General features: G+C 43.5%; 5 protein-coding genes, 1 long non-coding RNA gene and 1 other non-coding gene across 27 annotated transcripts; 5 read left to right on the top strand and 2 right to left on the bottom strand.

Moving 5' to 3' along the window:
* Nucleotides 1–108,875: 108,875 nt before the first annotated feature.
* Nucleotides 108,876–127,310, top strand: Actl6a (actin like 6A). 3 transcript variants are annotated; one of them, XM_006971132.4, is made up of 14 exons: nucleotides 108,876–109,174; nucleotides 112,147–112,223; nucleotides 112,373–112,547; nucleotides 114,805–114,905; nucleotides 115,521–115,618; nucleotides 118,815–118,909; nucleotides 119,158–119,264; nucleotides 119,362–119,451; nucleotides 120,610–120,671; nucleotides 120,874–120,988; nucleotides 121,180–121,260; nucleotides 122,882–122,977; nucleotides 125,481–125,567; nucleotides 126,853–127,310. In XM_006971132.4, exons 1-14 carry the CDS (start codon nucleotides 109,150–109,152, stop codon nucleotides 126,931–126,933), a joined length of 1,290 nt encoding a protein of 429 aa, XP_006971194.1. In that variant the 5' UTR covers nucleotides 108,876–109,149; the 3' UTR covers nucleotides 126,934–127,310. The 3 variants fall into 3 exon arrangements, with proteins under 3 accessions (XP_006971194.1, XP_042134869.1, XP_015855894.1); XM_042278935.2 differs by lacking the exon at nucleotides 108,876–109,174 and adding an exon at nucleotides 109,320–109,850; XM_016000408.3 differs by lacking the exon at nucleotides 108,876–109,174 and adding an exon at nucleotides 109,500–109,637.
* Mrpl47 (mitochondrial ribosomal protein L47) lies at nucleotides 124,957–139,823 on the bottom strand. The gene is made up of 7 exons (XM_006971131.4): nucleotides 139,608–139,823; nucleotides 136,534–136,679; nucleotides 135,968–136,028; nucleotides 133,418–133,514; nucleotides 131,232–131,362; nucleotides 129,933–130,028; nucleotides 124,957–128,239 (listed from the first exon to the last, which is right to left on the bottom strand). The coding sequence occupies exons 1-7, from the start codon at nucleotides 139,703–139,705 to the stop codon at nucleotides 128,116–128,118; spliced, it is 753 nt and encodes a 250-aa protein (XP_006971193.1). The 5' UTR covers nucleotides 139,706–139,823; the 3' UTR covers nucleotides 124,957–128,115.
* A 183-nt stretch (nucleotides 139,824–140,006) lies between these two features.
* Nucleotides 140,007–161,270, top strand: Ndufb5 (NADH:ubiquinone oxidoreductase subunit B5). The gene is made up of 6 exons (XM_076573887.1): nucleotides 140,007–140,166; nucleotides 148,900–148,988; nucleotides 150,166–150,232; nucleotides 151,714–151,775; nucleotides 152,779–152,885; nucleotides 161,075–161,270. The coding sequence occupies exons 1-6, from the start codon at nucleotides 140,043–140,045 to the stop codon at nucleotides 161,193–161,195; spliced, it is 570 nt and encodes a 189-aa protein (XP_076430002.1). The 5' UTR covers nucleotides 140,007–140,042; the 3' UTR covers nucleotides 161,196–161,270.
* Nucleotides 161,271–171,841: 10,571 nt separating this feature from the next.
* LOC121830617 (small nucleolar RNA SNORA70) lies at nucleotides 171,842–171,972 on the top strand. The gene has a single exon (XR_006073829.1). It is a non-coding gene; the product is annotated as a small nucleolar RNA SNORA70 (small nucleolar RNA).
* A 50,176-nt stretch (nucleotides 171,973–222,148) lies between these two features.
* Usp13 (ubiquitin specific peptidase 13) lies at nucleotides 222,149–351,658 on the top strand. 2 transcript variants are annotated; one of them, XM_016000308.3, is made up of 21 exons: nucleotides 222,149–222,434; nucleotides 247,790–247,915; nucleotides 255,727–255,784; nucleotides 260,849–260,970; nucleotides 266,052–266,194; nucleotides 268,728–268,912; nucleotides 283,404–283,498; nucleotides 286,130–286,317; nucleotides 303,933–304,004; nucleotides 304,321–304,414; nucleotides 313,589–313,714; nucleotides 314,645–314,798; nucleotides 318,305–318,479; nucleotides 323,278–323,366; nucleotides 326,298–326,420; nucleotides 326,979–327,005; nucleotides 327,746–327,889; nucleotides 331,446–331,603; nucleotides 332,912–333,065; nucleotides 347,242–347,326; nucleotides 349,537–351,658. In XM_016000308.3, exons 1-21 carry the CDS (start codon nucleotides 222,273–222,275, stop codon nucleotides 349,628–349,630), a joined length of 2,574 nt encoding a protein of 857 aa, XP_015855794.1. In that variant the 5' UTR covers nucleotides 222,149–222,272; the 3' UTR covers nucleotides 349,631–351,658. The 2 variants fall into 2 exon arrangements, with proteins under 2 accessions (XP_015855794.1, XP_006971191.1); XM_006971129.4 differs by having other exon boundaries at nucleotides 222,150–222,434; nucleotides 255,724–255,784.
* Nucleotides 351,659–359,349: 7,691 nt separating this feature from the next.
* Nucleotides 359,350–571,601, bottom strand: Pex5l (peroxisomal biogenesis factor 5 like). 17 transcript variants are annotated; one of them, XM_042278939.2, is made up of 16 exons: nucleotides 514,697–514,795; nucleotides 513,865–513,892; nucleotides 512,394–512,465; nucleotides 444,016–444,120; nucleotides 434,053–434,164; nucleotides 425,306–425,500; nucleotides 424,171–424,297; nucleotides 422,876–422,972; nucleotides 411,373–411,468; nucleotides 374,368–374,487; nucleotides 372,273–372,416; nucleotides 371,319–371,389; nucleotides 369,316–369,513; nucleotides 368,038–368,203; nucleotides 367,494–367,651; nucleotides 364,884–366,104 (listed from the first exon to the last, which is right to left on the bottom strand). In XM_042278939.2, exons 2-16 carry the CDS (start codon nucleotides 513,880–513,882, stop codon nucleotides 365,900–365,902), a joined length of 1,884 nt encoding a protein of 627 aa, XP_042134873.1. In that variant the 5' UTR covers nucleotides 513,883–513,892; nucleotides 514,697–514,795; the 3' UTR covers nucleotides 364,884–365,899. The 17 variants fall into 17 exon arrangements, 15 of the variants coding, with proteins under 15 accessions (XP_042134873.1, XP_076429998.1, XP_076429997.1 ...); XM_076573883.1 differs by lacking the exons at nucleotides 512,394–512,465; nucleotides 513,865–513,892; nucleotides 514,697–514,795 and adding exons at nucleotides 446,309–446,374; nucleotides 571,232–571,577 and having other exon boundaries at nucleotides 424,171–424,294; XM_076573882.1 differs by lacking the exons at nucleotides 512,394–512,465; nucleotides 513,865–513,892; nucleotides 514,697–514,795 and adding exons at nucleotides 446,309–446,374; nucleotides 571,232–571,372.
* Nucleotides 434,557–498,071, top strand: LOC143273808 (uncharacterized). 2 transcript variants are annotated; one of them, XR_013051995.1, is made up of 6 exons: nucleotides 434,557–434,676; nucleotides 436,525–436,581; nucleotides 436,996–437,460; nucleotides 438,928–438,990; nucleotides 492,308–492,396; nucleotides 494,756–498,071. It is a non-coding gene; the product is annotated as an uncharacterized LOC143273808 (long non-coding RNA). The 2 variants fall into 2 exon arrangements; XR_013051996.1 differs by lacking the exon at nucleotides 436,525–436,581 and having other exon boundaries at nucleotides 434,564–434,676.
* Nucleotides 571,602–574,458: the final 2,857 nt, after the last annotated feature.

Raw genomic sequence — 574,458 nt, 5'->3', positions numbered from 1 at the left:
TAAGCATCACGTGCACCTCAAGTGACTTTGTTCACATTTCTCTGGGTGTTTTATACTGAAAATGTCATCAAATAAATGTCTCCTTCCAATTTGCTTCTTCTGCAGGGGCATTGCTCTGGTCCCCACCCCCATCTTTCTTTGGAGTTAATTCCACTTTGACAGACGGTTGCTATAGCATTCCCTCTCTGACGTCAAACAATTTAAAGAAACAGTGCAGGAAAACAGGAATGCAGCACCAGAGAAGGGTTTAAAGACTATCAGGAGAGCTTTGACACCCCCGGAGTCTTCCGTTCCCTCCGTTCCCTCCTCGTCAGCTGCTCCCCCAAATCACCTGGAATAAAATCTTCTCATACCTACAGGCAACGAGGCCGAACTCAGCACCCTGCGTGTGACTGGGAAGAAAATGCGGCCTTTGTATAAAAGCCACACCACCACAGATGTGGAGAGGGGAGGTACCAGGATGATGAAATGGTTTCCCCCTAAAGTTTTGCTTTCCCTAATACTGGGTGCTTTTTTTCTCCGTTAAGAAGAAAATGAAGAAGCGCCAGACCTATATATCCATCAAGTGTCAGGAAGGTTGGCTGCAGTCTGAGCGGTCTGGTCTTTGATGGTGTGTTTTAGTAATAAACCCTGAGCTATATCGTTGGAAACAAAGGGAAGCTGGTCCTTGAGGAATGCCTGTATATCTACAACTCCCTACCCCAGCCTGCCTGATTGTATTTTATCCCCGTTTCACAGATAAGCAAACTGAGGCCCCTTAGGCTTCAGTGTGTTACGTGGAGTCCGGCTGGATATGGCACCTGGCTGGACCAACTCGAACGCCGTTTTCCTTTGTTGCTCCTCTCCTAAGCCTGCGCACTAGCACTTACCATAGCGTGGATTCTCAGAAGTGCTTTGCTTTCAACTGGATGTTGAAAAACAAGCTTTTGGGGAAACTTAGTGGAAAGCACTGGAGTATTAATTCTATTCTAGAGAAGATTAGGGGGAACAGACATCAACAGCTCCAAAACACAGACGACAGAGCCTGAAAAAAACTGATGATCTTTGATGAGCTGTGAAAATTTGACGTGGACAGAAATACTAACCAAAATAGTCCAAGTACTAAAAAAAAAAAAAAAAAAAAAAAAAAAAAAAAAAAATTATCATCCAAACAAATCCATTTCTTATTGCATTTCTGTTTTGTTACACTTGTTGCTTAGTTTTCTGAAAAGAACACTCACACTTGAGACTAAGCCTATACTGTGCATCAGAAAGTAGAGTCAGTGAGATTTTCATTACCAAGAGCAACACAGTGTGTGGATGCACGCTCACCGCTCCTTATGTTTCTTTTCTATGGATGAGGATACCCATGTGCGTGTGGAGGGGGAGTAAAGAGAGGGAAGGAAGAGAGAGAGACTCAGAGACAGACAGATACCGAGGGCAAGAGGCAGAAACAGAAAGACAGGTATGGAGACACACAGAAACACGCACACAGCTCATTGTTGGTGCTACTGGCCATGTAGAAGATTGCCTCTCCGGATTGAGCCTGGTGATTATTTGGGGGTGCCACAGCAGACAGTTAGATTACTGACTCACTAACTCACTAGGTCCATATTCTCAAACCTACTTTATTCCAGAGCATAAGGAGAGCCCCAGAGACAGAATTCCAATGTCGTTTACCCTCATCTCCAGGATAGGGTTCAGCAGGGGGGCTTGCATCTGCTAAGGGACAGAGAAACAAATGAAGACACGCTTGTTTTTCATTCCTAACCCACTCAGAAACTCTCGGATTCATGCTCTGAGGGAAGGAACTGATTTCCTAGGGGTTTGGTGACTGTTACTTACAGAGGAGATCTGTGTCCCCTTGGTCAAGTGCAGAGACTTTTTTCTCTTGGTCCTGATTATGTGAATTTGAATTCTCCTCACAGTGAGTGGCCCTCACATTTACAGTGCCACAGGTTTGTAACTTCTGCTTTTAAACCATACTCTAGAAATGCTGTTTTTGTTACTTTGCTGAGTGTGCTATGAATGATAGACCCAGCAAAGCGGACAGTCTCCAATACTGAGAGTTCCCTCTCAGAGCTGAGTAGTGTAGAGTCGTGCGGCCAAATTGTGTACAGCACCCACACCACATGGCTCACAACCACCTGTATCTCCACTTCCGGGTTATCCAATGACCTCTCCTGGCCTCTGAGGGTAGGTACTGCAGTCACACGTGTGTATACACATACACACAATTTAAAAGTTAGAACAAATAAATCTCTGAGAAAAATCGTCTTACAGGTCGTTAAAAGCTCCTCAAGTGACTCCTTAGATTCTGTCAGAGTGAGTTTTGTGTGGTTTCTACCTGAAATTCTCCAAACAGAGCAATCAGATTGGAGTCAGCCCTGTTGCTCATAGTCTGAATTTTTGTACCAACCCTTCACACTGTATGTTTTGAGCTCACCTTTGCAGTACCCTGCCCCTCACATACACACTCCTGCTGTGAACTGCGTACAGCTCCTGGATCGTTTCACTCAGGCACTGAACAAGAACATTTGAAGTCCCTCTTCCCTGGGCATCTAAGAGAATTAGGAGAGTGCTACACTGGACTAATGATGTCTGTCACAGGCATCAGAGGGGAAATAGAAGTGTGCAACCATGTGTTACCTGTTCTTTATCTTGTACTTCCTGTTCCTGGAACCCTGTTGGAAAGGAACTTGGCACTGCGAAAAGAACACAAACTGAATATTATGTCAAAGACCCAGTGTAGAATTCATGTGGTGATATATATATATATGTGTGTGTGTGTGTGTGTGTGTGTGTGTGTGTGTGTGTGTGTATTGTATATATGTATGCCCTCCCTTGGACCATATAGTCTGCATTGGGTATACCTTATTATAGAAAATGAGGGTACTGAATTCCAAGAAACCCTGACACAATGGAGTCAAGCAAGCAGTGTGTGTGTGTGTGTGTGTGTGTGTGTGTGTGTGTGTGTGTGTGTGCCCACAGTGGCAGTGTCACACAGCATGCTAGGCACAACAGTAACCATCTGTTTTGCTCCTAAACATCTTTGTAAGCAGGGCTTGGTGCCCTGACAGAAGTGACTTTATTTGCTTTCTGCACTGTCTGCTACACTGATAACCACGGCTCCCTCGCGGGGTTAACAAACCAGAGCTACCTGTTGGCTGGAAGATCAGCTAGGTGTTTGGGCAAGGAACTTAAGTTTCTCTTCTCTCGGGCCTTTCCACGAACTGCAAATTCCCCACAGGCCAGTGGCTGAGTTCTAAGAGCAGGTGTTCTGGAGAACAAGGAGGAAGTGTGTGGCATCTTGACGACAGCCACACAGCACAGCTGTGATGCCCCATGTGCTCTCCTCTAGCTTGGCCAGAGTGACAGGAGCACAGACCTCTCCATGATGTAGTGACTCGTCTCAGAACAGGAAGGCTAACTAACATTTACCCTTACAAACATCTTCAGAAATCTGTTCTTCTGGCCCAGGCATGTTCATGAACTCCTGAAATCCCAGCACACTGGCAGCTGATGCAGAAGGATTGTAAACTTAAGGATATATATATATATATATATATATATATATATATATATATATATCTCGCAAAAACTCCATGTAGGCTGAACAGTGAAATCTTCCTTTAAAAACAACACCAAGAACAAAAACCCATACCAAAGCATTACCATCAGTAGTAAAAGTACAAGCTCACAATTTCATAACCTAAGATTTTATCTTTCTTTTCCTTTTTTCCACATTGGGCAAGCTTTATTTGTGATAATATGTTCTGTCATATCTTCCAAACAGTAGAAAATGTCTCATTTTTCCTTACTTAACAACTAAAGAAGCCTGAAAAGAAGGAACCTCAATTGAGGAATCCATCAGCTTGGCCATGGAGAAGTCTGGAAGGCATTTGCTTGATTAATGATTGATGTGTGAGGGCCCAGCCCACTGTGGGTGGTGCCATGCCTGGGGAGGGTGGTCCTGAGGCATAAAAGAAAATAAACAGAGCTAGCCATGGTCAGTGAAACAGTAAATAGCTTCCTCCCTGGTCTCTAATTCAGTTCCTGTGTTCTGGCTCCTGCCTCTAGTTCCTGCCCTGACTTCCCTAATGATAAATTGTCACCTAGAAGATGTAAGATGAAGTAAACTCTTTCCTCCCTAAGTTGGTTTTGGGTCAGTGTCCTGGTAAGTTTTTGTCAGTTGTCTGTTTTGTGAGGGTCAGTGGAAGAATTAGGGTCACTCCAGGGTGAATTTTGGCTTAGCAAAGCACCAAGGGGAGCCAGCTTCTGGTGAACTCACTGCTGATTGCCTCACATAAGGCCTTTTTTATTGTTACACAATTTACACCTTAGCAAGTCAGTTTTCACAAACCAAAACCTCTTATCTGGAGTCTTGAAGGAACCAAAGGCCTGAGCAATTCTCAGTCACGAGACCTCATGGTTTTCCAAGTCCTCTCATCACTAATTTTTGTAAAGGCCTTAAACCCTTCAGGAAGAACTCAGCTAAGGTTCAGACACTTCCAACAGAAGGTCATCAGTAACAAAAGATGACATCACACAAGGACGTTCAAAGCCTAGGTGCTAACACTCTGGATTCCAAGCCAGATGCGATACTCTGTGGGACCTCCCACTACAGGTTCTTTGTCAATGTGGTGAAAGCTACAGTTATCTGGGAAGAGGAACCTCAATTGATAAAATGTTTCCATCAGAACACCTGTAGACAAGTCTGAGGACATTTTCTTGATTAACGATTGATGTGGGAAGGCCCAGCTCACTGGGATCAGCGCCACTGGTCGGCAGGTGGTACTGAGTTGTGTACGACAGCAGACAAGCCATTGGGAGCAAGCCAGTAAGCAGCATTCTTCCATGGCCTCTGCTTCAGTTCCTGCCCTGACTTTTCTTCATGATGAACTACAACTGTAAGCAAAATAAACTCTTTCCTCCCCGAGTTGCTTTTGGTCATTGTGGTAGTTTGAACAAATGTCCCTCCATATTCATTTGAATACCACTTGGTCCCAGTTTGTGGTGCTGTTTGGGAAGGCTTGGGAGGCATGGCCTTGCTGAAGAAAGTATGTCATTGGTGTGAGTGTTAAGCTCTGGAAGGAAAGGTATCCTGATTTGTCAGGAAGCCAGGCTTATACCTAGAGCTGCAGTGGAACAATTCAGCCCTGAAGGAAAAGGTATCCTGACTTGTTGAGAAGTTAGGCCATACCTGAAGCGGGGTGTGGTGGGGGATGGTCTCCCCACAGGATATAAGAATCCTGCTCATCTCCTGGAGAGCCATTACAGCTGAGCTTTGCTTCCCCCTCCCCACTTAAGAGGGCTTCCCAGCAGAGCTCTGCTTCTTCTTTCCAGCCCAAGATGTTCCTTCTTCTGCTTCACTCTGCTAAATGGGAAACCGGTGCAGAAGTGTAGCAATCTCCTCTGGGCTCTGGCGAAAACTTGTTACTTTTTTCTGCTCAGCCTTGCTCAGCCCCGCTAAGGGAAAGTCTGTCTCAGCAAGGTTTTACTTGCTCAGTCCCCTAAGGGATGTCTCAGCAAGGTTCTTCTGTTCTGCACCAGTGAATGAAGATCTTCACCCAAGACTCTTTTGAGAAAGAGGTTCATTTGGGAATAAGGCATCCTGGAGAGTGGCTGCCTTTGTCTGTGTGGGAAAGGACAGCCCACAACTGAACAGGCAAAGGGATTTATATAGGGCTTCTTAGGGGCAGAGTTTCTCCAGAGAAGACTTTCTGCTTAGGGATTGGTTAATTTTCCTGCTCAGGGACTGGTTGGTTTCCTTGGTCAGGGGCAGAATTGGCTCTGGTTTCAGGTCCATACTGTGTTTCTTTCACTGGCCCCTTTTTAGCTTGTTGGCTCTAGTTTTAGGGCCAGGGTGTATTTCTTCCACTGGCTCTAGTTCTAGGGCCAAAGTGTGTTTCTTTGGTTCTGGTTTTATGGCCAGGTTGGGTTTCTCTGGCTGGCCCCTTTTCCCTATAATTGGGGTGTTTTTTGAAATTTCAAAAGCCATGTAACATTTCCAGTTCACACTCTCTGCTTCCTGTTTGTGGTTGGAGAGGTGAGTCCCAGCTGCCGCTCTAGCTGCCACGCTTCCCCACCACGATGGTAACGACTCCTATCCTTCTGGAGGCAAAAGCCCCAAATGCACCCTCCTGTAAATTGCCTTGGTCATGGTGTATTAATACAGCAAAAGAAAAATAACTAATGCAGTCAATTTTTTGTCACAGCAACAGAAAGCAGGACAGATAGTATCTCATCCTGTAGCCCAGGCTGGCCTCAAACTCATGGTTGTCTTCCTCCTTCGGCCTCACAAATGCTGAGATTACAGGCATGAGCCTCCATGCATGTCCAGTTACTAACGTGATTTTTTTTAAAGGTAGTGTCTCACTATGTAGACAAGGCTGGCCTTGAACTCACAGATAGCTGTCTATCTCTGCCTCTAGAGTGCTAGGTTTACAGGCATGTGCAATTACATGTGGCTAACTGCTTCTTTAATTTGTATTTTTTAAATTATATTGTAAAGGTGACCTTTTGGTGTATAGTACTATGATTTTAAATTCTTGCGCAGATTTAAGGGAACGCCATTATAACCATGATAAGTGCAGTGCCATCCTGAATAAATTCTCTTATATTCTTGTTCCTTGTCCCCGCATCCCTAGTGATCACTGATTGTCAATCCCTACAGTTCTGTCTTGTTTTATTCCCCCCGCCACAACATAAGCATCTCTCTATGTAACCAAGACTGGCCTAGAAATAAAGACCCCTCTACCTCCACCTATTGGATACTGGGATTACAGGCATGTATCACCACCATGACCAATAAAGTCATGACTTCTTGAGAATATCATATAAGTAGACTCTCATGGTGTATAGGCTTTGAGACTAGCTTCATTCATTTAACATAGAATTCTGGTTCATTCATTTAAAAATAATATTTTTATTCCTAGAAAGTTCCGTATATTTATACAATATATTTTGATCATATCCAGCCATCACTGCCTCCTTCCAATTTCCCTTAGTGTCATACCCTGTGTCTTTCTCAACTTCATGTCCTCTTTTTTATAGTATTTATTTTATTTCTAAGCATGGGTATGTGTGTATGTGCATATGTGCACATAAGTGTGAGTGTCCATGAAGGCCAGAGACATTAGATCCTCAAGAGTTGGAGTTACAGATGGATGTGAGTCATCTGATGTGGATGCTGAGAATTTAACTTGGGTTCTCTGGGAGAGTAGTGCTTGTTCTTAACCACTGAGCCATCTCTCCAACCCCAACCATGTCTTCTTTTTCTATTATTATTAATAATACTGAACCCAGTTAGTGCTGCCCATATACACAAGGGGTTGTGACCATCAGTTGGTCCAGGAGCAACCTACCATGTCCCTAGAGGTGAGTGATGTTCGTCAGCAGCCATCAACTGCCAATAGTTCCTCCTGTAGGGATAGGGCCTGGTCTCCCTACTGCTGTGGGATGTTCTGTATGTTAAATGTGTTGCTCTGATTGGTTAATAAATAAAACACTGATTGGCCAGTAGCTATGCAGGAAGTATAGGTGGGACAAAGAGAGAGGAGAATTCTGGGAAAGGGAAGGCAGAGAAGAGGAGATGCTGCAGCCACCACCATGACAAGCAACATGTAAAGTACCGGTAAGCCACCAGCCATGTGGCAAGGTATAGATTTATAGAAATGGGTTAATTTAAGATATAAGAACTAGATAATAAGAAGCCTGCTGTGGCCATACAGTTTGTAAGCAATATAAGTCTCTGTGTTTATTCAGTTGGGTCTGAGTGGCTGTGGGACTGGTGGGTGAGAGAGATTTGTCCTGACCGTGGGCCAGGCAGGAAAACTCTAGCTGCAAACCCCACTTCACATCTTTGTTGAAATATTGACTGGTTTGATACTGTGCAGGTCACTACAGCTGCTGTGAGTTGATATGTGCGTTAGCCATGTTGTGACCAGAGCCTTCATTTCATAGCTCTTCTCCACATCCATCAGTTCTTTTTTTTTTTTTTTTTTTTTTTTTTTTTTTTTTGGTTTTTCGAGACAGGGTTTCTCTGTGTAGCTTTGCGCCTTTCCTGGAACTCACTTGGTAGCCCAGGCTGGCCTCGAACTCACAGAGATCCACCTGGGCTCTGCCTCCCGAGTGCTGGGATTAAAGGCATGCACCACCACTGCCCGGCCATCCATCAGTTCTTAAATTCTTTCACCAACCTCTAGGGGGAGGTTGATAGGGATGACCCATCCACAGCTGAGCACTGGTGACGTTTTACCAGGGATGAGTCTCTGCATTTAACTACTACCCACTGCAAAATGAGGCATCTCTGACCAAGTTGAGAGTGACATAAATCCATAGGCATAAACACAACATTTAGGATGTGTTTGTCTAGCATTACCATTTAGCAACACAGCAACAGTAGGTTATACTGCCTTAGGACTTACGGTTCCCCAGCCATGAGCTTTAACCAGGGTTACAGTACCAAGCATGAAATCCCTCCTGCAGAACACGTCTCATAGCCAACCAGAAACCATCATGCTACTATTACACCTGTGGACACACGTTATATTAAGCCCATTGATGTTTTTCTCTCCCAGCAGCCTCCACAGCACCTCTGGCTCTGTAATCTTGACAGCAAGCAAAGAGTTTCCTGGTCAGTTTGAGGTTGTTTCCTCTATGTCCTGTGTCCAAAGAGAGTGGTGTCTCCAGGGCTTTATCTATTGGTTCATTTTTCTTACTGAGCAATAATGTACAGTGTTCAATATTGTCTTAGTTAGGGTTACTCTTGCTGTGACAAAACACCATGAACCAAAAGCATCTTGGGGACAAATGGAGTTTGTTTCACTTACAGTTCTGTATAACAGTTCATCATCAAAAGCGGTGAAGGCAGGAACTCAAGCAGGGCAGGAACTGATGCAGAGGCCATGGAGGAGTGCTGCTCACTGGCTTGCTCTCCATGGCTTGCTCAGTTTGACTTTTTATAGAACCCAGGACCACCAGCCCAGGGATGGCCCCACCCACAATTAATGAATGGTTTGTCTTTGTATTTCCTTTAGCATTATGAGTGCATGCTATAGCATCTTCTTTCCCTGCCCTGACCCCACCCCTAGACCCCTTTCTAGGTTAATTTTCCCAAATCATGACATTGATTGTATCCCTTTTTGGCTCACAGAACCTACAATGTTATATTAGTTACTTTTTTCATTGTCCTGCCAAAATACCTAACAAGCAGCAACTTCAGGAGGAAGAGTTTCCTCTGGTTCCCAGTCAGAAGGGCTACAATCCATCTTACTAGAGAAGGCGTGTTGGAAGGAGCATGAGGCAATTGGTCACAGTCTGTCTATAGGCAGGAAACAGAGAGTGAGCCGGAAGTGGGTCCCAGCTATAAAACCTCGAGGCTGGGCTCCAGTGAGTCTCCACCTCCTAAATGTTCCAGCATGTTCTAAGGCAGCACTGCCCGCTGGGGGCCACGTGTTCAGATGCAAGCTGAGAGGGAGGGATCCACTGGCCATTCAGCACCACATCTTCTGGAGAGACTTCCCAAGCCAACCTGCCTTATCCAGCTACTGACAGAGGGAAGCTCTGGGAAAAGCTCTCTGCCTGTCTTAGCAGCTCTGTGAGAGGGTTTTGAAACTTTTTAAGAACTTAATGATATGGTAATTTTTCAAGTAATTTTCCAATAAAGCAGAAAGAGCTCTGATAGCTGTCATCAAAGTGTCACTTCCCTCCAGCAACGAAAGCTGAGGAGGCATAATCAAATAGCAGGAACAGTTTCCTCATGGAAACTCTGCTTTGGACTGCACTTAAGAGGCAAGAGAGGCTGAAAGGGGGCCCCGTGAAGCAGCTGCTTTTATTTGTTGGTAGAAACACCATTCTCCATACCAGACAACAAAAATGACCAAACATGCTCTTTAGAACCCAACTCTAAAACAATGACTGGAGGACTGGAAAGATGGCTTGAACAGTTAACAGCACTGACCGCTCTCACAGAGGACCTCAGTTTGATTCCCAGCACCCACATGGTGCTTCCCAACCACGTGCAGTCCTTGGAGGGTCTCTTTGGGCCTCCAAAGGCTGCATACATATTATATACATGAACTCATGCAGGTACACACACACACACACACACACACACACACACACACACACACACACGAAAATAATAAGACAGCCAGACTTAAAAAAAAAAAAAAAAAAAGAACGATTTTGAATGTTCCATTTTACCCCTAAAAGGTATTTAACAGAAAAGATGCTGAGTTCAGACTTCTTGTCCATCTTCTCTAGATGGACCAGGAGATCTGTTGTGCTTTGAATATGAAATATTACCACAAGTTGCTGTGTTTGCGTGTTTGGTCCCAGCTGGTGGTGGTGTTTGGGAGACTGGAACCTTTAGGAAACGGAGCATTCATAGAGGAAGCTCATCCGGTTTTATAGCCTGGCCCCACTTCTCTCTGCTTCCTGTGTGTAGAGGCAATGTGACCAGCCAGCTGGCTGCTTCTGCCACATCTTCCTTCCATGATGGACTGTATCCCTTTGGAACTGTAAGCCAAAATAAGCCCCTTCACTCTTAAGCTGTTTTGTGTTGGTCTATTCCATCAAAGCAACAGAAAAGTAACTAATATGACATCTAAACTATGTTTCCAAAAGTCCATTTAAACTGTAAAAAGCCCAAGTGACATGAATTGATAGTGAATTCCATGTGGGCCAAGGGCATGATGTCTGAAAAGCTCTTCACCGTGTTATACCCCTTTTTTTGTTTGCAGACAAAAATGTAACCTCAGTGCTATTTAGGGACAATAGAGATGAAAACAACAACAACACCACTTGGTTTTGTCTGAATGTTGTAGGGACAGGATCTTATCCCAGTTAGTGAGGTAGTCAAGCAGGGGTAGAAGTTGAAAGACTTGTCATGGTTTTTCTGCATTACATCACTCTGAGATAACACAGAGAACTGGTCTACCTTTGAAGCTTTCAGTCCATTATATGTTGTGAGGAGTGGCAGACAGACCATCCAAATGACAATAGCTAAAGAAGCCTTTGAAAGAATTCACTCTCCCCAGGAACAGTGATCCCTGTTCTCAAGGATCCAAAGTGCTTTAATGGGTGGCCTTGTCTCCTGATTCTAAGTGCTCCTTGGGAAGCCCAGCCCTGAGACTCTGATCCACAGTATTAACAAGGTAATAATGGATTAAATGGTAATTGCTTTCTCTTTTCTTTAAAGAGGGGAGGGATCAATTATTAAAGCCAAATACCAAAACACAAGTATCTAAAATACTCTAGAACAGGAAAGAATTAAGAAGCAATCCTATTTTAAGCAGAATTCTTTAAAAAAAATTACTATTTTTAAAATACTATTTTTATTAATTCTCTGAAAATTTAATACATGCATACAATGCATTTCGACCATTCTCACTACCACTCCTCCCCTACTTCTTCCCAGATCCATCTTCAAATCCCACCACAACTTCATATCTTCTTTCTTTTTTTAAATAGCCGTTTGGGTCCAATTAGTACTGTCCATATATATACATGGGTGTGGGGCCATCTCCTGGAGCATGATTGACCTACTAGGGGCCATACTCTTAAACAAGCCTGGCTCTCCCTCCTACCAGAAACCATTAACTGTCATCAGCCCCTCATTAGGGATGGTGACTCATGAGCCTGTTCCCTCTCCATGCTAGAGCTTTGACAGGTTTGGTTTCCTGCAGGTCTTGTGCAAGCAGCCACAGCTTCTCTGAGTTCATGAGGACAACAGTCCCATCATGTCCAGAAGACACTTTCAGTTCAGTCCTCCCCAGTCTCTGGCTCTTATTCTGGACCCTCTTTCATGACAGCCCTTAAGCCTTGGAGGAGAAGGTATGATACAAGTTTCCCATTTGAGGTTGAACACTTGGGTAGTGGTTTCCTTCAAGACTGAAACATTCCATCTCCCAGCAAAAGCTCCTTAAGACAGAAAGTAAATGGCCCCAAAATAGCTTCAGGAAGTTCCTGAAACTGACCAGATTCACTCGGCCCCTCCCTTACTCCCAGAGAAAGCAATAAAGGATGTTGTCACTCCCAGACAAGCCAAGCTTCAAAATACTCTTAAGACCAGACTAGCTGCCCGGAAGAATCACAGACCAGCTGAACTTCCTAGAAGAGGGTTAGACCAATTGAGGCACCTGGAATGGGCACTCTCCAACCCATGGAGCTGCCTGCAGGCTGTGCAGTGTGCTCCAGGTTCCCAGATTTTGTGAGCTGTCACCCATGCTGGGATGGGCTTTGGAATGTAGCTGACCTTGAGTAATTTCTGCTTCTGTAAGTAACCCCTAACTCATATTCCTGTAATATCCCAAATAAAACTCATTAGTTCACCAAGTTGGGTTTTGGTGGTATCCATATTTGGTCTGCCTTGGGCTCCCTCTCTGGGGTGAGTAGACCTGTGTGCAGCATTTCCCAGGAAAAGTTTTGTTACACAACAGTATTCTACAGTCACTGGCTCTCTGCACTTGATGATGTATGAGTTTTTGTGTTAACCACTGTCCACTGCACAGAGAGAATCTGATGAAGTCTAATGTACCAGGCTTTTTATTTTAGGCCACTAACCAGATCCCAAATCATGACACAGACTTATTATTAGTTATATATATTTGGCCTAGCTTAGGCATGTTTCTGGCTAGCTCTTTTAACTTAATTAACCTGTTTCTCTTTATTTACCTGTGACCTCGGGGCTGTTTACTTTCACTGCTTCTCATGTCTGGTTGGCTGGTTGACATCTGCCTGGCTTCTTACCCCGGGCGTCTCCCTCCTTTTCTCCTTTTCTCCTTCTCTTGTTCTTTTGTTCTTTTTTTCTTTCTCCAGCCTAGATTTCTCCTCCTATTTATTCTTTTTGCCTGCCAGCCCCACCTATTCTTTCTCTGCTTAGCCAATGGCCATTCAGCTTGTTATTAGACCAATCAGGTACCTTAGGCAGGCAAGGTGAAACAGATGCAAAATATCTTTACATAATTAAACACCTTATATCATTAAACAAATGCAGCATAAACAAAAGTAACACAGCTTTACACAGTTAAAGTAATACTCTGCAGCATAAACAAATGTAACACATCTTTGCTGAGTTAAAATAATATTGTACAACAGTGTAAGATTAAACAATGTTCTTGTTTCAGAATCCCTCCTTCAAGCTGCTCAACATTTAAAATATGTTTATATAGTGTATGAAAGCAAGGGTCTTAGTTATGGTCTTCAGCAGATTCACAAGGGGATTTTATGACCCCTAGTATACAAAGAAAGAGAGTCGGGCTCACAGAACTGAGCACCATGCTCAAGGTCCTGAGAGAACCCCAGGGTTCTGCACCCCCTTATCCCTTCCTAACCACACATACTTATTCACCTTCCCAAGTTAACTGTGCAGCCTAGGAGTGTGATTGACATACTGAAGCTTGTAGGCAACCGAACAGCACACCAGACTTCCCTGCCCGACCACCTGCTAACCAATGGTGGAGCTGATGTGTGCACCCAGAACTTTCTTGACCACGTATCACAGCTCTTAGGAGTCTACACCCCAATAGTTACATAACTATTTTCACTCTGGGGTTCTCGGTCTCCCCCAACCTCACTCTCTTGCTCCTTTACTTACCCTGCTCTCTAGCTTGGATTCAGTATCTTGTTTAGCTGCCACTGGAACAGTCCTGAGCTCTTGTCCCTTCTGTGGATGGATTTCTTAGCTTAGAAGCTTTGAATTAGGAATGGTTCCTCCTGTGTTCCCCATTGTGGTGCTTCTTCACCGGCCTGCCATGCTCCATCTTCTCTGAGACTTACATGCACTCCATTGCAAATGAATCCGTGTTTCTGAAATCTGTAATTTTTCAGATAAAGGGTAGATCACCTCTCTTCTTTAATTGTATTTTTCTCCCAAGACAAACCTGGTCTCCTTAGCAATCTTAATAAAAATCTGATTTATTTGTAATTAAACCCAGAATTCAATTAACTAGCCTTTACATTTTCACCCTTGCAGCACAATGGGATAAGAATCTTTTCCACAGAGACCGAGCCTGCGGCAGCTGCACAAGTCCCTGCAAGCAGGTTCCTGTTTAAGTGACACTGAGTCAGAGATGCATTAACTCAGAAGAGACTTGAAGGAGGAAACAAAAAGCTCTTGTCATCTAATAAGTAACTGCCTCAGCTCTGTTTGGCTGAAAACGCAGTAACTCTAAAAATAAAACTTACTGTAGAGCATTCTTCTTTCTTTCATTTTAAAAACCAAACTCTTGAACTTGCCTTTTTGCATTCCTGCATGTATTATTCTCATTATTATTTAAGACAGGTTCTCACTGTACAGCCCCGGCTAGCCAGGAACTCACAGAAATCTGCCTGCATCTGTCACCCCAGCGCTAGGATTAATTGCATGCACCACTACACTAGGTTACATGATGTACTATTTTATAAATGGATTTAGGTGTTATTATTTGTAAGGAATGGCTTTGGTGAAGAACAGGGAACTCATTCTTTGGGATCACACATGTGTTGAAATACAAATTTCAGGAAAATTGTAAATGTTCCAGATTTGTTTTCCATGAAATCGGACTTAGCTTTAATTTTTCACATTGACAATGGTTGCCTAATAAATCTATCTTATGCCAAATAAAACCCAGATTGTTTTTATCCAAATCTTCGATTACTTTACCATTTTATATATTTTGATGACATCAAATTCTTCCTTCTATTGAAGTTATTTGCACAATTGTATATTTAAAAAAGAGTTCCATTGTGTGACAATGGGGAACATAGGCCTTACTGGACCATCCTCGCATCTCTCTGGCATCTGGCAAACTCTCAGACATTCCCTGCCCTAGTCCATACGACACACTATGGTTAAAATTATTTTTCTACAGTCCAGTTTTGATGAAGTCACTCCTGGGCTAAGGACCTATAATTTGGAGGGGAGGGAGTTTTAATACTTAGAGTTTATAAGAGGCCATCATATAAGAGATGAATAAACATTTATAAACTTTCATGACTTGTAACAATCATTTAATATAATCACGACTTTCTCTCTCTCTTTTAAATTCTTTTCTCATACAGTACATCCTGACAGCAATTTCCCCTCCCTCTGCTCCTCCTAGTCCCTCTCCATCTCCCCTCTCCCCCAGATTCACTTCTCTTCCATTTTCCTTCAGAAAAGAGCAGGCCTCCCAGGGATATCAACTGAATTCAGCATAACAAGTTACGATAAGACTAGGCACAAACCCTCATATCAAGGCTGAACAAGGCCACCCAGTAGGAAGAAAAGGGTCCCCAAAGCAGGTGAAAGAGTCAGAGACATCCCCTCCACTCCCACTATTAGGAGTCCCACAAGAACACCAAGCTAACATCCATAACATATTTGAGGGGCACCTAGCGCAGACCCGTGCAGGCTCTGTGATTGTTGCTTCAGTCTCTGTGAGCCCCTGTGAGCCTGGCTTCATTGATTCTGTGGGTCATGTTCTCCTGGTGTCCTTCACACCTCTGGCTCCTACAGTCATTTTTCTCCCTCTCCTGTGGGGCTCCCCAGCTCCAAGTGGAGGGACCCGATGGAGATCTCCAATTTGTACTCTTTCTCCACCTATTGTTTCGGCTGTGGGTCTCTGTGTCTACTCCCATCGACTGCCAGAGGAAGCCTCTCTGATGACAACTGGGCTAGGCACCGATCTGTGAATATAGCAGAATTTCATTAGGAATCATTTCATTGACTTTTTTTTCTATCCTATGTTTCTGGGCTAACTAGCCTCTGGTTCCTGGTCATCCAGGCAGTATTGACTCCCTGTCATAGAGGCTTAGCATGGGCCTCAAATTAGACCAGTCATTGGTTGGCCATTCCCATAGGTTCTGTACCTCCATTACCCCAGAACATCTTGCAGGCAGGACAGATTTTAGGTCAAAGGTTTTGTGTCTGGGTTGGTGTTCCAGTTCTACCCCTGGAAGTCTTGCCTGGTTCCAGAAGATGGCCGGTTCAGTCTCTGTAGCCTCCATTACTGAGAGTCCTCCTTAGGGTCACGCTTGTAGAATGCTGAGAGTTTCTACTGTACTAGGAAGAACCTATAATTTTCTGTAGTGGTTTCCTGACTCCCACACTCCTGCGCTACCTAGCACACAGAGCCTCTGTGATCTGGTCTCAACCTGCTCTTTCCAGCTTTAGGACAGAAGTATATTCCACTGAAAGTCTTCTCTGCTCCCTCTGGGAAGCTCTGCTGAGTTTCCCCTTCATTTTGTCCTCACAAACCATAGTGGCTCAAATCTAAGTCCACAAAGACATGCTGAACACATCTTGCTTCTGATTGCGGCAACACTTTTCTTGTCTCTTCTACACAGATGTCACTATTCCTTGAGTTTTTAGGATTAAAATCTGGCCCTGTTAGTTCTCACAAGCAAGGTTTGCCCACCCATTCCCAATATGCCAATGAAAGAGACAAGAAACAGTGAAAAGCAAGAAAAAGGGATTTATTCAGTGTGGTCACATAGGGAAGAGAAGCAAATTCAGAGGCCCGGTGACATCCCCACCATCCCAGAGCCAACTTTGGACACTGACATGAGGTTTAGGTTTGAAATGAGGTCATGAGGTATGTACAGCTAAGCAGACCCAGTCAAGACGTGGTCTTACCCATCAGTCACCCATCCTCATCTCAGGCCCTGAAGAGTGTTTCCCAGAACTGTGTCAAGTCTCTTCTTGGGAGGCAGGCTCTCCTGTGACTGGCACCAGGCTTCAGTGCCTTCCTTCCTTTAGCATGGGGTTCCTGGGAAGTTTTTAGTTCTTTGGAGTCTATTGTTTCAAAATCTGAGAGCTGAAGGGGGCCACAAGTGTCTCTTTAGAACACCTCTTCTCCCAACAGAGTGGAGATGTCACGGCTGTCCACTTTAGCTGGAATTACAATAATCTGCGTTTGTTTTATGTCCTAAGTCTGAGGATAATAAGAATAATATGTTTGAAAAAACATGGAGAACGAGACTGGGAAAGCAGAAGTTCGAATTCTGCCTCCGTCGTTTGGGAACTGTGTAGGTTTGAAGCCGTCACCTGTGTGTCTGGACTTCCTTTACTACTTCTGTGGGAAGTTGTGGGTTCCTGGGGCTGGAAACATGGCTCCCTGAGTAAGGTGTTTGCTGCACAACCATGAGGAGCACAGTGCAGATCCTCAGCACCCATGTAAATGCCAGATGGGATTGGCAACCCCTTTGTAACCCCAGCACTCAAGATCCGCAGAGCAAGCTGGCTGTCTAGACCAGCTGAATCCCGGAACCCTGAGTTCAAGAAAGAACCTGCCTCAGTGAGTGTGTGTGTGTGTGTGTGTTTATGTCTCTCTGTGTGTGTATAGATAAAAAGAAAGATTATTCCAGATCTATTCTCAGCAAACTTTATTAGCACATACACATGGAATAGATGTATTAACTAGATTGGTTCATTATTTCACTATATATATATATATATATATATATATATATATATATATATGTCAAATCATAACTTGATGTACCTTAAATACATGAAATTTTATTAATCAGTTATACATTGATAAATGTGGAAAAGTAAAACAAACTAATATGAAAGAATACAAATATGAAAAAAGGCAAATAAAGTATTTATTATTGCATTCATTTTTATTTGTGTGTGTGTGTGTGTACGTGTGTGGGCATGCATATGCCACAGTACACATATGTAGGTCAAAGGACAGCTTCTGGGAGTCTGTTCTCTCCTTCTATCGTGTGGGTTCCAAAGATCAAACTTAGGCCATCAGACTTGGCAGCTAGTATTCCCATCCTCTGTGCCATCCCATAGCCCAAAAGAAATATTTAATTGAACAAAAATCAGAAAGGTCTGGACTACTAATAACAGATTTATCATCTAAGATTATTTTGTACTGACACAAAAAGAAATGTTTTAAAATGCACAAGGCACAGTATTGAGTGAGAAGAGAGAGAGGTTTTTACCATGAAGACCCAAGATCTTGAAACCACCCTCCCACCCCCTTCTCCCCTAATCTTAGATATTTGATTTCTTTCAGTGTCTAGTAATAATGTGGTCTAGCAGGTTTTGGATAATGTAAAAATATACGAATATAAGGCAGTTCCAAAATGGATGGTGTCTTCTGCATCTTGCTAGGACCAAGGAGCTTACAACAAAAGGTCCCTGCCTGGGCCCCTGTAGACAACATTTGCTGTTAATCCAGCCTCAGAAAAGAAACTGCTGTGACGTTGTGGTAGCCAGCTTCCCCTTGCTCTAACCAAAACCTTCCAACAATCATCTTCGGAACAGAAGGCTGGTCTTCGCTCACAGTTTCCGAGGCCCTGGTTTATGATCAGTTGACCTTGTTGCTCTCAGGCCAGGCATGAGGCAGCCCACCATGGCAGAAGCACAGTTTGGAGTAAAACCTCATGTCTGGGAAGCAGATAAAGGGAAAGAGGACAAAACTGGAACCCCATGATTCTTTTCTTTCTTTCTTTTTTTTTACTTTCTTTTTATTCATTCTTCATGTCTTTCACATCATGCATGTTGATTCCATTCACTTTCCCGTCCCTTTGTGTCCACCCTCTGTCCTTGCAACCTCCCCCACCCCCCAAAAAATTAATAAAATAAAAAGTTTAAGAGAGAAAAAAAAGGAAAAATCTTGTCATGGAAGCTGTAGTGTGATACAGTGAGTCATGCAGCCCTTTTATCCATATATATTCATTGCAAAGTCTGGTTCAAGGCCTCTGGTTTCTGCTACACTGTTGATGCTGGGCCCTCACTGGGACTCATCTTGGATATCCTGTTGCTGGCTGCCCTGCGTTGTGGAGATCTTGCAGCTTTGGGTCTGCAGGACCGGTCCCTTCACGTGCTCCAGCAGATCGTAGACGGGGTGGATGTTGGTGTGGGCCAACTCATAACCCTGGTTCTGGGCCTGGGAAGTTGTAGGATTGGTGAGCCCGCCCCTGCCCAGTCTTCTCCACATGGTGAGCTCTCCACCATTGCCCTGGCTAGTTCACCCTTTGCAGTGATGAGCAAGGGTTAGGGCCAGATCTCCTGCTTTGACACCCTCAGGGTCGGCTCTCCCGCATCCGGACCTTCAGGGCCAGCTCTACTGTGCTGCCCAGGCAAGCTCAGGGGCCAGTTAGTGAGGAGCGGTGCCCGCTCTCCCACCTGCCACAGGTGGCAAAGGGCAGGGGCGGGAGAGGAGGGCACATCTCTCTCACCAACACAACTGTATGGCAGATGAGGGGCGGAGCCAGATCTCCAATGCTCACATTCTCAGGACCGGCTCTCCGGTGCCCCCATCGACTATACTGCCCAGACAAGGTGCAGGGTCCACTTTCCCAAGTGCTACAGCTGGTAAGGGGAGGGTCAGCTCCCTCACAGGGGGAGGCGGTAAGGGCAGGGGGTGGGGCATCTATCTTTTCCTCACCCATGCCACACATGGCAGACGAGAAGGGCGCAGCCAGCTCTCCCATTCTCACGCCCTCAAGGCCAGCTCCTCCACGCCCCTGCAAACAGGGTCAGCTCTATTGCGCTGCCCAGGGGAGGTGTAGGACCCTCTCTCCTCTCGGCCTTCGGTGATATCAAGAGCCATGTTCATCATCACAGACCATGACTGTATCAGAGCCATGAACCCAGACATGGGCCCCAAGAGCAGCCCAGGCCCAGACATCACCATGGCACTGGGTGACAATCAAACCACTCACCTCAGCCTGCTCCTCATCTCCTTCACCTCTCCAGATATGCCTGTCCACGGACATGAACCATTCTGTCTGTCTATCTCTCTTCCCCATTCCACACCAGACATTTGCTCACCATAATAGTGTCCATCTCCGGGTGCCAAAAGATGCTGGGCAGGTCCATGTTTTTTCCATAGAGCCTAGGGCGGACTGGCCTGGGCTGCATGTAGGTTTCTTTGTTCTGTTCAGTCTCACAGGATGCTGGGCATCTTTTTTTGTTTTTGTTTTTTGAGACAGAGTTTCTCTGTGTAGCCTTGGCTGTCCTGGAACTTGTTCTGTATACCAGGCTGGCCTCAAACTCAGAACCCCCCTACCTCTGTCTCCCGACTGGGATTAAAGGTATGCACCACCATCACTACCCAGCTATCCCACAATCTTTACAAGACCTTACTACCAATGACCTAAAGACCTCCCACCAACACCTGATAGTTATTGTCTCAAGAGCTCTGAGCCAGGATCAGGCTTCAGTCATGTGGGGTTTGAGGAGATGCTCAGTATACACACGACGTCAGGGCTGGGCAAGTGAGACTATTGATAGCTGAACTCTCCATTCCTATGGGTGATTGATTGATTACTATGGCCTTTCTGTAGAACTTGAGCATGCCTAATTCAGGAGGTGGAGAGATAGAGAAGTAAAGAAGCGATTGCTAGGCAGATGTGAGGACCAGAATTTGGGTCTCCAGAACCATGTAAAATCCAGACAGCTGTGGCAGCCACCTGTAATCCCAGTGCCCAAGGAGCAAGCTGGGTATCTAAACTAGCAGGAATTGGCAAACTTGGGTTTCAGCGAGTGACCCTGCCTCAATAAATGAAAATGGAGCAGCCAAGAAGATACTCAGCATCAGATTCAGGTACGTACACACATGCATGTACTCACATGTGCCCACACATGTAAACATTCACGCCTGCCCAGACATAGAAGCATACATGCAAACATGTTTGCATGCACACCACACCACTTCACCCCACTCCCAAACAACACCATTCTAAGAACTTCTTAAATATGTATTTTATTTATGTGTATGTGTATATGTCTGTGTAAGTACATGCCATGTGTGTATGAGTGCCCTTGGAAGCCAGCTGGAGTTACAGGCAGTTGTCTGCTGCCTGTCATGGGTGCTGGGAAACAAAATTTGGGTTCTCTGGAGCCATCACTCCATCCCCTAAGAACCTATTCTTAATAAATGACTGACGTATTCACTCAAAGACTGACGCATACAAATGTGACATGTGCCAGTATTTATTTACATCAGCGAAAATTATAAGCACAGTAATAAAATGGTTAACTAGACTGTGGTGTGGCCACATCGTTAAATCATATAAGGCCATGTAAACCTTGTTTTTCTTTATTGTGGAAGAGCACACAATATTCTAAATATAAAGGTAAAGTCACCAGATAAAAGTGGAGTATGATCCCAACTATACACAGAACTGTTTATTCATAGGAAACAACTAAAAAGATTTAGTAAAATATTAAAAGTAGCTACTTTTACTCAGTTGTAAGTTGTGGGGAAGTTTATTCATGAATATTCAATGAATTTTTATAAAGAATATTTGCTATTTCTATCATTGAGAATTTTAAAAAATGAAGTATTTAGTTGGTAATTCTGATTACTGCATCTGATTTCAATATTGAGCCAGAAAAGAAGTACATCCTTTATAAAAAACAACAAACAACAAAGAATTCCCTTATGTAGAGCAGGCTAGCCTTGAACTCACTCCATAGCCCAGGCTAGCCTTGAATTCAAGATCTTTCCAACTCAGCCTTTCAAGTAGCTGGGATTACAGGCATTAGTGCTCTGCACTTAGCTGAAACTAACTAACTTTCTTCCTTCCTTCCTTCCTTCCTTCCTTCCTTCCTTCCTTCCTTCCTTCCTTCCTCCCTCCCTCCCTCCCTCCTTCCCTCCTTCTACCACTAAACCACATCCCATCACTATGAGCATACTTAATTTTTTTTAACATTTATTTATTTTGTTTTATGTGTATAAGTATTTTGCCTACATGTATGTATTTTCACCACATGGGTGCAAATGTAGGTGCTTATGGAGGTCAAAAGAGGACCCCTGAAAAAGTTATGGATAAGTGTGAGCCACCACATGGGTGCTGGGAACCAAACCTAAGTCCTCTGTAAAGCAACAATGCTTTCAAGACTGAGCCAATTCTTCACCCCTGGGAGCATAACTTTTTTTTCCTCTTTTTTTTTTTTTTTTTAAGCTTTGTGAAATAGGATCTCTCTATATAGCCCTGGCAGTTCTAGAACTCACTATGTAGATCGGGCTGGCCTGGACCTCTCAGAAATTCATTGTTCCCCCACCCCCCAAGAGCAGGGATTAAAGGCATGTGCTACGATACCCAGCAGGGAACATACTTTTGATGGAACATCCTATCACTTTTCCTGCCCACTGCTGCTAATTTGGAAGAACGGTACCTCTGCACACACAATCTATTCTGGAAATGACTGAAGTCTGACTACAGGCATCGCTTCCTGTCCTCTGGAGAGTCTTGACTACAGCAGTAATTCTCCCCAAAGTCAGAAGGCCATCTCCCCCACTGAAGGAACTAAAACCAAACCAAAACAACCCACTTTTTATTTTGAAATAATTAGAGACACAGGAAGTCCCACATAATGCAGAAATGTCATTTTCACCCGAGACCATTTCCTCTTGAAAGGACTTATGAATGTAAGTCTATCATTGGTTTCACTCCTCTAAATCATGATAGTGGGAAGCAGGTGGTTCTAAGCTCAATCCCACCCCCCACTTCTGTTTCTCTATTTTGAAAACATGGAAATCCCTTTTTTTCTAACTTCCTGTGGTTCACCCTGAGTCACAGATGTTTGACAAGAAATCCAAGCGCGTTCTGCACTGTAATTCTACTGTTTGGGAGGACATCAGATGTGATCATTGAACCGGAAGGCCTCACTTGCCGGGCCAAGACTCACACGCAGACATTCGGCTCTGTCTCTGAAGGAAGCAGCTTGACTAGGAAGACACAAACAAATGTAAAGACAAAGCCACATCATTTTTCCAAGGAGAGGGTGCAGAATTTTTCTACTTTGTGTAAATGTGTTTTCTCGGCCAGCTGATTAGCTCAAGTAAACTCAAAGACATGGTAAGTACAGAAGATGTGAATCTGCACATAAGCTGCCCCGAGAGCTAGGAGACATCTTATAGAGTGACCATCAGGACTATAAGAGTTCTCAAACACTCCTAAGCACTCCACAGCTTGAAGTGTTACTCTAGTTATTCTTCATTAAAAAAAAAAAAAATTCAGGAATCAGATAGTGGGGTAAGAACCTGAAAGGTCAGAGAAGCAGAGAAGTCACCAGTCCTTTCTACCTGCTCCGTTCCTTCCTCAAACACAGAGCCTAAGCCCCTTCCACTCCACCTTACCTACCTCCTGCCCTATGGTCCTCAGTCTTCCAAAACCTCTGTGGTCGATTTTGGTCGGCTAGTGGCTAACTCCACCATCTCACTCCAAGCCAGCTTTATCTATTAGAACACAATCAAAATTATTATACATTCCCCCCTTTTTGTCTAAAAAAAGAAAAAAGAAAAAGAAGAAAGGAAGGTTTTAACTAACATAGTAAGACCATATACAATACACACAATAACTATACACATACACACACACACACACACACACACACACACACACACACACATATATATATATATATATATACATATATATATATATATATATATACAGGTAAGAATTACATTAAAAATGTCAAGTCCATTTGCATTGACAAACTCAGAGAAAATACTCCACTATCTGTCCTATCTTGGTGAGTCCAAAGTGTTGTGCCAGCTTCACTTACCATTCTAACTTGCATTATCAACCCAAAACTGTCTTTTTATGTCTCTCAACCTTATGCACTTTACACCTCTTTTGTGAGTTTCTTTTCTGAGTCTGGTAACAAGGAAAACTGTAACTATAACTATCCAGTCTTCAACTACATCAGAGACCCGAGAAGAAAACAATATTACCTGAGCAAACTGGAACAACTTTCAAAACTACAAAATGACAGAAACACCTGGGTGCCCGAACAGTCACCCAAGGTTCCTCTGTAATGTTGGGGCATCCATCTTCGGCCGACAGGTCTAGAACATCTGACAGACTTTTCTGTGAAGCAAGAATTTTGAAAGACTGTCTTACCTTGTCTTGACAAAGTTTTGCAGTCACTTTCTTTTGTGTCCTGCTTGTCCAATTTGGACAACATACTGACAGCAGCTGAGGCACAGGTAGTTTTTTTGCTCAATGGCTAACTTTTTGCCACAAAGAAAGTAAACTCCATATGGAGTTTGTTCGATGCCCATCATCTTCTCTGAAATAGATTGGTGCTGCTAGAAGACATGTCTCATTGTCATAAAAAAAATCTTAAATGCCATATTCCATAGATCTCTAAAGTTTTTTGAGATCTATTTATCTAAAGTATGCCTATCTAAAATATATCTCTGTTTAACCTTGAAAACATACCTAACATGAATATAGTTTTACTGTACTAGGTGACTAACTACTAACCTGCATTTCTTCATTATCCTAAATAGTTTGTAATAATAACTTTCAAGGACTACAAATTTGCATTACATTGTTAAATGAACTGTATAGGTACAATACCTTGAACAAGAGTTGGAACATATGTACAGTATGTTCTAACAAAAATAACCCTAAATTTGTATCAATATACAAAAATATCTTAAACAAAAGTAGAAACATATATATAGTATAACAAAAATAACCTCAGATTTTTATCAAAAATTTCAAAAATCCATATCAATGTAAAATATTTAAGACTAGTAATTGATTTTTTGTTTTCAAAGTAGGTTTAGAGTTCGAGGCCAGCCTGGTCTACAGATCGAGCTCCAGGACAGGTACCAAAACTACACAGAGAAACTCTGTCTCGAAAAACAAAACAAAACAAACAAACAAAATACAATGTTTAGGGGCTGGAGAGATGGTGCAGTGGTTAAGAGCACTGGCTGTTCTTCCAGAGGACCTGGGTTCAATTCCCAGCACCCACATGGCAGCTCACAGCTGTCTGCAATCTACTCGCAGGGGATCTGACACCCTCACACAGACAAATGTACACACAAGTAAATAAATAATTTTTAAAAAGAAGAAAAGAATAGGTTCAATAATCTACCCTTTTATCCTATTTCTGTATCTCCCCTTTTTCTTTTTAGAACAACAACCCTGAATCTAATCTCCTTTGTTCAGCTTTTTTCTGACCATTACCAATAACAACTTGTAACCAACCACCCTAAATGATGGCAAATATCCATAACCCACTGAATGACCAAAAACTGCCCACCCCACTTCTTGGGAATGTGGACATTGTGTTCTTAAAATTACTTCCTGTTGTCTGGGCCAACGGCATCTTTAAGGGATCCTGAAAGAAAATTGGGATAATTGTCAAGCCCTGGGAGAGCAAGTTGTATCATTTGTTGTCTAGTCTCTGTGTAAAACGAAAATGCAGGCCTTATCTTTAGTCCTGGCTACAGTAGTCTGTGAGGCTGGACCACCTCAGCTAGCCACCTTGAAATTGTCCTGAGAAGTTTGTAGTCCAAAGCCGATCTTTGGGTAGTGTTTATCAGCTTAGTGGCATTACCACAATCCAGGTAGAATCATCATTGTGGGGCCCCATCCTCCTTTTGGAGACTTCAAAATTCACTGTTAGGAATGGTTATGGTTCACTGCAGAAAATTTAAACATTTTAAATGTCATATGCAGCAGATCTTGAAGAGATTAAAAGACCATAATTTGTTATGTACATCCAGAGCACAAAACTTAATTTCTAGTTACCTGATAGAGACTCAAACCCAAAATCATGTACAGGAAGCTAGATGAAGCCTTTTTCTAGAATTAGTACTCTATAGGATCATTAATATCATGACAAAAAGTTTAATATATATATATCTTACAAATTTTGAGATAATATTTATACCTTAAGAAAAGTTTTAAAGAGTCAAAATAAAACCAAAGAACTATGAGATTAGTGGCAATAGAATAGTCCCTTAATTTTGGTGGCTCTTCTGACATGAGACAGAGATTTTGGATTTTCTTTTAACAAGCATGCTTGGGTTTAGAGAATGAGAGAGCCACGCTCCAACTCCAAAGCCAGCTTTAATTTTTAATCAAATGGACTACAAAAAGACCATTTGCATTATATGCCTGTAGAGAACAGCAGAAACAAACATTTGGAAAAATTTATGAAATTTTATCCTGTTAGAAATGTGATGTACCAATAGGCCAATTTACTCTTTTTCTTGGGACATTTTCTTGGGATTATTTGTCCCTTTTCTTCAGATGTCTCATTTGTCCAGTGGTCTTCAGATTCCTTTAGCTGGATGCCTTTATTTTCCTGGAAAGACAAAAACAAAACCCTTCCCCAACCCTAACTTTGGGAGGTTCCCTTTTTACAAGTTATACCTGATCAGATGAAAAGCATTTGTTAGTCTTATAAGTTAGTTTAGATTGAATGGTTATACTGTTTGATAATCAAGATGTCTCTCTTGTTCAAGTCTAATCTTTATCCATTTTGATGGTATCATTAGCTTTTCTTCTCCTGTGGAAACAAAAATAAAACCTCTTTCCCAATGTAACACACAACTGGGTTTCCATTCTGATGGCCATACATCCTTAAAGTATACAGGCTGATTTAATTCAGCAGTTTTTTTCTATTATCCAATGTCTCTCTGCAGCTGTTGTTCCTTTCTTATTAGCATTTAGAACATTTAAAGTTAATAAAGCATTGTGCAATCTATTTCTGGGGGTCTTAATCACACCTCTCTGTTTATTAAGCTTTTCTATACTTGCTTGCCCTGTAGGATTATGTGGTATATTTGTAATACGCTTTATGTTGTAAAATGCAAAAAAAAAAAAAACAAAAAAAAAAACCTGTTTCATTTTACTAGAGACATATGCTAGAAAATGGTCAGTATTAATTTGTACAGGTATCCCCATGATGGCCATAACTTTTAATAAATGTGTGATTACAAAATCAGCTTTTTCAGATCTTAGAGCAGTTGCCCATTGAAATCTTGAATATTTATCTGTGTATGGTATACATATTTTAGTTTTCCAAATTCTGCAAAATTAAACATGTCTGCTTGCCAAATTTCATTTCTTTGAGTACCCTTTGGTTTACTTCCTGTAGGTAGTGGAGTTTGTTTGTGTAAAGAACAATTACGACATTTCTTTATAATTTCCTTGGCTTATTGCCAAGTGATGGAAAAATCTTTTTTCAAACCCTTGCTATTAACATGGTGCTTCTAATGAAATTCTAAGGTTTCAAGCACATTTCTTACCAATACCAATTTTATCATTACCTTGTGCTAGAGGGCTTCATAGACCCATATGGGATCTGATATGTGTTATATACAAGGGATGGTTTCTATTTCTGTTTATTTCTTATAATTGAATAAATAACAAAGTTAATTCTGAATCATCTGGAATAAGTTCAGCAGTTTCAATACGTAAAACAACTCTTTCTGCATATTGAGAGTCAGGAACTATATTAAGAGGTTCTGGAAAATCTAGTAATACCATGAGAATAGCATGTAATTCTGACTTTCGAACAGAATTATAAGGGGCTTTGAGCCACTTTACTTAAATTTCCTGACTTATCACCTGCCTTTCCTGATTTATTTGCATGAGTATAGAATGTAAGGGCTCCAGAAATTGGTGTTCCCCATACAATGTGAGGAAGGATCCAGTTAGTTCTCTTTATAAACTGAAGTCTCTTGCTTTGGGGTATTTATTGCTAATCCCTCCCAAAAAATCATGGGAAGCACTTTGCTAATGTTCATTTTCTGCCCATAAAGAGGAAATTTCAGAATTAGTAAAAGGTACTACAATATCTGCTGAGTCTATTCCTGCTAATTGATGAAGTCTCATTTTTCTTTCAGAATCAGCTCAGAAACACTTTCTACATAGGTCTTTAACTTTTTACGCTGGGCGGTGGTGGTGCACGCCTTTAATTCCAGCACTTGGGAGGCAGAAGCAGGCAGATCTTTGTAAGTTCAAGGCCAGCCTGGTCTACAGAGCAAGATCCAGGAAAGGCACAAAGCTAAACAGGGAAACCCTGTCTCGAAAAACCAAAAAAAAAAAAAAAACAAAAACAAAAAAACTTTTTACTCTGTTTGTGTGGTAAAACTAAAACTATCCATTCTAAGATATTATCTTCTCTCTGTGTTAAAATTCTTGTAGGGGAATGTGTAGAGGGTAAAATGACCAGAATACAATCAAGCTCTGGATCCAAATGAACCACATGTGCATCCTGTAATTTCTTTTCTACCAGAGGTGGTAGAATTCTCTCTCAGCTTCAGCTGATAATTTTCTTGTACTATTTAAATCCTTGTCACCTTGTAAGATTTGAAACAAATTACTCACTTCTTGAGTTGTTAATCCAATTGTCAGCTATAGCCAATTAACATATCACAGCAATTTTTGAAAGTCATTAAGAGTCCACAATTGATCTCTTCTGATTTGTACCCTTTGGGGTAGAATTTTTTGTAAACCTATTTTATATCCTAGGTAATTAATAGGATATCCTCTTTTGTATTTTTTCAGGAGCAATTTGTAATCTCCAACAAGGCAAAATATTCTTTACTTCTTCAAACATTTTCTCTAAGGTATCCACATTTGAATCAGCTAGTAAGATATTGTCCATATAATGGTAAATTATAGACTGAGGAAACTGATTATGAATTATTTCCAATAAAACATAGGCACAGGGTGGGGCTGTTTAACATCCCTTGTGAGAGAATCTTCCATTGATCTTTTAACAGGTTGAGAATTATTATAAGTAGGCACCATGAAGGCAAATTTTTCTCTATCCTGTTCTTGCAAAGTTATAGTAAAAAGGCATTCTTTTAAATAAATCACTACAATAGACCATCCTTTAGGTAATAGAGAAGTCAAGGGAATTCCAGGTTGTACAGAGCCCATTGGCTGACTCACCTTATTAGTAACTCTTAGATCTATTACCATTCCCCTCTTTCCAGATTTCTTTTTAATAACAAATACAAGAGAATTCCAAGGACTGGTTGGTCCTTCAAAATGTTGAATATTTACCTGCTCCTGTACCAGCTGTTCTGAGGCCTGTAATTTTTTTGATGTCAAAGGCCATTGTCCCACCCAGACAGGTCTGTCAGTTTTAAAGGTAGGGATGTTGGTGCCTCTGAAAGATCAGCAGCTGCTGTGCCCTGCTTATGTACAACCTGAATGGTCAGTGACTGTTCTTTATAATACCTTTTAATATTTTTCCCAAGAAACTTTGTTAGTTTATGATTTGTTTGAGATTGGAGGAATGTTAATCAAGCATTCCATTGCTGTAACAAATCATGTCCCTATAAATTCATTGCTATGTTAGCTACATATGGCTTTAATTTTCCTCTCTGTTCTTCTGGCCCCATACATTTGTCCCATCTTGCGCTTTGTTTTACCTTAGATAAAGTTCCATTCCCTAAAAGCTGAACATTTACCTCCCAAAGACGCCAATTTGGATGCCAAGATTCAGGTGCAATTATTATTGTTACATCTTCCTCTATGTCTACAAGACTCTCAATTACAATATCATTATTCACATTTTAAACTTTGGTCTTTGATCATTTATAGAAGTTTGCCAAAATATTTGCTTTATGGTTTCTCCTGAAAATTTTTTTTTTATCTTCTAAAACTGTTCTATCACCCAAAGCAGTATGTTTTGTTTTTCTATAATAGGCATTAGGTTCTTTAATTTCTCTGGAGAGGAACTTCTCTGTAGCAGGAATTTTAGAGAGTCTTATTAATAAAATCAAACCTGTGAGCTAGGTATTGGGGTGAAACTGGAAGATCAGAGATACAGAACAAGCCTCACCTCGTCGGATCCTCAGCTGGTCTTGTTTCCTCAGACTGGAGGCCTCTGAGTCCTCATCCAGAATGAATCCCAGCTGAACTGCTGCTCGAAAGCCTGAACTTAATGAGACCAAATGCTTAACCAGCCAAATGCTTCTAGTTTCTGGTCCTCACGCCTTTTTATACCTTTCTGCTTTCTACCATCACTCCCAGGGATTAAAGGCTGGATTTCTGGGATTAAAGGCGTGAGTCACCATGCCTGTCTGTATCCTTGAACACATGGATTTCTGCCTCTGGAATACTAGGATTAAAGGTGTGTGCTACCACTGCTTATCCTTTATGTTTAATATTGTGGCTGTTCTGTCTCTGACCCCAGATAAGTTTATTAGCATGCACAATATTTGGGGGAATACAATACCACATTTCCCCCATGGTGACAGAGAATGACTGAACCAAATCTGACATGGGGGCCTGTGAGAGTCCCCCAAGGTATTTCCCAATGGCAAATGGTTACCTGGTCTGTCCCATGTTGATCTGAATTCAGTGGTGCAATGCCAGCCTTTGCTGCACCTTCTAAAGGCAGGGGCCTTCTGTTTGGATTATTCCTAGAAAAAAAACATTGTTTCAAGGAACACCCTGCCTACAGTCCCTTTTCAGGTGATCTTGTTTACCACAAGGACCATGAATTTAACATCTGCTTCACAAAAGGTGAATACATAACATATGAAACTATCACTTCCTTAAATCTCTTCAAATCTAACATTTCTGTATGTTTCCAGTTAACTTCTGAATAGCCTTGGGGATGCCTATCACCTGGTGGTTGTTCTTGAATGATAACTGGATAAATTAAGGTTGGTTTTCTAATAACCCTGGGCCACTCCCCTTCAGTTTCATAATGCCCTGGTATGGTAATTTCTGCTCTTAACTCCGCTGTGTGTGAATATTCTTCTTAGTTCCATTAGCCTGCCTTTCTAAGGATTTTATGTTATCAGTCAATTTTTCATATTTGGCACTGATCTCAACTTTTTTTAGGGATAAAATAAGAATTACAAAATTGATAATGGACATTTGTCAATCCCAGCTAAGTTAATTATCCCTTCATTTAATTGTTCCATTTTCAAACCATCCATTGTAGAACTATACAGAGACCTAACTCTGTGTGTCATAATGTTTCCCATTTTTGACATGAGGAAAAAAAAACCTCAACTTCTCCTCCTCCTCCTCTCCTTCTCCTTCTCCTCCTCCTCCTCTCCTTCTCCTTCTCCTCCTCCTCCTCCTCCTTCTTCTCTTCCTCCTTCTCCTTCTCCTTCTCCTCCTCCTCCTCCTCCTTCTTCTCTTCCTCCTTCTCCTTCTCCTTCTCCTCCTCCTCCTCCTCCTCCTCCTCCTCCTCCTCCTCCTTCTTTAAATCTGATTCTCCCTTTTAAGAATTCCCTGGCCGGGCGGTGGTGGCGCACGCCTTTAATCCAAGCACTTGGGAGGCAGAGGCAGGCGGATCTCTGTGAGTTTGAGGCCAGCCTGGTCTCCAAAGAGAGTTCCAGGACAGCCAAGGCTACACAGAGAAACCCTGTCTTGAAAAAAAAAATAGAATTCCCTGGTGTCTCACCAGATTGGCTGATGATGACAGTGAAGTGTGAGGCTGGCTGAAGCTGCAGTGAGCACACCTGGGCAGAGAACACAGGTGGTGTGCAGCCTGGCTGAGGACAGCAGCAGTTGATTGCATGTAGTTGTTGTGCTGCGAGTATGTGGTAACAATAGAGGGCAGAGTGGGTATCTAAGCAGCTAACGAGGTGTGGCAGTAGCCTGAGGAGGGGTCCAGAGGAAGTCCACAATGCGTGGGAAAAGGAGCCAAGGAGCCAGCCATCTGAAAGGCAGACACAGGGGAAATTGCTTCTGCATGTGTGATGGGTAGGAACTGAGTGCACAGAGCTGGCTGTTAGTGGGCCACTAGCTCCAAGGGCATTTGGAGCCCAGGCACCTGTGGAGTTTGGGGCCTTTGGAGATTGTGGGAGAGGGGCTGTAACAGGAAAATCCCAGACACAATCAGAAGGTTTGAAGCAAGAGAAGAACAACCCCTAGACTCTGGTGGCCATGACCACAGGCAGCAGCTCCAAAGCCGGGGGCAAGCGGCTATCTCATGATTTCATGCCCCATGAAGCATTACTCTAATTATTCTTTATCAATAAAAACTCAGGAGTCAGATACTGGGGTAAAAGTCTGAAAGATCAGTGAAGTGGAGAAGCTACCAGTCCTTCCTACCTGCTCCGTTCCTTCCTCCAAGCATAGAGCCAGATCCCTTTCCGCCCCGCCTTACTACTTCCTCTCCTATCTGTCCTCAGCCTTCCAAAGTTTCTGTGGTTAGTTTTGGTTGGCTAATGGCTAACTCTATCTTCTGACTCCAAACAAGCTTTATTTGACAGAACATGATCAAAACACCGTACAACAGCCCTCAGATGTATCATCTCAAATCACAGACTCAAAGAATTTGCAAAACACAAGGCATCCTAAGAATTATGTAGATCAGTCCTTCATTTTATGAAGGAATGCATCTCTAGTGGAAGGGCTTGAGTAAAGGTGTTGGATACATCTGGAAGCTGAGTGCAGATTCTCTATCTCCTGTGCTAACAGCAATGATGATGTATAGGTGGATAACTCCAAACACTTTTTATGTGCTGTCTCTCTTTCATACTCTCTGTGCATACTTCGTTTGTCCTTCCTAGTTTATGTCATTTCTAGACATTTCTGCCTTCCTTTAGGGGGTCTATGGGAAACAATTTGTGTAACAGGTCTTTGGCCAGCCAGCTCCCAAATAATGACATGGAGACTTCTTATTAATTATGGATGTTTGGCCTTAGCTTAGGCTTGTCCCAGTAATTCTTATAACTTAAATTAACCTTTTTCTATTAATCTACATGGCTCTTTATGTTTCCTCTATTCTGTATGTCTGACTTCCTTTGTGTCTTGCTGGTGAATCCACCTTTCTTCTTCCCAGAGTTCCTATCTCTAACCAGAAGTCCTGTCTTATCTCTCCTGCCTAGCTATTGGCCATTCAACTCTTTATTAAACCAATCAGGTGCCTTAGGCAGGCAAGGTAAAACAGAAACATATCTTCACACAGTATGATAAAATATCCTGCAACAAATTTGTCTTTTGCATGACCATACATCATAGCAGGACAAGTTTCCACCTGCTGTTGGATACTGTTATTAGCTATAGAGAGGCATCTGCTTCACCTACAAGTCCACAGAGACAAGATGCTTCATAAAGAAGGAAAACAGCTGGACGAGGTGGCACATACCTGTAATTCCAGCACCAAGGAGGTTAAGAAAAAAATAACCCAGGAGATCAAGGTCATCCTCAGCTACACAATAATTCAAGGCCAACTTGAGTTACATGAGACCCTGCCAAAGGCACAAACAATACATTTTTTTGTAGTTTTTATGCAGGCTAATAGAAATGTTTAAAGAAATAAAATTTATTGTTACAAGAAAATATTCATAAATGAAGCAATTTCTCAAATACCACACATTCATCATTTTTTTTCTTGTGGATTCTTTACCCAATTTTCAGGAACTTTTGAGGCAGTAAAGCAGAGGGGAGAACTTAGCAACCATTTGGACTAGGTTATGTGCACACTCCTCTTCTTGGATGATTACTCACTAGTTCCAAATGAGGTAAAATGCCTACTAATGCACTTAGCAGCCTGAAACATTGTGGTGGTTGAAAGAGAATGACCCCTACAGGTTCATACAGGTTTGAATGCTTGGTCCCCAGTTGGCAGGACTGTTTGGGAAGGATTAGGAGGTGTGGCCTTGTTGGAGGAGTTGTGTCACTGGAAGTGTGTGAGTTTGAGGTTTCAAAACCCCACATAGCTCCCGGTTAGCTCTATCACTCTCTGCCTGTGGTTGTTATCTCAACTTGTAAAGTCTCCACCACTGCTTCAGTGCCATACCTGCCTACCTGTTGCCACCCTCCCCCCCACCCCAGATGGTCACAGACTCACCCTCTACAGCTAAGCCAATCCCTGGTTAATGTTTTCTTTTCTTTTTTTTCTTTTTGTTTGTTTGTTTTTTTGTTTTGTTTGTTTGTTTGTTTTTTGAGACAGGGTTTCTCTGTGTAGCTTTGCGCCTTTCCTGGAGCTCACTTGGTAGCCCAGGCTGGCCTCGAACTCACAGAGATCCGCGTGGCTCTGCCTCCCGAGTGCTGGGATTAAAGGCGTGCGCCACCACCGCCCGGCGATGTTTTCTTTTCTAAGTTGCCTTGATCGTGATCTCTTCACAGCAATAGAAAAGTAACCAAGATATACCTGCTTGACTTATGCACATACCCCTTTCCAAACAACATTCCTAGCAACCTGTAAGCAACCCAGGGCCCCCATCTGCATCAAACTGTCGGCACAGACCTCTCTGAACAAGGAATCCATTTCTCCTCTCCTTAATGACCATCCAAAAATTGTGAAATTGATTTTCCATCTTAAAATTGTAGCATTCAAGTTCTTGATCTAGCCTTTCCAATTCCCAGCTGTTATTATTAACCTTAGAAGACTTTTCTCCTTTTTAATTTTTATTTACATTTTTTTGAACACAGGGCCTCCTGTAGCCCAGGCTCATCTCAGACTCACTACATACCTGAGGTTAACCTTGAACTTCTGACAACACACACACACACACACACACACACACACACACACACACTTTGCCTCCAAGTGTTGAGAGGTGCCACCACATCCAGCTTAAGATGTGCTGCAGACTGAACCCAGGGCTTCATGAATGCTAACTGGTTTACACCCCTGCCTGTAACATTGAAGATTCATAGAACATCCTCTGACAAACATAAAGAGAAAACACCCCATGCCGAGTGTGTTCTGCAGTCAGGCGTGAGCAGCCAGACATGTTAGTGGACTTTCCAGAGGAGTGTTTAGTGACACAAGACAGACTTAGATGCTCTTTTCCTTGGTGTAACAAAGTGTAACCACACAGAAGCCGCAGAGTGGAATATCTGAGCAGGTTGACTCCAACCGTCCCCTTTAAAAACATCAGGTGTCACCTCCGATTCAAGGAGCACAGGCTGGAACAAATGCTTCTGTACCCCAGATGGATCGATAGGGAAATGCTAAGGCCTAACACGTGTTTCACTCCATAAATATGGAGTTGTCTTACTCTATGAAAGGTAAGCTTGTGCCTTCAAATGAAGAGGTGGGGAGGGAGGAGGAGGCAGTATAAATGATGTCTGGCCTCACAAAATAACCACGGAGCTCATTTAAAAACATCTTGGCACAAATCAAGCTGGAGAAATTGGGCCTGTAGTTAGAAAACACATCTATTTAAAAACAGCTCTTTCTAAGGAAAGTTTGAAAGACAGAAAAAGCTTTCATCCAAGCATGAGACACCTCATTATTTCAAAATCTAACCAAAGCTATTTTAAATAAGAGTCATTTAGTGCAACATGTGCCCACTATGAATGTCTTTAGACTTAGAAAGCAAACTACAGAATATTGAATAGGCCAGTTTCTACAGTGTTCAGCAAAGGCGACTGTTGCCTGTGATGACGCTAACAGTCTGAAGGAAGATCACACAACCAGTCTGCATATGTCCACCTGCTTTGTTAGGGAACTCTGTAGTAACATAGTCACAAACACCCAGAACTGCTTTTCTTTTTTTAATAACAGTTTATTTATTTATTTTTACGATTTATTTAGCTATTACATATACAGTGTTCTGTCTGCATGCATGCCTGCAGGCCAGAAGAGGGCACCAGATCTCATTACAGATGGTTGTGAGCCACCATGTGGTTGCTGGGAATTGAACTCAAGACCTCTGGTAGAACAGCCAGTGCTCTTAACCTCTGAGCCATCTCTCCAGCCCCCCAAAACTGCTTTTCAATGGGCCATAGAAGAGCAATGCAGATATGACAGTATGATTATGAAGGATATGTTTTTATTTTAATTTGAAAAGATTTATCCAAAAATAGACAAATTGTAGTAAAAACAAATGTGCTGTTTTGTTGTGGTGGCTTTTCTTTTCTTTCTTTCTTTTTTTGTTTTTTGTTTTTTTGTTTTTCGAGACAGGGTTTCTCTGTGTAGTTTTGGTGTGTGTCCTGGATCCCACTCTGTAGATCAGGCTGGCCTCGAACTCACAGAGATCTGCCTGCCTCTGCCTCCCAAGTGCTGGGATTAAAGGCGTGCACCACCGCTGCCTGACAGTTTTTCTTTTCTTAAAATGAATCCTTTAGATCGTCTGTAGGCAAGTCTGTGGGGGAATTTTCTTGTTTGATGATTGGTGTAGGAAGGCCCAGTCCACTATGGGCAGTGTCACCCCTGGGTAGGTGGTGCTGGGATGTATAAAAGAAAAGTACAGGCAAGCCACGGAGAGCAAGCCAGTAAGCAGCACTCCTCCTTGGCCTCTGCTTCGGTTCCTGAACCAAGTCAGCTGGGAGTCTTTACAGGAATGTGGGTGAGTGCTTGCTCACAGTAACAGAGAAGCTCAGCAGAGAGCCTGCCTCCTAGTGGGCGATGTCTCATAAAAGGTGCATCTCTTGAATTCTCTGCACAACTAGCAAGTGGCTTCACTGTAGCATCTCCTTTCCCCCAGCAATGTCTAGTGCTTATACGACCTCAAGGAAATGAGAGAGGGGCCTGAGTCTTCGGAGTTTCTTGTGACTTTCGTGAGTCTTGCGAGATGACCTGTTCCCTTCAGCAGGAGTGTTTCCATGGGGAGGAAGCAGCCACATGCCTGGCAGTCACTACTGTGTTTTTCCTCCCCTAACACCTGCTAACCTCATGATCAAAGCTTGCATCCTGAAGCCAGCAAGTGCATTGTCTGCTTTTGATGGCCAGTCTTGGTTGTCAGTTTGATTATTTGTGGAATCAACTAAAACTAAGCAGCTGGGAATGCCTGTGAGAGATTTTCTTCACTGGATCCTTTGAGGTGGGAAGACCCACCTTAAATCTGGGTCACACCTTCTGGTGGCAACTGTCCTGAAAGGACATAGAAGAAGAGAGCTTTGCTTTTTGCCTGCTTGCCCTCACTCCCTGGCAAGTTCACCCATCCTGCTGCTAAGGGAACCCTTTACTAGTGTTGGAACATCCTTCTTCAGGATTCCAGTGTACATTAAAGAATGTAGCAGCTCTCTGGGAATTCCCTGGAAATCCAGCACCAGACTGGGACTGCTAGAACAGTTAGTCTTGTGGACTGTTACTGGATCCTTGGCCTTTCCATTGGGAGAAAGCCAGTGTGGGAGTATCCTGACCATAGCCTGTAAACCACTCTAATAGATCCTGTGTGTGTGTGTGTGTGTGTGTGTGTGTGTGTGTGTGTGTGTGTGTACATACATGGTTTAAATGAGAATGGCCTTCATAGACTCATATGTTTGAACACTTGGTTTCTAGTTGGTGAAACTGTTTGGGAATGATTAGGAGATATGCCCTTATTAGAGGAGGTGTGTTACTAACCACACCATTCCTATTCTCTCTCTCTCTCCTTTCTGTTGTGGATTGGGATGTAAACTCTCAGCTATTGCTCCAGCACCATGCCTGCCTGTTTTCTGCATGCCTGTTTTCTGACATGCCTGCCTGTCTTCTGCCTGCCTGTTTTCTGCCTGCCTGTTTTCTGCATGCCTGCTTTCTGCATGCCTTTTTTCTGATATGCCTGCCTGTTTTCTGCCATGCTCCCCACTGTGATGGCCATGGACTCTAACCCTCTGGAACTGAACTGTAAGAAAGAAACACTTTCTTCTATAAGTTACCTCGGTCATGGTGTCTCGTCACAGCAATAGAAAAGTAACTAACATTTTATTATCTACCTATCTACCATACATTTATCTATATTCATTTGATCAATTCTGTTTCTTTAGAGAAACCTGAATAACACAGTACTCAAGAAAAATACTCAACACTCTTCATAGGATTTCAAAATAGCCCAGAGCCTTATAGCAAAATGTCAAAGCATAATCCAAAATAACAGCATTGGAATAACAACCAAAATCTCAACTCTTGTAGAAAAAGACATTCAGCAAATGCCAACACCAAAATGACACATACATTAGCATTAACTGGTAAAATCTTTACAACAGCTGTTACAAAAATGCTCTAAGAAGTAAGGGTAAACATTCTTGAAACAAAATTTTTTAAAAACCAGAGAGAAATGTTCAGTAAGGAAATAGATGTGCTAGGATTGTGGCTCAGTTAGCACAGTGCTTGTCTGGCGTGTATGAAGACCTAGGTTTGATCACCAGGATGGCATAAACCAAGTGTTGTGGTGCACACCTGTAATCCCAGCCCTTGGGAGGTAGACGTAGGAGGGTCAGAAGTTCAAGGTCATCTTTGTCTATATATTGAATTTGAAAATGAGGCCACACAAGGAACTCAAAACACAAACAAAACAAAAACATAAAACCATAAGACTTTAAACAGTGAAGCAAATAAGGTGAGAGAGAGGTGGGGGGAGGGAGGGAGAGAGAGAGAGGAGAGAGAGAGAGGGGAGAGAGAGAGAGAGAGAGAGAGAGAGAGAGAGAGAGAGAGAGAGAGAGAGAGAGATGGCTCAACCATTAAGAACACTGGTTGTTCTTCCAGAGAACCCGGGTTCAGTTCATGGCAGCTTACAACTGTCTGTAACTCCAATTTCAGGAGATCAAACACCCTCACACAGACACATGCAGGCAAAACAGCATCATTTTTAGAAAGCCATCTATTTACAAAAGAAAAAAAAAGGCGGGGGGGGGGGCGGGGGGGGGGGGAAGGGGAAGAATTGAACAAAATTCTATAAAGACAAATTTTAAAAAACGGTCTCTGTGTCCAAAGAGCTTTCAATCTAATCAAAAGGAAAAGATACTGAAAGCTGTCAGAATTTGTAAGAGAACAAAGATCCACACTAGTATTAGCAGACTGGAATCTGGTCACAGATGTCATCAAACTCGGAGTACCTACTAAAACACCAAAGTCATAGCAACGTGTTAGGAAGTCTGTGACTTGCAGGAAGCAGGAGGTGGGCGTGGCCGACTCAGGGAGCAGAGGATCACCACAGCTCTACTGTAGCACCTGGCTGGCCCCAAATGGCAGACACAGAAAATCATGACTGCTCCTTTTCTTTCTTGCAAGCACTGAGGGCTGAACTTCAGGATGATGGAAGCTTCGGGGCCAGGCATGCACTAAACAGTCAAGAGGGAACAGGGGAGGGAAAGTTACCCTTGACTGAGTTTTAAAGAGTTATTTGCCGGCGGTGGTGGCACACGCCTTTAATCCCACACTCGGGAGGCAGAGGCAGGCGGATCTCTGTGAGTTCGAGGCCAGCCTGGTCTACAAAGCGAGTTCTAGGAAAGGCGCAAAGCTACACAGAGAAACCCTGTCTCGAAAAACAAACAAACAAACAAAAACAAAGAACAAAAAGAAAAAAAGGTTATTTTACTTTTTTACTTTATTTACGTGTGTTTGTGTGCGTGGGTGGGTTTGTGCATGTATTTGCAGATGCCTGAGGATCCCTCTGGAACTGGAGTGGCAGGTGCTTATGAGCCACTGGACTTGAGTGCTGGGACTGAACTGAACCCTAGTCCTCAGCAAAAGCAGCACACCCGTTAACTGGTGGGACATCTCTCCAGCCCTGAAGCTGTTTATTTGTTTGTTTGTTTCTTTAAAGGAGACATCCCCTGAAAAGGCTTCTGGTGTTATCTTGGCCCATACATAGTTAACTCCCCATAGTTGGTCTCAAGGCAAATTGCAAACTGCTTCTTCATGACGGACAAACAGGTGTATATCAAAAACCTGGGAGTTCCGATACGCACACTGAGGACAAGGGAGTCTCCACACTTACTTCTCTATAGAAATAACAAATTAAGGGTTGTGTGAACAGTGAAGGGCACAGACTTGCAAAAATGGAGGCTAGTCAAACAGGAAGGACGGAAGGACGGGGTCAGTGCTGCTCCACTCCTTCTGCAGAAGGCCCACACTGAACCAGGCTTTGCTCTTTGGGGCCACCAACCAGCTCCCAAATCATGACACAGAGACTTCTTATTAGTTAGAAATGCTCAGCCTGGTTAGCTCTTTTCTTGCTGGCTCTTATTACTTAACTTATTTCTCTTCATCTACATTTTGCTTCAGGGATTTTTATCTTTTTTTTTTTTTTTTTAACTTTCTTTATAGCTTACTTTCCTGCTGTCTCTGGGTCCGGCTGGACTGGCGTCTGCCTGGCTTCTGGCCCCAGGCATCTCTCTCATTCTCTCCTCCTTCTCTCTTAAGCCTAGATTTCTCCTCCTATTTATTCTCTCTGCTCACCAGCCCTGCCCATCCTTCCTCTGCCTAGACCATCCAGCTCTTCATTAGACCAATCAGGTGCCTTAGGCAGGCAAGGTGAAACAGCAGCACATCCTTACATAGTTAAACAAATGTAGCAGAAACAAATGTAACACACCTTTACACACTTAAAGTAATATTCTGCAGCATAAACAAGTGTAACACGTCTTTGCCTAGTTAAAATAATATTCCATAACACATATCAGGCCTGAGCTTTGCCCTGAGATACCTACAATGTCAGCTATTGCTCTGCCCTGTACCATCTGGTGTCCTGAGCGGCTTCTGTGCCTCACACTTCAGAATCCTCCAACCTGGAACCTGGCCTCACATAGTTGTCTGCAGCGGTGGCATCAACACTGGGTCTTTCTGTGCCCCACAACCAAGTTTCAAGTCAGCCTCACCTGCTTCTGGGTTTCAAGTCCCACCACCGTCTATATCCAAACTCAGCACTTTTGTGTCTTCTTGTGTCTTCTATGGCAGATCCACACCCAGAGCAGATTACCTCAGCTAGGACGTCCCTCCATGAGGGAAGAACACAGTAGCAGGATACTAAGTCCTATGATGAGCCACATTGTCCTTATCACCCACTATTCAATTGCTAGTGAATTGCCCACCTACAATGTCTTCTGTCTTTTCTCTCCTTCCTTCTTCTGATTGCACTTAGCTGGCTAGTATATTTATTGAATAAACACAGTGATAGCTGACTAGGTGATGGTAGCCTTCAATGTGGCCATCAGGTGGCCTTTGAAATTTCACTTTTGAAAAGACTCTGAACTTCAGTGAAGTGGCATTTGCCACATCGCCACCCAAATACACATACTTAAAAATAAGTCATAAAAAATTGCCGGGCAGTGGTGGCACATACCTTGAATCCCAGCACTCAGGAGGCAGAGGTAGGCAGATCTCTGAGTTCGAGATCAGCCTGTCTACAGAGTGAGTTCCAGGATAGCCAGGGCCACACAGAGAAACCCTGTCCCAAATAACAAAAACAAAAACAAAAAAAAAAATCTTTAAAAAAGAAGACATGAAATTGGAAGACAAGGGGAGGTGAGGGTAGATCTAGGAGAACTGGGCGTGAACACAATCAGAACACATGTCTGAAATTCTCAAGAACTAAACAAATCATATTTAATCAAAGTAAGCAGAATAACAAAATTAAAATTTTAGTAGAATTTCTTAAATAAAAAGGTTCAATTAGCCCCTTGTCTCAAAAGAATATAATTTACAATGTTGAAATAACAAAGCCAGGATTCTTGAACCCAAAAGATGTTTATTACATTTATTGATTTATCTGTGTATGTGCATGTGTGCCTCTTAGCATGTTCGTGACAGTCAGAGGACAACTTGCAATGACGACTTTTGAGAGTCCTCTCCTTCCTCCATGTGGGTGCCAGGACTGAATTCAGGTCATCAGGTTGGGAGCAAGTGCTTTTTCTGCTGAGCTGTCTTGCTGGCCCAGCATCTTACCTTATTGTATAAAAAAATAGGCGGGGGGGGGGGGGGGGGGGGGCTGCAGAGATGGCTCAGCAGTTGAGAACACTAATTGCTCTTCTAGAAGACCTTGGTCCAATTCCCAGCACCACGTGGCAGCTCATAACCATCAGTAACTCCAGTCAGGGGATCCAGTGCCCTCTTCTGGTGTCCACAGGCACTGCACACATAAGGTCCATGGTTATACATGCAGGTAAAACACCTATACACAGAATAAAAATAAAGGATGAAGCTCACTGTAAGGAACATGTAAGACCTAGGGTGAACAACCCTGGTCAGGAGTGATAAGCAATAGAATGATGTAAGTAAACCACGAATGGAGTAGTGATAAGCTAAAAGCTATGTGTGGAAGTAGGGATAAGACTAGAAACCCAGCCAGGAAAGAATATAAAAGATGAAGCCTCAGACCCGACCAACAGAGCTCGTCAGTACTTCAAGTGAGACGTGAGATCCTGTCCTGAGTGCAGACGTGGCTGACCTGAGGAAGGCTGACCCAAGATCTAGAGGAACAGATGTGGCCAGTCTGGACCTGTACACCTAGAGAGGTACTCCCACTTCCATTTGGAAGATGGGAGAAATATTGCTTGTAATCTTACTGTGTGAATAAATGGGTGTTATACCAAGTCTGAATCAAGAGTAATTATTCCTCTCCTGTAACTGGGGTATGTGCTCACCACACTCACTTAGGTGAGTACTTGCCTTGTTTACATGAAACCCCAAGTTACCAGGTATGATGGTACACACCTGTCATCCAGCACTCAGAAGGTAGAGATAGGAGGATTGAAAGTACAAGCCATGCTCTGCTACATAGGAAGTTTAAGGCTAGCCTGGGACACATGACACACATCTAAAATAAAACAAAAATGGATTTCTGTGTGTATAAGAAGCTAAGCATATGGAGACATGTAATAAAGCAGACAATACAAAATATTCAACAGAGTAGGTGTGATGAATATGTAAGTGAGCATGAGAGTGTTTTAAATTAATTTTTATATATTTGTAATATTCATAACAAAATGCTGGGAATTTTCTGTTATCAGGTTCCTAGTCCATTTAATCACCCTGTTCTTCATGAAGGTTGACATTTCAGTGGTTTTGTTTATTTATTAATAAAGTGCCTTGCTATGCTCAGGCTTGGTAGGTGTGGTGGTTTGAAAGAAAATGATCCCCCACAAGAGTGACATTATTAGGAGATGTTACCTTGTTGGAGTAGACATGGTCTTGTTGGAGGAAGTGTGTCACTATGGGGCGCGGGCTTTGAGATATCCTATGCTCAAGCTGCACCACGTGAGACAGACCACTTCCTGTTGCCTGCAGGATGAAGATGTAGTGCCTTCTCCACTTTCAGCTCCTTCTCCAGCACCATGTCTGCCTGCATGCCTCCATGTCCTGCCATGATGATAATGGACTGAACCTCTGAAACTGTAAGTTCTCACCATGAAAAGTTTCCTTTTAGAACAGTGGCTGTGGTCACTGGGGTCTCTTCACAGCAATAGAAACCCTAACTAAGACAGTGGACCTCCACTTACTACTGGTAAATGAAGAGCATTTTGTTGTTGTTTTCTTTTTGATCTGCTTATTTCTATTCTCAGACTCTTACAATTAACACTGTTGGAATGTGCTATCACACAACCCTGGCTTATTCAGGCCCAGGCCTCAGACAATATGGTTGCATCAAATGATACATTAAAAGGCAGTGGCTGTGAATTTGTTGTAAAGCAGAGAACAAACTTGAAACTTTCTAGTATTTTCCCTTTCACATCTGTCCCTTCATAATTTTTTTTCCACATGCAGCTCAGGCTGGCCTAACCAACGATGACCTTGACTCTGAATCCTCTTGTCCCTGTTTCTAAATGTCACATTTGTAAAGGTCTGAACCCAGGTCTTCCTGAGAGCTGCAGTAGAGATTTTTAAACAGAATGAGAGGTTAGATTGATTGCTTTGATCAAATAGAACATTTTAAGTCATGAAGTTGAGACTGAGTGAGAAGTCCTCAAAATGTTAAGAAAAGCTTTCAGATCTGCTTGGGATAATATCTAGAGTCAAAAGTAACATTGAGGAAGATTTGAAAGAGGAGGGAAAAAACTTCATAATTTTGCTCTACAAAATCTATCTCCTTCATAAAGATGGTTGACAAGGGAAAGGAGAGTACACACATCTGCAGGAATGGCAAGCCAAGGTGGAGTCCCTCATGCTTGAAGTGGTTCAGTGTCCCTGGAAACAAGCTGTGCTCAGTCCACGGGCATCAGAAAGGAACATATAACTTGCTTTGACAAAAAACTTAAAAGGAAAAAACCAGTCAAGCAGTGTAAGACAACACTTACAAGTGAAAGTTTTGTTAGAATATCACGAGATACCTCCACTGACCCCCTACACACACACACACACACACACACACACACACACACACACACACACACACACTCTGAAGAAGGATGTGTCCAAGATCAAGGTTGATTGTTTAACCCAGAAAGTGAAGAACTTGTGAAGGTTAGCTGCTGCAGGCCCACAGCCAAGGTGAAACGTAACTGCGAAACAAATCTCTTATTGTTGCGGTTCTAAGAAATAAAAAGTATGGTCCATTTCCAGAAGTGCCTGGAGTCAGTACAGGCTCAGCTACAGGTGAACAGAAAATGCAGGAGCCCTGCTAGAGTCTAGTGATCAACGTCCCAACCCCCAGCCCCAATCCAGCTTTCCCAACACCCTGGATATGTGACAAAGGCAATCATAAACTCTAAAATAAATGAGGTGTAAAACTTAGAGACGAACCTATGCGCACATCTTTGTTAAGAGACAGACAAATGTCCCTGTGCTCAGGCATCAGGTTTGCTATTCTGGGCTAGCATCCAACTTTACAAAGCTGGAAAATAAACTGCCAAGTATTTGCCGCTCTGAGTCTCTGGTGCTCCTATATGGAGTGAGAATCTTTGTTCCCACCCTGGATGGTTATGAGATTAGGGGTTTATTTGCTATCATTGTATGACTGACCTCCACTGACAGATACATACAATATTTAGTAAATCTAAGGTGCAAATGCATAGAAAGTTAAATAACAATTTTATATTGTTATTGTTTATATTGTTATTTGTGTTTTTGTAACACAAAGTGATTGTGATGAGAGGTAAAGTATCCAGCACTGAAAACAGTGCTATAAATTTGGAGAAGGGAAAGGTGACATGATTTGCTGGTTTTTTGTTTTGTTTTGTCTTGTTTTTATTTATTTATTTTTATTTTCAAGATGGGTTTCTTTGTGTAGCCCTGGCTATCCTGGAACTTGCTCTGCAGACCAGGCTGGCCTTGAACTCACAGAGATCTGCTTGCCTCTGCTTCCAAGTGCTGGGATTAAAGACATGCGGCACCACTGCCAGGAGATTTGCATTGTTTTTAACACCAAAAACTGTAAGCAAATTAACAGAATATGGTAGAATAAGGTAATTAAAATGATAGTATAGACAGTTTCAAGGCACAGGACAGGATCTTATTATCCTGTTTAAAAACATTAAAAACAAGCGGTGGAGGCAGGCGGATTTCTGTGAGTTAGAGAAAGTATTCTTAATGATGGGTCATCTCTCCAGTCCCTCCTTTAGGCTAGTGCACACTGGAGGCCACAAGAGGCCATCATATCCTCTGGAACTCGAGTTACAGATGGTTGTGAGCCACCATGTGGATGCTGGGAACTGAACCAAAGTCCCTTGCAAGAGCAGCAAGTACTCTTAATCTCTGTGCTATCTCTCTGGCCTCTATTTTTAATGGTTTTTTTTTTTTTTTTCCCGAGACAGGGTTTCTCTGTGTAGCTTTGCGCCTTTCCTGGAACTCACTTGGTAGCCCAGGCTGGCCTCGAACTCACAGAGATGCGCCTGGCTCTGCCTCCCAAGTGCTGGGATTAAAGGCGTGCGCCACCAGCCTGGACTACAGAGTGAGTTCCAGGAAAGGCGCTACACAGAGAAACCCTGGCTAAAAAAACCAAAAAAAAAAAAAAAAAAAAAGAATGCATTCTCTAAAATTATGAGCTCAGGCATTTGGATCCCGGGACCCTCACAGCAGGCTGGGGTCCCTTCAGACACCCACACCCTAGCTCTGAAGGGCAGAAACAGAGGTGTTGCTGGAGCTTCCTGGTTTCCAGGCCAGCTGAGATGAATGAAGCCCCAGGTTCAGGAAGAAACCCTGGCTGGGGGGGATAGGCAGAGGATGGTGGAAGAGGACACTAGGCACCCTCTTCAGGTCTTTCAGGCACACACTGGCATACACATCTGCACACATATGCACTTGCACTCACAGACATATACATACACATGTAAAATAAATTTTTTAAAAGGAAGAGAATTATATTAAACTAAACTAAAGGACCCTAAGGAAAGGCCTAGTGATCGTGGTAAGAATGAAAAGAATAGTGAAGAACTCTTTGAAGGGAGGCGTTGACAGGTGCTCTGGGCTGCAGCCTTCATTAAAGCAAGTGAAGGTCCATGTATTGGTTCTTGAAGTGAATTACTTTACCCATGCCTCCCAAACACAAGCTCTCATTCCTATTGATGCTCGTGTTTCTGCTCTGCTTTCTGGCTCTCTCTACACAGCCCCCGAGTCCTGTCTGTTGCCCTTACCCTGTGACCTGCTGTGTGCTCCCTAGAGAACACAGGTGTAGGACTTCGGCGTGTCACGATCCGGACACTATAACCCCAGCATCCCATCCTTCAGCCTGCTGCCTCCTCATTCCTGTTATGAGTGGTGCCACAACCCGTTTAACTGTCCAAACTAGCATTCTGAGTGCATCCTGCAGTCCCTGTCTGCCTGCCAAGTCTAGACTCTGCAGCTCTCTATCCTTCAAGCCTCTCAGGGAAGCGCCCCACTCCTACCCCACCTCTCTGCGAGGCTCTAATTCCGGCATTTTCATTTCTCTCCTGAATTACGGCACTAGTCCTCTCCCAGTTATGTCCTTTCCCATCTTCAACCCCCAGTCTTTATTTTTTCTTTCTTGAGAAAGGTTCTTACTATGCAGCCCTGACTGGCCTGGAAATCACTACGTTAACCAGGCTGGCCTCAAACTCAGAGATCTGCCTACCTCTGCCTCCCAAATGCTGGGATTAAAGACGTGTGCCATCATGCCCTGCTAGTCTTTGCTCTTTGATCAACTTCCAAGCTTTATTCTAGGCAAGTGCTTTATCCCCAAGCTGCATCCCCGGCCCCAGCATATGTTTCTAAAAATACACCTCTCGTTATATCTCTTCACTATTTTAAATCCTTTGATGGCTTCCCTAAGAGTTCAGGAAGAAGGAAAGGAAGGAATGAAGGAACAAACCAAGGGAGGAGAAGAAAGAGGGAGAAAAAAAGAAGAGAAGGAAAAGAAAGGGGCCAATGAGATTTCTCTGTAGACAGCAGAACCTGCTACCAAGCCTGATGACCTGAGTTTATCCCTCGTTCCCATACACAGTAGAGGAGAGATCTGCTCCAAGTTGTCCTCTGACCTCTACATGTGTGCGGTGGCATGTATGCATGCACATACACAATAAATAAACAATTAATTAAAGCAAAATAAGTCATTCCATCCCATGGTGTGTTGACCCAGCTCTGCATCTTCAGGTCTCTAATCACACACATTGAAATGTCTAAGATTCTTAGAATGCCTCATTAACATCTGGTTTCCCCTGCCTGGCATGCTCTTTCCCATTTTTTTTTTTTTTTTCTGTTTTGTTCCTGCTTTTCTTGGATCCCTAACTCCCCCCACCCCAGCACAGCTAAGATGCCATTTTTGAGCCCAGGTTCAGAAGGGTTTCTACTACTTTTTGTTCTCCCTAACCTCCCTTCTGTCTCAGTCACAGCCCTTAACATCGAACTGGCATCACTGATGTGTGCCTGTGTCTTTCCCACAGTTGTGTATGTTGCGGGATCTCAGATCATGTCTTATTCACCCTGGGCTGGGCATATAGTTGATGCCCAGAGTGTTTGTTAGTGTTAACTGAATGGCTGCCCACGTGCTCTGGTTATTGGAGGATAGGAAGACTGAACAAGATGAAGGAGTTTTGATACAGGGTGGTTAGGAGGACTGAAGTACTGCAAACGGGAAGCAAAACTGCAGGCAGGAAGTTTGAGAAGGCTGACACTTCTGTTATCCCTAGTGAACCGTGGCTGACAGTGACCCAGTGGGAGAGACGAGCGCAGACGCTAGTCTGTCCACACAGGTCTGTGGCGCCATGGGAGATGTGTAGGCTCAGCTGAGTCAACACTGGAAGAGCAGCCAGGGTGCGTGCTGCCCGAGTGACCCTCCTCTTAGAGGTGTGGGAGAGAGGGATGGAGGGCGGAGACCGATCATTGAACAGAGTTAATAAAAATGGAAACTGAGTGCTTCTACTGTGGCATAGCCTCCTGTGGCTTTAGACTTGGCGTCTTGTTAAAATTTTACATATTTAATTAAAAGAAAAGGTAATGTTAAAAACTAAAAAAGAAGTAGAAACGAATGCTGAATTAGCTAGTTTCCCATCACTACAGTGGTGTAGCTGAGACATTCTGCAAATAGAGAGAATGAAATGGCTTTATTTGGGTCAGGATTCACTGAGACTTCAGTCCATGGCAGTGGCCTTGTGACTCTGGGTCTCTGGAGAGGCACCATGTGTGCATGTGAACCACCATGAGGATAACAGACTGAACCTCTGAACTGTAAGCCAGCCCCAATTAAATGTTTCCTTTATAAGAGTTACTGTGGTCATGGTGTCTCTTCACAGCAATAGTAACCCTAACTAAGACAGACCTTGACTCAAAATAAATCTGGGTGGTTGCTAAGGAACAACATTGGAGATTGTCCTCTGGCCCCTCATGTGTGTGCACCTACACACACACACACACACACACACACACACACACACACACACACGAGAGAGAGAGAGAGAGAGAGAGAGAGAGAGAGAGAGAGAGAGAGAGAGAGAGATTCTTTAATGTTGAATTTGAATTGTAATCTGTATTTCCTAGATTTGTCCAGTGAAAGAGCCTAGCTATAAAGGCAGCACAGTTGTGGCCTTTAAGTACCACTTCCGACTAAAGCAACCATGGAGACATGAGAGATTTTAGGTCTCTAAATATAAACAGACAACACTGTGCTTCCTCACTGAGGTCAGGAAGACCATGACACTGAAACCAGATCATCAGGGCTTAGCTGATGAGGACGGAGAGTGACGCAGAAGCAGCCAGTGTTGGAATTTGTATTAAATTTGGGTGTTTAATGTTGTGTTTATTTGCAGGTTTTTTTTTTTAGTGATAAAGTTTATTTTGAAAAGCAATTACTCTGTAAAATCAAAACACCGTTTGTTAGTTTAGAAAGAGAAGTAAAACTACCAAACAAACTGGGTATTTATATTCGCCTCGATGTCTGTGGACAGGGCTGGGGAAGCTGACTGAATTCAAGGCAGAAGTAGCTTGGTGAGCCACCAAGCCCAGCCACAGTTATTAGGTGATCCTGTCATTCACCCGATGTAGGCACCTCCACAGCAGGCCTCAGGGAGCAATTGCTACTGGTGGAAGATGTTTGCCCTGTCTCACATGGTACCCACTCAGCCGCTTGCAGGCTCTCCTTCACTGTGTACTTCTGCTGGTCACCCGGGCAACCCCCTTCGCGTCATAGCCTCTTTCTTTAGCTTTCAGACTAGACATCTCAGACAGCAAAAGATCAAATGTGTCTGTCTTCTCAGAAGTGTTAGCTTGCAAAACTGTTACCCACATTTCCCATGAAACTTTTAAAACCGAAAGACACCAAAATGGAAAAGCAGGCGAGAGACCCATCAGTGAGTGAAGAGCTAGCATGAAACCCCAGGTTACCACGGACATCCCTCACCCTGCTGCACCCGTTTCTGTCACTGGCCTTGCTGTTCAATAGGTGCTGAGTTTGCAGCCCTGGCTCAAAGGTGCATGTGTCAGCTGGACTCCAGTGACACATTCAGTAGCTAACTTCCAGAAGTAATGATGTCCAGAAGCATCCAGATTCCAGGCCAGGGTAGAGTATCTCCCTCATGGACTACTTCCTGATGAACTGGCGAAAGCTATGACCTGAAATGAAAGAGACCTGTAACCTGAGCTGGGGAAGAGCTCCAGGACAGAGGTGAAGAAGAAACCCTGTCAGGGTGGGTTTCCTGTCCACTTCATTAAAAAACAAAACAAAACAAAACAAAAAACAACCTTTTCCCCTATTATTTTCAGGCAAGAATTCTGTCTTAGTTAGGGTTTCTATTGCTGTGAAGAGACACCATGATGATGACAACTCTTATAAAGGAAAACATTTAATTGGGACTAACTTACATTTCAGAGATTTAGTCCATTTTCATCATGGCAGGAAGCATTGAGGCATGCAGGCAGAAATGGTGCTGGAGAGGTAGTTTGTAGGGAGCCGCCATTCTAAGATGGTGCTGACTTCCTGGTAGCCCAGCTGTAAACAACTCCATATTTAGCTATGCTCCTAGGACTACGTGTCCTAAGGTCCGCGCATGCGAGTATGGTAATTGACTCCATGTCCTCAGCCTATCCCGTGGCTCCCCGTGCTCGCATTCTGGCGGGACCCAATCACAGTACGGCACGTTTGCCTGATTCCCTATATAAGCAGCTGCATTTCAGTCCTCGGGGCCCCTCACCTCCCGCTCTCCCTTAATCAAGAGGCGCTCCAATAAAATGTGATCTGAGAAGAATTCTTGAGTGGTGGTCATTCTTCCTCGCTGGCCGAGGAGCTCGCCGCAGTAGTTGAGAGTTCTGCATCTTGATCTGCATGCAACAGGAAGAGAGTGAGACACTGGGCTTGGCTTGAGCATCTGAGACCTCAAGGCCCATCCCCAGTGACACACTTCCTCTAACAAGGCCACACCTCCTAATAGTGCCACTCGCTATGGGCCAATGGGGGCTCTTTTCTTTCAAAGCACCACACTCTACTTCCCGGCCCCATAGGCTTGCCATACCATAATGCAGAAATGCATTCAGTCCCACTTGAAAAGTCCCCATTGTCTATCACATTCTCAACCCTGTTTAGAAGCCAAAGTCTCTTTTAAGACTCATGGCAATCTCTGAACTGTAATCTATAAAATCAAAATCAAGAAGCAGATCACATACTTCCAACATACAATGGCACATGACATACATTACCATTCCAAAAGGGAGGAAAGGGAGCCTAGTGAGGAAATACTGGACCAAAGCAAGACCAAAAACCAGCTGGGCAAACTCCAAACTGCATCCCCATGTCTGACGTCAAAGTACTTTTCAGATCTCCAACTTCTTTCAGCTTTGTTGACTACAACACACTCTTTCTCTTGGGCTGGTTCTACTCCCTGATAGCAGCTATCCTCAGTAGGTATCCCATGACTCTGCATCTCCAATGTCTTGGCATCTCTGAGGCAATCGAGGCTTCAACTTTACAGCTTCACACAATGACCCCTCTAGGCTTCCATGCAGGGACACTCCTGACACACACACCTGACCTCAGTAGCTTTCCTTAGTCTTGGAGGGAGAGTCTATAACCCTTTTCTTCTATCCTTGACTCTAAAGTCAGAACCACATGGCTGAAGCTGCCAAGTTCTACTGCTTCCTGTGTCTGGACATGGCCCCCTCATTCAAATACATTTTCACAGGTTTCTGTTTTCAATGGTTTCCTTTACTATCTAAACTCAGCTGTCCTGGAACTTGCTCTGCAGACTAGGTTGGCCTTGAACTCTGAAATTTACCTGCCTCTGCCTCCCTAGTGATGGGATTAAAGGCCTGTACCATCATGCCTGACCTTAAACTTTCTTCTTTCCTTCTTCTTCTTCTTCTTCTTCTTCTTCTTCTTCTTCTTCTTCTTCTTCTTCTTCTTCTTCTTCTTCTTCTTCTTGTTTTTTTTTTCTTTTGTTTTTTGAGACACAGCTTCTCCATGTAGCTTTGGTACCTGACCTGAATCTTACTCTGTAGACCAGGCTGGCCTCGAACTCACAGAGATCTGTGAACTCCTGAGAGCTGAGATTAAATGCATGTGCCACCACCACACAGCTCCTAAGCTTTTCTTTAATTCCTTTTCACAAGTTGGAAGCTTAGCTACTTGCCTTGAGGTCACCACTCCCTTTATTCCTTGTAGCATCAGGCTTTTATTCAATTTTCCCCTTAAACACAGGGTTTAGTTCTATTAAACTTTCTGGTGCACCTTTGCTCCTCAAACTGTACAATTTGTATTTTTCCTTGTTCGGCTTGCTCCTTTTCATTATAGATCTGCATAAGACTGCCTCTAACAACCACACAATACAGTCAACACTAGGTTGTTTTGAAATGTCCTTTGCCAAAGCTGTTAATCCACAGCTCTTCAATTTAGCTTCAGGCAGTTTTTGTTTTGTTTTGTTTGTTTTTTTAACAAAGGCAGAAATTGACCACATTCTTTGCCGTCCAAAATATCACAAGAATAGGCTCTAGGCCACATACTAATATTCATCTTCTCTGAAATCTCTTGAGCCATCCCCACACAGTTCAATCACCCTCACACCACTGTCTTCCATGCACCTACTAGTATGGCTTGTTAAGCCCTGTCCAATCACTTTTCTAATTCAGAGACCCAAAGTGTTTCATATTCTTCCAAACAAACATATGGCCCAGCCTATCACCATAATACTCTAGTACCTGGACCAACTTCTGTCTTAGAGTTTCTATTGCTGTGAAGAAACACCATGACCATGACAACTCTTATAAGAAAACATTTAATTGGAGCTGGCTTACAGTTTCAGAGGTTTAGTCCATTTTCAGGAAGTTTAGTCCATTGGCAGGAAGCATGGCTGTGAGCAGGAAGACATGGTGCTGGAGTGGCAGCTGAGAGTTCTACATCCAGATCTGCAGGCAGCAGGACGAGAGTGACATTGGGCCTGGTTTGAGCATTTCAAACCCCAAAGCCCATTTCCAGTGATGCACTTCCTCCAACAAGGCCACCCCACCTAGTAATGCCACTCACTGTGAGCCTATAAAGGACATTTTCATTCAACCAACACACTCTCTTTATGTAGTCCTGGCTGTCCTGGAATATGCTATGTAGATCAGGGTGGCCTTTAACTCACGGAGATCCATCTGCCTTTGCCTCCCAAGTGCTGGATTCCTGGCCTGTTTACTCCATTTTTCTGTCCTTTCCTCCTTTTTGAAATAGAGTCTGATATGGCCCAAGATGACCTTGAATTTGCTATTGAGCTAAGAATGACCTTGAACTTCTGCCTCAGCAGGTGTGTATTTGGATTCTGCCACTCCTCCAGCTGCATGACTGCACATGTGCAGTTCAGTAGCTAAGTAAAGGGTCTTATGTCTTACATTATCAGTATGCTGCGTGATTATGTAATGCGTGCAGCCTGGTCATGCAATCTGCACATGCGTGGTGTAGTTCAGTAAGCCCACATGCACATGTGCAGGAAAATTCTTAAAAAGCAGGTCACAGACTCCTCCCTTCTCTTGTGCTCTCTCCTCCTCCCCCCACCCCTCTCCCTGTACATGTCTTTCACAGGCCTGGTCACTCTCTTCTGTCCCCCCTCCCTTAATAAAGCTCTGATACTGGGTTTTGTCGTGCTTCGTGACCTTTCTTCGCAGAGTAAAAGCGCTGCTTATTTAAAACCCACAGTGTGTACTACCTGCCCTGATCATTTGATGCTAGAGATCAAACTGAGGGCTTTATGCATGTTAGGCAAGCTCTCTAACCACTGAACTACATCCCCAGTTCAGATTTTTTTAAAAATAAATCTTAAAAAGATTTATTTATTTATTTTATACAGATGTGTGCTCTGTCTTCATGCAAACCGGAAGAGGGAATCAGATCCTACTACAGATGATTATGAGCACCACGTGGTTGCTGGGAATTGAACTCAGCACCTCTGGAAGAGAAGTCCGTGCTCTTAATCGCTGAGCCATCTCTCCGGCCCCCCAACCCAGTTTTGTAAAATGTATTTCCCCTTTATACAAAGGAGAATTGGCCTTTCTGGAGAAAGGTCCTTGAAAACCAGATACTGTGGAGCCATCTCTAAGGCATCTTTCCCACCTGGTGTCCTGGTTGAGCCTGCACACAGTTTTCTTGCCATACAGCGATTGAAGCTACTGACGGGCCTGCCCCATGTGCCCCGCGTTCGAGCTTTGCGCAGGCTGAAACCGAGCTGCTTTTTATCTCTGCTACAGATGTCAGCCTGTTTCCATTTTTAACTCTGATGTCAGCCCAGCACCGGTTGCCCAGGAGATAAGAATCTGGGCACCTAGAGAAGAGTGGCCAGAGGGGCGGTGAATTTTGTTTTCTTTGTTGTGCTCACTCATAGCTTCCACCTCACTCGGACTCACCATAGATCTATTGTCACCGAGGCAAGCAGATATGGCTGGTCCTTTCCTGGGCGGCAGCATCTGGACCAGCAGGGCTCTCAATAATGACCTGGTCTCTTTTCAGGTTCCACATACTCAGGCCTCCGTGGCCTGGTCAAGGCTCACTGAGCACTCTGGGTGCCCGAGCTCATGCCACTGTTCTCTGTTCTCTGCTGCACTGTTCCACGTAGTCCAGTGCTTGGTCGATGACTCTATCCGTGGCTAAGAGGGTAGGGACTGGCTGATTCTGAGAACTGTTCCCCCGCGGATGCAAGTGTTTGAACACTTGGTCTCCAGCAAGAGGCGCTGCTTTGGAAGGTTGGAGCCTTTAGGAATGGGAGGAGCCTAGATGAAGGAAGTAGGTCTCTGGGTTTTGGCCTTGCCTGCTACCAGGCTCTTGCCGCCATGCCTTCCCACTGTGAAGGACTGTACCCTCACACCATGGCCAAAATAACTGCTTCCTTCCTCCTTCCTTCAGTTGACTCCAGTCAGGCATGTGGTCACAGCAATGAGAATAACTAACACAATTCCCTCCCTAGAGTAGGGTCTTACTATGGCTTGTCCCCCATAGGCTCCTGTTTTAAATGCATTAGTTCCCAGTTGCTGGTGTTGAGGGGTGGGGTTGACTGGGGGAAGTGGGTCACTCGGGACATGCCTCTTTGAAGGTTACATTGAGTCCCTACTGTGATCCTCACTCTGAAGTTGCTCTGCCCTGCCACCTTCCTGCCAAGATGGACCACCACCTCTGAAAGCACCAGCTTTCTCCTTAAAGGGACTAGCAAGATACCTCAGCGGGTAAAGGCACCTGCTGCGAAGCCAGGTGACCCGATTCGATCCCTGGGACCCACATGGTAGAAGAGAAAGGACTCCCTTAAGTGGTCCTCTGACCTTCATACGTGCCATGGCACATGTGTTCCCCACCCCCAAATAAATATATAGTATTGTTAAAAAACAACAACAACAACCAAAAGTTGTTCTGTCAAGAATTTTGTCCCAGAAGTAATGACTACATCACTACATGCACTGTATAAAAGAATGGGTCAGGGGAAAGGACCTTAAACCAGGGCTGCCTATACATTTTCCACTGTGACCCCTTTTCACCTGAAAATGTTTACACAACCTCAAGTATATAGGTATATAAAATAGTTGTACAAATTGTCCTAGTTAGGGTTACTATTGCTTTGATGAAACATCGCACAAGCACATCCATGGGATTCATACCCAAATCACTTTCATCTTTATAAATGATATATACTAGAGAATTATTTTAATTAATTTTATTTTTCATTTAATATCAATAGTTGTTTGATGTGTGTGCTGGATAGTTTTTATGTTACCTTGACACAAGCTGGAGTCATCTGAGAGAAAGGAAAAACTCAATTGAGAAAATGCCTCCATAAGATTGGGCTGCAGGCAAGATTGTAGGGCATTTTCTTAATGATTGATTTGGGAGGGCCCAGCCCATTGTGGGTGGTACCATGCCTGGGCTAGAAATCCTAGGTTCTATAACAAAGCATGCTGAGCAAACAAACCATGAGGAGTAAGCCTGTAAGCAGCACCCTTCCATGGCCTCTACATCATCTCCTACATCTCCTAGGTTCTTGCTATGTTTAAGAAGTGTATGACAAATAAACTCTTTCCTCCTTAACTAACTTTTCATCATGGTGGTTCATCCCTGGTACTGTAAACCTATCCAACTCCCCGGGGTTAGTGAAGCCATGTGTCTTAGCTCCTTTCCCATTGATGTGGTAAAACACCTCATGGCCAAGGCAGTTTAGAAAGTGTTTAATTTGGGGTTCTGGTTTCAGAGCGTCAGAGTCCATGATGGCAGAGCAAAGGCATGGCAGGAGGGACAGCTGAGAGCTCACATCTGATCCACATCCATTAATCAGAGAGGGGTTGTGGAGGAGAGACTGCAAATGGTACAAGTATTCTGAAGCCTCAAAGCCTGTAGCGGTAACGCCCGCATTACCAATACCCGTTCACCATGTCCGAGCGAAGGGCTGCGGATTAAAAATAGAGACAAGAGACAGCGAGTCATTCGCCACGACTGAATGCTGAATGCCGTTTATTGAAAGAGGGAAGAAACCTTAAATACAGGCTTACAACACAAATGGAGGATCCCCGGAGGGCAGAAGTTCGCTACCAATGGTCTACATTCTAGACCCAATGTTCTACATTCTTGCATCTAAGTTGTTTACACCAAATACAGGATACATCTAAGTTGTCACCAAACACAGGATGTAGGAACAAAGAACCTCCGGTAAGCTCTCCGGTGATCCTAAGGTGAGAAGGAGACCGGCAGGGAATCTGAATAGGGAGGACATCTGGTAAAGGTCAGCAAGCAAGGTGGCAGCCACTCACAGTCGGGGGCCAGGGCCCATGGCACCCACAAAAGCCCACCCCATTGACATATCTCCTCCAACAAGACCACACCTCCTAATCCTTCCCAAACAGTTCCACCACCTGGGAACTAAGTATTCAAACATATGAGCCAATGGGGGACATTCTCATTCAAACTGCCACACTTACTTAGTTTTGTTCCTAGGCACTTTATTTATTTAGGAGCTCTTGTGAAAGAGATATTTTTCCTAATGCCTTTCCCTGAAAGTTCATTGTCAGCATACATGAAGACTACTGGCTTCTGTATATTGATTTTATATCCTGTAACTTTGCAGGAAGTTTATTAGACCTAAGTGTTTTCTGATTAGAGTCTAAAAGGCTTTTTTTTTAAGTATAGACATAGATGTCATCTGCTATAAATAGGGATACTCTGGCTTCTTTCTTTGCTGTTTTTAATCACTTTTATTTCTTTCTCTTGTCCTGGTACCATAGCTAAAACATCGTCAACTCTTTCCCTAGTTTAGAGGAAATGCTCTCAGTTTTCCCCCATTTATTGTAATGCTGGCCGTGGGATTGTTGTATCTGGCCCTTATCATTTTGAGGTATGTTCTAACTACAGTTAATGTCTTCAGTACTTTTATTATGAAGATATATTAGATGTTATTAGGTGCTTTTCCAGTATCTATATCTAAATGATCATGTGGTTTCTGTCCTTAAGTGTCTGTATATAATATATTATATTTGTTGAGCCAACCTTGGATCTCAGAGATGATGGCCACTTGGTCATGATTTTCTTCATTTATTCTTGAATTCAATTTGCATCAAATTTCTTAAATTAATCATGCTAACATGATACAACATATGCATATATATATACATATCAGTTGTGTATTACATGAGGAAGAGCATGGTGGGAAAATATTGTCTTTGCTTTTCATATTTAAATCATTATGCTTCTGTAAAAGCAGCAATCTTAGTGTGTACAATATAAACACTGCATTTTAAAATGGACAACAGTCTCAGATTTGAGCTGAAGTGCCTCAGTCAGCGTTCATTAGTGTTGCATGGTGTGATGCATGCACAGTGCAAAGTGCACATGTGTGTTCACAAGGAAGGCTACAGTGATGTCATGTGATATAACATGGGTCAGCATTGCTGGAATCACCTCACATTTATTCCATGTTACATTTGAATTAATTTTTGATTGTGTGTTCAGAAAATTTTCCAAGTTGCCCAATTTTTTGTGATTCCTGCATTCAGTTAGAGTATGACCCACAGTGTAGGAACTGCCTCAGATGAAAGTTAGTGCTGTCTCCATCAGACAGATGAATACTAATGCTGAAGGCATTTTCCCAGAGCACACAGGTTTTTACAGAGACAGCATTTCAGAGAAGTTAAAACCCTAGATGCTCAAGGCAGGATATAGATATGTATTCCTACATCATTTACCTGCTTTGCAAATTATTTTACATATCTGTTGTTGCTTGTTTTTTACTCTTTCTCTTTTGGTTCTTTTGGGAGCCCACCCAGCTCCCAAATAATTCACACACAGAGGCTTATTCTTAATTATAAATGCCCAGCCTTAGCTTGGCTTGTTTCTTGACAGCTTTATTTGTCTTAAATTATTCCATCTACCTTTTGCCTCTGGGCTTTTTATTTTCTTACTTCTGTGTATCTTACTTTCACTCTTACTCTGCGGCTGGCTATGTGGCTGGGTGACTGGCCCCTGGCATCCTCTCCTTGTTCTCTTGATCCTTCTTCTTTTTCTCCCATATTTCTCCTTCTATTTATTCTCTCTGCCTGCCAACCCTGCCTATCCTTCCTCCCAACTCATTATTGGCTAGTCAGGTCTTTATTAGACCATCAGGTGTTTCAGACAGGCAAAGTAACACAGCTTCACAGAGTTAAACAAATGCAACATAAAGTAATGCAACACATCTTCGCATCATTAAAAAAAATGTTCCAGAGCATAACAAATGTAACTCATCTTAAAATAATATTCCACAACACATATCTATACTTCAGTCACCTAAGTGAAAAAAAACCAGGGGAAATTATTGTAGCTCCTACAGTGATTATACTTTACATTTCAGATGGATTGAGTACATAGTGAGTACTACATAGCACTCTGTATTTGTTTTAAAGAGAGAGAAGTGGGGAAGAGGAGGTGGACTCAGAATGAATCCTCAACACCGCACAAACTGGGTGTGGCCATACACACCTGGAATCTCAGCATTCAGGAGGTGGAGGCTGGAGGATCAGGAGTTCAAAGTCAGCCTTGGCTACATAGTGAGTTTGAGGCCAACCGGAGCTGTATAAGACCCTGTCTCAAAAACATAAAAATAAAGAGGAGTGGCTGGAAAATTCTGAACTGTATGTCTCCTGGTGCTTTCTTTAGTGCTTTTCATAAAAAGGCCTGGTGATATTTTCTGCTCAACAGAACTGCTGTGATATAGGAAGTCATGTCCCGTCTAACGCAGAAGCCTCAGGCTTCATTCAGCCCACCTTCTGCAGTATAGCTGGTATTACCAGAGAAATGAATTATCTTATTTTAATTAAGTTTGAATTTAGGTTACTCTGAAGGACAGTCTGGAGCTGAAATCTCTGCAGTAAAATCCAACATTTCTGTGGAACACTTCTAAATGGAGCGCTGTAGGGTCTGGAAAGCCAAGAGATTCCCTTCATGTTCATTCTGGTCAGGACTCCCAGGCAGCCTGACGTAAATTTACCGTTCTATCAGGTAGCCGCCAGGCTGGCCGGGGCCCCAGAACTGTGCCTGAGTCAGTCCATTAACAGTGCCTTCCTCTTTATTGGTTTTTTTCAGGGCTGTGCAGTACAAATTTAAAAACATCGGTCTGAAGATAAACAAAACTCCCAGATCCCTTGCTCAACCTTTGCTTAGAATGGCTTTTGAATTATATATTTTTTGAAAATGTTTCAGACGTTCCATTTGGAGACTGACTTTTCCACATGCGGAACTATCTACTGCCATCTAAAAAGGCAACCCAAGAAAAAGGCAAGACCTTCACTGCTCGGTTTCCAAATTAAACTACAGTTTTAGCTAAAAATAGCATGCCAGTGTTGAGGCTCTGTTCCCTGAATTTAAATGGCTTCTTTCTCTCCCAGAAGACAACATTCACTGTGTTCTGAGGCGGGAGAGGACTCTTGGTAAGCCAGCCTCAAGCCTTCGCAGGATTCCAGTGTTTTCTGTGTTCAGAGCACAGTGAAGGAAACTGGCAATAGCTTAGGTTCTGCACATAAATATTAAGTGACATGAACATAACTATAAGTAGTGTTGGTTGGAGTATGTGTATATGTGTGTCTGTGTGTGTGAACTCAGTTTTGTGTGGATAATTCTGTGTGTGTGCATAAAGAGAGTAAGGGCAAATTCTTTCTTTTCCTTTTCCTTGACTGGGACATGGCCTGAAGTTGATTTTACTTTCTTCTTTTTTCAACCGTGTTACCATGTGCTCTACTAATATTTGTCTTCACTTAGGTATAATTGAAAGGGGTGTGTGTGTGTGTGTGTGTGTGTGTGTGTGTGAGTGTGTGTGTGTGTGTGTGTGTGTGTGTGTGTGTGTGTGTGTGTGTGTTTTAGGCTTTTAAATTATCCACATCTCCTGGATTCTGGGATGACTTTCTATCTGGTGGTAAAGACCAAAAGATGAGAACAAGAGATGGTAAGTCACAAGCTTGATGTGTAATAAAATTCACACTTTAAATTGGACTGTACTATATATTCCCTTTTTAATAGTGAAGAGAGTATAAGGCATATTTGTTATGTACAACATTTTCTTTTAAAGCTTTTCTTTTCTGGGCTAGGAATGGTAGCCCATGCCTTTAATCCTAGCACTCAGGAGACAGAGACAGGTAGACTTCTGTGAGTTCAAGGCCAGCTTTGTCTATACAGTAAGACACTGTCTTGCTAAATAAATATATAAGAAACTGAATGAATAAAGTCTTTATTTTCATCAGTTATATGGGCGTGTGGTTTAAATCATCAAAGGGGCTGGGGAGATGGCTCAGTCAGTAACATGCTTGTTACTTAGGAATGAGGACCTGAGTTTGATCCCCTACACCCACAGAAAAGCCCAGGACAGCTGTGCACACCTATAATCTCAGGGCAGTGAGGCAGAAACAGGAGGTCGCTGGGGCTTGCTGGGCAGCCAGATGAGGCAAATTGGCAAACTCCAGGCTCACTTATCTCAACAAATAAGGTAGCAGGAGATTAGGGAAGACACCCAACATTGACTTCTGGCCTAAACACACACACACACACACACATACACACACACACACACACACACACACACACACACACACACACACACACACACACGGTGATGAAACAAGTTTACAAACCTTATTGTTACTGTTTTTCGGGGGAGCACTTCTTCTTACTCTTAGCTGGTACCTGCCCAGCTCTCCCCATTCACCCTCTTGTCCACATGAACAATGCATTTTAAGATTAACCATGCTTTCTAACATCAGCTGTCTTCTTCCCACCTACCTCTTCTCAAAATTGAGATGGTTTAATTTATATTGTTATTCTTATTTTCGAGACAGGGTTTCTCGGTGTAGTTTTGGTGCCTGTCCTGGATCTCACTCTGTAGACCAGGCTTGCCTCGAACTCACAGAGATCCGCCTGGATCTGCCTCCGGAGTGCTGGGATTAAAGGCATGTGCCACTGCCGCTCAGCTATTTTTATTATTTTTTAGAAAGGATCCCATACAGCTCAGAGTTTCCTCAAACTGGCTGAGGATAACTTTTAACTTCTGATTCTTCTGTCTCCACTTCCCAAATTCTGGGATTACAAGTTCACTACCACATCTCATTTACACCGTGCTGGGGACGGGTTTAACATGTTCTGCAGGAACTCTGCCAGTGGAGCTACATCTCCAAACCTTGATGCTTTGTCATTCAAAAAGATGTCATTATGCATCTGTCAGAGCAGCCTGCTCCTGTAGTCCCAACTACTCAGAATGTTGAGGCAGGAGAATCATTTGAGTTTTTGGAGCCAGCTTGGACAATACAGAAAGACTCTGTCTCTTAAAAATAAATTGCATTTTTGCTATGAAAAGTCATATAACCCAGATGCTCTATAGAATGTTCACATTGAAAGCCCTCCGCAGTCTTATCCCTCTGTGGATAACCACAGTCCAGCATTTGGACTTTAACTTTGCTGGACTCGCAGACTCCAGCTCTACTTGCTTATTAGTGGTGTGCAGTACTTGAAGTTTTTTTATTTTATTTTGTTCACACACACGGGGGTGGGGGGTGGGGTAATTAGAGAGGCCTTTGGGTCAGCAGGCTGGCATTATCATCATTATTCAGCTTCCAGAGCCATGAAAGTAAAAGTTCTGTTGCTATGGACTATTACTTTAACTACATAAAGGAGTATTACATTTGTTTATGCTGCATTGGTTTAAGGATGTAACACATGGTCAGTAGCTAGGTTGTAGAGGGATGGATGGGGCTGGCGGGCAGAGAATAAGGAGGAGGAAGAATCTAGGCTCATGAGGAGAGAGGAGAGAGAGAATGAGGGAGAAAAAAAGGGAGATGTCGGGGGCCAGCCAGGCAGCTGCCAGACAGACAACAGACACGGAGGAAGCAGGAAAGTAGGACAGACAGAAAGAAAGAAAGAAAGAAAGAAAGGTAAAAAGTCCCAAGGCAAAACACAGATGAAGAGAAACGGGTTAATTTAAGTTCTAAGAGCTAATGGGACAAGCCTAAGCTAAGGCTGAGCATTCATAATTAATAACAAGTCTCCATGTCACAACTTGGGAGCTGGTTGGTGGCCCAGAAGAAAGCCTGTTACTCACTGTGGCCTAAGCTACCTGATCTGTCACTGTCACCCTTTACCACCACACAGGGTTTAGCATTTGGTTTGGAGCATTTCTTTCTTCCTACTAAAAGTAAGAGTTACAAGAGTCAAATCAAAATTATTGAATTGTTCTTGTTACACACACCCCTTCTCCATCTGAGCAAGAAAGACTGGACCAACTTCTGGGATTTCTTGTTATTTACTTTGACGGCCTTAAATCAGTACTTACTCATGGTTTCAGAATGTTTGCTTCCACAAACTGTTCAAAAGTCACACAGCTCCAGGCAGTAGTGCGTGCCTTTAATCCCAGCACTCAGGAGGCAGAGCCAGGAGGATATCTGTGAGTTCAAGGCCAGCCTGGTCTACAGAGCAAGACCCAGGACAGGCACCAAATCTACACAGAGAAGCCCTGTCTTGAAAAACCAAAAAAAAAAAAAAAAAAAAAAAAAAGTCACACAGAACTCTGAGTGACTTTGTTGGAAGGCTCCATGAAAAAAAATTCACGAAAACAAAATAAGCCCCTTAAGACCATGTTTACAATGTATCACTGGGGATTCCAAGCATTGTTGTGGTTTGATAATTGACTTCTCCCAGGGTCCTAGGTTAGTTGCTGTTATCTTTACCCAAGGTGCAGAGGAGGAGACTACAGGGTGGAGGAGGGAACAGAGGAGGAGAAACATCTGCCTCCAGGTCACACAGATAATAGAGGCCACACTAAACTCAAAACTAAGCTGGGAATTGACTTAATCTCCTTGGACATTTGACCTTATTATTCAGCCGCTAAGAGGAAGTCAAACCCTCTGGCCACTTGCAGAGGATTTTATTTTTAGACATGACTCACAGTCTCAGTGGGAAATGAATTTTGTGATGACACCTCCGTTACACGTGACGTGATGAACGTTCGGCCTCCGACTCTCTCCAGACTCCAGGTTCCCCGCCTCTTTCCTTCCGATTCCCATTGCGTATATGGCCAAGTGCCCCTCACATGGCTGTGGCAACAACAGTGTCTGGGTGAGGGAACGCCAAGGCCACCCTGCATCCTGATGCCACACAGCTTTTGTTTGGACATCTCTTCATTCTCATTAACTCAGCCGGTCTTCGGTATTGTCACTGCAGAAGTCAGAACCCTGCTCCTGTGCCAAGACGGCTTCTACACTCTAGACCGAGTTATACAAACTCCAAAGACAGGACAAGCTTTCCTCCTTTTTCATCTGTTAGTTATTTGAGTGACACTTGAGTGCTACATATAGAAGATCCCCCCAATAAACAGCTCTGAGCTGAAGGGGGAAATGGGGGCTGTTTTCAGAATTAAAAACAAGAAAAGGCCGGGCGGTGGGGGCTCATGTCTTTAATTCTAGCACTTGGGAGGCAGAGGTAGGCAGGTGGACCTCTGTGAGTTCTAAGCCAGCCTGGTCTACAGAGCGAATTGGAAAAACAAAACAAAACAAAAGTAGTTTTCTATTTGACTAGTACGGATGGACTTCGTAGGGTGCACAGGTTTAAATGAATCAGGGGAGGATGGTGAACATCTGTGAGATGAGGGAAAGGAAGATGGAAGTGTATGCACTGCTCTGGGAAAGGGGTCTTCAGTAGTGAAATGGTTAAAGCGCAGCCGCGGGCTGGCTGCATCAGGAGGGAGTATTTATGCTGGGAGACAGGAAGTGTGAAGTCAATGTCTTGTGCTGGCAGGAAGGGGGCCCAGAAGGAGGGGGAAGGAGCAGGATGCCAGAGGGAAGCATCTTGGTTTTTCTCTGCCTGGAAGGCTTTCTTTCATGTCGGAAGCAAGATATCGGCCAGAAAACTTCTCCCATTGCTCCAGAAAAGCTCAAACTGAGCAGAGCGCGGAGTGAAGCCGAAGATGAGAGGCACAGGCACTGTGCCCAGAACACAGTCCGAACCTTAACATTTGAATGGAGCGACACAAAAGGGAAGCTGGACTGCCCAGACATCTAGAAACCCAGTTGGTAAAGTCTCCTTACATAATAATGACAAAAATACTTAACATTTATTTAACATTTTTACCCAAGAGTGGCATGTGAAAGTTTATAGCCATTATCTCGTATAATTCTCAAGAACCATGTGAGGACAGTCTCAGCTTCACAAACTAGTACTCTTTTTACAAACACACACATGGACTTTGAAGGCTAAATAGTTTGCCAAAGTAGAAACTTAAATAGTTTTCTCGTGCCAAAGTGCAATTTCAAAAAAGTTTAAAATGTAATATTTCTTAAATTGCACAGTAAATGACTTAAAACAAGTTTTCAAAAATAATTTTTTAGTCAGCATTGTTAATTGATATATTTCTATCAAGACAGATCAATGGCATCACAATTCTAAGTATCATATTGATACAAAGGTTTCCAACATTACACATTTGACAAGTATATATATATAATTTACTACTGTATGTGTTATGAGCCACGTAAAGGGACTTGGAAGAAGGAAACTTCTTTTTTTTTTTTTTCTTTTTTTTTTTTTTTTTTTTTTCGAGACAGGGTTTCTCTGTGTAGCTTTGCGCCTTTTCTGGAACTCACTTGGTAGCCCAGGCTGGCCTTGAACTCACAAAGATCCGCCTGCCTCTGCCTCCCGAGTGCTGGGATTAAAAGCGTGCACCACCACCGCCCGGCTGAAACTTTACTTCTTGCCTGCTTGTCTTCACTCTCTCTATCCTGTTGCTGTGGCAGGTATTAAACCCAATGCAGACTGAAGACCAGCGCTCTGCAGAAATCTTTCAGGACTCAGGCACCAGATAAGGACTACTGAGACATCCATCCTGTTGATCTGCACTGCCAGATTCTAGCCTTTCTGTCCAGAGTTGGTTATTGTTGGATTACCTGGACCACATTCCACATGCCAGTCTATGAATCCCCTTTGTGTGTGTGTGTGTGTGTGTGTGTGTGTGTGTGTGTGTGTGTGTGTGCGCGCGCACACACACACGCGCGTGCGTGCACACGCAACTGTGCACTCATTCATTGGTTCTGTCCCTTGAGAGAACCTGCCTAATACAACTACTATGTTCATTTTGTGGCCCACTGCTTTGGAAGAGCACGGTCTACAGAAAACTCATGTGAGTCACATGTGCAGGAATCTTTGAGGAACATAGTTACAAGTGATTTTGGTATGAGTGGCATGAAGACACATTTCAGAATGAGCCCTTCCAATCTATACTTTTCCACAATATTACTTATTGAGATTGTCATCTCGGAGTTTAAAAACTAAACCACTTGGGATGGTTTCAATGTGGAACTATCTCCCATAGGCCCATGGGTTACATACTTGGTACTACAGGCTCTATTTTGGAAAGTAATGGAAACTTTAGAAGGCAGAGCTTCTCTAGAGAAAGTAGGTCACTAGGGGGTGGTCCTGGATCCTTTCCTCTTTCTACTTGCCATCTGTCATGAGGTGAGTGGCCTCTGCCTCAGGTTCCCATCAACATGGTTCCAGGTCCACAGAGCCCTGAGTCCATTAAACTACAGAACTGGAACCTCCAAAACCATGAGCTTAGAGCATTCAGCCCCCTGAGTTGTTCATGTCATGTATTCATCACCTACACAAACCTGAGCCGTGCTTTGTTGTAGAATATTATTTCAAGATGTGTTACATTTGTTTATGCTGTGGAACATTTGCTTTAATGATGCAAAGATGTGTTGCATTCCTTTATGTTGCATTTGTTTAACTCTGTGAAGCTGTGTTACTGTGCCTGTCTAAAACCTCTATTGGCCTAATAAAGAGCTGAATGGTCAATAGCAAGGCAGGAGAAAGGATAGGCAGAACTGGCAGGTCTAGAATGAATAGGAGGAGAAGTCTGAGAGGAGAAAAAGAAGGAACTAGAAAAGGAGGAAAGGAGGAGGAGAGGAGGATGCTAGGGGACAGATACGAAAACACACAGCCAGCCACAGAGTAAGAGTGAAAGTAAGATATACAGAAGTAAGAAAAGGAAAAAGCCTAGAGGCAAAAGGTAGATGGGATAATTTAAGTTAAGGAAAGCTGGCTAGAAACAAGCCAAGCTAAGACCAGGCATGCATAAGTAAGAATAAGCCTCCGTGTCATGATTTGGGAGCTGGGTGGCGAGCCCACAAAAGAACAAAGACCCAAAAGAGTTAAAAAAAGAAAGGAAGAAAGAAAAAGGAAAAAAACCAACCAACAACAAAACTTCATTCTGGGGATGACTAAATGTAGGGAGCCGCTATTCAAAGATGGCGCTGGCTTCCTGGTAGCCTAGCTGTAAACAACTCCATATTTGGCTATGATGCACGAGTATGGTAATTGGCCTTATGTCCTCAGCCTATCCCGTGGCTCCCCATGTTTGCATTCTGGCGGGACCCAATCACAGTACGGTGCTGTGGGATGTTCTGTAGGTCCTGTGGGAGCCCATTCTCAGGTTCTTTGTGGCGTTACCCAGCAGGTCCGTATAGAGGATGATTAGGACCATGGGCCTGAGTGCACGTGTTTGAGATGGCCTGCACTTGGCTGTGCTGGGGGATGGTCTGTATGTCAAGTTGCTCTGATTGGTTAATAAATAAAACCTGATCGGCCGTGGTTAGGCAGGAAAGATAGGTGGGACTAACAGAGAGGAGATATAAAAGGACAGAAAGGCAGAAGGAGACGCTGCAGCCGCCGTAATGACCAGAGAGGCTGCAGCCACCGCCATGACCAGAGACGCTGCAGCCGCCGCAATGACCAGAGAGGCTGCAGCCGCCGCCATGACCAGCAGCATGTGAAGACGCCAGTAAGCCACCAGCCACATGGCAAGGTATAGATGTATGGAAATGGATCAATTTAAGATAAAAGCACAGTTAGCAAGATAAGGACAGTTGGCAAGAGGCCTGCCACGGCCATACAGTTTGCAAGCAATATAAGTGTCTGTGTTTATTTGGTTGGGTCTGAGCGGCTGTGGGACTGGCGGGTGACAGAGGTTTGTCCTGACAGGGGCAAGGCGGAAAAATCAAGCTACAGTACGGCACGTTTGCCTGATTCCCTATATAAGCAGCTGCAGTTTAGTCCTCGGGGCCCCTCACCTCCCGCTCTCCCTTAACCAAGAGGTGCTCCAATAAAGTGTGTTCTGAGAAGAATCCTCGCGTGGTGGTCGTTCTTCCTCGCTGGCCGAGGAGCGCGCCGCAACTGGTGCCGAAACCCAGGAAGGAAACTTCGGACACCAGGTGAGGGGTCGAAGAGGATTCAGAACTCAGCACACGGAGCGGTGACGTCGGTAAGTTCTCCAGGAACGGTGACGTCGGTAAGTTCGCCAGGAACGGCCACGACGTTGGTAAGTTCTCCAGGTATGCTGATTACTGGGATTAATCCGAAGCCCTTCACTCAGACATGGTAAACGGGTATCGGTAATGCGGGCATTACCGCGACAACTAAACAACATCATTTCCCATAATTCCTCACAAAATTCCTAAAGGCAAGGCAAGGTTTTATTACACCAAAGTTCCCCTGGAGGAACCGAAGAGTTTAGCAGGTTTACTCACAGAGCGATGGGTGAGGAGAAGAGCCAAGAGCACAGGTGACATCACAGCAGACCCTGCAGTGTAGATGATGACTTTCCTCTGGCTTAGAGAGGGAGTCCTCCTTCCCTGGTCTTTCCCAGTAGCCTCTCTCTGATCCCAGAGCCATGTGCAAATTAGGGCAGAATTAGATATAGCTTGTGTGTGTGTGGGGGGGGGGTGCCTTCCTACCATAAAGGAATGTCAACACTCAGCATATCCAGCTGTGGTTATCTTTTGAAAGCAGGCCCAGCTGAGCTCTGGAAGATGGTGGTAGTTTGGCTCAGAGCATGTCCTGTATCACATAGCCCTGGAGTATATTCTTTCATTCTATTATTGCAGAACTTCTGCCTTGAGAAGTTGGGGACATAGCTCAATGGGTAAAATGCCTGCGGCACAAGCATGAGAAACAATTTGCACATAGAAGTCATGTATGTTCCTGCCATTTGTAACCCAAGCGCTGTGGTGGGGGAAGACACAAGTAGATCCTCAGAGCTCACTGGCGAGCCACTCTAGTCAATCGGTGAGTGGTGGTTCAGTGAGAGACTCTGTCTCAAAAAGACAAGGTGGACAGAAACTGAGAAAAACCCAAGATGTTGACCTCTGACCTCCATAGACACACATGCACACATACAAGCACATACTCTTGTGCTTGTCTGAGTGAATGCGCAAAGCATGAATATACATATACCACACACACAAATTCCTACTTTGAATCTTCTTCATCACATCTCAGAAAGTGTGTTGGTTTGAATGAGAATGGCCCCCATAGGATCATATATTCAAACGCTGGTCCCCAGTTAGTGGAACTGCTTGGGGAGGATTAGGAGGTGTGGCCTTGTTGGAAGAGATACGTCATTGTCTTAAGGTTTCAAAAGTCTATGCCAGGTCTATTGACTTTCTTTCTCTCTGACTGCAATTTGTGGATCAGATGTGAGCTCTCAGCTACTTCTCCAGCACCATGGTCTGCCTGCCTGCTGCCACACTTCCCACCATGATGATAATGGACTAACCCTCTGAAACTGTAAGCAACTCCCCCAATTACATGCTTTCCTTTACAAGTTACCTGGGTCATGGTGTCTCTTCACAGCAACAGAACAGTAACTATGACAGAGAATAACCCAGCATTACACTCAAGTGTGCAAATGAGTTTCAGTTTCATCTTTAAGTAAATGAGTGGGTTACTGTGCATTGAGTAATAACATCTTCCTGGGAGGTAGAATTGCTGACACAGGAAAAGGAGATTTTCAAATCTTCTGAACCTTCTTGACTGAATTTGGAGATAAGAGACATGTCTTGATGAATCCTTTATTCCTCACTTAGGTCAGCCAGTCACTGACTATCAGGAGATGCCACTTTGGTGCCCGAAGTTGCCCAAGGCTATTCCTATCCTCTAAAGTGTCAGTCTCCACATAGCACGTGAAAACCAGTGTGACACTCTAATATAGATACAGTGTGACCTACCCTAAGCTCTTGTTCCACATGACATGTGAGCTCTGTGTTCCATCCTCTGGATCCCAGCAGTGACCCGCTCCAACCCCTTTTCTGGCTGTCATGCCATCTTTGCGCTTCGGCTGCTCACTTCCCTCGCCCAGCTTTTTGAACACTTGGTTCTGACAGACTGCTCCCATGAAGCGCGTCCACACTACTAGTCTTAGGCTCAGAGCCCCATCTGGCTCATTTTCCTCCTCCATTTTCAGCTTCCTCACCAAAGGAAAAGATGAGCCAAAATGACATTTCCACACAGGCGAAAATACTGAGAGGAGCTCACAAAGCAGCCTGTGGAGTGATAATGAATATGGAACTGGTGGGGATGGAGAGATGGCTCAGCAGTTGCGGCATGCTCTGCTCCTTCCAGAGGACCTGAGAGTGCTTTCCAGCACTCATGCCAAGCAGCTTGCCTGTAATTACAGCTCCAGGGGATCCAATGTCTCTGGTTTCTGAAGGCTCCTGCACGAATGTGCACATACAGACATATACACATAGTTAAAAAAATAAGCAAATAAACATTTTTTTAAAAAAAGACATGTAACCTTGGGCAAGTTACATCACAATTCTGAATCTTTTGTTCCTCAGCAGATTAGAGATGGTACTGTTCATTCACTGGGAGAGGTCACTAAGAGTTTACTAATGTCAAAGCATACATACATAAGAGTACAAAATATTTGGTGCACGCCTTTAATCCCAGCGCTTCGGGGGGGGGGGAGGTAGATGCAGGTGGATCTCTGTGAGTTGGAGACCAACCTGATCTACAAAGTGAGTTCCAGGACAGCCAGGGCTGTTACACAGAGAAACCCTGTCTCAAAAAACCAAAACAAAACCAAGAGTACACAATGCTAAGAACATCAACATTAAAGAACGCCATCAGAAATGGAATGTCTGGGTGGGGTGTCACTTAGTGCAGTTCTTGCTTATCAGTTGTGAGGCCCTGCAGTCCCCACATGAGAAAAAGACCAGAATCGTTGTTCTTGTTTATCCCAAAGATTTCATGTTAACATCACCATATGAAATATAATTTTACATTTTCTACAGTCTTTAATTTTTTTATCGTGTAAAAGTCCTAGATCTCTTTTAAAATCCCAAATCTCTTAACCGTGGGCTTTTGCAAAATAGAAACAAGTTTACAGGCGTTCTTATTCTCAGAGGGAAGAACTAGGGCACAGCTACAGTAAGAGCAAATCAAAACCAACATCCAGCAGTGTGACAAATCCTATAGCTAGTGTCCAGCATCTGGGACTTACCTTCTTCCAGGCTCCAAAGGGCTGGAGCAGATCCACTCTGGCTCTCCCACCTGCAGTACACACAGCCCATCTCATAGGCTCACAGTAACTCCACTCCACAGCTACCGATGTTCTTGGTGGTCATCCCACAGTCCTGGCACCTCTAATATGTTGGGGTCTCCACTGCAATGGAGGCTGCACCTTCACCAATGGCCTTTCCAGGCCTCTCCCAATGCCAAGCCTCAGTTTCTTTATATGACCTCCTCAATCTTAGGGTCTCCACTGTGATGGAGGCTGCACCTTCACCTATCCTCAGGCTCTCTTCAGGGACTCTGACCCTGCCTTATTGTGCCAAGTCTCTGCTGCTCTCAATGACCCCTTCATACTTTCAGAAACAGTACTACCTTGAGACAGTTGGGTAGGAGGTAAGTGAAGCATTAATCTAGTTAATCTTTATCAAGAAAAAATTGGGAGTCAAATATTGGGGTAAGAACCTGAAAGATCAGAGTTCAGGGAGCAACCACCAGTTGCTTCCCACCTCTTCCATTCCTCCATTCCAAAGGGCCGAGATCCTCTCTCAGTTCCTTTCTGTCTCCTCTCTGTCTACAGTCCTCCAAACCTCTATGGTCAGCTAGTGGCTAGCTCCACCCTCTGACTCCAAGCAAGTTTTGTTTATCCGAACACAAACAACATATCACACAACAGGTAAGTACTCTGTGGATGACTTTCCAAGCCCTTTGGAGGAGCCTAGAAGGTCTTGAGTGACTCCCGGAAGTCTGACCCAAAGCTTTCCACTGCTGGACTTTGTTTTTGATTTGGTCGTGACTGTGTCTTCTTGGAGTTCTTCCTTCTTGAAGTAAGAAAATATTTAACTTATTTTGACTTTGCAGGAGTTCACAGTTGACAGAGCTTGGGAGATATTTTGGAGTGTTAGAGAGATTTGGGATATTTTAAAGACTTTGGATATTTTAGAAGGGCTTGAACTTTGAAAGAGACTTTGGAAGTTTTAAAGAGATTTAACATTTAAAGTGTTTGAATTTGTAAAGACTATGACTTTTAAAAGTTGGAATGTTTTATTTTGTGATATTAATATTAATATGTGCTCTTGGCAATGAACAAGAAAGGAAAGGTTATGGTTTACCTATAATGTGTTTGTATGTTATGTTAATAAGGGGTCAATGGTATTGTCTAGCTTTTATGTCAGCTTGACACAAGCTAGAGTCATTGTGGAAGAGGGAACCTCAGTTGAGAAAACGCCCCCACCATATTGGCCTGGGAGAAAGCCTGTGGTGCACTTTCTTGATTGAGGTAGATGTGGGAGGGCCAGGCTCACTGTGGGCAGTGCTATACCTGGGCTTGTGGTCCTTGGAGGGGAAAGAAAGCAGGCTGCTAAACAAGCCATGGAAGCAAGCCAATAAGCAGCTCCCGTTTATGGCCTCCAGCCTCCAGGTTTCTGCCCTGAGTTATTGCCCTGGCTTCCCTCAGTGATGGACTTATAAGCTGTGAGGTGAAAAACAAACAAACAAACAACAACAAAAAAAAACCTGCTACTTTTTTATCACAGCAAAAGAAACCCTAACTAAGACAGAGACTTTTAAATATTATCAGATTCAGCTACCAGCTCAATGTGGTCTTGACAGCCCTGGGCCAGAGCTTCCAGGTGTGGGTTCCAAGGAGACACTTCCCAGATTTCACCTCAGTTAGGCAGGTCTCATCTTCATCACAGCTGACCATCAATTGTGCTAATAATAAACCTTAAATGGGTTTCATTTAAGGGATGCTGGTATATTATTAACCAAGGCATATTCGGTTTTGTTTGTTTGTTTGTTTGTTTGAGACAGGGTTTCTCTGTGTAGCTTTGTGCCTTTCCTGGAACTCGCTTTGTAGACCAGGCTGGCCTCGAACTCACAGAGATCTGCCTGGCTCTGCCTCCTAAGTGCTGGGATTAAAGGCGTGCGCCATCACCGCCCGGCCAACCACAGCATGTTCTTAAGCCTAAGCCGAACAGAAACCTTAGATTCTTAATTCAGAAGATCACATGAGCAGCCCCAGCAGAGTTCTGAGGACACTGAAACTTCATGAGCCAAGCCTACGTTGTCTGTCCCCACACGAGTAGATCTTCAAGTTCTAAGCCCTCCTAGTTCAAAGCTCCAAATGCTTCTGCAACCGCTCTCCTCCAAAACAACAACAACAACAACAACAACAGCAACAACAACAACAGCTCACTCTTTGGTACCAATTTATGTTCACACAGACAGACAGACAGAGAGACAGAAAGTAGAAGGAGAACTATCTAGAAAGAAGAGAATCAACAAGAGTGGAGGGGACAAGAAAGGGTAATGGGAGCAAATATGATAAAATACATATATATATGAAAATATCATTATGCAACCTATTATTATGTATAATTAATATATACTAACAAGAAACTTTTTAAAAAATCCCCAAAATTATGACTGCCCTGAACATATGCAAGCTTTTATTGTCATTATTTCCTAGTTATTTTAACAACTATTTACATAGCATTTAAATATGTTAAGCATTTTAAGTAACTAGAGATGGTTTAAATGAATGTAGGGGGATGTGAGTACCTTATGGGCAAATGCAGCCATCTCTTCTGGGCGTCTGAACATTCACTTTGGTAACTTTTCTCAGTGCTGGTACAGTCCTCTCACAGGTACCAGTGATAGCTATTTCCTTTTTCAAAACAGATACGATTTCTCCATGCCTGTCCTTAAGGTAAGTAGGTCTTCCTATTGACTTTACCAGAAATATTTTTGTGAACTACATCCAGCACCTCTTCATGTTGTTTCCCAGTGGCGGGGGAGGAAGGGTTGGTGTGTATAGTAAAGACTCTGTGCTGTCCTTGCCAAATCCAGCCGTGGATACAGAGCTGCAGAAACAGGCATGGGAGCTCATCCCTGCACGGTGAAGTCTGGGTTTCTGTGAATTCAGTCATCAGGCTGAATGTGTCAGGAATTTTAAATGCTGTGTATCTGATTCTAAAAGAGGGGAAATAAGTATGTTGCCTCTTGAAGTCTTGTGTATGGTCATGACCCTGGCAACCCGTACAAATGGAAACTGATGTGAAGAGAAGAGGAAGAGCAGTTCTGGGGGCTGCCCTCCGCATTCTGGGTAACCCCACAGATTCGCCCAGTCTATAACAGGCTTGGAAGTCACACAGCAGTGACATTGTTTTCCCCAAAATATTGTGCATCTAATGAACATATCTGGGGTCAGAAGACAGAACAGCCACTAGATAGACATAGAGGCCAGAAAATGGTGGCACACATACCTTTAATCCTAGCATTCCAGAGGCAGAGATCATCTGGATCTCTGTGAGTTCAAAGCCACACTGGAATCAGCCAGGTGTGGTAACAGAGCCTTTAATCCCAGGAAGTAATGGCAGAAAGCAGAAAGGTATATAAGGCATGAAAACCCGGAATTAGGCTGGTTAAGCTTTTAGGCTTTTGAGCAACAGTTCAGCTGAGATTCATTCAGATGAGGACTCAGAGACTTCCAGTCTGAGGAAACAGGATCAGCTGAGGAATTGGCAAGGTGAGGAAGCTGTGGCTTGTTCTGCTTCTCTGATCTTCCAGCATTCACCCTAATACCTGGCTCCGGGTTTGTTTTTATTAATAAGCCCTTCTAAGATTCATGCTACAAACATTTGTCATAAACTTCTCGAGGCCTTGGGATTCTGAAAAGCATCTGAGCTTCAATGTGAACAGATGAGAATTCAGTCATTTGTTAGCTTAGGTGCTCTGCCCACAAAACTGCCAAGGAGAACCAGTAAATCCCTAAATAACTAGAAGCTTCCTTTTTGTTCTAAGTAGTTTTCTCTAATATTTTATTATGAAAAACCTCAGACATAGCAAGCTGAAAGAAGGTTAATGTGGGCACCCATGTTCTTAGACCAGATTCTTTCATTGTCAGTATCCCCTAAAAGCCTTATCATGATGTGTCTATCTGTCCATTTCTTCATGCATCCAATCATGCATCTACCCATCATTCCATCCATTTCTTTATCCACCTATCATTCACTCATCCATCCAACATCTAACCATGCATTTATCTATCCTTCCACCCATTTATCATCCATTTACCCATTCATCTATACACCCATTTATCTGTCCTTCCACTCATATACCCATCCACCATCCCTCCATCCATCCACACACGCATTCTTCCATCTATCCACTCAACCTCTCATTCATGTAGCAATACTTCTGATTTTGATGCATTGCAAAATAAGTTTCCACCATGGATGTATTTCCCCCTTTGTGGTTTCAGCCTACTTACCATTAACTAGAATTCAATATTTATTTGTGGAGTTTCTTCTGACATATATATATATATATATATATATATATATATATATATATATATATATATCACATATAAAAATGCAAAAATATTAAATACACATTACTGAGTTTTGACAAATACATCTGCGTGACCCAAACTCCATTAAGGTATAAAACTTGGGCTGGAGAGATGGCTAGATGGTTAGGAGTATCTGCTCCTCTTGCAGACTCAAGTTCAGTTCCCAGCAGCCACAAGGTGGCAGCTCGTCAGGTTCCAAAGGATCTGATGCCCTCTTCAGATCCTACCCAGTGACTGCACAGGCATGGTGCACTCACATACATACAGGCAAAACACCCATACACATAAAATACATCTTCTTTCAAAAGGATACCAAACTTGTCATGCCTTAAATCCCAATACTCACGAGGCAGAGGCACATGGATATCTGAGTTTGAGGCCAGTCTGGTCTACACAGGTGAGTTTTAGGCCTGACAGGGCTATACAGTCTCAAAAAATCAAAAAGAGAAAAATGTAAAAGATACAGAACTTTATTAATTACCATGTGAGATGATCCCTACCCCACTCAGTGCTCCAGAAAGCAAGTGTTCTGACTAGGCTGACCTCAAACTCATAGCAATCCATTTGCTCCACCCTCCCTAGTCATCACTAGCGAGTCGCCATGCTTGGCATAGACTCCCTTCACAATGGCTCCTGGTCTCAGACCTCCTGGAGAGGGTGATTTCTCACCCAGAGCTGGCTCTCTGTGAAGGAGGAGCTGCTCCCCGACCAATCCCCCAATCCTGGATTGAGGCTTCAAGATCACAGGGTGTTGGGTTAAGACTGGCTTCCATCGTCACAGTTGGGGCCATCATACACTCCAGGCTTGCTTCATGCCTGTAATGTTAGAATCTGCTCTATTTTTTCTATAACAGGTCTTTCTTTGGACCATCGCTCCCAAATAACGATACTAAGACTTTTTATTAATTGGGAAAGCTCAGCCCTTAGCTTAGGTTTGTTTCAACTACTCTTAAAACTTAAATTAACCCTTTTATATTATCTACATTCTGCCAGATGACTCTCATTACCTCTTCTCAGTACCATACATTCAACTTCCTCTGCATCTGGCTGGTGAATCTCCCGAGCCAGATTTCTTCCTGTCTTTGCCCAGAAGTCCCACCTATTCTCTCCTGCTTAGCTTTGGCCATTCAGCTGCTGTGGATGATTGATTGATAAATAAAACACTGATTGGCCAGTAGCCAGGCAGGAAGTATAGGCAGGACTAGCAGAGAGGAGAATTGAGAGAACAGGAAGGCGGAGAGGAGACACCAGTCTGCCATCCTGGAAGCATCATGTAAAGGCAGCAGGTAAAGCCACGGAACACGTGGCGACATACAGATTAACAGAAATGGGCTGAGTATAAGAGTAAGAGTTGGCCGGGCGGTGGTGGCGCACGCCTTTAATCCCAGCACTCGGGAGGCAGAGGCAGGCGAATCTCTGTGAGTTCGAGGCCAGCCTGGGCTACCAAGTGAGTTCCAGGAAAGGCGCAAAGCTACACAGAGAAACCCTGTCTCGAAAAACCAAAAAAAAAAAAAAAAAAAAAAAAAAAAGAGTAAGAGCTAGACAATGGTAGGCCTGAGCTAATGGCCAAGCAGTTTAAATAATATAAGTGTCTGTATGTTTATTTTTTAAGTGAGCTACGGGACTTCCAGGGCTTAGCGGGACCTGGAGAGAAAAACTCTAGCTACATTCAGCTCTTTGTTAAACCAATCAGAAAGTGCCTTAGGCAGGTGAGGTAAAAAAGAGACACATCTTTACATGGTGTATAAAAAGATTATCCCAACATTTTTCCCATTGTATGAGGGGATTTTTGGATATTGGAAAACAGTTCTTTCTTAGATAGTATGTTTTGCAAATGCAAATGTTTTCTTTTTTCCTTCCTTCCTTCCTCCCTCCTTCCCTCCTTCCCTCCCTCCCTCCCTCCCTCCCTCCCTCCCTCCCTCCCTTCCTTCCTTCCTTCCTATCTGCAGCTTGTCTTTTTACCTTCTTGATGGTGTTTTTAGAAGAGTTATCTTTCTCTTTCCTTTTTCTTTCATTTAATTGAGGGGTGGCTTGGTAGACAGAAGATCATCATCATCTGGAACCTACATTTTAGTCCAAGGAGTAACCACAAATATATACATGAGAAAACATGTAATGGGAGAGCCATGGTGTGATGGTGTCCAACCCTAGGGAGGCAGATACAGCAATGTCACCATAAGTTCCAGGCCAGTCTGGCCTACAAAGAAAGCTCCAGGCCAGCGCAAGTGAGCAAGACTCTGTCTCAACAACAACAAAATAAACGAATCTGGGCTGAGGAGATGGTAAAACACTTGCCTCACAAGCAGGAAGTGCTGAGTTCAAATCCCCATAGCCCACATAAGGCATGGTGAGCATGTCTACAATCCTGGGGCTCCAGAGTGAGGTGGGAAGTACTCCCAGAGTTGGTCTGCTGCAAGTGGTGGGAAAACAACAACAAAGAGACTCTGTCTCAGGCGGGTGGGAAGTCAGGACTGACACCAAGGTTATCCTCCGACCTCTACATGAGCAGTTGCACTCACATAAACACGCGTACCTACCACACATACATACAAAGATAAAAATGAAGAAAAGCAAAACCTCAAAGCATGTGATAGGCGTTCCAGTGGTGGAGGTTGCCCGGGTGAAAACTCTCACAGGATACCTAGAGAAGGCTCTTTCTGGCCGTGAAGACCCTGGGGGGCTCAGCTTGTGATCAGGTAGCTACTGTCACAAAATGAGAGGGGACAGGGCATGAAAACAGCAAGAAGCACCCAGATCTGGGGCATTTCTTCCTGTTTGGTCCTGGGTAGGAGCCAAGGGAGCGTCTCAGGATCGAAACCAGGTGTGGGCTTATGGAACTGAGTGGTGAAAGTAGGAGGGGACAGAAGGAAAGGGAATAGGGGACAAGCTTTGGGCTGGGACCTTCATGTCGAAATTCACACGGAGGCATCCAGGTTGGCCATTGTGATTCGTCCTGGAACACGATGGGGTTGAAGATACAAATGTGAGAGTCTGCAGTCTGCAACACTCATACACTACACCACATTCCACGCCCCAGTCAGTGCGCTCCAGCCCTTCGACGTCTACGGAAATGGATGCAGCCTGCTTGGTGGCAGGTCAGAAACAAGAAAGGAGAGGAAGGAGCTTTGCCTCCTCATGTTCCCTCCTTGAAGTTCCCGATAGGCCCCCTGCTTGAGTTTCTAGGGAGACGGATCAGTGTGATCATGAGGATGGGAGTTTGGATCTCCAGCAACCTATGTAAATTTTGGGTGGTATGGAGGCCCGCCTCTAAATCCAGCCTCAGCTCGTGGAGACAGAAGATCCCAGAGCAGGCTGGCTAATGAGAATAGCCATATTGGTTGGCTCTGCATTTGACTGAGAGGCCTGCTTCAGTAACTAAGGTGGAAGAGTGTCAGGGATGATGCCCATATCAACCTTACACCTCTACACACACATGTATATGTGTGTGCAACCACATATGTGGAAACATTCATATGCATGGAAACATGTATACATACACACTCATAGCACACCAAACACACAGAAAGAAAATGGGGAGGAGTCCTATCTCTTGTTAGGTGTCTATCTTAGGATGCTTTCTGTTGGGAGTTAGTACTAATTTATAAAGAAAAGAACTCAGGGCTCTGAGGGTGGAGAAGCGCACAGTTGGGTGGCTGAATCTGGTCAGTTTCTGTTGAAGGGCTCATGCTACTTCAGCTCATGGTGGAAAGAGGGAAGGCAAGTGGGCATGGAGGAAGGGCTGCCTTACTTTATACAACCCACTCACCCAGGGTCTGCTCCGGCCCTAGGAAAGCAAGCACTCCCTCAGCCGGAAAAGCATTGATTCTTCCAGAGGGTCTACAGCTTCCTTAAAGGCCTTGCCTCTTAACGTCGCTAGAACGACGGCAGACTTTAAAATGAATTTGGGAGGGGACAAACCACAGCATCAGCCTCCACTTAGGGTCCCTTTCCAGCAGTAACCACTCCTGATCGGATGAGACTGGATAACATTGCCTAGAGACTCATACTAGACAGAAGGAAAGTGGACGAAGGAAGGGCGGTTCCATTGGGGCGGGGGAGTCAACAGAGGAGAAAAAAGTAACAGGTTTTCTGTAAAACTCGACAATAGGCTTCTTCGCCAACGTGGTAAGCCAGATTAAGCCAAATTTAAAAAGTAAAAGACCAGGTTTATTTTGAGCAAAGCCACTCTTGGTGAACCCTCCAGCCCCCAGAGACCAGAGGCTGGAGAAGGGGCAGGAGAAATCACAGGCCGAACAAAAGAGGGGCGCTAGTGTACCCTGTAGGTGGGGGGTGATGATGTGTCCTCCAAAAGCTGGGTTTGTGCCCAATTATAACATTTTAGGTGGGGATTGGACCTCTGGCAACTTGAGGAGAGGAGCCGGCTGCCATCGCCCATGCTGAACTGGGCTTCTGGCGGCTCTTCTTTGTTGAAGATTCTCTGAGAAGGAGGGCTTTGGAGAGAGAGGGATGGGGCTTTCAGGGGCGAGCTGGAGATTCCAGCTGAAAAGACCAGGACTGTGTGGTGTCGGAGGAGACGGTCCAGGAAGGACTTCTCTTGAAGCCACAAGTCGCCACGTCCCTGGGACCCCAGGACCTCTTGCTGCCCTGATCATCACCCTGACCTTTCCTTCCCTCAGGAGTCCTGAGACCACTTGGCCACTTGACTTCTGGCACGTCTGGATCAGATGCTGCTGCGCATCACAGCCCTCAGGAAGGGGTGGGTGGAGCCGCTCTCAGCAGCTGAGTGTGTCCACGGATACGTCAGACAGAAGGGAGGAACAGAATCAGATGAAGCCCCGGGGAACACACACACAGACGTACACGATGATGGACAGAGCTAACCTCTGTCTGTCAATGGTCCTAAGTAAAAACAGCATCCACTCCACAGTGGCTGCTCCCTAAATCTTTTATGAGTGAATGTCTTTAAAAAATGATTGACGGTGACCCATCAAGATGGCTCAGTGGATAAAGGTGCTTGCTGCCAAGACTGATGACTTAAGTTTGATCCCAGACAGACAGACAGACAGACACACACACACACACACACACACACACACACTGTAATAATAAAAATGTAAAATAAAAATATAAATCTACTGTGATATAGTTATACTTCACTTTTTACACCTGAAGATCATTTTCCAGACCTGACATCGTTCCTTGAATTACCCTACTACCCTACGCTGTCTATTGTACTTTTGAATAGTATGTAATGCATGGATATGAATGCAATTTAAAGCAACAACAGTATCATATCAAGAAGATGACAAGATAAACTGTGGAAACAAAAGCGGTGGATTTAGGCTACTTGGGCTCTGAGCTGCTGAGGAAATGTGTCGGCTCCGGACTCCTCACAACAGTGCTCTTTGTTTCACAATGTGACAATTACACACTAAAGTCCTTGTGCCGTTCTCAGAAAGTGGCCTGCAGAAGCAGCAAGAGAGCACAAAGGCTCGTCTATGTTACAGTCTTTATGTTAGGTAGCTCGACTGATTCTTTAACTTCTACTCTCTTACGTCAGCTTAGGTGAACCAGCTCCCTCTTCTGCAGAGCTTTTATAATTAACACACATTTTGAAATGTAAATATCTGTTTACATGTCTTTCTGGGACTGTAGCTTGGTTGGTAGAGTGCTTGCCTAGCATGCTTGAGGTTTGGGTTCCATCTTCAGAACCACGTTGTAGCTGGAGTTATCTCCAGTCCTGTCTGGGCCTGCAGTCACCCAGATCCAAATAAACACACAGACGCTTATATTATTTAAACTGTTTGGCCTAATGGCTCAGGTTTCGTGCTATCTAGTTTTTATATCTTAAGTTAACCCATTTCTGTTAATCTATAAGTTGCCACGTTGCTCGTGGCTTACCGGTATCTTAACATCTGCTTCTCATGGCAGCGGCTTCCACTTCCACTTCCCAGAATTCTCCTCTGTCTTTGTCTTGTCTATACTTCCTGCCTGGCTACTGGCCAATCAGCACTTTATTTATTAACCAATCAGAGCAACACATTGACAGCATAGAGAACATCCCACAGCACCACGTAAACTCGGTGTGGTGACACACACCGGTGTAATCGCAACACTGAGGGGTAAAGACGGGGAATCAGAAGTTCAAGATCATCCTTGACTGTATCATGAGTCTGAGGTCGGCCTGGGCTACATGAGATTGTCGCAAGTGAAAAAGGAAAGTATCTCCTTCAAGCCGCTGACACACTCTGCATGTCTGCAAGGGTAAATCTGTACACAGGCTTTGGAGGCTCGGCCTCGGTACCACAGAGATGCCAAAGAGCAAGGCGGAGCAGAGACAAGGCTGTGGAGATGGAGGAAGCCACAGCCTATGGCAGCCTCGCTCCAAGTGAGGGAATGGAATGATTGAACATTCCGCATAAGGAATCTTGGTTGTTGATGACAGAAATCCAACCCAAAATAGAATAAGGGAGATGGGAACTTTTGCTTTGCAACTGCTGGGGAAGGGGTGGGCACTAGTGGCCCTCGGGACTTTAGGAGGCAGGAAGTGAGAGCTGTCCGAATTCCCTGCCTTGAACTCTTTCTTGGGAAGTTGTGCTGCCTGCCCCAGAGTCAAATACCGCTTCCTACTAAGGGGACAGTTTTGAAAATTCTGAAGAGGGACTCTGACAGGCCAATCTGCTCCCCTACCCACTGCTGGGATGAAGGTCTCTCCCTGCAGCTCTCCCAGGAACAGGAGGAGAAGTTTGGGGCAGACAGGATGGAGCCCAGCTGTCAGGCTCAGCCCAGCTGTTTGCGCTGGTGGAATGGGTCCTGACCCGCTGGGATGAACTCCTGAACTGTAAGTGACCTTGGACTCAGGCTGACCCCAACTGGGAGTCTCTCAAAAGGGCTGGCATCTGCATTTAAGGAAGTTTTGCAGATGGGAAAAGTTTACTTGTTTTTTTGTGTGTTTGAGTTATTAAACTTCCCTTTTCCAAAACACCATATGCACCTTTCTCATCAAAATACAGGTTATGAAACATTCTCAGAAAAGCAGAGGGATGTCTGTGAGAGCACTGTCTACCCACAGTCCAGATGCAGCCTTGCTATGGAGAACATAGCCTAAACATCAAGGCAGAGGTGGGGTGCAGTGGGCTAGTCTGCAGGAATCCTATCTTCCCGTGATCAAGATGCAGCCGTGCTGTTGATGGCAGTCCAAACATCAGAGCAGAGCTTGGGAGGGGGTTCCAGGAGGAGGTGCTGAAAGGGGAGCAAATATCAAACCCAAGTCCAGATTCAAGGAAAATGTGTTTCTCGTCCAGATGAGCAGATCTGAGCTGGAGGTGCTCACTGTGAGAGCATGAGGATCTGAGTTTAGAGTCCTAACTCTCGCCTTAGAACATGGTGGAGGACCTGTGAGCCTAGCCCTGAGGGGCAGGGTGGGAGGACCTGTGAGCCTAGCCCTGAGGGGCAGGGTGGGAGGATTTGTGAGCCTATCCCTGAGGGGCAGGGTGGGAGGATTTGTGAGCCTGGCCCTGAGGGGAAGGGTGGGAGGACCTGTGAGACTGGCCCTGAGGGGCAGGGTGGGAGGATTTGTGAGCCTAGCCCTGAGGGGCAGGGTGGGAGGATTTGTGAGCCTAGCTCTGAGGGACAGCATGGGAGGCTCCTGGGGGCTCACTGGCCAGCCAATTAAGTGAAACAGTGGTTTTCAGGTTCAGTGAAAAACTTGGTCTCAAAATGTAAAGTAGAGGACCTGCAAGATAGCTCAAAGGTATGGGCACTTACCACCAAGACTGAGTTAGATCCCCAGGCTCCACACGTGGGAGGAGAAGACAGACTCCTGTAAGCTCTCCTCTGACCTCTAACTGGCACTGTCTGCCATGCACTCTCCTTCTCCACAAAAGAAATGAATAAATAAATAAATGTAAATTTAAAGTGAGCAGAAAAGTGGTTAAAGACAACCAACATTGATTTCCAATCTCCACACACCCCTGGTCCTGTCCTCATACCCATGGTTCTCAGGGTACTGAGTGAATGAAGAGTCCACATCAAACGTGTGTGCTGGAATTGTTGCTCTCACAGCCATCTTGTGATACTGTAGCCAAAACCAACAGAGTAACCGAGCTCCAAATCAAGAAAAAGATCAACATGGGCTGGGGGCATAATGGTTGAACTGTATGCCCCATTCCCCTCAGAAAGAGCTATCCCAAGGACCTAACCCATTCTACCTGAAGTTGTGACTCCATGGAGAGGTAAGGTTTGTGCATATGATTTAAGAGCAGACTCACTCGGCATCGCTGGAGTCCATATAAGAACAGGAAACTTGAACAAAGACATCTTCTCACAGGGAAAGGCAATGCTGAAACAAAGGAGAAAGAATGGGCCTTGTGAGAACTGGTGCAAGTCTGGGGTGGCCACCAAAAGCTGACCCGGCTGCTGGCAGAGACGAGGAAAGATCCCCCTCTAGTGGCTTCCAAAGGGCTGATAAATTTCCAACACCAGGGCTGCGAGTTTATAGCCTGGAACTGTAAAACAATGCATTCCTGATGTATTTAAACCACTGATGTAGTGGCAACCGTAGAAAATGGATTCTGATGTAGAACTGGAAGTTAGGGAGAAACTCCAATATGTATGATGTGAGAATATGTATAAATGTAAATGTGTATATGTATAAAGAAATGTAAATTAAAATTGAAAATAAAAAGGAATGCTTTCTTCACTTTCTAACCAAGTAAGTAGAGTTCCTTTTATTTGGACTCACAGTGTCTATTTTTAACTGCTGACATCCCTTGGGAGTTTATTGGTAGTCGTAAATATTTAATGGAAGACAGTCAATCAAAGTACTCCTTTCAACAGATATAAAAATAGAGGAACTCTGGGTTTTTGCTAAGAAAGGCCTCAGTACAATTAATTTAACCATATTTCAACATTGCCCTTTTTTTTCTTGTTGATTCTATTGCACTTGTTAGTACTCACCTGAGCTTTTGCTTAAGACCATAAAGCATGAGCGATTCTGAGTATGAATAGAATTCATTAGTAAGAGGGCTTTAGACAGGAAAGAGACGGGGAGAACAAGGTCTTTTATGGGAATAGGCTGGATGCAGGAGTGGTGAGAAAAATTTTGCTGAGGTCCATCCTTAGGAAAACTGTTTAATAGGACCCTGGTAGCACAGGCACTAAGAGCAACAATGATTAAACAGGACCTCAGAGATTGAAAAGCTTCTGTGTGGTAAAGGACACCACCATTCAGACAAAGCAGCAGCCCACAGAATGTGAAAAGATCCTTACCAATCACACATCTGACAGAGGGTAATATCTAAAATATATAACGAACTTTAAAAAAAACCTGGGTATCAAGAAATCAAACAACTCAAATTAAAAATGGGTACAGAACTAAAAAGAGAGTTCTCAAAAAATGAAACACAAATGGCCAAGAAACACTTAAAGAAATGTTCAACATCCTTAGTCATCAGGAAAATACAAATAAAAACTACTTAAGAGTCCATCTTATCCCAGTCAGAATGACTAAGATCAGTAAAACAAGTGGCAACTCATGTAGGCAAGGATGTGGAGTAAGGGGAACACTCCTCCACTGCTGGTGGGAGTGCAAACTTGTACAGCCACTGTGTCAGTCAGTGTGGCAGTTCCTTGGGAAGCTGGGAATAGATCGACCTCAAGATCCAGCTATACCACTCTTGGGCATATACCCAAGGGACCCCATATCCTGCTACAGAGACACTTGCTCATCCATGTTCATCACTACTTTATTTAAAAAAGCCAGAAATTGGAAACAGCCTAATGTCCATCAGTTGATGAATTAAAATGTGGTACATTTACAAAATGAAGTATTATTCAGCTGTTAAAAAAAACAAAATTATGAAATTCACAGATTAATGGATGAAGCTAGAAAAAAAATTATCCTGAGTGAGATAACCCAGGCCCCAAAAGACAAATATTGTATGTTTTCTCCTATATATGTATGTTAGCTTTTAAGCCGCTGACAGACATGCTACAATCCATATAACCACAGAGGTTAGGTTATCAGATGAGGGACTGGTGAGAGGAGAGGATAGCCCCAAAGAAGGGGAAATAGAGTATATAGTTATGGAGGGGGGAGAGACTAGAATGGGAATTAAATGGAGCGGGGGGGGGGGGGAATAAGAGAAGAAAGAGGGGAAGGAAACTAAGAGCCATTTGAGGGGTCACATGGAAACCTACTATTACAAAAGCTTCTTAAAATATATACATACATGAAGGAAATCTAAATGGACTCACCAAATTACAAGGAAGACAACTTTTCATCATCAAGTAAAACTCCCAGCTCCAGGAATAGGTTACATCTAGTTGAGTCATTGACCAAAGGGCCCCATGGAAACCCCCAAACAACCCAGGCTGTTGCCAAGGCTATTGGTTGCTCTCCACAAACTGATGGTAAGGCCCTATTGCTAAAAACATTTATATACCTCATTGAACACAGAGAGTTCAGCTGGTGCCTAGCTACAGTCTTCACCCCTATTGAGTAGTGCTCATAGTACTGAAAGGTAGTTTGCATGCTATCACAGAAGAAAGGTAACCACTAACCCAGTTTCAAACCCAGTGAACTACAAAGGTGACCTGTGGTGATATTTTATTTGTATGTTAATAAAAAAAGTTTGCCTGGAGATCAGAGGTCATAGTCAGCCATAAACAGAAGTTAGGTGGTGGTAGCACATGCCCTTAATCCGATCACATGGCAGGCAGAGTCTCTGTGTGTTCAAGGACACAGCCAAGTGTGGTGTCACATGCCTTTAATCTCAGTACCAACCATAGAGACCTGGAGGTCTGTACAGACAGGCAGTGACAAGGAAGTGAGGTGGCTGGGCTAAGAGCCAAGGAGAAAGCAGAACAGCAAGGCAATAAAGGCACAAGTTAGACAGGAAGAAGCTGGTTCTCTTGGGGGAAGCTACAGCGGCGTGATAAGTAAGATTAGCTGGTGGCTCTCACTATTTCCCTGATCTCTACGGTTTTCACCCCTATATTTGGCTCTGTGTTTTTTATTTAATAACACTGTTTAGAAATTCATCTACTCAGAGCTGCTTCTTATTTGGGGCTACTTTTTTTTTTAATTGAGGCGTAATTCATAAAAGGGTATATTGTTTTGATGAGACTTTTTACAACTGTGGCTGGATGTCTTTCTTTAGTCTTCCAAGAAGGGCCATTTTACTTTTTTAGAGTTACCTTTTAAAGTCATGAGGTCAACAACTTGGACTACTATGCATGTAAGTGCTAATGCAAATTAAAGCCCAAGTTGACCTCCAGCAGCAGTTCATTCTATGTTGACAGTGAGAGAACACTTTGCCTGTTAGGATACTGTTACTCGTGGACTGAAATGCTGAAGAAACCCCTCCCCCTATTTTGTTTTTTGCAAAAATCAAGGTATATTCTAGGGTTTCCTGGTTGACCTCAACAGATAAACTGAGATGATAGTCTTAGTTCAGAACTGATCTGAATGTAGATTTACAGTCTTCGTGTACAGCTGGCTAAGTGAGATTGCTTTCACAGTTCTGCATGTATCCCATCGGCTCCCCATTAGTCACTGAACTCTTAAAACTGGTATTGTAACATTATCACAATGTTTTGCACCAATTTTATAAACTTTACAGTGCAATATGTGTTCCTTTTCTGAGGCAAACCAAAGGTATATTTTTCAAGGTTCTGCTGCTATCAGCAGCGTTGATGGAGGATTCTTTATACATTTGTAATAGATAGAAATAAACCAGAAAAAAAAGAAGAAGAAAAAAGTGGTGGACGAAAAGGTGAACACTGTAAGAATAGTCAAAAGGGCTGAGAGTTGCAAATGCCAAGAATGGCTTTGCATAGTAAATGGAATAGAACAGCTCTGAACTATAGCTTACTTTTCCTGGTTTGGTCTGACAGAATGATTGAATGCTTTTGTACAAAAATCAGAGCCTTAAAAACAAGGATTTGGTGAGATTGTAAAATGGTGTGCCACTTTGGCAAAACAGTTTGGTGGTTGGTCAAAATGCAAAACATTGTTACTCTGTTACTCAACAATTCTACCCTTAGGAATATATCCTCAAACTACTGAAAATGTGCACCTATGAAACATGTACATGAAGGTTTACAGCAGTGTGTTGCTAATAGTAAAAAAGTTAAAACAACTCAAATAGCTATCAAATACTGGAGAGAAATAAAATGTGGCTTATTCATACAATAGAATATTATTAAGACATAAAAATGAATGAGAAACTGACAGATTAAGCGACTTTGGTGAACCTTCATAATTTCATTTGTAGATTTTTCCATTTTTAATTTATAAATATATTTGGGGTTATAAATTATAAAAGTACTGCCTCCTGTCAACATTGTATACTTCTATTTGATGATTTCTGTGCCAAACATTATATGGAAATGTTTCCAAGTATTTTCTGTATTAACTGTGAATGAATAGAACAAAATAAATTGCCTGTGATGGAAAAAAAAAAAAAACCTTAAGGAAAAAAAAAAAAAAAAAGAAAAAAAAAAAAAAAAAGAAATTCATCTACATGTCTACATGATGCACCAGTACAATGGTAGCAGACATTGTGGGAGTAACTAACCATTCTCTGCTTGGATTTAAGACTCACTCATGAAACAGAACCCATGCCTAACACTGGGTGGCTAAGAACTGGAGAATAGATAGGCCACAGGCCCAGAGAAAAACCAAATACTATATTCTGTTAAAGAATATAACAATAAAATGACTCTAACAACATTCTACTATACTTGTAGATCAATGTCTCACTCAGCCATCATCAGAGAAATTTCCTCTTGCAGTTGATGGAGACTAATTCAGACACCCACAACTGGACAATGTGCAGAGAATGAGAGACTTTGGTACAGTCAGTCCTAAATGGGATGTCTTCATCAAATATCTCCCTCAGGGCTCAGGGAGCTATGAGAAAGAAGAGGTAGAAAGACTGTAAGAGCCAGAGGGGTTGAACAACACCAAGAAAACAGTGTCTCTCAGACACAATCAGACTGACACACATATGAACTCTCAGAAACTAAGGCAGCATGCACAAGGTCTGTCCAGGTCCAAGCCAGATGGGTCCCAGCACTGAGAGGGGGAAGGGACATGAGCTCCCACCCCTAACCAAGAAGCTATTTCCAATTGCTACCCACTTGCAAAGGAAAAATTAGTTTTCTCTAATGTAGTCTCATTGAATATATAAACCACACTTACGAGTAGGTCTCATGCCCAGCAGGAGATGGCCAAACAAAATGAACTCAATGATATTTTTATAGACTTTTAAAATTTTCATATTGTTTTGTTTAAGTATTTTTTTTAAATCTTACTAGTCTTTTGCTTATATATTTTGGTTTTCAATTTTGTGTTTTTATGGGTGTATGTGTGTTTCTTTTCTTTTCTGTTTAAAGTGTGGGGTTTTCTTTTCTTGTTTTGTTGTGGAATAATTTTTTTGTACAGCATGAAGAGGTATCTTTGCCAAGGCACCTTCTTATTGGTTTAATAAAAAGCTAAATGGCTATTAGCTAGGAAGGAGATAGAGGTGGGACAGTCAGACACAGAGGAAGCTGGGAAAAAGAAAGGCAGAGTCGCCAGCATGGGGAGCACAAAGTTAACCGAGCCACATAAAAGAACACAGATTAAAAGATATGAGTTAATTTAAGTTATAAGAACTAGTTAGGAACAAGCCTAAGCTATCAGCTGAGCTTTTATAATTAATATGTCCCTGTGTCATTACTGGGGAGCCAGTGGTTCCAATGAAAAGTTCCAACCACATTTTGTTTTATTTTGTTTTTTGCCTGTTTGTTTTCTAAAGAGAAAGAGAAAGCAAGTGTGGAGTTGGATAGGTGGGGGGATGGGGAGGATCTGGGAAGAGCTGGGGGAGGGGGAACCATGATCAGTGTTTACCACTTTAGAGGTTGTGGGAGAATGGAGCTGATAAAGAAGGTGAACTGAAGTCTCATGCAGTAGTCAAGTTAATTCAGAGCATCAGACAATTTATACTCTGAGAATCAGAGGAGTCAAATGACTAAAGTATACAATCACAAGGGCAAGCCACTGCGGAGGGTCCAAAACAGCTTGACCACACAGCTGCCATGACAGGCTTAGAGGCCCAGCCCAGGGGAAGAACCAGACATGCCAAACATTCCAAACATCAGATAAGATCGGATAAGATCACCAGATGTCCCTGAACCTAGCACATACCTATCCCCTTTTACAGATACCCCTAGACAATTGCCAGCCAGTCAGGGTCCTGAACCCTGGAAATCTCCTCACCCCAACCTCTGCTATGATAAAAACCCCACCTTGATTGGACAGATGCAGAGTTGAAGTTTGAGCCTGAATAAAGTTAAACAAGCTACATATGGCAAAAAAAAAAAAACATGTTTTTCCATAGAGGCATATAAACAAATAACAACAGCCACTTGTAGTTCATAATCTGAAGTAAACTCACCCCATCTGCTACACCTGGGAGGAGCACGAAAACACACACCAAGAACAGTTCTGTATTTTTAAAGCAACTGAGATCACAAGATTCTTGTCTTGTTTTCTTAGAATTTTCTCACTCAAGCACTCAGAATCCTCCTTGTACGACTCCTTTCTTGATCATGTTCTGACAGACCAGAATATACTGTACGAAGAAAAATTTATAAAAGAAAGAAAGAAAATCATTCTCTGGTACCATTTAATGCAACCATGCCAACATCAGCTTCATTTACACACCAAACAGTCACGAGGGTAGAACAAATTTTAACCCTTTGTGAGAGTAATATGTGCTCTTATCCGCTGAGCCAGCTCTCAGAGTCCCGAATCCTGTATGCTAACCTGTGAACATCAGCATTTGTTTCTTTGTTTGTTGTTTTTTTTAGAAGCATAAATATTGATTTGTAACAAAGGAGTTTGTGTACAGTGTTGAAAATCTACATCTTCTTGTTAAATTCCCATTTGCACTTCCCCCTTTTAAACAAACATTTACAATCATTATTTTATACAGATATAGATATGTAAATACAACACCAAGTTCAGTGGTCCTTCAGCATTTTCCACTTACATAGTTTTTTTTTTTAACATAAAAACAGGTTATAATTCCTGAGTTATAAGTCCAGAGTTATTTGAAGCTGGAAAATATTTTCTCTGTAGAGAATAGTAAAAATGATAACATTTTCCAAGAAGCCCCTTTAAGCCAAATAATGGCTGAATTATACATATAAATATTGATTAGGTTCTGGGATACAGAAGAAACCTATCTTTATCTGTTCAAAGAGCTATGTTTTACTTAAGTTGTGTAAGTGAGATTCCTATTCATCTTCCCCTTCACTGTTTGATTTACAGCAGACATTTTTCTATAGGCTAATATATAAAGTAAAAAGATTTTAGTCCCCCCCCCCCCAAAGTACAGACAGCATATCCTTTCATCAGCTTGATATGGTACAAATTCTTATCCTAATAGTGAAATGTTTCACTAAAGCATGCCCAGTGATTGGGCAAAACCAAAACTTATAAGTCACAGTCATCCTAGGGTCCTCCCTGCTAGGTAGCCTCCCTGGATCTGTAGGTTGCAGTCTGATTGTTCTTTGTTTTACATCTACTATCCACTTACGAGTGAGTACATACCATGTTTGTCCTTCTGAATCTGGGTTACCTCATTCAGGATGATATTTTTCTAGTTCCATCCATTTGCCTGCAAATTTCATGATGTCATTGTTTTTCTCTGCTGAGTAGTACTCCATTGTGTATATGTACCATATTTTCTTAAATCTATTCTTCAGTTGATGAGCATCTAGGTTGTTTCCAGGTTCTGGCTATTATGAATAATGGTGCTATGAACATAGCTGAGCATGTATCTTTGTGGTATGATTGAGCATTCCTTGGGTATATGCCCAAGAGTGGTATGACTGGGTCTTGAGGTAGATCAAGTCCCAATTTTCTGAGAAACGGCCATACTGATTTCCAGAGTGGCTGTACAAGTTTGCACTCCCACCAACAGTGGAGGAGTGTTCCCCCAGCATTTTTCAACATTAAATGTCATTTTTGTTTCCTTATTTGTTGATTACTAAATTCCTTTTCTCCACACATCCCTCTTCTCTGATCTTTGAGGCAAAAAGGGAATCTTCAAGAAGCTTCACTGTGTAGGCCAGGTATGATAGCACAACCTTTAATTCCAGCTCTTGGGAGATGGAGGTTAGAGGATCAGAAGTTCAAAGCCAGGCTCAACTACATAGCAACTCTAAGGCCAGCCTGAGCTACATGAAATTCTGTCTAACACACACACACACACACACACACACACACACACACACACACACACACACACACACCAAAGCAAAACAAAAAAAAAACTAAAACCAAAGCAAGACAACAACAAACCTCCCAAACACAACCATACAAAAGGATATGATGTATGTGCGCCTTGGCTTACAGAACCCTCTCCTTGGCTGCTTCTTCATTGAGTCCCAGGATGCATTGAGGACATGGAGCTGGGATCAGAAGTAAGAGCTCAAATATCCGCACAGCATGGGGAGCAGGAATGGAAGCAGATGGTAGAGGCAGAGCCCCGCACATTCTGCTGAGGGTGCTTTGGATCCTCTCGAGAGGTTCTTATGAGCACTGTGGCCACAAACAGGACTCATAGCAGACCATTGCAGCTTCTGGCTTAATCAAGATGTGACTGGTAGGACTCTGGAGGAGACAAAGTGTGGCTTGGATTTTCTTCTCTCTGGGTGACTCATAAGCTTTTGGGACCTGGATCCACCTTTGGTGACTGATTCTGCATTTTCATTTTTGCACAAGATGAATCTGCCCAAAGATATTATGCTTTAGATGTACCATGGTCCCTTGGTCCCAACCTCTGCCCAGCTCCCAGGAGAGATCAGCCTGCATCTATAGGTGTTAGGGTTAGGTATTATGACAGACTGTTTTAAGTTTATAAGAAGCTACATGGTATAACATAAAAGATCAGGGCTGGCATGTAAAATGTATTCAGACAATGAAACATTGACATTATTTTAATGATCCACAAACAGCATGTTTTTGTATTGAATATGGACAAAAGGATTTTTTTTTTTTTTTTTTTTTTGGTTTTTCGAGACAGGGTTTCTCTGTGTAGCTTTGCGCCTTTCCTGGAACTCACTTGGTAGCCCAGGCTGGCCTCGAACTCACAGAGATCCGCCTGGCTCTGCCTCCCGAGTGCTGGGATTAAAGGCGTGCGCCACCACCGCCCGGCCGGACAAAAGGATTTGAAGTATGAATTGAGTACTCGTATTAGATGAGGTACTTTACTAGATCCTGAGTGTGTGTGTGTGTGTGTGTGTGTGTGTGTGTGTGTGTAGAGCTGGTGCTGGTATACAAATATTGGTAATAAATATGTAGTGCCCTGAAATAATAACTTAATAATTTGTTAGACAAGATGAAATGGGCACAGAAATAGGTAGAATTTTAGAGACATTTCAAGTGCTGTTCTTAAGAGAGCCATTCTATCCATTTGGAGCTTACAGGATGAGGTGGGGCTTGGGCTGGTTTCTGAGAAGTAGATTGACTTAGATATACAGACATCAAGAATGCTGAAAGAAGCCGGGCGTTGGTGGCGCACGCCTTTAATCCCAGCACTCGGGAGGCAGAGCCAGGCGGATCTCTGTGAGTTCGAGGCCAGCCTGGGCTACCAAGTGAGCTCCAGGAAAGGCGCAAAGCTACACAGAGAAACCCTGTCTCGAAAAACCAAAAAAAAAAAAAAAAAAAAAAAGAATGCTGAAAGAACATGATTCTGTGAGTAAAACCCACAGCAGCAAAGCTCATGGAGTGACCAGTGGCCAGTTTGGGTGTCTCATAGACTATGTGAGAAGAGCTGGAAAGACGACTCCACAGGTAAGAGTGCAGACTTGATGCTTTTATCTAATTATTCTTTACCAATAAAAACTTGGGAGTAAGATACCACAGTAAGAACCTGAATGATCAGAGAAGCGACCAGTGACCTCCTATTTCTCTTCTTCCTTCATCCAAAAAGCCTGAGACCCTCTCTAAGCCCTGCCCAACTATGGTGATATTTTATTTGTGCTAAAATGTGATTTGTATGTTAATAAATAAAGTTGCCTGGGGGTCAGAGTGAATAGCAAGCCTTAGCAGAAGCTGGGCGGTGGTGGTGGTGGTGGTCCACGCCTTTAATCCCAGCTCTTGGGAGGCAGAGCTAAGTGGATCTCTGTGTGTTCAAGGATACAGCCAGCATGGAGACACATGCCTTTAATCTCAATACCAACCATAGAAAACCTGGAGGTCTGTACAGACAGGCAGTGACTAGGAGGCCATGTGGTTGGGTTTACAACCAATGAGAAGGCAGAACAGAAACACTATAAAATGACAGACACACAGGAAGTAGGTCTCTTTCGGAGAGGTAGGGCAACAGCGACAGTGAAGGGTAAGGTTTTTAGCTCTTAGCCATTGCTCTGACCGCTTGGCTTTCATCTCTGTATTGGCTCTGTGTTTCTTATTTAATAAGATGGTTGGTTACATCTACACCCAACTACTTCCTGTGTCTATCTGTCCTCAGTCGTCCAGAGCCTCTATGGTTAATTTTGGTCAGCTAGTAGATAGCTCTTCTTTCTGGTTTAAAGCAAACTTTATTGTTAGAATGTGACCAAATGTCACACAACATATACTGCTCTTGCAGAAGACTCAAATTCAGTTCCCAGCACTCATGTGAAGCGGCTAACAAACACCTATAACTCTAACACCAGGGATCCAGTACCCCCTTCTAGCCTCTGAGGGTATCTGCACTCACATGTACATACCCTCCATACATATAAAATAAATGTCTTTAAAGAATGTGATGCTACAATCCATGGACCCAGAGAGGCTAGGTAACAAGGAAGGCTCAAGTGGGATGCTTGAATCTCCCTAGGAAGGGGAAATAGTATAGATTTTAATGGGTGGACTGGAGATAGGAATGGGAATAGGAGGGGTGGTTGGCAGAGAATACAGAAAGAGGTGACTGGGAAGTGGGCGCATTTTGGAGTGAGGTAGAAACCTAGTCCAAGGGAAACTCCCGGGAATCTATAAGAATGTCCCCACTAAGACTCCGAGCAATAGGTGATATCTGGCCTGAACTGGCCATCTCCTATGACCAGGCAAGATGTCCAGTGGAGGGATTGGGACACGGACACAGCCACATAATCTTCGACCTACATTCTGTCCTGCCTATGGGATTTGCTGGGATTGGTGCCTAGCCCATTTGACATCAGAGAGGCTTCATCCAGCAACTGAGGGAAACAGATGCAGAGACCCACAGCCAAACATTAGGCAGAGTTTGGAGAGTCCTGTGGAAAAGGGGGAGGAAGGATTGTAGGAACCAGAGGGTTCAAGGATGCCACAAGAAAACTCACAGAATCAACTAACCTGGGCTCAGAGGGGCTCACAGAGACTGAACTGACAACCAGGGAGCCTGCATGGGACTGACCTAGCACTCTGCATATATGTTTCAGTTGTGTAGCTTGGTCTTCTTGTGGGACTCTAACAGTGAGAGCAGGGGCTGTTTCTAACTCTTGCCAGCTTTTGGAACCCTACTCCTCATACTGGGTTGCCTTAATATGAGGGGATTGTAGAGGCCCAAATTACTCAGGGTCAGAGAATTTGAGCTTGCTTTACCCAGCAGGGCTGCATAAGGAGATGATTTGACCACGGGCATGGTTACCAGGTGTTTGGAAGGGTCTACACTGGGCTGTGCAGTGTGCTTTGATCTAGCAAGGGAGAGGTCTTTTGCCCCAGCCCTTGGCATTCTTATAAAAAGCCCTTTTGAATACATGGAAAAGGCTGTTGGGTTTTGATCCAGGTCCTTCTGAAGCTATCCTGTGTTTCTGTCTTTCTCCTCTTTGCTATCTTTCTAAGTTTCTTCTTATCCCTCTCTCCTCCTCATAGGAACCCTGGCAAAAGCTGGACGCCCCCAGATGACACCAGAACGTGGGACTTGGGTGCAGAGGAAAACAGTGAGAGTAGGGAGCACTGTTGGGCGTGTCTGGTTATGAATTAAAGTGTAGGCGGTGGCCGGGCGGTGGTGGCGCACACCTGTAATCCCAGCACTCGGGAGGCAGAGCCAGGCGGATCTCTGTGAGTTCGAGGACAGCCTGGGTTACCGAGTTAGTTCCAGGAAAAGGCGCAAAGCTACACAGGGAAACGCTGTCTTGGGGAAAAAAAGTTTAGGCGGTGGTATTTTATTCTTCAGGAGCAAAAACTTATATAGAAAAAGCAAAGTTAGGGCACAGCAAGAATCTCTCTGTCTCTGTCTATGTTTCCCTCTCTATTTATGTATTTAGTAAGTTAGGTTTAAAGTTGTAAAAAAAGTTTTGGTGAAGGTCGAGAATATAGGCTTTGGGTCTAGGAATATGGTAAAGGTTTAATATAAAGTAATTTAGGGTAGCGAAGTCCTCCCCTACCTCCGCCCCCCAGTACAGTGGTACCTGGGATGCACAGAGCAGCATCCAGGATCTAGCAGCCACTGAGAACTTAGCAGTCCTAGCGGCTTCAGAAGCTTTAGAAAGCCTCAGCAGCCGAGCGTGAACGGATGTCCCAGACAGGAATCGGGGCTGAGACCCGTGGGGCGTCATCGTTTCCTAGGCAGCAGACTACAAGAGACAGCGTGAGCAGCGGGGTTCTGCACGGTTTTTTGCCTCTGCAGGGCCTGCTGCCGCGAGGAGGGTGAGGAGAGCGCAGCCAGTCAGAGTGATAGTAAGAGCAGGACTGCCAGAGCTTGAGGCTATGCTCAACCTCAACAAGCCGAGCAGCAGGGACACCTTACCTCACCCTGAGAGAGGCAAAGGGCAGGCAGTGGCTTGCACAGTGCAGCAGAGACTTCGGACCCCAATCCCCAGCTGCTAGAACTGAGCGAGGGATGCTCAGTAGAGCAAGCACAGAGAGCCGAGCAGGCAGCTGGAGAGCTGGAGCACAGGGTGCTGTAGCAGCTGTTTGAGAGACAAAGCCTCCAGAGAGAGGAATGCCTGCGGGACACACACCAGGAGGGCCAGAGAGCGGGCGCCTCCAGGGACACTGGGGTATCTGCAGAGGCAGAGCAGCATTCCTCAAGGGCAGAACCTCAGTGGAGGTAGTGCTACAGACCCAAGGGAGACTGCTAGCTGACAGAATGCCCCGGTGGGACGTGCCTGAGAAGTGGAGAGAGCCGCAGAGATTTTGAAATTGTCCGTGCAATGAAAAGCACAGGGTCTGAATTCCTAGCAACAGCATGCAGCAGGCTGAATGGCTGAGACTTGCTGAAACTCAGGCCAGTCTGAGCTCCCAGCGACAGAGTAAGGTGAGGTTGCCCTGAGCGCACCAGCAGAGCAGGATTGAGGAAGCTGCAGCTTATACTGGCTGGGTTTCCTTCCCTGAGCTCCTGCAACAGAGGTGGTTGAGAGCCCTTGGGCCTCAGGACTGGGATTGTAAAAGCCTGAACAGAGCTAGCAGCTAAAGCAGTGCAGTTTCTGTTTGCTGGCTGTAAGAAAGTCTCTTTTGAAAGGACTCTGCACCAGCCAGGAATTGTGGAGCTTTTACACTGAAGAAAAATTGCCTTAGGGGAAGCCTACAGACTGCAAAGCACAGTCAGAGCTGAGAGCAAACGTTTTAGAGATGCTTGCTTGAACTGCAATAAGTTTTGGTTATGGGATTCCTCATATTTGGAGCGGTTTACTTCAGAGTTATTACAACTCTGATAGCTATACAAAGACTTCAGGGCAGCTGATGAGCCAGGCCCTGATTTCAATTATTCAATGGGACTTTAAGACTGGTATCAGAAAGCTTTCAGTGGAACATTAAGACTGGTATCAGAATTGTCTTTTGAACTTTTCAGACTTAAGAAATGAGATGGACAGGAGTGATTCAATTGTAGTGGGACAATTTTGATTTTACTTATGCATATAGACTATCAACTATGATGACTAATTAATTGTTTTGTGTATGCACATATGCTTTATTAACTGTCGTGACTTATGAAACTTTTGTGTAAAAATGGAACTGTTTGGTATAGGTATAGAGAATTTTGGTTTTTTACCCAGGCATAAGATGCAGCTTAGAGGGCTGGAGAGATGGCTCAGAGGTTAAGAGCACTGGCTGTTCTTCCAGAGGTCATGAGTTCAATTCCTAGTAACCACATGGTGGCTCACAACCATCCATAATGAGATCTGGTGCCCTCTTCTGACATGCAGGTGTATATGCAGACAGAACACTGTATACATAATAAATAAATAAATCTTTAAAAAAAATAAAAAAAGATGCAGCTTAGAAAATTATAAAAAAAAAGGGGGGAGTTAATATTATTCAGTCTATTTAATTAAAAAAATTCTTGCTCTTTGTATGGATAATGTTAACTTGTGTTAATGTACCCTATGTTTTGTTGCAAGAAATGCAAAAGGTTCTATTAAGAAATTGCTTTTAGCTGGGCGGTGGTGGCGAACGCCTTTAATTCCAGCACTCGGGAGGCAGAGGCAGGCGGATCTCTGTGAGTTTGAGGCCAATCTGGTCTCCAAAGCGAGTTCCAGGAAAGGCACCAAAGCTACACAGAGAAACCCTGTCTCGAAAAACCAAAAAAGAAAAAAAAAGAAAGAAAGAAAGAAAGAAATTGCTTTTGGATGTTTGCTAAAGTTTGTAAAGTATAAATAGTTTTACTAAGAGACTGCATTTGGATGTAAATTTGTAAGAATTGTAAATAGGTATGGTCATATTCATATGGTAATATTCATATTAATATGTTAACCCTGTTGATATTAATGAACCATCATTTGGTGAAGCTAAGGGAGTCCTTAGGTTTGATGCAGTGGCATCAGGAGTTTACTGATTTATTTGAAGAGGTTGCATCAAGAGTTTATTGATTTAAGAAAGGGTTTGGTGCAGCTGAGGCTGCTATAGACATCTTAGACCCTTTCAGAAAGAACATTCCATCTTTATCATCCTTTACTCCTTTACTGGGGTGTGTGGCAGTCATAGGGATTGCTGTGGTTGTTCCAACTACTTGCAGGCTCTTAGTGGAAAGCTGATTCAGAGCTGAATAGAGTTAAGGATCCAAATTACTTAGAGTCAGAGAATCTAAGTTTGCTTTACCCAGCAGGGCTGAATAAGGAGATGATTTGACCACAGGCGTGTTTACCAGGTGTTTGGAAGGGTCTACACTGGGCTGTGCAGTGTGCTTTGATCTAGCAAGGGCTCTAGAGGTCTTTTGCCCCGCCCCTTGGCATTGTTATAAAACGCCCTTTTGAATACATGGAAAAGGCTGTTGGGTCTTGGTTCAGGTCCTCCTGAAGCTATCAAGTGCTTCTTTCTCCTCTTTGCTATCTTTCTATCTAAGTTTCTTATCCCTCTCTCCTCCTAGTAGGAACCCTGGGAAAAGTGGGAGCTGGCCTCCCACAGGGGATGTGGCTAGTCTTACTGCAACTTGATATGCCATGTTTTGTTGATATCCATGGGAGGCCTTCCCTTTCCTGAATAGAAATGAAGATGTAGATGGGGGGGGGGCAGAGGGAAGGTGGGGGACAGGAGCTGGGAGGGGAGTAGGGAGGGGAAACTGCAGTTGGGATGTAAAAAAAATAAAATTAATATCTTTAAAAAAAGAATTAATGTGAGAGACCAGGATATAGGGAGTGATGGTATCATCTGAATTGGCCCCATATTCAAGTCATAATTCAGGTACCTCAGATGAGGCCATATGCGAAGATAATGTCTTTAAGTGAAGTTTCTTTGTGGTCTTCAGGGTGGGACCTAAACCAATATTGTAAAAGAAGAAGTTTGGACAAAGACATGCAAGAACACACACAGGGGAAGCAGCCAGTGGCAACTCGAGAGAGGCCTCAGAAGAAATGACACATGTTAACAGCTCAATCCTAGGCTGTTGGTGTCATATTTAGGGTTTCTGTTTCTGTGACAAAATATGCACACTGTGCATATTTTAATAATGTGGAGGTTTTAATGAGAATGGGCCCCAGAGGCTCATATATTTGAATGCTTGGTCACCACTTAGTGAAATTGTTTGAGAAGGGTTAGGAGATGTTCAAGTTATTGTGGCCTTTTTAAAGGAGGTGTGTCCTGGGGTGAGCTTTAAGGTTTTAAAGGCCCATTCCAGGTTTAGTGTCTCTGTCTGCTGACTTCAGATTAGGGTGAAATGCTCTGTTACCATGCCTGTCTGCTGCTCACCATGATGATAATGGACTAACCCTCCAAAATTGTACACAAGTCCTCAGTAAATGCTTTCCTTTATAAAATTTACAATTATGGTCTATCACTGAGGGAAATCGCTGTGGGACAATCTTTGTACACTGTAAATATGTATTACTCTCATTGGTTAATAAAGAGCTGACTGGCCTACAGCTGGACAGGAAGAGATTGGGTAGGAGAGCCAGACTAAGGAGATGGAGAAAAAGAAGAAGGGTGGAGTCCTGGGAGTTTAGAGGAGGCAAGGAGAGAAGAAAGATGAGCATGTCATGGTGAAAGAAGGTACCACCACATGGCAGAGTGTAAATAAGAAATATGGGTCAATTTAAAATGTAAGAGTTAGCTAGTAATAAGCTCGAGTTATTGGCTGAGCATTTATAATTAATAATAAGTCTCTGTGTGGTTATTTGGGAGTGGCTTCTGGAACACAGAGAAACTGCTCACAGGAAATCAGGCTAGGAACTCAAGCAGGGCAGGAACCTTGGGGCAGGAAGTGAAGCAGGGACTATAGAGAAATGCTGGTTACTGACTTGTTCCTCATGACTTGCTAAGTCTGTTTTCTTAAACCACTTAGAACTACTTGCTGAGGTGTGGCATCACTCACAATGGGCTGGGTATCTCCACATTAATCTTTAAGAAAATGCTCCCATAGGCACACCTACAGGCCAATCTGATGGAGACAATTCCTTAATTGTAGTTCCCTCTTCTCAGTAACTCTATCTTGTATCAAGTTGGAAACAAACACAACAAAAAATAATCATAACTATCTAGGATAGCCAGGGGCCAGGACTGTGATAAATCTTTTCAACTTAAAGTCCCCATCTGCAGTGCTTTGTTAAGGCATCTCAGGATCCTAAGCCAGTCACATTGGAGCTGTTTCCTGGGGTTTTGGATTGTAGGCAAAGGAATTGAGGCTAGATTCTGAGCAGGGTTGAGGTGGTTCTCTGTGCTGCGACACAGCTCCATAACTTGATGTTGCCACTGACCCATATCAGTGGGATGTCTGAGTGGCCCCAGGTGTCACTTTGCAGCATCCATTGGTTAAATGGTGACCTTGCTCACTCCACACTCATCCTGTGATATCTCACAGGAGCTGCAGCAAATAACTAAGCTTTTGGAGTTTTGTTTTTGTGATGAGACAAAATATACACAAAAGTTCAGGTCACCTCACACATCTTTTTCAGTGCTAATGTCTTTTCAGGATCACATTGTTACTGCTCCAGCACATAACTGGTGCATTATGAATTATGAATTATGAAGGAACCTGCCGTTATTGAAAAGCATTTGCTTTTTAATAATCTCTGAGCTATTAGTGAAATGGTTAGCAGAGGTCTTCTTATCCTAATGGCAAACAAGCATGCAAATCTGACCCAGTGTCTTAGTATTCTGTTGCTGTGAAGAGACACCATGACCATGGCAACTCTTATAAAAGAAAACATTTAATTGGGACTGGCTTACAGTTTCAGAGGTTTAGCCCATTGTCATCATGGTGGGAAACGAGGTGGCACACAGGCAGGCATGGTGCTTGAGAGTTTTACATCGGATTCGAAGGCATCAGGAAGAGAAAGACACTGGGCCTGGCTTCAGCATTTGAAACCCCAAAGCCCATCCCCAGTGGCACATTTCCTCCAACAAGGACACACCTCCTAACCCCTGTCAAGTAGCTCCACTTCCCAGTGATCAATCATTCAAATAGATGAGCCTATGGGGGGCCGTTCCTATTCACACCACCACACCTCACTTCTGTGGCTGAGAAGCCTAGATCCCAATTACCTGTCATCCCAGCAGTGCTTGCACAAAATGTCAGTAACAAGACGGTGCTTTCTGCATCTCCCCAGATATACATGTATCCACACAAAAACATGTGTTGAAACTCACCTTTTATACTTGCTTATTTTGTGTAGTTTGCAGTATGAAATAATTTCAGGTATTCTTATTTTTCTTTTTAAAAAGGTTCTTTTTTTTTTTTTTTTTTTTTGACAGAGACAGTCTTCAGAGTTTGTTTCCTAGCTTGTGTGTTTAACTGCTGCGGGCTGCAGGAATATTGTAAGAACTCAGCTGGTTATGGCAAAGTCACTACCTGAAGGAATCAGGGAATTCCTCCAGAGGAAGCCAAATCCCAAGGAGTTTTTGGTGTTACTTGGCTTGTTATATATCAGTTGTATTCTGTTATGAAAATCATGTGTGCCTTCATAGCTTTCCCAATTGACTTTTCCCTAAGAAGGGCTAACAGTATGGACTGATCACTCTCTGGACATACACATTCCAGGTATTTGGAGAACTGCCTCAGGAAAGATTTTCTCTGGAATCAGATTCTCCCTTGGCCACTTTCAAGGACTAGCAGTAATAACAGTCCACATGCAACTCTCCTGATTTAAGATAAATTCCATAAGGAGACACCGCCTAGGTCAGGTGGACGTTAAGTAATAGCTTTATATAATTCATCTCGGACCCTCCTTTCTTACAGCCTTACCAACTTTATAGACCGCTAACTCCTTACCTAACCACTTCTAGGAATATTTAGATAACCTTCTGCACTGACAGCTATGCTCAGCCAGAACTCCAGTTCAAGCCTCCCTGTAATTATCATTAGCAGCATCCGGCCAGGTCCATCCCCAGATGGAGGAAAGTACTTTATCAGAGATACTTCTGTACTCTCTAAGACTTAAGCATCCAGCCTACCTGTTTGGGAAGGCCTGGCGGATGTGCCAATTAAGCCTTACTTCCTTCTTTCCCAAACCTTACCTCCAGTTCCAGACCTCCCTTTAACTATCACCAGAGGCATCTAGCTGTACGCAGGTTGCCTAACGACTGAGCACACTTTTCCCCACCCTGCAGAAAAACAGCAGATAGCTTGAACAGATAGGAGCTACAGAAAAAAAAAAGAAGACAGTTTTATTTTCTCCCATTGACCTAGCAACTTATAGATTCTTAACACTTTCTAAGATTATAGTTGAGCACATAAGAGCCCTCTTCTTAGATATTACCTGAATTTAGCCTTTAGCTAATTCATTTCCCCATTGGTCATTTCCCTTTGGGGTTGAAAATGATAATTAACAGTTATTGCCTCCATATGTGATTCTTATCACCCCTCCATTTGACCCTGGAAGCCTGGTTTTGCACTGCTAAGGGAATACTGCTTGTAAGTGTATATATAGCAGGACTCCCAGAGAGGACAGAGAAGAGAAAAGAAAAGAGAATGGAAGAACTAGATGGGTAAGAAGTTGAGAGAAAAGAACTGAGATGGGGAAGAACTAGATTGAAGGGCTAGAAGAGAGGACAAGAGGAACGAGATGGAAGATGAGGAAGAGCCAGATGAGAGAGAAGGAGACGGGAGATGAGCTGATAGGGGAAAGAACTAGATAGATGAGAACCTAGAAGGGACAAAACTAGATGAAGGAATTAAGATAGAACCTAGAGGGGACAGTAGACAAATATAGAGAAATCAGGCAAGGAAGGAGCTAGGCATGAGAGCAGAATAGAAGCTGTGTAGAGAGAGAACTATCACAGAATAATAATAAAGTGTATGAACTAAGGAGTTTCATGTACATAGATTCATTTCTTTTCATCAAAGATTAATTATCAGCTGGTTGTAGATTCTTCCCGGACCCTGGGAGGGGACTATCAAGGGGCTGAACCCCCATAGTCCCCGATATTTAACAGTTGTAGCTTTTTCAGCAGTGAGTTTAATAAAAACTAAGAAAGAGCTCCTTGAGGCTGTGTAGTCACTGCTGCATGGGACCAGCTGGGCCTGGTGAGAACTGGTGTGGTACAAGAATAGAAGACCAGTGCCCCCGAGAGGCGAAGCTAGACGTTGCACCTAGGAACACAGGAAATTCTTCATGCTTGGATATTACTGAGACTTTTGAAAGGGCAATATCTATCGATTTGGACTCAGAGTCAGTCTCTGAGTGTCTTAAGGTTTCTATTGCTGGGAAGAGACCCCATGACCACAGCAATTCTTACAAAGGAAAACATCTAATTGAGGTGGCAGCTTACAGTTCCAGAGGTTCGGTCCATTATCATCATGGCGGGGAGCATGAAGGCTGGGAGTATGGCAGGAGGAGTGCGGCAGATATGGTGCTGGCTACATCTTGATCAGAAAACAGGAAGTGGACTGAGACACTCTATGCCATTTCTTGAGCATAGGAAAACTCAAAGCTCACCCGCACAGTGACACTTCCTCCAACAAGGCCACACCTCCTCCAAAAAGCCACACCTCCTAATTGCGCCACTCCCTGTGAGCTTATGAGGGCCGATTACTACCACACTGAGCATCTACTGTTTGGCCAGATGATGTTACTTACGTGGGACGTCACTGTATATTGCCTTTGGGTTGGTGTCCCCAGTGTCTAAGTTTAGGAAGAAGTGCTCCAAGTATGAATAGATACAACTGGATTGCTTTCTTTAGTAGTGCTGAAGAATCCAGCTCAGAGCCCTGCACATGCTGGTCATGTACACTGACACTAGCTACTCCCTATCCCATGCACTTCCAGTTTTAATATGGCGTACCTCTGAGAATAAAGAAACAGCCAATAGTCTTGAGTTGTTTTTACTCTTTAATCTGATCAGTTGTAAGAAACACTGACTGAGGCCCAACCAAGACAGTGGACAACAGCTACAGGGGAGAAATAGTCAAGCGAAACCATCTTACAGCTCTTAGATATTGTATATTCCATATAGTACAGTCCATGGTGTTTTGTGGTGTGCTGTGGATCAGGCCCAGTATTTTTCTTTTTAATGTATTTTATAGTTTTATGACTTCTCCTCCTTCTTCTACTCCTTCTCCGTCTCCTTTTCTTCTTCTTCTTCTTCTTCTTCTTCTTCTTCTTCTTCTTCTTCTTCTTCTTCTTCTCTCTCTCTCTCTCTCTCTCTCTCTCTGGTTTTTCAAGACAGGGTTTTGTCAGGTGTTCTGTGTTGCATGGGCCATTCAAAGAAGGAGAGTCACCCCAGAATGTAATTTTAGGCTCTCTGGCAGCAGCAAGGAACAGCTTCTGTGAACTGAACCTCAAACCTCTGTTTAGAATCCATTTAGGTTGTGTTTGGAGCACAACAAGTTCCTCATACCAAAGGCCCTTTGATCTATATGTTTGCTGAAGGAAACCGTCATACTCTTGCAACTTTAGTTCTTATTGTGTACTGTTTGCAGTACTCAATAATTCAAGTCCTCCAAGTGTGCCTGGATAGTCTGTGACCAAAGCCATGCAATGGATGGAAAACTTCCTCAGAAAAACAACACTATAAATCATAGAAAACAATCACTGTTCTCTACTATGATTTCTTCAAGGTCTAGGTAACTTTACCAAACACTAATACATTCTACTGTTACCCTAGATACAGTAAGAAACAACTGTTGCATTCTAATGTTTACCCTAGATACAATGACTCTGCTAAAATCCCACTACAGGGTTTCTCTGTGTAGCTCTGGCTGTCCTGGAACTCACTCTGTAGACCAGGTTGACCTCAAACTCAGAGATCCGCCTGCCTCTGTCTCCCAAGCGCTGGGATTAAAAACATGCACCACCACCACCTGGAAGTTTTCTAATTTCTTAAAGATATATTTTACATGTTTTGTCTACATGTATGTCTGTGCATCATATACGTGCAGTGTCTGGGAAGGTCAGAAGAGGGTGTCAGATCTCCAGGAATCTGGAGTTATAGATGATTATGAACTGCCATGTGGCTGCTGGGAATTGTACTCGTGTCTTCTACAAGAACAAGTGCTCTTAACCACCGACTCATCTCTTCAGCTCCAAGTTTCCTAATATTTAAGAATTAAAACACAAGTTACAGCCGGGCATGGTGGCGCACGCCTTTAATCCCAGTACTCAAGAGGCAGAGGCAGGCGGATCTTTGAGTTTGAGGCCAGCCTGGTCCACAGAGTGAGTTCTAGGACAACCAGGGCCGAGAAACTTTTTCCAAAATCCAAACCCCCAAACCAACCACCCAACCAAACACACACTCAAGCTGACACACTGTATCATATCAAAGGAAGTAATGCTATGACCACTGAATTCTCTTAGGCTGCTTCTTAGTTTTACCTTCCCAAGATTCTTCCAGCAATTCACTACTTGCCGGTCAGTAATATTAGTGTCTAGTTTCATTTTTTGATAATTATCTGAGGTGGCAGAGTGCTGAGCATTAGGAAGCCCTAGGTCTGATCCCCTGCACAGTGTGAAGCCAAGTGTAGGTGTGGTGGTGCATGCCTATAACAATGGAGGTGGAGGCAGGAGGATCAGAAATTCAAGGCCACCTTCAGCCACATGAGAGTTTTTTCTCACTGTATCTAGGGTAACAGTAGAATGTATTAGTGTTTGGTGAAGTAACCTAGACCTTGAAGAAATCATAGTAGAGGACAGTGATGACAGCCTGGATGTAAGAGGTCTTGTCTCAAAAAATAATTATCAAAGGTTTAAATGTATGCTTTCATGTATTTAACACATAGTATGAAGTTAATTTGAACTTCACCAAATTGGTTCATTAAAAGAAGTCACTACTCCAGTGTAGCATGAATCTTAAAAGGTCTTATTAATAAAATCAAACCTGGTGCCAGTTATTGGGGTGAACACTGAAAGATCAGAGAAACAGAAGAAGCCACAGCCACCTCACCTCACCAATTCCTCAGCTGATCCTGTTTCCTCAGACTGGAAGCCTCTGAGTCTTCATGCAAAATGAATCTCAGCTGAACTGCTGCTAAAAGCCTAAAAGCTTAACCCGCTAGTTCCTGGTCCTCACACCTTATATAACTTTCTGCTTCCTGCCATCACTTTCTGAGATTAAAGGCGTGAGTCACCATGCCTGGCTGTTTCCAGTGTGGCTTTGAACTCACAGGGATCCAGATGGATTTCTGCCTCTGGAATGCTAGGATTAAAGGCGTGTGCTACCACTTCCTAACCTCTGTTTAACATTATGGCTGTACTGTTCTCTGACCCCCAGATAAGTTTATTGGGATGCACAATATATTGGGGGGACACTTATATCACCACATTCCAGTGATATGTCAAGAGACAGCTGAGCTGAAATTATGAACAATCAGTTTTCTCATTATCTTTTGCTTTGTCAAAAACATCTAAGCACTGCCTACCAGCATTCTTTCAAGCTGTCTTCTTTGTTCTAATTGTGTTACAGCTCTGATAGAAAGGTATCCTGGCATTCAGAAGCCAAGAAATAACTACAGCTCGGAAGGGAAAGGTATCCTGACAGAAGTGTTACAGCTCTGCTCCAGTAAGGGAAAGTTTCCCCAGCCAAAGTGTTACAGATCTGCTCTGCTCCAGCTCCACTCTCCTCTGCTCTGGGGAAGGTCGTTAACAGCTCTTCTCTGCTAAGGGAAAGTTTCCTCCAGGAAGTCTAGAAGTTCTGCTCTACTCTGAGGAGAGCCATTACAGCTCTGCTCTGTTCCACTCAGGCAAAAGAAAGTCGTGACAACAAACCTCACTCAAGAGATTTATTGGGAGGGGAGAATCCAGGAGAGTGACCGACTCTGCCAGGGCAGAAAAGGCAGCCCCAAACTAAACAGGTACAGGGCTTATATAGGATTTCTTAGGGGTGGAGCTTTCCAGAGTGAAGATTTTCAGGGTGGGGATTGGTAGGATTTCAAGTCCTGAGCTTGGGACAAGCTCAGAGATTTGTTGGATTTTGTGCTCAGGTATTGGTTGGATTTCAAGTCCTGAGTTGGTTAGGGGCAGGGTGTGGCTTTGGCCTCAGGGCCAGGGTATTCTTTCACTGCCCCTTTTTACCCTACACTCAGTCTTTGGATTCCTATGGATTATGTGCAGCAAGCTCAGGATGCCGTCATCAGCCCTGCTGAACAGTTCTGACTTCTGTTTAACTCTGGACTAGCATGACACATATTTGATTCTTCTTCAGCCCAAAGAGGTATTATAGTTCCAGGGTATATTTTCTTACATTCATGGGAGATATTGCAGATACTATTGGTAATGGATATAAATGTGTAAATCCATCAAACTTGTAAATGAATTGCTAGGCATTTAAATGGTAATGGTTTAAATATATTACTGTATATTATAAACTAAAAATAATGTCTCTCCAATATTTCATTCTTGGAGCCATAGTCCTTTTTGGAGGAAAGAGGGGCAGGGTCTCACTTTGTAGCCCTGTCTGGCCTGGGATTCACTATGTAGACTAGGCTAACTTCAAACTCATAGAAGTCCACCTGCCTCTGCCTCTTGAATTCTGGGACTAAAAGTGTGCCATCAAACCTGGCTTGGAATCACAGTCCCTTATAACTCACCAGCTTTCTTTAGTCAAACATGCAAACATGGACTGGAAATAGAACTATTTTGGAGTGCTGATTTGCAGTGAGCACCGCAATCATGGGGACCACATCACATAGCACACAGCACTCAGGCAGGTTGTGTTAGGTGTCACATGCCTTGTCTGAGAAGTAAGCAAACCCTCCCAGTAGGTCATTCGGCAGTAAACATGCTTAATCTACAGTGTAATCAGGCACATAGCCCCAGTCACAGTTACTAGCTCGATTAGCTAAAGCAATGAATAAACTTGGCTATGCCCCAATAAAACAGCTTAAGTTTACTGACATGTATTATAGCATTCTTAGTTTCTTTTTTTTTTTTTTTTTGGAGCTGAGGACCAAACCCAGAGCTTTACGCTTGCTAGGCAAGTGCTCTACCACTGAGCTAAATCCCCAACCCTTCTTAAAAAGTTTTTGAGCCACTTAAAATGTAATGATTTACATGGTGGCACACACCTATAACTCTAGCACTCAGGAGGCAGAGGCAGGAGGATTACACAGTGAAATCTTGTTTCAAAAAACCCAAACTCAAGCCATCATTGTCAGCTCACAGCACAGTGTCAGGTGAACAGGAAAGTGTTATTTCACTAGCTGTATCTCCTAATTCTATGACAGGTTAATTTCTGCCATCTTGCTGGCACTGAGATGGATGGGGTTTTATTCAGCCTTCCTAAGGTCATGAGTAGCCTCTATGTGTAGCAAGAATCTTTAATGGTCTTATTAATAAAAACAAACCTGAAGCCAGGTATTGGGGTGAATGCTGAAAGATCAGAGAAGCAGAACAAGCCACAGCTTCCTCAGCTTGCCAGTTCCTCAGCTGATCCTGTTTCCTCAGACTGGAGGCCTCTGAGTCCTCATCCAAATCCATCTCAGCTGAACTGTTGCTCAAAAGCCTAAAAGCTTAACCAGCCCAAAAGCCTAACCAGCCTAGTTCCTGGTTTTCATGCCTTATATACCTTTCTGCCCTCACTTCCTGGGATTAAAGGCATGAGTCACCATGCCTGGCTGTTTCCAGTGTGGCTTTAAACTCACAGAGATCCGGATAGATCTCTGCCTCCCAAGTGATAGGATTAAAGGTGTGTGTGCCACCATTTTCTGGTCTCTGTATCTAGTGGCTGTTCTGTTCTCTGACCCCAGATAAGTTTATTTGAGTGCACAATATTTCGGGGAACACAATACCACCACATCTATGTGCCTTAGACCCTCTTAAGCACTGCTCTTAGTTACAAAGATACATGCAATCTTAAACTCTGAGCATTGGAATGGCAGGACACATTTGGGCATTTTTATAGATCAAGCTGTTGGTAAAGCCTGAAGAAGCAGAGGAACAAATTGTTGCAGTAATCTGGGGATGAAAAGATAGTATTCTGGACGACACTGGTAGAAACGGAGACTAAGAAAAATAGATACAGATTGGGGATATTTTTAGAACTGGGTGCTTCCTTGAATGATGCTCCATTTTGCTTGGTGAATGGCTTTCTCAGAATGAAAGAAACTGATGTCATGATTTTTTTAAAAATACTATCTGAATCTAACTGGAAATATATACCATCTCTTATTATAGATAGCCATCTTTTTAAAATGCTGTAATCTATTATTATATCTGATTTGCTGATTACTTCAAAGTGTAGCACACTTTTACTTTTCAAGTATAAATGTTTGTTGAAGTTTTTTTCTGATTAAAAATAATCCGAATTCATCATAATCCAAGGCCAGGGATCCCTCCCTACGGAGTAACTTGAATTTATCTCCAGACTCCGTGCAGACACCGGCCTTTTTCCGCCTGAGTTCCCATTGGCTCCTGGGGCCAGCCACTCTCCAGGACCAGCGCGGCTGCTGGTCCAGCCGGGCTTAGCAACTCCCAGTACCCATTAGATCACCCTTGAGACCCCGCCCATTCCCCCACGAAGTTCCGCCCAGTCGGCCGCCCACCTGAAAATCCCCGCCCACTCTCTTCGCGCGCGAAGCACAGTTCACACCCTCCAGCCGCTCTCCTGTTTATGGAAGCCCCGCCCATTCTGCGGGTCGCTCGCGAGGCCCCGCCCACTTCACCCGCCCACCAAGCTCCGCCCCCTCTTGCCCGTATCCCAACTCCTTCCCTTCTTCCGTCGCTTCTACCTCTCCCCGCCCCCACAGCTACCTTTCATTGGCTAAAAAGGCTAAACCGCGCGGGGATGCAGCAGAACCGCATTCTGATTGGTTAAAGCCCAAGCCGGGCCCCTTGTCATTGGCTGATACGAGAAACCAGCAAGAGTGGCTGTGCAGCGGGCGTGCGGCCGCTGCTTTGTTGCCGGAGGGGGCGGCGTTGGAAGTTGCAGGCTTGCGGGGCCAGCGTTCTCGAGACGTGGAGTTGCGGCCGCTGCTATCTCCCCCCGAATAGTCTTCAGCCAGTCCCCGCCCGACAGCAGCCATGAGCGGCGGCGTGTACGGCGGAGGTGAGTGAGCGCGGCGGCGCCTCGGGGCGTGCGGGCCGGAACGACCGGCCCGGTCCCTGGCCGCTTTCGTTTCCCTCCGGTCCTCGGCGGGCCCTTCCGGTCTTTGGCCAGTCCTTCCGGTCCCCGAATGGGCCACGGCCTCTCCGCCCCTTCGGCCCCGGAGCCCGCGCGCTCTGGGCTCCCGGAGATGGCCTCGAGGGAGGGCCTTGCCGCAGCGTCTCGCACCTGGGGCTCTGGGACTGGCGGGACTCTGACGGCAGTCACCTGGCTCGCCGGGTCCCTGCCGTACCGGTTCCGCCGCGCGTTTGTCCCCGGCAGTTCGCGGAGGTTCCCGGCCCTCGGGGTGGGCACTGGGTGCGAATCGCACCCGGTGTTGCGGCTGCTGCTCCCGATCCTGCAGCAACTGCTGCAGACTAGACATCGCTCCTGGTGTGTCCGGTCCCTAGATGAGCGGAGCGCTGAGGTACACGCTACTGTTCCCGTCCAGCTGGGCAGGAGCCTTTTGTAGATCGGCGATTACGAAATCAAGGCTCCCAAGTACTTGTTTTCTCACGTGTAACCAGTTAAGGACTCCTCTCGGTGGATGCTGACGGGAGATGGGGCTGCTATCCCCCGCGTTAATGAAGAAAATATCGGGAAAATTAAACAACCAGCCAAAAATTATAAGACTTCCTTTGTAAGTTGGGAACTAATAGTTTCTGGGATGAGGAAAATGCATTTCATTAAGGCCATTTCTTTCTCTGCCGTGTACCGATGCATGCACCCACACGCTACAAATTTGTATCTGTGTTGAGTCAGTAGATCAATGCCCACTCTTTTTAACTGCTCTGTAGGCTTTTGTATGAATGAACTGTAGCTGTTTCTCTAGAAAATGTTAAGTTTATTTACCTTTTCCCTGCGTGACAGTAATACTTACAATTAGCTAATATTTATTGTGTTTACTCTCAGCACTATTTGAAGTGCTTTTATACGTTAAAACATTTAGTCACCATAGTATCCTATGAGATAGGAAATACTAAGTACATTTTACAAATTAGGACACTGAGGCAGAGAAGTTGGTAAATAACCCGGTTCACATAGTGTATTGGACACTTCTGTTGCTGTGATTAACACAAAACAACAACACCCCCCCCCCCCCATGACCAAGGCAACTTCTAGAAGGAAGAAATTGCTTTAGCTTATGATTCCATAGGGAGAAAAGTCCATCATGGCAGGGAGGCGTGGCAGGCGTGGTAGAAGCAGGAATCTGGGAGCTCACACACTCAAACTCCAGCATGAAGTGACTACATCAAGGCCACACCTTCCGAATCTCCCCAAATAGCACCATCAACTGAGAACCAGAGATCCAAACATCAGAGCTGATAGGAGACATTTTCATTCAAACAATTGCATGTGTGTTTCCTTTTAAACTATGAATTACTCTAAACTGGATGTCTAAACTAAAGAGCTGTGTGATTTCTCTTTGGGTGCCTCTTTGTAGCTAGTACTAAACTGCACATAGTGGTGTTGTGATTTTTAGCTTTAGCTAGCGTTATAGAAGAGCTTCTCTTAAGCCTTAGCAGTTGAATGATGGTAAGTAGGATTAGTGTTTTAAATATTGGGGGGGAAATCCTTTGACAAATCAGCACTGAAAAACCAAAGTGTATTATTATCCTAGGATGCCTGCTGTTTGGGGTGAAGTACATGGAAAATATAAATGAAGGCTTTTCTCTGAATTAGACTGAAAATTTTTGGTAGCCTTCTTACTCAGCGCTAAACTATCTTCTAATGTCTAGCATGTGTAGCTTTAATGAGACTTGGCCTGTATAATTACACTCTTAAGCTCAGATTCTCCCAGCTCTCGGGTTTCATGCATTGCTGAGTTTCTTGGTTACATGAAACATACTTTCTTATAATTGATTAAATGGTACTATGATGTACTAGGCGGCTGTTTGTTGTTCTGGGTTTTTTGTCGTCTGATCCCTTGTTGCCGTTTGCACCCTTCCTGTGCCGTACAGATGGTCTCAGGGGCCGTCTCGGCCTCTGGTTTTAGCTTTCTTTTGGTGATAGTAGGGTGACCATACTTCTTGCTTGTGCTTTTTCTAGTATAATCATTAAAAAGCTGGTTACCCCACCGCCCACCCCCAAGTTAAAACTGTTCCAGTTTGGATGCTGAATTATAGAGTCCCCCTGGAGTTTGGAGCCTGAGCTTGGCCCTCCCTCCCTGAGTAGGCAGCCGCAGCTCACTGCCATGTCTCAGCTCCCACCCTCCCTCCCCACACAAAATCTTTTCTCTTAGGTTCTGGTGACAATTCCTTCTTGTTTCTTCAGTTCGAAGGATTGCCCAGGCTGTCCCTTCTGTTTGCCCTTTTATGCTGTGACTGTAGATGTTTATCAACAGCCCCTTTAGTAAGGGAACTTGACTACCTGATGTCAGTGTGCCATGTCTTTCCTGATTGAACCTCTACTGATAAACAATGTATGACTTGCCATATTTTAATTAAATAAATCTTGGAGGTATATTTAAAACTAGCTTCCAGCTAGACATGATGGTGCATGCCTTTAATCTCAGCACTTGGGAGTCATAGGTGGATATTGGTGAGCTCCAGGACAGTTAGGATCACATAGAGAGACCCTCTTTCAAACAACAATGACAAAAACTAGGTTCTAGCTAATGGAATATGAACATAATGAATTTTTTGCTAAGTTTTAAGTAGTCTCATTTTATACACACAAAATAATGTCCTTAATTTTCATAGGACACTTAGAAGTTGCTAGTGGTAATTCTCTGTCCCCCGATTTTGGTTTGCTTTGTTGAGACAGAGTTTCTCCGTGTAGCTCTGGCTCCTGGAACTAGTTCTGTAGACCACTTTGGCTGGTCTGGAACTCAGAGCTCTGTCTGCCTTTACTTCTGCCTCCTGAGTGCTGGGATTAAAGAAGGCATGTGTAACTGTCCTTTAATCTCTTCAGTAATTCTCTTTTAATCTCTTCAGATGAAGTTGGCGCCCTTGTTTTCGACATCGGATCATATACAGTGAGGGCTGGCTATGCTGGTGAGGACTGCCCCAAGGTAAGAACAGTGTTAAGAACTACTTAGATAGGCAAGAGTCATCTGTGCAAAATTAAATTCAAGCAGAAACTCAAAGCAGAAATGCCAGTAGACACTGGAAACACCCCCAGTGAAAGCAGCTGGTCCTTGATGGCATGTTCCTCTCCCAGGTTGATTTCCCCACGGCCATTGGTGTGGTGTTGGAGAGAGACGATGGCAGCACCATGATGGAGATAGACGGTGACAAAGGCAAACAGGGCGGCCCCACCTACTACATAGACACCAACGCCCTCCGAGTTCCCAGGGAGAACATGGAGGCCATCTCACCACTCAAGAATGGAATGGGTATGGATTTGATTATAGAGTGTTCATAGTCCTTTTAGATGTAAAACAGTAACTGATGGATAGCAGGCGTGTGTTTGTTTGAATTCCACGAAGTAATATTTTGGGTGCCAAGAATACAAAGATGTGTAAGAAGTGTTCTTTTCCTTTAGCTTGGTCAGGAGAGTTTGGTGCGTGCCCAGAAAACTGTATACTGGGTAAGAGCTGTGGAGGTGTGGTCAGGAAACAGTGGTATTCGAGAGGAGACCAGCGTTCATGCTGGTTTTCACAAAGGAGGCAGCCTGCTGAACCGTGGCCAGTGAAGAAGAATTCGACTGGCCCACAAGCCTGAGAAAAGCAGAAAACCCCAGCTTGTATGAAGAGATGGCAGTTGTGACGGAAACACATTTCAAATGGGTTACAGATATGGCTGCCTTCTTGGGTGCTAGGGTCACTTGCAGGAAAGACAGGCAGAGAACAGTATCTTGCTTTGGACACGCTGAGATGGACCCTGAAGGCTGTCCTAGGGAAATGAAAAGGCGCAGTGTGCTCATATTTGCCACCCCGAAAGACACGCTGACAGTATGTAGGGCCTGCTGGAGGGGATCCTGGAGACAGGACAATGACCGGGGAGGAGAAGGTGTCTGGTGGACGTGAGGGCCTAAACCACTGATGGCAGAGATCCTGAAGTGGCTTTTAGGTGTCCAGGTGACAGATGTCACTAAGAGACTGAAGAGGAGGCAGAAAGGAGAGGAGAATTGAGAAGGTGTCCTAGAATTTTAGTTGAGGTAATGGATAAATGGTACCATTCACTAAGATAAGAATTATAGAAGGAGGAGGAAGTGTTATAGTCTTGGGATAAAACTCTGAGGTAAATACTCCTAGGACTCATGGAAGCACACTGAAAAGACATCCCAGGAAAAAGGGAAAGGGGATGAAATCCAGAGGAGACCAAATCTTCTCACTGTGGATGTTTAGGGTATGCTCCTGCCTCAGCCGCACAATATGATGGCATGTGTATTGTCCACCAAGGAGCTCAGCAGAGACTCTGTGTAAGGCTTTGAAGGCTGGTCATGTAGGCCCACCTCTGCCTATCATGTGCCAAAGCTAGAGCAGGAGGGAAGCAGTATTCGACATGAGCCACTTTGTACAAATAGGTTGGACACAGTGGCCTACTCTTAGCATACAGGGAAAGTTTTATGTCCATGCGAGGAACTGTTGACTAGTCGGATGCCCAGACAGCAGTGGAGGGTCAGGTTTGCTGTAGTCTTCACAGCAAGTGAATGGCCTGACTTCAGAGTGTATGGAACATTGGTGATGATCCAGTAAGCAGGCCAGTGGAGAGTCATGGGGAAACATTGAAGATGTGGAATTGCACCGTATGACCCAGAGAGGACATGGAACTGGTAGGAGTTAAGAATGGGCTTTCTGTTGAAAACTTGTTCAGTATTTAACCGGTAGAGATGAATGCCCAGGAAGGAGAATGAACAGTTTCAAGTTAGGGGTTGGGGAAAATTCAAGAGAGGTTTAAGACTCAGAGAGTCAAGTGGTAGTCAGTTTTCTCAGAGGTGGGTTGAGACTACACTAAAAGAGACATAGGTTCCAGCTACTGGTGAGAAAAAAAAAAAAAAAAGCTGTGTTTGTGGGAGAAAAAGTTTATAAACCATTGTGATCAATAGTGCCAAGTAATGTCAAAAGGTCACAGGCAATTGAAAATGCTAATTCTCCAATGGAACTGTCACTAGTTATCGGGTAACTCAGGAGCAGTTGGGGATGTCAGATTGAAGACATCTGTGTTTTGTTTGTTTTTTTCTTGAGACTAAGTTTATCTCTGTAGTCCTGGCTGGCCTTGAACCTGCCTACTTCTGTCTCCCCAGTGCTGTGCACTGGGATTAAAGGCGTGCACTGCCATGTCTGGCTACTCTCTGAATTTTTAAATGCCTGTAAATCTCATTTTTCTAATAGATAGTAAGTTTTGTTTGTTTTCCCAGCTTCAGTGTAGCTGGTCTAAGCCGGGAGCAGCTTTACTTGTCCTCTTTCTCTGATCACCCACCTGACCTCTAGCGAGAATTGTTACGTGTCTGTCAAGCGTATATCTGAGGCCCACCTGGAAGAACCAAAGAGGTTTTATATGTAGAAAACGATAATGGCCTCGTTTGTAAAGTGCTGTATTATCAAGTAGATTCCGTATGTTAAGACATTAATTTATAAGTCACAGAAACAGTCCCTGCACCTTGGACGATGCTAAGCTTTGTTTCAGGCTGTGACTCTTACGTTCTAGTTGAAGACTGGGATAGTTTCCAGGCCATTCTGGATCATACTTACAAGATGCACGTCAAGTCTGAAGCCAGCCTGCACCCTGTTCTCATGTCGGAAGCACCGGTGAGACCCACCGTCCTTTCTGTTTCTTTCTTTTTAAAAATTGATTCACTTACTCATTTATCGTGTGTGTGTTGACACATACATAGGTGCTCCTGTGCCAGGCACACGTGGAGAAGTCAGACATCAACTTGAGGCATAGTTCTCTCCACCATGTGGATTCCAGGGATCTAACTAGGGTTATCAGGCTCGGTGGCCCTCCTTTGAAAGATTGTTGAAATTCACATTTTGAGTTTGAAAATTTGGGGAAAGCTTAATTTATTATCGTAAAAACATTTCAGCAAATGAAACAATTGGCTTTGTTTGTGAATACCAGTTACAAGAGAGGTAATTGGGTATTTTAAAATTCATATTTAGGATTTTGGTTACCAGATTTAATATCTAATAATACTTTTGTTTTTAGAACCTTGATTTTTCCTGTGATTTGAAAAGTCTTTATTTTTAGAACTCATAATAGCTGGCAGTTTTACCTGTTTAATAATAGAGTTTACTTTATGATTTATTAAAAAAAGCAGTCCTTAACGTTGTTTTGCCAGTATGGCTGTGTACTGTAGCATGAAATAGTTAGTGCTTTAGTTACAACGCATCGAATACGCTGGGTCCTTCCTCCTTCCGCAGTGGAACACCAGGGCCAAGAGAGAGAAGCTGACGGAGCTGATGTTCGAGCACTACAGCATCCCCGCCTTCTTCCTCTGCAAAACTGCGGTTTTGACGGCGTATCCTCACACAGTGCGGCGCTTTTCTCTGCGTGCAAGATGGAGTGAAGTGTTTTCCTTCTTTCTAGCATCTTACCTAGCCTTAAGTATTTTTTAAGCCTTTTTTCCCTGTTCTTGGTATATAGTCATTGTACATAGTGTTGGGTTTCATAAACACAATCTCCTTCAAATATTTCATGTACCTGGACCATATTCACCTGCTTCATCTCCTTAGACTCCCCTGCCTGCTCTAATAGTCTCCTTTCTTTTCCTCTATATGTGTGTGTCTTTGTACATGTGTGTGTAAGTGTGCAAATATGGAATACCCAGGGTCCTGGGGATTTCACTACGTCCGGCATGGGATATCTGAGGGGGAAAAAATCTGTGTACACTATGCTCTTATGTCTGTTAACTTTATTCCTCTAGGACAAAATTCTATCAGTACAGCTACAGCCCCGTCAGGCATTCAGGGCAAGAATAACTCTAGATGCACCAAGGTTCTTATCTGTCTACTTTATTTCTCTGGGATGAAATCCTGTCTACACAGCTTCAGTTCTGTCTGGTTCCCTCTCATAGTCCTGCTAACGACTAAGCTCTTATGCTTCCAGCCTCATTTTCGTCCTCTGTTTCTTCATTCTCCATCTCCACTACTCTCTACTCCTGTCTCAAGAGTTTTGCCTTACCATCTACATTACCTCTGTGTTCTTCTCTTATCCCTGGTCATGCCATTTCTGTTCTACAGAAAAATGCCTGTCTATCCTTCCCCTGTCCACACAGTTCTCTGCCTCAGGAATGTTATGTAAACCTCTTTTGTTCTCAGTCAATTGCCCTGGAGAGCCACTAAGCCTCAAAGCTAGAGGATGGTCTGAGCTTGATTAGCACAAGAAACAAAGCTATGCGTCTCCCACCTGCTTGTCTTTGCCTATGTGACCTTATCCAAATACTGGCTCTAGCAGGGAAGTAGTTACCTGGAAGTTCAGCAGGTCTGAGGAGCTGAACTGTTTGCCAGTTGGTCTGGGCAGCAAGAATTTCATAGCAGAAGACAGCTGAAGTATTAAAGGCTGGATACTACCAAATATTCATAATAAATGGCTTACATTTTGACAGACCGTATTAAAGTATAGCTTTAATACACAGCTGAATCTCTATAATATATTCTTGTGACTCGCCGCATGCAAATGCATGTGATTTTAGTGTATGTGTGAAGAATTCTTGGATTTGCAAACAACATTGTACATGTAGTATCTGTTTGCCTTGTCTCACATAGTTTGATCACTAGTTTTCGAGCAAGCTAGGTTATTATTTCATTCCTTCTGGCTAAGCATTCATGTTGATGGATACCTAGGCTGACTATGACTTGGCTGTTGCAAGTAGTGCTGTGATGAACGTGGGCATGTAGGTAAGTATCTCTGTGCTATGTTGACTTAGTTCTTTTGGCATAGACCTAGTGGGTTTGACTGGATACTAAGTAACTTTTTAATTTTTTAAAAAAGATTTATTTATTTACCACGTATATCGTATGCCTGTACACCAGAAGAAGGCACCAGATCTCATAATAGATGGTTGTGAGCCATCATGTGGGTGCTGGAAATTGAACTCAGGACCTCTGGAAGAGCAGCCAGTGCTCTTAACCCTTAAGCTATCTCTCCAGCCCCCAACTTTTTAATTTTTTAAGGACCCTCTTTACTGATTTTCATAGTGGCTGGACTAATTTACATTAGTACTAGCTATTAAGATCAATCCACATGAGTCTATTTAATGAGTAATAGGAATTTATTAAGATATAAATTGAGGAAATACACTCACAAATACAGAACTGAGTAGACAGCTGAAGTCGTCCTCTGATCTGACTCGGAACCAATCCACCAGGCGGTTCGATCACACCAGGAAGCAGGCAGCAGGGAGAAGGGTCACGAGCCCTTTCTCCCTCTCCTTTTAAGAGGTCATGTACTGTGCAGGAAGCACCCCCTCCTTCAGGCCCTATTGCCCAAGGTCATGGGTGGAGCAAATACCACTCCTGCTGGCAATGAGTTCTCCTTTCCCACATCCTCCTCAGCTTCTGGTTCTTTTGCTGATAGCCATTCTGATTAGGGTGAGTGAGATGAACTTTCACTGTGGTTTTAATTTATATTTTCATGGTAGTTTTAAGGGTATTGAGCATTTTCTGTTTATTGGCCATTGGTAATTCATCTTTTGAGAGCTATGTATTCATTTAATTAGGCCATTATTGATTAGGTTGCTTGTCTTTGGTCTAGTGTTGAGTCTAATGTTGAGTTAGGTATATATTCTAGATAGTAATCCTTTAAGTATGCCAGCAGATTCTCTACAGTTTCTGTAGGCTACTGTGTACTTCTGGAATCCTTCTAAAATCATTTTGTGTTAAGTCAGGATGGTTTTCTGTGTTCCTTCTCTTCTCTGCTTTGAGGTTGTGTTGAACTTGTATAGTTCTGCACCTACCGTGTCCTCTTGCCTCTGTATTTCCTACCTGCTTCTACTCCATCCACAGTCTCCCCCAGGTTATTGTTAAAGTCCCAAGAATAGGTTGGGTGGTCTCTTTTTTATCTTTCCAGGACATCCCAAGCTTTTCTTTTTGCAGATAAACTGACTTCTGCTTTACTAAACAAGATACCCTTTAGGGCAGAGATGGCTCAGTGTCAGTTTTGTGTATCTTCTGCCTTTATTTGTGTATCTTCTGCCTTTAAGGAGCGTTAGTGGCAGCCTTGTTTGTGCCCTCCACCCCCAACCCATTCTCCATCGTTTATCTCCTCTGAAATGTTATCAGGTACCAGACTCAGGAGGACGTAATAGATGTTCACAGTACGTAGTTGAAGAACCAGTGAAAGGTCCAGCTCTTAAACCTGCATATGGGTCTGTAGTGTGCAGGTGAGGGAAATGGAATCTGCCTTTTCACCAGCTCTTTGAGTCCACCTGGAATTGCTTGTTGGGCTGCCTGGGGGAGAGCACTGAAGAATCACTACAGTGATTAAAAAGGGTTCTGCATAGAGCCACTCTGGGAGGCCTGCATGTGGAAGTTTGTTTTCAAGATAGAATAATTCCTTACACCAGCTTTCCTTCCTAGATAAGCTTTTTTACACAGTGTAAGTGATGATGTATGTGTGAAGAACTGGCGTAAACATTACAAGAGCCAGCCTTTCTTTCAGAATCAGCACTATCCTTGGAGCCTTGATACCTTATTTTCCTTAATGCTTTAAACTAGATTTGCTAATGGTCGTTCTACTGGGCTGATTCTGGACAGTGGGGCCACCCACACCACTGCAATTCCCGTCCATGATGGTTACGTCCTTCAGCAAGGTAACTGGTTAATGAGGGCATGGGGTGACTTTCCCCGTCCTGGGGACACAGATAGTGAAGACAGACCAGGAATTCTATTGGAGCCCGTTCATTCCCAAGTAATATGTTTTAAATGAATGCATGGTTTTATTCTTTTGAAAGGATAGTTTGGTTAATTCTACTAAAAGAAACCTCATATGTAGACACATTCACAGTCCCAAGGAAATCAGACTTTTGGCATCTTGATCGTTGTTTGATTTGATTCTCAGGCATTGTGAAATCCCCTCTTGCTGGAGACTTCATAACCATGCAGTGCAGAGAACTCTTCCAGGAAATGAATATAGAACTCATTCCTCCGTATATGATTGCATCAAAAGTAAGCAGCATGTGACGTTTCTTGTTGAGACCTACCTTCCGCTTCCTCTCCTGTGTGGTGCAGTCTCTTCATTAGCATGTGCTCTTGGTGTTCTCAGGAGGCTGTTCGGGAAGGCTCTCCAGCAAACTGGAAAAGAAAAGAGAAACTGCCCCAGGTTACAAGGTCTTGGCACAATTACATGTGCAATGTAAGTAGCCCTTCCTGTCTTTATAAGTAGTGTTGACTCTAACTTATATGTTTTTACTGTGAAACACAATGGATACTTGGGGTGGGGAGCACTTTCCGTGTTACTGAAACAGTCTCTACAAACATGACTGCATAGCAGCTTGAAGACGTGGAAGAGGTTTGGGTTCTAGGGTAGAAGCAAGCACACTATTTTATACTGTTGTTGTTAAGATGCTTTTAGCCGAGCGGTGGTGACAGGCCTCAAATTCCAGCACTGAGGCAGAGGCAGGTGGATCTCTGTGAGTTCCAGGCCAACCTGGTCTACAGAGTGAGTTCCAGGACAACCACAGCTACACAGGAAGACGCTGTCTCTTGAAAACCAAAAAGAAAAGAAAAAAAAAGAAGATGCTTTTAGTTCGTGTAGAACTTGTGTTTCTTAGGTAGGGTTTCTTCTCCAGTGGTCATCAGACATTCAGAAGAACTCCTCACTGCTTCAACAGTGAGCCACTGAGACTTTTTACTGAAACCTGTCTGAATGTGTAGACGGATGTGGGTAAGAGGTCGGTACATTTGCTGTTCCATAGATACATAATAATTTCTAGTAGTAAAAGGATTTGAAAGACATAATTGCTGAGTGTATTCTGAGAGCATGTTGCACCCAAAGTTGTATGTGTTACGTGTATACTAATGATTCTGTGTAGACAACAGACAAGGTTTTCCCATAGCAGCCTGTAGGCCATGTTCATTTCACAACAGTCACTAGAAATTTCCATGAGATGTGATGTGTCTGCCTGTCACATATTCAGGTGATAAAATCTTGCTTTTAAAATCAAGGAATTTTTAAGGAAAAGAATGATTTTCTGAAACTGATTTAGTTTGGTGGGGCAGTGGTGCAGTTTCTGAGTTGTTTTTAATTTCTTTTCATTATTCCATAAATATTGTAATTGAAATGTACTTAAATTGTGTAATTACAACTATAGATGAAAATGAATTTAATTTGTGCTATAAATTGTAACTCTCAGGTAACTGTAGAATTGGGTATGTTGATGCTCAGCCTTTGGTGGAGTCACACTCTTCAAATGACTCTCCATGTTGAACTGGTCTGAAGTCACTCAGCAGACTGTCACATGCAGAGCAGGTTACAAAGGAGATTTCAGCCTTGTTTCTTCTCTGTCCACAGTGCGTCATCCAGGATTTTCAGGCTTCAGTTCTTCAGGTGTCAGACTCCACCTACGATGAACAGTATGTTGTCTGTGTGACTGTACTTTAGAAATAAGGGCTTCTGTTTGTTTGAACATAAAGAGTTGTAGAGTGTATTTAGCTGAAAAATACTCTCGTAGGTGTTTGTACTCTGACTTCTCACAGGTTAGGAACTCCTTATAGGTGGTTTATCATTTGAACAGGGTTGTTTTGCTTCCTGTGAAACACTGTTTGCCATTTGCAGGGTGGCCGCACAGATGCCGACCGTCCACTACGAATTCCCCAACGGTTACAACTGTGATTTTGGTGCAGAGCGGCTAAAAATTCCCGAAGGATTATTTGACCCTTCCAATGTAAAGGTGTGAAGCCAATTTCAAAAAAAGTCAATTCCATACGACTTTCATAGTCATATAAGAATATACATATTTATGACCCTTTCATAAAAGGTGTGGCTTTTCCTGTGTAGAGAATTTACGGGATTATAAGGCCTAAATTAAACTCAGTTTGGCAATGGGGATTCTCCATGTGAACACTTGTACTCTTGTTCTAGGGGTTATCTGGGAACACAATGCTGGGAGTCAGTCATGTGGTCACTACAAGTGTTGGAATGTGTGACATTGACATCAGACCGGTAAGTGCCAGTCTCCTGTCACTGTCTCTTAGGGCAGTGACAGGCCTGGGGTTGAGTCTGTGGCTATGGCCACTGGCTTTGAGGACTGTTGGTAACCGTGGGTAAAGAGGTGGACACCAGGAGAGGGGTGTGGCACCCAGTGCTGCGGACCACTCAGCTCAGCTCCTGAATTGCATTAACTTTTCTGGGAACAGGGTTTGTGGCTGCTGTGCTGGACAGGGCAGATTCCTAGAATATTTCCATCCTTAGAAAGTTTCCTTGGACCGTGTTGCTCCCGATTTCCTAAAATGTGGTAAATCAGAGTACATAGAAATTGGTGACTTTTCCTGATATTTGCTTGTGCTTTTCAGAAAGGTGTGGTTTAAAGTATGCAGCTTTTACATGAATTGTATTAGATGATTTTTTCTATTTGTTCTCTTCTGTCAAGTGTTAAACTGCTGATGTATTGACATGATTATATACTATACTCGTTTAGATTAGTTATAATTTATTAAGGTATTGATTTATTTTGTAATCCACTTAGTTTACAACCCACATACTACCTTGGTTTTCTTGAAGTTAATTTGCTTAAAGTATGGTATGAATAGATGTGAATGTATAAGCAACATTCACAAAAGGCCATTAAGTGACCATGAAAATAATTTCTTTCAAGTGATCTAGCACACTATACCCTTCCAGGACGGTGGAAGTGTTAGTCTAAAATTAAAAAAAACAAACTTTTTTTGTGTGTTATACATGGAGGATCAGTTTTGTGAACGCCACGTGGGTTCCAGGAATCAAACTCATGTGTCCAAATGTGCATAGCAAGTACCTGTAATCCACTGAGCTGTTTTTCTGCTCTAAGTTTTGAATTTTTTTTGTGCAAGGTCACTTCAGGGCAGGGAATTAAATACATTTGCAAGAATGGGACTGTTTGTACTGAGATTGTTTTCTGTTTACTTAATGCTGTTAGCAGATTGGATCCAATTTTTGTATTTTCTGTTTCAAAATTTAGATGATTTAGATGCTTGGAGTAGGTTTTAAAACTAAGAACATAGTCAGTTAAAAGAGAAGGCTGGCATTTACGTTTTGATAAACACATGCAAATTAGGAGTAACTATATTCCTATGAATATGAAGTTGTTTTATTTGGGAGGCTCAGCCTGTGTTCTAAAACAGTTGCAACATTCCTGCAGAAGAGAAAGAGCAGAGAGTATCATCATTATCTGTCTAACTTAAAATACCATGACTTCCAGATGAACAAATGAATACCATTATAAAATGGACCTCAAATATTAGTAGCTGTCTGCCAATAAGATTACAAATTTAAGAGTAATTATTTTAAGTTAGTGACTCTGGGCTGGCAAGCTGGCTCAGTGTGTAAAGGTGCTTGCCACCAAAGCCTCATGACCTGAATTGGATCCACATGCTGGAAAAGAACCACTTCCCACAAGTGTCCTCTAATGTCCACACATGGCTATGGCATGTGCGCTCTCTCCCCCCCTCTCTCCCCTCCCCCCTCCCCCCCTACACACTCTAAATGGGAAAACAATGAAATTGGTAGCTGGGTCCAACTCCCAGCACCAAACGATACCATCGTAGGGTTGTTGGAAACATTTGGAAATGCTGTGTTTCTCTTCTAGGGTCTCTACGGCAGTGTGATCGTAGCAGGAGGAAACACACTAATACAGAGTTTCACTGACAGATTAAATAGAGAGCTTTCTCAGAAAACTCCCCCAGTAAGTTTTTTCTGTTCTTTGTGTTACTTAGTTGTGTGCATTCTCACAGAGTGGAATTTAATAGATAATTGTGTGCCTTTACAGTTTGAGTAATATCTGTTATTAATCAAGATGTCCTACCTCTATTGGTTCCTCTTCTATTACTTGAATCTCTTTAATATTTGTGTGTGCTGTGTGCACATGTGTGGGTGCATTCACCCTTCATGTCTGTCTGGAGGCCAGAGGTCAAATTAGGTTATCTTCTATCTCCACCTTATTCACACACACACACATTCACATATAAGTGTGCACACATGAACATGCATTCATTCACTCACAGGGCACATGGTGGTAATTTTCAGAGAGGAGAATCTGGAGAGGTAATTTCCATGCACATTACTAATACCAGGTATAATGTGCTTAAAGGGTGTTACGTGTGTCTGTAGAAATTGTCTGGTTTTGGCTTTCATGTTTTACATGTGCTGTATGTTCGTAGTGCTGTTTGGGTGTTGATAGACTTCATGGTTGACATCTGCCATCAGCATACTGCATTGTTGGAGAAGGTGCTCTAGAGCAGTGGTTCTCAAGCTTCCTAAGGCTGTGACCCTTTAATACAGTTCCTCGTGTTGTGGTGACCCCCAACCGTAGAATTACTTCATTGCTAATTCATGACTATAATTTTGCTACTGTTATAAATTGTAATGTGAATATCTGATATGCAGGATATCTGACCCCTATAAAAGGGTCATTTGACCCAAAGGGATCTAGACCAGGTGAAACCACTGGTCTAGGGAATCTGTGTAGTAGTTGCCCTGACCATTGGATTTCATAGAAAACCCACAAATACATTGTAGGCATGAATGGTCCAAGGTCTGCCAAAGAGTAATTTAGGGGCTGCAGTATGGCTCAGCCTTATCTGTATAAACTGTTTTTACAGAGGACGCAAGTTCCCAGAACCTACGTTGGGCAGCCATACCTCCTGTAACTCCAGTTCCAGGGGATCCAGTGCCCTCTTTGGCCTCTTGAGGCACCTGCACTCACAGGCACATACCCTCATGCAGGCTTACACATAATTAAAATAGTAAAATGAATCTTTTTTCCCCCCCTCCTTTTGAAGAGTAATTTAGAAACTCTTGTCCTTTAGGGAGTAATTAAAGTCAGCGAAAATGTCAGGGGAAAAGTTTCATTCTGGAATAGACGCCCATACTAGCATGTTCCCTGGTCTCATGCTCAACCCCACCACACATGTTTATTTCGCTGTGAAAGTACTCCACATATGTGTTGTATGTGTCTGGTATGGATGCATTGAAAATTATCCCCAGAGGCAGATTCCTTGGGAGGAGGGAAAGTCCCTTAATACAGGAAGTGAGGTAAATACAGTATTGAACCAGGCCTGGTGGTGCAGCTACTGGGAGGCGGAGGCAGGAAGATCATGAGTTCAAGGCCAGCTTGGACTATACCATGGTCAGAACAGAAGCACAAAATTTTTAATGTTTTGAGATGGGCCGTTTGTTGTAGTCCTATTGTAAGCAGGCTAGCAGAACTCAGCACGCTGTCTCCCTCAGCCTGAATGCTGGGGTTGCAGATGTGAGTCACCCTGATGGGCAGAAGCAGTGATTTAGAAGACAAGCAGTATGAATCAAACGTTACTTGAGATCTGGCATTTTGATTGGGAAGAGTTGAGATAGATATAGGGCATCTGGGGTAGGGTGGGAAACTTTAGTGAAAGTGAGTGAAACACCTAGTGTGGTACCTTTAGAAGTATGTCTATGAATTTTAAGTGCTGTCCTTTTACTATGCAGTTTTCGAAGTTTTTGTTTTTATTGCTTTATTTGTCAATTTGTTATATTTAACAGTTAAGGAGTTACATACACAAACTAAACACATTCTATCTTTGCACCTCTCAATGAGATTACAAAGTAACACTGTCAGTGTTTAAAGGAGCTTCATAAAACATGTTTAGTAGAGCTGCTCAAGGGAAGAAAGACTTCAAGCTCTCCGTAGTCTCTTCCTTTATTGCTGCAGAAATGAAAATTCACAGCAGATTGTCATGCTGAGGGTATCCAGACACCTTTCGGCCAGCCAAAGAAAGTTAGAGCTCAGGTTTCAGTTTTTACAGTCCAGTGTGTTTTCCTGCCTGTGTTTGCCCAGTTCTGAGTTAGTTTTTCTTACCCCATCTGTTAAGACCTTTTTTATGAAGTTTCCTAGCCTTTGCCAACTATTAGTGTATCTACTTGACACATGTAAAATTATTTGTTTTCCCTTTTTGTTTGTGTGTGTGCATGTGTGTGTGTGTGTGTTGAGGGGGGGGAGAAAGGGGAGTGGATGGGTGGGTAGATGTGCGATATGGATGCTATCTAGCCCTGGCTGTAGACCAGACTGGCCTGAAACCCAGAGATCTGCCTGTCTCTTCGTCCCACGTGTGCTCGGATTAAGTATGTGTTGGCCCTCGAGGCTTCCCAGCACCGAATCCCAGGTTGGCTGTTGCGGCTTTGCTAATATCCTACGGCTTCTTCTGTTGCAGAGCATGCGGTTGAAACTGATCGCAAATAACACGACGGTGGAACGGAGGTTCAGCTCATGGATTGGAGGCTCCATCCTAGCGTCTCTGGTTAGTAGATAAGCCGCTTTGTGAGGGTACACATCTGAGAGTGGGATTGGAGGGCAGCAGCTTATGGAGTTCCATCATCTGACAACACACCATCTTTTTCCCTCACTATTTATTACGTCTTTCCTGGTTCTTACTACTTGTTGGGGCTGAAGCATACTTTTAATATTTATTCTGTACTGATAAGAATCTGTCTTGGTACCATGAGTAACCCTTCTTTTTTTTTTTTTTTGGTTTTTCGAGACAGGGTTTCTCTGTGTAGCTTTGCGCCTTTCCTGGAAAGTAACCCTTCTTGATTCATATTTTTTTCCTAGAACAGTACTGTGGTTTTTCTGGTAGTGGTTGTTTATTTATTACAATATTGTAATATTATTTTGTAATAATAGTATTTGTAATACAAATTTTCAATATAAGCAAAAATTTTCTTTTAAAAATAAGTCTTTGGCTTAAATATACCATTAAATACTGTTTAATAGGAAATACTGAGAATGATTTCAGCACTTCATCAATCTTTGCATTTAAAAACTGACAGATGAGTGGAGGACCCGGTAGGAGTATCTGCTTAAAAACATTTATATGTAAGAATGACATCCCTAGCCTCCTGCAACCTCAGGCTGGCCTCTGACTTGCAGTCTTCTTCCTCAGCCTCCAGAGTGCTGGGACTAAAGCTCTGTACCGTCACACTTGGCTCCATATTGGGGTACAACAGAACTCCTTACCAGTGGACATTTGTCAGCCTACACCGACTTCCCTTTGCAGTGGGAGCAGCTGAGCCTCTGCTTGGCATACCTCTTTGGGCACCGGGCAGACCTAGTGTAGTGCACCTAGTTCTAATCAGTCCTTCTGGAAGTTTGGTTGTTCCCAACTCCTGATGAGGCTGTCAGGAGTTGGCTCTGTGGGCCAGTGAGATCAGGGGTCCGCTTTGAATTAGATTGTGTCTCAGGAGGCTAGAGGTAGAGCATTCCTTTTCCTCCTAAGAGCTGAAATAACTGGCCTGGGCCTAATGACAGATTCCTTACTGCCTTAGGATGCTCTGTTGTGTCTTTGCCAGGTAGTTTTAATTTCTATTCACTGTAACAGGTATAGAGGGTTAGTGTTCTCAGACCAAAAAGGCTAGGTGAGGGTAACAATACCTCTGGCCTGTCTCAGAGGGCAGAAGGAATAGGGACAGTGCTATTCTGGAGGAGGGATTTTAATAGTTTAGCAGTTGTTTAAGACATTTCTAAGTAAAAAGCACTACCTTCTAATAAAAGATGAGGCATAATTGTGGACTATTTCTATCTTTCAGGGTACCTTTCAACAGATGTGGATTTCCAAACAAGAATATGAAGAAGGAGGGAAGCAGTGTGTAGAAAGAAAATGCCCTTGAAGGCTCCCACCCTGCCTGCCCGTCACCTCACGTCTGTAGCTTTAGTACACTCAGGAAAAGATGACCATCTTTTGTAGAATGTTTATACATGTTTGCATATTTCAATGTCCACTTAAATTTTTTAAGGCTTTAACTGGCTATAAATTAAAATGAGTTTGTGCTTTCCTTGAAATGCACTTATTCTTATTACAGGCATTTTATAATTTTGTATGAATGTCTATTTTCTCTAAATATTTTGCTTTCAGTGAGGACTTTCCAGCTCTCCTGTGGGTTGGTGGAGTTACTTTTTATTGACTAGTAAAAGTTATTGCCTATGCTTTTTATCTTAGGCTTATAAAACTAAATAAAATCACTACCCGTCCTAGAAGGGTTTTGGATTCTCGTCTCTGTTGTGACTTGCTACTGTCAGTACTGCTTTTACCATTATTTTGATGGTAGGGAGCAATCACCTGTTTGACTCACAGTGTCCATGCCCCTTTCATGTGTATGGATGGGGATTCCATCTGCATGTAGGTCTGCACCACAGTACTGTCTCCTGCTTGTGGAAGCCAGAAGAGGGTGTGGGTTCCCCTACAGCTGGAGTTTGAGATGGCTGCAAGCCTCCATGTTTGTGCTGGGAATCAAACCTGGGTCTGCTGGGAGAGCAAATAGTGCTCTTAACCATTCAACCATCTTTGCAGGCCCCCCTCCTGCGCCCCCCACTTTTAACAGTAGTGGTGAAAACAGCATTCACAAACTGACTTCGGTTCTTGCATCATTCTGGCAGCTAGCATCAGATTTGTACCAAGATGTCAGGACCTGTTCAGTGGAGACTGAACCTGAACTCTGCCTGGTTTTAGTAGCAGCAGCAGCAGCAGCAGCAGCAGCACTTGCAGAGTTAATTAACATGCTATGTTATCCCCAAGAACAACTCATGTCATTTGAATAAGAGCTTTTTTTTTTTCTTTTGGTTTTTTCGAGACAGGGTTTTTCTGTGTAGCTTTGGTGCCTGTCCTGGATCTCTGTAGACCAGGTTGGCCTTGAACTCACAAAGATCCACCTGCCTCTGCCTCCCAAGTGCTGGGATTAAAGGAGTGCACCACCACCACCCGGCAAGAGCATTCCTTTATCACTGCTTGACATAGTCACAGGTCAGGCAGGTCACAGACTGCTGCAAGAACAAATGGACTTCTGGATCTCATCTTAGACAGTACTTGACTTCCGGTCTTGAGAGAGATGGGGGAACTTGGCCAGAAGTAATTTTTCTTTCTTTTTCTGTAAGTTTTTCTTTCTTGCTTCAATTCGGGCATGTTTCTCAAGTCTCAGCCTAGAATTAAAACATAACAGCAACTTAGACAAAATCATCCCCGTTTCTCAAAGCATGTCCAAGCCAAGTATATAAAAGCCACAGTCATGTTAGGATAGTGGAGGTCAAACCATCTCAGTACTGTGCCTGCAGAAACTGAGAAGCCATGAAGCAGATTTCTTCAGCCACCTGGCATCTTCACTAGGTCTTAAGTGTGGACAGGTTTCAAAGCTTAGGATCAACACCAGGGGGTGGGAGTGAGCAAGGTGTTAGGGGGACTGTAGTTCTCACTGGTGAAGGAAGCATCTAACTAGAGTGGGTAGTACAGGATGTGACTGGAGACGTGGAGCTAGTGTATAGCTTGAAACAATGTGTTAAAAGCCTTGAAAATCATGAAGCATAGTGCAGAGTAAGGCTACTCAGCAAGAGGCGATATTAGAGTAGACACTGGAAGAAGGCAGATTCGAAACTGCCAGAATTGGAAGGGCAGACTGAACCCACAAGACTGGCACTGAGATAAGAGGCAGTTTTAGGGTCCTCACTGCACAGATGCACTATGGCAAAAAATGCAGTTGGGTGTGCACGACTTTAATCCCAGCAGGCGGATTTCTGCCCTAGGCCTGGGATGGCAGGTGCCAGGGCTACATAGACCCAATCAAAAAATAAAAGGAACAGAGGGAGATTGTTCAGAGAGGAAGATGAATAGTTGGAATGGATTCTAAAGTGCATAATGCTCAGTCTAAAAACTAAAATGGCTGGTGATAGGGATCAGCAGAGACACCTGACTTTGATCCCCTGACCTGGACTATAGGAGAGAACCGCTCCTGTAAGCTGTCCTCTGACTTGTACATACATCATCCATACTGGCATACTATGTACATGTGCACACATATGGGCAAACAATTACGTTTCTTTTCTTCTCTGGATTAAGTTTTGGGGTAGAAACATCAGTTTGTGACACATATGGGCAAACAATTACGTTTCTTTTCTTCTCTGGATTAAGGTTTGGGGTAGAAACATCAGTTTGTGACGAACTTTGCTGAGCAGAAAGTATCCCTGGAAGATTGTTTATCTGCAACAAGATTGACCAGCAGTCTTGTACCCAGTCCTGCTGCAGCCGCCGCAGTGCTGGGGTCACAGGTGTGCCCAGCTAAAGGCTGCTCTGTATTGTGGGCATGTCACTTCATTCTGACATGCATCAGGCATCTCCCCACCTCCCTTTTAACTGCGGTTTGGGGATTAACTGTTTCAGCTTGTCTGCCAAGAACCCTGCCTTGTTTCTTAAGTGTCTTGGGCAACTACAGTCCTCTATCAGAAGCACCATGTTCTCCCTGTCTCATGTAAACTAATGCAGAATCTGCTACCGGAAATGCCTGAGGTTACAGCCTGCAGCATGGCAAGATCTCAGACCCTCCCCTTTCCTGAGCCTTGAACAGGAGCTTACACTCCACACCGTGCAGTAGGATTTCACTCTTATTTTCACACACACACGAGTCACACAGCTTTCTAGGGACACACACTATTGATACAGTGACTTTATGAAGAGTTAGATTTTAGATACATGGCTTCAATTTTCGTTTTTAACCTAGAGCTTTTTTTTTTAAGGTAATGAAAATGTGTTAGTTATGTAACAGAAATCAAAGTATAAAGAAAGTATAAAGAACATAAAACATGGTATAAGGAGGCAGCTTCATCATGAGGACATTGTGCTCACCTGACAAAGTGATCCACATAAGGCATCGCAAAGAAGCGTTTCCTGTTGTATCTTTTATTTAGGTACCAAGGTACCGGCCACTGCTTGAATTTGTGCCTGCCAAAAAAGTGAAGTTATTGCTTTATACAGAATATTTCACAAATTTTACTTTTCATTGTTTCCTAATTGGCCTCAAATAAATTAACCTAAATAAAAACAATAGAAAACGGGGCCAGGAGACAGCTAAGTAGGAAGGTACTTGCCACCTGAGTTCACTCCTTAGGACAAGTGTGTGAACAGGAGCAGAAAACCGACTCCTGCAAGTTCCCTCTGACCTCCACACATGTGCCACACAGCACATACAAGCACACATACAAATAGGTAAAGTAACAAATGTTCTTTTTAGTTATTAGAAAATACAATTAAAAATTACATGCTGGAGTTTTTTCAAACAGAGCTATATCCCTAAATCCTTGGAAGAATTTTTTTCGTCTTTTTTTGTTGTTGTTTTTCACACACACACATACACACACATATATTTTGAGACAGTTTTCCTGTGTAGTCCTGGCTGTCCTGGAACTCACTCTGTAGACTAAGCTGGCCTTGAACTTTGAGGTGCCTCTGCCTCTCCAGTGCTGGCATTAAAGGCGTGTGCCACTACAGCCCAGCTCCTTGGAAGAGCTTTAGAGTAATAGGTTTTGGGAATTTCTTTTTCTGTGTTGGATTAGATGGCTTCTGATTGGATGGCTGAGATTCCACATCAAGTGGGAAGGTGCTGTTTTTAAGGCCTTAGGTTCAGAGAATGTCCAGATACCTCAAGCCTCGACACTTGCTGACTCACATTTAAGATACTACATGTCCATGAGTTAGTTTATCCTGGCTCCTCTGGGGTGAGTGACATCCAGGTCCTTCCCTGAAGAAAGTAAGCTGTTCAATACTTGGCCCAGGGCTTATCCCAATGCCTGTGAAAGAAGCAAACTGACCTTGTTACTCAGGAACTTTCAAGTCCCAGGTTCTTCTTAGTGGGCAAGGTGGGCAGAGGAGTATCTGAAATTAGCTCTCAGACTTTTAGGATCTGGAATTGCATGTGTAGAGGCAGGCTTTTCTGTCAGAAGTGGCTAACCCATAGGGATGAGTTGTATGGAATTTGTTTTTACCAGACAAAGCAAGCTTGGTGTGTATTTTGTGCTCTAGGAGATGGATGGGGGCCTCTCTACCTAAGATCTCTAATATATCCACAGGGGAGGAGTTTTAAAGGTACCAAGAGGGGTAACAAGGCATGCGATCTCCACTCTTAGAAGTCACAGTATAATCATGTACCAGATAATTCGTCCGAAGATGTCCCTTCTCCAAGCACCAGGTCTTGCTTTTTCTTGACCGGTCTGAAGAAGCCTTAGTGCATCCTCCCTCTCCTGGACAACTTTATCTAAGGCATCCATGGACTTGACAACCTGAGGTGACAAAGAGCCAGCGTCAGCCTCACCTCAGCCTCAGTCCACAGAACTCAAGGTTGTGAAGCAGGGAATGGGTGACGTTTCTATTCAGAAACCGCTCTTTCTAGTACTTCCTAGGAAGCCCTTTTGGCACAGGTGTGTGTCCACAGTGTCTACAGTATGACTTTTCTGTAACCTATTTGAAGTTGTATCATTTCATTTCTTTCTTTCTTTCTTTTTTTTTTGGTTTTTTTTTTTTTTTTTTTTTTGGTTTTTTGAGACAGGGTTTCTCTGTGTAGCTTTGCGCCTTTCCTGGAACTCGCTTTGGAGACCAGGCTGGCCTCGAACTCACAGGGATCCGCCTGCTTCTGCCTCCCGAGTGCTGGGATTAAAGGCGTGCGCCACCACCGCCCGGCCTTTTCATTTCTTAATAATTGGTTTTCATGTATTGTAGCAGGCCTTTCTTTGGGCCACCAGCTCACAAATGACATGGAGACTTATTAAATTATAAAAGCTTGGCCTTAGCTTAGGCCTGTTCCTAACTAGTTCTTATATATTAAATTAACCCATAGTTTTAATCTACATTCTTTTACTTGGCTCAGTTACCTTTGTACTGCCCATCCCACTTCCTCCACATCCGGCTGGTACTCTACCTTTCTTCCTCTCTGTCCCCGAAGTCCTGCCTAACCTCTTCCTGCCTAGATAATAGCCATTTAGCTCTTTGTTAAAAACAGCGACACATCTTCATATACTGTAAAGGAATGTTTTGTAACAATGTATCAGTTCTGTTTGGAGTGGACACAGCTCTAACATTTGAAAACACAGTAAGCCAACCATGCATAACCATGGCTGCCTTTGTTAGAGCAAAACAAGCTTCCGGATTGCCTGGTCACTGCTTCGCTCACATGCTCAGCCTCACTTCATTTGCTGACAGTTACTGTCCAAACTGGACCAGCAGGACGCAAGAAAGGCGACAGCTAAACTTTGCCAAGACAAGGTAGGAAAGTCCTTCAAAATTCTGTGCTTCACAGGAAAGTCTGTCAGATATGCTAGGCCTGTAGGCCAGAGCTGGATGCCTTAATGTTGCAGAGAAACTTTGGGTGACTGTCCAGACAACCTGATGTTCCTGTCAATAGGTTCATCCTTTTGGCTTCTTTGATAGAGCTGAAGACTAAATAACTATAATTATAGTTTTCCCTGTTATAATAGAAAGTAAATTAGATAAAAAAAACTTTAGATTCATGAAGATACATAATTATTATTTCTAATTTTGCCAAATGCAAATGGATTGGATATTGTTACTGTAATTCTTAGTAACTTTTTGTTATATATAGTTTTATTATATTAAGGTTAAAACCTTCCTTTTAAATTAGACAAAAAGGGGGAAATGTTGTGAAACAATTCTTTTCTACACTATGAATGCCTATTACTCTCACTGATTAATAAAAAGCTGACAGGCCAGTAGCTGGGCAGGAAATTAGGTGGGAAAGCCAATCAGAATGATGGGAAGGAGGGTAGAGTCAGAAGAGATGCTAGCAAGCCACTAAATAAGCAGGATGTGTAAAAATGAGGTAACAAGCCATGAACCACATGGCAAAGCATAAATAGAAATACGGGGTAATTTGAGTGTAAGAGTTAGCTAGTAACAAGCCTGAGCAATTGGCTGAGCATTTCTAAGTAATATTAAGCCTCTGAGTTGTTATTTGGGACCAGGCAGTCAGGACAGGGAAACATTCATCTATACGTGGATGCTTCAGAAAGCAGTTCAAGAGAGACTTACCGTATGGCCTGGCAATTTTACTCCCAGGTCGCTACTCAAGGTAAATAAAAATCAATACCCGTTTGTAGGTTGGAAGTTGCAACTAAGAATAAGGAGACAGCAGAGGGGCATGACACTTGTTTGGGGGTGACAAAATGCTCTCAAGTGAAACTGTTGGAATGGTGTATAAGATTCTGCAAACTTACTAAAAACCCACACAAACAGAAAAAAGGTTTGAAAGAAATGTAAGAACCATATACTCATTCCCTTTTAGCTTTTACCCCATCCAGGAGTCTTAGCCCCCACAAGCCTACCTTTTCCAACCGCTCTGGACTTGGCATTGGCAATACCTGTCGCTTGGCCTCCTGCTCTAGAGTTAGAAGCATGTTTCTTTCCTTCAGAAGGACATACCTGTACCAAACACAAAGGCACGGTGCTATTCAATAGTGATTTCTTACATCAAAATTAAAAGCCCCCAAAGTCTTGAAGTCCTTTGGAAACCTCACACAAGGGCATCATTCAAAAGAGCCCTCCTTCAGTCTAACCAGGTGCTATACCTCGGAGGAGTGCTGGAGGGTTATCATGCCATAGTCTTCCATCTCACAGGGAAGGAAAGTGGGTAACATCTACTGAGGAGCTATTTCACACCTGAATGCTAAGCATCCCAAGCTTTTCACAACCTTTGGAGTTGGCACTACTAATTCCCTCTCTCTAACGAAGACAATGGGTCACAAAGCAAATTCTGGATTCAAATCTCAGAACCTGTGTGTAAAGTCTACCTTTAAGCTACAATGCCACTCCAATGTGACCTACTGGGTAAGGGAGACGACATGTATTACAACAGTTAAGGGGTAGACATGAGACACCTCTTCTAGAGTTAAGGTGACCAGAGAAAGCTTCCTAGTGATGGGATTTAAGATGGAAGGGAACAAGCCAGCCAGAATCTAAAGCATTGACTTGGCTGAGCTGGCAAAAGGGGGCTTTGTGAACATCCCAGTTTCAGAATTAAAGTAGCAACTGTGGAGGGCAGGGCAAACAAGACAGAAGAATAGGGAGCTTTAAACTAGGGTCCACAGTCCTGGAGGAGGAGTGGCAGAAGACACTGGTTATAGCACAGTGAGGGCTGAAACAGTCCTAAATTCACATTTATTGATAACTCAAAACAGTGCTTTAACTAAAACTTACTTCTCTATAATAAATAAGCACAGGATGAGTGGTTTTTGTAAACACTAGGCAATTCTTTAATCTGCCAAGAAAGAGAAATAATCCTTCAATTGGGTTAAAAATTAAGTGTCTACTAGAGTGCCCAGGCAGGTAACAGTTGTGAGGGAAGTGGCTTGAGTGACAGCGGACAGGTGAGGAGCTGTGTAGGCATTGCTATGCACACTGACTGGTACTATCAAAGAGGCAGAGAGGTCTAATTAGTCAAGAAGCCAAAAGCCTACATACATCGTGAAACTTCCCCCAAACAGGTACGGTTTAAACAAACCAGATTGGGTTAAATACTAGAATATAACCTTGTCTTAACCCTCTCAGACCTCCCGGGGCCATGTGCCTACATTCCCAACTAACTGGGATAATCGGCTAAAACCCCAGGCCATGAAACAGGGAGTAAAAAGGAAGGCAGAAGTTGGGAATGATCTGGCCCACAGTACGACTTTAGTTGAGACATTATCTTCTAAATGTCTTTTTAGAACAAAGGAAAAAAAAAAACCTGCTTGAAATGGAACATTCTTGCTCTTTTAATATTTCCAGTTTTTAAACAGCCTTCTAAACAAATGGGGTGGGGAAAAAAGAAGCAGCAATGTATTCAGGGCAAAAGAACTCTGGATCTCAGTAGGTCCATGTTTCACTTGTTGCAGATTTTTTTTTTTTAGACGATTAGAGCCTTCTCGCTCAGTTTTGTCTTCTCTGTGTGCATGCTGTTTCTATTAAAGGCCTCACATTTTGTTAAATGGTTGATACTTTATTGCCTTGGAAGCCTGCTTAGCTTCTTGCTAGTGTTTAAGGCTCCTGTGAGTTGCAGATAACAGGGTTCATTTTATTCTTATTTATTTATTTATTTATTTATTTATTTATTTATTTATTTATTTATTTATTTATCTTCCGAGACAGGGTTTCTCTGCGTAGCTTTGCGCCTTTCCTGGAGCTCACTTGGTAGCCCATGCTGGCCTCGAACTCACAGAGATCCACCTGGCTCTGCCTCCCGAGTGCTGGGATCCACCTGGCTCTGCCTCCCGAGTGCTGGGATTAAAGGCGTGCGCCACCACCTCCCGGCTAACAGGGTTCATTTTAACAAACAGGTGAGTCACCTTTTGGACTATAAATATAAGAAAGTGTCTACAAGGTCTCTATCTGCTGTCAGCATTTATATTAAACAATAAATTAGCCGGGCAGTGGTGGCGCACGCCTTTAATCCCAGCACTTGGGAGGCAGAGGCAGGCGGATCTCTGTGAGTTCGAGGCCAGCCTGGGCTACCAAGTGAGTTCCAGGAAAGGCACAAAGCTACATAGAGAAACCCTGTCTCGAAAAACCAAAAAACAATAAATTAACAAGGAAGGAGGAAAAGGGCAGGCAGTGTAAATGTGACCAACCAGTCCCAATTCTTTTCTGAGTTTGTTTCTTGACACTACTGGTTTAATGGCCTCAGTCTGACTCTTAGAGTACTTACGGAAAAACTTTAAATTCCTATTGCCGTTGAACTGTGAAACATCTGTCTCAATGTAATCCTCTGACATATTTATACAAAGCTCATACGATCACCCACTGTACCACGAAACAAATCATTTTGCCCAATTCTTTATCACATGGATGTAGTTTTGACCCCACTGTTAAACTGTAGCATTTCAATGCAGAACACCCACCAAAGTTTATGTAAGTCTTCATTACTTTTGTTCCTTAGCTGCTGGCAGGTCCATGAAGCTCCTATGGGAATGAGAAAGGTGAAACATTAAATGATGCTTCTAGCTCTATGCTCCTGGCTGATTACCCACTCTTAAAATCTGTTTCTGTATCTGTAAAATGTGGAACAGAATTATTATATTCTACATGACTAGAATTCAATTAAGTAACATGGAGACATCAGTAACATGACTGGCAATGGCATTCAAAGACTGCTACTATTTGTGTCAAATGCATTTCCATTCCCTAATGTCACTACAAATTATTTTAATTATTACTAAACAAAAAAAAAAAAAAAAAAAAAAAAAAAGAGCCAACTAAAACAAATCCCAACCTCATGTTAGTTAACACTTTCACTTTCAAAGTACCCTTCTCTTAGACATCCCACCAACCTGCAATGGAAGTATTCCTTCTGTTATAAGAATAACCTTTAAAACCCACAGCAAATTCTAAAAGGAAACCCTAAACTGGACAATCCTAGGATGATGGAGTCTCAATCAATTAATACAGACCATTCTAAACAGCTCACCAGATTTGACCTTTTCTTCCCCCCAATTCTTTGGGTCATCAAAAAATTCTTCTAGTCCTTTCCTTGACAATGTGGTATGAAGTAATTTACACTGGAGAAAAGATGTGACATATGGTGTGTTCTTGTGCAACAAACTAAGAGAAAACCTGCAATCAAACACAAATAAGTAATGGTTAAAGTTCATAATGTTTACATTTTATAAGCAAGAAACATTTCTTTATTACGTCAAAAATTCTACCCAGGATTTTGACCCCAGAGGTAGTAAAATTTAAACGTGTTAGGAAGTACTTTTTATTTTATAGATTGCTACCCTATAGTCTCAGAGACAACATATTTACACAATTACACACAGGTATCTTTTTATTTTATTTACTATTAGTGTGTATGTGTGTGAGTACACACATTCATGTGCCATGACACACACGTAGAGGTCAGAAGTTTTCCACCTTGTTGAAGCAGTCTCTAGTTTAATGTTGCTCTGCCGAACACTCCAGGTCAGCAGGTTTGAAAGCTTTTGGTTGTTTCACTTTTTCTGCCTCCTATCTGGGCATAGGGATGCTGGGATCACAGATGTGTGCTACTGCACCCAGCTTCTGCTACACAGGTTCCTGGGGTCAAACTCAGGTCAACAGGCATGAATGGCAAGTCCAGTCTGCCTCCTGAGCCACCTTGCTGGACCCCACAATTATATTTTAGAATAACATGTTTAGGTGCTTCCTCCATCATAGCAAGTCCATCTATGAGCAGATCAAAACCATTCCGAAAGTCAGCTTTGCAACATTAGAAAGGCACAGTGTTTCTCCTTTAATCCAGTAATTCTGTATCTAGAGACTTCTAACATCAGAAATGGGAGTTCACAGATTAAGATGTCCACAAAGGAGTTAAATGCGGTATCAAAGAGTTGTTAATTACATAAACATACAACTAGGTAATTGCTAATTACTGTACAACTGCATGAAAATCTTATGCAGTAATTTAGAAATTATGTTTCTAAAAATATTTAATGACTGGTAAAATGACCTAAAAACAAAATGTGAAATGTTTCTCAAGTGCTGTCTTCCTACCCAAGAGTATTTGACTTGACTCTTTGTATGTGTTCTGGGGATTGAGCCCAGGGCCTCAGGCATGTTAGATAAGTGCTCTACACCCAACTACATTCCCTACGCTTGACTTGAATCTAATTACGATGAAATAATCAAATGGAGGCATATTCTAAAAAAAAAACTAATCCTACCCAAAATGCCAGTATCACGACAAAGGAAAAAAGAACCATAATGGAATAATGGCAACTGGTGCAATAAATGATCTTTCATTGGGTCCTGAAGAAAAGAATGGAACTGAACGGAGACAAAGAAACAAGGGAGAAAAAAAAGAGTAAAGAAGGGAATTATTAGTGCAATTTTATTTCTACTATAGACTGCATGCTGAACAACAGCAGCAGTGTATCCCTGAGGGTGATCGCTGGATCATACTTGGTAAGGAAATGCCCTTGGTTCTAGGTTCAGATTGGACCTCTGTCAAATAGTGCAGAAAAAGAAGCATAAACACAGAGATCTTGAAAATGTGACAAGGTGACAATGACTGGCTACTCGGTGAAGAGCATATGGTTGTTTTATTCTAATAACTTTTCTCTTGTTTTGGGGAAATGATGGCCAAATTAAAGAAGAAATGGCAATGTGTTATCTGGGGATGCACAACTGCCTTTACCATCTTCAAATTCTTTGCCTCTCTTCTGAGTGACTTTATTAAAAAATACTAAAATTATTTCATTAAAAAATTTCAGGTTTGTGTCTATGAATGTTTTCCTTGCGTATGTGTGCACCACGAGACTGTGGCTAATGCCTTCAGAGGTCAGAAGGCAGGCCTCGGATCCCCAGTTAAAGATGTTGGTGAGCCACCACACGGGTGCTAGGAGCCTAACTTGAGTCCTCTGCAAGTACAAGTTCTCTTAACCCTGAGCCCCAAATTATTTTATTTTCTCTCTATCCCCAGTTTATTTCATTGTTAGGAAAAAAAGATGATGAAAGACGAACTAATTTATTCAAATTTGCCACCTTGATCAAGTTACAACTCTGCAAAAATTTTAAAAGCTAATTTCCGAAGCTAGTGTTAATAATACAGATAAACAGAGCACAATAGCTGTGTGTTCGACCAAACACGGGTTGCTTCCTTCAATTAATCCGAGGTACACTACTATTTATAACATTCGGCTCGTGTAGGCAAATGTCAACGAAGAGTAAGTTGTCTCTCTTTCTCACACTTGCACAGACACCTTCTGTGGCCTCAGTTCTCACCACTTAGTATCTGCCGGACAACGGTTCCGAACCCGACGGTTCAAATCCCTCTCTGTCTTACACCTGGCGAAGCCTTCCTTCCCGGCTCCAGACCCTGGGGAACGTCGCTCCCAAGGCGCGCAGCCCAGCACAGAGCGTGTCCCAGGAAACAGGGCATCTCAACACCCAGGCCCCGGACCCACGCAGCCCAGCACAGAGCGTGTCCCAGGAAACAGGGCATCTCAACACCCAGGCCCCGGACCCACGCCCGCAGCACAGAGCGTGTCCGAGGAAACAGGGCATCTCAACACCCAGGCCCCGGACCCACGCAGCCCAGCACAGAGCGTGTCCCAGGAAACAGGGCATCTCAACACCCAGGCCCCGGACCCGCGCAGCCCAGCACAGAGCGTGTCCCAGGAAACAGGACATCTCAACACCCAGGCCCCGGACCCGCGCAGCCCAGCACAGAGCGTGTCCCAGGAAACAGGACATCTCAACACCCAGGCCCCGGACCCACGCCCGCAGCACAGAGCGTGTCCGAGGAAACAGGGCATCTCAACACCCAGGCCCCGGACCCGCGCAGCCCAGCACAGAGCGTGTCCCAGGAAACAGGGCATCTCAACACCCAGGCCCCGGACCCACGTCCGCAGCACCGGGAGGCTGGCGAAGCTCACGGGATGCGCCAGGGTGGGCGACTGCAAGGTCACGGCCCTCTACCCTCTCTCCCCCGGCGACCCCAGCTCCGCACTCTGCAACGAGCACCCAAAGGCGGGGGCAGTCATCCTTTTCCTCATCACTTACCCGGAACCAGCGGGGGCCTTGGGATTTACTAGGGAGCCGGCAGCCTTCAGGAACGCTGAGGCTCCTCTACAAATACCCACTAGCCTGGACGCAGCCATGTTTCTAAAGTAGACTCACTGGGCTGAGTCTACAATGTCACTTCCGTTGCTGCGTGCCGACAAGTGAAGCAAACAAGAACAGGTTTTGCCCTTACTAAACGCGGCCTCTCTCACGGCTTTCGCCCCAATCCACTATCGGCCATAGTGTCTGTGGGCTCTCTTGGCGCTCCCCATCGACGATGTCGTCACGTCTGCCCGCGAGCGCCCATCTGTGAAGCGAACAGGAACCAGCCTCTGCCCTTACTCAACATGGCCGCCCCAGCGTTCGCCTTCACTGGTGGATTGTCCCTCCCGGCTCCCGTTGCTCACCCCACTTCCTCCCCTGCCCGGAGTAGCCATGGCGGCCATGAGCCTGCTGCAGCGGGCTTCGGTTGCCGCGCTGACAGCGCTGTCTGGCCGCCGTGCTGGCACCAGGCTCGGAGTCGGGAGTTTTCTCACACGGAGCTTCCCGAAGACTGTCGGTGGGTGCAGGCCTTGGAGACGCGGGTGAGAGGGGGGGAGGGCTGTTTCCAGGTGACCTTGGGGGCCTCGGAGGGAGGGAGCAGGGACAGAGTTGGCCTGGGGCTTCTGGAGCGGGCGCGGGCGCCGACTGTGTGAGGGGCTGCTGCAGGAAACCGATGGCCTTGTCTTAGCGTTTGTGAAGCTCGTTGTCGCTCACTGCTTGCTTGCGGCCAGGCTAGACCGGCGTGCAGCTGCCGCCCGCGTCTCCAAGGGCAACACGGAGGTCCCAACTTGCCACCCTCCGGCCCCAGGCCTGGGATCACAGGCTGGCGCCACCTCGCTGGGATCACAGCGGAATCTGGAGAGGTGGCACCCGCAGCTGGTTCTAACCCGCAGACAGGAATCTGCTGAGAAGCGCACTGAGTTGAAGGCTGCAATGATGTTCTAGGCGCGAGGTGACAGCTCCGTTAGGCACAGTGGTAACTGCCTGAGGAGCTCACGACATTTTAGAAGCCCACAAAAATGTTTTATGTTTGTTTTTTAAAAGACAGATTGAATGAATGTTCGATAATGAGTTCAGCCCAGATTGTATCTGTTTTGTGTTAATGCAGGCTTAACTGTCTTGCAGTGGTTCTCAACCTGTGGGTCACGACCCTTTCACAGGGGTCTCCTAAGACCATCAGAAAACACAGATATGTACAGTATGATTCATAAAAGTAGCAAAATTGCAATTATGGAGTAGCAACAAAAATAATTTTATGATTGGGGTCACCACAACACGAGGAACTGTATTTAAGGGTCGCAGCAATTGGAAAGTTAAGGACCACTGCTATTTAGAAAAGAGCCTAAGAGAGCTCAGGTCTCAGGACAGTCATAGTGAGGGCTTAGGAACCTGACCCGGGTCCCTCTGCTTTCTAGAAGAGTAAACGTAGCTAAATACTACATGCTGAGTATTCGATCTATTTTCTCGCTCCAAAGACTCTGGAAAGTAATGTAATGTTAGTCCCTCATTTTACAAAAGAGGAAATCTACTTAATTAATATTAAAAAATAATTCGACACTTTACTACATTAGCAATAATGGTGGCCGAAGTTTATCGAGCATCTGTTAAGTGCCAGGCACTGCTTTACGTGTTAATTCGTTTAATCCTGTTGGTCAGAGATAGACAGTTTAATTTGCCTTGTGCAATACAGAAAAATAAAATTTTTACCCTAAAACCAAAACCATTCTCTCCAGTCTCTAAACATCTCGTCCCATTTTCCCTCCTTTTTTCTCTCACGTTGAGTGGCTCCGTTATGTAATGAGGCCGTATGCATAGAGACCTTCTGGGAACCATCAGTGCTTTTAAAATTTCTAGCAGGAATTTAAATTTCATGCAAACTCCATGTGCTAACACTACTTGGTAAAAATCTTTTCACAAATCATTTTTATTACAAATATCCTCAGATATCCAGGTAGAGATCCCTCGACTCCTCCCCCAAAGGGTGCTTGATGGTATCTAGCTATAGTGGGTAAGAGTCCCATGTTTCTTCTCTTTCTGCACTGTTCCCCACTTCTGCAGTTTTGAGAGGACCAGGAGGATGTCTCAGGTCCTCTAATGAGAACAGGGGACATCTTCTAACTGCTTGTTCTGACAGTGACTGATTCACTGTGTCACTGCTTTCACAGGCACACTGTGTCACCGTCTCCAGAAAGATTGCTAACCCCCTCACCCATCTTTTCTCTGGTGCTAGACTGCCTAGATTCAAGTCTTGGTTGCAGAATTTAGAAGCTCTATGACCTTGAGTCAGCACCTCTTGGAAGCTGAAGGTCATGATCTTCATTTCCTCATCTGGAAGATGATCATTGTAGACATCTCACAGAGTAGTTGTGAAGAAGTGTTGAGTAAGAAATGTTTCTAGCACCATGCACCCATACATTAGTCTTTTCAAAACAAGTCATCAAATACACACAGCATGAAATTGGCCCTTTGTTTTATTTGCTTATTTCTTTGGTACTGCTGATGAAATACAAACTTTTGCATATGCTAGTCAGCTGAGTTCTTTCCCCTGGGCTGCATCCCTAAACCCTCTTTTCCTTTCTCTTTACTCTATAAAAATTTGAGACAGAGTGTCACTAAGTTGCCCAGGCTGGTCTTGAATACACTCTGCTTTACAGGCTGGCTTTGAATACACTCTGCATTACAGGCTGGCTTTGAATACACTCTGCATTACAGGCTGGCTTTGAACTGTTGGTGAACTTTTCTTTCCCACCCGCCAGTTCCCAAATAACTAACATAGAGACTTGTTATTAATTGTAAAAGCCTGACCAATAGCTTAGGATTATTACTAACCAGCTCTTGTAACTTAACCCATTTCTACTTACTTACTTGCTGCCATGTGGTTCATGGCTTGTTACCTCATTTTGTATACTTCCTGCTTCCTCTACATCTGGCTGGAAACTCTCAGACTCCACCCTTCTTTCCATGTCATCCTAGTCTGGCTCTCCCACCCAATCTCTTCTTGCCCAGCTATAGGCCAGTCAGCTCTTTATTAACCAATGAGAGTAATACATCTTTACAATGTACAAAGATTGTTCCACAGCATTGAACCTCTGGTGCTCCTGTCCCAATCTTACAAGTAGTTGGATTGAGCATCTGAAAGGTGGAATTCCAATCTAAGGGCTTCCTGTCATTGAAGTTGTGCCCTTGAAGGGAATATTGGGACATCAGCCCCTCCTCTTCCTCTCTCTGCTTCCCAGCCACTAGAAGATGAACAGTCTATTCTTCTACATACTCCCCATCATGCTTTTTCACAGGCTCAAACAGCAAGGCTTGCATCTTATGAATGGGAAACACTGAATCCCTTTCCATTATAAAGCTAATATATCACAGATATTTTTCAGGTAGAGGAACGCTATATGAACAAAGTACTATGAACTCAGACAAGGAATGTACAATGTGTAAAATGAATATGAGAATTGTTTTAACAATCAAAACTGGCAGAAGTAGTGGGTGGGTTTTCTGTTGTCTGGATGTGGGGCTTTTGGAAGATCTAGGTGCTGAGAGTGGGGCCAAAGGAGGTCAGGACCTAATTGGGGTGGAGGGGGCTTGGATACAAAGCTCAAGTGCCTATGCATGTAGAGGTTAGAGGACAACTTGTGGGAATCAGTTCTCCTTCCACTGTGTGGGATCCGGTGACCAAACTCAAGTTTTCAAGCTTGGCAACAAATGCCCTTCCCTTCTGAGCCACCTCACTAGTCCTTCTTAGAATCATTATCAATTTGTCATTGGTAAGTGATGAAAGACTGACAGGTGTAAGGAAGAGGACTTAGATTCTTGGACCAGATAATTAAAATGGTACTTTAAACTGAGAATATAGAGAAAGATGGTGAATGACCAGTTTTTGATGGTTTGAAACAAAGTTGCTACATTTTCTTAATCTTGACATCAATTATGGTCAGCAAACTCTAAATAACTTTCCTGAGTGATTTGCATATTTAAAACTGTTTATTGGAGGGGGCTGGAGAGATGGCTTGGTGGTTAATAGTGTTGATCTTCCAGAAGACCTGGGTTCAGTTCCCAGTACCCACATTGCATATCTTACAACAGCCTATATAACTCTGGCTTCAGAGGGACCCTGTTGGGTGTTCTGTGTTGCACAGGCCATTCAAAGGAGAGTCACCCCAGAATGTAATTTTAGGCTCTCTGGCAGCAGGGAGGAACAGTTTCTGTGAGCTGAACCTTGAACCTCTGTTCAGAAATTCATATTTATTGATTGTACACAAAGGTTGTATTTGGGCACAAGTTCCTCATACCAAAGCCCCTTTGATCTATATGTTCTCTGAAGGAAATCATCACAGCCCTGTAACTTTAGTCTTTATTTGTGTACTGCTTGTGGTATCCAATAATTCAAGATACTTCAAGTGTGCCTGGATAGTCTTGTGACCAAAGCCATGCAATGGATGGAAAACTTCCTTAGAAAAATAACACTATAAATCATAGACAATAATCATTGTCTCTACTATGATTTCTTCAAGGTCTAGGTACCTCTAACAAACACTAATACATTCTACTGTTACCCCTAGATACAGTGAGAAACAATTGTTGCATTTTAATGTTTACCCTAGATACAATGACTAGTAGATTTCCACTACATGACCCCATGTGTCTTACCTCCATAGACAACTGCATTCACCTGCATATACCCACACACACCTAAAAAATAATTGTTAAAAAAATCATTTATTGAAGACTTAGGCCTGTAAGCTGTGCGTATCCTTTGTTTTCAGAATGTGAGCAGATGGCCCTCCCACATCAGCAAACAGAGACCTCAGTGCTGTGGGAAGTAGATTTCAGAATAGTTGATGGGAGTAGCATTTATCAGGCATATTTAACCAAATGTAATTGTTAAACAATTAGGTAATGATGTTAAGAAAGAGAAAGCAGTTCACTTTGCTAACCTCAGTAATATTCCTCCAATGCAGCCAGTCCAAGCTTTCTTCTGTTGTTCTTTTTTGGGGGCATGAAGCATTGATACAGGTCTCACTGGGGGGCCCTGGTTGGCCTCCAACTTAAGATTCTCTCCTCCAGTCGCTGCCTCCCAAGTGCCTGTTGTTTTTTATGTTTGCTATGTAGTTGTAATGGCTGTTCACTAAAGCTACATATAATTTAGTCCTCCCACTGTTCCCCAATTGAAAGAGAGAGGTGGGCACTGGGGAAGACTAGAGTTCTACATCTAGATAGGCAGGCAGCAAGGAAACGTGAGACACTGGGCCTGGCTTAGGCTTCTGAGACTCAAAGCCGACCCCCCCCCCCACATTACCTCCAAGGCCACACCTCCTAATGCCCCTCCCTAAGCATTCAAATATGAGTCTATGGGGGCCATTCTTATTCAAACCACCACACTGTCTGTACCCCATTCAAGGCATTTACAGGAATCTAGATTCTGGGGCTTCTCAGAGATCCTTTTGATGGATTGCATGTTTTAGGTTGTGTCTTAGTTATGATTTCTGTTGCTGTGATGAAGCATCATGACCAAAAGCAAGTTGGAGAGGAAAGGGTTTGTTTGGCTTATGTTTCCACACTGTAGTCCATCACTGAAGGAAGCTAGGGCAGAAACTTAGAGGCAGAAGCTGATGCAGAAATTCTGGAGGGGTGCTGTTTACTGGCTTGCTCAGCCTGCTTGCTTTAACCCAGGACCACCAGCCCAGGGATGGCACCACCCACAATGAGCTGGGCCTTCCCCCACCAGTCACTAATTAAGAAAATGCCTCACAGCTGGATCTTATGGAGGCATTTTCTCAATTGGGGTTCCCTCCTTTGCAGATAACTTTAGCTTGTCTCAAGTTGACATAAAAGTAGCCAGCACAATTGACATACACACACATCTCTGTTAAGCTATAACTTTTCCTTTCTTGTTCTTTCCCAAGATCACACATTAATATCAACATTACAATATAAACATTCCAAATTTTAAAGGTCACACAGTCTTTAAAAATTCAAATATTTATAAATTCAGTCTTTTTAAAATAGCCAATCTCTTTTAAAATCCAAAAATCCAAAGTTGTTTAAAATTCAGACTTTTAATTGTGACTTCCTATAAAATCAGAAATATATTAAGTACCTTCTCACTTGAAGAGGGAAGAATCAGGGTACAGTCACAATCTGAACAAAACAAAACTGAACTCCAACAGTGTAAGTAGCTCAATGTCCATGTCTGGGCTGTAGTCTTCTGGGCTTCTCCAAAGGGCTTAGGTCTCTTCTCTGGCTCTGCCCTCTGCAGTGCACACAGCTTGTATTCTAGGCTCCTGCTGGCTCCACTCCTCCATTGTTGCTCTTCTTGGTGTTCATCCTATGGTACTAGCATCTCCAAAATGCTGGGGTTCCTTGTACTTTCACCAATAGCCTCTCCTGCACTCTTCAGGGATTCCAGCCGTGCCTCCCAGTGCCAAGCCTCAGCTGCTCTACATGACCCTTTCATGCCTTCAAAACCCATTACCACTTGGGTGACTCTTACATCCAGCATGAGGTACAACTTTGGTTGCTCTGGAACACAGTTTCCATGTGCTGACCTTGAGGAAACACTTCAAGAAGACTGGTCTCCTCTTAAGTATATATAGCCGACTCTTTAGCCCCAGCATCCATTGTCCCAGCAAAGCAAAAGTTATACTTTAGTGGTTCTGGTCTGTTGTTAATCTCAGCCAGTTCCTCAACTGCAGCTGACTGGACACCTCAGCTTCTTCACACAAAAGGCTCAGTAGGGTCATTGCTTCCCTCTGAAACTTCACAAGCCATTTTTCCATCGATTGTACCGCTCTCAACATTCCTATCTTCCCAGCTCCTACAGAACAGCTCCCTGAGCTCTGAGTGTGCAGTGGACTTTCCACTCTGAAGTTCCAAAGTCCTTCCACAAATGTCCCCCAAAACAACCTGATCAGGTCTGTCACAGCAATATTCCATATCCTGGTACCAATTTTTTTTAGAGTTTCTGTTGCTGTGAAGAAATATGGCCAAAAGCAGATTGGAGAGGAAGGGGTTTATTGGTTTACACTTCCACATTGTATCTATCACTGAAGGAGGCCAGGACAGGAACTCAAATAGGGCAGGAACCTGAAGGCAGGAGCTGATGCAGAGGCCATGGAAGGGTTGCTCACATGGCTTGCTCGGCCTGCTTCTTAGAGAACCCAGGACCAGGCATAGCCCTCCCCCATAAATCTCTAATTAAGAAAATGCCCCCCACCAGGCTTGCTACAGCCCAATCTTATGGAGGTATTTTCTCAGTTGAGGCTCACTCCTCTCCAACGACTCTAGCTTGTGTCAAGTTGACACAAAACTACGCAGCGCAGGTAGAACAAACCCAACCAACTTCTTCCCTAAGTGAACAGTGATTGTTCTCTGCTCCTTCCACTTGCCTCTCTGAACTGGCTCTTCCTTCTGGGCCTGTTTTCTGCTGCTGTTCTGTTTCTTCCCTTTGCTGCCCTCATAGACTTGAGATCCCTTGTCCTCTGTTTTTCTCCCAGCAGGGTCTCTATCCACCTTAGACTCTAGGCCTGGCAGAGGACCTGCACACAAATGGGCATCTCAGTCCGTAGTGACTAGTGAGTGGTTTGTAGTATCATCCAGCTGACTTTCTTCCGTGATGGTAACTTTTTAAAAGGGTTTGTGAAGACATGTCAGGGTCTCTTATCTTGTTACTTCTGTAGTGTTACTAGTATGGTTTGTACTTAGTAAGTTCTTTGGGTAATTAACTTCCTAAACCCACTGTTAGCTGCTTCAGGTGACTCAAGAATCAAGACAGATCCTACCTTCAAAACATAGTTAGAAGTGACAGGAATAATAGCAGGTAGACTTGGTCCTCTGTACCCATGCAGCAGCAGCATCACACCTGGCCAACTGTAGCCCTCTGTATTCACTTACTTGCCAGGATTCTCAGATCCAGCCAACTATGGTTTGAAAATATTTGGAAAAATAAATTGCTCCTGTAACCATTTTTCTTGGTATTATTCCCCAAATAATACAATGTAGCAACAGTTTACATGGTATTCACTGTAATCAGTATTATAAATCTAGAAATTAGAGTATATAGGGGAATGTGTGTGGATTATTATGCTGATGTCATTTTATTTAAGGTCCTTGATCATCTGGAGGTTTTGTTGTCCATGGGACCCAAAACTAGTTCCTCATGGATGCTGACAGCAGAGGATAATTGTGCACATTCCTGGGTGTGTAGTGTTTCAAAGGGAGCATGTCGTCAGATGGAACAGCATCGGCTTCCTGCAGAATATATGTTCTGTGGTCCTGAAAGGGGTGTGTTCCTAGACGTTAAACATGAATAAAGGGTACTGTTCTTTCTTATGTCTGCTAGTGTCGCCATCTAGGGCTCTCAGTTGGGTTCATTTTTGCATTTTCTTTGCTGTGATGACTGCAGTTTCGTCAGTGGGGATCTGAGCAGCAGCATAGCCATCCCTTCTGAATAGTAGTGGTCCTCCTGGGCTTATTAGCCTGTGGATGGTGAGTCTTGTCAGTTTCCATGGAACAAGAGCAGAGAAGGGGTTCAGGAGTCACTTTCCACCTCCACTTATCTCCAACAAGGCTGAAATCATTCCAAATCTTTGATTTGAGGAGGAGGATATTCTTAGTCAGAAATGATTTACAAACAGATTTTGTCAAGATGTGAAGGATGGGGTATAGCTTGGTGGTAGAAATGCCTGGCTAGCGTATGAAAGGCCTGAGTTTAGCCCAATCCCCCCCCCCCCCACACACACACGAGATAGACTGTGTAGTCTATAATAATCAAGTTTCTGCTGGAGATTGGAGTAGATACTGCCAGCCCTGTCCATCTGTGTTGCCGCAGCTTCCTACTTTCCACTTTCTTGGCTAGAAGGTATTATTCACCTTTGTTTTTTAGATAGCTTTAGCATGTTTGTTTATTGTAGGGGAAGCAAAGGTGAGCAGCTTGTCAGGAGCTGCCTTCCCTGCCTGCTTCTAAGGTACAGTGAAATGATTGCTTGATGCTGCTGCAGGGATTGAAATGAGCAGCACTCTGTAACTGCAGAACACTTATGAGCATGTGTGAAGACTGGGCTTCAGCCTGGTTACTACTAAACATTAAAAGAAAATAAAAGCAGCAGCAGCTATATTTGAGACAGCCGGTCAGTCTTTGAAATGCATCCTACCACTTCTGATGTGCAAACAAAGTCCATGCATTCACAATGTCCCACGTCTTCTCTCTCATCCCCTGCATGAGCCCTGTTAAACATTCTCACATTTCCAGCTCCTGTGCGGCACAGTGGGGACCATGGCAAGAAAATGTTCGTCATCAAAGCTTCTTCATACTATGAAGATCGCTTCTTGAGGTTATTGGTGAGTTGAAAATGTTCTTAACTACAAAATGTTTGCGTAGGGGTAATTCCCATTTAGGAAATGTCTTTCATTTGAAAATTACTATTTATTTTTCCTCAGGAGATATAGATTGTGTAGAAGGTCTGATTTGCTACTGAATTTTTAAAGTTAGTTAGAACCCTTTTTCTTTTTCAGGTCAGGTGCCAGCCATTCCTTTTGCTCAGGGTTATGGGGTCTGAAGTCCAATGTGTGTTTCCTCTTTAAGAATAAAAATAAATCTGCAGCACTGGGTGGGCAGTGGCTGCTCAATGCATGTCTGCCTCAGGCCCTGTGGTCCGTTCCAGCACCATGAAAAACTGAGGATGTTCAGAATTTAAAAGCCAGTCAGCTGGTTATTTGTGTCACTAAGACAGTTTTTGAATTAGCAAAGACCCACTGGAAGACTTCTAGTGAAGCATCTTTATTTTAGGATGTGATGTTTTTTTAATTTATGCTATTTGAATACTGATTCTAAGGTGACATTCCTAATTTAGCAGAAGGGCAAATGATCCTGCTTATTTTAGAATGCTACTTGTCCGTATCTCATGGTCTAAAAAATACCATCCAGAGGCTTAAGAATGGAGAGTTGTTTGGACTCCGCCATTGCCCCTGAAATGCTCGTCGACAGGACTCTGACTGCCTGAGACCCCCCCAACCCCCCCCCCCCCCCCCCCCCGCCAGCTCTCACCACCTCTTCTTAGCCCTCTTTTAAAAATGACACAGATCTGTCTGTTACCCCAGACTGGCCTCAAACTCACTATGTAGCCAAGGCTGACTTTGAACTCCTGATCCTCCTGCCTCCACTACTAATGCTGGATTCCCAGGAGTGTGCTGTCACATCCCCTGAGTGTCCTCTTTTCTTACCGTGACCAACTCCCCTGACGTTCAGTATCTGAAATGCTATTGTTTTCATACTTTGTTCCAATACAGAATTTTCTTTATTGCATTGCTTTAGCCAAGAAGTCAGTCATTTCAAATATATTGTACTGTACGTAATAGTTGTGTTTAAGAACTAAATCAGAGGAATGTGACAGAAATTGGGCATTCCGATTCCCAAGTTGACATGTTTGTTTAGAAGGATATTAAGGAAACTGAATGAGGATAATTTTGGTAGGAGAAGTAAAGAAGATTATGAGCACCTTTTTGTTTTTCCTCATAGAGGTTCTACATTTTGTTGACTGGGATTCCAGTTGCAATTGGCATAACGCTGGTGAACATATTTATTGGTAAGTCCCTCATCTAGCCCCTCACTCCTCCAAACGGTAACATTTGTGGTCCTATATACAAACTCTGAAAAGGAAATTGGGAACATTTACACTGGTTACTTTGCATTGCTGTGACTGAACACCTGACACAGGCAGCCTAAGGAAGGAAGGATGGCTCAGATGTCATGGTTTCAGAGACACTGGCCTTCCATGCGGTGGATGCTGCAGTGAGAGGGGCACCAGGAGCAGAGGAGACGGGCTGGAACCAGGGTGGCCTTGACCTTTAAAGGCTTCTCTTGTCACTCATTCCTCCCTCCAAGTCCCACCTCCTAAAAGCTCTGTGACCTCTAAGATAGCGTGGGAGCCTGTGGGGACGTTTCTACAGAGAAGGTGGCTTCCAAAGCCTCATCTTCCTTCTCTCCTGTCCTAGTCACTGTCCCATCACTGTGAAGAGACACCATGACCATGACGACTCTTATAAAAGAAGACATTGAATTGGGGGCTTGCTTGCAGTTTTGGAGGGTTGGCCCATTATCATAGTGGGGAGCATGGCGGCAGCCATGGTGCTGGAGCAGTAGCTGAGAGCTTCCTGATCCAAAAGCAGAAAGAGAGCTGGGCCTGCCGTGGGCTTTTGAAACCTCAAAGCCCAGCCCCTATGACACACTTCCTCCAACAAGGCCACACCTCCTAATCCTTGTAATCTTTTCAAACAGTTCTGCTCCCTGCTGACTAAGCATCAAATATATGAGCCTAGGGGGGCCATTCTTACTCAGACCACTTCATCTCCTTTTCTAAAATCATCTTTGACAAGCTGGATCAGGAAAACAGAGTAACGGGGGAAGAGAGTGAAACACACACACACACACACACACACACAGAGAGAGAGAGAGAGAGAGAGAGAGAGAGAGAGAGAGAGAGAGAGAGAGAGAGTGAGTTAGTTAGTTAAAATTCATCCTGGAGTCTCTAAGCATCGAATGCATGTAAAAGGTCTTCTGAGCAGTATCTTAAAATACTGATTGATTTTGAGTCTTAGAATGTTTTATCTGGTAGATTTACAGAGGTGTAGTGGTATTTGCTCTGCCTGTGACCTTGGGCTATAAGGCCCAAAGGAGGTGATGCTTCTTGCCATTGTACGGGACTTCTTAAAGGAAAGGGAGAGGGGTCACGTGGGTCTGTCTCCTTTGGGCCCTATAGCCCAGAGTCATGGGCGGACCAAATACCACTACACAGAAGAGCAAAAGTTAAAACAAACAGTGTATCCTTTAGTATGTCTTGTTATATAAGAACCAGGTGGGAGGCTCTGCTGAGATGCTGGTGGTCCTGTTGTACACTAGAAGATGGCTAGAGCTCTCCGAGGACTCATCTTTTCCCAGTGAGTCTAGCACATTAGAGGAAGCAGCCCTTGGAACCCTGAGGAGCTGGCTGCTGACTGCCATGGAAGGGCTGGTGTGGAGCTGGTGACCCAGTGCTAATCGAGCGTCATCACCATTTTCTCTCACTAGGTGAAGCTGAACTTGCAGAAATCCCAGAAGGCTACATCCCAGAACACTGGGAGTATTACAAGGTTTGCACAGCTCTTGAAAATTCTTGTTGGGTAGCTTGTTAATGTTGTGGTAAATGTCTTAATTAGACAACTATGATATAGTTTTTCACATCAAGGAGATGATACATTTTAAACTTAAAAATTCTTTTTTAGATTTATTTTATATGACTAGGTGTTTTGCCTAAATATATGAGTGTGCTCCACATGTGTGCTTGGTACCTGAGGTGGCCAGAAGGGTATCAGGTCCCCTGTAACTGAAGTTGCTGATGCTTTTGAGCCACTTGTGGATGCTGGGAATTGAACCCAGATCCTCTGCAAGAGCAACAAGTGATCTAAACTGTTGAGCCATATTTCTAGCCCACAGTATTGTTTAATTTCTTTTTATAAGTAACAATTCTTGGTACTTTTTTCATTAAAAAAATTATGATAAACTTTATAGGCTAAACTAAATAAGCACAGACTATGCTTATTTCTGCTCTCTAGTGGAAAGGTCTTTGCATTTGGGTCAGTAGAATTTGGTTTGTCTCCTGCCCTGCTTGAGCTGTAGCCCTCAGTGCAGTGTGAAGGAAGCACCCAGGCTGGGAACTGAGGCAGTCAGTCAGATGCTGCACCTCGGTGCTCACAGGCTTGGGCCTGAGGCAGACGGTCAGATGCTGCACCTCAGTGCTCACAGGCTTGGGCCTGAGGCAGACGGTCAGATGCTGCACCTCAGTGCTCACAGGCTTGGGCCTGAGGCAGACAGTCAGATGCTGCACCTCAGTGCTCACAGGCTTGGGCCTGAGGCAGACAGTCAGATGCTTCACTTCAGTGCTCACAGGCTTGGAACTGAGGCAGACCGGTCAGATGCTGCACCTCTGTGCTTATCTCAAAAGTGGGGGCAAAAAAGTGTGAACCTAGTGGTTAAAATGATTTAAAACATAGCAAAGTTTTTGGCATGTAGTGTTTTAGTCATTTGAAACAGTAGTCAACCAGAAAAGCAAACATCCTCCAGAAGGTAATTGATTTTAAACAAATTTTCCCTTAGCATCCAATATCAAGATGGATTGCCCGAACTTTCTATGATAGTCCCGAAAAGAATTATGAAAGAACCCTGGCTATTCTCCAGATTGAAGCTGAAAAGGCTGAGTTACGGTAGGAGAAAGGGGTGGGAGGGATTAATAGAGTGGTGTCAGCACCTAGAGGTCTGTGTGAAGCTTCAGCTGGGGAGAGGGCTTGCCTGGGAGGAGGAGGAGAAGGAGGAGGAGGAGGAGGAGGAGGAGGGGGAGGAGGAGGAGGAGGACTGTGTCACTGTGTTGCTGACTGGGGAGATGATAGCTCATATTGAAGGAACTCTCTCCTTTTTTAAAAAAATGGTTATGGGTATATGTTTCTGTGTGTGTGTGTTTACCATGTGTGTGCAGGTCCACGGGGGCCACAGGAGGGTGTCAGATCTTCTGGAGCTAAAGTTACAGAGCCACCAGACATGAGTGCAGCAGTGCTCTTAACCCTGGAACTCTTAAATAAACTGCTCTGCACACAGCAGCCCATTCTACACATGTGGTTTCCTCCTGTCCCACCTCATTAGGAACTGCGCAGTAGAGCATCAGGAACTACATCTGTAACCCTGTGAACCTGTTTCTAGAGGAAATAGTTATTAAGTTACCTTGGTGCAGATGCAGCCCTCTTACACACTGCTTAGCACTGTGCCTTTCAGCTAACCATCTGTCTGTGATGACATGTGCCTTAAGTACTATGCTTCTCTCAGTCCAGGGATTGCCTTAGTTTTTTTGTTGTTGTTTGGTTGATTTTGTTTTGCTTGATGTGTGTCTGTGTACAGGTAGGTGTGTGTGTGTGTGTGTGTGTGAGTGTGTGTGTGTGTGTGTGTGTGTGTGAGAGAGAGAGAGAGAGAGAGAGAGAGAGAGAGAGAGAGAGAGAGAGAGAGAGAGAGAGAGAGAAAGTGTTTGTGTGCCTGTGCCTGTGCCTGTGGAAGCCAGAGACAATCTCAGGTATTGTTCTCAGTCTCTGTCCACCATTTTTTTTTTTTTTTTTTTTTTAAATTTTGAGACAGAGTCTCTTACTGGCCTGAAGCTTGTCAAGTAACTAGGCTGACAGTTGGCTAGCAAGCTCCAGGACTGTTTGTACCTCCTCAGTATTGGAATATGAGCCCAGATAATTTTACATGGGTTTTGAGGTTGAAATCATGACCTTGCAAGGCCAGCTCTTTACGGACTGAGCCATTTCCTCAGCCTTGGCCTTTTTTTTTTGGCCTGTAAATTGTTTTGTTTTTAATTTCTCATTTTGGTAAGAACGTTGTAGATGAGTGTTGAATTTGCATCATTTTTACTTCCTTTCTTCTCCTCACTCCAACTCCTCCCATGTCCCCCCTCCTCAAATTGATGAACTCTTTCTCTTTAATTACTATAGTTACATATTCTGCATAATTATATTTAAAAGAGTAGGGGGAAAAGGATTGTATCTGGTCCTTTTTAAAAAGTTGAGTAAATATACTCCTTAGGTCACAGTTACAAAGGTATATAATAATCTTATAAGTAAGGCTAGAAAGCTGGCTAACAATTATGAAGTGATTATACAGTTGCACATTTCTGGTCATAAGAAGATTAATATATGAGGCCAAGGGTTAATGGAGAAGGGATGGCCTTGGAGGTGGCCTAGGGAAAGCATCGTGTGCAGACAAGACTACCTAGATTAAAGGAGGATGAGGACAGAGTGGGGCTCTGATTTCTTCTTCTGTTTTAACAACTGAATATCAAATGTAGGCCATTTAGTGTGATGCTGGTGAGGGAGACTCCACTTCTCGTGGAGAAGTTCCCTTTCCTAACAATGATAGCAGCAGTATAGGCAGAGGGCAGCAGGTCTTCCATGAGGGCAGACAGGACTCTCACATGGGCACATTAGTAGGCATTCTGTAGCCAACTGTGCTAACATTGTAAAGATGGGAAAACAGACAAGCATTGTCACAAAGCCATGGAGCAGGGCCTGTGGAAAGAATTGATTAAGTGATGCCTTAACTACATAAGTCACATGGTCAAAGTCAAGAGTCCCTAACTTTGTTTGTAAATGTGTAGTAGATGTCTGCCTCCATGTGACTGTGTGCATTAAAGCCAGACTATGATGTATATAATGATTAAATCTGTAGCCAAGACTGTCAGATTGTTTTCTTTTTCATTAATTTTTTTACTGTGTAAAATAATGGTTTTCCTGATGACACCTTCATAAACATATTTCATTGTACATTATTCATCTTCACCTCCCATTTACCTTCTCTTATTCTCTCTCCTCCTCCTGATCTCTTCCTGTCCTTCCTCCCTCACACTGGTCCCATTCTGCTCCCAATAGTTCTCCATCTACATTTGTGTCCTGTGTATCTCTGTATATATCAGTTTGTATGAAATCTGGATTCCACATAGTAGAGAAGACATGTTAGGCTTGTCTGGCTTTATCATTCAACATGATGATCTCCAGCTTCATGGATTTTTCTCATATGGCATGATTCCATTTTTCTTTGACTAAATAGAATTCCATTGTGTACATGTACCACATTTTCTTTATTCATTCATCTGTTGATAGACTCCTAGGCTGCTTCTGAAGCATTAATCTAATTAATCTTTATCAATAAAAATCAGGAGTAAGATATTAGGGTAAAAACTTGAAATACCAGAGAAGCAGGAAAGTAGCAGCCAGTTGATTCTTACCTCTACCGTTTCTCCTCCATCCCAAAAGGTGTAGTTCTCCTCTCTGTACAGACCTCCAGACCTCTATGGTTAACTAGAGGCTAGCTTCATCCTCTGACTCCAAGCAAGCTTTATTTGTTGGAATACAACATATCACACAGCATTTCCCCCCTTTTTGTCTAAATAAATATTGAAGGTTTTAACTAACAGAAAAACTATATACAATAAATACAATAACTATATACAAATATATACAGGTAATAATTACATTAGCAATGTCTAGTCCAGAGCATTTGAAAAATTCAGAAAAAATACTCCATTATCTATCCTATCTTGGTGAGTCCAAAGTGTTGTACCTAATTCACTTTCTATCCTAACTTGCATTACCAACTCCAAAATAGCTTTTTTATGTCTCTCAACCTTTTACAGTTTATACCATTCGTTAAGGAAACCCATAACTATAACTATCCAGTCTCAGGTCCATCAGATTCCTGAGAAGGATATACTATTACCTGAGTAAACAGCAAGTGCAGAGTAAACAACTTCCAAAACTAAGAAATGACAGAAACATCTGGCTGCCTAGGCAGTCACCCAAGGTTCCTCTGTAACGTTGGGGCATCCATCTTCAGCCTGTGGGCCTAGAATATCTGACAGACTTTTCTGTGAAGCAGGATTTTCGAAGGACTGTCCCACCTTCTCTTGGCAAGGATTGGCAGTCACTTTCTTTTGTGTCCTGCTTGTCCAATTTGGACAGCATACTGTCAGCAGCCAAGGCAAGGGCACTTCCTTGCCCAGTGGCTAACTTTTGCCACAAAGAAATTCCATATGGAGTTTCTTCGATGCCCATCATCTTCTCTGAAGTAAATTGGTGCTGCCAGGAGCAGACATGTCTCGTCAAAAAAAAAAAAAAGAACCTTATGGTATTAAAACAACCTACACGCCATATTCCTTAGGTCTCTGCAGTGTTTGAAGACCACCTATCTATCTAAAGTATATCTGTTTGACCTTCAAAACATAACTTAACTTGACTACAAGTTTGATTGTAATAGGTGACTAACTACTAACCTGCATTTCTTTATTATCCTAAATCGTTTGTTATAATAACTTTCAAGGACTAGAAATTTACATTACATTGTTAAATGAGCTGCATAGGTACAATACCTTGAACAAGAGTAGAAATGTACGTACAGTATGTCCTAATCAAAATAACCTTAAATTATATCAATATACAAAAATATCTTAAACAAGAGTAGAAACATATACAAAAATAACCTCAAATTTGTATCAATATACAAAAATCCATATCAATGTAAAATATTTAAGACTAGTAGTCACTTTTTTGGTTAAAAGTAGATTCAATCTACCATTTTATCCTATTTCTGTATCCCCCCTTTTTCTTTTTAGAACAATATCCCTGAATCTAATCTCCTTTGTTCAGCTTTTTCCCTGACCATAACCAATAACAACTTGTAACCAACCACACTAAACAATGACAGATATCCATAACCCACTGAACACCACCCACTCCACCTCTTGGGAATGTGGACGTCATGTTCTTAAAATTATTTCCTGCTGCCTGAGGGTGATGGCATCTTTAGGGGACCCTGAAAAAAAATTGAGATTATTGTCAAGTCCTGGGAGAGGTAGCTCTATCATTTGTTGTCCAGTCTCAGCATAATGGGAAAGTGCAGGGCTTGTCTCAAGTCCTGGTTAGAATAGTCTGTGAGACTGGATGATCACAGCTAGCCACCTCAAAATTGTCCTGAGTAGTTTGTAGTCCAAAGCCAATCTTTGGGTGGTGTTTGTCAGCTTAGTGGCATTGCCACAATCCAGGTGGAATCGTTGTGGGACCCCATCCTTCTTTTGGAGACTTCAGTGGTTGCTTTTAGGCAAGGTCATGGTTTACTTCAGAAAATGTAAACATTTAAATGTCATATGTAACAGATCTCAAAAGAAGTTAAAGGATCAATATTTATTACATACAACCAGAGTACAAAAACTTAATTCCTAGTATCTGATAGAGACTCAAACTCGAAATTATGTACAGGGAGCTAGATGAAGCCTTTTTCTAGAATTAGTTAGTATTCTATATGACCATTAATATCAAGACAAAAAGTTTAAAATATGTATATATTAATTTTATAAATTTTGAGATAGTTATACCTTAAGAAAAGTTCTAAAGAGTCAAAATAAAACCAAAGGATTGTGATGAGTGGCAATAGAATAGTCCTTTAATTTTGGTTTTTCTTCTGTCCCGTATTGTATGGCTCTTCTGACATGAGACAGAGATTTTGGATTTTCCTTTTTTTTTTTTAAAGATTTATTTATTTATTATGTATACAGTGTTCTGTCTGCACACACCCCTGCAGGCCAGAAGAGGGCACCAGATCCCACTACAGATGGTTGTGAGCCACCATGTGGTTGCTGGGAATTGAATTCAGGACCTTTGGAAGAACAAGCAGAGCTCCTAACCTCTGAGCCATCTCTCCAGCCTGGATTTTCCTTTTAACAGCATGCTTGGGTTTAGAGGAGGAAAGAGTCATGCTCCAACTTCAAAGCCAGCTTTAATTTTTAATTGAACTGGGACTAAAATCAGACCATTTACATTATGTGTCTGTAGAGAACAGCAGAAACAAACATTTGGGAAGATTTATGAAATTTTATCCTGTTGGAAATGTGATATACCAATAGTCCAATTTACTCTTTTTCTTAGGACATTTTCTCAGGATTATTTGTCCCTTTTCTTCACATGTCTCATTTGTCCAGTGATCCTCAGGTTCCTTAACTGAATGCCTTCATTCTCCTAGAAAGACAAAAACAAAACCCTGCCCCAACCCTAACTTTGGGGAGTTTCCCTTTTGGCAAGTTATGTCTGATCAAATGAAAAACATTTGTTAGTCTTGTAAGTTAGTTTAGATTGAATGGTCACACTGGTTGATGAACTATCACCTCTTCTAATCAAGAGGTCTCTCTTGTTAGAATCTAATCTTTATCAATTTTGATGGTATCCATAGCTTTTCTTTTCCTGTACAATGTCATTTATTTGTATTTTTAACTTTGGTCTTTGATCATTTATAAAAGTTTGCCAAAATATTTGCTTTATGGTTTCTCCTGAATTTTTTGTTTTATCGTCTAAATCCAGAACAGCTTTTTTTTTTTTTTTTTTTTTTTTTTTTACAATAGGCATTAGGACCATTAATTGCTCTGGGGAAGAGTTTCCCCTATGGTGACAGGTTCTGAACCAAATTGGACATGGGGGCCTATAAGAGCCCCCACCCCAAGGCATTTCCCAATGGCAAAAGGTTACTTTGTCCCTTGTTGATCTGCATTCATTGGTTCAATGTCTGCCTTTGCTGGACCTTCTGCATACTCCAGAAGGCAAGGGTCTTCAGTTTGGATTAGAAGAAACATTGTTTCTAGGAACACCTTGTCTACAATCCCTTTTTAGGTGACCTTGTTTGCCACAATTAAGATACTTGACATTTTGATTTTTCTTCAAGCCTCTAGAAATCATTTCTCCTATCCAAGCATCATCATGTTTATGAGATTCAATATTGACTGTATCCCAGATCCATTCCTCTATGGGTGCTGATCTTGACTTTAAAGGCCTAATTACCCTTTTGCATTGTGCATTAGCATTTTCAAAAGCCAACAATTCAATTATTTGTTTAGCTTCTGAATTTGATATCATTCTAGTCTTTGTAAAAAAAAAAAAAATCAATGAAGGTTTCTTTTGGGCCCTGTATAACTTTAGTAAAAGACTCAGTTATCTTTCTGAATTCTTCAGTTCTGTCCCAAGCATTCAAAGCTGCTGTACAGCATAGAGCCAGGGTGTGGTCAACATACAGAGACTGTCTTTGTACATCAGCATAATCACCCGCATCAAGAAGTTGCTCTTGGGTGATTTCAGTGCCTATAGCCCTACTCCATTGTTCAATGGTCTTAGCCTCATCTTTCCACCAGGTCCTCCACTGTTATTGAGGACCAGGTTCCAATACTGCTGTAACCAAGTCTCTCCAGTCTTATGGGACAGTTCTGTTACTAGTTGATCCATTTAGATTGAATTTAATATCTGCTTCACAAAAGGTGAATGCATACCATATGAGACTATTGCTTCCTTGAATATCCTCAAGTCTAACATTTCCACAGTAATCCAGCCAGCTCTTACATAGCCTTGGGGGTATCTGTTATTTGGCAGTTGTTCCTGTAAGGTTACTGGATAAATTAAGGTTGGTTGTTTGAAAACACTGGGCTGTTCCTCTCTAATTTTATAATGTAATGATGAGGTTGGTTCTTCTTTAAATTCCTCTGTCTGGGTCTGAATATCTCTATGATCTGTTTTAATAAATTTTTCTAAGGTCTGTATCTTGGCAGTCATATCAACCAACTTTTTTTAGAGATAAACCAAGAATTATCAAACTGAGAATAAGGATTATCAAAATGATAACTAACATTTTGTCAATCTGGGTTAAGATGATTATCTCTTCATTTAATTGTTCTATTTTTAAACCACTAATCGTGTAATCATACAGAGACCTAACTCCCTCCATGGTAATAGTATTTCCCATTTTTTAACATGGGACAGAACTCTCTCTCTTTTTTAAAACTAATTTCCCCCTTTAAGAATTTCCAATTGTCTCCCCAAATCTGATGATGACGGTGAAGCGTGAGGCTGGCTGCTGCTGTCGAGCATGTCTGAGTGGAGAACACAGGCTTCACTGAGGACAGCTGCAGCTGCTAGCATGTAGCTGTGAGCTAAGTGTGTGGTGGTTACAAGAACAGTAGAAGCCCAAGTGGGTGTCAAGGTGGCTACCTAGTATGGCAGCAGCCCAAAGGGGAGGTTCTGAGGAAGCCCGAAACCCACAGGGAGGGGGAGCAAGCTGTCTGAAAAATGCACACGGGAGCATGTGAAGTGGTGGGAGCTCCCTGAAGGCAGAGCTGGTGGGTGGTGAGGGGCTAACTCCAGTGGCATTCAGAACCCAAGTGCCTGTGGAGATTGCTGCAGAGAGGCTGCAACAGAAAACTCCCAGACTCACTTGGAGGGCTTGGGGAAGAAAGGGAAAGCCTGGCCAGTGGGAAGGTGACTCCGGTGGACGCAGCTCTCGTGTGCAGCTTCAGTGTGTGCTGGTGGCTGCAAAGCCACTGGCAAGTGACTGTTTTATGACCCAAAAGTTGGACGCCAGATGATGTGCTAATCTAATTAATCTTTATCAATAAAAATCAGGAGTCAGATATGGGGTAAAACCCTGAAAGAAGCAGGGGAGCAGCTGCCAGTTGCTTCCTACCTCCACCGTTCTTCCTCTATTCCAAAAGGCCTAGATCCCCTCTCTGCCCCACCTTATCACTTCCTGTCTCCTCTCTGTACAGACCTCCAGACCTCTGTGGTTAAGTAGTGGCTAGCTCCATCCTCTGACTCCAAGCCAAGGTGTATCTGTCAGAACACAAACAGTATCACATGGCATGCTTTCATGTCTGGCTGTTGTGAACAGGACCATGGGTGGTCAGCTCTGTGTCTGGTGTGCCATGAACGGTGTAACTGTGTCCTGTGGTGGCTCTGTTTGCTTTTCTGAGGAACTCTGTGCTGACTGCTGTAGTAGCTCACCTGCTGATGTGCCCATTCCCACACTGTTGTTGTTTCCTTTGTTTCAGGTTAAAGGAGCAGGAAGTTCGAAGACTGATGCGTGCCCGGGGTGATGGACCCTGGTTTCAATTTCCGACCCCTGAGAAGGAATTCATTGATCATTCTCCAAAAGCAACTCCTGACAACTGACAATTCATTTGTCTAAGAACAGTGTGTTCTCTCTAGTGGAAAGAAATGAATAAATATTCTGTATTTTTAATCTGATGCACACAAGCTTTCATAGCTGTTTGTTCATTTGGTTCAGGTGACGTATTCCACGTGGGCTTTTCAGCTCCATCTGGTGAGATTTACCAGAACTAGAGGTCTGGGAATTTGTGAATCCCTACAATGACAGTGTTGATAGGCTGCTGAGTTCTTTGTGTAGCAGGTGAAAGTGCAGCAGTCCTGTGAATATGCAGGAACTGTAGTCATCAATGTAGTCATCATTGCAGATGGGGTTATTCGGGACTACTTGGAATTTTAACTTTAAGAAATACTGAACCAATCATACAAAAAATGTTAGCACCACAATAAACAAATTTTAGTAAACTAGTCTTAAAGTTTATGATATGACATCTTGCTTTATTTTGGGGGTGCATGTCTTGCTTTTTAAAACTACAAACAGACACACATGCACACTTGAGACACATTCGCTAAACTTCCTTAGAGTGCTGTTTTATTAACACTGGGAAGTAGGGATATAAAGCACAGGTGCTTCCTAAGGCTGGTGTGCCTTTTTACGGGGGCTGGTGGTGGTGTTCAGTAAGCTAAACACACACTCACCTCTGAGCCATGTCTTCAGTCTCCAGCTGAAGTGTGCTTTTACTTTCAGTCCTTTTAGAAGGCTGATGTAGGGCTGAGGATTTGGAAAATGGCAGAGTGCTGTCCCAGCACGCATGAAGCCCTGGGTTTGGTCTCCAGTACTGCATGAAGTATGAGTGAAAGCTGACTCATGGCTGTGGCTATGGCTATCAAGCCTTGACTGACGGCACCAGTGTCTCTTTCCAAAATCGCCATATCAAGTCGTCTTCTGTTTTACAGATGAGGATTGGAGACTTGACATGTTCAGCCTTCATTCTTTCTTTCCAGTGCTTTTGTCTTTAAAGTAGGACAGGCTTTCTTTGCGTGTGTTTTCATTCTTCATGACAGTGGTGTGAACTCACACTGGAGATTCCAGCCAGCGGTTTTTCAGGTGCTGTTCTTGGCCAAATAGGAAGGTGTCTTTTACTACCCACTTGTCTTGCTACCTGCATCCACCAAGGTCTCTGGAGTGCTTGCAGTTCCTTGTTTCCCCAGAAGGGGGTGGCCACACCCCATGACCCCAAGTTTTGTTGTGAGGATTCCCTGTATACATCTCACAATTCTGCCTACTGGCTGAGAGAAGAACACAGGGTCTCCAGGCCCCTGTTTATGCAAACAGTTTGTAGGAGAAATAGAAGAAGTAGGCCCTGGATGTTTTGGATCAAGAGGCATCATTCATCTTTATGGCTATCATTTTAATTTTTTTCCATCACAGGCAATTTATTTTGTTCTATTCATTCACAGTTAATACAGAAAATACTTGGAAACATTTCCATATAATGTTTGACACAGAAATCATCAAATAGAAGTATACAATGTTGACAGGAGGCAGTACATTTATAATTTATAACCCCAAATGTATTTATAAATTAGAAATGGAAAGATCTACAAATGAAATTATGAAGGTTCACCAAAGTCATTTAATCTGTCAGTTTCTCATTCATTTTTATGTCTTAATAATATTCTCTTATATGAATAAGCCACATTTTATTTCTTTCCAGTATTTGATAGCTATTTGAGTTGTTTTAACTTTTTTACTATTAGCAACACACTGCTGTAAACCTTCATGTACATGTTTCATAGGTGCACATTTTCAGTAGTTTGAGGATATATTCCTAAGGGTAGAATTGTTGAGTAACAGAGTAACAATGTTTTGCATTTTGACCAACCACCAAACTGTTTTGCCAAAGTGGCACACCATTTTACAATCTCACCAAATCCTTGTTTTTAAGGCTCTGATTTTTGTACAAAAGCATTCAATCATTCTGTCAGACCAAACCAGGAAAAGTAAGCTATAGTTCAGAGCTGTTCTATTCCATTTACTATGCAAAGCCATTCTTGGTGTTTGCAACTCTCAGCCCTTTTGAGTATTCTTGCAGTGTTCACCTTTTCCTCCACCACTTTTTTTCTTCTTCTTTTTTTCTGGTTTATTTCTATCTATTACAAATGTATAAAAAAATCCTCCATCAACGCTGCTGATAGCAGCAGAACCTTGAGAAATATACCTTTGGTTTGCCTCAGAAAAGGAACACATATTGCACTGTAAAGTTTATAAAATTGACGCAAAACATTGTGATGTTACAATACCAGTTTTAAGAGTTCAGTGACTAATGGGGAGCCGATGGGATACATGCAGAACTGTGAAAGCGATCTCACTTAGCCAGCTGTACGCATAGACTATAAATCTACATTCAGATCATTTCTGAACTAAGACTATCATCTCAGTTTATCTGTTGAGGTCAACCAGGAAACCCTAGAATATACCTTGATTTTTGCAAAAAACAAAATAGGGGGAGGTGTTTCTTCAGCATTTCAGTCCACGAGTAACAGTATCCTAACAGGCAAAGTGTTCTCTCACTGTCAACATAGAATGAACTGCTGCTGGAGGTCAACTTGGGCTTTAATTTGCATTAGCACTTACATGCATAGTAGTCCAAGTTGTTGACCTCATGACTTTAAAAAGTAACTCTAAAAAAGTAAAATGGCCCTTCTTGGAAGACTAAAGAAAGACATTCAGGCACAGTTGTAAAAAGTCTCATCAAAACAATATACCCTTTTATGAATTACGCCTCAATTAAAAAAAAAAAATAGCCCCAAATAAGAAGCAGCTCTGAAAAAGAAAATATAAATTAAGATATTTGAAAAAAACAAGGTGAATACAGGCTCACAAATAATTAAGATACATTTCCTTAAGGCTACCTAGAATTAGGTTTTAAGGAATTCTACCATTTCAAGTTTACCACTAGTTACTAGATACCTATTTACAAACAAGATGTTCACTTTTTTTATTCCTTTATCAAGAGAAAAATCTACCTTCAGACTATGAGGGTGGTGATGGGGAGGGACTAGAAAACAAGATTCAAACAATCCCATGCAAATATCACATTTTTCAAATGGAAGAACTCCAAACTGCACTAGAAGTTCCAATCACTAAGACACTTTCCATTGAAATGATTTAAGTACAACTACATGGCACCAAGGTTTAGGCCTAATATAGGCCTGACAACCAAGTCCTTGTTTTCTGGAAGAAAGGCCTCAAAAGTCCCACTCAATTCCACATAACAATACTTCAAAGATCAATTAGGTTTTCATTTCCTTAATATTTTTGTTTTTGACTTCTAATCTTAAAGACTAGATTAAAACTTAGCTCATTTCCCAGAAGGCATTGCTTCCCTTTGCTCTATGAAAGAGTCCACCAAGACCTCTTCCTCAAAACCATCTAGCCCCCAGCCTCCAGCCTGTGCTTGTGATGCATCTTTCTCAACATCCTGAAAAGGTAATGTAGGTAAAATATGCTCATAAACATTAAAACTAGTTGTTAGAAAGACGTAACTAGCTTTATAATTTAAGTTTTTTTTTTTTTTTTTGGTTTTTCGAGACAGGGTTTTTCTCTGCGTAGCTTTGCGCCTTTCCTGGAGCTCACTTGGTAGCCCAGGCTGGCCTCGAACTCACAGCGATCCGCCTGGCTCTGCCTCCCGAGTGCTGGGATTAAAGGCGTGCGCCACCACCGCCCGGCCTAATTTAAGTTTTAAAACATAAATACTTGCAGCTTGATCTGCACTGATAATGATTGTCGGAGCCTAGAATTCAACATTTACAAATTCTCATTCACACACACAAAACACACTATTATCACACAACTTGTGTCTTGAGAGAATCTTCTGCTTTTTAAATCTTTGGCCTCCCAGTCAATCCCAAGTTCAACCAACTTTAAGTAAAACTTCACTCAGAATTTCACCAAGCTTTTCACCCACACATTAATGCTTGTTGTATCTTTCATCAACTGTCAAAATCTGAAGCCTGCTCAGAGATCGCCAGGTAAAAGAAAATAAATGAAACACACAGAGGTTATTTCAAAACAGAACATGACCATCATCAAAAAAAAAAAAAAAAAAAAATCACGATTCCCGATTGGGATCATCCTTTGTTTACTACTAGTCAGAAAAATCCCACGTTGGACTATTTCACACTCCGGCATTGGCCAAAGGACACGAGAGCTGGTTCTGTAGCATGCAGTTTCTCACACAGGTGTCCCCAGAGGAACACCAGGGACAAAGTCACGTGAGGCCTCTCCCGTACAGAGGCTGTCTCACAGGGGCAGCGAGGACACCCACTAGTTTGTGGAGATCCCTGAGAGAGTATGATTCTTAAAATCTGGACTGTACATAATTCACATCAGCCCTGTTCAGGTACTCACTGGAAGAAAGATGCAGCTGTTTGCCAGAACTCAGCACTCCACTCTAGATCAGCCATGTGGCCATGATGGTTTTCTCACAAGTGATATTCTCTAGTTTAAAGGATAATTATGTTGGGCTACAGATTTGCTATTTCCAAGGATGACTTGGAGTTCATCACTCATCACTTGATTTGAATAACCATCCCAACATCAACCGTCTATTGAAAAAAGAAACTCTTCAAAGAATGACTTCTCACTCTGTAAGAAATAAGCTAGAAACAGCAAAGTAAAAAAACTCTAATGGCCGATACTGAGATTAAATTGTGTTCAATATGGGATCTAGTGGCTTACTGCAAAAACCAGACCTGGAGAGCTGTAGAATTACACATATGCTCACCATCAAAATAACTTACATGAAACTGCTTCTGGCATAGATCAAGAGGTTAAGATTAAAAAAATAAAAACAATGGATTGAACCTGCATGTTCCATTGCTCATAAACTTGCACACACTATTGTTCTGCAAAAAAGACAACTGCAGCAAAGAAAAATGGCCCTTTTGCAAACAAGCCTAAAAGTAACCCCCAAAAAGAAAAAAAAATAACATGCATATATGTATAAAGTGTTACTATTAAACACAATGCTATCCCAAGGGGGGGAATTAACTGCATAGATTAAAAAAGACAAACAAAAAAACATGTGCAACATCTTAAGCCAGTAAAGCACCAAAATTTAAAAAAAAAAAATTTAAAAACCCACCAAAAATCACTTTTCATACTGATTAACATAGAAGCACAAAATATCGACCATAAGTCAGGAAGCAATTACCTGGACAGATACAATGTCCACTGTTGAAAGAATTTTTCTTCAATTTAAATGTCTTTTCTCATCTCTAAAGAAACCTTAAAGTGCTAACTTTACTTATATAAAGCAGGCAAATTCTTCAAGTAAGTTGCTACGCCAATTTTTATCAGCCTAAACAAGGAACTAAAAATAGCAAGTGAAGTGAAAAGGGCAGAACACCCGACTGGTTCCACACAGGTAGACACCCCGGAGAACGTCACCTACCATCCCACCTTTCTTCACTGCACTGTACAAGCTAACAGATTAAGTATTTATTTTGTTACATTAACTCCCTAGGATTTGCTAAGGTTTTTGCAAGTCACTAGGTAACACATACAGTCCTAAGGAAATAATGTCACTTAAAAATCAGCACTGGACAATAATTAAAGCGAGCTTGTGTGTGTCTACTGCCTTAAACTAAAAGTGAGGCATTGCTTACAAACTGTGACGAGCCACCCTCCACCGGCCGGCTCACTACTCCTGCCCCTCGGCTGCTTTTTCAAGGAAGTATACATTAACCAGATGGCGATTGAGGTGCTTGCTGTAATCCTTTTCCTTTCTGAAAGACCGATCACAGAAAATACAAACAAACTCTCCCTCGGTTATTTTAACTGCCAACCCCTCCTTCCCACTTTTTGAACTCATTTTAATTTTTATTTATTATTATTCTCTTATACAATACATCCTGGCCTCCACTCTCCTCGGCCTCCCCAATCTCAGTAGAAGGTCTCACTTTGCCATTCTACTAATATAGGGGATAGATCATTCCTTGTGTTCTACTAATATAGGGGATAGATCATTCCTTGTGTTCTACTAATATAGGGGATAGATCATTCCTTGTGTTCTACTAATATAGGGGATAGATCATTCCTTGTGTTCTACTAAGGTAAGGAAAACTTGACACAGAAAGACTTCAATCCTATTAAAAATAGCTGTCATTAAGTCCAATATGTAACAAAATAGGAACTCACCATATTTTATCTAACTCCTTACAACCATGCTTACACACACACACACACACACACACACACACACACACACACACACACACACACACACACATCATTATTCTCACTCAAATTTAAGATAATGGGCTTTGAAAAGTTGAATAATTCACATTTGGTTACATAAGATAAAAGTTATTTCCTTTGGAGAGGAGTTAAAAATTGGTCCTTTTGGATGATTTTTGGTGGTAGTACTGGAGACCAAACCCAGGGCTTCATGTATGCTGGAACAACACTCTGCTATTTTCCCAAATCCTCAACCCTACATCAGCCTTCTAAAAGGATCTAAAAGTAAAAGCACACTTCAGTTGGAGACTGAAGACATGACTCAGAGATGAGTATATATTTAGGCTACTGAAGGCCCTGGGTTCAAACCGCACTGGTGAAAAGGCGCGCCAGCTTTAGGAAGCACCTGTCTGCCCCTGGGACATATCTGTCTTATAAGCTCCTTTCCCTTGGATGACAAACTTTGTTCAATGAGGTCCTTTCCCAACATTCATTTTGCCTTTTATTGCATAATTAAATACTGGCTTGCATTTGTAGTGGGCTTGGTGGACTGTGTCTGTAATCCCAGCACTGAGAGGCAGAGACAAGAAGATCCTGGTGGCTCACTGGCCAGACAGCCTAGCTTCTAGCCAATCATCAAGCTCTAGGTTCAATGGCAGACTTTGAAAATATAAGATATAGTAAGGCCCTTCATCTAGTTCTCTGCTCTGCAAAGATAGATGGATGAATGGACATACATACATACATACACACATACATACATACAACCTCAGGTCTTATGAACACTCCCAGGCTCGTGGGTGAAGAAAACAAACTCCTGGAAATTGTCCTCTGATCTCTACATGTATGCTATTGACACACACACATACACACACAAATGAAAAAAAAATTATTTTAATCATCCCTGGACTGTCAGAGGGGGAAAAGTGCTTGCTGTGCAATCCTAAGAACCTGTGTTTGAGTCCTGGATCCCACAGTGGAGGGAGATGACTGAGTCCTAGATCCCACAGTGGAGGATGACCAAGTCCTGGATCCCACCCACAGTGGAAGATGACTGAGTCCTGGATCCCACAGTGGAGGATGACTCAGTCCTGGATCCCACAGTGGAGGGAGATGACTGAGTCCTGGGTCCCACAGAGGAAGATGACTGAGTCCTGGATCCCACCATGGAGGGAGATGACCGAGTCCTGGATCCCACAGTGGAGGATGACTGAATCCTGGATCCCACCATGGAGGGAGATGACTGAGTCCTGAAAGTGTTTCTGACATTTATGTGTGTATGATGACATGCACAGGCTGGTACTCAAACACACATAATAATAAATTTTGAAATCATCCCCCAAGTGTTCATATTAACACACACACACAGAGGGAGGGAGGGAGGGAGAGATGGGGGGGAGAGAGAGAGATCTTAAAATTAGGTATATATCAAGAACAGCACATAGTTTATTTTTAGGGCTCCTTCTCAGGGTACAAAACAGCACATAAAGATAAAACCAACTCCCACAACTGACATGGCTCAATTAAATGGACTGCCAGCTCTCTGACAAAGCTGGCTAGTTGGGCCAACTGTCACCACAGACATTGGAGTGAAAAAGGGGATTTCTTCAGTAAGATAGGAAAGAATGTTTTCTCTCCTCCTGGCTGGCTTGCCAAACATTACCAGGGATCAGGTCTGGGCTGCCTGTGTCCAGGTTCTTGGCCTCTTATTCAAAGGGTTCTTGTAAGGGCACACATAGAGATTCAAAAGCAGCAAGCTGACTTCATTCAAAACAAGGTGACAGTTCAGGTCAGATACACTGTTGAGACTCAGCCTGCCATATGAGTGAGGACACTCATCACTGTGGTTACTTTTTATTGGGTACAGAGACGGGAGTTCAGTGACTTGGGGTCTAGTTTGGGTGGTTCTCTATTTTGACTGCACACTTGGACCATGTAAGTAACATGATTAATGTTTATGTTCCTTCCTACTATGCATATGATTTTAGTCATATGCATATTGTACCAGGCTTTTTCTTTTGGGCCACCAACCAGCTCCCAAATCATGACATGAGACTTGCTGTTAGTTATGAAGGCTTGGCCTAGCTTAGGCTCATTTCTGGCTAGCTATTTTAACTTAAATTAACCTGTTTCTCTTTATCTACATTTTACATCAGGGCTTTTTACCTTTCTTCCCTCTGTATATCTTACTTTCCTCCTTTCTGTGTCTGTCTGACTGGCTGGTGACTGCCTAGCTTCCAGCCCCAGGCGTCCCCCTCACCCTCTTCTCCCTCTCCTTTCTGGTTTTTCTCTCTGGAGCCTCCTATTTATTCTCTGTGTCCACTAGCTACTGGCCATTCAGCTCTTTATTAGACCAATCAGGTGCCTTAGGCAGGCAAGGTGAAACAGTAACACATCTTTGCATAATTAAACACATCCTTACATCATTAAACAAATGCAGCATAAACAAATGTAACACACCTCTACACAGAATAATATTTTACAGCATAAACAAATGTAACACATCTTTACATAGTTAAAATAATATTCCACAACATATCTAATTATGCATAAGCATGAGATGGTAAATAGTTGAGTTGATTTTCCCTAAAACCTCACTTAGAGGACACAGTTTGCTCTGTTGTAAAGCACGCAAGACCAGTTCAGGCTGGATCAACCCTCCTACCCTCTTAGATGAATGTGTTAGTAATATACTTGAATAGAAACTGTTTGATGATTGATGGGAGAAGAAAGTACCCGTTGTTTACCCTACTTGTTTTAAGTAGGTAAGTGAAGCATGATGCAGACGGGGTTCTGGGTTGCTGACAGGTGGCTAGATGCTTTGTTCAGAGAAGAGTGTGTACATGGGTGAGAGTCTTGGCTTTTCGAGTACATTGTTAGAAAGGGGCACATAAGCTACTGAACACGAAGAGCCCCAGGTTGCCATGCTATTCCTTATGCTTGCTTGCCCCACTTGGACCTGGATGTGCCTCTTCTTTTTCACTTCCCTGTTGCTGTAAGGGGAACAACTGCTTCCCATGCCTGGTTTTTTCCCCATTGCCTGCTTCCCAGGTAATCCCATGATTAATATACTGTCTTGCCACAGGCCCAAAGGCAACAGGACTAATTAATTGTAAGTGGCATGGACGTCTTTGTGCTTACAGACATGTGCTAGGGGAGCCTGGAATGTTAAGCACATGGGGTTGTTCCTTCAAGGGAAGGAATGTAAAAACCTTTTCTGCCCAGAAGGCTGGAATGGATGTGCTTTCTAGCCTGGTGGCCTTTGCACAGTCTGTGTAGCTGGAGACTTTCTGGTACCAGACCCTCTTCCGGCCAACATATAGAACCTCTCTTTATGAGAGGTGTCACATATACTTTCCAAAGAGTTTTGATGTAGTCACATCTAATCTGTATTTAGTTTACAAATGTTCCTCAAAGAGATTTAGGTGTGCTTTGTTGTGCACACGGGATTGTGATAATCATCATCAGAATAGTTTTCACCAGATTGTGCTGAGTTTATATAGGCCTAAAATAAACCACTCAGGGTCAGGCTCCCGAAATTTGAACCAACACCGTCTACTGACCCGTGTTGTGTTGGACTGCCTTCTTGCCTCCCTCGGCTTGTAGCTCTGCTGTGAAGGCTGCAGAGACCCCCACAACTAATCGGTTGTGAAATCTCTTATCATGAGTGAAAATAAATCTCTGTCTTCTTAAATTGATTACCTCAGGTACTTTGTTACCATAATGGAAAACTGGATAACTGTGACTAAGATCAACTTGCATCCAAATCAACATATTGCTGATATAAAGGGAGGGATGTTAAATAGTAATACAAGGCACCTTCAGGTTCTACAAAAGCTGTGAAATCATAGGGGCTGATTGTTGTGGCCAGCCTGGTTTACAAAATGAGTTCCAGAACAGCCAGGACTACACAGAGAAAACCTGTCTCAAAAACAAGCAAACAAACAAACAAACAAAACTCAAAAGAAAAAAAATGGTGTGTGTGTATGTGTGTGTGTGTGTGTGTGTGTGTGTGTGTGTGTGTGAGCTGATCAAAAGTGATGAACATATTTTGAGCTGGCAAATTTAATAATGGGGTTAAATCTATGATAAAAAGATGATTTCAAGGTAATGACTGTCACTCTGTCTTATTTTTTATTGCTGTGAAGAGACATATCATAACCATGGCAACTCTTAGAGAACATATTTAATTAGAATTGCTCACTTGCCATTTCAGAGGTTCAGTCCATTATCATCATGACAGGGAGCATGGAGGCATGCAGACAGACATGGTTCTGAAGCTAAGAGTGCTACAGTGCTCTGAGTAAGTTAACTGACTCACACTGAGTGAAGCTTGAGAAAAGAGACCTCAAAGCCCATCCCCACAGCGACACACTTCCTCCAACAAGGCTACACCTCCTAATAGTGCAACTCCCATTGGGGCCATTTTCCTTCAAACCACAACACTCATAGAGGAGACTCATATACTCTGCAGCCAGTTACAAAGCCAGACTCCTCCGCTCATGGGGCCTGGTGCGCAGTGGCTGCAGGCAGCAGCCCCTTGCTGGTGCACATAGCCTGCTGTTTCATGAGCTGTCCCTAGGGACCTGAGAGAGCTTTTCAGAGGATAGTAATGCTTTCTGGGAGCTCTACTACCTGGGACTTGACATCTAGCCTGGGAGCCAGATGCTGAGTGACACTACCACTGAAGGAGGAGACAGCTTCTTCACCTTCTGCAGAGAGACAGACTCTGGCTGGACAACTGTGTTCATAGGCTTGGAACCGACGGTCATCGGTGAGTCAAGGAGCTCTGGCCTGCAGTCTTCTGTTGTTTTTTATCTTTTACTCTTTTGGGGGACCCACGACCCAGCTCCCAAATAAATCACACATGGAGGCTTATTATTAACATTTCCCCCTTTTTTTCTAAATAAAAAGAAAGGTTTTTAACTGTAACTATATTTAATAAAACTATACATAACAAAAACAGTTATTAAGAATTACATTTACAATATTTTGTTCATCTGCAGTCAGTATATTTCGAGAAAGTAATGTATTATCTATCCTATCTTAGTGAATCTAAAGTTTTACATCTAATTTATTTTTTATCATAACTAAGGAAAACTATAATTATATCTATCTAGTCTTTAACTCCATCAAAGACCCAGAAGGATGTAATGTTATCTAACAACAGAGACATTTGGTTGCCTGGACAGTCACCTGAAGTTCCTCTGCAATGCTGGGGCATCCATCTTCAGTCTACAGGCCTAGAGTATCAGGCAGACTTCTCAGTGAAACAGGAAATTTGAATGACTGTCCTGCCTTGTATTGACAAAGTTTGTCAGTTGTTTTCCTGTGTGTCCTGCAGAATGTCTGCCAGGTTCTTCTGTGAAGCAGGAATTTTGAAAGAGTGTCCTGCCTTGTTTTGGCAAAGTTCATCAGTCTTTTTATTGTATGTCCTGCATGTCCAGTCTGCATAGCACATTGTCAGTAGACAAAGGCAAGAGCAGTTTCTTTGTCCAGTGACTAACTTTGTCACAATGAAAGCAAACTCCATAAGGAATTTCTTCAATGCCCATCATGTCTGAAGTAAATTGGTGGTGTCAGGAGCTGATGTGTCTCATTGTCATGAAAAATCTTAGGTTAATAAAACATTTTAAATGCCATATTTTATAGGTCTTTGGAGACCATTTATCTATCTGAAATATACCTTTATATGATCTGGAAAGTATACCTAACATATCTACAAATTTTATTGTTGCTTGCTGTGTGGCTGTGTGGCTGTGTGGCTGTGTGGCTGTGTGGCTGTGTGGCTGTGTGGCTGTGTGGCTGTGTGGCTGTGTGGCTGGCCCCTAGCATCCTCCTCTCCTTATTCTCTTGCTCTTCTTTCCTCCCAGATTTCTCTGTCTATTTATTCTCTCTGCCTGCCAGCCCCACCTATCCTTTCTCCTGCCCTGCTATTGGCCATTCAGCTCTTTATTAGACCATCAGGTGTTTTAGACAGGTAAAGTAACACAGCTTCACAGAGTTAAACAAATGCAACCTAGAAAAATGCAACACATCTTTGCATCATTAAACAAATGGTCCACAGCATAAAGAAATATAACCCATCTTAAAATAATATTCTACAACAGTCTTCCTTTATTATTACATACTGAGTCTATCCTTCAAGACTGGGTGAACCAGCATGTATAGCTTGTTACTGATGGGTGTCTGGGTTTCTTTTCCAGATGAAGTTCTCACTGGTCCCTACCATCAACTCTTCCACTCTCAGCAGATCATCATAAACAAGGTAGGTGCTGCTAGTTTATGCTGATCAGCACTATATCATTGCAGGGACCTTGTCTTGGACCGAGTTAGAAAGCTGGTAAATGCTGTATACTGATATGTGTTTAAATGGGAGACACATTTAACAGAGCAGTCAATTGTTAGTATTCTTCAGTGCCAGTCAAGATGTGTAACAGGCTGTTCACTGTGCAGATTGGACTTCTATGTTGGTAGGTTATGGGGCAATTTGTGACAGATCTCTTGTATCAAGTCTTCATGCTTGCATCAGTTAGATATGGTTTGTGGTTTAGCAGAGTCATAAATAGTACTAAATAAGAAAGTGTATCCTGTGATTATTATCTTTTATTCTCCCGTACAGGCTGACAGTGCACAAGTCTTCAGAGTATCTTGATTTTCAGGAGTGTTGGTGGAAGAAATGGCTCTGGGTTCACCTTCCTCTGGTAGAATGTCTGTCATTTGATTATGTCAGGAAGTCTGCATTGGTGTTTTCCATTTGTTCAGTCCCTCAGGTTTCAACAGGTGTGACTGAGCCTTACAAGTCAATCCTCCCCAACCATAGCACCATGGAGCACTCTGTGTGTCTTAGTCAGTGTTCTAGAGACACCATGATGAGGACAACTCTTGTAAATGAAATCGTTTAGTTGGGGCTTGCTCACAGTTTCAGGGCTTTCGTCCATTAGCAGCTTGGTGGGAAGCATGGCAGCACACAGGCAGACATGATGTTGGGGACGGAGCTGAGAGTTCTACATCTGGATCCAAAGTCAGTGGGAAAATAGAGCACTACACCTGGTTTGAGCCCTCAAAACCTCAAAGCCCACTCCCAGTGACACACTTTCTCTAACAAGGCCAAACCTATTCCAGCAAATACTGTCACCCCCTAAGCATTTGAATTTATGAGCCTATGGGAGCCATTTTTATTCAAACTACCATACCATGCTTTGTGAAAAGGTAAATGATAAACTTCAATATTAAATGCCCAACCTATACTATCCTGAATGCCTCTGTTTTTTTCTTTCACATACCAATGAGAGAGGCATACAGAACACCAAATGACAGGACCAGAAAAGAAACTCCCTATGTCTTAGTTAGGGCTTCTATTGTGAAGAGACACCATGACCACGGCAACTCTTATAAAGGAAAATATTTAATTGTGGTGGCTCACTTACTATTCAGAGGTTCAGTCCATTATCATCATGGTGGGGAGCATGGTGGCATGCAGGCAGACATGGTGGTGGAAAGGCAACAAGAAGTGGTCTCAGTGTCACACCGAGGGAAGCTTGAGCAAAAGATACCTCAAAAGCCATCTCCACAGTGACACACTTCCTTCAACAAGGCCACACCTCTCAATAGTGCCACTCCCTATGAGCTTAGAGGGGCCAGTTACATTCAAACTGCCACACCCTATAACACATAATTACCAAAACACTAAATGTACAGAACAAAGAAAGAATATTAAAAGCTTCAAGGGGGCCGGGTAGTGGTGGCACATGCCTCTAATCCCAGCACTTGGGAGGCAAAAGCATGTGGATTGCTGAGTTCAAGGCCAGTCTAGCCTACAGAGTGAGTTCCAGGACAGCCAGGGGTACACAGAGAAACCACATCTTGAAAATCAAAACAAAAAAGCTGCAAGGGAAGAAGAGCTTGTCACATACAAAAGCAGGCCAATTAGAACAATGGCTGACTTTCACGGGAGACTGTGAAAGACGGAAGTTCTAGGACAGATGTTCTACAAGCTTTGAAAGACTGCTGTTGCCAACCTAGACTGCTATACCCAGCAAAACCATCAATTACAATTGATAGGGAAAGAAAAACATTTCACAATAAGAAATTCAAGCAATTTCTGTCCACCAATCCAGCTCTACATGAGGTATTAGAAGGAAAACTTCAGTCTAAAAAGAAGGTTAACTACACCCAAGAGAATGCAATGAATAAATAATCCTAACCAAAAGGGGGGAAGCTCCACAGCACAACAAAATAACAGCAACCAATAAACACTGCTCATTAATAATATCAATGGTCTCAATTCCCCAATAAAATGGCACAGACTAACAGACTGGATTAGAAAACAGAATCTATCATTCTGTGGCATCCAAGAAACATACTTCATCACCAAGGACAGGCATCATCTCTGGGAAAAGTATGTAAAAAGATATTCTGAGCAAATGGAGCCAAGAAGCAAGCTGGTATGTCTACTTCGATATATGACAAAATAGACTTTAAACTAAAACTAATCAGAAAAGATGGGAAAGGAAGGAAAGTAAAACAGTTACTTTTCTGTTGCTGTGAAGAGACACCATGACCAAGGCAATAGAAGAAATCATTTAATGGGAGTTCACAGTTTCAGAGGGTGAGTCCATGACCATCAGGGCAGGGAGCATGGCAGCAGGCAGGCACTGAAGTATTAGCTGAGAGCTTACATATGATATGAGAAAGAGAGAGAGAGAACTAACTGGAAATGTGGGCTTTTGAACCCTCAAATCTCACCCCCTAGTGACACATCTCCTCCATCAAAGCCACACCTCTTAATCCCTCCCAAATAGTTCCACCAACTGGGGATCAATCACTGAACCACAGGAGCCTGTGAGGGCCATAATCATTCAAACCACCACACACAGTTCATAGTAAATGACTTCAATACCTGAAACTAAACAGAGAAATGCTGGAGTTAAATAATGTCATAACTCAATTGGATCAATCAGACACATACAGAACATTCCACCGAAACACTAAAGAATATACTTTCTTCTCAGTAACTCAGCAACTTTCTCCAAATTTGACCACATATTAGGACACAAAGCAAATCTCAACAGATATAAGAAAATTGAAATAACACCCTGCATCCTATCTGACCACCATGGATTAAAGCCTCATATGAACAACAACAAAAAGTATAAAAACTCACAGAAGCCAAACAACTCACTATTGAGTGAAAATTGGGTCAAGAAGGAAATTTAAAACTTTTTAGAACTGAATGGAAATAAAAAAGCAAAATACCTAAACCTATGGAATACAATGGAATCAGTTTTAAGAGGCAAGTTCATAGTATTATATGCCTACATTAAAAATGGAGAATTCTCATATTAATAACTTAACAACATACTTGAAAGCTCTAGGAAAACAACAAGAATAATGGTCAAAAAGATTAGATGAGAAGAAACAATCAAACTTGGGGCTGAAATCAATGAAACAGAAACAAAGAACGCTACAAAGAATCAATGCAATGAAGAGTTTATTCTTTGAAAAAACTGACAAGTTTGGCAAACCTTGAGCCAAATGAACCAAAAAACATAGAGAGAGGATCCAGATTAATAAAATTACAGATTACAAGGGAGACATTACAATGAATACCAAGGGAATTTAGAGAATTTTAAGGATATACTTAAAATCTGTATTCCACTAAACTGGAAAACCTAAATGAAATGAATGAATTTCATGATAAATACAACCTACCAAAATTAAATGAGGATGAAATAAATAATTTAAAGAGACCTATAACCTCTTATTGAAATAAACCACAGTAATTAAAAGTCTCCCAACCAATGTGCACACGTGCACGCGCACGCACACACACACACACACACACACACACACACACACACACCCCAAAAACAAAACAAACAAAAACAAAAATCCCAGGTCCAGATGAATTCAGTACAAAATTCTTCCAGACCTTCAAAGAAGAATTAATGCCAATACTCCTCAAATCGTTCCACAAAATAGAAACTGAAGGAATATTGCCTCATTCTTTTAATGAGGCCTCAATTGCCCTGATACCTAAACCATACAAGAACCCAACAAAGAAAGAAAATTACAGACCAATTTCTCTTTTGAATATAGATGCAAAATTTTCAACAAATGCTTGCAAACCAAATCCAAGAACACATCAACAAGATCGTCTACCATGATCAAGTAGGCTTCATCTTAGAGATGCAGTATTGGTTCAACATGTGAAGATCAATAAAAATGATTCACCTTTCTTAGGGTTTCTTTTGTTGTGAAGAGACACCATGACCATGGCAACAGCAACTTGTATGTAAAGGAAAACATTTAATGAGGTGGTTTACAATTTCAGAGGTTTAGTTCGTTATCACCATGGTGTGACATGGCGGCATGTAGGCAGACATGGTTCTGGAGAAGGAGCAAGAATTCTACATCTTGATCCAAAGGCAATAAGAAGTGAACTGGGACACAGAGCATGGCTTGAGCATATATGAGACCTCAAAGCTCACCCCACAGTGACACATTTCTTCCAAAAAGTTCATACCTAAGCCACTAAGCAACTAAGCCACACACCTCCTAATAGTGCCACTCCCTATGAGCTTATGGAGGCCAATTACATTTAAGCTATCACACACACTATATAAACAGATTGAAAGATAAAAACCACATGATTATATCACTAGATTCAGAAAAGATGTTGATAAAATCCAACATCTATTCCTGATAAATGTCCTGGAGAGATTAGGGGTACAAGGGGCATATCTCACCATAATAATGGCAATTTACAGCAAGGCAACAGACAACATCAACCTGAACGAAGAGAAATGTCTACAGCTGATAAAATTTCTATAATGTAGAAGCCTTAAGTAAAATTAACACAAAAAAAAATCAGCTTGCTTATATACAAATGACAAACAGACTGGAAAGAAATCAGGGAAACAACACCTTTCACAATAGCCTCACAAAATTAAAACATCTTGTTGTGGAATAATTCTCTTGTACACTGTAAAGATTTGTCACTTGAATTGGTTTAATAAAACATTAATTGGCCCGTAGCCAGGCAGAAAGTGTAGGTGGGGCAACCAAAATAAAAATGCTAGGAAGAAGGCCGGGTGGTGGTGGCGGCGGCGCACGCCTTTAATCCCAGCACTCGGGAGGCAGAGCCAGGATTTCTGTGAGTTTGAGGCCAGCCTGATCTCCAAAAAGAATTCCAGGAAAGGTGCAAAGCTACACAGAGAAACTCTGCCTCGAAAAAACAAAAAACAAACAAACAAACAAACAAACAAATGCTGGGAAGAGGAAGGTTGGAGTCAGGAGTCTTTAGCCAGATGCAGAGGAAGCTTGAAGAGAATGTCATTATGGGTTAATTTAAGTGTAAGAGCAAGTTACTAATAAACCTTAGCCACCGGCCAAGCATTCATAAGTAATCTTAAGCCTCTTAGTCAATTATTTGGGAAGCAGCTGCTGGGTATTTGGGAACAGGCAGGCAGGAGAGAAATGTTCCACCTACACATCTTGGGGCAACTCTAACTAAACAATTAAAAGACTCATATAATAAAAACTTTGAGCTACTGAAGGAAAAAATTGAAGAAGACACCAGAAACTAGAAATATCTACCATGCTCACGGACTAATATAAGAGTTATACTGTGAAAATTTCCATCCTTACCAAAAGCAATTTACAGATTCAATAAAATCCCCACAAAAATTCTAGCATAATTCTTCAGATAAATTGAAAAAAATAATTTTCAGCTTCATATGGAAACACAGAAAACCTAGGATAGCTAGAACAATGCTGAACAATAAAAGAACTTCTGGAAGTATCATCAATCTCAGGTTTTATTACAGAGCCATAGTTATAAAAAATGGCATGGTATTGGCATAAAAATAGATACATTGCTAATGGAATTGAATTGAAGACCACACCAATATAAGTCCATATATCAATGGACAACTAATTTTTAACAAAGAAGCAAAAATACACAAAGGAGGAAAGACACTGTCTTCAGCAAATGGTGCCAGCAAAGCTGGATAGCTGCATGAAGAAGAATATGCAAATATATCCATATCTATTACCTTACACAATACTCACCTCCAGATATACCAAGGACCTCAACAAAAGACCTAAGGACCTGAATCTGATAGAATAGAAAGCGAGGAATTAGCTCATTGGCACAGGAAAGGACTTTTTGAATGGAACACTACTGGCAAAGGTGCTCAGACCAACAATTAATAAACAAGATCTTATGAAGCTAAAAAGCTTCTTCTGTACAGCAAAGAGCATCATCATTCAAGCAAAGAAGCAGCCTACAGAAGGGGAAAAATTGTAATCCGATAATGGGTTAGATCTAGTATCTATCTATCTATCTATCTATCTATCTATCTATCTATCTATCTATCTATCTATCTATCTAATCTATCTATCTACCTATCTATCTATCTCTATATCCTACTACTATTATTTTTTATAGGAACACAGCAATAAAGTGATGCCTAATAAATTGCTATACCTATAGATTAATGTATTGTTCTACCCTCTTCAGAGATACATCTTATTTTAATGGATGGTAATTAACACAGAGACCCACAACTGAACAGTGTGCAGAGAGTAAGGGACTTTGGAACATCCAGTCCTAAGTAGGATGTCTTTATCAAAACCTTCCCTTCAGTGCTTAGTGATCGTTGTGGAAGAGGAGACAGAAAGACTCCGAGAGTTAGAGGTAGTGGATGACACCAAGGAAATGGCACCTTCCAGACACAACAGGACTGATACACAGATGAACTCACTCACACTGAGACAGCACACATAAACAGACAGAACCACACAGGTTCTGGCCAGACAAACTCCCAGCTCTAAGAAGGAGAAGTAGGCACAAAGTCCCAGCCCTAACCAAGAAGCTATTTGCAATTGATGCCTCCTGGGAAAGGAAAAATCGGTCTTCTCCAATGAAATATATATTAACCACATCCCCAAACAGGCCCCATGCCCTGGAGTAGTTGGCCAACACAACACAGACTCCATGTTTATTTGTGAGCTTTTTGCTTCATTTTATTTGGCTATGTTTTTGGCCTTACTGTTTTTTGTTTGTTTGTTCTGATTTTTAAAATTTTTTTCTTTGCAGAATGAGAGCAAGAACTTAGGTGGGTAGGGAACTGGAGAGGACCTGGGAGAAGTCAGGGAAGGAGAAGTGATCAAAATATAATGTGTGAAAAAGTTTAAACAGAAAGGTTTTGGATGTCAGGGTTACATGACTGCTGCTGTATGAACTTCCTGAGCTCCAGTTTTCACATTTGCTGCTGAGAATGGAAAAGACAGAAGCAGTGCATGTCTGGATAGACACTTCACAAATGGTGCTGATTGGCAGGTTAGAGTATTAGAACATGAAGAAACGAATTCATAGAACACGGTGGACAGTTTTTTAGCTAGACCTTCCTTGACCCTGTCTGGGACCCTGTCTGGGAGCTGTGTGGACAGTTATGGTTGTTTCCTTTTTTAACCACACTGGGTGCAGCCACTGCCATGCACCTGACTATTGTACATGGCCATCACAGCTCTGCTTTCACATGCCCATCAATGAATTGATGGATAATGAAAATGTGGTAATATAGACATTGGAATATTCAGCTGTAAAGAAAAAATGAGATTATGTAATTAGCAGCTATCTTGGTTACTTTTTATTGTTGTGATAAAACACCATGTCCAAGGTAACTTAAAAAAAATAAAGCATTTGATTGAGCTTATGGTTTCAGAGGGTTAGAGTCCATGATGATGGAGCAAAGGCTTAGCCTCATGAAGACTTGTGTTTTTTTAGTCTGTGGAACAGTGGCTGCACCTGATCCTATTGCTGTCTCAGCCGCTGATTGCAGTTCTGCAGCCACCAATGCCTCACCGCTGAGCCCACAGCTGGGGGAGCCTTCACATACTGCAGCCACCTCAACCACTGCCTCAGCCACGTCCACATAGGGAGGCAAATGTCGTTTTAACTAAGTCCCTATCTTTTTATTTTACCAGTAAAGACTCGGAAGCCGGATGCTGGGGTGCAAACCTGCTAGCTCAGAGAGGCAGAGAAAGCAGCCATCTGAACTTCCTCCTCTGCCATCTGAGGGCTCTCTCCTAGGCCATTTGAGACAAAACTCCTCCAACTGGATGTCCCTCGCTTCTGCTTCCTGTGCCTCCCTCTCTCTGACCTCCTAACTTCCCCTCACTCTATGGTTACTTCCAGGCAACTGGTTGTTTACTCTGCCTCTTGACGTATTGTTGATTTTATTTAAATAATGAAATCTCAGGGTTCACAGTGTGATAAAATATCCTGCAACATCCACCCCTTTTGTATTAATAAGAAGGGAAGGTTTTAACTCTAACACAGTAAAACTATTTACAATAATGAATCTATTTTTACCAAGCTTTCTACAGTGTCCAGCTTGGTTTTATTTGACAGTCTTAGGATCAAGTATTTCTGAATTCAAATTTTTGTAAAATGTTCATGTCAGTCTCCTATGAACTTAGTGATTTGAATGTCCTGAGCAGTTTATAATCTGAAGTGAATGTCCTGAGCAGTTTGTAGTTTGAAGCTGATCTTTGTATGGTGTTGGTCAGCTTTGTGGCGTTACCACAAGTCAGATGGATTTGTCATTGCAGGGCCTAATCATCCTATTGGAGACCTCATAAGTGTCCAATGTGCAGAACCTGGTGGTAGAAGAGGCTGGAGTGGCAATATCACTTGGCCAATTTAATCTTTTTCCTGGGACATTTTCTCTTGTTGATCTTCCCTTCTTCAGATGTCTCACTTGTCCAGTAGTCTCTGGATTCCTTAGTTGGATGGTTTTATTCTTCTAGAAAGATAAAAACAAAACCCTCTCCCAACCCTAACTTTGGGGACTCCTATTTTGGCAGGTTCTACCTTTGCTAGGGCAAATATTTTGGCAACAGAAAAAGTATTATCTTTTAATTTAAAAAGTATCTTTGTGAAATTTGAAACTAAATATACCTTAGTATTTGTGGATAAATATACCTATATTTCCCTTTCTCTCTTTCTCTCTGCATGTATGTATATGTATTATATATATATAATTTCAAAGTTTACGAGTATTTGTTTTTAGACGACAGAGGATATTCACTTTAAATTTCAGCCTGTCTTTCTAGTAACCCTGAAGAGGATTCTTATAATAATCTGTAAATATGGTATATGATTTCCCAAATATACAAACATACCAATTAGGATCTGTATCTGAATTTTATCCTTGCATGGTGGGATTAAATGTGTGTGCCACCACCACCACTACCACCACCACCACCACCAGCACCACCACCAGCACCAGCACCAGCACCAGCACCACCACTACCATCACTACCTTGTTCACTATAACTCTAAAATTTAGAAAACAACTAATTTATAGAGATCCACCTGTCTCTGCTGGGATTGAAGGTGTGGCCTATCACTACCTTGCTCAAATATTTTATTTCAGCTCCAAATCATTCTAACACTTAGAGATTTAGAAAACAAGCTTTAACTGTAGTTACCCTTTGAATTTAAACATTTTAAATCTCTTATCAGTGCTTTTAATACCACACAACAAAAATATCCTTTTTATTTAAGAAGAAAATTCAAAAGTTGATGTCCAAGATGGCATGGGTCATTTGGAAATCTACAGTCTAACATTCTAACATGGAATTGAGACATGTGTTTGAAGAAAACCCACTTTTTCTTTTGTGTCAGTAAGGAAGTGTGCCTTTGGTGAATTATTATTTAAAAATATTGTTATTTTTTATTTTTTCATAACTGATCAAATAAAAGGCATTTGTAATTTATAATTTGTAATTTATATATACAAATTTCAGGAGGTCTTTATAATTTCAGGAGGTCTCTCCTGTTCAAATCTAATCTTCATGAATCTTGGAGGTAGCCACAACTTTTCTTTTCCTGTGGAAACAAAAGCAAGACCTCTTCCCCAACATAACACATATCCTGGTTTCCATTCTGAGGTCAACATATATTTAAAATACACAGGCTGGCTTAATTCAGCAGTTTTATCTACTAGCCAATGGCTTTCCACAGCCATTGTTCTTTTCTCATTAGTATTTTAAAAAATTAATGCTAGGCCGGGCAGTGGTGGCGCACGCCTTTAATCCCAGCACTTGGGAGGCAGAGCCAGGTGGATCTCTGTGAGTTCAAGGCCAGCCTGGGCTACCAAGTGAGTTCCAGGAAAGGCGCAAAGCTATACAGAGAAACCCTGTCTCGAAAAACCAAAAAAAAGCATATCTTTTAAAGTGTGATTAGATCTTTCTATAACTGCTTGTCCTGTAGGATTGTGTGGTAAACTTGTAATATGCTTTATGTTGTAATATAAAAAAACCCTGTGATTTTACTAGAGACATATGCGGAATATTGTCAGTTTTGATTGGTACAGGTATTCACGTAATGGCCATAACTTTTAATAAATGTGTAATTATAGAATCAGCCTTTTCAGAGCTCAAAGCAGTTGGCCATTCAAATCCTGAATATGTATCTATGGTATGGTGCACATACTTTAAATTTCAAAACTCCGCAAAAATAAATACATCCATATGCAAAATTTCTTTTCTTTGAGTACCTTTTGGGTTACTACCTGCAAGTAGTGGAGTTTGGTTATTTAGAAAACAAGTAGGACATTTTCTTTTAATTTCCTTGGCTTCTTGTGATAGAAACAATATGTCTTCAAACCTTTGTTATTAATATGGTGTTTCTTCTGAAATTCGGAGGCTTCTAGCACATTTCCTACCCATAGCTGATCAATTTCATCATTACCTTGTACTAGAGGGCCTCGTAGACCCATATGGAATCTGATACGTTATATGTAGTATTGTGGGATATTTGATTGCAGTGTGACACCCTAAGACTGTGTTAATAAAGTTAACCTTGAATCAAGAGGTGGAACCAGTGCCTAGCTAACTAGAATTAGCCAAAGAGAAGCTGGGAATATGGATAGATAAGATGCACAGGAAGGAATAGGGAGGGACTTAGAGATTTCACAGTCTTCCATCTTGTGACATGTAGAGACAGAAGCACTTGCTGGGTCTCTAGTAAAAAGGGGGAGGTCAGCTGGTCACTCCTATTCTGCTTCTTTGATCTATCAGGTTTTTACCCCAATATTTGACTCCTGAGTCTTTACTGGTAATAGAACAACTTAGATAACATAACACTGTTCTGATGGATTCTCCACCACCACCCCAAGCCATCCCTGCAGGTCACAGGCTTTTCCTTCATGGTGCTCCTGTGTCTGCTCCCCAGGCACATCTGCTAACAACACTCCTTCACACTGTAACACCTGCTTGGGTTTGTGCTGCTACTTATCCTCCACACATGCACAAGGGACACTCCATTTCTGTACTCTACTGCAGAGCTGCTACCACTCACCACCAGCTTTGTCACCTGGGTGGCCCTGGACCCACTTACATACATGACCTCACTTCCTGCCAAGCCTCCACCTCCTGCACCCCCAAAGCCCACTGTGCCAGCCTTGCTGCACCCCAGCACAGCCCTGAGCACTGCTGTCCAAACAGTATCACTGTTGCTGCCTCCACTGCTATCAACAAACTGAATAGTCAGCAGAATGGGTGAGACACCTGGGAAGTCCTTACGGAGGGAGTTAAGTAATGCTGCATCTCCTCCACATTAAAAATGGTAATATAAAATTGGAAATGGGAAAAATAAATGAAGGGATAACTGACTTCACTGGGATTGAAATAATGTTGATTATACTTACTATCAGTCTGGTAATATGTATTTTATCCTTAAAAAGTAGTTTGATAACTGTGTCAAATATGAAAAATTGATCAATAAGATATAAGCCTTAAAAGACTTACTATTGATAAGATATGTCTTAGAAAGATCCACTAATGAAAATAAGAAAAATATTCAGATACAGAGGAATTTAGATAAGAACCTACCATACCACTGTGTGATGTAACTGAAGAGGAGTGGTCCAAAGTTATTAGAAAACCAACCTTAGTTTATCCAGTTACTATAAAAGACTTAATGCCTGTTGTTAAAAACAACACCACTCTCGATGTGATCATGGAGAGAACAGCTTTAGTAGATAAAACAAAAAATTCAGGAGAGGTCAAAAACCAAGTATTTTGGCAAACTGCTATAAATGACCAGAGATCAAAGCTAAAAATATAAATAAATGGCATTGTAATTGAAGGTTTGGTAGACACAGGTACAGTTGTAACAATACTTTCACCAAAAATCTTGGCATCCAGATTGGCCTGTTCAGGAAGTAAATATTCAGCATCTAGGGACTGGGACTTCATCTCAGGTAAAACAAAGTACAAGGTGGGGTGGAGGGTATAGGGTGAGAAGGACAGATAGCAAAATTAAAGCCATATATGGATAACATAGCCATGAATTTATGGGGATGTGATTTGTTGCAGTAATGGAAAACACAGATTGACATTCCTCCAATCTCAGAAACAAACCATAAAATAAAGAATACTTATGAGAAAAATATTAAGAGATGTTACCAAGAACAGTCACAAACTATTTAGGTTGTTCATAAGTAGGGCACAACAACTGTTGGTCTTTCAAAGGTACCAACAGCCTTACCTATAAAATGGTTAACTGACAAACCTGTGTGGGGGAAACAATGGCCTTTGACTATTGTGGGATATTTTGATTGCACTGTGACACTCCCAAGACTTCCAATAAAGTTTACTTTGAATCAGAGAGTGGAGCTAGCTAGTAGTTGACCAAAATCAGGCATAGAAGTTTTGGAGGACTGAGAATCTATAGAGAGACACAGGAAGTAGTAGGGTGGGATTCTTGACCTCTTGGATCAAAGAGAGAGAGAGAGAGACAGACAGACAGACAGACAGAATAGTAATACAAATTTAAGGGGCTTTTTTTGGCTTTAACATTATATCTATATATCTCTCTATCTCTCTATCTCTCTATCTATATATCTATATATCTATATCTATATCTATATATATATATATATTTCTATTCTTGTTTAAGGTATTGTACCTATGCAGTTCATTTAAAAAGTAATATAAATTTCTAGTCCTTGAAAGCTATTAAGGATAATACAGAAAGATAGCTTAATAGTTATTTATTTATAATAATCAAACCTGTAGTCATGTTTGGTATTTTTTCAAGGTCAAACATCTATCTACATATATATAGACTTTAAACACTTCAGAGACCTACAGAATATGGCATTTAAAATGCTTTAATAACATAAGGCTTTTCATGACAGTGAGACACGTCTACTCCTGGCAGCAGCAATTTATTTCAAAAAAGGATGATGGGCATTGAGGAAGCTTTATATGGAGTTTGCTTTCATTGTGGCAAAGTTAGCCATTGGGAAAGAAACTGCCCTTGCCTCAAATGCTGACAGTATGCTGTCCAAATTACACATGCAGGACATAAAAGAAAGCAACTTCTAAACTTTGTCAAGGCAAGGTAAGACAGTTCTTCAAAATTCTTGCTTCACAGAAAAGTCTGTCATATATTCTAGGCCTGTAGGCCAAAGATGGATGCCCAAGCATTGCAGAGGAACCTTGGGTGACTGTCCAGGCAGCCAGCTGTTTCTGTCATTTCTATAGTTTTGGAAGTTGTTTGCTCTGAACCTCCTGTTTACTCAGGTAATTGTTGTGGGATATTTTGATTGCATTCTGACACTCCCAAGACTGCAAATAAAATTTGCTTTGAATCAGAGGGCAGAGATAGCTACTAGCTGACTAAAGTTAACCATAGAGGTTTTGGAGAACTGCAGATAGACAGAGAGATAGGAAGTAGCAGGGTGGGGCTTGGAGAGAGTCTTGGCCCTTTTTGGATTGAGGAACTCTTCCCAAGCCCTGTGAGTGAGTCTCAGATTTTCCTGTTGTAATTTCTCTATAACAGCTTCCAGATGCCACCCATTCCTGGCCCCAAACTCCACATGCCCCAAATTCCTCAGGCGCCTGGGTTCCAAACACTGCTGGAGTTAGCCACCCATTTCAGGATGGTGCTGCCTTTGGGTGGCTCCATGCTCTCACTTCCTGCTCCACGTGCTTCTTCCACACATTCCCCTGTGTCCACTTTCCAGGCAGATGGCTCCCTCTCTCTGTGGGTTGCATGTTTCTCCTGGATCCCCTCCTTAGGCCACTGCCACACCAGGTCAGCCACCTCAACTGCTTGGGTTGTTATTGCTGCTGCACCTGCCACCCACTCTCAGCCCCCACTGTGCGTGAGCAGCTGCCCTCATCCAGGCTGTGCACCACCTGTGTTCTCTGCTCAGCTGTGCTATGCAGTGACAGCCAGCCTCACACTTCACTGTCATCGTCAGCAGATCTGGTGAGACACCAGGGAACTCTTAAAGGGGGAATTAGTTATTTAAAAAGAAAGTTTTTCCACACATTAAAAATGGGAAACAAAGCCGGGCGGTGGTGGCGCACGCCTTTAATCCCAGCACTCGGGAGGCAGAGCCAGGCGGATCTCTGTGAGTTCGAGGCCAGCCTGGGCTACCAAGTGAGCTCCAGGAAAGGCGCAAAGCTACATGGAGAAACCCTGTCTCGAAAAACCAAAAAAAAAAAAAAAAAAAAAAAAAAAATGGGAAACAATATTATGATGCAAGGAGTTAGGTCTCTGAATGGTTCCACAATGGATAGTTTGAAAAAGAGAAATTAAATGAAGGGATAATCAGCTTAGCTGGGATTGATATAATGGCAATTATAATCATTATTAGTTTGGTAACTCATGTTTTATCTTTTAAAAAAGTTGTTTGATATTGGTGCCAAATATGAGAAATCGACTGGTAAGATACAATCCTTAGAAAGACCTACTAATGAAACTAAGAAAAATATTCATATACAGACAGAGGAGTTTAGAACAGGACCTCTCCACACCATTGCATTATGAAACTAAAGAGGAGTGGCCCAACATTATTAGCAAACCAACCTTAATTTATACAGTTACCATTCAGAAACAACAACCAGGCCAGGGTGGTGGTGGTGGAATTTTGGTGGTGCACTGCCCTTAATCCCAGCACTCAGGCAGAGGCAGAGGCAGGTGGATCTCTATGAGTTCAAGGCCAGCCTGGTCTACAGAGGGAGTTCCAGGGCAGCTAGGGCTGTTACATAGACAAACAACTGTCTCAAAAAACAAAATAAAATACAAACAAAAAAAGAATGACCACCAGATGATAGGTACCCCCAAGGCTATTCAGAAGTTAACTGGTGTTATGATATATTATGCACGGACCCTGAGGGTATCCTATGTATGCAGGGAAACATGCTGGCATGCTGGGCAGATGCTGTGGTGGGCTGGCAGGTACATTCACAACCCAGATGCTACATCCATGTGGAAATAGTTTATTTTAATAGAGAGATGAATAGAAGATAAGAAAGAGGAAGGAAGAGAGAGAGAAAGAGAGAGAGAGAAGAGAGAGAGAGAGAGAGAGAGAGAGAGAGAGAGAGAGAGAGAGAGAGAGAAGGGACTGAGTTTTTCCTTACGAAGAGGCTTCTATGTCAGGTTGCAGGGCAGCCCCGAGGGGTGGGTCAGACTATTAACAACTGAGATCCTATAGAAATATTAGATTTGAAGAGATTTAAGGAAGCAATAGCTTTATATGGGATGCATTCACCTTTTGTAAAACAGATGTTAAATTCATGGGCCACTCAGAATAGCAGTATTCTACAAGACTGGAAACAGAGCTGAGAATTTACCTCTTGATCTGCAAGTAGGAGGCAGACAGACCTAACTTGGAATGGTGTCTGCCCTCAGTGACACACCTTTGTCGCAGTGAGGGTGTGTGAGTTCACTCAGGACCAGGCTGTTGAATGAACACTCAGAGGCACCTTAAGAATGAATCTAGCCTTTGTGGCTGCAGGGGGATCTAGTCTGTAAGGACTGAAGCATTTTCCCTTTGCCCAGGGCATTTTTATTTTTTTCTCCATATTTACACTTTAGCCAGTTGATTTCCACATGTTCAAAACAACCTGAAAGAAACTCCCAACTTAAGTGAAAGCTTCTTGATGCATCAGGTACCACAGTTTTCTGGGGTTCCTGAACCAAGTTTTGCATAGATTTTGTATCCTTTGGAGTCTCTGAGTCAAGATCCACATAGGGCGACAAGAGAAACAAAAGGTATCTACCAAACAAAAGATGGATTAGGGCTAGGTGCTACTCTGTGAAGTCAGGCCAAGCATAGCAGGAACTCTCCCACACACTTTCAACAGGGCCACATCTCCTAATCCCTTCCCAATATCTGACCAAGTATTCAAACACATTAGCCCATGGGGGCCATTCTCATTCAGATTGCCATACTCCACTCCATAGGTTCATGGCCACATCATAATGTAAAAGTATTTAGTCCAAGTTCAAAAGTCTTTCAGTCTTGACACTGTTGCAAAGTCCGAAGCCAAAATCTCTTCTCACCCACAGGGAAATCTATTAATTGTAACCCCCCATAAAATCAGAATGTGAATTACAAACTCACATCATGCAGTGGCACAGAATACACATTACCATTCCAAAAGGGAGGAACAGGGCACAATGAGGAAACACCAGACCAAAGTGAGACCAAATCACAGCAGGAAACTCCAACTCTTGTAGTTCCATTTCTGATGTCAAAGCTTTAGGTGCTCTGCCCCTACTGGCTTTGCAGACTACCACATACTTCTCTCTCTTTTACTGGGCCCACTCCCTGTGTGGTCAATATGGACAATATTCCATGACTCTGGTATCTCTAACATCATGGGGTCTTCAACTCAATCCAGGCTTAACTTCCACAGCTTCAGACAATGACCTCTCGTGGCCTCCATATGGAGACTCCCCTGCCATGTATATGGCATCAGCCATTCTCCTTAACCTTAGGTAAGGATTCTACAATTGCTTTACTTGAGTTTCCTTCATGACTCTAAAGCTAAAACCATATGGACAACAATGCTAAGTCTGGCTGCCCACTTGGGAAGGAGCCTGGTCCCAATGGTTTACATTTATAGCAGGTTCTTGATGTTGTTGTTGCTTTTGGGGAGCAGATAATTCTTTGGACTTTTTGTTTTTACAAGCTGAATGCTTAGGTGGGTAGGGTCTTGCCCACTCAATGCAAGTCAGGCCTCATCATGATCTCTTTATCTCTTTCAGCATAACACTTGGCACTAACACTAAATTTCCTGGTGATTTTTTTCTTTTCAAACTGTACACTTTGTATTTCTTTTTGCACCCCTTGCTATTTTTCATTGTAGGTTTGCATAAGAATAATTACTAATAACCATGTGACAGAGTCAATATTATGCTGTCATGAAATCTCTACCAAAGAAATAATTTCATTACTTTTCAATTTAGCCTCAGGAAAATTCGTAAGACAATGGCAAAAGGCAGCCACATTCTTTGCCGAAATATCACAAGAATGGTTCCTAGCTCAGTTGCTAAAATTGTTCCCTTCTGAAAGCTCTTGATCTGGGTCTCCACAATGTACATTGCTCTCAGTACCACCGTCTTTCAAGTTCCTAGGAGGATAGCCCATTCAGTAACACTTATAACATCCAATCACTTTTCTAGTCCAAAGTCCCAAAGTCTCCCACTTTCCTCAAAAAACAAACACAAACAAACAAAAAAATCACATGGTCCAGCCTGTCACAGTAATAGCCCATTCCCTGGTACCAATTTTTATCTTAGTCACTTTTCTCTTGCTGTGATAAAACATCATAACCAAGGCAATTTATCAAAGAAAGCATTTAATTGGATGTGTAGTTTCAGAGGTGAGCATCCATGATAGTGAGGCAAAGCCATGGTGGTATGAAAAGGTGAGAGCTTGTATCTTGATCCACAAGCAAGAGGAAGATAGAGAGCACACTGGAAATGATGAGAGTCTTTTGAAACCTCAAAGTTCCACTTCTTAATCCTTCCCAAACAGTTCCACCAACTGGGAACCAAGTGTTCAAACATATGAGCTTATGGGGCTTTTCTCATGCAAACCACCACAGCTGGTAAATAAATGGAGCTGAAAATAATCATTTTGAGTGAGGTAACCCAAACTCAGAAAGACAAAATGCTGCATGTTTTTTTTTCTCATATGTGGATGCTAGTTTTAAATCTTTAGATACGTGCACTTAAATAGGACTACTCATAGAAGTCAGAGAACTAGTAAGGAGCCACAGGACGTGGAGTCAATAAAGAAGGATAGAATGCAGATTATAGGAAAATAGAAAGAGGAATATTGGAACAAAAAGATTAAATAGGATGGAAGATGGGAGGGCTAGGAAAAAGAGGGAATATGAAGATGGATTACAAGTGCTAAGAAACCGTATAGAGGGGCTGGAGAGATGGCTCAGCAGTTAAGAGCACTGGCTGCTCTTCCATGGGACATGGGTTCAATTCCCAGTACCCACATGGCAGTTCACAACTGCCTATAACTCTAGTTTCAGGGGATCCAACACCCTCATACAGACACATGCAGGCAAAACACCAATGCACATAAAATAAAAATAAATCATAAGCAAAGAGTTTTGTTGGGAATGATGGCCATGTCTTTAATCTCAGCACTTAGGTGGCAGAGTCAGATTGATCTCTGAGTTTGAGGCCAACTTGGTATCTACAAAGTGAGTTCCAGGAAAACCAGGGCTAAATAGAGAAATCCTGTCTAGAAAAATAAAAAACAAACAGACAAACAAAAATATGAAAACTGTAGTGGTTTAAATAAGTATGGCCCCCATAGACTCATGTGTTTGAATTCTTGGCCCATAGAGAATGGCACTATTAGGAGGTGTGGCCTTGTTGGAGTAAGTGTGGCTTGTTGGAGGAGGTGTGACATTAGGGACTGGACTTTGAGGTCTCTGAAGCTCAGGATGTTTTACTTCCTGCTGCCTGTGAATGAAGATGTAGAACTCTCAACTCATTCTCCAGCACCATGCCTGCCTGCATACTGCTATGTTTCCCACCATGATGATAATGGACTAAACCTCTGAAACTCTAAGCCAGCCTCAATTAAATGTTTTCCTTTATAAGAGTTGCCATGCAAAAATACCAATGACAGTCAATGTTGGAGAGGATGTGGAGCAAAGGGAACACTCCTCCACTGTTGGTGGGAATGTAAACTTGTACAACCACTGTGGAAATCAGTATAGTGGTTTCTCAGAAAATTAGGAATCGAACTACCTCAAGACCCAGCCGTCCCACTCTTGGGCATATACTCAAGGAATGCTGATTCATACCATAAAGATACATGCTCAGCTATGTTCATAGCAGCACTATTTGTAATAGCCAGAACCTGGAAACAACCTAGATGCCCGTCAACAGAAGAATGGATGAAAAAAATGTGGTACATATACACAATGGAGTACTCCTCAGCAGAGAAAAACAATGAAAGCATGAAATTTGCAGGCAAACGGATGGAACTAGAAAAAATCATCCTGAGTGAGGTAACCCAAACCCATAAAAACAGTCATGGTATGTATTCACTCATAAGTGGATTCTAGATATAAAATAAAGAACAATCACACCACAACCCATAGAACCATGAAGGCTATATATATAGCATGGAGGTCCCTAGGATGACTGTGACTTATAATAAATTTCGGTTTTACTCAATTATTGAAAAAAAATAGCCAAATGAATGGAAACACATGAACTATGAACCAAAGGCTGAGGGGCCCCCAGCTGAATCAGGCCCTCTGAATATGTGTGACAGATGATTGGCTTGATCAGTTTGGGAGGCAACTAGGCAGTGGGACCAAGTCCTATGCTCATTGCATGAGTTGTCTGTTTGAAACCTGGAGCTTATGCAGGGACACTTGGCTCAGTCTGGGAGGAAGGGACTGGACCTGCCTGGACTGAGTCTACCAGGTTGATCGCAGTCCTCGGGGGAGGATTTGCCCTGGAGGAGGTGGGAATGAGGGGTGGGCTGTGGGTAAGGGGAGGGGGTGGGAGGGGGGAGAATAGGGGAACCCATGGCTGATATGTAGAACTGAATGGTATTGTAAAATAAAATAAAAAAAATTTAAAAAAAAAGAAAAAAAGAAAAATAAATAAAATTGCATAAATTAAAAAAAAAGAGTTGCCATGGTCACGGTGTCTCTTCATAACAGTAGAAGCTCTAACTAAGACAGAAGTTGGTACCAGGAGTGGGATCTTCCTATGATAGGCCTGACTATGCTTTTGTTTGGAGGAATTTGGACTTTGGGAGTTTGGGTTAGGGAAGCAGTGGAATGCTTTAAGTGCTTCTTAATGACCATACTAGTAGGCTCATGGAAGACAGTGGTGCTGTGGGTAATTTAAACTGTGGAGGCTTGGCTCAAGAGGTTTAACAGGAGAAGAATTTTAGTTATGTTGCCTACATAGCATTCTTTGCTGTGGGCCGCAGGAATATCGTAAGAACTCAGCTGGTTATGGCAAAGTCACTACCTGGAGGGGTCAGGGAATTCCTCCAGAGGAAGCCAAATCCCAAGGAGTTTTTGGTGTTACTTGGCTTGTTATATATCAGCTGTATTCTGTTATGAAAATCATGTGTGCCTTCATAGTTTTCCCAATTGACTTTTCCCTAAGAAGGGCTAACAGTGTGGACTGATCACTCTCTGGACATACACATTCCAGGTATTTGGAGAACAGCCTCAGGAAAGGCTTTCTCTGGAATCAGATTATCTCCCTTAGCCACTTTCTAGGACTACAGGAAACACCACCCAGGTGGGCGCCCATTGTTAGTCCCAGGTGGACTAACAATGATAACAGCCCACATGCAAGTCTCCTGACTTACAGTAAATTCCACAAGGAGACACTGCCTAGGAGAGGTGGACATTAAGTAATAGCTTTACACAATTTAGCTCGGACCCTCCTTTTTATATACCGTGACTAACAGGGCACAAGAGAGAGAAGAGAAAAGAGAATGGAAGAACTAGATGGGTAAGAACTTGAGAGGAATAAACTGAGATGGGGAAGAACTAGATTGAAGGGCTAAAAGAGAGGACTAGAGGAACGAGATGGAAGATGAGGAAGAGCCAGATGAGAGAGAAGGAGACAGGAAAGGAGCTGATAGGGGAAAGAACTAGATAGATGAGAACCTAGAAGGGACAGAACTAGATGAAGGAATTAAGATAGAACCTAGAGGGACAGTAGATAAATATAGAGAATTCAGGCAAGAAAGGAGCAAGACGCAAGAACAGAATTGAAGCTGTGTTTAAAGGATGTTATGCCAGAGGAATTAAAGCAAGTGGACGATAGAGCTCGGTGTGTTGAGATTCTATTTCCTGAAAATAGTCCTCACCGTTAGTAGTTCTCTCTCCTGAGCCCCTGGGATGTATAATATTGAGGCTGCTTCTTCTAACATTATACAAGAATTCTTGTGATAGTTTGGTGATGAATGTAGCTGCTTTTTGCTCTTGTCTGAAAAGTCAGCCCAAAGCTAAAGTGGAGAGTTTTGAATTAATTCCACTGGCAGAGGAAATCTTAAAACAGCCTAGTATAGACTCTGTTGTAGAGTTACTAGTGTTGACTCTTATGAAGACTTATAATAAAAAGGAGTAAGCTGAGCAGATAAAAATACAAAATGTACAGATTGAGGAGAAAAGGGTCACCAGGAAGCAGAATGAAGCTAAATCTTCTGTTCAAGGAGATAAATGGATTAAGAAATGGAATAAAGGGAATGGTGACTTCAGAGCAAGATCCCACCCAGCTGAGATTCCAACTTATGAAAAGGAGTTAAAGAACATCTTAGGTCTAGGTGTGGTGGTACACATCTTTAATCCCAGCACTCTGGAGACAGAGGTAAGTGGATTTCTACAGAACAAGTTCTGGGATAGCCAAGCTTAGGTTGTCTGTCAGTAAAGGCAACCAACAAAAATAGAAAACTGGTAAAGAGGTACTTGAATGAAGGCACCATGTTCCAGCCCCAGCAAACAGCAGAACTTGGCAGCTTCAGCCACATGGTTCTGGCTGTAGGATCAACGATAGAAGAACGGGATTATGAAATCTACCTCCATAACTAAGGAAAGCCACTAAGGCCAGGCACGTGTCGAGGGTGTCCCTGAATGGAGGCTTAGAGATGTCATTATGTGAAGCTGTTAAGGTGAAACATGGCTGGCCTTGGAGACTTCAAGATGGTAGAGATTCCAGAGCTATTGGATACCTTCTGCTAACAGGGAGTGGAACCAGTCCAAGAGAAAGAAGTGTGCTGCAGTTCACAAAGCTGAAACGAGTAGGAGATCTGAAGAGTGCTTCAATATCAGACATGTGGATGCAGAGTTTGGAGTTTGCCCAGCTGGTTTTCAGTCTTGCTTTGGTCCAGTATTTCCTTACTATGCTCCTTTTCCTCCATTTTGGAATTTTAATGTATATCCTGTGCCATTATATGTTGGAAGTATGTGATCTGTTTTTTTTATTTTGATTTTATATGTAGAAAATTATAGTTAAGAGATTGCATGAATCTCAGAAAAGACTTTGAACTTTGGACTTTTAAACATTATTGAGACTGTGATAGACTATGGGGACTTTTGAAGTTGGATTAAATGCATTTTTGCGTTATGTTATGGCTACAAGCCTATGGGTACCAATGAGTGGAATGTGGTTGTTTGAATAGGTATGGCCCCCATAGACTCATGTGTTTGAATCCTTGGCCACAGGGAGTGAAACTACTAGGGGGTATAGCCTTGTTGGAGTAGGTGTGGCTTTTTGGAGGAGGTGTGCCACAAGAGGATGGGCTTTAAGGTCTCTGAACAAGCAAGCTAACTTCCTTCTGCCTGCGGATCAACATGTAGACCTCTCAACTCCATGTCTGCCTGCATGCTATGTTCCCACCATAATGATAATGGACTGAACCTCTGAAACTGTAATCCAGTCCCAATTAAATTTTGCCATTATAAGAGTTGCTGTGGTTATGGTGTCTCTTCACAGTAAGAGAAACACTAGCTAATATAGAAACCTACTGCTATAGAAGCTCCCTAAATATATATACATAAAAGAAGTTCAAGTGGAGTTACATGACAGGGGCAAAAGGCCTTTCCCAGACACTACAGGTTATCAAATAAAATAACTCGGTGCCATCTATAGGGTACCTCTTTTTGATTCATTGGTCAGCGAGTTTGCATAGCTCTTCCCTGCCCACCCCCCAACATTACAGGCTATTGCCATTGTTCTTGGTTACCCTCCAGAACTTTATGGGAAGACTTTATTGCTGAAGACACCACTTAAATCATTCATAGAACATAGAGAAATCGAGCTAGTACCAACCAAGAATTCTCATTCTTATCAGCTATCTTTCATAATGCTGAAGGCTCTTTGCATTCTACAGGGGGAAAATGTAATCAATAACCTTATCTAGCTTTGAACCTGATGAGCTGCAGTAAAAACTGTCCTGGCAAGATATGTCCACTGGCAGAATAGTGACCCAAACACTACAGAAGTGTGCAGTTGGAAGTTTTCCTGTGTCCTGCCCGGCCAGTGGTCAGGACAAATCTCTCCCACTCACATTCCCCAAGTAAACACACAGAGGCTTATATTTATTATAACTGCTTGGCCATTAGCTCAGGCTTATTACTGACTAGCTCTTACACTTAAGTTAACCCATAATTCCTGCTGAGTTAGCTTTGTTGTTTGTATGTATGTAGTTTCAGGGATACCAATGATGGGATGCATCCCTAGGAGAGGTTAGTTCCCCATCTCTCAGCAGTCATAAGTTGCCTGTAGCTATTTTTCTGAGGCAAGATCCCATGAGATTTCCCCATTTCTATGTTAGCATGCCTATTGATACTATCATTGTTTAGGTCTTTTTTTTTCAGTCATTTCTAGGAAAGAAAGTCTGGCTCTTTCCACTTCTTATTCCTCAATATTCCCTGAGCCATAGATAGATGTAGGGCCAGTGCTAAAGATGGATTCACTGAGGCTTGGTGCTATTCATTACTTTTTTTGAGACAAGGCCTCAGCCTTGTCAAGGTCTGCACAACCTGCTGAATAGTCCTGAAGTGGAGAGTGAAGATTGAGAAATAACAGCTAGGAAATATAGAGAGGTAGATGCAAAGGAAAAAGGCAGAGACACATGCAGCCGAATTTCTAAACAGTCTTATTAAATAAGAAACACAGAGCCAAATATAGGGGTAAAAACCTTAGAGATCAGGGAAATAGTGATAGCTACCAACCTTAGCTCTCCAGCTCTGCAGCTATCAAAAGGGTGAGTTACTTCCTGTCTATCGGCACCTTTATTGCCTTGGTGTTCTGCCCTCTCATTGGCTCTTAGCCCAGCTACCTCACTTCCTTGTCATTGCCTGTCTGTACAGACCTCCAGGTCTCTATGGTTGGTACTGGGATTAAAATTGTGTGTCACTACGCTTGGCTGTTCCCTAGTGTGTCCTTGAACACACAGACACCCTGTCTGCTATGTGATCAGATTAAGGGTGTGTGCTACCACTGCCTGACTTCTATGTTTACTTAAAAATGCCTGGCCTTTCCCCCCTTGATCTCTAGGCATGCTTTATTTACTAACATACAAATAAAATATCACCACATTTCGGCACAAATAAAATGTCATCACAAACACAGAATAGCATTGGGAGGGCTCTGGGTCAATACCACAGTCACCTCGAGTTTATTCCTCATGGGCTTCTTATACACCAGTAAGGGGAGAGGCAAAAGACCTCCCCCTCTCAAGGACAAAGTACAGACAATTGTAAACACTTCCTTAATTCTCAAAATATCTAGTAGCCACATCTTACAGGAAAGCATCTTGCAATTAGGCCTTAAAGTATAAGACACCTGGTAACCATGCCTTTGACTAAAACATCCTATTATATAACCTTGTGGGGCAAAAAAAAAAAAAAAGCTCAGACTCCCTGAATTTGAGTCAAGATGGAATAAGGCCACATTATAGAGTCTCTGTGGGCCCTCACAGATTCCCCGTTCTTTATAATATAAAGGGTCCCTTTGACCCCTCAGATGACTGTGCCTGTCTTAGGTCGCCTTGTTCATCCATCCATTCTTACCTATCTTTGGGACAAGAATATCATCATTCATGCCCTGTCTTAGGTTGACAGGTGGTAAAAAGGACTTACCAGTCTTTGACTAGTAGCCTCTGGCAAGGGAGGGTACAGAGCTTAACTCCAAGCAGCTCTGAATCAGCTTTCCACCGAGAGTTCACAAGTAGCTTGATAATCATAGACAAATAAATAATGTTCCTTATGGCTGCTATACCTCCTGGTAATGGAGTAAAGAAATGACCAAGATGGAATGGCCTTTTAAAATTGGCCCAGGATGTCTGTAGCAGTTTTATCTGCATCAAAATCTAACTTTGCCCTTTTTAAAATCAGTAATCTCCTGATGCAACCACATCAATTCCAGGGACTCATTAGCATCATATCATAGTTCACTACCATTAACATGTTAATACGATAATTCTAGTATGATTATTAACAATGGACACAGTTGGTTAAATTACAAGTCTCATAACCTTAATCCATTCAAGGGACAAGAAAATGTTTTCGTGGTGGGATGAGGTGAGTTGTCCAGTCCCCGAGTACCAAGTACCAGCAGCAAAAACTTTATTCCAACTCCTCCTCCTCAGTCTAGGGTGTCTCTTCAGTACCTCCAATTTGACTTCCCAACCAGTCTAGCACATTGCCTCTATAAAAATATTCAGTTGCTACAATGAGTCTTTTTCCCATAGTGGGGAAATCTCTGAGGCAGCTGTTCTCCAGGCCTTCTAGTTCCTCTGGGCAATCAGCAGATGAACACTATACTAGCAAAGGTGACCTCCTCATTCCAAGATATAGTGTGGATAAATGGCCAAACACCCACTCACAAACAGATAGGCATTCCTTGGCTGGATTCAGAATAATTAGAACTCACAGAGGTCTTGGAAATTTGTGCAGCAGGTCTATCAGGAAGCTGGGAATCATTCCTTCCCTTCCCAGACTGCAGGATGTAATAAAGGAGTTTCAGGAACACAGGTTCAGCAACTTTCACTCCAGTTCCCCTGGGGGAGCATCAGCAGCTACAGTGTCATCAGGGCCAGCATTCTTCTGTTCCACACACTGCACCAAGCATTCAGGCAACCATTGAGCTTCACTTTCTTCCTGTGAAAAAAACACAAACATGCCCTTGACCCCATATTAAAATGGGGTTGAAACCCTTCCAAAATATAGTGCAAGGATCCTTCCATTTCACCTGCACAAAAGTCACTCAGGTGCCATCATGTCAAAATCTGTGTCAGATTGCTCATGGTCATCCACATTCAAAAAACTCAAAATTGAGAGGTCATGCATTATGCCATGATTGAGAGTATAACTCTCCCATCTTAATTTTTTGAAGCTGCATCTTGAGACTGCCATTGGGAACAAAATTGCTGAAATGCTTTATTAATATATCCAGATTCATTATCCATTTTTATAATTTTAGGAATCCCCATATATGAAAAACATTTTAAGCAATAAGCTATCATGCTTGGTGTCTTCCCCATTTTGTGCAGTAGGCATCAAAAAACCCTGAATATGTATCTATTGTCATGTGCACATATTTTAATTTGCCAAATTCTGCAACATGAGTAACATCCATTTGTCATAAATGATTAGGAAGAAGGCCTCGAGGATTTACCCCAAAGTGAGGCACAGGAAAATATTGTGGACATACCTCATGTTGCTTAACAATCTGACAAGCAACTACCCTGGTAAGGCCAAATTGTTTTCTTAAACTTCTGCTCTTTTGATAATGAAGAGCACATAACTGTTGAGCCAATTCTACCTGGGATAAGGTGACCATCCATGTTAATTTATCAGATGATGCATTACTATCAGCTAAAGGGCCAGGAAGATTGGAATGAACTCTAATATGACCCACAAAGCATGGCAACTTTCTTTGATGAATGGCATCTTGAATTTGCTGAAATAGTATCCTAACCTGACCATTGCTAGTTCCAATGCAGGGAACAATTTTTATAATTTGAAGGGCTTTGAAAATATAATGATGGTCTGTATTCAAATTAAATGAACTATTTACAAGAATCTGGAGAACCATAGTCACAGCTAACAATTCTACCATCTGAGCTAAAGTTACAACTGTTTGTACTACATAACATTTACCATTGACAACATAAGCATCTCTCCCATTGGAGGAACCATCAATAAAAACTAGCATAGCATCTTTTATGGGATCTTTCATCACAACCTTAGGAAATATAAAGGAATGCATTTGGCTGAATTGCAACAATTGATCAGCTGGAAAATGGTTGCCAATTTGGTCCAAATACTGAGAAAAAGCAATTGCCCAAGAATCATTATTTTAAAATAACCATTCAACTTATTATTAGTAAAAAGAACGCTGATTACACTGGTTCTCTACCAAAATACTACCTAGATTCTATCCAGCTTTTCCGTACTAAACAAGCTACTGATTCATAATAAATGTTCAGCACTTGGATCAGGGAAGCAGGCAGACGTAACCACAGCTGTTGGAGTATGTTATGAAGAAAGCAAGTAGGTTTCCAATGGCTTCTCATGGTTGACACAGTTTACTTGCTAATATTGAATGACACGTTCTACCTGAGCCAGCACCTGTCTAGCAGCATCTGTAAGATACCTAGAGGAACTGGGATCACGATTCCCCTTAAGGATCTTACTGAGGGGTTCAAGGTCTCCTGTAGACAACTTCAAATAGGGCCACAACCATTGAATGTCCCCCAATAATTTTTGAAAGTCATTCGAAGTTTGTAAGCTATCTTTCATAATTTCTAATTTCTGAAGCTTAATTTCTTTAGGATACAAAATATGTCCCAAATACTGAAAAGACAGCTGTGTTAGAATTCCTAGCAATTCCCTCAGCTACATGATGACATGCACTGTCCAGTAGCCAGGCAAGATTCTTAGTCATCCCAGAGCCTTACATCCTACGTAATCTGTGGGCAGCATGATCATGTAATCTATGCACATGTGTGGCATAGCTACATGAGCCCATATGTGCACGTGTGGGGGAGTCTACAAAAGCAGGTCCCACTTATCCCTCTGCCCTTTTTCCTGCACAATCATTCCCATAGGCCTGAGCACATCCCTTCTGTTCCCTTCCCTTAATAAACTCTTATAATGGGTTTTGTTATACCTTGTGGCTTTTCTCACATAGTAAACAGCACTGCTTAATGAATAACAAGCTGGCTTTGCATTTTCTCTGTGGCAATTACTAACCCTGCATGGGCAAGGCCCTGCTGAAGCTCTCCATATGTTGCAAGCAAAACTCATTATTAAACAACTTTGTAAAGGCGTCTGCCTCTAGCAGTTCCTCCAGTGGCAGGAGGGCTTTGTTTCACTTATGTCCATTTCAGGGAGAAACACCCTCTGCTGCTGGGAGCCCAGGCTTTGTTAGCCTTAGAGATCCCTATCGGAGGCTTAGGTGGTTCAGCCCCCCAATAGTCCCCTCCCAGCGTCCGGGAAGAATCTACAACCAGCTGATAATTAATCATTGATGAAAAGAAATAAATCTATGTACATGAAACTCCTTAGTCCATACACTTTATTATTTTGTGTCAGTTCTCTCTATATAAGCTTCTATTCTGCTCTCATTTTAGCTCCTTTCTTGCCTTGTTTCTCTCTGCATTTATCTGCTGCTTCTTCTAAGTTCTATCTTAATTCTCTTGTCTTAATTATGCCTCATCTAGGTCCTTTTCATCTCGTTCTTACCTAACTAGTACTTCCCCATCTGACTCTTCCTCATCTTCCATCTCATCCACACATTCTCTCTGGTCAAAATCCTCCTTATCCCTCTCCATTCTCTGTCTCTCAGTTCTCCACATCCCTCCAAAGTCTTCCAGGAATCCAGTTATAAACCCAAGCAATAGCAATCCCCTGGTCAAGCAAGGTCACCAGGCTTGAATTTTACAGGGTCAAAAAGGCAGGTAAGAATTTTCGTAGGCAGTGACCACCAGGCTTACTTTTATAATCTAAAATGGGAGTGGTAATAGAGGAGATCAACTGAGTGCTAATGACCGGTTAGTATATCAAAAAGGGGATCTGTGTGCTCAGTCTACATTCCTAGAAGTGGTTAGGTAAGAAGTTAGGGGTCTATTAGTAAGGTTGTATAAGAAAGGAGGGTCTTACCCTAAATTGCACAAGAAATAAAGCTATCTGCCTGACCTAGGAGACAGCTGTAGTTTCGTTCAGCCTTGGATGCTTGATAGACATCTTAGATAAATACATTGTTAGGAGTTCTCTGGAAGCATGCAAGAAAATCATTTTAGGAACCAGCTAATATATATATAATATATAATACATATTTTAGAGCATATATATATATATATATATATATATACTAAAATATCACCAAGACTTCTTAAGCCATGGCTTGACCTCTGGAGAAGTCCTTGACTTTTCCAAGTAGTAGCTTTTGTAGTAGCTGAATTCCATTACATTTTCCTGTGGCTTGCAGCAGGTCCCCATGCTGGTACCCAGGCAAGAGCCCCAGTGCCATGCCAATGGCCCCTAGCGAGCACCCACTTGGGCTGGTTGTGTGTGGGTGCAAGTGTGTCAGCCAAGCTGTACCTGTGTGGCTATAATGCAGTCCAGGCTCTCTGCCCAGAGGCCTGTGGCCCCTTCCTGAGATGCTACCCTGCGTCTGCTGCCCCTTCACCCTCAGGGGCTCAGCCATGCTACCTCCTCTGCCACAGCCTTGTCTCCTTAGAAGAGCAGTCAGTGCCCTTAACTGCTGAGCCATCTCTCTAGCCACTACACACAGAGAAACAGAGACTCTAGCCATGGTGGCAGGCTCCATACTTTAAACCTATACTTCTCAGACCTCACAAAAACTTTACCCATACTCAGAACTCCATGACCCACTTACTTCACAACTCTATCCCAACTCAGGCCTGCATCCTCAGTATAAACAGATCACCCAGTCAGACTCAAACTGTCACTCACTCAAACATTCTCACAGCACCCAGACATTTACATTTTCAAACTTCCTTCTCAGGCCTAAAAAAAAATTACAAACAGAAACTTTCATGACTTATCTTTAAATGGCTGTCTATTTTTATCATGTTTTATATTTACAATTTTCTCCTGAGTTAATCACTGCACATTACCATTTTAATATCTGATCCAAGATCACTCTTCAACTTGCAGTGTCCTTCACTGGATTCCCCCGTATTCAAAGCCACGCATTCAGGACATCATTTGTCAAGTCCCTCCCAACTATCAAACAGTCCTTGAAGGGAGGAGTAAAGATTAAGAAATAATTGATAAGAAAAATAGGGATGTAGACATAAAAGAAAAAGACAGAGGCACAGGATAGCTTCGGGAGGGCTCTGGGTCAATACCACAGTTGCCTCGAGTTTATTCCTCATGGGCTTTTTATACACCAGCAAGGGAAGAGGCAAAAGACTTCCTCCTCTCAAGGACAAAGTACAGACAATTATAAAGATTTCCTTAATTCTTAAAACATCTAGTAGCCATGCCTTATGGCAAAGCATCCTGCATTTAGGCCTTGAAGTATAAGACACCTGGTAACCATGCCTTTGACCAAAACATCTTATTATGCAGCCTTGTAGGGAAAAACAAGCTCAGACTTTCTGACCTTGAGTCAAGATGGAATAAGGCCATACTACGGAGTCTCTGTGGGCCCCCACACTATCTTAGAGTTTCTATTGCTGTGAAGAGACACCATGATCATGGTGACTCATAAAGGAAAACATTTAATTGGGGTGGCTTACAGTTTCAGAGGTTTATTCCATTATTATTACTGCAAGAAGCATGGGGGCATTCAGGTAGACATGGTAGGAGCTGAGAGTTCTACACCTTGATTCAGAGACAGCAGAAGGAGACTGTGAGCCACACTGGGCATAACTTGAACATATGAGACTTCAAGGCCTACCCCCACAGTGACACACTTCCTCCAACTACAACAAGGCCACACCTCCTAATAGTGCAAGCATTCAAGTGTCTATGGAGCCATTCCTATTCAAACCACCATAGACTCACTATGTAACCAGGGCTGGCTTTGAACTTGTGATTGTCTTGTCTGAACCTCTAGGATTACAGACCAGCAGAGCAAAGCCACCAAATTCCCTGGTTTGAAAAAGCAGTTTTAATATTTTTTCTTTTTAGATCTTGTACTCCAGAGAAAGGGAAAATTGATGCCACCTTTATGGTAAGGAAAATCTTGACCAAAGGAGGGCATGGAGTAGGAGTGGAGGTGTCACCCTGTTCAGGTTCTTGGAGAGAAGAAAGACAGGAAAGGAAGGAAACTCAGGTTACATCTCTGATTTCTGTTTGTTTGGAGCCAAATGTGCAAGAGAGAGTATTTAGTTAGGGATCCTGTTGGTGCAGTGAAACACCATGACCAAAAAGCAAACTGGGGATGAAAGGGTTTATTTGACTTATACTTCAGCATTACTGTTCATCACTGAAGGAAGTCAGGACAGGAACTCAAGTAGGGCAGGATCCCAGAGGCAGGAGCTGATGAAGAGGCCATGGAGGGAAGCTGCTTATTGGCTTGCTTCCTCTGGCCTGCTCAGCCTAGCTTCTTATGGAACCCAGGACCACCTGCCCAGGGATGGCACCACCCACCATGGGCTGGGCCCTTGCTCATTGATCAGTAGATGAAAAAATACCTTACAGTTGAGTCTCATTGAAGCATTTCCTCAACTGAGGCTCCTTCCTTTCTGATGACTCTAGCGTGTGTCAAGTTGACACACAAAACTAGTCAATACAGACAGTATGGTTGTTTTAATAAGAATGATTCCCACAGCTGTATATGTTTGAATACTTGGTTCCCAATTGGTGGAACTGTTTGGGAAGGATTAGGAAGTGTGGCCTTGTTGGAGGAGGTGTGTCGCTGTGGGTGGGCTTTGAGGTTTCAAAAGACTCATGACATTCTCAGTGTGCCTCTCGAAGCCTCCTACTTGCAGATCAAGATGTGAGTTATCAGTTTAACAGTTATCAGCTGTGCTGCTGATGTCTTGGCTTCACCATTATGGACTCCAACCCTCTGGAAGAGGAAGCCAAGTGAAATGCTTTCTTTTATAAGTTGCTTTTTGTCACAGCAATAGAAAAATAACTAAGACAGCAGTTAGTACCAGGAGTGGGGTATTTCTATGAAAGACTGAACCATTTGGTCAGTTAATTTATTTATTTATTTAGTTTTGAATGTGGAAAACCTTGAGACTTTGGATTAGGAAAGTGGTTGAATTCTGTAAGCAGAGCTTAAAGGGCCATCATGGTAGAGGCTTGGGAGAGAGTTGTGATGAGAGCAATGTGGACTGTGGAGGTCCAGTTCAAGAGGTTTCAAACGGAAACAATATTAGCAACCGAATTAGAGATCACTCTTATGATATTTTGGTAAAAAAAATGTGGCTGCCTTCTGCCTTTGTCCTAAGAATTTTCCCAAGGCTAACTGAAAAGTAATGAACTAATTTCCTTGGTAGAGAAGATTTCAAGGCCGCCCAATACTGACTTTGTTATGTGGTTCTTAGTAACCACTTTTATACAGGTCTATAATGAAAAAGAACAAGTAGGGCAAAAAAATAAACAAATAAACAGCTTGAACAGAAAAAGGTCACCAGGAATTTCAATGTTGGAGCCAAGGCCTATGTTGACAGAGATGAAAATATTAAAGAAAGACCTGATTAAAACGAGAAAAGGAGAGGGATAGCCTTAGGACAAGACCCCACCCAGCTAAGATTCTAACTTGTGAAAAGGAAATGACTAATGAATTTTCTGCTCCAAAATACAAGCTGCTGCAAATGTGGTTCAAGGGGCCCAGACTCCATCACACTCCATCACAGCTGGATTTGGCAATGTTGCCCATGTAGTTCTGGCCTGAGAGTCAGGAAGAATACATGAATAAAGAAGTTGTGGAATTTTTCCCTGTGGTTGAGGAGAGCCTTGGAGGCCAGGCATTTGGCAGGGGTGAGACCATTGCCTGGAGCTGTGAAAGTGAAGCCTGGACTGAGTTGGAGACCCCACAATGTTAGTGGTGCCAGAGATGGGGGTTGTCTGCCTAGGAAACCAGCACACAGTGGGCGGAACCAGCCCAAGAGAGAACAATGAGCTGCAGGCAGCAAAGCCAGAAGGGTCAAGTCATTTGAGCCCTTTGGCATTGGACATGAAACTGTAGGATTTCGAGTTTGCCCTGCTGGGTTTGAGTCTTGCTTTGGTTCATTTCCTCACTATGTCCCAATCACTCCATTGGGAATATCAATGCATATTCTGTGCCATTGTATGCTGGAAATATATAAATTTCCTCTTTCTCTTACAAGCAGTTACAATTAAGAGATTACTTTGAAGCCGGGCGGTGGTGGCGCACGCCTTTAATCCCAGCACTCGGGAGGCAGAGACAGGCGGATCTCTGTGAGTTCGAGGCCAGCCTGGGCTACCAAGTGAGTTCCAGGAAAGGCGCAAAGCTACACAGAGAAACCCTGTCTTGAAAAACCAAAAAAAAAAAAAAAAAAAAAAAAAAAAAAAAAAAAAAAAAAAGAGAGAGATTACTTTGAGTCTCAGAAGAAACTGTGTTGAGACTGAAAGGCTATGGGGACTTTTGAAGTTGGACTGAATGCATTTTGTATTATGATATGGCCGTGTGGCCATGGGGTAGAGGGAGTGGAAGTGGTGGTCTGAATGAGGACTTCACCCACAAGAAACTCAAATGTTTAAATATTTGATCCCTAATTGGTGGAACTTTTCAGGAAGTACTAGGAGGTAGATGTGTCATCGGAGGAGATGTGTCACTGGGGACGGTGTTTGTGAGATCAAAAGACTCATATGGCTCTCTCTGCCTCCTACTTGCTGATGATGATGTGAGTTCTCAGATGTTCTCATGCTTTTGTTCCACCATTATGGATGCTAATCCTCTGAAACTGTTAGGCCAGTTAAGCTTTTCATAAGTTGCCTTGGTTATGGTGTTTTGTCATTACAATAGAAAAGAAACTAAGACAGAGAGAGACATAGAGACTCTCTGTCTTAGACATAGAGAAGTTTGGAGGAGGAAAGAAAAATAGGAGACATGTTAAAGCAGAAATAGCTGTGTGTGGAATGCCAGGATGCTGGCAGGAGTCTATTCCTCTGGGAAGCAGAGCCCTTTGGGAAATCTAACCTGGGCACAGTGCTACACTGTTCCTATGTAAAGGAGAAGCCAGCACTGGAATCCCTGAGATGGATGTATAAGAAGGGTCATTTCCAAGATGTAGAGACCCAAAAATGGAAAGGATGCACTATTGGCCCTAAGACACATTCTCACCTCAGAGCTTTAAAAATGGAGTTTAGGGTATATTATCAACAGATAAATATAATTACTTAGAAGGAAGAAAAAAATCAAGCTGCTCCAAGTTTCCCATGTTTCTACCTTTGTGAAATTATTTCTTTTTATCCATCCATCCATCTTGCTTTCTACCTATAAACATACTAGTGATCTGGAATTAAATTCACTATGTGTTAACAATATTCACTCTGCATGGAGGGATTTTTGAAGATCAGCATGATTTATTCCATTTAATCTTTTTTTCCTGGGTGTTTTCATATTGTTTGTTAAACAATTATGATGGAAAATTTTAAGAATCGTTTCTGTTGGAGTGAATGAATTTGCTATTCACAGACTCAATTTTATCTATATTCTTCAAGAGCAGGAAACAGAGGGAATACATGAAAAATAATTTTAGAAGATACAGTTTTAGTCAGGAAAATAACAGCAAAAGGGTCAAAGGTTAGTCAGAATGTGACTGCTGTAGCAGTAAGGCATATTTAAGCTTGACTAGTGGCCATTTGCTATGGTAATTGCTGATCTCAATACTCAGTGGCTTACAATAATTGGTAACTATTTCTTGTTTATGAGGCTGAGGTTACCATTGTATCTGCTCAGCTGGACTCTGCTAGGCTCCACTGGACTCTGCTGTGGGGGGTACTTGTAGCTTCTCTTTCCAAATCTCCAGGGTGTGGGGTGTGGAAAACACTCTGTCCACAGGGAAACATGCAAGGACAGGCCATGCATTAATGAGTCTGGACCAAATACTGACCTTGATCCCACACTGCCATGCCTCGCTTGGTCATTTGGATTACCCATTTAACTTGCCCTTTGGTGCATGAGACCAATTGAAAGCTGTCTCCTTTTTCTTCTTCTCCTCTTCTTTTTGAGGCATGGTCTTAGTATGTAGCCCTGGCTGTCCTAGAACTCACCATGTAGATGTACTGTCTATATTTTTTTGTCAATTTGATGCAAGCTAGAATCATTAGGAAGAGGGAACCTCAATTGAGAAAATACCTCTATAAGGTTTGCCTGTAGGGAAGTCTTTTGGGATATTTTTTGATTGATGCCTGATGTGAGAGGGTAAGTCCACCGTGGGTGCTACCACCCTTAGGAAGGTGGCCTTGAGTTGGATAAGAAAGTAGGCTGAGAGATCCACAGAGAGCAAGTCAGTAAGCAGCACCCCTCCATGGCCTCTGCTTCATTTGCTGCCTTCAGATTTCCCTTTGGGTTTTGCTCTGACTTCCTTCCATGAAGTACTGTAAGCTATAAGATGAAATAAACCCTTTTCTGCCCAAGTTGCTTTTGAACACAGTATTTATCATAGGGATGGAAACCATACTAGGTTAGTAGACCACAATGGTTTCTAACTTACAGAGATCTACAGGCCTCTGTCTCTTGAGAGCTGGCTTTAAAGCAGTCTTACTTCCCTACAAGGTGGGGCTGAGAGAGGACCCTGAAGACCCAAGATCCCGAAGCATGGCCTCTCTTGGTTCCTGGACCCTGGACGCTGGAGCTAGACCGACAGAGTTCTCCAGAGAACACTGCCGGACTGCGTCACACCTTTCCCAGACCCTGTAGCCTATCCCTTCACCTGTAAGTTACCCCACAAAATAAACCTCCCTTTGAACTATGTGGAGTGGCCTTAATATTCCACCAATAGTCCACTCATGAGCAATTTGGCTTTCATACTTTTACTCATGATGAATCTGATTGGAAGACTCTCCTTCATTCAGTCCAATTTCCTAAATTCTGCTTTCCCCACATTTTCAGCAACTCTAGTAGGCATACTATCCATTATTCATCACACGATAAAACAAGTTTTAGAGGACATGTTTTATTTGTGCACTTTGCCCCCCTAGCTAGATTTCAGGACACTTGGGAGTAGAGATTGTCTTAATACATCTTGTATCACAGAGACTCTACACTGTTTCTCAGAAAAACTTCAATGTTAGAGGTGTTACTAGAATAAGAAACACTTATAAAGCACCAGCAGCTGGTCTTATGCTGGAAGAGGAGCAGGCAGCAGCTCCAGGCCAGCTGTTAGGTATCTTACAAACATTTCCTATCCTCAACAGGCTTTTAAGGCATCATTATTTATTGTCTTGTTTATTTAGAATGGCCTCATTTCTTCTTTGATGAATGACTCCCTCCCTATCATAGGCCTGGCTCAGTATATTCTGAGGCTCAGCCAAGTAGATTGTTTTCTAGAAACCTGGATCTTGGGTTGGCTATCTGAAGAGGGAAGACATTGCATCAGCTGATGGGCATGTCTAGAAAGAAAGCCTCTCCACACCCCTTCTGGTTCTTGGAGATAGGGTTTCTCTGTGCAACAGCCCTGGCTGTCCTGGAACTCACTTTCAAGACCAAGCTGGCCTCAAACTCACAGAGATCCACCTGCCTCTGCCTCCTGAGTGCTAGGGTTAAAGGTGTGTGCTACCATGCCCAGCTAGAGGAAAGCCTCTTAAGTAGATCCTGACTTGATGAGTGTCTGGCTACGTGGCCTTCAGTGCTGGAGTCACTCTTTGCTCTCTGATTGAGCTCTTCCTATTGATTATTCAAAGCTAGATTCTAGCATTTACTGTGGTAGGGCCCTGGTTAGTTTCAGAGAACATGCTGTAAGCCTGAGAGCCTTGAAGGCAGGATGGGTGTTTGCAATTCTCAGTTCTGAGTTGATGGAAGGAAGGCAGGAGCTTCCACTTCAATTTCCAATCGGCAAGTGCAGACCACAGCACTCAGATGTGAAGTCAGTCAATCAAGTTAGCATCTGTGTTGTCTGATGTTAGCATCATGTGTGTATGCCAGAGCCACAGACATGTGTCCAAAATCCTAGACACACAGTGGGGAGGAAGGAGAGGAAACAACACTCTTTTAAAAGATGTTAGTAATTAAATGCAAGGGTCAGACATACACAGATCTTTAAAGTTTTCAAAGAATAGGATGAACCTATTGTCTATGTGAACATGAAAAAAGAATTCATTTCCAGCCAGATGTGGTAGCACACACCTGTAATCCTAGTATTCAGGAGGCTGAGGTAGGAGGAAGCCCCTGTGAAAAAGAGAGAAAATATGTAAGTGTGTGTGTGTGTGTGTGTGTGTGTGTGTGTATGTGTGTGTGTGTGTGTGTGTGTGTGTGTGTGTGAGAGAGAGAGAGAGAGAGAGAGAGAGAGAGAGAGAGAGAGAGAGAGAGAGGAGTTACTTTTGTGTCAATGGCATATGAGAAAAGAGTACTATGTGTCCTTACAATTAAAATAGAGACATCTAGGACTATGCAGGGACAGATAGATGTCCAATTCTGAAGTTCTTCAGAACAAGCGGCATTTTTCCATAATGAATCCAAAATTTCCCTCCTGGAACTAGCTAGCATTTTCCCCATTGTCCAACACTTCTGTGTTCTCTACTGATAGCCATTTTATGTGATAATTCAGTGTGAAAAAAAAAAAGATCCAGTAGTTATCCTGAAAATCACAGGAATCAATACATTTTACAAAATGGACTGTGATTGTAGGGCTAGATTTTTGAAAATGTTTGACATAGGAACAGAAGCTGGAAGTTTAGGTCCAGCAAATTTGGTTGATCATGATGTACTTACTGATGGCCTCAGCATGCGCTAGGATTCGGGTGCAAGCCTTGGATGCCGGGTGCAAAGCTGGGCCAGATGCTGGCTTGGGCTACATGGTGACAAGGGCTAGAAGTCTCTTGGCATGGCAGAGGAGCAGGGACTCAGGAGACAGAACTGCTGAGTTCAGCCCATCTAGTATGTTCCCAGCAGGGCCTGGAATCTTTTCAAGGCAATTTACTAATTGCTCCTCCTGGCTGAGAATGCCAATGACAGGAGTTACTGGTACAGTAGACTTTCTCATGCCTGTTGTGTTGACAGAGGCCTGGGTGGTAGTGATGTTCTGCCAGAAGCAAATCCAGTGTGCTTATCACATCAGGCAGAGATCCAAGTGTAAGTAACGGATCTCAGAGGCGACTAATTCACACAGCTCTGACTGTGGTTCATCACGGATGTACAGGAGTGAAGGCAGTGGGCATTCCACTAAGCTGTCACATTCCACTCTCACCAACTCCACAGCTAACAAACGGCGGCCGGAGGCAAGCCACCACACACAGTAGTTAGTGGTCATGTCCATATGGGTAGTGAAAGCCCCAGAGTTCCTTGGAGGAAGATGAGGCCAGGCTCCTGGCAGAATGGAGGTATAGTGTCATCACATGCAGAGACTGTGGACATTTCCCCACTTCCCAAGGAGCTGTGTTCCAGGTCCTGCAGACAACACTGGAAACTGGCTTTGAGCAAAACTGGAACAGGTTTGGCATCCTTTCTGCCAGGAGCAGCTTCTTGGGGGCTAGTGCATCTGTTGCTGGACCCAGGAGGACCATCAGTTCTTCTGGAGGCATCACTGGTATCCATTGCCCAGGGTCTCCACACTGGATCCCTGAGCCATGGAGAAATAATGACCTTAGCGGAAAGGACCCTAACACACTACAGCTGTGATGAAAACTGTAATCATGGAATTTGCGCCATTACCAAAGACCAAGAAGTGGACATGGTTATTCTTACCATGCCCCTGATCTGTCTTTGGCTTTAGACGGGAAAACTATGATAATAACCGATGACCGACCAACAGTGAACACTGTGGTGATTTCAGTCTGGTTGGTACTTCAGAGAAGATCTCCCTGAAGCAAGTTAAAATATCTCTTGCAGTTGTTTTGCAGCTGCTGGTTTCTCATGAAGCTAAACCTGAAGATAAGTAACATGACCTACTCTCTTACTACAGGTCATGTCAAGTATCCGATTCTGAGTCTTCAGTGACCTTGACCAGGGTTTGGCAAACCTTTTCTGTAAAGGGTTTCATGGTAAATATCTTTGCTCCTTAGGCCATAAAATATCTGATGCAGCTATTCAACTTCACTACTGAAGCAGGAACGCAGCCTCAGCTCTAACACAGGCAGGCTACAGTCTACCCAGTTCTGGTCTTTACCATCAAACTGCATAGGGCATAATGCTAATCCCGACGGTGATGGTAATGTGCAGATGGGACCCAGGGATGTGGTAGGTGCCCAGTGGCAGAGGGTGAGAGATATATTCTGAGGAAATACAGGGCATACCATCAGGTGAAATTTTGGGGAGAGGGGTTAGAAATTATTGGTTACCTTTGTGTCCTTGTGACCATGATATCTGACAGAAACAACTTAAGCTGTTAAGGGAGGAATGATTTATTTTGGCTCAGGGTTTCAAAAGGTTAAGTTTATCATGGTGGGGCAAATTAGTTGACATGATGGTGGCTAGGAAGAAGAGAAAAGGGAAGGTTGGTGCTCAGCTGCCTCCCTACACAGCATATGTGTGTATAGGGGTGACAGTTCCTGGGGAGTGGTGTAGCCCATATTCAGAGAAATCTTTCCCCTCAGTTAATCCTTTCTGAAAACGTCCTCCTGGACACTCTCAGAAGTGAGCCTCATTGATCTCTTCTAGGTGATTTTCAATCAAAAAAGTAAGGCCCAGTGCTTCACTGACTCATGCCTATAATCACAGCCCTTGGCAGGCAAAGTGGATGAGGGCTGCCAGGAGTTCAAAGCCAGCCTGAGCTATAGCATGAGCCCTTCTCAAAAAAAAAAAAAAAAAAAATCAATCGAAACAAAACCCAAACAGGCGTGCAAACAAGTTAATAACGAAGACTAAGCATCATAATAATCTAGAAAGAGAAGCTCAAGGTTTTTATCTTTGTCTCCTACCACAGAGTGAGGCATAATTCCCAGTGAGCTTCATGTCATAGGTAAAGATCTTGCTTTGACCAACTTGCTGGGCTCTGAAACACAGCACTGGAGGCATGGCTGGTGTTTACGACCATGCTCATAGGGGTTTCTCCACCACCTGGGAGGACAAGTCTCCCTGTCTGGTGATGGGCATCAGGGGATGGTGTTGTAATTGCCTTGAGAGATGATCTGCCCAATGAGGTGAGTATCCTGTGGGCCAGGCTCCTGAAGGACTGTGGAAAGTGCTACATATCACATAGTCACCAGGTCTCCTGGAAAGCTGAATAACGATTTACCTCACTCCGACATTGAGAGCTACTCTCAGAGTTTGCTCATTCTGACACAAGCCTACCATCTAGTCAGACAATTGTCCTATGAATTTAACAGCAGAAACCGTCTTACTTTTTTATATGTGTGGTGAAAGGGGAAAGTAAGAGCCAGCAGAGGAAAAGTTGACATGATCAATAACACTGTAAAAAAATGAACACTTCCTTTGGATTCATGAAAACAGATGCCATGCTGGTTAGTGTTTGTCAGCTTGGCACAAGCTAGAGTCATCTGGGAAGACAAAACAGGAGTTGAGGAGCTGCCTCCACCAGATAGGCCTGTAGGGACTCTGTGGGGGCATTTTCTTGATTAATAATTGACATGGGAGGGTCCAGCCCTATGTGGGCAGTGCCGTCCCTGGACAGGCGCTCCCAGGTTGTGTAAGAAAGAACACTGAGCAAGCCATGGCCTTGTATGACAAGAATTTTCTTGGGGAGACACTACATCTACTCTCCCTGGACAGTGAGCTCAGTACAGACCAAAGCACAGATACCACAGAAGTCCAGTTTGGTGAACCAATGAGTTTCACTGAGTTTACTTACAGGAATGTGGGTTATGGGTTACTTATGGGTGCAGATGTGACTCAAAGAGAGCTGCATCATCAAAGCCCACCCCAGCATAGGTGACAGCTCACAGCGCAGGGAGCCTGGCGTGTACTTGAATATGATCAAGGACCAGCCTTAATAATCTTCTTCCCAGGGGCTAAGAAGAAAGGTTACGAATGGTGAGAATTAATTTTGGGAAATGAATCTAAGTATACCAAGATCTTTGTCCATCTACTTTATTACTCTGGGATAAAATCCTATCTACGCAGCTTCAGTTCTGTTCTCATGCCTAGCTCCTTTCTTGCCTGATTTCTCTCTACCTTTATCTGCTGTCCCCTCTAAGTTCTATCTTAATTCTCTCATCTTAATTCTGCCTCATCTAAGTTCTTTTCATCTCATTCTTACCCATCTAGTACTTCCCCAACTGACTCTTCCTCATCTTCCATCTTGTCCTCACGTTCTCTAGTCAAAATCCTCCTTATCCCTCTCAGTTCTCTGTCCTCAAGTTCTCTAGGGTATTCAGTTATAAACCCAAGCAATAGAAATCCTCCCCCTGCAGTCAGGTCACCAGGCTTGAATCCCTAGAGGGTCATAAAGACAGGTAAGAATTTTCCTCAGGCAGTGACTGTCTGGCTTTCTTTTTCAACCCCCAAAAAGGAGTGATTAAAGGAGGAGGTCAACTGAGAGCTATACTAATACCGGTCAGTATGTATGTATGTATGCATGCATATATACATATATATATATATATACATATATACATATATGGTGGGGTGGGGGACTTAGGTGTTCAATCTACATTCCTAGAAGTGGTTAGGTAAAATGTTAGAGGTCTATACTGTTAGCATAAATACCACCAAAGCTGTATAAGAAAGGAGGGTCTCAGCTTTAATTGCATAAGAAATAAAGCTATCCTCCTGACCTAGGAGACAGGCATTGTTTCCATAAGGGTGTTACCTTAATTCAAGAGGATATATATATATATATATATATGCGCTAAAATATCACCAAGACTTTTTAAGCCATGGCTTGACCTTTGGAAAAGTCCTTGACCTTTCCAAGTAGTAGCTTCTATCATAGTAGCTGGGTTCCATTGCATTTTCCTGCAGCCTGCAGCAGCTCAGCCTGCAGCAGCACAGCCTGCAGGCTGCTCAACAGTTTGGAGAGTATCCTTTCCAAGTGAGTCAGATATCCCTTTCCCCCCTCTTATTGAAAATAGATTCTTTTCTATCACAATATATCCTGATTAGAGTTACTCCTCCCTCTACTACTCCCAGTACCTCCCCTCCCCTTTGGATCCACTCTCGTTATGTTTCTCATTAGAAAAGAACAGGCTTCTAAGAGATACCAACCAAATATGACAAAATAAAATATAGTAAGATGAAGAAAAAAGTCCACCAATTCTGGACTAGACAGCCCAACAGAAGGAAAAGAGTCCTAAGAGCAGGCACAAGAATCAGAGACCCACTTGTTCTCATACTCAGGAGTCCCATAAAAATACTAAACTGAAAGTTACAGTATGTATGCAGAGGACTTGGTGCAGGCCCATATAGGTCCTGTGCATCCTGCTTTAGTCTCTTTGAGTTCATATGAGCCTTGCTTAGTTGACTCAGAGGGCCCTGTTTTCTTGGTGTCCTCCATCCCTTCTGGCTCTTACACTCTTTCTGCCCCCTCTTCTGTTGGACACCCTGAGATTTGATGGAGACTCCCATTTAGACTTTCTTGTCACATAGTGTCTAGCTGTAGGTCTCTGTGCCCACTCCTATCTGCTGCCAGAGGAAGCCTCTCTGATGACAACTGAATAACACACTGATCTATGAGTACAGCAGAATATCATTAGGTGACTCAGATGTTCTAAATCTCTTCCAGGCAGCCTGGCTGGTCTCTGCTTCTTCCAGGCAGCTGGTCTGGTCTCAAGAGTCTTTGCAGCTCAGCTTGTCTGAGAGTGACTTTCAGCAGCCTTTATTGTTTACTCTTGGAAGGGAGTGTATCTGATCAGTTTTAGGGACTTACTGAAGTTTTTTGCCTTCTGGTTTAACAAGCTTCTCTGAAGTATTAAATGTTCCCATCTCAGAGGAAACAGCTACCAAATACATCAGCAATAAGCTAGTAAGTGGCATTCTTCCATGGCCTCTGCTTCAGTTCCTGCCTTGGTTTCCTTTGATGATAGACTGTCACTTTTTGTGTTTTCTAAACCACTAAGTCCATTTGATGCTGCCTGCTGGAACATTGCCTGATGTGGCTTGATCTTGAACATGTCTTGTGTAGGCAACTACTGTTGCACCATGTTCGCGAGTGTGATGGCTACGTCATCCCAGAAGACAGCCTTTCTTAGCACTCCTCTCCACCTTCTGGCTCTTCCATTCTTCCTGCTTCTTCTTCCTTGATGTTGTTGATGGGGCTGAGCATGCAACAGTCACTCATTCTGGGCAAGTTGAACAGTTATGATTCTGCATTAACTGCTGCTTACTGCAGAAAAAAGCTTCTGTGACCAAAGTTGAGAACTGTACTACTGATATAAACATAAATATTTAGAAGGCACTTTGACAGCATGTCCATTTAGCAAACAACATTAATAGGTTCTCTGCTGGGTCTTATGACTTCCTGAGTTCATGTACTTTTGACTGTTTTTACAGTGTCAGTCATAAATGTTCTCTTGAGGAGCAGGCCTCAAATTTGATTAGAAAGTGGTTGGTTACCTCTATAATATTCATGCCACTTTTGCACCAGTGACCATGTCTTGCCTGGAAGGTCAGTATTGTGGTAATCAGTATTCACTGCTGGTTAGGACCACTGATACCTTTTCTACTTCAGTGGCCTGCATAGCATCTTCGAGCACTATGAAAGCTATGCAGCAGGGGGGACATTTTCAGGTCACTTTCAGCTTGATTTTTCCATGTTCTGCAGCCAAGGGTGTTGTATTTTCAGCAATAAAGTCCAATTATCTGGTTATGGTAGGCAATCAACAGCAATCATATCCAGCTTTTTTTTTTTTTTTTAAAAAAATATAGGCACTGGGTATTTGAACTCAGGTCTTCATATTTGCATAGCAAGTGCACTTACCCACAGAGTCACTTACCCAGCCTCTGGGTAATCGATGTGTGCTTCCTGGCTTTGTAGGATTGTCTCAAGGAGAAAACACCATAATTTTCTTTTCTCAGTGCCTATTGTTTTGTAGTTAACAGATGGCGCTTCTCATGAAGGTTACCCACAGGACAGAAGGTCTTAGGGTTCACTCTCCATAAGTTTCACCATAATGGCTCTTTGGGATCACTGACATTACTGGCAAGCCTCTGAGGTCAAGAGCTATTGCATTAATTGAAATAATTATGATATCTTTTTTACTCTGTAGATTCCCTTGATTTTCCCTTTTGGCATTAGTCATTATAACTAATATTCATATCACATTTGATGTAACCTCTGTCAGTTCTTGAAATAAAATTTGTGCAGCAATGAATTTAACCAAAAATGCACAAGGCTGACTGCACAGAGCATGTATTACAATGTCAGTAAGGTGAGTCAGTCACTTGTCAGGGACTTACTGAATGCCCCAAATAGAACTATTCTGGGCAGTCAACACTGCACAAATACAGAGCTCACAGATTTAGACATGGAACTTATGATAATGGGGCAACTGTATAAGACATGTCACAATGGAGTTTCTGATGACAGACAGGCAACAAGGGTTATAATTTTGATTGGCATTTATTTTTATGTGCTCAGGGTCAAATGCAGGGCTCTGCATATGTTAAGTACAAATTCTCCACCACGGAGATGCTGTGATTTATTATTGTTTTAAATCGTGTGCATGTTCATATGTTCTCTCACACTCGTGTGCATGCAGGATGCCTGTGAAGGAGGGAAGAGTTGGATCCCTCTGGAGCTGGAGTTACAGGTAGTTGTGAACCCGGTGTGGGTGCTGGGAACTGAACTCAGGTCCCCTACAGGAGCAGTGTACTTTCTTAGCTGCTGAGCCCACTGCCCTCATTCGTAAAGACAGATCTCCAAGAGAGACTGGAGCTGTCAGCAAGGACTTCATGGAAAAATAACTGCACCTGAGAGGGCTGAGATATGAGAGGGGGCGTTTTCGACTGAGGCTGGCACCCCTTCATCTCCCCTTAGGGAACGGTAAGTTGATCTCTTCAGAAGTACTGGGGTGAGGTGGACTCTGAAGGGCAGGGGAGGGGCCCCAGAATGCTGTCTACTTAGCTGGGCTCTGCCAGGACATCATGGGAGAAGCTTGGCAGAAGCAGAATGGCCTGGGACCATAGTCTTCTGATGTGGCAAAATCGAGTCTGAAATGTTGAGACACTGGATTTGTTAGAAGTTAAGTGTTATTCGTCATTGCTTCTTCAGTCTGCTTCTTGATTGAGGGAAGAAACTAGTCTCGAACTAAAAGCAGCCCAGTGATGAGTCCCTATCTAGAATTTGAAAAACTACGTTTCAAGTTTGCAGTAACTGAGCCAGATTTTCCTCCTACGCCTTCCTTCCTTCCTTCCTTCCTTCCTTCCTTCCTTCCTTCCTTCCTTCCTTCCTTCCTTCCTTCCTTCCTTCCTTCCTTTCCTTCCTTCCTTCCTTCCTTCCTTCCTTCCTTCCTTCCTTCCTTCCTTTCCTTCTTTCCTTCCTTCCTTCCTTCCTCCCTTCCATTTGGATGGACTCAGTGTGTCTTGAACTCCTGGACCCAGACATCCTCTTCCCTGAGCCTCCCAAGTAGAAGGGACTAGAGGCAAGTGCCACTGTGTCCAGCCTTAAAATGTCTTAAGACATTTTCTTAATTCAGTTTCTTTTACTCAGATTTTTGTCTTCATAATGTTTTATATTATAAAGTACATATAATCTTGTTGGAGGCCCTGGCTGTCCTGGAACTTATTCTGTAGACCAGGCCGCCCTCAAATTCATAGAGATCTGTCTGCCTCTGCCTCCCAAGTGCTGGGATTAGAGGTGTGTGCCACTATGCCTGGCCTTATTTAACTGGTTTTCAATGGTATTATACAAGAATTACATGCTAACCAAAATACAGTAAAATTATTAAGACCAAGTTCATAATGATCATTTTATGTTTTGCATCTTTGAGTAGATGTACCTAGTTTAATTATCTCTTTATGCTTAGTTCATGTCCACTTTCCCCTGTTGTGATTAGAATTGTCATCTGGGATGCCACTGGCATTCTGCTATGCAGACAGGTTTTACATCTATCTGTTTCTGTGTGTGATATTTATGTGTATGTAAATATATGTTTATATGCTGCATACTTGGCACATACTCATTAACTCTCTGGAAGGCCATACGTGGAGCCGGAAGTTATCACAGCCCTCAGACTAGTCACTTCTGCTGTGGGAAGCCTCTTTGACTTTGGTGTGTTTTACAAATATCACTTCCTGTAATTTGTTTTGTTTTGAGATGGGTTCTCGTAGCTCAGGTTGGCCCGGAACTCACTGTGTAGCCAGTGCTGGCCTTGAATTTGTGATATCTTCTGCCTGCCCCTCCCTCCCCCATGGGGTTATGGGTGTGCAACAGTACTTACTTATTACCCATCATTCTAATCTATTTTGTTGTATGAAAAGGGTTGGCGTCACTGCAGTGATACAGTCATGGCCTTCAACTTCTGTTACTGGCTATTGAAGCTAAGATGTTTTTAAAATTGAATTTTAGTTAATTCTTTTTATTAGCGTCTGTGTGTGGGTTGCCACTTTGAGCGTGTAGATGTCAGAAGACAACTTTAGAGTCACTTCTCAGTTTCTACCTGTATGTGAGCTCTGGGGAATGGCCTCAGGTGATTAGGTTTAAACAGCATGTACCTTTACCTGCTGAGCCCTATCATGAGGCCTGGTTTTAATTAGGAAATGCATGTACCTAATAAGATGTTGCAAATGGGTATGGGGCTCACAGCATACAATCTCAGCTACTGGGAACACTGAGGCAGGAGGATGGCAAGTTCAAAGCCAACCTGTACAACTTAGCTAGCCCTTGTCTCAATATATAGTTTTAAAAAGAACTGGGGACGTAGCTTAGTGGCAGAGTCCTTGACTAGTAGCAGGCTCTTGGGTTCAATCCCAGTGTTACAGACAAGCAAAGAGAAACAAAACCATAAGAATCTTATAGGAAAGTGGTTGTGCATTCCCTGTAACTGCAGGTTTTCTGTTCCTCTCCACAGTCTTGACAATTATACAGTTTGCACATTTTCTAAGAGATTTGTGGGGGCCCAGAAGGCATGCCATACAAATGTGTACAGGAACTGGCCGAGCTGACTGGGAGGAAGGCCCATCGGGACACTGTCGGTAGCCAGCTTCACACACCCCGGCTTTCCCACACTGGACTGCGTCCTGTTTCCATCAGTGACGTGACTGATGACGGTGCAGAGAGACTTCACTGTTCTCAATAACTGTTTCCTACCGATGGATCTTTTCTTTGTTACCAGTCGCCATCATAAACACTGCTCCAACAAACAGCCTACCCAGATTGAATTTAAAAGTGGCACGAATGCCACACAGGAGATTGCTTGGAAAACAGTATATGCATATAAAATTCACATCAGTGTTATTAAATTTCCTTCCAGAAAGCCAGACGTGATGGCACAGGTCTGAAATCCCAGCTCTGGGGGACCAAGTGGGGATGACGGGTGAGCCTGAGGCAGGAGGATCACCAGGAGTTCAAGATTAGCTTGGGATACAACAACAATGACAAACATAAAAACAAAAATCCCTGTCAGAGGTTTGCAGTTTTTGTCCTCACCAACAACGTGTATGATGGCATTTCTCAAACCCAGACTAACTTGATAAATCTTTTATCATCTGCAAAGATGAGAAACAAATCTCACTGATTTGATTTGCATTCAATCCAATATTGAATTTTAAGCTTTGGACATTTTAAATCAAGTTTCTCTCTATAGCCAATTTGTGAACAGACACAGATCCTACTGGACAGTGAGGAAGCCAAGAGATGTGTCTAATTCTTTGTTCTGAAGCAATTTGAGGAAGAGATATTTAGTAACAGCAGCAACACTTGAAGAACCATCCTATCTGGAGAGTCTTACAGAATACTTTGGATTTGCTACTCTTGAAGTGCTATGTTCTGGTAGTGTGCTGTATGTAGTTAGCGAACCTCAATGCAATAGGATCTACGCCGTAAGAATGGAACTAAACCTCATTGTAGGAAAGATGGGTATCTTTTTTTTTTTTTTTTTTTGATTTTAGAAGACAGCATCTCATATAGCTAATCTAGGTTAATCTTGAGCTCCTGATCCTCCGGTCTCCATCTCCTGATTGCATGGGTCATTTACTTACTTATTCTTTTTTAGAGAAAATGATAGAAATGAAAGTATATGCCACGGGGCATGCTGTATTGGCACATTATTAAGTCCCCCAATATCCATTATTTTATTTTGAAGAACTCACAAGCAAGAGCAGGACTATGTACGTTTGCGCATAGATCCTCAAATCAGGCCACCGAATGTTCAACAGGGGACCTTGAGTCATACAGGAGATACTGTAAAGCAAGAGAAAGATAGACACCCTTATCCTGAAAGGGGAGGGTAGATCCCGATGGCCCCTCCCCTTGCAACATATAAGAAAACTATATATTGTCGCAAGAAAGTAAATATATACCCCTTCCCTCTCTAGGCCCTGTGGGATCCTAGCGTCTTTTATGGAGCTTTGCATGTTAAAAAGTAAGGAGCAAGGAAGAGCCTGAGAATGAGGCAACACTAGAGTCCCACCCACCCCTTCCCGATCTATGGGGGAGGTCGCGCTGCGTACCGCTTTTTGTGCGGACTTCCCCGGACCTAGTCCTGGGCAGTTGGGGGTTGCATCCCCGAGGTGGGACCCATCGCGGGCCGGGCTGAGTGCTCGGGGACCCCTGGACCTCCCCGGCTCCGATTCCTGCGTCCCCACCTGCTCGGCATCCCCCCTCCCCGGTGCTGCGGCTGGCGCGCGCCCCGCCTGACGCTGCAGCTGGGCCGGCGACTCGCCATTGGATTAAAAATAGCAGCTCCCGCCCGCCTGCCCGCCCGCCAGGGCAGGGGCCGAGCCTCCCCAGCTGGAGTCGATCCCCAACCGGAGCGGATCTCCAGCCGCTGCGCCCGGGGCCGGCTCTCCCGCTGCGCCGCGCTTCTTCCCAGGCCCTCTGCGCTCCGCGGCCATGCAGCGCCGGGGCGCCCTGTTTAGCGTGCCGGGCGGCGGCAGGAAGATGGCTGCAGGGGACCTGGGCGAGCTACTGGTGCCGCACATGCCCACGATCCGCGTGCCCAGGTCGGGGGACCGCGTCTACAAGAACGAGTGCGCCTTCTCCTACGACTCCCCGGTAAGGAATATCCCCGGCGTGGTCGCGCAGCCGGCGGCCTAGGAACTGGGTGGCGCGCGGGGCAGGGGACCAGATGAGCTGCGGGCCGGGGACCCTCTTTTCCTCTTGCTGCTTCTCCTGGCTCAGGGTTTTGCTCCCCGGCACCAAGTGAGCGCCCCGGGGCTGCGGCGGCCGAAGACAAGGTCCTCTGGGGCCTTCGTTCCGCTAGCCTGCGGCTGGGCTGCCGGGGCTCCGGGGCATCAGCATCCCGCCCACATCTCAGGCACCGAGAAGGGCAAAGAAGAGTTAGTCCCGGGTTCTGAGATGCTTTCCCGGGTGTCTGAGGGCGGGGACGTAGTAGGTGAGAGTCCCCTAGCCCGCGGCGCGCACAGCCAGTCTCTCTAGTCTAGAAGCTTTTCCTTGCTCAGGGTTTGCCACTGCGGGACAATGCTGATGGCCTCTGAGCTCGCCTCCCCCTACTTCCCATCCCATTCCTTTCTGGCCATTGTCAGGTCCGGGTGGTCCACTAGGGCAGCAGAAATAAGGGGCCTGTCGCTAGCTTATGATGGCTCCCCAAAGCCTTACTCAAATCCTTCCTTTCTAAGTGAGTCACTGGGCTGACGTGCGCTATGTGAATTATTAAAAGTTCACTCCCGAATCGTGACCCTGCAGGAGGAGGGGAAGTTAAAAGGCATCCTGGCCTTCCACCAGGGAGGCTGGTGGAGGTTTCCAACTCGGTGGGTTGTGAGGTTGTGAAAGCGTGCGAAGCAGAAGCAGGGGGAAATGCCCCTTTCAGTAGTCAAAATGGGTTCAAAGTGACTCAGCTGTCTGGCGGCTATCTGCCTTTTTGAGGACCAGGCTATTTTTATCCCTCCACTTTGGATCTCATATGTCACCCAGCAGATCTTGGGGCATCGCGAGGTGGATGGGCTGGAGAGGCAGGTTTCACAGAAATTGTCCGGAATATTTTATTCTTAGAATATAGAGAGTTATTGGAGGCGGGGGAGGGAGACCACCAAATGAGAGGCAAAATTTCAGAAGTTTCCTTTTTTTTTTTAGCCTGTGGGTTAATTTGGGGTGGTCGCGATCCTTATTTTGTTTGGTATACATCGGAGTTCTGGGTGGTGATCCTTATTTTGTTGGGCATACATGGACGTTCTAGTATTATTATTTTCTCTGGGATTGTTTGCTTTTTCTGTTATGGTATTCCACATGATTTGGGGATCCCACTTACCTAATTTGTTAATTATTTTAATATCTTTTAAGAAGACCCAGATAGAGTTGAGTGAAAGATTACATTTTGACCACATTACCCACAGAGACTGTCACTACGTCTTGTTACCTCCAACATTATTGGAAAGACTGTTTTTCAGCTTGTGTGGACCCTGTGGGTAGGTGATATTAAAAACTCTTCCAGAGTGGAGCCTGCCTCGCATCTGGCCTAACTCTTCGGGACATGTAAAATGGCATTCTCCATGGTGGAGGGGTTGCTTTTCAAGCCCTGCTCATAGACTGTTACTGCCGGGTAGGTGTGAGAAATAGCCAATTGTTTTAACTGGTTTCCACAGATTGGAAGGAGCTGGAACTTTCTGTGTGCCAGACAGCGCTCTAGAGGCTTCTTGTCCATGTGAGCGATGGTTTCAGAGACTGGGACCGTTTGCAGGCTCTGAATCATCCTGTTTCATTATCTTGTGTTTCAGGGAAAATGACAAGGGTTTATAACTTGATAATTTGGGGCAGGGTGCCCGATAATGTGAAGTCTTTCGTGTGGCACTTTAACAGCTCATTGTGAATCCAGTGTTTTTTCAGCACTTGACTTTACCAGCTCACACATGTGAAAAACACGGTGGGATGGTGCCCAACATGGCAGCATTTTCATTCATAAGTGCTGTGGGGCTTCTAGAGAAAGGTCAAAATCCGTTACATTTGGGTGGGTGTGAGGGAAGACATCTTCCTTTCCGGTAAATTTGAAAAGGCTCATAGCTAAAGATAGAAGATAAAGGAGGTGGACATTTCAAGCGAGGGGCAAAGGTGCGAACTCTTCCTTGTTTGCCTGTAATGCGCTGGAAAACAAAAAGACTGATTTGGCCAAGTGTGGTAGTTTTCTGGTTGCTAAGATAAGAATCTCTCACAGGAGTAGCTGTTGAGAGGCAAGGTTTATGTTGGCTCACTGTGCAGTTGGTGTTAGAAAGCGTGGCATGGTGGAGCAGCTAGGGCCACTCAAGGAAGCAGACGGAACAGCCCCCAGGGACCTGTTTCTCCAGGCAGACTCCACCAAAAGTTCTGCCACCCTGCCTGTCACAGTGCCACCACCTGGGGAGAGTAAGATGTGACTTCAGAACTGAGAAGGGCACTTGGTTTTATCTATCTATCTATCTATCTATCTATCTATCTATCTATCTATCTATCTATCATCTATCTATCTATCTATCTATCTATCTATCTATCTATCTATCTTTCTATCTATCATCTATCCCCCCCACCCCCTTTCCTTTTGGTGTTGGGTTTGAACTCAGGGCTTTGTACATGCTAACCTCTTACTCTATCCTGATCTTGGGTTTAAGTTTTTATACATGTTAGACAAGTACTCTGCCAGTGAGCTATATCTCTAGTCTTCTTTTTATAATTTAAAATAGGGTCTCAGTTGAGACAACTTACTCAAACTTACTCTGAACCCTGGTCTGACCTTGAATTGGGATTTTTCCATGTCAACCTCCTAAATAGCTGAGATTACAGGCCTGCGCTATCAGCCCCAGCTTAGAAAGCTACTTTTACATTTATTTTTATCTTTTTTTTTTTTTTTTTTGGTTTTTCGAGACAGGGTTTCTCTGCGTAGCTTTGCGCCTTTCCTGAAGCTCACTTGGTAGCCCAGGCTGGCCTCGAACTCACAGAGATCCGCCTGGCTCTGCCTCCCGAGTGCTGGGATTAAAGGCGTGCGCCACCACCGCCCGGCTACATTTATTTTTAAAAGGAAGTATTAATTAATGTGTGTTTGTGTGTGTTTTCATGTTTGTGTGTGTGTTTGTGTAGTGTTTGTATTTGTGTGTGGTGATGTTTGTGTGTGTGTGTGTGTGTGTGTGTGTGTGTGTGTGTGTATGTGTGTATGTGTGATGCACCCACATGAGCCATGGCTTGCTTTGTTCTTTTTTTTTCTTTTTGAGACAGGGTTTCTCTGTGTAGTTTTGGTGCTTATCCTGGATCTCGCTCTGTAGACCAGGCTGGCCTCGAACTCACAGAGATCCGCCTGCCTCTGCCTCCCGAGCGCTGGGATTAAAGGCGTGCATCACCACCGCCTGGCACATGGCACAAAGAACAGTGTGCAAACATAAAAGGAGCCTGTTTTCTCTTCCCGTCACTTGTGTTTGCGGCCTGAACTGAGGTCCTCAGGGTTAGTGTCAAGTACCTTAGAGCCATTTTGCTGCCTCTTGAAAAGCTACTTCTAGGTGACGCGATTTTATGTGTTTTGACTATGAAATATCCCTTGCAGGTTCATGTGTTAGGGGCTTAGTCCCCAGTTTAGGATAGTGCTATTTTAGGGGAGCTGGAAAACGCCAGGACTTTAGATCTAGCAGAGGAAGAGGGTTACTGGGGGTGGGTCTTTGGTGGGGGGCCTTGTCCTTGGTCCCTTCCTGGCTCTCTGTTCCTGCCTGCTGGGAACCAGGAAGCACCTCTACCACACCTATACCACTGTGGGGTCTCTGTTCAAGTGCATGAGGCCACATGACCATGAGCAAGATAAGTAGTGATCCCTCCTATGGAATACAGTGATGTGTAGTGGGGTTGGAGGAAGACAGCGATTCCACGGGTTTGTATCATTGATGTCTCACACCCTAGGCACAGTCATAAGAACTTTGTAGGCTGTGTGTGTTGGATGGTGTAAAACTCATTCTTGTACTTTGCTTTTCCTTCCCTCCCTGTAGAGCAGGGCTTCTCAACCTGTGGGTCTCGAGCCCCACGGTGGTGGCGGGGGTGGGGGGGAGGGGGTTTGCACATCAGATATCCTGCAACTCAGATATTTACTTTACTATTCAAAACAGTAGCAAAATTACAGTTATGAAGTAGCAGTGAGAATAATTTTATGGTTGTCGTCACCACCACATGAGGACTTGTATTAAAGGGCCGCAGCACCAGGAAGGGTGAGAACCAGTTTAGCAGAGAACAGATGTTAAAGATGAGTTGTTTTCCCCACTATGGCTTTGCCCAGATCTGGCCTCTGGCTCCCTGTGTGTTCAGTTCGTCTCTCCTTGACTTGGTTGTCTACGTCTGTGATGTCCTTCCTAGCAGAGCCGGAGGTCAGATACTGAGTTGCGAGTTCTGTGAGGTGAAGGCGGGCATGGTGATGGTTCCCACATCTAGTCAGTTCCTTCAGGAGCCCAGCATGGCCCTTTGGGGTTCAGTCATTCTCCACACTGTGCACACTGTTCTCTCCTGTTTGCAGCTCTGGTGAGGTCAGTTTTTCACTCTACCATACTCATTTCCTCGTGTAATATTACCGTCCCTGGTGATCGAGGCTCTTTCTCATCCGCTTCTGACGCCATCCTGCCCCGAGTGCCTCATGCCGCACAGTCTGTGCTGTACACAGGCTTCTGCACTTAGGTCTCGTCTCTCCCTTTCTGCCTTTCTTTCTCTTTATTTTATCCCTTTAATTCCTCTTTTTGCATCATTTATGAGATGTGGAATCTTGGACGGAGCAGGAGGTTCTGTCCAGGGCACTCCACTTTTTGATTGCAGACTGAGCCTCTTGGCTATCCCTCCTGTCTTACCTGTCCTTTTTTGTTGTTATGAAAGAACCCATGACAGAAGCCCCGATTTGTCTTAGGGTTGAGGGTGCAGTCCATCCTGGCAGGGAAGCCATGGCGGTTAAGAGTTCAAGGAAGCTAGTCACTACATCCACAGCAGGAGACAGGGACGTGAATGCTGGTCTTGAGTTGCTTTTCTCATTTTTATTCAGTCTAGAACCCCAGCCCATGGCATTGTGTCTCCCACCACAATCAACCCATTCTAAAAACCCCCTCAACAACATGGCCAGAGGTTTGTCTCCTAGGTGACTGCCAAGTTGACAATTGATGTTGGCGATCACATTGGCCTTGGATTGCTGAAGACGAGGAGACTGAGACAGAGCCTCAGAACAGGCAGCTCAAGTTGGAAAGCTGTCTCAGGGAAGGAAAAGGGACAGTGACAGGGAGCAAGGAAAGCCCTGGCTTCCGCAGCCTGCAGCTGGCAGCAAGTCCCAGGGAGGGAGCTGTGGAATGCACTTCCAGCCCTCACTTGATGTGAGAAGGGGGAGAGAGTATTTATCTTCTGGCTCCCAGCCCCATCCCCCTGCTGGTAGAGTGCTGATCCAGGACACACCCTCACTTTCCAACTCAGCATTTGTTCTGGAAGATCTCCTCAGTGCCCAGGCTTCCAGGAGCAGGCACAGCTGAGAAGTAGCTCACAGGGCTGCCATGTGTGCCCAGGGAATGAGAGAGCCTGAGGACTGTCCCAGGACCTCCTACCTCCCCTCCAGTAACAGGACTGTTTGCGAAGAAGGAACTTCTCTCCCATTTCCCAAGTTTCTTAGATGGTGACATCATGACTGGTTCCCAGATTCTGGTGGAGAAGGGCCTGGTAGTCACAACTGACTTACTTGTGGGAAAAAGTCACATTAGGGGTTTGGTAAGTCTTCCTGAACTTGCCCATCACATGTCACTGATACGCCTGCTGCCTCGTCAGGTGTCAGTCAATAGTAGCAGTACCTCCCACATGCTTAACCTGTACTCCGAGATGGCAGCACCACCACGCCCTGGAACCGTTAGAAACCAGAGTTTAAGCATCCCAGCCCAGATCTTCTGGGACAGAAATGGCATGGGAGACTAGTTATTTGTGTTTTAAAAGCAGTTTCCTAAGGGCTGGGGAGATGGCCCAGTCAGTGAAATACTCGCCATGCAAGTGTGAGACCCTGAGTTTGGATCCCCAGACCTCATGTAAAAAGCTGGGCATGGGGGTAAGTGCCATAATCCCACTGCTGGGGACACAGGAGGATCCTGGGGGCTCGCTAGGGATCCAGTCCAGCTGAATTGTCCAGCTCCAGGCTCAGTGAGAGACCTTGCCTCAAAAGATAAGATGAGGAGTGATTAAGGAAGACATCTAACATTAACCTTTGGCCTCTCTGTGCATATACAGTACCCACATACCCACACACACAAACACATGAACACACACCCATGTACGTGAACACAGGTGAACACACAAACATACCGGCACACATGCTTACACAGAAACACACACAGACAGATAATTTTTAACCAGATGTATTTTATTGACCTATATTATTTCTACATAATAATGGGTTTCATTATGACATTTTCATGCATGTATATAATGAATTTTGAACATATTTGCCCCACACTTGTCCCCCTTCAGGCCCCGTTGATCTCCTCCCTCTCCTCAACTGGTCACCTTCTACTTTCATAATACCATTCTGCTTCTGCCTCTGCTGTTTTGACTGTTCTTACTTTATGTAGTGTGTGTGTGTGTGTGTGTGTGTGTGTGTGTTTGTGTGTTTGTGTTTATTCACTTAGATGTCTTTATCCACACTGCAGCATATGTCAGGATTTTTTTTTTATTTTAAAGACTGACTAGTATTCCATCTCGTAAACAGATACTCAATTTCTTCCTTATTTATTCACAGGCTTTGGAGTGCTTCTCCTTCTGGCTCTGTGATTTGTTCTGCTGCAAACACAGTCTCTCTCTCTCCCCCTCCCTCCTCTCTCCCTCTCTCCCCCTCCCTCCTCTCTCTGTCCCTCCCTCTCTCCCTCTCCCTCTCTTTCTCCCTCTCTCCCCCTCCCTCCTCTCTCCCTCTCTTCCTCTCTCCCTCTCTCCCTCTCTCCCTCTCTCCTTCTCTCCCTCTCCTATTATCCCACTCTTGTTAGTCACCAGATCTGGAGTAGCCTCCTCTCTCCCTTACATGCCAAGGCTCAAGCCCTCATCAGCTCTTGCTGGGGCCTTCCAGAAGCTTCTAAACCAATGCCCTTCCCTCCAGTCTTGCACACTCTGTAACCTTTCTAGAATGCCCGTTTGGTATCATTTCCTGCCCAGAACTCCCCAGAGCTGCTCTTCAGATGGCTGTATCTCAGCTCCTCTGTTGTAGAATATTAGTTAAAGATATGTTGTTACATTTGTTTAATGATGCAAAGATGTGTTGTATTCTTTTGTGTTGCATTTATTTAACCGTGGAGACCCACAGAGGCTATCTAGTGAGACCTTACTCAGGGTCAGAGAATCTGAGCTTGCTTCACCCAGCAGGGCTGCATAATGGGATGATTTGGTCAGGAGGGTGGTTACCAGGTGTTTGGAAGGGTCTACACTTGGCTGTACAGTGTGCTTTGATCTCACAAGGGGGAGGTCTTTTGCCTCTCCCGTTGGAGTATTCTAAAAAGCCCTTTTGAACAAAGCTCTGGGTGACTGGGCATTGACCCAGGGCCCTCCTGAAGCTATCCTGTGTCTCTGTCTTTCTAATTGTCTCTTTCTATCTTTCTACCTAATATTTCCTCATTCCTCTCTCCTCCATCCAAGAACTCTTCAAAAGGTGGGAGCAGGTGGGAGCTGGACTCCGACAGACTCCCACATATGGTGCCTGAATAGGGACTTAGGGACAGAGGGTAAAGAGAAGGAACACCGCGGGCATGCTCAGAATTAATTAATTGAGGCGGTGATATTTTTTTCTTTGAGAGTAATATTGTAAATATAAAGCAAGTAGTTAGAGTTAGGCTGCAGCAAGTATCTCTCTCTGTCTCTGTTTCTCTCTGTGTGTCTATTTACTAAGTTAGGTTTAAAGTTATAAAAAAGGTGAAGGTTGAGAAATATAGACTTTAGGTCTAGGGATACAGTGAAGGTTTAATAGAAACTTAGTGTAGAGTAAGTTTTCCCCTGCACAGTATTTGAGATGCAGAAAGCAGCGTCAGGGACTGAGCAGCTACTGTGGACTTGGCCCTCCGAGAATGGCTTCAGAAGCCCCCACCTCAAGCTGCAGCAGCAGAAGCAGCAAGAGCAGTGGCTGCCCCAGCCAGGCATTGGTAGCTGAGACCCCCAGGGCATCATCACAGTGCGGGCAGCAGAGAGCCAGTGTAAGCAGTGGGGCTCTGCATGCCTTCTGCCTGAACAAGCCTCGGTGAGGAGAATGCAGTCAGCTGGACTGACATGGCTCGAGGCTATGCCCAACCTTGACAAGCTGAGTAGAGAGGCAAAGGGCAAGCAGTGGCAGCGGCTTCAGACCCCAGTGGCCGGAGCAGGTCTGTCAGTGGGCAGCTGGAGGGAGAGTGCAGGGTGGCATGATGGCGGCTGCTCAAGAGACAGCTTCCAGAGAGGGATGCCCGTGGGGTGCACATCAGGAGTGCCAGGGAGCAGGTGCCTCTGGGTTGGAGTGTGTTCTGAGGATACTGGGGTCCCTGTGGAGGCAGGGCAGCATCCCCCGCCAAGGGCAGAACAATGGTGGAGGTAGTGCTGTGGACCTAGAGGAGACTGCTGACTGACAGAATGCCTGAGTGAGACATGCTGGAACTCAGGACAGCCTCAGCTCCCAGCGGCTGCCCTAGGGGTGGTATTCAGCCATGCAAGCAAGGCAGTGTCAGAGGATACAAGGCCATCAGCAAAGCAGGTAACAGAGCTGGAGTGCAGCGGCTGTGACTGGCCGAGTCTGGGTTTCCTCCCAGACCCAAGGTGCTGAATGAGAGAGGTAGCTCATAGCAGCGGGGCAGCAACTTGAGCTGTACAGTACGAGGCACAAGAGAGCCCTTGGGGCCTCAGGACTCAGGGGTCCTGGGCATGTGGGCCAGTGATGGGAGGAGCAGACAGACTGCTGAGGAGGATTTTGGGACAAAGGTTTTTGCTGCTATATGGTATTCAAGGACTGAGGCTGTAAAAGCTGAATGGACAGAGTCAGCAGGCAGAAGCACTCAGCTTCTGTTTGCAAAGAGGCCTGCAGCTGCTCAGTTACTGTGACAGCCACCTTCGCCCTGGGGCACATTGTCTAATGGAAGCCCACCTGTGTAAAATGCTGCTGTAACTAGAAGCAAAGTTTCAGAGACTCCAATTTGAACTGAGTTGTTGCAAGCAAAAGAACTGCAACAAGTTTTGGTTGTGGGACTTTTTGTATTATGAGCTTTGCTTCAGATTCTTTATGACTTAGACAGCTATACAAAGACTTCATGGCTGCTGACGAGCCAGGCCCTGATTTTGAGCATTCAATAGAACATTAAGACTGGTATCAGAACTGACTTTTTGAACTTTTCAGACATGAGATGGACAGGAGTGATTCAATTGCAATAGGACAGTTATGAATTAACTTACACATATAGACTCTATGATGACTTAAGAACTGTTTTGTGTATGCATATATGCTTTATTAACTGTGGTAACTCATGAACTGTTTGTGTAAAAATGGAATGATTTTGTGTAGAAATAGGGAAATTTGTTTTTTTTTTCTATCCAGGCTCAAGATGCAGCTTAAAACATTATAAAGAAAAGGGGGAGTTAATATTCCTCAGTCTCTTTAATTAAAAAATATATTTTCTTGTCCCTTGAGTGGATTAATGTTAACTTGTGTTAATTTACCTCATATTTTGTTAGCAAAAAGTGTAAATAGTTCTATTAAGAGATTGCTTTTGGATATTTGCTGAAGTTTATGAAGTGTAAATAGTTCTATTGAGAGTTTGCTTTTGGATGTAAGTTTGTAAGAATTGTAATTATGTATAGTACTATTCATGATAGAATTATGATGTTAACCTGTTAATGTTAGTGATCATGCTAAGGCGTCTTAGATTTGATGTGGTTATATCAGGAGTTTACTGATTTATTTGATGTAGTTGCATCAGAAGTTTATTGATTTTTAAAAAGGGCTTGGTGCAGCTAAGACTGCTGTAGTCATCTTAGACCCATTCAAAAAGGCCATTCCATCTTTATCATCCTCTACTCCTTTACTAGGAGGTATAGCAGCCATAAGGAGCATGAGTATTGTTATAATTATTTCAGCTACTTGCAAGCTCTTAGTGGAAAGCTGATTCAGAGCTGCATAGAGTTAAGCTCTGTACCCTGACTTGAAAACTTTATATTATTAAGAAGGGGGAACTGTGGAGATCCACAGAGGCTATCTAGTGAGACCTTACTCAGGGTCAGAGAATCTGAGCTTGCTTTACCCAGCAGGGCTACATAACAGGATGATTTGGCTAGGGACATGGTTGCCAGGTGTTTGGAAGAGTCTATACTTGGCTGTACATTGTGCTTTGATCTTGAAAGGAGGAGGGATGCAGATTGTTCAAACCATGGAATAAGTAAGGCCAGAATAGGGAATTAAAAGGAAAAGAACAGAAAAGTGAAAATTACACTGTAAGTCTGTGTTACTAAGCCTGAATTTTTTCTAATTCCTTATTTTTAAGATCCTGCACATATATTTTTGAATGAAAAATGTTACTAAAAATGACCAGTGTGGTATTTTAATTTTACTATATTATTGTAAAAATCATAAGTTTGATGCTTGAGATGCCAGGGAATGGTGTCTTGGGTGTTTTTTGCATTGCCTCAGGGGCTTTGTAGAATTCCCCAGAGAGGTTCAGAGGCTGGGTCTGTGCTGTCATTCATGTTCAGAACTGTGCGATTGGTCCTGGACTGCCTTGTTTGTGTGCACAGTGACGGTCTGAACAAGAGCTGAAATATCAGAACAGTGCAATAGCGACACAAATATGATGGATCTGTGCATGCCCAGTACTGCCCTGAGACAGTGTCTGGGTGCAGGATAGTGTGTTTCCCGTGATAAGAAGCAAAGAACTGTGGGTTCTGTGAGTAGAGTGCTGCCCAGCATGTACACATGGTCTATCCCCAGAAATGCACAAGACCCGAGTAATAGTGCAAGCCTGGAATCCTAGTACTAGAGAGATCAGGAGTTCAAGGTCCTCCTCCAGTAGGTAGTGAGTTGAAGGCCAGCCTGGGCTACATAAAGCCCTAACTCCCACCTCCATTGTGTTTGTGTCTCACTGAACCAGTGTCACTTCATATTTAGACTCTACCAATCAGCTTGCACTGGGGTAGGTGATATCGTGACAGAGATGTGAGTGAATGGAGGAGACATGGGCAGGAGGACAGGACTGTGCATTCTACTTTAATGTGTCCAGTACAGACCCACCAAGCATAGGGGACTTTTCTGCACATCCTCTTGTGTGCCATGGGTATAGTAATTGGCAGAAGGGAGATACTGTTGTTACCTTGCCTCACAGGTAAGGAAACAGTCAGAGAGGCTAGGTGACGTCTTTCAGGGGCTCATTCAGAGTCTGGTGTGTGACAGAGATGCTGTGTAAGCTCTGATGTGTTATGTGACTAGACCCCATCCCCCACAAAAGCACTTATGTGATATTTAAATGTGGTACTTAAAACATAGGTGTGCAGGTTTCAGGCCTGAGAAGCAGTGCATAAGGCCTTTACTCCTGGATGGGATCTGTATGAAGGTATGAGGTCTTTCGCAAGTTTGAGACAGTAAATTGTCTTCTGGAAGAGCAGGCCAGTGGGGAGATTGGGTAACAGGGCAGATCACCATTCCAAGGGCTGTAGGGGATGATGGTCTTGATAAGGTTAGACCTGGTGGAGCTCTGGCAGTGGTGACAAATGTCTGTGATCCTAGCATGTGGGAGATGGAGACTGGAGGACCCCAAGAGTTAAGGGCCAGCCTTGGCAACATAGGCAAGTTCAAGGATAGCCTGGGCTATGTAAGATCCTGACTCAAAACAAGATTAGTCTAGATGGGCTGGCCACTTAGGAATGAGGGAATAGAGAGAGGCTGGAGGCCAGGTGGCTGTTCTTCTAGAAGTGGAATGTAGACCAGGAGAGGAATGTGGGGGTTGGGAACCTATAGCAAAGGGTCCAGATAGAAGGTTGCTTTTGTATTGGAGGACAGCCTTTCCTCAGGACAGGGCCATGGAGGTGGAGCCTGGGGGAGCAGGCAATAAGCCAGCCGCGAGTTCGGTGACTGAGTCCACAGAGCGTGAGTATAAGAGGACTTCTGGCCAGTATCCTGGAATGGAGTGTGTCAAGGGCGGCCACGAGGAAGGTGAGACAGGAAATACAAGTGGGCTGGGACTTTGTCCTGGCTGGGAAGTTAGGAACGGTAGGGACCTGGGGGGCCAGGGTTGGCATCTGGGAATGTGGCAGTCTGAGTTCTCTGGATTTGTGAGGGCCTGGGACCCACCTCTGTGTTCCTGGAGTCTTGTCACCCACTTTTGGAGGAAGCAGTGCCTGCTCTGTCCTTCTCACCTTTCCTCTGACTGACTCATGTTCAGGGACCCTCAGGCAGGAGCCTGGGGCAGTATTTCCTCCAAGTGTTAGACATGTGAACAGGCTATCACGAGCTGTTCTGAGCAGAATACGTGCGACTTAAAACCACCCTGGAGTAGATTTGCAGTGGGCACCTGTGTATGCGATTAGCTAAGAAGGGGAAATGCCTTAAGAGACACTTGTAAGTGGCTGCGGTTATGCACACTTTCTCCTAGTGAAGTCAAATGTTGTCTTCTGTGCACTGGATAATTCTTTGGGTGTGACTGTGGAGGAGGGGTGACCTGGACATCGATGCCTCTGTTCCCAGCAGTTCTTAGAAACAGGGTTGGTGGTCTGTTGTGGGGACCAGAACATCGGTTGGCCAGGAGGAAAGAGAACATCAGAGCAGGGATGTGGGGGTGGAGTACAAGAAGCAGGGTGAGGCTAATTCTGGAATTGTGTTTTGGGGGTAAGACTGTTGAATAGCTCATGTGCGTGGCCACTTGGGGTTCACTGTATTGGATGGCGGGTCTCCAGCCTGAGGCTTTGTGGTGTGGCTGGCCCTCAGTGAGTGTGAATTCTCTCTCCAGGGCTCCCGTTTGATTTCTGGACACAGCTGATGTGGGAAGAAGGACCGAGGATTGCCAACCCGTTGGGTAGTTCAGCAGCATCTTCCAGCCCAGTCCTTGGGGTCTTAAACTGTTCTGGACAGGACAAGTTCAACCAGGAGTGGCCCCTTTGCAGGGAGTCAGCTGCCCTTTGGCATCTGAGAAGGGTACCCCTCTCCTCCCTCTGCAGGAAAGTCTGGCAGAGTGCCTGGCGCAGGCCCCTCACACGAGTTGGGGGGCTGGTCCTGCCTCGTCTGCCTCGAATGCAACAGCCCGGAAGGAAAAGCTGCTCTTTTTTTGCAAGTCCTGGCAGCAGCTGCTGTGCTTGCCGACAGCCGCCCACCCGGCTCCTGCCAACAAAATGACATCTGCTTCTCAGACATCCGAGGCAGCCTTGGGGGGCAGGCTGGCCTGGTTCAGTCTAGCCCCTACTCCTTAATAGCCATGTGACCTCAGCAGGGGCCTCATTTCTGTATGTTTTTGGGCGGTTAGGGGTCCCCAGCCTAGGACCTGTGTTATCTTGCTGCCTGTCAAACATGGCTCCATGCTGTTCTGCATAGTTAGTACCAGTCTTAGCCAGTGTTCTGTTGCTGTGAAGGGATACCATGGCTGTGGCAGTTCTTATAAAAGAGAGCATTTAATTGGAGCTTGCTTACAGTTTCAGAGGTTTAGTCCTTTATCGTCATGATGAGCATACAGGCCGGCATCGTGCTAGAGGAGCTGAGAGCTCTACATCCTGATCCACAGGCAGCAGGAAGAGAGAGACACTGGGCCTGGTATGGGCTCTTGAAACCTCAGAGCCCACCTCCAGTGACACAACTACCCCAACAAGGCCACACTTCTTAATCCATTCAAATATATGAGCCTTTGGGGGCCACTCTTATTCAAACCACCACAGTATCCATGCTCTTTAGTCTGTGGGGTTGTGTGTGTGTGTGTGTGTGTGTGTGTGTGTGTGTGTGTTCCCTCTGAGAAGAAAGTGACATGGCACTCATAAGATCTTGTCTTGGGCTAGAGCAGCGGCTCTCAACCTGTGGGTTGCTGCAAACCCTTTGGGATTCAACCATTCCTTTCATGGGGATCTTAGCCTAAGACCTTTGCATATCAGTGTTTTTACATCACAACTCATAAGAGTAGCAAAATCACAGTTATGAAGTAGCAATGAAAATGACTCTGTGGTTGGGGTCACCACAACATGCAGAACTGTATTAAGGGGTCACAGCACTAGGAAGGTTGAGAATCACTGGACATGACTCACATCAACGTTGGGTGAGGCTGTGTAGTGCAGGGGGGACAGAGAGAGGTGGATCCCTGGGGCCCACTGGCTAGCCAGCCTGGCCTACTTGGCAAGTTCCAGGACAATGAGACTGCTTCAAAAGAAAAAGGTAGATAGTGCCTGAGGACAATACCTGGGGTTGACCTCTGGCTTCTGCATGCATGTACGTACATGCAAATGTACTCACATAAATATGAGTATACACAGAGAATAATAAAATGAAGCTAAAATATTAAGAAAAATGAAATTATGAAATTTGAAGGTAAATTGATGGGGCTGGAGACAGTCATACTGAGTGGAATAACCCAGACACAGAAAGACAAACGTTACATGTTTTCTCTCATTTCTGGATGTTAACTTTGAATTTTCAGATATGTGCATTTCATTTGGAATACCCATAGAGGTCAGGAATTTGGTAAGGGGTGTTAGGGGCTAGGCGATTTCAAGGGAGAGAAGATAGAGCAGAGTAGTATAAAGATTTTAGGTGAGTAATGGAACAGGGAAGGATACAGTGGGGTAGGGGCTGCAAGCGCAGGGTAGAGGAAGGACTATAGAGCCGGACAGCTAACACTAAAGCCATATTGAAAAAGCTGTGCGGAAACCTACCGAGATGGGAAAGACAATACCACAGCTGGATATTACATGCTAGCAAATAAAAACCTCAGTACCAGGAGTGGGTTTCTCTTTTTGAACTTTGGGCCGATAAACACCAAACGTTATAGGCTCTTGTCAATGCTCCTGGTTATTCTCCTGAACTGATGGGACCCTATTGCTTAAGACACTATGTACTTAGAAATTAAGTTGGCACTCACCTATAAGCTTCATCCCTACTGGTTGGCTCTCATAGTGTTAGACGGTGTTATGCATGTGACCAGAAGAGGAAAGTAATCATTAACTTTATCCAGTTTTGAACCCTGCAAGTTACAGTAATGACTGCCTTGACAAGATGTGTTCACAGTGCAATAGTGGTACACATGTTATGGGAGTAACTGACACTTTCTGATTGGCTCTAAGGCCTGCTCCATGAGATGGAATCCATACCTGACAGTGTAAACATGACCAAGAACTCGTGGCAAGATAGGTGATAGGCCCTAGGGGAGACCCTAATTCTATCATGCTGAATGGACATAGTATTAAAATGAGTTCTAAGGGCTTACTGCTGTGTCCACAGAACAGTACATCTCTCAGCCCTCATCAGAGAAAGTTCTCTTTTTAGATGTCAGTGAACATAAGAGTCCCTCAAATGTCCAACAGGCAGAAACTAAGAGACTGGGGAGTGCTCAGCTCTAAATGAGACCTACGAATCTCACCCCTCCCCTCAAGGCTCAGGGATCGTTATGGAAGAGGTGATGGAAGCATGGCAAGAGCCAGAGGTGCTGGGTGACGTCAGGGTATGGTGTTTTCTGGACACGGCAGGGCAGCTGCACATGTGACCTCATAGCAGCTGTGTCAGAATGCACAGGACCTGCAAAAGCTCAAGACAAAATCCCAACGTGGAGGGGAAGAGGTGGGCAGAATCTTATCACTGGCTGAGGTGCTGTTAGTATTTGATATTGCCAGGAGAAGAACAGTCATCTTTCTTTAATGACATGATACTTGGTAGGATGGCCACACTCTAGGGCAGGTCCACCTTCAAGACTAGCTGGGCAACACTAGCTGGATGGGGTGGGGAATGAAGAAGAAAATTCTAAGTTTGGTGGGTAGGGAGGTGAGGGCAGGGGTGAACATGATCAAAATGTATGACTTCTCAAAGAATTAATAAAACATTAAATGACTATGAAAGAAATGACTCTGAAAGGGTTTTATTATTAATGAGGTGGTTCCCCAGTCTTATTTTTAAACCTATGAGTTACATATATGGGTTTTAGATTTATTTTAACACTGGTGACGGTGCTGAGCTCAGTGTCCTCATCCAGCCGTGGCTGTCATCGACCGTCGTCCTCTGAGCGTCCCACATTCTGCCCTGTGCCATCACCCCATCTCCAGCTGCTGGTAGTGACAGCATCCTCATTGCTCAGAACACCCAGAGTGGGGACTCAGTTTCATACTTGAGGAAAAAGCATCTGACAGCTCAGTGGACCGGTGAACAAGTGACTCCAAGGTGGAGTTGTTGGGCTGGGGGGATGGCAGAGTGACCTTGTAAATGTGGCGGGACACAGGCACTTCCCGTTAGATGCCACCAGTGACTTGCTCCCACTGAAGGCCAAAGCCAGCTCTTCTCTTGTTAGTGGGGCCTTCAGAGCTGGGGTCTGCAGACCTCTCCTCTTCTCCTGTCTCCTCTGGCCTCAAGCTCCTTCAGCACCCTGGCTTTCTTCTGTTCTATTTTCTTATTTGTTTGTTTTTGAGACAGGATCTGGAACGCCGTATGTTGCTGGGGATGATCTTGAATTGCCAGTCCTCTTGGCTCCACCTCCCAGTTCTGGGATCACAGGCAGTGCTGTGCCAACTGAGCTGCGTCCCCAATGTCTCTTTTATTCTGTGATCACCAGAGCTTGGCTTGCTGCACATCTGGTTAGGCTGCCTATCCATCTTTGCTTGCCTGGTCTCTTATCTTTATGTGTATGTGCATGTGAGTGCAGGTGCCCATAGATGCCAAAAGAGGGCGTCTGGTCCCCTGTGAGCCAGCCAGTGTAGGTTCTGGGAACCAAATCCAGGTCCTCGGTAAGAACAGCAAGTGTTCTTAACTGCTGAGCCATTTTTCCAACCCCAGTTTCTTCCTTCCTTCCTTCCTTCCTTCCTTCCTTCCTTCCTTCCTTCCTTCCTTCCTTCCTTCCTTCCTTCTTCCTCCCTCCCTCCTCCCTCCCTTCCTTCCTTCCTTTCTTTTTCTGCCTTCTTTCCTTGTTTCTCTCTCTTTCTTTTTTTTCTTTTTCTTTTCTTTTCTTTCTTTCTTTCTTTCTTTCTTTCTTTCTTTCTTTCTTTCTTTCTTTCTTTCTTTCTTTCTTTCTTTCTTTTTTTTTTTTTTTGAGGCAGGATTTTTCTGTGTATCCCTGGCTGTCCTGGAACTCACTCTGTAGACCAGGTTTGTCTTGAACTCAGAGGTCTGCCTGCCTCTGCCTCCCAAGTGCTAGGATTAAAGGTATGTACTACCATTGCCTGGCCCAACCCCAATTTCTATTCATTTTAAATTAAGAAACAAATCTATGTATCAGAGTAAGAAGTAGAAAATGCCAAGAGGGCTGTGGAGATAGCTCAATCAAAGACCTGAGTTTGAACCCCAGAACTTGTGTACAAAAAGCCAAGTGTGGTGGCATGTACTTAAACCCCAGCACTGGCAAGCGAAGAGGAGTGGATTCCTGGAGGTTGATGGCCAGCCAGCCTAATTGGTGAGTTCAGGCCCACTAGAGACCCTTTCTCAGAAAAACAAGGGAGACTGCCTGAAGACTACATCCAAGGTTGATCTCTGGCCTTCGCATGCACAGGCACCCCCACCATGCACTGGGACATGTGTATTCACATGTGTTGAGTCCACTCAGACGAAGAATATGAAGAAAACAATCCCGCATTGTCCCTACCCCATCACATGAGGGGTTGCATGCTAGAGGATGTATGTTGTGTATGTTATAATATGTACTCAGTTTGGTTGTCTACATTGTTTTGGAGGCAGGGTCTTCCTGTGTTTCCCAGGCTAACCTTGAACTCTCAGTCCTCTGCTTTAGCCTCCTGAGTGCTGGAATTACAGGTGTGTACCACCATGCTTGCTGGTTACCTTTTCTTTGCAGGAACATCACCACATGCGTGTTCTCTCAGTATGTGCTCTGTTTTCATGGGTGACATTTCAAGGATGGGTCATGAATGAGTGTTACTTCATCTCATGATTCCAGGCAGCTGGTTAGTTATTTGTGTTCCAGAAGATTCTGTGCCCTTGTCCCTCTTGCCTCCCCACTGTAATGGAGTGTGGGTCAGTCTCCATCCTGGCTGTGGCCCTGTGCTGACTCTGGCTCCCTGTGTCGTGCTCATTGTGGTGGTGACCACTTGTTTTCCGCAGGAGATGCTGGAAGTGTTCCCAGCTTCCCGAGGTGTCAGTCGTGCAGGCACATTCTACTTTTCGGCCTGCCAGTGAGGCTGGTCTCCAAGAAAACGCCCTCATAAACAGAGTTCTCTGAACACCTGCTGATTGACAGTGTGGAATATTTTTATTTGAAATGGCTGTTGACTCATTCACATGTGTCTTGGAGACATGTAACCTTGACCTTTGTGTGGGGATCTTCTGTCATTGTTTGAAATGGCAGACAATGTAAAAGAAGTCCCTTTGTCCTTGATGGTGCGTAGGAAGAGCATGTAGGGCGATACATCCTAAGTAATGAGCAAATGGCCGTGGAAATGTCATCCACATGTTCAAAGGCATCACACGAGCTTTTGACACTGCTGTGTGGGAGAAGTTGTAATGTAAATTCATCATAGAGCTCTAGACAGTCTATCTTTGTGTGTGTGTGTGTGTGCAATTGTATGTGTGTGTAAAAACAGCTGGAAGGTAAATTATTTCTATGCAAGGTTATGTTGTTTGTCCCATAATATATAAATGCCAGCAGTGGCAAAGGAAAAGTGGACCCTTATCCATGCAGAAGGCGGAGAGGCGCTAACTGCAGAGCCTCTCACAGGCCTTGGTTGTCTTAGGAACCTTTCCTTCAGGAGGTTGTGAGAATGTGAGGAGTTCATATTTTAGTTTTTACACATTTAATACCAAAATGCTTAGTGTGGTGGTGCACACCTGTAATCCCACAGGCTGAGGGAGGAGAATGTGCAGCTCAAGGCCAGCCCGAGTTACAGGATTAGTTTAAGGACAGCTTGGGCTACATAGTGGGACAGTTTCTAATGACAAACTGAGTCTCCCTGCAAATCCCGACTGGTTATGCCATGTTCTGTTGACATCCCGGGAGGCCTCTCTATTCAGAAGGGAAACAGAGAAGCAGGGGATCTGGGGGAGAGGGGAGGTGATGGGGGTGGGCCGGGAGGAGTGGAGGGCGGAGAAACTGCAATCGGGAGGGATGTAATGTATGAGAGAAGAGTAAACAAATTAAAACAAAACAAACAAAACAACAAAAAACCACTTGCTGAGTTGCACCTCACTCAGTGTCGATGCCTTGTGATTGTGTCAGGTTGGCTCTTGTGTGGATGTGAACTTTATTTCTAGCACTTTGTCCTTCTGCCTACTGGAGGATCTCTTCCTTCCTTGTCGTGTATTTTAACAGCACACCTTTATTATCTCTCTGTGTGTATATGTGCACGTGCATGTTTGTGACACAGTGCATGTGTGGCGGTCGTACAACGACCTCTGGTGTCTATCCTCACTCTCCACCTTGCTTGAGGTAGGATCTCTCTTTTGATTTGCTGCTGCTGATTCCAGACTGGCCTGCGAGCATCTTTGTCTCTGCCTGTCTCTGCCTCCCATCTCCCCGCAGGAGCACTGGGATTACAGATTGCACCCGTTCTCATGTGGGGGCTGGGGATTTGGATTCGGGTCCTCATCTTTCACAGGACGCACTTTAACCACTGGGCTAGCCTGCCGGTGTTTTCCGTGCTTTTTTAAAAGGTGTGCTTCTGCGTTCTGCCCTCGTATTCTTCTATTTACGTCTCATTCTCCAGATGTAGTTGGCTTGAAGGTAGTGTGGAGGCAGATGTTTCTCCAGGTTTCCTTGGTGGCAGACTTGGAGGAGAGGGCCTAGCTAGCTGATGAGAAGAAGAGGTTGAGAGCTAGGCGCTCTTATCAGCTATCTCTGGACTTTGCTACAAGTGAATGGGGGAACTTTATCGGCCTCAATGTGTCATGATTTTTGAAAAAAGCTGTTCAGAGCACATGTCATTGAGGGCTGACTTAAAAAAAATGCTCTGACTGTACCTATTTTATATATATACTAGGTACAGTCAGTGCATTTTTTATATATATGGTGTATATATATATATATATATGTATATATACCATATATATATATGAGATATATATGATGTCCTAGGGTTTCTGTCACTGTGTTAAAACACTGTACCAAAGTATCTTAAGGAGGAAAGGGTTTATTTCATCTTACACTTCCATGTTATAGACCATCACTGAGGGAAGTCAGGGAAGAAACTCAAGGCAGGAACCTGGAGGCAGGAACTGAAGCAGAGGCCATGGAGGAGTACTGCTTACTGGCTTGCTCCCCATGACCTGCCCAGCCCTACGCAAGTCTGGACCACTTGCACAGGAATGGCATTCCCACAAGGAGCTGGGCCCCTCCACATCAGTCATTAATCGAGAAAATGCCGCAAAAACTTGCCTACAGGCCCTCTGGAGGGAGGCGTTTCCCTCAATTAAAGTTCCTCTTTCCCTTTCCAATCTTGGTCTCAACAATTCTCGCTCATACAAACCCTCCTCTTTCTCGCCATTTGGACTCCTGGAGCTCCACCTGGGGCCTGGCTGTGGATCTCTGCTTCCGGTTCCCTCAGGCCCTCTGGATAAGTGAGACAGTTGATTAGCTTGATCTGCTTGGGAGGCATCCAGGCAGTGGGACCAGGACCTGTCCTCAGTGCATGAGCTGGCTGTTTGGAACCTGGGGCCTATGCAGGGACACTTGGCTCAGCCTGGGAGGAGGGGACTGGACCTGCCTGGACTGAATCTACCAGGTCGAATTCAATCTCCAGGGGAGTCTTTGCCCTGGAGGAGATGGGAATGGTCAGGAGGGGGATGGGCTGGGAGGAAGGCAGAGCGGGGGTGGACGGGGACAAGGGAATCCATGGCTTATATGTAAAATTAAATTAAAATATAAAATAAAATAATAAAAATTTTAAAAAAGTTCCTCTTTCTAGATAACTCTAGCTTGTGTCAAACTGACAAACCAAAAAACCAGGAAACTGACCTTGTGTCAACTTGACACAAAAACACATCACTGTCAAACCGTAACTTTTTCTTTCTTGTTGCCAAGATGTCATTAATAGGACAATGTAAAGCATTCCAAGTTTTAAAAGTCTCACAGTCCTTAAAAATTTTAATACTTAAAAGTCTAAAGTGTTTAAAAATTTCAAGGTCTCTCTAAAAATCCAGTCTCTACAACTCTAGAGTCTCTCTGAAACTTTGGAATCTCTCTAAAATTTACCAAGTTTCTCCAAAATATCTAAGGTCTCATAACTGGATTTCTCTAAAATCAAAACAAGTATTTTGTTATTCTAAGAGTGAATAACCAGGGCACAGTCATGAGCCAAAGCCATCAAACCAAAGCAAGATCGAAGTCCGACTGTGTGAAGCTCTGTGTCCGCCATCTGGGACTCATGGTCTTCTGGGCTCCAAAGGCCTGGGCAGCTGCGGGTCTCGGGCTCTGCCGTCCTCAGCACATACGGCTTGTCTCACAGGCGCAGGCGGGCTCCACTCCACAGCTACTGCTGTCCTCGATGGTCCTTTTATGGTACTGGCATCTCCAAAATGCTGGTGTTTCCACTTCATCTGGGTTGCAGCTTCACCAATAGCCTCTCCTGGGCTCTCCTCAGGGTCTCTGGCCTGCCACATGGTGCCAAGCCTCAGCTTCTCTCCATGGCCACTCCAATCCCGGGGCTTCCACTGCAGTGGAGGCCTCACTTTCACCAGTGGCCCCTCCTAGCTTCTCACAGTGCCAAGCCTCAGCTGCTCTCCAGCCTTCAAGAACAGGTACCTACTGAGAGACTCTTACATGTTACCAAGAGTAGCTGCCAGCATGGGGTACATCCTCGGCTGCCTCTGGACCACAGCTCCTGAGTGATGACCTGAGGAAACACTTCACAGAAGATGCCACCTCGAGGATGCTGGTCCCTTGTTAAGCGCAGCTGATTCTTCAGCCCCAGCTGGCTAGTATTGATCCTCTTAGCAAAGAATCACTTTAGTGGTTCTGGTCTCCTATTAATCACAGCTAATTATTCAGCCCCCAACTGACTTAGTACCACAGATTCTTAAGTCTCAAAATATTGAGTGACCCTGACAAAGCTTTTAAGGGACTCTCAAACCTCCCTCTGCAACTTCCCCATCCAGGACTTTATCATTTGCACCACTCTGGGCATTATCTTCTAAGTTCTCACTATAGCTCATTAAATCTGATCACTCAGTGGCTTTTCTAGCACGAAATTCCAAACTGTTCCCACAGTTCTCCACAAAATGCAAATCTTGTCTTTCACAGCAGTACCCCATACCTTGGTACTAATATCTGTGTCAATTAGGGGTTCTATTGCTGTGATAAAACACCGTGACCAAAAGCAACTTGGGAAGGAAAGGATTTATTTCGTCTTATACTTCCACATCATAGTCCATCACGGAGGAAACTCAGGGAAGACACTTAAGGCAGGAACCTGGAGGCAGGAGCTGAAGCAGAGGCTGTGGAGGGTGCTGCTTACTGGCTTGCTTCCCATGACTTGATCAGCCTGCTTCCTATTCATACAAGTCAGGACCACCTGCACGGGAGTGGCCTGCATGCACACATGTACTCACTCCCCCACAGACTTTTGCCTACAGGTAATCTGGTTGAAGGCATTTCCTCAATGGAGGTTTCTCTTTCCAGATAACTAGCTTATGTCAAGTTGATAAAAACCCACCCAGGACAGATGGAGTATCATTTTGTAGCTCAGACTGGCCTGAAACAGACTGTAGTCTAAGTTTTAAACTAGTGGCTATTCTCCTGCTTCAGCTTCCTGAGTGCTGGGATTAGAGACGTGAGACATCGTCTAGCTGGGACCAGTATGTAGACATTAGTGAGGCAAGGGGGCCGAGAGCGTAGCTCATTAGACTGGACTGCTTGTTGACTGTTTGCTGGGGAGCTTTGACAGAGCTCTCTGGTCCTGTGTGCCCTGAACTTTGCACCTATTGACAAGTTCCCCATGAAGTACCTTCACAGCAGCCACTTCCTGTTTTAGAGGCCAGTCTTGTGTGTCAGGTGAAAGACATCTGTTGATGTTTATGACAGCCTCCATCTCTCCCTCTGTCTCTCTGTCTCTGTTTCTCTCTCTCTTGTCCAGAGTTGTTCTGTTTGATTATGGACTTTGGGACAATGCCACAAGTGCTTGGTGTATTAAATTTCTATCAAATGCACTAGAAAGTAAAAAACAAACAAACATAAACTGTTAGATGGCTTTAATAGATTATCAAAGATTAGCCTGGCTATTCTTTTGAATATGCATGATAGAGCAGTTATATATTTGTCTTTAGGAAAATGTTATAATATAGCATTTTCCTTCTTCCATTTCCCAATTTCTCTCTTCTCTCACTGTTTGCCTGTGTTTTCCTTTCTGACTGATGACTATTTCTTGGCCCTAGCCTGCATGGCCGTGAGAATTGCTTCATCTCCCTTCTGCTGATCTCCCCAATTATAGAGTGACTGCACTAGTAGCAGAATTAATTACCTCATAACAGTGGATAGCCAACATTTGTGTAATGTTTTGTAGTGCAGGAAGCTCTTTGGTGTGTTTTTTCTCTTTTCTACTTAAGCAGCCTCATGAGATGGGAGTTACCAAAGCATCATTTCTGGAGAACATGGAGCCCAAGGTTCTCAGATCCCATCAAGCTGCAGAGCTGGCTGGCTCGTTCATGACCTTTGTTACAGATTCCATATATCACTTACCTGGCTCCATACCTTACAGTTTAGATTCTTTAATTGAATTAACATTTTATTGAGAGCAAATGGAAGTGTTCTTTTCCTGATCACAATATAATGCTTGATGTAATAAATCAATGACCATCATAGATATTATATGTATATATGGTATCTTTATATTTGTATGTTTTTATTTATTGAGTACAACTATGCTAGAGATCATGTTTACTTAAAAGAAAAACATTTGAAGGCTTCTCTAAAGTATTGATCAGATGAATGTTATCTTTATTTAAAGGATTTTTCTTTTCTTCTTCCCTCTTTCCCTTCCTTTGATCTCACTCTGTAGCCCAGGCTGGCTTTGAACTCACAATCCTCCTGCCTCACTCTCCTGAGTGCTGGACTCACAGATGTACAGGTATACACCTGATGTTAGTGGCTGGTGAGTGTTTTCCGTTCAGGTTTGTTTTCCTTTTATTTTTCCTATATTATTTTACATACATGGGTGTTTTACTGCATGCATCTGTGTACCTGTTGCATCTTTTTCTCATTTTCTTTGGGGGGGCGGGCTGGCAGTGGTCTCACAGGATTCACCTCCTTGAAGAAAGGCTGGGTAATTTAGTAGACTAAGTATTCAGAGGGTGCTGTTAGGCAAAGTGAGAGAAGATATGAAAATGAGACAAAAAGTCAGGTAGCTTGGATGTGAACGTCAGTCCTGGCTTCATTCTGATGAAATAACTATGTGTTTTGAAATGTGGCAAGGAGAGAGAAAAAGAGAAACAGATTGAAATCTAGCTCTGAAACTTGCAGGCTGTATATACTTGGGGAAAGTGACTCATGATTAGTTTTTTAAACTATGAAATGGAAATATTAATCAATAACTTGAAGTGGCTAACAAAAGCAGCGATTACATATTCTCTTGGACAGCAGACCAGGCATGTCTGTTAGTCTTTCTGTCTCTGTGACAAACATTTGAGAAAGTTTGATGGAGGAAGGATTTATTCTGGCGTATGACTTTAGAGGTCTCAGTCTCTGGTTGGCCAGCTCCATTGCTGTGGTCTCTGGTGTGGCAGAGTTGCTCACCTCACTGCATTCAGGAAGCAGAGAGAAAATGAGTGTTACAGGGCTTCTTCCCACTCCTCTTTTATCCCATCTAGCCCCTGGCCTATTGGCTGCTGCAGCCCATGGTAAGGGCAGGTCTCTTCTCTTAGTGAATTCTCTGGAAACTCAGAAGCTCCACTCAAACTGAAAATTGAGATGCATTTCATGGCATGCTGTAATGTATAGTTCCTTTCTGTCTCTCTTTCTTTGCCCTATGTGAAATGTCACACACATGTTTCTAGAGCCTGTAATATCTCACCTGGGGTGAAAGTAGCCTGTACTCAGTAAACATGGTGTTCTACCGGGGTGGGCGTGAAGCCTTTGAGACTTTGGCAGACTGTACTCAATAAACATGGTGCTCTGCCGGGGTGGGTGTGAAGCCATTGAGACTCTGGCAGACTGTACTCAATAAACATGGTGCTCTGCCTGGGTGGGTGTGCAGCTGTTCAGGCTCTGGCAGACACCAAGAACCATTGTAGCCCTTTGCTGAGGTTGACCCTTAATCATTTACCTTTCTTCCTCTTCCAGTTGTCTGTATCTTGATGGCTTGGCCAGGTGTCCTTGGTAACTTTGTACCCTGTCTCTTTCTTCTAGAACTCTGAAGGTGGACTCTATGTATGCATGAATACATTTTTGGCCTTTGGAAGGGAACACGTTGAAAGGCATTTTCGAAAAACTGGACAGAGTGTGTACATGCACCTGAAAAGGCACATGCGAGAGGTGAGATGGGTGTTTGGAGAGTCCCTGCATGCTCCACAGAGGGAGTTTACTCGACCCTCACAACTCCGAATTCTCTTTGATGTCAAGAAACCGCAGCACTTTGTAGACACTCGGAGGTTCCCCCCACTCAAGCCCTTACCTTAGCCAGTTTTATTTTTCTTCTTCTAGACCACCGGTTGGAGTTAAGAAGCTATGTGGCTGATTGATTGGAAAAAGTAATTTTAACTTTAAAACCATGAAAAAGTGCAAACCTAATGCATCCCAATGTTTTCCTTAAGTGAAAGAAAAACCTTGAAAGTACACATCCTTTTGTTTCTTTAAAAAATATAATTTTTCTTTATTTTTGAGAATTTTATACATTTATACTATAAAACATGATCATAGCCACCCCATTTCTTTCTCCAGCTTACATCCCCAAGTTGCCCCCAACATGTCCCTTTCTATAATGTGTGTTCTATCTCTTTTGATAACCCACTGAGTCTGATTAGTGCCACCCATATGTGCACGGGTGTGGGACCACCCTCTGGAACATGGGAAGTAAGTGTACCAGTGGCCACATGTTCAGAAAAGAGTGCCTTTCCCTCTCCAGCAACGGTCAGCTGCTGGTCGCTCCTCAGCAAGCAGTGGGGCCGGGAGAGCACAGGCTTCACCTATGCTGGGACTTCCGCTGGCTTGCTCTTGTGACGGTCTTGTGCAGGTCATCACTGCTGCTGCGAGCCGATGAGGGCAAGGCCCTACTTCCCATTCTCCAGCTCTTGCATTCTTTCTTTTATTCCACCGTGTTCCCTCAGCCGTGGTGGTAATGGTGGAGAAAGATGCCCCACTTCGGGTTCAACCTTCAGTCTCAATGCTCAGCACTTAGACTTGGTCATGCATCTCAGCGTTGACTGATTGACCAAGTTTCTTTGACCAAGGTGGAGATAGTCTAGGTCTGTGTATAAACATAAATATTAGAAAGAAATGACAACGTGACCATTTATCAAAACAATAATAGGGCCTATGACCTCCCGTAGCTCTGGGCTTTTGAGTGGGGTTACAGGATCAGGCATGAATTTCTCTCCTGTGGCGCAGGCCTCAAATCCAACCAGAAAGCAGTTAGTTACCCTGTGATTGACATGCCACTATGGCATCAGTGGGTATATCTTGCCTGCCAGGTCCATATTCCCTCATGCAGGGCCCAGCACGCAACAAGAACAATGATTTCTTTGCTTTCTCAGAAGTTTGCCCCCGGAACTGTGAAATCTAGCCAGTGGGGAAGATGGTTTTCAGTCTGTTTGATTTCACTATGGCCTGCAGCCAGATCGTGTGGCATATTCAGCAATGGGGTCTTAGCATGCAGTTATGGTGAGTGGCCAAGGGCAGTGGCAATAGCCTGTGCTGTTTTGGACACCTCTTGGGGCTCTTGACCCTGCATTTAATAACCCATGTCTTCTAGGAGTGGCATTGTCTGTCCTCTGATGCACAGTAATTCTGTTTGAACTCTTTTTTAAGTTATATTTTGAAGTTAGCTTACTAACTAGTGGGTGTCCATATAAGGCTTTTTCATACATCCCTAGTTTTGGTTAACCCACCCTACGTTTTGGGATTATAGCTGTGTGTTCCAAGGCCAGTTTGTGTAGTGCAGGGGATTGACCTCAGGGCTTTGTGCATGCCAGGTAAGCACTCTATCAACGGAACCACATCCCCAATTCCCTCTGGAGCCCTTCATTCCCCCAAAGTGACCATCACTCATTCTCACTGTTATTTTCATGCGTATCATTATATCCTAACTGCATTTCTGTATGGATAGTATGTAGTATGACTGTGTGTTTTAAAGATACGGATGCATGTCCTCACACTCTGACCTATGATTCTGCATAGTGCCTCACCACTAAGTGTTGTTCTGGACCCCAGCCACACTGAGATGCCTGTGGATTTATTTCCTTCATATTAAGAGATGTTTAGTATTTTCTCCTTGAATAATCTATAAGTTCCTTTCTTCTCCTATCGCTGAACATTTAGATTGCTTCTGTTCTTTGCCACGATAAACAATACCACAGTGGACATTTTAACACATTTTTTTCTTCTTTTTTTGGTTTTGGTCTTGATTTTTTGAGACAGAGTTTCTGCGTGTAGCTTTGGTGCCTGTCCTGGATCTCACTCTGTAGACCAGGCTGGCCTTGAACTCACAGAGATCCACCTGGCTCTGCCTCTCGAGTGCTGGGATTGAAGGCGTGAGCCACCACCGCCTGGCTTAACACATTTTCTACAGAAACCTTTGTTTCTGTAAGAACTGAGCTAGTGATCCCACTGGCCTGTGGGCGCCGAGCTTTGTTTTTGTCAGGAGAAGGCTAATTCCCCCCAGTGTCTTTGTGCCAGCACGTCCCCTGTCTAAGAGGTGAGGAATGTCTGTTTGTCCACACTCTTACCACTCCTTGGCCATATTCAATCTTTGCCAGTCTAACGGTTGTGAAGTGACATAAAAATATTTGGCATTTCATTCTGTGATGATTGAATATTTTCCTATGTATTTACCACCTATTTAGAAAATTATGATTATCATTGTTATCTTAGCTACTTTTCTGTAGTTACGGCCCTGTTGCTTTGGAAAGAGCTTACATCTGATCCACAAAAGGCAGAGAGACAGAGACAGAGACAGAGAGACAGACAGGCCTATCCCCAGTGATACACCTCCTTCAACAAGGCCACAGCTCCTAATCTTTCCCAAAACAGTTCCATAGGACCAAACATTAAAATATATGAGCTTATGGCCATTTTCATTCACACTGCCACAGGTGTGTGTGTGTGTGTGTGTGTGTGTGTGTGTGTGTGTGTGTGTGTGAGGGTATGTGTGTGTGTATGTGTAGGTCAGAGGACAACTTTTGAAGGTCAGTTTGCTTCTTCTACTCTGTTTCTGGAATCACACTCAGATCATTAGACTGTGCAGCAGAGAGCCATGTCTGGCCCCTTACCTTTCGTTATCTCTCTCTCTCTTACTTTTTTACCTTTAGTTTAGTTTTCCGACCTTACATTTTGTTATCACTTTTATTACATATTTATTTGATTTTTGAGATTGGTAGTTTTCAAATATCCATCCTATATAGTCTTGATAATTCATCAACTATCTTGTATCTCCTAAGTAGGCAATTCAGACTTGCGTTTTGCTTATTTCCATTGCCCCCTGCTTGATATGCTGGGAAGTCACAGTTTCAAAGATAAGCTTTGAAATCATTTGATTTTTGTCCTGCTTACATGCTTCTTCTGTTGGGATCTGGAATAATTCTTATAAAGTTCAGGTCGTTCCACGTCTTAGTGTAAAGTGACAAAGTTAAAACTGAGGCCCAGAGAGTCTGCTTGCCTGGGTCCCAGAGCTGGTGGTGGCTCTGTGGGCTGCCTGTGATTCTGTAGCGAAGCCTTGGAGTGAGACATCCACTCTTTGGTGACAGCCTCCACTCAGTTTGCCCTTTTGCCCGTGTGTTCCTATTTTGATCTGCTCTTCTCCGGGCTCCAGGCCCCTAGGCCCGTCACTTGCTCAGCTTGCCTCTTATGACTCATGGCCTAAACACTGTATCAACAGCAGTCTCCTTAGCTGACCCTCGTCTTCGACAATGCTCCAGATGTTACCCAGTTGATGCATTGGTGCTTCTGTCCACAAATGCCAGAACTTTCCCACTACTGCGGGGTTTGCAATGATATTCGTCCATTTTGTATTACTAGCATAAGACAGACTAACTTTATAAAAAAAATGAGATTTATTTGCCTCATTGTTTGGGGTCTGAAAATCCCAAAAGCACTGCACAGGTCATGATAGGAGCCCCGCAGAGGGCTCATAGATGGCAGTGTGTGCATGTGTGGAAGTCACATTATGAAACAGGATGCCAAAGAGACTGGGATTCCACGATTCCTTCTGAGAATGGACCCTGATATCCCAATTTACCTCATTTTTTAAAGTTCTCACCGTTGCCCAATACCACGCAAAGGACCAGCCTTAACACATGAGCCTTTGAGGGGAGATAGGAGACACAATGTCCAAACTTAGCAGTGCAGTGCCGGGTCCTGGCCTGGCCCTGCTGTTAGGTCTCCTCACCCGCAGTGTCCTGCTGTGTCCTCTCCCGCTCCTCCAGTGGCCACTGAGCATTGGCGTAGTAGAGCAATGTGTCATTGTGTTTAGACTTGGACTCTACAGTCTCTGCAGAGACCCTGACTGCAACTCATGGGACTTTTCCTTACCTTCTGGAAGCTCCCTGTGGTTTGCATCCCCTCCCCCTCCCCCAAGCGGGAAGCTGCATTCTCCTGTCTTTGTGGTCCTGATTCCCCCTGCTTTGGGGAACTCACTATGGTTAATTCAGCTTTCCTTTCTCTGGTTTCTTTCCTCCAGTCTTTTGATAGAACACTCCCCAGAACGGACCCTGTCCTTTCTATCCTGCTGTTGTTAGATTGTGATCTAACCTCTCAGTTGAAGCCTTGTAGAAACCTCTCTCTCTTTTCCAGTCACCACCCTGTGTCCTTGCAGGACTGAGGACCCACACTACATCTGACTGAGCAGTGCTGCTGATCACTGGGAGTGCCTGGCTCGTCAGGAGAGCTTGGTTGCCATACCTGCTGCATGCGTGTTAGGTCTGAGGTTATTTACAGTCAAGGAAGATTTGAGGCGGTTTCCCGCTCTCTTTTCTTTGGCATTCTTCTTCTTTTCTCCCTTCTGGCTGCCTTTTAAGCTCAAGCCTTTCCTTTCCTTAGTCGTTAGTTAGTTACCTGCCTTTCCTAGGAAGCCCTTTGGCCAGTCTGCCTTCTCTCTCTGGAGGTGCTCTTCTCCATGTGTTCTCTATATCTTGTTTGGCTGTTCTAAGTGTAGGCTTCCAAGTTAATACCTTCCTCGAACTGGATTGGACCATCTAAATCTGACCTCTGATTTTCTTTTTAGGATCTCTTAAATTCCTCAAGTTCAGCATGCCAGACTACACACAATATCCTCTCTGTCAGCACTGTCCTTTCTTGTGAATTCCAGAAAGCCAGACATTTTTGGGGCTCTGTTTTCCTTGTGGATCCTTCTGGTAACCAGGTGTTGTTATCTGAACTTCCCACACAGCTCTGAAGTTCTGAAGTCCATCCTGTTTCCACCACCCCTGCCTGCTGTCATTGATTAGTCCTTCCTGTTCCTGTGGTGGACTTGTCCCGTAGCTTGCTGATTCATCTTTTTTTTTTTTTTTTTTTTTTTTGGTTTTTCGAGACAGGGTTTCTCTGTGAAACAGTCCTGGCTATCCTGGAACTCACTCTGTAGACCAGGCTGACCTCGAACTCACAGAGATCCGCCTACTTCTGCCTCCCGAGTGCTGGGATTAAAGGCATGCGCCACCACGGCCCGGCCATTTTTCTTCTTTTAAACCTATAGCTTTCACTCATAGCCAGGCTATGTTACGCCCTCCCTGTGAGCTTTCTAAATGGATGCTGCTGTTATCTGTCCCATCTGACATGCCTTCAGCCCAGAGTCCAAAACTCTCCAGTGTAATCACAAGGTGCTCATGATGGGGCCCCACAGCTTTTCCAGCCCTTTCTTACTGCACCAAATTTGCATTCTCCACATAGCTATTTGGAATGTACTATGATTTAGTGCCTAAGTACATGTGTTCTCTACTGTGAGTGTGTTTTCTCTACTTCTATCCTTACTTCTCTTTTACTTGTATTCTCTGCCGTTAAAAATATCCATTCATTCACCCATGCAACATTCTATCCATCTGCCCATTCGCCCATCTGCCCATCTATCTGTCTGTCTGTTAATCTATCATCTGTTTATCTATCTATCTATCTATCTATCTATCTATCTATCTATCTATCTATCTATCTCCATCCATCCATCCATCCATCCATCCATCCATCCATCCACCTATCAGCTATCTCCTATCTATCTATCTATCTATCTATCTATCTATCTATCATCTATTCATCCATTCAAGCACCCACCTACCCATCCATCCATCCATCCATCCATCCATCCATCCATCCATCCATCCATTTAGCAATCTATTAATTTATCCATTCATCCACTGATCTGTCCCTATTACTAAGTACCTTCTATATTTGAGGACCAATGCTCTTCTTACATGATCAATACTGATCATCCCACTACCTCCAGATAAGCCAAACATCTCCACAAACATCATATTGTTTCTTAGACTTAGGACTTCTCAGAACTTCTTCACTTTCTGCCTCCACTCAGTTACCTTCTGTGTTGATGAGCTCTCCAGGAGAAGGATCCTGCATGTGTTCAGTTTGCTCTCACACAGAACCTGACAAACAGGCGCAGAGCTGTTTGCTAAGGGAGGAGTTTTAGTGCTTGAGCCCTGTCATAGGAGCAAGAGCAAAGGTCTTTAGCTGGAAGTCCCATTGTTCTCCCCTACCCCCAGGGGGTGTTTCTGATCTGAGTCTAAGGTTTGAACTTCCCTCAGGGAGAAATACATATTCCAGCTGGTCTCCATGTAGATCCTCTTTTTCATTTTCCTCTTCGATCATGCAGAAATAGAGATGGAAGAACACACCACAGAAGTCTGTGGAGACGAGAGTCTTCAGTCTCTGTAGAGATTAGTGACCCCTGGGATTGTGAAGTGAGTCTCTGGTCCAGGTTTTGCTTCCTCTCTCTCTCTCTCTCTCTCTCTCTCTCTCTCTCTCTCTCTCTCTCTCTCTCTCTCTCTTCTCTCTCTCTCTCTCTCTCTCTCTCTCTCTCTATGTCTCTCTCTGTCTCTGTCTCTGTCTCTCTCTGTCTCTGTCTCTCTCTGTGTCTCTGTCTCTCTCTGTCTCTCTCTCTGTGTCTCTGTCTCTGTCTCTTTGTCTCTCTGTCTGTCTGTCTGTCTGTCTCTCTCAGAAGGTGAGTGGTGGGGAGGGGACAGAGGTTCTGGGATCATGGAGGAGAGAGAGAGTCGAAGACAGAAGACACACATTGGCATTAGAGTTTGGAGACCCATGTTTTTGAGCTGAGTGTTTAGAGATTGCTATGAGGAGAACTTTAAACCCATAGTAGAAGCTATTAAAACAATATGAGAATTGTACAAAGATGAACTGGCTTTTAGTAGCAAATAATAAAATGTGGGAAACTCGACTCAGAACTCCTAAGACAAGTAAGGAGCAAACAGATATACTGAGTGCAGAGCATGACCTTGACTCATGTGACTGTGTGGAGAGGTGCTGGGGGTGGGCCCTGCAGATAATGAATCTGTATTCTTCTCTAATAGTCAAGAAGATCTATGGTATGAAAATAGATGAGTGAAAGAAAATTCTTATAATCATATTTGACTGCTACTCTCCAGCCATGAGATGGGAACTCACTCACTGCTGCTGTAGACTCCCACCAATGGCGGACCACACGTGAAGCTGGACATGGCAGCTGGCCCTCTGGTGGTCCTCCAAACACCATTTAGATGGGTCAATTTACATTTTCAGATGGTCAGACTATCAGTGACTGTGTATCAACAGTTAGTAAATCTTTGAACAGTCAGTGTTGAGCACACCCAGGGCCAAGGACTGAGGGTCTCTGTGCAGGCAAGGGGATATGTGGCTGACGTCTGTCTGTCCTTCAGCGTGGACTCCAGGAGGGAGCACTGACCACCGAAGTTCAAGCATCAGCTTTCTGTCCATCTCTGGTTTGTACCTCCCTTTTCAAGAGGGATCACTTTATAACTCCGTGAAAATAGCCATGGGGTCAAGAGAATAGTCCTCTCCCCTCTGCAAGGAAGGGGTCCAGTTTCCTCTTGGCTTCAACTGGGAACCTCTGGGTCATACATTTTGTTAGCAAACTGTTTTATGGGTTATGTTTTAATGATCTGTTGTTTTCTTTTCAGAAGGTAAGAGCAGCATCAGCCGGAGCCTTACCCAAAAGGAGGAATTCCAAGTTATTTTTAGGTAACACAGTTATCAATAGTGTGCATGCTATATTCTGTCTTTCTCTGTCTCGTTGTCTCTGGTGATAGGGATGAGGTATGCTGGGTTAAACATTGCCTTCACTTTCCATTTCCCTAGCAGTGAAGTGTGCTTTGAGCATGGAGTCCTGGGCTTTGAAGCAATTATGGCAGCTAGAGAGGAATTATAGTCCTGCTTCCGGTCTTTCTGTGTGCCTCCTGTCTGTCTCTCTTCCTGTCTTGTTCTGTCTCCCTTTCTGTATCATCTCCTCCTCACCCTGTCCCATGTAGTCTGGTGGTTGAGTCTATTGCTCTCCACCGTATTTTTTGGGACAGGGACTCTCACTGAACCTAGAGCTCAGCAATTCAGTTAGACTGTCTGTCAACACACCCCAGGGATGCTCATGTCTCTGTCTCCCCAGCACAGGGATTTCAGCCGCATACAACTACACACAATAAAATGTACACACAGGAGCGTCCCAAAGGTATCACCTATTGGGTTGGCCTACTAATTTTAGCACCCATCAGTAGTTCTTGTCTGCAACAATGATTGTTAGTGTTGTGTGATATTCTTCATTAAGAAGAGCTAGTCTTGCTTACGCAAATGACTACTGACAACCTCTATCCTTCACCTTGCATGTGCAAACATGTATGCACACACACACACACACACACACACACACACACACACACACACGCACACACACACACGCACACATTCACCACACACACAGACACGTTAACTATTGGGACGTGAAGCCTGTGAAGCAGCCGTGAAGCTAGGTTTGCTTCTTGGCTTCGTCCTCCGCACTGTGTGCCACCCAGGCTGTGTCTTCTCTCCAGCTCCCCAGCTTGTGGTTTTCTTGAGGAGCATCACCTTGAAATTCTCTGGAGCAGCTTTCCTGCGCTGGCCACCTTTTCCTTTGCACAGCTCACCCTGTGCCTCAGCCCCCACCTACCAACCAGACAACTAACCAAGCCCCCGGAAAACAGCCTAAAAGGAGCCCCGGGGGCTGAAAGGGTCAAGTGCTTGAGTGACTGCTCTCCCAGCGCCTGCCGCTGTTATCAGGAATGTGACTGCTTGCCAGTCACATGACATCAGCATGACTTTGTGGAGGTGGAAGTCATTAAATAGTTTGACTCTGTTGTTACTGTGGTTTCAGTTTTTTGAGACAGGGTCTTGTGTAGTCCAGGCTGCTCTCAGACTCACCGCAGTAGACGCTGACCATGGCCTTCTGACTGTCCCACCTCCATCACCTACGTGTCAGGGTCACTGGTGTGGGCCACTCTGTTCAGCTTTTTAAAACAAAACAACAAACGAAACATTTTCTTGGCTTGCATGAAGGAGTTAGCTGACTTCTTTGCTTGCAACCATGGTGCTGAAGGATTTTGAGGCTTTATTTTTCTAGCGATTATTTTGATTGCAATGGTTATTGTCAAGTCACAGTTTTAAAAACGAATGGGAAGGCAGCCTCTGAGGCCTTGTTGCTGTCCATTTCAGTGGGGCCTTTGCTACAAGCTGCGATCTGTGTGCTACCTCAGCCGTCCATAACTCAGAAAGCAGAAGGCTTTTCTGAAGCTCACAGGAGCGCTGGATGGTCCCGTTCTTGTGCAGATCTAGTGCAAGCATCCAGAGCTGCTGGGAATGTGTGATTGCAATGGCCGTGCCATGCCCCAAAGATGGTACTTCGTAACTCTTCTCTCTCTCTTGCTCTTGTGTCCTTATTGCTTTGCCTTCTGCAGTGTTTCCTGGGCTCTGGTGGATAGGCTATAAATGTCTTGCCTAGGGCTGAGCAGTCTTCTGTCACATGTTTTCATTACCACATAGAGCCACGAGTCTCTACATCTCCACCATTCACTGGAAAGAGAAGTGTCTCTTGACTAAGTCTGAGAGTAGCACTTGTCTATGGGTGTAAGCAGATGTATTTAGTAGGCAGCTTGATTGTGTGTTAGGCTAGCTAAGCAATAATATTCAGTTCCCCTATATGGCCTATGATCTGCCCAACCATGTGTATATGTATTTTAAGCCAACTTTATAGGGGCAGGCATGGATTCCCTCCTGTAGAGTAGACCTCTAATCCAATCAGGAGTGGTTGGTTACCTCTGTAACAGTCATACCCCTTTTGATGTTTTTGCTTATTGAGCACAGCATTGTATTGGCATCCTGAAGCATCTTTAACAGCTGTCGGTGTTCTGTGTAGTATGTGCTGTCAAAGAGGCTTCGGGACATCAATACATAGGGCCTGGGATGAGGGAGGTAGATAATACCTGTCCTCTTTCTCTGAGTTTAACTTTATAAAAGCACGTGAAGTCCCTGTCTTCTCCACACCCAGGGGACACACAAGAGCCCTATATGACACCATGGCCTTTCCGAAACTTATGTCAGCTTTGCTTCAGAGCTGGACTACCCTGGGGTGTGTGTGTGGAGGCTCTTCGTGTTATTTGTTAGGAATTTAAGTCGATGAGGAGGAGCATGGAGGTGTAGGCAGTCACCTATGGTGGCTCTAGAGCATCTCAGACCTGACCTGAGGTTCCTGAAGACCTGATTCTGTGGAATCTACTTGACTGTCCAGTAGGTAACTCACCCATAGTTACACTCTTAGTAAATGCTAGAGCAGGCCTTTTTCCTTCCCTTTATTTATTCAGTCCAGATAATGTTTGAAGTAGCATTAAGTGACTGTGTTCTCTATAGGAAAGAAATGGGTGATATCTTGCGTGTATGGAGTCCATTCACAAAAGCCCAAGACTTATACTCTGTTTCTTAAAACTGCTGTGTGAATAATATATTAATAATAAAGGAGCATAAAGTGGAGCAACTCATTTGAAATTTTTGTTTGCTCAGTTTCCTTCCTTCCTTTCCAGCTTTTGTACATGGGTGTAATCCAAAGTTGCCTTTGCCTTGAGGGTCCCAGGCTATTTACTTCCGTTGTTATCCAGAGTAAACATTTCCATACTTCTACTGTAGTGCTGAACTGACCATGCTTTTCATTGAACACTGTGGTTCTAATTTTTGTTACAGATGGTGGAACCTCACTCTTTTATGACACAGTGTTTTAGTTAGGGTTTCTATTGCTGTGAAGAGGTACCGTGACCACAGCAATGCTCATAAAGGAAAACATTTAATTGGTTGGCTTACAGTTTCAGAGGTTCAGTCCATTATTGTCATGGTAGGACATGGCAGCATGCAGGCAGACATGGTGCTGGAGAAGGAGCTGAGAGTTCTACATCTTGATCCACAGTCAACAGGAAGTGAACTGAGACACTAGGCGTGGCTTGAGCATTTATGGGACCTCAAAGCTCAACCCCACAGTGACACACTTCTTTCAACAAGGCCATACCTCATAATAGTGCCACTCCCTTTTGGGGCCATTTTCTTTCAAACCACCATAGATGGGCTACAGTCAGATGCAGGCACACTATTGTTTTTAAATGTATATGAAACAAAAGAATTTATTGTTTTATCTTAGGTCCCAATATTTGCAAATATTTAAAAATAAAACAAACAGAAAACAAAAATATCTGGAATTTTGGATAATTCTGGTCTTTTTTGTTTGAATTTTCCCTTTAAGAAAGCTTTTTGAGTTGTTCTTAAACTATTAGACTCTCCTTTGAAACTGCCTTTTGTTAAGTGAGCAATTTGTAACATTGGGGTCTTTATTTTGGTGTTTCTGAATCTTAAGATTTAGTCTTTTATTATGTTCAGGTTATATTTTTGCTGTGTCTTATTTTTTGCTTAGAATGGTCCTGCTTTTGAGAGTGAAGAGCAGGTCAGAAGTAGGGCAGCGTTTCATTAAAGGTGGTGATAGAATTTAGATTCTTGGTTCTCAGGTGCCTGCTGTAGTGCGGCCCAGCCTTTTCCTTCTGTCAACAGAGTCCATTTGTGTGGCTTCGCGTGTGAGTGGAATATCACTTGACTATTTTTCATCACCATAGTCCCAAACATGTAAACACACAAACATGACCCGGGATGCTGGCATCCCCGAGGGCCAGGCTGTGCTGTCCATGTAAATATTATGACCAGACATTCCCCTGAGCTGTCACCTAACCTTTACCAGCGATGAACCAAGCACAAGGGTGGCCTGGCAGAGGATGGTCAGAGAGGCCTGTTTTACTTAGAGAATTTTCTAGGCCCTAGGACAACAGGACTTCTCACATGATGGGTTCCGTTTGGCTTTCAAGGTTTCAATCACTGTTAGAGATGGGAGAACAGAGAAGGGAGAGGCAGTGGTGGAGATGGGGTGGGTTTCTAGGTAACAGCTACTGTTTATTGGAACCTGCCTCATGCTGGGTCTCCTCTCTACCATGTCTCATTTCTCTCCTCTGTAAGAGGAGGGCTACCCTTTTCACGCTGAACATGACAGAAGTACTGAGGTTAGCGTTTGTGACTTACTCAAAGTTGTGTGAAATGTGTAGAGCAGCATTAGAGCAGGCTTTACCCACTCAGACCCACATGCATTTGGGCAGGGGAAACGGCCCAGTTAGTAAAGTGCTTGCTCTGCATGGGGACCCGAACTGCTGGTCCCCAGATACCTTCCCTCCAAAATGGATGTGGTGGTATGTGCTTGTAATCCCAGCACTGGGAAGGCCCAAACAGGCAGATTTCTAGGGCTCACTGGCCAGCCAGTCTCACAGCATCAGTGAGCTTCATGCTAGTGGGAGACCTTCTCTCAAAATACAAGATGGATGGCTCCTGAGGAATGATACCTGACCTTTGGCCTACACACCACATACACACACACACACACACACACACACACAATTTGTTTTCTTTGTTCTAGTGAAATTATGGCCCTAAATTCCATCTGTTCCTTTAAAGCCTATAAATTCAGATTTTAGCACATGTGCTCACTCTTTGAGGCTTTATGATGTGACCCAGTCATTGATAACAAGTATATACCTCTTAGGAAAGATGGGAGGGCCTGATTCTCCTGGTGTGGGGCAGGAGGGTGGTCGGATCTGTCAGGGTCAGATCCTGTCCTTAGTGTTTTAAGCCTGTGGATTCCCTGTGAGAGTTGCCTTGGCATGGGCTACCCTCTCCTCACTTCTTTTGTTTTTATTCTTTTCTCAGATCTAGATTTGGATGACGATTTAAATAGTGATGATTATGAATATGAAGACGAAGCCAAACTTGTTATATTCCCAGACCATTATGAAATAGCCCTTCCAAACATCGAGGAGTTGCCAGCCCTGGTCAGTGAGTATGCACGTGGCTACGTGTGTGTGTGTGTGTGTGTGTGTGTGTGTGTGTGTGTGTGTGTGTACGTGGCTGTATGTTGTATGTGGGTGTGGGGTGGGGAAGGCTGGTCCAGAGGAAGAAGAGGATAAAATAAGGGGAGCATATGATTATGATCCCCACACTAAGGATGGGATGGAGGCTAGCCTGAGCTAAATAGTGAGTTCAAGGCCACCCAGGGCCACATAGTGAGACCTGTCTCAAAAAACAAAAACCCCAAGTAAGTAAATAAAGACAGAGTATGGACAGGAGTGTCTGTCTCCTCCGAGGTCCAGAGTGGCCTTCCCTTATTGCTGGCCCATAGCACCCTGCTGCCTCTATTTGGTTTTCCTTGCCCACGAGGCTGGGCTCCTCTGGGCTGGGCTGGCTCCTATGCCTTGGCCGGTCTGTTGCTGGGATTGTCACAGATGCACAGAGTTTGCCTGCTGGAACAGCAGCAGCACAGTTATGGAAAGAACCAGCTGCTCTCGCATCCTGGCCTGGAGATCCCGGGGAAGACATGCTCACCCCAGCTTCGACCCTCCAGGAACCAAGATGGCTCTCTCATAGTTTTTTTAGTCAGCCCCTCTCCCGCCCTTCCTTTTTCTTGTTTTCTTTTCTCAGAGTCAGTTTCATGGAAGGGTCTTGCTTTTCTTGGTGGAACTGGGTGCTGGGTTGGTGGCAGGATGGGCAAGCTGCCTCTTTTATTTGATTCTGGAATCCTCAGAGAGGTCACAGGGCTTCTGTGACCCAAGATGTCCTTGCTTCTCCTCCCTCGCTTCCTGTGTGGCTTCCAGCACCCTCTCCCCCTTCTTCACTGTGTGCCCGGATACCTGTTTCCTGTAGCCTGGCCCCAGATAGCAATGGGACAAGGTGGGTTACCTTTAAACATGCCAGTTCATTTTCCCCTCTTCAAACTCCACCAGAACCAAAGCCAGGCCCATGGGTCCCAGAACCTTCGACAGACCCTGACCAGCGAGAATCATCTGCTGTTGCTCCTGCCAAAAGGGGATGTTTGCGCTTAGAGTTTCCATGTTCAGAGGGACAAAGTCTCTAACGTAACCTATTTTCTTCTGATCTGTCATATAGCTAAATTTAAGACCACAGAATTAAGAGCGTCGTGCATCTAGCTGCTGCAGCCCTCCCACTTACTAAATGTAAGGCATCCTTTTTCACTTGAGGTGTTCAGGGAGGCTTGTGGAAATGAATGACTGTCGCTTTCTCAGATTTCCCATGCTGACTCATGGCTGTTACCAGGAATAAAATACGTTAGTGGATAAAACGGTTTTAACCTGAAGGGTACCAGCACTTGTGTCTGGTTCTTTTATTTTTATTTTATGCATATTGGGGTTTTGCCTGTGTGCCTATGTAACAGTATCAGATCCCCTGGAACTGGAGTTACAGACAGCTGTGAGCTACCTTCTGGGTGCTGGGTATTGAACCTTAACCCTGAGCCATCTCTCCAGCCCCAACGCTTATGCTCCAGTTCAATAAAACTCTGGTTTTGCTATGGGGAAGGAAGTAAAGAGCATATTGTGAATAAATGTCATGAAAAAATTTCATTCTTTCACTTTTTTATTTGAAGGTTTTTAAGTGAAAAATGTAAATATTAAGAAAAAGCTCCAAACCAGGCCCAGTGAATCATGCTTGTAATCCCACACTGGGGAAGCTGAAGCAGGAGGATTGCTAGGAATTCACTGCTATGGAGTAAGATCCTGTCTCAGACAAACAACCAAACCCAAAATCAAACCAAACCAAACAAACAAAAAAACCACCAAACCAAACCAAACCAACCCCCCTCCAACTCAAAAACAAATGAAGAACCACCCCCATGCACTACTGTTAAAACATTCCTTTATTCAGAGTGTAAGTTGAAAGGTGTAAGAACATGCCCTAGAAATTCTGAACTGGCAAGATATATAAAATCCTTAATACCAGTCTTTGAAAACACTTTAAAATGAAAATTTGAGTAAAGTGTCTTTTTAAGAAATGCTTTAAAAAATGGAAAACAAGAGAACTCTGAAGGTGGGCCAGTTGAGAGGGAAGCCTGGGTTTGCCTCTCTGATGCTAGCCACAGGCTTCAGCCGCACCAAAGACTAGTTAGTTCACCTTCGTTCCATGCATTTGCTGCTAGGATTTTAGCGGTTGAGGATTTTCTTTTGAACTTTTAATTAAAAAGAAAATGCTTTGTCTAAAAAAAGTGTTCAGCGTCTCTTGGGTGTGTTACCACAGAACACTTTGAATTACCCTGTAAGTCCTACTAGAGAGCAGACCACCTCTGAGTGGAGGGGCTCATAGCGGGTACCCCAGAGCCTGGAACCTGGCAGTGCTGTGCTTGTCTTGCTCAACAGCTCTGAGTGGTGATCGCTACCGTAGACCCCCACCATAGCTGATCCCAGGCCAACAGTGAGGTATCCCTGGATGTATTGGCAAGAAAGACTACTGTCTGGAAGTTGCCACATCCAGCTAACACAGAAGTAAAACCATCGGGAGCACAGGTGACTGAAAGTTACAGTAAAGCAACGAGGAAGGATCGGAGTTTGAATATGTGGCCTTCTCAAGGGTAATTAAGTCATTTAGCAAAATTTCTTAATTTTTTTCTTTTTCAAATTACTTGATATATTTAAAACATAATCTTAGGACTGGGGTGTAGCTCACGGGCAGAGTGCTGATTATACTGCGAAGTGGGCTTTTGTTTTGTTTTGCTCTGAGACAGGGAGGGCCTCGCTGCATAGCCTAGGCTGTGTTGCATCTCAGAGTCCTCATGACTCCTGAGTTGTGTGCTGGGATTCACATCTGTGCTCCCAAACACTTAACATCTTTATGATGAAAACATTCAGAGTCCTTGTTATGTGTGAAGTCTGCGCTGTGTATGAGTACCCCGAATCCCCTTATCTAGCCACCCTCATACTCAGTAACCAACCTTCATCTCCTGACTCAGTCCTGTCTCCAGCTCCAGGTAACCACCAGACTGCTAAACTTAGTGGGCTTAGCTTTGTAATGTTCCACATGAGAGAGCATGTGATACTGTCTTTCTGTGCCCGGTTGATTGATTTTAATCAATGTAATGATCTTCAGTTGTATCTGTGTTGTTGCAAGTTCACTGTCATGGAGATACAGCATTCCATTGTAGGCTAGCATCGTTTCTCCCCCAGTCATCAGTTGATAGGCACTCAGTTTTTTCTCTTTCCTTGACTATTGTGAATAGCATTGTGACAAATATAGGGATGCTGAATTTTTAAAAATTTAACAGTCAATTCTCAGGAGCCAGTTTGAGCCAGTTCCAGGGATTTGAGGCCTCTGAGATTTGAGGTGGAGTCCAGGTCTCCTCATTTCAGTCCAGCATCAACTCCAGGGGAACGAACTCAGTGTAGTTACAGGAGCATCAGCCTGACCTTGGCTGAGGTCCCATGAAAAGGAAGATTTCTGAAGACACTAGGCCCGAGTGTTATGGGAGCCCCAGGGGCCTGAGGAAAATTTGTTGGATGTCTTCTGAAAAGATATTCAAAGAAAAAAAGATTTTTATCTGACTCTTGTGAGTCAAAACCCCTGTCAATAATGTGTGTGTGGAGAAAGTACATAGAAGGATGGTGCATGCCAGGCAGCTGGGAAAACAAGCTCCTGCTGGCGATGGGAAGCCTCACTGAGGACACGGGTTGCAGGACTTCCGGTCCAGGCATGGACTCTGCCAGGTGGCGGGAGATGCATTGTGATGGTTGTTGACGGGATCGCTCACTGCAGGTTGTGTACTGGTGGGAGAGGCATTGTGGTGGTTGTTGACGGGATCGCTCACTGCAGGTTGTGAGATGCATTGTGATGGTTGTTGACGGGATCGCTCACTGCAGGTTGTGAGATGCAGTGTGATGGTTGTTGACAGGATCGCTCACTGCAGGTTGTGAGATGCATTGTGATGGTTGTTGACAGGATCGCTCACTGCAGGTTGTGTACTGGTGGGAGAGGCATTGTGATGGTTGTTGACAGGATCGCTCACTGAGGTTGTGAGATGCATTGTGGTGGTTGTTGACGGGATCGCTCACTGAGGTTGTGTACATGACGAGATGAATAGGTGTCCACTTTGAAAGGTCTAACTATCCACTCATGCTACTAAGCTTTCTGAGGCCCCAAAGAATGTGATTGGCTCTTTTCACTTAGCATACATTTTTCCAGATTTATTCACAGTGCATCATATGTTGGAATCCTGTTTCTTTTTATTACATGTATGTAGGTGCACTGTGTATGTGCTGGTGCCAAGTAAATTTCCATTGTATGAACATCCTACATTTGGCTTTTCATTCCTTATTGACAAGCATCTGGGCTTATTTTGTTGTGTAGCTAACATGCTATTACAGCTGTCTTTTAATCCGTCCTCTTGTAACGACATGTTTTCAACATCTCTCGGATATACCTCTAGCTGTAGATCTGGTTGGTCCCGCGGCGACAGTTTGATCATTTGGAGGATGACTGGTCTGCTTTCAAAGTGGCTGTACTGTTACTTTCCAGCAGAATTTAACTTTTATAGGAGCTAGAGAATAGCTTGCAGCATTAGGCAGGTGTGTTGAGAGAGAGCAGAGGGTACCAAGCAGGGCATCACATCTAGCCCAGGGACACCCAGGCATGTCCTCTGCCAACCTCATATCTGCATTAGACTAAGAAGTGGAGCTGTGCTGTGTGCATTCCACTCAAGTGCCCTTGACCCCATGCCATGTGAGTCGAGGATATTGGATATCTTAGTACATTAGGAGGAAACACAGCCCTCGGGCAGATTCTGGGCACTCCTGTTCCTGGCTTGCTCACCCTTTTCTCCCCACTTGCTAAGTGGTAGGGATTATTCCGTGTGAATGCTAGGCTGGAGCTGATGACTGGAATTTGCTTCCATGTTTTCTTGTCAACATCAGTACCCAAGCCCCATGCCAGGGTCCAGTCTGGGCAGATGGAGGGGAATCGACCTCACCGTGGTGTAACTGAATTCCCACAGCGAGGCTGCCGCATTTCTTCCTAAGCTTCTGCGTTCACGTCTGGAAGCTGGGTTTTCACTGTTCTCCCTGGCTTTGCCTCCTAGGTAACAATTGCATGTGATGCAGTGCTCAGCTCAAAGTCGCCTTATAGGAAGCAGGATTCAGACTCGTGGGAGAATGAACTGCCAGTATCAAAGTATGCCAGCAATCTGGCCCAGCTGGACAACGGGGTCCGGATTCCTCCCAGGTGAGAGTCTGCTAGAAAAATGGAACTTTAGCCCCCCACCCCAAACTGGTCAAAGCAACATCTGATTTTCTACCTTTTCTCTGAATTAGCATTTTTATATTTTCTTAGCAGATGCCTTTTATTACAAATCCAATAAAAACTGGAAATTGTTCATAGAAATAAGTCAGACTCTGAAAGGCAAAATCTGTTTTCTCTCATATACATATTTATATTTAAATTTATTTAAGTGTTTACACACATATACACATTTGCACATTTGTGTATGTACAGATCATGAAACTTGAAAGGGGGTCATGATGGCAGGAAGAGATCTGAAGTGATGGAGTAAAAGGGGACAATAGAACCCACAGGATATGAAAGCAGAGAGGAGAAGTGTGGGCATGGGGGGTGGGGCTGTGGAGGAAGACTTATTAGAACAAACTATAATGATCCACGTGCATGGAATGTCATAATGAGACCCACCATTTTGCATGCTAACTTTAAAAATTGTTTTACAAAAGAAAGAAAGAAAAAAAAACCTCAACAAAAATAAAAACCTCTTCCTGAATGTGCCTAGTCCTTTACAGCGGTGCCGAGTGTTCTCGGCCCTAAACCTAAGCCCAGGTCCTGCCCTGCAGCAAAGCTGGTGTGTGCACACATTTGCAGCTCTGCGCAGGGACGTTGCACTTGGCAGCACCAGCTGCACAGTGCGTGGCATGGTCAGACATGCCAGTTGAAGCTGTTGTCCTCTGGGACCTCACCCTGGCAGTGGAGTGGATGGATCAACACTCGGCCCCCTCCCGCTTGGGGAACACTTATCCCCTGCAGTTCCCCATCAGGCCTGAGCTCAGGCCCCGTAGTGGTCATGGTCACTTGGTGACATCTTGTGCTGGCTTCTGCCTTTTCTTACTTGTCCCCATTCTGCTGGGTTCAGCTCCCACACATCCAGATCTATGTGTCTGAGTTCACTCTCAGGGGTCTGACTTGAAACAGTGTCGGGCTGTCTCCAGCAGGCCAGAGTGGTCAGTGGGATTCAGTAGTATCTCTGAAGGCAGATCTCAGAGGGAAAGAACAGATGGTGCTTAGGAATATGTCCAGTTTCATTGACCCGTGACCACACTGCTGTCTGTTTTAAGAAAATAGTTTTGCAGAAGGCACATTACCACTGGACCTCATTTTCTCCCTCTGTAGAATTTTCTAGAATTAGATGATAGGACTTTCTGCTAGCCATTTGACCTGTAACTGGCATTTAGTGTTCAGTTTGGGTGACTTATTTTCTTAATTTAGAATTGTAGTGTAGTAGGGTACGTCAGTCATCTTTTATAGCAAACTCTTGAGCTAGATCAGCCATTAATGGAGGGAAGTTGGTCTTGGCTCATGGTTGGCAGCATCACTCATGGCTTGTTGGCCATTGCTTTTAGTCAGTGGTGATATAGTGTATCAGGTAGGGTATCTGCAGTGCCGTAGGTTGTGTAGCTCATGGTGGAGTGAAAGGAGAGAGGAGGGGGGTCCTGAGTTCTAATGGTCCCTTTGAAAGTATTTCCCAATGGGTGCTGGAGAGGTGGATCAGCAGTTAAGAGCACTTGCTGCTCTTGCAGAGGACCTGGGTTTGGTTCCCGGCACCTACATGGAAGCTTAAAACCATCTAGCTCCAGTTCTAGGGGATCTTGTGCCTTCTTGGGCCTCCACTGGCACCAGCACATACACAGTGCACTTACATACATGTAGGTAAACACATGAGCGTCTTCGTATTCCGTGACAGAATGGGCTCAATCTTGTAGACACAACCACTGTGAATTCAAGAGTGCAGTGGCTGTGCCCAGAAGACAGTGTTCCACAACACTCCATCTCTCATATTCTTTCTGCAGTATTCTGAGCCCTAGAGGAGGTGATGTAGAAGTCCCATGTATGGCTGAGCATTCAAAAGCCTCTTGTTTTCAGCATGTTGACCAGTTATTAGTCAATGTAGTCCCCGCTGCCCACTGCAAAGAGAAGCCCCTTTGACCAAAGCCGACTGTACCAACGATCTCCAGCCCCAAATGTAAATGTTGAGACAACTGTTCTACAGGTACATTATGTCCACTTGCAGACTATGCTGGCTTCATAATGCCACACTGAGGACCGTGCCTTTAATGTACAGGTCTTTCTGGGACATGCCCAAGTTGGATTACAGCATAGTTTCAATCCACGTCAGTTTTACCATGTATGGGTAGTGTTTTAGAAATGTCATCCACATGGGATCCTCCACGTTTGCACTCTGCTTAGGAGCCACTGCCCTGGAAGTGGGAGTTTGGAGGACATGACCTCTTTCTTGCCCTTCACATCATGTGCCACTTTTCTAAAGAGCCATGCCAGAGGTGCTGATAGTCTCTGGCTCAGTCTGGGAGGCAGGCGGGGCACTGGATGGATGGTCCTGTGCTCTGGATGGGAAGCAGTACTGTCCTGGGGTGAGAACCTGGGGAAGGGCTGCCTGTAGGAGATGCTGTTTGTTTTTCACACGTCAGTGTGTTTCTGATGTGCTAGCTGTTCTGACTGTTCTATGGTGCCTTTCTAGCGGCTGGAAGTGTGCCCGGTGTGACCTGCGGGAGAACCTCTGGCTGAATCTGACTGACGGCTCTGTTCTGTGTGGGAAGTGGTTTTTTGACAGCTCAGGGGGCAATGGCCATGCACTGGAGCATTACAGAGACATGGGCTATCCTCTGGCCGTGAAGCTGGGCACCATCACACCCGATGGGGCAGGTGAGTGTGGCTTTGCATGACTGGCATCTCACATTTGTCAGCACAGGTCTGAGACCTGGGCTTTGCCTCTCATTAATTGTGGTATGAGTGCTTGAGATTCCTCATCCTCGGAATGTTGATGGAGCTTCTCTTGTGTTTATTCACGAGCTTAAAGCCTTTAGCCCAGCAGTGTTCAGTAAGGTGTGAGTAAAATTATCTCACGGCTGAGGGGACCTGAGCAGGAAAAAGGATCTAGGAAGTGGATGTGCATATTGAATCCTCTGTTAAGATGGCGGAAAACAACCCTAGAATCACTGTGGACATTATTAGTACCATTCAGGGAAGAGTGATAACATGAGAAATCAGTGGGGCTGTAGAGGTACCTGGCTCAGTGGTAAAGATGATGCATCCAAGCCTGACAACCTGATTACTGAACAGTTTGATCCCGAGACTCACATGGCGGAAGGAGAGAGAACTCCTACATGTTGTCCATATGTATGCTGTGGCACGCAAGAGTGTGTACCTGCAGATGTGTGTATGTGTAATAACAAAAACATTTTCCTGTGCTTCGAGCCCCAGCAGTGATGGTTCTCATACCTTCAGAAGGTTCAGCTCCCCGGACAGCCAGCTGTGCTGTCCCTCTCTGCTCTCAATCCATCTTCTCTAAATGGTTGGCTTTGGACCACATCTGTACGCCACATTCATCCCTCCCACCATTTTGTGATGGAAAAGGGAAGTAATACCAGGTCAAGACACAAAACTTAAACACTGAGCAGTGGCCATGAGGACCTGTCACCTTGCCGTCCTGGAAACAGTTTTTAGCCTCACATCTAGAGCAGCAACCTGCCCTGGTGTCTCCATCTTTTCAGCTTTTGTGTCTCTTTCCTCTCTGTTCTAAGCTGTGATGATGTCTGTCTGTAGAAGAGTAATGACACCTGTCTTCTCTCTTTCCTCTTTGTGGTTTCCTGTGATGAGTTAGCTTGCCTCAGCATTCATTGGCCAAAGTCTTCCTACTCAAGAGTTGGTCTTGAGTCTGACCATTGCTTTCCTATGAGCTTAGTTTCCCATTCATTTTATGGTTGAGGGCTAGCAGTTAGGTTGTATTAGGATTCTTTTATTTTACATTTTGGAGAATTTTCTTACTTCCAGATTTCATAGAATGGTATTGTTGTTGTTGTTGTTATTATTATTATTATTATTATTATTATTATTATTATTTTGAGACAGTCTCACTGTATATCTGGATGGCCTCAGACTCACTATGTAGTTAGACTGGCCTCAGACTTGTCATTCTCATCAGGAAATTATTTGAACTCATAATTTGAACAGAGAAAAGTAGTTGCAAAATTATGAATTGCAGGTATGAAACATTTTCCATCCAAGTGAGTGGCTCTGTAAACCAAGTCTTATTCTGAGTGTTCTGGGACTTAAAGAGAAATTCAGGCCATGCATTGGGGGGTCCACACTGCAATGATACCAACACGTGATGGCCAACACTGTAACAATACTGCCTGATGGGTAATGAGTACCCAGTAATGGGGAAACCGGATACAGAAAGCCTTCTCTGTGTTCTTTAGGGGTTTACAGAAAAGTGTGTAATTCAGGAATTTGTGATGATTTGATTGAGAAATGTCTCCCGTAGACTCATGAATGTGAACACTTGTTCCTCTGTTGCTGGCGCTGCTTGGGCAGGTTATGGAACTTTTAGAACACAAGTCTTGCTAGAGGAAGTGTGTCACTGGTGGTGGGCTTTGAAAGTTTATATAGCCTTGCTTTACTTCCAGTTCACTCTTGTTGCTTCCTCTGTGAGGCTGAGATGTGATCTCTCAGTTTTCTACTCTGCACACCTGTTGCCATGCCTCCCCACCATTATAGATTAGCCCTATGGAACCATAAATCCAAATAAACCCTTCCTTCTGTAAGTTGCCATGATCATGATATTTTATCATTACTAAAAAGCAATTACTGCAAGAAGAGAACATTACGGTTGAGACTTTCCTGTGTTCTGTGCCATCTTGGGCAGTGTTTTGTAGAGCCATGACTTAGGGTTATTATTGCTGCGATGAAGCACTGCAACCAAAAGCAAATTGGAGAGAAAAGGGTTAATTTGGCTTATGTTTCCACATCACTGTTCATCACTGAAGGAAGTCAGGGCAGGAACTTAAGCAGGGCAGGAACCTACAGGGAGGAACTGATGCAGAGGTCATGGAGGGATGCTGCTTACCGGCTTGCTCTTCATGGCTTGCTCAGACTGCTTTCTTATAGAAGCCAGGACCACCTGCCCAGGGATGGTACCACCCACAATGGGCTGAGCCCTCCCACATCAATCACTAATTAAGAAAACACCCTAACGGCTTGCCTACAGCTTGATATTATGGAGGCATTTTCTTAGTTGAGGTTTCTTCTTCTCTGATGGCTCTAGCTTTTGTTTAGTAGACAAAATTAGTCAGCAGAGACCAGTATATAAGAAACTCAGTTCTCAGAACAACCTGACTGTGATGGTTTCTCTCGTCAACTTGACAGGACCTAAAATCACCTATGACGTGTTTGTGAGGGGTTTCTAGCTTGGGTTAATTTACTGGGAAGAGTGACCCTGAATGGGACTGCCCTACAAGGAGAAAGCAGGCTGAGCGGAAGCAATCATCCCTGTCTGCTTTCTGAGTGCGGATGCTACGTGACCAGCTGTCTCACACTCCTGCTGCCTTGACTCCCTCACCCTAGTGGAACCATAAAAATAAAAATAAATCTTTCCTCCTTAGCTACCATGTGTCAGGTGTTCTGTCACAGTAGTGACAGCATCAACACTTCACCTAGCTACAAATGTGGGTTGTTTACAATTCTAATGTGTAGCAGGGATCCCACAGAGCATTGCATCTGGCTTGGATTCCAGACTGTTAGCACCTAGGCTTTGAACTGCCTTGTGTGACCTTACCTTTTGTTACTGATACCTTTTGTTTGAAGTATTTGAACCTTGGCTGAGTCCTTCCTGAAGGGTTCAAGGCCTTAGTGAAAAGAGGACTTGGAAAACCAAGAGTTCTTGTGACTGAGAATTGCTCAGGCATTTGGTTCCTTCAAGACTCCAGATAAAAGGTTTTGGTTCGTAGAAATTGACTTGCTAAGGTGTAAATGTAACAAAAAAGGCCTTTTGTGAAGCAATGGGCAGTGAGTTCACCAGAAGCTGACACCCTTGCTGCTCTGCTGCTGGGGGATGTCTTTCTGTATGCTGTGAATATATGTTGTTCCCATTGGTTAATAAATAATTAACTGCTTTGGCCTATGGCAGGGCAGCTTAGAGGCAAATGGGAAAGGAGAGAGACAGGAAAGAGAAAAGCAGAGTCTGGGCAGACGCAAGCCAGCTGCCCAAGGAGCAACATGTAATGGGACGCAGGTAAAGCCATGGAACATGTGGCAAAATATAGATTAATAGAACAGGTTGATTTAAGATATAAGAGCTAGCTAGCAAGAGGTCTGCCATAGACCATACGGTTTGTAAATAATATAGGGCCTCTGAATGATTATTTTATAAGCAGCTGCAGGACTGTGGGGTCTGGCAGGATTGGAGAAAACCTTCCGACTACATTTGGCACCCAATGTGGGGCATGAACCCATGACCCTGAGATTAATCATGCTCTACTGACTGAGCCAAAATTCACCCTGGAGTGACCCTAACTCTTCCATAGACATGCACAAAATAGAACACCCACACTAACAGTTTGAAGTAAGGGTTATGCCTCCCTCATCTTTGGATTCTCTACAAAATCTTAGGTGTATTAGGCACAAATATTTTTGTTAACCAACTGGTAAATAAGTATTTAAATAATTAGCTTCCATTTAAGTGGGTCTGTCATGATAACACAGGTTAATTCTCTTTCCTGTGTATCTTTTAAATTCATTTATTTAGTGTGTGTGTTCATGTGTGCAGATGTAGTGTGCATATGTGTGCATGTGTGTTGAGACCAGAGGTCATCCTTGAGCATGGTTCTTTAGGCTCCATTGCTTTTTTTTGAGACATGGCCTCTCTTTGGCCTGGAGCATGCTGATTGGGCCAGGCTGCTGACCAGTGAACTCAGTCATCTTCCTGTTTCTTCCTCTCCGCTGTTTGGATTACAGCTCCATGCCACCATGCTTGGCTTTTTTTTTACATGCATCTGAGGATCAAACTCAGCTCCTCATGCTTGTGTGGAAAGCACTCTACTGGCTAAGGCATCTTCCCAGCCCCAAGGTTCTCTTTTAAAGTTGTCATCATTTCAGTTACACTGGAGTTGTAACTAGAGTGACATCATTTCTCACACACTAGAGGTGTATGAGAACACCCCTTCCAACAAATCCTGGATGGCTTTGGGTGTAATGAGACTTTCTCTGTTCCACCAGCCAGCCCCCAAATAATGACATGGAGACTTGTTCATTATGAAAGCTTGGCCTTAGCTTAGGCTTTTTTAAAACTAGCTCTTATAACTTAAATTAACCCATTTCTATTAATCTGTTTTCTGTCATGTACTGCCCATCCTGCTTCCCTGTGTCTTCTCGAGTCTCTGGCTTTCTTCTTCTCCGAGTCCTTTCTGTCGCCAATAGTCCCTCCTAACCTCTTCCTAGCTATTGGCTGTTCTGCTTTTTATTACACCAATCACAGCAATACATTTTCACACAGTGCACAAATATCCCCCAACATTTGGGGATCATTAAAAATCCTTGCTGATCTGCCATCTTACTTGAATTTGCTTTTCTTTTTTTTTTTTTTTTGTTAGAAAGATGTAACTAGCTTTATAATTTAAGTTTTAAAGCATAAATACTTGCAGCTTAATCTGCACTGACAATGATTGTCGAAGCCTAGAATTCAACATTTACAAATTCTCATTCACACACACAAAATACACTATTATCACACAACTTGTGTCTTGAGAGAATCTTCTGCTTTTTAAATCTTTGGCCTCCCAGTCAATCCCAAGTTCAACCAACTTTTCCGAGTTCTGGTAGTTACCTGGACCACTGAGGCATTGCCACAAGACTTCTTCTCTTTTGAAACATCCTTTTTCTCTAGATATTAGGATAGCTACACCAGCTTTTTTCTTCTGTGGTGTATGTTGGTGTGGGATTATCTATTGCTTGATTTTTCATGGATGTGTTTAGCTTCTTTGGGTTGAATTTTCCCTTCTAGTGCTTTCTGTAGGGCTGGGTTTGTAGACAGGTATTGATTAAATCTGGTTTTATCCTGGAATATTTTGTTTACTCCGCCTATGGTGATTAAGAGTTTTGCTGGGTATAATAGTCTGGGTTGGCATCCATGGCCTCTTAGTGTCTGCATGAGATTTGTCCACGATCTTCTAGCTTTCATAGTCTCTATTGAGTAGTCTGGTGTTATTCTGATGGGTTTACCTTTATATGTTACTTGGTCTTTTTCCTTTGCGGCTCTTAATATTTTTTCTTTGTTCTGTGCGTTTAGTGTTTTGATTATTATGTGGCGAGGGGACTTTTTTTTTTGGATCCAGCCTATTCGGTGTTCTGTAAGCTTCTTGTATCTTCATATGTATTTCTTTCTTTAGGTTAGGAAAGTTTTCTTCTATAATTTTGTTGAATATATTTTCTGTGCCTTTGAGTTGGTATTCTTCTCCTTCTTCTATCCCTATTATTCTTTTTTTTTTTTTTTTTTTTTTTTTTTGGTTTTTCGAGACAGGGTTTCTCTGTGTAGCTTTGCGCCTTTCCTGGAGCTCACTTGGTAGCCCAGGCTGGCCTCGAACTCACAGAGATCCGCCTGCCTCTGCCTCCCAAGTGCTGGGATTAAAGGCGTGCGCCACCACGCCCGGCATATCCCTATTATTCTTAGGTTTGGTCTTTTCATGGTGTCCCAAATTTCCTGGACGTTTTGTGTTATGACTTTTTTGTCTTTAGTGTTTTCTTTGACTGACGAATCTATTTTCTCTATCATGTCTTCAGTGTCAGAGATTCTCTGTTCCATCTCTTGCAATTGGTTGGTTATGCTTGTTTCTGTAGTTCCTGTTCGTTTTGTCAGGATTTCTATTTCCAGCATTCCCTTAGCATGTGTTTTCTTTATTGTCTCAAATTCATTTTTCAGATCTTGGAATGTTTCTTTCATCTGTTTAATTGCTTTTTCTTGGCTTGATTTGATTTCTTCCCATTTTTTGTTCGTTTTTTCTTCCATTTCTTTAAGGGAGTTTTTTATTTCCTCTCTAATGGAGTTTTTCCTTTCCTCTTTAAGGGAAGTTTTTATTTCCTCTTTAAGAGAGTTTTTCATTTCCTCTTTAAGGAAAGTTTTTATTTCCTCTTTAAGGTAGTTTTTCATTTCCTCTTTAAGGAAAGTTTTTATTTCCTCATTGAGGGAATGTTTTATTTCTTCTTTAAGGGCCTCTATCATCTTCTTAAAGTCATTTTTAGGGTTGATCTCTTCTGTTTCTTCTGTCATGGTATGTTTAGGTCTTGCAGGTGTAGAATCACTAGGTTCTGATGTTGCCATATAGGTCTTTATGTTGTTGCCTGTATTTTTGCACTGGCGTCTACTCATCTTTTCCTCTGTGTGGTGCAGGTGGTGTCTGTGTCTGAGAGTGCCTCTCTTGTTCTAATTTTTAGTCTTGGTTTAGTAGGGGTTCTTGGTTAAATTGGTGCTATTGGGCTGTTTCTTCAGGGACAGCTGATTTCAGTCGGTGAATTATATACTTATGATTCTCGTGATCTGGTTTGGTGACTGGGTAGCGCCTTCTTCTGTGTTCCCAGATCACGTTTTGTTCATTTGTCAACTCCTCAGCTGATCTTGTTTCTTCAGACTTCAAACTGTAGGCATCTGAATCCTCTCCCAGATGGGTTTCAGCTGAGCAGGGTAGTCTCACCAACACCTCCAAGTTGTTGGGTTTCACAGGATCAGCAGTTGGGCCCTGGGTTGTCCCCAGATGGAGTGTCCAGACTCGCCCTGGTTCCGACCCACGGAGATAGCCTCTTCCCCAGGTGTTGGGGCTAGGGGCATCCCCGTTCCAAGCTGTGTCCGCCCCTCTCTGTCCCCGGGCCTGTCCACCCCTGTGGCCCACCACCACAGGCCCACCTGCGTCCACTTGTCTCCACCGCTGGGCCTGTATGTCCCTGTCAGCTGCTGCTGGGTCTGTCTACCTCTGCGGGCGGCCAATGGGCCTGTATGTCTCTGCTGGCTGCCGCCGCGGGCCTACCTACCTCTGCTTGTCACTGCTGCCGGGCCCATCCACCTCTGCGGGCTGCCACCGGGCCTGTATGTCTCTGCCGGTTGCTGCTGGGCCTGTATGTCCCTGTCGGCCGCTGCCACCGGGCCCTTCCACCTCCGCAAGTGGCCGACCTGCGTCCGCCTGTCTCCGCCGCGTGGCCTGTTCACCTCTGTGGGCCGCCAGGCCTGAATGTCTCTGTCGGCCGCCGGCGCCGGTCCTGTCCACCTCCGGCTGCTTATCTCCGCCGCCGCAGGGCCTGTACACCTCTGTGGGCTGCCGCTGGGCCTGAATGTCTCCACCAGCTGCCGCTGGGCCTAAATGTCCCTGTCAGCCACTGCTGCCGGACCCGTCTACCTCCGCGGGCCGCTGCCACAGGCCTGCCTGCGTCTGCTTGTCTCCGCCATCTTGGCTCTTTTTTTCCTTGAATTTGCTTTTCTATGGAGGTCAAACAGTTTTCATTATATTCTTTATTTGATTTTTTTTTGAGGTAAGTTCTCATGTAACCCTGGCTAACCTTGAACTTCTGACCATCCTGCCTCTAAATTTGAGTGTTGGAATTATAGGCATGTACCACATACCTAGCTTTTCATTATATTCTTGGATATTTGTGTTTTTTTTTTTTTCCTGAAAATTTTAGACTAGCTTTTTTTTTTTTTCCTTTCTGATATAAGGTCTTGGTTGTATATATAGCCCAGGCTGGCCATGAACTCACTCAGTAGCCCAGGAAGTCCTGAACTTGTGATCCTCCTAGTCTTCAATTATAGATTGTAACATGAATCTTAAAAGGTCTTATTAATAAAAACAAACCCAGTGCCAGTTATTGGGGTGAATGCTGGGAGATCAAAGCAGCAGAACAAGCCACAGCCACCTCACCTCACCAATTCCTCAGCTGATCGTGTTTCCTCAGACTGGAAGCCTCTGTGACCTTATTCGAATGGATCTCAGCTGAACTGCTGCTCAGAAGCCTTAAGCTTAAGCAGGCTCTAGTTCCTGGTCTTCATGCCTTATATACCTTTTTGCTTCCTGCCATCACTTCCTGGGATTAAAGGTGTGTGTCATCATGCCTGGCTGTTTCCAGTGTGGCTTTGAACTCACAGAGATCCCAATGGATCTCTGCCTCCAGAATGCTATGATTAAAGATGTGAGTGCCACCATTTTCTGACTCCTTTGTCTATCTAGTGGCTGTTCTGTTCTCTGACCCCAGATAAGTTTATTAGGATACATAATATATTGGGGAGCACAATAAAACCACAATAGATATAGGCTGCCACAGGTAGCATCTTAGGGTCTTTTCTTATCAGTATATGTATATGTATATCTATATATATTAGGTTTTATGGATTCTTTCTATTATTATCTGTCATATCTGTTGTAAAGGTGGAGTACTGGAGAACTTTGAGGGTTGGTCTTACAGGGCAGCCAAGGTCATTTGAATACATAGTCTTAAGTCCTTCATGTAGAGTCCAACACTCTGGGGGGGAGTGCAGCAAGCCTCTTGTGTGCCCCACATGAGACTTTCTGAATTCATACTTTAGGAAAAGGATCAGCCTTTGATTTCTTGTGTTTGTTGTATGTCAGTGGCTCTCATCTTGTAAGCCAAGACCCCCTCGGGGGATTGAATAGCCCTTTCACAGGGTCCCCTAAGACCATCAGAAACACAGATATTTACATTATGATTCATAACAGTAGCAAAATTACAGTTATGAAGTAGCAACGGAATAATTTTATGGCTGGGAGTCACCACCACATGAAGAACTGTATTGAAGGGCCATAGCTTTAGGAAGGCTGAGAACTCCTGTGTTGGTTTGGGCCACAGCTTTAGGAAGGCTGAGAATCACTGCTGTGTGGTGTTGGTTTGGGTCACAGCTTTAGGAAGGCTGACCACCCCTGCTGTGTGGTGTTGGTTTTCCTAAAGTCTTTGTTCAGTCTCTTATTTCCTGTTAGTTGTGGGTTGCAGCAATCAATGCTTGTTCCCTTGCATCTTTTTAATAGGTGGCTTCCCCTTATATCTTTTAAAATAGATGGTTAGCTTCAACTTTCTACTTCTTTACAAGCCAAATAAATTCCTAACAATCAAGGTTTCTTTAAGGGTTCACTATAGAGTCTTTAGGATGTTGAAGCATGGAAGACACAGTGCCTGCTGTGTGGGATTTGGGTTACACTCTGGGGCAGATAATTTTGCTGAGGGACAGGGTGACTAAGGAATGGTTTTCTCCACTCAGTAGGTCCCTCAGGCTAATCTGTGAAAAAGACAGTCTCAAAGTCAGGACATTTGTTTTTTTTTAGGTCATAATGAGAACCACTACTGCAAATCTGTGGGCTGTTTATGTCAACTCAACCAGTACATTCTTTCCCTGTGGGAGCTGAATTATATTTAGAAGATTGCTAGGTGGACATGGAATCTAAGGTTGTGTATTCAAGTATCCAGTGGTATCCTGGTCTGTCCACCCTGGTTCCTTTCCCAGTGACATTGTACCTGCTCAGCGAGACCCTCTTCATTCATAAGGCCTCTGCTTAGGGTTTTGTTTTCCCAAGAAGCCCTGACCCACCAGGCTAGGCCAAAATGATGGCACGTTTCATACAAATGGACCCCGTATCCAGTTCCACTCCGGGTCCCCATGGGTACAGCACAAACAAAACAAGAACCAAATCACCACACAAACAAACCAAGCTCCCCTGTGTGGGAGGAGACGCCCTCTGGCCAAGCCAGGAGGGTTCTTGTCAGGAAGGGAGTAAGATGAGCTGGAGGTAGGAGAGGGTTGTATTAATCCCGTTGTGGAAGCGGCTTGTTTACCTGGGAAGGTACTTCTGTGCCAGGATGACTGCACACAGACAGTCCAGATGCCCAAGGCAGCTGCAGACTGGTTCATCTCACTGGCTGTGACAGCTGCATGGCTCCACACCTGGGCCTTCCTTCTTTGGCTCTTTACATCCTTGACCTGGACATAAGCTCCCTTCTGTCTCTCACAGCCTACAGGGTCGGAATCCAGGCTTTGATGACTTCATATTAGCTTTAACCTGGCCTGTCCTCTTCTGGTGTGCTGTACGCACCTTGTGCTGCTTCCCAGAGGAGCTGTTACAGGGCCCTGTGGCAGTTAGGTTAGTGGGGGTAACCGGGGACAGTGGGGCCTGGACAGCATCTCTGTTGTCCTCTAGTGCTGCCGTCTGCATAGTAGTCACTGTAAGGATTTGTGCAGTGAACGAATAGAGGAAAGATGCTCCTCATTTGTACGATTGACGGCTTAGTCTCAGCAGGCCTCCTTTCCTGACTTCAGTGCGGGTTTTGCCTGCCCTGGGGATGGCCATACGTCGTCAGTACATCCATTTTGTGTTTAGTTTTCTAGTGGAATTGCTGGCACAGCCTCTCATTTCTCTTTTCTGTGGGACACAGGTAGCTCTTGATGAGGGGTGTGCCTCTGTGGACCAGCCTGCATTTCCTCCTCGGCCTTTTGTTCCCATGGTGTCCGACAGGGTCTCTAAGTTGGGAGCCCAGCAGTGGGACTACCTGGTTCCTTCCTGAGTATGAGAGCTTCCTTGAGGTTAAGAGCGTGGACCACACAAATGAGCCTTCTCTAAGATGGTGTCTGTGGTCCTTCACCACAGTCCAGCATGACTTCCAAGACTGTTTTGGGATATTAGACTTTACATTCATGAGAGCAGGGACCCTGCTTTTTTTACCCAACGTTGTACCTTCCTATCTGTGTGTATTTTGTGTTCAGTTGTGTTTGTTGACTGTAATGAATGGGTTAATCAATGTGGCTGAACAAGTTTGTCTAGAGGTCTATGAATCCTCAGAACGTATTATGTAAGATAATTGTTTTAGTTGTGGGAATTACTTACAAAGTTAAAAACAAAACAAAACAAAAGAGTCTCATGTAACCCGAGCTGGCCTTGAACTTCCTATGTAGCTAAGGATGACCTTGAACTCCTGAGGTCCTTTTCTGCCGCTTCCTCCCAAGTGCTGTGATTGTAGGTATGTGGCACTAGGCCTGGTTTATGCAGTGCTGAGGAACACACCTAAAGCTTTTTCTCGCTAGGCGAGAATGCTAGCAAGTGAGAGACACCGCCAGGCCATGTGTATATTTTTCAGTTAGAATACTACAATCAATGTGAGAAAATAGAAAAAGGTAAAATAAATCTTTCTGTTCAGGTGACACACGGTTACTGTTTTGGTTATTTCTCACAGATCCTTTTCTTTTTCACACCTCAGTGCCATGTCCATTTCTGCTGCCAGCCTGCTCCTTCACTGTCCTTTCAACCTGTAACCTGCTTCTCCCGTGCATGGGGCATGACTACGCCAACTTTCTCTTTATCTTTTGTGTGGATTGAAACCTCTGGCTCTTTGGCTTATCTTATCCTTGAACTGGAACCCGGAGAGTCACCAATCAGCTCATACTGAGCACTGTCTGTTCTACCCAGAAGCCTCTCCCTGGGCTTCAGCACTGCCGTTTCTGAGTCAGGTTTTATGCCATGGCAGGGAGTGTGGAAGCATCCTGACTTCCCAGCAATACTTACATGCTAGGATAGTTCTTGATAGTTCCACGACAGTTTTGCTAAGCTGAACTGGGAGATAGCGTGAATTTTCCAGTGAAAACACAGAAGGCAGCAGCGCTCACCTCTGAAGACATCCTGTGTCACTTGTACAGATCTTCATCATTGCCACAGGAGGATCAAGTTCATGTTCAGTTTCTGGTATTGAACTCCCTAAATTGTTTTTGCTATTGGCGTAAGAAATGACTATCATATTTGATGAAATCACATGGTATCTTTGGACATTTAGCCGCCTGAGGTAGGAAATGGTGTTGTCTTAATGTGAGAAAACCTAGTAGGTTAAGAACCGCCAGAGGCAGTGTGGTTTTCACTTGCTTCAGGATCCCGGGGCATTGTCGCTGAGGGATACTATGTAGATAGTAGGGGGTGGGGGTAGGGTGGGAGTGAGGTGATCCTAGCAGTTTCATTATTTTTCTTTTCTCTCTCCTTTTTTTTTTTTTTTTTTTTTTTTGGCTTTTCGAGACAGGGTTTCTCTGTGTAGCTTTGCACCTTTCCTGGATCTCACTCTGTAGCCCAGGTTGGCCTTGAACTCACAGAGCTCCACCTGGCTCTGCCTCCTGAGTGCTGGGATTGAAGGCGTGTGTCACCACTGCCCAGCCTTCATTATTTTCTAATAGAGCTGTGACTTAAGCTTTCAAAGTCTCACCGGTTGAAGAGAGTAGAATAGCAGTGCTGTAGGATGGTCATTTTTCACATTCTGACAAGCATTTGATCTTTTCTATTTCTTCTCACTCATTGATTAAAAATGTTAGTGTGTGTGTGTGTGTGTGTGTGTGTGTGTGTGTGTGTGTGTGTGTATGTATTTAAATTTAAACCTTTTGGAAACTTGTTGTTTCTACTCTTTTCCAGAATCTTTTCACTTCCTTTGTGCGTTTTCGGCACTCTTCCTCTACTTCTGTCTTTGTGAAAAAGTCTTTTCCTGTTGTGAATCTTACCTTTCACACAGAGGCAGGCTCCTTCACGCCTTAGGATCCAGAGACCACTACTCTCTCGAAACTGCCTGAATTGAATTGGGGATTTCATCTTTTCCTTTTGCTCTCAAGAATACTTGAATTATAGTTAAGCAGACATCAGTGAAGGCTGCTACACACAATACAAAGTGCAGGGAGAAATCTTTACAACAGCCAATCTGTTTGTGATAGGAAGGCCAACTCCCTTTGCCACAGTAGGTCGGAGGATCATCCTAGCATCATAGCATCTGCATAGTATCCCTCTGTCAATCTTCCAGTGTCCCAAAGAGTAGAAAACTGCTTAGGCAGCCCTGAAGAGACTGTTCTAAAGGATGATGTCTTTGTATCTATTTTTCTTTCTTTTAGAAAAAGATTTGTTTATTTATTATGTATACAGTATTCTGCCTGCACCCTAGAAGAGGGCACCAGATCTCATCACAGATGGTTGTGAGCCACCATGTGGTTGCTGGGAATTGAACTCAGGACCTCAGGAAAGAGCAGCCAGCATTCCTAACCTCTGAGCGATCTCTCCAACCTCGTATCTATTTTTCTTAAAGCATTTTATTTTCCAAATTTAGAAGAAAAGAGACTGTGGTTTGGGGTCTCCATTCCTAGAATGTGCCTGGATGGCACCTCACCATCCATAGCCTGAGATACCTTGAATATGCTGAGGTAGAAGGAAGGAGATGATGGGACAGGAGTGAGGCACTAGGGTTCTGGGCCACATGTGAGATGTGAGGGAATCAGGTAGCCTTTACTAGACTCTCCATGAGACACAGGAAATGTGCATTCTTCTCCCTCCTTGCATTACTCTCTCAGGACAGATAGGGTCCTACAATGCTTCTGAAACTTTGTGTCTCTGGGGTCTTGTTGGTAATGGAGAGTCTGCTTGGGTAAGTCTGGGGTGGAACATTTCCAAGGAGCCCCGACTCCTGGTCCACGGTCTGTGCATCTGATGGGGCTTTACCCAAAACATGTTATCCTGTGGGATATTAATATCCCGAGGCCAGACACTGCCCTCGAGCACCAGGGTGCCACAGGGGGAATAACATTTGAGACATCCTCAGTCACTGGCCTCCTCAGTACAGGTGTGGGGCCTCTAGGGTAATCATGTGTCCATTTCCCTAGGTTCAGTGTGGACCTCAGAGTGAGCATATCTCTTCAGTCTGGGAGCTCATCCCTACCTTTTTAATAGTGTTATGGATGATGGGTTGATCATGTTGCCAACCTCAGTTCTGGTGTGAGTCCCAGGGTGAGCATGCCTGCCTCCTCAGTTCTGATGTGGGTGAGTGGCAGTCTTGGGAAGCTGCATGGGTCTGCATTCCCACTTCCATCTCTCACTAGCTCTGTGACCCATAGACACTGCGGCAAGAGAGAAGGGCAAATGGGCCAAAGGGTAGAGACAGGAGCCTGTCTGACCACATCTCACCATCCGGCTGCGCCTCAGGGCCTGGATATCCCCTGTCTACTCCAAGGGTCTTCTGCCCTGGCAGATGGCTGTCTCTCTCCCCACCCCTTTTCGCTCTGCTTCCCAGCCTTAGAATTAGGCCCTCATGGGTATTGGTTATAAAGCCCAATGGTTAGGTCTTCATATTCATCTCATTTTAAGTTTTCTTACCTTCAGCTGTTTTCCCCCACTTTGCTTTAGAAAACCCATTTTTCCTTAAGTCTTTGAGACTTTCTAGAGAATTGATGTGTGTTTAGAAAATATGTGTATTTATTACATCTATTTTTTATGGTCTACTCTTTGGTACACCCTGCCCCGCTGTAGGCTTAGTGTGCCTGGATGTCATGTACAGACCTTAGTGGTGTTTTCTCTTCACCCTCCAGATGTTTATTCTTTTCAAGAAGAGGGACCTGTTTTGGATCCTCATTTGGCCAAACACTTAGCACACTTCGGGATCGACATGCTTCATGCGAACAGGGTGAGAACATTTTTGTCTCTAATTCTACGCTGTGTCTGTGATGGGTGGGTGGAGGGGATGGTCTCTGGTTTATTTAATATAGAATTCTACTGAAGTGCATCTTTACTTTATAGATTTTAATTGTTGCATTAGTTTGCTGAATTTAGTTGAATTTCCTAAAAGGAATGAGGGCTGCTGGGTAGTGGGTGGAGTAAACGATTGTAAACCTTGTAAACTTTGCTTCTCGTTTGTTCTAACTTGATGCCATTCGACGTGATGATGGAGCAGTTTTGCCTGTGAGGCCTGTGGTGTGAGGTTGTGTTTGCTCCCCTGCCCGGCCAGCACTCTGTATGCTCTCCTGCTGCTGGGCTTTCTCATTAATGCCCATCTTTCCACTTCCTCACCCTTTCCTTTCTTCCCTCTCTCAGATGGTTCCCTTCCTCCTCCCTCTCCCCCTTACCTGCCTTTTTCGTTTACTGCAGGTCCTTTGTTGTCCCCTTGTCTTGCTACTTGGGTTTTGTTTGTTTGTTTGCTTTTAGTTTTTGTGAGGGTCTCATGCAGCCTGGGCTGGCCTCCCACTATGTAGCTGAAAGTGAGCTTGAACTTCTGATCTTCCTGCCTTACCTCATGAGTTCTGGGATTACAAGTGTGCACCACGCCGAGGTTATGTGGTGCTGTGTAACTGGCTGTTTTATTTATTCTTTACTCTTTTGACTCTTTTGGGGGGCCTGCCACCCAGCTCCCAAATAAATGCACACACGGAGTCTTATTCTTTCTTATGAATGCCTGGCCTTAGCTTTGCTAGCCAAACTTTTCTTAACTTAAATTATCCCATCTACCTTTTGCCTCTGGACTTTTACCTTTCTCTATTTCTCTGTGTATTTACTTCTTATTTCATGTCTGGCTGTGTGGATGGCTGGCTGGCCCCTTCTTTTCTTGCTCCTTCTTCCTCTCTCCCCAGATTTCTCCTCCTATTTATTCTCTCTGCCTGCCAGCCCTGCCTACCTTTTCTCCTGCCTTGCTATTGGCCATTCAGCTCTTTATTAGACCAATCAGGTGTTTTAGGCAGGCAAAGTAACACAGCTTCACAGAGATAAAAACAAAATGCAACATAAAAGAATGCAACACATCTTTGCATCATTAAACAAATGTTCCACAGCATAGACAAATGTAACACATCTTAAAACAATATTCTACAGGAGTGCTGGGATGGAACCTAGGACTGCATTCATGCTCTGCGAGCGTTTGAGGTGCACCCTTCATGTGTTTGTTGTGCCCAGATCGTAACCCCCAGAGAGACCACCAAGGACGAGCATACCAGAATGCAAAAGCAAGGTTTATCTGTTACAAGTCATGACAGGGAACTCAACTCAAGCCATCTCAAGTGAGGCAGAGAAGAGTTCCTCTTTCTTGGGGAAGTTAGTTTTTATAGGCAAAACCCATAAAATTTCTTAGAGGGGAGGGGGTTAGTACGGGTCCATCCTTGATTGGTCCAGTTTTTCCCGGGCCTGGACTTTATCTTATTCTAGCTTGTCTGTTTGCCCTGTCAGGAGTTTTACAACTCCTCTCCGGGGTCTGGTCATGTTATCTCCGGAGAGGGGCATCTCATGGTTAATTGGTTACCATCAGACATTCTGACTCTGTTCTTTTGTTCCTGGGGCTGGCGCCATCATTTCTGGGGACTTGAAACTGGCCTGGGTCTATCTATATTGAGATATCTTTGTCTAAGGCCCCCTTTTTGAGACAATAGAGTGAAGGTCTTGTTGTGCCTAGATCGCATCCCCAAAGCCACCACTGGAGACTTTAGGTACAGAATGCAAAAACGTAAGGTGTTTTCTAAGTTTACAAGCCTCCAGGGAGGCTCTTCCAAATCTCTCACTCACAGCAGAGAGGTTGGAAGGAGCACTCCCCTTTCTTTGTGAGGCTAGTTCTTAAAGGCACAGACCATATAATTTATTTTAACCCGCCTCCCTTTTTAGTCTTTTGGTCGAATATCCTGACTGTGTTTTCCAAAGTCCCTGTAGCAGATACAGCCACCTGGGGAAAAGGAGTCTAAGTTCTTATCTACACTTAGGAATCCTGGTTTAAGCTTCTCTTTGTCTGTAGGGGATAGAGTGGGGGGTTTTACTGAGGTATCACATGTTGACTTCTTTTTTCTTATGCCTCCTATCTCTTTCCTTCTTGTTCTTTCTCTTTCCCAAAAAAACTAAACTGTGGTGTGAGGTTGTGTTTGCTTCCCTGCTGGGCCAGCACTCTGTATGCTCTCCTGCTGCTGGGCTCTTTCTCATTAATGCCCATCTTTCCACTTCCTCACCCTCTTCTTTCTTCCCTCTCTCAGATGGTTCTGAGAGACAAAACAAAACAAACAAAAACCCCAAACCTTTTCATGTTTTAAAAAATTGTGGTAAAATATACATAAAATTGTTCTTTTAGCTAATCTTAAGTATACTGTTTTGTGACATTAAGTACATTTACATTCTTATGTAATCATCATTGTCTCAATATTTTTAAATAGATTGTTCATTTTCCCCATGTAATTTGAGGAAAATGGCAGAAACAACTATTGCATTAGAAATAATTCATGGACATAAGTTTTGATTGTGAATCCCCTTTAAAGCCCTGTTCTTTTCTCTCTCTTTCATGATGTCTCAGACAGAGAATGGGCTCCGGGACAATGACATCAAGCCAAGAGTCAGCGAGTGGGAAGTGATCCAAGAGTCAGGGACTAAGCTGAAGCCGATGTATGGACCAGGGTACACGGGCCTGAAGAACCTGGGGAACAGTTGCTACCTCAGCTCTGTCATGCAGGCCATCTTCAGCATCCCAGAGTTCCAGAGAGCGTAAGTGGGCCCCACTGCTGATAGGCCACTGTGCTGCCAGTCTCTCTGGGCTAGTCCATCCTGTGTGATGGGGAAACCCATTGCTATTGCCTTGGGGATTCTGCTGCATCCTCCTGAACCCCCGGGACAGTACCCTAGTACTACAGATGAGGTGAGAGGAAGAGTGCTTGGACACTGAGCAGCTCCACAGTCAGCCATCCTCATAGCACACCTGCCAGATCCTTTCTGTAGCTGGGCCAGTAGAGGGCTAGTGACCTGTGTGGTCAGCACTCATTCTCCAGAGGAGAGTTCTGTGGAGAACTTTAGGTTATTACTTTTTATTACTTGGAGTGTAGTTCCCAGATAGTGGCCTGGGCTGCTAGGTGTGAGTCTGCAGTAAGGAAAAAGTGGACATTGATCAAGCTCCTAGAGACTGCTGAAGTGATTTGATATCACTACATCTTATATGGGGCATGTCATATGTCCAGTTTGTTGGGTCTGGAGTCACACAATAATGGGGGACAGACCACCAAAGTCTATTATACCAGAAGCAAACTTTATTTCAGAAAAATAAAAATAAAAAGTTAAAATTAAAATAAAACACTGCAGAGCACAAAAGCTTATCAGCTAGCTGAGACCACAGCCAATGTTGGAATTCTGGAGCTGTGGCAATGGAGGTGGATACTGGCCCCCTTTTATAGTATCAGGCATTGGGTACATGCTAGGAGTCACACAGAAACATCAGGCATAAGGTACATGCTGGAAATCACGTAGAAACAACGATTAAAAGTTAACTTTGGTCCAGGCAGTTGTTGGCTATAAGGGGCAAGAGGGTTAAAAGTTCACCCCTGGCTGTTGACAGAGGAGCTGCTGTAAAGCAGACAGCCATTGTTAGCAGTTAACCTTTAGAGCTGATGACTGTCAGCTTTCATCTCTTAAGCTTATAATTTGATATTTTTATATTCCTGGACCCTTCATTCTCTCCTTGAGTTATATGAGAAGCACTTTTAGGTTTATATTTAGATATATTTAGATGACATCTAAAATAAATCTAGAATGTTGAACTTGTGACTGAACAGTAAGTAATCATTGTCTTACCAGCTTATTAGAACTCTATTAAATGTAAAACTCTGAACTGTTATATCATAGAACAGGAGAACAATCTGAAACATTTTTTTATAATCTAAGTTATTTATTTATATCTTTATAACTTATATTTATATTTATATCTTAACTTATATTTATATTATATTTATATCTTAAATCATTTTTTGAGATCCTCAAAGCTTATAAGCTTTTATATCCTCAGACCTTTTTCTAGACCCATATTTAAACCTTTATGATTTATTTAAACTTTTCTATCTTAGAACTTTCTCTTAAACATGAGCTAACAAGCTGGCTATAGATCTGGTTGTCTAATGCTGTCAAGCTGACAAAGTTATAGCTAGCCTAGCCATCAGTACTATCAGAGATCTGAGAAGGATAAATTATATCTGAGTGCAGACCAAGCAGCTTCCAATTCTATAAATGACAGAGACCAGTCCATACCCAGATCTCCATAGTGTTGGAATCACAAGTATCAGAACATCATCATCTTCTTCGCTCATCAGGCCCATAAAGCAGTTTTTTCCTGTGGAATAGGGAAACGGAAGACTGATCTTACTTTGTCCAGACAAAAGGGTGCAATCAATTCCAGTGTCATGCTGCTTGTCCACAGTCTGGGCTGGGCCCTAGGGGCAGGCGTTGCATTGTGGCATCTTGCCCTGTGGTCTGTGTTGCCATAATCCAGGCAGAGACGTTGTGGTACCCCATATGTAGGCTTCTTTGGAGACCTTTGGTCACTGCTAGGGTCTGGGGGTCTGTCTGATAGAATAAGCTTTTAGATCAATGCTTAAATGCCATATTCTGCAGATCTCTGAAGTATGAGGGCTGTCCAGGTATATCTGAATAGACAAACTTTGTTTCTATCTTGAAAATGTATGCAAGGGACTAAGTAAAGCTTATCCCTATAAATAATCACATTAGTACTTACCATGACCACAATTAAAGAACTTGATTATTTATGATTGTTTATTTAGTTGTTTTCTAACAGTCTACAATAAGTAGCCTTAAAAACAATGATTTTGAAATGAATCTTTTCTAGTATCAAATACAGGTTCAGTAAAGAAACCAAAGCAAAATACCGGTATAACAACATTAATATAACTCAGTTAATCTAAATAGCTTAAGTTTAACAAATTTAGCAAAGACAAGGAGCTAGACAACATTCTTAGGCCTGAATGTACCTTGGGTAAGGAGAACATTTTCCAAATCAATGGTTTTCAACTTTTTCAATGCTATGTTATAACTGTAGTTTTGCCATTGTTGAATCTCAGTGCAAACATCTGACATACAGGTGGTCCTAGGCCACCCCTGTAAAAGGCTTTTTGTTTGTTTGTTTGAATCCTTGAAGGGTCTAGACTCATGGAGTCCCTTTGTCTACGTTGTTGTTGTCTTACTGCATCGTAAGAAATGAACATCCCAGTTTCTGGTTAGTATTTGGTATTCATGGCTGTGACTTAAGTTTTAGTTTTTTATTTTAAGCCCAAATACTAACAATATAGAGCATTTTATAAGCTGAAAATGTCCCATAGCCTTATAAACTTAAATATTTTAAAAACTGTTCTTAAAAAGATTAAGATCTCTCGCCGGGCGTTGGTGGCGCACGCCTTTAATCCCAGCACTCGGGAGGCAGAGGCAGGCGGATCTTTGTGAGTTCGAGGCCAGCCTGGGCTACCAAGTGAGTTCCAGGAAAGGCGCAAAGCTACACAGAGAAACCCTGTCTCGAAAAACCAAAAAAAAAAAAAAAGATTAAGATCTCTCAAATGTCTTTTTGCAATATTAAAAAAAAAACCTTTTTTTAAATTTTTTTATTTTTTTTACTTAAAGAAGGGGAGAACATGGCATAACCATACATAATCTGTATAAAGTAAAACCAAGCTCCAGAGTGCAAACAATCTCAAAGTCCAATATCTGGGATTCATTTCTAATTCTTTTGGTTCTTTTACTTAGAGGTGTGGATCATTTTTTGGCCCTAGCATTTCTAACACTGTTGAGATCCGTCATTGCACCTGGACTCTCTTTGGCACTCTAGCCCTGCCATGTATTTGTAATCCTTAGTTGTTGTTTTTTTTTTTATGATCCTTTATGTTTTTTAAACCATTATCATCTTATCATCTTATCATCTGCGTGACTCTTAAATTACAAAGTTTAGCTGTCAGAGCAAGGTACTTTTTTTTTGTATAAAAGCATTGAGGTGCAGCTTTAATATTTATCAAGTACTTTATTTATTAGACATATGTAGCCATTTATTTAAATTTTCTAGAAGCTTGTTGTTGAACATTTGGCAATGACATAAATATTTAGGTGTAAATCTCTACGTCAGCCTTTGTTAATCTGAATAGATCTTTATAACCTTAGTAAAAGATGGCTGCCCAAAGCCACGTGGTTGTTTAAAACATGTTTTTTTAAAACAAAAATTATATGTACATATATGCATACAGTGTTCTGTTTGTATGCATGTCTGCACACCAGAAGAGGGCACCAGATCTCATTATAGATGGTTGTGAGCCACCATGTGGTTGCTGGGAATTGAACTCGGGACCTCTGGAAGAGCAGTCAGTGCTCTTAACCTCTGAGCCATCTCTCCAGCCTGTGTACATATATGTATATATCTCTATGTTTAACATACACATTTTGTAGTGAAGAATCATTAGCTATTTTTAAAAAGAAGAAAATCAACCAGAATTAACCTAATATGGTCAAATTTTAAATTCAGTATTTGTAGGTATGAGAAACCATAACCAACATAGTTTATATCCCCTCTGGCCTTTTTTGTTGTTGTTGTTGTTTTCCACACAACATAGAAATTTTTACCAAAATCTTTCTTGTGGTTTCACTCAGTAGTCTACAATATATTGTATGGTTACAATATTTTAGATAGGAACAGAAATATATGCATATACCATAACAAGACTAATTTTAAATTTGTATTAACATTGTACTAATGTGAAACATCTGAAACCAGCAGTAGTTTTTTTAAAAATAATAATTGGATCTAAATTTATAAGCATATATATGTATAATTAAATACAGTTCATATATATATAATTAAGTTTAAGCCATATATGTGCATATATATCTTAAACAAGAGTCGAATTAAATATATATAACCATGTATGGAACTTTAATTATAAGCCCTTTGTCATAAGCTTAAGGCCAAATTTTGTTATAAATTATATGGATTTAAATCATATTTCAAAAGCAATTTATAAATCTTGAGATATGAGTGTATAGTATAAATTTAAAATATTATTCTTATTATTTACCTTTATTATATCAGACCTAAGGACCAGAGCATCCAGAGGTACATTTTAAGTTTGGGCAGCAAATAAGGGCTGCAGCCAGTATATAGTGAACAAAGTTGACATGGACATTTAGAAATAAGCATTTAGTGGCCACCTTCACGCATTCAAACCAGACAAAACTTTTCTTACTTTCCTCAGCTGAGTTTTTAGGGGTGGGGGGAGGCGGCAGGGTGTTCCTGCTTCCCTGAGAGATCATCCAGGAGAAGCACTGGCTGGCAGTGGCCCCCGAGGTGCCTGGCCTCATAGTCTCCTTTGTCCTCCCCTGCTGGGCGCCTCCTCCTTGGTATTCCGGGACTGTGGTACCTGCAGTGGGGAGGGGCAATCTTCTTCCTGGCTGCAGGCTGCTCCCAAGACTGGAGCAAGCTCTACTGCCTTGGGAATCCTGGACTCCTGAGGCAGCAAAGGGCAGGGAAGGGTGGCAAAAACCCCCTTTACGTTCCTGACATCCTGGAAATGAGAAAACACAGCCTGAAAGGGGCCTGAGGCTAGAGGACCTTGGCCCAGGGTAAACATTAATTTACTGACAGTCATCACAAAGAGACTGACCACAGGTGACAGGACAAACAGAACAGAGGAGACATTCACAAGGCAGAATGCTGTGCTCAGGGACCTCGGAATGCCAACCAGTCCGGAAGGGCTGCAGATAAGCAACCGAATGGCCACAAGAGGGTTTGGAGCATCCTCCTTCCCCTCCAGCTCAGAGGTCACTGGTGTGTCCACCTACTCTTACTGAGCTCCAGTCTCTCCTGACACCAGAAACCAGAACCAGAAACCTACTGATGGGCCAAAACCAGTAGAAAAGCTTGCCAGAGACTTGGGGTGCCCCCTGTCCAGAATCAGTATTTCTAGAGTTCCCCATACCGGCCACCAAAATGTTGGGTCTGGGGTCACACAATAATGGGGGACAGACCACCAAAGTCTATTAAACCAGAAGCAAACTTTATTCCAGAAAAATAAAAAATAAAAATTAAAATTAAAACACTGCAGGGCATAAAAGCTTATCAGCTAGCTGAGGCCACAGCCAATGTAGGAATTCTGGGGCTGTGGCAATGGAGGGGGGTACCAGCCCCCTTTTATAGTATCAGGCATGGGGTGCATGCTAGGAGTCACGTAGAAACAACTATTAAAAGTTAACTTTGGTCCAGGCAGTTGCTGGCTATAAGGGGGAAGGGGGTTAACAGTTAACTCCTGGCTGTTGACAGAGTTGCTGGCTGTAAAGGAGACAGCCATTGTTAGAAGTTAACCTTTAGAGCTGATGACTGTCAGCTTTTATTTGTTAAGCTTATAATTTTATATTTCTATATTCCTGGGCCCTTCACAATTGTTTTTATGATAGCTATCATGTATCTGAGTTGGAAAATTTGACTCTTCAGGCAGACTCTCTGGGCACACCGATTTAGGGGGCTTCCTAATTCCACAGGTACAAGGTAGCCTGTAGCTAGAGTTTTTCGGCCTTGCCCACAGTCAGGACAAATCTTTGTCACCTGCCAGTCCCACAGCCGCTCAGACCCAACCAAGTAAACACAGAGACTTATATTGCTTACAAACTGTATGGCCGTGGCAGGCTTCTTGCTAACTGTTCTTATAGCTTAAATTAATCCATTTTCATAAATCTATACCTTGCCACGTGGCTGGTGGCTTACCGGCGGCTTCACATGCTGCTGGTCATGGCGGCGGCTGCAGTGTCTCTCCCCTCAGCCTTCCACTTCCCAGAATTCTCCTCTCTCCTTGTCCCACCTACTTCCTGCCTGGCCACTGGCCAACAGTGTTTTATTTATTGACCAATCAGAGCAATTTGACATACAGACCATCCCACAGCACTTCCCCTTTTCTTTTTTTAAAAAGGAAGGTTTTAACTTTTATACATCTCTAAAGCCAGCTTGGTATATTTGGGAATTTGGACGTAGCTTTTCTTACTACTTCCTGCTGGAGGGGGGCGCTGTATCTTATGGGGACACAAAGAAAATTTTAGGATCATGGAGTAGTCCATGAGACTGTATTGTCTGAGCCAGTTGCCTTGAAACGATTTTGGATGTTGAATCATCTGGGCCATAGTGTCATCAGAGACCTTTCAGGTGGTCTTGGCTGGTCAAACCTGATGTATCTTAATCTGGAACAAATCCATAGCCTCTGGCTTTCTGTAGAAACAAAAGCAGAGCCTCTTTTTTAAAGCAACATATCCTTATAGCCAAATTTTGAAGTTAAGGTACCTTTAAAATATACATTTTGGCATAACTCAACAGCTTTTGCCATCAAATGTTTTTCTTCAGTTACGAATATCAAAGAGAACATAATCCAGATTCTCTGTGTGGTAGCCATCTTTATGTGGCTTATATTTTATATTTCCTTGAACCTATTGCTTTAAACTGCAGCCTTTTAAGCCTGAAATGGCGCTGTGGCTGCTGGCTCCACCCACTTCAGCTTCCCAACATGGCAGTGGTACGTTTTCTGCCAGCTCTGGGAGCCATCAACTCTCAGAAATAGTGGGTCTATGCTTCTTATCAAAGCAGCGTGTAGCCCAGAAACCTCTTTTTGTTTTGTACTAGCAAAGGCTAAATCCACCATGTAGCTTAATGTACCACTTGCAAAGGCCTCATTCCTGCCATACTGCAGGTCAAGCACACACGCCAGGAACCCGCCAGTAGCTCAAACCTGCAGGCTGCCGCTCATTTGAGAGAGACAATTAGGGAGCTGTTTTTAGCTCCGTTTTAGAACCTTTTCTCAGGTTTTAGGTGGAAACTCTTGCCCTCTCGTTGGGCGCCATTTGTTGCCGGAGGGCGGCCTCTTCCCTGTGCCTCCCCACATACGTTGCTGTGTCTGTGGACATTTTCTGCATTGGGTTGTGCTTAGGACAGGAAGCCTCACAGCCCAGGATTCTAGAGTGGGCAGGTTTCCACACTGGGTTCAGTGTGGGAGAGGACATTCGTGTTGAGATAGACGGACCAGCAGAGAGCATGCCGGGAACGGCACAAGGTGGTATTTCTCCCACATGGAGCTGAAGCCCTCGTGGTTACATAGGGTATGTTAGGTCGGATAATCACCTTTTTCCTCTCAGAATTTGAGTACTTAGCCGTTCATTGCTGTTTTCTGGCTTTGAAAATATGTTGTCTGTTTTCCACATGTACTTTTCCGCTTTCCAGTAAAGAATGAGCTATGTTATGTTGTGTGTGTGTGTGTGTGTGTGTGTGTGTGTGTGTGTGTGTGTGTGTGTGATTCAAGAGTAAACTCAGGGGTCTGGTATCTGGCCTGAGGCAGCACACCAAGGCAGACGTTCGGTAATCAGTGTAAGAACATAGTTAGGAAGGTGTTCTATCCCATGAAGGTAGGGGAGAAGGCAGTCATGGGGAGACATCCCCAACAGCTGGGTGGGGGGTGGGAAAGAGGGGCAGGCAGTTTGAAGTTTTAGCTTGGAGAACTTTTTCATAGGCATGTACTATGGATCATATTATTTTCATAAATTCTTACCCATGTTTCTGTCTTTTATCATCTCTTGAGTATGGACTAATGTAAGTTTGTCTTACATGATGTATACTTTAAGGTTTGTTTCTGAAGTGCTTGTAAAATGCCCTTCTAGAAGGTGGCATATAATTATTACTTATTTTAAATTATAATAGAAGAAACTTGTGCTCTTTCAAATTTCAACATTTTTAGTGCTTTTTATGCAGGAATTTTTTTTCTACATTGTGAAGTTTGACAAATAATTAACTTTGTACATGTTTTCTTTAATGAATGTTTAGCTCATGCCTGGGTATTGAATATAAGATTTAAACCTCTCTCTGTTCTTGACCAGTTGGCCTCATTGCTTTGGGCCTTTGATGGTGTAGTACGTGGTGGCAGTAATGTGTGTGGAGGAGACGCATTCATGTCATGGGTGCTTTGTGTGGTGTGGAGAGGTCCCACTGTCTGCTCTGAAGGGACTTCCCCAGGGATTAACTTCTTCCCACTAGGACCCACCTCTTAAATGTGCTCCCACCTCCCAGTAATGCCACAGGCTGGGGAACCAGCTGTGAACATGTGGCCGCTGGGGACAGGCATCCAGGAGTGGCAGTGCATTCCCTATTTGGTTACTGGGAGTCATTTTTGAAAGTGGCAATGTGACATTTTAGTGTGTAAACATAGCTCTCATCTCAAAAGGAAGAGAGATAGCTTATGCTTGAGTCAAATGTGAGTGACGCTGTGAACAGCATGTATTCAGGTTGCCCCAAGAGACATGCTCACTGTGGATTGGTCACATGAGATTCTGTTAGTTACAGCACAAAGAAGGTCATAAATCAGAGTGTTTACCAAATGCGTTGCTGGGAACCACAGGCAGACAGGTCACAGAAAATCTGCCGTAGATATTGATACTGTCTGACGTCGTTTTAGCTTTTGGATTTGTGGAAACTAGTTGTCTAAGAATACATTTTTTTTTTTTTTTTTTTTTTTTTTTTTTTTTTTTGTGTTTTTTTTGTTTTTTTTTTTTGTGATATATATTTTTTTATTTTACAATACCATTCAGTTCTACATATCAGCCATGGGTTCCCCTATTCTCCCCCCTCCCACGCCCTCCCCTTACCCCCAGCCCACCCTCCATTCCCACCTCCTCCAGGACAAGTCCTCCCCCGAGGACTGTGATCAACTTGGTAGACTCAGTCCAGGGAGGTCCAGTCCCTTCCTCCCAGACTAAGCCAAGTGTCCCTGCATAAGTTCCTGGTTTCAAACAGCCAACTCATGGAATGAGCACAGGACTTGGTCCCACTGCCTAGATGCCTTCCAAACTGATCAAGCCAATCAACTGTCTCACCTATTCAAAGGGCCTGATCCAGCTGGGAGCCCCTCAGCCTTTGGTTCATAGTTCATGTGTTTCCATTCATTTGGCTATTTTTTTTCAATAATTGAGTAAAACTGAAATTTATTATATGCCACAGTCGTCCTAGGGACCTCCATGCTATATATATATATATATATATATATATATATAAAACCTCTATGGTTCTATGGGTTGTGGTCTGATTGTTCATTTTATATCTAGAATCCACCAATGAGTGAGTACATACCATAACTGTCTTTCTGGGTTTGGGTTACCTCACTCAGGATGATTTTTTTCTAGTTCCATCCATTTGCCTGCAAATTTCATGCTTTCATTGTTTTTCTCTGCTGAGTAGTACTCCATTGTGTATATGTACCACATTTTTTTCATCCATTCTTCCGTTGATGGGCATCTAGGTTGTTTCCAGGTTCTGGCTATTACAAATAGTGCTGCTATGAACATAGCTGAGCATGTATCTTTATGGTATGTATCAGCATTCTTTGGGTATATGCCCAAGAGTGGGATGGCTGGGTCTTGAGGTAGTTCGATTCCTAATTTTCTGAGAAACCGCCATACTGATTTCCACAGTGGTTGTACAAGTTTACATTCCCACCAACAGTGGAGGAGTGTTCCCTTTGCTCCACATCCTCTCCAACATTGGTTGTCATTGGTGTTTTTGATCTTAGCCATTCTAACAGGTGTAAGGTGGTATCTCAGAGTCGTTTTGATTTGCATTTCTCTGATGATTAAGGATGTTGAGCATTTCTTTAAATGTCTTTCAGCCATTTGTAGTTCTTGTTTTGTGAATTCTCTGTTTAGCTCTTTAGCCCATTTTTTAATTGGACTGTTCAGTGCTTTGATGTCTAGTTTCTTGAGTTCTTTATATATTGTGGAGATCAATCCTCTGTCAGATGTGGGGTTGGTGAAGATCTTTTCCCAATCTGTTGGGTGTCTTTTTGTCTTATTGACTGTGTCTTTTGCCCTGCAAAAGCTTCTCAGTTTTGAGAGGTCCCATTTATTAATGGTTGTGCTCAGGGTCTGTGCTGTCGGTGTTTTATTTAGGAAATGGTCTCCAGTGCCAATGCGTTCAAGAGTGCTTCCTATCTTCTTTTCTATTAAGTTTAGTGTAACTGGATTTATGTTTAGGTCTTTGATCCACTTGGACTTGAGTTTTGTGCATGGTGACAGATATGGATCTATTTGTAATCTTTTACATATTGACACCCAGTTATGCCAGCACCATTTGTTGAAGATACTTTCTTTGTTCCATTGTATAGTTTTGGCTCCTTTGTCAAAAACCAGGTGTTCATATGTGCATGGATTAATGTCAGGGTCTTCAATTCGATTCCATTGGTCCGTATGTCGGTTTTTATACCAGTACCAAGCTGTTTTTATTACTATAGCTCTATAGTAGAGTTTGAGGTCCGGGATGGTGATGCCTCCAAGGGTTGCTTTATCGTATAGGATTCTTTTAGCTATCCTGGCTCTTTTGTTTTTCCATATAAAGTTGAGTATTTTTCTTTCCAAGTCTGTGAAGAATTGTGTTGGGATTTTGATGGGGATTGCATTGAATCTGTAGATTGCTTTTGGTAAGATTGCCATTTTTACTATGTTAATCCTACCTATCCATGAGCATGGGAGATCCTTCCATTTTCTGATATCTTCTTCAATTTCTTTCTTTAGAGATTTAAAGTTCTTATCAAAAAGGTCTTTCACTTGTTTAGTTAGTGTTATCCCAAGGTATTTTATATTATTTGTGGCTATTGTAAAGGGTGATGTTTCTCTGACTTCTTTCTCAGCCCTTTTATCATTTGTGTATAGGAGGGCTACTGATTTTTTTGAGTTGATCTTGTATCCTGCCACTTTACTGAAGGAGTTTATCAGCTGTAGAAGTTCCCTGGTAGAGTTTTTGGGGTCACTTATGTATACTATCATATCATCTGCAAATAGTGAAAGTTTGACTTCTTCCTTGCCAATTTGTATCCCTTTGATCTCCTTTTGTTGTCTTATTGCTCTAGCAAGAACTTCTAGTACTATATTGAATAAATATGGGGAGAGTGGACAGCCTTGTCTTGTTCCTGAATTTAGTGGTATCGCTTTGAGTTTCTCTCCATTTAATTTGATGTTTGCTGTTGGCTTGCTATAAATTGCTTTTATTATGTTTAGAAATGTTCCTTGTATTCCTATTCTTTCTAAGACCTTTATCATGAAGGGGTGTTGGATTTTGTCAAAGGCTTTTTCAGCATCTAGGGAGATGATCATGTGGTTTTTTTCTTTCAGTTTGTTTATATGGTGTATTACATTGACTGATTTCCGTATGTTGAACCATCCTTGCATCCCTGGGATGAATCCTACTTGGTCGTGATGGATGATTGTTTTGATGTATTCTTGGATTCGGTTTGCCAATATTTTGTTGAGTATTTTTGCATCAATGTTCATGAGGGAGATTGGTCTGTAGTTCTCTTTCTTTGTTGCATCTTTGTGTGGTTTGGGTATCAGGGTAATTGTAGCCTCATAAAAAGAGTTTGGTAGTGTTCCTTCTGTTTCTATTGTGTGGAACACTTTGAAGAGGATTGGTATTAGTTCTTCTTTGAAAGTCTGGTAGAATTCTGCACTGAAACCATCTGGTCCTGGGCTTTTTTTAGTTGAGAGACTTTTGATGACTGTTTCTATTTCTTTAGGGGTTATTGGTCTATTTAAATGGTTTATCTGGTCTTGATTTAATTTTGGTATTTGGTATTTATCCAGAAAATTGTCCATTTCTTCCTGGTTTTCCATTTTTGTGGAGTACAGGTTTTTGAAGTATGATCTGATGATTCTCTGGATTTCCTCATTGTCTGTTGTTATGTCTCCCTTTTCATTTCTGATTTTGTGAATTTGGGTGTTCTCTCTTTGCCTTTTGGTTAATTTGGCTAGTGGTTTGTCTATCTTGTTGATTTTTTCAAAGAACCAACTCTTTGTTTCATTGATTTTTTGTATTGTCCTCTTGTTTTCTATTTCGTTGATTTCAGCCCTCAATTTGATTATTTCCTGGCGTCTATTTCTCCTGGGTGAGTTTGTTTCTTTTTGTTCTAGAGCTTTCAGTTGTGCTGTTAATTCATTGGTATGGGATTGCTCCATCTTCTTTATGTGTGCATTTAGAGCTATGAATTTTCCTCTTAGCACTGCTTTCATAGTGTCCCATAAGTTTGGGTATGTTGTACTTTCATTTTCATTGAATTCTAGGAACTCTTTAATTTCTGTCTTTATTTCTTCCTTGACCCATTGATGTTTCAGGTGGGTATTATTCAGTTTCCATGAGTTTGTGGGTTTTCTATAATTTTTGTTGTTATTGAGTTCTAACTTTAAGGCATGGTGGTCTGATAAAATACAGGAGGTTATTCCAATTTTTTTGTATCTGTTGAGATTTGTTTTGTGTCCAAGCATGTGGTCAATTTTTGAGAAGGTTCCATGGGGTGCTGAGAAGAAGGTATATTCTTTTGTGTTAGGATGGAATATTCTGTAGATATCTGTTAGGTCCATTTGAGTCATAACATCTGTTAGGTCCTTTATTTCTTTGTTAAGTTTCAGTCTGGTAGATCTATCTTTTGGTGAGAGTGGTGTGTTAAAATCTCCCACTACTAATGTGTGGGGTTTGATGTGCGTTTTAAACTTTAGTAGTGTTTCTTTTATGAATGTGGGTGCTTTTGTATTTGGAGCATAAATGTTTAGAATCGAGACTTCATCTTGGTGGATTTTTCCTGTGATGAATATGTATTGTCCATCCTGGTCTCTTTTGATTGATTTTAGTTTGAAGTCTATTTTATTAGATATTAGGATAGCTACACCAGCTTGTTTCTTAGGTCCATTTGCTTGGAAAACCTTTTCCCAGCCCTTTACTCGGAGGTAGTGTCTGTCTTTGGAGTTAAGGTGTGTTTCTTGTATGCAGCATATGGATGGGTCCTGTTTTCTAATCCATTCTGTTAGCCTGTGTCTTTTTATAGGTGAGTTGAGACCATTGATATTGATGGATATTAATGACCAGTGATTGTTAATTCCTGTTATTTTTTTGGTTGTGTTGTGTTGTCCTTCTGTGGTGTATGTTGGTGTAGGATTATCTATTGCTTGATTTTTCATGGATGTGTTTAGCTTCTTTGGGTTGGATTTTCCCTTCTAGTGCTTTCTGTAGGGCTGGGTTTGTGGACAGGTATTGATTAAATCTGGTTTTATCCTGGAATATTTTGTTTACTCCGCCTATGGTGATTAAGAGTTTTGCTGGGTATAATAGTCTGGGTTGGCATCCATGGTCTCTTAGTGTCTGCATGAGGTTTGTCCATGATCTTCTATCTTTCATAGTCTCTATTGAGTAGTCTGGTGTTATTCTGATGGGTTTGCCTTTATATGTTACTTGGTCCTTTTCCTTTGCAGCTCTTAATATTTTTTCTTTATTCTGTGTGTTTAGTGTTTTGATTATTATGTGGCGAGGGGACTTTTTTTTTGGATCCAGTCTATTCGGTGTTCTGTAAGCTTCTTGTATCTTCATAGGTATTTCTTTCTTTAGGTTAGGAAAGTTTTCTTCTATGATTTTGTTGAATATATTTTCTGTGCCTTTGAGTTGGTATTCTTCTCCTTCTTCTATCCCTATTATTCTTAGGTTTGGTCTTTTCATGGTGTCCCAAATTTCCTGGACGTTTTGTGTTAGGACTTTTTTGTCTTTATTGTTTTCTTTGACTGACGAATCTATTTTCTCTATCGTGTCTTCAGTGTCAGAGATTCTCTGTTCCATCTCTTGCAATCGGTTGGTTATGCTTGTTTCTGTAGTTCCTGTTCGTTTAGTCAGGATTTCTATTTCCAGCATTCCCTCAGCATGTGTTTTCTTTATTGTCTCAAATTCATTTTTCAGATCTTGGAATGTTTCTTTCATCTGTTTAATTGCTTTTTCTTGGCTTTCTTTGATTTCTTCCCATTTTTTGTTCGTTTTTTCTTCCATTTCTTTAAGGGAGTTTTTTATTTCCTCTTTAATGGAGTTTTTCATTTCCTCTTTAAGGGAAGTTTTTATTTCCTCTTTAAGGGAGTTTTTTATTTCCTCTTTAAGGAAAGTTTTTATTTCCTCTTTAAGGTAGTTTTTCAATTCCTCTTTAAGGAAAGTTTTTATTTCCTCATTGAGGGAATGTTTTATTTCTTCTTTAAGGGCCTCTATCATCTTCTTAATGTCATTTTTAGGGTTGATTTCTTCTGTTTCTTCTGTCATGGTATGTTTAGGTCTTGCAGGTGTAGAATCACTAGGTTCTGATGTTGCCATATAGGTCTTTATGTTGTTGCCTGTATTTTTGCACTGGCGTCTACTCATCTTTTCCTCTGTGAGGTGCAGGTGGTGTCTGTGTCTGAGAGTGCCTCTCTTGTTCTAATTTTTAGTCTTGGTTTAGTAGTGGTTCTTGGTTAAATTGGTGCTATTGGGCTATTTCTTCAGGGGCAGCTGATTTCGATCGGTGAATTATATACTTATGATTCTGGTGATCTGGTTTGGTGTCTGGGTAGCGCCTTCTTCTGTGTTCTCAGGTCACTTTTTGTTCATTTGTCAACTCCTCAGCTGATCTTGTTTCTTCAGACTTTAAACTGTAGGCATCTGAATCCTCTCCCAGATGGGTTTCAGCTGAGCAGGGTAGTCTCACCAACACCTCCAAGTTGTTGGGTTTCACAGGATCAGCAGCTGGGCCCTGGGTTGTCCTCAGATGGAGTGTTCAGATTCGTTCTGATTCTGACCCACGGAGATAGCTTCTTCCCCAGATGTTGGGGTTAGGGGCGTCCCTGTTCCAAGCTGCGTCTGCTTGTCTCCGTCCCTGGTCTGTTTACCTCTGCGGTCCGCCGCCGGGCCTGTATGTCCCTATCAGCTGCCGCTGGGTCTGTCTGCCTCTGGGGGCCGCCACCGGGCCTGAATGTCCCTGTCGGCCGCTGCCGCTGGGCACGTCTACCTCAGCGGGCTGCCGCTGGGCCCGTCTACCTCCACAGGCCGCCGCCACAGGCCTACCTGCGTCTGCTTGTCTCCACCGCTGGGCCTGTCTACCTCTGTGGACCGCCGCTGGGCCTGAATGTCTCTGCCGGCTGCCGCCGGGCCTGAATGTCCCTGTCGGCCGCTGCCGCCGGCCCGTTTACCTCAGCGGGCCGCCTCTGGGCCCGTCTACCTCTGTGGGCCGCCGCTGGGCCTGAATGTCTCTGCCGGCTGCCGCCGGGTCTGAATATCCCTGTCGGCTGCCGCTGCTGGGCCCGTCTACCTCCACGGGTCCCCGCCGCAGGCCTACCTGCGTCTGCTTGTCTCTGCCGCCGGGCCTGTCTACCTCTGTGGGCCGCCGCTGGGCCTGAATGTCTCTGCCGGCTGCCGCCGGGCCTGAATGTCCCTGTTGGCCGCTGCCACCGGGCCCGTTTACCTCAGCGGGCCGCCGCTGGGTCCGTCTACCTCTGTGGGCCGCCGCTGGGCCTGAAAGTCTCTGCCAGCTGCCGCCGGGTCTGAATATCCCTGTCGGCTGCCGCCACTGGGCCCGTCTACCTCTGTGGGCCGCCGCTGGGCCTGAATGTCTCTGCCGGCTGCCGCCGGGCCTGAATGTCCCTGTCGGCCGCTGCCGCCGGGCCTGTTTATCTCAGCGGGCCGCCTCTGGCCCGTCTACCCCTAAGAATACATTTTAAAGACCTTAATAAATAGTGTGTTAGGTTAGATGCATTATGTGACTTTCAAAGGGGCTGAAAATAGCCTAGGATAGGTTAGCTCTGGTCTGCTACATTTTCCCTCTCCAGCATCTTTACGTTCAGGCATTGCTTGTAGAGTGTTTAACACAGGTGTAGCTTTTCTTTTTTCCTGGGACCTTAACCTTACAGATGACATGAGCCCGTTCAGTTGGTACCAAAGGCGTTCCCGTGTTAGACACTGTTCTGTTGCTATAGATGCTGCCTCGATAGTCTCTGCCTTCGCACAGATTGCATTTAGTATGGAGTCTGGAGTCACAGATAATAACAAAGAATATAAATAAACCGTGTAATCCCAGCTGGTGATGGAGAGTGAGAAGCTCAGCAGGGAGCAGGGAGGGTGAACTCTTCCTTCTGCCCAGTCTGGGAAGGGGCTTTCCACAGACCCGAGGGAGAGTTACCAAGCTCCAGCGAAAGAGACAGCAGATGGCCTGGTCTTGAAGCGGGGTTAGCTTGGTGAACAGCCAGAGAATCATGGACAGGGGGAGAGAGCTTACAATGAGATCAGAAAAGTCAGCAACAGTAGGCTTCATGAAGACAGAGGCCAGCCTGGGCTGTAGAGTGACACCCTGTCTCAGATAATTCACAACAAAACAACCACAAAAAACGGAGAGGGTGGATAGGACACGGACTGTGGGAGTGGAGGGAGTGAGTACAAGTTAATATTAGATGTCAGGGTTAAGGCTCCTACTGCTTTGTCAGGACTGTGGCCTTCAGGGGGAGAGTGGCCAAGCAGTGAGAGCCTAAAGTTTCAGAGCTCAGCTTTGGAGCCAAGTGTGTGTGTGTGCGTGTGCGTGTGCGTGTGCGTGTGCGTGTGCGTGTGTGTGTGTGTGTGTGTGTGTGTGTGTACACGTGTGTACGTACATTCTGGGCTCCATCATCTACTCCTGGGTGACTTGGATGCTACCTAGTAAACGTGCACCCCAAGTTCTTATCTCTTGAAATAATGGCAATATCAACCTCTTGATCAGAGGGACGCAGGGAAAAATTTCTCAGCCTCACAAAAGTCCCTCCTCAAGAGACCTTTACCTTGAGAAAGGCGGTTAGGGCAGTTGTCATTGCTGCCACCTTCATTGTGAAGTCACTGGCACAATTCCTAACAGTAAAGGAAATGTTTTATATAAAAGTCCTACAATCAGGTCATTGTTGATGTTAGACCATAATAGTCCGAGGATGGAGACTTTCAATAAAGTGATAGAGCAAAATTCACAGGCAAAAAAAACCCCCCAAAACAACAACAACAACAACAAAAAAAGACAAGGAGGAACCCACAGCTGAGCCAGGCAGAGTTCAGGGTCTGGTCTTACCTTTGGCTGAAGAAGGCTGCCACTAACCTAACCTGTTTTGTGTGGGACAGGGTCTCACTGTGGAGCACAAGCAGGCTGGCCTTGAACTCGCAACACTCTTCCTTTACCCTCCCCATTTGCTGGATGCCATTTGTCTTTGAGGCAGTGATGGTAGTGACATGGTTTCTGATGTGTCAGAATGGTGTGGGGGACTGGTGAGAGAATTCTAAGTCTTAAGCCTCTGTCTCAGGTGAGGAGATGGGCGCATCTGAAGGCGTCACAGAGCCTTGAGGGAGGGTGAGACCATGCGTTGTGGATTTGGGGATGAGTCTGTTGTGGAGGGAGGACCTCAGAAAAGCCTTGCTCAGCTGGGTGTCAGTAGAGTGACAGCTTGTTCTGTTGTCCCGTCTCTGTGGTGACTGTCCTGTTGTCTCCTAGGTACGTAGGAAACCTCCCAAGGATATTTGACTACTCGCCATTAGATCCAACCCAGGACTTCAACACCCAGATGTAAGTGCCCAATGCTGCGTTTGAAGTTTCTGGAGGGGTGTTCGCATTGGTTACTGCTGAGTTGAAGGCAATTCCTTTTTCTTCTTTATTTTCTGTATTTTTAAGTGTTCTAGAATGGGTGTGTGTTACCTTTATAAGAAGAGATTAATAAAGTTATAAAGTACTGAGGAAGCTTTGAGAGTGGAGTCAGAATCAAGCAGAGGCAAAACCAAGCTGTTTGTGAGGAGCGGCCCCCGCCACAAGACTCATAGGTGACCTCCACACCTCTGTGGGAAACAGCAGTGGCTTCTTTATTGTTTGTCTCTCTCCTGGCTAGGACTAAGTTGGGGCATGGTCTCCTCTCTGGCCAGTACTCGAAGCCTCCCGTGAAATCCGAGCTCATTGAGCAGGTCATGAAGGAGGAACACAAGGTATGTGTCCCCGTGTGCATGTTGACATGTAGGTGGGCGGAAATTTGGTCAGTGATGTGGGATTCCTGTGTTGGCAAAGGCTGCTCTAAATTCAGTGAACTGCCAGGGTAGCTGTGAGTGGGTCCTTGTCCCTGTGTTCTTAAAAAAAGGCAGTGTCAGTTTCCACTGACGCGGGTCACACATGGGCGATATGTGTGCTCTCACTTGTGATTTTCTTAAGGTGGAGCTGGGATCGGAGGCATGAAGCTTAAAACCCACGCCCTCCCTTATCCACTCTGGGCCTCTCAGTGTTTACCTTAAGCTCCAAATGTTTTTGCTAAGTCCCCTTGTCTCCCTCTTTCCATCTCCCCATCCTTCCTCTCCACTCCCTCCCTGTTCCATTTTCTTCCTTCCAGAGAAAGAGTCTCCCTGTGTAGGTTAGCATAGTATAACGTTTTCTTCAGAGATATGAACAGCGTGGACTCACTGGAGGTAGGGCACCCATAACAGGCCACCATAACAGTTTACCTAAGTCTGGTTTGGGGGACCCATGAGTTTCTTGGGGAGTACTCAGCGAAACAAGGATGAGGGATGACTGTCCGGAGTGTGGGTTCCTCAAAGACAGCCCACCCCAGGATGGGCAGTGGCTCAGAAAAGCAGCATCCCTTATAGCTCTCTGTCCAATTTGCAGACAGCTCTAGCGAAGAGTTCTCTTTCTCTCAGAATTGTTCGTTGCTTATAGAACCTTAGGGAGGGTTTGTAAATTTTGAACTGTCCTTAGTCTTGTAAGTTTCCTGAGCTTCCCAAGTGCACAGTCTCTCGAGAGAATGTTTCAACGGGGAGAAAATATTAATAGTTCTACAACGGATTCCCAGGTTGGCCTTGAACTCTTGATCTTCCTGCTTCAGCTTCCACAGTGCTCACTACAGGTTCTCTTTTGTTAAACCACAGCGCATGGGTTTCTCAGCCTCCCCCAGAGCTGAGGATTAAGAGTATCTGTTAAGTTCTTACTGAGTGGTTTCCCAGCATGCTCAGCTAGGGAAAGTCGGTCGGCTGCTTGCTGCTAATAGGTAGACTAACTCAAAAATGGGTTTGCTGGATCTCCGTGGGCACACTGGGCTGCTATCTCCTCCCAGGCGTCAGTGTTACACAGCTCCAGAGGGCACGGCTTGTAGCCGCTTCTTCTGAATGGTGCCCTTGGCAGTGCACAGCCAATATAGATAGATTCAGCATGCCTCACAATTATGGCCACAAGCGTCCTGAGTGAAACCCAGATCCGCTTCCCCCTCTGTCTCTTCAGATACCCCGTGTTCACCTGTACACTGTAGTGCTCAGGCCTGTTCCATGCTGAGTCTCAAAGGTTTGACCTCTGTGCTCCTCAGTTAGCTCAGCTATCCTTAACTGACATGATTTAAGAGCAGGAGTGGAAAGAGAGTTCATTCTTGGTCATTTGGAAGTGGACAAGGGAGAGGAGGAGGATGTGAAGGGGAGTATATCCACGTAGGTATCTGGACAGGGAGAGGGAAGCATGCTAGGAAGAGAGGAGGGAGGGAGGGAAACAGATGCTTTGCTTAGAGAGCCCAGGAGAGTACACCTTCTCAGGCTGTCTTCTTACCCAGCATTGCAGGATAAGGGCTACAAATCTATCAGGACACAAGGGAGCCTCACTGGGGACACACGGAGGATGTTTGGGCTGTGGCATCACCCAGGCTTCTTTCTCTAGCTTCCATGAAACTTTGAAGGAGTGATGGTTGATAAAAACAAAATTGTGTTTTGATCTCATTATTCTGGGACATTGTTCAGGCTGGGCCTTGGGAAGCTCTATGGGCGTGGGTGACCTCCACCTTGTCTGGTGGAGACAAGGAGCCTGGTCCCGCAGGGCTGTACAACTGCAGGCAGATCATCAAGCCACAGCTTTCAGATGGTTGCAGCTGGGGTACTTTTAGGAGTGTCCTGACGATGGGAAAATCTGTGTGCGATTATGACCATTATTGTGCTTTTAGAATCCCCTTACTTGAGGAAATGTAAACTCTCCAGGTGAGCAGTGTCTGGAAATAAAACTGAATTTTGCCATTATCATGATGTCCTTGGCCACCGATGAAGAGGTAGCTCTTGGGATGATCAGGGTACACTATATTTCATCTCACAGACAACTGCCTATAGCCCTTCCGCCTTCAGCATCCGACCAGTTGCTGGTACCGGCCAGGCAGGCAGGTGGGAACCCCTACTCTGTCTGGCCGAGTATGACTGCCTTCACTTGGGCCACATTGGGCTGAGTGTGTTTTCTTGGTTCATGCACACTATCCAAGCCCTCGCCCCTCAGTGGCAGCTGGAGCCCACTGGCAGCCTTCTAGTACGAGGAAGGACATGATGCCCAGCTGACTCCAATCGCTGTGACTTGAGACCTGTTTAGTGCTCCTGGCATTTGGGTTTGTGACCTTTGGTCTAGATGACTTAGAAAACACTTCCCTGCATTGTAGAAACTGTTGGTCTGGAAGAAAGAGTCCTGCAGGGTCTGGGGTGTTTATTGGTGGAGCGGTGACCTAACACACACAAAGCCCTGCATAGACAGAGTGTGGTGGTCTAGGGCTGTAATCCCGTCACAAAGTGTCACTGCTGTAGAGGCAGTCAGACCTGGGAGAATGGAGCTGATAAAAGAGGCAGCCTGAAGTCTCATGCAATAGCCTCCTTTGTTCAGAGCATCAGAGAATTTAAAACAACAACAACAACAACAAAAACCCATAAGAGTAAAGTTCTCATGAGTTTAAGCTGTATACAATCACAAGGACAAGCTGCACATGGCAAGAACATGTTTTTTTTTTTTTCCATGAAGGCTTATAAAGGATAGTTCAAACATTGATCAACAAAGGCAAGCAATAATGAGTAATCTAAAGTAAACTCCTTCCTATCTGCTGCACCTGGGAGGAGCAGAAAAACACATTCCAAGGACAATTCCATGTTTTGAAGAAACTGGGGTTAATGAGACTCTTGTCTTGTTTTCTTGGAGTTTTCACAAGCATGCAGAATTTTCCTCACATGACTCCATCGATGGACTGTCTTCTAACAAACAGGAGGTGGAGACAGGGGGATCATAAATTCAAGGTACATAGTGAGCTCCAGGCCAGCCTGGCCTAAATGAGGCCCTGCCTAAAACAAGCAAAAGTTAAAAAGAAAAACCCCCTGACCATGAGTAGCTGCAGTGTGCTCCCTAGCAATAGAGAGAAGGTCTTGTCTGGGGGTGGGAGTAGGCTTTTGGTTCAACATCGATATGGCTCCTGTGACATTTAGGGTAGAGAAGGGACTGAGCATGTTTTCTTTTGTGGTCCTGGGCATGCTGGTTTTAAGCAGTTTTTCATATAGACTAATAGTCCACAGCAGAACAATACTTCTGATGGTGGAGGGAATTATTCTGCAAACAGCTCACATCGTGTTTGCTGGGGCCAGGCTCTTCCTGTGTGGAGACAGAAATCCATGTAGAACGGTAGAATGCTGTGGACATGGGAATTGACCCGGGCCATCTGGTGTCCGTGCAGCTGTGGACAATTCTGCGATCCTGCTCGTGTAGATGGGACATTTCAAGTGTGCAAATTACCTGCTAGCTCAGTAGCATGAGCTTTTCACTTCTCACCTCTGCATTTTGTCTTGTATCTTGGCTCATTCCTGATAGATACGCATCCTCATATCAGACCATCTGCCACAGACCAAGGGAAAGCCTGGATTTTTAGTAATGTGTGGGTTAATAAACCATTTCATCTATAAAGAATCCCAGTGTCTTAGTTATGTTTCTATTGATGTGATAAAACTCCATGACCAGAAAGAACTTGGGGAGGATAAGGTTTGTTTTGTCTTATACTTCCAGGGAATAGTCCCTCACTGAGGGACCTTAAACAGGCAGGGACCTGGAGGCAGGAGCTGGCCCAGAGACCATGGAGGAGCAATGCTTACTGGCTTGCTTCTCATGACTTTCTCAGCCTGCTTTCTTATACACCCCAGGACCACCTGCCCAGGGGAGGCACCACCCAAAGTGGGCTTGGTCCTCCCTTATTAATCACTAATTAAGAAAATGCCTTGCCTACAGGCTTGCCTATGGGCCGTTCTTAGAGAGGCATTTTCTCAATTGTGACTTATTTTCTCAGATATGTCTGAGTTTGGTTACATTGACATCACACCCAGTGTTTTAATATTAAAGATATTGTTACTATTATTATTATTTGTGTGTGTTGTGTGTGTGTGTGAGAGAGAGAGAGAGTGTGTGTGTGTGTGTGTGAGTGTGTGTGTGTGTGAGTGTGTGTGTGTGAGTGTGTGTGTGTGTGTGTGTGTGTGTGTGTGAGAGAGAGAGAGAGAGAGAGAGAGAGAGAGAGAGAGAGAGAGAGAGAGAGAAAGAGAAAGAGGTGTGCATATGTCAGTGGAGGCCAGAAGAGGGCTTCGGATTGCCTGGAGCTGGAATTAGGTGATTGTAAGTGGCCCAGTGTGGGTGCTGGGAACTGAACCTGGGAAGATCATCAAGCACTTTTTAAAACTTTTATTTATTTTATTTTATTAACATTGTTTAAAATTTATTTTTACAGTTTCCCCTCCCTTCTCTCTTCCTGCCCCCCCCCAATCTGCCTCCCTCCCTATCCACTCCTCCCCCATCTCCATTCAGAAATGGGTAGGCCTCCCATGGGCTTGAAAAGGCATAGCACATTAACTTGAGACAGGACCTAGCTCCTCCCCGTGCATCAAGGCTGGGCAAGGTAATCTAGCGTAGGGAACAGGTTCACTAAGCGCCAGGGACAGGTCCTGATCTCACTGCTAGGAGCCTTACTAAGAGAGCAGGCTACACAACTGCAACACTTATGCAGATGGCCTAGGTCGGTCCCATGAAAGCTCCCTAACTGTTGGTCCAGAGTCCAGGATCTCCCATGAGCTCAGGTCAGCTGTCTCCGGCAGGAGACAACTTCCTGAATATAACACCAGTAGCACAGACACTGACCAACAATTAGTAAATGGGACCTCCTGAAACTGAAAAGGTTCTGTAAGGCAAATGATAGTGTCAGTGAGACAAAATGGCAGCCTACAGAACGGGAAAAGATCTTTACCCACCCCACATCTGACAGAGGGCTGATCTCCAAAATATATAAAGAACTCAAGAAACTGGACATCAAAATACCAAATAATCCAATTTAAAAATGGGGTGCATATCTAAACAGAATTCTCAACAGAAGAATCTCAAATGGCTGAAATACACTTAAAGAATTGTTCAACATCCTTAGTCATCAGGGAAATGTAAATCAAGCACTTTTAACTGCTGAGTCGTCTCTCCAGCCTAGTATTTGATAGGGAGGACTCTACCATGTCCTTAAGAATTTGTTCTTGGTATTTATTTATTTTACTTGTTTGTGTATGCTGAGGCTCACACTCAGATCCTTCCTTGTTCATGCCCGACAAGTGCTTTCAAACAATTTAAAAGTGGACAGACACCCTTAGAGCTTCTTCCACCCACAAATAGCATGTCTGAAGTGGTTGTGTATTCTGAGAAACTGTGTCTGGGACACTTTGACTCCCAGATTAAATAATTTTGGTTGACACCATTGTGGGTTTTAGCATTGCCCGAGGTAGCTAGCCTCCTGCCACACTGAGGTGATAGGATTTTAGCTTTAGGCATTGGACTTGCTTTCTTTAACTTGTATTTACCCCTCTTGGGCAAATGTAACATTCTTGTCTTTTTTTCTTAACATGAAAAAGCACATTTTCCTGCACATAAGTGCAAGATAATGGTGTTTCTAAGAGAATCAAGCCGTAGACACAGTCTCCCTCGAGTGTCCCCCTCCACCATGTTGAGTTGTCATGTAACTCAAATGAACCAACTTCAGTTTGCTTGTTTTAAATCATGTGACAAACAGGAGGAGGAGGAGAAAGGACTGCCTGGGATTCAGTGCTGGCAGTTCCCACTGGGCTTGAAGCTGGCTGCTGGAGAATGAGCTACCTGCCGAACTCACCATTCCCAGTTTGTATGAGCTCCCTTTACTCCACACACTGAAGCATTCCTATATGTCAGTTACTCAAAGCAATCATGCTAACAGTTCTTCCTCCAAGTACTGTGAAATACTGAAGCTGACCAGCAACTGGCTTGTAAACTTGTGTGTTTGTAGACAAATTTCTAAACAGTCTTGTTAAATAAGGAACACAGAGCCAAATACAGGGGTGCAAGCCATAGAGATCAGAGCAATAGTGATAGCCACCAAACTAACCTTAGCTCACCACACCGCCTCGCTTCCCAAGCAAGCCTCTTCCTGTCTAACCTGTGCTTTTATTGCCTTGCTGTTCTGCCTTCTCATTGGCTGTAAGCCCAGCCTCATCACTTCCTCGTCACTGCCTGTCTATACAGACTTCCAGGTCTCTATGGTTGGTACTGGGATTAAAGGCTCATGTCACCACACTTGGCTATGTCCTTGAACACACAGAGACTTAATCTAATCACATGGCAGGCAGAGTCTGTTTATGGTTGACTATGACCTCTGATCTCCAGGCAAGCTTTATTTATTAACACACAAATAAAATATCACATTTCAGCACAAATAAAGTATCACCACATGTGTTAGGGATAGGTTGACCTGTGTCTGTGGTCAGACATATCTTCAGGCATTGCTCTGATGTGCTGGAAGCTCCAGCTAGCTCACTTCTTGCTTATTAACTAAAGCACTGGGCTCTGGGGAGCAGTGGACGCTGGCTGTGTGCCAACATGCTGTTAGAAAGTCCTGTGTAAGCATCTGGGAGAATCTTGAGCACTCTAGTCCTCTCTAACTTTAGCTGGTCTGTTTTTTACTTGCTGATGGAGAAAGAAGCACAGTAACCTAGTCGGACCACAGGCTCCCTCAGAGGTTGCTGTTATGGAGACTCTGGGCCACCCTTCTACAAAGTGAGTCGTCAAGAGACAGCTTACAACCAAGACAGCAGGCGATTTTTCACGCTAGGGCTGTAGGAGCTCTTAGGTGATGTCACTAGGCCACTGTCAAATGGAAAGAGTGACTTTTGTAACTCCATTCTCTAATTTTCATTTTGGCTTTTTAAAAACTGTCATATTCGGAGTCCAGCCTTTTGCTTGTGTGTGTGTGTGTGTGTGTGTGTGTGTGTGTGTGTGTGTGTGTGTGTGTGTATGTGTATCTGTCTGTGTGTGCATGCATTTAGTGGTCAGAGATCAATCTTGGATGTAGAGCTTTGGGAGCAATCCATCAGAAGCAGCAGAATAAGCCAGGCTAGGCAGCAGTCACTTCTAGTCCCAGTCTGGGGAGGCAGAGGCAGGGGGATCCTTGATGCTTACTGGCCAGCGGTTTAGCTGGTGCATGAGCTCCAGGTTTGGTGAAAGATCCTGTCTCAAAAAATAAGGTGATGAGGTGACTGAGGACAACAGCCAACATGGACCTCTGGCCTCTGTCTATACAGACTTCCAGGCCTGCATGCTTGCACATTTGCACACACACATGAACATATACATAAACTAAAAGAGAAAAAAAATCAAATTTGCATCTGTGTGTAGAGAGCAAAGCATATTGCATTCCCGTGAGCCTTCTGAGCCCTGACAGGTGTCAATAATCAACCTTTGTGAGTGCAGGTGTGTGCAGAGGTCAGCGACATCAGACTCCTCTGAAGCTAGGGTTACAGGTGGTTGTGGGCTGCCTGAAGCCTGGTGCGGGGGCTGGGAACTGGACTCAGAGCCTCTGGCAAAGCAGTGAGTGCTCTTAACTACCAAGCCACCTCCCTGGCCCATGAGCTAGCTTCTCATCTTAACTGCCAGAGTCCCCTCCACGGCGCATCTCTACTTTGCTCTGAAGTTTGACCACGGTGTCACTCATACTGTTCTCATAAAGTTGACAGAGCAATGTCCCCGTATCCTGTAGATGCTGGCTCTTGTCATCGTTACCTTTCCCCTCATTTGAAAGGTGGAATTTACAATTAGACCGGACCCACTTGCCATTCAGGCTTCAGATATATATGAAAGGGCTATCTGCTGATTTATTCTTCTTTTAATTTAGTGTTTATTTATATACATATTTCATACAATATAATTTGATCATATTCTTTCTCCTCTGTAGGGGACCTGCCCCCACCTTTACCCCAGGGTACTCTTGAAGAGAGAGGGATAAGAGATTTAGAGAGAAGGATAGAGAGGAGAGAAAAAGACAGAAACACAGGATAGCCTCGGGAGGACCTGCATTCTTATCCACCAGCCCAGAACTTTATTCAAAAGGGCTTTTTATAACAATGCCAAGGGGCAAGGCAAAAGACCTCCCCCTGCTCCGTACAGCCAAGTGTAGACCCTTCCAGACACCTGGTACCCAGGCCCGTGGTCCACTCATCCCCTTAAGCAGCCCTGGTGGTAAAGCAAGCTCAGATCTCACTAGGAAACCTCTGTGGGATCCCACACTTCTCCTCTAACTCCTCTCAGATCCTCCCCACCTACCCAACTTCATGCTCTTTCTTCTTTCTCTAAAATGAAAAACAAAAACAAAAGCAAAAAACAACAGTCAAACAAAAAAAAAACCAGTAAGACAAAATTCCAAAACAGAACCAAACAAAAAGCCCGTTAAAAACCAACCAACAAAACAAAACATGGACTTCATTTCCTGTTGCCGACTACTGGCCACAGGGCCTTTCCTAGAGCGTAGTTGCTATATCCAGTGATGCTCCATTGAAGAAAACTGAGTCTTCTCTGTCAGCAAGTACCATTGCAGACAGTTTCCTTGTTAGAGGTGGGATCACGTGTCCGCTTTCCTCTCAGTGCTGGGATCTTATCTGGTTGCCTCTGTGCGGGTCCTGTGCATGATACCAGTCTTTGTGAGTTTGTGGGTCCACCAGTCCTGTTGTGTCTGGAAGACACTGTTTCTTTGGAGTCATCTGTCACCTCCGGCTCTTGCAATTTTTTTGCCTCCTCTTCTGCATAGATTCCTGAGCCTTGAAGGGAAGAGTTTGATGAAGACTTATCACTTAGGACTGGGTGCTCTGTAAAGCCTCATTCTCTGCCACTGTTCAGTTGTGGGGCTCTGTGGTAATTACCCTCTACTGCAGGAAGCTTCGCTGATGTGGGCTGGTGATGTCCTTTTCTCTGGGTACAGCATTATGTCACTAGGAGTCATTTTATTACTGTGTCCCTTTGAGCAGAATAATAGTAGTAGGTTTTCACCTATATACGATGATTTTGTCTTTACACTCTAGCCTCAGCAGAACGGGATCTCTCCACGCATGTTCAAGGCCTTTGTCAGCAAGAGCCACCCAGAATTCTCCTCTAACAGACAGCAAGATGCCCAGGAGTTTTTCTTGCACTTGGTCAATCTGGTGGAGGTAAGTCTTGAGAATCCTGCAGGGTGGTCAGAAGTGCACCAGCTGCTCTGGTGACGGCTTCACCAAATGGCCCTTCTCTCTCCATCAGTCACTCACTGGGCCTCTTGCTGGCTGCCTCTGCCATGTGCACTTGAAGTGGCTGCCTCTCACATTGGGTTCCAGATGCTGCTGTCTCTGTGTGGCTTTCATGCTGTGCCTGTTATGGGTGTGATGGTCCCTGGACAGAGCCCCCTGAGAGCCCCTCCAGGTACTTGATATCCAGCCACCACTCAAGTGATCACACTTCCGGTGCAGCTCGTGGAAGCCATGAAGAATTCACCTTAAAACAAAACAGCAGCCTTTCCCCCTTGATTATGAAAGTATTCTTTATGGTAAAGGGAGAAAACTCAGGGGAAAATCAGAACTGCCACAGTAGCAATGGCTGCAGTTAACATTCAGCAGCTAATCCTTCAGCAATTCCCCAATCAGGTGTGAATTCTGTTTGTGAGTAGTGTTTCCCTTTAACCTGTTGGAAGGATATTACTATATCCTTGTGTATCCTAATATAGCAGTTTCTTTATGTATATGTAGTTTACATTAAATACATTTGAAATTATATCAAACATACCTTGGTTTTCCCAGGACAGTCTTTTTTCCTCTTTCTATTATGTCATTAACCTATTTACCTTCTTTCTTCTAATTCCACCCATACTTATCTATAATTTTAATGACTGTAATATTACTCACAGGTGAATCTGAATTTATTTACCCAACCCCTCATTTTGGGACACTATATGAATCACAATGTCTTAGTCTTGTTGACTCTGATGTCCAGAAAAAATGCTATGTAAAGCATGATCTTGATGGCAGAATCAGAGCTGGCATTGTGCTGTCTTTCATCCGTGGCTTCACTCCCCTGCATCCGCTAACCTGGTGTTATCTGACCTTCAGAGGAATCGAATTGGCTCAGAAAACCCAAGTGATGTCTTCCGGTTTCTGGTGGAGGAACGCATTCAGTGCTGTCAGACCCGAAAGGTCCGCTACACAGAGCGGGTGGACTATCTGATGCAGCTACCTGTGGCCATGGAGGCAGCAACCAACAAAGGTAATGGTCCCCAACGCGAAAAGAGCCTCATATGTCTCCCTGTGGAGAGACCTGCCCGGAGACAAGGAGCCCAGTCAGTGGGATGGGCTGTGTTTGGGTTGTACATCCCTTCTCATGGTTTTCCAAGTCCCTATGTGACTTGTCTGTGGAGGATGCTAAATGTATCATGGCAGGATTGGTGGAGGAGTTGTGGACAGGGGCTACTTTAGAGCCCAGAAAATGTGACTCATGGTTAGGCTGCAGTTGGCACAATTGTGTTGCTTGTGGTGATGTGGGTAGGATGCTCTCGTGTCATTGATGATATGCTGTGGTATAAACTTTGATGGAAATGCTTCTTTGGGAGTTAGAAGTGGCATCAGAAATCTTGGGAAGCAACCATGCTTTCTGTCTGGGTCTTTAAGGTGGGCCTTCTGGGAGGTAACTTGTGGCCGGGCATGCTGTAGCAAGGAGGCCCAATAGAAGAATGTCTGGACTTTGAAATTCAGGAGAGGTGCCACCATGGCTTTCAGGGCATGTCTCCTTCTCATGCCGTCAGTACAATCTGATTCTTCCAGGTAGGAAGGATGAACGGTATCCCTTAGAGTTCAGGTCTTAGAGAAGAAAAGGGCGAGATGGCTGTTGCTCCTTTTGGGGTACTTGCCATCCTTGTAAAAACTCCTCTCTGAGTGCCTATTGCTACTCTTCGGGGGAGTTAATTTACTGTGATTTTGGGAAGTGGTGACTCTGATGATTGAAGATGAAATTATTTCTGTTGTCTATGTATGCATACAGCTTTGGACTACATTTAGGTTCTTGCCCATCATCTGAGGTACGGAAGGCTGTGGAGTGGGCAGCTTGTTGCCTTTTGAGAGTGAGGGCTATCTTAGTTAATTTTCCTGTTGTCATAAAGTGCCTGACGAAAACTGCTGAAAAAAAAGAGGGGGGAAGGGAGAGAGAGTTTACTGTGTGCCAAAGTTACAGCATATAGTCCATCATGATAGGAAAGTCATGTTGATGGGAGCCAGTTACATTACGTTTTCCAGCCAGGAAGCAGAGGGAGATGAATGCTCATGGTCAGCTTGCTTTCTTCTTATGCACTTAGTGCTGATGGTGCTACTTATTTTTAGGGTGGATCTTCTCACTCTAATGAGCCTAATCAAGATAATCCCTCACAGGCACGGTCAGGGGCTAAACTAATCTAGATAATCCCTGACAACTGTGCCTGAAGGCTTTACCTCCTAGATGATGGGAAAGCCTGTCAAGTTGACAATCAGTCTGAGCCATTAGAAGGAACAATTAGTTTTCCTTGCTCACCTCAGACTTAATGTTCTGTTCAGTTCTGTCAGCCTTGGTGACAAAGAGTGTTCTCGAAAATTAATGTAGTTTTGAGAGTGTCAATGCAGAGGGAATGCACACGCTGTGTATGTGTTCAAGGATGGTAAGGCAGGGGGACCCTTCTTAAATGCAAAGTGAGGAGGGTTGCATGAGTTGGTGGCATACAGGAATCCCGGGCTATAGGACTAATAGGAGCAGCAGCATTCAGGCTGAGAGGGTGTCATTGCAGAAGCAGCTTCCATGCAAGGCTGGGATCGGATCCTCTTGTGATAGTTCTTATTGCCAGGGAGAAGCACAACCTCCCCCCCCCCCCCCCCCCCCCCCCCGCCCCTTAATGCTTACTTTGCTTATTTAGTTGGTAGAGCTTGGCAGAATGAATCAGAAGGAATGGCAGAATTTGGATTTTGGTAGCTTTCACAGTCCTGTGATCTCTAATTAGCTGTACTATATGAGTGGTAATCTTTTTTTAAGAAAAGAGATTTACTTAACATTTGTATGCTAGATAGAAGCACTACATTGCAAGCTGACTGTGGACAGAGAAGGGGCTTTAATAGCTTTCTGGGGGGCTTTTAGGAAATAAGTGTGTGTACAAGCCAATCTATTAGGAGGAGCTGTTTGCTGTTGTTGCTATTGTGAAATAATCAACCAGAAATGACATTCCAAGTACCTGTGATGTTTTAACTGCAGTTAGTGTCAAAATGGGATCATTCTCTGGCTCCTAAAGGCTTCCCAGCACCCTCCTTTCTTTCCTCGTAGTAGTTGTCTGATCACTTTATCAGTAGAGATTGCCTGAGAGGCCTCCGGCCAGTGGATTGGATGCTGTTTCATCAGTGTTGGTTGTACTTCCGGCGTGGTGCTGGTGGATAAGGGCAAACTTAGACACATACTCCCCTTGCCCTCATGCCATTGTGGATCCCATGACCACAGTCACAGTTGCTGGAGGAACCAATCCAGAAAGCACGAGACACCGACTCTGGCCATTGTCTGGAGCTCAGCGACAGCCCTGATGTCATCTCCTTTCCTTGGTCATGCTATTTTCCGGACAACTTGAAGTTGGCAGCAGGGACTTTCTTTTTCTTCCTCTCCCTCTCACCGCCCCTTCCCCCCCACCCCTTTCACCCTGCCGCCGCCTCCAAACCTGATCATTTGAAAAATCTGACCCCTTGTGTTGTGAAGTGGCGTAAGAGAGGCCTTGGTGGATTTGAGCCAAAGAGACATGCCATGCGGGCGGGGGGCAAGGGGGCACAGTGGAAAGTTACTCACACCATGCATCCACATGGAAAGTTTTATTATTAAAGGGGAAAGGGAGAAGAGAAGGAGAGAGAGGGAGAGGGAGAGGGAGAGGGAGAGGGAGAGAGAGCATGGAGGTGCACACCCCATGGAGACAGAGAGAGAGAAAAGAGGGGAGGAGGGATTTCTTCCTCTTAAAGGGAGCTTTATGTAAGATGACATCAAGATGTTGGGCAGGTCCCCAAGGGGCGGTTTAGAATGCTAGCACCTTGCATCGATTTTATATCTCTGTTGGGCCTTGTCTGTGTTTGTTGACCAAGACTTTAAGTGTCTAGGCTTGTCAGTGATTGATTAGTTTTGATCTTTAGCCTCAGTTTCTTCATCGGGGGAGTGAAGGGCCTGGGGAGAGGAGAGCCCTTGACTCTCTCACAGCTGCAGAACTCTCTAGGGTGAGGTATGAAGAGCAGCACTTGGGGCACCTCAGGCTGGGAAAATGGAGCAGCAGGTCCCCGCATCATTGATGTCCCATGCATGATCTGATCTGGACTCAGTTCCCTCTTGTTAGCCTCAAAATGAAATAGCAAAAATAAGAATAAAAAAATAGAAGTAATAACAGTGGTGGCACATGCCTTTAATCCCAACACTGGGGAGGTAGAGGCAGGCAGATGGATCTCTGTGAGTTCAAGGCTAGCCTGGCCTACAGAGTGAGTTTCAAGACAGCCAGGGCTACATAGAGAAATCCTGTCTCAAAACAAAACAAACAAGCAAACACACAAAAAATAGAAGTAAAAGGTGTTTCTGACTCTACACAGTCTGTCAGGCTTGGGAAGGGGCTTTGGGCAGGCTTCTCCAGAATGGACAGACAGGCAGCAGCCCTGACCTACGGGGAGACAAACCACTCAAGAGGGTGCGGCTCCTGTGTGGAAGAGAAGCATGACTACAGGTTCCTTCCTGTTCCTCAGATGAGCTGATCGCCTATGAACTGATGAGAAGGGAAGCAGAAGCAAACCGAAGACCTCTTCCCGAGCTGGTGCGAGCCAAGATCCCATTCAGTGCCTGCCTTCAGGCCTTTGCTGAACCGGACAATGTGGATGACTTCTGGAGCAGTGCCCTGCAGGCCAAGTCTGCAGGGGTGAAGTGAGTAAGGCCTCCCTTAACGGGGAAGGAGGAGCCTACTGAGGCGGGCGCTGAGGCAGGGGAGGGGCTGGGTGTTCTCAGAGTCCATGAATGCTGTTCATGAGGGTAGGATGGAGTGTGAAATACTTTCACTCACGTCACTTGATGAGCCTGACCAATAAGACAGTCCTATGATTTGAGTTATGTGCTGAGTGGGGGAGGGTCCACTTTTTTTTTTCTTTTAAGCAAAATTGTGGTTTATTCTGCAGCTAAAATCTGCCTTTTTTTTTTCTCTTGCCATGAGAGTAGGGTTGAGAAACACCCTTACTCCCACATGGCAAGAATGATAACTGGTAAAGACATCACAAAACTACTCATGGCAGCCTTCAATATGTAAACATCACTGCATTATGTTGTCATTTTACACTAAGTTTTAGCCTAGGCCTTGGTTGATGGTGTGCCTCCCGGGGAAGTCTTGGGCATGCTAGATAGGCATGAGCATTTGCATGGTGAGCTGCTTACGACCAAGTCAGGAGAAACCTCATGTTCATGTTGTGAGCCTGACTGTCAGGTACATGCAGTTTTTCCTCCACCTAGTCATTTGATACAGTCAGTCCTTGCTGACACTCTTCGCATTGCCACTTGAGTGGGGCAAGAGTGCTTTGCTTCATATGAGACTTCACATGCCAGAAACAGGGAAACAAAACACCTCATTTCAAACACTCAGGGCTAGAGATGCATCTCAGTGGTAGATGCCTGCCTAGTGGGTGTGAGGCCCTGGGTTTGATTCCCAGCACTACAGAAAACAAAACAACAACCACCACTCCAAAAGCCAAGTCCTCACACACCTCACAGCAAAACCAAAGACACCGAAAGAACAAAACGAAGCAAAGCAAAACCAAACCCACCAAAAGCCCCATTTTTAATCAAAATAAGTTTGAAAAGGTCCAATGCAGATGAGGATTGGTAGCCAGCCTTTCATTCTGTTATGAGTTGTCTATCCTTGGGTAAGTTTTGTTGCAGGGACTTCTGAGGTGTGTGTGTGTGTGTGTGTGTGTGTGTGTGTGTGTGTGTGTGTGTGTGTAAGCATGTGCAGTGCATACCGGTACACACTTACCTCAGTGTGTATGTGGAAGTCAGAGGACAGTTCTCCCACGTTTCCCTGGTTTGACACATGGCCTCTCTTTTTATTGCCACCACATATATCAGCCATGTCGCAGCAGGCCTGCAAGCTGCCAGGGAATCTATGTCTCACCTCACTGTAGGAGCACTGGGACGCTTGAGTGTACCACTGCCTGGCACTACATGGTTTCTGGGTATCTGAACCCAGGTCCCTAAACCTATGGGGCGAGCTGTTTATCCAAAGAGCCATCTCCTCAGCCTGCATATACTTTTTTTCTATATGTGAAAAGAATTAGTGTTGTATAACAATTGTCATTATTAGAAGAAACAGTCCTTGTAGGAAAGAAAAGGACTAGAGCTACTAAAATCCCCACCATTTACTATTTACTGAGGAGCTGGCAATGAACTTGCCGTCAGCTGTTTCTTTATTATTGTTTTCGTTGTGTTTTGAGATAGGGTCTTGCTGTAGGCCAACCTCCCACGCACCAGTTATCATATGTAATATGCTCACAGTGGTGTGAGGTAGGTTCCTTTAGTCTCTCACTTTATAGATGGGGCAATGGAAGGAGAGGCAATTAGCTGGTCAGTGGCATGCTTGGGAGATAGAGCTGGTCTGACTGCGCTCAGGGATGGCACTCTTACTTAACCCAGGCTTGTCTGTGTTACCCACCATATTATGCTCATGTCCATATGTAGCCATGCTTAGAGTTCCTTATTATGCTCTATAATGTTTCAAATGATAATTTTGGCATTTGGCAAATCCAGCTAGTGAACTTCTGGAAATTCTTTATTTTTAATTTATTTTTTAGCAATGTAGGCTGTGACTTGACTGACATTTTGTTAATGTAAGGTCTTGAACTTTCCTTTTGTTAGACCCAGAGCCTGAAAAGCTAGAAAAAGGCAAAAGGTATCCTTAGTGGCCAGGTGTGGTAGTACATGCCTGTGATCCCAGAACTTGGAAAACTGAGACTGAGGCAGGAGGATGATGAGTTTTTATGCATAGCCTAGGAGAGAGAGAGAGAGAGAGAGAGAGAGAGAGAGAGAGAGAGAGAGAGAGAGAGAGAGAGAGAGAGAGAAATTGAGAGAGTGAAATTGAGAGAGAGAGAGAGAGAGAGAGAGAGAGAGAGAGAGAGAGAGAGAGAGAGAGAGAGATCAGGGTCAGTTTAGACTACATACACACCTCTGTATTACAAAACAAAAAACAAAACAAAGAGTGGGTTGATCTTGGTGTGTCTATAGGTCAGGATGGACCAGATATAATGATCCTTTAAATTAGGGGTTCTCAACCTGTGAGTCTTGACCCCTTTGGGAGGTTGAACCACCCTTTCACAGGGGTCGCCTAAGACTATTGGAAAATGCAGCGATCTACGTTATGATTCATAATAGTTGCAAAATTGCAGTTATAAAGTAGAACGAAAATAATTTTATAGTTGCAAGTCACCACAACATGAGGAACTAACTGTATTGAAGGGTCCAGGCATTAGGCAGTTGAGAAGCACTGGTGTAAGTGATCCTAGCAGTCTGTGTCTGGGAAGACTGTTATTGTTTGGAACATCTGCAGAGGGCTGGACACGACTCACCTCCTGTCCTTGAGCCGATGTGGCAGTGGAGGGATTTCCATCTCTTCTTTGTCACTTGGGAGGGAGGAGCATAGTGTGGGCTCCAGAGCAGACTTTCCAGGTCAGCTGCGACGTGACCTTGGCTGAACGACCCTCCTCCCAGGGCCCTGTTTCCTATCTGTAAAGCAGGGATAATAGGAGTATTTATAGAACCCAAGTGGTCCAAGGGAGCTGAGCAGAGCAAGTGCTTTGCATGGTACCTGTTAGTAGCTGTAGGATGGGTGGTGTCCTTATTGCCACTATTATGATCTTTCAAGTGAGTGCATGTGTGCGTGCGTGCGTGCGTGCGTGCGTGTGCGTGTGCGTGTGCGTGTGTGTGTGTGTGTGTGTGTGTGTGTGTGTGTGTTCGCCTTGGATCATGTGGTCTGCATGTGGTTGACTAGTTATCATATTTTGGCACATTTAGTAGAAAGGGACTAGTACTCTGTTCTACTTAGCAGGTTTTTTATAATGCCATAGTAGCAGGTGAATTGTTAGTCTTGAATTGTTAGCCAAGCCGGAGGTCTTGGCTTCACTTAAGTGAGAATGATGTTTATTGAGGCTTCTCAGAGCACCAGAGAACCTGGCTGCAGGGACTGTGCATTTCTTCCAAGAGCCAGGACAATCCTAGATCATTCATTGGCAAGGCCACGCTCTTGTAGCTGCCTTGCTATCTTCTACTGTCCTTGAGATGGAGAATTTGAGACACAGCAGGCTATGTAACTTGTCTGGGGGGAAATACAGGCCAGTGATGGACCCATTCAGTGTTCAAGACCTTAGGGCTGACAATTCACTTCAGTTCTAGTGTATCTAGTGTGTCAAGAGGTTCTCACTAGTGTGAGCACTGCACAACCCTGCAGCAGATACACAAGTGAGTTCATTTCTAGATGTAGAAAAAGCCTCAGAAGGCCAGTGATTTACCCAGATTTGGAGTGAATTAAGGAGCCTACTGAAGACCCAAAGCTCTACCTTTCTCTTTGCTCATGGTCAGCCTTGTGCTGTGTCTACTGCTGTGCAGTAGAGGGCAGTAAAACATTGACATTTGCTTTGTGCGTTCTGGGTAAAGATGTATTCCAAATAGAAGGCAATGGCTCTAATTCAAAAAGTGGGGTTTAAAGGAGGTAGCTCAGAATCTTTTATTTTAAAATGGGCCCATTGTACTGTCCATGGCTCATTTTCTGTCCTTGATTTTAGCTAAAAGGCTGAGAAATGATGTGGCTCATTGCCTGTTTGCATAGACAACCAAATAGAACTGGATGCTGGAAATGATTGGTGACTGAATGAGCAGGAACAAAGGCACGGATTTCATGTACAACAGAATAGTCAGCCTGTGCATAGAAGTGCTAATCCGAGCCTGGGATGTTTGGTCTTTCAGTTTGAAGTGAACTCAGAGCTAACGTATTAGTTTTAAAATGTAAGGTTTAGGGGCTCGAGAGATGCTTCAGAGTTAAGAGCACTCGCTGCTATTGCAGAGGACCAGGGTTTGGTTCCCAGGACCCACGTGGTGGCTTATAACCACCTTGAGCTCCAGTGCCAGAGGACATGACCCCATTTTCTTGCTTCGGCAAAGACCAGGCACAAATGTGGTGAATATACACACATGCAGGCAAATACTCATAAACTAAAATCTTTTCAAAAGGAAGACTTAGATTTAGATAGTTTAGATAATGACTCTGAAATGGAGCTGTCTGTAGGACTCATGCTACCAGGGATTCAGGTATTTGAAGAGGCTCTGTAAGGTCAGACTAAACCCAATTTTGGTTAAGTCTTCCCTGCACCAGCCATTGCCGGGAGGCAATCATTCTAGGCTGCAGTGAAGCAAGGCTTCTCTGTATCACTTCAAGAACGTCACAGACACAGTGCATGCAGCTGCACTCCATGCTTGCTGTGTCCTCTGTTCAGTGTTTTCTTTTGTGGAGAGGCCAGGAGGTTGGAGCGAGTGTGCGGGTAGCTGTGTGCTTGACTGTGGTCCAGTTCCTCCTCACAGGGCAGTCCTGGGCATTGCCGGGCACTGCAGACAAATCTGCCTGTGCGCCGTAGACTGCGTTTGCCTTTCTCTCTGCCTTGTTTGATTGATCTCCTCCCCTTGTGTTTCCCAGAACATCTCGCTTTGCCTCATTCCCCGAATACTTGGTAGTGCAGATAAAGAAGTTCACTTTTGGTCTTGACTGGGTTCCCAGAAAATTTGGTAGGTATCCTTTGCATGCTTTTGCTTAAACTATAGAGTGAGCCACTTAACAAGACATGGCATGTGGAAGAGGCTGTGGGAACATCTGCCCCCATCATGCCCAGCCCATTGCTTCTGTGTTAACTCCCACCTTTCTCTGGACTTACAGCCTAGGAGAAACACCAATCATTAGAAGTGCTGTATGCTAACCACCCCTTCACTACTGAGCCCTGGAAGGACCAGGCTTTCAGAGGGAAAGTGCAGTCCTCACGGTGGCACATCCCAGATGTTACTGTGCATAGTTATCACTTGGGATCCTTAGAAAATGCAGATGCTAATTGGCAGGTGCAGGGTGGGCTGAGAGACTGTGATCTGAATCCACCCCACTTTTCTCTGGACTCACAGCCTTGGGTTGGCATTGCTAGTCTAGACACCACCCTTGGAGTAGCAGGTAGCTGGAGGTATATGCTCCTCTTAGCAGCCTTCCCCTGCCTCTGAGACACAGTAGGTGCTGCTGACATTCATCTAAATCACACAAATTTTACTAACAGTCATGTGGAAACAGTTGCTTTGCACAATTGAACGAAGGACGTGGTCTGGCCTTCACTGGACTTTCTTCTCACCCATATGCAAGGTGCTTGGTCACTGTGGAAGGCTTATTTTCCAGACAAGGCATAAAGGCCATTTTCTCCACTACCAGGGTTGAATCTGATGGGTCTTAGCTCCAGAATGTGGAAGAATGTGTATTTTGCCCTGTATAGCTTCTCAAGCAAGGGCTTCAGACTGTTTGCCAGTCTCTTACAGATTTGTGTTTGGGCACTTCTGCAAGCAGCATGGCAAGTCTTCGGAGTCATCCAGGTCCTGGTGGAGGGGACAGGGAGTGAGGAGGGAAACCAGCCAGGGTGATTTTCCAGGGAGCTGGTGCTGGTGGCCACACAGTGACTGTTTGCTCATCCTTTGTGCTGGGCTATTCCTGGTGCTCAGGAGACCCTTGACTTTCTTGCTGGAAGAGGTTTAGGGAGCAGAGAGGGTCTAAGGGCAGGGCGCTGACCACTCTGTTCTCTACTGGCTTCTGGGAGGGACTAGATACTTGAGATAGGAAACTTTGGGCTGCTTTTCACAGTCTTCCTTCCTTCCTTCCTTCCTTCCTTCCTTCCTTCCTTCCTTCCTTCCTTCCTTCCTCCCTCCCTCCCTCCCTCCCTCCCTCCCTCCCTCCCTCCCTCCCTCCCTCCCTTCCTTCCTTTCTATCTCCCTTCCTTCTTTTTTTTTTTTTTTGTTCTTGGAATTTTTGTGAGGGAACAAAAATGAAATCAGATTTTATTGACTGAGTTTAAAGGAGTCTCAGGGAAGGCCTGGGCTTTTCTCTTAAGGAACAGTTGTATCAATTTGGTGAGTCTGACCTTGTGTTTAGTTTTACTGGTCCTTAAAATTTAACTTTTCAAACTTAGCTTTTGTTCTTGGGTTATTGTTTCATTTATACTTATTTATTCAGTTTGTTTTTTGAGACAGGATCTCATGAGCCCAGGATGGCCATGAATTTACTGTGTGGATGAGGCTAGCCTTGAACTTCTGATCTTTCTGCTTCCACGTCCCAAATTCTGTGTTTACAGGCATGTGCTACCATGCCCAGCCTGCTTTGTTGTCTTTAGTAGGGTTTACATATCTGCCATCATTTGGAGGCAGTTATTCTTCAGGCCTGAAGGACATAACCCTGAGGTTGTAGTTGAACCACTTCTATTCTATTTGCATAGGCGCAGCACTGAGTCTCAGATGCCATTTGGCTTTTAAAGCTTGCCTTTGAGCAAGTCCAATGCAGTAGCAGCTGAGCCATGAGGGTTTCATTTTCCTCCAGAGCACCAGGGGGAGCACTTCAGATTTAGTCAAGTTCTTTTGAGCTTACAATTTATAACTTAGGATCACCACAGTATCTGTCACGATTTGGAAACAATGTCAACAAGGAGTTTTCAAACTTAAATGTGAAGCAAGGACAGGGAAGCAACATGTAGGAAAGAAGAGCCGCCGGGTAGAGAGGTGCACAGCCTGTTCTCCTGACGGGCACACACAGCCTGCTGCACACACAGCCTGCTGCACACACAGCCTGTTCTCCTGACGGGCACACACAGCCTGTTCTCCTGACGGGCACGCACAGCCTGCTCTCCTGACGGGCACACACAGCCTGCTGCACGCACAGCCTGCTCTCCTGACGGGCACACACAGCCTGCTGCACACACAGCCTGCTGCACGCACAGCCTGCTCTCCTGACGGGCCTGACGGGCACACACAGCCTGTTCTCCTGACGGGCACACACAGTCTGCTCTCCTGACGGGCACACACAGCCTGCTCTCCTGACGGGCACACACAGCCTGCTCTCCTGACGGGCACACACAGCCTGCTGCACGCACAGCCTGCTCTCTTGGCGGGCACACACAGCCTGCCTGATGGGCTCCACCGTGTGTAATCACATAGGTCAGAGAGACATCCTGTTCCATATGCATGATGTGCACATTGGCGGCCGTCCAGAGCAATGGGGTCAGTGTGAAGTGGTCACAGAGGCCACCATCGTCTACAGTGGAAGCTAAAGGGAGGCTCAGGCAGTTAACACAGGAGAATGTGCTACAGCTTCATGGTTTTAGAAATCCAGAAGTCTAAATTTTAAAATTGAATCTTGTCCATATTTTAAAAATGCAAAACGGCATACGTCCAGGCCACAGATAGCCTGGCTGCAAGTCTGTGACCTCTGGCTTATCTGACTGTTGCTGTCCAGTGTGACACCTGTGTCCCACCACTCTCTGCCCTTGTCCTGAGCCCTCCATTAATCTCTCATGTGACTTGACAAGTCTGCTGAGTCCCTTAGTTTGTCTAGATACCTGCATGTAGTGAACACAAGCGGATTTATAATGAGCTGACTGTGGGCTCTGGAGTGTCCAGTGAATATAACCCTTTGTTTTGCAGATGTTTCTATTGATATGCCAGACCTCCTAGATATCAGCCATCTCAGAGCCAGGGGCTTACAGCCAGGAGAAGAGGAACTGCCCGACATCAGTCCCCCTATAGTCATTCCTGATGACTCCAAAGGTACTGTCTCCGACTGGAAGGATGCTCTCTCCCTCCCACCCTCCTCCAGCCGGGAGCAGCCACTCTTCCACCGTTAATCTGCCCCTTGTGAGGTCATCAACCTAGACACATAGGAGCGAAGCATGGCTGCCACTGTGCACTTGAAACACATGCGTTAGGAGTCATTGACTTGGGTCCTGGTGACAGGTGGCTCCTGACAAGGCTTACAGACTGACAGTGGTGAGCAACAGGGGGACCAGGGTGGTTTTTTTCGTACGGCTCCTATCAATAATGTTCAGGCTAGAACCCTTGATTTGCAAGTAGACAGTGTTCTTAGAAATAAATGCCGGGAAATCATTTCGCTCACCGAGATGTCAGAACCTCTGTTTTATTTGTGTCTAAGTGCCCAAAGGCTGCGGTTTCCCCTCATCACTGAAATGAACTGTGTTTTACAGGTGGTGTGTGGTGGGTAAGCAGGAGTGAGAGGGTCTGAGGATGTCCTGGACTGATGCAGTTTCTTTTTTCTAAAACTATTGGCCGGGGCTAGCTCTCATTTATGACCTGTCCCTTCATTTCCAGATCGCCTGATGAACCAGTTGATAGACCGTAGGTATCTTTAAAAATGTTTTTGGTGTCTTACATTTGTTGTTAGTGTGACATGTTTTAAAATTTGTTTATTTTTATTTTATGCATAGGAGTGTCTTGCCTGCATGCATGTCTGTGTACCATGTGAATGCCTGATGCCCACAGAGGCCAGAAGAGGGTGTCAGATTCCCTGGAAATAGAGTTAGAGAGGGTTGTGAACCACCATGTGAGCACTGGGAACAGAACCTGGGCCCTCTGGAAGAGCAGTAAGTGCTCTTAACTCCTGAGCCATCTCTCCAGCCCTCTCGTGTGACAAATTTTTCTGTGGTGGTTCAGCAAAGCTGTATTCTGTGCTGTATATATGAGTTGTTGGAAGGGTCTGTTAGCTGACTAAGCAAGAGATGGAGACCAATGGCTTACTGCTTACGTGGCCCTTATGGCTCTGGAGGGTGAGTGTAGGCTTGAGAGCCAGCAGCCCTGTGGGGGAACCTTGGCTTTGCTGCTTAGGACTGTGTGGCCTGGACATATTTACTTCCTACTCTATATGTCTCAGCTACCTCATTTGTAAACTGAGGTAATAATATCAATTCTTCTCATAAATAGCTCAATAGTTAGATGGCTTATAAAGAAGTCAAATTAAGACCCAACGAAATGGACCTGTCTTCAGGGAGTCTGTAGATAAGGGGTGAAGAGCAGTGGAGGCGGGCAGAAGGGGAAAGTTCTGTTTTTCACGGTGGGCTATCCTGCTGTGTGCTCTGCAGCCTCAGACATCGATGAATCCTCCGTCATGCAGCTGGCCGAGATGGGCTTCCCTTTGGAAGCCTGCCGGAAGGCTGTGTACTTCACCGGGAACACTGGAGCTGAGGTGGCCTTCAACTGGATTATCGTGCACATGGAGGAACCTGGTAGGTGGCACTTTGGAGTTCATGCTCCCAAGGATGTGTCCCTAAAGATGGGTTTTCAGATGGTAACATGCTGCAGTTTGGGCAAAGTCACAATCTTACTTTTAAACAGCACCTTTCTTGGACTAACTCCCTACTTTAAGGTGTCCACACTTGGTTGATCAAAAGATCGTTAGAAAGGTGTGGTGTCTGTTTCAAGCTTGAAATAGAAAACTGAAGAAATGGAGGCCTGTTGCAGGCCGCAGGAATATATCATAAGAACTCAGCTGGTTATGGCAAAGTCACTACCTGGAGGAATCAGGGAATTCCTCCAGAGGAAGCCAGATCCCAAGTAGTTTTTGGTGTTACTTGGCTTGTTATATACCAGCTGTCTTCTGTTATGAAAATCATGTGTGCCTTCATAGTTTTCCCAATTGACTTTTCCCTAAGAAGGGCTAGCAGTGTGGACTGATCACTCTCTGGACATATACATTCCAGGTATTTGGAGAACAGCCTCAGGAAAGGCTTTCTCTGGAATCAGATATCTCCCTTGGCTACTTTCAAGGACTAGCAGTAATAACAGTCCACATGCAACTCTCCTGATTTAAGGTAAATTCCATAAGGAGACACCACCTAGGTCAGGTGGATGTTAAGTAATAGCTTTACACAATTTAGCTCGGACCCTCCTTTCTTACATCCTTACTAACTTTATAGACCTCTAACTCCTTACCTCACCACTTCTAGGAATATTTAGATAACCCTCTGCACTGATAGCTATGCTCAGCCAGAACCCCAGTTCAAGCCTCCCTGTAATTATCATCATTGGCAGCATCCGGCCAGGTCCATCCCCAGATGGAGGAAAGTACCTTATCAGAGATACCTCTGTGCTCTCTAAGAACAGACTTAAGCATCCAGACTATTTGAGAAGGCCTGGCGGATGTGCCAATTAAGCTTTACTTCCTCCTTTCCCAAATCTTACCTCCAGTTCCAGATCTCCCTTTAACTATCACCAGAGGCATCTAGCTGTACACAGGTTGCCTAACGACTGATCACACTTTCCCCCCACCCTGCAGAAAAATGGCAGAGAGCTTGGACAAATAGGAGTCAAAGGAAAAAAGAAGACAGTCTTATTTTCTCCCATTGACCTAGCAACTTATAGATTCTTAACATTTTCTACTAATCACGTTTAAGACTATAGTTGAGCACATAAGATTCCCTCTTCTTAGATATTACCCGAATCTAGCCTTTAGTTAATTCATTTCCCCACTGGTCACTTCCCTTTGGGGTTGCAAATGATAATTAACAGTTATTGCCTGTCAATGTGATTCTTATCACCCCTCCGTTTGATCCTGGAAGCCTGGCTTTATATTCCAGGACTTCCAGGGCATGGAAAGATGGAGAAGAGAAAAGAGAATGGAAGAACTAGACGAGTAAGAACTTGAGAGGAACAAACTGAGATGGGGAAGAACTAGATTGAAGGGCTACAAGAGAGTACTAGAGGAACAGATGGAAGATGAGGAAGAGCCAGATGGGGAAGTACTAGCTGGGTAAGGACAAGCTGAAAAGGACCTAGATGAGGCAGAATAAAGATGAGAGAATTAAGATAGAACTTAGAGGGAGCAATAGATAAGTATAGAGAGAAATCAGGCAAGAAAGGAGCTAGACATGAGAACAGAACTGAAGCTGTGTATAAAGGATGTTATGCCAGAGGAATTAAAGCAAGTGGACAATAAACTTGGGTGTGCTGAGATTCTATTTCCTGAAAATAGTCCTTGCCGTTAGTAGTTCTCTCTCTTGAGACCCTGGGATGTATAATATTAAGGCTGGACCCTATAATATTATACAAGAGAGGCCCTGTCCTTAGCTTCTTGTTTTATCTACTTTCTGAAGATGTCATTCACATGTCTACCCATCAGAAGTGTACATTCACAAGGATTTTAGTCACTTCACAGTTAAGCAACTGTCTAATTCTAGAATATTTTTGTATACCCCAAAGAAATGCTTTAGACAGGGGCCATCTGTGGTAGTTTGAATGTAACTGGTCCCCATAATCTCATAGAGAGTAGCATTATTAGGAGGTGTGGCTTTGTTGGAATGGGTATGACCTTGCTTGAGGACATGTGTCACTGTGGAGGTGGGCTTTGAGGTTTCCTATGCTCAGGAAACTGCCCAGTGTCTCAGTTGACTTCCTGTTGCCTGTATGATATAGCCTTCTCAGCTCCAGCACCATGTCTGCCTGCATGCCTCCATGTCCCACCATGATGATAATGGACTGAATCTCTGAAACTATAAGCAAGCCACCCTAATTAAATATTTTCATGGTGACTCTTCACGGCAATAGACACCCTAACTATGACACCATCTCTCCCGTTCTTGCTCTCTCTAGTACCTAATGTTCACTAACCTTCTCCCTGGGTGTCCTACAATTGTTATGAATTTGCCTATTTTTGATAATTCATATAAATGGAATTGTACAGCATGAGGCCTTTTGTGTCAGGTTCACATCACTTTTCATAGTGTATTTAGGGGTTTTATACTATAGTATGAACAGTACTTTTTTTTAATGGCCGGATGCGTTCTACTGTATAGCCATAACATGGTTTATTTGTGCTTTCACCGTAGGGTGATAGTCAGTTGGATTGTTTCTACTTTTTGGCTTTATTAATGCTGCTGTAAACAGAAACTTCTTTACATATGTGTATTTATAATTTTTTTCTCTTGAGCAGAATTGATGTAGTTCTATGCCTAACTTTTTAAAAACTGTCAAACAATTTTACACAGTGGCTGAACCGTTGCACACTCTCACCCATGCCGAATGAGGGATCCAGTTTCTCTCAATTCCTACTGTTAGCGATTTTTGTTATAGTGGTTCCTGGGTGGACCATGGTATCTCACTGTGATTTCAAGAGGTATTGCCCTAGTGACTAGTAACACTAGGGGTATAATTAGTGTTTTTGCTTTTTTATTATTAAGTTCTAAGAGTTCCTTTTAAATTCTAGATACAGGTTTCCTCTCAGATACATAATTTGCAGAGATATTTTCCTGTTCTGCTGTGTCTTCCCTTCTTTAGTGATGTCTTTTAAGTAGATGCTTTTTAAATTTTGATGAGGTGTGGTACAGCTACCTCTTTGTTTTATGAATTATACTTTTTGTGTTGTATACAAGAAATTCTTGCTTAACCCAGTGTCACAAAGACTGACTCCCATGTTTTTCATTTAATTAAAAAATTAAAATTAATACCCTTAGTCCTATGTTTAGGACAAGGATTCACCTTGAGTTGACTTTGTGTGTTGCGTGAGGAGGGACATCTGTCTTTATGGTTTGTATGCAGACAGCCAGTTGTCCTGGCACCATTTGTTAAAAAGGCTGTCTTTTCCTGCTGAAAATTCTGCTTGGAAATCACCTGATCTTTGGCCTTTCTGACCTCCCAATTCTATTCAATTGACTTGTATGTCTAGCCTTAGATCTGGTTCTAGGATCCCTTGATTATACAATTCTATATATTTTTCCACTTTACACCTGCAATGTTTGTTTTCAAGACAAAAACCCAGAAAAATTTAAGTACAGTTATTTTCCTCAGATTTTGCTGAACCACTGACCATACCTGGGTATGGAGGGGCTGGAGCCTCTGTCTTTGGTGCTACTGGACTGGACAACCAACCTCCCGAGGAAAGCGTAGCCATCATCACCTCCATGGGATTTCAGCGCAATCAGGCAGTGCAGGCCTTACGGGCAACGGTGAGCACTGGGGGCTGTGGTAGGGAATTCTGCCCTTGCTGGAGGTGGTTTCAGTTTAATTCCTGGCAACAGAGACCTCCCAGTGTCCTTTGGTCATTTGGAGTCACCTTTGTCTGACTGTGTCCCATCACACTTTGTGATGATTTATTTGCATGTAGTACACTCAAAGCTAAACTGAACGTGTGAGCGACTCGTGGTGAGCTCAGGCATGAGGAGACAGGGAGCTGGGGCAATATGATCAAGATCTTGAACGTTCCTTAGTGGGGCTCACAGGTCTGTTTGGAGTTTGCCAGCTTCAGACCAAAGTGGATGCCAAGGTTCTGGCTTGGTGAGAAAACATTTAAGGTGAAATCATGCTGTTTTGATATCGAGACTTTGGAGAAATATGTCTTGAAGGTCCTTGTAGAAGGTCCTTGGGATTCTCTGCTGCTGTTTCCCTCTGCAGAGAGGCGTTTCTTCTGTAGTTACGAATGTCTCGATTCATCAGCAGGGACTATGCCACAGTGGGATGCTGATGCAGGTATCTCTTTAATAGTCAGGGAAATACTTTGGCTAAGACCCACCTTCCCTTGCCACATCAGAATTCATTCTGAGTGGCTTTTGGCTCCCAGGTCCTTTTGCCTGTCCTGACTAGGTGCCTGCCCGGGCCTGTTGCTGAGATCATAGTGAGTCTTGATCAGGTCATGGGAATTTTCCTTTTAAAATTCTTACAAAGTATTTCAACCAGACTTTTTCTCACTTGGGTCCTTTCATGAGCCCTCCTTGTCTCATCAAAGTCTCTATATACAAATTCTTTAGCTTGTTAGTGCTGTCACAGACAGGGAAAGGTGAAAATAATTTGATGCTTAGTTGGTTTGAAACATATGGGATTCCACTAAAGCAACCATTAACTTAGACATTCATTTGTTCTGCGTTCTTCCTGTATTTAAGGCAAGGAGGCACTAACCCAATGTGCACCTTATTCTTACAAAGTATCTGCAAAAGATGCCATTGGTATATATAATTTCTGCGGCTGTAGAAAGGGCTGTGCAGAAACACCGCCCTTCCCTTGGGCACTTTGCATCCCTTATCATGGGTACCAGCCTGCAATAATGCTGAACTAAGACAGGTGGAGACTTTGGAGTGCAGTTTCTGGTGACTGCAGTGGTGGGGTATGCGTGGGAGAGTGGCAGGGTCTGAGCTCCTCACTCAGAGGTGCTTAGAGCCAGTTAATCCAGGCTTCCTGCCTGGATGCTTGACACCTGGTGCAAATGTTCAGGAGGTGATGAGGCCTGGACACTGAAAGCATTGTGAATTTCCTTTCTTCAGAATCATAACCTGGAAAGGGCACTGGACTGGATCTTCAGCCACCCGGAGTTTGAAGAGGACAGTGACTTTGTGATTGAGATGGAGAATAATGCCAATGCAAACATCATGTCTGAGGCTAAGCCTGAAGGGCCCCGAGTCAAGGATGGATCTGGAAGTGAGTCCCTGCCCTAGACATCATCGCAGCAGTCATGAATGTATTTCAGGTCACACCTCCCTCAGTGTACCAAACCCTATGACAGCATTCAACTTCAGCACAGAGCTACCTTCTCATAAATGGGTATCTTGCCATTTTGGCTGCCATGGTTTTATAAAAACCTAGATAATGTAGAGTCATGCCACAGGAGTGTTGGTGTGGTATGTGTGTGTGTGTGTGTGTGTGTGTGTGTGTGTGTGTGTGTTTGTTACCAGTTTAGACTTTGTATATTCCTTTCTGTGCATGCTGGGTATTGGTTGGGCGAGGCAACACTCTATCATGAAGCTGCATGTCCAGCCCAGCTTTGTCCCTTCCAGTGAGGTTTACATTTCTTCATGAAGCGTGGCAGCTTGGCCGGAAGCAGCATTTATGTTCATGGAGGAATGCTTTGACTATGGAAAAGCAATCTTAGATCCACGATGATGCTCCCGTTTCCAGGCTGCCTGCTGGCAGTTTTCTGAAGGGCTGTTCCATAGAAGGGTTGCCACAGGCAGACTAGTGTTACATCTCTCAGTAGCCAACTCTTATGTCGTGGTTGAGTGCCAGGCACTGTTGTAAGCACTTTGTATATAAACACTGCTTAGATTCTTACCATAGCCAGTTTCACAGGTGAGACAATGGAGTGGGAAGAGCAGGTGCAGTGCCCAAGGTCACACAGCTCTTCAGAGGTGGGGACAGTTCAGATGCGTTATCCATGTTCTTACCATCATGCTGTCCTATTGTCGGGCTGTTCCTTCCTGTGGGATGACTTTTAGCTCTTTAGCCTGCCATTTGACATGCCCTGCAGTCACAACCCAGCCAACCACATCCGTTACTTCTGCATCCTTCTTTCTGCAGCCTAGATGTCTTCACCACAGCAGCATAGTACCATGCTCAGCCACCACCCTCTCTTCTTGCCTGCTCCAGGCCTTTGCCAGGTGAATCGCTATTTGTGAAATACCCACTCCTGTCCCTGGCCACATGATCTCTTCTCCTTCACTTCTTCCTGTTCTTTCTTTTCCTCCTTCCACCGTCTCATGCCTTTATCCCTCTTCCTCTATAAAATGGGAATTTACTCACTGAAACTCTTCATTCTGGCTAAGTAGGAAAAGGATAAAACATGGGTCTCCCAAATTCCATGTTCATCTACAGGGCCTTGTGTTTTGTTCTAGAAAGCAGTAGTCCCAAACACAAGATGCTCTAATAGACAAGCTCTCCGTGATTCCTAGCAGAATTTATTCCACACTCTGTGACCACTGGTCCACTGCTTCGTCGATGTCCATCATGGATTTTGGAGATGCTGAGCCCTTTTGGCAGAAGGATGGACTTCAGGATGGATTGTTGTAAAGCTGCCACGACATTAGGCTTGGGTGGTGGGGACTCTGATCCTCAGGGTTTCCTTTCTTCTGAGGGTCATTAATGACAGAAACAGACACTGTGCCTTAGGGCCATGCGAGGATACCCACGTCTTGCTGGATATCGAATTTTGCCCTTGAAGGACACCATGAAATTTATTTCAAGTATCTTTAAGACACTTGGGTTGGACCATGGAGTTGAGGGTGCTGGTGGGGAACGAGGACTCTCAGAAGTATTATGAAAAGGTACATGGTAAATGTGTCTATATTCCAGCCTCAGAAGGCAGAGAGAAGGGATTGTCAGAGCCAGCTGGTTAGCAAGACCAGCCATATAGATGAGCTCTGGGTTTGATTGAGAGAGCCTCAGTGAATGAGGTGGAAAAGCAACCCAGAGCAAGTCCTGATGTCAACGTCAGGCCTTTACGTGTACATGGACCCACACTGCACACACTGCACACACATGAAAATAGAAAAGGAAAAGAATGTAAATGACGTAATGAGCTGTGCAAGGCCTTCAGCTGATTTCTTTTTTAAACTAAGCTTCTGTGAGTGAGGCCTTCAAGTGAGAGATGCAAACTTTGAAGGCTTCAGCAGCTCCCTGTCACATGACCTCCAGAAAAAACATGTACTCACTGGCCACCCCTCCCCTGCTGGGGCTTGGAGTTGATCTTTCTTACCCAGTTTTCTCTTGTGAATGCTTCCTCATTTCCTCTGGCCATTTCCCCATTTTTTTTATCGAGGTTTTCAGGTGCATTTAAAATTGATCAGCATGAGAACTTCTTGTTATAGATTAGTTTGGGCACACCTCAGTGCTCTCTGAAACTAAATCTTTTGGGCAGAACAATGCTACACTTCTCCATCGGTTCCTTCCTCCTACCCCTGTGTAGCTCTCTGGTTTTCTTTATAAACAATCATTATGTTTCTGGCTTAGTGTTTATCAGAATGATATTCCTTTAAAATTTTTATTTAAAATGTTTTCCTGTGTATTGTTTCAGTTGTCACTGGCCTATGGTGAGTGGTCAGCATCAAATCATTGTGATAAGGAAATGAATGCAAGGGGGTGGCGTTCCTTTGACTACTGAGTGTTCGATAATTGTTGGCCTCATGGTAGGCTGTTCTGTGGGGTTTGATTGTAATTACATTGAACACAGAGGTTAACCAGGGGAGATGTGTGTTCTGTTCAAGTATATTGTTTTAAATTCCCAAGTCATTTCTACCTGTGTTAGCTGGTGAGTTGGTTGAGATGTTTGACTTAGATGTAGTGAATGCCATTCAAAATCAGATATCCCTATTTGAGGAGCTGAATACTGGGGAGCATAACTTGTGTAAGCAAAAATAAAAGATTATTTCCCAAAATCTGGCAACTACTGGGATGGAGGCGGGACTGATCCTAACCAATGCAATCAGGATGCAATAGCTTTTATCTGAAAGGTCCCAGGTCCTGGCTTCCTGGGGGTGGGTCTGTTACCTGAGAAGGATGAAAAGGAGAGGAGGTCGTGCATGTGGGGACACATACAGGCAAGATGGCCTGTGCTGAACAGAGGCTTCAGGTTACCAACAGAAGGGAATTGGTACTAACCAGAGAGACCAAGCTCTTTTGTGGGACTTTTACTATGGAGACAGGAGCAATAGTCTGCTCACCCTAAATAGGGCACTAATCAAATGGTTCCATCCGAGTCAAGCCTAAGAAACCTGTGAGTTTATTGGGATTAATTACAGGGAACACAAGGAAGGCAAAGGCAGCTACATCATTAAAAAGCCCATCCCACTCTGGGTGAAGACCTAATGCTGCATCCCTGGAGCACAGCTTGTAGCCTGTTCCACTGGAGAATCTTCTCTCCCCAGCAATTGCTCACTGCTCTAGAACCTTGGGGAAGGGCTTTTCCAGAGTTTTCTGAGCCTTGTGAGTTTCATTGGCTTCCTTAGTTGTAAGAACCTCTGCTCCCTCTCTGTAGGGAAAGTTTTAATTTCAAGGAGATAGTTACATGACATTTCCCGACATTCAGAGAGATTCTAATTGACTTGCCAGGGCAGGCTAGGCTCCTGGTGTTGTCGTCTTATCCGAGGGACTTCAGGTGCTCAAGCTGCGGCTTAAGCTGTCCCGTTAGGGACAGAGGAAAATACACAAGGCTCGGGAGTTGGGTGCCGCTGTCCTCTTGTGGCTTTTGTTTCAGTCCCACTCTCAGACAGGCTCTCCCCAAAAGCTCCAGGATGGCCTCCAGGGTCCTCCTTCACAGCTGTGTCTTGCTGGTTATGACCAGCACAGCGAGGTTTGTTCCAGCCTTCTCAAGTTCCAAGAGTCTGTGTTCTGTCAATACACTCTATACAGATGATGTACCCTACACAGGAAGCTCAGAGGTGAGCTGAGAAGAGCAGGGTGAGTCTTCTGAAAGCCTGGTTCTGATGGGGGCTGGGCCAGCAGAACTTTTCTTCAAAACATGTCAGGAATGCAAATGGTTGGGCCCTACTCAGATCTGTCAAATTTGGGACTCTGGGGCACCCAGTAACACACATGGCTCAACAAGTCTGCCAGGAAATGCAGTCTTTACCTGAGAACCACCCCCTGAAAAGCAATATTAGGGTAGCATAGCTGTAAGGAAGTAGAGCATGGCTTCCAGAACCTTCCACACTAGGTTAGCACTGCTCACAGTGAGGTAAGTGCCTGACTCAGAAGTGATTACTGCCCAGATAGAGATGAAAAGAGGACTTGTTCAGGGTCTTCTTTGAGAGGATTTATAGGTTATAAAGAGCTACAGGCTGAGCATCTTAAAATTTGAAATTCCAAATACTCCCAAGTCCAAAAGTTTTGAGTATTGACATGATTCCTCAAAAGAAAAATGTTACACCTGAGCTGCTGTGATGGTGTCTTAGTGTTCTATTGCTGTGAGGAGACACCATGACCATGGCAACTCTTATAAAGGAAAACAGTTAATTGGGGTGGCTTACAGTTCAGAGGTTTAGTCCACTATCATCATGGTGGGACATGGTGGCATGCAGGCAGACGTGGTGCTGGAGAGGTAGCTGAGAGCTCTACATCTTGCAGGCAACAGGAAGTAGTTTGAGACACTGAGCAGTATGTTGAGCATAGATAAGACCTCAAAGACTGTCTCCATAGTGACACACCTCCTCCAACAAGGCCACACCTCCTAATAGTAGCTACAGTCAGAGGCAGGCACGCTATTTTTTTTTTAATGTATATGAAACAAGGGAATTTTGTGTTTTATCTTAGGTCCCAACATTTGCAATATTTAAAAATAAAACAAACAGAAAACAAAAACTATCTGTAGTTTTGGAAACTTCTGGTCCTAAGTATTTTGGGTAATGGATAATGAACCAACTGATGCTCCCATCTTTCTGACTGAGCAGGAGTGTCACTGCTTGGGAAGGGCCACTTACACTCTAACCCTTCAGGAAGCGGATGCTGTTCTCTCAGCCTTGCCTGCCACGGGCTTCCTCCTTTTCCACTCAGCAGGAGGGTCTGGTGCCACCACACGGTCTCCCTTTCTCCTTGTTTCTCTCAGGGTTTTGTCTAGTTTTGTGTTTTATATTGGGATGGATGCGAAGGCCTTCATTTCACTAGGCTTACTCATCACTGGGCCCTTCACATTTTAGACCTAGCACCTCATTTTCTGTTGAGTTTTGAATATTTTCTAGACTGGGGAACCAGGCCTTTACTCTGGCCTATCTGGGCTCCAGCTCCTACAAAACCATCCCCCTTCTGTGGTGCACTTAATGAGTGTGTAAAGAGCCCGCTGATTGCCGGTGTAATTAGCATAGGATTACACTGTGAGTGCTTCAAGTCTGCACCCCTCCAGCATTGCTGCTGTGGTTCAGATGGCCTCAGCAGCAGCTGAGAGTTTTCAACCAGGAAGCAGAGACTTTCTTCATCCTCTTAGTACTTGGGCACCCAAACTTCAGAGCTCCCATCCCAAGGGGTAGCTAACCCCACAAAAGGCCATTTTCTGGAGTCAGATATTTTACATCCAAGAATGGATGCCTGAGGACCGTTATATTTGGAATTCATGCAGTCTTGGTAATGTGAAGCCTTATAAGGTGGGGGTAGAGGGATACAGCTCCGTGTTAGAGAGCTTGCATAAGCACATGTGAAAGCCCTGGTTCAGTCCACAGTAACACAGACAGACGGACATGCAGGACTTTGTGGTCTGTGCATATACACAAGCAAATGCCGTGGGCTCTATTCAGAAAGCGGTGTCTCAGTACTCCAGGTGGAGTGTGTCGCTTTATGATATTCACTAACATTTGTGCAGGCCCAGCGAGACTGGAGACTGGAGACTGGAATTTTTAGGCTCAAGAACAAGAGAAATGAAACCAAAGCAAATAATTCTGAACATACAGGCTAAGCCCCACGGAAAAGGGAGAGAGCACCCTCTGACAGAACTCCAGGGACTTTTCTGTAGTCCTGCCTTGAGCAATGGGCAAGCAGCTCACCATAGCAATGGCTGCATTTCTTCCATCGTTTTTAACCACCCTACACAGATACTCTGATTGTATGGCAGCCTGGCCAGCCTGTGACAAGCACAGGTCACTGAAGCTGTTAGAACTTATGGGTCGGTGTGGAAAACAAAGCTCTTATGTGTAGCAGACTAAGACCCCGAGGTAAGTTTACCTTCTGTCCTTTTGGGGGACACTCAGCAATCTCATTTGCTTAGCTGACTTGTTATTGGAGACGTCATGGCAGAGGCACCTGGCTTTTATGCTCCTGAGTTCCATGGCTAAGACTGTTGGGAGAGTGAGTATGTTGGGAAGATCACGTGCTACACTTTCAATGGCTATGAGCTAAGGCTCCAGTGATCTGTCCAGAATTGCCATGGTGTCACCAATCCCTCTCTCAAAGGCTGTGGATGGTGTCAACTGGATTAAAGTAGCCAGGCTTCCTAGTTTCTGAAAAGTGATTGAACCTCTGTTAGCATTGGGATGCAGATGCCAAAGGCGTTCCCCACAGTACAGCTAATGGGAGTGAACCACTGAGCTCCACAGCCTCTAAATGGTCTAGTAGCTTTTTCTTCTCTTCAGTGTAGACTGGGTTCATGCCCCCAGGAGACACTGGTGCTTGTTGTGTATAGTAATTGCTTATGACAGTAGGTTCATACCAAGGTGCTCCAGAGCTGGAGTTGATTAGTATAGTGGCATGTAGTTAAAGTATGATTTTCAATAAGGCAAAGTCATGACTTTGAATATGAAATGAACATAACTCTCAGATTAGCTGATTGATGGGACAGCCAATTGGATATCACCACTGTCTAGCACATCAGAATAACAAATCAGATATTTGATTTTATTTCCTATTTTGTAGTGCTCAGAATAGAACCCAGGGTCTTGTGCACACCAGGCAAGAGCTCTATTTCTGAGAGTCACTGCTCTAGCCCAGGATGCTGGGCTACTCAAGAAAAAGTTAACAAAGAAAGGTTAGGGTGAGCTTGTCTGAGTTTGGCCAAAGGCCGATGTGTTCAAACTGTGCACCCATGAGCTTATGTGTCCCATGGGACAGAAACCATAACTTCCAAAGTTTGGGACTTCAGCAGTAAATGGTGAGATGAGCCAAGCTGACCTTTCATCTGGGAGCGGCAGACCTGCTCGAATGACATCACTTCTGGGAATTTTGAGTTGTTAGAGTGCAACCCTAACCCTGTGATTTCAGAGTTTGACAGTCATGTTCACAGCTGAGTCCTAACTCCTCTCACCAGAAAAAAAAGCAGGCTGTAGGGCAGACTTCGAGTCATGGACTCTATCTTGAGGGTGATCTCGGCGTGACCTTTACTCCACATGACACTCAAATGCTGTCAACCTCTTTGACCTTTGAACTTCCGCGGAATTTTCCTGACAGATGCTTTCTCAAAAAACCAATAGTATAGAGTACAAGTGGTGTCGCGTTGGATGGGGATAGTGGCGGTACCATGTGATATTAAAAAAAAACCCAACGAAACCAACCCTTCCTTATTTGAAAGACTGAGATGGTTTTCATAAAGTTCAAGCAGAGCACCTTTTATGGGGAAAGAGTGCTTGTTTCACGTGTAGCTTAAGCCTGGTCATCTAGATGCTTCTCTCTGGATGGAGGACCTAGCAATGTCTTAAGCACCTCAAATTGTTCCAGGTACTTTGAGCGTTTCTCTGTTGAAAGTTACCATTTCTGAACCGTTTATTTTTGACTCCAGCTGCCTTTTCCCTCTGCTTCGGGAGGAACATGCGTGATGCAGCTGTTGTTGGGGTGGGATCTCAGGGGGCATGGAGAAGAACCAGGTAGCTTTCCTGTTAGCTCTGCTCTTCCCAGTCCTTTTGGGAACAGATACAAGTCGGCATCTCTAGCCTACTTAGCTTCTGCAGATGTGTTGAAAGAAAGTCTCTCTTTTGCTGTCAGTCCCTAGCAGGAGGTTTTGAATAATGCATGCGGAAGTTGCTGATATTGATAAACATGGTGAATTTAAATTATGAGACTGAGATTCATGCTAAACTTCAAATTTTTATTTTTATGATGCTGAGTGAACATACTTTAATTTTTTATGATTCTGGCTATACACATACATTTAGTTCTTTACTGAAGAGGGGAAAGCACCTCTGGGAACTGTGCTGGCTAATTTTATGTCATCTTGACACAAACTAGAGTCATTTGGGAAGAAAGAATCTTAATTGAGAAAATGCCTCTACAGGATTGGCCTGTAGGCAAGTTTGTGGTAGATTTTCTTGATTGATGTGGGAGGGCTCCGCCCACTGTGAATGTTGCTACCTCTGGGTAGGTGGCCTTGGATGGTATAAGAAAACAGGCTGAAAAAGCCATAAGGAACAATCCAGTAAGCAGCACCCTTCCATGGCCTCTGCTTCAGTTCCTTTCTGTAGGTTTCTGCCTTCAGTTACTGTCCTGACTTCTTTTGATGATGGACCTGAGAATCATAAGCTAGAATAAACCCTTTTTACCCCGTTACTTTTGGTCATGGTGTTTTATCACCTCATTAGAAAACTAACCAAGATAGGAGTTAATGGTGTGGCTCTATTGATAACATTTGGGTGTGTCTGTCTCACTCCATCTGGCTGGGCATTCTGCTGTGTGGGTATATGAACAATATGTTTTGGGGTGGGGAGTGCTCCTTTGGTGCTCTAATTGAATGCAGAAATTACTGTTTAGGGAACAGTTGTTTGGGGGCGGGGATAAGCCTTGGAGAGCTGTGTTCTCTCTTCATGAACTATAAAGGGAGCTGCATTTGGAGATAGCAGCATTGTGCCTCTTCAGCTGAAAATTTGGGATTTGATATGAAATTATTCCAAAGGGGATTGCCTACAAAACCACTTGGCATTAAGGAATGGTTTCCCCCATTGCCTTTCCAGCCTACTGAGGCAGAGTGGGTTCTTAGTGTGGGAGGGAGGCTCAGAGGAGGGCAGACAAATGTAAAAATCTCTGGATCTCTTCTTTGAAAATTGAATTCCAGGTATGGTAACTGTCATTGCAACTGTTTTGCCTGTTGGCAGAAGTTTCTGTCCCGCAAGCTGCTCTCAAATAACCTCACAGAGACTTATTAATTATAAATGCTTAGCCAATAGCTTAGGCTTGTTACTAGCTAGCTCTTACAACTTACATTAATCCATATTTCTTATCTATGCTCTACCACATGGTGGTACCTTTTTTTTAAGGACAGCATGTTCATCTCTTGCTTCCTCTGTGTCTGGCTGGCAATTTCGCCCTTCTTCCCACGTTCTCTCAGTCTGACACTCTCACCTAACCTCTTCCTGCCTAGCTATTGGCCAGTTAGATGTTTATTAAACCAATGAGAGCAACACATATTCACAGTGTACAGAAGGATTATTCTACAGCCTTTGCCTGATTTCTGATTTCTAAACTGGGATTATATTTCAGCCAGTCGATATGATAGCAACAGAAACTTAGCAGTTGATTAACTTCCTGTTAATATTGATTTACCAGCATATATCTAAATTTACATGTTGGTATGAGGTTTAGAAAAATATACAATATAAGAAGCTAAAGAAACAAGTGTGAACATGAGCAAAATTACCCCTTTCACTTATTTATTAAAATATTCAACAATCTCTTGAAAATCACTTTTTTTCCCTGTGCCTAGAATATTTCAAGAAAAACTGCAAACTCTCTGTCCTTGTCAAGTTGTGTTTTAGACTGGGCTAACAGTTGGTAGATGATAAGTAGATGCTCAAAAAGTATGTGGCAGTGTGTGGCATTTTGTGTTGTTTGGACCGTAAGGCAGGGTAAGAGAGATGAGGAGGGAAAAGAGGTATTTGATGAGGTGGTTCTGATGAGGTGGCATCTGACCTGCAACCTTGAAACGTGAAGATTGAAGGACAAAGTTGTGCTAGAAGGAATGGTAGGTGTAGAGGCTTGAGGACAGAGCTCACTGGGTGTGCTAGATGCCTGGCTAGGGGCCATAGTAGCTAGAGTGAAGTAAGGGGAAAGATGGGAAGAAGTGGGGAGAATGTCATGAGCTGTTGCAAGAATCAGAAGTTCCTATGGTCTGTCAGAAGTCACAGGAGGGCATTGCGGGGCACTAATGACCACAATTTGACTTCCGATAAAAAAAGAATAAGGAAAGTAGAAGATAGCTTTGGGAGCCATGCTGAGAGTTGTCCAAGTCTTCAGAGACAAGGGAAGGGCAGAGAACAGTTAAGAGACTTGTAACCCGTCCTGAGAAGGGCGACGGTGACACGGACCCAGGAGCATGAGTGCGGGAGGTGTGATGGCTGCGTTCTGGATCTGTTTTGAAGGAGATGATGCTAATGATTTGGCTAGGTAGAAGGAGCAAGAGAGATACCAAGATTTTTGACTCAAGTTACTAGAAGAATGGACTTGACACTGATTGAGATGGTAAGGCTAAGGGGAAGCTGTCAACAAACTAGGAATAATAATTCCTAGTTTATAACTTGACCTAATAAAAGGTATCTAGGTGACATGGTCTTACATGTAGAAAACCTTAAGGACTCTATTGATTATCGAAGACTATGGGGGTCCAGCCCCTTGATAGTCCCCTCCCAGGGTCTGGGAAGAATCTACAACCAGCTGATAATTAATCTTTGATGAAAAGAAATGAATCTATGTACACGAAACTCCTTAATTCATACACTTTATTATTATTCTGTGATAGTTCTCTCTCTACACAGCTTCTATTCTGTTCTCATGTCTAGCTCCTTCCTTGCCTGATTTCTCTATATTTATCTACTGTCCCCTCTAGGTTCTATCTTAATTCCTTCATCTAGTTCTGTCCCTTCTAGGTTCACATCTATCTACTTCTTTCCCCTATCAGCTCCTCTCCTGTCTCCTTCTCTTTCATCTGGCTCTTCCTCATCTTGTTCTTCCCCATCTGGCTCTTCCTCATTTTCCACCTTGTTCCTCTTGTCCTCTCTTCTAGCCCTTCAATCTAGTTCTTTCCCATCTCAGTTCGTTCCTCTCAAGTTCTTACCCATCTAGTTCTTCCATTCTCTTTTCTCTTCTCTGTCCTCTCTGGGAGTCCTGGTATATACACTTACAAGCAGTATTCCCTTAGCAGTGCAAAACCAGGCTTCCAGGGTCAAATGGAGGGGTGATAAGAATCACATAGGGAGGCAATAACCGTTAATTACCATTTGCAAACCCAAAGGGAAGTGACCAATGGGGAAATGAATTAACTAAAGGCTGAATTCAGGTAATATCTAAGAAGAGGGCTCTTATGTGCTCAACTATAATCTTAGAAAGTGTTAAGAATCTATAAGTTGCTAGGTCAATGGGAGAAAATAAAACTGTCTTCTTTTTTTTTTTTCCTGTGGCTCTTATCTGTTCAAGCTATCTGCCGTTTTTTTTGCAGGGTGGGGGAAAGTGTGTTCAGTCACTAGGCAACCTGTGTACAGCTAGATGCCTCTGGTGAAAGTTAAAGGGAGGTCTGGAACTGGAGGTAAGATTTGGGAAAGGAGGAAGTAAAGCTTAATTGGCATATCCGCCAGGCCTTCTCAAACAGGTAGTCTGGATGCTTAAGTCTGTTCTTAGAGAGTACAGAGGTATCTCTGATAAGGTACTTTCCTCTATCTGGGGATAGACCTGGCCAGATGCTGCCAATGATGATAATTACAGGGAGGCTTGAACTGGGGGTCTGGCTGAGCATAGCTGTCAGTGCAGAAGGTTATCTAAATATTCCTAGAAGTGGTTAGGTAAGGAGTTAGAGGTCTATAAAGTTAGTAAGGCTGTAAGAAAGGAGGGTCCGAGCTGAATTGTGTAAAGCTATTACTTAATGTTCACCTGACCTAGGCGGTGTCTCCTTATGGAATTTATCTTAACAGGAGAGTTGCATGTGGACTGTTATTACTGCTAGTCCTTGAAAGTAGCCAAGGGAGAATCTGATTCCAGAGAAAGCCTTTCCTAAGGCAGTTCTCCAAATACCTGGAATGTGTATGTCCAGAGAGTGATCAGTCCACACTGTTAGCCTTTCTTAGGGAAAAGTCAATTGGGAAAACTATGAAGGCACACATGATTTTCATAACAGAATACAACTGATATATAACAGGCCAAGTAACACCAAAAACTCCTTGGGATTTGGCTTCCTCTGGAGGAATTCCCTGATTCCTCCAGGTAGTGACTTTGCCATAACCAGCTGAGTTCTTATGATATTTCTGCGGCCCGCAGCAATTGATGGTCTTAGAACTGGTAACTAGGCACTGTAAAGTTGGCTGGAAATAAGAGCAAGGTACAAAATTCAGGGTTATGCTGTTTCATTTTTCCTTCCTCCTTTCTTTTCTTTTCTCTCTCTCTCTTTTGCTTTTTGAGTTAGGGTTTCATCTCAAACTCTATCCTCCTGCCTCAACCTCCTGAGTTCTGGGATTGCAGGCATGCTCCCCCATGCCTGGACTGTTTTATGCTATGTATGAAGGATTAGCATTCTAGAAATGAAAGTATGAAAGCAATAGCATTTGCTCTAGCAGACTGGGTATGATTAACCAGAAAGAAGATGTCTGCATAGAGAGGAAGAAATAAATATCTGGTATCAAAGCTACAGGCACTGACTTGGGTAGGTAAGGAGATGAGGGGGGTGTCAAAGATGGGACAGATAGGAGACCATGAGTGTGGCATCTGGGTAGCCAAGAGGTCACATCTAGGGACAAGTATTTGGAGAAGAAGTATTTGATCAGCAGGTAGAAAGCAAGTGGGAGAGAAGGGAAGAGGAGAGTGAGATGAGGCTGGGTCCAGGACCTTCTTTTTTGGAAAAAAGATAATGAAAAATTGGGTATTAAAAATGGATATGCAAGCCCATTTTTATGCCTCTTACTCTCATAGGAATATTGCCCATTTGTAGTCTGAAGGTCTCTCCGGTCCTGTCCTGCCCTGCAGTCAGGACGAATCTCTCCCTTCTGCTTCCTGTAGCTGCTTGATCCCAAGTAAACACACAGAGGCTTATATTACTTTCAAACTGTATGGCCTATGGGTCAGGCTTCTTCCTAGCTAGCTCTTATATCTTAAAGTAACCTATTTCTATTAATCTATGTTTTGCCACGTATTCTATAGCTGTACTGGCTTGCTTTCATCCTGCTTCTCCTTTAGTGGCGGCTGGCATCTCCTTCCTCTTTCCAGAATTCCTTTAGTCTGCTCGCTGTGTAACTACTGGCCAATCAGCATTTTATTAAACCAGTGTATAAAAGCATTATCCCACAGCACCCACTCATGACTGTGAAAGTCTACAAATACTTGCTCTGCCTTCTAGTTATCTCATTATCATCTGTAACAGTTTGCTGAGGGGGTAGGGATTTGTCCATGGTTTCACTTTGTGCTGTGTGAGTCCAGAATTGGTAGCAGCAACATGAACTGAAATTAACTCAACAAGAACTTGATCAGAGCACTGAGCTTGGTGACAGAGGCTACTGAGAAGAGAATAAAGATAGCCCCACTCTCTATGGGGTCTACACATCCCCAGAAAAGCAGGAAGCTCATATCCTCTGATGCCCATAGGTTGTAGCATGAGTCAGTCAGACATCCTGTGTGAAGCATTAGCCCTTTCTAAAACTAACAGCAATGTTCTTCCTCACATTCCTGACAGTTCATGACATTTGACTCTAAATTTCACAAAGCTCTGCAACGTGGGTGGTGTTTAAGTTTCCCATCCCTTCCTCCTTCCCTCTCCTCCGTCCTTCTCTCCAACCTTCCCTCTCTCCTTTTCCCAACCCCCCTCTTCTCTGCCCTTCTTCCTCTTCTCCTCTCTCCTTTCCTTTTCTCCCTTTTCTGTTTTCTTCCAACTCAGTAATAGAAACAGACTCAAAAAGATGGAGCAACTTTTCCACCCTTGTGCATCCTTCAGACCTGCGAGCGTGCTGCAGACTGGGTTGGGTGGGGGTCCTGCTTCTGGATTTGAGACCCTCATGCATCCTTCAGACCTGCGAGTGTGCTGCAGACTGGGGTCGGGTGGGGGTCCCCGCTTCTGGATTTGAGACCCTCGTGCATCCTTCAGACCTGCGAGCGTGCTGCAGACTGGGGTCGGGTGGGGGTCCCGCTTCTGGATTTGAGACCCTCATGCATCCTTCAGACCTGCGAGCGTGCTGCAGACTGGGGTCGGATGGGGGTCCCGCTTCTGGATTTGGGTTTGGCACCGGCAGAGCTTGCTGTGCTTTGACAGTGTATTCCTGCTTGCTGGTGGGGTTCCATATCCGTGTGTGTGTGTGTGTGTGTGTGTGTACACGTGCATGTGAACATGCGATCAACAGCATGGTTAACTGACTTGAATTGTGGGTCTCCTCTTGGCTCCAGGTGCCGTTCAGAAGCATATTGGGTTCTTGACTGCTGCCTTGTAACTGAACTCTTTTCTTTTCCCTAGTGTACGAGTTATTTGCATTCATCAGTCACATGGGGACATCTACAATGAGTGGCCATTATGTTTGCCATATCAAAAAGGAGGGACGGTGAGTCTCTTTTAGAAAGATAGTGGATAGCTATGGTGTTGAGCCCCTCCCAGGTTCAACTATTGTACTAGTATTTTCTATATTGTTTCTAGTTCTCGAGTCAAACTTGGGAGATTTGCAAAGAGGTAGGAATGAGGTGACATAACCTCACACCTTCTCCTTGGGGGTTCTCTCTTCTGTTCCTGCTGTAGCCTGTGCTGGGCTTTCTTGCTTGTTCACATCATATGGACAGTGGCATAACACATATGCTTGCCCACCCAAGGTGTTGACCTTTCACCCATGTCTCCCATGACCAAGACAGTTTGTTCCTGTTGAGACCAATTATTTTTTCCTTCCTCCTTCCCTTCCTCCTTCCCTCCTTTCCTCCCTCTCTCCTTCCCTTCCTCCCTCCTCTCTCTCTCTCTCTCTCTCCTCTCTTTCTTTTTGTCTTTTCAAGTCTTTTAGCTTCTCAGCTTGATCAGTAGAGTCAAGCAGAGAACACAGGTCTGTGGTTGGAAATAAGATACTAACAAATTCAAGAGGCTGCTGAAAATGAAGCAGTGTTTAACATAGCATTCTGTAGAAGGGGATACAGTATAGAGAAAAGGCAAACATGGCTGGTGGACTGATCTGGCACAAGATAGTGGTTTTTCAAGTTGCCTAACTGGCAACTTCTGTTGGTTGGGTCTTGTCCCAAGCTCCTTATCTCATTGGCTTGTGACACAGAGCCTTATCCAATAAACAGTTGAGACTGCCCTTTCTTGGGATTAGTCTGTAGCAGCAGACCTGCTCCTTTCTAAAACCCCTAAATGCACCTCGTGCTGAAAATGGACAGTCCGTTTTTTTTTTTTACACAGGAACTTACATACATGATGACCTCAAGGAATGGCCTAATTAGAGAAACCAGTACAAATAATTGTAACAAATTAAGACAGTACAAAACAATGCAAAGAATATGTATTTTGTAATTGTAAGGATAGCCATTGTCTGCATATTGATACCTTTCTGTTTTTTGTTGGTGCCATTGGGGGAGGACACACATACATACACACACACTCACACACACACACTCATGCACACACACTCACATACACATATATACACACACACTCATATACACACACTCTCATATACACACACACTTATATACACACACACTCATACACACACACACACATTTGTGCACATGTACTTTCACCTTTTTGAAACCTTAAAGTATGCGCAGGGAGTTGTACCCTTTCTTTGTTTTTTTTTTTTCCTTAGAATTTGTGTTTTTTCTTTTTAACTTAAAGAATTTGTGAGATTATAATGTAATTACAACATTTCTTCTCCCTTCCCTTCCCTCCCTCCAAACTTTCCCACATTCCCCTCCTTGCTCCCTTTCAAATTCTTGGCCTCTTTTCTGGTTAATTGTTGTTGCATGCTTACATGCATATATGCATATACATATATATTACTAAATATAACCTGCTTGCCCTTCCATGTTTTATTGTGATTTGTCCATATTACATCTTCATACTATATTATAATTATTTTCTTGCTTTATCAAATATTTTTAAAGAAATGTTCAAAGTTATTTAATAGTTCACTGATGCATGTTTACCTCTGAATTTTAAGCTATTCTATACCAAGATTTAAATACACATCACTGTATATAATTCTTGGATTGCTTTTTGAGGCTCTTTATGGGTTTCCACAAAGAGAATTATGGAATGGAAAATTTAAACAACTTGAATAATTCCAATACGTTTTAGTAACTAGTTTTTGACTGAATTCAAGAACCCAAAAGCAGGGCTAGCGTGTAGCTCAGTTGGTGGACTGTTGATGAACAGTTCTTAGCTCAGTTCCTAGTACCACATAAACTGGGAATGGTGCACAGTTTAGGGGCATCCTGGGCTAGCTATCAAGTTTGAAGCCAGCCTGAGCTTAGAAACCCTGTCTGGAGAGAGAGAGGAGAGAGGAGAGAGAGAGAGAGAGAGAGAGAGAGAGAGAGAGAGAGAGAGAGAGAGAGAGAGAGAGAGAGAGAGAGAGAGAGATTGATTGATTGATTGATTTGGGGTAGGTGGGAGTTCTGTACCAGAATTCCATTCCTTTTATGCAGCAGTTGGGCTGTGGTCATGGGGAAGCCTCTGAGCTGTTGAGGACTCTCGGCCATGGTGTACAATGTCTTCTTTCTACTGCATGTCCATTGCTGACATAAACCCACCACGTGCTTCTGTCTTTGTTTTCAGATGGGTGATCTACAATGACCACAGAGTCTGTGCCTCGGAAAGGCCCCCTAAAGACCTGGGATATATGTACTTTTACCGTAGGATACCAAGCTAAGCCTCACAAGAGTTGGCGAGAAGAAGCCATACATCTTTTTAATTTGCCAAAAAAGAAAAAAAAAAAAAGAAAAGAAAAAAGAAAAGTAAAGGAAAAACATTGGGACAGCTGGACATAGAGTACTACATGGCTAGTTATTGCCTCTTCCAAGAGCCTGGTCACTCAACTCGACGCCTCCTGGAGAAGAATGGGAAGACATTTCTATTGGTGGCAATACTCCGCTGTCGGGAATTTTGTAACTGTTCAGGGAGCGGGTGATGTAAGCAAAGACATGGCCACCAGCACATCAGATACAGAGTGTCCTCCTCTCTCTTTTCCACTTTGGGGGTCAGTGGTCAGGAAAAATGCCCCTAACTGGGAAATCAAAACCTGGGCTGGTTTTTATTTGTGGCATCATGTTTTCATTTCCCACAATAATTTCTGACCTAGCTATGTGTACTAGGACATCTGCAATGGAAGCTATTTTTAATTTAAATCATATCAGACTTAATAATCCACTGTATGAATGTGTGTGAGAGTGTATGTGTGGCCTTTGTAGTCCGCTGGAAATCTGATGGGTTGGCGTTCAAAGGCCCAAGAGCTGCTGTTAAGCATATTTGGAAAAGGCAGGCAAACATTTTAATAAACCTATAACTCAGGAACAATTGTTAAAAATTAGTTCCCCACCTGGATTTTAAGGTGTACAAAGGGCTGTGCTGTGGCCTCTAAGTGCTTTCTGGCATTCATGTGGGTTTGTGCCAGTTGACATCAATGCCAGGTGCCCAAGTCTTGTCCTATTGTGCTTTGCCAAAGGCAGATGGCATCTCTTCCTCAGCAGCATATTCCCTCAAAGCTTTGTGTTTATTTGTAGCTAGGTCAGTGGTCTCCTAAGCCTTGTGCTTAGTCCCTGGAATCATGTAAATGCCCTGGGTTTGTCTGATTTTCTGAACTTTCTCATGTTTTCGCTTCTCTGCTTCTCTGGGCCCAGCCTCACCTCTGCCCTTGTTGCCTATCTGCTGTGACCCCACGTGTGACCTTGGGCACTTTAGGATGTGAGCTGCAGAGGCGCTTCTGTAACATCTGGACAGCTGTCCTTTCCAGCTGTTCATCTCAGTGTCTTAGGGGCAGCCTGAGATCAGAGCAGAGTTCTGGGTGTGCTATGGAGAGGAATGAGCTCGCTGTCGTGTACTTACTGCTTTTCACCAAATTCCTGTCCCTGGAGTTTCTAGTTCAGACTAGTCAATCAAGTGAAAAAGGATTTATTGCTGTCTGCTTACTTGTTTGATTGAAAAGATCTTTCTAGAAACTGCAGGAAAATAAAGAAGTAAAACTAACTGGGCTGAGTAAAGCAGAGGCATAGGACTCGGATGTGGTGAGTTTGAACAGCCAGGGTTCTGTTAAGCCAGGGTCCCTGTCTGAAGGAAGGTCATGTGTACTGCCAGCCCGGGCTGCGGAACTGGGGCCAGAGGCCCGGAAACCTGGGTGCTGCCTCAACTGGCTGCGGGCCTTGGCCAACCCTTCCCAACCTGTGCCTCACTCCTCATCTGCATGGTGGTGAGGTGATGCGCGCGTCTCCTGTTCCTAGCCGGCTTTGACCAGCGAGGAGCCTTCACAGCGCAGAAGGTGCAGCGTGGTAGGTGCCTCCCCTGCCTCCTTGACTAGCTGATGCTTTTTCCCTCTGGGAACAAAGGACATGGCGGGAGGGAGTGCGTGATGCAGTCGTTCTCTACCACACTGTCCCGCTGACCCCTCAGGCTCGGCTCTGAGATCCCGAGTCTGCCATGGGTGTCCCTGACCAGCCTGCCCCTCCCCCCCCCCCCGTGGGAATCCCCACGCGAAGCAGCCTTACAAAACCCACTCCCTCTAGGGCCACATGTCATGGAATAGTGACTCTGAACACACCTCGCTGGTGGCTGGTTTTCAGTGTTACAAAGCAAAGGCCTTTCGTGGGGGTAGGGGGCTCTTTGGAGGTTTGAATTCAAATGTGGTCAAAGATAGCATGTATATTTTGAACAAAATAAAAATTTTATAAAAACTTTGCAATATCAATGGTGTAAAAATCTGCATTAAAGGTTTCAGGCTATAAACCCCTTAATGTCATTAGGTAGACTAAGCAAATTAACCCTTCCGATGCCGAGTCATACTTGAAGAAAGTGTATTATGCCCCCCCACCCCCTCCGCCTCACAAACACAAGGGCTATTTCCTGGCAAGGTTTTGTATATGCGCTTTCATTCATCGTAGGAGCTGGCCACACAGGAATGAGCAGTGGCTTTCTTGTTAGGAATGTGCTTGCCTGTGTCTCCCGGTGTATGCACACCAGGCTCCTCTGGAGCAGCAGTGGGGTAGACCACTTACACGTGTGTGTAGACAGGACACGTGTTGGGCTGCAGCTGGCACGGTGCGGGGGTTTTGTCTGCTGCCCCACCTGCCAGGAGTCTTCTGTGTGAGATGTGGTGGTGTGTGTGTGTGGCACGCTATCTCCGCGTGTAGTCATCTGTGTGGAGGACAGAGCTTTCTTCCTGTAAACAGCTTTTGATATTCACTTGTGTAGACTCCCGATGTGTCTTTGGAAAATGGATCAAAGTTTCTGTTTTGTCATTTGGTCTAAATACCCAAATAACTAGTCAGAAATCCAATTTGGTACAGATGAGATTTTCTTTTTCTTCTAAACGAAAAGAATCTGGGAAGAATCCTATTTTAATGACATTTTATATCAATGTTGCTTCAGTACTTTGGAATTGCCTAGTCGTTTCCCCAAACCTACAAGAGAATGTGCCTGCTGTCCCTCCTGAATCCCTCTGGGCTCCCATTAACTGAGCTGCAGACTTAGATACGAGCTTACATCCTGGCTTTGCCTCTCTCAGTGTGATCTGCCTGAGTCATTCTTCCTCTTTGGGCCTTTGTCTGTGGCCCAGGAGGTTAGACCAGATAATCTGGGAAGAACCTTTCTGCCCTACAACCACATTTTGTTTTTACTTTTCAGTGATTACAACCAGAATCAGGCCTGAGCTGTGGCCATCAGAAGTTGGGGTGTCTGAGTCTGTCATTGTTAGGCTATACCCTATTTCGGTTCCTGGTCTGTTTTCTTTGGTAATCCCATTTCCCCCAGTTTGGAGCCCACAACTCGTCAGTCTGTGAGACCTTTGTGACTGTCCCTCTCCAAAGCAAAAGCAAGCAGTAGTCCATTTGTGACACCCTCTTGGAAAAGTCTCAGAGCGACCTTCAGTTCAGTCTAACGTGAACAATGCTTTAAAATCCCAATTCCCCTGAGGAGAGCCCCGATCCCTGGATAAGTGCGGACAAAGCTGTCTGCCCTAGAATCACTCACCACAGGTCTTTAGAGCCTGTGAGGAGCTGCCAGGAGACCTGGGCAGAACAGACGATGGTTAGATACATGTGCTTCTGCCTGTTAGGTAAACACTCCAGATGATAGACAAGGCCCGTGTTGTTAAGTTGTTGAATAGGACCTCCTTGCTGATGCCACCAGGGTTTCCTCTTGTCCGACTTAGTGTTTCATTGGTGTAATAAAGACCACAACCAAAGCACTTTGGGGAGGAAAGGGTTCATTTCCTCTTATAACTTACAGTCCACCATGAAGAAAGGGCAGGGCAGAAACTCAAGGCAAGAACCTAAAGGCAAGAGCTGAGACAGAGGCCATGGAGGGGTGCTGCTCACTGGCTTGCTCCCCATGGCTTGCTCAGCCTGCTTTCTTATACAACTCAAGACTACCTGCCTAAGGGTGGCCCCAACCCCAGTGGGCTGGGCCCTCCCACAATCATTAATCAGGGAGATGTCCCATATGCTTGCCCACAGGTTAATCTTAATGGAAACACTTTCTCAATCCAGGCTCCCTCTTCCCAGATGACCTTAGCTTGGGTCAAATTAACAAAAACAAACAAAACTTAATCAGCACACCTACTCAATAAATCATCCGTAGAGTTTGTCGAAGATTCTGTAGCCCTCTAGTGTGGTGGGATTTGGCCAGTCCATACTAAGATTGTCCTGCACACTTAAAATGTCCACAAAAACTTGAAGGCTTCAACAAACAGCGTGACTATCTTATCATGTGGTTTGCAAATGATGTGGGATACATTGATTTAATGTAATGGTAGCTTAATATTTAAATTAGTTTCACTAGATTGCCATCTGTTCTTATTTGGTTCTGTGGCTTATGTCCTCCCATTAGTGTGCCACAGTGTGAGGTAGGCAGGAAATCCCATGTGTAAGAAGAGAATTCTAGAGAGGCTCCAAATCGAAGCAACACAGCGGGAACACCTGAGGTACTGAACAAGCCCCAGAAACTACAAGATTTTTCTGCTTAGGAAAATACATCTCCCCAGTTTAGAGACAAAAGTAGTGCATCCCCAACGGCCGTCCTCCACCCTTGCTTTGGCGCTGCCCTGTGGACCAGCACCTGTTTTCCCAGCATCCTCAGGGTGCTGTGGGTGTTAGCTGTGGCAGGGGTTTGAGCACACTTCTTCCTCCTCAGGCTGCATTCTCTTGTGGTTCCCCTCCCTGGGTGTCGTCTAGTCTGTTCACACCTGGGCATGTGGAAAGGCTTCATGGATCTCAGTGCTCCTCCGCTTGGAGGTTGAGCCTGACCTGTGTCCACCTGCCCAATAGTGATGTTGTTGGTTGCTGGAAGACCTGGTATTTATTTATTTTGCACTAGTCACGGTTGGTGTGGAAATTACTTCAAGTGTTTGGGAGAGCACTCACCTGTGATAGAAAGAGATGGATAATTTATTGCTTTGATAGTTTCAAATTAAAAGCTATTCTCACAAACTCAGGTCCCTTTATGACTCTTTTTATTTTTGTTTGAAAAATGCCAGATAAATTGATGATGTCCGTGGTGAATGGGGAACTCAAGACCATGCCTGATTTCCTTTGACCATAGCTTGCTGATGTGACCAGGCAGCCTTGGTCCCCATCCCCAGCAGATGTCAGCACCTTGAAGGAGGGTTGGGATGGTGGGGGTCCAGGAGGCTGACATCTGGACTTTCCCTGTTGGTTATCCGGTCACACAGAAACCTCTGTGGCTCTGGCTCTCCAGTGGTAGTAGGAGAGTGGATGTGTTACATGGGGGATTTAGCCTGTCTGACAGTACATTTCTATTGTGTATAAGTTCCTTATTGCTACTATAGCACTTTGCCACAAAGTTGCTTTAAAATAACACATCCACTCTCTCATCCTCTACTAAAACCCTGGGGCAGGAAGAATTCATTCCTGTGGTTTCCAGCTCTCTCTCTCTCTCTCTCTCTCTCTCTCTCTCTCTCTCTCTCTCTCTCTCTCTCTCTCTCTCTTCTCTCTCTCTCTCTCTCTCTCTCTCTCTCTCTCTCTCTCTCTCTCTCTCTCTCTCTCTCGGTCCTGACAGCTTTGATATCAGCCATGCTCACATCTCCATTGAGTGGATTGCTTGCCTCCCTCCTATAAGAACTCCAGGGTTACATTGACTCACTCTGGTGATTTAGACCACTCCCACATCAAAAGTCCTTAACCTCAGTATATTCCTGTGACCAGGGAGCTGAAACGGGAAGATCAGGAGTTTAGAGTCCTCAGTAATATAGGCAGTTAGAATCCAGCCTGGATTACAAGAGACCCTGTGCAAACAAACAACCAACCTTTAATTTGATCACATCTACAAACTCCTTTGGCTATATCAGACAGCACAATAATAACGCACAGGTATTAGAGTGTAGACGTTAGTAATGTCTTTGGGGTTGGGGGACACTGTTTTGCTTAGCACACAGGGTATGGTACTGTTTGCAAATATATCTCTGTGGCTCAAAGGTTTTAAAAGAACGAACCTATGCATTTTGAAAGTCTTAGTCATTGCCTGACGTCAGTGGCAGGCCATGGTTTTGGTGAGAGGATGAGAAGAAAGAATGGTTGGCACGGTGAGATATTATTTATGGTTCAGAGAAAAATGCTTGCAAGCTGGCTGCTCCTGCCTAACAGCAGAGTCTTCCCTTCTCATCGTTCAACTATATGCCATTGATTCTTTAGCTCAACTTTTCCAAGGTAGTCAGTGACAGAATTCAGTCGCCGTAGGAAAATATAATAGGAAAAGGTGAAATTTGCCTTTGCAGGTGGCCAATCCTTTTAAAGGTGGGGTAGTAAGGAGGTAGCATGTCAGGGATGGGGCATACAGACTTGACGTCATATCCCTGTCACTTAACTTGCATAAGTGTGACTTGATCTCCCCTTGTATGATTCCTCAGATGAGGTATGAAAACATATGATAGTTTGGTAGACACAGGACTCATTAAACCAAATGGTTCTTGCAGCCTATGGGGGGTTTTGAGCCCTTGTTTTAGTCCAAGGTATTTTTAAAAATAAATGTCGCACCACAATTAATGACTACTTTCCAAACAAACTTTCCTGGAGATTTTCATTCAGCCAACTGGCTTGTTAATCTGTGCATCCTACAATAAACAAACATCTACCATGTTCTATGTGTCATTTTGTTTACAGTGTGTCTGTAAATAAAGTAGACATGCTCCTTGCCCTTGTTGAATTAGTTTCCTAGCAACAACAGATGCTAAAGGTACAAAATACTAATGTTCGGTGATGTGTGAAAAGATACGGAGTGCCATGGGGGCATGGAACAGGGAAAGGGGGCTGATTCTGATAAACGGGGTATCCAGGGATAGGGTGGCATTGTGATATGAGACCTAGACCAAAACTTGCAGGAGAAGGAGCCATTCAGGTGGGTGTTTGGGGGAACTGGTGTGGAGGCCTCCAGTGGTGGCATGTCTACTCTCTCATACAGGCAGCGAAGGGTCAGCAGGGCTGGAGAGAAGGGCATGATGGGACAGGAGGTCAAAGGAGGTGGGCAGCTGTCTTCGGGCAAGACTCCATAGTATAGACCATCAAGGGTCTTCAGCAGAGCAGTGACCCATCTGACTGAAGTTTAGGACTCTTGTTTAGGCTGGATGATATGAGAGCAAGGACAGGAGAGACGGGAGGAATTGCAGATTTTAAACACAGGAAACCAGAATTTTTGCTCCAAGGAGAGAAGTGGGTGGTGGCTGATAGGTGGGGTGTTAGTTTTCAAATGTGAGAAAGGAGGTGGACAAACAGTAAACCGGCTTTTGAAGCTGATGGAGAAGCGGTGGATGGAAAGGTTGCAGGTCCCATGTGCTTGAGCAGGTGAGCGGGATGGATGGAGTCTTATGCCAGAGTGGGGGCGGGTGTTGATGAGTCATCGAAATGGGGACATGGGAGGGAGGTGGGGCCAGCACTGGCAGGTGGCTCCCTCTCTCCCCAGCTTTACCTTGCTCTGAGATAGAAGCCAACCCCAAGCCCATAGCCTAGAGTGAGACAGAGTGGCTGGGGAAGCCTCGGCTATCTGAAGAGAGAGAAAGTGTGAAATGCTTATGTAGTTGAACTAACTTAAAATTGCCATTTTTTCTATTTGAATGAAATTAGCTTAATTGGTATTAGTTCTGAACATTTTATGAGGACAGAGTCATCAGTTTCAGACCTTTGCCATTAGACATTTTCATTTTTATGTATGGGGTCAGACTTTGTAAATATATATTAAGCCAAGAAGATTTTCTACTCTTTTTTTTTTTTTTTTTTTTTTTTTTTTGAGAGCTCATTTGGATCCAGCAGGGGAATGCAGGGACTTGTATACCCTTGGCAAAAAGTGGTATTTCTCTATTTGGGGGAGGTTGAGTGTGCAGCTTTTGGTGTAGCGAGGGAGGAAGGAGACACCACTGCCCAGCCAGATCAGGGATCAGCCCTGTCAATCAACGAGGCGACAGTTGTTTTAGTCGTATTGCCTTCACTTTTTTTTTTTTTTTTTTTTTTTTTTTTTGACACAGGGTTTAGCTATGAGGTCCAGACTGGCCTTGAACTCACAGTCCTCCTGCCCCAGCCTCCCAAGTGTTGAGATGAGGGGCGTGCATCACACCATCTAGATGATTTTGAATTTCAATTTTAAATCCAAAGCGGATTTTAGTTATTACCTTGACTGTTTCTGTGAAGCCTCCTTTTTCCTGGGTCAGGTTTGGCGGGTCTGAAGGTCAGCTTTGCATTTTTGTTAGCTTTGAATCCAGGGGACCTTTGCTGACTCGGCCACGGTTTGCTCCTCTTTCATTTGCAACAATCAACTATGGGGTGGGTAAAATTAACAGTGGGGGACATGGTGTCTCTTGGGGTAAATGGCAGAGGAAAAGCATCTTCTGGGATCTGGTCAGCAGGCTGGACTGAGGGAGGCTGTCTACACCCATCTAAGCTCAAGTGAGTACATTCAAATGTGCAGCCTACTGTGGGTTAATAGTTTAGTTCTACAAAGAACAACACTAGAATTAGCCATCATTTCCCCAAATCAAGATGCATGGACATGTGATTACCAGGGGCTGAAGTATTCAATAGTGAAGACCTTGTCTAGCATCTGCAAAGCTCCCGGTTGAATCCTCAGCATTTGAAAATAAAACAAAAACCAAACCCAAAGTACTCTAAAACAAAACTATCCAGGAAGCGGTATTTTTTGTGGAATGTAAAGCTGGTAATGAATAATAATAATAATAATAATAATAATAATAATAATAAATATAAAAATACAAACTGGTAAGTACTTTTGGCATAGTTTAGGGAGGCTGAGGTGATGTCTCAGGCACGAAAGTGCTCTCCATACAAGCATGAGGACCTAAGTTCAGATTCCTAGCACCTCCATAAAAACCTGGCTGTGACTTTACTTACCTGTAATCCTAGTGCTGGGAGGCAGTGTCGGGAGGAACCCTGGAGCTCTTTGGCCAGCTAGTTTTCCTGAACTGGGGAGCTCCAGGCTCAGTGAGAGACCCTGACTCAAAAGAAGGTGGACAGGGGATGCAGGGGTGGCTCAGGTTAAGAATACTGCTCTTCTTAACACACAGGAACATGTACGCACATACACAAAGTCATAAAGAATGCCTTACACCTTTGGCTGGTGTTACATACTCATGGAGAGAAGCAGCTCTTTCTGGAATAATGCTTGATGTTTAGAAAGTGGAGGTAGAAGACTTTTTAAAAAGCCCCAAGTTAATGTGAGGTGGTTATAAAGCTCCGCTTCCCCACATTACACATTCCCCACATTAGTGTGCTGTATCATCCACATTAGTGTGCTGTATCATCCACATTAGTGTGCTGTATCATCCACATTAGTGTGCTGTATCATCCAACAGTGAAGCAGGGAGTGAAAACATACAACCTGACTGTTTGGAGGGAAGGATGGAAGACATCAAGGCCAAGTGCCCCCTGAGCTCAAGGAGGAGAAGTGAGGAGGAGGAGGAGGAGGCCTGAGCTCCAGTCCTGGCCCCTGCAGTCCCTTCACTCTCAGCCTCACCAGGCCGGGATGACCTTGTTTGGGAAACAGACTTTAGGGCTAGTGGGGAGCTCTGCCCTTTGCCCTGCTCTGAGAAGGTCTCCCTGGTGCCTTGGTCTCCGTTCATGAGCTTACACCAAGGGTATTTGCACCTTGGTGACTAGTTGTTGATTCTTCCTGGAATGTTGTCTCCCACTCCATTTTGCTGGTTCTTGGTTTGAATCGCAGCCCACATGTCCCCTATTTTCTGACTACCTGGAAATGAGGACCTAAGTCCTCTCATAATGCCTCACTGCCCCACTCTCCCACTTGGGGCACGTGCCTTCTTACTGTTATTGTCTAGGTGTGTCTTACACTCGAATGGAGCCTGCATGCAGTCAGTGTTCAAATTATTTAGTGTCTGACTAATCCCTCGAAAAAGACCCTTAGTGACACGTATTTTAATGCTTTTATTTTAAAAAGATCACAAATTTCAGTTTTAGGTTAATATTTTAGTCTTAAAAAATTAACAAAGAAAACAGTTTTCAGGGTTTGTTGTTCATCTACAAATGCATTCCTGCTTTCCAGATAACTCATGCAAAATTGTATGTAGTGATACTCAATGGAAGGACTTCTCTTAAAGTGGTAGTAACTGGTTTCTACTTGGCTGTAAGTGGTTCTGACCCCAAATCCCATCTTGAGAGAGTCCTGAAAAGACCATGAAGCCACAGACAAAGTTTATTTGGAAACATAGTTTAAAACTGCATAAATGTAAATACAGGTTAATAATGTGAAAAAGGAAGGCGTGCCTTCAATAAAGTATAAACACACTATCTCAAGCTTGGTATTTTGCAAATGATGTCATTGGAGTGAATTAACACATCTGTAGGATAAGTGGTTATTTTTATAGTAGTTTTATTTCCACAGGCAATGCAGGGAGAGACTATGACGAAGGCTTACTACATGGCAGAGTAGGCTGCGTGTTACTCACCAGGCCACAGAAATAGTATCTCATAGTATGCCAATAATAGTCAAATCCCCATTGCCATTAGTTGACTATAGATCACTTAATTTGGGGTTGGTATTAGTTTAGAAATTCAGTGTAAACATTTAAAGTTAAGTTTTTCTCTGTTACCTACGTCAGCTTGAAATCTCATGAAATCCCAGATTTTTAAAGCTATTGAGCACAATATGGAAGCCTCGTGGCACTTTCCTTAAAACACAATTTTAGGTTAGACTAGATATGCAGGATTCATAGATATACAAAATAGATAGAAATATTTCTTAATAGTTAATAAATGCTTCTTATAGGTTGTAAAAAGTTTACTGAATTAATCGGTTATTTTCAACTGATGTAAACAAATTTGGGTAATGAAAGTTGAGGAGGGCTTGGGTCAGATGCTGTGTGGGGAAAAGAAAGACATAAATTGGGCTTGTGACGTCCTTTCACCAATGGTAACATGAACTCCCTGATCACATGGCGCAATCCTTTCAGAATCCCTCTGAGAGAATGTCACGAGTTTACTCACTGTGTGCAAGTCATTTCCCTCTCCCATCAATTCAAAGACAAACCAAAGCCAGCTTCAAAGATGCACATTGTACAGTTTAGCTACCAGTGGCTTCCTTGTGTTTTTCACCTTCTTATCATTTTCAGTGAAGTTTTTCTGGGACTGTCCCTATGTCTTGCTGAGGGATACTCAGCTACCCTTTCTATAGCTCAGGAGGTCCTGAGGCTGGGGCACTGGTCTCCAGAGCATTTTATTTGGTATTTCTGTAGCAATTTCAGCAGCTATGTGCAGTGTGAGAAACTATCAAGCCTCACACTTTGAGTTCCTCTTAAGTTTCTACTATCTCTACACCATGGTCTTTTTGTGTCAGAGAAGAGTAATTTAGACTCTGGGGCTGTGTGTGGGAGGGCATGGGATGTTATGAACGGATAAAAAAGTTGTTTTTCACATATGACCTAAATAAAGGTCTTTTTAATTTTTTTGAGACAGTGTCTTACATAGCACAGGGTGGTCTTGAACTCTGTATGGCCAAGGATGACCTTGAGTTCCTGACCTTCCTTGCTAGGATTACAGATGTGTGCCACCATGCCCAGTTGAATGCTTTGCAGGATCAAACCCAGAGCTTTGTGCATGGGAGGCAAGCACTGTACCAATGCAGCTATAGCCCCAGCCCCAGCTCCCTGAACTGAGCTATAATCTCTCCCTTTCCTGGCCTTTTCATAAGACTGGGGTTTTAGGAGAAGACAGAGAGAAGACATTGACCATAAAAAACCATCTCCTACCCCTGAATTGGAGTGTTTTTGGCCAGACTGGTGAAATCTAGTTTCTGAAGGGAGAGGGACCTTGACTTTGCAAATAGAACAGTAACCTACATACACTCTACTCTGTGACATACTATCCCATTGGGGAACTAAGGCCCCACATCCACTTTGCCTCAGGGCAATCTCCGTGTGTATGACATCACTCTAACCTCCCCACATAATTTAGAATTCCAGTGTTTTCTACTGTTTTCCTAAACTTTTTGAAAAGAAAACTTGAACTACGTTTTTAAGAATTTAGAGTTCAAAGCTTCTTGTGCAAAGACAACTGTATGGCCTTGTCACGGTTTTAGCTCTATCAAGCTTCATGTGGGTTTTAAAGGACCCCATGTCTGTACCTGGGTCCCTCAGAAGATTGACCTGAGACTGGCAGTCACAATGTATGAACCAACCTGTGAGCATTGGTCAATGCCAATGTGATAGCAGGACAACAGTCTACAGGATGAGATGGGCAAAGCAAATAGAAAATACTGGAATGTTAGGGAGTGCTTGTTTGTTGAGAAGAGTGGAAACACAAGCTAGCCTATGACACCAGTCATGCATGGGGTAAGTGGGCCAGTTTACATTCAGTGAAAGTATCTTGCATGCTTTGGTTAATAGTCATAGGCAGATTTTAAGTACTGATGCATGCAATAGTTTGGTACCTGAGGTTATATGTTTTTGCTTTTTAAAAATTGCCTTTTTACAAACTTTATGCCAGAGTTGGTCTATGAACACTCTTTAAAAATATATGTATCTACTTCTTAGTTCAAAACAGCATAATTCAGCCAGTCCTATAATAGTGAAATGAGAAGGACATTGTGCAGAAACATTTGCATAGGGAACCAGTTTGAAGCTATGTTACAAGGTTGAAGTTATGGGTATTGCCTGTGTCTTCTTTTTCAAAACAAGAGGTCTCAGAAAGATGGCACATGAATTAAACCTTCCAAATACCTGCTTTCTAGACTGCTTCTAGAAGCATGTCAGGATAGGAAAAAAAATCACTACCACCATCACAACAGTAAGGTAAGTGTAATCAACCTTGTGGAAGCAGTTCAGAGGACACACAGTGATATCCTCTTTCCTCTGGTCCCGCCAGGAGTGCACAGGGAAACTATGGTGAGAGGTTTGGAACCGTGAGATGAGCTCCAACTGTAGTCAAGCCTTGCCCATGTGGCAAGAATACACCAGAGCATTTATTAAAAAAGAATGTGGATATTGATCTAAGAGTCAGCATGACCTCTCAATATAAATAAAAACGGCATGTACATCTGAGAGTGAGTGTATTCTGGACGTTCCTACCCTATTCTGGCAGACATCAGACTGACTGAGGAAGTGCACTTCATTGTTAGTTGTTAAAGTTTCTGGTGGGTTGGAGGGAGGGATGTCAGGATGAAGTGCAGAGAATGAAGAATCACTGGGACTGACTTGGTTAGAAGGTCCTTTCCTCCTCATCTAGAGCCCAGGATGACCTTAAACTCCTGATCTTCCTGCTTCCATTTCCCAAGTGCTGGGATTACAGCCATACACTGCCATGGTCAGTTTATGTGGTTCTGGGGTGTGCTGTACTCACTGAGCTACATCCCAGGCATCCTTTATTCTGCCTCTTCTTTGCATACAGATGTTCTATCAAAACTTGTAACATTTTGAGATTCAGCAGTGATTAATGGTTTTCTCTGCATTTTCATCCAATTTACTGGCAAAATCAGTCCCTGGGAGCTACTGAGTGGCCATTGTATGATTGAATCCCATCCTTAGGATTTTCCCGAGGGCCTTAGAAGAATACCCTAGGTCTTTCAAATTGAAAGAGAAAAGACAATTTCTTGCCATGAAGATGAAAAGCCCCCAACAGTTCTGCATTTAAAAAGCATACAACAAAAAGATGCAGATGCCATGAGAAAGACACTAAATTCTCACTGCTTAATGTCTGCTATGGCTATATATATTCAAAGTTTTACTTTTTAGTTACTGGTTTTTACTTACTATCATTATGATAGCATTGAAAATTCCAACTCTTTCCCTCTTAGGCAATAATTTTGAACTTCCCGATAAGTGGCAGCCTATGAAAAATCTTAATTGTGATGGACAGAACTGAGGAAGTAGAGAAAGTTCCACCAAATGTCCTACAAAATCTACATAATGGTGAAGTAGAAAATTGCCAACTGTCCCCTAAGAGTTTGAAGCTACTTGGTATTCCGTTAAAATAAACTTGGGCCACAATATGTGACACCACTCAGCAACAATCAAATGACATGAAACTTCCCATGTTTGTACTACTCAGGCTGAGACTTAGCTCCTGTGTGAAATGGCGACAGGGCTGAGGGTGTGGTGGGTCATTATCCTGGAAAGATCTGGTGCTGCTGAGGGCCTGGGAGAGCATTATGAACAGAATGGCCATGAAGGTTGTTTGAACCCTTTATTTACTGGCTTGGAAAGATCTCTGAGTGATTCACATCGGGTGGCCAGCAGGTGACATGGAGTGAGGAAGAAGGAAGGAATGGTCACTACACTACCAGCAACTTCAAGCAGGCAATGCCATGGCCTACAGTCCATCCTGAAGACATCTTCCCAGTCTGTTTCTAACCGTCTAGAGCAGTGGTTCTCAACCTTCCTGATGCTGTAATCCTTTAATGCAGTTCCTCATGCTGTGGTGGTTCCCAACCGTAAAATTGTTCACATTGCTACTTCATGACTGTAATTTTGCTACTGTTATGAATCATAATGTAAATATTTTTGGAGATAGAAGTTTGCCAAAGAAGTTGCGACCCACAATTTGAGAACCACTAGAAAATCTGCTCTTCAAAATATATTTGAGCTTTGCTTTGCTGCTGAGACTAATAGAAAGCATGGACCAGGGACAGAGAGATGGCTCAGCCATTAAAGGGTAGTGTGAGTTGTTACTGTGCCCAGGAGTGGATGCCTTAATGTCTCTGTGTCCTGCTGCTGAGCTGGGACCACCGTTCCATCACAGGGAACACTGACAATGAGCAGCAAAGCCTGACACCACCACAGTGGCCTCATCACCTTGTCCTCATAAGTCAGAAAGCTCCTGCGATAGATAAGCCTCAAGGACTTGGGGTCACTAGTGAACTTCGGGTCCCTCTCATAATCCAGGGGACTCCACAGCAATGGAGGGGTTCGGTCAGCCTCTGGGCACATTTTCAATCAGGAACAGATAATTCCATAGTCAATTAATCTGCTTGGACCCAAGATATGGTTTTTGGTAACTACAATTGTTAGTGGAGGGAACTGTTAGTAAGCCAAGAACATCGAAAAGTTGGGACCTAATTATTTTCAGGAAGATTCTGAAGGCAGGAAGGGTACAAGGTGAAGAAGAACAGAGAATTTACTAGAATTAGAGCTGAGCAGCATGGTCTTTTGGTTAGTGTTCTGCCAACAATTTTCTAATTCTTTATAAATGCATTTTTTTTTTGAAATAACTACCAAGCCTCAAACACCCACAAAGTAATCTGAAGAAATATGTGGAAGGTCAACATTTAAGATGTCTCTGCCAATGGAGAAGACCTGGTTCTTGCTGAGTGTTTATATTAGAGCCCAAGGTGCCTCTTATCGAGGAGAACTCTGCCACTCAGTGCAGCTCGGTCACAAACGTGACCTTCTGTCCCTCACCACTGGAGGAGGTGGACAGTGTGGGCTATTATGGAACTGAGGAAACACATTAACGTTAGGAAAAATGTATTTATCACACTTAGGAAATACCATTTAAAATAGTAACAGTTTAAAAGGAGTATCATTGTGCAGGGCAGTTAGAAAGCCGGAGAACAGGATATGAAAACAAGTTAACACAAACTCATTAGAAATTGCAGGATCGCCAAACTTCCTTTTGCAGGGAGAATGCAGAGTCAGAATCTCGCTTCCCACTGAGAGCCACAGAATCCCAGAAAGCACACAAAGAAAACTGGGTTTAACATATTTACATTCTATGCCAATGTGCCTTCAAAACCCTACGCTAAGAAAAACTCTTCTCAGAATTTTTTATTTGGTCCATTGAGCTAACAAATCTGTCTCAAATCTTCCAGCCCCCGCCCCCCAAAGTTAGGGACTGGAGCAGCAAACCCGAAGCCCAGCAAGGCATAAATACGCTAATAAAGTGCTTATGTACAATCCTAGATAGGATTTCATTGGGAACAGCAAAAATGTCTAGTGCAAAAACTGCTTTTGCCAGCAAAGCTCTCTCTGGAAACAAAGGCTTACAGTAAAAGTTAAAACGGGAGGGGGAAGCAATGCCTGCCTTTAGTCAGGTTGTGTGTGTGCATGCGCCAACGGCCCAAACTATGTTCAGTAGACAGACAGACAGCCTGAGTTCACTGACCGCAGATAAACTGTCTTGCTATGTCCCATGAACAGCTCTTCAGATGTGCCAGCAGCTGTGACATGGGACAGACTAATTCAAAGTCCACTTGTAACCTGGAAGAGTATACACAGTTACCTTGGTTTGTCTTGAGAATCTTAGTTCTTCTCTTGAACCTGATCTTGCTTTGTGCTTTTGGATCTGAACAGAGGCCAGGTATTGTCTATAGTAATCAATTCCCTTGGATTATATGACCATGGCCTTTTGACTCTTTGCTTTATCCTTTAAAAAAATCTTTTTTTTTGAAATTCATAATAAAATAGTTTTGTCCCTTTTTAGTATAATAACAGATGAGGGATTATTCTGTATTTCTTTCTTTTCCTTTAAGGATCCAAGTTGAAAGCTCTTAGGAGGACATCCAAGTCACCAAGGTTGGCTGCCTGGAAGAGTTCTGGCTGGTCCATCAGTGACAGTGCAATTCTGAGGGCAGCCCAGATGTTCCCCGAGATGGCAGGGTGAGGGACTTGCTGCTGGTTCCGGCTCTTTCTTTGCAAACTGAGGGCAGTGAGAAAGTTGCTGACCGCTTCTCTGGAAAGGGAGAAAGGCACATCTTAAGATGCGGTGAACTCCAGAGTCAGCACACTAAAAGAACAGCCAGTTGCTTCTGTGTGATGCCCCAGGTCTCCTCTCCTGGGTGAGTGGGCTCCCCAGGGATGCCTTTCAGGTTCTCTAGCTATTCTCCTGGGAACAGCTATTGTTAAGTAGAGTGGGCCAGATATCGACCAGAAAAGCCAGTTTTACTTTTGGAGCATAGAGGAGGGAGCCTAATACAGCCACTGCTAAGTCCCTGCTCCAGGAATGACCTGGAGACATTATCTGTGTGCACAAGTGATCCATGCCACCCATCTTTAAGGGGAGAAAATGGCTGGCCTCAAAAGCAAGGTGGTCTAGATTTGCTTGGTGGTGACAGAAATGAGGAATTACGTTTCATTATTAGACAGCCTGGCCTTCAGTCCTAGCTGTTTAGACTTAGGCAAATTTCTTTGCAGAGGTTCAGTACCTAAGTGAACAATAGGGACAGTGGAAGTCACTTTAGGATTTTGTTGTGGAGCGCCCTGGAGTCAATTCATGCAAAAGCTCTTGCAGTTAAGATCAACAGGTCTCCCTGTGTGGTCTGGGAGCCTGGGGCTTGTGAGGGCAAATGATTTTCATTATGAAACTGAGATGGCATGTGACCCTTTTCACTTTCACCTCCTCATCTGCTCACCTCACCTGCTCATGCCTGGCCATGGCATGTGAGGTAGCCCAGCAGACAGAATACAGAGGCACAAAGAAACTGGTTCTAGGAAGCAAGGTATTAAGGGAATTTTCCAATGCACGCCACTCTTCTTTCTTGGTACAGCTTGGTTTTGGAAAGTGATCATTTTCTTGTAAAGCATGTCATTTCTGTTGGTATGTAATGTTTTATTACTTTTCAATGAATCTCATAAATTTTTCTAGTTTAATTTCTGATACCACAAGTATTGATAGATAAAACTCACATGAGCTAAAGGCTTTGGCTTTTTCAGTATTTTCAGGGGTGTGTGTGTGGGAATAGCTGAGCTCCAGGATGATCAATGACTTTGCAGCTTTTTGGGACCATAACTGTGCCAGGGCATTTTAAATAATAATGCATCATTTAATTTCTTCCCCCCAACTTTATTGTATTTTAAACAATAAATCCACCATATTTTCTTTTTTTCTTCCCTAATTAATTCTATCTGTACATAGGGTTTATAAGAACTGTATTCTTGGCTTTGCCAAACGCTGGCTCTGGACCTCCCAAGGCTGTTTTATCAGGTACCCCTGGCTTTGTCCCTCTCCAAGGCTCCTTTTTTCTTAAATGGGAAAATTAAAGGTTGGACTGTTAATGGTTCATACAGACTCACATGCGTGTTGGGCCCCCAAGTGACTTGTCTGAACCCAGGCATACTTCACCTGTAGGCACCCAGGTTGATGCAGCTGATCCCCAGGTTGTATCTGGACCGGATGAAGCCGGGCTGGATCTCCAGTGCTCTCGTGTAGGCCTCCACAGCTTCCTCACTGCGGTCACCATTTGCCAGGGTGGCCCCAAGCCGGTTCCACAATGAGTAATCCTTATGACAAAGACCAGAGCCATTTAATACACAGGAGCACCATGGGAGTGCCCCCCTTCTTCCCTTCACAGATGAAGCAAGATGGCTGGAGGCTTATTCAGCACTCATAAACAGGGTCTGTAATGATGTGAATTATTAAAAATTCTTCCTGGTTAACTTGGTGAAAAGGACTTTCATTCCTTAAGGAGCAGTGGTCATCTAATGTCTTGTAATTAACATTTCCATTTTAGGCATTTTGGTACGGACAGCTGCGGTGGTGTATTATCTGTACTTGGAATCACCAGCAGCAGAGATAAAATGCAGAAGGAATGTACAGAGGATTGCCATGAAAGCTTGTTTGTTACAACACCGAGTTAACCCAGTTCTGCTGTGCTGGGATTCCTTACCTCTGGCCGAACAGTTAAGGCAGCATTAAATGCATCGATTGCTCTGTTGAACTCCCCGCTCAGGTGGAATAGAACTCCAAGGCCCGTCTGCAGGTCTGGGTCTATCATATCGCCGTTTTGGTGGGCAGCTTCCAGGTATAATTCCTTCACTCCTTCCAGGACAGAGCTATGAAGGAAGAATCTGATTGAGTGCCCAGGAAGTTGGATCACCTGGAGTCAGAGCTACGGGTGGTGGCTTAGTGTTTGATACGGTTATTGGGAACTGAACTCGGGTCCTTTGGAGGAGAAGCACAGTCTCTTTACTGCTAAGCCATCCCTCTTGCCCCAGATTGAAAAGTTTTCCTTAAAACAGTTTAGGGGCTGAGGCAATAGCTCAGTGCCTAAGAGCGCTTGTTGCCCCTGTGGAAGACTTGGGTTTGATTCCCAGCACCCACATGGTGGCTAACAATGGTCTGTGACTCCAGTTCCAGGGGATCAACATCCTCCTCTGGCACGTGTAGGCACCAGGCATGCACAGGGTGCACAGATCTACATTCAGGCAAAATGCCCATGTGCATAAAAATGAAAAATTAATGAATATATATCTTAGCTTAATAAAAGGACTACTACTTTGGCTTATAAAAACAACACAGCCAGTTGTCACAAATACGCAACAAAACACATATACAAGTCGTGTTAAGTAAGGCCCTCATGGGAGAGCATCGTTGAACCAGTGTTCCATCCTTCAAGCTGAGCTGTCCAAGGATTCAATGAGATTCAATTCAGATTTCTTCCAACGAGGGATCTAAGTTTATGCAACCCTAGTTCTCAGTGTACTGGCATTAATTCCAAAGCACTTGGATTTGAAATAAGGTACTTGGCTAAATGTCTATGAATGGCCATAATGTAGGTCATTATGTCTAAAAGATAGCTTCTGGGGTATAGATATGTGTGTGTCCCCCCCCAAATACCAGGCTGTGGTGCTATAGAGAGGAGGTAGAACCTTTGTAAAGTGGGGGCCTGATGGAAGGAAGCCAGGTCATGGGAACAGGGCTTGGAGGAGGTGTGGGGGACCTTGGCATCCCCCCTTTCTTCCCAGCCACCATGAGGCAAGCTACTTCCTCGACCATGTGTCTTTGCTTTGATGTATCATCGCATCACAGCCCTTAAAACCATAGGCTAAGTGACCATTGTCTAAGCCTGCAAAAATGTGAGCTTAAGGAAAGCTTCCCTCTTTGTGAGTTGCCTGTCTCAGGCATTTTGTCACAGTAGGAGGATTCTACAGGGAAGGAGGACAACCTGTCAACTGGGGACTTCGACATCCGCCGAGTGAGGCCTGGAGAGCCCTTCTTGTTCTTTACAAGGTATTTGTACTTTGGGTTCTGCTTAATCCAGTTCTTCAGAGCCTCACAGGCATCCTGCTGATGGCCGGTGTTGGTGTAACTCACAGCCAAGGCCATCAGAGCTTTCAAGTTGTTGGGCTGCAGCTCCAGGCACCTTGAGAGAAGACAAAACAGATCAACAGTTGTGGATGTATCTTTTAGGCAGCCTTGAAGCTTTTATTAATTAAAAACACAAAAGTTAAATTATATCAAGTCACTGGAAAGTATTTTATTTCTCCAAATGAGAACCCAGATCAAACAGTGTTTTTTAGAGGTTAAAGCATCCTCATGACAGTTGGATTTGTAACTTAAGTTTTTAAAAACACTAATTTTATTTTATGTGCATGAGTGTTTTGCCTGCATATCTGTGTACCATGTTTGAGCCTGGTGCCCATGGAGGTCAGAAGAGGGCACCGGATCCCCTGGGAATGGAGTTACAGATGGTTGTGAACTACCATGTGGGTGCTAGGAACTAGAGTCCTCTGTAGGAGCAGATAGTGCTGTTAAACACAGCCAATTTTTCCTGACCTGGTTTTGATAACTTTAAAATACTTTTCTAAAGTGTGGCTGCTATATGCTCTACAGAGAATATTATTTAAAATGTGGCTGTCTTATCTTAACTCCCCTAAATTGGACTTGGACAAAATTTTGATGCACAGAGATGGAAGGCTGTACAATGTTTTACAGAAGAGAGGGGAATTTCTGTTTCTAGACTACTAATGCAGGCTTGTCCATGTCCCAGGCTGTTGCTGCCCCGAATTCCCTCTGCTGGCCTCTAGCAGGACTTTCTCAACTTGGAAGTGCAACAGAGGCACTTGGCACTACACGCATTCTAGCACGGGGGCTGCAGTGGGACCCAGGTGGGAAGGTCTGAGGAGGATCCACCTAGGCCTTGGAGTAGCAAGTTCCCAGTGCCTCAGAAACACAGCAGCAAACCCTGAGTGCACATCAGAGTCCGCTGGGAGATTCTAATGCTAATGATGCTCGGTTCCTCAGTCCTAACCAAGTAAATCATGGTTTCTGAAAGTGTCTAAGATTCCGAGTCTAAGGCATCTTAAGAAATAATCCCATTGTGCATTTGCATGCAGAGTTAGGAATGATGGACTCAGAATGCGCAAGATTTTGCATCATGGGATGGGAGTTTAAATCCTGCCTCCATTGCACATGATTTATGAGACCTTGGCCCTTTCTAATTCCCAATGTCTTTCAGCTGCAGGAAACGGAAAAAACAACGCCCCAATCAACTCACACTATGAGACACCAAGCAAATCTTGAGATGTAGCCCTCAAACTCCCAAGTACCTAGGGTCTTACATTCTAAGATTTGGAAGTTCTAGAATTTACATACACACAAGTTGTACACATACATCCATTACTCACACATTTGTATATAATATGTTGAGCACATGTGTGGATGTATATTCGCTTCCTTCCTATAGCATCATTAACAGTGTGTACAAGAAGGGCAGGAAGAGTGCAAGTATGTTTGGTGGAAACTGTTTTATTCAAGGGTTTAAATGAGGGCTCTTGTTAAGTAAGTGGGAGCGTCTACACTCCTGCTCCTTCCACCCTGAACAATCTCCACCTGCAGTCAGTGATTTGAACACATTTTTTTTCCTGAAGAAAATTTTTTCTGGAAGTTGCAAAAGGCTAGAGCATTGAATGGTCTGTTGATTCAATGAGTCTGCCTGCTTTTGCCACAGACTTCCTTTGGTTCTAGAGACCATGAGTTGATTTGTAGATCGAGAAGCATTATGGTTTGGGGAAAGTATCCCATTAGAGCCACGTGTGAGTGGAACGTGGCATCCCGGCACACGCCTTGGACAAATTCTTCACAGGCCACTTGGAAGGAGAGCCCAGAGACAAAGTTCAAGTTCCACCTCTCCCCCAGACCCGCAGGTTTGCACTTAGCTTTAGCTACCTCTGGAGGGCGACAATGGCTGCTTGTTCGTTTTCATTCTCTGCCTGGGTTATCCCAAGAAACTGCCATGCCTAATGAAAACAAAACAAACAACCAAACAAAGAAACAACCAATCAAACAGAAACCCAAACCAAACCATCAGGACAAACAAACACAAAACAGACTGTTAACTTTGCAAAATGAAGCGGACCGCCGGTCATTTTAGTTAGCTTAGTAGTGATGCCCCGTGGGGGGGCAGGCTTAGTACAGGGAAGCTCCCAGGGGAGAAGACCTGCCGTGCACTCCAGCGGGGCTCTGAACTGCCATTCTGTGCTTATTTACTCATCTCTGCAGATGCACCACCAAAGTGTCTTCCTAACTACCTGCCCATTTCCCCAACTCCTCAACATTTTATGCCAGGACTCTGCAGTTTTGAGGACACAGTATATGTTCTATAAATGTTGGGTGAGTAAATCAAGGGGAATATAGTGCAACTTAAGACCCAGACAAAAGCCATATTACCTTGCCCCTAGAAGCCATGGGCAAACCTCATGTTCCTCTTTTATTTTTATTTATTTATTTTTTTAATGGATGCATGGTCTCATCATAAAGCCCTGGCTGGCCTAGACCTCTCTATGTATGCCAGGCTGGCCTTGAACTCACAGAGCTCTGCCTGCCTCTGCTCCGCCCCACAGTGTTGAGATCAAAGGTGTCCACCATCATGCCTGGCTCAGGTGGGCTATTTTTGTTTGTGTTTCCTGTCCTCAGTTTTTATCTTTGGAGGCTCTGGATCTCAAAGATTAGAAACTCAGTTAGAAAGCAGGTAATGCATAGCTTTCTAACAAGATCAGCCTAAGCCAGGGGAACTTCTTTGTAAACCTTGGTAAAGATGAACCCTGCAGCATCCTGTTTCATTCTGACCCCTTAGCACACTTAGACACTTTTCCAGTCTGACAGAGGGAAGGGGAATCCCACCTCAGCATCTCCAGGGTCCTGGAGAATTGCTGCTTCCATGAACAGGATGGTGACAGGCAGGTCCCCTTCCTTCAGCCTTTTTAAGCCTTCTTCAAATGCTCCAGGCCAGTCCTTGAAGGGGTTTTCAGTGTGAAAGTAATATCCCTGGGACACAGAAGAGGTCACAACATAACATATCATTGTCTCCCTTCATTCTAACATCTGGTAAAGCTCTGAACAACTTATTGCCCCACTGGGGGATACAGATGCCCCTATTGAAAACACAACTTTTAAAAATACAGATTTTTTTCACTTGCAAATGTTTAACACAAAACTAGATGAGTCTAGTGTTTTCTATGAATATTCAACTTAGAGAGAAGGCTCTCACACAGTTTTGAAACTTACACCCTGCGTAGTTTTGGATTGTGGCTATCCTGTGCCACTAAAATGATTTATGTGCATGTGCTAAAGTTAGTTACTCAGTCCGTATTGATGGACATTTTGGGTATTTTTTAAAAATTAAAGTGATATGATGGCTCATGCCTGGAATTCTGAACAATGGAGGTCCAGGCAGGAGGATCACCCTGAGTTTGAGGTTAGTCTGGGCTACAGCTACATAGTAATAAATAAAATAAACCACTGTCTCAAATTTATTTGTTTTTTAAAATAAAACTACAGTGCAAACTTCATGCTTCAGGGTTGTTTTGCACTTTTTAAAAAAATCTTATGCTAGACTTCAAGAACAGACACTTTAGACCAAGGCCATGAACTGTGTTTTAGACCGTATGTATGTAGTTGGTCTGCTCTGGGGTTAAACTGTCTCCCGTGATATTAGAGAATATTATGTGTCACTGCTTCACTGGAACACCCGTCAGAAAATCCTTTGACTGATGCAAGCACACCTGGAGATGATGTTACTACGGTCTAAAGTGAGGGCCTTCATTCTCCACAGGTGTCAACAGCCAGGGCATCTGCTGGGGCACAGGGTGATGGACCCAGTCAGGCCTCAGGTGTGTGGATTATAGCCTGGGGTCTGGGGACCCTCAGTGTCTTCCTTTCCTGGGGTCTGGGGACCCATAGCATCCTCCCTTCCTGGGGTCTGGGAACCCATAGTGTCCTCCCTTCCTGGGGTCTGGGAACCCATAGTGTCCTCCCTTCCTTACCTAGACTGGATATTTACTTTGTGGGAAAGGTAGTTACTTTAAAAATTTTGTTTCAAGATTACCCAACCTTTTGAGGGATGGAACCACTGGGAAGAGAGATATTTGAGTGGCAAAGTAAATCCCCTGAAATCAGACCGGCCATCATATCCCCTCTACCTACGGCACAGTACGTGGGGCACAAGTATTTGCTGTATTGAGTAAAATGTTATGAACGTTATCCAGGACTGAATACTGCTGAGACTTATTCCATACCCCTACACATGAGGTAAACTTTTATCGATAAACATGTGTGTGTATATGTACGTGTGTCTGTATGTACACGTGTGTGTCTGTGTGTTCATTGTATGTGTGTGTGATGTTTTGCTGTGTAAGAAACACCCATTTCTCTGTCTTTCAGGATACTTGTAGTAATTCTACTATCTTCCTCTCAATAAATGTTTTTAAAGGTGGAGATCGCAAAGCAGCTGGGACTCAGTGGGCAACCTGGCTAGTGGTTCACTGCACTTTCCTGTTTCCCAGGGCTCTTAGCCATGACGTATCATCACATAACCTTTTGAGGTTGACCTGGTTGTGTGAAGAGCATTCTTTGCACTGACAGTCTTTGCTGATAGTGTGATAGCACCACGAGATGCAGCCCGAAGTGTCCGAATCACCTCTTGGCTTGTACATGACCAGGACAGGTGACTGGTGGTGAGGCATTGTGGGTTTTGGGGTTCTGAGTAGGTAACAAACTGTAGGAACAGTAATAAACACGGGCACTTCATTTCCAGGCCAGCTATCCTCAGACACCAGAGTTACCTGTTTTTCATCGATTGCAGTTTCTTCTTGGTCAGACTGATATCAAACTGCCTTTAATTCTTAGGTTGTTCACAAAGTACTTACTGACTGGTCCATAATGTGCAATCTGATAAGTGTGCAGACACTCAGCAGCATGTGAGGGCAGACTGAGTTACCTTCTCACTGGCAGAGACCACGGTGACTTGGTTCTGGGCTTCTTGGTTCTCAGATATCCAGTTCCTCCGGGCCATTTCTTCCCACTCCGCCTGCATCTTGTCCCAGAACTCCGTATCTGACTAAGAGAAAGAAGAGAGATGGATTGAAAATCACACTGGTTTGTTCCTAGAGATACATTTGCCTCAGAGATCACATGGTGGGGGGGGGGGAGGAAGAGGAGGAGGAGGAGGGAGAGGAGTAGTAGTAGTAGCATTTAGCTAGGTGACGCCCAGCAGCAGGCAGATCTTCTGCAGGGCACCCAGCTGTCAAAGAGGATCAGCCCTGACTTTTTTTTTGAAATATGTCTCATGCACTGGCCTCACACTTGCTATGTAAGCGAGGATGACTTGGAAGTTTTGATCCTTCTGCCTCCACCTCCCGAGTGCTGAGATCACTGGGTTTATGCAGTGCCGGGGATCAAACCCAGGGCTTTGTACATCTAGACAAGCTCTCTACCAACTGAGCCACATCCCCAGCCCCGGCTCTGATTTTCTCCAGCAGAGAAATAACCACTAACATCATTTATATCAGTGAATCAGCTAAACTTACACTACACTACATACATACACATACATACACACATACATACATACATACATACATACATACATACATACATACATACATACCTGAGCTTATGATGGAGTTATCAACAAATGAATTCATAGCAAGTTGAAGATACTTTAAGCGGACATTAATAAAGATAACCTACTGAACAGAGTGCCTTAATGGCAGCCCCCTGCAGAGTACTGGTGTTAACTCTTGCGGTTGTGTGCTTGGCTCGAGAGTGCTGCTCAGTGTGGTGGGGAATCCTACTGCATATGGACAGTCCAGGTAAAGGCCCAAACTCAAAGTTCCCGTCCTGCTGAGTGGATGCCACTTACCTACCACTGTGAAGTTACAATATGTTAAATCGAGCTGTTCTTAGTTGGGTACCTCTGCACTTCAAGACAGTTTTAAACGTGGTAGCATAATGCAGGAAAAGGAAATCCACAGATGACCAAACAAATACCCCCTAGAGTAGCAGACATATTTTAAGAAGGGAGACCCAGACCTGAGCTGCTCCTAGAAGATAAAGAATTGGAGCAGCACCCTTGGCGTGGCTGGGCAGGGACTTGAGTGGTCCTGGGCACAAACAGGAGAACTGACTTCATTCTAGGCTAAGTACCATGCCAGGAGGAAAGTGGCCCGAGTTATTGTCCCAGTGAGGGAGCCACAGGATTTCAATCCCGCTTGGCTTCCAAGCCTAGAATCATCTGCTTGTGTCAAGCTTTGCTTCCTTGTGCTACAGAAGTGGGGGTGGGGGTGGAGGGTGAGCATGGTCATGCTGGGCTATGCATCTTCGTCGTTTCCGGGGCAGGGTGACTGTATGTCGATATGTATCGTTTCCTTTTTAACTTTCCTATTCATGTCCTGTCAGGGAATCCTGGTCGTTTACCCTCTTACTTCATGAAAGGCAGTGTGAGCTCCTAAGGCAGAATGTCTGCAGAGCTGCCCCCGGCTGGCTTCAGTGTTATTAAGCCTGAAGAGAGCACTTTAAGTGGCCAGAGCAAGGAGAAAGGAGTGAATCTCTCAAAGGACTCAGAAGCCATTTAAGCGAGGGTGGTACTTCTCAGGGGTAGAGAGAGATGGAGGGATTGTGGATTTGGACTTGTCGGATGATGGTGTACACCTTCTGGCAATTTCCTGGCACATTGACTTCACCTCAGAATCATGAGTACGGGAGGAGGGGTGCACTGGCTGGAACCCTGATTCCCGCTGGTAGGGAAATAGAGCTGAACTTCTGGGGATCCCTTGGGGACCTGTGGCTGTGAGCTGTGGGAGGATCCCCAGCACTGTGTCAGCCATCCAGACTTTGTGTCCCAGCTATGTCACTTCCAGGTGCTTGGGAATCATTTTTCTTTTTAGACAAGACAGAAGAGGCAGTTGGAGGTGTTCCCTGGGCCCCTCAGTCTGGAGCTGAGACTCAGGCTCTTCACCTGTACATCTCAAACAGCTCTAGAACCTTGAGTCTGGAGACCTGCTGAACCACTGCCAACCTGGTTGAGGGTAACCTCCTTTTCACCCTGCTGGCCAGCCTGGACAGGACCAATTTGGCACAAGAACTCTTCCTCAAAGTTGCCTGAATGGACATCGCAGCCCTGTTTATTTTGGACCCAAACATTTAGAGAATAAGGGTCAGCAAATGTGATTATTTCAAGCTACTGAATAAGCAGGAGGTCTTCATGTCTTCTCTGTCAATTTGGGAACATTCATTCCCACCACAGAAATGGGTTCTGCCTGGCAGAGTTCTTCCTTCATGGAAGCAGCAGGTGGGCTGACAGTATGTCTGAAATGTTGGAGGCAGAGGGGATGACCATCAGGTATACAAGCTAAGGTGGGGGATGAAAACAAATTTTCTTTTTAATGTGTCTTCTAGTAGACACCACAAGAATCTCAAACAGCAGCAGCCTTGGTAACATGAGGAAGCACACCAGCATGTCTCCAAGGGGTGGAGAGGCCAATGAAGTAGAAGCGTTCTGGCTTCAAACTTTGTATTTCCTCTTCTGTGGTAAGTTTTGCTTTTATAACTATTCAGTACAATAAAACAACACCCCCCATACATTGCTTTCCCTTTTTTTAAGTCCTTTATCCCTTATTGCTATCAAATACTGAGAAGTCTGGAGAAAATATGAGAGGGATATTTTTTTGAACAGCTTTTTTTTTGGGGGGGGGGGTGTTTTCGAGACAGGGTTTCTCTGCATAGCTTTGCGCCTTTCCCTGGAACTCACTCTGTAGACCAGGCTGGCCTCGAACTCACAGAGATCCACTTGTCTCTGCCTCCTAAGTGCTGGGATTAAAAGTGTGCACCACCACCGCCCGGCTCTTGAACATCTTAAGGATGCAGGTTTGATCAGTCTGCAGTGGAAAGGAAGGGCCCACCAAGGGAACTCGACAGTGCTTTGCTGGCTCCCATCCCCCACTCTAGCATCTCAGAGACCAGTGTCTTCACATCCGGAGGAAGCCAGACACACATCCCTCTGGAGAGTCCTTGCGATGGGAAGCATTGTATAATCTGAATGGAAGACAGAGAGCTTTCGTACCACGTATGCCTGGGTCACCTTTCCTGCATTCCACACCAGAGGAGTATGTGTGTTAATTCTACCTCCGTAGGAAAGAACTTCAGGTGAGGTGGGGCTGCTGGGCTCCCATTTAATGAGATTCAGCAGGATTTACCATTTCCACTTAAACTAAGTCACAGCAGACTAATTAAGCTGCACAGCACAGTTTTCACTTAATTACAGAATACTTTTAGTGCCATCAATTTCCACTCAGTCTCAGAACCCAGATTTTACTGCAGCAGCTGCAATTAGTGCCAGCTCCCTACCCCATTTTTAATGAAGTTGAGGAAAACCTCCAACATATTTGAATTGTAACCATTTTAGACATGACCAAGGGATTTTATTTACTGTTGAAACTGTTCTGGGGTTTTAGTAGACTATTTCTCAGAATTGGTGTGTAACAAGTTAATCGCTTATACCAAGGAGTGGTTAGGAGGAGAATGGCTCCCATTGGCTCATATTAATGGTTCCCAGTTGGTGGAAGAATTAGGAGGTGTGGTTTTGTTGGAGGAGATGTGCCACTGGGGGTGGGGTGGACTTTGAGGTTTCAAATGCCCATCTCATTCCAATTAGCTCTCTATGCCTCATGTTTGTGGATCAAGATGTGAGCTCTCAGCTACTGCTCCAGCACCATGCCTGCCTGCCTGCCTGCTGCCATGCTCCCTGCCATGATGGTCATGAACTCTAACCATCTGAAACTGTAAACTGCAAATAAACTCTTCTATAAGTTGTCTTGGTCATAGTGTCTTATCACAATAATTGAAAAGCTATTAAGACACTCTAGAAGTGAATTATTGTTTGGAATTTGTTTGTATTTTAATGACAGCCTTCTAATGATACCAACAGAACACATTCAAAAGCTAACTTGGGATATGCATATATAGTGATAAGGAAAACAACATTCCCATCACAGACCTGGGGTCAGCTCTTACTCCATGTGGGACTGACTGCAAAGTGCTTCAGCTCTCCGATGTCATCTTCCTTACTCTCGAGATGAAGATATAAGAGAAGTTTGGGTGAATTGTTCTGATTACTAAATGAGAATGATGTCAATGAATGTTTGTGGATGTCAGCCACAAATGGGAAATCTACATCACAGACCTGCTCCCAAGGGTAGGCACTATCTCAGAAGAGGAGGAGGAGGAAAGATTTTAAGAGATGGAAGTTGGAGCGGACTGGAGTGAAACAATGTCTTCCGGACATGACAGGGCTGCTTCACTCATGAACTCATGGCAACTGTGGTTAGCTCACAAGATCAAGCCACTCAGCATTCCAGCCTGACGGAGGCAGAGTATCACCAGCCTCGCTCCTAACTGAGGAACGGGGATGGGGGTTTGAGAGTCAGTATTCTTAAGGGTGTGGCCCCTAGTAGACCATGTTCCAATGTGTCAGTATATGAGCAGCATGAACTAGAACTAGTGGGTGGTGGGGGGGAAGAGTACACAAAGTTGGGAGGAAGGGGAGGTGGACATGATCCAAGAACATTGTATGCATACATGAAATTCTCAAAATAATCTAAGTATTATATTGGAAAGTAAGTATTCTCATTGTATTTTTATATCATTGAGAAAAACAGAGTGCAATAAATTTCTTTTTACAGCCTCAGAGTTCAAATGCCTATGCTATACGTTGCTTGGTGTTTTAATTTCCTGTAAATGCCTGTTCCTCTTCTAGATACTTCTTTCCATTTAAATCTTTGTTTTCCACCTAATTATTCAAAAACTAAGAGCAAGGTTAAGAAAATTACGGCAGAATGGGCTGTTAAGTAGCAATTAAAACCATGTTTATGAGCAGGATCATAAACACCGAATGCTGTTGTCCAACATTCCCAGGGCTGTGGGGTGCAGGCTGCGGGGAAGACGCCTGCAGATCAGCATGCCTGCAGATCAGCATGCCAGCAGCAGTGGTTTCATGGGATGAGATCAGGAGGAATTTATCCCATAACCTCTGCTTGTAGTTTTCAGAATTTCCCATTTTTTTTTTATTGCTAGTAAACCCTTTAATTTGGTGGTAATTTTTAAAGAAACCTTAATGTTTCAAGTCTGTTCTACAATAATGTCTTCAATGACCTCACAGTGTGTCAGTCTCCTCTCTTTATTTGATGTGGTATATGTGTGCAGGACTTGTGTACACATGTGTATACATGTGGAGGGCAGAGGCTGATTGATGTCCAATGTCTGTCTCAATTGCTTTCACCCCTATTTTTTGGGATAGTTTTTCTTACTTGCTTACTAGGCTCATTGGTCAGGGAGCCCCACGGATCCTCCTGCCCCTGCCTCCCCAGCACTGGGAATACAGGCATGTGCTGTGGCATGCAGCTTTCCCATTGTTCTGGGGACCTGAACTCAGGTTCTCTTGCTTGCCTGGGAGGCATTTTACTGACTCAGTCATTTTCCTAGTCCCTGGAGCAGTTTCATGCCTCTGAATTCCTACTTCAAAGGCATCCTATGTTGATGGTTTGTAAGAAGACAGATGTGTGCTATACATGTGTGTGCTCATGCTTACATCTATATATGCATATATGTGGCGCGCGCGCGCGCGTGTGTGTGTGTGTGTGTGTGTGTGTGTGTGTGTGTGTGTTCACAGTTTTTGGAACACAGCTTGGAAAATGCTTTAATTGGGACACATAATGTGGAGGTGGAAATGAAAATAAATCTTTGAACGTTTTTTGAGAAGACAAATCATATGATAACACTTAGCTTTTCAGTGGTAACTAGTTATTTAAAATAGCCTTTATGAATACATATAATTATGTATGCAGAATGGACAAAGACCATAAAAAGTTACTGTCTAGTGTACTGGCATTTCTCAGTGGTTTCTGGCCTTTCTTCTCTCAGCATTTTTTATTTTCTTTATTGTTGTTTTTAATATAACATTTAAAATAACTCCAACAGGAGAAGCACTCTGATAAAGGAACTATTCTGGTAACCAACAAATTGTAACTTCTGTGGTTGGCCAGGGCCTGCAAAGCTAATACACAGAGACATTGATTTATTTCAGGAGTGGTGGCTGAGAGGGGCAGTTCTGAAGTTAGACCAGGTTAACTGTCCTAGATGTGAAACTTTACAGTAGGTAGTGGAGCTGACCCTGAACAAGTAAATGACCCTCTGTGTCCTTAGTACCATCAAGTGGGAGAAACAGTCATCAATGGGGCATTTGTGAGCACCAAGTGAAATGATGGACTTGGACTGGAGCATGAAGCTGTGCTCAGAGGAGGCATCAGAACTCTTGAGTACAGCTACCTTCCAACATCCAGGGAGAAGCCAGCCTCCCCCTCCTCCTCTTCTTCTCACGAGAGAATGGCCACTAGAGGGACCACTTGTTTAGAAGGATTATAACGAATGCAGGCTTTCTATATTTAACACTATTTTAGGCGCCGCCTTTTGTAGGATATTTTTGCCTATCCCTTTTGGATTTTTAAGAACTAACCAAGTCATAGTATTAAAAACTGCATGACACTGGCATAAAAGTAAACTCATAGGTCAACAGAATAGAATAGAAGGCTCAGATATAAGTCTAAGCAACTATAGCTACATGAGTTTTTAAAAAAATATCACATATTGGAGAAAAGACAATATATTTAACAAATGGTGTCACGAGACCTAGATTTTTACTTGCAGGAAAATGAAGCTTGATTTACTTCTCACCCTGAACAAAATCAACTCCAACGCATCCACAACTCACGTAAGACTTGATGCTCTGGAACTGCCAGAGGATAGAGCAGAGAATGTGTTTCAATGTGTAAGCACAGAACATACTTTCTTTTCTAAGATTTTTTTTTAAATGTGCATGGGTGTTTTGTCTGCATGTATATCTGGGCACCATGTGTGCAGTGCTCACAGAAGCCAGAACAGGGAGTTGGATCCCTGGAACTGCAATTACGGATGGTTATGAGTCATCATGTGGGTGAACAGAGCTTGGGTCCTCTGCAAGAACAACAAGAGTTCTTAACTGCTGAGCCATCTCCAGCTCCAAGGTACCCACTTTCTGAACAGGATTCCCATGGTGCAAGAAGTCAGACCAACAACTGACAACATGGGATCTCATAAAGTTAAAAACTTCTGTCCAGCAAAGGAAGCGGTCAGCTGAGTGAAGAGGCAACCCTCAGCAGTAGACAGGGTTATACAATATATCTACCAGACAGGGATTTGTGTCTAGAATAAGCAAAAGACTTTGAAAAATAAACATAAAGAAGACAAACAATCCAATTAAAAATGAAGTATGGAACTGAGCAAAAGGTTCCCAAAAGAAGAAAAAGGTAAACGCCTGGAAACAGTTTAAAAACTGATCAACATCCTTAGCTGTCAGAGAAATGCAGATTAAAATCACTTTCACATTCCATCGCCCTCCAGTCAGAATGGCTGTCAGCAACAAATCTGACAGCAAATGTTAGAGAGCATATGGGGGAAAGGTTAAGTCTTTCCTTGCTGTTGGTGGGGTGCAAATTAATACATCTATAAAGAAAATCAGTAAGGGGGTCCTTCAGAAACTTGAGAACACAACTACCATATGTCCCAGCTACATCCATCCTGGGCATCAGAGGACTTCATACACTACCACAGAGATTCTTGCACATCCATGTCACTGCAACCCAAGTCACAAAGCTAGGAGATGGAATCAACCAACATGTGGGTGGATAGGGAAAATGTGGTGCACACACACAATAGAATATCACTCAGCTGTAAAGAAAAATGAAATAGTTAAATTTGCATGCAAATGGATGGAACTGGAAAAAAAATCATATTGACTGAGGCCACACAGGTTCATAAAGAAAAATATGCAATGCTCTTTCTCATAAATGGATTCTAGTTTTAACTCCTTTGCTTTGCAGATTTAAACTAGAGTACATGTGGCAGCCAGGAACAGGCCACCAAAGTTGGGAAGAGCAAAATGGAGGTAAAATGAGAGTAGAGAGGGAGAATACTGGGGGTGGGAAGCATGGAGGAGGTGGGGAATAGGAAACGAGGTGTTGCAGAAGGGTGCACAAAAAGGCTACGCTAAAACCTATGATCTTCCAACCCAAGGAACACTTTCAATTAGAGGGGACAGTAGAGCACAGGTGACATGAAAGGAGATGGGGTACACTTGAGTTAAAGGTTTGGGGATGGGGGGTTGGGGAGAGGGAAAGGCAGGGAGTAAGTTAGCCAAAGCTAAGGATATATGAAGGGTATGGAAATCCACTAGTTCATGAGTACACACACACACACACACACACACACACACACACACACACACATCCACCCTGTGTAGGTAGACAATGATATTCCCAGAAGACATGAAAATCTCAGTGTTAGGCATAGGATACTTTCCTATGAGTTATTGGTCAAGGAGGTCCCAGAAGCACCCCAAAAAAGCACAGACTGTTGCTGTTGCTCTTGGCTGCTGACCATAACAAGATGGTAGGACTCTATTGCTGAAGACACCACTTGGAGGCAGGAAAGATATAAATCAATCTTGAACTGACCAGGAAATTCTTTTGCTGCTGGCTAGCTGACACAGTGCCAGGAGGTGCTATTCATGCTGATGGAGGAGAAAAGACATCAGTGGTCTTACCCAGTGCTGGACCATGCATGCTACAATACTAACCCACGGGCAAGATGTGTCCATTGGTGCAACAGTGGCATGATGGCTATGGGAATCACCACTTGCTTTCTGATTGGATATGGGAATCACTACTTGCTTTCTGATTGGATATGGGAATCACCACTTGCTTTCTGATTGGATATGGGAATCACCACTTGCTTTCTGATTGGACATAAGGCTTGCTCTATGGGAGGGAGTTCATTCCTGGTATTGCACACTTGGTCAAAAGCCCATGACTGGGAAACTTGCTGTTTTGCTAAATGATTATACTGTCAAATTATCCTCTAAATACTCACGTTTATAAATATTCAAACCTGTAGACTTGTGCTACTCTTAACTTTGATTGGAGAAACCTTTTTTTTTTTTTTTTTTTTTTTTTTTTTTTTTTTTTTTTTTTTTTTTGGCAGTAGGAGGCAGCTAACACAGAGATTTATAACTCATCACAGTGTGAGTGCTTAGCTGGGGTTGGGTCATCTATACCAACCTCTGCCATCCAAGGTTCTGGGAACTTTGGAGAAGAATTATTTAAGAGCCACTGGTATAGATGTTGCAGGCAGCAACTGACAGAGGGTGTGGTTACCTGCACAAGAACTTCATAAGACTGAGACAGTCAAAATTATAGCATGGATTGGGTAAGGGTCCCGAAGGCCCCCCCTAAAGGAGGAGCTACTTGCAATTGGTGGCTGCTGAAGGATAGAGCTGTTCTCTGACTATGTGGCTGCAGGTAGGTTGCTCATGCTGCAGTGGATGACTATATACCATGTACACATGGGCAGCACCAGTTGGACTTGGGTTATTAATAAAAAAACACATGCAATTAGGATAGAGATGGGGTGGGCCACTAGGGGGAGATGGAGGGAACCATTAGTGGTGGATGCAGATGACCAGTATACACTGAATAATGAAACTTTCAAAGATAAAAAAGAAAAGAATAAAAAGAAACCAAAACTCAAATAGAACAATGCCCAAATGAAAAAATATGGCTCAGGAAATTTTGTCAGGAAAAGTCCACAAACGAACAAACAAACAAACAAACAAACAAACTATACCGGCTGCGTGGTTGGATGCACTGTTATCCTGACAACCTTCCTTTTTATCCTTTTTCTGTGTGTGCTCATGTGTGCATGTACACATGCAGGCAAGAGAGCAGCCTTGGAATTGTCTTGTTTTGTGGGACAGGGTCTCTCACTGGATGTGGGGCTCATCTATTAGGCTAGATTGTCTGGCCAGTGAACCTCAGAAATCTGTCTGTCTCTGCTGCACTGGGATTGCAAGCATGTATCAGTGTGCCCAGCGTCCTGCGGTCCTCTTGCTGTGTGACTTTTTTCCTACAGGTGCCTCCCAGTCCTTTTTTTTTTTTTCTTTTCCCCTTCAACTATTTGTAGCCCAGAGGTGAAAACCGAGCCTGGATTCAGTCTGTGGTTTCTGAAGCCTGGGGAGGAAGATAACTCAGGCTGGTTTCCTGCAAACCAGGGTCATGAGCTGTGCAGAGCACCCAGCCCCAGGTTTGGTGGTGGTAATATGGACATGCCCACGTAACCTTGAGCTGGCATCTGGCTGTGCCTGGAGAATATGGAGCCAGGTGTCTCAGCTCCCCCTTTATGGCCACAGAGGCTTCAGAGATTTTCCAGATGGCCCAAATCATCACACATTCTCCCAGTGTATTGATTTATTGGCCTGTGAGGATTAATTTGGACAGAATTAGAGAAACATTTTCTCTGCCAAGGATACTAGACATTGAATCTAGCTTCTTGGCTGCTTCATTCCCAGTCACACAGCAGACGATTGGACCAATAAAATGCCAGGTGGAAGGCTCCATTGGCCTGGAAGGAATTTATCCTGTAAGCATCTATTCTCCAGAACCTGTCAGACATGGGTGCACAGGTGGACCCACATCACCCCGTTTCAGCTGCATAACTGTAGGCAGGGGCAGGATCAGCTGAAGCAGGAGCCATTATATAATTAGGGACATAGTTTGAAAGGCCAGGCGCACATGTTCCAAAAGAGATACAAGACTGTAATCTAATACCTTCCTAATGTCTTAGTAAATTGATTTTTTGGGTGCAGATTTTCTTTGACTGAGGCACTTTTAAAAATGTGACAGGCAGCATTTCTTCCAAGTATTTTATTATGTATCTGTTCACATTTAATTTGCATATTCAGCAAACTTTACTGGCAGTCTTCCCCTGTGGCAGACAGTGTTCTTCATCACAGGTGCTGGGGAAGAAGGGGGATGCTGAGCCTGTCTTGAGAGGGTGGGGTTTGGGGACAGAGACAAGGGTATAGGAAGGGTGCAGTTTGGGGACACAGAGGAAGGAAGCAGAGGAGGAGCCAGTGCAGGGAAGGTGCAGAGAAGAAGAAAATATGGTGCTGTGAGGGCAGCAAGAAGAGAAGAGAGCAGAAGATCTGAGCTGGACCTGGGGGTTCAGTAGTCACTCTGGAAGCAGTGAAGTCAGCTGGGACTCCAGGGCTGGGCAGAGGTTAGATGGGTCTTGTGGTGAGGTGAACATTTCTAGAAGAAGGCCCATTGTGTATGAAAGCTGGGAAGGCAACCAGGCGAGTTTATTATGGTGCCAGTATAGACATCACCCTGGGAGAGTCAGGGATGAGGATGAAGAGGTAAGAAAGGTGAAGATTACAAAGGACTTTTTAAAGTTGGGTGAGTGAGTTTGGACTGTTCTAAGAAAAAAATTGTTATTTATATCTGTGTTTTGGGAAGATTGCTACAAATGGAGTTAAAAGAGTGGAATAAATCAGACCCTGCATTCCCTTCCCTGGAGTGAGACTCTCTGAACTGTTCCTGTTGTCTAATGTAAGTGACGGTGGAAACCAAGTAGGCTGTAAATGATGGAGATGGAGAGAAAAGGTGGGTCTGAGAGACACCTCACAGGATCAGCAGGACTTAATGTTTGACTAGATGTTAGTGTGGGAAGGAGGAGGGGAGGGCCGACAGAACGAAGGGAGAGAACAGAAAGGTTGAGGATGAGAGAATGAGAGAGTGGGGCAGGAAGAGGGGACCAGAGAGAGAGGAGGAGAAAGAGGCTCCTCGTAAGGTCTTAGTCCTGGCACAGAGAACAGGAAAGACCAACAGGGCTGCGCTGTGGAGTTTGAGTCTGGATGTACACGGCTGGAGCTGCTTTGGGAGGCTTAGGTGTGGTGCTGAATGCACAGTGGGCTCTGGGGGGTTTGGTTTTGGTTTTGGTTTTGGTTTCAAGGGTAAACATGGCTATCAGATTCATGAACTCACACCATCTGTGGTTACCTGCACAAGGACTAAGCAAGATCAACCAGTCAAAACTCTAGCATAGATGGGAGAGATGATCTCCAGGTCCCACCCCTTACTGACGAGCTACTGGCAGTGTTGACAACACTCTTCTTTGAGGGGTCCCTGCTGATAGTTTCCCATGTTCTCGTGGATAACCCCACACCCATGTACACATGGCAGCACTGACTGGCTTCTCGGTTTATATATGATTAAAAAAAAGAGGAAGACAGAGTTAGAAGTTGGCTATGGGGGAGGGGGAAACGGGGTGTATATGGTCATATTTCATTGTATGGATGTATGAAATCTCCAAAGAATAAAACCACTTCTAATAAAAAGGTCTGAGTTTATTTTTATAAAGAATATACTCAGAATTGGTGATATGGGCTTCGTAGACTGTTGGCTGGAATCATTAGAGAGAATGTGTTGAGCCTATGGGAATGGGTCAGGAGCAAAGGGTGTGTTTCCCAGATTGAACTCCCAGTAACATCAGCAAGAGGGGATGGGCAGGGCGAGGAGAACTCTCTAGAGAAAGGTGAAGATGAAGAGACTCATAAAGTGATGAAAGGGTTTTACCAGCGTGTAATGATGTGGACAGGCACTGTGTTAATAACAGAGACAAAACCATCTCATTCCACTCCATGCATATAGAATAGGTTGTAAGCCAGACTGCCTTGGACTGCAGGGAAATAAACCTGTATACCAATAATTATCAGAGAAGATAAAGTTTCAGTCTGAAGAGGGGGGGTATGGAAGGAGCTGGAGGGAGGGGACCTGTGAGGGACTTCAGGGGAGAAAGAGAAGGAGGAGAGTAATTAAAAAATAAGTTTATACTGTAACAGTAAATACGACATCTGTGGGGGTCTCTGGAGTTACTATAGTGATGAGGTAGCTAAAAAAATCTCATCTTCACTTAATAGCTATTTTTTCATATTTAATTTTATATATTTACACACCTCTCTACCAACTTTCTTATCTAATCTAATATCTAATGCCCCAACTAGATATTTTATGTTACCAAGAAAAACCTCTAGTGCCAAGAATGGACTGCATCTGTTGAGTCGCTGACGAAAGGCATCCCATGGGACTCCCCAAACATCATAGACTACTGCCAAGGCTATTGTTTGCTTGCTAGAACCTGATGGTAAAGTCCTATAGCTGAAGACAATACTTCCTTATATCATTGACCATGGAGAAGTAGAGCCGGAACCTAACCAGAAGCTCTTCCCTACTGACCAGGATTCGTGGTGTTGGAAGGTACTCTGCACGCTATCAGAAGAGAATGGTAATCATCAACACCACCCAGCTACAGACTCTGGGACCTACAATAGCAACCTGTCTGCAAGATATACTGGTTCAATGGTGCCATGAATATTATGGGACCAATGTGGTGGTTTGAATGAGAATGTCCCCCACAGGCTTATTTATTTGAGTGTGTGGTTCCCACTGGTGGAACTGTTTGGGAAGGATTAGTAGCCTGTGATGTTTGGGGGATTGCATGGAACCCCTTTAGCTAAGGACTCAACAAGATGCAGTCCATTCTTGGCACTGGAGGTTTTGCCTGGTCTCAAAAAATATTGGAGGTGTGACATTGGGGATGGGCTCTGAGGTTTCAAACAGCCCATGCCATTCCCAGTTCTAGCTCTTTAGGCTGTGCTTGTGGATTAAGATGTAATTACTCAGATACTGCTCCAGCACCATGTCTGCCTGCTGCCTTGCTCCCTGAAGTGATGTTGATGGATTCTAATCCTCTGGAACCACGAGCCTCCAAAGTAAACACATTTTAAAATCAGTTGTCTTAGTCATAGTGTCTTACTGCAGCATGAGAAAGTAACTAAGACAAGTAACCAATCACTTTTTGATTGGATTTAAGGCCCAGTCCATAAGATTGAGTCCATACCTGATACCAATAAAGTGGCCAAGAACCTGAGACTAGATAGGTCATGGGCCCAGGAGAAAACCCCCGGATACTATTATTTTTCAAAAGGAAAATAGCAATGTCTATCTAATCTTTAACTGCTTTATTTGAGTTGCAGATGAGGCTAAGGGCAGGAGTGGGGGGCATAATAACCATTATGTCTGCATTTTCTGCTTATTATCTACCACATCTGTCTATGGAGACATGAACGGAAAGGCCCTGGGAGAATCTAGTCCCATCCACTTCTTAGGGACATGAACTGTGGAAAGTGGCAGGAGGGATGTTAGGAGGTTCTTGTAGTAAACAGGTTCATACCTGAAGTGTAATGGGAACAGAGGAGAGGGTGAATCTGGGATTTATTTTTTTAGGTGAGAAAAATCAATTGGCAACAAACTGCTTTGCCTGTTACAAAGCAGCAACACTGAGCGTGCATATTTTTAAAGGCCTTTTATGTACATTGACTTATCTGACCTTGATAAGTCAAGTCACTAGGAGCTAACCCGGGACAGGGCTATGACCCACATCAAATGCCCACACTTGAAGCTTCCCTCTGGTGCGGCTTTCTTTCACTTTACCAGGCCCCACCTTGCCCCGCCTCACCGAATTGTCCTTGGCTGGAAGATCAATCAAGGCCATTGCTTGGCAAACATCTTGGTTGGAGGAAAAGCAGGACACAGCCCTTCAGTTGGTCTCTTGTCAATTAATTTGCTGAGACAAATCAAGTTCATTCTATTTAGAAATACAAGGCTACCCATCTTGCATCTTGCTCTCAATCTTTTTTCTATCAAGAAGGAAACCACGACAGAATACTAAAAAGGAACTTTCATTTTTGACTGAAGTTCTAAAGGAATGGGAGGAAAAACAATGGAACAAGAGATGTCTGACTGTATACCAGATACATAAAAGAAGTACTTAAAATCTCTCTCTCTACCTAGTCATATACACATACATCCACACATTAGTATATAGCTTTCCAGTATTCCACTTAAAATTCTTACGAAAGGCTGAACTCAAAGAGGCCACTGGGTACATTGCTGTGAAGAGAATGGTTGAGAATATGCTTCCCATAGACCAGATGTGGGTCACACAAAGCAGGGGGACCTGTAACTATCTTCAGTTACACCTAAATCTTCCTGAAAGGGCCAGCATTGGTGGCTTCCTCACTGTAACTGCACCTGGACATTCCCGATAAGAATTCATGAGAACCCCATGAAAGCAGAACATGAGAGCATGTGTTTATACTGAACATTTAAGAAACCCAGTCAGTGATGGGAGGCTGAGGTCCTTGTCCTCCCTCCCCTCACTGTGGATCTGCCCTGCAGGGCTCAGAGCCATGGGAGGAAGGCTCTGATGAAAAGCTGCTCCTAGCCTGAGAACTGCAGATATGGAGCAGATCCTGTTACAGAGAATTGGCTATCCTGGCTAATGACACAATACTCTCATCAAAACCAAAACCATCTAGGAGAAGGCTGTACCTGAAAGGGTATCTCGAGAAAGGTTTTCCTTTGCATTGAGACTTACCCTGAATGCAACTGGTTCCATTCTGTGGGCTAGAATCCTTGGCTGAATAAAAAGGAGAAAGCAGCTGAGCATCCACGTTTCTCTCCCTGATTCTTCACGACGAATGCAGTGTGAGCATCTGCCTCAGGCTGTGATTTTCCCACTGTGATGGACTGTACTTTTGAAATGTGAGCCAAAAGGAACCTTCTCACCCTCAAATTGCTTTTTTTTTTTTTTTTTTTGAGACAGGGTTTCTCTGTGTAGCTTTGCGCCTTTCCTGGAGCTCACTTGGTAGCCCAGGCTGGCCTCGAACTCACAGAGATCCGCCCGGCTCTGCCTCCCGAGTGCTGGGATTAAAGGCGTGCGCCACCACCGCCCGGCTCAAATTGCTTTTATCAGATATTTTTGCACAGCAGGGAAAAAGTAACTAATGCAATGGTCTTCCTGGGTAGAAAGGCTTGGGAGGTATAACCAAGTACAGATGAGTCTCTTCGGTCCAATCTAATTGGTGTCTTTACAGGTCAAAGGAAATTAGACACAGAGGAGAGGCTCCATGAAGACAGGTAGAGATTACAGAAGGAAGAGGGCTTTGTGGGAAGGGGTGCAGAAACAAGTGATGCTGCCACAAATTAAGGAATGCCTCGGGCTACAGAGCAGCAAGAGGCCGAGAGAGAGCTAGATGCTCTGGAGGCCATAGCTGCAGTGATTTCTGACAGTGAGATGACACATTCCTGCTGTGTTCTTCCCCCAGCTGGTTCTGTTGAGCCAGCAGCCACACACAGGACTAAGCTGTGATTTCAGTGAGAGTGTGTATAAAACTGGAGTCATGGTGGTGTCGAATGGATAGGAGACAAACCACAGCTTGCTTTTGCTCTCATCAGATCACACTCTGCAGGAGATGCAGGCCCGTGAGGTGCTCATAAGCCCTGGTAGAGAAATGGCCTCCTGAACTGACAGAGATACACCATTGTTAGAGTCTCCTCATTTAATTCTTCAAATGGACTTAGATGCATGGCCTCCATTTCTACAGATCAGGGATCACAGAGATGAGATGCCTCACCTACAGACAGCAGCTTGTCAGGACAGAGCTGAGATGTGTGCATGAGTCTGCTTGATTCCCAAGTTTCCTCAACATCATCCTCAGACTAATCCAGAAAAGCAAGGTGGGCAGACATCTAGGGTCTGGGACCTCACTTCCTGTTCTTACTGGGGAATCTGCCTCACTTTAATTCCTTCTAAGAATCTGGATGCAAGAATGACTTTACAGAAGGTAGGGATAAGGCTCAGCTATACATTGCTTGGCTGGCATGCACCAAATCCTGAATTTGATTACTAGTACACCACACACACACACACACACACACACACACACACACACACACACACACACACCAAAAGAAAAAAAAGTATATTTTATTGGCAATTTGGGTTCTTAAAAATACAACTTCAGGGGCTGGAGAGATGGCTCAGAGGTTAAGAGCACTGGCTGCTCTTCCAGAGGTCCTGAGTTCAATTCCCAGCAACCACATGGTGGCTCACAACCATCTTACGATGAAATCTGGAGCCCTCTTCTGGCCTGCAGTCATACATGAAGGCAGAACACTGTATACATAATAAATAAATAAATCTTTAAAAAAATACAACTTCAGATCTATAGACATCAAGCAGAGAATAGATTTTATATCTCAAATACAATATGCATTAGACCCTAGACTTTAGGTATGTGCTGTGATTTTGAAGTATTAAGCTGAAAAAGACAGTTTTTGACCTGAAGGGTCACTGTCACTTGGGGGATTTGCAGGAAGATCTGCTGGGGAAACTGAAAAGCATTCTGGGATAGAGATCAGAAGATCTGGTTGTCTGAAATCTCTTAGGGGGAGATCTCAGCCAAATCAGGTAAGATTTTTCCTGTTTCCAATGTCTGTTCTTTTCCACCTTTGGAATCTGTAAAGCATTAGACCAGAGGAGTTGGGTGCTGTTGTTAATGTTGTAGAATGAGCCATCCTTCCATGCTTTGAATGTCTACAGGGACATGCAACCAGCGCTAACTCAAGCAGCTGCTCCTAACTGACACACATAGAGCAGTCCTGCTTAAGTGCTGTGGGGCCAATAGCTTTAGCTCTTTTCTTTTCTCTCTTGGAGACAGAGCTTGTGATTTGTTTTTTAGGACACTTAGAGGCTGAAGAACATTGCTGACTCAAGAGAAATGTAAAGGTCAATTGTATCCATGCTGGGCTGCTGTGACATCTGAATAATTAAAAGGCTGTTTGCAGAGATAATTGTAGCTCCACATTTTAACTAAGTGAAAATAAACTATAAACATTCCCATACAGGGAATTTCTCAGAATTTATGAACTCTCCAGATATTAGGGGGATTAAAGCAGACTTAAATGAAGGATTACCTAAATCTTCAAAAAGAGATGTGAGTGTGGGGTGTGTGTTTCAGGAGATGTTAGCTAGAAGCTTCTCCTTGGGAACTGGTAAAGATGGTGGTCAGGATGAGATAATCACTCTCCAGTCATGTCTATCTGGGGTTCATGTCTACTTGGGGTTCATGTCTACCTGGGGTTCATGTCTATTTGGAATTGACATGAGGGAAAGAGAGGACAGGCTTAGAAAATTCACAAAAGGAGTCACTGCAATGCTAAAACACACAGAAACAGAAGGAAAATGCTGTGGAAAGAGGAAGCCATTTTACTGTGGCTCCCTGGGAGGGGCAAGGAGGGGCATTGGAAGCAAGGCAGCATGACTCATGGAAAAGACCCCAACTCAATGGCTGAATTCAAAGATACTGAAATGGGTAAAATGCCACACTAAGATTTCAAATGTAAGAGTGATCAGAGGCATCAAGACGGATCTGGAGAAGGAAGCCGGCAGACTTCAGACAAAAAAGAAACCCAATATTAATGTTACAAATACGACTACACCTTCAGGAACCTGGAATGTAATCAAGAGACCAAATAAAAGATCCTCGGGGTAGAAGAAGGAGCTGGCACAAAAGATAAAGACAGAGAGAATTCATTCAACAACGTCATAGCAGGAAGTTAATTCCAAATCTAGTTAAAGACACCTAAATACTAGAGGCATTTAGAACCCCAAATAGACATGACTGGAGAAGGAGCTCTCATGACACATTACAGTCAAAACACCAGAAATACAGAGCAAAGACATGATATGAAAACCTGTGAGGGAAAGTGCCAACTCACCTATAAGTAGAAAACACATCACAATACCATCTGATCTCTTACCAACAAGTCTAAAAGTCTAGAAAGCCTGGATCAATATATTCTGAGCTGTGAAAGTAAGCAACTGTTCATCAAGAGATCTGTGCCCAGAAATGCTAACATTTTAAAACTGGTGAAGAAATGGGGTCATTTCAAGACAAACTAAAGCAGCTCATGAGCACTAAGTCAGCACTACAGGAGAGACTTAAGGGAGCGCTATGCCCAGATGAAGAAGAAAGCCGGCCTCAATCATGGGAGTACAGGAGAGGACAAATTTCATGACAGCCATAGCTGAACAAAAGAAAGCCAGCCTCAATCATGGGAGTACAGGAAAGGACAAATTTCATGAGAGCCATAGGTGAACGAAAGAAAGCCAGAAGTGAACCTATCATATCCAACATAGCCATCCAGCAAACCTCTGATGCTAAGGAGCAGAATGTATTCTACAGATTGTCCCACTCAAGGGATATTGATCGCACATTTCTCTCAGTAGCCTAAGGAAGCTTTTCTAAAATAGGTCATACTCTAGGACAAAACAAGTCTCAACAAATATAAAAAAAAATCAAAATAATTTCTTGTATCTCACCAGATCATAGTGAACTAAAAATAGAATTTAGTAATGAGAGAAACTATACACTGTGCCAGAATCTTTAGGATAACCAAGGCAATACTAAGGAACATTCATAGCTATGAGCACTTATATTTAAAAATCAGGCCAATCTTAAATAAATAATCTAAGACAAGAGCAAGCCAAAATTCAGGAGCATTGGCAGTAAGAAATAATAATGACCAGGGTAGAAATAAATGAAACACAGACAAAAAGAACGAATGAAAGGATAAATGAAACAAAAAGTTGGTTCAGCCGGGTGGTGGTGGCACACGCCTTTAATCCCAGCACTCAGGAGGGGAGGCAGAGCCAGGCGGATCTCTATGAGTTTGAGGCCAGCCTGGTCTACAAAGCAAGTTCCAGAAAAGGCGCAAAGCTACACAGAGAAACCCTGTCTTGAAAAAACAGAAAACAAAAACAAAAAAAGTTGATTCTTTGACAAGATAAACAAGATTGAAAACACCTAGATAAACCAGTCAAAAAAAAAGAGAAAAGACCAGATTAATAAAACTAGAGATGAAGAGTTACAACAGATTCGAATGAAGTTCAGAGGACCATGAAGAAGTAGTTTTGAAAATATATCCGCCCAAACATAGAAGAAGTAAATACATTTCTGGACTATATGAACTACCAAAATTAAATTAAGAAGGTATAAACAACTTAAACAGATCCATAGTAAGCAAGGAATCAAAGCTACAATGAATAATCTACCTGAAAAAAGTCCAGGGTAAGATGGAATCACTGCCAAATTCTACCTAGCCAATAAAGAAGACCTAATATTAATACTTCTCAAACTGTCCTCTGAAATACAAAGATAAGTAACTCTACCAAAGCTATTCTATGAGGCTAGTATTATCTAGATACAGGAAGGACACAATGAAAAGAGAAAATTATAGGCCAGCATTCTTGATGAACACAGGAACCAACCATCCCTTACATATTCTCTTTTTTTCTCAATTTGCTTTGTTCATAACAAACTCAAAACTAACAAAGGAAGTCCATATGCTCATATCTCATTACAAGAATGCCAGTAATATGAAAGATTAAGCCAGTATCTTCCCTCCAGACCCTACCAGTCCTGTAGAAATATTTGCTAATTAGAATTACCTAGATGAACTACAGACACAGAATTTAAAAGAACAATCATAAACTTCATCAAAAAATTCAAGGAGTTTAAAAAAGACACAAAGAAATTAAATTAAAGAGAAAGAGCTTAAGGAGAATAAATGCCCAAGTGATACCCAAGAAATACAAGCATAAGGCTAATGGAAATGATGAAGACAATCTAAGATGAGAATGGAATTCAATAAGGAGATAGAAATACTGAAGAGGATCAATTCAAGATGAAGATGGAATTGAAAAACCTAATAGCTCAACTGGAAAACTCAACAGAAAGCCTTATAAGTAGAATGAGTCAGGCAGAAGATAGAAACAGACTATGAGGTCTTGAGAATAAAGTAAGCCAGTATCTTCTCTCCAAACCCTACCAGTCCTGTAGAAATATTTGCTAATTAGAATTACCTAGATGAACTACAGACACAGAATTTAAAAGAACAATCATAACTTCATCAAAAAATTCAAGGAGTTTAAAAAAGACACAAAGGAATAGTTCAATGAAATTAAAGAGAAAGAGCTTAAGGAGAATAAATGCCCAAGTGATACCCAAGAAATACAAGCATAGAACAAATAAGCAAAGAACAGTAATTTTTTTTTAAACAAATACAGGAACGTAACACAAGGAATGTGGTTATGAGCAAACCAAACCTTTAAAGTATAGGCATGGCTGAGGGAGAAGAATTCCAAGTCAGTGGCATAGACCAGATATTCAACAACATCATAGAAGAAAACTTCCCCAAACTAAGGAAAGGCACATGCATACAGATACAAGAAACATATAGAACATCAAATATACAAGGCCAGAAAAGAAAATCCCCATGGCACATCACAGTTCAAATACTAAGTATACATGAAAAGGAAAGTATATTGAAAGTGCAAGAAAGAAAACACATGTCACACATAAAGGAGAGCCCATCGGAATAACAGCTGATTTCTCAATGAAAACTTTGAAAGCCAGAAGAGCCTGGAGCAATGCATCCTAAATCTTAAAATTATGATGGCCAACATAGACTGATATACTCAGCAAAACTGTCTGCCCTATTTGAAAGAGAAAGAAAAACTCTTCACAACATAAACAGCCTAAAACATTATATCACAGAAATCAAACCTAAAGAAAATACAGGAAGCATTATTTTAGGCTGATGAGAGAAATACGCATAGCAGATAGGCTGTGGAAAGAATTACAGAGCCAATTTCTCAATTAATTTCTTACAAACTGTATTCAAGAGTACCTTAAGAATATCACATATCATGGCCAACCAAGTTGTTTTATTCCAGAAATGCAATGTTGGCTCAGGAAAGGTATTGCAGCACATAAATAAGGATCATGAACACATAACAGAGATCACAGGATCATCTCAATAGATTCAGAAAAGATCTTCAGCAAAGTTCAACATCCATTCCTGATAAAACTCTGAAGAAACCAGAAAAAGAAGGAACATATGTCACCATAATAAGGTTGTATGGACATATGGACAAATGTACATATGGACAAAAAAATCCTTAGCCAATTATACTAAATATGGAAAAGCAAAATCATATCTTTTAAAATCAGGAATGAGAAATGTGCCCACTCTCACCTCACCTATCCACTACAGTGCTTGGAGTCTTAGCTAGAGCAATAAGACAAGAGAAATAAATAAAAGAGATACAAGTAGGAAAGGAAGAAGTCCAAGTATTTTCTTTAGGGTTGGTTTGTGGAATGTAGTTTTTTAGGATGTGAATGTGCCCATGTGGTACAGTTCCCATATGGAGGTCAGAGGACAACCTGTGATGGACAGTTCTTTTTTCTTGTCACATGGGTCCTGGGGTTTGAACTCAGGTTGTTAAGCTTAGCAGTAAGTACCATCTTAAGTACATCTTACCAGCTCCTGTGGTTATTTTATGTAGTTACATTATTAAAATGCTACTAACTCCCTTAAAATATATTGCTCATCTATTTATGGGTTTTATTTTATCTTGACTTGTAAATAAACTTCATTTTAAAAACATCTCACACCAAAATTAGCCAGACACAAAGTCTGTACAACCCAATGAACTTCTACACACTTAGACAGGTATTTGGAATGCAAGTTGTGGAGCTTCACATTAAATTTTACATTTTCAATATTGAATATGTTTTATGCACTTATCTACCACCAACCCCCCCCAAAACCATGACAGAGCTAAAATTAGAGAACTATTTTGCTTTATATATAAACTCAAGCCCATTGCCTGAATTCAGTCCTTCCTTATCCCCTTATACTTAGCCTTTCTTCTCTTTTTTGCATGCGATACTGTACCCACGTGACAGTTGTTTATATATGCAAATTATTTGCTAGATTCTGCCTATGAAAGAGAACACACAGTTTTTTTTTTCTTTCTGGGGTTGTGTGATCTCATCTAGCATTATATAATTAAATGTCAATAGTGTCAGGGAGATGAATGGCATGCAGTATGATTCAAGTCATATTAGAAATGTCCCTTGGAAGCCATTGTGGTTTAGTGAGTTTATGGAAAAAGCTCTTGATCTGTGAAAGAACTCCAAGTGCCAACTGTGACAGGGTCCCTGGATAGCAGTGCTACAGAGCAGACCTCATTTTAACAATAGGCCACAAACACTACTACGTGCAGCAGCAACTCTCAGAGCTGCTGTCTACCCACTGTTATTGTCACACATAAGTTGGGGCTGGGTCACCACAGTCCTGGACAGGACGGACGAGTGTTTCTATTTTTGTCTGTACACTAATGGGCATCGTGGACATCAGAATGGTGCACTGGCTATAAACATACAAAGAACAAATGTGTCCTGGGAGCTAGTGTTGAGAGCTAAAGACACTTATTTAGTAAAAATAAAACCGTTCTGGCTCAGGTCATACATTTGTAATGAATCTTGGTAGAACTGTTAAGAGCATCAAACTAAAATGTTCAGAATGAGAATTAATTTGTGAATGGCATACTGTTTTTTTTTTTTTTTTTTAGTTTTAGTTGAACCTTGATCATCTATATAGAATTCATCTTGTGACTTGTTCCTCATGATTATTTTTGCTGAAATCTGTTAGCTTGGATGCATATATCAATAAAAGAGAGAACTCACTGAAGAACGACAGGGGAAATGGAACTCTGAAGCACCACAGACAATATGCACTGCAGACTTCTGTGAGGAAGTCCCAGGACAGAGATCTAGAAGAACTTTGCCAGAAAGCAGGAGACACACTTTGGGCAGTGCAGCTGTTGGACACCTGCATGTCCTGTTTATCCCCAAGAGACTTGTTAGGGGAAGATTTGCTATGAGAAGTCAGAGGGATGAAAACTGACAGGAGCTGGTCATGGAAGGCCATGCCATGAATTCAACAAAAATAATCACGGCTAGATACTCTCTTTTTCCTCATGGCTTCAGCAGGAACTCAGGACAGAAGGAAATCTGTTCTGATTGAAATGATTGCAAGACAAAGAGGTATGTCACCAGGCTGGTTTTGGAGTGATTTTTCTTTGAGAGCTAATACTTAAGGTTGGACTTAATCACAGACTCATGGACCATCATGATGGGAGTCAGCCCGAGAAGTGGTTGAACACAGAGATTTCCAGATTTCTTTCTAGAGTAGTCGCTCAAAGAAGTTTTCAGAATTCCAGATCTGAGTTGAATAGGACCAATTAAATCACCAACTTGGTGGTAGATCTAGGGATCAGGTACATGGTGCTTAATTGTGTCTACTTGATATGGGTTTGTGAGGATATTTCCAAGAAGGATTAAAAAGCAGTGGGAAGACCCTTCCTCAGAGCAGGCTGTACCTCCTGGTGGCAGTCCATCCATGAAGCCAGGAGCAGTGAAGGACCAGTGCCTTCTGAACCTTATCTAATGCACAGGGCTGTTTTAATAGGTAAACAATCCTATAAACCTGGAGTAATCGAAATAGCACAGTTTAATGCAAATATGGACATACAGACCAGTGGAGCAGAACAGAGAGCCCAGGTGATTGTTGACAAGGATGCTGAGAGTACGTACTGTGAGAGGGGTCTTCCCAATAAACAGTGTCCTACAAGGGAGAGTCAAGTGAGGTCCCAGTGTTTTAATAACTACAGAAAGCAACTCCACTATTAAAGAGTTAAATGAGACAACTGAAAATGGGAAAATGCTCAGAAACATGAGAATATTTCAGACACTGTAATGAGTTAGGATTCTATTTGAGTAATAATCAACTGAGTAAAAAGGCAATCTACAAGAAAAAAGGAAATATTTGCAAAGAATATACTTGATAAGAAATGAGATCTAGAACATACAAGGAACTGTTAAAAACTCAACAGCAAGCAAACAAAAAACCAATAAACCCTCAAATAACTCAATTAAAATTCACAATATACTGAAATGAGATGGCAAGGCCTTATTGCTGAAGACACCACACATTTTGGTTGTAGGACATGAAAAAACCAAACTGGAATTGATCTGGAAGCTTCCACCCTGTTGGCTAGCTTTTCTAGTGATGGAGGGTTATATGCAGGACACTGGAAGAGAATTGCTATATTCTTAGTCATCTGTGGTCCCCTGTGTGTTATACGTTTGGTCTCCCAGCAAGATGTGTCCACAGTTGCAATAGTGGTGTTACTGTTATGGAGGTAACCAAACATTTTCTGATTGGAGTTGATGTCTACGCCACTGGAGCTAACACATCTGGACAAAGGTTGGTGGTTAGGAAGGTTATGAACCCCAGTGAGGAAGCTACTGCTGTTGTGTTGCTAAATGCACGTGGCATGCCTGTCATCTGCCTTCTGAATATTTGAGTTTATGCCATTGGTTAGTGAGGCAGTCAGCTTTGGTCAGAGAAGCTTCTTTTTGTGGAAGTGGATGGTGATGGCTATCGCAGAGGCTCATAACTCGTCAAAATGTTCTGGTGAGTGACTGCTGAGTGTCTGTCCCAATAGGACACCTGTATCACCCCTACTGCACAGCACAAGGACATGGCAGAAGAGGGCCTGGAAAGAACGTAGGAGCCACAGGAAGGGAGGGAATGCTGTCTTTCAGGACTGTCACAGCTGTTATACTCCTGAGCTCTTAGCCTGTCCACCTTCTGTCATGGAGGGGTGAGACTCATGAGGCCCCACCTTTCCCTCATGATGTATAGGCAAAGTCAATGGATGGTGGTGGAGGGCATTTTCTTCAGTGTGGTAGCCCTGGGTAGCTTGCTTATACTTCTGTAAATAACCCCTCACTCATGATACTGTAAGAACCAAATGAGTCACAAAAATACATGAAAGTGGAAGAGGGTCTTGTTGGAAGGAAGAAAGGCATCAGCAGAAGTATGAGGAGAGAGGGTCAGGAGTAAGTAAGAGAAATACACTATGCACATGTGTTCAAAGATCATAGTAAAACATTATTATATGGTAATAAAAAACAATAATAGGCAATATATCTGAACAGGGACTTCTCAAAAGATGAGAGGCAAATCTTGGCCAACAAGTACATGAAAATATGCTTAGTGTGACTAACTGAAATCACAATGATACAACACCTCACAGCAGTAAGAATGGTTGTTGCCCATAAGACCACTGACAACAAGCACTAGTCAGAAGGCAGGAAAGGGAACCAGTGCACCGTGCTTATGGGACTGTAAATGAGGACAGCCATTGTGGAGGCAGAATGCAGGTTCCTCCAAACATTCAAAATGGAATTGTAGGATTCAGAAATCCCACTCCTGAGCATATACACAAAGAAACAAAGTCAGCACATGGAGAAGACGTCTGTACCCCATTTCACTCAGAATAACAGGAAACAGAAATCACTGACTGTTCATTAACTGATGAACTGCTAAAGAAATGTGGTTCTATGTGTGCAATGGAATAGAATTTGGCTACAAAAGGGATTAAAAATCCTATTATTTGTGACAACATGGATTGAACTAAAGGACATTCTGTTAAGGAGAGGAAGTCAGAGACAGGACAAATAACACCTGGTCTTACTCATAAACAGAACATAAAAGAGCTGATCCCCATAGAAGCTCAGAGTGGATGGTGGTTACCAGAGGCAGTCAATAGTAGGAGGAGAGGGAGGGGAGGAGAAAAGCTGACCCATGAGTTCAGTGTTACTATTAGATGGGAGCAAAGAGCTCGGATGCCCTATCACACAGTAGTGTGATTATATGCCAGAGATTCACTGTACATTTCAAAAAGCCAGAAGAAGCCTGTCACATAAGCAAATGCATCTAACTTGTCAATAGTACACACTCATAATGAATTGTAACATATCATCTCATACATCTACTAATTTTTATTTCATGTGTATGGTTGTTTTGCCTGTATGTGTACATGTGTGCAACATACATGCTTGGTGTGCATGGAGGCTGGAAGTGGGCATCAAGTTCCCTGGAACTGGAGTTAAAGATGGTTTTAAGCTGCCATGTGGGTGCTGGGAACTGAACTCCGATCCTCTGGAAGAGCAGCAAGTGCCCTTAACCACTGAGCCATCTCTATAGCCCTAGTTAAAATGAATTTAATGTAAAAAAGAATCAAACAATGTACTTAGTTATCATCAATACACTGGTTGTTTCTCTTTTGAAAGAGTTGCAGGTAGCCCAGGCTAGTCTCAAACTCATTATGAAGCTGAGGATGGCCTTGAACTCTTTGATTCTTTTGCTTCTACCTCCTAAGTACTGGGGTTACACCATGGCTATAATTATTATTGCATTCTTTATTGATAATTAAAAAACTATTTAAATAGCCAATGAAAACTAATACTCATTTTTAATGTCCAGAAATCAAGTTACAGATTAATTTTTAGTTTTTGTAAAAGTTAGGATTGGTCCTTGTGGGGCTCAGCAGCCTTTCTGGAAGTAGAAGGCTGGATGTGCACCGAGTGTTCAGATCCTCGGCCACAGCTCTACTTTTACTTTGCCCTTGCTGGATGGCCACACAGCATGAGGCCCACCTCCTCTGACAGTCACATTTATCCTGAGCCCTGTGGATTTAGGATGGGTTACATGCCCTTTCGCTGAGCAATGAGGTAGAGCCTGGTACGAAAGTCCAGCCTATGGAGTGTGACAAAGAACAAAACATTCCCATGAAGGATGGTTTCTTTGGCTAGAGGGCGTTAGAAGGAGGAGCAGCCTCTTCCAAGATGCCCTGGGTTCTGGCCTGAGTCACCCAGGGACTCGGGAACCTGGGACCCTCTGTGCTGTCATCATGTCACATCCTCCAGATAGAGCCGACTTCTGCTACTCAAAAGAAATAACTGGTCGGTCTGAGCCATTGCATTTTGGGTGAATCTTGATGAATCTTGATGAATTACTCATGTTACTAGAATAATTGCACTTAATAAGTCACAGTTTCATTTCCCCAAACTCCAGTCACTTGATCCCAACTACAAATTTGTCATGTTTATACATGACTGTATATGCTTAATCCACTTTGTACCTGATGCAGGTATTTTGCTTACATGGGCAGAATTTACTCTAGCCTTGCCTGATGATATCTGTGTAGTTTCCAGTTGAAAGCTGTGGATGTATTTTGTAGGATATATTTAAATAGATGCACAGTTATTAAAATAAAATGTTAATTCATTTTCCTCTTAATTGGATAAAGCAAGTTAATTCTAAACCTAATTTAATTTACTGACGAGAAAGCTGAGGCCCCATGTGGTTCAGATGAAATCACAACCAACACCATGTCCTGTTGGAGGCTTTCCCATGTACATTATTGTGCTCTTTGCTTTTCTTCACATTAAGTTTAACATGTGATTCCCAGGTACAGAGCTGGCCACAAATGGTTTAAACTATTTCTCTCCCCCTTTCTGTGTGTGTGTGTGTGTGTGTGCGCGCGCGCACACGCATTCATGTTTGTATGTGTGTGGGCACACAAATGTGTGTGTGCATTCATGTTTGCATGTGTGTGGGCACACATGGTGTGTGTGCATGTGGAGGTTTGAGGTTATGCTGAGAATTATCCTCTAATTGTTCCTTCACACTTTTCTAGGTAGCAGGGTCTATTAATCAAACTCAGAGCTTGCTAGCCAGCCTGCCCTGAGGATTGCTCGACTGCCTTCTGAGGCTGGAATTACAGGTGAGCTGTAACCCCAGCATTATTTTGGGGTGGGTGGGGGAGGGGTTTCTGGGGATCTGAACTCCAGTCCTCATGCTAGTGATGAGTCATCACTCCAGCCTGGTTTAAAGTGTTTTAGGCTCTAGGCTCTCTGGTGATTGGAGACGGTCTGGAAGGAAGGAACAAAAGTTAAGATCTTGTTAGTTCCTTCTGAGGGCCTCAGACAAGTCTGCCTTCCCATGGTCATCTTGCTGTATGTGCATTTGTTTAGTAAATATTTGCAGATGAGCTCATGTCTGGAAGGCAGAGTCTGAGACACAGATTTGAAGTTTAGGGAATTTTCCAGACTGTTTTTTGGTCTGTGGTGAGTCTAGTAGATCACCTGAGGTTTGGTTAGGATGGTGCAAGCTAAAGACTTTGTTAAGATGGAGTTTTACAGAGCACAGCAGGGGCACTGGGAGAATGTGGGACTGTGGGATGTGCCCATTACTCCGACGCTGAAGGGCTAGAGCAAGGCCAGACTATCTCTCATCCTTTTAGGTGAACGCTTACCTATGAATTCAGTGATACTTTCATGTGTCCATCCAAATCACAAGCCCCTCCTTTTCACACTCGTTTGCTTTTAGAAATCAAAACTTTGTATGAAACAGAAGGAAATTTTTCAGCGTGCAAGCCAAGGAATTTTAGCCATCTCCCTATGACTTCACACCTCACCTTTATGTGACCTAACATGTGGGCAGCGTCACACTCACATGATGAGCTAAGTCTTAAGAAACCTGTCTCTTAGACAGTTAAGCCCCAGGTTCTCAAAGAGTTAACTTCCCAGAGGATGTCTTTATAGATCTTCAGAAGGTCTTTCCTGGATATTGACTCTAAGTCTGAAGGATTTAAGGAGTGTTTAATCCACTAATCCCTTCCAGTCGCTTCAAAGAGGAGATGCCCTCAGAGGAAGCTAGAGGAAACCTGAGCGGGCACTGGAGGCAGTCTCCTTGGGAGGAGGGCATCTGAGTCAGCACATCCTCACACAATCCTATACTAAGAAAAGCCATTTGGGAACACTCTCCAGTTCTGTTCAATCATCTACTGTTTCAGAGGCCCCGTAGTACATACAAAGCAAGTAGTTTCCAGTAAAAATAAAATTCCAGGACAGCATTTTTATGCTTATGTCATTGAGGCAGGGTTTAGCTACTTTGTTGTTTTGAATATGGCCTCTCCGAATCAAATCTAAAGAGAGAAAGGTCACATTCTTGGTGCTCATTCTCTCTCTCTCTCTCTCTCTCTCTCTCTCTCTGTATGAATGTTCACATGTGTGCAGGTGTGTGTGTGTGTGTGTGTGTGTGTGTGTGTATGTGTGTGTGCACGTGCATATGTGTGTCTAAGTTAGAGAATAGCCTTAGATGTCATTCCTCAGGCACCATTTAACTATTTTATTTCTCTGTTGTTTAAGACGGGGTCTCTCATTGGCCTGTAGCATTCTAGATAAGTTAGCTGGCTGGCCAGTGAATCTGGACTCGCACCCTGTTTCCATCCCCCTCCCCCAGCACGGGGATTAAAATTCTGTGTCTCTGCATCTGGATTAGAACTCAGTTCTTTATGTTTGCAAGGAAAGTGTATTACTGATCGCACCATCCCAGCACTCAGCTTTCTTTAGAAATGATGCCACTCATAGTGGACCTAATGAACAGCCATTGCAGCTCTGGCTAGGAGGTCCAAGACTGACATGACAGCTTCTTTGGGCTCTTGTATCAGGGCGCTGATGCCATTAATGAGTGCCATGTCATTCTGCCCTCCCTCCCTCCCAAAGCCCCTTTCCCTGATACCATCCTATGGAGGAATTAGGTTTGAACATACACATTTAGGTGTTGGCGGCACAAACATTCACCCTAGGGTAGCCACCAAGAGACTGCCAGTTAGTATTAACTCTTTCACTACCTGTGTTTTTATAGTTCTGTATATGCTACTTTTTCCAATTCTGTATAGGCTACTGACTGGAGCATTAACCTCAAACTTGAAGTTATCCTGAGGACATGTCCTTTGTGACAGACAAAACTATAGCAGAAAAAAATGGGTGCCTGATCCAGATCCAGGTTGCCACACAAAGGTCTGTTACTCACTGTCTTGGGAATCAACCAGGCCAAGTAGAAAACAGGTTACAAGCGAGGAGATAGTTTGAAAATTCCCAGTCGAGAATGGAAGAACACATCACTTCTGTGCTACATGTGGCCTTCCAGTCTTGCAGTACTGAAATGTGTTGGTGATGGACAAGGGGGAGAGAGAACTATACCAGGCCATGCTGGGAACTGCAGGAAGCAGAGTGATGTCATCGATAGCTGCTGTTTCTTACATCATCCCAGTGGCTGGCAATTTCAAACAAGCCTTTACCGTAGCATGCCATTTCTGAAGGGCAGGAATTTGGGAGTAGCTACCTGGAAGGTTCTGCTCAGGATCTCTCATGAATTTGGGATTAAGATGTTGGCTGAGGCCACAATCATTCAAGGCTCCAAGGATCTGGAGAACCTACATACAAGGGACTGAGGCAGGAGCCTCAGTCCCTGGCCAGCTGTCGGTAGAGAGCTGTCGCGTCTCACTACTCGGGCTAATGTAGTGAAATGGTGGTTGGGTTTCCCACAGATCGAGTTATTTGAGAGTAAGTACGGAGGAGGTCATGGTGCATTCTATGATGTGAGCTTCAAGTTCAGTCCACAGTTTCTACCTTTTTAGAAGTGAGTCACTAAGTCTGCCCACACTAAGGAGGAACTAAATGCCACATTTAAAGAAGTCACAGACATTTTAAACAGCCATAAGCATCTAAGAGATGTTCAGATAGAACAGGTTTATGGGACTGGAGGACCTTAGGGGTCTAGAATGTCATTATGGTAGAATGTGTTGTTCTGAACTCATTAGCCAGATGGGGTTTAGACTTCACTGGCTATCCCAGCCTCTGATGGCACCCTTTCCCTTGCTTGTACATTGGTTTCCCTCACTCACGTATTTTATTATTTCTTTTCAAAATCTGCTCAGAAGAGTATCTCCTGAGGGTAAAATGGATCTGTGACAACATGCTTAAAACGTGTAAGATACATACAGCAATAACATTTTAGCTCAGTGGAACATGGCCAAATACCAGGGGCAAAACTTTCTGTGACTTAGGGTTTGGAGTCTGTCATCAGCTATCTAGACAAGAGGTGCCCAGGAGAGGGGCACACTGTGGATTTGTTCACTTGTTTATCAGGAAAGCATCTGTGGGCCCTGTTTCTTCCTAGATTCTGACCAGCACCAAGAGCAGGGAGTGAGGTGTGGTCTGGTCAAGGCTGGTGTGGGGATGGCTGTGTGAATCACTAGGACATAGGATACGCCGCCCTGGACTAGCTCTAACCCATACAGATCTTTGGCTCTTCACCCTGTTCCTCCCTAAGGGTAGGGATGATCCTGCTCAATTTCCTGGTGCTTTTGCCCACATCTAAACATGTTTGATGAATTTGTTTCTACTCTAATTGATTCTCAAAGTGGAAGAGGCACCTTAACCAGCTGAGCACAACACCAGATGTTGCCCTGCTCGCTCCCGGCCTGCCGATGGTGATGAAGGAGGTATTTTCGGTTCATGGCTGAGGGGTGCTGACTGCCAGGTGACCTTCTCTCTCCTTCACAGTTGCAGAATGGCTCTCTCCAGGGACCTCTGCTCCTAGGAGGCCGCTTCAGGCCTTCCAGAGCCCCTGGGGCACCTTCTCTGCACCTCTTCCCTGTGCCTCTCTGCATCCACCCTAGGTACCCACTGCAGCTGACAGCAGTGGTGAGGGTGGCTGTGAGAAATCCAGAAGGAAGCGTAGAGGAAGGGCTTCTTCCTTTCACAAGGGGAAGATGCATATTTTTTTTTTTACGCCTAAAAGAAAAACACCAGCTCTTTGTTTGAAAATCATGATACTTTAGATAGAAGTGAATTTGCATTTTTCTTTTTTCTTTGGTGGAAAGATGGGAGATGGAGGGAAAACGTCTCCCTCATAAGAAACATCGCCAGAAGGAGTAGTTCAAGGTGACCTCAAACAGTGCCTGCCTTTGAATTACTAACAGGCTGGTAGGTCGTTTATAGATGCAATAAATGTGCATCTGCTCTTCAATGTACTTTTTCTTCTTCTTCTAGCGCTAGGGCATTTTATCTTAAAAATGAGCGAAATCACAGGTTTAGGTCTTAATACAAGGAAAAGTGAGCTTATCCAGTGTGAGTATAAACTATGCCTGTGCTACATCATTGAGTGATTGGTTGGCACTTCCTGTGTTATTGAGGTGGAGATGACCACAGGGGACAGTTCATCATAGTCCTTAAGTGACCGTGAGTCATGTAAGAACGGCGTCAAAATGAAGCTGCTCTTACAGTGGAAGGTTATACGACACTTTATATACAACAGGAAACAGACAGAAGGAAGGGTTACCCATGTGGTGATCAACACAGACATCCCTTCACTCAGCATATGCTAAGGACCAAGAATTGTTCCAGAAGATATTGGGGAACTGTGCTCTAGTTTGCTTTCTGTTGCTGTGATGAACAGAATGACTAGAACAACTTAGGAAGAGAAGTGTTTACTTCATCTTATGTTTCTAAGTTGCCAGTCCATCACTGAGGGAAGTCAGGGCAGGAACTCCAGGCAGGAGCTTGAAGCAGAAACCAAGGAGGAGTGCTGGTTGCTGGTCTGCTCCTTGTCTCATGCTCAGCTAGCGTTCTTATACTACACAGACTCACCTGCCTAGGGATAGGACTGCCCAGTGGGCTAGGCCCTCTCATATCAACCACCAATCAAGACAATCTCTTATAGACATGGCCATAGGTCAATCTGATCTGGACAAGTCTTCAGTTGAGGTTCCCTATTCCCAGATGATTAGGATGTATTCAGTTGACAATGAAAACTATCACAAGTATGGACACAAGTCAATGAGGAAGCACCAGGCCAATTTATATTTCACATAGACAAATACAAGAGAAAGCATCATCTCTCATGGAAGCCACACTTTACAGAAAAAGATATGTAACAGCCAAAAATGTGTAGGACAGATCCAGTGATAAATGCAAAGCAGGAATATCCCTGGCAATGTAACAGTTAATGGGATTTACATGGGCTTTTCTAGGGGACTGCCACTTCAGCTACAGTGTGAGTAACATGAAGGACCCCACTCCATGAGGACCTGGGAGAGGAATGCACCCACAGAAAATAGCAAGTAGAGGCACAGATAATAAACTTGGTGTGTTAGAGCTCAGGTCAGGGGTGGGACTGAAGGGCAGAAGACAGACAGGAAGCAGGAGGTGAAGAACCAGGTGGAGAGGGACCAGGTGGAGAGGGATCAGGTGGAGAGGGACCAGGTGGAGAGGGGACCAGGTGGAGAGGGACCAGGTGGAGAGGAACCAGGTAGAGAGGGACCAGGTGGAGAGGAACCAGGTTAAAAGGCATTGGATTTATTTTTTAATTATGTGTATGTATGTGTGTCTGTGTAGGAGCTATGTTTAGGCAAGTGCAGGTGCTCGTGGAGGCCAGAAGAGGGCATGAGATCCCCTGGAGCTGGAGTTATAGGCAGTTGTGAGCTATCTAATGTGGGTGCTGGAAATTGAACTTCAGTCCTCTACAAGTGCAGTACATGCTCTTAACCACTGAGACACATATTCTGGTCCGCTTCATCTGGATGTTACTGGTATTTAGAACTGCCTTTCAAGAAACAACCAGCAGCACCAGTTTTCCTTTTATTTATTTATTTTTACCTTTTATTTTTGACAATTTCATACCTATGTATAATGGGCTGTGATCATATTCACATCTCCCATTATCCTCTCTAACCTCTCCCAGTCCGGCAGACCTCATTCACAATTGGTCTTTTAGGAACCCTTTTCCCTTGAGACCAGGTCTTATACAGTCTCCTATGCTATGTAGTTGAGGAGGATCTTGAGTTCCAGTTTCTCCAGCATGTGAGTGTTGAAATTATGGGTGTGTACTAGCACATTTGGTTAATGCAGTACTGGAAATAGAACCCAAGGTCTCCTGAATCTAAGGCAGGCATTCTACCAACTGATACCCTCAATTTCCTTTAAGAATCTTATGTTCTGGAGCCAGTGAGATGATTCAGTGGGTAAAGGAAGCTGCCACCAAACCTGATGACCTAGTTCAATCCCAGGTCCCACATGGTGGAAGGAGAGAAACATATTACTCCATCAAGCTGTCCTCTAACCTCCACATATGCATGTGCATGCACACACACTAAATAAAAATGTAATTAAGAATCTTACATCTCACTGTAAGACTCCCTCCAGTTAGCAATGTCACAGGCTAGAGAAAAATGCAGATAAGACAATAGAATAAAATGATTTACCCCCAAGTGCAGCCATCCAAGAATAAACACTGTGAACATTTGGGCGCACAGGCTCTGCTGCAATTTGGGCATTTTTCCAAGATTCATATGCTGAACTCACTCCCAAGGTGACAGTTTGAGGAGCTGGGGAGTCTAGGAAGGGATGAGGTTGTGTCTTCTGCCATGAATATAGATAATACTCTGAGAAAGAGTGACGTGTGGAGTCCAAAAGCCCGCAGATGCGTGAGGTTTTATAGGCCCAATTTAACATTAGCTTAGTGTAAATACCTCCCTCCCCCATTTTTTCTCCACAACTATTTATCCCTCTGGTACTACCATCTCTTTTCAGTCCTTAAGGAAGGTTCTCAGCACCAGGCTGAAGAAAGTCACTCACTTTTCTGATTAGCTGGGAATCCTGTCTCTACCACTCCTTTTATTTTAAGACATGATTTTTTTTGGGTTTTAGGATAGGAGAAGCCCAAGCCCTCATCTCACAGATGAAACTCCAGCAGAAGGTCCTCTGCTCCCTGTGATGGTCTTGTAGTTGTTTAAGGCTGGGTCCTTTGTCTTTAGCCCTTAGTTCAGCAGCCAGTACTGTAGGCAGCATGCATGTTAAATGAATGCATGTTAAATGAATCTACTAAAGTAAACTACAGACTCCAGGGAGCTGTGATACAGAGCCACAGAGGTTGGGCACTGAGGTATAGACTGGTTACCGACATGATGTTGTCCTGTAGCTGCAAGGGATGCATTGGAATAACAACCAAGAGACAGGGAAGGCGAAAGACAGTTTGGTGAAGTGAGGTGAGTATTGTTTAGAGGTGGATGGAAGTGAGGAAAGTCGACACCAGGCAACACAGAAATTTTCTGTCATGTCATTTTCATTATAAGAAAGAGCCTGTGGATAATTAGTAGCTTTCAAGATGGAAATGCGTTTTCTTGAAAAGAGGGAGGTTGCCCCTATTTGTATTTGTCCAGGTAGAAACAGGAGTAATTTGTCAAGAGTTAAAAAAATTATTTTCCTAGTAGGAGAGAGGGGTTTTTAGATTATGACCCAAACTCAGATTCAATTCAATGAATATGTACTTAAGTACATTTTCCTTGTCAATCAATTCCACTGTGGAGTCTTTCGGGTTTAAATTCATTATCTTTCTCATTACAAATGAGACCAAATGCTAATGTCTTTCTTGACCCAAGATTCTTTGTGTCTCAATAGCAGTCTGAGAGCTACTGCTGTGTACCACACACAGTAGGGGCTCAATAGATATATTTAAATTAGCTCTTAAAACTGAAAAACTTACATTAAGATAATTTAAGCTACAGGCTCCATGCATTTGAGCAACCTGATTGAACACAGCTGGTCTTGACTAACTACATCAGTGGCTCCTGCTCAGAACACTAAAATATTCATTAGCTTTTTTTTTTTTTTTAAATTAGAGAAGTTTAAAATTAAAGAGGGAATTTGAACGATTTTGGCGTGGGGAGATAAAAGTATGCTCTTACTGGGTTTCTGAATGCTATGAATCAGGGCTGAGATGATTTCCCAGAACAGAACCTGGTAACATTAAATTGCAAATAGGCTTTTCCCGCACCCTGAGTATAGAGTTCCTGGAAGACCACCCTTAATATAATCATTTCATCTGAACTCTAGGGGTGAGAAGGCTGCATAAGTGAGGCATATTCCAAGAGTGCCTGCAGTTTCAAGATTGAAATCACCAGTGGCAACAGAGGTATTAACAGGATCATGCTCGAGTCTAAGAACAAAGCTCCATGCTCAAAGAGCAGCTATGGAGGCTGCGATCAGCGCCCAACATCTGCGAGCCACCCTGCCTGCTCTGCCAGGAGGGAACCGGGTAAAAGAACCTGCAAGAACTGCTTTTCGTCTGTTTCTTCTATCCTTTGGCCTTCCTCCTCTCTCCCCTTTCTCTCCATTAGAAGATGAAACAGTTAGAAATTAGTGTTTAAAGTATTTTTTTCCACCCACTAACAGTGCTTGGACACCTAGTACTAAGGATTAATGGTGCTGGTTAAGATGGGTTTCCACTGAACAAATCCATGGAACCCAGGCTAGCCTCGGAGTGCTTTCTGATCCAGGCTTCAGACTCGCATCGTCAACTGATCACAGAACCAGTAGAAGCACAGACACTTCCTGTCATCCTGGTGGGGAATCAAAGGTTCTCTGGCACACTCTCATCCCAACAACTATCCTCCTGCTTTTCTCATGCCCACAGTTCCATTTCCTCTGCATCTCTCTGTAGTTTGAGATTTTTGAATGCCACCCTCAGAAACTTGGAGTGCAGAGTTCTTGTTTAAGAGTTACCTCTACCGCTGCTTTTGCTCTTTCAAACTCCTCTTCTAAGGAATGGTTCCTGGAGAGCAGAGCGCTCCCCCAGCGATGTTCTTTGGTGAGCCGAGCCTGAAATAAACCAAAACAGGTGATGCATTACTGACATCACGGGGCACAAAAGCAGAAGCAGTTTTCTTTTTCTCCCCTTGCTCCCTAGAGTTCCAAAGGATTCCACGTGTATGTGTGTCCGTATATGTGTTTTGTGTGTGCACACAGAGTACATAGGTCAACCTGTGGTACCATTCCTAGAGCATCATCCATTTTACTGTTTGAGATAGGCTCTCTTCCTGCCTACTCTTTCTGGCCAGTGATCTCTGAGGACACTCCTCTCTCCTCGTCCCCAGTGCTGGATTACAGGTACGCACCACCAGGCCTGACTTTGCACATGAGTGCTGGGGTCTGAACTCAGCAAGCATTTTACTGACTGAGCTGAGCCATCTCCTCAGCGCCTTGAAAAGTGTTTTCAAAGTATTTTTCAGGCAGCAAGTCAACCAATCTAGGATTGCTTCAAATGAATGTGTGTCTTCGTATGGATTCTTGTGTAATAGTCTCAGGCCCGGTGTGAACTCTGAGTCATTGTGGTAGAGCACAGCTTCCCAATCACTGTACAGGAGGCTGAGAAGAAATCCAGTACTTCTTATGAAAGGCAAACTGGAATTGCTTGATTTCTTCCTACTATACTAGAGAATTTTCTAGCAAGTCTGCTTGGCTCTGTGTTCTAGGGCAGCCAAAAATGTGTTTTCACAAACTGAGTGGTTTGCTTAGTGGTAGAGCGCTTGCCTAGCAAGCGCAAGGCCGTGGGTTCGGTCCTCAGCTTTGGAAACAAAAAAGAAAGCTAGACACTCAGTGTTCTGGAGGCTAGAGGTTCATAGCCACAGTGGTGGTGGGCTTGCTCTCTCCGCACCTCTGGGGAGGTCTGCTGCCTGCTCCTTCCTGTAAGCGGGGGCTTCAGGTGGGTTATGGTCATGGTGCCTCTTTTCTCTCAGCCCTTCCCCTCCCTGTTTCACTCTTATAAGCTGCCTGGAATGCAATCGGGGCTTTCCCAAACATCACAGGAAACTTCCCTTCTTTCCAGATCACCCACTGAGCCCTGTCTTCCCTGTGCATGGTGATAGTCACAGGTTCTAGGGCTATGGCAACTTATCTTTCTTGAAGACTCCATTCACTACTGTTCTCATACAACACTCTTGGGGTACAATGTATTTTATTAATAAGGATATACAAATACAAGTGCTGGAGAGATGTCTCAGGAGATAATAGAGCACACTGCTCTTACAGAAAACTTGAGTTTGATTCCCAGAATCCCTCATCAAGCAGTTCAGAACAGCCTATTCCAGGGAGGTTTGACACCTCTGGCATTTGTAGGCACCCTTACTCGTGTGCACATGCAGGCATGCAGACACACACACACAAAATTAAAAATAAACGAATAAACTAGGCGGTGGTGGCACATGCCTTTAATCCTAGTACTTGGGAGGCAGAGACAGGTAGATCTCCAGTTTGAGGCTAGCCTAGCTACAGAGTTCCAGGACAGCCAGGGTTACACAGAGAAATCTTGTCTCAAAAAAAAAAAAAAAAAAGAATAAATACAATTAAAAATATAAAAATGCAAGTGATTTACAATTTTTTAAGATACTAGGTGGTTGGGATCCTGTTGCCTGGGAGAGAAGCTAACTCTGTGGGCCACTCACAGAAGGCTAAGTAGCCTTGTGTAACTTGGTGAATTGTCTGATGTTTATTTCTGAAGCAGCTTTGAGAGCTTTGCTCAGGACTGTCTTGCTTCTGGCAGCCATCTTTCTGCTGGTCCCTTCACTGACAAGTTAAAACAATTATTTTAAACGTAGACACATTAAATGAAAGGTTGAGTTTATTTCACAGTTATTTGGAAGATTAATGATTGTGAAATGTCCACACATACAGAAGTCTATAGATTCAAGGTAACTCCTTAAAACCCATTGATATCCACATGTAAATATTTTAAAACACTGAATTGTACTGCATGAGAAAAGATCAGGTCCTAGTTGGCTTTTGGTTGCTGTGATAAACACTGTCTAAAACCAATCTGGGGAGGAAAGGGTTCCTTACATCTTACAGGTTTCAGTCCATCACCAAGGGGAGCTAGGGCAGGAACGGAAGCAGAGGTCATGGGGAAACACTCCTTTCTGGCTTGCTCAGCCTGTTTTCTTATACAACTCATGACCATCTGCCAATGGATAGCACCACCCATAGTGGCCTGGACCCTCCCACACCAATCACCAATCTTGAAAATGCTTTACAGGCATGCCTACAAGCCAATCTGATGGAGGTAATTCCTCAGTTGAGGTTCCCTCTTCTCAGATGACCAGTTTTGGCAACATAAGAAATACCCATGAGTTACTAGCAAGAAAACATAGCCCTGTTGAAAATGGCCAAAGACCATGAGGATAGAGTTCCTGGGAGAAGAAATGCAAATTACTGAAGGCTTATTAAAACAATAGTCTCCTCAATTAAACAGAGAGGAAATGACAGTGAAAACCACAGTCGGCATGGCCTCAAGTAGGTTAAGCTGTTGCCGAAAGGATCAAAAGAGTGTTGGAGAAGATGGAGGAAAAAGTAGGCACTTATGTACTATTGGTAGGAAGGTAAATTTGTATTATCGTGAAAACAGTATGGAGTGCCCTCAGAAAATCAAAACTAAACCTACCATGTGAGGCCAAGGAAATGAGGCCATTATGTCACAAGGCCTCTGCACTCACTACATGTCCATGTGGCATTAGGCACACGAGAGAAGAAATGGAAAAGGCTGTCTACCAGATGATGGCTTAACATGCATGCACTGTGGAACACTGAGTCTTCAAGAAGAAGGAAGTGTCATTTGTGACTTGCTGGAAGTGGAGATTATCACAGGACATGAAATAAACCCAGCACAGAATGTCAGGTATCATATTCAAACTGCAATATGCTGTCTAAACCAGCTGACCTCACAGAAGGACAGAGGATGGTGGCAGCCAGGACTGGAGCTGGAGGAAGGGGGGCACTCTGTTGGTCAAAGGGTAGAAAACTTCATCCAGAAATCTAGGGTAGAACTTGGTGACTATAGCTAACAATGCATTGTGTCCTTGAGAAGCACTGTGGTAATTGTAGGTGTTCTTTCAAAACAACAACAACAACAACAACAACAACAACAAAAAAAAAACACCCAAAGGGTATGAGGTAATATACATAGTAATCAGGTTAAGCCAACTTGCTATGTACACATATTTCAAAACATTATATATGATAAACATATACTTTTATTGGTCAAATAAGCTATAAGAGTAAAGGGATACATTTGGTACATCTTAGGTGTCATGAATCAGTGGCATTAGAAAAAAAAGAAGCACTAAGATTGTTGTCTGAGGCAGTGTCCAATCACCAGGCACTAGGCACTGGTTAAACAGGCCCCATTTTGCTGGGAAGCTTGACCTAACAGGACTCTATTAGCATCCCTGGCATCTCTCTCTATTAATGCCTCAGCTGCGTTATGAATCACAGGCTACAAAGGGCATCACGTATCAGGAGTCCAGGCTTCCAGGTCAGCTCTTCTTTCCCACCTAACACAGCAAGCATAGATAGAGCCTTACTGTGCAAATGACATTTTATTCTGATGCTACAATTACTATTTATGGATACTCCATTTCTCACATCATTTGACAGGCTTTAGGTTAATACTAAGATAAGTGTTATCTAACTCACCATTTTTATAGTTTTTGGCCCAAGGAAGCATAAGTTAAATGTTATGGAATATAAATAGCAGTTGATACACAGTTGAAAATTTTGATACTTTTCCATGCTTTTGTGATGTACTGAAACATGCTAGTTAAGAACTGAGCATATGGGCCTGAGAGAAGGCTCAATGGTTAAGAGCTTTTGTTTTTCTTTCAGGTTCAGTTCCCAGCACCCACCTGATGGCTCATAGTGATCTATAACTCCAGTTCCAGGGGATCTGACACCCTCTTCTGACTTTCTTGGGCACCAGGCACACATGTGACACATATACATACATGTAGGCAAAACACTCACATACATAAAATAAAAAAATAAGTAGAAGGAACTGAGCACGAAATATAGATGATAACACACATGTCTAAAATAACCTTCCTTGAAGCCAAGACATTAAAAAATATCTAATTTTATCATGGGAAAAAACCTATAACTTGTGAAAATATATCAGCACTTGTGGATTGTTGGTATTGTTTGGCACTTTGATAGAGGCATGATAATCAAAACAATTGCACCCATCAATTTAAGCGACAGCCATCTTAACCTCACAGCTTGTATAACTGTCATTTTCAAATGTGAGTGAGCACTGAAATACCCAGAAGGTTTTTTTTTAAAATTCAGGTCACTCACTGTGCCCCTACACCAAGTCTCTGATTCAGTAAATCTGGTAAGGATCCTCAAATCTGCATCTTCACAAAGCCTCAGGTGCTGCCCAGAATGCCAGCTCGGGACTGCAAAGAGAATCCCAGATCCACATGTGTGTTATGTGTATGTGGGTAAATCTCAAGTTCATAAGTGTGTGCTAAGTGTGTTGGGATTTACTGTCAACTTAACACAACTTGGAATCACCTGGTGTCTTAGTTACTCTTTTCTTTCTGTGTTGAAATACCATGACCAAAAAGTAACTTGGGGAGGAAAGGGCCTATTTCATACTAAGACTCTCCGGTCACACTCCCATCGTTGATGGAAGCCAGGGCAGGAACTCAAGGCAGGGACCTGGAGGCAGGAACTGAAGTAGAAGCCAAGGAGGAACACTGCTTATTGGCTTGTTCTCTTTTACTTGCTCAGCCTGCTTTCTCATACAAATTAAAACCCCCTGCCCAAGGGTGGCACAGCGCACAGTGGGCTGGGTGCTCCCACATCAATTATTAATCAAGAAAGTACCCTAAAGATTTGCCTACAGGCAATATGATGGAAGCATTTCCCAATTGATGTTTCTCTTCTCAGATAATTCTAGCTTATGTCAGGTTGACAAAAAACAAAACAAAACCAACCAACCAACCAACTAAAAACAACCAACCAACTAAAAACAACCAGGACACTTGGGAAGAAGAACCTTACGGAGGAATTATCTATATCAGGCTGGCTTGTAGGTCTCTAGGGGATTATTTTGATTATATTAAATGATCTAGAAAGACCCAGCCCAATTATGGGCAGCATTGCTGCCTAGGTAGGGGTCCCAGAACAGTACGAGAGGAGAAAGCTAGCTGCTAGCAAGCGTGTGGGTAAGGAAGGATGCATTCATTCTGTACACTCTGATCTTGACTGTGGATATGATGCGACTAGCTAGCTGCATCAAGTTCCTGTTCTGACTTCCCTCAACGATGGACCACAACTGGGAATTGTAAAGCAAATAAATCACCTTCTCCACAAAGTTGCTTATTGTGGGGTATTTTATCACAGCAGCAGAAATAAAATTAGAACACTGTTAAAAAGGAGAAGGAAAATGAATGCGCTCACTTTAGAAAAGAATATGATGACTGCTTGACCTTGGGTGCGGTGTGACATGATTGCTAAAGGCAGTCTCTGAAGTCAGGCTGTCTAAAGCCAATTCCTAGTTGATTGCTAGCCAGACACAAAGTACTGAATTCCTAAATTCTCATCTGTAGAGTCTAAATTTACTCACAGAGTCCTAGTAAAAATTGAGTAGTATTATTCCATAACACAAATACCACTTGGATAGTGCCTTCACTAAAAGTTTTCTGTTTACAGCACTTTTGTTTGATAGTTGATGGACACAACTTCGATTCTCAGACCTTTTAAATACTAGCCTCACTGAAATGATCAAGGGTTTTTGATTCTTAGTCAATAGAAATTTGTCATGCAGGGTGCATGTATCACGTGTAAAGGAAAATTCCTTTCCTCAGAGTATGGCAGCACATGGTCACCGGATCCATTCTGCTATGAAGTCTAAGCTGAACATTAAGGCAAGAAAGTGCTGATTTTGAAAAGAGATGGCCAGCGTATTCTCAACCACACTAAGAAACCACCATTGAAACCACGTAAAAATGATTTAGAGAAAAGTACGTGTATTTTTGTTTTAATTGTCCACAAGAGTCTACTTCTGTTATTAAATCTGGTATTGTTTCCCCCTTTTGTTAGGGTCTCTGACTTATTCATGTGACAAATGCTTGTTGAGAATTTCCCACTGTGCTGATTTCTAATGTTGAAAATAGTGTTTCAGATTTCTTTCCCTTTTTCTTTTACTTCTTTGTTCTTTCCCATCTGTGCTTCCTTCCTTCCCCATTGGCAGCCTGTTGTTGTGTGGCATCAAGAGGGAAAAGATTAGATAGAACTCCTGGACTGTTCTCCAATAGACAGAATAATGAGTATTTAAAGAGCATTGGGTTGAATTATTTCCAGAGACATAGAGGACAAATGCTTCTTTGAGTACATGCCTAATCTATTTTATCAGTGTATATTCATTGTACAAAAGAGTAGGCTTCATTCTGCCACTCAGGAACTCATTCTAGCTCACTGCCCAGCCCTGTCCCCAACCTCAGCAGACTTCCAGGGTGCAGGCTACACTGTTGTGGAATATTAGTTGAAGATGCCTTACATTTGTTTATGCTGTGGAATATTTTTTAATAATGCAAAGACGTGTTGCATTTTTTCATGTTACAAATGGTACATAGGATAATTTAAGTCAAGAAAAGCTGGCTAGAAACAAGCCAAGCTAAGGACAGACATTTATAAGTAAGAATACGTCTCCATGTATTTATTTGGGAGCTGGGTGGTGGGACCCCAAAGAGTTAAAAAAAATCAACTACAACACACCAGTCAGAACAGATGAGTGACCTCTCTGGTAGCTGAACTACCCCACTCCTGAGATTCTGTTCCTCAAATCCCTAACCACAACTCACACCATCCAAGCTCATCACCACCCTGCTGCTGGGTCCTGCCCAGAGCTCCAGTGGACATTGGTATTTATACATGTGTATAGTGTACATTTTTAAAAGATTTTCATTTTAAGTAGTATGTGTGTGTGTGTGTGTGTGTGTGTGTGTGTGTGTGTGTGTGTGTACAAAGCATGAGCGCAGGTGTCTATGGAGTCCAGAGACCTACAGATGGAGTTACAGGTAGTGAGCCTCTCAACATGGGTGCTGGAGACCAAGTAAATCCTCTTTGAGAACACTTTTACCTGATGAGCATCTCTTCAGGACCTAGACCACCTGATTTCATTTCCTCTCCTACTGTTTGATCCTATCTCTCACCTCCCACACAACACTAGCCTCCTTTCTCTTCTCAAAGAGTTCCACGTCTTCTTTCAAACTTTAAGTTCTGGATTCTGCACACGAGAGAAAAATACATGAGATGCGTCTTTCTAAGTCTGGCTTATTTCACTTAACATGATGACCTCCAGTTCTTTTGATTTTCCTGAAATGACATATTTTCCCTTTCCTTAGTGACTTAATAACACTCTGTGGTGTATGTGTGCCACACTTCCTCATTTGTGCTATGGAGATCCAGGTGAGTCTGGAACTTGGCTACAGTGAGTAAACCTTTAATAACATATGTGTGCAGGATCTCTGTGGTACAACAACTTGGATTCCTCTAAATGTATTTTATAACCTAACTGATATACCCCACTAACTGCCTCCTTTATGTCTGTAAGGACAGCAGACACCGAAGCATGTTCATTGAACTGAGTTGGAAGCCAACAGCTTTTCTAAAAGTAAGGTGATGAATTTGGGAGGAGAATTAATTATATCCAGAACAAATTGTATGAAAATTCTAGTTGTCTTATGAAGTTTCTGTAAGAAAGTAATGGACATTCTTGAAAATTGTTCAACTCTTGTTAACCCAACAGAATTAAATAATAATGGAGCTTTTAGATATGAGGAACAATGGCTTATGGGTTCTCTCAGGTGAGCAGCACATGGTGGCAGATCCAGGGGATCTTCTGTGGTTAAGAACAAGGGCTTCACAGATTGTAATGGGTATTACTTCCTAACTTTTCTTCTCCTTAGATGTGCTTTTATTTTTTAATGTGAAATGGAAGTGATATGAAAACCTAAGTTTACAGTGGGATGAAGGGCAGTGATGACACATGGAAAAGCTCTGCTCGGCTGGGGTTGGTCATCTGCAAGTCACGTGACAATGACCTGTGTCTGGAGTGCCTACTGTAGCTCATGCTAGTGAATCTGAGGCTTGAGCCTGTGGTGGAGTTTCTGGTGTGCAAATGGGGAAGGAGATGTCTGTACCATGTCTGCAGAAGAAGCTGCACTCTCTCCCTTTGCCTCACCCAGCGATACCTTACTCAGTGATACCTTTCCCAAGATGGGAAAAGTGAATTTTGCAGCCTTTCCTTTTGTATTTTCTTCAGCTCTTCAAATTTTTTCTTAAAATAAGTTTTCAGACAGTATGATTTCTTTAAACAGTTAAGTTTATGGAATGGCAATTACATGGTTTGTGTTAAGTGTCAAGAATGTGTCCTTAAGTACACAGTGATTATATAACTCATTGTAATCACTTGATTCTCTGAGTTTTGTATTCAAGGCACCATTTGAGACTGAACCATACTTTCTTTCTTCCCCATCTTGAAAAGAAAATGAGAAAATGTAAGTTTTCATATTATGTGTTCCCATTTTCTTTGTGATTCTGAAATACAATTTTAAGTCAGGTTTGTAAATAGCTCCCCACCTGCTGAGTCACTGCCTAGCATAATTCATGTTGGTTTGAGGGAGAGGAAACCATTTTCCTGGTTTTCCTGTGAACCATCTGGGTGAGCATGAAGCAGGGTCTGGTGAGTCAAATGGTTTGAATGATTTGTGAGTCAGCCTTTATATGAAATGTTCTAGCTTCACTATAATTCTACTGTATGCACACAAAGAGGCCATGCAGTGGTGAGTAGTATGTTTCTAACAGTACAAATGTGTGTGTGTGTGTGTGTCTGTATCTGTGTCTGTGTCTGTGTGATCTCTCAGGCTCCACCCACCTTGTTCTTTGAGGCACATTCATTGCTTTGCTACTTGTCAGGTAGGCTAGGCTGACTGACCAGTGAGCCTCAGGGATCCTCCTGTTTCAACCTCTCCTGGGCTGGGATTGTAAGTGTGTGCCATCATGCCCAGTTTTTTTTTTTTTTTTTTCCCCAAATGGAACTCAGGTCCTCTTGTTTACAAAACAAGGGCTTTAATGAGCTGAGCCATCTCCCAGCAATCTCCCCTTGTTTTCATTAACGTCTGTCTATCCTCTTCTTGCTTTGTTTTAATTACTCTGTATTTCAGGTATATTAGTAAGCCTGCATTTCATGAGCATTTCCTAAATTGCTCTGAATTGGAATTAGAACTAGAAGAGTATGATTTTTTTAAGGCAGGTCTTGATAAGTAAACATACAGTGTCTAAAAATGTAACAGAGGAGTAACTCCCTTACAGATGAGTCAGTATCTCGGAGGACTCTTTGAGATTCACCTGGGCAGAGAGCTCTCAGTGCACATTGGAAGGTGTGTTTTGAAGACAACATGAGGAAGCTCAAAACCATTTTCCCAAGTGTGTTTGCTTAGGGTAAGCAGGACACTGTGGTGGGGTGGAATTAACGTACCGGCAGGAGACTAGTAGTCTTTGGGATAATAAGATAAATGCATTGTGGGTTTCTATGGCAACTAGGGGCCCCAGCTGTTCCTCTGGCCCAGCTTGTTGTAGAATGGCCCACCTGTGCCAAGTCTCTCCCTGCTTCAAAACAAATGCTTTGTCACTAAATTTCGCTGCTCCACGGATGGCAGCAGATGAGACCTGAAGAAACTCCAATTACTCAAGCTCAGTGCAGCTCGCTCATGCACTTATGAATACTGTTTTCCTAATGGATGCTGTCATTTTTCTCTTAAGAAGATACATTTAAAATGAGCACCAAAAATTCAGTTTTCACGCTACATCTGCAATTCATTAAAGTCTGTGGGGTGATGTGTTCAGGAAGGGAGCTGACCGGATATATAGCTGTGGTCTGGAAACAGCCATGTTCTTTCTGCTGAAGGTGATGAACATGCAGAGAGAATGCTGGTGACATAGGAAGTTCCAGAGCCCCATCATCATTAGATTTCTGGGTTATTTTCTCTTCCACTTTCTAGCGTGGGTCCACAGACAACTTTCTTCATTTCACTCTTTCCTGTCTGTGCCATGGGGCGAAGACGGAGCTCCCCTGGTGCTGCCTTTTGTCAGGGCCAAATCAGCTGACTCGCATTAGAAACTCTTGTAGTCAACAATGATACCTACTGCTATCATAATTATACTCTTAATTTGAAAATATTTATTTTATTTTTATTCATGTGTAGATATGCATGTGTGTGTGTGTGTGGGTGCCTGTGGGGCCAGAAGAGGGAGTTGAATCCCCTAGAGAAGGTCTTACAGGATGTTGTGAGCTGCCTAGCACGGATCCTGGGAACTAAGGTCCTCTGGAAGAACAGTGTGTGCTCTTACTGCTGGGTTAGTGCTCAGCCCCACTTACCTCCTTACTTCACTTCAGATCTGCCTTCCCCCCGTCGACCACGTGTGATGTGGCAAATTCAAGAACATGTCCTCTGCTCACTTCCTCATATCATATCATATCATATCATATCATATCATATCATATCATATCATATCATATCATATCACTGCAGCTGGATTGTAGAAGGCAGGGGTATGCACACACAGTTCTTAGGAGGCCTTTGTGGTTGAAGGGCAAGGCCTTAAAACATATCCAAGGGACACAGAGACAGAGACGGCCATTGCTTCCTTCAGAACTGTGGGAGAGGTAAGCAGCGATAATGAAGCTTGTTGAGGAGTCCAGGACCTACCAGGGGATAGCCAGATTGGAGTCACATCCTACTTCTTCCTGCCCTTGTACCCTAGTGAGGCATAGTTGACTTTACTGAGACTGACAGGCTCCTATGAGAAGTGTCTTTATAACACATCTTACAGTCATGCACAGGATTACTGAGTGTTCTATGTAACACACACAAAAAGCATACAGTGAGTCTCTATGGTGCTCCCTACTGGGCACTCACAGTAGTAGCTTTTATTATGGCTACCATTACTGCTGGTGCTGGAATAATATAATCCCTGGCATAAAATTTATTTTAATGTGACAGAATACTGGGTATAGTCTCTTACTCTACAGGGCTCAGATGTGAATGAACACTCAGGGTGTAATTTCCTCTTCTCTGGGTTCTGTTACATAAGTAGTGCTAATACTGGACTAGAACAGATTTTTGTATTGCCAAATAATGGGACAGTCAATGGCAGCACAAGGAAAATGTGCTAAGTACACAGTGAATTCATTAACACGTTTTCCAGCCAAATACATGGAAGTGTATACAATCAGTTATTCTAAGCACCAAGACAGCTATGGAGTGAGAACACACTTTGCAATGCAAAGTTTGGAAAAACACTTCAAACTTTCTGTTCAGAATTTAAATAAAATATTTACGATGCAGCTCCTGCTGGAGCAGACGGGTTTCCTAAGATTCGCCTTGGTTACCTGTGCTGGAGCCGCAAGTTCCAACTCGGAGGCCGGCTCGGAGTTGAGGGCACTTTTCCCAGCACTCAGCTCTGGCTGAGATCTGTGTTCTGAGGACCTGCAACGAGACATTGAAGACATTTGTGCACAGCAAGAACAAACGTGCCCACAAACCCCGACAGGAACCAGGCTCGGGGCAGAATTCAGACAGAAGTCAACTTCTCTAAGTTTCCTTAAAAATCGCCACTTCCTGAATTTAAACAGTTATGGACTACCTGCTAGATAGAACTTTTTTTTCTTCTTTTAGAATCCAGATGAACCATGGGCAAAGAGGAAAGGAACATGGTGCCATTTTTCATATAGGAAATTCCACATTTATGAAAAATAAGAGTTCTGTTCTTGTTGGAGACAGTTCATAAGGTAGATCTCTATGCATCCAGATTGTTGCGATACGGAGATATGCAGGAGGGCAGAGGAGATAGAAACAGGAGGCTGCCCTTTCCAAATCTTTAAAAACATGGTGTTCTGGTTAGTTTTCCTCAGCTTGACCCAAACTAGAGTCACCTGGACAAAGGGACCCTCAGTTGAGGAATTGCCTCTATTGGATTAGCCTACGGGTGTGTCTGTGGGACATTTTCTTGATTAATGGTTAGTGTGAGAGGACCCAGCCCACCATGGGCAGTGCCATCCCCAGGAAGGCAGTCCTGGGTTGTATAGGGAAGCAAGCTGAGGCAAGGCAGAAGAGCCAGTGCTCTGCTCCCTTAAGGTCTCTGCTCCAGTTCCTGCCTTATTTCCCCAGTGACAGACTGTGACCCGAGAATTCTAAAGTGAACTAAACTCTTTCCTTCCCAAGTTGCTTTTGTTCAAGTGTCTTATCACAGCAACAGGAAAGTAAGTAATTCACCTGGTAAAATTCAAGAGGCCACATTGTTTCCTGAGTGTCCATGATTCATCTGTAATTACAACATCAAACAGCAGTGGATGGTTGAGAGAGCAGGAAATCTGTGTAACCAGGAACAACTGACTAAAACACACATACACACACACACACACACACACACACACACACTTTTGTTGACTGATAGCTCAGCTAAATGTTTAGAATATTATTAAAATTATCAAACCAGGACCTCCTCAAATTCTTTCTGAGTTCATTTTTTTTTAGAACAATTTAGTGGAAGTGATAACATATAGAAGGTTATTATTCAGGATCTTGGGTATCTGTATTAAATGAGCTCAGTGGCCATTTCCAGACTTGAAGGGAACACCCACACAGTCAGTGGAAGCTATTGTTCTCTGGAATCAGGACATCTTACCATAGGAGCTCTTTGGACCCAGCTCTAGATGAGCATGACTTCCTTTCAGCCATGAGATGCCCCTTGCTTGTTCGGTCACCGTGAAACTTGACATCTTCCCATTTCTCCAGTTGTGTTTGAATGTCTACTAAGGAAGAAGAAAGTGAAAGAGAAAGCCCAGGGCCAAGCATGAGGGTGCACACAGAAAAGAGATTAATTAGGACCGAGATCCCAGGCAAACTGTACTCAATCCATACTTGCAAGGCCAACATTTATCTTCTTTAAGGGTGCATGAAAATGAATTAAAACATATACAGCTAAAGAAAACAAGGCTTATGAAGATAAACTGGATTGCTTTTACGGTTAAAGCACTCAAGTAAAATTAATTTCAAAAGCTAGTTTTATAAATTTATATGTATTTATGTATTTATATGCACATTCACAAACACACATCTGTGTATACACAGGCACACACACACACACACACACACACACACACACACACACAGAGGCATATTTGCTTGATTTACCTCTTTGCAAGAGCTGAGGAGTTAACTGTCCTTTCTTAAGAGGAATGTAGAGTGTGTAGATAAAAATTGAGCTTGGAAGCTGGCTAAGGCCAGGTGTGCATTTCCAGCTCTTTGATCTTGGACAAGTTAAATTTTAAACCCAGTTTTCACATATTTCAGAGTTGTAATAATGAGATAAATCATGTAAGTGATGCAGTGTAGTTCCTGGCTATGGCAAGCCAACAGTGAAGGGTATTAACAGCGATCACCATCATACTGGATATTATCTTAGGACTGTTTTCTCTGGATGTCTCCAAGTCCTGTGATGCACTTATTTGTCTCCCTTGTTTCTCTCTTGTTCTAAACTGAGAATTCCTAGAGAGCAAGGTCCATATTTTTCTGTAGTTTCAGCTCCTGGGCCTGGAGAGATGCCTGGCATCCACCACAAGCTCAGCCCATCGGGAGGAACACATACATGAATAAATCAACATCAGGGTTATGAAGCTGAGCTCCCATGGCCACTCAGACACACCCTTCACAGCTCCCTGGAAGAACTTTATCATCCCCACTCCCATGTTCACTGTTGGAAAGTCATCTTGAACTTGGCTGACAAGACAAGGGTAAGCCACAGCGGCTGCAAGCCTTACCTAAGTCTAAAGATGACGTCTCTGGGCCCCGGAGAGCCTGGGCCCTCTGCTCAGCCTCTGCACTGATCAGGTCAGAGCCATCAGCTTTCTTCTTGAGGGAGGAGGTCTTTGATGAGGACTCAGACTTCTTGGCTTTGGTTTGGGATTGAGAGACAGGTTCACTCAGGTCAAGGAGATCCAAGCCAGTGGTCAACACTGTGGGAGACAGAAGAAGGTTAGAGAAGCCCATTTACCTCCTGTAGTTATTATTATTTATCTATTTATTTTTGTATGTATGTATATATGTATATTATTTATGTGTGTGTGTGTGTGTGTGTGTGTGTGTCTGTGTGTCTGTGTGTAGGTCAGAGGACAGCCTTAGGTGTTGTGCTTAGGTATTGTCCACTTTTTTTTTTTGAGACTAAGTCTGTCACTGGCCTGGAACTGGACAAATAGGGTAGACTGGCTGGATTTAGAACCCTAAAGGTTTGCCTCTCTCTGCCTCCCCAGAGCTAGGTCACACCACCATGCCCGTTCCTCCTCTTCTTTTTCTTTCTTTAAGCATGGTTTCTGATGATGGAACCCAGAGCCTTGTCCTTACAAGTCCACCCCTTTACCAACTGAGGTACCTCTTCAGCCCCCAGTAGTCTTTTTTTCAAAATAGGTGTCAGCTGGATACATAGAGTCCCTATGTTGATAGGATAGATTAGAGTCAGCAAGTCAAGCTGGCTCATCATTGACAGCTGGAGGGCTGTGAGGCTGGGAAGCTGGCTGTGTGTTCCCTAGGCTAAGCCCAGGCAAAAGTCACCCAGACCCACTTCTGCAGTGAGAAAATTTAGGACGAAAACAAAACAAATCTCAGTTCAGGTCTAGTTGCTCTATTGTTCTCATTAATTTCTGGGGAAGGTTTGTTTTAGATTATGGTTTTCCCAGAAAAGGGTCAATGCTCATAGATTTCATGAAGTCTAATGTAATTTTTTACTGAATTAGCAGTTTGGTCATAAATCACATGCTGTCTGGGTCTCACTGGAGAGGGGTTTTTATAATGCAGTTGATGAACAGAGACACATGCTAACTTCTTGACATTTAGTATGCCACTTTTAATTCCAGCATAACCAGCTATAAAACGGTTACACTTTTACTTCCTAGTGAGTTGATTTCATTGTATTGAATACTCCAACAAAGGCAGAAATAATAATGTGTTCCTAGGCAAAACGAGGCAAATCAGGATGAATAGGCCAGCTGTGAGCCTGTTCTTTTCCAGTATAAGCAAGTCATATTTAACTAGCCCTACCTGAGAATCAGAACACTGGAAGGAGACACAGTCTCTCTCTCCAGTTCTTCCAGGCTGAGAGGCTGAGTGCATGATAGGGCGGGTGCTTCCTCCCATTCTCCCCTCCATTTAGGAAAGGCAACAGTGAGTAGAGGAGCCCTGTGTTGACCTTCCCTGCAGTCCAGAGCAACCTCTAGAGCACTTGGCCAATCACAATCCCCAAACATTTCAGCTTGTCCTCTGGGTGTAGATCAGGTGTGACTGACAGCTCAATCCATTTCATCTGCTTCCCACTTGGCTGCCCCTTGGCAGAGCTGGGGCTCCACTGAGCTCACGAGGTGTGTGTGTGGGGGGTGTGGGGGTGTGGGAGGGTGTGTGTGGGGTGTGTGTGGGAGTGTGTGTGTGTGTGTGGGGGGTGAGTCTCCTTAATCGTGCACAGTCTGCCTGCATGTGTACATGAGCCAATGAGCCAGCCCTCCCTGGGGGATTCTCTGGTGTGTGCGCGAAACTTGAGTCCCTATCCACCATGCGTCTGATGTGCCTTGAGGGAAGTTTCTTGAGCATCCTGAGCTCTAGTTTCTGCATCTGAAAATGGAGGATCAGTAGTCTTGTAAGTGTGGGATGAAGAATAAATGGTCCAAAGGACACAAAGTGCCAGGCTTATGCTAAATCTTCACTCAGTAAACACTATTTCAGGCCGAGGAGAGGGGCAGCATAGTGGGGGAGAGTTTGCCTGACATTCACACGCTCCTGGGTTTACCTGGGTTTATCCCCAACACACACACACACACACACACACACACACACACACACACACTCACTCACACACACACACTCACAGACACACACACACACAGACACACACACTCACACACACAGACACACACACACACTCACACACACACTCACACACACTCACACACACAGACACACACACTCACACACACTCACACACACAGACACACACACACAATTTTTGAGGGGCCAAATTGCAACAGTTCCCTCTTTTTTATTTAGTGTTCCCTATTTTCTCGTTCTGTTCTGTCTCAAACCACAATCAAATCTCCACAGAGAGAGAAAGGAGAAATGTTCCTGAGAATGGAACAAGAAGAGGCAAGGATTTTGTCTCCACAGAGGAGTCTATGAAGTGAATTTATCACGGACGGCCCGAAGGTGTCAGCTTGTTGTCGCTGAGTTTTCTTGAGAAGGGGGGGCCACTCTAACAAGGAGCTGCTGCAGCGAGGAGTGCTCCGTGAGTCAGAAGTAAAGTGGGTGGAGAGAGGCTTCCAGAACCAAGTCACTTGGCCTTCTGAGCCAAATTAAGTGTGGCAGGCGGACAAGACGGGGCTCCACACACTTCCTATTCACTGAGTGGTTAAATGAAACTTCTAGACACTAGTGGAATAGCAAGGCCCAATGAGAGTTCTTTATGATGGAAGGAAGTCTATACGCTTTTTCCAGTTGTACAAACAGTTAAGAATTAGCCTCTTGCCCCTAGACTTCTTTTTTTTTAATAACCCATTTCTTTCTTTCTTTCTTTCTTTTTTTTTTAAAAGATTTATTTATTTATTATGTATACAGTGTTCTGCCTGCATGCATGCCTGCAGGCCAGAAGAGGGCATCAGATCTCATTGTAGATGGTTTTGAGCCACCATGTGGTTGCTGGGAATTGAACTCAGGACCTCTGGAAGAACATCCAGTGTTCTTAACCTCTGAGCCATCTCTCCAGCCCCCGCCCCTAGACTTCTTTTAGAAGCAGATTTTCTAGGAATTAGGACCTTGTGTATTGAAAGTACATTTGCTACAAAATAGTAGCTGGTAGGGTTTAACTTAATCTCTATCTGCTTCTGAATGAGTGAGCTGAAAATTCAAACCAGCCAGTCAAACCTATCCACTCTAAAGCATCCTGGGTCTTTTCTGGGTTTGTTCTCCATGTCATTATTTTTTCTGTAAATGTGAAGCTGGAGCCTGGCATGAACAAAGGCCCTACTTAACTGCCCATTTAATGGAAGCAGTGTCTTAGAGGTCGAGTGGCTTTGAAGCTGCGAGTCCTCTAGAATGACAACTTTAAAAGCAGAGAAGGTTGGGGCAGCCCTTGGCGTCTGGAGGAGACAGCATGTTGTGATGTGGAGGGGGTTGTAGTCAAGGCTTAAAGTTGAGGGCTTAGAGCTCCTCTTATGCTTCAAGCAGGCATGCCTGAGCACAGAAGGCTGGGTGATTTGCTCACTTCTGGATGAAACTGAAAGCATTCTCCTAGACACATGAAGTTTTGAGTCCCCATGCTTTTGTGTGTAAAGTAAGAGTACAAGGATCATTTGCTTTCAGTGGTGTGTGTCAGAGTGTGCATGTGTATACACATGTGAGTGCAAGACCAAGGGAATACTTTCTAAGTACTTTAGTTTGACATATGCAGCCTTTTCTACCCAGAACCCTGTCAGTCACCATGGATCAGGCACAGGGGGTGGGTCCCATTGTCTCAGTGTCCTCATAGGGACAATCCAGGAGGGTCAGTCTGAGAAGGAGACATGAGGATGAACATGAGATACAAGCTGCTTTGATGACAGAAGAAAGCACAAGCCAACAAGTTGCATGTGCCCTCTACAGTGGGAGCAGGCAAGCAGACATGCTCCTATGATCTGCAGAGCAGTCAGTGCCCGATGGCAGCCCGATCAGAGGACTTCTGATTCCCATAGATTTAAAACACAGACTCACGGTGTTTCAGGACACTGTGTATGTGGTGTCTGGTTATGACAGTGACAGGAATCCAATGCAGTTGATATACTGGTGACCTTACTGGGACTCAGAGACAGGCATGTCATTGAAGTCTATCTAGACTGAGCATGGAGGTAGTATGTAGACTATTAATATGGTGGCTCCCTGTGCCTCTTAAATTGCTAATTATTTGGCAGTTTGCCAAGTTTGAGGCATGATGGTAGTCTCAGAAACTGTCTTTTTTTTTTTTTTTTGGATAACCAAATTCCACTGGATAACATTTCCTGACAATAGAAGACGACACATGTGAAAGTAGCCATTTCTCACCATCTCAAGGACACCTGCGGTCAACAACCTAGGAAACCAGGCTCTCCCAGGCCACTGCAAGCATTAGAGAAACTAGCCTCCTTGAGCTCTGGGAAGCTGGGCTGCTCAAAGCAGAGTAGATTAGCATCTAGTAAGATGTGTTGTTCGAGGTCAGTGTGGTGGTACCTGCCTTTAATCCTAGCACTGAGGAGGCAGGGACAGACAGATGGACCAGCACCAGGCCAGCCAGGGACACATAGTGAGACCTTGTCTAAAGAAACAGAGAAGTCTTATTTTGACAAGTTGGTGGAAGACATATCATTATCAACACAGTGTGTAAGGAAACATGATTTAGACAGGCAATCGTAGAAACTTTCAAATATATCTACCAAATAGATAAACTGTATTTAATGAATTAAGTCAACTTTTTCTTTATTATAATATGTCATTAAATTTATTCCTCAGATTTTTCTTTTTCCATTTGAGGGTATGTGCACATGAGTGTTGTGTATGTATGCTCTGCATGTGTATGTCTGTGAGTGTTGTGTATGCATGCTCTGCATGTGCATGTCTGTGTGTGTTGTGTATGCCTGCTCTGCATGTGTGTCTGAGTGTTGTATATGCATGCTCTGCATATGTGTGTGTATATCTGTATGTGTTGTGTATGCATGCTCTGCATGTGTGTGTATATCTGTGTGTGTTGTGTATGCATGCTCTGCATGTGTGTGTATATCTGTATGTGTTGTGTATGCATGTTCTGCATGTGTGTGTATATCTGTATGTGTTGTGTATGCATGCTCTGCATGTGTGTGTATATCTGTATGTGTTGTGTATGCATGCTCTGCATGTGTGTGTATATCTGTATGTGTTGTGTATGCATGCTCTGCATGTGTGTGTGTGAGTGTTGTGTATGTATGCTCTGCATATGTGTGTCTGTGAGTGTTTCATATGCATGTTCTGCATGTGTGGATGCATGGGGACATCCTAGGTTAATACCAGGAATCACATTCAATAGCTCTTCCACATTATTCACTGAGGAAGGGCCTCTGAAATCCAGAGACTGCCAACACAGTGAGTCTTTCTAGCCTGCCTGTCCTGGAGGCCCTGTTTCCACATCGGAGGCTAGATTACAGGCAAATGCCTGGGGATCTGGACTCGGCCTTCACTCTAGCTTGCCTGGCAAATGCTTTAACAATTGAGCCGTTTCTCCAGTCCCTGCTTCCCAGATTTCTAAGCTTTTCTGAGATGTGTTGCTAGCTTTATAGCCACTTGAATTTCATGAAAGTGTGTCCTGTAAATCTGATGCTAATATTTTAGTTAAGCTATTTTATCATGTGGTTTATGTACAGAAGTCTCACAATAAGTATATTAACTCTAAATAAAAGAGTGGGATTAAAACAATGATAAACCATAAAAAATATTCCTTCCAAACCACCTATTGGTCTAATGACTCAACCTCTCTCTAGCTTCATAAATCACAGCAAGGAGCCCTACCTCTCTTCTTGATCTCTGACAAAAAGATCTGTCCTGTGTTTTAACATATGTTAGAGTTATTAAGTTATACACTAGTATATTGCAAATTTTGTCACACATGCTACATATATGACTATCTAATCATTTAAAGTATCCGCTGTTCAGTGGATTTCAGGACATTTATTGTTATCAGCCTGAATATAATATCTACACATCTACATTTTTAAATCAAGGGTTTTGTTGTGTCTGGTGCCACTGTCTGTAATCTCAGCTATTTGAGAAGTAGGCGGATCACCATTTGCTGTGAGTTCAAGGCCAGTCTGGACAACTTATTGAGAACTTGTCTCAAGAAATAAAAAAGAAAAAAGAAGGTGGAAAAACAGCTAGGCATGTCTGAGACCTGGGTTCAATTCCCAGCACACACACACACACACACACACACACACACACACACACACACACAATCATGGATGCATAATTGTTTTCTCTTATTAAGCAATAAAATTAAAGATATGTTCTTTTAAAAATGGTTAGAGAAAAAATCCATTACTTTGGAAAAATACTTCCTACATTGTTTACTTTGTATTGATTTTTATAAGAGCTACATTCTTTAGGGATTTAAAAATATAGCGATTTTTGCCTTGAGATATATTTCTAAGCTTGTAAAACAAAGTGTCCAACACAGGGTGATTGGAAATCACTGTATGGCAGAAAAGATTCAGAATATTACATGATAGACTGAATGGGGCTCCACCCCTTATTCCTAGGGAGAAGCCCCCATACTTGAGAAGATGACCTCATTGGAAATGTGATTAAAGATGAGGCTGTCCTGGAGGAGGCTAGGACACAATCCCAGGATGACAGATATCCTCATGTAGAAGGGGAATTCAGACACAGGTAGGTGTGCAGACAGAAACATGGATGTGATCTGCACACAGACAAAATCCCACATGAAGGTTGGAGTCAAGGGACCAATAGGAAGGATTAGAGAGGTGGGAACAATATCTCCCCAAGAGCCTACAGGAGTGTGTCTGGCCAGCCAGCACCTTGATATGAGGTTTAGAGATTCACGACTGTTCTCTTAGCTTGCAGCAGGCCAGCAAACCCCAGGGTCCTCCTGGACCCGCCCTCCCAGTGCTGGGATTAGAAGCACATGCTTCCATGTCTCATTGCTTTTGTTTTTTAACATGAGTTCTGGGGATTAAACTCGGGTTCTTATGTTTATGCAGCTAATGTTTACTGACTGAGTCACTTTCCTGGCCTCAGGGCTGGGGGCTTCTAAGTGGCTTAGTTTCTTTGTCAGTAGGAATTGAAAATGAGGATGAGCTTTCTAATGTGTCTGAATCTTGTGGAGTTGCCTGCAGTTAAGAGACACTGGCTCTGTATTTTCTGGGATAGCACTCCAGTTTCAGAGGTTAGGCTCAATCAGCTCTGATAGTCTGAATTCATTTCAGTGTCCTGTTTAGAATACAGCAAGCACTGTTCTATGTTCCTGAGCACTCTAAGTGACAGCTGGGTTTAGAAAACAATGATTTGGGTGTGACACTAGGTAACAAAGAAGGAAGTGTCAAGAATGCTGTCACCTGACTTCAGTCAGTGTGACCTCCCCAGCTAGAGTTTACCACTGTCAGCACATCCACAGATGGCTTCATTCATCTTCTCAAGTCATTTCCAAGGGAAAGATCGTGCTATTATTAGATATGGAAGGTGAGCCTCAGCTATGCTACCAGAGAGACGAGGGGAAGCAGTTGCTGACACCATGATGCAGAGCTGGATGAGAATGCATGAGGTTTGATCCCCCAACTTTCAGATTATCTGGTCTTCTGCCTGGGCTGCCACCATCGGGCATTAGTTCCTCTTTATGTAGTAATTTTTTGCAGTCTGGAAAAACATAATTTTTTTTCCTATCTGATTTTTTCCACTTAGGATTCCAAGTGGTGAAAATGTAAGTCACTTACCAGTTGGAGGTCACTGTGGAAAAGAGGGACTAACTTAAGAAGGAAGTGTGACATCAGGCTCTTCTCATATTAGTTGGCACCACGCACTCACTATAATCTCTGGTTTCCCATTCTAAAACAACACGCTTTTCTCATTATTTGAAGAGCGCACCTTTGAAGGGGAGTGTTGGTTGGCCAAATGAGGCCGAAGGGGAAAAGAGCCCTGTTAGAGAAATGTAGCTCCATCCAGAGGCCTGGGCAGTCTGTCCTCAGATTGATGACGGAATGCTCCTGCCTACATGTGCCAAGCACTGAGCAGAAGAGGGTGTTCTGTTGAGATGCTTAATTCCAGGAAGGGTTTGTACAAATTGCAGTGTTCAGATAATTTGTAAGAGAGATCAAGGACCACATTCAAATGGCTCTCCAACATGCTGTGTCTATAGGGTATTTTAATTATCACTTAACTCTACTCAGAAAGGCACCACAACATTTTTGTTTTCCGAGACTGTGGTTTCACGAAATATTTTCAAGAATAATTGGACCATTAAGCTGAATTTGCAAAACCTGACTCTGAAATAGCAGCTTTCCTTATACACCGTGGTGGATTCTGGAATGCAGAAGAGTATGCATGAAAAACTGAGTGAGAACAGCAGTATACTCAAGGCCAGCGAAGTTGCCTGGGTAATATACAACATAGTTTCCTGTGTAATCTAAAGTTATTTATTAATTTATGTTGAATTGTATACAGGCCAGTCACTTGGTTGTAAACATCATCCCCCACTTGAGAAGCCTAGAGGAGGGGCATGGTGAGATGACTCAGCAGATAAAGGCATTTGCTGCCAATCCTGGCAACCTGAGTTCAGTCCCTGGGCCCCCTAGGGTGGAAAAGAATCATCTCTCATGAGCTGTCTTCTGACCTCCACAGGTATGTTTCAATACGCAAACATCCACACCTACAAACAAATAAACACTGCCCGCACTTGTTTAGGAAAATGCCTGGAGGAGGAAGCATACATGCATTTCTAGGTAAAACGTACTTCCCTTGAGCATAGTTAGAAGTGAATTACCGGCTGTGTTGGATGTTACTGGCTTTGCAATGGCCTCAGATTTGGTTTCACAGAGGAAGTCATCGATGGAGGGGCTCAGGAGAGGTCTGCTTTCCTGCTGCTCATTCACCAGCTGAGAACAAAGGAACACAGGCATTAAAGGGCTTCTCTGTTACAGTTCGGGAGCAGGTGAATGAAAACGCAGCCCTGCAACACAAGGGGACAAGCAAGCCCTACCGAAATAAACACAAACATAAATAAATCACGGGGTGGGGCAATAGAGAAAACAAAACATTACCATGGCTGGGGAAGGAGCCTTCAGCACTGTTAACATAGTTTGGATGCAGCCAACGTCAGTGTTAGAGCTTAAGCCTGTTTCTCTCCCTCCTGGAGTGACTTTAGAGTCATCTCTGACTTCAGCACATGAGAAAAGACACCTGTTCCATCACAGTTGCTATGGGCTAATGCCATTCTCTATCTGGACTGAAAGTTCTAGAAAGCATTGGAACAGTGGCTTCAGATTCCATGGTGATGGGCTCTCATGAGGACTAGCTACGTGGTGTCTATGGGTGAGATGGACAGACACATGGACCTGTGTGGTTGGTTGGATGAACGCTATTTTTGCCCCCTTCTTAAAAGCTCAAGGTGCCTAGAACAAACCCCTCATTTCCTTAGAATGGTTTTGTAGGACATGACAAATATTATTTGAGATGCAAAAATATTATTTTATTACCTGTCTAGGCATCTAGTAGGTATTTGTGAAAACCTTTAGTCTATGAGACTAGACTGTAATAAACATAATGCTATTTTCCCCTTAATTCATTCTGTGATTTAGTAGACTTAACATTGTGACTGAAAGCTGTTTTAGTGGGTTCCTAATCACAGGTGGTGGCCAGCTGTTTACTTTCAGTTACTTTGCTTCTCTTTCAGTCCATGATGTCTACAGTTAAGAGAGAAAATATACGTCTACACAAGCAGTTGGTCCCTAACTTGGGAGTCTTGGTTTTCTGGGGGAAGCATAGCTGTTTGGTTCTACTTGGGGTCCAGAAAAGATGTGCCTCAAAGTCCCTAGAATTTTAATAACTAACCTGTCAAGGTTTTAATATGTTTTTTAAAGAAACATAAATTAAGAAATAATGGGCTTTGGAACATTGCCAAGTCAAAATATTGAACTCCACTCATTATCATGTGACTGTGTCTCTGGCTCAGTGTCAGGGAAGCTACCATGCTCATCATAGGCTGGACACCCAAGCACACAGCTGATACTAAAGTGCATCAAACCTCAGGTCCCCATAGAGCTTTTTATAGAGAGTTAAACATTTGGTTTTCATATACATTGTGGATATTATTGTGGGATACCATGGAGATCACCTTTCTTTTAGTGTTTAAGTTAACAACATTAGTCTTCAATTATTGTTAGTTTTATTGTTACTACATACAAAGACATATTTCACTGGGAATCACATTTTCTAAGATGGGGTGGCTTTTAACCTTTTTTTTTTTTTTTTTTTTTTTGGTTTGTATTAAAAGATGTTCCTTTGACCTATGAATGAAATTCTGATCCCTTTGATCTTTGATTTTTGGATCATTCCTCTTGGGTATCGCCCATGCTGTTTATTTTGAAATAGTTTTAAGTGTTGAGGGTCTGTGAGTTCCCTATAGTTTCTGGGTAAGACATTTGAGTTTTTAAAAATGCTGTGGACAACTCAAGTTTAGGAATTAGCTAAAATATTTTCTGGCATAAAAGTCCATTTTATGATCTGAAGATGTACTTCAAATCCCTGGCAAGGCACGTAAGATAGCAGAAAATGACAAAATGGCTCATCCCTGGTGATTCTGTGTCCAGATCTGCTTCTCAGATAGGCAGTTTGTGTACAGCTCTGTTCAGGGGATGGTTTCTGGGATCCAGGCATCATGTGGGGTGCAGTGATGACAGTTGCTCCTTTGACCCTCAGGATTTAATGCAAATTTCATGTTCCTGTGAAACGTGGTATGGATGCCACAGTGCCAGGAGGCTGATGGTCACTATCAAACATGGCACCACAATATCCTCTGAGATGTTACTCTAGCAGCCCTGCACTCACTAGGCAGCAAGTCCTGACTACCAGCACACTGGTCCCATTGGCTAATGTGCATGAGATACAATACAACTGTGACTCTAAAAGTATGAATATTTATGGATGATGTCACAGCTATTTCTTTGATAATCAGGACTTAATAAAAGAAAGTCTAACCTCACAAACAGATAACTATGTATAACTAAATTCTCTGTGTTGATTTAAAAAATGTACAGGTTATTTCTTCACTAACATTTTGGTTTGGAGAAGAATTTAGATAGTGTTTGGTTTTGAAATGTTCATGTATACACAAGGGCTGACTTAGGGACAGGACCTATGTCTAAACACAAAGTTCACTTATATTTCATACACTCCTTGCACACGTGCCTAAAGGTAAGTTTATATAATAGGTTTTTGGTGTCTGCCTCTGTTTCAGCTGATACCTGCCCTCTGAAGCCAGAGGCTTCTGCTCACAGCTCCATATTGGAACTTGGTAAGTTTTGGATCTTATTTCAGAATAGGTATGCTAAACCTGTATCATTTTAGTTTAGATAAACACAGTTACATTACAAGAAATGTTCTCTGGTACTCCCTCTTCCTAAACAATGAAGGGCTAAGAATTTATCCCTGAATTCTGATTTTTCTGTGCACCCAGGTGCAGAACAGGCCTGAGTTTTTATATATTAGAATATTGGGATAGTCAACTTCTGCAGATATTTTTGGTTCTTATTGCTGAAAAAGTACCCTATATAGCTGGTGAATTCCAGAAAAACCATTGTTTATATCAACATCTAAACAGAAAAACAAGTGAAAGGCACTATTGAATAAGGGCTTTCTTCCAGAAAGCATGCTTGTCAAAGGCAATAGGATTTTGTTGGTGTTGCTGAGTCATTTGTTCAAATTTCAGATGGAGTCCCCGAAGGAAGGAAGAACCAGCAGCCCCCTCAGATTCACTCAGCACCGGAGGAAAGGGAACCAGAGGATGGTGGCTCAGGAAGGTTCCAAGAAGCCCAGGGCAGAGTCATGTCTCCAGTCTTCTAGACCCCTGCCTCTGCTGTGTCCTCCTCAGTGTCCAGTGTCCTGTTTCTGACCACTGCTGACTCCAGGATTGATGGAAGCACTGTGACGGCCACCTCCTATCACTCTGTCATTCTTGAGGTTTCACTCCAGAGACACAAAACAAGAGGGCACAGTGAACAGCCTTTAGAGTTAGTGTTTCTCAGGCTGGACCAGTGTGGTGGTGCTCTGGCTGAATCGGATGATGCTAGGGTTCCAGGTGAAGAAGATGAAAGACCAGATGAGAGAGAGCATGGAACAGCCATTAAAATGGGTCAGAAAGAGCCTGGGCTTTGATGAAGATGTGGAAGATGAGGTAAGAGACATCATGAAGACAAAGGAAGGTTCCCTTACATGATCTGAAGTTAAGACACATCGCAGCTCACCCATTTACAGCCTTCACAGCTTCCATTAGGGAAATCTCATGCAAAAGGTATTCCAGAAATGGCGGACAAATGAGACAATGGCTTGGCAAGAATTTAGGGCACAAAAATGTGTATTTCACACAGTCCAATGAAATGGATTGAACATTGTTTTAGTCACGGCAGTGGTATTTTTAAGTATGTAGACAAGATCAGCTTCCCCATGCCCTCCTTCTCATTCTTAAACAAGCAGATGGTTTTTCTCATGGTGATTTAAGAGTAAATGAATCTCTCAGGTTACAGAGAAAAAGTTCAAGTTGAATGGAATCCCCAAACAATTCTACTAAACTTCACTTTCAAATTGTGTGTTATGGATTCCCTCTTTATTCATCAGCAGGGTAAAGCTTATTGGCTTTTAGATTTACTTCAATTCATTTGAAAATATTGTATCAATTTCCCCCATTTAAAGCTTTGGGTACAGAGCACATTGGTGTTATTAAAATGTGACTCAAAGGTTTCTAACTCTTTGCTAATAACTGAGTTAGGTGGTTGCAATTTTGGTAATCAGATTCTTAGTAATCAGATTGTCGTAGCTGAGTTTAAAAGGCCCACTTCATTAGATGAGAGGTTTTTGTCTCAGTCCATTTCTGTTTCTTCTCTGACTGTGGCCTCTTAGTGTCTGCATCAGTTCAGAGGTGGTTGGGGGTGTAGCTCAGTGAGAGAACATGTACCTAGCATGTGCAAGGCTCTAGTTTCAATTCCAAGCACATGCAAAACAAGTCCCATGATGGTAATGGACACTTGCAGGAGTCCCTATAACGGCACATCTTGACCTTCATCAGTGCAGGGAAGTGAGCACCTTTTGAATCATCTCCATATCTGTGCTTACATAGTACTACCATCTTATTTTAATGTCTTCCTCCTCACTAACTAGAACTGTCATGACATTAGAGACTATAGCAAATCTCTTTTGGCATCTTATAGTAGTGGTTTAATAAATGCTGACCAGTTTTATGCACTGTAACTGGCTGACAGTACAACAGAATGATCATGTGGGCATCTTGGACTTCATCCTGAATTGGAGCAACCCATGGTGATATTAGTGCTCTTTCAAAATGCTTAGCAACTTCCTAGAAAGCTTTAGCCTAGACATTCAGGTCTATTTCCTTCCAGGATGGTGTCTTTTAAATGGGGAATGTGGTGACACCTAAGGATCATTTTGTAATGCTGGTAAGGTTGCTAGTTTTTCTACCAAGAGATGAAGAATGCCAAGAATTAACATCTAAGGCAGTGGACATTCATTCAGGCCTATGCCAGCCCAACACCATCACCACTGGCAAGAAGGACACTGACATAGTGAATGGGAGGGCAAAGTCACCTCAAGACAGAATGTCCTCATCCCATTTTTTACTTTAAATCAGAAACTTGAATCTGGAGAGTTTGAGGAAAATACTTCAGAAGACACAGAAGGCGTACAAAAGAAGGTAGGTGAGGATTGGCGTGAAGGGGTTCCTTGTCAATCAGGATTCAAAAGACAATTGAGCCTTTATACTTCATTGTTAATCAAATATTAGGCAAATGATTTCAATTGAATGGTGAGCTATTAAGACTGGTCAGTTGATGTGGTCAGTAGACGCTGTCACACAGATGCAGGTAACACCACCAGCTCAATACTTCATTTAAAGTACACTTGCCTTAGTTCCATTTTAACTCCTATATTTTTAGCGTTTGGAAAATAAATGTTATTATGCGATCTATTTGAACCAAATTGTAAGGGAATATTTTACTTCAAATTATTTCTTTTATTTTTTGAGATTATAACATAATTATATCATTTTTCCCTTCTCCTTCCTCATTTCAACCCCTTCTTGCATGTTTTCAAATTGATGGCCTCGCTGGAAAATATTTTGGTTTTAAATACATTCTATTGCTTAAACAAGAGTGCATAATTATGTCACTTACTTTGTGACTAAAATTTAGCTTTATCTTCAAATAAATCTATCAGGGTTTTCATTAAAAGAAACAGAGTGAAAAATTTTTGTCAACAAGACAAAATGCATTTCAGATAATCAAACAGTATACGAGATATGAATTCCTGGCAGCACAGCTGATTTCACTTAAGGTCAATATTGTGCTCTGTTGCTTAAGCATTTCAAACTTAAAGAATAATTTTTAAAGTTAAAACAATAAAGCTGGTGTGTTGGCCAGTTTTAATTGTCAACTTGACACTATATAAAAACACCTGGGAAGAGAGTCTCAATGAAGAATTAATCAATCAAGTTGGCCCATGGGCATGCCAGTGGGGCGTTGTCTTGATTGTTAACTGAGACACAAACACCCAGACTACTGTGGGTGGCGTCATTTCCTAGGCAGGGGACACTGAACAGTACAAGAAAGGAGAAAGCTAGCTAAGGGCAAGCAGTCAAGAAGGCACGTATTCTCTTTTTCCTCTTAACTGTGGATGTGGTGCTGGAGGTTTCTGCCATGACTTCCCTACAATAATGGACTGCAAACTGGAATTGTAAATTAGATGAGCTCCTTTCTCCCTCACGTTTCTTTTTGTGAGGGTATTTGCCCCAGAAACAGAAATGAAACCAGGGCAGCTAAAAATTGGAAACAACTGATAAATAATCTCATATTTGTAATGCTAATGTAAAATATTAATATAAAATAGTAATAGGTACGGTGAATTTTTAAGATCAGTTTGTGTCTATAGGAATAAAACACAAATATGCATCTGTACACTTAAAAACTCCCTTATTGTGTGTGACATTGTTGGTTTGAAGTGTATGTCAATTGTGGGGTAGGTTTTCATTTATAATTTTGTTATAGAACTACTTTATAGCTTATTAATAACATGCAAGTTTAGGATTCATGCAATGACTATCAAAATAGTGATCATATGTGGAAGATTCTCTAACATGGAATGTGAGCTACATCAATCCATTGATAAGCTAAGTTAACCATCATGCACCCCTTGAAGAGTCTGACTTCAGAGCCTTGTCTTGCCTACTCTGACACCTGAGAGCTTTAGGTATTTATGTACTAACAGCCCTGACCAGGCTCCACCCTCATTGCCCATGTTAGTTCTTCTTGTCACGGTCAAACATGTCCAAATCCTTGACTTAATCTAAAGAACAGTCAATCAGACTTTCTCCAGGCAGGACAGTTACATGTACACAATTAATCCATTGTGGAGAAAGGAACTGAGATGCCATTCCACAGTTGGGCAGTGTTATTACTAAGGAAGGAATGTGTATATATTTAATGCAATCGTTTTAAGTTGGTAATAGGAACCCAAATGGGGCTCTGTTTAGTCACCTTGAGAATGTTTTCCCAGTTAAGAACATTGCTCTTTCTCTCTTTATTAAACACAGAAAAATTAGATTCCTATCGGCGGATAAGAAGTGGGGACAGACAGAGCATGGAGCTGAAATGGGAAGGAAAATGTCCTTTAGGCAGAAGAGATGTGAAACTCAGTTCTAAGACACTGAGCTCTGGAGGAAAAAGGAGCCGGGGATACCTTGATTTAAATAGCCCGGAGGCCAAATTTGTCAAAATGAAACTTTCTCAAGTTTCCTTCAGAGAGAAATATACTCACTAAGGCCATTTTGTCTTCTAAAAACAAATCCCCATTTTCCAGGGCATAATCTTTGGGTACATGGGTTTCCTGTCTATCATAAAATTAGATTTGCTTAAGTGTTACAGCTTATATAAACAATAATAACTTTACACCATAAAAATCTTCAGTGGTCATTAACAAGTAAAAATAATTTCAATAATGCATTTTATTTAACTCAGCATATCCAAAATATTTCAACATGCAATCAATAAAAATTATTAATGTAGTAGTTTGCATATTTGGGGATTAAGCCTTCAAACCTTTTTTCTTTTTGAAACTTTCGAAGCATGTCTCAATTTCTAGAAGCCAGAAGTGCTCCGTGGCCACGTGACTAGTGGCCATAGTACCGGAGAGCCCAGGCCTGGAGGAGCTTTTTCCTCAAAGATTTGGCAAACTGTATTTTTCCTTCAAACATTTTGTCAATGTATGCCTGTTTTCAAACTGTTTGAGTTAGCATTAATTTAGGGCAGCATGAACTTGAACTTGCTTGTTTCTATAAAATTAGTAATTATACTCTCTGGGGTCTTGTTTTTGAATCCAATCATCTGGCTAATTCTTCTGCTTTGTTTCATCTGCTGAGGATGATATCACTTGTGAATGGCTAGCTAAGTCTTTATAAACATTCTAGAACAAGCCATTGTAATCACAATTTAAAAATGCTGAAATATTGGGCTGCTGAGTAAACAGTTACTGAACAAGGTGATGTAACACAGTGGCCTTTTCTGTATTTATCTTTTATGATCATCCCGAGAGGGTAGCAATTGGCTTCAGATATGTCTGGCATCTATGATATGGCAGCTGGCGTCGATACACCAGGGATGAAGATGAGTCCTTATACTCAGCGATGTGTGGTGCTATGCCGTAGTCTTTACAAGACACACCGGACACACATGACACTAGGACATTCACACAGTTAAGAAATGTGGCGTGGCAGACAGACTGGATGCTGTGGTTGCCGTGGGAAGTACTCACTTTTTCAGCTCACTCTGCTTCTTTTTGGCTTGTGCATGACACTGGTGCATACCAGGGAAAAAGCCACTTGTGTGTCATGTAAAAAACATATCAGCTAATAAAACTACGTTTGGTTGAGAAATTAGTCTATCACAGCTGTCATTGAGTTCCATAGAATTATCATTACAACAAGTGCATTTTATGAATCAGAATTCTGCCTGCTGATTCATAAACTGGCCAGTATGCAATAAGGATACAAAGCATTAAAGAAGCGTTACACAATTTTCATGCAGTAAAGTCATAATCAGTCTCTCAGAAACAGTCCACACAACACTAGACAGATTTAAAAGGGCACACACAAATGTTCTGAATGTGAGAGGATGACGATATTTATGATTTCTTCCCTAAATTAAAATATCAAAAATATGTCTATGAAATTTTAAATTCAAGCTTAGATATCATGTTAATATCATACATGTGGAAATGATTAAAGTAACAGCAAAATGTAAGATTTGGGAAACTCTAGGGATGGCTGGATCCTGTCTTAATTGTGATTTCCCAAGATGCTTTGGTGCAGCACAAGCGCCTACATGACCCCAGGCATGTGGCTCATCACCTGCCTGGAGTGCCAAGTGCTCACCTGCCAATCATTCACAGAAGTAACATGAGCTGGATATTCTGCATATAGGATTCACAAAGGTCTGACTCTGATGTGCAGGTGATTTTTGTAAAATGGTAATATACTTCGTAACATCAATTCAGTAAAAGACAGACAACTTGATGACATTGAAGAAAAAGCATCTTTTCTTTATGGACAACTACAGCAACAACAAACACACCCTGACAATGTAGAATTTCCCAATCCTAGAAATCTTTAATAACTTAAAACTTTATTTAATTTTGGCATTATATAATTTTCATTACTTACAACATGGCATTTAGAATAAAATAAAAACACACATGTTGGCAGCAGCTGGGGACCAGATCTGCTGATATTCTGAAAATAAGCCACCATAATTTAGCTTTTGACAGAAATGTGCTTCACGGGGGCTGTAAATGGCCGTTTTTCTAATTCTAGGCGTGTGCATAATCGGAAGAGAACCGCTGCATTTACGGATGCGTTATGGAAGAAATGAAATGTTTAACAACCTAATCTAAATTATAAGTGCAAGAAAAATATTTTTCATCTCAGAATTTAAAAGTGGGAATCGCACAGGGTGGTGATGAGTCGTGCTATAGATATTTATGGAGACGTTTACAGGGTGTTTCGGAAGCCCCCGGCCTGTGCAGGACCAGCTTCAGCACGCCTTGAAAGACAAATGTGGACTTTTTTCTGTGTGTGTCACAACAGAGGTTGAAAATGGCCCTTTAGTGCTCGGAATGGAGATGGTGTTTCCTCACCAAGGCCACTAAGTGTGGGGAGGAGCCGAGGGCCATTTTCTGCATTGAAACTCGGGGACTTCCCGCTCATGCCTGTAACTTAGTTATCGACATAAATATGTATAGACATGTGTAGTATGCAAAGTCACAACAGAAATATATTTAACATTTAAGAAAATTTAGAGCATCTACTGGTAAACTGACATATGTATATAATACGACTGGATTTATTCAGGAATTCGATTTGTTTTCTTGTTATTGGTATTTCTCAACGTCAACAAGACTCCTTTTAAAGAAGCAGAGTGTTATATTTGGACATATATTGTCTTCATTTAAAAACTAATGTTGAGTAATGAAAATTAATTAATCCATGATCAAGAACTAATTTTTTTTTTTGCAATTTTGGCTTTCATTTATATTTTTACAGTTGTTTCATTGAAACTGCTTTAAAAAGATTGGCTTGTTTTGCTGTATTTTTTTTTTTTAGCTGATGATCACATTTTTTGATACATTAACATATGTCAGCTTCCTACAGGAACCCTATGGATCTGCCCACCTGTGATGTCACAGTAAGGAGGGGCTTTTCTTCTGCAGACTCCTCCCTCGGTATCTCCTTCATCACCATGGCAACAGCCTTATCTGCAGCCCTAGAGCCTTTTCCCTACAACAGTGAAACCAACAACGAATGTGTCAGGAGGCGTCTTGAAGTTATTTATGACAAGACAGGCTAATGTTTAAAGCGCAATCCGACATGAGTGAAGAGGTGGGCTGCTGCCAGGGAATCTTGAGGCTTTTGGCTGAGGAGAAAACACACAAAATCTGAAAGATTATTTGTGAACTTTTAGTTAGCTGCTACTTTTTCACCTGTCACAGCGGACCTGTTTAACATAGTATTTTTATATGTATAATATATTTGAAGGCAATTAACATGATAGGAACATATTTTTTATAGTTTCAATTTTAGCATGCTTTGACTTTCCTGTTGTGTTCGTTTATAAATGATGACTAGACAGTCCCTAGATGCTTTGGTTTGAGGCAGAGATTAGAGCCAGGATCTGATTTGCAAAGTGCTTTCACTGGGTGTTCTCTAAATCTCATTTTTCGATGAATTTGGCATAAAGAGTATACAAACTTCATTTCTTAAGTATTCTACAGTGGTTTCCCATACCAGGGTTTTACCCATGGTGTTCTGTGGGATGGTCTGACCTGAGTCAAGTAGAATTTCTTCTCCTAATTTCAGTGTTTTTGAGACCAAGGAACTTCAGTACAATTTTAGACATGTCTTTTAATTGAAGAATTCTATAATTACACAAGTAAAATATTCCCACTGGGGCAGTGATTTTGCTGTATCTGGTGTCAGTTTGTCTCATATATGCAAGGGGTGTTAGCCTTCTGCCCTTTAAGCTGACCAGATTATCAAGTTTATGAGAGTTAATATAAATATGTGATCATGGAACAACAACAACAAAAAACATCCCTTTCCCAATAATCTCTCAATACTTGCAAAACAAAAACTTTAATTTTTTCAGCTCTCTTGCCAGAGCCTCCCTGGAGGAAATCATTTTATATTAAAAGCACATAAAATATTTGTGTTGTCAATCTACTTATAGCTGGCTCACAAAGAGACACATGGACAAGTGTTACGTGTGTGTGTGTGTGTGTGTGTGTGTGTGTGTGTGTGTGTGTGTGTGTGTTGGGGGGCATTGCCTGGAAAGGGAATTAACTCCAGAACTCAGTAAAGCTGGATAGCCTCACCTGATGCAACACAAAAGGGCTTGGGTTATATTAGAATTTTAGGTGTTGCAAGGACATCTAAAAAGCAGGTTCCATTTAGGGACAAACCCCTCCATTTTTTCAGGTTCTAACCTTCTAAAATGTAGCCAGTCATAGCTTCTATTTATGTCAAGAAAGGAAACCTTTTTGTACAGTTAATAGATTTCAAGATGTGCTTGTTTTGATTAAGGGCTGCACTATTAAATGACAATGTGTTTCTTTCCAAGATGAATAGCAGGTAGTGGAGCTATTATTTCACAGATGAATCAGTAATAATTTGCATATGTGTTCTCAAAAGACTGCATGGCATTGCTCCTTAGGCTTACTGACTTCTGGAAGAATAAAGGGAAACTTGATGTTTCATTGCAGAGTCAATTGGGGTAGACAAGAATTCCAGGCTTCCTCTTTAATGAAGCAATATGACTTTCCTAAAATAGAGATAGCACAATTCTGAATTCTGGGGAAAGATGTATTGAGATACTATTTAGCCATTTAACATGTCTTTCAGATATTAAAGTTGTTTAAGTGAGACAGTGCATGCTATTAACTTACTATATGTCTATAAGCTATGCTCATTTATAGAAAAATATCTGTCTTATAACATTTATTTCTGCAACTTTTCAAGAGCAAAATCATTTGCGAAGAAGTCTTTCCATGCTCTAAGACGTTCTAATAATATAGCAATAAACAAAGTGGCATGCTTATATTCAAATCCCTACTATATTTAAAGGAACGAATCTAGTATTATAAGGTATAATTGAAAAGCAATAACTCAGACTCCTCTTGCGATGAGAAGGAAGATATCAATTGATAAGCATCTCAAAAAATTTCAGGTGAATTTTTCAAAATGTCATTTATTTGAAATGCTACCAATCTATAAACTACAAAGAGAGAATTTTTACATATGCAACTATAGTAGCTAGAATTAGCAACAGACATGCTTTTTACTAAAACAGAAACAAAAACCAAACAAAAATTAGTCCTTTCATGCTGAACTCTAGAACAAAGCAGTGGTCGGCTGAAAGGTTGAATCATAAACACATGCGGGGCTTTGCATTTCTTGCAGAAAAACCCACCAAAGCCAGGGTCAGGTCACTTTTTTGAAGACAGTGCCATTTTTTCTTCAAGGTTACACCTACTACCTGGAAAGAGTCATGACACCCGGGTTAGTTTGCTGTTGCAACTGCCAGCTTTTGTGCCAAAACCCCACGATTTCTGCTGTTTAACTAATGCGGTAGAGTCTGAGCAGAGGGGAGCTCGGCAGGTTCCATCTTTGTGGCTGCAGAAAGGGTACCCGAGAGCCTATCACACGCGGTGAATCCACTCATCTATCAAAGTCCCCTCCCATCCCTCTGTTGCCTTCGTCTGCTGTCCCGCATCCAGGCTGGTATTGCTGACCATCCACCTAATCTGTAGGAGGCTGCTCCTAAAACTTAGAATTTGGCTGGTATGTGATAAAGTGACTTGGATCAGTTTTGCCTTCAGTAGCTCTGCAGAACTAACCATAGAGCCACTGTGGTGTAATGTTCTTTACAGAGGTCAGTTGCTTAACACATTCCAAGTAACCTATATCCACAATAGTTCAACCTTATAAATATGACTGTACCAAAAGGTCAACACTGACTTACTACTTAAAACAACACGAAGACGACAAAAATAAAAACACACACAACTGGAAATACACTCAGGCAAGAAGTGAGTTATATACTTCATGCCACATGAAGCCAGGTACTCCTACCTCAGGCTTAAAAAGAACAGGAAAGAAGTAGATTAGAAGGTAGATTAGTAGATTAAAATTCATCCCATTAGGATGGCCCCAGCTATTATTTCGGCCACTTCTTTTCTGATCACATGTGAAATTCACTTTTCCTCATTTCCTTGTCAAATTTCTTGAGATGTTTTTAAGTAGAAAACATTGTGTGCAAAGGGTAACATTTTCTTTGGTACTTTGCGGTGAGAACTCCATGATATATCTCTCATTTCTTTAGAATTGCCTTCTTCAACAATAACAGACATAAAATGATAGCCTTTTAAACAATTCTGGACAACAGTCTTTTCAACTCCTGTTAGGAAAATGGGAATACATCACTAAAACACAGGGTCATGGCAAATGGCATTGACATTTGTTACTTAAGAAAGCTCAGCTTTGGTTCACTGCTTTTCCTTTTGGTGATATGGAACGTAAGATACAGAGCAATGTTGGATGTCACAAGGCCGTCTCAGGCTGGAGAGCCAACATATGGGGATGGGGAAGATGGGGATCCAGCACATGAGGACAGGGAGGATGGGAAGGCAGCACATAGGGATGGGGAGGATGGGGAGGATGGGGAGGCTGAATATGGGGACAGGGAGGATGGGGAGCTAACATATGGTGATGGGGAGGATGGGGAGCCAACATATGGGGATGGGGAGGATGGGGAGCCAACATATGGAGATGGGGAGGATGGGGAGCCAACATATGGGGATGGGGAGGATGGGGAGCCTGTATATGGGGACAGGGAGGATGGGGAGCCAATATATGGAGATGGGGAGGATGGGGAGCCAACATATGGGGATGGGGAGGATGGGGAGCCTGTATATGGGGACAGGGAGGATAAGGAGCCAACACATGGGGATGAGGAGGATGGGGAGCCTGTACATGGGGACAGGGAGGATGGGGAACCAACATATGGGGATGAGGAGGATGGGGAGCCTGTATATGGGGACAGGGAGGATGGGGAGCCAACACATGGGGATGGGGAGGATGGGGAGCCAACATATGGGGATGGGGAGGATGGGGAGCCTGTATATGGGGACAGGGAGGATGAGGAGCCAACACATGGGGATGAGGAGGATGGGGAGTCTGTATCTGGGGACAGGGAGGATGGGGAACCAACATATGGGGATGAGGAGGATGGGGAGCCTGTATATGGGGACAGGGAGGATGGGGAACCAACATATGGGGATGGGGAGGATGGGGAGCCAACATATGGGGACGAGGAGGATGGGGAGCCATCCTTCAGATGAGGGGATGCTGCTCCACTCTTTGCCTCTCAGTGAAGAGAATGAAGCTACTGGGAGATGCTGCCACAAGCTCCACATTCTGCCAGACACCTGACAAAGCTTGGGTATTCTCCCAACTTGGTTGGGGAGATATACCTCAGTTGGAAAGTTGAGATTAAGATTGAATCAGAAGGATTTGGCCACTGCTCATCTGTACCTGAAGCATAAGAGGAACCCAGACCCTCCCTATTACACCATCATATATAAGGGTTGAGGGCAGCTCTCCCCTCCATGGAAGTGAGTGTTGTTTAGGACAGCAATCACATCTTAGGCAGAAGTCACTTTCCAGTGCAATTACTCAGACCAGTCATAAGCATACTGGTTTTGCACACATTTCTGGTTTTGCAAAAGAGTCTCACTGGGTAGCCTAAACTGGCCTGCCAATCACTATATAATGCAGGATGCCTTGGAGTTGTGTCAAAGTTCCTACTTCAGACCCCAGGTTGCTAGGATTATGGAAATCTTTTTCAATTCTAGAAGAGTCAGCCAGTCACACTCTCACTTGAAAGCACGTTCCCAGTGAGATGTTTTTGTTTCTTTGATCTTCACGTACAGCTAACCCAAGTATCCCAAGCATGTGATCTTTTTATTTTAGGTCATAGCAGCTTCATAAATGCTAGACACGGAGTGCCAGTCTGCCATCTTCCTGAAAATCTCCTCGACATCTGTTTTAGATGCTTAAAACACTTAGCACACACAATACACAGACACTCGGTTCATTTGTGATCAATCTGCTTACAGATTTTATTATGGCTACTGTGGACTTTGTAATTTAAAACATTTATTTGTGTGTGTGTGTGTGTGTGTGTGTGTGTGTGTGTGTGTGTGTGTGTGCATTCACACGTGTGGAGCTCAGTAGACAACTTGTGATTGTTTGTTCTCTCCTTCCACTACGTTGGTTCTAGGGATCAAACTCAGGTCATCAGGCTTGGCAGCAAGTGCTTTACCTGCCCAAGCCATCTTGTCAGCCCATGGAGTTTGTAATTTAAAAAATGCTTTTATTATCTTTAATCTATCTCTTTATCAGAGATACTAAATAGAAGAAATGGAAATGTACTAAGATAGAAGAAAAGCAAAAGATGACAAAATTAGATACCTCTCACATGGATTTTAGACATAACTTTGGTTTTGATTAAAAAAAAATCCATATTGTTGTACAAAATGGAGAAACATCAGAAATGGGAAAATCCAAATAGCAGGTCACATCTCCTTAAAATATCCTCAAGCATTATATTTTATTTTGACAACATTGGGAATTAAATATTTCTTGGGATGAATGTTTAAAGAATTGACATATTCATGCTCATAATTGTGATTCCTTGCACCCACACTCACAGGCCCAAACACCTGCCATCTTCATAGTTTTGAAATGGTACTCAGTTTTGTTCATGCTGGAAATGAATCCCACCATGATTTTTGTGCATTGGGCTTATGCACTGTAGGAAGCTGGCCGTGAGAAAGCCAGCTGAACATTCTTTCTCTTAGGAAGGTAAATACCACGGTAAGTGTCGTGGTCTCTTCCAACCTCAACAGGAGAAAAGGTTAGAGTGGAGTGTGCCAGTGGCCTCTGAGTACTGGCCACTGCTGTCTGCTGCTTCTGCCCGCCACTGCTGCCTGCCACTCCCGCCTGCCATCCCCGCCCTCCATTTTCACGCCCTTTCCCAGACAGATGCAGCAGTGTTGATCTCCAGCCCTTCCCCAGATAGATGCAGCAGTGTTGATCTTCAGCACAAACCAGGCTTCTGCTTGGTCTCCTGTGACTACTCCTACACCCTGAGACCTCTCCATTTCTGGTGTTTTCTTCCTTTTTAAAGTTGTGGAAATGGAGCTAGATGCAGGCACACTAGTTCTTCTTCCTAATTATCTCGAAAGGTGCTCTGAGTTCCCTTTATCCCAAATTTTGTACCTTTAAAAAATTTTACTATTTTTATTTATGTGTGCATGTGTGCGTGTACATGTGTATACATGCATGTGAGTGCAGGTGCCCTTGAAGGACAGAAGAGGAAACTGGATCCCCGGGAACTGGAGTTACAGGCAGTTGCCTGTTTGCCTAGTACCCTAAATTTCTGAGACATACAAGCAATTAGAACCTCTCCCTAGGCCCGTACCACCATCCTTTATTTGGTAAGATGTGCCCAGCTACATTTGATCAGTGAAACTGCCTTATGAGAACGAAGATCATGCTTACTTCCCGTGAACCATATCATCTGGTGCAGGTCTCCATGGGCACATAGATTTTTAAGTACATCCAGTACACACACCTGCTGAATTTTTTTCTAATTATTTGAGATGCTCGCATTATATAACATGGCCATCTTTGGCAGAAAGTGATCCCGAGCTAGAGGGAAAGTTTTAATTAGATGTTTAAGGAACTCCACACATATAAATAAAAAATTCATTAAAATTAATAAAGTGTTGCCGGGTGAAGTTGCCTGAAGTTTGCTCTGAAGTGTTTTTTTTTTTTAACTATTATTATTAACAGGATTCATTTTGTCCATAAATAGCATGGCATCTGTTCTTCTGGGGTTAACTATGCCTGCTTCCCTCCCTCCATGTCCATAGACAGCCAAGGTGACAGCACTCAGGCCTCCTCACTGCCACCAGCTTTGGATTAAGGATGTCTCAGTGTCGGGTTTCTGTGACTAAGGGGACCTCAAAACCACTTGCTGCTTCCTCTCATGACCAAGTCCTTTCTTTATGCCGCAAGCGTGGACTGCTTTAAAGTATTTCTTTTCTTCTGACCTCATTTTTATATTGGGGATGGCATAATCTATTTGAAAATTAAGAAACATAGAATGAATTTTTGTATGATAAATCTCAAATCTGTTATATTTTGAAAGGTCTTTGATTGCTATGTGAAGTATACACCATCCCCTGAATATAACCCCAGGGTATGGCTATTATTATTAGTTTTGATTTCTTGTCAAATATCATTTGCAAATGAGCATCCTCTGAGGGGATTTAGTTTTTAAAGAAAAAGGAAAGATTGCCTTTTTTTTTTTTAACTTGTCAATAATTCCCCTTCCCCTCTTTAGTACAAGAGGTCTGCACAAATGGACATGAATCCCAACACTGGCAAAGAGCTGATGATATAAAGGTCACTCCCTATCAGCACAGATAGTTGCTGGGACTGCTGGGGCCCAGGAAGAGGGGGTGTGGCCTCTTTCTGAAGAGTCTTGGGGCCTGGCACCTAAGCTAGGAGGCTAAGCTGGTGAATAAGAGGGCCTCAGAATGGTGAACAGTGACAACAGAGAATGGTAGGAGCCACATACAGAACCTGGCTTCTTTTATTATCTTCCACACTGTCTGTAATTGGAACATATTCCAAGACAAAAGAATAAATGGGAATCTCTCCAGATAAATGTGTAGAGAAATGTTCCCCTGGGTCACTGTTTTTATTTATTTATTTATTTATTTATTTATTTATTTATTTATTTTTATTTTTTATTTTTTAATGCCAGTGATAGGATGTATTCCCCAAATTTCCAGTACATACACTAAAGCAAAGAACAGGTAATTAAAAAGGATTTCCTCCTCCTGCCAAAGTGGTGGCTTCTAAATGTTGCAAGTTGCTATGCTGGGGCAAAGGCTAATTTGAGGCCCTCTCCCACTCTTTTCTTGAAAGACCTTCCAAAGTACTGAATCAGAAGTAGCAAATCTACCTAGATGTTCCTTGGTAGAATTACTCTGTTATGTGTTTTCACTCTAAAGGAGAATTATTAACTACTGAATTGGGATTCACCTTCTTATGAATATTTCAGGAAAATTCTATTTCTAATGTTCCAAAATTGTGGCCCTGGAGCCCAATTAATTAGTAGCTTTTCTGATGTTCTGGGAGGTACAAGTTTTTTGTTTTGTTTTGTTTTAAACTTCTTTCTCGGTCACTAAAACACTATAGTTTTGCTGGCATAACTTAGAAAAAGCTGATTTCCAGAAACTAGACCAAACTGATAAGTGCCGAGACAAGAAGGTTGTAGCTACAGTGACCCATGGCTTGACTTCCCTAAAACAGTCCAAGAAGTCAGTGAGGTTGTGGAAATGTCTACCCTGTTACTGCTCTCTAACTAGCATGGGGAGGGGTAGCCCACTAGCGATGCGTGGCTTTGCTTTTCTCTATACTGCTGGGTCACACAAGTGCAGATCAATCTTGTGAGGAGCTGAGGGAGGTACAGACAGATGTTGCAATTGGGAGTCATAGTCAGTCCAGCCAGGTGTGGCCAAGGGGATGTGCAACACGAATCTTTAAAAGGTCTTAGTAATAAAAACAAACAAACAAACAAACAAACAAAAAAACAAAAAACAAAAACAAAAAACCAGGAGCCAGATATTGGGGTGAATGCTGAAATATCAGAGAAACAGAACAAGCCACAGCCAACTTCACCTTACCAACTCCTCAACCTCCAGAGAGAGACTTCCTCTGACTGAAATCCTCAGCCTCAAGACCTGAGTTCCTATTTCCTCACGCATTATATACCTTTCTGAGTCCTACCATATTACTTCCTGGGATTAAAGGTGTGTGTCCTTCCCAAAGCAAAGACATGAGATCTCAAGTGCTGGGATTAAAGGTGTGTGCCACCATGCCTGGCTCTGTTCCCAGTGTGGCCTTGAACTCACAGAGAGCCAGACAGATCTCAGCCTCCTGAGTGACAGGATTAAAGGTGTGTGCTACCAATGCCTGACCTCTATGTTTAATATAGTGGCTGGCTCTGTTCTCTGATCCCCAGATAAGTTTTATTGGGGTTCACAAATAAAATATTACCACAGGGATGACCAGCTACCAGTGCCAGTTGGGGAGGGTAAGAGAGGATATTGGGCCTATTTATTGGCCCAGTGCAATTAGAGTCAAGACAGAGTTCCAACCCCAGCTTTGCCTTTTATTAATGCTCTTGCTAAGCTTTTATTTTTACCTCATGGAAATAAAAACTATATGCTTCAAAAATATAACCTAGTTACATGAAAACATTTCCCACAATGCCTGGTATATAGGAGGTACATAATAATTGCTAAATTATGAACTGCTGAGCCGATGGACTCTGTCAATCTGAAAACATATAATAATGTGCAATGGTTGTATTAATTCATGGAATAAATATCCATAGTTCAATCTAAGCTGTACCTTGTCCCTGGCTGACAGAATCAACCTGGTCTATTGTGATTTATATATGATGACATCAGCTTCAATGGTGTCCGGAGGGGACTTGACATGATAGAACTCCTGGGATACCCTAGTGTTGAAAATAAAACCAATTCCCTTTTCATAATCACCATAAACATGGAATTCCCATTGGTATGTTTATAATCATCATTTTTCTTAGTTCCAAATATAGAGCTCGTTATAAATATCAATAGACAGAAAAATAGGCTCCTGAATTTCTCATGGATCAGCAAGCTCCAGGTTCAGTGAGAGACCCTGCCCCAAGAAATAAGGTGGGAAGTGATAGGGGAAGGCTTTTGATATCAGTCTCTAACCTACACACACACACACACACACACACACACACACACACACACACACACACAAACACACACTTTGTTCATAAGAACAAAGCCACAAAACACTGTTCCATTTTCTCCTGATCCATGCTTACTGGCATCTGGAAGGCTGGAACAGGGAGACAACCAGAAGAGTGACTGTACTTTTAGTACTGAGATTGTGACTAAATCCAAGACCCCTGGTCTGTAGTCTATCCCTGTGTTCTGAGGACAGAAGGGACTCTTCTGTCTTTCCCAAGTGTCATAACATTTGAGTATCACCTACAAGATGCTATGATGTGCCCCAGCCCAGCTGTGTATGTGTATGGCTTCCTGTGTGTGTGGACACAGGCTGAGTGTAGCCTGAGTTGACACAGCACAGAACATGGAGTTAGAGACTGAGGTCTGACCTCCACCAACAGCACTTTCCTTTCTTCTTTGACCTTGGGCAGAGAACATTGGTTTCCTTTAAGTCAAGTAAGAATGAAGTGGGAAGCAGCCTCATTGCCTCTGTAGCATTTTTGTGAGACTCAAATGGATAATTTATTGTGAGGGTGACCTTCGGTATGCACTAATAATGCCTTAAATCAGCACAATACTATTAGCTGATTCAATTATAGTCCATATGCATTGGGGAGCCCACAGTGTCTGAAAGAACTATTTATTGCTCTGAAATAGTAATCTGATAAAGCCATGCTATAATGAAGTGCAAAGTGAATGGGCTTTCCCTGACAACAGGAACCCAGGAGAGTCTGACGGGGCTCTTTCAGTTACAGCTGTAGACCTTCAAAGCCAGTAAGGTTGCATTGATTCATAGGCCATTTCCTGTGCTCTGGGGTTGACTAACACAGTACCATATGAACAAATCTACTTGAGCAAGCATACATGATTGCAGTAGTGATGGCTTTCAACTTGAAAATTCTAAGAAAGAATTCAACAAAGAAGACTTTAAGATTTTGGAAACATTTTCAAGTTACAAAAGATTCACTAGTTTGCCTGATATATTGACATCACCTTCATATCTTGCTTCTTGTGTGTGTGTTCATGTATGTGTGGTTATACATGTATGTACATTTGCATATATGTGCATATATGTGAAGGCCAGAGGACAACTTTGGTTGTCATTCTTCAGGTGCTGGTAACCTTGATGACAGTGTCTGTCACTAGCCTAAACAAAGTTCACCAAGTAGGCTAGGCTGGGTGGCCAGTAGCCTAGTGATCTGGCTGTCACTGCCTCCCCGTTGCTGGGCTTACAAGGCTGCACCACCATACCCAGCTTTTGTAAGGTAGGTTCTGGAGATCAAACTCAGGTCTTTGTGATTGCAAGGCCAACATCTTGTCCTTCATCTTGCATCTGATTCTGACAGGTTAGCACAGTTGCTCCGCCATTTTGTTCTTGGTTGTATTGAGTTACTTCTACTCTCTTGCCTTTGAAGTATGAGCACATATATTACCCATGCTGGAAAGCTGTTCACAGGCTGTGTCTCAAGAGGAGAAATCTGACAAGATCTTTAAGTTGCTTATGAAGTTTTCCTCAACCAGATATAAGTGAATTCCCTGCCAGTCTCTTTCTAACCATCATACATACATATATAGAAAGAGATTAACATTTAAAACAGCTTTGAATTAAACTCCACTCAACCTGTTAAATAATGCATTATAGTCTCTAGGTTCCCAGATAAAAGGAACTTCATGGCCCTGATATTTTATTATATAAATTGAGAGTGATACTGAATATGGATATATCTTTCAGATATAGAAAAAACATTCCTCTAATAGTTATTCCTATATTAGTATATGATACTTTATCATTACAGTTGCTTATTTATTCTATCTATCTATCTATCTATCTATCTATCTATCTATCTATCTATCTATCTATCTATCTATCTCTTTCATCTATCTACTATCTATCTGTCTATCATTTATCTGTATCTCTCTTTATATAGACACATTCTTGGCATGGCACATGCGGGATGACTGAGGAGAATCTGAGGGGGTTGGCCTCTCCTTCCACTATGTGGGATCTTGAGATCAAACTCAAGTTGTCAGCCATGAGCTGTCTCATTGGCACAACATATGCTATTTTTATTACAGCTTTGAAAGGTCCTCGGAAAGCAGAAGTGTCTTAGACTCTCCACTTAAATTATTCCTATAAACACTGAATTAAAGAAAGCTCAAAATACTTTCATCCCACTGACATTTCTGTGTATGAAAGCTTACATTTGCTCCAACTTCCTCTCTTCCACATGAGCCACATCACAGCAGCTTTTCCTAGTCATTTATAACTTATTCAAGAACAATAAGACAAAAACAAAAATACCCCAAAATAAAAACACCCCACAAATTATTCCTCTCTCTCCCTCTCCCTCTCTCCCTCTCTCTCTCCCTCTCTCTCTTTTTTCTGGGAAATCTCTTATCTTGAAGAAAAAAAATTCCCATTCTACTCCAGAGTCAAGGATTTAGTAACCATCTGAAAGCACAGCTGGGAGGGGGCTCCTGGAGGGGACAAATGTGGGAAGGGCCCTGGGGCTGAAGTCACTCTGTTCCTCCAAGGAAAGACAGGCTTGGTGCTCTGCTAATAATACGGATGGGCCAGTGTGTGCTGGGGAGATGCGCCGTCCTACAGTCATGGCTTCCCTTCTCCAGGCCTGTGCTGATGAGAACCCTCCAGATCCCAGTTGTGCTTGTTTTTTAAAGCTTTACCATCTGCATCACAGCCTAAACCTCTAAGGTGCCCTTTCAATTTCTCAGCGTAAGGTGCTTTCTCCAAACTTGGACTGTTGAGGGTTTCCCAGGGCAGTTCCTCTAAGAAAGTGGTTCTCAACCTGTGGGTTGAGCGACCCTTTCACAGGGGTAGCATGTCAGATATCTTGAATATCCGATATTTATATTACGATTCAAACAGTAGCAAAATTATAGTTATGGAGTAGCAACGAAAATAATGTAATGGTGGGGGTCACTACCACATGAGGAGCTGTATTAAAGGGCCGCAGCGTCAGGACGGGTGAGAACCGCTGCTCTAAGATCTGCTTCCCACGCTTTCCCTTACGATATCTCAGCAGCTTTAGGTTGAATTTGTGTTTTATCATTAACTTCTTCGATAGCAGTTAAAGGTTAAATTTGTCTTCTGACCTTTTTTCATTTATAATAAATGTCTTTAAAACCCTCGTTCCAAATTACTTTAAGAGGTTTTTTTTTTTTTTTTTGTTCTTTAATTTCAGTGAAAAACTTGACTTACATTGTTGTTGATCTTTCTATGTGAAAATCTGCAAGGTTTAGAAACTTTACAATATTTTTTTTGGTTGCCAAACTTATTCTGGAGCTTAAAAATAATTTATCCAATAGGCTCAGTGATTGGCATTATCTCTAAACTGTAAAAATGATGTTCGTGGTGATTCGAATGAGCAACGTTCCTCTAGACCCACGCATTTGAACACTCAGTCCCCAGCTAGTGATAGGCTCGGCAAAGGTGTGGAATATTTAGAAAGTGCAGCCTTGCTGGAGGAGGACGTGTCTCTGGAGGTGGGCTTTGGGGGTTACAGCTCCACTTCCTTTCTGTTCTCTGGACTTCCTGTGAGTGGGGGAAATGTGACCAGTGTCTGCTCTGGCCACCATGTTCTCCAAGCCTGTTGCCGTGCCTTCCCACCTCCTCCTCCAGGAATGGACCGGTCAGTCTGGAATCGTAAACCAAGACAATCTTCCCTTCCTTGAGTTGCTCTTGGTTATGGTATTTTACTGTAGCATCAGAAAAGTAACTAACACAAAACTCGTTAGAAAAAAAACAAAAATCTGTTTCTAGAGACACTTGAACTGGGAATAGAAATGGGTGTTTTGAATTTGGATATGACAAAACAAAAAGTATGTCACAGTAAACAAAGAAAGCAACAGTTTGGGAAAGAATTTAAAATTGTTTGAATGGATTCATATATTACATAATCTAACATCCAGTTGAGTCTCTTCTGAGGCTACAGACTCTTGTTAGCCATGGGCAGTTTTGCTTCAGTGAAGGCCTGGGCTTTCTTTTCCTATGTAGAGAGGCCACAGCGGGAAGAGTACTAGGTTCTCTACCGGCGAAGTCTGCAGGACCTTCCAGGTCATCTCTCTCCCTGCAGCTCCCCAGCGGCCTAAGGCCTGCCTCTCCCCCTCCCCGCTCTCTCCCTCCCCTCCTTCCTTTCTCTTCCTTCACTTGCAGCTCTCATCTCACTGCTGCAACCCCACCCGGTCTTCCCACGTGGGCTCACCTGCATGGTCCTTAAGTGCTCTGGACTATGACGTTTTTGAAGTTAGCCCTGAGTCTCATTCCGATTGTTACAAACACAGGACTGTTCGAGTCACCCAGGTGTTAGAGAAAGCTTACTTGAATAAATGGATGGATGGATGGATGGATGGATGGATGGATGGATGGATGGATGGACACTGTTTCTGTTGTTTCACCTGCCTCAGACTTCAAGAGCTTTCTTCGGAACCTAGGCTATGGCAGATAATGATCTCTTTCCCAAACCCCTTCAGTCAGAGACCAGATAGTAACGGCTCCTGGATAAGAGTCTAATAGAGTCCCTCCAGTATTGAAGAACAAGCCTTTTAAGTTGCCATGGCATAATAATGAGCCATTTTAATATTTTCCCATAAAACTGTAGAAAGGAAGGGGACTTCCATATACCTTGGAATAAAGTAGAGTAGAAAGGAGAAAGCAACATGGAAGAAGAATGAGGGTTGGCTAAAAGTGCTCTACAAAACTGAAATACTTGTCTTGTATGTGGCAGTCCAGTCTTCTCCCATGCCCTCTGCTCGCTTTTGCGGGTGACACAATGATCTGTTGCAAGACACAGACTCTTTTACTTTTCTCTTTATACTGGAGGGATAGAGTCACATATCAGGTTCAGATCAGCAGTTATGGAAGAATGAGGAAGACAGAGTATCTTCATTATATATTGGCTTATTGCCATCAAGGAGAAGCCCAGAAAAGTACCTGGCACAGAGTAGGTATTTTGTTGCTCAACTAGTTGTTGAACGACTTTTAAAAACCCATAAAGGCAAACCCCTCCAGCTATTGGTCAGAGCATCCTGGAAATCCCAATATGATACAGGCTATTGCTATTGCTCCCATGTCTACCAACCTGATGGTAAGATCCTACTTCTGAAAACACTACACACATTGTGACAGGAATTCTAGCCATGCCCTCATGGTTGCACATGCCCCAGGGGGACACTTAGTCATTTCCAGGTCATATGTCCTATGTAACCCATGCGCTGCATGGTCACGTAATGCGTGGTGTGACCATGTGATCTGTGCACATGCATGGAGTAGCCACATGGGCCTGTGTGCGCCGGTGCAGGCTGGCCCTTAAAAAGGCAGGCTCCATGTTCTCCACCGCCCCCCCCACGTGTCCTTTCAGCAGGCCTGATCACATCTATCCCTTTCTTCTTGTCTGAATAAAACTCTTATTAGTGGATTCTGTCATGTTTTGTGACTTTTCTCCGCAGGGTAAGAGCACGCTAAAAACCATCACATTGGTCACTGGGACATGGAACAATCAAGTTGGTACTGACAAGGAAGCTTTCTCCCTGCTGGCTACCTGTCTTAGTACCAGGAGGTGCTCATCAGGCTGCTGGGTGGGGGAAAGGTCATTACCACTTTACAAACAGTTTTACCCAGATATGAACTCTGAGCCACAGTAACAAGTGGCATGATATGATAAGCACAAGGCTGCACTAGGGGCATGAATGTTACAGAGTGGACAGCTCCTTTCTGGGTGGATTTAAGGTCCACTACACAGGAGGGAACACATGTCTGGTTCGGCAAATCTGCACAAGAATTACAGCTGGGGAGCTCAGAGGTCCCAGGGTGAACATGTTACTATTGTTTTGTTAAACGGACATAGCCTCAAACTGCCCTCTGAATTCGTGTCTCTAATGCTTGTAGATTAGCAAAGCCCTCCAACCTCATCAAAGAAGTTTCTTTGCATAGTGGGAAGTGGTTAATGAAGAAACTCACACCTGTCAAAATGCAGAGAGTAAATGTCTACGGAGTGTTCAGCCACAAATGGGACATCTATACCATACTCTCCCGTCAGGGCTCAGGGACCATTGCAGAAAAGGGGGCAGAAGGATTTTAGGAGCCGTAAGAAAGGGAGGCCTGGTGTGAAACAGTGTCTTTTGACATTACAAGACCACTACATTCATGAACTCACAGCAGCTCTGGTTGCCTGCAAAGATATGAATGAGATCAAGCCAATCTACATTCCAGCAATGAGTGGGGAGGGTCCATGAGTCTCCACCCCTAGGTGAGGAGCTTCTGGGGAGGGAGAATCAGAGTTGTTGTTGTTGTTGTTGTTTTTAAGGGTGTGGGTCCTGGCCAGTGGCTCACCCTCCAGTGGATGACCCACATTCATTAGAATATGGGATCATTTTCATAGAATCAGCACAAATGAAAATAACAGGAAGCTGGGAGAGAGTGGGGAGGTGGAGGTAGATCTGGAATGAGTGGGGTCAATATGATTAGTACATTGTGTGTATGTGTAAAATTGTCAAAGAATTAATAAATATTTAAATATTGAAAAAATGGAGAGAGGAAGAGATGAGATAGATAGATAGGATAGATAGATAGATAGGATAGATAGATGATAGATGGTAGATAGATAGATAGATAGATAGGATAGATAGATAGATGATAGATAGTTAGATAGATGGATAGATAGATAGATGATAGATAGATAGATGGATAGATAGATAGATAGATAGGATAGAAGAGAGAGAGAGAGAATAATCTATAAAAACTCTTGATAGAGAGGAGGCAGGAGCTCAGAGCCAGGGATGCCAGTGCCCCCAGCACTCAGTTTTGTGGGGTGCTGCTGAGTGGGGAGTTGCATCTCACAGTACCTGAGAGTTTGTAGTCAATCTTATATTAAGTCAAACATTTGAGGTGACCCAGCTGGCATAGAGGCTAAATAAACCACAGAGAAGAGACTATAACTTTAATAAAAAAAGAATGCCTTAAGGAAGGACTCGTATATTCGAGTTCACTGGTATTGAGACCCACACAAATTAACTTAGTGGAGAGACACGAACAAGAGTCACCAATTTTGGAAGATTATTGGAAAAGCTGAAAATGGCAGAGACATTGTATATGAGAATGCAGTGATTACGTGTTCTGCCTGGGGGGAGGTGGAGTGTCCTTTCTGATCCTCCCAGTTAAACACATTTCCTGAGCAATATCTGTATGAAGGGGGCATGGAGCATGCAGACGAAGCTGGTCCCAGAGAAGGTGGCTGTTATTAGGTGCTGTCTGTCATCTGAAGATGTGGAACAGCTTCTCCAAACTTAACTGAAGAGAATCTTAGTAAGGAGAAGAGGTGAGCAATGGAACATGTGAATTGTGACCATAACACAAAAATGGCATGGAGCATGGTACAGTTTCCAGTTGAGTCTCATCAACAGATCTTTAGGTTCATGGCAACAATGTTTTCACTTCGTAAAAGAAACATGGGAAGCCCAAATAGAAAATTTTCCCAAGGACATGCAACTAGCTACTAGAGGGGTAACGGTAGCAGATGGAATACAGTTAGCCTACACGGTCCAGGGGTGGGCACTAGATCCAGGATCTGCCTCAGGTCCTAAAACCTGAAGAGCAAGTTCCTTACATAGAGTGATATGTGATGCACATCTTCCCACACACTCTAAACCATCTCTAGATTAAGCACTGAAAATGACGTAAGCACTGTGTCAGAAGATGTTATGTCATACTCTTTAAGGAGCTATGACATAGAAGAGGAGCCATGCTAGGATGTATGAAATTTGTCCTTGAATATTTTCAACTTGAGGCTGGTTGAATCCAGTGATGTGGAACCCAAGGGCACACGGGCCAACTGCAATCACTGCTTGAGCATTTTAAATGTGCCATGTACTGTTGCTACAAACACTATTTTCGGTGTGTGTACAGATGTGCATGCACACATGTGCACATGTGTGTGGAGGGCAGAGGTCAATGTTGGGTATCTTCCTCAATCATTTCTCTCTAGCTTTTTTCCTTTTTTGAGAAGAGGCCTTCCAGTGGGGCCTGGGATTTGCTCATCAGTCCAGCTAGCTGTCCAGTGTTCCCCTGTCTCCACCTCCCCAGTGCTTCAATTACAGGTGCAGATTGCCTGGCGCAGCTTTTTTTACGTGGGTTCTGGGAATCCAAACTCAGGTCCTCATGCTTGTGAAGAAAGCATTTCGCTCATGGAGCCATTTCCCTGCCCCGATTTATATATATATATATACATATATATGTATATATATATGTATATGTATATATATGTACATATATATACACACACACATACACACACACATATATATATATACAAATTGCATATATAAAAATATATATTGCATGGCACTAGATCATCAGAGCTCTTTGAATGCATAATTTTATCATATCCATTTTACAGACCATGAAGAAACAAAGGGGCTGAAAGGTGAAGCAGGAAGAACTACCAGTCTGACCAAAGCCACAAGCCCCGAGTCTGTTTCTAGCTACTATGTTTTGTTGGCTTTCTGCAGTGCTGTTATTGGAAGCAGAATCTGTCAAAACCAGATCCACAGACTCAGCCATGCTGCCTGTCAATATCAGCATCCACACTTGCAGCAAGGCCCTTTGCGGTACTGGTAGGTCCCATTGGACATTTAGGATTTATACTGTCATTTACTTCCTCCTTGGACAAAAGCCTATGGATTCCTGGCAGCCTGTTTGGATAAACCCCTCTGTCATACAGGCCCATGTCTGGGTGGAGTGAGAGTCAGGATCTGTGCCCTATAAGCTCATGGCCTCTTCTCTGCCCCGACACAGTTATGTTAAAATCCTAGTCTTTTAAAATGCCATGGAAGTGATTCATTAGTAAAACTCCCTCTCTACACTTCATCAAGAGACAAAAAGCCCAAGTTTAATCCCCATGCTCCCACTTAATGAGGGTCATATCTGCTTTTACTAGCTCATCTGTCAAGTGGGACTCCTGTACCCATTTCACAGGATTGTGGTTGGAGAAGCCTGGGGTAGGGACTGAGCCCTGTGGACACTTGGGAAACCTTTGTTTCCTTTTTATCCTTGCTTGTTACTTTATTCCTCATCTCACCATTCTCTTTGGCAAGACAAAAGACCTTACCATTGTGTGTGTGTGTGTGTGTGTGTGTGTGTGTGTGTATGGTGTGTGTAGGTGCTCATGTGCACATTAGCACATGGAGGTTAGAGGACTTCAATTGTCATTCCTCAGGCACTTTCCACCCATCTTGCTTTCTGAGATAGTTTCTCTCACTTGCCAGGCACTTGTCATATAGGCCAGGCTGGCTGTCTATCAAGCCCCAGGATTCCCCTCCCCCCATACTCCATTGTTGAGATTATTAGCACACAGCATCACTCCCAGCATTTTTTTTTTAAAGCACGGGTTCTGTGGAGTCTTTCATGCTTGCAAGGCAAGTGCTCTCTTGACTAAGCCATCTCCCCAGCCCTAGTGCCAGCCGTATTGAGTTTTAAAGACGTGTACGGGTGTTTTACCTGCATATGTGTCTATGTACTACATGTGTGCCTGGTGTCCTTAAGGGCCAGAAGACAGTCTTAGATCCCCCGGAACTGGTGTTACAGATAGTTGTGAGCCAGCATCTTAGTGGTGGGAATTGAACCTGGGTCCTTTGGAAGAGCAGCCAGAGCTCCTAACCATGGAGCCATCTCTTCAACACCCTCATGTCATTTTTAAATGACATAATTACAATGCCTACTTGTGTATACACATGTACTTGTATGTGCTCTTCCAAAGGACCCAGGTTCAAATCCTGCCACTCATATGGTTGCTCATACAGTGGAATGAAAACATGTGAGAGCTTTAAGCTACGGACCTGGAAGCTCATCCTCCAAAAAAGGACTTGGCTTCATTATATACTCTGGTGGTTTTGCATGCATCTATCCTGTGCAGATTTTTTTTTTTTACATATACCAGTAGAACAGATAACGTAAAGTGAGTGAGGTAATAAAACACTGCCCAGCCTGTCATGTGGGAGAGCAAACAGGATCCTTATGACACTTCAGCAATACTTCGACAATACTGGAGTGAAGGAGCAGGGCCTGGATTTGGGTCTGGATTTAACTCTGAAGTTGAAGATTGTCCCACAGCGACAGAAAGCTGCCTCTTTCTGCAAGCTTGAAAGCTATTATGAACCAACTACAAATAGTTCTGAGGCTTGTGAGAATCTTACCCAGGTAGAATAGCTCCTTGAGTCCCATTTCAGCAAACATTACACAGATCTGTCACAGGCACTCTTGAGTCACCCTTGATAGAACTTGGGCTCCAGGCTTCATGGATACTAAGGTTTGCAGGCCTAGCATCTAGATGGATGTAAGTTTCTTCTGAGTAATTCATCCTCAGGCAGAAATGCCTGCTGCTGGGTGGGCAGCAGGTCTGCCATGATTAGGGAATGTGTTTCTGTAATGAATGCATTTTTCTTACCTTCAAAATTTAAAAAGAAGGAAATCCCTCAAAATTAAATAACTTAGTTATTTAATTCTAGAAATGTTTGCTCTTCTTAGCTCCCTGGAGATTCACTTGACAAAATGTCCATCAGAAAGGACAAGGAGGTTCTTCCCCTGGTTCCCTGCTTTCAAATTTACTGCCCAGAGGTAAGCCAGAATGGACAGGAGAGAGGAACTATGAAGGTTATGGTCTAGACAGAACCTCCATAGTGTGTCCGTGGGCACCTCTATGGTGTCTGTCTGTGGGAATCTTTTAATTTCAATCATTTTTTTCTTTTTTATTTATTCTTCTCTTATATGTTACATTTTGACCATAATTTTCCCTCCCACCTCTCCTCCCAATCCTTTCCCCCTATTTTCCCCTCTCCCCCAGATCCACTCCTCTTCTATTTCCCTTCAGAAAAGGCCAGGTCTCTCAAGGATATCAACCAAACATGGCATATCAGGTTGCATTAAGACTGGGCACATCTCCCTGTACTAAGGCTGGATGAGACAACCCAGTAGGAGGAAAAAGGATTCCAAAAGCAGGCAAAAGAGTCAGAGACAGCCAGGCGGTGGTGGCACACACCTTTAATCCCAGCACTCGGGAGGCAGAGGCAGGGGGATCTCTGTGAGTTCAAGGCCAGCCTGGTCTACAAAGTGAGTTCCAGGAAAGGCACAAAGCTACACAGAGAAACCCTGTCTTGAAAAACAAACAAACAAACAAACAAACAAACAAACAAACAAACAAAAGTCAGAGACACTCCCACTGTTAGTAGTTCTCTGTGGGAACCTTCATGATATGTGTCTTTTAGACCCCGTGAGAGGTCTGTGTGTATGTGCTTCAATGGTGTCTGTAATTTCTTCCCTCTGCTGTAAAATAGCCTCTTTCTTACTCTTTCCATTGTCAGAGGAAAACTCACATGCTTCCTTCACCTCTTTTCTCAAGTTCTTGCTGATTTAGTCAGGTTGGTCCTTTAATAAAACCAAAGGCCTATTCCATGAGAAAGAGCCCATATCCAACACTGCTTGGCTAACCAAGAACCAGAGACTAGACAGCCCAGCAATCTGGGATAAAACCAAACACAATTGGTCTAAAAAAAATCAATAAAATGATCCCTAATGATATTTTGCTATACTCATAGATCAGTGCCTTATCCAGTCATCATCAGAGAGGCTTCTTCCAGCAGCAGATGGGGACAGATACAGAGACCCACAGCCAGACAGTATGTGGAGAGAGTCTAGATTAGAGGTCTCCATTAAATCCCTCCCCTCAGAGCTCAGGAATCCTTTGGAAGAGGAGGTGGAAAGATTGTAAGAGTCAGAGGGGATAGAGGACACCAGGAGAACATGGCCCTTTGAATCACCTAAACAAGGCATACATGAGCTCACAGAGATGGAAGCACAGCACAGGGCCTGCCTGGGTCTGTACCAGGTCCTCTGTGTATGTATTATAGATATGAGCTTAGGATTTTTATGGGACTCCAGACTATCAGAACGAGTGGGTCTCTGAATCTTGTGCCTGCTCTTGGGACTCTTTTCCTTCTGTTAGGTTTCCATACCCAACTTCAATATGAAAGTTTTTACTTCATCATATTATATTTTAATTTGTCATGTTTGCTTTTTGTTGCTTAGAAGCCTGTTCTTTTCTTTTCTTTTTTTAAAAAAGATTTATTTATTTATTATGTATACAGTTGTAGCCAGTTTTCCTGCCTGGCCCACAGTCAGGACAAATCTCTCTCAGCCGCCATCCCAGAGCCGCTCAGACCCAACCAAGTAAACACACAAAGACTTATATTGCTTAAAAACTGTATGGCCATGGCAGGCTTCTAGCTAGCTGTTCTTACATCTTAAATCAACCCATTTCTATTCATCTATACCTTGCCACGTGGCTTATGGCTTACCAGTATCTTAACATCTCCTCATGGTGGCAGCTGGCAGTGTCTCTCTGACTCAGCCTTCCTGTTCCCAGAATTCTCCTCTCTCCTTGTCCTGCCTATACTTTCTGCCTGGCTACTGGCCAATCAGTGTTTTATTTATTAACCAATCAGAGCGACACATTTAACATACAGAACATCCCACAGCATACAGTGTTCTGCCTGAATGTATCCCTGCAGGCCAGAAGAGGGAGCCAGATCTCATTACAGATGATTGTGAGCCACCATGTGGGTGCTGGGAATTGAACTCAGGACCTCTGAAAGAACAGCCAGTGCTCTTAACCTCTGAGCCATCTCTCCAGCCTGTCTGTTCTTTTCTAATGAGAGACAGAAAGGGAGTGGATCAGGAGGGGAGGTTAGGTGGGGGAAGAACTAGGAGTTGAGGAAGGTGAAACTACAATCAGGATATATTATATGAGAAAAGAGGCTATTCGAAAACAACAATAGTGTCCAGCCCCCACATGGTGTGTGTGTGTGTGTGTGTGTGTGTGTGTGTGTGTGTGTGTGTGTGTGTGTGTGTGTCTGTGTGTGCATTTTGTTTTCTGGTGTGAATTTAAGTAAGACTCATTCCAATAAGGTAGCCCAAGTTGGCTTTGGACTTGCTATATAGCCAAGGTTGGCCTTGAACTTCTAATCCTCTTTCCCCTGCCTCCTGAGTGCTGAGTACAACATGCCTGGTATGTGTAGTGCTGGGAACAGACCTCAGTAGATATTAGCTGTGTTGGACTTCTTCCCTCTTAGTTGGCAAGAGGCTTCAAATCTGGGGTAAGGGAGGCTTTATGTTTCCATGTCCCAGGAAGATTTTCTCTCTTGCTACTCTGTTTCTCTCCTATCTACACCTCCTCAACAATTATAGGGATTACAAGCACCCACTGTTGTGACCTGCTTTTCACATGATGCTGGGGCTCCAACTCAGGTCCCTGTGCTTATGTGGCAAGTACTTTACCTACTAGTCATCTTCCCAGCCCCTAGGCCTTTCCCTATTCTTTCCACACTATCCAGCGGCATCATACCAGAGTATAATGCATGAAGCATCACCATGCCAATCAAACACAGGCTTCCAGAAGCTCACAGACTGAAGGACTTCATTAAGCAAGCAGTTTGCACAGGCAGAGCACATCTTTTTGAAGCTGATTCATTTCAGCTAAATTACAAGTGTGTCTCTGTTTGACTATCTGCACGGAGTCCATGTGGAGTTTTAAAATATTTTTCCCTTCCATCTTCATGACCATTCTGTCAGTACTTTGCAACCCACCAAGTATTATCACTTCATCTGTGTCCTCCATGGCCTACAGGGGTAGTGATGGTGGCGGCAGTGTTATTGGGAGCATGATAATGAAACACAGGCACCAGAGTTCCGTGGAGATAGCTTGACACCATCTGTGTCTCTAGACATTCATTCACATTCGAATTCCGGCCCAGCCCCTTCCATTCCAACTCCCACACCTTTGGCAAGAAAATATCCACACAGCTGGATTAGATTCACAGGATGTTTTTATTTTTTTGCCTCATTAAGGTCTAGTTTCCTTCCAGCAGTATGTGTTTTCTTCATATATTAGCCCAGAAATCATTCCAAAGGAAGAAAGCATTTCAGAGAAGTGTTTTGGGTAAAGGCTTGGGAGAGGGGAATGGAATCACTTTGTTTCTGCAGTATGCATCAAACATCCACATAAGCCTCCCTCCTCCACACCCCAGAGTGTGAATTCTTCATAAGCCCCCACCCCTGAAGCTAGCAAAACAGATTTGTAGACACTGTGGTTGTGTTTGTGGTCTGTAACATTTCAGATAACAGAACACTAAGTAACCAGTTAACAAGCGTTGTCAGGCTCTGCATCCGTAATGTATGGTGACAAATAGCCCACATTTCGCTTTTCACTCTTAATATACCCTCAAGCTTTTCCTATATTTGTACATAATGTCTTAACTTTTATTATCATTCTCCGACATTCAGCTGCCAGGCCATACTTTTAGTTATCTACTATCTCATCGTGATGATGTCAGTTATTTTCTATATTTGTCATTTAAAATTACTGCTATAATAAACAAGCTATTATATAGGATAAATATTTTCCAAGAGGCAGATTAAGGTCACTTATTCTTAAATTTAGGGATATGATCTTGACTTTTAGAAACCAACCAGCCAGCCAACCAACCAACCAACCAACCAACCAACCAACCAACCAACCAACCAATGTAGTGGGTAGCCATTACAGCTTTGATCTGGAAGTTCCAACCCCCAATGAGACTCTGGCAACTGTCACGCCTACAAGGCGGGGCCAGGGGAGGTGCCTGGAGACCAGAGAACACCGATGGACTGCGATACACCTTCCCCAGACCCGCATTGTAGGCGTGACAGTTGCCAGAGTCTCAATGGGGGTTGGAACTTCCAGATCAAAGCTGGAATGGCTACCCACTACAAACCAACCAACCAAACTCTATAAAACCCAACCACCAAGCAAGAATTGTACAATTACTGTGTTAACATTTCAACATTTCAATTACATGATTACTCTAACACTGTGGTTAAACCTCTTACAATTCATACAATGAATTATAGTAAAACATGTAGATTGATAAAATTTTTAAAGGAAATGCCACCAGCACAAGGTTTTTGATGGATTATGTTGGATGTTGTTTTCTCTCTGGGTGTATTATTTTGTACTCCAACTAAAGACATTAACTGAAAAAAGAAAAAGAAAAAGAAATTGTGGCCACACCTCCTGTCCTGCCATTCACCTGTCAGAGCACATGGCTCAGGAGCACTTGACTCCTCCTCCTGTTTTCTTTTCTCCTCTGCAGCCTTCATTTGCACCTAGGCGGCTCCTATACCTTCTTAGGCAACACTTTTGTTCACTTTGGTCTTAATTCAGTAAAGTCAAACTACAAGTACTTGGAGGAGCCTGGGCTTTGAGCATTTGATGTGTTTAATTGTTCCTGTGTTTCCAAAGCCTACTTACTTTATCACAAAGAGATACTCACTAATATTTGCTTAATTCAGTCAAAGCTATAATAAGTAGTCATTCCCAATGGCTTTGGACTGTACTAGCAGTGCCTACATCATCCTCTTTGTGTGTGTTATATGGTTTATGTTCTGTGCAGTGCATGAATATGGGTGTCCATGAGGAGGGCAGGGCAGGACCCAGGTGTCTTCCTCTATTACCCTTTGCTCTGTTGCCTTGAGACAGGGTCTCTCACTGAACACAAAGCTCACTCTTTCATCTAGGCTGGCTGGCTATCCAGCTCCTGGGACCCACCTGTTTCTGAACCCTCAGTGTTAGGATTACAGTCATGGACAGGCATGTCCGGCTTTTAAGTTGGTGCTTGGCACTCAAACCCAGGTCTTCATGCTTGCACAGTGCTCTTACACACTAAGCCATCTCTCTAGTCCCACCACTTCCCTTCTGACCATCTGTCTGAAATTCCTTGGTCTAGGAGGGGGAAGGTCTATTTATAAATGCTGGGGGTGGAGAGTGGCTGGAGCCAGGGCCCACAGGGATACATTCCGAGAATCTTGAGCTTTGAACATTGAAAAGCTGTCTATCAACAGTGTTAAGAGCAATAGGAAAAGAGAAAGACATGACATTTAAACAGTGTGAATCTGAGTCAGACCCAGCTCTCCAGCAGGCTCTAGATTGAATTTAAAGCACTTTTCTTCATTCCCAGCCAGTAGCTCACCATCTTGTGATGGTGATTCTCCTAAGAGCCCACCTGTTCCTCTCAATGTTACAGAGACAAATACAGGGAAAAGGGCTAAAACAGCTTATGCTCATTTCCTTTTACCATGTGGAGCAAACAGCCACACCACAGGACAAAACCCAGTTTCCATCCGAGGTAGTTAAAAGCAAACTCACTTGGGCAAAATCACCAAGATGACTCCAAGGCTCTTGGTTCCATTTCCTCCCCTGCCTTTTCCTTAGCCTCATGACTGAACTCAGCAGTTGTCCCTGCCATTGGTGTGTCCAAAGAAGAGTCTAGCCCCCTTTTCTAAGTCTGTTAAGTTTCCATGCAAAAGGGAAGGGCCATGCCAACAGGGCTTGTGCTGAGATGTCTGTAACCACTTATCCCACTAAGCCCCCATAATCTTCTAATGGAGAAGGGCAATGTTGAGGATTACTTGAAACAAGGGATAATCCTAAGTGACATGATTAGAAACCCAAATCTTAAAATCCAGCTGCTTTTCTTGCTGACAGCAGGGGGCAGCAGATGAAAGTCAGTTCTGGGCCAGTTTCAAGGATGGAATATTCGAGATGGAAAAATCCTCTAAGTGCTCAAAACAGAATATGAAAAACCTGAGCACCAATTCCTCCCTGTATGTCTGTTTTACAAAAGAAGGCTGTCAAACTAAGGCACAACAAAATCTATTTAGTTTATACTGTTCTATATGTATTTTATAGTTCCTATTTGATTAAGTTGTGCCTGAGGAAATGGCCATCAAGACTTTAAGTTAGGACTCTCATGGGGTTACATCTCACCGTGTAGAGTAAAATTAAGGTGTAGGACCCTCCCTTTCAACATACACAAATGACAGACACGTGTTTGGCTAGCAACAGCATTTGGTTTGGAGGAATGATGATGCTTGTGGGTGGGTACTAAGACCAGTTCCTGGTTAAGGTCCCATCTCTGCCTCTCCCTGCACCTCATGACAGAGCCTGCAGATAGCCCGGAGCCTCTGTGACATCCGTTCCCAAGCTGTCCATCTCTATCTGTCCACTCCTACCTCTCCATTCTGTCCCAGTAACCTGCACAAAGCCATCTTGCAGTCCCTATCTGTCCTCACTGTTCCTCCGATCAGGACAACCCCGGGGCTGAATTGACCGGCTTCAGCTGTCTTCTTCTGGAGTTCCCATTTCAAAAGCAAGGTTTTGTGCTCCATATGCTGAGTGTGGGGACCCCAGCCTCGCTGTCTCGGGGTCTCAAATTTAGGTCCTAGGACAGGAAGTCTTGGCTTTTTCTGAGACCTTTGTGAAAAATGCTCATTAACAGACAGCAGAACCCGATGCTATGGATGGGCCTGGGCAACTGGAGCCTTTAGCTGTTTGGGTGAATTTTGAGCACATTGAAGACCAAGAATCTCATAGTGAGTTCTCCAGGTTTTTCTTTGTGATATCAGCTGTCTGTGGACGCTTCTCTCTCCAGGCAGCTTTCTAACTTCCTGTCTAGCAGCTTCAAGTTCAGCACAACCCCAGCCTTACAATAGGGCTCTTCTTGCGCATGGGGTAACTACCAGCTGCCAATGCCATCCTCCTGTATAACCCACCTGGATCTGGGATGCCAGCCTCCGCCCACTTACTGGAACCCTGGGGCTGTACTGCTGCCAATTGTACTGCAGTCTGTGGCGACCAGTGTCGAGGATGCCAGCTTCCTGCTGACTGTCTCTATGTCTGGGGCCTCCCCTGCCCTGGGTGTTCTTCAGCTTTGTTTTTTTTTTTTTTTGGATAGAAAATTTATACCCTTTCAAACCTTTCAGCATCTCATCTCTGTTATAAAAATGAGGAGGGAGGAAATGCCATCTTACACGGATGAGGATTTTGAGAAAGAGGTGGTATTATCAAGCTGACTTGCAATCTCCCTGCAGATCTGCCTGCCTGCTTATTGCGTGCTCCACTCCTCCAGGAAGGGAGTTCTATCTTGCTTTGTGCTCCGGAAGTAGCCTTTAACAGATACTTGAGAAAGGACTGGGTGGAAAAACACATGCAGAGAGACACAAAAACTGTCTTCCTCTAGCTTATCTAGATTGTGAAGTGTCAGTAAAATAAGAGTAGAGAGCATGCCTAAATGGGGCCAAGATGTCAGCTGATATCCATCTGCCAATAAGAGATGGCAAAGCCACTGTCATTCGATGAAGATCATTCGCACACAGGGTTTCAGGACCTCAGGAACAGTTGTTCAACACTTCCCACTTTTCTCTCGTTAACCTTTTTCACTTAAATTTTTGTGTGTATGATGTGTGTCCATGCATGAAAAGTGTGTGAGGTGTGTGTACACCCACGTGTGAGAGCAGGTGCATGCATGCCACAGGGTGGTGATGCTTGCCTTTCATTTTGTTTCAGAGGGGGTCTCTCGCTGCAGACATGACATCAGGCCAAGTGGCCTTCGAGCTTCTGGAGATTCCCCTGTCCCTGGATCCCCATCTCACCCTAGAAGGGCTGGGATTGTGTGTTCATGTGCCACCATGTCTGGTTTTCATGGATTCTGGAGCTTTCAAAGATTCTGGAGGTATTTACACAAGCATGGCGAGTGCTTTACCCACCAAGCCACCTTCCCAGTCCCCTTTAATGCATTGCACGTGGAAACTGAGCCTGTAAATGTACAGTCAATAATAAAGGTCACCGAGTTGATGGTTGGCACATCTAGAACAGATAGTCTCCCGACTTTCAAACGTTTTCAGCCTCTCCCGCCTGTGTGTGTGTGTGTGTGTGTGCGTGTGTGTGTGTGTGTGTGTGTGCGCACAACCTTGTTCTTCGGGTGCTGTCTATCTTTCAGGAGAATCAGCTCTACTGGCCTGAAGCTTGTTAAGTAGACGAGGCTGGCCAACCAAGTGGCACCCCGCTCCCCCCAGGGATCTTGCCTGCTTCCACCTCCCCAGAAGTGGGATTACAACCACAGGCTACTGCACCCAGCTTTGCTACGTGGTCTCTGAGGACTGAACTCAGATCCTCCTGCTGGCAAGGCAAACACTTCACAGACCAAGCCATTCTCCCGTCCTGACAATCGGCATTAGATTAAGTTTTTGTGGTTATAATGATAGAACACATTGGTAAGGAATGATGATATTTCCCAAATTATAAACTCTCTAAAAAAAAGATGACAAGATGCCTGAAGCTGTATGCTTTGATATACTTAAATTATTCCTGCTTTCCTGTGAGAGAAACTTGGTGTTTTTCTTTTTCCTAAGGAGTTTTGAAAGATGCAATGTTTCCAAGCTGATAAATGAAAATTCTCTGGGTACTGCAAAGCACAGTTAACCCAAGTGTGAAGTCCGGGGTCGTAGAGTGGGGGTTAAGTTTGTAGGGAACCTACACTCAGTTATCATTAGTTTCACCTGTAATTAAAGACGCAGGATAAAAACAAGATGTCAATTTTTTTGTCTGATGTCTTGTAGAGACTGAAATAATGACTAGTGGAGCTGGCAAGATGACCCAGTGGGTAACGGTACCACGTGAGGAGCCACACAGTGGAAGAAGAGAACTGATTCCCATAACTTGTCCTCTTACCATGCACACCCATCCACAAATCCACACAGATGAAGGTCATTTTAAGAGTGGGAATGGGCTCCAATGCTTAAAGGTTTATCTTTATTTTTTAAATTTATGTGTCTGAGTGTATGTGGGTTTGTGTATATGAGTGAATGTGCCATTGGAGGCCAGAGAGGGCACTGGATCCCCTGGAGCTGGAGGAACAGGCAGTTGTGACTGCCTGGCACCGGTGCTGGGAACTGAACTTGGGTCCTCTACACGCGTAGCAAGCACTCATAACTACCGAGCCATCTCTCCACGTCACACTTTTAAATTCATATGACCTCCCACCCATTTCACTGCTAGTTACTCCTGTCAGTGACAAAACTAGAAAGGAGTAAATCTCCATCATATTCTGGACCCTGGAGAACTTACAATCTAAATACCTCTCAACAGAGAATTGGGAATTTACATTGTGATTATCTATAACATGAAATGTTCCGTAGCTACATAGAAGATGAGGCAACGGGCTGGAGAGATGGATGGCTCAGTGGCTGCAATACTGGATGTAGAAGTGTAAGGACTTGAGTTCAGAGCCTCAGAACACATGCAAAGCTAGATGTGGCAGTGCAGACCTGTGATCTCGGTGATCCTGTATTGAGATGGGACGCACAGATAAGAGGATCTCTGGAAGTCCATAGACCAGCTAGCCTGGAGCACACAGCTGAGAACAAGAGACCCGGTCTTGAACATGGTGGAAGGTGGAAGATTGCTCTCTGACTTCTATACTCACTTGTATATTCATACTCACCACACACATAAATACATACATCATAAACACACGCACATGCGCACACACACACACACACACACACACACACACACACACACACAGGATTAAGATGACTTCCAAGATGTAGGGAGAAGAGGAAACATAGGGTTTACAAAGCTTCAGATAATAGATGACCCTATCTATACAAAAATTGTGTGTGTGTGTGTGTGTGTGTGTGTGTGTGTGTGTGTGTGCATGAAGTTAGAGTCATGCTCACAGTAATTGCCTATGGTGGTGATATTGGGCCGCTTTCTATCTTGTTTTTTGTATGTACATGAATTTCATACATAACCACATAAGCTTCTTCCCCAGGAAGAAATAGCCTAAAAGGTCCGTTTTCACTTTAAGCACAGTGATGCTGACTGTTTGCCCTTCTAGATCCTGCTTCATGATCTTGAGGGGTGAGTGTCAGGCAGGTGCTGTTCAGGCATTTCAAAAGCCCCAGGGACAGTTTCCAGGATCAGCTGATTTGATTCTTATATTCTAATTTGAATAATGAAGGTTAACTGTTAAAAACCATGTTTTTGATGAAGTAATTCATGAGCACAGAGCTTTAAGAACTGAAATCACACCAGTGTGTCACATCGAGTATTTGTTTGAGAACACTTAAAGTCTAGTCTCAGCCACTTGAAGAGCACAATGCTCTGCTGTTGACTATAGCCACCAAGCTGCACAATAGATCTCTTGAGCCAGTTCCTTTGATCTAGGTGAAACTTTGTGCCTCTTGGCTAATATTTCTCACCCTCTGTAGGCCTTGCTAAGCATCATTTTTGCTGTCTTATATGAGACCAAATTCTTTTTGAGGTAGGGTTTCACTATGCAGCCCTGGTTAGCCTGGAACTTGCTATATAGATAGACCAGGCTGGCCTGAAACTCACCTTCCCCTGCCTCCCGAGGGATGAGTGCTGGGATTAAAGATGTTTGCTACCACACTTGGTAACTCTAAGTTCTGAAGGGTCTACACAAGTGACATCACCAAACATTGGTCTTTCAGTGCATGGTACTAGTGATTCACGGTGGCAGACATTCATTACATACATGCGTTGTTTCTAAGGTGACTGTAACACAGGACCATGAGTGTTCTTCCTGTCACTGTGCCCAGAGTCTCTTGTTACAGGGCATCTAAAGGCACTCACAGAAATGACTGTGACCCTCTGGTGTGTAACTGGGCGCACGTGTGCTGTCACCCATCACACAGCTGCTGCTGCTGCTGGCTCTTCAGAAAGCGTGCCCCAGATTAAGTGTCTAGAGGTCATGCAGCCAGGCACAACTCTCCTTTTATGGAGAACTTTAGTTTCAATGCTAGTGAAAAACCTGTTATCAAAAAGCAAGCACTTCAACCGAGTTTTTAACTGAAAGTGGGAACTACACTGATGCTTGAAACTAGAAACATCAGTAAAAGACAAACAGAAGCAATTAACTAACTAATTAATTAGTTAGTTGTGACAGGGTTTCGTGTAGCTCGGGTTGCCCTAAAATTGGTTATGTAGGTAAGAATGACCTTTAATGTTTAACCTTCCTGCCTCCCTCCCTGAGTGCTGGAATCACAGCTGTGCGTCTCACTGTGTTCCTGTAGTGCCGGTGGTGGAAACTGGGGCTGCATACAAGCCAGGAAGGCACTCTAACAACAGAGCCACACCCCGTACCCACAGTTCTGTTTAATCACGGTGGAGATCAGCATTCTTCCCTCACCTCTTCCCAGGTATAGCAGGAAGCTAAGAGCCCCTTGGCATCAGTTGAGTGAGGAAAATGGAAGTGCACTGGGGAGCCTTCACCGATGAGTGCAGTTCTGCTAGATACTGAGCACCAGACTCACCTAGGGAGCCCCACACGACAGATTCTGACTGAGCAGGATTCCGGTGGATCTCTTGGTTTGCTGCTAGATGGTGGGGATCTACTATTCATCAAGCAACCTTCAGTGACCTTGCAGTCTGTTTCTATCTTCTAACATTTGGGCACTGTAGCTCACCCTGACATGCCTGATGGGAGAGCACATCTCTATCTGGAAAGATTGTCCCAGTACACAGAAGGACCCGGTGGGGCCTGAAAGACAAAGAGACTATCCTCCTGGGGTCAGCCAGATGGAGCTGCTCAATTTGGCTATCAAGGAACACAGCAGAAAGCACTACCAGCTTGCTTTCAAATGTAGACTGCACCATCTCTAGATTGAGCTGGGTATATATATACTCATGTGCGCACGCGTGCACACGCATACACACACACACACACACACACACACACACACACACACACACACACACACATGCACGCACACAGCTCTGACTATGCAGTATGCTCTGAATGGATTTTCTGCAGGCAAAATTTGCATTGACATATAATACACTTCTGTACAAGTGGACATACAAGATCTACACACAAATACACACACACACACACACACAGGTGGGGGGAGGTAAGAGAGGGAAGAAGAGAGAGAGGTTGCTTAGACTGAACAAGGGGTTAAGCCAAATGTCTGCTGGGAAAAGAAACAGTAGAGAGAACTGGCATCCATGAGGCCTGTGTTATGCACCCTACAGAGTAAACACCCTATCCCATATTGTCTCAATCAATCGATATACAAACGACATGACAATAACAGGCCTTATGATTAGTGGATGAGGCTTCTGAGCCTCAGAGGTGAGAGAACCCATGTAGTGAAATAAAATTACTGACTGGAGGAAGCCTTGGAATATGCATTTAGTTATGCCATCTTCAAATCTATATTCTCCCCACTGATACGCCATAAAATCTCAAGTAAACAGCATTGCTACAGCATAAACAAAGAAAAAACATTTAACCAGAAAGCACTATCAGTCTACCATCCGCCACACACTGCTATGATCTGATGGGGTTTTGCTGAGTACACAAAGAGCTCAATGCTAATACTCTAATTATCCATCAGCTACCACCTCTGAAATTGATTGCCCTCTTCAGTAGCAATTGATTAAATAAATGCACTATTTGCTAACATGCTTTATTTTTCTTCCACTGGTGCAATCTCATAAATTAGAGTCACTGTGCTTATGTGCCTTTCCATTACAAATGGTCAAGTGTCAATTGAAAGCATTTTGGATGGCAAAGGGCTAAATTTTGGCAGAAGCAGCCTGGCTACGAATCAGTCCCCAGAAAGAAAGTGAGCTCATAAAAGTCCCCGTGAGTACATTCTGTGAAATGGGGGAGCTTAGGGAGCGACTGAGGTGAGAAGATTCATCCCAGGCCTAACTTATAATGTGAAATACAGACTGTGATCCTGAGATGATACTTTTGAGGAGTTTATATTAATGTGAGAAGGTGACAATGTACAACATTATCGAAAAATGTCTGTGTCCAGGTGTATATGCAGGTATATTTAGGTACAGATAGGTTCCAATAAGGAAAGCCATGCATATACAGAAAAGACTTGGAGCAAGTACAACAGAATAGTAGTATTTTGCTATTTTGGGGATGGCTTACACCTTTCTGCTTCTTTTTTTTTAAACTTTGAGTTTGTTGTTGCTTATTTTCTATCATGATAACATTCTAATAACAGTGTATATATTAGAAAAATAACTCATTGGTTGTTTTCCCTACCTATCAACGTTTGTATGAAGTAAAATTAATTTGGTAGCTATATGGTAATCTACCCTCTGCTGTGTAGTTCTGAGAGAGAGAGAGAAAGAGAGGAAGCAGGAGAGGGAGGAGGAGAGACAGACAGGGGAGTGTTGCTGTTGAGGGCCAAACACTCTTTATTGTTGGTACTTTTTCCTGCTGTTACTGTCAAGAGTTGTGAAATCTGACTCCTATATTTGCAAAATGCTTTCTGATTTTTTTGAAACCAACTATTTATTTTGGTGTGTGTGTGCAGCTGTCTGTGGAAGCCAGAAGAGGGCGCTGACCCACTGGGCTGGAGTTGTAGGTAGCTGTGAGCTTCCCTTTATGGGTGCTGGGAATCAAACTCAGACTCTCCAAAGAGCCACAGCTCTCAAGAGCTGAGCCCTCTCTCCATTCCCACCTTTCCATGTCTTAGTATGAAAGGTACTAATGCTCTTTGGGTGTGGTCTATCTACCTAATGCTTTCAGCATGTAGAAGAGGATGGTGAGGAAGAAGTTTTTGGTTTTGTAAGATGGACCCTACTGCTGTGGGATGTTCTGTATGTCCTGTGGGAGCACGTTCTTGGGTTCCTCGTGGCTTTACCCAGCAGGTCCTCATAGGACCATGGGCCTGAGTGCAGGTGTCTGAGATGGTCTGCACTTGGCTGTGCTGGGGGATGGTCTGTATGTCAAGTTGCTCTGATTGGTCAATAAATAAAACCTGATTGGCCCGTGGCTAGGCCGGAAGTATAGGCGGGACTAACAGGAGAAATAAAAGAACAGAAAGGCAGAAGGAGAGACAGCCAGCCGCCGCCAGGACAAGCCGCATGTGAAGATGCCTGGTAAGCCACGAGCCATGTGGCAAAGCATAAATTTATAGAAATGGGTTAATTTAAGCTATAAGAACAGCAAGAAGCCTGCCACGGCCATACAGTTTATAAAGCAATATAAGTCTCTGTGTTTACTTGGTTGGGTCTGAGCAGCTGTCGGACTGGTGGGTGACAAAGATTTGTCCTGACTGTGGGCAAGGCAGGAAAACACTAGCTACACTCTACCTCTTGTATTCTCAAAAGTTGATAAGGAAAATAAATTAGTCCCTAGAATTTAAGAAATGCTGTTATTTTACTGAATCAAAATCTATTGGCTTTTAACTTTAGCTTTGGATGTAATGGTCCCCTCCTCTTTAAATAATCTAATTACTTCCTTTTAATGTTTAAAAAGATCTTCACTATGCAAAGGAAGCTGAGATCCCAAGGAAATAAATTTCCTAGCAGGGCTGGTCACATGGTATTGGGAGCTCTTGAGAGGAGAAGCAAGCGGCTGTCACTCACCTCCCTCACAGCCTAGGCAGGAGAGCTGGGATGGGTTGGGGGCTTGCAGTATCTGGCTTTGTGTTTTCTCTTGGGTTACCTTGCAATATGGAACCTCTATGACATGCTAATTAGCACTGTCTTCAGCTTGGAGACATGGCTGGGCTTTCGGGAAATGAAAGCATAAGGATACATTGGGCACCTATCTGACCGGATCATACGAGTTACCCATGGCAAGCCGGGCATGTAAAGATACCACCGGCCTGAGTGGGTCTGGTGAATTACATCATACTAAAAAGGAATCATTGGCATGTCATTGGTGAACATGTGCTTATTTTGCCTTACACACACACACACACACACACACACACACACACACACACACACACGGTATTGTAGGAAATATAAATATAATAGTGTTAAAGAAAATAAAAACAGATGTACAAAGGCAGATTCTGCTCTGGAGGAACTTCAAGCAGTCTTGTGTGATGGAGAAGACCATGTTGCAAAAGCCTTATATTGTCTCACACACCGGGAAATACTAATGAGATCAAGGTAAGCAGGGGGACCAGTCAAAAGCAATGTGCTGAACACTGATACTGCATCATCATCCAGGAGAAATATGCCAAGGCAAGGAGTCAGCAAGGGAAGCTGAGTGTAGGCTGTCCTCTTACATGCTGAGAAGATTCTGTTTCTAAGGGTTTGGTAACTTCTGTTTTATTTGTTTGTTTTTGGTTTTTCAAAACAGGGTTTCTCTGTGTAGTTTTGGAGTTTGTCCTAGATCTCGCTCTGTAGACCAGGCTGGCCTCGAACTCACAGAGATCCGTCTGACTCTGCCTCCCTAGTGCTGGGATTAAAGGTGTGTACCACCGCTGCCGGGCTAACTTCTGTTTTCTTAGAGCTGCCCAATAACCACCCAGTTTTATGCACTTAGAATAGGAAGCAGGCAAGAAGAGAGGGGTTCTCCAGTGTGAGGTGACAGGCTGTCCCCTCTAGGTGTTGACTCTCTTAGCTAGAAAGTAGAATTTTACCTATCAGTTCTAGCATATCTTAGTTTCCTTGGACTGGGTCCCACGTACAGTGGAAGCACAATCTCTACTCTACTTCTACAATAATCAGTTCTACCATCTCCCTAACTTCCACCACCACCACCTGTGCACCTGTAGCACCACCACCTGTGCACCTGTACCACCTGTGCACCTGCACCTCTACCACCTGTGCACCTGCACCTCCACCACCTGTGCACCTGCACCACCTGTGCACCTCCACCACCTGTGCACCACCACCACCTGTGCACCACCACCACCTGTGCACCACCACCACCTGTGCACCTCCACCACCTGTGCACCTGCACCTCCACCACCTGTGCACCTGCACCTCCACCACCTTATCACCTGTGCACCTCCACCACCTCACCACCTGTGCACTTGCACCTCCACCACCACCACCTGTGCACCTCCACCACCACCACCTGCGCACCTCCACCACTACCACCTGTGCACCTCCACCACCTCACCAACCTGTGCACCTCTACCACCCACCACCTGTGTATCTGTACCTTCACCACCTCACCATCTGTGTATCTGCACCTTCACCACCTCACCATCTGTGTATCTGCACCTCCACCACCCTGAAATCAGGTCCCAAATCAGGTGTGGTGGCCACTCCTAATTTGGAGGCACAAGAATTCAGATGTCATTTAATCTGTGAATCCCTCACAGTCAGTCAGCATTTGCACAAAGGATCTTCCAATCCGGTGAGTCTGGAGAGTGAACAAAAGACCCCTTGTACAGGGAGATCAGGCCAATGACTACGGACTCCCAAACTGTCCTTTAACAGTTGGTAGGTAAGAGAGACATTTCTTTCTTTCGTGCTGTTTATATCATTGATTTCTTTTGGTACATAAGAGTGCTCAGTTTCACATCATCACAATATAAATGCTACAGCTATCTCCAGCAAATCATACCACATTTTTTTTTTCTAATTTAGTCCATATACAAAGAAAGGATGTCCAAGTTCTATAAATTATGTTGACTTCTTTGGAAAATTTAGCAAAGTGATGTGTTTAAATTCCATTTCATTTGTCAAGTATTTGTGCAAAAGATTGTATACTAAGATACATTTTTTTTTTGCCTTGCTACATTGTGGACATTAAAGTCTCTCAGGAGCATAAACACAGTTAAAACCAGCTCCTGTCTCATAAAAAATCCATTGTACCTTCATTCTGGTTGTGTGGGAGATTGAAGAAATGGGTCCAGTCAAATAGTTGAGTCAGGTAGCATCCCGACTCTGGGTTCTTCAGCTGTTCCCTTCAATAACCTATGTCCCCGCTCCAGGGTAGCCTCTCTCTCTAGGAACTTTCACCCAACTTAACATTTTCGTTGTCTCACAGACATTTCAAAAAATATGTCCAAAATTGAAATCCACTCGAGTCTTATTGTATTCCAAGTCTGCAATAGAGAGATATCATTTCTAACAAAACTATCTGCATGGACTGGAGCTGGCATGATCAAGTTCATGAATATATCTGCACCAAACAAGATACTATGGGGAAAACATCACAAAGAAACACAATGAAGAAAAGTGAATATTTCCAAAGCAGATTGTTTCAAGGACTGAGTTACTTTTTTCAGAGGGTTTTAGTTTGCAAAGGAAGCCAAGAACCCAAGGAGTTAGGCCTTCTTAGGAGGGCTGGTCACATTATATGTAAGAGCTCCTGAGCGAAGTGACCGTCTACATCTTAGGAACTGACCTTGAGACATTCTTCATTTTCATATCCACAATGGCTATGCTAATAGTTTCAGTGCTTGTCTGTCTTAAGCCACTAGGCTTCAGTCTTAGTATCTTTTGCTGTTCACTGTACAGTCAGTCACCTGTTTCTGCATCAGTGGTTACATTCCGAAGCAGCAATTGTTAGAAATGTTTTTCTCCACTTTTTCTTTTTGTTGTTTGAGAATTTCATACCTGTACATAACGTGTTTTGATCAGCTCCCCCAGTAGCTTTTACAGTCTTCGTGCCCCCTCCTCCAAAATGACCTCTGATCCATGGGAGGAAGGGTGTGACACAGATTCCTTATTAAGGGCAGAGCACTCACTCTGTGGCCTCTTCTTCTCTGCACTTTGACCAGTTGTGGGCCTCTGTGTTCATCACTAACTTCTGCAGAAAGAAGCTTCTCAGTTGAAGGTTGAGAGAATTGCTTCTCTGTAAATAATAAGTGCTTTCTTCATGGGACATGAACTCAGAGCCCTGATAAGATGGCTTGAATGGGCCAGTGACCGGGTAAAACCAGTTTTGTGCTGCCAACACTGACCCCGTTTGACTTGGTGCCATTTCTGTTCCTTTCATAAGTCCTGTGCCCGAACGAAGTAATAGCATCTGGCTTTCCGCAAGCATTTGACTTTTCACAATTTTATCATGGGGGTTCAAGTTCCAGGCTGAACATTTTTCACCGATGAGGTGTCTTTTAGAATGAAGATGTCTGCAGCAGAAGAAAGCAAGCGCACAGCCCTGGAACACTGGAGTAAAGCTTCTCCTAGAAAATGCTGGTAAAGGGATCATATACTTGAGCGGGTCTCACCGGGCCAGAAATACCTGTGGCTTCTGAGAACTTGCCTAGAATGCAGGGTCCTAACTAGTTGGAAATACAGAAGCCGGTATAATCTGTGTTCATGAGAATCCTCAATGTCTTGAGCTACAGTTTGATACTCAGAGTGTTTAGAAAAGAAGTGGTAGAAGATGTTTAAAGCTTCAAAGGATGCCTGAAGGAAGTGAAGCTGACCTCTGGCTTCTGATGCACACGTCTCTGTGTGAAGCTAAGATGCACAGGCTGTTAGGATCAGGGACGACCCTCAACTTCAGCGTCCACTAAAGTCCCTCATTTATGTAGGAACACAAAGGTCAAATGAATTGGCAATCCACAGTCTTAACTTCCTCCATTACTTACAGCCCACAATCTCAGCTCACATGCTCACCAGCCGTGGGGAGATGACAGGTGTGCCATAAGTCACTCTTGACCCATGCAGAGTGACCCAACAGGTCTGGGTAGCCAGATCTCAGGGTGGCCCAAGAAGATCATGACAACCTCTGTGGTGTACACCTCATGAAGTGACTTAGTAAACACTGATTTATAGAAAGAACAAGTTCATGAATTTTTTGTTTACTTATCATCCTATGAGGACAGATGCAGATGCAAAATAAAATGAAAAACAGCTCTTCATGAGCAGGAGCCAGAAGCCCTTGGCCCTGTGACCTCATAGAGTTCCACAAGGTACAATTGTTTCCATGGGGATTTCTGGGGAAAGAATGGAATGCCCAATGTTTGTTGAGTACCAGTCAGTTCAGGGTGCTCTGTTTTATTTCTTTGGGATTGTATGGAGAGGAAACTGTTATACACAAAGGTCTTGGCCTTGAGAAGCAAGGCAGTATGCTGGATAGTGAGGCATGGGTGAGCTTGCGATGAGTAAGAGAGGAACATGGGGGTGGGAAGGTTGATTTGAGCAGTCTGTGTGAGTGGGGAGCTTTAACAGTAAAGAGGAGACTCATGGGAGGCTTTCTGTGGAGGGCCAAGGTACAGAATCCTCCAGTCACTACCTTCAGGAGCTTCATTATCATCAATGGTGTTTGTTAAAGCTATGGTGTTTGGATGCTGTTTCTATGAAATAATCCTGCACATTGGCTAGACCATATGGGTCTCTGGTTACACACTAGACACAAAAAACTCTAGCTGGTATCCAATTCCCTGTACAAGAATAGCAGCCTGGGCTCCGTTTTCATTCTGCATTTTAGAGCAAGCTAGGACTCTTGAAGAACAGCGTGGATTTAGTCATCAGAGACTGAATTTAGAGATGTTTCTCCCTCATTAAGAAATTAAAGTGCTGGACAGTGCATTTGTGCATTAGTGTGAGTCATTATTTTAGTCCTAAACATGGCCTTCAGCATCTGAAAGGAAATGTGCTTCAGACGGCATGCTCACAGGTTTCTGCTTCACGAAAGTGAAAGCAAAGTGCATTTAGCAACATGATAGGTTGGGTGCAGAGAGGAGCTCCTGCACTTTCGGGAAGATTGGCATATAATGGCAGTGGCCAAGAGAGTAGATGAAACAGTGAAAATGGCAGATGATAAAATTGTGCAAAGGGTGGGACACGGAATTATGACGTTTGTTGCTTACTGTGTGCCATCTACTGTGGTAAGTATTTGTACATTTGTTTACTGTAAGTATGTGTCTTCTTAGCCATGGTACATGTCTACTCAGTGGTATGAAACACACTCACTCACTGTGTGAGCCACACTGTGGTTCAATTTCTACAACTATTTCACCCTTTCCCACACTGGAACTCTATTCTCATTAAACAAGACTTTCCCATTGCCACCCCTTACAGCTTCAAATTCTCTGTCAATTCGATGGGCTTGAGTATCTCCTGTGATGGGAGCTGTGCAATATTAGTGTTTTTGTGTCTGGTTTATTTTAACACAATGTTGTAGTAAGCCCTCAATACACACTACTTCACAAAATACTCATAACGCTGCCATATTGGTACTATTTTTTCTCATTTAAAAATTAATTTAACTTTTTTAAGAATTTAATTCATGAGTATTTACATCATTTCTTCCTCTCTCTTTCCAACTTCTCTCATGTTCCCTCACTCCCTCACAAATTTATGACCTCTTCTTTTATAATTATTGCCACACACACACACACACACACACACACACACACACACACACACACACACACTGAGCCTATTTAGTGTGGTTGTATGCACATTTGTTTAGGGCTGACCACTTGGAAGACATACCAGGGGCTCAATTCCTAAAAAAACAAAAGAAAACAAAATGAAAACCCCAAGTGATTCTCCCTCTCTCAGCAGCCATTGATTGCCCATAGCACTTCCTTAGGGGTAGGGCCTTGTGAAAGTCACCTTATCCATATTGGCATATCACCTGGTATTTGCCATTATCCAGGTTTTATTTGTACAATGTAATCTGTAAAAGGCTGGAGAGATCATGGAACCTAGAAGAAAAGTCAATTTTAAGAAACTGATACCAATTCTAACTGTATTCTAATACTTATTTGTACACTCCCAGGTTTACATTCACCCCCATCAAAGAACCCCACCCCCACCCCCTGCAGTAGACAGCAGCCACCAGAGAGACCCACAACTTGTGAAAATCCAAGAATAACTGAGCACAGGGTGCCCAGCTGCTCTAATTGGGACATCCATAACCTCTATACCTAAGGGTCAGGAAACAGTGAGGAAAATGAGGCAGAAAGATGGTAAGAGCAGGGGATGAAGACCACTATTGCTGGACAGTGTCTTCTAGGTGCAACAGAGAAGTCACACCCATGAAACCCCATTTCCCTCATTCTACTGAAGCAACTAAAAGTTTGAGAAGTTGTTTCGATGACAGTAACTGTGAGTAAGAACCATGGCCTGGATGTGAACCAGTTCACAACTGTTAAGCACAGGCTTCCAACAGAAACAGTAATTAATCTGGTAGGGGATGGTGGGGGTTGGGGCAGATAAAAAGGTTTTTAAAAGCTCACACTTCTGCCACTGGAATAAGATCTCTCTCCCTCTGAAAATAACAGAATTTCCATATAGCTATTCCCACAGGGGCATAGGAACAGGATGAGGAAGGTCTGACTTCCAGGGCCACGCTGCTTTTCCTCACAGAGATAAATGCTGTAGTATTTCGACTCCTACTTGTGTCTGGAACCTTCCAGAAAGTGGCCACCCGACTGAAAATAGCCATGACATCCATTTCTACATCTCCAAACAAGCAGGACCTTCTTTCCCAAGACAGCTTTGTTCCATGGCTGCTTCTCTGTTTCCGATTGTTTCAGAATACCATGCACCTGCAGGCTGAGCTTTACCGCTTCTAACCATTCAGTGGCCCCTGGAGAGGGAAGCTGTGTGGTTGCCAGAGCAACAGCTTCAAAGGCAGCCTTTGCAAAGTTGGCTGGATGGGGGCTGACCCTCTGCCTGCTCCCTCTTTGCACATGTCCAAGCCCCCCAGCACCTGGGCAGGGGTCCTCTTCTGAAGGACAGAGCCTCATCTTTCCAATCTTCGGTGTCTCACCTGCTTCACACGCTGTTCCCAGAGTCTTTCTAGGCTCAGGCACATGAGACAAAGGACTCTGGGCACATACATCAGAGGGTGGTGACAAAGCTCACTTCTTCACTAGGTCTCCCACACCGGTACCCAGCCCATCAAGGGCAGCTGACCCTGGTAGGAACAGGACACAGTGTGTGATGTGTGCAGCTAGAACACCTCAAAGAGGCAGCTTTCAGTTGATTCTCCCTCCCCATCTCTGTCGTTTTGTGTTAATTAGAGCTGATTTGATGGAAAAGCAGAATATTGGCACCAGGAGCCATGGTTTCCGATTCTGTTACTTGTGATCTATGTGTCCTTCAACATTTCCTGAATGTTCTCTGAATCTCAGTTTTCTCTTCTGGATAATAGGGATGACAATATCACTGACCTCTAGGGTGATCATGTGACAGTCAGTGTCACACGACCAAACACTCTCAGGACCAAGGGAGAGCCAGTTAGTTTTTTACTGGCCTTTTAGAACCATGCTTGGTTTTCTACTTATGGAACATGAAGGGTGTTCTAGACTTCAAATGAGAGCCCTAGGCTAGCATAGTCATCAGTGGTTGACCCATGTGAGCTCTCCTGGAGTGCTCAACTATCATGTTGGGTTTGGGAAAACAAGTAATGTTTTCAGGACACAGATACCTAAGAAAACACTCACACCTTGCATTAATTAGTGAACTGCTCATGTGCTACACAATGAATCACATCTACTTTTCCATTTCCTAAAATGAAATTATCTAATGAATTGGATGCATGAAGATGAAAACTGGCTTTTAATTCATTTATTCAGAGTATTAAAATGTTTAATAATTAGCCTGCAATACACTATTGTGAGGCAAACAGAACCTTTTGTTCAGTTAGTTCAGTGTTCTGCTGTAGTGTTTAGATGTAGAAACTGAGTTCCTGGTCACTGGGAGCTGATTCTCTGGGAAGCTGGATGTGGTCTGGATTCTGCAAGTAAACTCTACCCCACGGCGGAGAGTCACAGTGAGATGGACAAGGAGTTGCTAAGCCAGTGCCACCTGTGCCCACTGCTGTCATTATGTATGAGAAAGAAAGACAAGTCTCGGGTCCTTAGACAGGCAGATAAAGGCCTCCGCCAAAGTTCTCACCCACAACGCTTGCTTCTCCTCACACTGTATCATCTCCCTTCCCCTTCCTGAGTCCACTACTAGGTTCCTCTGGCAAAGCAGAGGGAAAGAGGACCAGATAAAGCCTTCCGATAAAACTGGATAACTCAAAGATTTAGGTCAAGAGACACTTTCAACAGGAACATATCAACAAACTTGATATGACAGGAGAAATACCCTGCTAAAGAGAATGGAATCATTGCAAACATCTGTAAACTTGTTCTCCATAAATTACAATTTGAGCCACTGTGGATGAACAGTGTAGAGACAGGTAACTGTAGCATCTGTGTGCTTTTAGCGAATAGGCTGCTTAGACAAGCACACTGTCCTTCTGTCAAGAGTCATTCTAAACCTTAAAACAGTGGTTCTCAAACTTCCTAATGCTGCGATCCTTTAATACAGTTTCTCGTGCTAGTCTCCAACCATAAAATTATTTTGTTGCTATGTTGTAACTGTAATTCTGCTACTGTTATGAATCATAATATAAATATCTGATAAGCAGGCTATCTGACATGTGATTCCTGTGAAAAGGTCGTTTGACCCCCAAAGGGGTTATAATTTACAGGTTAAGCACAGCAAGAACATATCAGAAAATTTAGAGCTGTGTCGACGGGCTTTTCTGTCACAGAAACAGCTCTCAGCTCCCATGAGCAGAGTCGGCTGTCCTCAGAGCTTTGCAACACATGGGAATCCTAAATTCAGCCCCGTTTGGAAGAGGAGGGTGTGTTGAAGAAGAATCATGAGGTCCAGTAGTCCTCACTACAAGGCCCAGGTAACTGGGAATTAGTAAACACCATTAGATAAATACTCTGCAGATTAGTGGTTTCAACTCTCCAGTTAAGGGGCAGACTATCAGAATGGATAAAAGCCAGGATTCATCTCTTTGTTGCCTCCAAGAAATGTCGTCATCATCCATGACAGAGGATACTTGGATAGAAGGACGGAAACAAATATTTAAAACAAATGGGCTGAGAGGCAAGCAGGTGCCCCATGAGCAAACTACAACTTGCTAGAAGAGATAAAGTTCACGCCATACTGACTGAGAGAACATCAGGAGGACATTATAATTCTAAGCATGGAAAATGGAAACACCCAATTTCTAAAAACAGATGCCATAGATGTAAAATCAAGGACTCATCTCAACACCATATTAATGAATAACTTCCATACCCTAGTTGACCAGTGGGTCATCTCAACAAACAGAGAAATGTCTGAGTGAAGAACATCAAAGAGCAAATGGTCCTAACAGATAATCGATTCCAAACAGCACAGCATATACATTTTTCTCAGCAGCCCATGCAACCTTCTTTTAAAGAAACCTTCTATTAGGACAGAGAGCAAGACTCAAAAAAAAAAATTGAAATAACTTCTTTTTTTTTCCAGACAGGGTTTTTCTATGTAGTTTTGGTGGCTGTCTTGGATCTCCTTTGTAGACCAGGTGGGCCTCGAACTCACAGAGATCCACCTGTCTTTGCCTCCCGAGTGCTGGGTTTAAAAGTGTGTGCCACCACTGCCTGGCTGAAATAACTTCTTGTATTTTATCTGATCACAATAAAATAAAGCTAAAAACCACCACCAACAAAAAACCAAACTTCAGAAAGTAACAAAACTCATGGAGGTTGAACAACGCAATGAATTTGGATCTAGTCCTGAACACTTGGAAGTTTCCTTCTAGATCCTAATAGTTCCTCATTTGTGAAATGGGGATGGAGATGGTTCTCTTACCTAAATGTTATAAGAAGTAAATGAAAGTCATGGGAAAGTCTAGCATGGAGTCAGACCCAGAGCTTAGGGAATGCCAGCCTCCCTTTCCGTTCAGTTCTATCCACAGTTATTTCACAATCCAACTGTGCTCTCTAAATGACAGTCACATCTTGCTACTGAGTTTGTAAGACAATTCTTGTAAATTCTGTTAAGAGTTCAATGTATGCCCACTTTCAGGTACTCTGAGCAGTTTATTATCCAAGGAAACAACAGAAACATTTATACACTGGAGTGTGCCCTAGGCAGTGCTGTGTGTGTGTGTGTGTGTGTGTGTGTGTGTGTGTGTGTGTGTGTATGTGTGTGTGTGTGTGTGTATCCGTGTGGAGCCAGAGGTCTACATTAGGATCTTCCTCAATCATTAATTCCCGCCTTTTGATTTTTGAGACAGAGCCTTTCCCCGAATCTGGAGCTCACCATTGGGTAAGAATGAGTAGTCAGCAAGCCCCAGGCATCCTCCAGTCTCCACTTCCTCTTTTACTGGTGCATGCTGCTGTATCTATTTTATGTGGGTGCTAAGGATCAAACTTGGGACTTCATGCTTGCCTGGCAGGCATTTTACTGACTGAGCTATCTCCTTAGATTGCAGAATCAGGACTCTTAATTCATCCACATATCCTCTTCACAGAACAAGACTGCCCTTTGATAATGCTTGGGATTTTAATGTTCTTTTGCTTTCTTATTTCTTATTTATTTATTTTTTGGTCTCCTGCTGTACTGCAAACTTCTCCACCATATTTGAAGTCAGAAAATCTGAGGAATGGTTATACTGAGAACATCTCCAGTTGCAGCTTGCCATGGACACGACAGCTGGAAATCAGTTTGCTATGGTTCCCTTGTGCTCCAACTCTACTTCTCACATCACATCTCCAGCATGTGGGAAGAGCCAGCAGAACAAGCATCCCCAGCTCTCTTGTTTTGGCATCCCGTTAAAGCCCAAAGCTGCAGCATTGGAACCCTGGGGCTGGGACCAGCTTCCTGACCCAGGTTTCTGAGCTGGTGCCCCAGTGAGAGAAGATATTAGGAACAGTTATTAACCACATGGGCTGGTGAAAGTCTCAGGTGTCATTTCAAATCTCATGCTAGTAAAACCTTTATTTATCTAAATGTCCTTTCAGCTGAGGTTAATGGTCCCCTCTCTCGAGGCTATGATAAGGGTTAGAGAAATAGTATGTATGAACTTCCTAGAATGATGCCAGGCTCCCTGTTAGGACCACAGTTTCCAGGGGAGTCTGCATCTGGGCTCCAGCTGTGCCCAGCAGACGGCATGGCACATGGGGAGACTCGACCAATGTCTGACACATCTTCCTTAGCCTCTTGCATGCTGCAGGCATTTGTTCAGCCCCATGCCCTGGATCCTGTCATCACTACACCATGACAGCTGGTCCCTCAGCCAGACAGCTCTGACAGGAAAAGCTCTGACACATGGCACCACTTTCTCTCACCCTTTAGTCTCAGTCATACCATCCAAAGTCACACAGTATATTTTCTGCCTCCTTTTGGGTTTCATGATAAAATGCATGCACATATTTTTCATTGTTGGCAAAAATCAAACCAAATCAATCAATCAATCAAACAAACAAACAAAAAAACCCTAAAGAAAACTAAAAACTTTCAGCATACAGAAGGGAAATTTATTTCCCATTGCCACCACCTCTTCCCTTGACACCCCACCTGCCTCACTCTGTCCTTTGGAGCCCTCTGCCATCCCCAGCCTCATACAAGGCTCTGATCTTGAGATCTGTGGTGAATGGGACAGCAAGTGTTTAAGATAAAACAGGGCTGGATTGAAAATCCTGACTGTGTGGTGCAGAGTAGAGAACAAGCCTGCAGGAACCACAACTTCCTCCACCCACCTATCTGCCCAAACTGCCAGAGGAAATGAAATGAAGGGCCCAGAATTGGACGTGGGAACAGGTCATGAGCTTAAGGAATCTGAACCCCCTGGACTACAGTGAGTCCCACGTTGGTCCCAACTGAAACTCCTTGTTTCTTAAAGGTGAAAAGTTAAGACTGAGGAAAACCCTAAGAGGTGGAGTTGTTGTGCCATGGAAGGTTCTGACAGAAGGGGCTGGGATTGTAACAAGGGCAAAAGAAGTGGGTGAAGTAACTGAATTGTTGAGCATGGGTGCCCGGCCCAAGGGGAGTAACAGATGTCTGAGACTCTGTAAAGGACGAAAGCTCGGGGTGAGACAAGGTAGAGCTGATCTTAACTTCAGACAGCGAAACCAGACATCTTGGCATGCAGAATCACCTGCGGGTGTATCTGAAGGTGAACCGGAGCTGGTGCAGCACACACTTGCATGCCAGGAAAGCACTCTGTCTGTGATGGAGGAACTCCTGGCCCAGGCTTTTCTGGACATCAGGAGCCACCTCTCACAGTATCAGGACAGCTGCAATAAACATACTTTTGTACTAGCAAAAAGAAAACAGTCAACGAGAAGTATATGTTATGCTTCGTTAACTCTGTGGATGGACGGACGCCAGTCACAGTGGGCCTGTATTGAGCCGCCTGACTGCGTGGGGCTTCTCTGGATATAAGACACAGAAATCCCTCCGTCCACACATACACTTAGGTGATTTTCAATTCAATGGAAGGACTCACACATTACCCAACAGGGTGGATATGGCAAATCTCTTACTGAGAAGAATTGAGAAAGTGTACTTATCTGAGAATCTGCAAATGGCCTTTGGTTCCATGAGCTGAAAATTCATCTAATTAGAAGTCAGGTTGAAATTTCTGAGTATTAAACAACAGAGCAAAAGAGTCAACCAGAGCCCAGCAACAGGACTTGTTGCCCCTAGTGGGTGAACTTTTCAGAACAAAGGGAAGTAACATCATTACAGACTCAAGGTAAACAGCATCCCTTACTTTAAAACAATAATCATATTTCAAAGGTTATAATCAAATATTGTTTGCAATGGGTTGGGGTGGGAGTGTGGTGAGAACCAAGACCGGATCTACCCTTGGGAACTGCTATCGGTCAGATTCTCTGGATAATGTGTCTTATTAACTTAACGCACCAACACCCAGGAAAACCAAAGCAGGCTGAGCTCTGTAAGACTACAATTAAAATCCCTTGGCTTTGCATTTCAGAGCTAGGGTCCTGGTGGTCTTTGCATCTGGGACAGAAAACTCTGTAAAAAAAATTATTTTAAATTTTACCAAATTCAAAAACGCCCTAAATTTACAAAGTGGTCAACTGTCACAAAAAAAGCAACAAAAACTGGCAACAGAGGTTGAGCTCAGTGTCTTTCTTCCTGCAGGATTTCAGCCTGGCTTGCCTTCCTTCTCTATCTGTTCAACTGTGGTTAGAAAAGTGGAAAAGTCTAAGGCAGGACATGAGGATTTGGACGTGAGTACTGACGGTTGTCATCTGACCAGACAAGATGAATAAGCAGACAAATCAGAAGGCAAGGCCGGAGAAACATCATAGCATGTGTGTGTGGGGGAGGGGGGCAGAGGTGAAGTCAGAGCTCAGCAATATTTCCTCCCTACAGGAGCTGCCCGTCCCCTGTAAAATTATAAATGACTCGATTGCTCCTGGAACCAGTAGGTGCACTGTATATTTCCTCACTTCACCCGACTCCGCAATCCTCACTGAAAACGTCAAAGCACCAGATAAACAAAAAGAATGCCGACCTCAGATTTTCTCTCCATGAAGCACCACACTTGCTTATTAATCTGAAGCCTCCAGAGCTATTAATGTGCATTGTGAAAATGCAATTCTAACATGATTACATAAGTTTCTTGAGGCAATTTTGCTGATGGTGTGTTTAAAGTCAAGCAATCAGAACATCTTGCAGGGGAAGAAACTTTAATAGTATTAATTAAAGCCATGTCAGCAGCAAGCAAATCCTGTGCCTGGCTTTTCTGGTCATTTTCCATGCAGTCTCTCTGTTTAGATGAATCCCAGGGCTCTTTCTGTTCTGAGGCGTGGAACAGCATTTTTATAGTCAGGCTGTGAACACTTTCCTCATTGAGTTTTATTTTTTTTTTAAGAAAAAAACTTGGAGTATTGTAATATTATTCCATTAGCATATACTAATTGTACATAATAGGTTTCATTGCAGCCTTCCCATACATGCATATAGTATATTTTGTCATAGCCACCCCACTACTCTCTCTGTCCCCCTCCCATTCCCTCTGAACACCTCTTCTTCCCTTCTACCTTCTTCTCTCATGTTTGTGGTTGTGGTTTGTGACCCAGGGAGTTTCATCAGGGTTAATAAAGGAGTGTGGATGAGGGGTTATTTATAGATGCTTAAGTCCCTTTCCAGCCAGTGGCTGGAAAATGTCCTCCCTTCCCCTGACACAGTGTTGTAATATTTTATGTTTAACAACTGGTTTGGGGGAGATTTAATGAATGGCAAAGTCCAGAAAAGTAGTTTTAAAAACCATCCTCTATCCCAGCACCCAGGTAGGAATGCTGTTACTACTTTACAGTGTTTCTTAGTCTTCTGTTGTTGCTTCAGTGGGACTTTAGAATCACTTGTTTAACTTTTCTTGCATATGTTCATTGTACTTCCTGTTGTGTTAAGGAAAAGTATTTTCACACTAGTATACAATGTAGCTGGATATACCCACTCCTTACACTCCCAGGTCCCCGAGCCTCCCCAGTCCCGTTAGTCTTCTTAGTTTTCCTAGACAGTTTCCCTCTAATTTTCATGCCATGATTTTAAGTGTCTATATAAAATCTAGGAACCACACAGGCAACCTTTTCTCTCTCGCATGTTTGAAAAACAGTTGGATCTTTCCAAATGTCTGTCATGCCTTTGTTTTCTCCGTAACATGTTGTGAGCATATTTTTCATGTTGCTGTAAACTGTCAGCACGGGCTTCTGCAGCTATAGTATTCTGTAAAAAGTATCCACTAGAAATGATTTCCTTTAAAAAAAAAACTTGAATAAAGGCAAACCAAATGCCGAACAATCCACCAAGTATTCACTTTTTAAAGTTGCAGAGCTGTGGTTGGAATCAGGGCTTCTGGCATGCTAGGCAGGTACTCTGCCATTGTGCTCCACTCCAGCCCCAAGTGTTCCTTTTATGTAGCACAACATAGTGGCCTTGCGCCCCAAGTCACCTGGACTAATGCTGGGTTGACACACAGAGCTGGGAGCATTCGGCTTTGTCACTAAGAACAAGCAAAGTTGCTGCGGAACAAGACAGCAACTCCTAAAGACAAGAGAGATCAGAGGTCCTCTCCTTCAAGCAGGTGGTATCTTCCTCCATCCTGTGATCATGGAGAAGCAGAACAAGCACTAATTCAACTCTGCTCGGAGCTGGAGATTTCTAAGTGTTGGGAATAGAACAAATAAGCAGTTTCTGCTCAGATTTGCTGGGGATATTGGATCAGTCTTCACAACTGGCTCACCTTCAGCTGGCTTCAGACTGTCCCTGTTTTGGTAGAGACCAATTCACCTGCCATCTCATTGGTCAGTCTCTTCCCGATTACCTTCCCCAGGCTTTTCAGAGTCTGTTGTAAATGGTACCACGGAGCTGTCTGTGGCTGAGATTGTGTGGTGCCAGACTACCCATCGCCGCTGAACTTCCTTGGTCAGTGACATGACACTAAAGCCCCTACTTTCTGTTGACCAGGCTGACTTTCAGTCATTTCCTTTGCCCCGTGGGTGATGGGTCCTAGCATGCTTCAGTGAAACATGCTGGATACTTAGTACACCTGTATTAAAATTAAATTTTCCTTTTCACTTCCAGACGCTTTAAAAAAGTCAGTGTCATCTACTGAAGGACTGATGCACCATGGGGCAGATTCAGAGGCAGGGAATGAGCTGAGCTGTTGGGTCCTTTCAGTCTAACAGACAAAGGAGTCGGATGAGGTGCCCGAGCTTTCTGTGTAAGTACCAAGTGGACCGAGGCAGGGGACCTGCTGTGCAGGGTACACACTTAACTCCTGGCTAAGAGGAAGGTGGGGGCAGGGAAGGTTTGGGGAAAGCCAGCTAGTGCTTTGACTCCAAACAACCCAAGAGCCAGTGCCGGGAGTATCAGACCACGGGTCCTGCTGGCCATTTTTCACTTAACAAGATGCCCAGTGAGTGTGTTTCTTTGACCCAACCAAATGTCAGAGCAGAAGAACACACTCTGGATATTCTCTAAAGACTTTCTCCTGCCCCCACCTCAGGCTCTGTATGATCACATCGTTAAGGACAACCTGGAAAATATGTGCTTGATGCTTATTTTCCTTTGCACTCTTGGAAGTCCACGGCACACTTCAGACATTGGTATTAGTGTGTATAAAGTATACAGAGCAATGAGTTTCATCACGGACATTAGAGTTAGTAATTCTGAGACTGACAGTCAGGGCTAAGCTTCCCGGGTTTCGCTCCATTTTGCCAATACTGCTTTCCCCCAGTAACGTGCTTTCTAGGCAGCAGAATAACTGTCTCTATTTCCCAAGAACAAGTCCTCTCCATTTTCCCCCATTTGACTAGATTCTGGGCAAAGGAATACAAACAAAAGGACTCCATGGACCTCTACAGGGACAGGCTGCGTGCCCTCCCTGCCTTTCTTCCTGACTTCCTGCAATTCATGGTGATGGATACGGGACCTGAAGATATAGAAATGGGTACTTGGACTTCTTCAGAGGCACAGAAAGAGAGGGGGGGGGAGCTGGGAAGGACTTGTGCCCCTAATTTCTGTTGAGCCTCCTGACCAGCCTGCAGGGTATAGCCCTAGATTCAAATGAGTCAAAGATAAACATGGAGCCAGGGTAAGGCCCTTCGTTGTGCATTAATTACATATGTGAACATACGTGTTAAGAGCAGGAATGGGGCTTGCACCATGTGGTCCACAGCAGGTGCTCACACTGATGGGTGAAACAAAACCAGAGAAAACAAAGTGCTTCGATTCTGTGCAGAGCTACTCTTATTTAAGATTTCACTGCCAAAGCCCTTCCATCTATTCATATGCAGATGTAACCAGAGAGGTTTATACTGCTCAAAAAATATTCATGATCAATTTAACATCAAAAGATCCCATTTTGTTTTGTCTTCAGAAGCAAGACAGCTGTATGGCTCCCAGGGCTTTCTAGCTTCCTTGGTGCTGGGACGGACACCTTTTCTCAGAAAGAAGACTCTTCAGCCATGGAGGGGCTGTCATGTTCTGGGGGAGAGGGTTCCCTGCAATTCAGGGTGAAAATGGTGGAATGGTGTGAGGAAAGCTCCCCACAAAAGATGAGCGGGCAAACAGCATCTCTGACAGATAGAGCAGGAACCTGGAAGGATTGTGTAGTCAGCACAGGAGCAGAAAGGCTGATGGGAGCCAGGGTCAGCTAACAGGAGCAAGAAAGGAGGGCGACGCCTGGTGGGTAACTAAGGAGGCTCACGGCAAGGCGTTCAGAACACCCCCAGCAGTGAAGTCCTGTGCTCAGACACACCCCTTCACCTATAATACGTTACTCTGGGAAAATCTTGCATGATATTAACTCTTACTTCTCTCACCCTATTGTTGATTCTATAAATCTCAGAGTGGGTTGGAAGACAGATGTCATCAGATGACTGTTAAGTCTCAGAATAGTGGATATCTTCACTATTTAATCTGTAGGAGGGCAAGTCCAGGAATTAACTGCTGATGGAAACAGAACTCGGGTGTGAACAAAGGAGCTGTAGGCCTCCTAGAATGAGAAGTGAGCTTGGGAAAATAAGCCACTTTATTTTTCTAGTATAATTTATCTTTAGTCCAATTATGAGTAAAATATAGACATATCTGTGTACAAATTCAGAAAGAAGACAATGCATTCTTCATTTTTATTTGTGTCTTGTGTTCCAAGGGAACCCTCCACCTGCTCTAGTCCATAATTCAGAACTCAGCTTCTTCCAAGGGGCCGTGGGGCTGGGAGGGGACTGGAAGGTGGCAGGAGGTGACACATGACTTTGCTTTGGCCAAGTCAGACCTCTTCCCTTGCTTTCACTGGCTTTTTGTTTCTAATTTCAAGAAAGCTTTTTAAAAATTCCCATGGGTGCCCAGGAATGTGAAGTAACTTCTAGAAGTATTCAAATGCAGCGGAATGCACTGTTGCTGCTCAGTTTTCTTGGTGGCTTATGGGGAGGGAGCTGGCAAAGGCAGGCATGCTCCATATTCCCTTGGGGGAGGGGAGGACAGGGGCTCATGTAGCACAAGCTAGCCTCTAACTATGACCATGAGCTTCTGATCCTCTTGCCTCTATCCCAGAATTCTGAGTGTTCGCCAGCATTTTAGCTATCAACTTGTCACCGCTCAGAATCACCCGAGAAGAGAGATTTAATGAGAAGTTATCCAGATCAGGGTGATCTGTGATTATGACTGTGTAGAATTGTCTCCATTGTTAATTGAGATAGGAACAACCACCCCACTGTGGGTGGCACCATTCCCTAGGCTAGACTAGAAGCCATCTAAGAGTAAAGGGAGCTAGCAAGCAAGCAATCAGGCAGCATGGTGACCTCATTTTTGTCTCCCATTTTGTTCTCCCCTGTGGGTGTGGTGTGACGAGCTGTTTCAGGTTCCTGCCTTGACTTTTCAATAATGACAGACTGTCACTTGGAATCTTGAACCCTTCCTCCTTGATGCTGCTTTTCAGCAGGCACAGACATGAAAGCAGAACTCACCATTTACATGGTGCAGGGGTGGATCCAGAGCTGCAAGCATGCCAGGCAGGCACTACCAACTTAGCTGCACCCCAGTCCTCAGTGTGACTCTTCTGCAGGTGCTCATACCTGCTGAGAATGTTTTCCCCTTTTGAAAACCAGCATAATGACAATAATAATAACTAATCACATCTCTTCTGTGGTCTGACATATATAGGAGCTCAACCAGTATAATGCCCATGGCTTTCATCTACCCCCCCTTCTCATCAGAAAGTGATTCTGTTGGACATGGGGCATAGGTGAGGATTAAAGCTTGACTCACTTAACTTCATAATCTTACCTACATGCTTAGAAAGTGATCTCTACAGAACATGTCACCTAAAAGCCCCAAACCTCTTTCCTTGACTCTTGTTCTAGCATCTAGCTACCTCACAAATTTATAAACCTTTCTCAAAAAAAAAAAAGAGAAAAGAAAAAAGAAAAAAAGTGAATTTCTTCTGATAGGCTAGAAGATAGTCTAAACCTACTTTGTACTCTGTGTGTGTGTGTGTGTGTGTGTGTGTGTGTGTGTGTGTGTGTGCAATGCCCACAGAATCCAGAAGAGGGCACTGGAACCCCTGGAGCTGGAGTCACAAGTGGTTGTGAGCTGTCTTGTGGTGCTGGGAACTGAACTCTGGTCCTCTGCATGAGCAGCATGTGCTCTTAACCACTGTGCCATCTCTCCAGTCCCTGAGCAGAAGTAGATTTCCAAATAAGGAAGGATTATAGGAACTAACCTGTGGTTACTAACTGTTGACAGACGTAGCCTGATATAATGACTTCACTGACGGAGCTCTGGTTCTCTTCAAAACTCTGCAGAGCGATTCTTAGTGGCACTGGCTATATAAGAGAGTCCTTTTCTTTGACACCTCGTTGAAGCTAATTGGATTCATGTTTTGAGAGATGTCATGTGACTTTTCTGCTGACTCATGAATGAATATATACATATGTGTATATACATCATATATGTATACATACATACATATGTAAATATGTTAAATGCAGCTCTATTAATAAATTTAACCAGGAAGGTGTTTGTGTAGACTTGGAGGGAGGATACATGCTGTATGTTGTATGAAATTACTCAGTTGCTAAATAACTACTAGAAGCCTCAGGATAAATTTGGCTTTTCTGTGAACTGTGTCAAAACAAATAAGAGGAATGGGAACTGTGTCGGACACTGTGTCTTCAGGAATATACTTTACAATGCAAACTTCTTGAGACAATTGAAAGCCACACGTATGTCAGTCACTCGAAAAGAATTCTGTTTCATTCTGTCACTTACAGACTCACGAAATAATTCTCACCTCTGATGCTGCTACTGATGGAAAAGCAACCATTTGTGTGTGTGTGTGTGTGTGTGAGAGAGAGAGAGAGAGAGAGAGACAGAGAGAGAGAGAGAGAGAGAGAGAGAGAGAGAGAGAGAGAGAGAGAGAGAGAGAGAGAGAGATTTCTACTCAATCACTTTTTAAAGCCATCTGTAGCATAAAAAAGTGACCTCCAACTCTGGGTCATTTGTGGCAGGGTATTCTGGCCTGTTGATTCATAGGGAATAACCCCCTTGAGTGGGTCAAATGATTTTTCCCCCTTTTCATTAATAAATTCTTCCAGAATGCTTGTGAAATACAAGTGGGAAAAACATTATCTCTTTGTTGATATGGAGGTCATGGCTTAGGGATTAAAGGTCTCAAGAGAAGCCATTTGCAAGTGAGAGTTTGAACCCTCACTTGCTATTCTAAGACTTATTAGTGGATTCTAGTAAATTTTAGGGTTCTGCATTTATGTACAAGTTTCACATTTTTGGGTCATAAGAAAAAGTTTTAAATTTGAAATGCTGACAATGCTACTTATATTTTAAAATATATTCTCATTATTTCTTTGTTTCTACTTTTCAATATTCAGCAGCCACAGGATCTAATTCTCTTAATTCCTTAAGTTGTACCCACTTCATATAAGCTGCTAAGAGTTCAATATCAGGGCCTGAAAGTCTCTACAAATCTATACATCTGTCTCCCCAGTGAAGATGGCACCTCATTGTAAACTACATCCTGTGGGATCTGTGGCTCTAATAAGACTTAATGAATTAATTTTCTTAGTAAACTACAAAATTCATGCAAATGCAATTGATGCAAATTTTGTTTTAGTCACCCTTAGGAAGTAGAATGCTCGTAAGTGCCACACATAATTCGGGTTAAAGGTGAAGTCTTGGGGAGCGATTTGATGTGTGTGATGTCATTTTCCACAGGATCATGGAAAGATTACCCTGCGCAGACCCTACAGACATCCCACAAGATTCATGGGAGATCAGTACGTGTCTACCCACAGGCCACGAGCAATTCTACTATAGCTCTTCTCATTTCTTCCTTTAATATGTTGTACCCTAAAAGAAGGGAGAGAGTTATTTGTATGATCGCTGCACAAGCCAAGGGAAAGCATGGCTGAAATGCCCAACATCCTTGGTTTTATCTAAGGTGGCCATAAACACTACATAGAAAATGAGGAGATAAAGAATGGAATGCTTACTGATGCAATGAAACAAATCACTCACAAGTATGCAAGAAGGAGAGAGCAAAGCATCCCCATGACCAAGGACAGTGCTTTCTCTTGTTCATGTGCATGTGTATGCATGTGTGTGCATGTGTGTGCATGTATGTTTGTCTCTCACTTGCCTAGAACTTGCCAACCAGGAAGCAAGCTCTGCTGGTTGGCCAGTGAGCCTCAGGGGTCCTCCTGTCTCTTCCTTCCCAGCAGTGGGATTACGAATTTGGGGCACTGGTCTTTGTTCTAGTTCTGGGGATTGAATTCAGGCCCATGTGCTTGCAAGGGTGATCTCTCCAGTCTGATTCCAGTTCTTCTGTCTGAAACTACTGGAGACTGACAAGCTTAACGTGACCAGTGAGAAGGGAATTCAAGGACCACCACTGGTCCTCTTGAGCTCAGAGATGAGAAGGCTGGAGGAGGCTGCAGAAGATCACAAGAGGAAGCACAAGCAGCGGGTAGGAGCAGACTATGTCTAGAGGAGGTAGAATATCAACCCTTGGAACTCTTATGGACGGGCATACATGGGTTCTGGAGATCTGCTTATGGCTTGAGAAAAGCTTGCTTGACTGAACAGCTCAGCAGGGACCTCAGCCTGAGAGGAAAGGCCAGCTCCTGAAGGACAGTGAGTGAGTGGAGCAACATTTTCAGAGCACAGCCATTGACTCTCATAAAAGAAGGCAGCTCGTTAAATGCTAAAGTGATGGGCAGTGCCAACTGTGGACATTTTCAAATGTGGTGGGCACAGAGGTAATTCTAGGGTAGGGAGGGGATTTAATTTACTGAGTGGCACCATGTATGCAAGGACTTGAGATATATGAAAACCACGTGACGCCTGGCTTTGCTGCTGAACTTGGGGGGCAGTGGCCGGTCCAGGCCACTCAGTACTGTTTGCGTTTCCTGCACTTCAGTGAGCGTCACTGACCCAAGGACTGGGCAGGAGCTCTTTGAGCATGTTAGATTTTGATTGTGCATGCTTATGACTAGGAATTCATTCCCCTCCCCCAGAAGCAAGAATACATAGCTCAGTTTGCATGGCTCACATTATTTAAACTTTTCTGCATCACAGGTATCTTTTCTTTATAAACAGGAAGTCTTTCTTAGATTATACCAGCATAAATTATTTCCCAATACAGTTGGGTTTGCAACTGGTCTCCTTGATAAGTCAGGGAAGCATGATGGGAGGATGCTTCTTAACTCTGAATCTCTTGATGCAGGGCTGTCGTGGACGGTTTTCCCAGGCTGTGCACCTGCCGTAGCCCTAGGGGTTGGGAGTGAAATCTCCCTGCCCCCACCTCTGTGGGCACTGTAAGGTGGGGAAGGTGGTAGTGTCCTGGAGTAGCTGGGGAGAAACACTCTCAACAGGATGTGACCCACAGTAAATGGTATATACATTAGCCTTTTATCCCAAGTGGTCTGATAACAGGAAGTTTAAGATTGAGATTGGGTTAGCTCTGCTGTGGGTGTCACCGTGCCTCAGAGTGTCTGGGTTCATCACTGACGGTTTCACGTCAAGGTCTGAGGCAAATGTGGCAAGCTAGAGCATTCCACTAAAGGATCTGAGATGCTCAGCTGGTCTCAACTCCTTCTGTAGCCCTATAACAGAGGTTTCCCTGGCTTGACAAGATATTAAGTATTCTTTCCTGACACCAAAACTGGAATAATTTACAGCAGTTCTCAAGATCCAGGCATGTGAAGCGTTCCCACTGAAGACTTCCTAAAATGCCTCCAGAGCCCCCCCTCAACACCGAGGCTCAGAGTGCTGACTTCAAGCAGGCATCCGGTGACACAGCTGTTAGGGCTGTGAACCACCCCTTGTGTAGATAAATGATCAGAAATACTGTTAGAAACTGTCCTCAAAGCTCAAGTCCTCCCCTGGGAACTCACTGAACACTAGGGAGGCAAACTCATGTCTCACGCTGGGGAAAGGAGCCTTCAGACACTCAGGGTGCTCAGCTGGGTTCTGGGTGTCCCTCGGCTATCCCCACAGGCAGTCGATGCTGCCAATGTCATGACTGACCATGGGCAGGGGACACATGGCTCTGTTGGCTTTGGGACACAAGTGGCTAGGCTGTCTCTGTGTCAAAGCACCTGGTAAATACTCAGTGGAAAGGTAGACGGCTTTTTCACAACAATGAGGTAAGCTGCATTAGTTCCATCCAAACATTACATCCAGGCAGAAGAACAAGCAAGGCAGAAGCAGGGCAGCGGGAGAGCATCTCCCTTTGGTACTTCAACTTGTCCAGCGAGTGCGGTGTGGCACTGAGGTGGTACTAGACAGGGACCTCAGGGGTCAGGGTCTGGATGGTAGGCATGGTCTGCAGGCCCTGATGAGAATTTAGTATTTCTTTTTAATTTTAAAATTCCATTTGCATGTGTGTGTGTGTGGGTGTGTGTGTGTGTGTGTGTGTGTGTGTGTGGGTGTGTGCAGGTGTGGGTGTGTGCGTACCATAGCATAGCATATGGATGCCAGTCAGAGGACACCATGCGGGAGTTAGGTCTCTGCTTTTATCAGGTGAGTCAGGCAATCAAACTCAGGTGATCAGGTTTGGTGACAGGCACTGTTACCTGCTGAGTCACTACACTGGCCAGCTGTTTGTATTCTTAGGGGCAGTGGAAACATCGGTTCTCAAAGCTAAGCCATGCTGGGGTCCACAGGGCAAAGTTACTGTTGTTCAGAAATTCCTGACACCAAGGCTGTTACATTAAACTCCTTGAGACAGAACAGGAGACATTTCTAAGGTGTTAAATCTGTACCTTAAAAGTTTCAGAATGCCCTCCTCTGTTCAGGGTTTCTTTCATCCTGTGTTAATTGTGTATTTGACTAAGGGAATCCATCAGGGTGCACTGTGACTCATTGGTTCCCTTTGGAGAACACATCGGAAGCTTCAGGGCAGGTGCAGGGAAGTGGTAAAGCACGCCCTCGATTGCGAAATAAAGGCTTCTGTGATTAGTGTGCTCGTACAACAAAAATCATTAATGATTCTCTAATTATACAAATGAGATAATTTTGTTGGAGAAAATGACTGAATGTTTTCTTCTATCAAGATCACGCCACGCAAAGCTGAGATGGCACCCTCTCCCACCATCCCTTCAATAAGCCATTTATTCATGTACTTCAGGAATGAGATCATTTGGTCAAAAAAAAAAAAAACTTTGATGAGGAGTGCATAACAATTGTACTGAATGGCCATTTGTGTGTTGGATGTGCGTGTCCTAATCACAAGATAGCAGAGAAGTGCAAGCCTGGCTAGCAGTAGGCCATGGGCCAAGTAAGTGACTGAAACCAGAGATGACAGAAGCGTGGAGTTGTTGTGAGGAAAGGGAGGAAGAAATGGAGCATTCTAAAAAGCAGGTTTGCAAGAACGGCATTTCTGTCAAAGCTGGTATACCAGTGTTGGAGTAGGAGACACATTCCAGCGGCCAGGGCCGGAGGCTGGTGCCAAGCAGAAGGGAGGGGATGTGACTGTTAAATTGGATGAGAAACCAAAGCAGACAGGACGTGGTCAGGGCAGGAGAGAGCATGGGCATCCTGGTCCAAGGAAGAAGAAGGAAGAGAAGAATGCTTTCTCAAGTCTCCCAGGGGCAAGAATGTAAAAGCTGGAGAATGGGGAGAGATTGCAGGTGTGAATTCACACCAGCTGTGGTTACCTGCACAAGATTTATACACAGTCAAGATAGCTGAAATCCTGATGCGAAGAGGGTAGATCACTTCCAGGTCCCACCCCTTCTTGAGGCGTTATTTATTGCCAGTGGACACTTACTGGAGAAGGGAAACTCATCTTCTTTGGAGGCTATTGCCTCTGGTATGTCTCCCATGATCCAGTAGATGGCCCTATACTAGTGTACACACAGGCAGAACTAACCGGACTTAGCAGGGTGTTTAAGAAAAGACAAAGTTGAGAGGGAGCATGTTGGGGGAGACATAGTTGAAGCTGAAGGAGGGAAATCTTGAGCAGATATGATCATATTTCATTGTACACGTGTTTTAAATTTTCAATAGTAAAGAAAAAACAAAACATCAAAGAAAAATTAGTGTAGTTTGCCTAGCCTTTTGCCATTTTTAACATGTTTTGCATTTCAAATAATTTTAGTAGACTTATTTTCAGCCATTGCTGTTTTTCAGAGACCACATACATACATCAGTGGTGGCTGAGTTCTTTTGTGGGTCTGCAGCTGAGTTCAGGATGGCTGGCTGGAAGTGAGGTACCATGGGCTTGGCTCGAATTCCCCACAGCCACCTGGGGATGATGACAGATTAAGCCAGGGAGAGAGGTCCCATGAGCTGAGAGGAAGGAAAGTTGTCTGCTGACGTGACCTAGCTGGGGAAAGCTTAGGAGATTTCAAAGTCTATTTTGTAAATCTTTAATATCTGTTCCCAATGCACGCTGGGATGTTTTCCAAGATTTGTGAGACTCTCCTTTGAAGAGTACTGAGCATGTGATAGGATGTCTGAGAGTCCTGTGTCTGTTTTCTCAAAGGAATATTCTGGCTTGATTAATGTTTAGCTTACACATAAGACACTGCGGAATGGGAAGCCTTGTTGGTCCAGAGAGACAGCTCAGCAGGTAAGAGCAGTTACTGGGCAAGACTGATGACTCCACTTCGGTCTCCAGGGCCATAAGTCGGGAGAGAACAAACTACTGTAAGTTGTCCCTTGACCTCCACACAAATATGCACTCTCTCTGTCTCTCTGCCTCTCTGTCTCTGTCTGTCTCTCTCCCTCTCTTCCTCTCTCTCTAACACACACGCACACGCACACACATGCACACGCACACTAAAGGAAGAAAACAGCATTACAATTAGTAAGGCAGTTACAGGAGTAGATGGATGACCTAACTTGAGATCCTGAAGCGGAATTCTGGTATTTCCTGTGATAAGAAAGAACGTGCTGAGCACCATCTAACCGCTTCCTGCTTCCTTCCTTGCTCTGGGACTCACCTGTTTTGGTGGAATTAAAATCAACACGACTGTACTTCATGGCCTTTCTTCATGCAAAGCTTCTCTGTGAAAATGCTTACTTCACTGAGTGGGCGTTTCTGTTGCCAGGGTCCCTCCTAAGAAACTTGAGCTTCCAGAAGGACTTGAGATGACCTGGGAACTAGACTTGAGTAGTCTCTGTTAGTCAGATCAGCCACTAATGTGAACGGCTGTCAGGGGACATATCAAATAGGAAACAGACAAGTAAACGGAGGCCTAGTCTTATGTTCACGTATTACTGCCCTTGATTTGAGTCCCCTGAGCACAGTAAGTCACAAGCTGGGTCCCCTAGGGCTATGCCCAGAACCGGTTTGTTTTGTTTGATTCATACCATTTAAAATCTTAATGTTGATGCCAGCCATTTTAGCAGCAGCAGCTTAATTATGTCTCCTGACCAGTTGTTATATGGTGGTCATAAGCTCATTTCCGGCATGGCGGTGATGGCATGTGGAACTGGTATGTGCTGCCCTTCTCTAGAATGGCAAGCTTGTGTTTGTCAAACTCTGCTCTCTCCACTTTGCACTACCTGTGCCAGAGCCTGTGACCCCAATTTCTATATATGAGAGTCCACATCTATGACCCCAGTAAAAACAATATTGCTTAGAATCACTACATTTCAGTCGACCCTCCCAAGTCCAAGGAACCCTCTAGCTAACAGGCCTGCGACTGTTGCCATCAACCCCTACCGCGGCCTGGCTCAGTGCCTGCCATTTGTGAAGGAAACACTCATCCCCTGCCATTCATGTGGCTAAGGCGGGGCACTGAGGGACTTGGGTAATTCTCTCAACAACTTTACAAAACAGATATTTTCCTCATGTTATAGCAGAACAGCCTCTGGCTCAGAGAGCAGCTTGATCTTCCCAAAGTAATACTATTTCTATGTGGCCATTCCCTGTTCTCACTCAGAATTCAGACTGGAACAGCCCTAACACTGTGTGAGAGCGGCCAGCCTGTGGGTGCTACAGTCACAGTGCCATGCACATGGTGTGGCAGAGGGTCTGACTCATGACATGCACCGGCCTGGAGCACCTGTCCACAGAAGGTGTGGCGAACACTTGGGAACACACTAGTGGAAAGAATCACCTTGAAGGCATTACGACCCAACACCCACTTACAACTGTCCCTCTAGGAAGCTGAGTGTTGTGGAAAGCATCAGACTGAACATCAGGGGCCCCAGATTCTATGCCTGGCTCTGGCCAGAGGACACATGGCTTTTCAAGGAAGTGTCCCCCTGTGAGCCTTGGAACAGACGCCGATGCAGATGGCGTGATTACATGGCACAGATGACAACCTGAAGATGCAGAGAGCCTAACTACTTACTGCAAACTCCCTTGCTCAGGAGAGCAAAGCCAAAGCAGAAACCAGGGCGAGGGAGGCTGGCCAAGTGCTCAAGCCTGCCTTGGAGTCACTCTAGGAAGACTGACTGTTAGGGTTTCTGTGGCCTGATAACCTCACATTGCAGGAAGCTCTGAAAAGACTGAAATGAAGGTCTTGCATTTTCCTCTGAGTTAGCCCTAGAGTCAGGGGCTGCTGAACAGAATCAGTAGATGGAGTTGAAATGTGGGCTATTAAGCCAGGGTTTATGATGTGAGTTTGTTAGGGAAACACAGAGGAAAACTGCATTACTGTGGCTTATGCTATCAGTTCTTTTGGGTTAACTTTGGAGTCCCGGATACATGTGAGACTATTTGGGAATAATATACAGGGTCACCCTATCTTCATTCCAGAAGTTTTATGTTTAACCTAATGGGAAATGTTGCTTCTTCTTTACAATATTTGTTGATGATAAATAACTTTGCTGAAAGGATGGGATTGATTGGTCTATAGAAATGAGTTTTTGTTTATGCTGATTCATACGCATGGCAAATAATCTGCCTTCTTTTCTTGTAACCACTTCTCATTGATCAATCTTTTGTGAGGAAATTGCTAATGAGCCTACTGCAAGCCTTAATCAGGGCACCACAGCTGCATGGGGTGTGGAGTTCTCTAAGTGTCATGGAGTCCCCTGCTTCAGGCTCTCCAGGCTGAGCAGGTGAAGGAGGCAGGGGTTCTCTGTTCTTGATGGCCATGTGCAGAATTCTGAGAAGGCACAAGGAAACTGTTCCATGTGGTACCAAGAGACAGGCTCTAGTGCTTTGGAATCCTCAGAAGCAAATGGGGTATGAATTATATATAAATTAAGCTACCATACTGATATGGCCAAGAAAGTATTGGCCAGATGGCGCTGAGTACAAATGACAATGACATACATCCTGTCATCGTTTTACTATTTATGAGTCAGCTGGTGGTAGGACAGGCTATCTCTTAGTGCCAGAAGGAAGCTGGGCCTTGCTCTCTCATTTTTATTTGACACTGGCCTTGATCTCCCTTATGCAACCCATTTCAATGGAGCCACCAAGACAGGACGGATTGGAATCCTACTGAACGGCTTGCGACTGTTGGAGATACAAGGGACAATTCTACTTCATTTCTCCTTTTTCTTTAGAAACATAATTCTGGTGTGCATTGCTTCCTGCTCAGGATCCTTTCACAAGTTTTAAAGAGATTCAGACAGATTTCAGGCTAGGTAAAATGTGTGCGGTCTGTTTGTCCTGTGCTTGGAGCCCTCCCTTGGAGGTTCTGGAGAAAAAGCAAGAGGTTTCAACAGCCACCTTGCAGTTCCCATTCTGCCCAGGTCTTTTGTTTGTTTGGAGGGACCTTTCTTTTCTGGAATGTCTAGCGGCCAAGAGGGAAGTAGACAGTTACCAAGTATTTGTGGGAAGTGTATCCCAGTGAGTGCTCAGTAATAGACTGTGGTCAACTGCGATAGTTTCCAGGTGGTGACTGCATGTAATTAGACCACGAAGGCAAAACCATTTCTTAACCAATTTATAGGGCAACCAGTAATGGTGCAGAGGACACAGAGCTTGGACTACATCAGGGGCTTGTGGCTTTCAGTGCTCTTGGTACCAAACTAGGGACTCTAGGAAAGTTCATTCATCACCCTAGGTCTCAAGGTTCTGGCTTGCTAAGTTGCAGGGGGAAGAGGGGGAGACATGGCTGACTAGCTCATTCTCACAACACACACAGTCTACACCTTACGGAGCCTTTAACAGATTTTTGCCTCCAATAAACCCTTAGATGGGAAGAACAGGGCACTAGTTTACAAACAAGAAATGTGAGTTCTTGGGCTCAAGACCAAAAGGGCTACCACAGGGAACTCAACCCAACTGCAGGCTTGAGTTTTCAAGGCACCATTGTTTTGAGTGTCAATGGTGATCTGCTTTTTAGGTACCACTTCATTCAGTATCTGTGGATTCTGGTTTTTAGATTTCCCGATAATGACCACTTGAAGAATGTCGGATTTATTACCCGCCTCATATCTTTTTCCTCTTTCAGAATCACAATAGCTATTTTCTCCGATTCTGGGTCTTAGACTGTGGTCTGAAACCATCGTCAGTAGTGGAGGAATTAGAAATGTAACTCTCAGGCCTGACCTCACATCAAAGTTAGCAATGAGTGGGGTGAGCCTAGGAAGCTCCCCTGAGGACTGCTGTCCTGACCTGATGTGTGTTGCTCCCTAGCAACAGGCTGGTACTTGCCAGTTTCTCACTTAGTGCACTAAGAAAAATGCACAGTGCCAACTTCCTTTGAGTCCCAGTACCAACCAGACCCAAGCATTCTGTACATGCATTTTTGCAATGCTCAAACCTGTAGCTCTGAATCCTTCATAAAAACCACAAAATGCTACACTTATGTGTAGTGGGCAGTCATTTCAGCTTTGATCTAGAAGTTCCAACCCCCATTGAGGCTTCAGTAACTGTCACTCCTACAAGGCAGGATCAAGAGAGGACCCTGAAGACCCGAGATCCGGATGGGCCAGCTCTTTCTGTTCCTGGACTCTGGACAGTGGAGGTGGACCGAGCAGAGATCCAGAGAACACTGCTGGACTGCGGCGATACACCATCCCCAGACCCTGCGACCTACCTATCCCTTCATTTGTAAGTTACCCACTAAATAAGCCTTCCTTTTAACTATGTGGCATGGCCTTAATAATTTCACCAATACTTATGTTTGTCCTTGTTACTTTCTTCAAGTCTACTTGGAATCTGAAAATATCTTAGACACCAATTCTTTAGTCCAACATATGGGAATCCTTGAGATAAGCTGAATCCAACTGAAATAGAGATTTAAAATAGAGCAAATTCATTATTTATTCAAAGTGGTTAATGCTGTAAATTCCTTAGAAGGTACTTTCCCATCTATTGCATCCAGTCTTACTCACTCCTGAAATACCAGTAATTTCAGGAAATAATTTGTGTTTACTTGATACTAATTTACAATCAAGATTCTTGTCTTCTCTAATGAAGAAAGAATATTTTAATGATAAAGCTGATATATATATATATATATATATATGTATATATATATATATGATTTCTCTTTTAGGATTTATTTTATATAGTATTCACTAAGTATAGTTATGTTTATAGCAAATGTTTGGAGTTTAAGGTCATTAAGATTTTATTGAAATACATTCATTTTCATTACTTTTCTGTTTGAAGCATAAAACCTCTGGGGATATTAAGTGTAAATATGGACTCTGATTCCCATCACATTCATATTTAAATTAAGCATGTGAGTGTGTGTATACATATATATGAACATATATTGCTTATTAGTTTAGGGTACTAGTTTAAGAATCCTCTGTGATTTTTAAAATATGCATTTTGAATCAAATTTGCTAAGAAATTTTCACAAAGGGAGAAGTACAATATTGCCAGTCACAAGCAAAAACCTTACACATTTCCAAAATTTACTGTTTTTCCACATCAAAATAACACAGCATCATCTTCTGCCCTTTTGAGAGCAGCAGCCTGGGATGGCAAGCCCACATCCTGCATGCTGCTTCTGCTATTAATGTGCTTACATAAGCAAGAGTAGTTTCTCTGTGGAAGCACTGGACTTTGAGTCACCTGACTGATGGACTGGCATACAGCTTGCACAGCACTTGTGGAGTGACAGCAGCTAGTGAGTGACGGATTTAATGAGATCATTGACTTCAGCCCATCACAGAACTTCAATTATTTTATGTATCTGCCTTAGGTTTTCTGTGGCATCACTCACTAGAAAAGCTACATTGAGGTATATGAAGACTGACAAGCAAATTTCCTCCATGCTTTTTGAAGACACAGATTGCACATAGAGATTATTGGAAAAGTAGTATATGGGGACACCAAGCCTAAATTTTATTATACATATGTGTATGATTTCATTATATGTATGGAATGAACAACTGTGTCCCTGCAGTAAACATGCACTTGACACATGCATGCACCCACAGACATGCTTGCTCGTTTGTCTCTTGATCTGAGGAATAACTTTCTCGGAGTTTTATAAAAAATACAGTATTTTCCTTGATATTTTAGTTGGGGGTGTGAACATTGTCATTGCTTCAACCCAGGATTTGCTCAAAACTCAAGAACCCCAAACCTCTAGCAGGAGGGCAGCAGCCAGCTCTTTAGCTGATGCATTCGAATCTGTCACGTTTTGAAACTAGTTTTAACGGAAGGAATGACTCAGCAGCACTGGGCCACTCCGAGTCGTGCCAGCTTGTGTGACTTCACTGGAACTATTTGGTCCCCAAAATATAAATTTGTGGGAAGTCAGCAAGGGACAATGAAGACTAACTTCCTTGGACTCCTCATCAAAAATACAGAAACAATAATTCTGGAGTTTCTGAATGACAACGGTTAGTTAAAACAAAAAGCTTATAAGGAAGAAACTAAAAGCTTTGAGGAGGAAGATAACAACGAAGTAGAAAAGTAAGAATTCATTTCTATATGATTAAACAAGAAATAAAAACTAACTTCAGTTTGGTAGAGGTGTGTGTGTGTGTGTGTGTGTGTGTGTGTGTGTGTGTGTGTATGTGTGTGTTTCTCATGGTATGCTTACTCATCAGGTAGGTCCAAATCTTAATCAGAATCACAGTCCACAGGAGGTCTAGAGTGCGTGTCCCAAGTAATTAATCTAGTATAATTAAAATAGCAGAGGTGCAAACTGAGGCCCCACATACCTTATTAGTTAAATTGACAAACTGGCAGTGAGTAACAGTGAGGCCAGACCCCCACAGCCCTTCACTGCTGTTCTCAGGGGCAGCAGAGTGTCAGCCTGCAGGAAGTACAGGGATGGTAAGGGAAGCCCTGCTGTGCCCACACACCATGAACTTTCATGGAAACGCTTTGCCCAGCCAGGATCTTCCGGAAGATCCTTTCAGTTACCCCAAGCATGACCTAAGTTAGCGACTTCTCATTGCTACCTCTTGGTGGCCATTCCCCATTTTGTCAAACACACACATCTAATGTCTCCCTTAGTGCAGTCACCCTGCAGAGCCAGCTACAGGATGAGAAAGTTGTCCAGATTCAGCAGCCGTTCTGTAAGTCAGTGGCTACTTCCTAATGTCCTCATTAGCTCAGACTTTTTAATTACCACTCTGCTGACACTGCCCTCAGAGACAATGCCACATGTATGTTAGTTAAGTAGACTGGCAGTTAGCTTGTCTTCTTGATAACTGACAAAGACGTTAGGGGCTAATGCCAAGTCAGGCTCTGGCCGGTCCTGTCCCCTCCCTGCTGTGTCATTGTTTATGCTCCGTTAAGCCGTTTTCATTGCACCTTATGGGCCAACAGAACATCCAACCTAGAGGCTGCATTTCTATCCATTTACGGGCAGCATTACTGACTATACAGCAATCTCTTTCCATGTCAAATCACCTCGACACTTGCTGCAGATAAACAGAAACTAAATTGGGCAAAATTTAAGTTTAAACATCTCAAAATTTCACACCTTTTATTAACCCCGTCATATTTTGTTTTACAGGACACACCAATGATAGTGTTTCTCATTTTCAAGAAAATATGCTTCATAGCTCTTACTTAAAGCTTTTTCTTTTCTCAATCAAATTATGTTATTTTGACTCACTGTATTAAGTCCCAGAGTTCTCTCCTTTCGGCCTTGCTTCGTGCTTTATTATTTATTTTCACATACAGCACACATATACTGGCATCACGCAGAAATCGGTGGGGCAGAGATGAGGGGCATTTTGATGCTCCTCAAATCTGTACTAATAACAGCTCTATTTAGACAGGCTAAAACAGCTGTTGGAAAGGGCTCTGAACCCAAAGGGCTACCAGGTCAAAGTATACAGGCAACTGGAAACATATGGAGTGTTCACTTACCTGCTTCTGCTCAACAATTATTTCCAGGTCTTCATCACTGCTTAGCTTTCCATAGCCTTGTTCTTTACTTTTCTTGTGAAAGAACAATTTTAAATATAATTTAGTTTCTTTTCATTGAAAATCTTAATTCCTACTTAATAATTCTTAAAGACAAACTTTATTTAACTCTTTCTTGACATTAGTCTCTCGTGTACAGCAAACCTCCATCTTAACCTGTGCGTTGACTCTGCTTATTCTCTTGCATCCAAAGGAAGCCTTCAGTCCTTTCTCAATGCCCTGTTTCGTTCTATAGATTCACAAGACTCTCTCACACTCTGAGATAAACAAGCAGCCCTTTGAAGACTCTTAGTACATTTTTCTCAAGAACAGAAACTTCATTTAGAATTATACTATTCTTAAAATGTCAACTATTGCGTTATATTTTAATGCCTTATATATTTTAAGAAGAGAAGTGTTGTATAACCCAGACAACAAACTCTCAGGTTTTTAATATTTCAGTAAATCACATGAATACTAACATTGAAAATAAATAGTGATTTTAACAGATAATATTAGTTTCAAAATTAGGTAGTTTACAAAGTTGGAAGAGTACAGACATATATATCTCTAAGTGTGATTTAGGGCCACTTCATTATTTATTGTTGTGACTGGTCCTAATGACCACTCTCTACCCATCTTTACTACAGCAAATTTTACAAATACAAGTTCTAAGGCTGGAAAAGCAGTCTGACCATAACAATCGTCTCACAGTTGTGTTGCAGAAAAATGGTAACATATTTAGCTTTTTTTCTCCCTAGTGGGAATGTCAGAAGTATAATGAGACTTCTTCACACCAATGGCAAATGTAGGTAAAGGCCATTACAAACTTTTCTGTTGTCCAAAGTTGAAAACAAAACAAAAAGCAGCCAAACAAAAACCACTTTGCTTTGGATGCTATCCTCACAAATGAGAATGAAGAGAATTAGATTTCTAAAACTTCGTTCTATGGTGTCATATTAGCACTGGTCCTGCACATCAGTGCCATGACACAAGACTTCTTTACTGCAGAACATTGTCTTTTTCTCCTCCTTACAACATTTCAAAATATGAATTCTCATATTTCTCCCACCGCATAAATATATCTCTTAATTTGTGTCATTTACTGTAATACAGAGATCAGATATTTCAAGTATTGGGATGCATAAATACCGCTCCCCCCCCCCAACTTCATCCACACATAAATAAACTTCAACAATTAGGGCAGAACAAGTGGTCACAGTGTTCCTCTCAGATATCATTCTTGTCTTCATCTGAGATTCCATTTCAAGATGGATGGGAAACAAAATGAACAAGTTTGGTTTGAGCCAAGCTGGCTTCCTGTCTCTTGGCTTTTGGGTCCTCTCAGCCCAGCATTAGCTTTGAGACATTATCTACAGTCCCTCTGCCACACAGCCTCAGAAATTCCTTTCCCAGTATTGATCTGTATACGTACCAAGTAGCTCATCTGCATGACCCGATTTCTGGACAAAAGGGCATTAAGTAGAGATGGAATGTGAGTCCTTCCATCCATTTCACTGTCAGACATCCCAGAATTCTTTGCACCAGCGGCAGTGGCTTCATTGCCAGAACTTGCTGACCAGAGAACCACAGATCTTGCCCGGCAACATTATTAATAATGTACAACAATAATTGAAGTATTCCTGCATCACTGTCACGCCTTTGTAAACATCCTGAAATTTTTGGCTACTTCAAAAAGCCATGGATGTGAAATTTTCTTTTCTTAATTTTTATCATGCACTTTTATGCTTCCTGACTGCTGTTCCTCTTTAATGATTTTTAAAAACCCATCTATTATTTATTACATAAATTTTGTATTTAATCCCTTACGTATGAACTACTCAGTCTCTTGGTCATAGAAACTCTCAATTTCCCCATTTAAGCCCCTGCCTCTGACTTTGCTGACAATTTCTGCTAATAGATATAACAATGCCAGCACACAGAGAACATAATCACAAATTGCAATATATATTAATATTACATTTCACTTTCCCCACGTAATCCCAACTCTGTCTGATTTAGTAGCACATTTTCTTGGGAAGAGGGGTCAGGAAAGGAGAGTATGTCCACAACTACTCTCAGTAGAAGTTGCCATTTTCCAGGATTGGGAGGAGGCATTTGGAGTTCTGATTCTTGTGCCTAAGCCTCTAGTCTCTACGGGACACAGAAAGCGCACAGACAGCAGCCTTGCAGCTTTCTCCTAGAATCAAGCATCATTTTCAAGTCTACCCCATGACCCAGGGGCACTCATACAGTCACTCACTTACTGATATCTAGTGCGAGCACAATCCTCTTTCAAGCACTGAGCTGCCCACTTTGCTTAGCTGAGCCAAAGGCGGGGTCTTCAGCTCTCCTCCCTCCTCCCAGCCGGGAAGCCCTGGCTTCTTCCTAAGCACTTTTGCCAAGCCCAGAACGCAAGTCCCTGGCTTCTGCAAGATCTTGCACATCAGCCAGAGGAGTGAATCAGGAGGAGGAAGAAAGCTAATCTGTCCACTGTCCAAGTGTGAAGGGGCGGGGCTTATGTGGGAGGAGAAGCCACAGGGTAATCGCGTCCTGCGCTCCACCCACAGCTCTGGCAAGACGCAGAAGCTGAGGGTTTCAACTGAGGCAGAGAAATGAGGCCCCTCACCGCCCAGCCTTCTCAGGGGGTGCTTGCCTGCCGTCACTTTCGTGCACTCTTAACTAAGTGCATCTGAGGAAGAAGCGTTAGTGCCAGGGAGCTAAGGGGGAAAGAACTCAAGGTGGAGAAAAGAGGCGAAAGGAGCCTCCCGGTTTGCTGACAGTGTCTCCCTGCCTATGAAAAGCTTTGAGCCCAGGCTGGCTGTCATGTCTGAAACTCCAACACACAGTGTCTCTTATCTTCCCCCGGCATCCCGAGTGACATCATTCTGAATTCTATCTCACTAGCTTGAAACAAGATTGCCGGTTCTTTGTTCGTTCTGGCACCCTTCGGAATGCTATCCAGCCAGATCACATCTGTGGTTTCCTTAAGAACCTCCTACATGGCAACTGAACTCTGCCCTGCTCACACTCCCACCCTCTCCTCACCCCGATGCCCTGCTTCTCTGTCCCTCCACCCTTCCTTCCACAGAAGTAGAATTGAAAAATGGATGTCTTCACTTGAATTAAATAAATCACGACACTTGGGAACTTGTATCACAATGCTATTGTGGAAATTATTCCAGAGGAAAAAGACTGGGCAAAATTATAACAATATCAATAGAAGTTGATGCCATAGTGAGTTTACAAACGAAGGCACTTACTTGTGTCAGAATATGAAATATAACAATAATAATAGTAAGTCTTTGAGCTGGGGATGTAGCTTGGTGGTAGAACACTTACTGAGAATACATGAGGCTGTGGGTTCAACCCCCAATACTACTAAAAAAAATTAAAAGGGAGTTTCAATTGAAAGATATTAGCTGTTTGTGGACTGAATTAAAAGTATTCTTCATACTCACGAGGAATGGGACTTTCATAGGAAGTTTTGAAAAAGGAAAAAGTATGCATGGTCTATCTAACAGATCAATTGCCCCCAACTGTAGTTTTTGCCCAACTATAGATGTCAATATGAAGGTAAAGGCTGAATATTTCACATAAGTACTTCAAAAAATGGTTTATCATTATTTAGTTACTGCTTCATGATATACAATAGGCATATACTTACTTAAGCAAAAGTCACACACAGAATTAGCAATCCAGTGTCAGGAAGCTAAGAGTTTCCCATTGCCATTTTAGCTCTCAGCCTCAGAGCTGTCTGGGGTCAATTCCTGTGTCCCCCAGTGTCCTCTGTCTTTAATCTCTTCTCTGCCACCATTCTTCCCACTGCCAACAAAACTACTTAGATGTGATTTCCTCACATCCCCGTTTCTCCCGTCTCTTCACTGTTAAGCTAGGAGGAACGGTCCACACTCTCTCTTGGCCCTTCTACATCCACCACAGTCAGGGTGATTATCGAATTGACTATCAAACAGAAAGGGTAAGGAAGACAGTGCACACACAAGGTCTCTGGTGGGCTTGTGGTGTCTTTGGAAAGTTCTGCCAAGTAGAAACATCTACTCGACCATTTGGTCATGTGTATCCGTACCTAAGAAGAGAGGTAGGGCTATACGTCTAGGTGGATGGATAAGAAAACGGCAGGGTAGGTGAGCTCACGAGACAGAAGAAATGAAGACGTGTTCAGAAGCCTAGAGGGCAGCTCTCCTTTAACAACAATCAAAGGGAGAGGGCACATTATAGGGTGAGATGGAGACTAAGGGGAGAGTGCCCAGTGCTAAGGAGGCGAGGGTGGGAACTGGAACCTTTCCTTGAGTGAGGTGTCAGAAGTCACCAATGAGCAGGGAGAGAAGCAAAGACGGATGGCAGATGCAGTGATGGGTACCCGGGTCATGGGCTGAAGCCGCTGAGAGGATTCATCATCCCTCAGGAAAGCTGAGATGTGAAAGGGGGAGCGAGGAGGCCGCTTCAAAGACAAAGATGTGAAGAAAGATTACGAGAAGAGTCAAGCGCCCCCAGTCTGCCTTTATGTACAAGTCCAGAGCACATTTACAACTCAAGAAAAATAAGCAAAAATGCTGGAAAGTTGAAAACACAGATGGCAGAGAGAAATGGGGGGTAAGGGCGGGGGTGGGGCAGAAAACAGGGGCAAAGACCTTTCGTACAAAGTGACTTCTCTTTTACAATCACGTGTGAAGTCTTTGAGAAAAAAAAATCTGGAAGATTCCATACAAAATGCTAAAAGTTATTTTTCTCTGAGAGAAAGAATTAGTAATGACCCATGCCTTCTTCTTTAAACTTTAGAGCATTTTTCTGAAATAAAAAAAGAATTTTATCATTCAAAAAAAGAAAGAAAATTTGACTGCTTAAGAGAGCCAAGTGTCTGCTGTAGGGAAGGCTGCAGACATCACGGAAAGGAGCCTGCACGGGCTCTGCCCTTCTCTGAGTTGTCACTGGGAGGGCTCTGATTTCTCTCCTTAAGCAGACAGCGTCAGGGCACAGCCATCGCAACGCTCTTGTGGTGAGTGGTGCAGGATGGTGGCATGAATTTGCTATTGTTCATTGTGTTTAGTGTGCCTTCCACGATCTGACAGTATTTCGGTCCTGTGTCTTTTTCTTTTTTAAGGTCCACGGTGTCAGCATAGCCACAGAGGACATTGCTGAAACAGCCAAAGAAGTGATGAAAAGAAAAAACAGGAAACAGGAAGGATGGTCTCTACCAAATGCAAAGGCTGATACCTATCAACTCTTCCTAGGTTGAAGTCCTAAGTCGGCTTCTTAAATAGACATGAAATGTATAGTTGTCAAACCTCTGGTTTTATTTCATTCAAATTCAGGTAGGGAAATGTCATTGTTACAGAGGTTTATAGTAGAAGGTTAAATGTTAGACTAAAGTGTGTGTGTGTGTGTGTGTGTGTGTGTGTGTGTGTGTGTTTACATGTGTATGTGTGCTTGTGCACTCGTGTTGTGGTAAATCAGAGTGGCCACAGGACTCACTGTTTTATTTTACTTTTGGATCAGACTTGAACAAACAGGACACATGGTCCACAGACTCACTTCTGAAGAAGGCATATTACCAAGTAAGAAGAGAATACAAAGACCTCAAATACGTTGTGACACTTTAAACTGCATTTAAAATCATGCATAAGCTCAAATATTTAGTAGTCTTTCCTACTTTAAGGCTAACTCTAATAGGGGAAACAGCATCAGTAACTGGGTGAGGACATGGCCATGAAGCCCAGTGGTTTTTACTTTAGCCTGGCAGACTTCTCTTTATGCTGGCTTTTCTTGACTTTTTTTTTTCTTTTTCATGGTCTCTCTGTATAGCCCTTGTTAGCCCAGAACTCGATATATAGAACAGGATGGCCTCAAAGTCATGGAAATCTGCCTGCCTCCTTGTCCAGGGTGCCGGGAATAAAGACAAGTGCCACTGTGAGCCCTGGCTTTTCTAGCTTTAAAGTGGCTCTCGGACAGTATGACAATAAATGGTCTAGATTCTACTCCCAGCCTTTCCTGTTCCTTGCTTCCTCCTGTGTCAGCTCCAATGTCTGCAGTGCTTATTTTGAAAAATAATACACGCTACCACATTTCTACATATTCTTTCAAGGATTATTTTTTAAATCCTGCAATGCAAAGCCATTGTTCTGTTAAAGTTCCAAAGTGGGTGCACTAACCACTCAGGATTTTCTTCTCTCTAGCAAGTCATTGCTTGATTTGAAAATCAGAGGGCTTGCTGTATTCTTAACACTGAGTGCTGGAGACTGGTCCCATCCCTAGGATTATCGAGGAGGATTTCTGATCAAAGGCCTAGGATTTTTATAGTTCTCAGGCAAGAGCAAGTGATCAAACAACTCGACTCTTGGAGACAAATGTATGTTGTGATAGGCAGTGTCAGCGGATGCTAATTACCGACCTCATTCTATATCCTTTGATCTCAGTCTCCCCACATACGACAACCAGCAAATGGCTTCCCTGTGCTCTGGAATACATGGCAGCACTTACCCCAGGGTCATACCCCCGGACAGAGCTGGAACCACTCATGGCTTTCTAGAGAGACCACACTGGGTTAAGGAACACCACTTTGGGTGTCACACTGAGGTCAAGTAGACAGCAAACAAAACTTAAATTTGAAATTTCAATTCTGTAAGAGTCAGTCGTGTGTTATATGGCTTTAAAGACAATAAAGAAACCATTTCTTAACTCTCCGACACCCAAAAAAGCAAACAAAAACACACTCAGAGAAACAGCAAGCAAAACTGATGTGCAGTTCACAGAAAATTCTAGGTCCACTTTTCTTTCACCTAGAAGGTTCTCTTCTCCACAAAAGTCATGCTCCTTAGAAGCTATAAATACAATGGATATAAATGAAAACATTTGACCTCCTAAAGACACAAATGATTGAAAAATTATATATTACCATCTGTGCATCTGGTATGATATCATCTTTGATGCTATTTCCAAGGTAAGAAGTAGCAAAGTTCTCCATTTTCACATCTCCCACCTAACATACCTGGTCCTTCGTGTGAGACGGTAAGGAGTAGGAGAGTAGCATTTCGGATCCCAAACGGTAACTGAATCTTACTATCTTATACCTCTTCCCTCCCTGCTTGACCCCAGAGCCCTCACAATTAAGAAAAGAGAAAACTCTCCCTGTTGCTTCTTTGAAATCTGAGAATTAAAGCCACTGCAGCTACAATTAAGACACAGTGATAACGTCCTGCACCAACAGCCCCATGACAACATTTATTCTCATATGTACCAACTCTGCACGGTGGGCATGAAGCCACGTGACACATCCTCAAGCACAGGTGCACTGACCCTGGGCCTCTCCATCCGGTCCTTTCTTTTCTCCCCGAGCACCTGGCCTCCCGCACCTGCTGCTGCTGTCTTTTATAACAACTGATCTGTGCATTATGCACTTAACACTTTGTGGCACAGAACTGCAGTATTTTTGCTTTAATGAAAAGAAAAAATATTCTCTGTCTAAGCCACATATTTTTTATTCACAAATCCAGCCCGGTTTTTGACATGTTGATGCAAACTTGATAAAAGCTTGTCATGCACCTTTGTGTGGAAACTGTGTGACAGATGGACTTGCAATCATTGTTTCTAATATAACCCAAATGGACTTAAAGAATTCATATTTTTCTTTAATTTTTATATACTTGGTACTTATCTGTGACAGTTCAGAATAATTCTTTTCTGTTCTTTTTTTTTTAATTTATTTTTATTTAATGTGCATTCGTGTTTGGCCTGCCTGTATGTCTGTGTGAGGTCCCCTGGATGTGGAGTTACAGACAGTTGTGAGCTGTCATATGGGTACTGGGAACTGAACCCAGGCCCTCTGGAAGAACAGTCAGTGCTCTTAACCACTGAGCCATCTCTCCAGCGCCCTCTTTTCTGTTCTTGACTGGAACTCTTTCCTGGAGGTCAGCCTGGCCCTCCCTCCGAGTCCTTGGCTCTCCAGGCATGTCCTCTCAGTGCTAGTTCTCTTCTGCCACTACTTTCACCAGGTTGCCGGGGATTTCTTTTCTTTACACCTCTTCTACAATGCTTAGAAGCTCACAATGACCTCGTTACACACAAGTCGTGGTCATTCCTAAAGGGCGGGCTTGCCTAGACTTCCTATTTCTCTTTATGAATGAGTATTTCTGGGCAACTAGCTATTGATGAGCTCTTCTGAGCCACAAGATATACAAAATCAAAAAGACCTGGGGCCACAGATGGTTTGTTTACCCACTGAGCATGTGAAAATCAGTTAAGAAATAAAAGCAGCAAAGCCTAGAGGACATTTAGCAAAACCCAAATCACGTATGTTATTATGAAGGTATAAAATATTAGCAACAGCTAATGAGTGACTGGATGGCAGCCTCTACTGAAAGACCAACTTGGAATAACTTAAGCAGATGACTGGAAAACGACTCCAAGTATTCTGTGGCTCTCGGAGGAGGGGATTTGATGTTTAGGGGCTGTGTACTTGAGTAACAAAGGTCACCGTGAGAGGCTGCAGGACAGAACACATCACACTGCCAGTCAGGCATCGGATGAGTTTGCTCAGGCAAAGCCACGTTAGAAAGGCCCTGAGGTTGTTTCGTGTAGACACTTTTGTAACTAGGAATGTTAACTTTGGTCAAGCTGAGAGCAACATCATCAGATTGGTGCCATGTGCAGTCTATTCTTGCTAAGGGTGGGGAATGGGCTGGAGAAAAGGAGGCTGAGGCAATGAGAGAAGCTGGGAGCCACTGAGGGGTCAGCATGTGACTGGCAGCAACCTGGTAAGATGTGGGTTGTCAGAGGCAGTTGACCACACACCAATTTCATAAGCACATGCTTAATCCATCACCTTTTTCACAATTGACTTTACAAGGCATGTAATGTCTCCATTTCCTTTAGTCAGGTTCAAACTTTCAGTAAATGGGCTGAGGATAAGCCTAGAAATTCACTTGATGCAGTAATATATAATTATTTCAGGAAAAAAATAATGGAACAAAGAACCAGAGAGAGAGAGAGAGAGAGAGAGAGAGAGAGAGAGAGAGAGAGAGAGAGAGAGAGCGCTTTGACAAACAGGAATGTTTGTAAGTAGTGATGAACACATTTGCACTCTGTGAAGCCCTGAGCAATGGTTCAACTTTTCCTGTTGTCTCTAGCTGATGGAACAGAGCCTGTTTTCAGAAACACAATGTGAAACTGTGCTGTGAAGCATATGAAAGGATTTATTGTGGGGCGGCTTGGGGGAGCATCAACAAGAATTCTTTGTGTAAATCCAGAACTGAGCTGCTGCTGGCAGTGGGTAGAAATACTGAACTTCTGGGGTTGGGGTAGGGGTAGGAGTAACAGCATGCTAGGCTGGGTGGGGAGGAATACTGAACGGCAGCATATTTCAGTGTATTTGCAAATGTGTTTCAAAGGAACACATTAGCTTTAAAACAGTGAGAACCAGCTGTTCACAACACTGCATTGCGTTCCACCTGCACTTCACCTGCCAGAGGCGGAAACTGCTTAGTGGGAGAAAACTTGAGTGTGATCCTGTTTGACCACACCATTTATCTTCCGGCATGGCATTCATTGGTTGGGGGCCTCCTGACTCATTCAGCCTCTTTCTGGCTTTGGTTGGGTGGAGGATACTTTTGGTAGAAATAATTTAACATAATTCCATGTTGCCATCAACACATGGAAGAATATTCAGCTCTATGTGCTCATTCTCTGATCTTCAGAAGGGATGTCTCTATGAAGACTCACACTGAGGACTAGCCATTTCTGATGCACAAGGTTAAGCCAGCATGGACCGGGGAGAGGCTCACGAAGTCCCGCCCCTATCTGAGGAGCTATTAGCAATTGCTAGCAGCTGTGGGAGGGAGAGGCAATTTTCTCCGGGGATGTGGGCCCTGACAGGGTAGCCACATGCACTTGTAGACAGTCCTACAGCTGGGCACATATAGACAACACTAAATGCGCTTGGTATTTGGTGGTGGGCATGGGAGAGCACATGAAATTGGGAGGGAAATGTATGTGGGGCAGAAGAGAGGAGGAGCTGGAGGAGGAGTGGGATATATTTGGATCAGATGCAAATATATTCCATGCATGTATAAATACTAAGTAGGGGTTGGTACTCACCCGAGAGCACTGTGAATGTTACCTGGAAGCAGTCACAATCTCCAATTAGTTTCCCAGAGTGAGCGACATACTGATTTAGTACTAAGAGACGGAATGACTGACACATGATCCCTGTGGATGCCGTTTTGGATGGAGGCAGATCCTGGTTTCCACAAAGGCTGAAACCCCTGCTGTCTTGTATAGTGGTCCTGAGTAGTGAGTGTGGGGCCTTCGGGGCAAACTGAGTCAAGATTTAATAGGAATCACCACGGTTGCACCATAGCCTGATGGAACAATGTTTAAGCACAACAAAGTAACTCCTGATTGGAAATAAGAATAAAGTACGTTATAAGCCTCTACCAGTGTAGGGGGATCCGCATATTTCCTTGAGTTTTTAGTTTGTTTTTGTTTTGTTTTGAGCTAGGGTCTTATCTCTGTACCGCAGGTTGGGCAGCGACTTGTGATCCTTCTCCCTCAGCCTCTCAAATGCTAGGGCTGCAGGTGGGTGCCACAGTGCCTGGTTTGCACTGTAGGTGCTCAGTAAATGCTTTCAATAAACAAATTGCTTTACAACAAAAGGCAATATTACCCCATCACTCTAACTTTTCTTAGAGTTTCTTGTTTCTTTTTTTACATTAAATTTATTTACTATTTGTGTGTGTGTGTGTGTGTGTGCAGGTATGTACCAAGGTGTGTGTGTTTGGATCAGAAAACAACTTTTGAGAGTCAGTTCTCCCCTTACACTGTGGATTCCAGGGTCACCAAGCTTGCAAGGCAAGTGTCTTTACTGCTGAGCCAACTCACCAGCCATGCTTCTTGTTTCTTAATACTATTACAGAAAAGTTGGATAGAAATGCTTTTGAATTATTATATCTATCCACAGACACAATACTATATGTATTTAGTACCAGATATAATAATACATATTATATATATTGGGAATCAAGAAACATTAAGGAAAGTTAGTGTGATAGGGTAATACTGTCCTTTGTTATAAAACAGTTTATTGAAAGTATTTACTGAGCACCTACAGTGCAAACCAGGTATAGTGGAGACCACCCGCAGCCCTAGCAACTGGGGGCTGCGGGAGGAGGATCATAAGTCACTGCCCAACCTGAGGTAGACCCTAGTGCATTCTCTCTCTCTCTCTCTCTCTCTCTCTCTCTCTCTCTCTCTCTCTCTCTCTCTCTCTCTCTGTGTGTGTGTGTCTATATTCCTCTGTCTCTCTCTCCCCCATGTGAAGATACTAATATGTGCATACCTATGAATTCTATACATTAATGATATTATAGTACAAAAACTGTGGTGGGTTGTATGGGAAATGTTTCCCATTGTCTTGGGTATCTGAACACTTGGTGCCCAGTCGATGGCACTGTTTGGGGAGGTTTATTTAGGTGTTCCAGTTTTGATTCCTGCTGCCTGCTGCCAGGCTGTTCCTGCTGTTATGGACTGTAACCCTCTGGAATCATAAGTCAAAAAAGTCAGCTTTGTCTTCTATAAGTTGCCTTGGCCACGGGGTTTTATCACAGCATCAGAGAAGTAACAACACAAACACTAGTCATTCTTTTGACTCAGCAATAGGCTGCGAACACCTCTCCATGTTACTACTCACCCATCCCCGGCATGCCTGTCTAAGTTCGCCAGACATTAGTGGCTTCCTGTTTAGAAGGTTTAAGAACCCAATCATCAGGATTAAGAGTCCAGTTAACCCTGGAGGCAGTAATGCAGCCAAAGACTATCTGCAAACCCTGTGGTCCCCGAGAGCCTTTCGGGAGGTCTGTGGAGTGGGGTGTGTTTTCATAAGCAGCCCTAAGGGCACTTGTTTTTCACTGTGCCGGCCTTCACACTGGCCTGTAAAGGGGCTGGTTGATCTGCTGACCCCTAGGCACAAACCGAAGACCTTAGAGCAGAGTGTGCAAGTGTGTCTGAGCTACCCATTTTGACTTAGGAATCTGGCATTTCCCCCCTGAAAATAGGTGAAAAGACCCACTGATTTCAAAGTCAAAATTCAAGATTTCAATAAAATCCAGATTTTGAGGAAAATGTGTATTTTTCATTTTTTATATTACCAGCGTTCAACAGCTAAGGCGGTTTCCAGTGGCAATCTTAATGAAGTGTGTCTTCATGTTGAATTGTGAAGTAGAACAGCACATATGACGTGAGCCAATGAACTAGTACTCCCAAATGACCGACACCCTGCATGTCTCCAAAATAACAAGTGAGTTCAGAGCCATTCCCAGTGCAGGGCAACAAAGGAGTTTTCATCTAAGAAGGACATGGAGTTTGCTGACGCAGCTTCAGGTGGCACTGTCCTACTAAAGATTTAGAAGACAAAAAGTGTTTGTCATATTTTTCTGTGGCAGCCAAGAACATCTACAGTTACTGTGAAAGACACGGGAGCACATGCCTCTCTCAGTGTGCGCTGGGTAAGGATGATTTTTCTTATTCAAAGGAGAAAGACATACAGCAAGAATTTAGATGAAGAAGCAGATAGGAGACTCCATCCCCCCACTTAAACTCCTTGTTAAAGGAATTTACAACAGCGTAAACCAAGGCTGTGCCTCTTGTTGGAACTTCTTTTTTTTTCTTCCTCAAAACAATAAATGTATTATTGTTATCGCTCTTTTTCAGTGAGTTTTAATTAATGGTTAAATCCTTCTCTAAGTTTTTCCCTCAAACAAGCCATTTTCGGGGTCTGCAGTTAGTTTTGAGTCTATAGGGCACCAAGATAAATGTTTGAAGTTACCAATACAACAGGGAGAGAGCAGCCTTTCTCTGAGGTGGCAGAAAAACCACCTTGCAAAAGCTAGTTTTTCTTCCTCCATTTCCTTCCTTCCTTCTCTCCTTCTTCCCTCCCTCCCTCCCTCCCTCCCTCCCTCCCTCCCTCCCTCCCTCCCTCCCTCCCTTTCTCTCTCTCTACCCCTTTCTTTCTTTTACTAGAAGCTCTGAAATTTTCATTTGCTGGCCTGGAAGGCAAATCACAACTATTTAGTCCACAGCCTAGTAATTAATTTAAGGGAGAAGAGAATTGAAATAGGAACTGGTAACTGGTAAGGTATGCCCATGTGCGATGACCGTAAGAGACCTTTGATGGCTTTACTCAGTCCTATGTAAATGTGCATCTAAGAGTCAACACATTTTATTTCATCTCCCTCTTTCTAATAATGCTAAACAAAATCAATTTATCTCATTTGGATTCTGTTGGAAAGTTTCATAATAGGCCCTGTAAATAAATTATCCAATTAATTTTCTAGTAAACAGCTCTGTGCTATTTAGCATGTGTTTGAATTATAATGCTGTAGAGTTCATAAACACTGTATTTGGTCTAGGACCTATGGTGCTCATAGGCAATTTCATGAAGGGAGATAGTGGTCTCTTTGTTTCTAGCTGAGGAAATGTATTCCAAGAGAAGAAAGTAATTTGTCCATCTGGAAAGTGCTAGAACACGGAATCAATTTCAGGTCTGTTGATTTTCTATTCCTGACTGCTTTGTTGTCTTTGGGTTGAAGAAAATGAGCCTCTGTTTATCAACAATGTAGACAGTGGCAGCTAGGGCTGGCTGGGTTCTGAGATTCCTTTTAGAGTTGAACATAGTTCCAGATCTCCTAAGTCTCTTTCTTTGTCTTATAAGTGGTGTGGGAAACAAGGTATGGCAAGCCATAGTAGAGAAGTTACGTTATTAACTTTCCTTCTTAGCACACCAGTGTAGCCTGTGCACTGACCAGGCAGGCAGCTTTGGTCTCCCCAAACTCCTAGGTCAAATATGCTGTCAATAAGACAGAAATAGATGAATGGCATCCTGAGGTGCTTCAGAGGAACCACAAGGTGGGGCGCGGCAGAAATGCAAGTTTTCCAGGCTACAAGCCAAAGGGCATTCTATATATACTGTTGACCTCCACCCTGCAGCCACTCTTAGAGGTGACCAGGTAGGTCAACGCACCACTCTTCTGCTTGCTGACTGGCGTGGGGCAGCTTTGAGTGAGAGCCTGTGGACAGTCCCACATTTAATGGCTACCGTCCTCACTTGAGCCACTTTAAAAAACCCAGAGAACCAAACAGGGCTCTGAAGTCTCCCAGTGTCAGCTCTTCTGGTTCCTCTGCCCAATTCCTTTACAGTGATGCCGGGATGACTCAGCTGGACTTCATTAGTGTTTCTCCTCACACTTCCTGCCTCACCACAGACCCAACCTGCTTAGGTGGACTAAAGCTGCTGGACCAGGCTTTGGGTCCCAGTTGTGGTGGGAAGAGGAATCAGCTCTAGGTTAGAAAAAAAACCTGCATTGTGAAAGTATGGATCCAGGCTTCCTGGGGCCCATCCAGAGCCCTTCAACAATGGGGTGTTTAGCAACTATTCCTGGACTATCTGGTGGGTGGAGGGAGAAGATGGGTAGGCTGCAGCCATCCCATGCAGATGCAGCTATCACGGTAGGTCCAGTTCTAGGGGAAGCAGCGGTTGAGCAGAAGCAGTGATGGTAACGACTGCTCTCTTTGCACACTGGTCCCAACGTGAACATAGTGGTATCTCAGCAGACAGTGTCTTGGTTTCATTTCCTGTTGTTGTGATAAAATACCCCGACAAAGGCTGGAAACATGACCCAGTGGTTAAGAGCACTGGTTGCTCTTCCAGAGGATCCAGGTTTAATTCCTAAAACCCACAAGGCTGCTTGCAACCTTCTATAACTCCAGCTCAGAGGATTCAGTGCTTGCTTTTGAACTCTGAGGGCACCATGCAAAACTATATACATAAAATGAAATGAAATGATACAATAAAAGAAATTCCCTGACAACAGCAACTTCATGGAGAAGGGTTTATTTGCCTCTCTGTTTTGTGTTACAGACCATCACTGTGGAAGTCAAGGCACAGGAACTTGAAGTGGCATGGTCAGAGCAGGGAGTGATAAACTAATGCTGCTAGCTCTCAGCTGGCTTGATATGGGACCTCCTGCCTAAGGGATGATGCAACTCACAGTGACTGGGTCTTCTCACCTCAAATGACGTAATCAAGATAATCCCCCACAGACAAACCTGATCTAGAATTCATCACTGAGACTTGGTTCCTGGGTAACTGAGATTGTGTCAAGTGGACGGTTAAAACCACATCACAGATAGTGGAGACAGTAGGCAGCACTCAGTGGGACATTCAAGAATGCTCTCCATACATTTATATACAACTTTATGCAAAGATAATGAAATGTGGATGACTGTTAAACATTTTGATTCTAGTAAATGTCCCCTGGGAAGGATGGTTTGCTATGTGCTAGCCTGAAGACTGTATGTTTTTATCATATTTAATTTTGATACTATTAGTTTATTTATATTTTTCCTGGCTTTCAAATGAGGAAATAAAAAGTTCTATAAATTTAGCAGATTTTCTAGTTTTCTACCAAAGATCATTTGGCCTATTCATGGCAGAGGAGGGAACACCAAGTTCCAAGGCTTCCTGACTTTGAATATGGGATGGGATATATTTCAGCTCACTGCCACCTCCAACATGATTTCATCCAGCAAAAAATAAGAACTGAGTAATGAAGAATTGATTCTGTTGAAATCTACAAAAAAAGAAAGGAAAAATGTAAAAGGCAACCATCTTTTAGTACTTTTAAGAATAAATTTCTGACTTGGGAACACTGGAGCAGGTAAAAGGTCTAAATCTAGGATCAGGCTGCTTGGCTCAAAGCCAGCTCTGCCATGTACTGGCTGCATGGTTTTGCATGAATGATTTACCCTTCAGGTCCAAGTTTCTTCATTTGGGAACAATAACACACTCTGTCTTCTTGAGTTGCTGAGCAAGCAAATCCATGTAAAATATTCAGAATAGGTCTTTGTGTATGTGCACACGCATGTGTGCATGCTTGAGGATGTTTGCGGGTTTGTGTGCAGGTATATGCGCCACATGTAGAGTATCAAGATCAACTTTGAGGGGTTTTAGCAGACCGGAGCACGGCAAACATTGTAGAAGGGTTTTTCCCTTTTACCCCGTTTCTTCTCCCTTGCTAAAAGTTGTTACACACCTAAAGCTAGGTCTATTTCCTTATTTGGCCACTGACTCATTCCTGAGACAAAACACCAAGGTCTGACATCAAAATTCATTACTTGGTTAATATGTTCAATCAATCAGGATTTACCAACTCCCCCTTGACAGACTGCCCCTTTCTCCTTAAAAACCCCCTCCTGCAGACACACCCTCTCCTGCTGCTGCTGCCTTTGCAGCCCCTAACACCTTATCCCTTTGGGGTAATAAATCTCCTCTGTCCTGAACGTTTGGTGTCTGGGCGTGTCCTGTCCCAATTCCAAGGGGACCACCCTCCCGTACAAATCTTGGGTGTCATTTTGCAGGCACTATCCGCTTTTCTCAAGACAAAGTTTCACATCGGCCTGGAACTCGCCAGGTAGGTTGGACCGCTGACCAGCAAACCCTCAGGATTCTCTCGGCCTGCAAGAGCCTCCTGAGGATTGAACTCAGGTCCTCGAGTGCTCAAGGCAAGCACTTTACTAACTGAGCCATCTTCCCAGCCCAGAACGGTTCTTGTCTTGATGGGTTTGATTAACCCCTGTATTACCTGCCGTTCCCCCCCTTTCCTCTCCGTCCTGTCTTCCATCCTTTCACCCTTGTCTTCCAAATTTCCTTTTATCCTTCTCTTCTCTTTTCTTCTTCTTAACAGGTTGAATTCACAGCGTATAACCACCAAATGATCTTTCTGGCAACATGGCAAGACTCATGAAAGATGGTTTAGAAACTCAATCTTGAAGTTAAAAGACTATTTTTTTAGAACTGGGACTTAAAAATAGAACCTGGCGAGAAGCAGCCTTGCTGTGTCAACTCAGAAAGCTGTCCCGAGGGAACCCAGCAGCATTTTATTTTAAGACGACCCTGGATGGCTCAGCTGCCGTCCATGGACACATCAGAATTTCCCTTGATGCTCTGCTTTCTTGGGTGTCTGAACCAAACAACAGGAAGCATTTCTAGCTCCACCAAACCCCCACCTTCAGCCTCACAAAAGGGCCACCTGAGCCAGACTCAGAGGCTATGGTCAAGTAACTGTGGGGAGCCCCCTGGCCACCCGGTTTCAAGTTCACCTCTTTGTTAAGTCTTCTAATGTTAACCGGATTTTTAAAGCAGCGTGTTTCAGGGATGGCTCAAAATATCAAGGACACAGATAAAGCTACAGACGGCAGCTTTGGAGCGTAGCAAGAAGAGAACTTTGGTCTACGTCACCGTCTGGGTGCTAGCCTTGTTTTTATCTTTGTTTGGTCCAGATTTTCTCATCTAGACTCTTTTAAGTGCAGTGTTCCTATTTTCAGGAGTTTGGACTAGCTGCATTTTAACACGGAAAGTGCTGTGATTTCTTTCCTTTTTTTTTTTTTTTTTTTACCTCTCAGAAAGTCAATTAACTAATAATTTTGTAGTGGTTAAGAAAAGGTACCAGGGTCAATTAAAGCAAAAGGCTAGATGAAACAAAAAATATTCAACAAGCCAAATGCGAAGGCTCATGACTCTAATCCCTGCATTTGGGAGGAAGAAGCCAGAGGACCATGAGTTTGAAGCCATCCTGCGCTACACACCAAGACCTTATCTCAAAAAAAAAAATAATAATCACAATATATACAATATCATTAATTGACAGCATGATTGAGTGAGTCTTTTAGTTGCTGTAAACACTGTTCCTGCATCTGGTATATTTAGAGTTTACTGATAATTACACTTTTTAAACAGTTGCTAAGCCTAAGATTCTACTCAGACACAGCAAAGAGAAAAAGTTGACATTGGATGTATGTGGTGGTATTGTGTTCCCCAAAATATTGTGTACTCTAATAAATTTATCTGGGGTCAGAGAACAGACAGCCACTAAATACAAAGGCTAGAAAATGGTGGCACTCACACCTTTAATCCTAGCATTCCAGAGATAGAAATCCCTCTGGATCTCTGTGAGTTCAAGGCCACATTGGAAATAGCCAAGCATGGTGACACACGCCTTTAATCCCAGAAAGCCAGCCTTTAATCCCAGGGAGTGGTGGTAGAAAGCAGAAAGATATATAAGGCGTGAGGACCAGAAACAAGAAGATTTTGGCTGGTTAAGCATTCAGGCTATGGAGCAACACAGTTCAGCTGAGACCCATTCTGGATGAGGACTCAGAGGCTTCCAGTCTGAGGAAACAGGACCAGCTGAGGAACTGGTGAGGTGAGATAGCTGTGGCTTGTTCTGTCTCTCTGATCTACCAGCATGGACCCCAATAACTGGCCTCAGGTTTGATTTTATTAATAAGAACTTTTAAGATTCCTGCTACAGATGTACAGTGTGCCACAAGAAGGAATGTGCTCAGTGGTCACTAAATGCATGTTGTCACCCCATCACCTGCTTAAGGAGACAAACCAGGTAGCAAGACACAGGGGTAAAATCACCATCAAGGAGCCAGAGATAAGCTGTCTGCAGAAAGAACAGAAAGCCCAGTGTTTTGATTAGATAGAAGGAAAATTGGATATAACTCCTGTGCTGGTTTGGAATTTTTTTTTTTTTACTAAAAAAAAGTCAGCAAAATGCCGTTATCAAAATAAACTTTTAAGACAATGTTCGTGCATGAACATGCATGCATATATTTTCAGATGACAGAGGATACACTTTTCTCTAGCATTGTTTCCTGAATTAATTAGACATAGAAAATGGTCCTTGTATAAACCTATAAGGAAAGCAGCATAGTTCATGGTAGGGAGGATTTTGAGGCTATGACAATCAATCAATCTCTCCCTCCACCCCTCCTTCCTTAACTCCTTTTCTTTCTTTCTTTCCTTTTTTTTGTTTGTGTGTGTGTGGGGGGAGCGGATACTATCTGCTGTATCCCAAGTGAACGCCAAACTCCCGTTATAAGGGAGCTTGGATGTGTAGCTAAGGATAATCTTAGACTCTGAATCCTTTTTGGCTCTACTTCCCAAGTGCTGGTGTTACAGGTGTGCACTACCACACCTGGTTTTACACTGTGCTGGAGATCAAACTCAAGGCTTGGTGCATCCTAGGCAAACACTCTATTCACTGTGCTGCATCCCTAGCCCCCCTTTTGAAGCAATGGCAATTTCTTTTCTTAGTTTATTCCCTCCCCCTCCTTCCCTCTCCCCTTCCCTCCCTCTCTCTCCCTCTCATTTTTGTGGGTTGAACATAGGACTCTGAACATTTGAGTCAAGCCCTCTACTACTGAGCTCAAATCTTTGGCCAAGGGCATGGAAGGGAACTGTGCCTGAACCAAGGACCATAGCTCCCACTTGTCTGTCCAACCAGTTTGCAGTGCAAACCCTTAACAAAGCCCCATGGAAGAAGTATTTTAAATTAGCCATCTAACTGATAAGGACCAGCACCCCATGCCAGCTTGAGTAACTCTGTTGAATTAATGATACCAAGCAAATTAGGCCAAAACAATCTACCTCTGTAACCTCTAATTCATATACTAATATTAGACAGGGGCCAATCAAACCACAGAGGAAGGTTAAATTTATTTTAAAGTTATTAAGACTCATGATGCATGTATTTTAGAATGCATCTCAGTATTGTCCTTTGAGTTACAAGTAGCCCCATTCTTGTCCTCATTGCTTGGTTCCTTTTTGTTATTTATTGAATTCCTATATTTATTGTCAAGCACTCAGAAGTTCCAGATATGAATCAGGCTAGGATTGATTTTGTCTGATCCTAGCATGCAATGAAGAAACCTGCAAAAATTTCCTATTCCTCTCCTGTTAAGAGAATGTCCATAGTCATTTCAGAATAATTACTGGTGATCTTTGTATTTAAAAATATAATCCAGGTAGTTTAAAACAGTTCTTAAGTAGATAGTCCTGTGCTTGGCAAAGTGGCCATGCCAGCCTATGTAAATTTCTAACTTCCATACTGTTCAGACTCCTGTGCTACTTAGAATGTAAAACATCACAGATACACTGTGTTTGGGTAGCATGTGAGTGTTTGCAAAGCACCTCTGTTGATCTGTTTAACACTCACTGAGTGTTTACACTCATTTTATTATCATAATAGCCCCATGAGCTCATGATAATAAAGGTTTCTGAGTATTATCCATGGGGCCAGGCATACTCAAAATGTTTTACATGTATTTATCCATGTTCCTGTTATAATAGCATGTGAACTTTGTCACAGCACAATTGAAGAAACAGAGAAAATGGAAAAAGTAGCTTCCCAAAGAATAGGTTGAATGTGTACAAATGATCCACACACACTTGCAGAGACTCCCATCCAGTTAGTTTATGGTGGGTTTGAGAATCAATATGACTTTAAAAAAGAAACATCCCAGCCAGGCATGGTGGCCCATGCCTTTAGTCCCAGCACTCAGGAGGAAGAAGCAGGTGGATCTCTGGGAATTCTAGGCTAGCCAGGGCTATAGTGAGACCCTAACTAAAAAAATCACAGCCCCAACTGAACTGTGGTTTACAACTTGGCCAATTTTATTTCTGGCTAATGAAGAAAATGGTTAAATTCAGAGAAATCTTCAGTAAAATCAGGAACCACTGTATCAGGGGAGTGATTGATTTATATAGGACAGGTTTATTGTGTCTGGTAAAGGTGATGACTTCCTCATGCCTGGGTCCTATAAGCACCACACAGCCTCAGTCTTGGCAGCTCAGTGAAGTATAAATGATGCATTGAAATTCCTAATTCTGTGATGGACACTTGGAAGGCTCATCCCTTTGTGCCATGGGCACAGGTCAAGTGCACCATCCACTCAGATTAGCATCTTGAAAGGCAAATCATCCTGGAAGACCAGAATGGAAGATACTGAAAGCTTGAGTGGATGCTGACACTGGGTTGCCTATCAGGATATGCTCTGGGGTGTTCCCACCACAGAGAGGTAAACAAAACAGTGGGAAACCCAATGGGATGATTATGGAGGCACTGTGAGGGAGAGAGACCCAGGATTCATCTTCACACACAGCCTGCACTTCTTGGACTAAGATGATCTATTTCTCATTTGAAAGTTGCCTGTGGTCAACTTTTAAGCTCTTGTCCTCCTTCGCCTAGAAGCTCAATGCTCTTACGTAAGGATGTGCTCGCATTCTCTTAGCTATGGCAGGATGTCTGACATAAACAACATGAGAAGTGGAACGATTCATAGCTTGTCAGTCTTGGCGGGGAGGAAGCGTGGAGCAGCTCACATCACAGTAGACAGGACAGAGAGAGGGGGCAGGGAGGGGATGGGGACCGAGTAGAGCCTACAAAAGGCCCACAGTGACCTATTTGCTTCAGCTGGGCCCCACCTCAGCTTCCCTACCTCGAAACAGTGCTGCCAGTTGGGAAACAATGTTGAACACATGAGACCATAGGCATCATTTCATATTCAAACCAGAGCCCAGGGCCACAGTGCACTTCCTTATTCACCCACGGTGACACTGTTCCTAAATTCTGTGTCACAGCAGTATGATTGGCTAGAGCTGTGTAGCAGATGTCAGCTTGGTTAATCCACTGACAGTGAAACAGTATTTTTTTTTAATTCTTTCCCTTGGACCAGATGAATGAAGTGTCAGTCACACTAGAGCCCCAGAGCCCCAGATGACCCTGCTTAGGGTCCATGTCAGTTGGACATGGCTTCTAATTCAGTCATTGTTTAAGAACCCAGTGGACTCACAGCCACCATTGTCATCCAGAGTCATTGATCAAATGCTGTGTTTTCCTTATCACAAAGCATACATCTTTAGATCTAGCATTACTAACTATATAGTTTTTTTTTAAAAAAAATCTCTCCTTGATTTTGCTTTACACTTTTAGATCATGGAAATAAGCTGCCAGGAATGGCAGCTCTTCTATTTAACTTTGGCACAATCATCTCATGAATATTATTTATAAAAGGGAACAGTCCTCCAAAAGAATGAAATCTAAAAACTCAACCCTAGTTCTTTGCACAGTACATTTCCACTGAAATGATTGAAGGGCGATTTGCATGTTAATTAAGAGTCAACCCTGCAGCTAAGAATATGTTGTCAGACACCATAACATCATATTTTGATTTTAGCACTCTGGCCAATTCCTTTCCACCTATTTCCCAGCACTCATGTGGGTGGTATTTATTAAACTATGGTATTAAATATTGCATAAAGAAGAGCTTTATAAAAGTTGTACGTAGTTACACTTCCCTGTATTTATCTGTGCTGGCTGGCTCTGCCAAGTCAACAGTACACGGCGTTGCTCGCTGAGTGTGTTTGAGCCCAAGTCCCCTCTGTGTGGGACTCAGACTGCTCAGGTGAGATCACTTCTAGAGTTTTCAAGTTTCACCCTTCTATGTATCATGCCTATAAAGAATGGTACTGCCATCCATCACTTAATAGAGAAGGTACTGTGGTCCTCTTCCCTCTGGGTTTCCCAAAGTTTTTACATGGCACTAAGCTTTGCTTCTCATCATGTTCTGGTTTTTGATATTGTTACTGCTGATTGCTAGTGCTATTCATTTATTGAGTAGTTAGTTACCTGTGCCAGGAACACTGCTCAATGTTTTCTTACTTTTTCTTCATTTAATTTCCCCAGGAATCACTCTATTACTCCTATTTAATTAATCAGGAAACTAAGTCATGAAGGTCCTGAGTTTTCTCTATCAGCTTACTTTGCAGTGAGTCTTTGAGCATAATTCAAACCTATCTAATAATTCCTATGTCCCCATACTAACAATAGTAAAATATCCTCAAAGAATTTAGGACCAGCAATCTGAGTTCCACATCCCACCTGCCAGCAGTTCATAACCCTTGAAAATCAGGGGTTTGTCTCAGACTTGGGGCACTACCTGTTTTCCTGCATGCTGAATATATTCCTGAGTGTGTCTCCAAATGCTGGAGTCTTGTCAGAGTTCTCCTTCACCCCAGCAGCTTCTGCAATTCTGTCTAGTTATTTATGCTGTATGAGGACCAATAGACTCTTCATCTTTAACAGGATGCAGAGCTCTGATGTCTCCTAATTTGGTCTTCTGTAACTCTAGACAGGCACTCACTGGCACCACCTGTCTGTCATCTCATTGGTGTATTAAATACTGTAAGAACCACTATTTCCATATCATTAAGTTTTAGACACAAATTCAAAAGGGAAGATGACTCTATCTATGGTAGCTTTCCTGTTTGATGACAGCTGGGTCTTAACAGCAGCTGGACAGTTAGGATCATCACAGAAATACTGTACCCCTTGACCAGTAGGAACTGGCTGAGATGCATTAAGGCCCCCGTTTCCTCTTATCTGCTTCTATTCACCTCTGGCTTTACACCCCTAGTTCCCTCTCTTCTCTTACACAGGAGAAAACATTGCCTGGCAGAGTGAGGCTCTGCCTGAGAACTGTGAATTCCTTGCCTCCAGTGAGCTTTAAGACTCATCAGTTCTGGGTCTTTCATCTTCCAGCGTATTTTTCTCCTCAGCTCCTCCACTCTGCGTATAATGGGTACAGGTCTTCTGTGCACATTTCGAAGACTTTCTTCCGTTCTCTTTCTTCCTTCTTTCTAAGCCCCTCCCCCAATTTTCATAAAGATGAATCATACTTAACATGTAAAAATGAACATTTTCTTTGTTATTGTTTTAATTCAATAAATCAAATCTAGGTTTTGACTTGGTTCCTGGATATTTAATTACTGTTGCTCTTACTTCTAAGTAGTATATTAGACATTTGGTTTTGTTTTTAATGATGTCATTTCTTGAGCTCTATGCACATATACGAGTGAACTGGGCCCAAAGTGTCCCTCAGGGTAAGTGGTTTAATTTTTAAAATGCAGACAGAGTAAGGAACATACAAAGCAGCAAACCCACACAGGATTATATATGCCCTGATCTTGTGGAAATGTACAGAAAGCCAAAGATTCAGCAGTGGTACATCTGAAAAATTAGAGCATAAAAATTATTAGTTTTTCATTTGATTCTTGACCTAGTTCTTAAATGATAAAAAGTAAGATTTGCTTAAAGCATTGGTTAGTCATATCTACTGGGATTTGAAAACACTAAAATAAATGACTTCCTCCTAATATTTTAATGGTTACATATATATTTACTTTAAAAATACAGACAAAGCGAAGAAATAAAAATTAGCAAAATCATCAACCAGAGCTCACGTTTACATTTTTTAAAAGATTTTTTTTTATTATTTTTAATTATGAGTATATGCCTGTGGTGGTGTGGGTGGGGGAGACAGTGTTGTACACTTAAGTGCAGTACCCAAGGAGGCCAGAAGAGGGCAGTGGATTCCCTGGAGCTGGAGTTGTAAGTGGTTGTGAGCTGTCTGATGTGGGTGTTGGGAACTAAACTTGGGTCCTCTACAATAGCAACACACAGTCTTAACTGCTGAGCCATCTCTCCAGTCTCCACATTTTGATACATGTTTCTCCAGACTTTAGGTAAGCATTCCTTTCCCCCTTTGTTTGTTTGTTTGTTTGTTTATTTATTTATTTATTTATTTATTTATTTATTTATTTATTTATTTTGTGTGTGTGTGTGTGTTTGTTTTTGAGACAGGGAGGGTCTTGCTATGTTAGAAGCTGGCTGCGAACTCATCCTCCTCCTGCTCGCTGGGATTACTGGTGTGAGCCACCACATCAACCATAGCATCTGTTTCTTTCATTTACATTTTCTTAACTTTTCATGAGTTTGTGCTCACAATTCATATCTGTTATCAATTTGCATAAGTTCCTTGATCATACCTTTCTCCTAGTTTTCTAAAGTATATTAGGACATGATTTTAAAGGAAATCAGAGTACATACATAATTTTAGAACCTTTTAATTTATTATGTCCTTCCTTCCACTAAACATGTGACCTCTCATGGTATCATTTTCAGTATTTATAATATTACATATATTCCCCTTAGTGACTAAAGAATTTTATTGTTCAGTCAGTCAGCTGCTTCACAAGTAAGGCCATCAATGACCATCTAGCTACACGGTTACCAGTTCATACCAGAAGCAAACTAAACCAAAGACACACTGGAAAGAAGAGGTATTGGAAAATTTAAGGATGTTTTGTTTTGCCACAAAAGTTCATTAATGTGGATCCTGGTCCTCAAATTTGTTCTGATTGCTCCTTTCAAGTGTCTTTGGGCTGGGGATACCTACTCTGGTGAGGCTACTGAGTAGAGGAGTGTACATATTTCCATTGTAGATGACTATGTCTCGGTTACTTTTCTGTTGCTGTGATTAAACGCCATGACCAAGGCAACTTGTAAAGGAACTCATTTAATTGAGGACTCACGGATTCTGAGGGTTAGAGTCTACGGCCATCATGGTGGGGAGCAGGGCAGCAGGCAGGCAGGCATGGTGCTGGAGCAGTAGCTGAGAGCTCACATCTGATCCACAAACACAAGGCAGAGGTAGCTGGGAAGCCAAGGACTTTTTAAAACCTCAAAGCTCACCCCAGTGACACACCTCCTCTAACAAGGCCACACCTAATCCCCCCCAGTCCCACCAGCTGCTGGCTGAGTGTTCAAACATGGGAGCCTATGGGGGCCATTCTCGTTCAAGCCACCACGGAGCTGTTTCCCAAACATTCCTCTGAACTGTCTAGATACATCCTTCCCCTGCTGCCTTTAAAACCAGTTGGTGTGTGATGGGTGTAAAGTAGCGGATATCACTGAATTCTCCCACTATCAGCTAACTGGAGCATCTTTTTTTACATTTGCTTCTGTATTTTCTCTTCTAGCCAATCAACTTCTCTCAGAAATTTTGCTTTTCCCAGAACCTCTGTGTATCCTCATCCCAGTTGTGTTGTTGGTCTATTCCTTAGTGATTCATGAGGACTCTCTTCATAGTGAGTCTATAGCCCCTCTGTCTGCAATATTGCAAACCTATTGCTTTGTCTGTTCACATAGCCCTTAGTACAAATCCTTCAATTCCCCCAACAGTAAGTCTATTTCCTGGCCTAGGGAAATGGCTGACGGTCACTGTGGGCAAAGTTCTTGCTTGGTAGGCATGAAGAGCTGAGTTGCAGCCTAAACCTGCTTTTCAAAAGCTGGATATGGAGATGCATGCTTGCCCAGGGCTGGGGAGGCTGAGATAGGGGATCTCCAGGGCTCCCAGGTCAGTCAGTCTAGCCTGCTTGGTGAGCTTCAGGCCAGTGAGAGACTCCGACAAAAACAAGGACACCCACAGTTGTCCTTTGGCCTATATGCACTCCCACATGCATGCATGCATGCACAGAGAAATGTATTTTCTCCAGTTTCAAATGCTGCAAGCAACCTAGCAGCCTGAGAATTATAAAAGGACAACCTAACTAACTATTTTATAAAATCAAACTGAGAAATGGCAACAAGCTTCATTTGTTTAGAAAAAGTGGTAACTGTACTTAAGATGTCACTAAACCAGCAAACACTTGCAGTAGCCATGCGGAATGTCCCATCCAAACACTATTGTGTTTTTTTAGCATGCTAAGTGTAGAGGGAATCTTAAGTACTAGCTCTCCATCAATCCTCATTTCACAAGGGGCCTCCGGTCAGACCAAGGGATTTCTCTTTTCAAACAGAAGAGAATCAAATCCATTTTGGATTGTTAGTGGAGACACAAACTATTTCACTTCAGGTGAGGGTTCAGGGCTGGCTCTTTGTCCCCTCCTGAGACTTTCTCTAAACAACATTCTTAGTGTTCTTTGAAAAAGCTGATTCATGGAACGCTAAAGGGAGCTTAGCTCACTCGGTGCTGGAAGCGAAAATGCAGAAAACATCCGGGGTTTAATCCATCATTAGAACAATCAGTGTGTATATTCCTTGCTTTTTTTTAAAATATACATTTGAATGGGAATATATTAGGGTTTTTAGAAAAGCTAACTTATGTGGCCTCAGGCTAAGCACTAGAGCACAAAAGGAAAATAAAAAAAGTAAAAATACCTGCCATAGTTTTAGCACCAAATTGCAGAAAGACAAAACATAATTATCCTACCAAAATTTATATTATTGATATTATAATTCATTATAAAAAGTTCCAGAAACCCATGTAATTGGAAATCCATACACATAGGTTGCTTTTACTATGGCTAGAAGCAAAAGTGAATTTTATTCATGCACATAAAAGTTTCTGAGTCCTCAACTGTTTGACTCAGAGAAAATTTGAAGTTTTTCAACTTGGAAAATGGGAACTCAATTTTGGCCTAGAAGTTTCCCAAGAAAAACTAAGAGGAACTCAATGATAACTACTTCTCACTTAATGTCCCCTAAAATGCTCCTCCTCCAGCTAGTACAGTGATATTAAAAGAGTACTTAAATGTCTTAAACTTTAGCAGAATTTTGTTACAGAATAGTGATTTGGACTTGGAATGTGGTGTGTAAGGAAGTGCTTGGTGGCTGCTGCTGACCGCAGCGGTCAGTGTCTGCTGACAGCCCACCCAGACTTCTCAGACTTCCCCTCCTCTAGGAGAACTCTGTTAGAGTCTTCTAAGTTTGGCTAGGACAAGTTCAGAAGGTCCTCTAATTAATTAATTAATTAATTAATTAATTAATTAATTTCATTCTTGACTGACTTGAAAACACCTTGCTAGGACAATCGGGTCCCACATCCCACCTGTCAGCAGTTTCTGTGCTCTCCATACTGCATGAGTGTGGAGATCCTGACCACTGGCTTCAGGGATAGCCAGGGTTAAGAAAATAATGCAGATTTTGTTCTCACAGTTTGCTTTCTGTGATGGGCAAGCCAAACTCCGTTACTGGTGAGGAATCTTGACTGTTAAGCCTGTCATTTGGTAACCGTAGGAGACAGACAGGCTGTACCCTTTAGCTTCAGGTGCAACTTTCTGGTCAAGCTAAGGGGAACTGTCTCTGTTTCACAAAATGTTGAAATAATGTCAAACAAACAGGACTCAACACAGTGCAATGGTATGCGGTCTACACCTGCATTCAAATCTGTAGCAAACAAAACACGGATGGACACTGAGCTCTGTAATCTGTTGTTGTCTGGAAGGTTCAGGTCTTGCTGTATCAGAACTACCTGAACTTTGGTAACAAAAGGGCACTCCCTGGGCTAGATCTAAGAAATGAGGTCGGACCTCTAAAATGTGGCTGTATTTTCAAAAGCAGTAGGTGTAGGCTTTGTACAGTCACATCTCAGCATCAGATAGACTAAGTGTATCTAATTATTTTTATTAATTATCTAAACTGAATCATGCTATAAGAATCTCAATAAAAGAAATGTGAAATACAGACTGTTATTAGTAAGATATGAGGCATTTTGTATGAACTTGATTTAGATTTTGCTTATATTTCTTATTAATATTTATATTTATATTTGCTTATATTTCTTAAGTACAGAAGCTGGGCTGCATTACTTTAAAACAACTACACCATGCTTTGAAAATGCTTGAAAAGTACACATTTAGTTAGTAAACACTGTTTTACATTATTTTATTAATGTTCAACCACAAGGTAACATTTTTCACATAATACATAGGAGTTTGTAATTTATTTGGTTAGAAGAGAAAGAATGTGTAAATGTATAAAATGGTGATATTATGGAATGACTTAAAATCATAACTTCTTAGAATAAATGCAAAATTAAATGCATAAATGAACCGAGGAGTCTTTTAAACATACATTTATTCAGTGTGTGTGTGTGTGTGTGTGTGTGTGTGTGTGTGTGTGTGTGTGTACATGTGCCATAGCACATGGATGTGGAAGTCAGCAGTCAACTTGCAGGAGTTAGCTTTCTCTTTCCATCACGAGGGTTTGGGGAGAGACCTCACATGGTCGGGCTTGGCAACAAGTTCCTCTGTCTATCTACTGAAGGTTATGAAACATTCCATCTTGGACAGAAGCCCCTTAAACATGGGAAGGTGGTTCTCAATCTTCCTAATGCTGTGACCCTTTAATACAGTTCCACATGGTGTGGTGACCCCCCCTCTAACCATAAATTATTTTTGTTGCTACTTCATAACTGTAATTTTGCTACTTTTATGAATTGTAATGTAAATATCTGTGTTCTCTGATGATCTTAAGTGACCCCTGTAAAAGGGATGTTTGACCTCTGAAGGGGTCATCACCCATAGGTTGAGAAACACTCTGCTAAGGGGAGGTAAAACATTCTATCCTGCCAGGAAGCTCTTGAAGAGACTGGATGTTCTAAACTGGGATGAAAGATCCCACCCTGAAGCTAAACTCCTTAAGTTCAGGAAGTAAACAACTCAGTAGCTTCAGGAAGTTCCTGAAACTTATCAGATTCATTAGGCTCCTCCCCTCCAAGCATATCTAAGCAGTAAGGACAGCTAAGAGACACTCTTAGATATATTTAAGTGCCTGGAAACCACAGAGACCTGCTGAGCTAATTGGAAATGATACTTTTAATCTGTTGAGCTGCCTGTAGTGAACTCTAGGTTTACAACTTTCATGAACTGTCACTCATGTTGAGGTGGGCTTTGGTGATGCAGCTGTCTTTGAGTCATTTCTGCTCCTGTGAGTAACCTGCACCCATGTTCTTATAAGTAACACCAATAAAGCTCATTGGTTCATCAAGTTGGATTCTGGTAGTATCCTAACTTTGGTATCTTGTCAGTTCCTGCTCTGGGGTGAGTAGTTATTTGTTCAAGTCTTCCCAGAACAGCGTCATACAACACTGAGCCATCTTGCTGGCCCCAAGAGTCTTAATTTACTTTAAAGACTTGTATGGCTTCCTCCCTCATCTGTTCTTATTTGCTTCAAGAGTTTATAAACTTGGATTACCATCATTAGATGTGGAGCATCTCTGTGCACAGCCTTCTCACCATGCCTGTCTTTTAGAATTCATTGCCCTCAATACAGTTTCAATGGAATGACAAAAGTCACCCACTGTCTACTGCAGCAGTACTCCTGGATGAATTCATTGCTCTCAGATTGTCCTGTGCTTCAACCTTGAGTAATTAACGAAACCTCTCGGCTTTAATTGCTGATTCTTCCCTTGATGGCAGTATAAGACATTTTTAATTAATTGCTTCAGCAGCCTCATTTCCATCCATACAGAGGTCTTACATTTCCTTCACTATTTCCTTCTTGATTCATTAACTGTTTTTGTTACAATTGTACATAAGCCTAATCACTTCAAGTAGTGGAGAAACATGGAATGAACTCAAAGGCATGCCTTAAATTTGCACAAAGGAAACAATGTTTCTTAAAGTGTCAGTGTGTACAGGGCCACCAGGAAGGAGAATATTAAAAGAAAAGCTGGGACTGTGAGAGGGCTCAGTGATTGAGAGCATTTGCTACTCTTGCAGAGGACCAGGATTCAGTTCCCAGCACACGTCAGGTGACTCACACTACCTATTACCTTCTTTCCAGGGGACCTGACTCCCTCTTTTTATTTTATTTTATTTTTCTTTATTAAGAAATTTTCTACTCACTCCACATGCTATCCACAAACCCCCCCCTCCTCCCTCCTCCCACCCCCAGCCCTCTTTCCCAAGCCCAACATCTCCCAAATCGAGGTTTCCCATGGGCAGTCAGCAGAGCCCAGCTCAATGAGCCTAGGCAGGTCCAAACCCCTTCCCACTACAGCAAGGCTGTGCAAGGTGTCACACCACAGGCACCAGATTCCCAGAAGCCTGCCCATGCACCAGGGACAGATCCCGACCCCCCTGCCTGGGTGCCCCCCAAACAGTTCAAGCCAAACAACCATCTTCCATATCCAGAGGGCCTAGTCCAGTCCCATGGGGGCTCCACAGCCACCAGTCCACAGTTCATGGGTTTCCACTAGTGTGGTCCGTCATCTCTGCACATCCTACCATCATGACCTTGACATCCTTCGCCTGCAGTATCTCTCCTCCCTCTCATCAATTGGATTCCCGGAACTCAGCCTGGTGCCTGGGGCTGATCTCCAAAATATATGAAGAACTCAAAAAGCTAGACATCAAAATACTGAACAATCCAGTTTAAAAAATGGGCTACAGAGCTTAACAGAGAATTCTCAACAGAAGAATTTCAAATGGCTGAAAGACATTTGAGAAATTGCTCAACATCCTTAGTCATCAGGGAAATGCAAATCAAAACAACTCTGAGATACCATCTTACACCTGTCAGAATGGCTAAGATCAAAAACACTGAAGACAGCTTATGTTGGAGAGGATGTGGAACAAGGGGAACACTCCTCCACTGTTGGTGGGAATACAAACTTGTACAGCCACTCTGAAAATCAGTATGGCGGTTTCTCAGAAAGTTGGGAATATTTCCTCCTCAAGACCCAGTTATACCACTCTTGGGCATATACCCAAGGAATGCTCAATCTGACTCCCTCTTTTGGCCTCTGAGGGCACACACATCTTGAAAGAAAAAAAAAAAAAAACACGTTTTCTTTTGAGAAAGTAGAAACAGGTGCTGGGGATAGAGCCCAGGTGGCAGAGTGCAGGTTCTGATGACAGCTGGACTTGCATAAACTGTGTGTGGGGATGTAGCCTCTACCGAAAAAGGGGGGAAAAGGGCTCAAGCCACACTTAGAAGTGACGTGTCTCTCTGGTTGCCATTCTCTTGCTATTTTCACTGAGCTGAAACAGTTAATTTTCACAGTGAGATGTTTGGTTGATTTGTTTGCTTGCCTCAGACTCATCAAATAATGGCCACGGTTTAATCTCATTGTATCATGTGCAAACACACTGCTAACAGCAAATGGTTTTCTTAATCATTGCTATTTCCAGTCAGTCAAGGGGCAGTTAAAATAATTAGTCCTGGTCATTAATGTTCAACCTTTGTATATTATACCCACTTCCTGTGTTTTCTGTTGACCACAGGAATGGAGGTGGCATACGATTGTCTGTGGATCAGTTTACTAGACAGAGCTGGTTCTCTGGTCACATTTGTGAGTTTGTATCCTTCAGTGTTTAGTTTTGTCTTATTATATGTCCACATGAGACATGTGGTTTACATATTTTCTCCCACTCATTAACTAATGGAGATTGTGTTTAGGTTCTCTCTGCTCATTTGTAAGATTATATTCAGCTTTCTTTCAGAAAGAATGTGGTACAGGCTTATAAATGTCAGCAATTAAACAGAGGACCAAAAATTAAAATTAGAAACAGAAAGTCAGTTGGGCCAAGGAATAGGACTAGAGGATCTCAGCAGAAGGCACTTCGCTGGGTTCTCACTAGATTTAGACCATGCATTCTAAAATGAACAGAAACATACTGCATCTTATCATTTTTAAATCTCAGAAATTTATATCTTTTCCCTGCTTGAAACTTTTGGGTGGTTTGCTATCACACTTTGATTAGAATCCCAAGTTCTTATGACCAAGTCCTAAAGTGTTCAGCATTGTGGCTTCCACGTGCCTACATACATTCCAGTCAACTCAAATTAAATAAAACTAAAACTTCATTTTCTCACTTGGAATGTTCCTAACACAAAGACCTGGTAAACAATGTGCCAGTCACTCTGAATCCTATAACTACATACTGTGCAAATGTACTGGAATGTCACACTGTACCCCACAGACATACACAATTAGTCTGCAGTAGTTTAAATAGAAGATGTCTATAGGGTTCTCTTCCTCCACCACTTTAGTCACCTTTGAGGTGTCAGTGCCACACGTGGCCAGGACTACTTTGGGGGCATTTTCACCGTGGCAGGAAGCTCTAAAACAGTGGTTCTGAACCTTCCTAATGCTGCGACCCTTTAATACATGTTGTGGTGAGTCCAACCAAAAAATATTTTTGTTGCTACTTCACAACTGTATTTTTGGCTACTATTATGAATTGTAACGTAAATATCTGTGTTTTCCATTGGTCTTAGGAGACCCCTGTGAAAGAGTTCAACCCCAGAGGGGTGGCAACCCATGGGCTGAGAACCACTGCTATAGATGGCTGATCCAGGAGTCACTACATGGCCCTGCTCTTAGGCTTCACCCTTTCCCCCTCACCTGGTTCTCAAAGCTGGTCTTGCTATTCACTGCCACACCTGCTGCTCTGCCCCACATACTAGCAGCCTGGTGAGCTGGATGCTTGCTTCCAATCAGGCTGATGCCCACAGCTCTTCCAGGCTGACCTAAGTGTCAACTGCAACCCTGTTTGTTGCAGTTGTTCCAACTGACGTTTGTTCTATACATGCCACGGCATTGTTATTAATTATTATTATTATTATTAATTAATGATTTGTCCAAGTATTTAAGGACCCCGGTCTTTGACAGTACTTCTTACTCTCATTCACAGGAGGAGCTAACTCATTAAGGAGTGCCGGTGAGTGGTGGTGGAAAAGGTGCTGGTCAATAGGAGACTCATGTTCAAAAACAGGCGCTTCAGGTGGCTGGCTTGTCTGATTGTAAGTGAGGAAAGGTATTTAAATGAGATATAAGCATGGCAACACCTCACACAGAGCTTGGCAAGGTACCCCATCTAACCCCTTCCAACCCAGTCCTGTGGACTTACCAAACTATCACGACTTGGGAAATTTCCTTTGTGATCTTTCCTAGAAGGGAGCCTAGCTGTCAATTTCAGTGTATTCCTGAAATCAAGACTAGGATGATTCTAAAATGTATCTGGGAAATGCAACTTGTAGAATGAAGTTAGATTAGGAGTTCACATAGTTTTGTTGCCGGGAGAAAAGCTTCTGAGCATTAATGATGAGTTAGCTGTTCAGAGCAGGTGGTATCATTTTTTTAAAATGTGTCAAATTACACTAATTACCAGAAAGGGCAGTGTAAGCTACATCGCACGTGAGCGGGATACCTTCCTCCTGAAAAGACATGTGTGTGACTGCCTCCTAGTTACCAAGAGACTCTGTCATGCAGAAGTTGCTAGGCATTTTGGTCATGTGACCCTTTCCTTCTCTGTCATTTTTCTCTATAGAAAATGATGAAGATCGTTGCCGAGTAGGCCACTGTGATGGTTTGCTTCACTTAATCCCAAGAATGCCGAATAGTTGATCTTGGAAACAAACAAGCTGTGGCTCGCTGATGGATTCTTCCGCCTGTGACTAAGATTCACTCACTTCACACCCTGTTTTCTCCTTGCACTCTTTTTCTTCCCTTATTTTATCCTTCTTAAAGGCATGGAAACAACCACATTTAAAGAAGAAGTATTTCCAGAAGGCTGAAAAGAGGAAAGAGGTTTTTTTGCTGCAGAAGGCAGCTGCCCTGATCTTAGGACGGCAAGAATGGCGAGGAGCGGCTTTGTCTGTGTCCGAAGAAGCCATAAAACTCAATTTCTAACTTGGCAGCTATATCCTCCCAGAAAGAAAACAATCCTGCCCTTAATTTTATTTCCTCTTCTTATCATCTCCTGGCAATTTGTCTGGGAAAAAGGAATCATGGAGCTGCAACTTAATCCTTAAAAGGCTTTATCATTATAATCCCATCTGACCCAGGATTGGTGAGTAGCCCTCACAGAGGAGTGATACAATCTCTAATTAGACTTAAAAACTACTCCGAGATAAGCAAGAAAGAAACGCTTTCCCAATTTGGTCCATCCATAAATCTCATGATTGGAGAATTTTGCCTTATCTATGTGTTAATGATCTACTTAAAGTTACCAGGACACTAACATAAAACAAAATTCAGTTAACTAGGGTACTTTTGTATTATTTCCTTGGTTTCTTATCACAATAAACTTATAATAAAGACTTTGGGTAGAAATACAAAGGGAGAAAGGACTGCAAGCTGTTGTTTTGTCTTGGAGTCAATACAATTTCCTTGTGATTCCATCTTTAGACTTACGGGACCGAAGCTCGGCTCTCCTGAAGAAGAAGCGAGGCGGGACACACTGGCTCCAGTGTAAGTACCACAAACATTGCTAACTGTTCATCTCATATGTCTAACACACTTTATTTAATAGTGCAGTGATATAAGATACTTGACAATTGAATGGAACAGGAAGGAAATAAAAACATTAATGCTTTTTACTTTCTAGACTATACACCATTCAAGAGCATGATAAATCCTAATATATGGAATATATAATATATATGAAAGGAATAAATTAAGTCACCTGTTGTAACCCAGAGATGGTTGTATTTTAGTGCATCTTTCCTAAGTTCATATGATCAATAATTCTTTCAAGATGCAGAGTAAATTCGGAAAAGAGACTCCCAGGATCCCATTGACAACTCACGTATCCTTCCCACAGAGTTAAAAGAAGAGAGTGTTATGCGCAGTTATGTTACAAAGGGATGTTTCCTTTTAATTATATGGCAATCTCCAGTAAAAAACAAAACAAAACAAAACTGCTAACAGTTCTCAATTGGGTTTCTGAAGTTTTCCCAGCACATTTTCACATAGTTTGTTTTCATTTTCGGAACAATGAAGAGCTTTGTTCTCCAGAGCAAATTAGTGTTTGTTTTATAAATCAAATATGTACAAATTACTTTACGCATGTATAAAACTATGAAAGATTTGTTTTTAGAAAAGAAAATGTCTTGATGCTTTACCCATGACACATCTAGTAATGTTAAGTTCTTAAGTGAGACACCTACATCCTGTGGGGGCCATGTATGTTAAAAGTCACACTACATCCTTGAGTGTGTGTGTTTGAATTCTTCATAGGATCACATATATGCAACAGAACCTAAGTAAATCATGTTTAACATGCATAGAACTCTTATTTTGTTGTTGTTTTTCCGAGACAGGGTTTCACTGTGTAACACTGGCTGTCCTGGAACTTGCTTTGTAGACCAGACTGGTCTTGAACTCACAGAGATCCATCTGTCTCTGCCTCCCTAATGCTGGAATTAAAGGCGTGTGCCACCATGCCAGGCACATAAAACTTATAAAAATGAAATTTCTTAAATCAATGTCTCAACACTTAATTTTTCATTTAAATACCTATTTTCTATAATATTTGGAACATTTATGACTGAAGGCTCCATTAATCTTGACTCAATGTGGTGTCTTCAAGCTTGAGGCACTAAACAACCTCTGGAGTGGATACCATCTGCAGAGAGGGTCTGTGCTCAATAAAGTGTGTGATGTGCTGAGTAGGAGCAGGCAGCCAGTAAAATCATAGCTATTATGGCTATTATTTGTAAACAGAAATAAAACACCATTTGTATTTCATGGTTCCCTGAGGGTGTTCACCTCAAGCTACAGAAAGAGCTGTCAGAGACAAACACCAACAACTGTACTGTGCATATTTTTAAAATTTCTTTGTGACTTTATTGGTCCAAAAATCCATCAAAAAGCATGTACGACTCTTACGATTAGGAGCAAATCCATTTTAATTTGCAATCACTTTGTAAACTGTGTTGAGCCCTTTTAGCAGTGTGCACTGGTGGAGCTGCTCATGTGGACTGCTGAGGAATTCTTGGTGCCTCTGACTGGGAGGCATGAGAACGTGTGTGAGTTTAGTCCCTGAACAGAATCTGCCTTGTGCTTCCTGTGATGCATCTGTTACATCGGAGGAAACCATGTTTGAGAAAGGAACCAGCCTTCTGCCCCTTTTCAGTGCTTCAGTTAAGGAGCCCTGCCCGTCCAGGGCTAAGAACTTTGGTACCAAGAGGAGGTAAAGAGTGTGGACCAATCCCCCCAAATGCAGGCCAGTGAGCTATTATCCCAGTTCAAACTTTACAAATAAGCTTCAGGGTTACAGTTTATAGAAACCTAAAACTTAAATCAGAGAATGTGGGGTTTTTTTTATTTGTTTTTAAACAACCAAACCAAACCAATACAAGAAGTAGTCTTAACCAAAAGCTGAAATCTTAAGTCAGATAAAAATTTGAAAAACATAATAAATATGCACTATATTTCATTATGTACTTACTGAAAACAGTGGCCAAGGAGATTTCTATCAAATTGTTTTTTCTTCTGCTAGTGAGTAAAGCTCATATATGTGAACACCTCCCACTCCCCCATCCCCACACCACACACACACACACACACACACACACACACACACACACAACACACACTTAAAAATAAAAAATATAAATAAACAGAAAAAAAGACCTCTCTACTGTTGAGAACTGGGAACCTATCTTTGAGTGTTCTCATGGACTTCTGTAAAATCACAAAATAAACAAAGGCTGTCCATGGTTATTCATGAACTAGAAATTCAGAGTTGTGGAAGCCTTTAGACCACTGTGTGGGTTAATGTCTTCACTATTGGTGAGGAAGCTGGGCTGTAGGGGGGACCCATTTCAGAAGGATGGTAGTCAAGGACAGAAGGTATTTCAAACTGAGTTTCTGGGCCTTTGACACATTAGTACTCAATGTATGAAAAACAAAAAGACAGGAACAAATAAAAGATGAATATGGCTGGGCATGGTGGTGCATACCTTTGATCTCAGCACTGGGGAGTCAGACGCAAGTGGATCTTTGCTGTGAGTGTCTTTCTGTATGTTGTGAATTTGTGTTGCTTTGATTGGTTGATAAATAAAGCTGTATTGGCCTATGGCAAGGCAGCTTAGAGGCAGGTAGGAAATAAAAGCAGATAGACAAGAAGAAGAAAGGAGAAGGGAGGAGATGCCATCCTGCTATCCAGGGAGCAGCATGTAATAGTACACAGGTAAAGCCACAGAACACATGGCGACATGTAGATTAATAGAAATGGGCTGAAAAGAAAATTGAACCATAGGCCATGGTCATACAATTTGTAATTGATATAAGCCTCTGTGTATTTACTTGGGTCTGAGTGACTGCAGGACCAGGTGGGACACAGAAAAAGTTCCAGCTACAGATCTCAGTGAGTTCAAGGCCAGTCCCATCTACAGAGCTAGTTTGAGGACAGGGAGGGCCACACAAAGAATTCCTTTCTCAAAAAAAAAAAAAAAAAAAAAAAAAGCAAACCAGAAAGATGACTATGAGAATTATAGAAAGGTGTAACAGTGTGTTTGGGCTCAAATTTACAGACATTGGAAAATGGTCATTAAAGAGAATTTAGGCCAAAACAAATGGCTACACTGGGCTGAGCAAACTCCTTTTCATGGGAAGTGAGGCCATGAGTGCCATCAATACCCTTCCAGCTCCATGGTCCAGCCAGTCTTTCTGCTTTTGATCTGAACCTCTTAACTGTATTCTAACATGTGTGTCATTCTTGTTCTAGTAATGGCCAGGTCTTATCACAGAGAAGACTGGCTCTGATCTACGTTTATGTTACAGCATTTAAAGTTTTACATAAATGCTGACTGCTACTTCTACTGTTTAACTTCCTATGAACCAGAGCACCAGCCTCATCATCACTATAAACACATCTATATAACCCCTCCCCTCCTCTCCCTTCCTCTCCCCTTCCCTCCACTCCCTTCCCCTCCCCTCTCCTCCCCTCCCCTCTCTTCCTCTCCCCTCCTCTCCTCTTTCCTTCCACTGTGAATATTTAAGATTCTCCTCCTGTCTTTGTGCAGTGGACAGGATTCACAAGGTCCTAACCCAGGGCCTCTATCCTAGCTTTCTGTGCCTGGCAGCATCATCACAAGGCACAGCCACAGCCAGGGTTAACTCCAGAGATAACAATGCTCTCAGTAAACACCCAGCCTTGACCTTCACCTTCCCAGTGAATGAAGCCAGCTTCCAGGGACTCAGAGGATTGCTGGGTGATTTTTATCTCTTTTCTGGTGATAAAGTATTAACCACAAATGTTGCTGTTTATTAATTTAGTTAATTTGTTTGTGTCAAAGTTTGAATTATTTTTATAAATAGAAGTGCTTTTTCCATTTATGATCTGGGTCATTTGCTTTATTAATAAAATCACTTAATTCCAGAGAAGCTCTGAAGACCTGAAAATTGCTGATTCATGGGGCCAAATACTTAACCCAAGACTGTAGTTCTAATCTTTTAAAGGAAAGATTCTTATTCATGGTTCCCACTTGCATGTGGAGTTACATTCTACAATCAAATTGCATACTAAATAAACATCGATTCAGATTTTCTCTCGTGGGTAAATCGCTGTGTCATTGTGAACAGAAAAAGATCTGTTTATATATTTGAGTCTCTCTCTCTCTCTCTCTCTCTCTCTCTCTCTCTCTCTCTCGTGTGTGTGTGTGTGTGTGTGTGTGTGTGTGTGTGTGTGTGTGTGAAGGAAGTTGGAAGATCACTCCATCACTGTGTTCCTGACCGATAAATAGGTCAGCTATGTGCTGATCTCCTTTGTGTTGCTTTACTGCTGCTTTGGGATGGGAATGCTTTCCTCATCTAACATCTAGACAATGAGAAATGAAGAGAACATGGATTATTTGGTCAAGCATGTGGAAGTTTTCCTAGTCATGTATGTATACCTCAAACACACCCCAAAGCTGTAGTCAGTTTGAGCGACATGAAAAGCTGCCATTTTCAACAGAGAAATACTTTCAAAGTGCTCTGCCCAACTGGGATGATTTTCTAAAGCTTAATCTAAAACACTGTGGGTATGATCTATTAATTTACCCTCAGACTGAGTGCTGTCCCTCTGTAAGTCACAGAAACAGAAACGGAGAGACAGCTTTTAAATGCTTACTTTGGATATGCCTCACCCTACTATGTTCTTTAAGACATTCTTGAGTTGTAGCCCTACTTTTTGAATCTGATCTCCCTAGATATGTTTGCTTGTATCTCATCAATTAAATTTTTCAGCTCCTCGAGGAAAGGGATTATTATAAAGCTTGATTTCCAATAAAAGAAAAGATGCTTGTAAACATCTGTCAGTGAATAAATGAATGAATGTTTACTTTTATAATGTACATACGATAGAGATAGCATTACCAAGAAAGGGTTTGGGGTCACAGAAAGAGGTCAGCAGTAAAGATGAAGCATGGAAACCGGGGTGAGTGGGTTCCATACATCTGAAGAGATCTATCCCTTCTGCCTTCATTACTCAGATTTTATTTCAGCACCCACAGTTCAGAAACCAGACAAGCCTTCCTGGGAATGTGGCCAGGAAGTAAATTGGATTTCAGTGATTCATATTTATTATGGCTATATCTTGTGTGAGGCTCTGTATGGGACATATATATTACTCTAGGATGTCTCTCCACTGTAAAGGCAGGTTCCGAAACCCTCACATCTGCACTGTAACTTCATACAAGTACAAGAAAACAGGCATTCCATGACTGCACACATGTGGTATATAGTTACTCTTACTTTTGCAGCTTTCCCTACTTGGTAAGTTACTTTCACCACGGATTGCATTGGAACCAATCTCACCACTGTGTAGCTCACATAAGAATATTCTTAAGAATCGCTGATGGCAGTACAGGGAGTCCAGGCCGGTCACCATGCATTAACCGTAACTGATAAATACAAAGGACGGGTCTCATTTATATGCCGGCTTATCCTCTGTCTTGACATCATATGACTAATAAAACTGATATAGACCCAAGTTCAAGTTAAAGAGAATGCCCATATCTGTGGCTGTGTGGTCACCTCTAAAGCTTCCTTCTTTGTGGGCTGTTTTCAGAGATGTGCTTCTCCTGGCTCTCTCTAACACAGGAGCAGTGGTTGCCATGAAAACGGACACACAAATTCACAGAAAGCATGAGCCACAGCATTTGGACAGCTCCCCAGAAGCCTGCCATCCAGGCCTGCCAGTCATGTCTGGTGACATCCAGTTGCTATCCTCTCAAGGCCTCCCCCACCCTTCTGCCCCAACCCCTGCCTCTTGGATGGCTCTCTGAAGCTGTTGCAGATTATGTCTGATCTAGTTTTCTGTCTTTTGTTAATCAGGAAAAATATTACTAGCGTTTAGGACCACTGTGCTGAAGGCATCTTTGCAGACACAGACCTGTGTAAGCCACTGCTCTCACTCTCCAGTGTGGCAGGCTATGTCTTGAGAGCTCTGGCTACTGAGTTTATTCTAATTGTGTGCAATGGAAGAGAAAGGAAAGATGTGGGAGCAGCCAGTTCCATACCACACAGGTAAGCATCTGAGGCTGTGGAGGGGGTTGGTCATGGACCACAGAGGTCACTCAGGTGCCAATTGGTAATAAAGTCAGTGATTTAGACTGGAAGTCTCTGGGGGTTTCAGTATTTGCATAGCTAATAAGCATGCTTATGAAAACACCGCAAGGAGAGATGCACAAATTCTTCCCCATATGATTGGCCTCTTCTCTTTTCTTATAAGTCAGAGTTAACCAGGAGCCCTCATAGCACCGAGATATGAAACCAAGGAGCTTTCAGCAGACGGTCCTGGCCCTTGTTGGAGTCCTGTCCCCTGGTCCCTGCTGCCTGAGGGTGTTTCCCACTTTACGTTCTCAAGCAGCCAGCAGCAACGGCTTAGGTTGGAAGCACACGTTAGGCTCCAGTTTCCAATCCCCATTTATCATCAGTTTCCTCCATCATTTTTGCTAAATGAAGGCTGTCCCCAGACCTCTTCCCATAGAGCTGTCCGAAGGAACATCAGTTTCCCTGGGACTGGGGAAATCAGAGATGAGGGAAATATCAATGTCCTAGACAGCTAACTTATTTGGTTAGTTTGAGGGTATAATTTGCATTATAATTTTATTCTGAATTTTAAACCACATGAAGTGGTGCTGTCTGTTCTCATGAGTGTTGCTGGTCACTCTCAATGTTGCATGGGTTTCTTCAGCTGGGAGCCCAGCACTGAGAGAGTCTCAGCAATCACTGTCTCACCGTCATTCATTCAGGTCTCATTGTCAGCAGTCAGGGGTGCCGGGAAGACTTTGGAGTGCATGCTTACATACTCCCTTCTTCAGTGCTAGGGGAGTCAAGAAACCTGCCCAAAGTCACACCAGTGGAGAGGGCTACAACTAGTATTAGTACCTCACCCCAAATTCCCCCTTATGTCCAAATACAGGAAGAAAAAAATGAAGATCATTTTTGCACCAAAGAATGTCAAGACAGTATTCTTGAAAATAAAATCTTGATAACTGATGTTAGAAAAATCCAAACTTAGCAAAACAGAATAACTAGTAGAGAAAAGTAGAACAGACGTACAGTGCCCCATGGGAACAAACACTGGCGTTTGTGACATGCCAGCCCTCTGACACTGTGCTTTCTGACTAAGTGGGACATAACACATACAGCATGGACGTACTGGATGGGTGAATGGATGGTCACATGTTGGGCAGACAGAGGTAGACAGTATCAACTTTCTCCATGCTACTCAGAATGGATGGCCATTCAAAATAAGTGTATTGTCTGTTTCTGGAATTTTCCATGTAGGCCATTGTTGACAATGGGTAAGTGAAACTGAGGAGAGCAACATTGCAGATAAGGGAAGCTATTGTACGTGCTGGATTAAACAATTGACTGTGGAGCTAATTCATCTTACAATTACCCTTTATTAATCTTCTTGGTTTGATTCAAACTTCTAAAGATTCCCATAGACAAATATAAATCAAGCATTTTATCTGGGATCTCTGAAGACATAATTAAACTATTATAGAAACATGCTACACCCTTTAAAGCTAATGACTCCCTAAAAGTCTATTTAGATTCCTGTTTGATTGAAAGAAATGGCAGGTGCAAAAAACAAAAAACAAAACAAAACAACAACAACAACAACAAACCCACTCTTATTTGGCAGCTGGCAGAAGAACTGGTTCCTCGGGCCTTGTGAAGAAACCATGTGGGAAACCACTCTTAGCTGGGAATCTTGGTTTCCCCATCCACAAATGAGTAAACATAATGCCACTATCTTGGTATTGCAATTCATGTGTTCCAAACTGAAATTTGTTAAGTTAGCATTTAAGATGCTATTTAATGTAAAAGAAGTGCTATTTCATTACTGTTTTACCTTATTATTGTTGTTCATCTCTTACTGTGGCTGATTTTTTAATTAAAGTCTATTAAAGGTATACAGGGAAGTACATCACACACACACACACACACACACACACACACACAATGGATCAGGGAGATATCTTGTTACTATTTCTAGTTTCTAGAGTACTTGGGGGGTCTGTGAAATGAGTCCCCAGTGGAAAAGAGAGGCATGGTGCATCACTCACATACCATGGGCAAGCTCTGTGATAGGCCCTGGAGTTAATACATAGCCACGGGAAACCACCCCATGAGAAAGCAGGGTAAAGACCTGTGGCAGAGTTCTACCCAGGTTCAGGGTGATGTGAGCATGGAGCGGGGTGTGTAACCAGGCCTGGAGGCTCAGAAGACTCACACTTGGAAAAACAAAACATGTCTAGATGGATGTGAATGGCTAACCAAGGATTAACAGGGAGTGAGACGATGGATGTTCCAGTCATAGAGAACACAATTAGGAAAGGCCAGAGGATGGAAGCCCAGGTCCGGTTTAGAGGCATCTATAAAATTTAGTAGTGCATACAATGCGTTTGGGATCATCATGGTGCTAGAACAGGAGGCCTTAGAGTCCTGTCGTCCTCACGCACACTAAGCTCACTTTCAGAGTGTTACTGCATGTTTTCCAGCCTTGTGTCTAGGGCTTGGTTCAACACCACTGTGACAGGGTTTGGGATCCGCACTTTTAACCAGGATTCTAAGGTGAGAATTCTGAAGAAGCGTGCCTGTGAAGGTTGCTATAGGAGGAGATGTAACATGAAAGGACTCTAACAGAATGGTAGTTTGATCCAATTAACACTGTAGCCAAGAGGATACAAATATACACATATGTTCATTCCAGGTTGCTGAAGAACATATTTAGAGCCTGTCTTTAGGTTTCTTCAATGGTCCGGGCACTTTCTCTATTCCTTCATAAAAGGGTGTATAAGGGTGTTTAAGAGCATAGGAAATAAAGAGAACTCCTTCAAATAGTAGTCATTAATTTTTAAGAGTGAAGTCAGGCATTTAAGACAACTTTGACAGAGGGTGACATGCTAATGTATAATAGGAAGTGTTTGGTAAAGCCTTGGCAGTGCTGGTGCATCCTGGGGACTGTGAGTGATGAGGCTTTGGGGGCTGGAAGGATGGCGAGACAGTTGAGAGCACTGCTGCTCCTGTGGAGGTCTGAGTTTGGTTCCCATCACCGAGTCAGGGGGCTCCCACCCAACCACCTGTAACACGAGTTACAGGGCATCCAACACCCTCTTCTGGCCCCTGGAGACACTGCACTCTATGCACAGATGACAGAAGACAGACAGACAGACAGACACACACACACACACACACACACACAAATAAAAACAAAACAATTTTTAAAAAGGGCTGGGGGCTGATAGGAGGCCTTCAGTCACAGGAGCTTCTCAAAGGGGACTGTGGAGCCCTGGTCTCCTTCCCATTTTGTGCACTGGCCGTGAGCTGAGTGGCTGGCTCTCTTCTGCTCTGCACCTCCAGCAGAAGGTGATGCCTCTTACAGAACCCAAAGCAATGGATTTCAAACCATGAATTGAAACTTTTGTAACTAGGAGATAAAATAAACCTTTCTTCTTTATATGTTGATTACCTTGGCTATTTCACTACAACAACAGAAAGCTAACACAACCACCTTATTATTATAAAATATTTTGTATAAAAAAATCCACAAATAACAATTAAAGTATTTGTTAGTGTTCAGGGATGCGGGATAGTTTGGTTTAGCTGATTCATACAACGCCAGACTCTCCCACATATGTAACCCAGAGCAACACAATCAGGGCCCCAGAGCTTTGGTTAAACCACAGCATTAATATTATACTGGCTACCCAGGCCTGTCTATGGGGGTATGGTAAGTGCTGATTGTCAATTGACAGCATCTAGGATCACCCTGAGGCAGACCTCCAGGCATACCTGTGAGGGATCATTTAGGTGAATGTTAGCATCTGAGAATGTCAGTAAGAGATTATCTTGATTCGTTCAATTTATATGGGAAGCCACATCTTAACTGTGCATGGGGCTCCTAGCCTAAACAGAATGGAGATAGGGAGTGGATTAGTAGCTAGCAAGCATTCACGGCTCCTGTTTTCTAACTGTGGATATGATGTGACTGTTTGCTTCAAGCCTCTGTTGCCATGACTTCCCCGCTGTAACCTTGAACTATGAGCTGAAATAAATCTACCCAGTTTTGGTGAGAGAATTTTTTCACCAATAGGGAAAAAAAACTAAGACAGGAGACTTTCTGCAGAAAACAAGGGAAGTTTTACAAGTGTCTATACACTCCTAAGCAGGCACACTGGGTTGCCTAAAGAGATGTTGTCCAAGTGCTAAATGTGCCCAGGAGTGGTAGAGCTCAGTCACATAGCACATAGCAGGTCTGTTTTCCAAGGACTCTCCACAGTGATTTCCATCCAAGACTCCTGGTGAATGCAGCACAGAGCTGCACGCACATCAGTGTCTGTTGGCCAACAGAGAACTAGGTAAAGAAAGTGAGCTTTATGGACACAATGGAAGTTATTTTTAGCAATACCTGTAACTACATATGTAACCCTTTAGGATAAACTGGAAACTGGGGAACTGGAAGCTTGGTGTAAATTTAGCATCTACCTTTGAATAAAAGGTGGGAAAAATGCATGTTGGATTCCCAAGCTCCACGGCTATTGTAGTGTTCTAGCAAACGTTCAAAATGCTCTTGTGCCTGTGAATTGAGTCACTTTGTAGTGGTTGAAGTACCAATGTGGAGAAGTGGCTTGAATTTCTTACAAGATCTCCAGTCGTACAACAACACTCCGAAGATCAGATTTGGGTCCTAAACTCTTCATGACTGGTCAGACCCTGCCTGCTGTGTTCTCTTCAGAGTGACAGAGATGAAATACCTCTTCTCTGCCAATCTCTAAAGGTGACATTTTGTAGGGCTCTTACAAAAAGTGACTAATGTTGCAGAGCTATCAGAATTCTGTCACAACTGAGAGTCTATACTGGGGATAGACAATTTTGTGGGAAAGCGTCTGCAGTGTTCACAGGCTGAGAATGAGAATTCTGGCAGGATCTTAACCCACAGCTCACTATCTGAGGGACAAGGAGAGGTTAATCCTTGATTTTATAGGCAATATCAAGTACCTTGATGTTAGGAGGTGTTTAGAATTTACTTTCCATGATAGGGATAGTAGTAAACTGGCACAATCTTCCCTGGACATGTATAGATAAATTGTCTGTAGGACAGAAGGTTTCCATCCAAATAATTACTAACCACTAGCTGAGTTGGGGAGGGTGTCTAGAAACTTAGAATGATGGAGTCTATTCCACACAGCTGTGGCTGCTTAGAGATATCGTGGGGACCATTAGAAGGATCTATTGCATGTCTAAATCTGGAACACCAGTCTGTCCTGAGGCTTGAAAGAGGTTCAACCATTAAACTGTGCAGACTGCTTTGACAGCGAGTGTTGGTTAATTACAGGGGCAATCTAATTACAAGGTTCCCCCGTAATTGATTCCCTTTCAAGTGTGTGGAAACTTCACTTGATATGCATTTGCTCCTGGAACTCATGGGAATAGATCAGATTCTTGGGGCTGTGTGTATCTTAGAACGCAGGCAGCCATCGTGACTATACTCTGAAGTCCACCTTAGGGGGTTCTTCTCAGTCAGATTTCCTTCCTTTCTTCATTCCTTCCATTCATTTCTCAGTTCATCCATCCATTCAGCATTCTACAGCAGTAACATGCACTTGCATCACTAATCTCTAAGGAGGTGAAGACACACTGAATAGAGTCACTGCCACAGACAGACTTCTAGTAGTTGGACAGATGGAAGAATACTTAAAACTCTATACTAATTATTGGGTCAGTGAGGCACACGGAACAGGGAGAAAACATGGAGACACCCTTGACTTTGCTTCACAGGCAAGGGTGTTGATGTGTGCAAGAGTAACACTGGGTGAGAGGCAGCACGGGAAATTGTGAAGATGAGTAAACAACGTGGGGATGGGGAAGAAAAATCCAGAACTGTGTGAGAAGCACTGGCGGCCACAGTGAACGACCTAGAGTAGCAGGTACCACTGTGCTCTCCTTCCACACATGATGGACAGGAACTGCTTTGCAAGCTCTATAAAGACAGGAGATAACAGCCACTGAGAAATCGCTATGTGCTAAGCCTCTGCTATAACAAGATCCCATCTACTTAAGTGGCTGAAGAAGGGTTGTGTGTGTGTGTGTGTGTGTGTGTGTGTGTGTGCGCGCACACACACATTTCCACACCACAGATGAGGACAGTGGCAGGACAGGAGTGTTGAGAATAAGGTCACTACACTGTGTGCTGAAGTTAGGCCCCTGATTGGGGCTTGTTTGTTCTCGGATGGAAGCTCCTTTTTTGTTACCTCTGTGCTGGCTTGTCTTATGCCAACTTGACACAAGCTAGACTCATCAGAGAGGATAGAACCTCAATTGAGAAAATGCCTCCATCAGATTAATTAAGGTTGGGCTGTAGACAACCTTAATTAGTGACTGATGGGGGTGGGGAGCAGCCCATTGCGGGTGGGGCCATCCTGGGGCTGGTAGTCCTAAGATCTATAAGAAATCAGGCCAAGCAAGCCATGACGAGCAAGCCAGAAAGCAGCACTCCTCCATTGCCTCTATCTCAGTTCCTGCCTCCAGGTTCCTATGCTATTTGAGTTCCTGTCCTGGCTTCCTCCAGTGTGGACTACAATATGGAAGTGTAAGCCAAACAAACCTCTTCCCCTCCAACCTGCTTTTGGTTATGGTGTTTCACCATAGCAATAGTAACCCCAACTGAGGCACTCTTCAAATATAAAGGAGATGTATGAAACATGCCTCCAAATCCACTGGGGCTTCTGAAGTGTAGCTCAGTTGGTAGAGATCTTCCCTAGTAAGGATGAGGTCCTGAGTTCAATCCTGACCCAAGCACTCAGTAAACCAGTTGTGGTGGGGCAGGTCTCTAATCCAGGCACTTGGGAAGTGGAGGTAGGAGGATCAGGAGTTCAAGATCATCCTCGGTTATATAGTTGGTTTGAGTAAAGATTGAAATACTGGAGACCTTGTCTCAAAAAAAAAAAAGTCTGAGCCATTGAGACTCTCCGTGTCCTCATTCATGAACTGATGAAGTTGTGAACATGAACTCTGAGGACATCGATACTTTGAGATTCTATTTTAATTAAATCTTTCCCCAGGCTTAAGAATCCTTTTTTGGTCTTACATAAATCTTTCTAACTACTCCCATAAGACACTTTATATCAGTATTAATGACCCTAGTACACAGGGCAGCCTGACAGCCACCATCTTTAGGGTGAATATGTCACTGTAGTCTGTCCACATTTCCATATTAAATTCCTGCAAGGATGTTCTTATCTTTAAGGTACATGATATGCATTTTAATTCTGATTAATTACCAAGTTATTCACAGGCCTTTTCTAATTCCTCAAAAGACGTACAAGTGGGCAGTAGACAGATGCTGACAAATGACGGCAGGGTCACTTTCCTCTTCTTCACTACATGATTTAATAAGCCAGCATTCTCCAGTTGTACCCTGTTTTCCTAGAGGGATGCACCTAACAGCAGCAGGGTCAAGTAAGAATGGCCTGCAAGAGAATGTTTGCTTCTAACTCTTATCATGCACGGCAGACTGGACTGCAGTTACGTCAGCAGAGAGCTAGGACCTCATCTTATTTTCAGTACAGCTCTTGATGTACTGGCTGCTTTCCTAGTAGCATCTATAACATGTGGTGGGAGACATTTCCTTCAAAACCCTTGGTTGAATCCAAACGGTCTTTCCCGTTTGGAGACCCTCAGCTTTCTGAGTCTCAGAAAGGTGCTTTTCATGGTCGGCCCTGAAGCCAGGTATGGAGCTGATGCTGTGTCCCACCTACCATCCCTTCGCTCCCCAGGACTTGGATACACGGACGCTGTCGCAGTACAGGGTCCATGCTGGTGGTAAGGAGCAGCGCTGAGGCTTCGCGGTGAGGCTTCTGTGTCCTGCAGCAGCAGTGCAGAGGCCAATCCAGCCCTCACGTTGGTGTCAGCAGAACCAGACTCTGGGGTGAAGACTGCGCAGGCACTCAAGTCAGCCTAACTGGACTTGACTTGGCCTGTCTCCCTCCTTCTTATCATTCTTATCTGGTCCCTCCATCCTTAGCTTAGTTCTAGGAGCCTGTTAGCACCCACAATGAACTTCTTTTTTACATTAAAAAATACCCTTAAACCCTTTTATTTCAAAATATCTCTCAAGCCTATAGAAGAATTTTGAGGGTGATACAATGGATTACCGAATGTCTTTTCTCAGTTTAACCATTTTTTAAAGTCAGTTTTTGTTTTATTTGCTTAGTTGTGATCTCTTTTCCTTTTTTCCCATATGCCCTTTCTCCATACATACAATTTATTATCATATATAACTCAAACAAGAGTAGGTTACATATGCCATTTATCATCATTCATGTGGCAGCATGCATACTTTATGAAGACGAATCATACTCTTTTTGAAGTATTTTTATCACACATTATACCCAAGATTCACATGACATTTTCATACATGTGCATTTTGTATTTTGATCATATTCATCCTATTATCCTCCCTTGCCCTCTTCCCACCCCCACTGATCCCTTTTTTCTTCTCAGCCTGTCTGATTTCATGTCTTTTACTATTTATTTATTCATTTGTTTATTTGCTTGTTGTGTGACCCAATGAGTTCATTTATAGTCACTTATGAACAAGGCCATCCTTTTATACTCTCACATTGGTTCTCCAACTTGAGAAATTTAACACCATATTAGACCAACGACTTCTGGTCTGTATTCAAATTTTGCTAATCACATCAGTGAGCAGTGTCCTTAGCCATTGTCCTTATTCATCCAAATCTATTTTAGGATCATGTATTGCATTTATTCGTCTTATCTCTTTAGTCTTCTTTTAATTTGCATCAACTTTTCTCCTTTTCATTCTGTTATGATATTGGTATTTCAGAAACAAAAAATCTGATTATTTCATAGAACTTCCTTCATAATTTGCCTGAGTTTCTTGTGATTGAATTCGGCAGTGATTTCAGCATGAATCTCTTTGAGGCAGTACATCCAGAGGCTCAGATGGTCATGTGATCCCTCATGATGCTGACTTTCATTGTTCAGTTATGGTGCTTTCTAATTTAATCATTCGAAAGTTAGCATCTTTTCTCTTCTTAACTTTGAAGATGATGTTTTGATATTGCATGCCTGTTTTCTTTCTAATCAAATACCACTCCCATCCATCAGTGTTTTTTTTTTTTGGGGGGGGGGCTTTCTCACCATGTTCAGGATGCTCTTGAACTTGATATGTAGCCAAAGATGACCTTGAACTCCTGATCCCCCTGACTCCACTTCCTGAGTGAGTGTTGAGACACAGGCCACCCTGCCCCTGACTTGCATGGATCATTCCTGTGAGTCAGTTTCTATGATGACGGTAAACAACGGTTACTTTTCTATTTGCATCACTTCCTTCCTGCTTGTTAATTGCTTGAATATACTTTTTTCCCCTTGGTTTTTTGAGGAAGGGTTACTTTGTACAGCCTCGGCTATCCTGGAACTAGCTCTGTAGACCAGGCTGGCCTCGAATTCAGAGTTCTGCCTGCCTCTGTCTCCTGAGTGCTGGGATCAAAGGGGTGCATCACCACTGTCTGACTGAATATATTTTTAATGAGTCTTCATCTGCTGTATGAGATTGAGTTTGTCTCAGTTACTTACACTTAAAAACATGACTGAGTACATTTAGGGAACTAAGAATAATGCTAAGGAAGCCTGTCAAATAATTTCACTCAAATATTCTATCTAGTTAGTTCAAAGAGGTGAACAGCATTAGGACAAGAAATCATATAACTTCTCAAGTTAGTTCACTCCACTGGTACAACACATTTCAGGCCAGACCTTCTTCTACCCTCAGCCAAATGACTGCTAAAATGGGTCGTGTAAATATCAAATAGTTATAACACAGCTGAAAAGCAGGAAAATGTCAGCTTTGGTGACTGAGTGCCAAACACCTGGCTATTTGGAAACATCTCCTGGTTTATTGCAATGTTTACTTTTCATTTAGCTTTTTCAATGTCATAAATGTCAAAATAAGAATAAAGGTGCAATGGAAATAAAAAATCAAAGAAAGGCAGACTTCATCCCAATATTGACTCCAGTAACTAACTCAACAGTTTAGGGCTTTGAGGGAAATTAAATTTTTTTTTTCCAGCCCCAAATTTCTCATTTATGAAATGAGATGGTTGAGTTGAACTTTTTAAACTAAGGATTCTATGACCTGAAAATAGCACATTTTCTTTTCTTTCTTTCTTTCTTTCTTTTTTTTTTTTTTTGGAACACAGAAACTGTTCACCTAGAATGTTCTATTCAGCACATTTGGATCCAAGATTATTTTGGAATAGACCAAACACCAGTAAAATGGCTCCCAAGCCTTCAGAGAATAGAGACATCAGTACGATTTAGTGTAAAGAGGCTCAAGCGGTTTCAGGCTATCAGAGTGACTGTCTTTCCCGAGAGAAACAATCTCACACAGCTTGGTACGGTCAGACCCAGAACGATGTGCCTCATTTGGACAGTCACACTATCAGGGAGCCATTAAAACAACACAGACATCCTAATGAAACACAGTCGAGTGAAGTGGGCTGTTTATCTTGCGTAAGAAAAGATTTCAAGGGATGAAGACATAATAGTCTTTCAAAGACAGGAAGGTCATTTTATTTAGGGGGAACATCATGTTGACTTGCGTCTCCCCTGGAGGGAAACTACAGCTCGCTTGGTGTCTGTTCCACTGTTAAAGCAGTGAAGGTGCTGTCCACATAACAAGACATTCTGTGCACATACAGTTTCAATCACTGCTGCTTTTTTGGGGGAACCTCATCATGCTTTGTGACATCAAAAAGCTACCTAAGAATTAAGTGTTTGTAGAGGGTATCAGTTCAATGGCGGGGCTCTGCTTTCCACGCATGTAAATCCCAATGCCCTGGTCTGCAGTAGCATCTGGGATTCTACAGTTCTAACAAGCCCTCAGCTGCTTCGTGTGCATATATTCATCTGCTGATTCAAGTGTTAAAGGCCACAAGATCTGAGTATAACTTTTAGAACCCACCTCCCTAGCACCATTAACACCGATGGACAAGGGAAAAAGACATATCACACAGCGCTGGTAGCCTTATTTTCCTCATATTGCCTTAAGGCGATTCTTATTCTCCAATTGTCAACTCTGTTCACACACACTGTGTTGATCTTGTGGGGCTTAGTCTGATGGCCACCTACCAATTGCCCAGTGATCAGGCAATATTTCCCTGACAAATGTTGGATTTGCTTATCATAGATGGTTGCTTCAGTTGACTGCACTCTTTTATTAATTAATTAATTAATTAGTTTGAGACACAGAGATATGTGCACACACGCTGGCACACACCGGGTGTGTGCTTCCTCAGGATGTTTCTCACTGCATTTCTTCTCTAAGCCATGCTGGTTTAGTACCAGGGGCTCATGTGTGCACAGACGTTGCACTGCTCAGCTATTTACTCTCCCTGCATTTGGCTTCATAAATCTCAAGTAAGCATCTTGCCCACCAGGATGTTCTGTGTGGTGCCTTCCTACTGTTTATCCCTTTAGGAAACTTTACTTCAATGTTACCACTTTGCACTCCAAAACCTGGAGAGTACAGAGATACAGTTTTATGAAAATAATCTCTCACATTCAAAGATAATGATAAACCTTTGCTAGACCTCACAGCCAAATTAGTAAAATGCCTTGAGGTCACTTGAGAGTCTACCTGCTATCTTACTGTGTACTCAGTCTGTTTGTTTAACCTACCTTTAAGAGAACAATGTGACAACCAGCCTTGCCTGGGGTTTCCCATCTAATAAGCTTTTCAACCTGTTAAAACTTAGCTTTAATCTTAAGTAATGTTCTCTTCAATGCCCCCGACACAGAGTAATACATGTGTGTATGTGTGTGTTGTGGTAAGCGTTTGCTCAAAGCAGCCAACAGTTGGAAGAAACCTTACACCATAAAATCCATCATAAACGTTGGAAACAACATATAGAGAGCTTGTTTACAATGCTTTGAGGCCAGCTGGTGTCAGTTGGAGTTAATGACTTAATCTATTGTAAAACACTGCTAATAATTTCTGTAAAGAATCCTCATTTCTTTCCCATATGATACTTTCTGAGCTGTTCAATAAATACAGAGCAGAGGCCTTTGTCATGGACACAACCACAGGGATGGATACAGACACAAACTAGTAACCACAAACTGCAGACCAAAGACACAGGCAGAGAAGTAGAGAATTCAAACTTGGGCTCACCCTTGATCAAAGTAATCTGAGAAGAAGTCTGTGATTTCACTGCTTAATGTGATGCCGATGTATTTTTGTGCCCTGATGTCACCTTTAATGCATTTAACCAATGCAACAGAGAATGGGTCTGCTCCTTTCCTAAACAGCAGCCTGCAAATAATCCCATAGTCATTGTGGCCTCCTGAGATTTTACTTTGCAAACATTTTAATCAGTATATATATGGCATTTTTTGAATTTGCATACTATACCAGTTGCTTTAGGAGCCACATGGCTTTGAAGAGGTACATGGGAGTAGGAATTCTGTGTCACTCTAGGTAGACTGCTGGCATCAAAACAGCAATAACCCTTTCTTGATATCTCTATGATTCATAGATCACCAGATGGTACTCTTTGGGGGAGGAAAATGTTGCTACATCAAGCCTCAGTCACAGGACTTGCCTGGGTTTACAGAGGTATGTTCACATGGACAGTGGGTTGGAGCTGAGCATATATCTGTAATGCTAGCTACCCCACCTGGTTCTGGTCTGTTCAACTGCAACACTGCTGACAGAGATCTGTATATCTCTTTCCAGCAAGACAATGGATAAACAGCCTCCTGCTCTCTCGATGTGCAAGCACTGTCATCCATGTGGTTTATAACCGTGATTGTCTAAAGGAAAAATCCATAGAAATGACCTGTTTACTGAAATCCCACTTGAAGTGTGATGCTAGCTATTTATCCAATGGAATTTAAATAAGAGAATGTTATCTCCTAATAAGAATAAGCCAAAGTGTTACAGTTTGACGCTACAGGACGGCATTGGCAGCTCTGAAAATCCACTAATTGTCTTGATACTGAACCGACAAGATACAAACTACTTTCCTGCTTGTATTTGGCACAATACGGTAATGTAATAGATAGGATATAATCATCCTTCTCAGAAGACTAGGAAAGGACAATCTTCCATTTGGTATCCTTACTAGAAGGTACAGCAAAGTGAGGAGAGGGAGTGAAGGTAAGCACCCCGGAAGGAAATGGTACCCCTTATTCTGGTCTTATCAAAATAACTTTGCTGTTTGGAAGTTTTGAGTATAGAAAATGGTGATGTGTGCTTCAGAAACTGGACAACCTTTTGTCCTCCATGAGCCTATTTGATTTTTCTTTTTTGGAAACAGCTTTTGCTATGTAGCCCAGACTGATCTTGAACCTTCCTCCTCCTCCAGTCTCCTGACGTTTTGCTGGGATTACACGTATGTGCCACCACATCCAAAAACACACGTGAAGTCACATCACTCTTTATCGTCACTAAAATTCAGCTGGACTTGGGTCTCTCAGTAAGAGGACACAGAATGGTGGTTTACCTGAACACTCACTGCCAGAGAGGTGCTACTTTAGTAACTGCATCAGGAAGTCCATTCTGAGCTGCAAGCCCTTGAAACAGCTCTAGGTATACCACTGTTGGAAAAGAGTGACCTCAACGGAAAGAGAGAAGGCCCAAACTAAGCCAGGCAAACAAAGCAAAGCAGCCTGCCAGATGTTCTCACTGCATGGTACACCGCATCTCAATGCTTCCAAGGTTGGCAGTAGTGATGGAGAAATGCTGGATTTTCAAATCAACAAGCTCTGTTTTAACTTTCTCTTCATCTGTACTTTAAAAATGTTTTAGAGTCAAAACATACATGTGCTGGAATTTGTAGTTTCAAGCATATGCTTTTAGGAAGAATTTTATGAACTATGAATAAAATCTATAGAGCCCATAATATGGGTTTTAGAGTGTCTACTGTTAATTACTGCCTGGAATGAAATTTTCAGCTTAATCAGATATCCTATAACACTTAACCACAGCTATGAGAATGTTAGTGCTAAATGCTTGGTGTTAAACCCATATCAAGTATGACTGCTTGTGAATATATGGAAAGGCACTTCAGAATCTTGCTGGAGATTTTCCTGTAATTTTGAGCATCTGCTTAACTGGACATGAATTTTCTTCAACAGAGTTGTAGTTTAGTGAAGAAAATAACCTCATTTTAAAAATGTTGGTCATTACTCATAGGGGTAATATAATAATAGCAAAGCTTGTGAGGGGAGACATGTGCCACTTAAGCTGAGTACAAGGGGCAGGGGCAAGGGCAGTAGCCACCCTTGACCAAGACAACAGAACCAGCCCTGCCCAAACACCATACCTGGCTCACCCTGCCTAAAGCATCATACCCTGCCTTCACTCCAAATGCCAATGGTTCAAATACCACGACGAGGGGTGTGTGGAGGGCTAGCGGCTGATGGCTTAGCAAAGGGTTGATAAAGAAATGACGTAGGGTGAAAAGTACCATGGGAGGGTGGAAGAGGCACCTGCCGGAAAGCTGGAAGTTCCGCAAATAACATCAGCAGCTTGCTGAGGGTCTCCACTGTGGCGACCTGAGGCAGGATGCTGAAAGCATCCATAGCCTATGCTGGCCTGACTCCTTAGTTCTTGGTGTTGAGAAAACCTAAAGAAATCTCCAGTGGTCAGGTCTTACATATTAACATGGTTGATTTATTTACATAAGTAGAGCCCCTCTATGAAAATTTTAAGGAAAAGCTCAAGTAGCATCATAAATTACAAAATCCCTCAAGTCTATTTTTTGGGGGACAACAGACAAAATGCTGACTTTAGAGTGACTAACGGTATTCTAAGTTTATGGTATACATGCTCACTGTGTGTTGTGAAGGTTCAATAAGTGAAGTATCTGCACTGAAGGCCTGGGATGAAGATCTGTCACCATCACAAAGAGATTATTTTGGGTCTGATTTCTTTCTGAAATAAGTTTTTTTTTTAATAACAAAAGGAGAAATTACCACTAATTCTTCATTTCCAAGAAAACCCGTCTTAGTTGAAAATGTAAATGACATTGATCTATATTTATACTCCAGCAGGAAACGGGTTGGGTTAGGAAACTATCCAGAGGCCATGGGTACTTTTGCTCCTGCTGGCAGTGGTAACTCATACCCACAGGAGCAAACGGGCACATTAGCACTGAGCGAGGGGATCTTGGTGGGATTAGGACCACAGTGTGCTTATCAGTAGTAGACAGCTCTGTCTCAACTGACGCTGGAGCGTAATTTAGTCACCATCGATCCCTTTGTGAGAAGGGAGAAGGAAGCGAGACGCAAGCCGTCACTAACGAGAGCCATCCTTGCTTAAGTTACTGGGGTAATCAGTTCCCTCTGGAAATAACTGGTGAACCAGTGAAAAACAACATACCTCCTGCATCTGAGAAACACAGTCACGGAGATGGCCATGAAACCAAGACATACGTTCCTTCCTGTGCTTTGTTCCTTTTTAAGAGATGACACTTTTCAGCTTGTAATGAACTATCAGAGTGAACCAAATGGGTGTTTTTAAAAGCCTGTGAGTGCAGGCTCTACCACAAGGAGACCAGTTAGCCTTTTGTGTGAGAATCAAGCATCCACTTGCAGAAGCATTAAGTTGGAAACATGAAGGCTCTGCAGGAGTTTTAATTGGACTATTTTTAAGGCTTCATGTGAACACCCCCCTCCACTCCAGATTGTTATTTACAAAGCACTTTGTTTTTTAAATATCTTGCATACAGAAAAGAGAAGACTTAGAAGGCATAGGACATGATTACAAGGGTTTTCTGTTTTATACCTGTTTTAATACAGCCAAGTAATACCAGCCTTTCAAATATGCCCAAAGCTGGCAGCAGCCTCAGTCAACATTCATGCTCCTGGTCTACGCTACAGAGGACGTGTTGGGATTTTAATTGAAAATATTTGAGGGTGTCTGGACTGTGTTTGTGCTTGTGTGTGAATAGAGTCAGGCACACACAAGACAGAGCTAAAACCAATAAGGAGCCATTCTTTAAATATACCAACACTACGGAGGGTCTATCTACAGGCTAAAGGACAGTGCTGGGGGAAGAGAGTGGGTCTTTAAGAATGTAAACAAAGATACATCATGAATCAGGTTGTCAGAGGTGATTTGGGGATAATCAGAATTCCCATTCAGACCACATCTGAAATTTTTCCTCAACATAATGGTCAAGAGTGAGGGGGGAAAGCATTGTGCTAGAAAATTTTGGCAAGGATGCTGATCGTGGCTTTTGTTTTGTAACATTCTCAAGTTCGGCTTGGCAGAACAGATCTGGAGCTTTGCTGCAAGCCCTGGTGTGCTGTTACAGCAGCACACACCACAGTGGGAACAAGTGAGCAATCTTGTTGTCACATCTGCCTCCTCTTCCAAGGTAAAAGTAAACCTTCAGAAACTGTTCCAGACCATTTAAGTTTCAATAGCACCCTCTCTTAAAAATATCCTGAAAACTGAGTTAAAACTGTTTTGGAGGGTGTGTGAATTCACCAGACTGTTTCTGCAAGTCTGCATTCACAAGAACCTATCTTGGAATAAATAAATAAGTAAATAAATAAATAAACAATTAATTAATTAATAACAAAAACATCAAAAACCCCAAAACAAAAATGTCATGGAAAGTTTTTAATAAATTGCATTACGCAGTCAACTATGATTTCTGTGAATATGAGAATTTTCTGAGAGCTGAATCTATTTATTCAAATGTTCCTCTTTTACCTTTGTAAAGAGATTATTTAATAATGCTATGTAAATAATGAAAGTTTAAGTATCATTCCTGGGTGAAATCAAAGCACAATATTTAATCAGTCCTTTGCTGCTGGCTTCCCGCCCCCAAGTTAGTGGGAGAGTTCCTTTGATTTTAAACTTTCTAATCAGGCAGATTGTATTTGCTACATATCTTTAAATTATACTAATAATTATCCATCAAATGTGACATAATCCCATTAATGACTTTCAAAGCAGGATGATGTCAGTGACAGGGCAATGCTGTTGGAATTCTACTCGGCTGACTCTGAATTCTTACTAAATAAACTTAAGATACAATCAGTAATACGCGTAAGATACAATTAGTATTATGCTTTAGATAACAGTACAAGATAGTTCAAAGGAATTTCCCCAAGACCTGGAAATTAAATATTAAGTCATGCATACATCAGTCTATTTGTTATGTCTCCGGGAGTCTAAACGACTGGAGAGGCATCTTTGGCACTCACACAGACACACCGGATGGATGCCAGGTGTGAGGGACACCGCCTATGAGGACTGCTATCTGAGTGTTTTTGGAAAGAAAGCCCCAGGGGAAACATGTCCAGGGATAGAGAATGAGCTCCGCTCACACTTTAGAAGCCTGAGTTAGTGCTTGGGTTATCTGACCACACAGCAGTACAATTTTATCCTGAGGAAAATCAACCTCGTGCATGAAAACTAGACTCAAGGTTAAAGTAATCTTCCCAACTGAGTACAGCGCTGGTATCTGAAGAAGCCCCTCCTGAGAACCCCAGAGCCGCTCCACTGTGACTACTGGGACAGATGACAATGTCCCGTCACCTGAAGGGGGAAATACATCGCAGAACATTTAAAATATATTGCATTACAGAACACTGCGACCGCGGCTAAGTGCTGGGACTGTGGAGAGCCCTGTGCAGGCAGGAGAGGCGGCAAGTCTGGCTGATGTTTGCCCTTCAGCTGACATACGTGCGAGGTGCAGCGATGGGATTGCAAGGAAACATGGTCACCTCCTCGGGGTTCCTCTGCTAGGATCCCAGAGCCGGCTTAAAGGCACAGCCTCAGGACTGAACAGAAAACAAACTTCCCAGCGTAAGTTCCCGGTCTTTCCTCCCCATCCCACCCTGGGACACAGTCCAGTGTTTCTGGGGAATGCAAACGCCACGGTCATGGTGCACCAGTCACTTGTTGAGTTGGGCGAGGTGCAGCTCTGGCCCCCAGGAACTTGGGGAGCATTGGCTCCCCCATGGACCCGCAGAAGGAGGTCTCTTACCTGCATGTGTCCCTGGTACATTCTGCTCCGGCGTCGTCAGGGCTCCCGAGGCTGCAGGGCTGCTTTCCCGGCGGGCTCGTAGAGAGGAGCAGGGCGGGCAGCGCGGTGAGGGCTCTCCGCGGGGCGCCCGGGCCACCAGCTACAGCGAACAGGCGGGCGAGAGGGCGGCGGGGCGAGCTGCGCGCTGCGGAGCTGTCCTCCACGCGGGTGCTGAGCGCGCGCGGGCACGGGGACACGGGGCCGGGCTCTCCGCGGGCGCAGTGCTGCTCGCCGCGCCTCTCCAACTCGCTGGTCCTGCGCCCCACTCTCGTCGGCGCTCACGAGGCGGCTGCGTCCCCTCCCGCCCCCGTCCCCGACGCCAGCCCGCTCCAGCCACCGCCGCAGCTGCCGAGCGCAGGGCGCGCGCCGCCCTCCGGGCCGCGTCGCCGCCTAGAGCTGCCGGCCCGGCGCGCGCGCTCCCGCGGAGCCGGGGGCGGGAGGGCGGCTCCAGCGAGCGCGCTCCCGGCGCGTGCTCCGCTGGCTTTCCCTGGTGGCTCAGAGAAAGCGGTGTGTCCTGAGAGCGGTCCACACCTGGAACCGCGGACCTTCTGCCGCAGTGGGAGTGATTTCGAGGCGGGGTACTGTCCACTAGCTGGAAGAAAAGTGGGAGAGAAAGGGTAGTGTCTCCTGGAGGTGAATCCTGACCTAGACATCCCACTCCCAGCTACCTCTGAGCATAATACTTAAAAACAAAAACAAACAACAACAACAACAAAAAAACCCCACACACTTCTCCCCAGCATTAAAACCACTCAGAATCCTGTTGTCTGTCTACCTTAATGTTACTTCCTTGACATCAGGAATCCCTGTGCACTAGCATTAACCCAGCATAGTACTGTGTACGTCCTGGCAGGTGGTAGGCACCTAATATGTATTTGCTGAAGGAGTGACCTTTGCTTTATACTAAAATACATAGGCAGACTGTTTAGGTAGGTCCCGAGTTGAAAAGACTGTGTAGTACATGTGTCCCCAAGTTTCCTAAAGCACAGTATGTATTAGTTGCATTGTAATATACTTTTCATAAAGCTGGAAGTGAGAATGCAAACTCCCTAGGGTGTGTGTTCCTATGACTGTGTGATCAGGGAAACTTCACAGTGTACAAAGTGTGGGCATTGGAGGTGGGGGCAGGGCAAGGGGCCTGTTTACAGGAAGGGCCCCTTGTCAGCCTCAGCTTTCATATTGGCTGGGGAACTGCAGGACACCTATTACCATTTTAAAAATAAACACGTAAACAAATGCAACAGAACCATGCACAGACCTGTGGGGACACGTGAACTTGAGAAATAATTAATCCAATTCAATGCACTGAAGTCCTAAAAGAAGCAGGCAGGAGAGCAAGCAGATAAACCCAAAGGGCCCAAGACCTGCTGGCAGCGGCTGGATGGATATTAGATCTCATCTGTAGTTAACCAAGTACAAATCTCTTTAGGCTTCCGTCTCAACCCTGTGTGATTAAACTCACAGTTGTATCCTGAAAACTAAGTATGTTCTTAGGTAAAATACCACCCATGTCTAGTTTCTGAGCTACTGTAATATAACATCCATGTCTGGTTTCCTTTTTCTTTTTTTGGGAAGGAGTCAAAGCCTAGTGGCAGGAGTCTGGCTGGGGTGCCAGGAACAGCTTCTGACCTCCCTGTTCTTTGGAGCAAAGGCACTGACCCCCCCCCCCCCCCTTCCCTCTTTTGACAAGGTGAGCTGGTTGTTTTTTGTCAACTTGATACAACCCTACATACGTATTTGGGAAGAGGGAGTCTCAATGGAGGTATTGCCTCCATCAGCTTATCCTGTGGGCAAGCCCGTGGGGCATCTCCTCCATGTCCTCTGCATCAGCTCCTGCCTCCAGGCTCCTTTCCTGACTAAGTTCCTGCCTTGATTTCCTCAGTGACTAACTGGGACGTATAAGCTAAAGAAACCTTTCTTCCCCAGGTGGCTTTGGCCTTGGTGTTTGCCACAGTGGTAGAAATGAAACCAGAGCAGGAAGCCAATGTCTGCCCTGTCTATGTCTGCTGGTGACCGAATGCAAGGGAAGTGTTGAAAATTATAAATGACTGTGCACATGAATATGCAAACAGACGTTTTCTAGTTCAGATACAAAAGAGTGCTGATTTTCTGAAATCGCAACCACTACACAGTCTCAAAAGGAGTTATGTGATCTGAAAAGCATGGAGAAACTCTTGTGTTTTGAATGGAAAGCTCTGGAAATCTGTGAAGTAATGCTGGCACCGATGTTTGATCTGTGATGATTGCAGGATGTAATAGTGAATACAAGGAACCAGTGACTGTGAAAGCGTTGGAACCAGCCAGCACGGGCAGCAACTAGAAGTCAAGATAGAGCTGCTCCCGTCTTCCGTTTAAACCCGGCAGCTCATTCACAAATGCCAGGAATGAAAGCCCTCTCTGTGAAGGCGTTCCTCTCTCAGGCAGTAGTTGGAAGATGGACTGAGGCATGTTCGCAGTTTTTGAAGAGCCTATTTGAGCAAAGCAGCTCTTTGTGGGCTGGACAGGGAGGCTCTGTTGGAAGATGCCAAAGGGAAGCTTGTACAGGGTGGTTGTGAACACATTTTAAGAATTAAATAGTGGCCGTATTTGGATTTTTTTTTCCTGAAGGAAGTCTGCAACTGGAGGCTGCTTGGCTAAATCTAATTGTCGAAGAGTCAGTTTTAGGTGCCTGGAAGTGATGAGTGTGATTGCTCATGTGGGGATCCAGGATGCTTGTGCTGCTCCAGTCTCACAGAGATTGACCGTTCGCACCCTCCTTTGTTCGTATTTATTGAGAGCATGGTATGTGACTTCACTAAGTTCAGCTCCCTGGCAGGAGGACATTTTTACCATGGCAGGCAAGTCAGTCTAGACCCCTTTTTGTAGAACTAAGAAAAGAACAGCACTGAAATGCCATCTCTCCTTCTTCTTATGACTTTGCACAGGTCTTTCCTTTGGTTTTAACTTTAATCCTCTCTTTCCATACCAATATGTCCTTCCAGACCTTGCTGTGGATATCGCTCTATATAAATAAAACACTGATGGCCAGTGACCAGACAGAAAGTATAGGCAGGACAAGGAGAGAGGAGAATTGGGGAAACAGGAAGAAGGAGAGAGAGACACTGCAGCCACCGCCAGGACAAGCAGCATGTGAAGGCGCCAGTCAGGCACCAGCCACGTGGCAAGGTATAGATTTATAGAAATGGGTT

Source organism: Peromyscus maniculatus, chromosome 6 (genome assembly GCF_049852395.1).
Source record: "Peromyscus maniculatus bairdii isolate BWxNUB_F1_BW_parent chromosome 6, HU_Pman_BW_mat_3.1, whole genome shotgun sequence".
Lineage (NCBI taxonomy): Eukaryota > Metazoa > Chordata > Mammalia > Rodentia > Cricetidae > Peromyscus > Peromyscus maniculatus.
Note: the sequence above shows the minus strand (reverse complement) of the source record. Positions and strands in the feature narration are given on the sequence as shown.

Coding starts and splice junctions, on each gene's coding strand:
- Mrpl47 (XM_006971131.4), bottom strand. CDS start 139,705: ATGGCTGCGTCCAGGCTAGTGGGTATTTGTAGAGGAGCCTCAGCGTTC. Junction 133,515..135,967: donor GAAGACTTACATAAACTTTG/GTGGGTGTTCTG, acceptor TGTTTGGTACAG/GTATGTCCTTCTGAAGGAAA. Junction 128,240..129,932: donor TATGTGGATCACTTTGTCAG/GTGAGCACAATG, acceptor TTTTAATTCTAG/GCTGAGACTTGAGAAACATG.
- Pex5l (XM_016000321.3), bottom strand. CDS start 513,957: ATGTCTGACAGTGAAATGGATGGAAGGACTCACATTCCATCTCTACTT. Junction 371,390..372,272: donor AGGACCCTGGAGATGCTGAG/GTGGGATTCCCC, acceptor TGTTTTCATTAG/GCATGGCAGTTTCTTGGGAT. Junction 369,514..371,318: donor GCCATTGTCGCCCTCCAGAG/GTAGCTAAAGCT, acceptor TCTTCTCTCAAG/GTGCCTGGAGCTGCAGCCCA.
- Actl6a (XM_006971132.4), top strand. CDS start 109,150: ATGAGCGGCGGCGTGTACGGCGGAG. Junction 115,619..118,814: donor AAAACTGCGGTTTTGACGGC/GTATCCTCACAC, acceptor GCTTTAAACTAG/ATTTGCTAATGGTCGTTCTA. Junction 122,978..125,480: donor TTTCTCAGAAAACTCCCCCA/GTAAGTTTTTTC, acceptor CTTCTGTTGCAG/AGCATGCGGTTGAAACTGAT.
- Usp13 (XM_006971129.4), top strand. CDS start 222,273: ATGCAGCGCCGGGGCGCCCTGTTTAGCGTGCCGGGCGGCGGCAGGAAG. Junction 255,785..260,848: donor GAATTCCAAGTTATTTTTAG/GTAACACAGTTA, acceptor TTCTTTTCTCAG/ATCTAGATTTGGATGACGAT. Junction 314,799..318,304: donor GGAGGCAGCAACCAACAAAG/GTAATGGTCCCC, acceptor CCTGTTCCTCAG/ATGAGCTGATCGCCTATGAA.
- Ndufb5 (XM_076573887.1), top strand. CDS start 140,043: ATGGCGGCCATGAGCCTGCTGCAGCGGGCTTCGGTTGCCGCGCTGACA. Junction 140,167..148,899: donor GAGCTTCCCGAAGACTGTCG/GTGGGTGCAGGC, acceptor TCACATTTCCAG/CTCCTGTGCGGCACAGTGGG. Junction 151,776..152,778: donor AACACTGGGAGTATTACAAG/GTTTGCACAGCT, acceptor ATTTTCCCTTAG/CATCCAATATCAAGATGGAT.